At 39.4% G+C, this 460,990-nt stretch overlaps 28 protein-coding genes and 1 long non-coding RNA gene across 47 annotated transcripts; 12 read left to right on the top strand and 17 right to left on the bottom strand.

Annotated features, from left to right (window-relative positions):
* Window positions 1–83,527: 83,527 nt before the first annotated feature.
* Window positions 83,528–85,947, bottom strand: bloc1s2 (biogenesis of lysosomal organelles complex-1, subunit 2). The gene is made up of 5 exons (XM_031753942.2): window positions 85,702–85,947; window positions 85,356–85,472; window positions 85,074–85,193; window positions 84,879–84,983; window positions 83,528–84,245 (listed from the first exon to the last, which is right to left on the bottom strand). The coding sequence occupies exons 1-5, from the start codon at window positions 85,865–85,867 to the stop codon at window positions 84,214–84,216; spliced, it is 540 nt and encodes a 179-aa protein (XP_031609802.2). The 5' UTR covers window positions 85,868–85,947; the 3' UTR covers window positions 83,528–84,213.
* Window positions 85,948–87,082: 1,135 nt separating this feature from the next.
* usp24 (ubiquitin specific peptidase 24) lies at window positions 87,083–119,697 on the top strand. 3 transcript variants are annotated; one of them, XM_031753912.2, is made up of 67 exons: window positions 87,083–87,555; window positions 90,622–90,790; window positions 91,014–91,081; window positions 91,176–91,319; window positions 91,592–91,717; window positions 92,049–92,084; window positions 92,186–92,251; window positions 93,320–93,385; window positions 94,149–94,223; window positions 94,514–94,672; window positions 94,765–94,879; window positions 95,043–95,146; window positions 95,362–95,469; window positions 95,572–95,667; window positions 95,806–95,967; window positions 96,969–97,070; window positions 99,278–99,385; window positions 99,477–99,626; window positions 100,960–101,091; window positions 101,581–101,692; window positions 101,775–101,851; window positions 101,979–102,119; window positions 102,558–102,611; window positions 102,697–102,812; window positions 102,969–103,035; window positions 103,140–103,250; window positions 103,333–103,431; window positions 103,697–103,870; window positions 103,965–104,050; window positions 104,296–104,404; window positions 104,591–104,746; window positions 104,872–104,969; window positions 105,175–105,270; window positions 105,354–105,576; window positions 105,683–105,845; window positions 106,074–106,235; window positions 106,362–106,432; window positions 106,526–106,686; window positions 106,769–106,830; window positions 107,020–107,211; window positions 107,314–107,428; window positions 107,662–107,806; window positions 107,911–108,030; window positions 108,136–108,261; window positions 108,535–108,633; window positions 108,717–108,799; window positions 108,887–109,028; window positions 109,109–109,228; window positions 109,342–109,556; window positions 110,249–110,373; window positions 110,458–110,599; window positions 110,934–111,084; window positions 111,192–111,287; window positions 111,843–111,946; window positions 112,036–112,149; window positions 113,147–113,354; window positions 113,472–113,561; window positions 113,906–114,008; window positions 114,116–114,234; window positions 114,340–114,453; window positions 114,532–114,597; window positions 114,700–114,766; window positions 114,845–114,923; window positions 115,091–115,166; window positions 116,299–116,385; window positions 116,530–116,640; window positions 117,040–119,697. In XM_031753912.2, the coding sequence occupies exons 1-67, from the start codon at window positions 87,277–87,279 to the stop codon at window positions 117,100–117,102; spliced, it is 7,875 nt and encodes a 2,624-aa protein (XP_031609772.1). In that variant the 5' UTR covers window positions 87,083–87,276; the 3' UTR covers window positions 117,103–119,697. The 3 variants fall into 3 exon arrangements, with proteins under 3 accessions (XP_031609772.1, XP_031609770.1, XP_031609773.1); XM_031753910.2 differs by having other exon boundaries at window positions 102,697–102,830; XM_031753913.2 differs by lacking the exon at window positions 96,969–97,070 and having other exon boundaries at window positions 102,697–102,830.
* A 163-nt stretch (window positions 119,698–119,860) lies between these two features.
* On the bottom strand, window positions 119,861–130,652 carry pcsk9 (proprotein convertase subtilisin/kexin type 9). The gene is made up of 12 exons (XM_031753821.2): window positions 129,259–130,652; window positions 128,726–128,917; window positions 127,643–127,775; window positions 126,420–126,553; window positions 126,178–126,319; window positions 125,287–125,483; window positions 125,015–125,198; window positions 124,289–124,465; window positions 124,058–124,206; window positions 123,801–123,966; window positions 121,746–121,912; window positions 119,861–121,664 (listed from the first exon to the last, which is right to left on the bottom strand). Exons 1-12 carry the CDS (start codon window positions 129,430–129,432, stop codon window positions 121,470–121,472), a joined length of 2,010 nt encoding a protein of 669 aa, XP_031609681.1. The 5' UTR covers window positions 129,433–130,652; the 3' UTR covers window positions 119,861–121,469.
* Window positions 130,653–130,814: 162 nt separating this feature from the next.
* Window positions 130,815–132,134, bottom strand: bsnd (barttin CLCNK type accessory subunit beta). Its single transcript, XM_039607426.1, has 3 exons — window positions 131,927–132,134; window positions 131,765–131,835; window positions 130,815–131,160 (listed from the first exon to the last, which is right to left on the bottom strand). Exons 1-3 carry the CDS (start codon window positions 132,101–132,103, stop codon window positions 131,049–131,051), a joined length of 360 nt encoding a protein of 119 aa, XP_039463360.1. The 5' UTR covers window positions 132,104–132,134; the 3' UTR covers window positions 130,815–131,048.
* Window positions 132,135–133,077: 943 nt separating this feature from the next.
* si:dkeyp-51f12.3 (uncharacterized protein LOC107988041 homolog) lies at window positions 133,078–135,553 on the bottom strand. Its single transcript, XM_039607425.1, has 3 exons — window positions 135,160–135,553; window positions 134,648–134,982; window positions 133,078–133,271 (listed from the first exon to the last, which is right to left on the bottom strand). The coding sequence occupies exons 2-3, from the start codon at window positions 134,908–134,910 to the stop codon at window positions 133,112–133,114; spliced, it is 423 nt and encodes a 140-aa protein (XP_039463359.1). The 5' UTR covers window positions 134,911–134,982; window positions 135,160–135,553; the 3' UTR covers window positions 133,078–133,111.
* Window positions 135,554–138,621: 3,068 nt separating this feature from the next.
* On the bottom strand, window positions 138,622–144,838 carry si:dkeyp-51f12.2 (uncharacterized protein LOC100151460 homolog). Of its 2 annotated transcripts, none has more exons than XM_039607399.1 (2): window positions 141,536–141,849; window positions 138,622–139,477 (listed from the first exon to the last, which is right to left on the bottom strand). In XM_039607399.1, the coding sequence occupies exons 1-2, from the start codon at window positions 141,847–141,849 to the stop codon at window positions 139,234–139,236; spliced, it is 558 nt and encodes a 185-aa protein (XP_039463333.1). In that variant the 3' UTR covers window positions 138,622–139,233. The 2 variants fall into 2 exon arrangements, 1 of the variants encoding a protein (XP_039463333.1); XR_005610400.1 differs by lacking the exon at window positions 141,536–141,849 and adding an exon at window positions 144,746–144,838 and having other exon boundaries at window positions 139,355–139,477.
* A 290-nt stretch (window positions 144,839–145,128) lies between these two features.
* dhcr24 (24-dehydrocholesterol reductase) lies at window positions 145,129–153,998 on the top strand. Its single transcript, XM_031753782.2, has 9 exons — window positions 145,129–145,489; window positions 146,045–146,200; window positions 147,859–147,964; window positions 148,423–148,541; window positions 150,224–150,487; window positions 150,569–150,712; window positions 152,734–152,931; window positions 153,023–153,201; window positions 153,304–153,998. The coding sequence occupies exons 1-9, from the start codon at window positions 145,259–145,261 to the stop codon at window positions 153,455–153,457; spliced, it is 1,551 nt and encodes a 516-aa protein (XP_031609642.1). The 5' UTR covers window positions 145,129–145,258; the 3' UTR covers window positions 153,458–153,998.
* An 896-nt stretch (window positions 153,999–154,894) lies between these two features.
* On the top strand, window positions 154,895–160,225 carry si:ch211-121a2.4 (transmembrane protein 205). Its single transcript, XM_039607256.1, has 4 exons — window positions 154,895–155,024; window positions 155,824–156,035; window positions 157,167–157,330; window positions 157,417–160,225. Exons 2-4 carry the CDS (start codon window positions 155,936–155,938, stop codon window positions 157,717–157,719), a joined length of 567 nt encoding a protein of 188 aa, XP_039463190.1. The 5' UTR covers window positions 154,895–155,024; window positions 155,824–155,935; the 3' UTR covers window positions 157,720–160,225.
* Window positions 160,226–162,178: 1,953 nt separating this feature from the next.
* On the bottom strand, window positions 162,179–169,404 carry LOC116331278 (UDP-N-acetylglucosamine/UDP-glucose/GDP-mannose transporter). Its single transcript, XM_031753902.2, has 12 exons — window positions 169,051–169,404; window positions 168,704–168,737; window positions 168,513–168,599; window positions 167,789–167,856; window positions 167,604–167,675; window positions 167,417–167,485; window positions 167,075–167,177; window positions 166,333–166,425; window positions 165,725–165,792; window positions 165,424–165,502; window positions 165,258–165,340; window positions 162,179–163,609 (listed from the first exon to the last, which is right to left on the bottom strand). Exons 1-12 carry the CDS (start codon window positions 169,158–169,160, stop codon window positions 163,504–163,506), a joined length of 972 nt encoding a protein of 323 aa, XP_031609762.1. The 5' UTR covers window positions 169,161–169,404; the 3' UTR covers window positions 162,179–163,503.
* On the top strand, window positions 169,122–172,398 carry LOC116331279. Its single transcript, XR_004200289.2, has 3 exons — window positions 169,122–169,222; window positions 170,365–170,399; window positions 172,236–172,398. It is a non-coding gene; the product is annotated as an uncharacterized LOC116331279 (long non-coding RNA).
* A 672-nt stretch (window positions 172,399–173,070) lies between these two features.
* Window positions 173,071–174,400, top strand: aqp12 (aquaporin 12). Its single transcript, XM_031753815.2, has 3 exons — window positions 173,071–173,780; window positions 173,973–174,089; window positions 174,163–174,400. Exons 1-3 carry the CDS (start codon window positions 173,186–173,188, stop codon window positions 174,288–174,290), a joined length of 840 nt encoding a protein of 279 aa, XP_031609675.1. The 5' UTR covers window positions 173,071–173,185; the 3' UTR covers window positions 174,291–174,400.
* A 9-nt stretch (window positions 174,401–174,409) lies between these two features.
* Window positions 174,410–176,192, bottom strand: rpp21 (ribonuclease P 21 subunit). Its single transcript, XM_031753867.2, has 5 exons — window positions 176,037–176,192; window positions 175,811–175,911; window positions 175,250–175,332; window positions 174,980–175,114; window positions 174,410–174,811 (listed from the first exon to the last, which is right to left on the bottom strand). The coding sequence occupies exons 1-5, from the start codon at window positions 176,091–176,093 to the stop codon at window positions 174,714–174,716; spliced, it is 474 nt and encodes a 157-aa protein (XP_031609727.1). The 5' UTR covers window positions 176,094–176,192; the 3' UTR covers window positions 174,410–174,713.
* Window positions 176,193–176,475: 283 nt separating this feature from the next.
* On the bottom strand, window positions 176,476–183,897 carry pak2b (p21 protein (Cdc42/Rac)-activated kinase 2b). Its single transcript, XM_031753706.2, has 15 exons — window positions 183,628–183,897; window positions 182,421–182,761; window positions 182,212–182,318; window positions 181,929–182,079; window positions 181,754–181,785; window positions 181,550–181,663; window positions 181,250–181,382; window positions 181,071–181,134; window positions 179,817–179,865; window positions 178,782–178,894; window positions 178,568–178,685; window positions 178,362–178,461; window positions 178,077–178,273; window positions 177,686–177,823; window positions 176,476–177,577 (listed from the first exon to the last, which is right to left on the bottom strand). Exons 2-15 carry the CDS (start codon window positions 182,605–182,607, stop codon window positions 177,491–177,493), a joined length of 1,590 nt encoding a protein of 529 aa, XP_031609566.1. The 5' UTR covers window positions 182,608–182,761; window positions 183,628–183,897; the 3' UTR covers window positions 176,476–177,490.
* Window positions 183,898–186,441: 2,544 nt separating this feature from the next.
* pigx (phosphatidylinositol glycan anchor biosynthesis, class X) lies at window positions 186,442–188,414 on the bottom strand. Its single transcript, XM_031753789.2, has 6 exons — window positions 188,234–188,414; window positions 187,778–187,865; window positions 187,551–187,686; window positions 187,210–187,423; window positions 186,690–186,790; window positions 186,442–186,594 (listed from the first exon to the last, which is right to left on the bottom strand). Exons 1-6 carry the CDS (start codon window positions 188,304–188,306, stop codon window positions 186,457–186,459), a joined length of 750 nt encoding a protein of 249 aa, XP_031609649.1. The 5' UTR covers window positions 188,307–188,414; the 3' UTR covers window positions 186,442–186,456.
* Window positions 188,415–188,649: 235 nt separating this feature from the next.
* cep19 (centrosomal protein 19) lies at window positions 188,650–191,609 on the top strand. Its single transcript, XM_031753928.2, has 2 exons — window positions 188,650–188,945; window positions 189,663–191,609. The coding sequence occupies exons 1-2, from the start codon at window positions 188,816–188,818 to the stop codon at window positions 190,007–190,009; spliced, it is 477 nt and encodes a 158-aa protein (XP_031609788.1). The 5' UTR covers window positions 188,650–188,815; the 3' UTR covers window positions 190,010–191,609.
* ing5a (inhibitor of growth family, member 5a) lies at window positions 191,021–196,045 on the bottom strand. The gene is made up of 8 exons (XM_031753731.2): window positions 195,489–196,045; window positions 194,195–194,266; window positions 193,161–193,327; window positions 192,906–193,014; window positions 192,719–192,818; window positions 192,484–192,619; window positions 192,312–192,373; window positions 191,021–192,187 (listed from the first exon to the last, which is right to left on the bottom strand). The coding sequence occupies exons 1-8, from the start codon at window positions 195,523–195,525 to the stop codon at window positions 192,148–192,150; spliced, it is 723 nt and encodes a 240-aa protein (XP_031609591.1). The 5' UTR covers window positions 195,526–196,045; the 3' UTR covers window positions 191,021–192,147.
* A 158-nt stretch (window positions 196,046–196,203) lies between these two features.
* Window positions 196,204–200,667, top strand: plekhb2 (pleckstrin homology domain containing, family B (evectins) member 2). The gene is made up of 8 exons (XM_031753730.2): window positions 196,204–196,374; window positions 197,006–197,056; window positions 197,306–197,458; window positions 197,572–197,674; window positions 197,787–197,826; window positions 198,078–198,161; window positions 198,437–198,551; window positions 199,427–200,667. Exons 2-8 carry the CDS (start codon window positions 197,020–197,022, stop codon window positions 199,561–199,563), a joined length of 669 nt encoding a protein of 222 aa, XP_031609590.1. The 5' UTR covers window positions 196,204–196,374; window positions 197,006–197,019; the 3' UTR covers window positions 199,564–200,667.
* LOC116331135 (vacuolar protein sorting-associated protein 4B-like) lies at window positions 200,664–208,417 on the bottom strand. The gene is made up of 11 exons (XM_031753729.2): window positions 208,213–208,417; window positions 207,118–207,229; window positions 206,872–207,016; window positions 204,939–204,997; window positions 204,737–204,856; window positions 204,494–204,650; window positions 204,247–204,395; window positions 203,912–203,993; window positions 203,509–203,728; window positions 202,282–202,422; window positions 200,664–201,631 (listed from the first exon to the last, which is right to left on the bottom strand). Exons 1-11 carry the CDS (start codon window positions 208,231–208,233, stop codon window positions 201,530–201,532), a joined length of 1,308 nt encoding a protein of 435 aa, XP_031609589.1. The 5' UTR covers window positions 208,234–208,417; the 3' UTR covers window positions 200,664–201,529.
* A 400-nt stretch (window positions 208,418–208,817) lies between these two features.
* ankrd29 (ankyrin repeat domain 29) lies at window positions 208,818–215,618 on the bottom strand. 9 transcript variants are annotated; one of them, XM_039606526.1, is made up of 10 exons: window positions 215,401–215,618; window positions 214,748–214,841; window positions 214,204–214,302; window positions 212,114–212,212; window positions 211,810–211,908; window positions 211,334–211,432; window positions 211,117–211,215; window positions 210,650–210,745; window positions 209,255–209,353; window positions 208,818–209,166 (listed from the first exon to the last, which is right to left on the bottom strand). In XM_039606526.1, the coding sequence occupies exons 3-10, from the start codon at window positions 214,282–214,284 to the stop codon at window positions 209,083–209,085; spliced, it is 756 nt and encodes a 251-aa protein (XP_039462460.1). In that variant the 5' UTR covers window positions 214,285–214,302; window positions 214,748–214,841; window positions 215,401–215,618; the 3' UTR covers window positions 208,818–209,082. The 9 variants fall into 9 exon arrangements, with proteins under 9 accessions (XP_039462460.1, XP_039462454.1, XP_039462458.1 ...); XM_039606520.1 differs by lacking the exon at window positions 214,748–214,841 and adding an exon at window positions 214,490–214,710; XM_039606524.1 differs by lacking the exon at window positions 214,748–214,841 and adding an exon at window positions 214,541–214,710.
* Window positions 215,619–217,285: 1,667 nt separating this feature from the next.
* cts12 (cathepsin 12) lies at window positions 217,286–220,609 on the top strand. Its single transcript, XM_031753781.2, has 8 exons — window positions 217,286–217,423; window positions 217,731–217,876; window positions 218,006–218,125; window positions 218,333–218,497; window positions 218,579–218,800; window positions 218,887–219,055; window positions 219,990–220,095; window positions 220,188–220,609. The coding sequence occupies exons 1-8, from the start codon at window positions 217,393–217,395 to the stop codon at window positions 220,285–220,287; spliced, it is 1,059 nt and encodes a 352-aa protein (XP_031609641.2). The 5' UTR covers window positions 217,286–217,392; the 3' UTR covers window positions 220,288–220,609.
* A 1,064-nt stretch (window positions 220,610–221,673) lies between these two features.
* Window positions 221,674–246,061, top strand: lama3 (laminin, alpha 3). Of its 2 annotated transcripts, none has more exons than XM_039606734.1 (38): window positions 221,674–221,954; window positions 222,432–222,545; window positions 222,725–222,837; window positions 222,927–223,010; window positions 223,103–223,206; window positions 223,844–223,888; window positions 223,977–224,128; window positions 224,264–224,374; window positions 224,592–224,700; window positions 224,927–225,097; window positions 226,386–226,582; window positions 226,661–226,777; window positions 226,849–227,000; window positions 227,105–227,243; window positions 227,328–227,427; window positions 227,514–227,630; window positions 227,723–227,890; window positions 228,033–228,184; window positions 235,450–235,656; window positions 235,753–235,901; window positions 236,015–236,177; window positions 237,024–237,151; window positions 237,238–237,388; window positions 237,486–237,590; window positions 237,677–237,810; window positions 238,041–238,158; window positions 239,218–239,352; window positions 239,438–239,580; window positions 239,673–239,780; window positions 239,896–240,016; window positions 240,122–240,228; window positions 240,379–240,559; window positions 241,728–241,877; window positions 241,972–242,131; window positions 242,214–242,341; window positions 242,431–242,524; window positions 242,616–242,726; window positions 242,830–246,061. In XM_039606734.1, the coding sequence occupies exons 1-38, from the start codon at window positions 221,760–221,762 to the stop codon at window positions 242,973–242,975; spliced, it is 5,079 nt and encodes a 1,692-aa protein (XP_039462668.1). In that variant the 5' UTR covers window positions 221,674–221,759; the 3' UTR covers window positions 242,976–246,061. The 2 variants fall into 2 exon arrangements, with proteins under 2 accessions (XP_039462668.1, XP_039462667.1); XM_039606733.1 differs by having other exon boundaries at window positions 223,974–224,128.
* On the bottom strand, window positions 245,740–278,518 carry osbpl1a (oxysterol binding protein-like 1A). Of its 3 annotated transcripts, none has more exons than XM_031753642.2 (29): window positions 278,251–278,518; window positions 276,153–276,282; window positions 275,988–276,073; window positions 275,832–275,906; window positions 275,602–275,713; window positions 275,395–275,480; window positions 272,638–272,782; window positions 271,198–271,265; window positions 271,036–271,080; window positions 268,794–268,867; window positions 268,191–268,254; window positions 267,970–268,071; window positions 266,761–266,886; window positions 266,545–266,626; window positions 266,117–266,223; window positions 259,057–259,219; window positions 256,356–256,536; window positions 252,608–252,683; window positions 251,575–251,709; window positions 251,369–251,466; window positions 250,220–250,402; window positions 249,963–250,070; window positions 248,848–248,937; window positions 247,730–247,856; window positions 247,423–247,536; window positions 247,212–247,335; window positions 247,036–247,126; window positions 246,736–246,756; window positions 245,740–246,317 (listed from the first exon to the last, which is right to left on the bottom strand). In XM_031753642.2, exons 2-29 carry the CDS (start codon window positions 276,274–276,276, stop codon window positions 246,215–246,217), a joined length of 2,910 nt encoding a protein of 969 aa, XP_031609502.1. In that variant the 5' UTR covers window positions 276,277–276,282; window positions 278,251–278,518; the 3' UTR covers window positions 245,740–246,214. The 3 variants fall into 3 exon arrangements, with proteins under 3 accessions (XP_031609502.1, XP_031609504.1, XP_031609505.1); XM_031753644.2 differs by having other exon boundaries at window positions 246,736–246,753; XM_031753645.2 differs by lacking the exon at window positions 246,736–246,756.
* A 286-nt stretch (window positions 278,519–278,804) lies between these two features.
* Window positions 278,805–303,594, top strand: impact (impact RWD domain protein). The gene is made up of 11 exons (XM_031753877.2): window positions 278,805–278,968; window positions 282,403–282,531; window positions 282,625–282,677; window positions 282,804–282,866; window positions 283,030–283,115; window positions 289,269–289,397; window positions 289,483–289,577; window positions 291,284–291,357; window positions 293,251–293,341; window positions 299,231–299,365; window positions 302,942–303,594. Exons 1-11 carry the CDS (start codon window positions 278,921–278,923, stop codon window positions 302,999–303,001), a joined length of 963 nt encoding a protein of 320 aa, XP_031609737.1. The 5' UTR covers window positions 278,805–278,920; the 3' UTR covers window positions 303,002–303,594.
* Window positions 303,595–308,675: 5,081 nt separating this feature from the next.
* On the top strand, window positions 308,676–313,281 carry LOC116331060 (histamine H3 receptor). Of its 3 annotated transcripts, XM_039606404.1 has the most exons (4): window positions 308,676–308,893; window positions 309,264–309,362; window positions 309,884–310,050; window positions 312,153–313,281. In XM_039606404.1, the coding sequence occupies exons 1-4, from the start codon at window positions 308,686–308,688 to the stop codon at window positions 313,008–313,010; spliced, it is 1,332 nt and encodes a 443-aa protein (XP_039462338.1). In that variant the 5' UTR covers window positions 308,676–308,685; the 3' UTR covers window positions 313,011–313,281. The 3 variants fall into 3 exon arrangements, with proteins under 3 accessions (XP_039462338.1, XP_039462339.1, XP_031609443.1); XM_039606405.1 differs by lacking the exon at window positions 309,264–309,362; XM_031753583.2 differs by having other exon boundaries at window positions 308,772–309,362.
* A 32,990-nt stretch (window positions 313,282–346,271) lies between these two features.
* Window positions 346,272–365,446, bottom strand: LOC116331245 (protein-glutamine gamma-glutamyltransferase K). 2 transcript variants are annotated; one of them, XM_039606453.1, is made up of 15 exons: window positions 365,398–365,446; window positions 365,182–365,292; window positions 357,719–358,002; window positions 357,426–357,617; window positions 353,322–353,573; window positions 352,133–352,251; window positions 351,933–352,040; window positions 351,456–351,633; window positions 351,224–351,362; window positions 350,670–350,862; window positions 350,331–350,484; window positions 349,909–350,193; window positions 347,912–348,072; window positions 347,672–347,808; window positions 346,272–347,574 (listed from the first exon to the last, which is right to left on the bottom strand). In XM_039606453.1, the coding sequence occupies exons 3-15, from the start codon at window positions 357,999–358,001 to the stop codon at window positions 347,415–347,417; spliced, it is 2,361 nt and encodes a 786-aa protein (XP_039462387.1). In that variant the 5' UTR covers window position 358,002; window positions 365,182–365,292; window positions 365,398–365,446; the 3' UTR covers window positions 346,272–347,414. The 2 variants fall into 2 exon arrangements, with proteins under 2 accessions (XP_039462387.1, XP_031609715.1); XM_031753855.2 differs by lacking the exons at window positions 365,182–365,292; window positions 365,398–365,446 and adding an exon at window positions 362,118–362,191.
* A 1,750-nt stretch (window positions 365,447–367,196) lies between these two features.
* On the bottom strand, window positions 367,197–376,457 carry rabggta (Rab geranylgeranyltransferase subunit alpha). The gene is made up of 17 exons (XM_031753765.2): window positions 376,340–376,457; window positions 375,968–376,001; window positions 375,710–375,820; window positions 375,054–375,178; window positions 374,763–374,950; window positions 374,394–374,651; window positions 374,176–374,259; window positions 373,997–374,079; window positions 372,440–372,535; window positions 370,706–370,811; window positions 370,564–370,615; window positions 370,392–370,480; window positions 369,267–369,355; window positions 369,044–369,160; window positions 368,835–368,948; window positions 368,604–368,691; window positions 367,197–367,916 (listed from the first exon to the last, which is right to left on the bottom strand). The coding sequence occupies exons 2-17, from the start codon at window positions 375,968–375,970 to the stop codon at window positions 367,768–367,770; spliced, it is 1,752 nt and encodes a 583-aa protein (XP_031609625.1). The 5' UTR covers window positions 375,971–376,001; window positions 376,340–376,457; the 3' UTR covers window positions 367,197–367,767.
* A 16,561-nt stretch (window positions 376,458–393,018) lies between these two features.
* Window positions 393,019–400,304, bottom strand: LOC116331174 (GTPase IMAP family member 8-like). Its single transcript, XM_031753776.2, has 6 exons — window positions 400,183–400,304; window positions 398,263–398,964; window positions 396,794–397,489; window positions 395,570–396,349; window positions 395,307–395,474; window positions 393,019–395,224 (listed from the first exon to the last, which is right to left on the bottom strand). Exons 1-6 carry the CDS (start codon window positions 400,196–400,198, stop codon window positions 395,004–395,006), a joined length of 2,583 nt encoding a protein of 860 aa, XP_031609636.2. The 5' UTR covers window positions 400,199–400,304; the 3' UTR covers window positions 393,019–395,003.
* Window positions 400,305–400,723: 419 nt separating this feature from the next.
* Window positions 400,724–412,504, bottom strand: LOC116331173. Of its 2 annotated transcripts, XM_039607505.1 has the most exons (8): window positions 412,431–412,504; window positions 409,421–409,500; window positions 408,381–408,419; window positions 408,023–408,256; window positions 406,527–406,829; window positions 406,088–406,366; window positions 401,729–401,813; window positions 400,724–401,590 (listed from the first exon to the last, which is right to left on the bottom strand). In XM_039607505.1, exons 2-8 carry the CDS (start codon window positions 409,449–409,451, stop codon window positions 401,428–401,430), a joined length of 1,134 nt encoding a protein of 377 aa, XP_039463439.1. In that variant the 5' UTR covers window positions 409,452–409,500; window positions 412,431–412,504; the 3' UTR covers window positions 400,724–401,427. The 2 variants fall into 2 exon arrangements, with proteins under 2 accessions (XP_039463439.1, XP_031609635.2); XM_031753775.2 differs by lacking the exon at window positions 412,431–412,504 and having other exon boundaries at window positions 408,023–408,292; window positions 409,421–409,581.
* Window positions 411,337–446,419, top strand: LOC116331232 (capping protein, Arp2/3 and myosin-I linker protein 3-like). The gene is made up of 40 exons (XM_031753839.2): window positions 411,337–411,578; window positions 414,243–414,337; window positions 417,153–417,203; window positions 417,293–417,352; window positions 419,363–419,484; window positions 419,642–419,736; window positions 420,042–420,112; window positions 420,226–420,299; window positions 420,377–420,452; window positions 420,537–420,625; window positions 423,185–423,279; window positions 423,591–423,677; window positions 424,171–424,280; window positions 424,386–424,463; window positions 424,804–424,880; window positions 425,427–425,531; window positions 425,682–425,751; window positions 427,182–427,263; window positions 427,387–427,483; window positions 427,725–427,779; window positions 428,407–428,579; window positions 428,692–428,760; window positions 429,186–429,279; window positions 430,396–430,494; window positions 430,580–430,699; window positions 430,785–430,898; window positions 430,978–431,153; window positions 431,279–431,366; window positions 431,454–431,573; window positions 436,084–436,150; window positions 436,481–436,668; window positions 437,020–437,099; window positions 441,539–441,712; window positions 442,243–442,441; window positions 442,523–443,264; window positions 443,388–443,494; window positions 443,644–443,770; window positions 445,269–445,340; window positions 445,487–445,594; window positions 445,813–446,419. Exons 1-40 carry the CDS (start codon window positions 411,521–411,523, stop codon window positions 445,851–445,853), a joined length of 4,605 nt encoding a protein of 1,534 aa, XP_031609699.2. The 5' UTR covers window positions 411,337–411,520; the 3' UTR covers window positions 445,854–446,419.
* The last annotated feature ends 14,571 nt before the right edge of the window (window positions 446,420–460,990 follow it).

Here is a 460,990-nt window from a genome sequence, read left to right as displayed (position 1 = left end):
GAGACAAACGGCAGGACACTGACCATGACCTTTAAAGAGAAAAGGTCAGAGATCACGATGGAAGATTATGTGTTAGAGCTCATGGGTTAACAGGTAGAGCCGAGAGCAGTGGGATAAAAGGTAAAGAGTTGTCTATGGCTGTTGCTGCTGAAGAGGGCAGAGAAAGGGCAGACCTACATTATCTGGTCGTTGTGGTCTGTCTGTCTGTCTTGGCTTCCTGCTGTGACCCAACTCCTCCCCTCAGGTCTCTGTCTATTATCTATTGTCTGTCACTTTGTCTGTCTCCGTCTGTGGCTGCCTTCAACTGTTTGGGTCCTCAACACCCATAAATATTTTTTTTAGCTTGGCATTCATTGTTGGTATTTCAGCAGAATATTCAACAAAACATATAGCACAATACAGACGGTGCCTTATTCAGTGATAGAACCTTCTAGTGCTGCCCTTCCCTAAAGTTTTTTGCAAGCAAGAGGCAGATTCAGAAAAGTAAAAGCAGGAGAGGACAATATAACATGATGAAGTAGTTTTAAAGTTTTGAACAGGCGCCAATGTGTTGAATTTAATTTATTACAATAAATAATCCTTCTTTTAATATGTAGTAATATTCAGGGACACTAAAATTAGGCTAACGCAAGTTTATGTCAGACAAAGATTAGCATTTTAATTAAAGCAATATATCAGTACAATACAATAAAGTTATATTTCTCAACTAGCTACATTGCTGTATGTGTCAAGTGGTCCTAATCTGGAGTTTTGTGTTTCATGACACTAGCACAACATTGAATAAAGGCCAGTTTTTACCAACCGTCACTGCCCTGGTGCGACCTGACATGGCTGGGATGAAGGCATGACTGTTATTCAAACACTATTTCAATCATATATCGGAATAGAAACTCGGAGAGGCCCAGATTATACAAACAGAGATGTTGCATTAGCTTGAAAAGATGAGACATTCTGGAAAAAACTTTCAAAAAACCTTGTTTTAATTTCTTTGCTTGATTTCTAGTTTGATACAAGCCTTGTCTGAGTGGAGATACCTATTGTTCTGATGTTGTGTGTTTATACCCGTTGGTGAATACTGCATCGTTTCCTTGGTGCCAGTGTTAAAATGGTGACCAGTGTTGGTCAAGTTACTTGAAAAAAGTAATCAGTTACTAATTACTGATTACTTCCCCGAAAAAGTAATCCCGTTACTTCACTGATTACTTATTTTCAAAAGTAATGAATTACTTAGTTACTTAGTTACTTTTTAAAAACACGATTTACAACCTGAATAGGTGATAAAGCGATAGATCTTTCAGCCCAATTCTACTTTTTCTGCATAATCCATCATACAAAATGTAATCAAATGGAAAAGTCTCTTTTTAAAACTTTAAACTTTAAATCTTTTAACATTATGCATCAAGCAAAAACTTAATTATATGCAACATTCTCTGACTGGAAGAAATTTGTTTAACAATTAAACCTATTTTCTGCACATTCCAGCATATAAAATAAAATATTTTTTTGTGTTTACACTCACTCTTTTAAATAGATGCAAGTAAAACACAGCAGAAAATAAATAAAATCAAAGACTAGCAGTCCTGTTGCTCTATTTTCACCTATAAAGCAGGAGTGGGTTAGGCGGAGGTTTACCCTGGTGCAGGTGTGCGGCAGCGGTCAGTGGAAGAATCCGCGAGTTTCTCTGTGAATTTCACATTACGTGGTAGCGCACTCGCTGCTTGCTTGGAAGTTTAGGGTTTTTTTTTCACTGTAAAAAGAAGTTTTCTTCCCACGCACAACGGACACTAATGTTTTTGTCACTTTTTATGGAATCAAACTCAAAATAAGGTCAGTACTTCCAAGCTTTGAACGCTGCATGCTCATACTCTCTCCCGCACTTGATATATTATGATCTGCACACAGCTGTTGTCACGAACGTCGCACTCGCTTACGTCACTGTCATGAGACATTCTGCAAAAAATCACGGTTTTAGTAACGCAGTAACGCAGCGTTCCTACGTGAAAGTAACGGTAATCTAATTACTGTTTTTGCAATAGTAATCCCTTACATTACTCGTTACTTGAAAAAAGTAATCAGATTACAGTAACGCGTTACTGCCCATCTCTGATGGTGACTGTGCAGTTGGAGGGTGAGACGACGTATGAGTGACCACAAAGGGGGCCGAACTTGTGTCTGAAAAAAACTGAACAGCAGCATTGTTCAGATGAACTTCCTTTGTATCTCAAAAGTTGGAACTCATTCAGGGACCACAGCATAGAGAAAAAGTTTGAAGCCAAATAAATTGTCTGCGTCTCTCATTTCAACTCAAACTTTGACATGACCAAGCAGATGACTTGTTGAAAGGCTGGAGACAACAAAAACCCTCATTTTTTAACCTCTTATTGTGAACACATGTCTACCATTTGTCACAAACCAAATCTCTTGAAAATCAATTGAAAATTTCAACAGTACTGTGTAAAACTCTTGACCCACCTTTCATTTCTTTATATATTTCTTCTAAGCAGCAAGACTTTCTTGGGATTTTTTCTAAGTGTTCTTGAGCAACAGTTCTCCAGGCTTTCTGGAGGTCTTTCAAAGTTTTCTTTGGACATTTTCTGCTTCTTGAAAAAAAAATTCCAGTGAAGTCCTTGTACCTAACCATTTTCAGATTTTTATTTTTCATTTTTTAGTGGTTAAGGCCCTTAACACAGGCAATTCTTCCCATTTCTCTAACATAAATCTTCATTAAATAAAAAAGATTAAACAGTGTGACAGGCATAAAACAGTACTTTTGCACCAACAAGATGATTACCAACGAGATTTAAGCTGAAAGCTTGATATACTTTAGCATAGCTTGCAATGTGTCCTTGAAAATTTTGAGAAAACTTAATGAGTGGAAGAAAAAAATAAATAGTTGCAGGCCAAACAAAAAAGAGAAGAAAGTCAAGTCCTTAAAAAAGAGTGAATAATCTACCAAAGACCTGACACAGGACCTGACATATGCATCTGGCTCTTCAGCTGATCCATCCATTGCTGAAGTCTCATCATCTCCTTTGAAGGATGGCTGTCAAGAAGCCATTCCTAACGACGAGAAACAGGAAGGACTGAGGTTGTCAGATTGCACAAGAACTGTACTAAAAATTTGAGACAACAGGTCTGATGGAGTGATGAATCTAAATGTGAAATTTTTGTCATCAGTATTTACAGAGATGTTCAGAAGAGAGGTACGACAGTGAGCGTCTATCTGCAAAACATAGCCGAGGCTCTGTAATCGTTTAGGGCTTGTGTTTCAGCCAGTGGTGTTGATGGAATTATGAACACAGAAATGTACTGTCAGATTTTTATCCATAGTCTAATACAATCTGGAAAGCATCTGATTGGTGAATGCTTCATTTTTCAGCACAACAATGATGGAAATAAGAAAAGTAGGAAATAAGATGTGGACCCTAAAGTTAGAGAGAAAGAAGGGTGGATGCTTTTGCTGAGGATTGACACAGAACAGCATGTGTCCATTTCGAGGAATCTGGAGGTTTATGCTGAGTGTGTGTCCAGGTTAGGGCCCAGATCCAGCTGGGTAAAGTCCTGTTTCCTTTACCCCGTTTTGCAGCAGCGTTGGTCACCAACCCACAATCCTTCATTCACGTACAGACACGCAGTTTCTATATGCAGAACTCAGTCGGAGCTCTCATGGCTCTTACCTAAAGGAAGAGAAGCAAACGCAGAAGCACAGAGAAACACAGAGAAACAGAAGCAGGGGCCTTGGAGCTGGGAAACGTAGCTCTGACTAGGAGAGAAGCTAAACTCAAGCAGAATGTGGGCCAAGTTCCCAGGAGAGAGTGTGTGTTTGATTTTTTTTTAATATTTATTCACAGAAGCACCATTTATACAGCTTGACCGGCGAGGTGAAATATGAATGCGATCTGCAGTAAGTCTGTTGAATCTCATGGCTCAGAGTGATTTAAACACATCTGAATGTCACTGCCTTTTTCTTGCAGCTGCCATAAAACAAGATAGCAACAAACTGTCTGAGCAAAATGCCTCTCCAGACAAACTGTCTATTTAAATTGTGTAAAACATGTCGGCATTTGTTTGTCTGACTGCCTGATGACAATTGTATTGTGAGAAGCGCCATTTAACCGTACTGCAAATCATGTACTTACTGTTCCTGTCAACTGAAGTATAACATATGGCAAACACATACTCCAGCCAAAGTATTTTTTAAGATAAAACATCTGTGATATTTCTCAACAGTTATCTTCTGTGATGTGAAAAAATATGTTCAAACAGAAGAGGATAACTTTTTTCATATCTGAGGACATATTTAAATGTTGAAACAGTGCTTGTAACATTTTTCATAATTTAAATTATATTAAAAATACATGGACTACACACCTACATTTATCAAACCTTGAAATCTTGAAAATTATAATCAAGGTTTCGACATTAATTTGACATGGTGTTGTGGTGATTAGCACTGTCACTTCACAATAAGGAGTTCCTGGGTTCTCCCCGTGCACCTGTGGGTTCTCTCTCAGTACTCTGGTTTCCTCCCACAGCCCAAAGACATGCATTTTAGGTTGAGTGGCGATTCTTAATTGGCCCCTCTATTAGCCCTAAACAGATTGATGATCTATCGAGGGTATACCCATCCTCTCACCACAGACAGCTGGTACAGACTCCAGCCCTCCCTGTGACCCTGAATTGGATAAGTAGAAGAAAATGGATGGAGATTGGGTTCCACATTAGCTGGCCATAATTCACAAGTAGAAGTCTTATTTTGTTTAAACTACTGTGGGTCTTGTCTAGTGAAGTGGGTGGTGCCATCAGGCTGTAAGACATTCAGAAAAATGGAGGCTATAAATACCTAAGAATTGGCCAAAAAAATATGTCCCAAAATATAATAGAATAACTCTTTCCAATGTAAAGAAAATTATCAAAAAGTAGTGGAAATTTCAAATGACTGCCAATTTGTCCATGACTGGCATGCCCCCCAAAACATAAAAGCAGGCCTTTTGCAATGTAAAAAGAAATACAACTTCATCATCGTGCAGGTAAAACCGCATCTGTTGGTGTCAAAGATCATGTGTCAGCAATCTGAAAGTGACTGCAGACATTTGACCTGCATGGGAGGCATGCCAGGAAAAGCCTTAAAGAGCATGAGAGCAAAACCAAAGTTTGACAATGAACATACAGCCAAAGATCCGACTGTTTGGAAAAGTGAACTTTAGACACATGTATCAAAGACAAAGGTTTTTGGCTGCAGTAACAGCAGATATTTTTGTCTCAGGCAAAGGCAGACAATAACCTTTTCATACCAGCTGTGAAGCACAATGGTGGAAATGTGGTTTGGGGATGTTCCACTGTCTCAGGGACAATGCTGCTTATAGTTATTGATCCAGCAATGAATTCGGTTATACCACATTTTTCCACAGGCCCTGCATGAAAGACGATCAGATGTTGAGGCACGCCATTATGTCAGAAAAGCCAACATTTTCCATGATGTATGCTCTCTTTTCCCCATTTCTGCACATTTGCTGGATTCAGAATCTTTAAAACCAATAATCTATAAATGAGATAGATTTACATTTATTTACAGAACTTGTCAGAACAGTTAGGGCCACAACAAACTCAGACTATGGGTTACTTAGTTTAGATGATCAGATCTTCTTCTAAAATATTTATCTTATTTTATTTACATAACCAAGTTATTTTTTTTCTATGAACCTCATTAAACTACCTGTCTCTCTGTTAATATGTGGTGTCTGTGCTGTTTAATGATAAAAATCTAATGTCAGTCTCAGTAAATAATATAATTTATTTGGCTCATCCTTGGTTTATATAAACTGTATCTGATTATACAGTCATGTTAAAATCAAAGTACACTCTATTTCAGTTCTTTGGTTTTGGGTATGAGGATATAATTTATCTGGTCTTAGCAACCTCAGACACATGACATATTACACTGTGCCGTTATTTAATTAACAAACACTGAGCCGAAATGCAGAAGTACTTCATAAAAACTAAGTATACAATTACTACCTTCATAGGAAGTAAGAAGGTATGTAGAAAGCAGACAGGTGTTAATAAGCATATGCACTTGACTAACTTTTCATAAGCTCGAGCACCTCTGCAAACACAGAGGTTTTGGAAGTTTGCTGGTCTGGAAGTTTCAGGCGTGTGTTAACTTGATGCCAAGGAGGAAAGCCACCGGGAATTAACTTTGGAAACTGTGGTTTTCCATCAATCTGGGAAGGGTAATAAGGTCATTTCCAAACAATCTGATGTCCATCATTCTACAGTGAGAAGATTTATTCACAAGCAGAAAAAAAATTCAAGACAGGTGCTGGAATCTTCCCAGGGGTGGCTTTCCCAGCAAATCCCCAAGGTCAGAAACTACAAAAAAACAAAACAAAACCCAGCAACCTCTCTACAGGCCTCAGTCAACATGGTTTTTTTTTCTTTGCGTGTGTGATCATGAGTGTGTGCATTTTTCATGGAACGTGTTTAATAATGAGGGTGAGAAGTTGCAGCAACAGAAGCCAGAGGCAGAAAATGGATGGCCCCAGGAGACACAGGCCATCCGCAGCACCCCTGAAGCACTGAAGGCCCGAGGCCCTGGACGGATGCCCCATGGATAGGGCCTCTAGCATTACAGGTATGACAGAACTCCAGGGCCCTACGTATCTGGGGACAGCTCAGGACCTGCAAGAGACCACATTACAATTACAAAAGAACTGAAGAACTAGGTCTCGTTTGGAAAGAGAAAGTCTCTTCTATATGAAAGAACATGGCAGTTTTGCAAAGTTACATGTAAAAACCACCATAGTTCAGGCATAAGTATGAACAGATGAAACCAAAGTGTAGACCGTTGGTTATAATGTGCAGCATCATGTTAGAAGAAAGCGAAACACAGGATATCAGCAGAAACACCTCATACCAAATGAAGGATATGCCTAAGTTCAATAAGGAAGATCTGTAGTCACTCATCTGTCTATTTCCCAGTTGTTGGTGGATAATCTAAGCCTTACATTACTTCCGCTTTCCCACGCTGTCAAGCTGATTGTGAGATCATGGGTCTATTCCAATCAGCTTTCTGCCAGCCTTCTTCAGGCCAATCAGCCTTCATTCTGCATACTTTAAATCTCACCACCCATCTGTCATTCTTCCTTGCAGTCACCTTAGTACAACCCACCTCCTCCCTATCATTGCCTCCCATCACTCAGGCGCCATGCAAGCCTCCATCTTCATCTTCACCACCGGCATCTAGACTCCGGGAGATCCTGTCCTAATCCCTATCACCGCTGAAATTCTGTTCTGCTGTTCTGGGCTGTCGGGGTCTAACAGCCAAATACCACAAAATGAATTCTGTGCATCATAACTCATGTCCAATTTCTTCTAATGAGCTGTCCTTATTGAACTGTGAGCAGTTGGTAAAGAGTGGTGGTGAAGGGTTGAGGTTTTGAGATTGTTTTGCAGCCACAGGACTTGGGCACCTTGCATTCACTGAATCGACCATTAGCTCCTCTGTATAACAAACAATTCTAGAATCAAACGTGAACCATGTGTCTGACAGCTAAAGCTTGGCACAAACTGGATCATACAACAGAACAATGGCACCAAGCGTGGCTGCAAATCTAAAACAGCATATCTGAAAAACAAAAGAAGAAGGTGTTGCAATGGCCAAGTCAAAGTCCAGACCTGAACCCGACTGAAACACTGTGGCAGAATCTTACAACAGACTTCAGTCAACTGAAGCAACCTTTTAAACAAAGGTAGACCAAAATTCCTCCTCAGTGATGTGAGACAGTGATATATCCTGATATTTAAAACCCTTTACACGTTTATAACATGATATCTAAAACCTTAGACCTGAAACAGTGTGTGGTGTCATTTTTGCATGACCGTACTGGTAACATTTGCACAACCTAGCTTGTCTAGCTGCTCAACTAAAAACCGTAATATTGACTGGGTAAACGACTGCCTTCGAACGAGGGACATTTTCTCCAATACATGTAAATACATGCATTTCTACATGCATAAACATCAATCAAACTCCACCCGAACTTCAACTGCACCATTAAAAACAGGCCTGTCTCTGAACATGTCTGGCATGCGAGACGTTTTACACACAGCAGATAGGGTTCCTCATTTGTGAGAACATCCACGACACATGAAACTACTTGGCTTCTAGTATTCGTACACTAAGTGTTTCCTGTCTGAATTGCGGGTTGCCACAGAGCAGCTGGAGAATGTGCGGACAGAGACTGAGGTTTACTTTTAATTGGGTCTGGTAATCCTTCTGTTTATGGCCTAATTATAGGAGGAGGAGCTGTCACTGCACATTCCTTTAAAACGTGTGAGGGTGTTGTGTAAGTTCACTCCACTGTAAATAGGTTTCTTTTTGCAGCATCAGTCTGTTTGTGTAATTAGACCGTTAATAGCTGCGTGATTGTTCCTGTTGATATGAATACTCAAGAAAACACACACTACGGTTACTTATCTTTCACTCAGCAGGATGCCAAACCACTCAGACCGTAGACGAAACTAGTCGCTGTGTAAAGACCTCAAAGGTTCACTACCCTAGTGACCTAAGCGCCTCTGTTTAATGAGACATTTGCACTTTTATTCTCGGCAGAATTTGCACGCAATCGAACTATTTGTTAGAAACACATTTATATTAATTACTTATTGTTTTTCTTTTTCTTTTATTATCAGTGTTTGAATAGTTTTGTTTCTTTGTGTTTGTTGCATGTGTTTGCGGTTCCTGTGTTTGCGGTGAAGACCAGAACTTTGTTACTTCTGACACTCAGAGCCTGGGAAAACCACACTCGTATTCATCCCTCTGCATTTCTCTGGCTTCACTTAAACTATGTCTTTTTGTGTTTTGTGAAGTTTGTGCTGCAATTTCCAAACAGTCTCTTCTCACTGCTCCTTCTCTGAAACCTCCAAGACTAGCTCAGTGTTAAATTAGATCTGGCACAAGCAAGCTTTCCCAACACTGAAACTTAACTCAAGCACCCTCTCACGCAATTAAAGAGAAGTAGAGAAAGAAAGGATGAGATGGGAGAGGGATAGAAATGTGGCTCTCCAGTTTCTGAGAAGTGTCCGTTGTTATTAATGATGAAGAGAAGATGGGTTCCACTGGGAGGTAGAGGAGGCTGGGCGCTGGGAGGGAGAGAAGGGTTTCTGATTGTGGTCCTACATACACACAGTCACGCAAATGTCATTTAGTTCCAATTTACTTAAAGCCATCTTACTAAAACACAACAATAAAATAAACCTTGCAGGCCAAAGCGAGTGCACGTAATAAGGACCAGACAGGCAAATGAATACCATGAGATGAACTTGGAACTGAAACAACAGCAGTACGTTGTCTCCCTGTCCCGGTCATCCTCTGAACACTGGGAGGTAAAATGAGGTCAGAAAACTAAGGAAAGAAGCCACAGTAAGCTTTCCTAAAGGGCCTTGGCTAATATTATGACAAGAAAAATGCTAACAGAGTAAACACAAAAGTTTAAACTCACATAGTTTTACAGAACTTACTGTACGTTGAGGGAACTTTCCGGTCTGAAGAAGGCCATCTAAAAGATCCACGATTACCATACATGTTTTCATCAGTTACACTGACAAAACATTCACCAAGTGAGCCGGAATCATGATGTGTGTTTCAGCAACCGTCATTACGCTGATACATCTGACCCTTCAGTGTGTAAGAGTTCGTCATCATCATGCCAGATTGCTTACACTGAGACTAAACAGATACCCGGAGGAATGCATCAGACAGACATTTTCTTCAGCCAAGACAGAATTCCTGTTGCATGACTGGTAAATTTTATCCCAAATTTTGGGAAGTCCACACTTACATTGTGATCATCTCATGTAATTAATTATTATAGGCTTGCTTTTTGAAATAAAAGGCATAAAAAGAAATTCATCGTCTCGATTACAGAACAATAAAATAACAAGTGGAAGAATTTAAATAAAAACAAAACTAATAAATCAGTGACCTGATCTTCAAATCAGAAGAAAGCACAATAGCAGCTGTGGAACCTCACAGTTCATTTAATGATGTATTTTACAGTTTTATGCGTGTTACAATTTAATATCACTTCAGACTCATTTGACAACTGTAGATTTTATTTTGATTATTTATGATACTTGATACAACAAAAAATGAAAACCACCCACCAGTACATACGCAATATTTCAACCAATTATGGAGTAAAAGCAACACATTTAAAAGATTACAAGCATTACATCTATAAACCTTTCTCTGTATTTTGTGTTTTGTGGGGAAAACACTGTGCTTGTTCTCTGACCTTGCCATTGGTGAGCAGTATCACACTACCAGGAAAACTCTGTGAAATCATTCATAGCCCAACCTTGCCAAAAATGCTATACCATAATATGCTATGATCATCTAAGACAGGCCAACAGATATCATTTTATGGCTACATTTTTTCTGTTTAGACTTTTAATGTTATGTGCTCAGTCTTTTAAAGGTCCCTACATCTTGGACTTCCACCTGCATGTTTTACTGTGTTTACTGTAAGGACGGTTTAATGGTGGCTGAGTTTGTGGACATATGCAGAACTCATGATTTCTCCCAGTAACAGGGTTTCACTGATGTGGCTGTTTTCTAAATCAGTAAAGATGTTGAAAGTTCCAGAGGAGTCTCTGTGTGTTTTTTTTTTTTTTTTTTTTTATCCTTATCTGAATAAGTGAGAGTAAGTCTCAGAGCCCCCCAATAACTCATTCATGTGGATGAGTTATTGTGTCTAAATTGCTTCTGTGGTTTATGATTTGAGATAAGGGAGGGGGAGCCATGGTCTGTTTGGGATGAGCTGTGGTCAGCTCACTGTCAAAGCTTTTTTATTTGGTAGGCCATTAGTTAAACTAAAGTTACCCTGTTTGACATTTACCCCTGTATATCTATGACCTTTCTCCTTCTCCGGATCAAATGTCACAGTTAGAACGTTAAACGGGAACTACACAACGTCTCCAAATTTGGGGAGTTTATACAACTTTTCATGAGTTTCAACCGTTTGTGTAATTTAACATGAAAAAGATTGTAAAGGACAAAAAATGAATAATGGAATCATTTGTCACAGATCATTAATGGAATAATGCAAGATCACGTTAAAAAGTTGATTAGTTGTGTTAGCAACTTTATTAGCAATTATGTTATGTGCCTTGCTGATTAAAGAATCAGTGCATTTAGCTACTAAAATGTCTGAATTATCTGAGTTCTACAGATTAAGAATGAATGACATTAAATCCGTTTTTTTAGAAGTCATTGGTGTTCTTTTATTTTGAAATAAATCAAAACTGTTTTTGATGGGAAGCAGCCAACATTTAATGCATGTAGTACGTGTAGTACAGATGCCTGTGTGTGAACTCTTCAGCTTATAAACTTCATATCCAAGAACTGCCAACTCTGTGGTCCTGAGTTTTGAATCCTGAGTTTTGTATTTTAAGTATTCTGAAACAAGGAATTTGTCTTGTTGTCATGATGCAAAAACTGTGGTACAGAAAGCATAGCAAGCATTCCATATATATTTTTTCAGTGCATATAATATATACATCTCTATTTAAATATTCAGATATTCAAGTATTAATATTTTTGATGCTTGGTGTTTTAGTAGCCTTCCTAGTCTCTTCCTGTATCTTGTCAAGTCTCTATTAGATGATGTCTGTTTGTTACTTCCTGTTGCTTTTGACAGTCATTTGTGTCTCATATTTTGTTTTACTTCCGCTGTTGTCTTTGATTAGTTACAGCTGTTTTCTGTCATCCAGGTATTCCACTCCTCCCTGATTGGCCACCTGTCAGTATGTATATTTACTGTTTTGGACTTAAGTTGGACTTTATCAGCCAGATAATCAGCTGGCCTGCTGAATTCATGTGCTTTACTCTTCACATTGCATTTGATGACAAGAGCACAATTACTCAAAAACCTTTATTTTCTTTGGCCAGTTACTAATCCACGGCTAACCAAATTCCTTGGATTATTTAATCAGGATAACAGTTTTCAGTTATGATACTTTGCACTACTATATTTTTTTCTTTTTTAATGAAGACCTGTTTTTCTACATGATAAACTTTCATCGGGTAACAGGGCATGGCAATGGATCATGTGGTTAATACTGAAAATAGAGCTCTGTTAGCCTACATGGATATTCCATTAACATCCTTGTTATTTATGAGAAATTATTACATCAATTATTAACTGTCATTTGCAACATATTCAATTAATCAATTCAATTTGAATATATGTGATGAACACAAATCTGTTTTTGTTTAAAAATCAAGGACATCCCTAAGTGATCCCAAGCTTTTGGGGAGTAGTTTATGTGAAATGAAACTTCTGTCATACTTTAACTTCTCTATATTTAGAGGTTAAGTAAATCAACAAACTCCTATGTTAAAATGTTAATAGTTGCATTGTGGCTCATGTAGTCATTGTAATTTTAGCAGGGCTTGAGAGGTGAAGTCCAAAGAACACCTCGCAAAACAGACTTGGTCTAAATTTCACAAAAGAAGAAAACTTAAAACTGGCCTGTAACCCCTGCTGAAGTCGTGTGTGCACAAATATACATGCATCAAGCACCATCTAGCCTTGTACGGGTAAAATATGTGAGGTGTATTTTCAAAGGTGAGTGATAATTTATCAGAAACACATGCCAAGCTTTTCAGCTGCACGCTCTGCTCCCAGTTCTGTGCCTCATTTAGTCGTACCTCTTTGCTCTCTCTCACTTCTTCTTTATCTGCACGGCTGCCAAACTGTGAAGAAATTTCGTTTTCATTTCTAGTATCCCCCTCCTTTAGTTTCCCCCTCTCAGTCATGGGACTGCAAGGCCTGCATGGTAAGTCTATACTTCCAATTGCTCCACACTGCCTATGTGTAACTTAATAAAAAAAAAGAAATTCAGACCTGAGGTGCCTTCTGACCATAACGATTCACTCACAGAGCCAACAACTGCTCCTTCTTAGCATTCTCCTCCATCCTATCTCTCTATAAATCCCTGTTTCCCGAAGTCCTGCCCTTTGTTATCTTCCGGTAAATCAAAAACACATCCCGTTTCAATTTTAAAGTGATTTCATGGATGAAATGGTAAAACACATTCCCCCAGAGTAACACAGTCTCTGGAGCAGATGCTCTTGGTCAAAAAAAGATCCCATTTTACCATCAGTCTGTATTTTGCTGTAGAGCGTACCTGTCTGTGACTTTGATAGCATGAAGGAAAAAGGCAATACAAGTTGGTGCTAGATGATCACAGGATCAGGGAGAGAGGTGATGAAGGATACATAAGTCGAGGTGGCAGAGGGGTTGTTTTTCACCACCTCTCCCTCGTCTGGCCTTCTCTCCGGTGCTCAGCGGGAATATTACACACCCCGTCTACTGATCCACATATCACACATTCCTGTGTGAATAAAAAGAAGGGGGAGATGGAAAAGGAGGGCAAAGACAAGGACAAGGAGAGGGAGATTTGACACAGATGGGTGGGCATCAGAAGCAGAGGAAGAATGATACTGGCATGCCATGCATGGGAACATATAATTCAACCAAAAGAATGACAAGTTAACATCAAAACTGACACACACTTGCTGATAAACAGCCGTTATGACCTGGACATATCTCCTCATCAATGAGAAAGCTCAAATGTCACACATAAGCATGAATATGGACTCTAGACTCTGAGATATGAACACATGTTCATATCGCATCAGGCTTGTTCAGGCAGTTCAATTAGAACCTCTGGCGTCTTGTGTCAGGATGAACTCTTTTTGTTGTGTTCCTGGAGATGTTCCTGAGCAGTATGACGGGAAGCATTGTCCTTCTGCAATGCAGGACTGCTATCGGGGTGTGTTTGGTCTGCAGTGGCGCTTAGGTGGGTGGTATGTATGACAGTAACATGAATACCAGGATCCCCGAGATTTGGTTCACCTGTGAGTGACTTTAAAGTTGTGGCCTATCCGATACATTAGACTGGTTATGGTGTAAGCTAATGAGGAAACATTGTTTCTTATTAGAAACAACCATACCTGTCCCCTCACTAAAGCAAACTGTTCATTAAAGCCAGTGGTGGCTTAGCACAGCACAGAGAGAAACAGGAGGAAACTGCTTATCTTCAGACTTTCTTTCACTTTCAGCTGTATTGCTTTTTGCACCATTGTATCAGCTGTAAAAACCCTGCTAGCTTACAAAAAAGTATGGATACTCAAAGTGGTGTGAGAATGCAACCTCTCAAAATCTCTTTGAAAACCTATTATATTGTGAAGATCCTTTTCTCTCTCTCTTTTTTTTAATTAGCTGGCAAAGGTTCAGTATGCAGCATGTCAAAGTTCACTTCCCACCTCCTGTTTCAAGACCATGACCACTAAGCAAGATTGAAAATTCCAGTCCAGTTATTATTTATGAAGAGACTGCTCCTTAGTCAAGGAGGAAAATTACCTTGTGGAAATTAAAAATATTATGAAAAATATGGGAAGGCAAGAGCGACTGTATGAGTGATGAAGAGAGGATATGGGGGAGTGTGAGATAAGTTCAGAAAATGGCGAGGGCAGACAAAGGTGTTGAGGAAACATCGTCCTCCCTCGACAGACTGTGCACTGGAGATCAAAAGGGCATCAGTGGGAGTGATAGCGAGACGGCAGTCTATCTGCAGCCCTGCAATCATCAAGATATTTCATTAGAGATACTGAATGCAGATGTCAGAGTCAAGGGGAAAGACAACAGAAACGGACAGGAGGATAAATGAAAAGAAAATCTTAATCTGACCTGTGAAACCTCCTCTAGCAGAGCACAGGGGCGCTGTCAGGAAAAAGGAGCTCTGTGTGCGTCACACTTTACACAAAAAGCCTTCACTCACCTCGTCCACTCAGCTTATCTCCCCTCTTACTAAACGATCCTATTTCCACAGGAAAAGAGTGAGGCTGAGAAGGAGAAAGATGTGGGGTGTGGTGACCGTTGTGAACTAACAAAACTTTAACACCGGTAGTTTTCTGAGTGTTAGCTTGAGCCACAGTGTGTGAACAAAAACAGAGGGGTGGAAAACTGCGAAGATAAACGAAGAAGTGGAAAAGATTTCAATACAGCTGAATGCGAAAAGAAGTAGACTTTAAACAGTTAAGACAGTTCCGTGCATGCATCCACGAGTGGGATGATATTAAGGACTGCTGCAGAGCTAAGAATCATGAGGCTATGTGGGTGGAGGTGGAAAAATGAATAGATGGCACAAAGCGAGAGATAATCTCATTCTGAGGGGGTGGGATGCACATTAATGCTTCCTGTTCACTCAGTACATTCTGAATAGTTATAGCACAACTGGATTAAGGAACAAATTAGGGACTCTATGTGATTCTAGCTTTATGAAATTCTAGTTTTAGGTCACAGCAAACCATAAAATGGATATAAATATGAAGAGAAAATGAGAAGCACAGTTTTTTTCTTGGTTGGAGAGGTCTGCTCACGACATCCGACCACTTTTAACTTTTGGATTGGGCACTCAACCCGGGATAAAGGCCATCACGCTATCTTCCTGTCTGGAACTTCCTGTTTCCTGTGTTCTAGGAAATGAAATACATATGTGTTATATTTATCCATCGGAGAATGTCTATTAGAGTCATAGCTAAAATATGGTTTGGATCTAAAAGTTTAATCCTCATGCTTCAGCCTAATAGCTGCACAACATTCACCATTTCTTGATCTCACACATGCTGTTCACGTCACTACTTCCCTTTGACTCCGTAGTTTGACATGTGTATGTATTAATAACAGGCTCTTTAACCCTGGCACATTCTCTCCATCTACTCTCTCACTTTGATCTATGTGTGGCAGCCACACATAAATAGAGGTGTCGGCTCAGGTTGCTTAACAGAGATGGAATTTCCACTGGCAGGTGTGTTTAGGTGTGTTTTGAAATGTCTTTGCACCAACTCTGCAAAGGTCTACAAAGCTCTCCTGCACTTAATTGTTTAAACTGAAGTTGCCAAAATCAATACTATTTATTTAACAGTGGCTAACAGTTGCTATATGTACATCAAAAGTGATGCTTTTTTTGAGTGAGGCATTGAAGCTTTGAATTTAGTATTCTGGCCATTTACACCTTGTTTTATTTTTGTTGTTAAAACTGACTTTGTTGGATATTTGGATGGCTGGATAACACTGGGGAAATTTTAGGTAACACTGGCACTAACCAGTAGACTTGGTTAACAAGGTCAAATAATAATTTATTGAGATATTAAATGGGATGGTCACTTTAAAGTAAAATCAGCCTAATGGATAAACTGAACAGGATGCTGGACATTTTGAAACAACACATCATGGCCCCCACTTTGTCCTTGCAGTTCCAGACTTGCCCGCTCTTTGTCTCCTCCTGCTCCAAGGAGGAGCCAGGCAGGCATAACTGCTTCCCATCTTCAAAAAACTGGCTCTCATCACCACTTGCCACCTGATTTTTAACCTTCTTCATGTGGTAGTGTTGCTCAGACTGCTTACAGTTCAGATTTATTTTTCAGCATGTCCTGTAACCTTGTACCTGCACTTAACTGCTTGTCTCCTTCTACTCCTCTGTATCTGGTTTGGTGAACCTTCAGTGTTGAAATATTAACTTGCTGGTCTCAAGCCCACATAGTTGGGGATTACATCAGGAAGGACATCCGGTGTAAAATGTTTGTCAAAAACAAAGCTGTGGATCACTGAGAATGACAGAGGACAAGAAAACTTGGTGGTGAAATGAGGAAGTACAGGAAAGTATTTAAAGAAAGAGGTTAGCAAAGACAGAAGTACTTGGAGGCTTGGAAGGAGAAAAGGATTTGTCTTGATTGACTAAACAGAGAGATGAATCTGGCAAAGCTACAGGACAGAGCTGTTGAAGGTAGGTAAAGAAGAAGATGATCAGCAAGCAGCTTTATGGCTTCTTGCTAAGAAAGAGCACTACAGATACAGTGTTTGCTTTGTGAGTGTGTTTGTAGCTCTAGAGAAAGCAGGTATCATTTGTGACAAAAGGATAACAGCAAGATTGAAAGGGAGGGTTTAGGAGATGGTGGTGATCCTTGCTATGATGTATGGTTTGACAGAGCTTGAAGATCCTCATTGTGAGTGAACAGGATGAACAAGATCAGAAAAGAGTACATCACAGGGACAGCTGAGGTATAATGGTTTAGTGATAAAGTTAGAGAGGTAGGAGGGAGAAGGTTTGGACAAATAGTGGATACTTTGGGGAAAGGATGTTGAATATAGCTGCCAGGGAAGAGAAAAAGAATCAGATCACAGAAGAAGGTGGTCCAAAAAAGCAATAAAAATCAATTTATACAAATGTGGTATTTTAACATTTTTGTCATTTGCCTCATTTGACTCTCACAGTTCTCATGACATCAACACTGATTTTGGGGGACACCATGTTTTATGGTCCTAAATTAAGGCCCCAGCATTGAGGGGTGCAGAGTTTTTGAGGGATGGACCCAGATTAAAGCAGTCACAGAGCTGAGTGTTAAAGATGAGTTAGGATAATCAGTTTGAGTGCGGTGGCTAATAGGCTCGTGAATCCAAAACTGTCAGTGTAAAGACCACTGATTGATTGGGAAAAGGGGAACCACATGCTATAAACACAACTCAAACCCCAAACCAAGAGTCTGCAATCATACAAGAATACAGAATGAACATGCAGGCTTGAAATTACATACCCACACCCACAATGTGACTCACATATACTTTACATGCAAACACATCAGACATGCTAGAACTGCATAAGCACACATATAGAGGCTACAAATGTGCTTCCAATGCATTCTTTAAAAGTGAACTGCTCATAGTTGTTGGCCAGATTCTTACTCCTACAAACGCCATGGGTAGAAGTGTGCCCCATCCTGCCCTCCATTCACAAACCATAAGGAGTCCAGAGCAGACAGAACAGAGCTTAAGAACATCTAAGAACCCTGAATTGAGTTGGACATTTGCTTATAAAACACAAACAACAGCACGAGTGGATCTGAAGAAATCCGAGTTGGCTTATGTGACAGGGTTCAATCCCAGTTCTCTGAGCTTTACACAGAGACAAAAAGGAGGAGTGGGTGGGTTAGGGAAATTATAATAAATGTGGCAGTAATTTAGATTCCTCACAATGTTGTCAGATACGCCACAAAACACTTCCAGCTTTACAGAATATGTTATTTACAACATTCAGATATTTTCAATGTGTCCTTTGTAAGAGGTAGACTAGACTAGGTAGGTTTGTTATGATTATAATTCAGTAATATCCCATCACTTATTAATGTTTCCTTTAAAAGCTTAGTTTGATGATATTGTACGTCAACCACTGTACTATCTTTTTTAAATCTTCTATTGAGCACTGGCCTAATAAATAACTGCACTGCAAGGCCAGAACACCCCATCTAGTGGATGGCATCATAAATACACCAGGCAAGACGCTCAGTATCTTCTGAATGGCTAAAGGAAGCTAATTAGGACAGGGGGAAATTCAACTGTTCAATAAGATCTAAGAAACAGCTACCCTGAACAAAGCTAATGGAAGGCATGTCTTTCTGAACCTGCCATTAAGACTAATGGGAAAATAAAGTCAGCAAACTCAGCACTTTGTATTGGAGGACAGAATGCAGGAGGCTGTATACAGTGGGCAAATGTAAAGAAGGAGAGAAAGCTGTAGAGGCATGATTGCTATAAAAGGCTGGAGAGGTTCCGGTAAGACTCCTGTGGTATGGCAGCTATCATTTGCGCAGCAAACACCTCTCTGTAATATCATCCACCTGACCCCTGCTGGAAGCATCCTAAGCAGATTCATTTCCCTGGTCTGTCTCCCACTATCTGCTAAATCCTCCACTTCATGAACGCCACTCAGACACACTTCCACTTCTAGTTTCCCACCTGCAGGGCAGACACACTGTCGCTCCAAGTGCACAAACACATGGCCAGTCAGTGGGGTGAAAGTTTGCTCTTCGTTTTTTGTTAGTGAGGTTGGAAGGGGGGTGCATGGGAAGGTTCTTCCAGGAACAATAGACTCATAGACAGGGTTATTTATAGAGAGGAGGGGACATAGTCCTGGGATGACCAATGAAGGCATTTGCATAGTTCCTGGCACTGTGAGAAGGTTTGATGGCTGTGCCAGTTGACTGGCGGGGGTACATCCTCTTTCTCTTCCTTGATGGCCGACAGCTTCCTCTTCATGTCTCCTTTAGTTTTTCCTGTCGGGGGGTGCTGTGACTCATATTGGATGTGTTGTGTTCTTACATCTGTAGCTGCCACATAAATCAGTTGTTGTCTGGGATATAGCTTTGCATTCGTCCATGTGCATCCGTGAGCATACGTGACTTTTCCATGTTTATTCAGAGCTTACAGGCTGCAGAACTGGATTGTCCTCCGTGGATTGTCGACAATGACACTTATTGACGGAGCTGCTAACAGGAACATATTTTTTTTTCTCTTATATGCAAACTAATGAATAAAAGTTATCATTATGAATATAAAAAGTCAAGAATGCTCCACTGGTCTTTAAAGCTTGTTACAAGCAGTCGAAGATTTAGGCTTGATGCAGACCAGAGACAGGAATCCACGCATACCTTTAGAGGCATGCCTAGCATCGGTCATTTTTAACCGTACATATTTTTTGATATTACATCACTTTTTTTTGCATGTACTCATACTTTTATTTGCATGCTTCCAGCTTATCAGTTTCCTCTTTCTCCACAAGTCATCTTACATAAGGTGCTGTACTTTTTGAAGCTTATGCTGATATTGAAGTGTTAGTTCTTACTGGAAATGTTAAAACAAAAAACATCTGTTGTGTTTAATTGGTGAATCATATGCCACTGGCAAGATGTGAGCATTCAAAGTAAGAAGCAAACAACTGGCAGATGTTGAAAATGACTTTGTTAATGGCTGGTCTTTCATCTGGTCAGTGTGATCTTTGCTCCTCTTATAGACTACATCTACATTACGCATAATTTAAAGTGCAAGAATGATTCTTTGTAAAGATAAAACAGTCCAGTTAGAAGTCCTGGTTAAAAGCAATGCTGTCTATAAAGTCAAAAATGCATTAGCACATTAGCAAAACATTTGGATGAATTACTTTGCCTTTAATGAACATATCAAAATATTCTGGAATATCTCGGTTCAAACTCTCGCCTTAGAGTTGTGCCATACAGTTTATTAAATCTTATCCAAACTCATCTTAATAGTGAGTGTGGAAAAAAAAGGTATTGCAGGTTCTCAAAAAGGGAAGCTGGGGAAATTTATCACCATGCAATCAGGTGCTTTCATGGTCTGCCAGCACTGAGGCCAAACTCTTTCCATTTCTCTCAGACAGAAAGACAGACAGGCTGGTCCGGAGGAGGAGAAAGAGTGAGCTTTATATGATTTGTGACCAAGGGCCTCAAAGAGAAAGCATGTGCATTAGGTCACACCATAGTCACCCGCTACATTTCTCTCAGCCTTTACCTTCTGGCAATCTGATATATATAGTACTGTAAATGGCTTCATGTAAGAGAGGCTCAAAACTGTGCAGCTTGTTGTGCATTTTATATCTGCAGTGTCCTGATGGAGGACACAGAGGTGGGTGGTCATTCTGTGGGAGTGTGGTATGTCCCCATGTTTACTACTTGGAATATAACTTCAATGGGGATAACCACAGTGTCTCTCTGGCTCCAGCTATATTGGTTTAGACCAGTCAAACCAAATTCCAGATGATTTACTGCTGCTTGATATCAGTGCCTCAGTGTGTATATACAATATTTATGCAAATGACTGCATGTGGGTGTGTGTGTGTATACAACGGAAGTGCATTATGCACTTATCTTAATGTTGTTGACTTTGCTATTGTTTAGTATGTTTCTTCTGCAGTCACACACCCCTTGCATCACTCCTCTCTTTGTTTGTTTTTTGGAATTTGTCTGCAGGATGTCTTTTGCAGATGTCCCAGATCAAACTGTCCTCACTATCTGTGCTGTGGAACGTTCCCAGCTCAGATGCTGGTTGTTTCCTTCACTCCTCTACTCTGGTTTCTGGGAGGCCGGAGGCTCTTGTGTTTGGGTAATATTTCTGCACCCCAGAGCACAGACCATTTGGTCAGCACCTGATATGGTCATATCAGTCTCAGATTCCGGCAGTTGTGCAACTGTATTATGTATATAGTATTTTTTTTTTTTAAAAGAGGCTTCAAACACCAATTTGATCTGCTTTGCTTTAACACTCAGCTTTTTGTCCACCAAAATCATTTTTAGACCCAAAAGAAAAAGTCACTGAATCTCTCAAAACTGCTGACCACCACCTCAGAGCATAAACAAGCATGTGTTTGTTCAGCCAGAACATCCTGAATCCTCTGGGAAGACCTACATGCTTCAGCAATTGTGTGTTGGTTATCTGAGTCTGTATATGTGTTGTTCTGCTTTCTGTTTTTGTGGTGTCTTTTTGCAGAGTTTAGAGGGGCTTTGCTGCAGACCTCCACAAAGGAGTCAAAGATCGAGTCCTGGGAGAGATGGCGAGAGGCGAAAGAGAGACAGAGAGAAGCTCTGGCAGGAGGACTGAGATTAAACAAACAGAGGTGATGATGGCTGGATGTCGTAACCACCGGTCTAATCTCTCAGGTTTATAGGGGCAAAGTTATGATGAGCACCAAGACATGCAGCTGATAGTGGAGAGCGGTGGTGGATGGGGTTGAAGTCATAGCATTTAAGCAAGAGAATGATTGGGATGGGAGTAAAGTGGGTTGCATGTGAATAGCTGATTGAAGTTAATGATGTGAAACACAACGTTTAATGATGCACAGTTTGTCAAAATACCAGCATGCTACATGACCATCTCTATGGGATGGGATCCCGTCCCATGAACAGCTTGTACAGATTATTCACACAGCATCAGACATAGATTACACTGACAACTGTGTAAATTCATTGCATGCATGCAATTCTGCTGAACCTTCCCCATAGCAGCATGTCCTGTAAATCTTTGAGGTGAATTTAATTGGTCAATGTGGACATCCTGAAAGATTGCACCAAGAAAAATCCCAACAGAGTGAGGGAAGAAAACTTGTAATATTTCTTCTTTACGGCCATACTCTGTTAACCAGGCCGTCATTGCACAGGTAATACTAAGCTAAAACACAAAGCTCCTGCTCCAGAAGAGTTTGTCCGATATTTGTTCTTGTACTGAATTCTGGTACAGCAACTTTATTTTAAAACAAAAAACAGTGATTTCTACCCATGACATAGATTCAGTGCATAAGTGAAAAATTTGGACCAACATCTGGGATTGCTACATTACACAACAATGAGTCAGTATCATGAGAATGCCTTTTTTTTCTGGATGAAACAACCATAAAAATATGCTAAAGCCTTTACAAATAAAAGGATGACGCATAGAGTGGTAGATTTCCTGTGTACATTTCCTGAGTAGGAAATGTCGGGTTCAACCGAGTATTAACATAATGTAAGATCTCATCACAAGTGCGGTGATGATGCATTGAAGATTAAACCTCTCAGATCACACCAGCAGGTGGTCTGGACTGCATGTGTCCAATTGCTGTTAGCACTGTGTATGTTAATGTTTCCTGGACCACACTCAAGTACATCTTACTTAACTGGATATCTTACATCTCAAAAAGACCCCAGATATATGGAGATATGAACATCTTGGCATTGTGGCTTGCCTGGAACATGCCAAAGAGTAGACCCAGCTTGTTCCAGTTTCCTCTTCTTGGAATTTGCTGCCTCTTGCCATTAAAAAAACATCACATTTGGCTTTCGGAAATAGAAATTATGTGTGAAATGATTTACATATAGCGTTGGGAAGTAAGATCTGATTAAAAGTGGTCACTTGAAACACAGATAAAGATGTATTTTAAGTATCCTTTGAAGGACTTTGAGCTGTCCAGTTTTGCCAGGTGTAAACTGTATCCATGAACAGTGAGAAGGTCACCAGCGTTGTTAAAACTCATACAGATGGGATAATAACTGCATCTGTCCAATTGGAAATGGTTCTCTGTCTAGTAGTGGCCATAAATGGAGGCTCATAGTGGCAGTACAAGAAATTCGGACTCATCCTCTGAGCACACTTTTCATGAACAGAGGCCTTTTTCACAACAGGCATTTTGTCATGACAGGGAGGAAAAGGACAATTAAAGTGACCAGCGTTAAAAATGTGCCTGTTCAATGCAGCAGCTCAGGAAACCTGGAACTACCAGATTTTGGACGGGGCTCACCTAAATGGAATAAAGCTATCAACGACATTATTAATTCCACATGTGCTTTTCCTTCTTTAGGCCAAAGATGCAAACTGGCCCTCTGTAAGAAGGTTAATGTTGCTAGATCTAGGCCACACTGCTAGCAAGACCAGAAATAATGGGCCTAGCCGTATGTCTGGAGTGCCACAACAACCTTTTGCCTATATTACACAATATTATCCTCATCTCCACAAGGGATAATCGGCAGTGTCTGTTGCCCATTTAGGCCTTACCTTACTGAGTGTCACAGCTTCCCATTTCCACCATAGGTTTATACATAAATAAAATAATAAAAGGCTCCCATAAAGTGATATGCGAGTGATCTAAAACAGAGACATGAATTATTGGATGGAGAGTAGTGTAAAATAGTGTAAATGACCTTCAGTTTCGCAACTTTATTTTTTTGGCAAAATGATATGTGAAGGAGGAAAATGGAAAAAGCCTGAGTCAACTCCATTAGAGGTTACATGTTAAACTGAATTATATGCTCTTGTTCTGTTTTCTCTTTGTTCTTTTAAGGCACGCTAACAAGAGGTAACTGCAATCAGCTGTAAAATATAAAACCAATGTACCATGGCCGCTAGCGCATGTGTATGTTTCTGTGTGTTGCTGAAATCAAGAGCAGGGACGTGTTGCACATTTTTGGCTAGGAACTCTGCATTGTTTCAATTGTGTCGGGAAGTCTTTAATTCAAACCAAGAGCTAAAATATTACACACACACACACAAATGGAAACCAACACAGAGAGTGCAAGTGAGCAACACAAGGTCTCCCATTTATCAATGACTCATCCTGTGTCATTCAGATATCACAGCTCACATGACTCCATCTGGTGTTGTTCAGCGGATTCGGAAGCATTCGCGCCAGGAGAAGCTGATGGAATAAAGCAAAACAAATCAGCCATGAGCTTCTGATGCAGGTAAAATCTGCTTTCACTGAATCCTTTGCCGTGACGCTACGATGGGGTGGATGACAAATAGGAGGGATGGAGGCCTCTCTAATGTTTAATATAGCCAATTGTTAATTACATTTTTGTTTCTCTATCATTTTTTAGCAGTGATTGTCTTTTTAGTGAAACACGGGTGGTTATCAAACACGCCCTGGTAGTGGAAGATTCTTGCATAAACAAGTGAATTTTGTGGATTAATTACAGATTTAATAGAAAACATCCATTTAGAACTACATTTTATTCAATAAATCCGCATTATCATCGGGCGCTTAAGCATAGAAGTTTTTGAATAAAAGCTAAGAAAGTAAATCTTTTTTAAAGAAACAACAAAACGGAACTACTATGATTCAAAATTTAAACAAAAGAGGCAGCTTTGTTAGCATCCTCCAATAAATAATTAAATACATAAATAAACAAAATAAAGACAAGATGATAATGTTTCCTCTGGCAGTGTTTCATTGGCTTTTCTCTGCTGCACTCTCTACAGCATTCACCAAGATAAATTACAAACATAAATACAAGACTACTTTTGTTCTCTTTTAACGAGCCAATACACAATAATGGTTATGTACCTTTAAGTATCTAATTTAACAGACCCTTCCTAACCAGGTAAATACATTTGCATGCTACCAACAATGATGTTCCAAAGGTACTCGGATTATGATCAATAGAAGTTCTGAAAGATTAAATAGACAACCCTCTTTGGTGCCATTACAGTTTTAAAGATAATTACATTAAGTCTGTGAAGGTTCTCAGTCATCCAGGTCATCGTAGTCAAAGGAGTTTGCAAAGAAAAGCGTCTGGACTTCTTTGAGTTGCTTGAAGACGTTTCACCTCTCATCCGAGAAGCTTCTTCAGTTCTAAGGTCAAATGGCAAAGAGTCCATTACATTCAGTTGTTTCAAACAGTAATTCATAGGATAATCTCCCCCATTCAGTCTGCTCTCTTCACTGACACTGCAAGGCAAATGAAAGGCAACTTATGGAGAGTGATCAGCTGCTCGCATCAACAACCAATGGGACTATCTACCAAGAATATCTACTGATTTCTTCAAAACTTGTTTAACTTTGAAAACTTAAAACAAACCAAACAAACCAGTATAAACTTTTATATCTTTTTAAAATGGATTGCATATCTTTTGTGCCTTGAATTGAAAAGTATATCATCCATGATCACCAATCTGTTTGACTTTATTTTAACTTGGAACAAATGTATTTGCTGTAACTCTAGTCTTCCATGGGATTCAACACGCAATCATCTACAATTAGCTGATGGAAATTTAACACCTGGAACGAGAATTATTTGCACTTCACATTTTAGTTTTGGATTTTTCTTTTGGATGAATGCCATGATGGAAGGAGACAGAACTGGAAGGTGGATTTTTTAGGTGAAAGTGCATACAGAGAAAAAAAATCTTGGATCATCCAAGGCCTATAGATGCAGAAGAATAGAGAGGGATGGATAGATGAGGTGAAAAGACAGAAAGCAGAGATCTCCTGGTGAGGCTGGCCTACTGTCATGTTGATGTAAAGGTAAAGCACTGATCAGTGGGAGGTGGAGCTGCCAAGGCTACACGAACCTAGAGAGGCCCAGCATGTATCTCAGCTGGAGGCACTATATCCAGGCATGTTGAAGTATCCCTTTCTGAAACATGTGTTGGCAATCTTTACCAAACATCGGGGTGCATGGAGGGTGAAAAGGGGGGAAATGTAAGTATCTGAGTAGAAAAAGAAGCAGGAGGTTTAGTGGGTAAAAGGATATTGGGGGTAGATGGAGGAGAAAATGCAAAAAAGGGTCACAGAGTGTAATTGACTTCCAAGAAGTATGAGTCTGTTTTCCATCCAAATTGAAGTTGTTTTGAATTTAACTGCAACTTTAAGATGAGCTCTGTAAGAAAAAACTGCACTGTAAACCATTCAAAGTGAAAAATGTCTTTGTGAGACATCACGATTCCTGCCTTTTATTAGTTTAAGATACTCGTGCTTTTTTTAAATTTCACTTTCAAATGAAACTTGAGCAGATCAACGATATGAATAACATCATTACCACCGTATTATATAAGTTGTAGCACTCAAGGTCTCAGCTGGAGCCGATCTACTCGACACACCCAGAACTCGCATGCATGAACACAGTCATCAAGCTGTCACATTAGTGAGCATGCAGCACAGTTTAGTCCACATTAATTAGGTGACGTAATGTCCAACATAGGAGCCTCAAGCCTAGATGCATTAAGTTACACTTAAAGTATTCAGAATATATAATTTGATCCCATTTATCGTCCTTCTTTCGGTTCTGCTTTACGGGCAAAGGTCATAAAGTTTCTTTTAAGGGTAATGTTACAAAATCTGCATCTGCTAATTAACCGATGATTTACGACTTGAGTTTAATCAATAAAAGAGGATAAAAGACTGAAGTGATAGGAACAGTGGACTTTATGTGTGAAATTAAACTGGAAACGAATATGACATAGTCCTCTGACATACAGTTACATTTGACTTTTGTGATGTTTTCTAACTTAACTGGAATTCATTTTGGCATCATACTGATATGCTTTATAATAGAGCAGCAGACTGATGTTGGAAGAATCCCGTCTCTCTCACAGGGCTGTAAAAACATGAAGAAAAATCCTGTTCTGGGTTCTGTCTGTGTCTATGTTCCCTGTGAGCTGTGACAACATGCAGATCAAAGACCAACACTCCCGGGAGGAGAACGTGCTGCTGTGCTGCGGTTTGGCTCTTTGGTTTGATGTTGGAGAGTCAATCGCAGGTAGGAAACCAGAGTTCGTAATTGTGCGTGAATAAGTGTGTGCACACACACACACAACCAGAGGTGGATAGGAGAAAAATTCAAGGTAACAAGAGTTCAAAAGTTCACTATAAGTTGAAAAATCCCTGTTGACTTTCCGGATATGCTGAAATCGTTCAACATTATGCTAATGCCACTGGGTTCAGAAACAGGCTGGCTGTGCAGCTCTGAACATTTTAAACTCCAAACGCACTCTGAAAGGGTGAAAGCTGGATTACCAACTACCCAGGGACTCATTAGTTCAGAGGCCTCAACATCGCTTGAATGCTTGGAGTGTGATTAATTGCAAGTTAGTCAGGAAGTCCTGCTACAGATGTAGAATCCCCATGAATGTGTCCTTCACCTAACATCTTGTGATCGGATCCCTCTATTGCTGCAGTGCAAGCTGCACTTTCTGTGGCTTCTGTGCCTTGCTCGACATTGTTGGGGATGAATGTGATTTTTCCAGATAAGCTGAAAATAATGACGAATGCTGACCTTGATGTAATAAGTGCTGCACAACCAGCTGAATCTTTCATTATGAACACATGTGGAGACCACTGTTGTAGTTTACCACATGCACATACACAATAATACTGGAGATCCAGCCCCTTTATCCGCTTCTGAGCCCCCGTGTAATCAGGCCTCCCAGGCCGAGGGCTTCAGAGAGACCAACGCTGGTTTGAGCAATGGGATCAGAAAGAGGTTTCCAAGTGAAGTCCTCCGGGCTCAGGGCTGGGGGTCCTCAGTGGGGGAGTCCACCTGTACATGTGTCAGAGGCAAATAATGGCTGTCCTCTAGTTATTACATGATTTCTGGGTAAACCAAAGGAGGAAATTGCCTCCAGGATCCAGCTAAGTTTTTGTAGGGGGGCTTTACTTTTGTGTGTGTGTGGCATATGACCAACTGCTCCACTGAAAGCCAGCCTCACTCACTTTCTTTTTTTCTTCTCTTGTTTCCCTCACAGTCCTGACACACTCAATAGCCCAGGCAGCAGGGTCTCCTCCAAAGCACTGACTCTATCCAAGCGGAATGTGTGAGCTGGATGCTCTTAGACACACATTCACAAAAGCAAGTGCAAAGCCACATGCACGCACATAAACATGAATAGGTAAGGCATGCACATCCACACAGCTGTCTTTGGTGGTAGGATATTTGGCAGCAGCAGGTGGTTTCAAAACACTTACGGGAATCATGGCCACTCCATGACCAAGGCCTCATCAGTGGCACATTTGTGTCACCAATGTTTGTGAAAATTAATTAGTTCTCAGAAGAGCAACTGACCTGGTTTAACTTTTCAGCGTAATGTTTGGGAGCTCTGTTCACACCTACAGGATATTTTAGAGTCTCCAGTTCACTAAACCTCCATGTGGGAGGAAATCTGAACCCCTGGAGGAAACCCATGCGAACACATGGAGAACATGTAAACTCTACACAGAAGGCCTGCTGAGGCCCAGCAGTGATCTAATGTGGCACTTTCTATATGCACATCCTCAGACGCACTGATAATCCATCCTGGGTGTACTCAGCCTGTCACCTAATGCTAGGATTGGCTCCAACCCACTTGGTGACCCTGAACATGATCAGTGCATGGGTAATAAATAAAGGATGGATACATGAATGGCTAGGCTGAAATCAGATGCATAACACAGACATGGTAACATATGTGATGCCTGTATTGAAATCAATCCACATGCTGGATTTGGATTTAGACCACTTCATGCTGGAGGAATTTAGGCATGATTTCACTTGGCTTTATGCTGATCTCTGGCTTCTTTGTCCTCCTCCTCATATTTTATGGAAAACTGGGTCGTGGACTTTTCACCTTTTTGTGTTTTTGCGGTAAAACTTGGTGATAAAGCACTTTTTTAAACAGTTTTTATTTTCATTAGTACTCTACGTATGGTTCCTGTGCTTGTAAATCTGCTTGAGTGGGAAAAGTTGGTTCACAGGAACTATCCTCACTGCCAGTAAACTATAAAGTAGTGAGAACTACTACTAGACTGATGATGAGGCTGAATGAATGTACTTTACATCACTTTGCCATCTGACCTTATGCATGAAGACCAAAACTGATTTTGTGCACCAGTCTGTGTATGGGCTTTTTTTTAATAAACTCTTTTTAGTAAAGCATTTTAACAATGAAGTCTGTGGTCACTGACTTTTGACTTTTGGAACCAGTTTCGAGTTCCACCTCCAGCTTTTGTCAGTTTTTTCAACAAAACTGGTTCATGTTTTCATGAAGAACTTTTCTTAGAGGATGGATGGATCATTCCAAACACATACTTTAAGTATCTGCATGAACACAAATAAGCTAAAAGATACAGAGAGGACAAATCTAATTGCAGGTCTGTTACAGTATTTCTAACTTAACCTCTTAGTTTGTCTCTTCACATATTCAGCCACTCCCTTCTCAAAAATAGATGCACACCAAGTTTAGAGCTGTAGCTGTTAATCATACTGGAAAGAACATTATCCTGTTTCACTCAATGAGCAGGGAGACAGGTGTGTAGCTATAGCGTACGTAGTATCTGCTACTTATACCTGGCAACACTGGAGGCTGGCAGGATTTGGAGGAGTCGTTGTCACTATCATTTATAGCGACCGGGTATGAGGATCAAAGCATTGCCTGCATTGCTTAACTTGAACCCAGGAGTAAGTGGAGAAGGTGTGCGTGCCTGGCACACTTAAGTCCATATGATCTGTAGCTGTACTGACTCTGAATCTGTCAGAATCAGTCCACCCGAATCTCAGCAGCCACGCTGGATCTAAAATAATGTGTTTTTGATGGTTGCAGGAGACACTATGATTTTCTCTATGGGGTGACTCAGAGGAGACCTGGCCCAGAGTCTAAGCCACACATTGTTGCCGTTACTGTCATGACACTCAGGGAGCAGATGAGGTAAATAGGTGTGTCGAACACTCTTGATTACGCATGCATGGACCTTGGATTCCCCTCAGTGACAGGATTATTGATGAGCCATTTCCACATGGGTCAGAATGAGGTTTGATTGCTGAGCTGACTAAAATTCCCCAAGAAGAGCAATCCAAGAGTGACTTGGAATTGAATGCCTTCTAGAATGAATGCCTGCAGACGATGTTGACTGACATATACCACTGCTCTTTGCAACAGCTGAGCTTGCTGTGCATGTGTGCATGCGCGTGTGTGCATCTGCACCTGTCAATGAGCCCTGAAGGCAGCATGAATGGAACTTGCTGGTGTGTGAGTCAGAGTGGCGTCTGCTGGAAATAAGTGCACAAGGCAGTTTGTTTTGGATCCTCATTTAAACCTCATAAATATATAGTGGGCCTTTAAACACTAATTCAGCCCATCAGTCTTTCTGGGGGCATCAATAAAACCTTTACATCATCTTAAAATAATTAGTATTGATGCCATCCATTTCATGTTAAAATTAATGTATCGGGCATGGCTGCGGCTGCATAATGCTGAATTTGCAACGTAGTTTCAAATAATGAAAGGTTTTCCTGCACCGATAAATATACAGGTAAATAAATTAAGGTCATTAATAAATTAAATATTAATAAAATTGTGGGCTGAATTCACAGGAAATGACAGGCCTAATGCATTTTTGACAAGCAGGGATAGTGCACATCTAAAACAATTTAAGCTAAAAGACAATGCCTATCCTTATTGTCTGGCATCTGTAACTGAACAAATAAGAGACTTTCATACCAAGGAAAACAATACACTTTCACATCCACATGTGTATGCACATTTAGTGTGTGTACTAATTTGTGCACAGGCATCTAGCCACAGACATTGTCCTCTGCTCACATGTATACTGCACTCACAAAGCTTTGCAATCTTTAAAACAGGATTTCACCTAAAACCCCAGAAGTAAAATTTTCCAAAACACAGCAAAAATTTAGACCCTGAAATTCACCTGAGGAAACCCCAGTGGGCCCCAGTGAGATCTGAGACAGGATCTTCTCAAATCTCACTGACCAGACAGTGCAGCGTTTTTACAACCACTCTAGTTTAATTAAAGACAGCATGTTTTGTAGTGTTTTTTGGTTTTGAAGACTATGTTCAGAATTTTTCCCAGTTTCACAATAACTCTGCTTTCTAAACACAGGGGTGGAAGATTAAGCATGGACACCAGCTGCTGGTCAGGGAAATCCATCATTGTTGTTGCAAAACATCTCAGGCAGCTGGCAACAGCAGCGCACTGAAATGAGAATGTACAATTAAACAACCTATGCTGGAATGTCTCATTTGTGTCTTAAGACTTCCTCACTGAGGTTTTGTGTTTGGTTACCCTTTCGTCCATGTGACTCACACTACAAAAACAAATCCTCCTCTCAATTTCCCAACACAAAAACTCTAGAGTATATAAACCAAATCAAAGAAGGTAAACTCAAATGCTTGCTTGCTGTATGTTCAGCCCATTGTCAGTGGTACTCCATGCTGCAGCTAAATCAGCTTCTAGCTTTAGATTGTAGTCTTTGGAGCGCTACAAACAGTGTATGCGGTGTCATTTAACGAGAACTCGACCTGGATGCGTTAATGCTTTTAGCACTGCAAGTACTTAACACATTCAGTTGTTGATCCTGACTTCTAGACTTTATCAAAGTCACGTTTCATCAATTATGATTCTCAGTTATTTATCGTCCGATCATGTGATATCACTATGAATGCACCAATCAGCCTGAATTATTCTGAATCAGCAGCCTTTCTTTTGTAGTCTTTTGTGCAGGAAGTAAATGCAGGATTGATGCATACAGCTCTCCTCTGCCTTGATGACTTGAAGAATACCACACATACCTTAAATATGCAAAAATCCAAACCACTGTTTCCTTTGTGAACAGGAAGAAAACTGAAATCAACTGACTTTGGCAGATTTTAGTCTAAACAAGAAAACATCCAGGATGTGCTTATGCAGGGATGCTGTCTAGAAAACTTCATTTTCAATCTGTTTCCCATGTATGCAAGCGGGGGCTACAAGTGCCTTGCTGTAGATACATAGAGACTAGAAGACTGATTTTGGTACAGATTTATTTACTTCAAGTCATATTCCCACAGACAAGACAATTGCTTGCAGAAAGCGCCACCACTCATTCATATCTGCATATTGACAAATCACGATCATGGTTGAGCTCACCTCTTGTTGCATGGTTGTGTAGTTTTCTCACTACTTTACTGTCTTAAACAGTGATAAAGTTTGAGTACAGCTGTTTTGCTTGGTGGGTTGGTCTCCCTGCTGAAGGGTGGGTTGCAAAGGAGCATCAAGCTTATTGAGTGATCCAGTTCCTGTTTGGAGGTGAATTCAAAACATAATTTAGCAATTTAGATCACTATGTCTTTCCTGTCTTTTCAGACACGCTCCAGAACAAACAGGAAATCATTTAGCCCTTGGGACATTGCAGTTCCCATGGCAATAATTCCCACAGTAAAGGTTCTGACCCCATCACCCTTGACCTCTGACCTGAATGCTCTTTTACCCATTAGAAACTGTTGGAGAGTGAAGTTTGCTCGAGGTCTGCCAGATTTAAAACAAAGGACACATCAGTGCATCTGGCATAAAACCTTAACCACTAAACACACTTTCACCCTCTTGGGATGATCATATAAAAACTGTTCAGGTCAGGATCTTCTTGGGCTGGGAAGGACACCATTATCAACTCTTAAACCTTAAATAAATGTTTTTTTAAATGAATGAAATCACTTTTTAAAGCTGGCCCAAAAAAAAAGATGAAGAAAAATGAGTAGCCAATCAGATTGTTTCTTAGCACAATATGGTACTGCTTTGGCAAACTTCCATAGCCACTTTAAAAGAGCAAAGGAGCAGCAATGATGCTCAGCTGATTTTTAATTGAACACAGCTTTTGTTTTATCTTACAAAGCTTCTACTGTGTTATCTCCCCCACTCTCATCCCCTAAGCCCTCTTCTGGCCTATGAGAGGTCTGGGTTGTCCATAAAGCCAGAGGTCAGTGTTAATGGCTCAATAATGTGTGGATTGTTGTGGTGGAGGGGCAACGCAGGGCTCAGGCCAGCAGGGAAGGCATCCCGCTCTGATGAGAAGAAACACAAAGAAGCTTTGTGAAGAAAATGAGGAGAAAAGAAGCGAGGAGAGAATATTATCTAAAAAGCCACATCATACCGGAGAGATGTTTTTATAAGTCTTCCATTTCCCAAGTGGATTTGACGTTTTACAGATGTCTGGTTATTGAGTGCCATTATGCAATTAATTGCCAGGAAAGAGAAGTCTGTTTTCTTACGCTGGACTTGAGGATCATTATCTTTCCCTGTAGCCACACCTGAGATGTGTGTGTGTGTGTGTGTGTTTTTCAAAATAAAAAGTGCATCCATCTCTAATGCACCTTCCTGGACATCACTCACAAAGGAAGGTGAGGATGAAAGTGTGGCACTGAAATTTGAAAAACTGCTAAGTAAGTGGTTTCCCTTACACCCTGAAGTAATATCACAAATCCAGTTCTCTCTTTCTATCGCACACACACACACACACACACACACACACACACACACACACACACACACACACACACACACACACACCTACCAAAGTACCGACTGTAATCTTTAAAGGTTTAAGGTTTAAAGACTTTCCTCAACAGACATTTCTTCAAAGACTTGCAGATGTATGTGTGTGCACGTGTGTCTAGGTGACTATGGTGCTGAAATTTCCTCTCATGACCTGACTTCACACAGTGACCACCAGCCGCATGTAATGACTTCACCTCTCTGAGGCCCGTTAGAAAAACACATTAGAGTAACTTGGATTGAACAAGCGTGCTTAGGCCTGTGTGTGGGGGCTGTGCATTAACACATGTGTAACACACACACACACACACACCAGACTACTTAGCACATGAAAACGTACATCTGATTCTTCTGAAAATATTTGACCAAGCTGTATCTCTGAACTGTGGATGCTGAAAGAAAAGGATAGAGGAGGGAGGGAGGAAAACCGAGACAAGAGGAAAGAGTTGGACTTCCCCTAAATCCCTCTAAAAAGCTGTGACACCCTACATGTGATTTTTCTACTTATAACTTTGCTTGACTCACTGCCTTCCACATTCTTAGCACCTTTTGTGGTGTCCCATGATACATATTAGCTAATAACTCTAAATCACATTTCCTAAGGTATGTCTAAGCAGGGATATAACTGCTCCTCTGTGACTCTGTGACCGGGGTGGTCATGAGTTATGATTATGCATAGCTCTCTTCTCTCCAGCACTGGACTCTGTAAGCTTCTTTCAAAACAGCCCTGGTATTCTTGTTTAAAATTGTTTAGAGTGGATGACATGATAGGTAATTATCCCTGAAGATGCGAAACTATTTTGTGTGCGCTTTAATTTTAGATTGATTTGCAACTTTAGGTCAAGTATTCATTAATGCAACGAATTTGGCAAATTAACACAGCACGACTATATGCTGGTCAGAAGATGGCCCGAGCTCAGACCTCAGACATCCAGAAATTGTAAATTCAAGCCAACAGTGCTGTTTACCCTCGTTCCGCGACATTATATCCAAACACATTTGCTATCCAACTTGGAGAACAGGAGACGAATTGAGGATAAAAATTGGTGAAAGTAGCATGCCATGTGTTAATTTAATCCACAAGCTGTGGGAGGGAATATTCTCAGTGTTAACCTTCAGGAAGCAAATGTTCAGAGTGTAAATGTGTGAGTAACATGTGATTTTAAGGAAAAGGCTCCACAGTGGGAGATTGAGAAATATAACAGTGGGCAGAAAGGCAAGGGACTGTTTTTCTTAAAAATTGTTTTCACAAATTGAAAAATATAATTGTGGTGTAACCCACCAGTATTTCATAAGTCAAAAGTAGCCTTAGTGGGGGTCTTAACTGTGAAAACAGTTTATTCCTACTGCTCCACTTGGTAGTAGTGGTAGCGTATAGTGTTAGCAGCAGGTTCACTCCTATTAAAACAGCAGTTTGATATTGACTCTAAGCTGTCAGTCACATTCAAGCTTTAAATGTTTGAAATAGCTGTGGCTTCATTATTCTTAAATGGCTACAATTATTTTAAACAGTTTAAATAGTGCAAGGCTTTCTGCCTGACCAGCTCCCATAACTTCATAACTACAAGAGATAGCCACAAGAAATTTTAAGAGCTGAAAAACATGTTTGATTTTTTTACAAAATTCAGCTTTGAGCATCAATAACATGGCTTCGTCAGTTTTAGTAGCAAATCTGCACCAATTTGATGTCTATGATGTAGAGTAAGAGAAAGAGTCCATTTTTAAGCCTCACACATGTGAGTGTATGGCTGTGATATAGAGTAAAAAAACTGAATACATGAAGACATAAACCCATATTGGATAATGTAGTTCAGGTATACGACATTGACCAAACACCGTTAAGTTTGTTTTTTGGTTTGCTTTTTTATATCCTTGCAATTTTTTCTTGCAACAGGACCTAGATTGCAGATGTTTTTCTTTAACCTATTGCACTTGGGGCTGTGCCTGCTACAATACTTATGGGTATTCAAAACATTTGCTGCTACAGTTATATACTGAGCAGTAAGCATGGTGTCAGGAGCAGCACTAACACAAGGCTGTTTGCCATCAGTTCTTTCTAAGTGGGTCACAGTGCCTTTATCAGGCCATCCAGCAGACTGAGCTGGATCTGCCTGAAACCGGAGTGGAAAATACCTGCAACTCTCTCTGCAACAAAAAAACCCCCCATTTCCCATTTTTGGACTCGATTGAAACTCGGTGTGTGTATGTGCGCAGCAAGAGAGCACCTCATATCAAGAAACACAAATGCACACGCATGCAGGGGTGCTTTTACAAACACAAGTGATGGATTTACCGTGCCCGAGTATGAGACTCCAAACTCTTCCCATCCAATACTTAGTACTTCTGTGTGTGTGTGCTTGTCTATGCAGGCATGTGTGAATGTGCACCTAAGATGATGGAAAGAACGTGGCAATCTTTGGCCTAAATAACAATGAATGCGTAGACACATAAATTGCGGTCCCAGAAGTGCAAAAATTCATTGCAGGAGCTCAGTGTGACAAAAGAGCATCTGAGAGGATTTTGGGAGGGAACGTGGCTCCCGGCGCAGTGATACATATGCAGGTATAATATATAAGTTCCCCATAAGAGAGACGGAGAACAGGGGAGAGAGTGAAAATCTGGGGCCATAGATACAACTGGTAATTCAGTATTATGCTCAAAAGTTTGTTTGCTGCTGACCATTTTTTTAAGGTGATGGGTGCAGAACAGAGATTCCTGCTTCATTTTGGAAATTCTCATTTTGGTGTTTTGAAAAAAGAGGGAGCATATTTATATTTATTTATCACGATGGGTGCATATTTACTGCACCCATCATAAATACTGCCATATTTATGGTGGCCCTGATAGGTAACGTTAACAATCTTCAGGTTGCTAACAAGTCTGCGACTCAAGAAAACACCAGCAATAAGAAAAATGCTGCAAAAGCACACAAACGGAAACAAAAATAGAAACGGAAACAGGAAATTAAAAAAAACAGATTTCCAAAAGCACAAGCACTGGTCCGTCGGGTTATTGTCTCCCCCAGAAACACTTCCCTTCTACTTTTGCTGTTTTTTTTCTTTTTTCAATTTCCGTTTTTGTTTTTTTCTATTTCCGTTGTGTTTTTTGTGCTTTTGCAGCTTTTTTCTTATTGCTGGTGTTTTCGTAACTTGCAATCCGTTTGGCCTCTCAGGGCCAACGTACACATGTTGATTCATAGGAAACTTTTCAGGCTACTACACAAGTAGCCATATTGTTTGTTAGATAATTCTGTTAAAATGTTCCAAAAGGTGCCAATAGCGCAAACACTAATGAAAGATGCAGTTCGTAGCTGCCACACCCGTAACTATAAATCTATTTTACATTTATCAATCAGTAAAGACGCCTTTTCAATACTTTTAAACTAACATGGGAGTCTATGATGACTGACTTTTAATTCATTTGAAAGCCTGATGCTTAGCCTCGTCCACCCCAGCTGTAAAACTCAGAAACCAGTCTTACTTGTTATCATCTATCGTCCACCTGGGCCTTACACAGAGTTTCTCTCTGATTTCTCAGACTTTTTATCTGATTTAGTGCTCAGCTCAGATAAAATAATTATTGTGGGTGATTTTAACATCCATGTAGATGCTAAAAATGACAGCCTCAGCATCGCATTTAATCTGTTATTAGACTCAATTGGCTTCTCTCAAAATGTAAAAGAACCCACCCACCACTTTAATCACACTCTAGATCTTGTTTTAACATATGTCATAGAAACTGAACATTTAACAGTGTTTCCTAAAAACCCTCTGCTGTCTGATCATTTCCTGATAACATTTACATTTACAATAATTGATTACACAGCAGCGGAGAGTAGACTTTATCAAAGTAGATGTCTTTCTGAAAGTGCTGTAACTAAGTTTAAGAATATAATCCACCCACTGTTATCATCTTCAATGCCCTGTACCAACACAGAGCAGAGCAGCTACCTGAACGCTACTCCAACAGAGGTCGATTATCTTGTTAATAATTTTACCTCCTCACTACGTACGACTCTGGATACTGTAGCTCCTGTGAAAACTAAGGCCTCAAATCAGAAGTACCTGACTCCATGGTATAATTCTCAAACACGTAGCCTAAAGCAGATAACTCATAAGCTGGAGAGGAAATGGCGTGTCACAAATTTAGAGGATCATCATTTAGCCTGGAGAAATAGTTTGCTGCTTTATAAGAAAGCCCTCCATAAAAGCCAGAACATCTTACTATTCATCACTGATTGAAGAAAATAAGAACAACCCCAGGTTTCTCTTCAGCACTGTAGCCAGGCTGACAAACAGTCAGAGCTCTACTGAGCCAACCATCCCTTTAACGTTAACTAGTAATGACTTCATGAACTTCTTCACAAATAAAATTTTTATCATTAGAGAAAAAATTACCAATAATCATCCCACAGATGTAATATTATCTACAGCTACTTTTAGTACCATTGATGTTAAGTTAGACTCTTTTTCTCCAATTGATCTTTCTGAGTTAACTTCAATAATTAATTCCTCCAAACCATCAACGTGTCTTTTAGACCCCATTCCTACAAAACTGCTCAAAGAAGTCCTGCCATTAATTAATTCATCAATCTTAAATATGATCAACCTATCTCTAATAATCGGCTATGTACCACAGGCCTTCAAGGTGGCTGTAGTTAAACCTTTACTTAAAAAGCCATCTCTAGACCCAGCAGTCTTAGCTAATTACAGGCCAATCTCCAACCTTCCTTTCATATCAAAAATCCTTGAAAGAGTAGTTGTCAAACAGCTAACAGATCATCTGCAGAGGAATGGCTTATTTGAAGAGTTTCAGTCAGGTTTCAGAGCTCATCACAGCACAGAAACAGCTTTAGTGAAGGTTACAAATGATCTTCTTTTGGCCTCTGACAGTGGACTCATCTCTGTGCTTGTCCTGCTAGACCTTAGTGCTGCGTTCGATAGTGTTGACCATAATATCCTATTAGAGCGATTAGAACATGCTGTAGGTATTACAGGTACTGTGCTGCAGTGGTTTGTATCATATCTATCTAATAGACTCCAATTTGTACATGTAAATGGAGAGTCCTCTTCACACACTAAGGTCAATTATGGTGTTCCACAGGGTTCAGTGCTAGGACCAATTCTATTTACATTATACATGCTTCCCCTAGGCAGCATCATTAGAAGACATAGCATAAATTTTCACTGCTATGCAGATGACACGCAGCTCTATCTGTCCATGAAGCCAGGTATCACAGACCAATTAGTTAAACTGCAGGAATGTCTTAAAGACATAAAGACCTGGATGGCCGCTAACTTTCTGCTTCTTAATTCAGATAAAACTGAGGTTATTGTACTCGGCCCTGAAAATCTTAAAAATATGGTATCTAAGCAGATTCTTACTCTGGATGGCATTACCTTGGCCTCCAGTAACACTGTGAGGAACCTTGGAGTCATTTTTGACCAGGACATGTCCTTCAACGCACATATTAAACAAATATGTAAGACTGCTTTCTTCCATTTGTGCAACATCTCTAAAATTAGAAATATCCTGTCTCAGAGTGATGCTGAAAAACTAGTTCATGCATTTATTACTTCCAGGCTGGACTACTGTAATTCGTTATTATCAGGATCTCCAAAAAACTCGCTGAAAAGTCTTCAGTTAATCCAAAATGCTGCAGCAAGTGTACTGACAGGGACTAGAAAGAGAGAGCATATTTCTCCTGTTTTGGCTTCCCTTCATTGGCTTCCTGTTAAATCCAGATTTGAATTCAAAATCCTGCTCCTCACATACAAGGTCTTAAATAATCAGGCCCCATCTTATCTCAATGACCTTGTAGTACCATATCACCCTATAAGAGCACTTCGCTCTCGCTCTGCAGGCCTACTTGTTGTTCCTAGAGTATTTAAAAGTAGAATGGGAGGCAGAGCCTTCAGTTTTCAGGCCCCTCTTCTGTGGAACCAGCTTCCAGTTTGGATTCGGGAGACAGACACTATCTCTACTTTCAAGATTAGGCTTAAAACTTTCCTTTTTGCTAAAGCATATAGTTAGGGCTGGACCAGGTGACCCTGAATCCTCCCTTAGTTATGCTGCAATAGACGTAGGCTGCCGGGGATTCCCATGATGAGTTTTTCCTTTCCAGTCACCTTTCTCACTCACTATGTGTTAATAGACCTCTCTGCATTGAATCATATCTGTTATTAATCTCTGTCTCTCTTCCACAGCATGTCTTTATCCTGTTTTCCTTCTCTCACCCCAACCGGTCGCAGCAGATGGCTGCCCCTCCCTGAGCCTGGTTCTGCGGAGGTTTCTTCCTGTTAAAGGGAGTTTTTCCTTCCCACTGTCGCCAAAGTGCTTGCTCATAGGGGTCATATGATTGTTGGGTTTTTCTGTATTTATTATTGTGCGATCTACTGTACAATATAAAGCGCCTTGAGGCGACTTTTGTTGTGATTTGGCGCTATATAAATAAAATTGAATTGAATTGACTTGCTTTTGTAGCCAGCCTCCAGTGGCCATTCGAAGAACTGCAGAGGTTGCCACTTGCCTGTGTGTCACAGGATAGCAGCAACCTCTGCTGTTTATTTTACTCGAACTGGCATCATAATTTATGAAAAGAAGATTTAAGACTAGTGCTTGGGACCATATTCAGTAGGAGCTCATAAATGAGATGAGAAGTTAGGCCATTTTCATTATAGTCTTCTATAAATTTGGCCTTAAGAGGAGCCACTCCCTGCTGCCGACTAGAAAAACTGCAGAGCTCAGACAATTCTAAAGTGAACCCAGAGGTCAATCCATATTTTAGACACAGTCTATGGTTTAGAATTGGACCAGTTATGTCTAAAATGGAATATAACATTTTTTTCTCAGTTTTATAGTTACATTTTCCACACTCAGCAACTAAACCTTTTGGAGGTATAAAACAGTTCATGTAAAGTTTGATGCCAGAGAGCTTTTCCATACCTTATGTTCCTACGTTGTTTCTGTGGATGCACAACAACATGAACAGCATGTGTAACCGCATGATGTCAGTCCAATACAGAGCTGGACCATCAAATATGACATTCAGGAATATCGAGGCAGCAGCAGTGATTTATTTTTTTTATTTTATTTTTTTTACACAAGTTGAAACTGGTCCACACAGACTCATCATGAGTTGACGCTGATTTATCCTGAATCACCCCCTATAGACTTGGAGCGTAGGCATGTGGTGTGCAATACTGTGTGTGTATATATTCATACAGTATGTCAGTGAAAACATCAAATCAGAGCCAGATTTTTTTTGTGTGATTTAATTATTTTTAGTTCTTTAGACACACTGATCCTAGTTTGACACAGTAAGGTCTGATTACCCTCCTTGCTTAACCCGTCTGTCTACACCCAAAACAGCATCACCACCCACCAATAAACTGTGACAGCCCATGATATAATGCACCATGTGCTCTTACAGTCTTCCGCTGAGAGCAAGCTTACAAAATGCTACCCACAGCTATTTAGACAGTTGGGTGCTTGGGAAATTACACATGAACGTTGCCCCACTCACCTTCTTTCTGTTACAGCTGGGTGTCATCCAAACTCACCCACAAAGAGCTGATTTTCCACACTGATGCTGTTTTTTCCAAGACAAGTCTCAAATTCGTCAAGACATGTTCTGGTCCGATGTTATTGCAGTTGGGTGAGTCAAGGCACCATTTCAGTCATTGTTAAAGACGATATAAACAACATTCAGAACCACTGTGTGTCACACTGGAGCACCAGCATCTCAAGTTAAAACCAGCAGTTACATCAGGTGGTAGAGTGGATCACTCCCTGACTCCTCCAGTCCGCATACCAAAGTATCCCAGGGTATCCATCAAACTGTGAATAAGTGTGTGTAAATGATAGAAAGCACTTAGCCGTACATATATTGTATGAATGTGTGTGTAATTTAAGTTTTAAGTGCTCAGCTGAATACAGAACACAGAAAGGTGCTAATGTAAGTACCAGTGTATTTACCATTTACTCAACACTTTCTTCATATTCCAGTCTGACACACTGGATAGCTTTGGACAATGTGGAAATTTTTAAGGAGGGCAAAATGAAACAGACATACACCACTGTTATGTTTTATGTCCGTAAGATGATTTTTTTCTTTGTTTACACTGTGTTATGGTCTGGCTCTGAGACCATGGTAAACTAAAGCAATGCTTGGAAAATACTTTTTTTAAAGAAAGGAAATGAACTGTTCACCAAGTGTAGCAAAAAGGCAAATCTAAGAAATAAGACAGAACAAAACTGTATGATGACACAAAGAGAAAGAAAGAAACTGAAAATACTACATGGGGAATCAAAGGTGAAGTGTGACAGAGTGGTGTCAGGAAGTCTACAAGGAATACACACACAGGCAAAAACAGCAGAGAATCATGTTATAGATGTATTAATGTAATTATAATGTATGCTATAGTTAGGGGTGCTGCACTGTATTAAAATCAGAAGTTTGTAATTGTAAGTGCAATTACAAAGCTGTTAATTGGAGATTTTCCTATATGGGTGCTAAGTGGCCTCTTGGGCTGTATGTGTGTGAGGCGGCTGGTTCTGGGTATTAGCTGCTCTGTGAGTGTGCCGCTGACAGGAAGTTCCCACTGCTCTGGCTATCAGGGCGGAAAATGAGTGTTTGTCATCCACTTTATGCACAACTCTCTCTCTCTCTGTCAGTTTGTCTATCTCTAACACACATACACACACGCACACGGATCACCATGGATCATTGCTTCCCATCCTTTTTCCCACAGTGGCAGCAGACTAACGGGGATCTAGCTGTTTAATTGAGCCTTAGGTGTTGGCTTATGCTGCTTCTAGTGTTTGGAAGTGTGCTGAAATGCCACTGATATTTCATGAGAAAGTTTTCCTTGCTCTTACTGTGACATTTAGCTCCAAAAACTGTGGTTGCTGACACTAATCCAAGCACAAGTCGCATGTAAGACTGAGGTTTGGCTTCAATTAATTGGACTCTAGCCACTGGACTCTTGCTGCATGAAAACAGAACGACCTTAGTTATTATGCTGTGCATGAACCCTTCACTCATGCACCTTTCTTGTGATACATGTGTATACACATTGTAATGCAATGGAAGTCTCAGTTAGCTAAAAAGTTAAATAGGCATTTGAAACATTGATTATTTGTGATTCTGGAGAACTTTTCCTTAATATGCTGTGAGTTCAACAGGTTTACAGACAAAGCATAGTTTTATTTGTCCAGTGGAGGTTGATCTAGATGCATGAAAAAAAAGCAAAAGGGGGGTGCATGGAAAGGCAACGTAATATTTAATGAATTTAGAAAGGCTTATTGTTAGCTTCATTTTTGAAGCCAGAGGTGTTCAGTCAAAGAGGAAATATAAATATGTGTGATAAAAGCCTCCTGGCTTGGAGGAGTTTTCCTTTTGTAGTCGTGACCTAATTTCAGTAGAGAGTAAAGAGGTGAAAGGTGGGCTGAATCCCAGAGAGTGTGAAAAAAGGTCCGCCTGAAGTTTTTGTGTAAGTGAAGATGCAAAGAGCCATGGAAAGTTCAAGAAGTCATGCCATGTTTTTTAATATTGTCCATAAAGCATACTCAACTTTGCACAGTAACAGCACCATCAAAGACTAAAGGTAGAGCTGACCTGAGATTTGTTAAGTTCTAAAGCAAGAACTGTAAAAATCTGTATCAGTTTACAGGAAACTGAGCTGTGTCCCAGTCTCTGGAGCACTGTATTACTTTTTGTCCATGCTATGTTATGTTTCTGTGGGAACTCAGATTTTGTATTTTGTAGCTCATCATAGGTTTAAGTTGAAATCTTCTTCATAATTGTTTTCTTTCAGTAAAAGCATGCACATTTAAATTAGATTACCGAAATGTCTGAAAAGCAAAGTTGTGTTCTTAAATGGCATTCTGTAATAATGACAGGCTCCACAAAACACAAAGAACAAAGCACTCACAAAATGCTCATGAAAGATTGTAAAATCCCTTGGGTTTCATCCCTTTTACCATTTGGTTTTTCATTGATTTTTCAAATTTTTACACATGAGTGTGATTATTGTCCCCTGCAAGCTTATGTGATTCATGGGAGACTGAGAATGGGACCTTTTCAAGCATGATTGCTGGGAAGGCTTTGATCAGGCAACAGTCATGCAGCCTAAAGCTACAGAAACTGCTGGCATGATGCAACTGGCAGAAGACAAAACTGTTAAGCCCAATTACTGCAACAAAACATGCTTAAATAGTTAATTCATTAAACAAAAAGGGGGTACATATTGATTCTGTTAACATGAAATGCAAATATGCGTCAAATCAATAATTTTACATTCGAAAAAGACTACAGTATTTTTCAAAGGCTAAAATGAGTAAAACGTAAAGTATAGGAGATTTTAGTACAAGTACAGAGGGATTTAACCACTGTTTTCACTTTGTGCTGATAAAAAATATGGAACATAGACATGAGTGCCTTTAAAATGAATAGCCAAAAATCTGACAGAAAGGGGAAAAGCAATCCAAATGCAATTTTCCCAACATGAAACTTACGCTATGGTGGCCCCAGGCAAACCCCCTTTATCGAGACCCCAGGAAAGGTACTAAATTTGATTTAACCCTGAACATTTACTAAACTGACAGATTAAGAGTTCATACATACCACTCATGTTACTCAACCTCAAGGCCTAAATATGGTCCCTTTTTTCTGTTCCCTGTAGACCTGACTTCCCTTGACTTCCCTTGTTGACTTATTTTATTAACTTTTCTCATTTATGCATTATTTTGTAAGAGAAAATTTGCCCATGTTTTCACACATAAATCCAGACTCCCACAACAAATAGATGCAATATGGCACAGACGCAGGTCAGCGCAAACTTGACCTGCACACACTCTTTTATTGTTAATATGTCAGTACTTAACCATGGTTTCCAGGAATGCCACTCGATCTGAGTGAAATATTCTTGACAGTACTTTTGAAAATTTGATTTGGCTTTATTAGCGGACACGGCCCAAATGACAATATCATGAATTCCTGAGCTTCAGCAATTACTGGAATGTATTTTTGTGTGTCTACATGTTAATGTGCCTGACCCCTGGCATCTGAGCATACATGCCTGCAGCAATAAATCTGAGCCACTGATTTATACAGGCTAAATCATTTTAGGAATGTGAGTGCAATACTGTGAATGCATGTGGAGGAGGTGGAGGTTATGCACAGTACACATCAGTAATGAAAATAAAGCTATAACGCATGCATGTGTATAGTAAAAGGCCGAACACTAAGGGGTCACAAATCACGGCCCCACATAGAGGTTCAAGGCCTCTCGGAGAGCTGGCAACACCATCAGGAACGTTCTGTCCTGTTACTGTTTGGCTCCGTTCCGCTTTCTCTGTCCATGCAGCAGAAGCAGAGACAAAGGGGCAAAAGCAAGTGGAGAACAAAAACAGAGAGGACAAGATTCTAGGAGTAAGTAATCCATGCCAAGAAAACTCCATTATTGAAAGCAGAACAAGAGATAGAAGCCTCTCCAGAAATAGGAACCTTCTGTGGCTCCCATGAAACACATTTTGACTGTGAAGCACAGATTAAACCAACATTAGTGGCATTTATTTCTTCCCATGACATCTGCCCAGTTACATTATCTTCAGCTTATTTCAAAGGTACATCATATATTCTACATTAAACACCATCAGTGTTGCCACATTCAGACTGAAATCAATCTTTAATAACAGCTAACTTTTGAAAATCCATGGTTATTAAGTTTAATGACACAACATGTTTAGAGGATTATATGTCCTATTGAACACATTATTCCTGTGGTGGATTGATAGTAATCTAATATGTGCTGTGGAAAAGAAAAACCTTTGGAAACTTTGAAAATGCAAAAATGATTGATTATCTAACTTGGGTGATCGCAAAGACTTAGTCAGCTTTCACTGATTTGCATGAATAAATGTCTACAATAACATCTTGATTTACTGCAGACGCGAGCAGAAACAATTATACAAAACAGGGCAACTTAGACCATGCATAAGCAGTCGAATGTGGACTGGCCTTTATGTCTGGCCAGTATAATATTTTGTTTGTACAGTCTTTGTGCTCTAATTATGTCTGTGGTTACTTAATAATCCACTCACTGCAGGAGAGTGACCAATAGCTCTCTGTTATGTAACACACTTTTAGGAATATTTTGGTATTATTTCCGAGCTGAGTCATTAGCACTATAATGTCTGTGTGCTCAATATAAAGCTGCAAGGGTGTTCAGTATGTAGGAAAAACATCTGTATTATTATATCGTTAGTGTAAACGGACAATTCTGAATCAGCAGGTTCAGACTAGTCTCCCAACCTGGTTAATCTCCAGATTTATTTCTATTTCTGTTTATTTACAAGGGACAATGCAGTTTGAGCTAGTTCCAAAAAAGAGCATGAAACTGACATGCTGCACTTAACCTTTATTTCTAAAGCTAATTTCCAACCCTTGTCGGGCTTTTACATTTTCAATGCACAAACAAGATTTACAGCATTCAGTTACATAAAACCACAATACACTATAAACACAAAACTACAACAAATACACATTAGAAAATGAGTCATACAAAAGGAACATTAAAGCATTGTTACTGTGTTTACTTTTCTTCTAAATAACATGCTGCTGCAAATGTAACATTAAATGCTTAGATCAACTGTTTTGTACAGAATTAAAGGCTCAGCCTGGAACATTATAAACATATAAATCACTGACTGAAGACAGTGAAGCAGAACTGGAAGCTGGACCCTGTGAGTGTGGTTGTGTTCACTTACTGACCCGCTGAAGTGCATTTGAACCGGGCAGTTCAATCCACATTTTAGTTACAATTTCAGAAGAGCCAGACATTTACCTTTTGTGGATATTGGCGTCATCTCCTCCATAAAGTAACCAACAAGAAGCTCACACAGCTCCGTCTAAGTGGCACCTTGAGCCAACCAAAAGCTGGGTCACTATTCTCCTCTTTGCCATCTGTGCTGTGGAGCTGGCCATAGCTTGCAGGTGCTTGCAGGTGCTTCATTAACTCTGAAGTAAAGCGCATTACAGTTGACGGAAATGTGCTATCACCAGATACAACTGCATTTCACTCCAGTGGGTTTGATACTTTACAGCTACAAATTCAAGATAATGGAGAAATCACATTGCAAATATACTTTTACTAGCTGAGCTACCAGCGTACAAAGACAGAAGGATTGGATGCCTTCCTCTTATACTGCCAATAAGTACAAGCAATTAAGAACAAATGCCTTTTTCATGTGGTCAGCTTTAAACAGTAACAGACTGCGTATTTAAAAATGTATTAAATAACTGATCACTTCAATTGCAAAACTAACATCTCACATTACTTGTTGCAATAAAAATAATCTCAGTACATTATTCACAACATTGAATCTGACCAACATGACCAATTACACTTGGACAAGCTGAATAAACTATTCAGGAAGTAACTATAAATCTTTGAACTAATGGAACCTGATAATTCTTGCATTTAGCTATCAGCAGCCACCACAAAAAAATAGAAGCATAAAGAGAACGCTAACCAGGTCCAGAAGAAACAACACCCACCTGTCATCATCACTAAAGCTTTTTATATTTATTGTTTAATACATGTTTAAAAAATTAAGCATAATAAACAACATATTGTGAATTTACAATTGCAGTTATATGCCTGGATATTTTTTGGTTGTGCACCTTGGTTTCCTGGCGTCTGTACAGGAAGACTCCAGGTTATTAGACTACTGTAACTGCAGCCTTTAATTTCATAAGAAGCGTACATACAAGTGGTTCTTTTCATTTCCACTCTCAGCAATAAAGTGAATAAACATGCGTCTCCAAATGTCAAGCTATATATTTAATGCTTTGGGGATTAACACCATTTCCTGTAAAGGTGCCAGCATCACACAAACACCTTACAAGATTTGCATGTTATTAGACCTACAAAGGCACACATATAGCAAACTTGCTGTTATAATAGCAAACCTATGCAGAGTCAATTTACACATGTTAAACAAAAGAGAGAACTTCAATTGCAAATATTACCAGTAAAAAAGAATTTAACTGGGATTTTATTGGTGTCTTTGTTGGTTGTGATCTTTGTAAAGGCCAAGCAGGCACCAACTACATCCATTTTATAGCTGAACCACTTAATTCAATATCTCCAAAAGTTGAATCTGTTCATCTGGACGTAGCGTTTTGTGGGAGAAACGTTTCGTCACTCATCCAAGTGACTTCTTCAGTCTCAGCTGACTGCAGCCCACTGACTGCAGCCCACTGAGGAACAATGGGCTGTGACCTCACAGCCCATTGTTCCTCAGTGGGCTGGTTTCAGTCATTATGCAAATGTACTGTTTATAAGGTTTGGGGAAACCTGCAGTCAGCTGAGACTGAAGAAGTCACTTGGATGAGTGACGAAACGTTTCTCCCACAAAACGCTACGTCCAGATGAACAGATTCAACTTTTGGAGATTTACTTTCCTGGATGATTGAGAATGCATCAAGACCACTTAATTCAATACTACGTATTAGCTCTAATGATAGGAATACAACTAAAGAGTTTCCTTCAGCTAGAAACCAAATAAGGGAATCATTAATGGAACATTTAAGTTAGTGCGATTCTCTTGATATAGTTAGGAAAGGTTCAATAACAGTGTTTCCGACATGAAATTGTAAAGATGAAAGCTACTTAGCGGACTAATTATTGCTGTTATTTGCTGTGTTATGTTTAACATGAATGCAATAGGAAGTGCTGCATATCCTTTACAGATGTTCTTTTTTATTAAAACACACTTTGATATCTTGTTCAGAATTGAAAAAAAAAAAGCCACAAAATGGAAACATTATTGGAAGATATTTGTCGGGGGAAAATTGTATCCACATGGAATCTGGATTCAATTAGAATCAAATTCTTGTTTGTTGGTACACTGAAAGACAATCAATCAAACTTCAATCTGATTGCTTAATAATAAACTTAGTCATGAGTTAAAAGACTTAAATTCCACGAGTGTATGTGAGCATAAATTGTATATTTATATGTGCATGATTTTTTTTTTTTTTTTTTTTTGGAGGCAGGGCGGTATTTAAACTGGCTTAGCAAAGGCATAGCCAAGAACATAAACAAATAGTGGAGCGGTTCATGTTGTGCTTTTTTTCAGCCAAATAATAAGCTCTCACGAAATACACCAGAGGTGAACTCACCCCACATCTCCCCTCTTTTTCTTCCCTCTGTAAACTTGCTTGCTCTCATTTTGACTCTTAATTCAGTAATGAATGCTTAACTAATTCAACACAGATTGAGCAACATGACATATTCTGATTTTTTGACTTTTTTTGTGTGTGTGTGTGTTTATGTGTGTGTGATCTGGACCCAGAGGCTGTTTGTCTGACTTCACTCTGTCGTGGCTTAACTTGACCCAAAATATAATTTAATTTAAAACATTCGAGCAATAATTTCACGACACAAATATGGCTCCAATGAAACCGAATTCTCCAATCCCAAAGGTGAGTACAGTAAGGGTGAGCTGAACCTTCAGCAGTGTTCAAATTCTCCCTCTTTCTCTCTCTCTTTCTTTCTTTCTCTCTCTCTCTCTCTCTCACTCACACACACACACACACACACACACACACACACACACACACACACACACACACACACGCATGCACGCCTATCAAAAAGTGTGTGGAGGATTATGGTTCAGACTTTCCCAGAGCTTTTCCTGCTCAACATGAAACTGTCAGAATGTATCTGTCAGCGCAAACTTTAATGTCAAACCTATTGTTGAGCAATTATGGATCCCATTGGGTTTATGGGCTGAAGCGCTCTTACTGCCAAAGCTGGCGCTCTTGTTGTTGATGTAGTGACTCCTGCTGGTCAGTTTCGATGCCCATACAGAATTAGGTGGACACTAAGGGAATGGGTTTTCTTTAACCAGATCTTCACTGCTGAGTTAGTTCTAGTTTGGTCACTACATTTGAGTTTGTATGAAAATGCAGTGTTATGTAACTAAAGTTGTAAAGGTTGTAACTTATTTTGATGGAAGCTCAAGGAAACATTCAAAAGGTTCAGTCCAAAAAATTTCAGCCAGAATCAAAAATATGAACCTATTGGACAGTGAGGAAAAATAAAGAAATAACGCAAGATATGAACATCTGATATTTTATTGTGGAACAAACTGGTGGGCCATTCAGTTTACAGGTAGATTTTCAAAAAAGAAGGGTGAAAATCTTGAAGCTGTTTAATTGATGTCTGACATACCCTGTTTTATAATGGCCTTACCGCAGAACCAAATTTCCTCACATGCATGCATGTCCTCATGCAGGCTTGTGTTTACATGTTTGTGCCTTTGTGTGCTTGTAGGTTTAAAACAGGAAATTGGAGGGGGGAAAGCATTTTAGTAGATCCTGTTTAAGGAGACCACTGACCACAGGCAGACCACCGCGTGAGAGGAATATGACCACAGGCTGCACGGTGAACCAGAAGAAATTAGAGCAGGTCAGACACCCAGCACTGTAGTACAATGAGATGGTTAAAATGGGCAGTGGATGTATACACATAAAGGAGCTTAGTGGTGCATATACTCATCCATGCATGTATGGACACAGCCAGCTGGTTCATCTAGCTAACATCATATTTGATTTTATAAACAATTAAATGTGGAAACCCAGGCAGTGGATTTTCTGTTCTCGCTTATGAAAACAATCATTATTTCACTTTTTATTTCACTCAAGGTCATTAGCTTCCAGACAGATAAGCAAGGTCAAGATGGTATCCTATCTGCGCTCCCATTTCTGGGAGAGCAGAAATTCAAGGATTACTCAACTCTTTTTTTGTATTAAAATTTAACTATAAAACATGATTCACTTATGAGTCATGTATTGCTTTTTCAGTTCTAGTCCTCACAAGTTTGTACTGAAAGCAAAAAAAAGTGACAGAAAAATAACAGAGAGTGATGGTAAAGAGGGGGACGGCAAGATTCTCAGGAAATTAAGACACAAGCAAGAGTGGCCTGTGGAGAGAGAGAGGCAGATGATGGAGAAAAGGGGATTGAGAATATGAAGAGGAGGGAGGCTCAAATCAAAACCACATGTAGGCTGAATCTCCAGTATTGTTCCCAACTCAAACCAGCTGGTCGCTCTTGGCTTATCCATCAAAATAAACATTCCCCCGATTGCCACGAGCTACACAGGCCTGTTAGTTATTAAAGTTTAGAGTTTTCTTACACCCTGCAGCCACACTTGCTCAATAAAAGCACACACAAACAAGCCTCCATAAATACGTACGCAAGAAACACCATCATTTTCAAAACAATCACAAGGTGCGATGAGATTATTCAATCATATACACATATTATATCCAGATATGGACATATGTTTGCTCCACATTTGCCTCTTTTTTATATATATATTCAACCTAGGTTTATTGGCTCAAGGACAAAGCATTCTGAAACAATTACTTCAGGGCAACTGAAGATGAATCAGAGATTTGTTTTGCTCTTTGCTGGCGTCATGGCTGTGATTAAGGTTTTCATCAATTTACAAACCGCACTTCAAGTGCATCAAAGGTTTCATTCTGCTGAAAATGTCAAGGGTCTATGTTCGGTAAGGACGCCAAGTGACCTGTTGCCAGTGAAGGGAGTGCTTCAAAAGTCAATCAGCGAGTGGCCGGTAGCTTTTGATTTGCAGGAACTCCACTGAGAGATAAGGGGGTAATTTATGAATTGTGGCAGCTACTTTCATGCCTTGTTTTATTTCTCTTAATGAGTTCTCTTGGTTCTAACACGCACTGCTTAAGAGGACTGTGTTAGGCTGCTTCTAATTCACCAGTTCACTGAACAGTAACAGTCAAGATCCTTCTAGAAGCAAGTCCTGCCACTCAGCATTTATTTGGAAAGGAAAGAGCCGTGCATTTCATTTTAATGGACAACAAGACATGAATGCATTCAGACAAACATCTTTTTGAATGTGATTGAAGAAGTTTGTTGTCTTTGCCCTAAATTTAAATATTTTTTTCAAGAATGTTGTAATGTATGCATTTGCAACTATGCATTTGCAAAGTTGCTTGACAGTAAACTTACCCAAATCTTTACTGTAAGTATCTTTGATGGCTACCACACACTTTAAACTGTGATAAACCTTTGCTGTTCAGTTTGCAGTGCAACATCATGAATGGCTCACATGTTTTCTGGTTGCATACTTGCTTTCAAAATAGATCAAACACTAAGCTACAAGAATTTTGTCAAACTTTTGTAGGCATTTTACTGCAAATTAAAACAATGCATTTCCATCTGGAATAAACTCACGGAAAGACTGAATGTCCTGTCTCTAGAGTGCATCATTCTATACATTGTTATATGGAGAACATATATGGGATTCCAGCTGTAAATATGAGTCACTATGCATACTGCTAGCATATCTGGTTACAAAATAAACACACCTTTATTCACAGTGAACCAGTCAAGTGCAACACACAGAATAACTTACATATATGGCTGTCATCACCAAGAGACTGTTCAAGAAAAAGATAAGGTAGGATGCAGAAAGATAAAATAAAGTTGCACAGATTAGAGAATCATTATAGGCAAGGAGGTATGCAAGTTGCAAGCAAATAGGTAAGCATTATAGGCAAAACAAAAAGGGGAAAAGAGAGGAGGGAAGTTGCTCTTTTTGTGAAGCAGCAGTTATGCTGTTGTCTGTCTGACTCTTTTGCCACTGTCTATTGTCTTACTGTCCATGTGTTTCCTACCATCAAGCTCATATGTGTCAGACAGAGTTGTACTAACAGGACTGGGATTAACCCCTGCCAACAGACAAGAGCATAAAGACTGGAAGGTTTAGGTGGCCTTGAGCAGTAATGTGGTGTCCTTCCTCTTCAAACTCAATCCACACATTAGCACTGTGTCTGATTCTCAGCCTTTTACAGATGAAGATGGACTGAACAACATCGAGTGTGCATTTCTGTGTTTTCTGAACCGAACTTAGGGCCAGTTCTGTTGCGCCACTGAGCTGCTCCATATCCCCCAGCAGGCTTTGCTGTAACCAGTGCCAAGAAAAACAGCCCAGGCTTTAAACCTGGAGAGGCCATATCCTGAAGCCTCAAAGCTCTGTTCATGCGTGTGGCTGTTTGTGAGTGTTTTAGCAGGAAGCGATCGGATCAGCATGTAGATGAGTTTGAGTGAGCGTTCAGGCACCTATGTGCAGATGTGTTTGTGATGAAAACAAAATTAAATGCATGCAGGCACATCGGCATCAGAGTTAAAACACTTGTGTGCACATGTGTTTACTTCAATAAATAGTCCATGACAATTTTGTGCTCTTTTTTGTTGACACGTTTTAACGAGAACTCTATGTTCCCGAGTTCAGGCCAGGTTAACCCAGAAAGGTCCAGAAGTGATTATGTCACAGTTAAACAGACAAACTGCATCACACGATCAAGAAGCAGTAAAAATTCTCTATGTCACATTTTCCACTTAAATTTCTACATAGTAGATGCACAGTCAACACACTAGAAAGACAGCCACTGCTTAGGTCTGACTATAGAATGAGCTGCTCATTATGCAATCATCAAAAAAACTGTGCTAGAAATAAATACTGTATAGTTAACTGCAACTCAGCAGTTATCTTACTGAGTCAATGTATTCTGCAGCAATTGTATCTTTTGTCTGAAGATCATTATCCTGCATAACAGATTCATACTCAGCTTGAACCTGTTAACACTTAACTGTTAAGCAACTTTAAACCCTTTGTTCTATCTTATTAGTCTCTGCTTCCTGGAAGCAAAGAAAGAAATCTTGTAGATCACCCTTAAAATCACACTCGTGAAACAAAAGGAAAGAAAAGTTTGCCTGCTGAGATCTCCAAGAAGATTACCGAATTCTTCTGCATGACCAAACTGAAACTGCAAGAAAATTTGAAAAATACTGAGTGTGACTCTTTGATATCAAAGTTAACTTTGAAGTTAAAAGTCTTTTAGCTTTGTAAGAAAATACGTGTATAGATGTGGCATAACCTCAGCCCTCAGGGGTAGGTGCTGAGAAGGGAAGGAAATAGAGCAGGGTGGCTGTAGCTCGGGTGGTATCGTGAGTTGGTACAATCCTCCGCTTCACCATGTATCATAGTGTCCTTGAACATGACATTGAATCTTAAGTTGACGAGCATGTGTGCGGATGGGAAAGTGGGACATATATTGTAAAGCCCTTTACAGAGCTGCTAGGTTAAAAAGAGCGATGTAAGTGCAGATCTTTTACTATTACAGAGATTCCCCATTGATTCCTTAACACAAACTGCTGACTGTTCTCTCTCTGGGACAAACTGTCTCCTACTCGCTTGTTGCTTTCCTGTTGCTTCAATAAAAGACCCAACAGTTTTAGTCAGGATGCAGAGTTCACTGACAGATCTCTTGAGCTGTCTCTTTTCTCCCTTTAAGATTTCCACTCCAAACCAAATGAACTACCGGGTGGGAGTATATCAAATTCATACATCTGATGATTTTCTCAATGGCAGAAACATGCTTTCATCAGTAGGAGTATTTCTCTATAGCAAGCTCACTTCTGTAAATGAGCTCAGGGACTTTGGAAAGCCTGTGTTGTAAGATGTTAACAAAGTAGTGGGATTGTTTCCTGTAAGCTTCCTGCTGTACTTCAAAGGTAACTCTGGTTAGGGAAATATCTTAGATATAAACTGCAGCTGTGGAAGTGGACTTGACTCCCCACACACGCTGCATCCCTCTGTGTGGCAGAAACTGCTGCAAACTTTTCATTCATTTACCTGACTGGAAGATTGATTATATCTATTTTGATATCAAACGTGTTTTAAAACTGATTGAATAAATATGCAGAAGAAAATGGATGGATGGATTTATTATCCATAAAGAGACAAGACAAACAAAATGGTAATATAGTAATGGTCACTCATTAAAAGAATGCTCAATGTAGAACAAACAGCAACCATGCCACTTTAGTCTGTCCAGCAATAAAACTCTATTTGTAACACTGAGGATTTCACAGCAGGTTACAGCTGTGCAAAGGAAATTTCACAATTCTCGATACCAAAGTTAGTAGATAATGAACATTTTTACAAATGTAAATATGCCAGATTATAGCCTTTGGCTAATTTCCATCTGCAGACCCTCTGGCAGGTTGGTGTAACACACAAGTTAGTAAAAACATACAGAAACACTATTTACAGACCATATATATAGAGAAAAGGACAGAAACAGTGATCACATCATATTAGAACAAACAATGACAACAAGAATGGACAACAGAGGACAATATAGAAAACAGTAACGGAAACACATCAGTTATATTGGAGACAAACCCCAATATTGCACATGCCCTGACTGTCCTGATATTGCACTGACCAATTACACCAATAACTGTTTCCCTTTTTGTAATGCACTAACTCTATTTCACATCCAATATTTAATCATGATTATGAGCAACATTGTATTTTGTAAGAATTATGCCGTGTTCCAGTTACCATGGAACTTGGATCTCGAGTAAGTCAGTAAGTCAAAGTAAGTAAAACATGCACAACAGTGGCAGCACAGACTAAAAGTTTACAGTTTTACAACCATTTATGTTTGGTGCCGCCATCTTGGATTGCCAACTGGTTTTGTTGGTCTGCTCCGACTTTCTGAATGGGAAATCAAAGTTGAGGGGGTGTGCCACAAAATAATTCTGTCTGATCTGATCTGATCTAATCTGACTCTGGCAATAAAAAAGATCACATGAAGTAATGTATTAAAATTTAAAATGCTTACTGATGTTAGCCAACATAATGTTATTGTGGCTAACATGACAAATTATCCAAATTATAACATTTACTCTATTTGTTTTAAGTTCGTGCCAAACATCTCTACTGGATTAAAGTCTGGACTTTGACTTGGGCACTCCAAAAACTTCATTTTGTTTTTTAAGAGGTGGACTTGGTGGTGGGTTTCTAATCATTGTCCTGCTGCTTAATCCATGCCTATGTCCTTGAGCTTCAGGATGTGAACTGATAGTCAGGCACTCGCCTTCAGGATTTTTTGGTAGAGAGCAGAATTCAGAGTTCCATCAGTTATTGCAAGTCACCCAGGTCCTGAAGATTCAAAGCAGCCCCAGACCTTTACACTGCCACCACCATGTTTGGCTGCTGATTATGATGTTCTTTTTTATAAAATCCCATATGTGTTTTACACCAGATTTAACAGGACACGGATCTTTCAGAAAAGTCAACTTATCAAAATGGTTTTTTTTAGAAAATATGTGCTTTTTGGTCAGCACTTGTTTTTGCCTTGGAACTCTCTTGAGTATGCAATTTTTGAACAAGTGAGGCCTGTAGCTTTTCAGGTGTCATTTTGGCTTCTTTTGTGACCTCCTGGATGAGTCGTTCATGTGCTATTGGAGTAACTTTGGTAGGCCGGCCACTCCTGGGAAGGTTCAGCATTGTTCCAAGTTTTCTCCATTTGTGGACTCTCATCATTTTACTGGAGTCCCAACGGGTTAGAACTAGCTTTGTAACCCTTTCCAGACTCACAGATGTCAGTGGCATCTTGAGTTTCTTTAGATCATGGCATGCTGTTGTGCTTTTTGAGATATTTTAGCTTACTTCACTTTGTCAGTCAGTTTCTATTTAAGTGATTTCTTGATTCAAAAGGTCTGGCAGTAATCAGGCCTGGGTGTGGCTGGTGAAACTGAGCTAGGTAGGTTTGGATATATTTTATCTCCGTAATGAATGAAATCATCTTTTTAAAAATGGCATTTCATATTTACTTGGGTTATCTTTGTTTGATGATATATTTTTATGATTTATTTATTATTGGGTTCAGAAATTAACAGCTTGCTTTTCCTAATTTCCTCTAAGAAAGCTTGGATGTTGGGTTACTTCTTAGCAGGATTACTCAAAAACCTATAGACAGTTACTTCTGTACTTTTCTGGTTGATTAAAATTAATATCAGATTAAATAACAGGCAAAATGTCCAGTTTTTCATATGTTCATACCAAAAAGCATACAATGTTGATTTTTTTCAAGACAATGTCCCAAACAAATGTGGAGCCAGACTTTTGATCTAGAGACTGGTGGAAAGGGGATTTTTCAGCCTTGGTGGGGGTATGTAGTCTTTGGCTGCTCTTGTTGATGTAGTGATGCTTTCATCACAACGCTGGCATGCTTTACAGAACGTGTGCTTCATAACCATAGTCAGATGGTACCCTTTGTAATGACGTCCTAAAGTTTTAACACAATAATGCCACATGGCGAGAAACATGACTAAACACCATCCTACATATGTGTTCAAAATCACAGTCAGATGCTGGTGCGCACACCTTATCTTCCACTCCACATGTTGAGGTGATTAAATCTAATGGCCCTATTCTTATGTCGCATTAATGAGCAAAGCAAACTAAGTGTTACCGTCTTTGCGGCCTCCCTCTAAAGAGCCAGAGTGTCCTCAGGCTGTATGTGATAAAATACTTGTCAGCTAGGGAGTCAACATGATTTCATATGTTGTTTTATAGTCTTTTCTCCCTATCTTCATGTCAGCACACACACACATACACACACGGGGGGTAACCAGTTGTCTTGGACTTTCCAGCAGTGTGGTCCCAGTGGAGGTGTCAGCCAGTTAGGGGTCAGAACTGTGAGTGATATTGAGGCTTTGTTGGTGATATAGTTTGCCAAAGTGTGCTAATCTCACAGAAACACTGCCTCATAGTGTAAACACACCTGCGTCCTGTCATGATGCCAACTCTACTCCTCCTCCTTATTTTCCCTAAATGTTCATCTCCCTCCTCACATTCTTCACTATCCATTATTCCACTTTTTATTAGTCCTGTTCTCTCATTCTGTTGATTTACTAAAGTTTTGTAAACTATATCAAAGTTATGTTACACTCACACAGAAATGCCTTTTATATGAACAGATGATTATACAGATCAGAGGTGAGAGTGTGAAGAGGGAAAAATATACATTTTATTTGTAAATTTGTCATAGGAGATATGGGTATGTGCTTGTTGGTGTTGAACTCTTGTTGTCATAGAAAGCTGGTATATACTCATCTCCTATGTGATCATCTGTTCACTGGGCACACAGTGTAATTATACACCATTATTCCTCAATCATGGTCTCTGCAGCATAACTGTATCATGTAATAAGGACTGTAACAGATAAATGAAAAGGGCTTCCAAACATGAGATAAGATACTGTACCACAGGGAGGTCAGAGGTCGCGATGAGGGCCGAACAGAAACCCCAGGATGAGGTTGAGATGAGGTCAGGATAATTTGGACCGGACACACGATCCAGCTGGAGGTCAAAGGTAACCTGATCACTGTGTCGGGATAGCTAAATGGGGGTTTGTTTTTCTGTCTAATATATCTCATCTGTCACATTCACACAGTGTGGGTATTTTTAAGTAATGAGTCAATACAAAATGCAGTTTTTAAATGATTTCATTTATTAGGGGGAAAAACATTATGTAAGTCTTGCCTCATAGCAAGAGTTCAATTCCACCATTAGGCCGGGGTCTTTCCGTGCAGAGTTTGCATGTTCTCCAAGTGTTTGTGTGGGTTCTCCCTGGATACTCCGGCTTCTTTCCACAGTCCAGAGACATGCAGTTAGTGGGGATAGGTTAATTGGAAACACTAAATTGCCCATAGGTGTGAATGTGGGAGTGAATGTGAGTGTAAATGGTTGTCTCTGTCTATGTGTTAGCCCTGCAACAGACTGGCGACCTGTCCAGGGTGTAGCCTGCCTCTCGCCCTAAGACAGCTGGGATAGGCTCTGGTGTAGTATGCCCCCCGCAACCCTGAAGAGGATAAGCGGAAATGAATGGATGGATGGATACCTTGTTAAATCATAAATTAACTGTGATTTACCACATTTTTTTGAAAAGCTGAGTTCACTTTTGCTCAAGCCTGATTAATGTCAGACCTGCTGAAATAAGGAAATCACTTAAATAAAACCTGACTGAAAAAGTGAAGTATGCTAAAAGATCTCAAAAAGCAGCACATCATGCCACGATGTAAAGAAACTCAAGAACAGATGAGAAATGAATTTGCTGACATCTGTCAGTCTGGAAAAAGTTACAAAGCTATTTGTAAGCCTTTGGGAGTTCACTGAACCACACTGAGAGCCATTATCCACAAATGGATGAAATCAGGAACAGCGGTAAACCTTCCCAGGAGTGGCTATTCTACCAAAGGTACTCAGAGTGCATCGACGATTTGTCCAGGAGCGCACAAAAGAAGCCAAAAACACATCTAAAGAACTTCAACCCTCACTTAGCTCCCATGGAGGCAAAAATGGCCTCCATGGGAGAGTTCCAACGTGAAAACTGCCGACCAAAAAGAACACAAAGGCTCGTCTGAGATTTATCGATAAATATTTTGATGAACTTAAAGACTTTTAGACAGATGAGACAAAAGTTGACCTTTCTTAAAGGTTTGTGTCCTGTTCCATCTCGCATTGAACTAACCTGGCATTTCATAAAAAGAACATCATACCAACAGTCAAATCTTGTGGTGATACTGTGCTGGTCTGGGGCTACACTGAACCTTTATGACTTGGAGAACTGCTATAACTGATGGAACCATTAATTCTGCTGTCTACCAGAAAATCCTGAAAGAAAATGCCCGGCCATCAGTTCCTGCTCTCAGGTTTTGAAGTGGCCTAGACAAAGTCGTGACTTAAATCTGATTGAGATGCTTTGGCATGACCTTCAACTGGCCGTTCATGCTCAAAAACCCTCCTGTGTGGCTGAGAAAAACAATTCAGCGATAAAGAATGGATCAAAATTCCTCCCCAGTAATGTGAAAGACTCATTGTCACTTTTTTAGAAACATTTACATTTCATTTTACTACAGTTTTCATTGCACAACCAGTTAGGGGGCAGTTACTTTTTCACATAGGGCTATGTAGGTTTGGAAAGGTTTTATCCCTTAATAAATCAAACTATTACTTGAAAATTGCATTTTGTATTTTTCTCAGGTTATGTTTGTCTAATTATTGAAATTTCATTGATGGTAGGAAACATGTAAGTGTGACAAATGTGGAAAAACCAGAAATCAGGAAGAAGGCAAAATTTTTTGTTTTTTACAGCACTGTATCTGTGCAGAGAAAACCAAAGGTTGACAAGTGAATAAGCTCCATCATCTGGCTTACTTCTAACCTCCTCAATCTCTTTATAAAATGGGTGTAGTTGAAACTTCACTTTTAAAAGTTATACATTAGGCTATGAGTGAAATGACAGGATTCAAAGGTCTACATTATATGCAGATAAATCAGCAGATAAGACGGCCACATGTGGCCTTTCGTTATTTTGCTAAGTTTGTGTGGCTTCATTGTGTCAATACAAACATACTCATTATTATTATTACAGGATCTTGAAACATTTCTGAACTCCAATGACAACCTTCTGAATAAGCCAAGTTAGTGATCTAGTGCTGCGGTGCTGTCATTAGCTCTTACACAAGAACTGATGGATTGAAGTGACCTTGTTATTGAGTCTCCATAAACCAGCTGAGTAGGGTTGAATTACATTTGTAATACAGACAAAAGACAAAAAAAAAATAACGCACATGTGCTCTTGGAAAGGTTACACAAGTTACGTAAGCTAATAAATACAGAAATAGTGCTTTCTTTATGAGATCATTCTGACAAGAACTAATCCACACAATGAGATCTAGATAACCAGGAACATCCCTCAGTTATTGTTGCATGGAACAAAGCTCATCCAAACTTTTCCAACAAAGGCACATAATAGCATATACGGTTTTTTTAGCCAGTATATGGTTAAATCAAAAACAAATCATTTTAAGTTGTGAAATAATTCTAAATAATTCTTATTCCCTTTTTCCAGTCATGTTTGTTTAGTGATATTATCAGGTAGTCCATGTGGTTGCCTGCATTCATGAGTTATTACCATTGGAAATTACAGGAGGGGGGGCATTGTTGCTGTGATGGGATCAGCCACACATGGGTAAAATAAGTCCATACATTCACCTCATTAGTTTCATTTACAGTTATTTCAGTAATATGTCTTCACTTAAACCTAACTGTGTTATTATGAAGCATGCACATAATAGTATTGTGTGGTTTTTAAAAAATGTTTTCTGTTATACTAATTATGTTTCTCTTTCTTTGAGTTACCTGGTTTGGGGAGGTGGCTGTTTCCTGTCTGGGCAAAAGGCGTGGCCAAGGGCTGAGGAAAACACAATGCCTGCTCAGCAGGACCAACCAAGTGCTTATCAGAAACGGGAGTGTTTTAGGTTTAGTTATGTTATTTTGCGTGCAAATGGTTTGGCCAAACCACTATAAAGGTTATCCTCTTTATTGCTTAGGTCAGTTTGTGAGTTAGGTTGTGTCTACTTTGTTTGGTTAAGTTTCTGGAAGTTCGTAGCGTTATATTTAGTTGACCTCTTTTATAGGCCCGCTAATTATATTTTGGACTTTATCTTTTTAAACTTTTTGGGGGGTTAAAATTTTTAAAAAGCCCATTTTAAAAACATTTTCCCTGTGTCCTCTATGCCTCTGCTGCTTGGTCCCTCACAGTTGCCCACTCCAGCATTAAACACTCATTGCCAAAAGATTAGTCACCGGCGTGATACATACTGTTGCAACATTTCCACGAATCAAGGCTCTAATGCCCTCAGTGGGAGATCTCTTATCAGTTGATGATAGAAAAGGATGAGTAATATATATACATGCTGGCTAATTGAGTAGGATCAATCAAAATAGTGGCCTACCCTGGAGCCCGGAATAACTTCTGTAAGATCCACTGTGCGTGTTTCTGTTATGTATCTGCCTCTCCACTCTCTTCGCCTGCCTCACGTCTGACCTATGATAATGATCCATCTATGCCTCACCTCTGACCCCACAAATTTAAACCAGGTGTATGCAATGTGAGCGCTGAGGGGAAGCATGGTAGTGTTTGTGTGCATGGAGGACTCCTGCCTATGTTGAGTGACAGCGCTGAACTGCTGCTGGTACAAAAGGGCTGAGGTAGGGGTGCAAAGCTTGAAAAGAGGAGGGGAGACTTCCACTTTCCTCTTCTGTGTTTTTCCCAACTTTTACTAAAGAGTGAAAAAAAAGAACATATTTTACCAGCATTAAGAAAATTAAAGTAACAGATAGCAGACTGTGTTTAAACTCTTTCACCAGTATTTCAGTGGTTCTGGATGTACACACAAAAAAAGGCCAGATGCCCTGCACAGGGTTATCATTTCCAGGGTTCAGGTGCTGGTCTCGCCCTCTTTGACACACGGGGCATCAGGTAAACAACCTGCTGATAGGAAATCCTGTCTGTCAAACACCAGCAAGGCAGTGACGTCAGACTCCTGACCCCAGAGTCACAGCTTCCCCCCCTCCACCCAAAACAACATGAAGAACTGTCCTGTCCCACCCCACTCCACCCCACTCCACCCCAAACACACACACACACACACACACACACACACACACACACACACACACACACACACACACACACACACACACACACACACACACACACACACTAAAAACTACAAATATGAGGCATTTGATGGAGGTGCTTGTAAAATAGAAGATTCCAGCTGCTTTCTAGAGCTATGACTATAGATCTTACTTGACAGGATTAATGATATGCTGGTGTTGGCAAACTAATTAAATTCAGTTGAAATCAATAATTAATTACAGTGACAGTGTAATGAAAAGACATTACAGTAATAAACAGATAAAGCCAATGAACCTCTATAAGCCAGCACTTGGTGACACCAAAAGGAACAAAAAGAAACCTCTGACAGATTTGTACTTAGGCAGTCTGATTGGGGAGGGGACAGCAAAGAAAGAAAGTGAAATCATAGAGAGACAATAAATAGTATAACATTAATCTGCAGAGATTTCAACAGAACAGTACTGGAAGAGAGAGCACAGAGCTGTAAAACCACCAGTGAGCTGCGAGATAAGGTTAACGACTTGTTCAATCGTGCCAAAAGCAGAGTGATAAAAGAGTACAAGTGAAGAGAGTAGAGAAGAGGTGCTACGGAGAGCACAAGCAATATAATCACATGAATTATTCCAAATGTAGTTTTTCATTATTATGAGCACTGTATAAAAACTAAATAACTAAAGTTAAAAAATAGTGGTCGTTTCGGTTCAGCACCTGGGTTGAAATACCACAGAGAGTAACAGATCTGGATGAACAGATCCCATAAGATGACTTAGTTTCTTCCTTCTTCCGCAAAGATTATTTTCAAGTAAAGACTTGTCTGCCAAACCTGACACTATTTTCCTTATCCCTAGACATGAACCACAATCTGTGATCTGGCAAATCCTCCTTCCAAGTCTCAGTCTCATAACAGATTTTAAAACAATGACAGCAGAGTTGTCAAACGATTTTCTTTCTTTCTTTCTTTCTATCTATCTATCTATCTATCTATCTATCTATCTATCTATCTATCTATCTATCTATCTATCTATCTATCTATCTATCTATCTATCTATCTATCTATCTATCTATCTATCTATCTATCTATCTATCTATCTATCTATCTATCTATCTGTGTGTTATAAGAGTAGAGGGTGCTATACTAAGACACTCAGGTGAGATACTGAACTAAGAGTATGCTCCATGTTGCTAGACTCTCCTGGTTGTTTTGCCCTCTGAACAGCACAATGACTACCAGAACCTGGCAAACATTATAAGAGTGAGAAAAAGCTGTTAACGCATGTTTCTGTTGTTAAGTCATTAGTCAGTCTTTCGTTGGCCAGGAAGGATCAAAGCCCAGGGGCCCTCTGTATTTATGAGAGTTGGGGTGCATGGTAGCCAATTGCTAGCTTTATGTGTGGCTGTGTTTATGTGCAAATAGGTTGTGTGTGCTTTTGTGTATATCTGGGTTCTTGCCTGGAGTTATCATACTGCTGTGGATGGAGGGGCTGGAGTCAGTGCTGCCACAGGATGCTACTTTCTCCAAAGGCTTGTATTAGTACTGATGTGCTCTGATCCACAGCCAGGCAAACAAAAACTGTGTGTATGTGAGGTGTGTGACAATGCCTGTGTGTGCTGGCCTTGCTTTTTGAAATGTGTTTAGTTTGGACTGACAAGTAAAACAGCAGATTGCCAGGGAATGAGAACTGCTATCTGGCTAGAAGAGGCCTAGTGGGGGTCTCAAGTAACTGATCTGAGTGCAGTGGGTGGTAGTAAATGGTTTGATCAAGAGGTCAGTTCGCTGGCTGGGGTTCTTTAGGGCCCAAACCGTGAGATTCGGTATTGTTTCAAATGCCAAGTGAAGCACAGCCTCAATGATGTGTCAAATTGGCTTTCTGAACTGATCTTCAAACAACAAACACACACAGAATAAACACACTTATTTCCTCTTCTCTCCTTTCCCTTTATCTGCACTCAAAGCCCCTGAGGGCTCTCTTCAAAGCAGACTTCTGCTGGTTCAACTCAAAAAGACTCCACACAGCAAAAGTGTTCTCCTTTCAGTCCGCCTTTCACTTCCCTTAATTTTCATTTTACCTCTGTCTGTTTCCCTACTGTCTGTGCCCTCCTCATTTCCTCTCATCCCTTGAAGCAGACCATATGGTATTCTCATTCTTTATTCAGTGTGATAGTTGGTTGTGGGACTGTCACTCAGTTTTGAAGCAAACATCCGTATTAAGAGCAAAATCTGGTGCCTCCCTGGCTCCTACCGCTCTCTTTGACATGCAGATCTGTGATACCGGAAAACAAACTCACAAGCTCGCAACTCGAGCAGTGAACTGTGATGTCCTTTAATAAGCTGAGTGGGAAGTCAACTTAGAGTGGGTAGAAAGTAAGAACCCCTGTCCAGTGTTTTGAAATGACTTGAAGTGGTAAGAGGAAGGGAGAAAGCAACAGAAGTTACAATATCTTTAAGTATTGACTATTCTGCATGACTTCTTTTTCCATTTATTTTTGTTGTCATTTTAAAGGCAGGAAAATACATGTATATTTTTCATTGTCAACATATTCTGCATATACTTCCAACTTCTAAGAAAATACAAATCTACAAAGATGAAGTGTTCGTTTGAGTTGACTGAACGATTTTCCAGCAAACAGTACAGAGTATTTCCCAGCGTAGGACAATCAACAGCAAAATGCAACCATAAATATAAATCAATCGTGACTTTTCTCTTTTTGAGGCAAAGGCGGAAGCAGCATAACATTATGGTGCTGTAAAACATCTTAACATGGAGGCCCTGCTGGATGGTTGGGTCAACAAGGTGACACTGACAATGAAAACTGTATCCTGTGTCTTAAAACATCACTCAGCATAGATAGCTGGGGTAAGCAACATGTCTTTAGCGTCACTGGACAAAAGAAATCCATAAAAACCTATCACCATTTTGTAATTTAAGTGGTCTGAGAAGGAGACTATTGCACATCCTCTGGTCTCTACTTCCGGACATTGGAAAATTGCTTGCTACAGGAGATTTGGATCTTCTCAAAATAGATCAGATGAGTAGTATTTGTATTATAACGAGTGACCTTTACCCTGGAAAGCTATGTTTGATGGGGGCATGAATTGTGGGAAGTGAAAAGAGCTGTATTCTACGGTGGCCCTGAGAGGCCAAACGGACTGCAACTTAAGAAAACACCAGTAATAAGAAAAACGCTCCAAAAGCACACAAAACACAGCGGAAATAGGAAAAAGGACAACGGAAATAGGAAAAAAGAAAACAGAAATAGGAAAAAACACAAGGGAAGTGTTTCTGGGGAGACAATAACCCGACGACCAGTTGCAGGAACCCGAAACATGGTAGGCGTGTTTTATCATGATTCACATAATACTGATAACGGATTTTTAGGCTAATAGTTATGCTAACACACTTACCTCTCATCTTTTCTTTCCTCACAAAACGGATAGATCCTCCACTTCTTTTAAGTGTCTCCCAGCGCAATTCTTAGCATATTTTGGTTCCTGCAACTGGTCCGTCGGGTTATTGTCTCCTCAGAAACACTTCCCTTGTGCTTTTGGAAATCTGTTTTTTCCTATTTCTGTTTTCGTTTTTCCTATTTCTGTTTTGTTTTTTCCTATTTCTGTTGTCGTTTTTCCTATTTCCATTGTGTTTTGTGTGCTTTTGCAGCGTTTTTCTTATTGCCGGTGTTTTCTTAAGTTGCAGTCCGTTTGGCCTCTCAGGGCCACCGTAGTATTCCACACCAAAAGCACATATTTTGCTTTTTAGGTAAATGTATGTTTAGCTAGCTCTATTTGCCTACTGGTTGCTGAGCAGGTCATGTAGAGTAAAAGGTTAAAGATGCTTGAAAAGCTCTGCAGAATTCAGGAAATCACAGCCCGGTAAACGGTGGCAGTTAAAGACGGACTCAAATGGACAATTAATCCTAATCAAAGCATAACAAACTATAATATGCACATACATACAAATTCATAAGATTCATATGCAAGGGGTTCTTATAATCTTCATGTCCTCTTCCCTGTGAAGCTGCAGTCCCTCTGGGGAGGGAAGGGGACGGAATTGCTTCATCCATGCCAGACTGGTCCCCTGAGGTCCGCTTATCAGCGCCGCCAGCCTGATGCATCCTAACCACTACAGATTCTTATTGTTGTACTACTACAAAGAGGGATGCTTTGGAAGTGTTGGAAGACTGGAAGTGACAAATTTACCTGGACAAGTGCCACTTTTCCACTGAAGAGAAACACATGTGTTCCTCTCAATGACTTCAAATACATGTGTGTGTTTTTGTGTATATATCAGTACTTGTGGGAGGGCTCAGTCTCTTAAAATGTGACCAGCCTTAACTGATGAAATCCCACGGCAATTTAATACAGCTTTACTCTGCTGTTGCTGCAACACCTCAACATAGGCATGGGGGGCCCAAAGAGACCATTACATCATATCTGTTCAAATTAAGTGAACAGTTGCTAAAAGGTCTCAAGAGACACTTGGAGTCCAATGCTGTGGTCAGGACCAGAGGTTACCCTGTGTAAAGATGAATCATCCGAGGTGCAAGGTACAAAATGTTTTAAAGCATGTATGCCATTCTAAATAAAGGATGTAGGGATATTCAGGTCCCTGGTGTCTAAATATTGAATGTAGATCCTTGACTGTACATAAGTAGAAACCAAAGAGGAAGATACACACCCTTCAGCATCCTCATCTGCATCTCAACAGTTCCTGTTTTTGGGACCAACTATATGCGGTACAGTTAATGTAGAAGCACAAGCACATACACGCAAAACCGCCAAGCGAAGGAGGAAGGAGGGCTGTTGAGATTCTTTAAACAAAAAGACATTTTTAGAATGGTCCTCTTGAGTGGGGAAACAAAGAAGGGAAGTGATATGATGTTGCACAGGAGGGAATGTGAGGGTCACCGGTGGCATAATGGACACACCTATGGAACGGTCTCATACATAAACAATCTTATTTTAACACACACACACACACACACACAGACACAACAAGGTTCTTTGAGCTGCTCTCAAAATAGCCATTTCCTTGTCTCCATACTTATTTGCTGATATTAGAATCATAAGGATGTTTGGTATCCACTTTGTCTTTCCTTCAGAATAATCTACCAGAAATCCACTGTGGTTTATCAAGGGATGTTTTGATTATCTGCCGTGATCCACCTGGAAACCTGTGATAATAGATGAGATAACATGCTAGGAATAATTCTGTCCTAGCTACTTAAATAGTTAAATGCATTGCAGTGGAAATGGCTTGATTGTTGGCAGATATTAACCTGGAAATTATTACAATCCACATGTTCCACATGCTCATTACAACATATTTCTCTCCAATGGGATACTGTTGTGTTTACAGGAAGTGTTTATCAAACAACAAACCCACTTTTTCATCATCTAAACATAGATCTCGGCTACACGAATGGCCAGCAGATTAAAACACAGTAAAAATAAACTGTCCAAAAATATAACTTTGAAAATCTTTATGTAAATGTGAAGTTTTTGACATATTTGGAAACATTTGCGCCTCTTTGAAACTTCCATAGTTGTCCACCAGTATGTATCACTGGCTTGATTTCAAACCACTCTTTCATGTGGAGTGCATTCAAATCTGATGTGTTTGAGAGTTTTATTGCATGTAATGCCTGTTTAAAATCCACCTGCAACAGTTCAGCTTGATGTAATGCTCTTTTTGAGCAATCCCTTTGTTTGCAAAATCTAGTTATATACTTCAATTTCAGCTTCAACATTACCTTCGAAACAATCGTGGTTGGATTAATGACTACAAGCTGCCCCATCCCTCTGGCAGTGAAGCAACCCCAAACTATAACATTTCTTCAACAATACTTTGCTGTTGGTATGGGATTTTTCCCCTAAAAAACTCACTTTGATTTGTACCAAACTGTGGCCATACAACTCTGTCTTTGATTCATCTGTCTGGGGCACATTACTCCAAGAGCTCTTTAAGTTCATGTCCATTGCCAAACTTTGTTGTCACTCTAATATTCTCTTAGGATAAGATTTTTTTCTGGAATGCCTTTGAGTTTCAGCCAATTGCTTTTTCATTGTAGACGCATGTACCCTGACACCAACAACTAACTAAATCTGCAGATCCATTGATAAAGTTTTGGGCTTCTCTAACACTTCTTTTGATAACAAGCCAAGTTTCTGGTCTTAGGCTCTTTAGATCTTGTCAAAATGTCTCTGCAAGCCTCAAGAGCAAAGACCTTAGCAGACACTACATGTCAACGGGTTACATAATACAGTCTTTTCCTGTCACTTCCAGAGAAAGTCCTGTTCACTGGCTGTAATACTTTCAATCTGGAACCCCTTTTTCTAAATTTATTGATTTGGTACTTAATCTCGAGGTTTCTTTGCTTTTTCAATTCGACCGACACATTGTTTTTATCGATTTAAATGATGAAAACAACTATATAGTGTCTATAGTGCTCGATTTATTTAAGTATATCGCCTTTAATAAAAAGGTATCAATCGTTGTTCTTGTTCAAATCATTAGCTTCCAAGGGGCTTACATTTTCTTGTGATAGTTTGTTTACTCTAAACAAAACTTAAGGAAACAGTGTGACACTTCATGAAAAATGCCTATTTGCTTTCTTTTTCACACAGAGCCAGGACTGTTACAGATCTAGTAAGTAAACAAGCTATTTTACGAGGACGAAGAAGCATATGCATGTGTCTGCCTGAATTTTCTTTTAAATCAGACAGAAAGTTGTGTAAAGTTCTAACCCTATCCTTGAACGGGTGATGTGGAAATACAGAGAGGCTGGTCTCTCTCTTTCTCTCATTTGTGAAGACACACATACACACACAGCTCACACATCTGTTATAGGTTAGATCTGTTACAGAGAGTATGAATCTCAAAACCAGTGGGGGTAAAGCCATCAATCATACCTCCCTCTTGCTTTTTCTGTCTCTCTTCATGACACTTGAGGCAACAATAGGGGAAAAGTTTGTGTTTATTGTAACGTTAAAGGTAAAGCCTTTTTATACTCAAAATAGAAAGAACAGAGGAACTACTGGCAGTTTGGCTGTATATATCAAAGTTTAGGCAGTTATTGTCTGTTATCGTGATAATAACTTGTGGTAAGCTAGATTCTAGATGGGGGGTAAATAAGGAGATTTAGTTACAGGCTGATTTAACTGCTTCAGGATGAAACGTGTTGGTTGTTGCACAGCCTCACAAACACTCAAAGCTAATAGTATTTTCTCACAGATCCAGATGTAAGGCCTAACTCTTCCTAACTGAATGTGGTGAGCAGTTCCCCCATGTACTCGCAGTCTCTGATAGGATAATGGGGATTTGGGGCCAATAAACAAAGGAACCAAGAAACCACATTTCAAAAACACAGTCACATTATACTGCCATGTGACATGTTAAACAAAGCCTCTTAAATAACTGGAGTAACTTGATGATGGCAAGATTGCTGTGACTGTTCCCTAGAAGAGGCCTTGTTTGAATATCATGTATTACCAGCTATATCTGTTATTTTTATGTCAGTCAGATTAGCGATGATATTAGATAAGATAAGATAAGATAACTCTTTATTGTCATTGCACAGTCATACATGGTACAATAGTACAATGAAATTGGAAAACTGTCCTACGTCGGCACCACATATAACACAACACAACATGATACAACACATCACAATGCAACATAGACAACACAACACAGTATATTAACTTAGTAATAAAAAATTGAAGAATAAGTGTATGTCTATTGCACACTGTTATTATTGCACATTACTTATTATTGCACCTTGTTATAAATATAAATATTATTATTGTTAGTGTTTTTACCGTTGTTACCCCTCCCCAAAAAAAGTCAAGGGAGGTAGCCAATCAGGTCAGCTGTTTGCATTGATTAGGGCTATTGCCCTGTTGTAAAAGCTGTCCTTGAGTCTGTTTGTCCGGGACCTCAGCAGTCTGAACCTCCTGCCAGACGGCAGCAGCTTAAACACCCGGTGTCCTGGGTGTGTACCGTCCCGTAGGATGCTGCGTGCCCTCTTGAGACAGCGAGTGCTGTACAGGTCCTTCAGGGAGGGAAGAGGATGTCCAATGATTATTTGGGCCATATTAATGACCCTCTGGAGTGCTTTTCTGTGTGCTGTGGTGCAGCTGGAGAACCATACACCGATGCAATATGTCAGCACACTTTCAATGCAGCAGCGGTAGAAGACGGTCAGCAGCTCCTTCTTCAGGTCCATTTTTCTGAGGATTCTCAGAGAGTGTAGACGCTGTTGGGCCTTCTTTAAAACTGCAGAGGTGTTAGAGCTCCATTGGAGGTCTGTGTCTATGTGCACACCCAGAAACTGGAAACTGGAGACCCTTTCCACGCACTCCCCGTTGATGCTGACAGGCTGCAGCTCAGACTTCCTCCTTCTGAAGTCAACTACCAGTTCTTTTGTCTTGGTGGTATTGAGGTCCAGGTTGTTATCTACACACCAATCTGACAGCCTCTGAACTTCAGCTCTGCACGCCGCCTCATCTCCCCAGAGATGAGCCCCACCACGGTGGTATCATCTGCAAACTTGATGACTGCGTTGTCTGGGTGGGTACTAACACAGTCATGTGTGTACAGAGTGTACAGTAGGGGACTCAGTACACAGCCTTGTGGAGAGCCGGTGTTAAGGCTGAGGGCTGAGGAAAGCCCGTAAGCTGGAGAGGAAATGGCGTGTCACAAATTTAGAGGATCATCATTTAGCCTGGAGAAATAGTTTGCTGCTTTATAAGAAAGCCCTCCGCAAAGCCAGAACATCTTACTATTCGTCACTGATTGAAGAAAATAAGAACAACCCCAGGTTTCTCTTCAGCACTGTAGCCAGGCTGACAAAAGTCAGAGCTCTACTGAGCCAACAATCCCTTTAACGTTAACTAGTAATGACTTCATGAACTTCTTCACAAATAAAATTTTTATCATTAGAGAAAAAATTACCAATAATCATCCCACAGATGTAATATCGTCTACAGCTACTTTTAGTACCATCAATGTCAAGTTAGACTCTTTTTCTCCAATTGATCTTTCTGAGTTAACTTCAATAATTAATTCCTCCAAACCATCAACGTGTCTTTTAGACCCCATTCCTACAAAACTGCTCAAAGAAGTCCTGCCATTAATTAATTCTTCGATCTTAAGTATGATCAACCCCATCTCTAATAATCGGCTATGTACCACAGGCCTTCAAGGTGGCTGTAGTTAAACCTTTACTTCAAAAAGCCATCTCTAGACCCAGCTGTCTTAGCTAATTATAGGCCAATCTCCAACCTTCCTTTCATATCAAACATCCTTGAAAGAGTAGTTGTCAAACAGCTAACAGATCATCTGCAGAGGAATGGCTTATTTGAAGAGTTTCAGTCAGGTTTCAGAGCTCATCACAGCACAGAAACAGCTTTAGTGAAGGTTACAAATGATCTTCTTATGGCCTCTGACAGTGGACTCATCTCTGTGCTTGTCCTGCTAGACCTCAGTGCTGCGTTTGATACTGTTGATCATAATATCCTATTAGAGCGATTAGAACATGCTGTAGGTATTACAGGTACTGCGCTGCAGTGGTTTGTATCATATCTATCTAATAGACTCCAATTTGTTCAAGTAAATGGAGAGTCCTCTTCACACACTAAGGTCAATTATGGTGTTCCACAGGGTTCAGTGCTAGGACCAATTCTATTTACATTATACATGCTTCCCTAGGCAGCATCATTAGAAGACATAGCATAAATTTTCACTGCTATGCAGATGACACGCAGCTCTATCTATCCATGAAGCCAGGTAACACACACCAATTAGTTAAACTGCAGGAATGTCTTAAAGACATAAAGACCTGGATGGCCGCTAACTTTCTGCTTCTTAATTCAGATAAAACTGAGGTTATTGTACTCGGCCCTGAAAATCTTAGAAATATGGTATCTAACCAGATTCTTACTCTGGATGGCATTACCTTGGCCTCCAGTAACACTGTGAGGAACCTTGGAGTCATTTTTGACCAGGACATGTCCTTTAACGCACATATTAAACAAATATGTAAGACTGCTTTCTTCCATTTGCGCAACATCTCTAAAATTAGAAATATCCTGTCTCAGAGTGATGCTGAAAAACTAGTTCATGCCTTCATTACTTCCAGGCTGGACTACTGTAATTCTTTATTATCAGGATGTCCTAAAAACTCCCTGAAAAGTCTTCAGCTAATCCAAAATGCTGCAGCAAGAGTACTGACAGGGACTAGAAAGAGAACATATTTCTCCTGTTTTGGCTTCCTTCATTGGCTTCCTGTTAAATCCAGAATTGAATTCAAAATCCTGCTCCTCACATACAAGGTCTTAAATAATCAGGCCCCATCTTATCTTAATGACCTTGTGGTACCATATCACCCTATTAGAGCACTTCGCTCTCGCTCTGCAGGCCTACTTGTTGTTCCTAGAGTATTTAAAAGTAGAATGGGAGGCAGAGCCTTCAGTTTTCAGGCCCCTCTTCTGTGGAACCAGCTTCCAGTTTGGATTCGGGAGACAGACACTATCTCTACTTTCAAGATTAGGCTTAAAACTTTCCTTTTGCTAAAGCATATAGTTAGGGCTGGACCAGGTGACCCTGAATCCTCCCTTAGTTATGCTGCAATAGACGTGAGGCTGCCGGGGATTCCCATGATGCATTGAGTTTTTCCTTTCCAGCCACTCACTATGTGTTAATAGACCTCTCTGCATCGAATCATATCTGTTATTAATTTCTGTCTCTCTTCCACAGCATGTCTTTCATCCTGTTTTCCTTCTTCACCCCAACGGTCGCAGCAGATGGCCGCCCCTCCCTGAGCCTGGTTCTGCCGGAGGTTTCTTCCTGTTAAAGGAGTTTTTCCTTCCCACTGTCGCCAAAGTGCTTGCTCATAGGGGTCATATGATATGATTGTTGGGGTTTCTCTGTATTTATTATTGTGCGATCTATTGTACAATATAAAGCGCCTTGAGGCGACTTTTGTTGTGATTTGGCGCTATATAAATAAAATTGAATTGAATTGAATTGAATTGAAAGATGAGGCCCCACTCTAACTCCAGCGGCAGGTGGTAGAAGGAAGTCCGATTTCCGGCAGTTTAACTATTAGTCTGTCCGGGAGTATCGTATTGAAAGCAGAGCTAAAGTCAACAAAGAGCAGCCTGGCGTAACGGCCCTGCACTTCCAGGTGAGAGATGGTGGTGTGGAGCGTTGTAGCAATGGCATCTTCAGTTGATCTGTTAGCTCTGTATGCGAACTGGAGCGGGTCGAGTGTGGGTGGCAGACAGGACATGATGTGACGTCGGACCAGTTTCTTGAAGCACTTCATTATAACAGGTGTTAGAGCAACTGGTCGGTAGTCGTTGAGGCTGCTAATGTCAGTACGCTTTGGCAGTGGGACAATTGTGGCAGACTTTAGGCACGGCGGGATGCAGGACTGGGACAATGAAGTGTTGAAGATCTTAGTGAAGACCCCAGCCAGCTGGTCTGCACACTCTTTTAGGACCCTTGCGGTTACCCCATCTGGTCCGGCGGCCTTCCTGGGGTTCACTGCCCTCAGTGTGCGCCTCACCTCATATTCCTGCACTATGAGGCTTGGGCTGCTGCTATTTAGATTAGAGCTGTTATGACACTAACAATTTAAAGGAGACAGTACTCACACACAGGCTGATTGTTTTGTGTCACATGGTGTCTTAAAACTATTTAAAATCCATTAGGAAAGTCAGTGAGGCAGACCAAGAAGAAACCACCTGATTTTTTTGGCAGACTAGTATCGACTCCACCTTGACCTTAGCACACAGTTACTGTAGCACCACCTGCTACAGAACTACACACACAGCATAACTGACCAGGTAGCCCAGCTGAGCCAGGTACAGTTATGTTTATGTTCTCTGAGAAATTAAGGTAAATATTATTGCAGCCTGATACCTTTAACTCTGCTCTGTTGGTGCACTAAGCATGGACAAATGGCCAAAGCTAATTCACACAGAGCTGTGAGAGATGAGTGATCAGTGTAGTTTCAGATGATTGGTGCATATAATTTAAACAAATTATGTTCTGGTAAAAAATAATAATAAGGGTGAGATCTGATTTAACTGCTTAATTATTTGATTTTTTTTACCTTAAAGTATATATTTCAAAAGGCCTCTCGTCACAGCCTCTGTGTTTTTGTACACTTTGTCCACTGGCCTTCTCTCTCAGTTACTGCTCATGTTCCTCATAAGAAACGGGAAATAAAAGCATGTCTAATTCAATGTTCTGTTGAATTTATCTCACATACTGCTTGCATGCACTCATGGTTAACACAAAACAGAACATTTTTTTGTCCTCGGTCACTGTCTTGGTTTCTCAGATGTAAATAAATCTTCCTTTTTCTTTTTTTTAAGGGAGAGAAAAATAAGCTCTACATACCAGAATATATTTTGATATTTGAAGGGATATTTGATGAAAAACAAACAAGATTTTAACATGATTTTCAACTATCTGGAACCAGTACTTAATAAAGTGGAGAGACAATGGCGACAGAACCACCTTTGATTTTAAGCCTTTTAATGTAGTCTACTTGGAATTATATATTATTGTTTCTAGTCTTACTGACTACTCAAAGTCCCCTTTTAACCATACCTTCATACAGTGCTTCATTCGATACCCTACAAACACTTTGTCTACCTCAGTATTATATCACCGGTTGACCTAACATGTATGTCTTTGAACTGTTGGAGGAAGCTGGTGTGCACAAAAAAGCCCATGCTGGCACAAGGAGAGCATCACGCTCAAGAGCCTGGCAGCTTCTTGCAGTGAAGCAACACTGATAAACAGTCTACCAGTGTGCAAGCCACTTATCTATGCAATAGTGAAATTCAATGAAAACAGCAGGAGTAACTGGGTCTCTTAAGCCTTGACCTTGAATTCTGTGAATAATCTCAGATCTGAGGGCCAAAGGCTTTTCACTGCAGTGAGAGAAGACAACAACAATAAACAGAAGAAAATGGATGAAGAGAATGATCAAAAATCATGGTATAATATTGCATGACAAAACAAAATAAAAACAAAATAAGGCAATTTCATTGAATCAACCATGATTCATATAATCCAGGGAGTTTTTCAAGTCGTTAATAACTTGAAGGAAACTCTCTTAACACTCTAAATGCTGGACTGAAATTTACCTTTTGAAGATTTTGACTGAATGACAAACAGTTGGCCTCAGACAGAATTGATGGAGCATGATTATGAAGCTCACAGCCACGACTCTGAATGGGATGCCACACATCAGTGATATTGATGAGGAAACAGAAAAAAATATTAAATTCACAGCTGTACAAGCTAAAGGTCTTTCTGAAGTCTATGTATGGCCCAAAGCCGGTTTTCTGCTTTGGCGTCTCTGCAGTCACTTCGCACTGTGGTATGTATGCGATTTGTTACCCATTTAATTTGAGAGCTGGGAAACTGGGTCAGATCAGATCAAATCTGGTTAACAGTTGCAAAGGTTGATGTAGATTAAGTATGTGTAAAATAAGTCCTGCTCATACTGTAATGGATACGTTTTATTATGTGCCTGTGCTGGACAGAAAGAGCATCAGGTCTTTGCATGGAAGTTATTTTCTGGTTCCAAATGTCTCATTTTGGGACAGCCTGTAGCACTCCACTAACAAGATGAGTCAACAATGTCCTTTTATGGCTTTTGGACACTTATTACTCATTTGGATGAGCTAATGCACACATGCTGAAAGCAAAACACGCACACACAAAAACCCTTTTGGAGAAACTTTTACCCTGTGAACTATTGACGTTGTAATTTGGATAAACAGGATGAGACTTGTTAAAGAAAGCCACTGTCTGCCATAAACCCCCTTTATTACTCAACCACGGTGGTCTTAGATGTCTTAGTCAATATAATGATGCAAAGGCTATAACAACAAGTACAAACTGACAGTTTTTTATGTGACGGGCATTTTCACGGGATTTACAGTAAGTTTGAACCCCAAGTCACTTTTTAGAATGAAAAAGAACAATAATGACATAATTGTAAAATTGAGACGTGTTAATAAACAGTTTCCTGTCTAAACCCTTTCAATTTTATATTGATGTTTCTTACTGAACTGTTGTCTGTCACCTGATGCTAAACACAAATGGGCAGTAGGTTTATCAAAGTCTTTCCTACAAATTGTCCAGCTAAAAATTAAGGTGGGAATGGTAAGGCTGCACCAAAACAGTATGGAGGTGAGGGTCCACATAGCTTAGAGGAACTGAATTAGGGCATAATTATTTGTAGATTAATCACTCTGATTAACACTATTTTAGATTATATGTAGTCATTTGACCCATAGTTGGTACAAAATACCAGTCTGTGGAATTGCATGTGCTTTTCTAGTGGTGAATGAAATGGTTTCAAATTCTTTTACAGGGTGGAAAGATTGTCATAAGAATGTATAATGTCATAATACAAAAGATTGACATGTTTTGTGTATCAAATGTCACCCTGCTTCATGACTGTGTGAGCTTCATGCAAATGGTAGAAAATGACAGAAAAACACTGTGCTGCCAAAGAGTTTGAGTGGTGCTTTAAAGACGCTCAATCAATTTAGACATGGTGTTGAACACAGTGAGCATCAAAGGAAGACTCTTCATAGAAAGTCAAAACAGGAACACAAACAACGTCAGCGCACCAGGACTGAACTAACATCACATTTTGAGCAGGATTAAACCAAACTGTCCTCAGGTGGTGTTAGTTATGACGCCCTGCGGGGAAAAGATTCTCTCGGTCCTCCTTTCAACGCTGCCAGGAGCAATGCGTGATCTGACGCCAGAAACAGATTCTGACACCATGAGTCTCCTACCTACTGAGAACAGCTGGGTTTTGCCTCACATTCAAAACAACGTTGCAGCTATGGTTTTGTGCAACAGTTGCATCTGGTGTCATTTCAGGTTGGAATAATGGAAGGATAGCGTGGACATTTTTGGTATAATCAGAATCGATTGCATTTGTCTAGCATTGGTTGGTGTGTTTCCAAGAACTACATACCTGACAGACACTGGCTTTTGGAGTTGAATTTTAGTGAGGTCAGATGTGACATGTGTAGGTTTTGTGCATTTTTTTCCCCTTGCATTCTCACATGTGCACATTATATGACAAAGGTGTGGGCAGCAGAAGTAGGTGAATGATTGAAATGCCAAACGTTGACCTCATGTGGCTTTTCATGCCCTTCTGGTAGAAAGTTTTTGAAGTTTGACTCAGTCCCTCACATCTCACATGTGGCTTGTATTTGCACCCAAATACCTCCCAGATCTGTTGGCTTCTTTGAAATAAATGTTAACATAAAACTCTTTATCTTCAGCTAGCTGGCTGACTTTAAAGTGTCTGCTTTACAGCAGCATAGAAGGGTATTTAAACGCACGCCTTGCAGTGCAGTTATGGGGGGCTGTTTATCTCATCACAGTGTGCGTGTGAAAGTATGCAAAAGCCAGAGGGATAAAGTTAAATTTCTCAATACTAGTAAATTTGTTGACACTGCCCAATTAAGCGAAATGCTAACTTTGAGCAAGGCCTAAAAACAAAGAGTAAATGTGGTTTGAAAATGACTTTCTGAGTGTCCTTGTTCACTCTCATTCATGAACACAGGCAACATTTCCCAAACTTTGTGCTTGCTTGTCAGTTACACAACACTGTGGTGTGGCATCCTGCCCTGTTATTGTTAACTTGCCCAATCTCCTCTTGGAGAAAACAGCGCCTTTGCTTCAGCTGATGATGGACATATGTTTGATGCTTTCTCAGGCACATTTCTGGGAATTTCTTGAGATCTTTCAGATTGAGGCCATATCGTTTCAGAAGATATGAATTTGAACAATTCCAGTTTTGTGTAACCAATATTTTAAATGGATTAAATCTTACTAATATGTAATTTAATCAAAATCCTTCTTTCTTTTCTATTGATATATAGGTTGCGTATATTAAGACATCTGTAATGCATTGTTTTAGCCCTGCATCCTGGAAAAGATATGAGGTTTGCAAGATCAATTTTAGAGCATGTTTTTAGAGGACTCATTGTCTGCACCCTGCTGTCTGTGGTGTATTACAACTCTGGGAATCAGCATTTACATTGTGGATGGGAATCACAAAAGAGAAGGGGAATGAAAAGAGATGTTTTCTTGTGAAAAAATGAAAAGCATGTGTTTTGCTGTTACAATAATCTAATGAAGTATGAGTTAGCCCATCACAGCATGTAGTAAAAGATACTCACTCTGGACCTGTATGGAGTAAAATTCTGATCAAAATACACGACTGAGTTATTGAGTAACACTGTAATTATAAGAGGGTCACATAACGCAAACAGCAATGAGTGTCAAGATAATTTCATGTCTAAAATCAGCAATTAAATGTTGAGTTTGACATTTGATAAAATATAATGCTGATAGTTAGAGAAGATTAATATTACTGACAAGTATTTACAATGAATATGAAGCTATAACCAGTATCAGTTCAGCTTTATACAAAGAATGGAAGTGGAGACGAAAGATGAGACTATTGTTCACTATAATCAAAAGAAGATTGTCCATCTGCAATAATTTATATTTGGTTGCATGGTTCTGTACTAGAACCTTGCAGTCCTAAACGCCTCATCCCCCACCAGAGGCATACAGTGAGTAGCAAGACCCAAAAGACAGACAGACGATGACATCATGAAAAAAAGAAGCTAGAATGGAGGTGGGTTGCAAAGTGGCTTGCAGTTGTCCAGACACTGTGTTCTGACTAGAACATCATTCTAGTCATCCATCCTTCCATCTAAGCCATTACCAAGCCAGCTATAATCACATAAGCATATCCTGGCTCTGCCCTTGGTTCTTCTCCCTGAAATACCTCACCTAAGGACGGCCCAGGCAGATACAATGGCTTGCAAAAGTATTCGGCCCCCTTGAACTTTTCCACATTTTGTCACATTACAGCCACAAACATGAATCAATTTTATTGGAATTCCATGTGAAAGACCAATACAAAGTGGTGTACACGTGAGAAGTGGAACGAAAATCATACATGATTCCAAACATTTTTTTACAAATAAATAACTGAAAAGTGGGGTGTGCGTAATTATTCAGCCCCCTGAGTCAATACTTTGTAGAACCACCTTTTGCTGCAATTACAGCTGCCAGTCTTTTAGGGTATGTCTCTACCAGCTTTGCACATCTAGAGACTGAAATCCTTGGCCATTCTTCTTTGCAAAACAGCTCCAGCTCAGTCAGATTAGATGGACAGCATTTGTGAACAGCAGTTTTCAGATCTTGCCACAGATTCTCGATTGGATTTAGATCTGGACTTTGACTGGGCCATTCTAACACATGGATATGTTTTGTTTTAAACAATTCCATTGTTGCCCTGGCTTTATGTTTAGGGTCGTTGTCCTGCTGGAAGGTGAACCTCCGCCCCAGTCTCAAGTCTTTTGCAGACTCCAAGAGGTTTTCTTCCAAGATTGCCCTGTATTTGGCTCCATCCATCTTCCCATCAACTCTGACCAGCTTCCCTGTCCCTGCTGAAGAGAAGCACCCCCAGAGCATGATGCTGCCACCACCATATTTGACAGTGGGGATGGTGTGTTCAGAGTGATGTGCAGTGTTAGTTTTCCGCCACACATAGTGTTTTGCATTTTGGCCCAAAAGTTCCATTTTGGTCTCATCTGACCAGAGCACCTTCTTCCACATGTTTGCTGTGTCCCCCACATGGCTTGTGGCAAACTGCAAACGGGACTTCTTATGGTTTTCTGTTAACAATGGCTTTCTTCTTGCCACTCTTCCATAAAGGCCAACTTTGTGCAGTGCACGACTAATAGTTGTCCTATGGACAGATTCCCCCACCTGAGCTGTAGATCTCTGCAGCTCGTCCAGAGTCACCATGGGCCTCTTGGCTGCATTTCTGATCAGCGCTCTCCTTGTTCGGCCTTGTTCGGCCTGTGTCTTGGTAGGTTTACAGTTGTGCCATACTCCTTCCATTTCTGAATGATCGCTTGAACAGTGCTCCGTGGGATGTTTAAGGCTTGGGAAATCTTTTTGTAGCCTAAGCCTGCTTTAAATTTCTGAATAACTTTATCCCTGACCTGTCTGGTGTGTTCTTTGGACTTCATGGTGTTGTTGCTCTCAATATTCTCTTAGACAACCTCTGAGGCCGTCACAGAGCAGCTGTATTTGTACTGACATTAGATTACACACAGGTGCACTCTATTTAGTCATTGGCACTCATCAGGCAATGTCTATGGGCAACTGACTGCACTCAGACCAAAGGGGGCTGAATAATTACGCACACCCCACTTTGCAGTTATTTATTTGTAAAAAATGTTTGGAATCATGTATGATTTTCGTTCCACTTCTCACATGTACACCACCTTGTATTGGTCTTTCACGTGGAATTCCAATAAAATTGATTCATGTTTGTGGCTGTAATGTGACAAAATGTGGAAAAGTTCAAGCCACCGTATTAGGTCTTGAGCGCGCCTCTTGAACGACCCAACGCCTCATACTGTCTCTGTGGCTGAGCCCAGACTTTTATTATCTGGGATCTTATTGTTATTATCAGTAAATCACCAGCTGTGCATTCACGATTAGCTCTCCTTTATAACAGAACAGTGCAGCATCTATATCACTGCAGACTTTGCTCTAATCCATCTGTCAATCTCCCACTGCATTTTACTTTCACTTGTGAAACAAGACCCCAAGATACTTTAACTCCTCTATTTGGGGCAGCAACCCCTGAGCAACCCAGAGGCATCTCAACTTTTTCCGGCCAAGAGCTATGGCCTCACACTGGAAGGTGCTAAATGTCATCTCTGTCGCTTGACACTCAGCTACACTACCCAGGATGTGCTGGAAGTCATTATGAGAGATTTGCAAATTGGACGAGTATAAGGGTATCAGCTGAACTGTGATCATATTTATGCAGGCAATGAGATCAGCTGACTGAATGCGACTTTATGGCCTGCCTGAAATAACCTATGATATGTTACACAATAAGCACTTCTAGAGGTGGGATAAAAAAAATAAAAGACATTTTAATAATTTCTGAAAAAAGGTTTAGAAACAGACACTTGTGCTGTAATGTGGGGATAAATGCAAGGCGGCTACTCAGGTGCACTGACCTCATCAAGTCTCAATTCAGAATAGTCTGATCTTGTTATCTAATGAGTGTTATATTGTGAGTGCTTGCAGACAAATGTTGCAAACGTTGGATAAGCCAGGCTTGCTTTTTCTCTTTCATGTTATTCTTTATGATAAGCTAACCATTCGTTGGCTACAGCATTATATTTAGCAGAATGATATAATGTGGGGGCATTATCAATGCAGTCATATAACTCTGCAACTAACAGTGTAAATCATCATGTAAATGTAATATGTTAAAGATTATCCCTTATTATACTGACCAACATGTCCCACAAGTTACATTGCATATACAGTAGATTGCTCTATAAAACTAAATGCGTAATTGTGTGTCCACAAAGATGAGAAGAATTTGAAATTTAGTTATTACAAGTATGAGGCTCTTACACATTCACCCATTTATTCTTACTGTTTTCTAAATGTTGCTTCGAAATTTTGGAAAAATATGAATGTGATATAATTGTTCCTTAACTTATTTGCATTTTAATTAACTGGTTGATAGTAGCAATGTTGCCTTAAAGCAAGAAGCTGCTGGGTTCAATTCCTTTCTGGGTGGAGTTTGTATGTTCTCTCCATGTTTGCAGGGGTTCTCTCTGGGTACTCTAGCTTCCTTCCATAGTCCAAAGACATGCAGTTAGTGGGGTTAGGTTAATTGATAAGTCTAAATTGGCTGTAAATGTGACTGGCTATCTGTCTCTCTTTGTTAGCCCTATGGCAGCCTGGCAACCTGTCCAGGGTGTTCTCTGCCTTTTGCCCTATGACAGCTGGGATTAACTCCAGCCCCATGATGCTATCCCCATGGATAAGCAGAAGAAAATTGATGGAGGGATGGTTGAGTCACACCTAGGGTATATACTTGACCACATTACATGAATTCTTTTATCTGTATGCTGTGTCTGTCCAGTCCTAAATCCACACATTTAGCACAGAACATATGATACCCAAATTATTATGTTATAGCACAGCCAGCTTTTAGAATATTTTTACAAACTTAATATTATAAGGTTCGTGATTTGTATGTTACCATCTTTTCTATGCTTGACTGCCTGTTGGCACCCACATTGAGCCTTCAGAAAACAACTCTCAATCATTTAATAGACCCTATTTGAGAGCCTTTGGGAGAGGAGGTGAATTTATGCCCCAGGGTCCTGGATAAAGGCAGGGAAATGGAGAGATGGAAGGATCACAGTGCAACAGTAAATAACATTACAGTATGAATAATGGGCTCCCTCTGCGGCAGGGCCTCAACTGGACTAATGACAGAGACCTGTTTTAGATTAGGCCTTACACAAACACACACATGCATGAATATGTGTGCATGAAACAACACACAGAGGGAGGTTCTATCAGTTTGGATAATCTGTTGCCTATGGCAAACATGGCTCTGTTCGGCTCTGGGAGAGGTAATTTAAAGGAGGAAACAAAGGAGGCAGAGGGCATCACACACATCTTCAGTCACGCATTCATCCTTTCCTTTGAATTATCAAGTGTGTGTCATCCATTTCCCTCTGTTGGTCTCGGTTTTCCCAGAGTTCATTTGAGAAGTTTGTGACTCAAACCTCTTTCAGGAGTGGGTCAGTTTTTCCAGAATTACAGTTTACTATATCTAATTTGTCAACAATGTACTAGTTTTAGAGAATTATCATGGTGCAAGTCTGCCATCTGCTGTCAATACAAATTTCATCTGACAACCTGTTTTCACTGTTTATGTCATGAGGTGGAAGATTTAATGTTTTATAGCCCTCATATTTTGCATGATTTTGTTTTGAAATGTTTCTTCTTCCTTCCCACATCTTCCTAATTAAACAAATTATCAACACATCCTCACTCTGCATGAAAGATGGGAGGTGAGGACAGTCAAGAGAGCAGGTGCATATGAGGCACAAAGAAGAAGACAGCAGAGCTTCAGCAGAGGAAGGGGACAAAAAGGATCGATAGTACAGATGGATGCCAAGGAGCTCTGCCCTGGAATGTCTGTGGAACTGGTATGGCAGAGAAGCTGGACCCAGTAAAAAGGCCTTTCCCATTGAGACACAACAGGTGACTGGATTCTGATGGCTGCTACTAGAGCATTTGTTCCAAGACTGTTGCACCCATACTTATAATGTATAAGTTGGACTTCTAGCTTGCTTTATTTTTTTTTTTTTTAAATTGATTTATTGTAAAAAGAAAAAATTAACTGCTACACTTGAGTTTTGTATTCCTTGGCTACCATCACTTTTTTTTTTATTAAGCTGCTCTCCACCAGATTGAAGAGGACCTCTCCTCTCCCTTCTCCTTTTCCCTCATCATTACATTTACATTAGCTTTAAAAAAACAAAACAAAACAACCCCCCCCCAAAAAAACCCCAAAACATACACCCCTCATGTACATGTTCATAAAGCAAAATAACAAGTACCCTTGTGAGGAAAGTATTATCAATCAAGCAATGATATGCAGATCATAATTTACCCCCCCTTCCAAAAAAGAGCAAAACAAAACTCAGTTTTCCCCATCTCCAGAAAGACATAATGCAATAGGTCATTCATATTAAATGTCTTTAATCTGCAGATTTCAAACTCCATGGTCAAAGTGTCATCATTATCAACTGCCCTCTACACAATAGCTTCATCATTGCTAACCATCTTGAAGTCTTCAGTGAATGTGTAAAAGTTCTTTTATACCATTCATTTTAAGTTAGTACTGCCAAATGAAATTTTCAGGGCTCAGTATCAGAGAATTTCCAAGGAACGAGACTGGGATTCCAACACATTCTTAAAACACATCTGTGACCATGCTTTGCCATGTAAATTGTGTATAACATTGCTGTTGAATACTCCATTGAATTTCTGATTAGTAATAAATATATCCTCCATCTCTCAGTTATTACAGCCCGTCTATTTAGAGTTTTTAATTCTACAAAGGGGGGAAAAAAAAAAAAAAAAAAAAGACATCTGCAAAAGGATTTGGGTATACGTTGTATACCTTGGCTGCGTGATATTGGAGTCGAGTCAAGTCTAAGTCAAACACCGCATTACTAACTCATGTGCATTCAGCTGCTTCCTCCTTGGTATTTTCTATGTGTCAAAGTGTCTCTGACTGTTTGTTGTTTCAGTCTCAGTTCACATCCTCCCTGCAGGTCCTGGCTCCACTGGCAGGGAAAACAGAATGCAAGGCAGGGTGAAAGGGAAGGCACCATAGCTCTCAGTCTACCGCCTCTTCCCCCTCACCGCTTCTCCAGTTTTTTAAATCTGGCCTCTATAAAGATAAAGAGAGGGATGACTTCACACTCTATTGTAATAAAAATACATTGTTCAATTATGGTGCAATCGAATAATGTTTGGCCTTAACATTAAAATATTTAGGTCAGGAATTGTTTGTGGTGACACAGCGCCATCTACTGGCATGGAAGCTGCTGGACACAGCTGTGCTGACTATTCTTTCACTGTACCATAAATAATAACGTCAACAGCCAACAGATACAGAAAGAGCCTACACTGTCACCTTGACTGTGCTCTCAAAGACACAGCAAATAAATAATATGTTCACTAGATATAGCAAATTAAAACAAAGAAACATGGTACTGTGGAATCAAAACAAACAATGACAAAGTTACTTTTCTAAAGTAACTTTAAATTTAAAGTTAAAAAAAAAAATGTATGGTCACCAGTGAAATCTAAAAATTATAATAGTAAAGAAAAATGGATAACACTTCCCCAAATGTGTTTTGCTTTTAGCTGTCGATTTTAATTTTATTTATTTTTCCATTGCCAAGTCGAAGATGTGCTTTTTAGAACATCTTTGACTCTGATTCAGTTATGCTGTGTCAAAAGATATCCTGTCCTCTGTGCAGAACAAACACTTTTACACCTCTGTCATTAAGTGTCTTACCCAGTTTCTTGGAGTATGCATCCAGTTTGTAAGCAGCTTGTTCAAGCGCAGATACTTGCTCCTCAATCTGATTTATTTGGTCCAAGTAGGGCTGTAAACTTGCATCTAAAGAAAGCATGCACACCAGACAAGTCTTCTTATATTACAAGTCACAGTAACAGACGAAGATTATGGGACTAGTTTTTTTGTACTCACACTTGTTGTTAAGATCCTGTAGGTTACGACTGATGTTAATGCTAATGTCTTTCATTTCCATATACTTCAAGCTAGTAATCTTGTTCATGTTCTCCAATAGACGATAATCCTCACAAGTGCCTAAGCAGATTGGGAGAACATTTAGAGAAAAATGGGTAAGAATGAATATGAGTAGCAAAGAACATCAGCAACTGGACCTATGGCTTTGACATTTAAGAACATAACTGTTTCACACTTTAAAAAGAAACTGCGAGTGTTTCCAATATTCCAAAAATAAGAGACCTGTTAGTTCTCCTTGCAAGAAGATGGCCATCTTTTCAAACATATCGGTGCACAACTCGTTTATATCGGGCTCTGCAGGCTCCACAGCCTCCTCTGCTGTCTCCACACCACCATCACCTGAAAGAAATGCAGGAGCATTAACACAATGCAGCTTTTAAATCCAGTTGCAAACTTAAATGTGGCCATAATGTAAATGAAATAACGCTAAATACAATCACATTACACAAATAAGAAGAATGGCGTGTAGAGCAGACAATGTAACACCCACAAATAGAAAACTAAATAATTGGATTACTGTATGCTAAATTAGCATTAGCTAGGGAAGTGCAAAGAAACCAGGACTCACTGTTTGTGCCGTGTTTTTTCGGAGCGGCTGCAAGGCTTTCCGCTGCATCCCCCGGGCCCTCTGCTTGACCGCTATCACTCGCGGTCGGATTCAGAGTCGCCGAATGAGTCGATGGTGCCTTGGAGATGCTGTCCATAGCAGCGGCTTCGTCTCCAGTTGCTGCCATTTTGTTCCTGTTTTGATTGTCCCCTGTCACATGAGCCGAGCGTTCACGTGACGCACGCCCGCCACCAACAGCCGCCGCTCCCATTCACGCGCTCTAAGGCAAAGCCACGCCCTTCATTAGTAAACGGCTCTTCGGTATTTAAAGGGTATCCTCTGTAGCTTTAATATAAATGTAAAAAAAAAATGTTGGACTTTTAAATAACATGGTTTATCAGGCACTAATGACTGAAAAAAAGTATTTATTTTATTTATTTAACAAAACTAAATTATTATACAGCAATTTATTATAAACTGCAATATCTTCAAACAGACTTAGACTTAACCTTCTTAACTGAACATTAACACGTGAGCAAATGAATAAGTTAATGTCTGAAAGCATTTTGCTGAACAAAACAAAATAAAACTAACCTGGGCTAGGGTTTTTCTAATTAAATCATTTTCAGAGTAAGGTGCTGGTGGTATGAGCTGATGTCTGATCTGAACTGATCCTCACAATTAATTATCTGTTCCTTCGGCTACCACAATTTTAAAACTTACATATAGCCCTTTTTATCATTTTTCTTCCCATGATTATAACCAAGTGTTTTGATCCCTAAGAAGGTTACACCAAATTTAATCGAAGAAAAGATATTATTTGTGAAAATAACCACAGTAGGTCAAAATTTTGAGATTGTTTATACTTTACAACATTGCTGTAGCTTCTCAAATTTTGTTGCAATGCTCATTTTTCTAGAAAAATAAAGAACGTCTTTTTTCATTTTTATTTTAATTTCCACTCAAAATAGACTGTCATACATTTTAATTACACCAGCAGTGAAAATTACACTATTGTTAAACAGTTTGAGAATGGATGTCAAGGGACGAGGAAAGTGTGTGGCCATTTGACATCCATATATATATATATATATATATATATATATATATATATATATATATATATATATATATATATATATATATATATATATATATCTGAATCTGAATCATTATCATTTTACCTACCATACCACAACTAAAGTAAGTTGGACAAGGAAAGGAAACTAAATCCCAAAATTGCATTGAGCCCACTTAAATTACACCTCAACGTGAACGTTTCCAGAATGCATTTAAGCTTAAGTGAAAGGGGGACAGCTGGGATTTTTAAAACTAAATTATTAAGCAATAGTTACATATGAAATTGGGCCTTGCGTCAAAATAAAATGACTTTCGTTTCCCTCTGCGCGCTCCCGCGAGAAGCATGCAGCGCTTGGCAGGCAGAAGTCGCCGTAACACCTGTGTCGGCGCTGTTGTGAGCGAAGCAAATCGTGACAGGCTAGTAGCAGCGGACTGTAAACATGGCGGCGTGCACAGCTACAGGGCTGTGCCGAAAACCCCGTTACTACTAGTCTGCTAGACAGAGACACCCCAAAAATGGAGACCGAAGAGGAGCAGCACATAACGACGCTCCTCTGTATGGGCTTCCCAGACCCCGACGTGATACGAAAAGCGCTCCGGCTGGCTAAGAATGACATCAACGAGGCAGTGGCGCTCCTGACGAACGAAAGCCCCGGACTCGGGTATGGATATGAACCGATGGAGAGTGGGCCTAACCCCGGCTTGGGCTCGAGTGGAGAGGGGGAAAACAGCGGGCGGACTGGCACGGGAGGGTTTGACCCTCCTCCAGCATACCACGACGTAGTGGATAGTGAGGTAAGAGAAACCTGTAGTTTTAGCAACCATGAATTGAAGGAGCGAGGGGAGGAAACCGGGCTAATTGCCGCTTGCAAGAAAGAGTGGGCTCGCCCATTTAACTGGCTAAACCTAGCATCTTCTGTGCTACATGCACCTAACGCGAGCTGTCAGAGCAGGAGGTGAAATTCTGTTCGATACTACTGGAGAGGTCAAGAGATTTGCCTGTGATTGTTAAGCTTCGTTCCTTTAAAAATTGAGCTGAAAGCCCATTTTGAACTTAAAAGCTAACGCAGTTAGCTTGTAGCAGGCTAGCTAACGTTAGTTTAGAGTTAAACGCGCCAGTAAGAGGACCAAGGCTAGGAGCACAGAGGCATCACTCTGGGGGATTGCAGTTAGAGATTTCAGCTGGGACCTATGGTAACTAGTAAACAGCCCTATCAGCCAGTCAGCCTGCAGGCAGACAGTTTGATCTCTTATGTCTGCTTTGCATGTGTTAGCTAACGTTAGCTGGATGGTTATCAGACTGCTCCGCTCCTGTCGGAATTGCAGTCCACTCGAACCGGGCTTAGAGCGGTTTCGCAATTTCATTTTTAAGCATACGTGGCCATTTTGATTATTTTTCTATTCATAATGTCAGTTGTCATCATATGAGTATCTATTTTTGTGTCATTCATTGATAATTCTTACATATTGCGTGTATGAAAAGGGTTGTAGTTGATGATTGAAAAATACCAGTCACTAGTTCTGTCACAGTAATTTACCTACAGGTCTTATCACTTTGTCCTAATTTACAGCGTTTATGTGCTATTACAGTAAACCGCAGATGCCCATCTACATAAGATCCACCTGACACCTTGAACACCTTAAACCCAAACCTAACCTCAAACCCACTGCTTTTATAGATTTCCAAAAACGTTGTAAAGGCTATTGAAAGTGAAAGTGACCAATCCTTCAATTTGTGAGGTTATTGATTCAGACTTGATAGCCACCTGTTGTGTCCCTTTGATTGTAGTGAGATGCTGTGATTGTGGGTCAATAGAATAAGTACACATAAACTACTGACCTGTTCCTGTTTACACCTGCTTTCTCGTCTACCCCTGTTATCACGGTGGTGGTTTATTACAAGCTATTTTAGTAAGTGTAATATACACAACACTTGGCATACACAGTGTGCAGAAAATGGAGCACACCCACAGGTCAATAATAAGCCTATGTTTAAAAACATTCTAATAATGATGTTGTTACAGATTAATTCTCCACCAAGTAACTCCTCTGTTATTTAATCCCCTTTCCCCCCCTTTTTGTTCATCTGCCAGAAAAAGTTAGAAGTACAATTGGAATCTTTTTCCAACCAAACATATTTGCTACTATTTACTAGTTGAGCATTTATTGTAATTGCTATATAAATGTGTCTGTGCGTGTGCGTGGCATATTTGATATACTACAGAGAAATAAATTTCACTCATTCCTACAAAATTTATAAAGTTATAGAGAATAATCCAAAATTGAAAAGTCTGTATTTGCCCTCTTCCCTTGTTTGTTGTATTAATGTTCATGAAGGCTGTCATAGGTCTTTGGCCACATATCATGCTCCTAAATATAGCCCTGCAGTGTCCCTGACACACACAAACACGTTGCAGTTTTTGCAGAGGATCCCAGGAGGATTGCGGGTGCATAGTAACAGTGGCACTGAGTTACCTCATTCTCCAGGCCAGCCACACGCATGCAGTGCTTTTCAGCCTTTCCCTCTAAAGCCCTTAAGTCTGGAAGCATTGAAAGTATTGGAGCCTAGTGCATGTTTCATGGTGATTTGTGGTTTTCCCTATATTGTACTTCTTTGAAACAGGGCATTGAGTTGTGGTTGGGTAATTCTGCCAGTTGTGCTCTTTCATTGGGGTGTTTCCAAAGATCTGTATTAGTTTAGTCTTTCTCCAGCTTTTCTTCCTCTCATCTATCTGTCGTATTTAATTTTCTAAGAAAGGGAAGAGATGAAATATGATGCTCCTCCTTTATGCTTTATCCTTCCCTTTGCCTCCTCTTCTCCTCTCTGATTGATTAATAATATTTTCTCATATACATCAATATGCAGGACAGTCATGTACTGAATGTACTGACCACTGTTTATGTTAATATGTATATAACTATATTTAATTGTACCATTAATAAATATTTATACTGTGCAGCTTCCACATGAGAAATGGTCTCTAATAGTTTGTTACAGTCTTAATGTAGTGGAAGTTGAATCCTAGTGCGCAGTTGTAGTTTAACATAATTTCCAATGTAACACAGCAGGTCCAGCTTTATTAAATGGTTCAGTTATTACTTTAACATCAGCACCTAGTTTGCGCCATACTTAAATGTTGAATAAATTGGCTGGGCAGCACTGTTTGAGAGGAAGACGCTGTGAAGGTTAATCATAAATATACACTTGACCTCATGAATATGTAAGCAAGTTTATGGCATAAATAATTTACTAACCTTTTAACTGTTTTAGCTTTTACCACATAGACTCACATAGGCTTCACTGCCACTGCCTTCTTCTGTCTTCTTATTCCAGCTGAGCCTTAATTCAGCTCTGTGAATCATAACTACAGATGGTATAAAACTTGACTCTCTCTTTATTACCTGCTCAGGCATGACGCCATCATACAGCTAACAAGACAGTGTCGTGTCATTTGGCAGGGTATTCATTGAACTTGACTGTCTAGCTCTCACACCCTGACTTACACATCACCACTCTTTAGCCTTAATTGCTGCCAAAGGACTTACTAACAAGCACCTGCCTTGATTTGTTCTGAAAGCTTCTTGGGAGGAAATAGAAAGATAAAAATATTACAGAGATGAAGGGCAGATCATAGAGGAGAGGACACACTTTCCAAATGACTGCTATCGCTCCTCTCCCAGAGAGAGGAGAAGACTCAGGCATCATCCTGTCTGACTTTATCATCGCCAGAGGCCATTTGTATTATCCTAGCATCACACAGAGGACATTTGCAGTGTCATTATAAAACAATGGGATGAGCCGTGTGAAATGCAGTCACCCTCTGCTTTATGTCATAATTTTGTTGTGCCTGTGTGTTACAGAGGAGCAATGATGAGAATGGGAACTGCTCTGGGGGAAGCATGGAGTTTCCCACCACCAACCTGTATGAACTGGAAAGTCGAGTCTTTACTGACCACTGGTCCATACCTTACAAGAGAGAGGAGTCCCTGGGCAAGTGTCTCATTGCCTCCTCCTGCCTTGCCCGACATGGTAAGACTACGTGTGTGGAGGTGATGAAAATGTTGTTTTAAAGGTCTGCAGTAAACTACATTTGCGTTATTATGTGGGTGGCGTGTTTTGTTTGGACCATCGGGTGTTTTTCACATGTTGTTATTTCGGCCACTTGTGTCGCATGACTCAATATGTAACTAATCTGACAGCCAAAAATTCTCCAAGTTTAGATGTGTGAATCCAACTTCTCCTTCCCTGTCAGGTCTTGCTGACGCTGATGAGAATTGCAAGCGCTTTATGGATCGTTGCATGCCAGAGGCCTTTAAAAAGGTAAGCAAAAGAGAAACTGAACTCCAAGTGCCTCTTTGAATAATTAGCATACCTGATTTACTTCCTTTCTACGTGCCTTGTTCATTATCACCAGCTACTGACCAGCAGTGCCGTACACAAATGGGGCACAGAGATTCATGAGGGAATCTACAACATGCTCATGTTGCTGGTGGAACTGGTTGCAGAGAGGGTGAAGCAGGACCCTGTACCTGTAAACCTGATGGGAGTGTTGACCATGGTGCGTTGTCTCATTTAGTAATGTTTTCCCCAAATGATAGAAAACCTTCCTGTTACGATGCTTCAGTGTCTCATTTACTGTCTTTTTTCGTTTTATAATCACCTTATTCAAAATGTTATGAACCACCGTGGTTCAGTGTCATTCCATTTATTTTGGGTTTTGTTCAGCTTTACTTTAAAAAAAAAAAAAAAAAAAAAAAAGCTACTTTATTTCATGCATATGAGAGGAAATAAAAATAAATATTTATGATGTGTAATTCTTCTTACACGCAGGCCCTTAATCCTGACAATGAGTACCATTTTAAGAACCGGATGAAGGCCTGTCAGAGGAATTGGGCCGAAGTTTTTGGAGACGAGGCTAATATGTTTGCCGTCTCTCCAAGCAACACCTATCAGAAAGTAAGACACGCTAATTTGTCTGTGAAGCATTATAAGATTGTACTGTAGCATTGTAGTATTGTGCTGTATGTGTGGCAGTTAATCCAGATGCATTGGCAAGTATTTATATATGTTTACATGTTAAAGAATTTGTTTATGGTGTATAGTCATGTTCAAGGTTCAGACAGACCAATTCTTGATCCCCAGTGTTGCATAACTGAGCTGCAGAGGGTCAAGAGACCATGGGTGGCTGACACACAGCAGCTGCTTGAAAACTTAATGTGTATGTCTCATGAGAATTTACAGTGTCATTGCTGAAAGCATTTACTTAATTCATAGTGATCTGTTTCAGGAGCCCCATGGTTGGCTGGTTGATTTGGTGAATCGAGTGAGTAATAAACCACCACTTAGATATTGTCTCCATAAATATATACCAGAGTTATATCAGTTTTGCCTCATGTTTCCTTTCTGTCTGTAATTTTTGTTAAGTTTGGAGAGCTGGGAGGATTCACTGCCATCCAGACGAAACTCAACACTGAGGAAATCGAGATAGCTGTAAGAACAACTGTCTTTACGTCTTCTTATCATCTTTTTCCGGGCATTTCTTAAGACTGACAGAGCGTCAGTGTGCTGTGCTGCAGACATACTTTGAGACAGTCTATGCAGGCGAAAGGTCATCATGTTTGAACTCAGTGCTCTCAGCTGCACAGCGCTGAATGTCTCTCTCTCTTTCTTTCACTCTGTAATATTCACTTACACACACAGTCCTGCATCCTCCTGCTGTGTGATGGTTGAAATGCTCTGTTGTTTTATGTGTTCTGAGGCATCCTTGTACTGATGCTTCCTTCTGGGAACCTGGCCGGAACCTCAGCAGCGCATGGCCATTAATTCATTGCGCGTGCACACACACACACACACACACACACACACACACACACCCTCTAACCATTAGCATATTAATAAGGCAAAGACTCACTGCACACCACAGTTGCACTCTGCTGAGCTCCCACTGCAACTGCAGAGTGTGTAAGCTGTTAGATCCCTAACACACTAGAGGCACATTGGATGATATGGTAAAAGTGAAAGTAAAAAAAATGAGTAGTGCTCACTTCTCTATTGACTACCAAGGGTGACACATTCATTTGTGTGCTTTGAGAAGGAAGGCATGTAGGGTGGAAGGGTAGAGTTGGAAGGTGGAGGAGAGGGAGATACTTGCAGAAGGCAGAGATGGAGGATAGTCAAAAAACTGACAGGAACACAGGAAGCTTTCATTAGCCTCTCTTGATTTAGCAGTGAATGACAAATGACAGCTGGGCTCTGGTATTCGATACTCATCCACGCATGTGTTAACAGTCCCTCCCTCTCGCTCACATGCACTTATGTGTTTAATGCAGGTTGATCTCTATCCTACACATTTTAAATCAGGAGTGATGTTGTGATGCCATAAAAAGTCTTGCACACATACGATACATACCATCTGTTAGTGAGTTTTAGCAATGCTTCAGAGTCAGTGAATTATTCTTAAGACCATCATAGCTGGTGCTGATAAATTATTTTCCTCTTTTGTTTAGTCTTTCCTGTCTTTTTTGACTTGTTTATACTTTTTTTCATCTGCCCATACAGTATGTATCTGCTCTAGTCCAACCCCTCGGAGTTTGTGCTGAATACCTTAACTCCAGTCTTGTCCAGGTGAGCTACCTTATCTACTCTCCCTGACACACACACTAAATGATGCTCACTATACATTTCTACCTTAAAGCAATGTCTTAGCCCTTTAATGGCCCCTTGTGGGATAAAGTGAGGACTGGCCTCTGTGTCCTAAGCTGATTTCGATTAGTGTCAGACACTCGGGTTGGGATACTTATGCACAGCTCTCACATGTAGCACCCAGAAGGATATTATCAAGTTCAGACACATTCAAACTACTGTGTTTTAAGCAAAGGAGCTAATTGGATAAAGGCAGCATACACTCACTGGTGGGCATTATGAGTGCTGGTAAATCTAGTTTTCTTTACTATTTGCACATCAAAGTCACAGAGACTTTGTACCAGGGAGCTGCCTGGTTAAAAACCTGCTAATGTCTAATCTGACTGTGCTGATATTTGTGTTCTCACATGGATCTCTGCTGGGTGGTAGAGAAGTCCAGGGCTGCAGTGCATAATATGTGACATGGTGTTACATACACTTTTAACATCTAATGCTAAAAATGGTCCTCTTAAAAATAGCAGTACAGGTATGTACACACATGCAGACACAGTTATAGAATCTGGCCTGTAATTGCTTTTTTTTCTCTGCTACTAATATATCTGGGTATTTACATTGTTTGTCTGTGGCTCTGTAGTTTTGTTCCAGTGATAAAATCATCGGTTGTGTTTATTCTCTTACTGTTTTGCTGCTCCAGTGGCCCATTTACCCCACAGGGATCAACACAGTTTCATATTGTTTTTCCTAGCCTATGCTGGATCCAGTCATCCACAAGATGATCACATATGTACAAAACCTGGAGGAGAAGGACCTTAAAGATAAGGTAGTGATTTATACCTCTTATAATTTTAAGAAAAAGAGGACCGAGATGAATGTGTTCACGGTCCTCTTAGTTGTGCTACCCAGTACATTTGAGTTCAGAATGAATATGGGACTGGTGACTTTTGTTGGCACCTGCCAGATCATATAGTATGAATAAACTGTCTTAGAAGACTATGGTAAGTGCAAACACTTCTCATCTTGAGTTCAGGAAACTAAATTAATGTGGAAATGGTTCTTTTATTGAGACTTCACAAGGATTTTATGACTCAGTCAAATGTTATTCAACCCTAGCGTCTGGTGAGCATCCCGGACCTGCTGTCAGCCATCAAGCTGTTGTGTATGAGGTTCCAGAGGGAGCTGGTTACTGTGGTAGATGATCTCCGGCTGGATACTCTTCTACGTATGCTCAAAACACCCCACTTCTCCACTAAGATGAACTCCCTCAAAGAGGTCAGCTTAAAAAGATGACTTTAAAGTATTTCTTTCTGGGTGCTTCCATTTCTGAGCTCATGTCAGACTATTTTTGTATGCTTGTCTCTCAGGTGACAAAGTTAATAGAAGAGAGCACGGTTTCAAAGTCTGTGAAAAACGCCATTGACACAGATAAACTGCTGGACTGGCTTGTAGAGAACTCTGTCCTGTCAATAGCACTGGAAGGTAAGGATGTCTGTTAAAACAGAAGTTACTAGAGTTTTGATGAGTGCTTGGCAAAACACACAGACATAGTTAAACGTAGTCACCACCGACATAAATTTAAACTGTGAAATCGGGAAATTAAGCTTTCAGTTTAACTTTGGCTGATTCATTCTTTTTGTTCCAGGTAACATTGATCAAGCTCAGTACTGTGAGAGGATTAAGGGAATCATTGAGCTGCTGGGGAGTAAACTGTCACTAGATGAACTCTCCAAGATCTGGAGAATACAGGTAAGAACCATTTATATCTCAACAGCATGTGTTATTACATATTTATTATTCATTCTGATCCGTTGCGTCTATTTATAACTCTTAAAGAAACTCAGTAAACTGCACTGAGTGCTTTTATATGTGCATATCTGTAAGTATGTGACAAATACCTGTCAGCTCAGTGGATGTATTGATTTCTTTTTGTGTGTGTTTGTGTGTGTGTGTGACCATCTCAGGCGGGTCAATCATCAACTGTGATAGAAAATATTCATACAATAATTGCTGCTGCTGCTGTGAAGTTCAGCTTTGACCAGCTCACTCACCTCTTCGTTCTCATACAAAAGGTCAGTGCTCACTCTGTGGCATTTTGAGAAAATAGGTTATATTTGAAGAGATTTTTACATGTGTGCGTGATATTTATGATAACATGTTTGCATGGTATTTAGAGCTGGGAAGTTGAGAGTGACCGTGTAAGGCAAAAGCTGCTCAGCCTGATCGGGAGGATAGGCAGAGAAGCTCGCTCTGAAACCACAACAGGAAAGGTATGCTGTTTAAATGTCTTTTTGTCAAAGCTAGGTTCATTCAAAAGTAATTGGAAAAAAATAGGTAAAGATATTGCGAAAGGTTTTGATGTAAGGATGTTCCCTTGAGTCAACCTGTCCTTGTGTGTGTCTGTCCAGGTGCTGGAGGTGCTGTGGGAGCTGGCTCACCTCCCCACCTTGCCTACCAGTCTAGTTCAGCAGGCACTGGAGGAGCACCTGGGGATTCTCAGCGATGCCTACGCTGTTAAGGAGTTGGTGAAACGCAGTTACATTATTAAATGCATTGAAGACATTAAGAAGGTGAGGCAGACACAGTATAGTATTGTCTTTGTTTACTTGGGCTCTTGTTGGGGTTTAACATTTCACTGAGCCGGTGCTTTAAAGGTGTTGTTTATTTTGTACTCACACAAAGAAAAATGAAGGGGGTCTGTCTTTTTAAACAAGTACCTATCTATCAAGAATAATTTATTTTTAAACTTTTTTTTATTACTTTTTTTTTTGTCATTGTCTGCATCTGTAACACCCTCTGTGGGCATCTGTAAATGCAGGTTTTATAACTAGTTGATTTGCTGATACAGTCAGTTAATGGCTATATTGTGAAACACTGGTGTGACTGAACTGTAAACTACACTCAAAGCGTGGAAAATGTGGTAGATAACGTTATAAACTGCAAGTATGTGAGGAATTTATGCTTCATCCTGCCTTTTCTAAATGTGTACTTTACATGTCATTAATAACTGTGTCAGTAAATTGGTACTGCACATCCTGGCTGTCCAACATGACAAACTGGTTCACCCTAGAGAGGACACACGCAGATGCTCATACTAAACGTGGCATATGTTCAAGTAGTCCTGGTGAGCCTCAGGATTCTGTCTTAAATGCTCAGTTTCTGATATTTCTATTCTACTTGTAAATCTTGGTGATGTATTTAATATGGTCTTCTCAGCAGCTTCACCCACCTGCTATTCAGATATTTTTTTCTTTTTGTTTGTCTGTTTGTTTCTTTTTTTTAATTTCGTAGGACAGTTAATAAGAAGAAAATAGGCTTTAAGGGAGGGGGAAGGGAACTCAAACTGACAGTGGATAAACTGAGCCACAGTTCAAGAAATGGAAATTGGCATGATATTTCAGTTGCATCTATGCTTTACCTATTTTGAAATTATACACAATAACCATATTTTAAAATGACTGCTGGACTGACTGTTGCCACACATGGAAGAAAATATGTGTGTCATCCTTGGAAATCCTGCTTTGTTATTTGTGTACAAATATCCCACTTCAAATGATATGTATGTCTCTAGAACCTCACTCAGGAAGACAGTAAAGGCAACGAGACTCATAGCTCATTTCATATTGGCACTTGGGGCAAGAAGAAATCTAACTCACTGGCCAAATTAAAAGAGGTATCCATTATGATTTATATTTCCACTGACTGGTGTGTATCCAATCTTGCTGCTTCAGTCCTGTCATCCAATCGTGGAGGAGGGGGTTTGACCACAAAGGGGTTTCGTTGGTCTCAGGTTGATAATTTCACAGATGATTGCAACATGAGGTTGTTTGACCAGGTGTATGTTAATCTTCTGCTTGCCTCACTAAGAGGGCTTTGGCACTCGCTAATGATTACACAGTGGTGTTGGTCTTGTCTTGGGTGAACGCTGGTGGAAATAAATGAGTGATTTATCTGCTGGATGACTGGTTAGCTTTGGTGGAAAATCTTTACTCATGCGAGGACTCTAATCAGAACCATGGATACCCAAGTGAGGCGTTTGTTTGATATTTGGCCTTTCACATTAACCCTCATCCTACCAACTTATTTGACATACATAGACCTGGGGTCCTTGGGGGCAGCAAGAATCATTAATTACCAGTCACAATAGCAAGATTATAATAATAGCAAAATTTATTTCTGCTCAAAGCATTATTAGTTATGTATTTAAGGTCATCTAAAAAGTAGATCATTATTAGATTTTTGTAAAATTGCAGTTTTTGGCTCAATCCACACTAAATACTCAAAAGCTAATTGATTCTGATATTCCTTCGTTTTGAGTAATTTTAAGTAAACATCATTTGTGTTGTACTTACATGACGAAAGCTGCTGGATTCTTTTTGACCCCAATATAAAATAATTGAAATAATTTCTCCAATGCATTCTGGGTCTTCCCCGAAGGCTCCATCACATGCTCAAAACACATCACCTAGGAGGGGGTTCTACTCTTACCTTTTCTCAAATGACCAAGCTCCTTGCTCTGTTTCTGACTAGGAATCCACTTCAGAAGAAACTGATTTCCACTGCTTGCATCTGTGATCTTATTCTTTCATTTATTACCCAGAGCTTGTGAACATAGAGCCAGCAGATTCACAGATCTGCTGGCTGTACTTTTGCTTTCACTCTCAGCTCTCTTTTCACCACAACAGATCGGTATAGCATCCGCTTCACTGCCAAGACCCCACCAATATGTCTGCCAATCTCCTTTTCCAATCTCCCCTCTCTTGTGAACAAACCCCAAGATACTGAAAGTCCTCCACTTGGGGCAGCAGTTTGTGCCCAAGAAGGAGTCGACATTCCAACTAATTTACATTCGGCTGCAGATTTGATGCATAAATATGAACAGAACTGATGACAAAGAGCAGCTCTGGAAGGGATCAGCACCCATCGAGAGAGACTGACTTATTGCTGGCAACACAAACCAAGCTCTCGCTATGGTTGTATATAAATAGACAAAATGAACTAAAGCTAAACCCTTACTACAGGCAGTTATAGCACACAGTTTGCGTCATCATCAGCGCATGCTGGCATGTAAAAGGAGGAACAAACAGTTGCTAGCTTCCTGTCTGTGTTTCAGGAGCAAAGTAACGCCTTTTAAAGTAGATTCTTCCAGCACAGTGTTGGACAGTCACATCAGCAGCAGAAGTTTGTTAACTCCCAGGAGACTCATTGCTGCTCAAATCAACTGGTGTTTGCAATATAGCAGTAATATAACCAGAGCATTCCCCAGCTGTTTCAAGTAGATTTGGCGATGTTGCTAACGTTCTGAAAACTTTCAGTGTGGGAAGTTTCCCCATACAGACAATGAATGCATCAATGCCATTCTTGTTCTTTAAAATGACTAACAAAGTTCCCCTTGATATGGCTAGATAAATTAATTTAGGACCCATCGCAACCATTACCTGAGATAAGTAGTTCCTGCATAGGTGCAAATTGGGTGCCTTTGTTTGAAATCCCTCGTGACTCCAAAACATTTGTATTTTTTAAAAAGTGTTAATCAAAGCAGGGACAGAAAACAGAGATTTTGAATCATTAGCGACATCATTTAAAAGAACAAAAAACAAACCTGAAACAGTAGGTAGGATGAGGGTTAAAAGTGGCAGATTTGAACTTCCGTGGTTTAAATCTCTGGCTCTGATTTTCCTTTTTCCCTTCTTGTTTTAACAAAGCCCTTAATTACAAAAATAGTAAGTCTACGATGACAAAACAGTTACATAAAATTAAAAGTGATTCATAAAGATCATCGCTGACCTCTATTTTTGTAACAAGCGTCTGTGTTTGCTTTGTGATTTAGTAAATATCATCATCTGATATGCACGCATGTGTATATGTTTATCTCAACAGGCTTCACAGCAGAGCAGTCCACAGGCGGTCTGGGTTGTTCCTGCTCTCCGTCAGCTGCATGAGATAACCCGTTCATTCATCAAGCAGACATACCAGAAACAAGACAAGGTGACACATAAAAACACATATACATGCACACCTGAATAATCTGCTCTACTTTGTTTTTAAGTTAACATTCGAACCCTCTGTCTCCCAACAGAGCATCATCCAAGACTTGAAGAAGAATTTTGAGATTGTCAAACTAATCACGGGATCCCTTGTATGCTGCCATCGACTTGCCGTGACAGCTGCTGGTAACAGCGGCCTCTCAGGGTCAACCCTGGTAGATGGACGTTACACCTACCAGGAGGTATGTCTTCTTTTTAATTTAAAGGTGACCTATAATGCTCATTTCCGACCCTATAGACTCCATGGACTCGCTACGAGATTAGCAATGCATGACTCATATTTCAAAATAATCCTCATTCATTTCACACTGGGTCATGCTAATTCAGCCATTGTCTAAAACAGGCTGCTTTAGCTCCCTCACAAACAAAAGATTTAAACAGCATGTGGGAACAGTTTACGCTCTCACAGCTAGAGCTGTGTGCGTGAGATGGCCATATTAGAGATATTCGCTCTCACTGACATCAAAAAGGGACAGAGCTCCCTGGGAGTTTTTCTTGATCAAACCCAGAGTTCCTCTCTGATATCTCCCCTCCTGCTGAGCTTGAAGCTGCTCTTTGTTGATATCAGCACGCATGGATCACATTGATTCGCAGAAATTTGAATATTTACAAACCTCAAAATCCAGGTTAGATGCTCTAACCTTTTTAACCCAGGACGTTTTTCGTGATCAAACTGTCATCATTGTTAAAACAAACACAGCAATGTGGTTTCATCCTCCGATCAGTTTAATGAATAATAAGAACATTTGCCTCACTTATAACAGTGTGACTCTTGGACTATAAAGGCAAATGTCAGGCTGCAGTAACTTAACATTTACTGTTTAAATAAAGCAAATGTACATACAGTGACCCATAAGAGACTGATCAGTAAACAGTCATTTATCATCCTGTGATCCACCACAGTAATGAACACTCAGGTTACTGTTGGCTTCATGCAGGGAAATGTGTGAATATTTATTACTGAGGATGATTTTGGTGGCGATGAAATCACATTTTTGAATATAGGCTGCACAGGAGTTAAGTTAAAATATTTGCACACTTTGATACCCAGATATTAAATGCTGCTGAGTAAGATTTGTAAATGTATGATAGATAAATAAATAAGATAAAGACCTCAACATCTTTTTTACTGCTATTGACCAAAACCATTATTAAGGGATTTGATTACTGACTATAGCTTCATAAGCAAAATATCTGCTGGATGCACAGTTTCCATAGTTCCTGTCTCCTGCATTTTGCCCCCCTGGGTTAAAACTGAATAAATGTATTTAAAAATCAAATAAAATGTGTAAATGACCTGAGTACACTGACTAAAATATAATAGCCTTCTGCTCATCCCGGGAGCTGTATTGCCGGATATTTTGATTAATTGCATAATTAGAAATTAATGTGAGTAATATGCAAGTTTCCCTTAGCTGGCATGAGGTTTACACTGGAAGTAATCAGTCCTGAAGAACAATGTTACATATTGATAGTGTTACAAGATAACACATTTCTCTTTCAATATGTCTTTAGTATCTGGACAGCCACCTGCGCTTCCTGGCCTTCTTTCTCCAGGAAGCTAGCCTCTACCTGGTCTGGAACAGAGCCAAGGAGCTGTGGGAGTGCCTGGTGTCAGGGCCAGATGTTTGTGAACTTGACCGTGAGGTATGAAAACAGTCATTGCAAATGAAACCTTGCCTTTGGCCATTTGTTTATCATTGCAGCCTCCTTTCTCTGGATGACTGATCTGGAGGAATACACAAACTTTACTTCTTCCTTTTAAAGCACAATACAAGGAATGATCATACAAGTTTTAAATACAGAGCAAGCAGTCAAGAAAGTGACATCCATTCTGTTTAGGTTTCTCAATGTATCACCCAATAAAGTTTAGCTTTATCAAGTGCTTCTTTTATGAGAACAAAAAACAAAAGGACAGAAAGAACTGGAGGCAGGTTTCTGCCCTTTCCAAGAGTATGAGATAATTCTGGGCACAAGTGGTTAGGATCAAATTTTTAACTACCTCTAGCCTTTAACAGATCATTCATTTAGTCTTTGTGTTAGGCTCAGTTTGGTAGACACTCAAGCCAGTCCATCTCATTTGTCTCTAAAATTCACTGTAACTGAGATTAACATAGTGCCTTTCTGTGTGTGCAGATGTGTTTTGAGTGGTTCACAAAAGGGCAACATGACCTTGAGAGTGATGTTCAGCAGCAACTCTTCAAGGAGAAGATCTTAAAACTGGAACCCTATGAAATCACCATGAATGGTGAGAGATTCTGTCTGGTGATACACAGCATTTCAGCAGTGGATTATAAATATGTATTTAACATGTTTTGTATGTGTTTCAGGTTTTAATCTTTTTAAGACCTTCTTTGAGAATGTTAACCTTTGTGATCATCGACTAAAACGCCAAGGAACTCAGCTGGTCAGCTTTCATTTTCTCTCTTTTGATCCTTAGTACACAGTGAACCGTTCAGTGTGCAAAGGAAAAGAACACTGAAATACATTGTGTTTGACATTTAGATTTAAAGTATTATGTGCTTTGATTTCAGTGTGTGGAGCGCCTTGACTTGGCAGGGATGGACTTTATCTGGCGCATCGCCATGGAGACCCCTGATGAAGAAATAGCCAATGAAGCAATCCAACTTATTATTACATATAGCTACACCAACCTCAATCCCAAGATGAAGAAGGTTTGAGTATATTTTTGCATTTATTGCTCTGGCCTCTTAATTTTAGCACTGCTTCTAAAGATCTGGGAGTGGAAGTGTCATTTAACAGGACAGTTCACATCAAAATCAGCAGCAATGTCTCTTTACATGATCCAAAAAAGTCATTATCTTTATTGTGAGCATTTTGGTGTAGGAATTAGTTTCTTTCTAATGAACCTATTACTTTGAATCCCCAAAAGATGTGCTCTCTGGTTCCTTTATATTCTAGATAAGGAAGTCATCTCTGTTCTCTCTATCCAAAAATGGAAAACTCAAAACAGAACAATTTAGGTGGATAAGTTACACGGACCAGAGGGAATATACATATTTTATCCTGGGAAGAATTCTCCTTTTAAGATGCTGCAGACTACCTGTTGTTTTAACTCCTCACTTTGATGAAATAAATCTTCCTCCTCACAGGATTCTGTGTCTTTGCACAAGAAGTTCATTGCTGATTGCTACAAACGACTAGAGGTAAGCTGTTGAATATGTTACTAGCATGATTGTGCCATTTCACAGAAAGTGGGATCCAGCAGCACATTTCTTGTTCTTCTTTTAGGCAGCCAGTTCGGCCCTGGGTGGGCCTACTTTGACACATGCTGTTACTAAAGCAACCAAGATGCTGACGGCCACGGCCATGCCGACTGTGGCCACATCTGTACAATCACCATCCAGGTACAGAGGGGGGTTTGGGTAAGAACATAGTTACTAAACCTATTAAAATACATTTGTGTTTATATAATTTATCTTGCATGTTAGTGATGGATAAAATGTTTTGAGTATAAATATGCTTGTTATTGTTGAGACGCTTCTGTGAATTTACACCTCCAGATCCACTAAGCTGGTGATAATTGAAAGACTGCTGCTGTTGGCTGAGCGCTATGTCATCACTATAGAGGTAAGCTGTGCACTCTGTCTCCAGGGTTTCATTACACGTGTGTATAAAAATTATTATGCTTTAATGTTTTTTTTAACCTCATGTTTTTGTGTATTTCTGTGTAGGATATGTACTCAGTTCCTCGCACTATTCTACCTCACGGGGCCTCTTTCAATGGACACCCTGTCACTCTTCACATCACCTACGAGTCAACCAAAGACACTTTTACCTTAGAGGTATTATAAACTTCTACCCTTTTGTGCACAGTTCAGGTCTTCAGAGGAAATGGCTAATTTTACTCATCTCTCTGTTGTACAGACTCACAGTAATGAAACAGTAGGAAGTATCCGGTGGAAGATATCTGAGCACTTGAGCTGTCCGGTGGATAATGTCCAAATCTTTGCCAATGATAGTGTGGTAAGTGTTGATGATTCAGTGCAGTGCCTGTCTGGGGAAGGTCTAACCCACGTTATTTATTTTTAGCTGCAATTTACAGATACTAAATGCTTCACATGCACACAGTCATGGAGTTACTGTTGCTTTAAACATATGCCTCCTAATTTTAAACACTTTGCTGATGGGTTGTCCACTATCCTGTTGTGTCTCCTCGAACAAAATTAATTGTGTTTTTTTTTTTTTTTCTCTCACATTGTCCCTTTACTGCACCTCCACCGTGTATTAGTTGACCATGAATCGAGACCATAAGCTGCTGTCTCAGCTTGGCTTTAGCGATGAGCAGAGCCTAACTGTGAAGAGCTCAGGCACTGGCACTCCCTCTGGCAGCTCCGAGTCTTCAGCCTCTGCCTCCAGCAGTTCCAGCTCTGCTGTCTTCAACTCTGCTTATGCCCTAGAGCAGGTACAATCTTAGACATGGTTAGAACTGCAGATAGTGCATCCATTGAACTTTCCGCTGGTTCTGATGCAAAGTGCGTACATTTCTGTGTCTCCAGGAGAAGTCTCTGCCTGGAGTTGTGATGGCTTTGGTCTGTAATGTGTTTGAGATGCTTTACCAGCTAGCAAACCTTGATGAGTCCAGGTAAGGTAGTATTTCTTACATATGACAGAAAAATAACTATTTACATCACTTGATTTCGAAGCAATTTGTGTAGATACACAAAAATGCATAAAAACATAGAGACTCTTGCATGCAAGGTTAGCTGGGTAAAAAGTGATTGTTAATTAATATTTAAGTCACTACTATTTCATAATTCATGTATTAAGACCAAAAACAGTTAAAAACCCTCTTTATGTATGTGGATATTTTTTTTTTATACTCTCCAGGATCACTCTACGTGTGAGGAAGTTGCTGCTGCTAATTCCAACAGATCCTGAAGTACAGGATGCACTTGACAACTTTGTTCCCAAAGAATCCAGCGTCTGGAGCCATCAGGTTACTTGAACCCTTTTCTTATTAACAAGTAGTGCTTAATGCAGAACGATAAACCTCTGAAATTTTTAATTTTGCTTTTGGAGGAGGGTCGTTATAAGTCTAGAGGAATTTCTCTTGTGCGCGTTTCCTTGCCTTATCCATTGTCTGAGTGACTTATTTTCTATCTTTTGTGTGTCTTTTCTCTAGAAAACGCTCTTCACCCTCGGCCAGGGTACAGGCTCTCGTTCTCCTTCTATGTCCTCCAAGCAGCAACATCAGCCCAGTGCGGCTTCTATCTTGGAGTCCCTTTTTAGATCTTCAGCTCCTGGCATGTCTACATTCAGAGTGCTATACAACCTTGAGGTACATTTAAACGCATAACCCCAAATATGTATATAAATGCATAATTCCCTTTTTTAAAGCTGATTAAGCTGTGTGACATCAATTTTTTTTTATCTCCTTTCTCTTTTTTCATATTTATTTGTTAGGTGTTGAGTTCAAAACTCATGCCCACGTCTGATGATGAGATGGCCAAAACCAGCAGCAAATCCTTCTGTGAGAATTTCCTGAAAGCAGGAGGCCTCAGGTAGCACCACAAACAACAGACCTTTAAAAAAGAATGGTGTTCTTTGTTTGCTTTGAGCCACTGTAGGAGGTGTCAGCATAGTTGTCAAGCTACATTATACACCAGTACATATATTCCACATGGCATATGCTTCTATCCAAAATGCCTCATGGCATCTTTTTATTTTTAGTCTTGAGTATTGTGTTTCTGTTTGTCACCTCTGCAGTCTGGTGGTAAATGTTATGCAGAGAGACTCCATCCCATCAGAAGTGGACTATGAGACCAGACAAGGGGTCTACTCAATCTGTCTTCAGTTGGCCAGGTGCAGTACATGTTAGAAACACACAAGATTTATATAATCATCACATACTATGCCAAACTTCTAACTGAATGGACTGTTTGCAGGTTCCTTCTGGTTGGTCAAAGCATGCCTGCTGTACTGGACGATGATGTCATCAGGGATGGCGATGCGCTATCGTCTCGGCCGTTCCGTAATGCTGGGCGAACAGGGCGACAGCTCTCTCTATGTGGAACTCCAGAGAAGTCCTCCTACAGACAGATGTCTTTGTCTGAGCGATCATCCATAAGAGTTGAAGAAATCATACCTGCTGCACGTGTCGCTATTCAGGTATGGTAGAAATAATTTCAATTTTGAGATTATTTCTAGGATAAATTTGGTATCCAGTAAATGTAAAGTATTCCAGATGCTCTATCTGCTGCTGTTTCTTTTATAGACCATGGAAGTGGGTGACTTCACTTCCACAGTGGCCTGTTTTATGCGTCTGACCTGGGCGGCTGCAGCAGGTCGATTAGATCTGGTTGGTAGCCCACAGCCAATCAGAGAGACCCATGGCTCTCTTCTGCCCCAGGGAGTGCGCACCAGAGTCAGCAGCACTGGTGAGGCAAAAAAAACATTGCACATTTTGTCTGTTTGTCTCTGTAAGTCTACCAAGTAGAGAACTTATGGTGTTAGCTACATGTTTTTCAGTCAGGGGATGTGGCTTGTACAACTTAATTCTTAATTTATGACTAATGCTGACTATTGGTTATTAATAGGTCACACTCAAAATAATTTACTGAAACTAAACCAGAGGAAGTGAAAGTAAAAGTATTTGTGTTTTGCAGGGAGTAACTGCAGCTCCAGTAGCGAGGGCGAGACCACACCAACAGCATTGCATGCAGGGATATGTGTCAGACAGCAGAGTGTCTCCATCAAAGATGCCATCATCGCCCGCGAGGCTTTGTCTCTGCTGGTTACCTGTTTGCAGTTACGCTGTCAGCAGCTGTGTAAGACTCCTGCAGGCGTACAGACACACTACAAGATCACAGTCTCACTTTTACTGTGTATTGCAATTAGATATTCTGTACTGTGTCCAACAGGCTCTAAATCTTGTGTTTGGTTTCTTTCTCCAGCTTCTTTTTACAACCTGCCCTCTGTCAATGATTTTATTATTGATATTCTGCTCGGATCTCCCAGCGGAGAGGTAAAAAAAACACACTCAGCAAACAACGGAAGAACTGTATTTCAAACTTTATATTATATTTACTTATCTTTTCTATGTTTCTTCTTCTCTCAGATCCGCCGTGTGGCTTGTGATCAACTGTACACTTTGAGCCAAACTGACACATCAGCCTTCCCTGAAGTCCAAAAACCTAACTTGTTCCTCCTTTCAGTTATCCTGACTGCTCAGCTCCCGTTATGGAGCCCCACATCTGTCATGAGAGGGGTCAACCAAAGGTACCTAATCAATAAAGTACAAGGTGCAAAATCCCTAAAACATATGCAGACATCATGAGTTAGTGTTGATTTTTGTTTTCAGATTGCTGTCCCAGTGCACTGAATACTTTGATCTAAGATGCCAGCTTTTGGACGACTTAACTAGTAAGCCACAGTTGCACTTTCCTAAATATGAAGTTTTGTCCCTGATTGAAGCTCTGTTGTAATGCAGACCTTACAGACTGCTTTTTCAGCAACTAAAGGCCAGTGAATCACACATTTGCGTTCTGCTGATTTCTTTTTCTATCCCTCCTTTCCTTCCTCCCGCTTCGCTGCATGCCTCACCTCCTCAAGCGTCAGAGATGGAGGTGTTAAAAGTGAGCGCAGCCACCATGCTGGAGGACGAGATCTCTTGGCTTGACAATTTTGAGCCTAGCTGGAGCTCTGAGATGGAGACCAGCGAGGCAGATAACATCCTCCTAGCAGGGCACCTCAGACTTATCAAGACCTTGTTGTCTCTCTGTGGCAATGAAAAAGAACATCTTGGTGAGCCCACACTGAGTATACATGCATATCCACACCTATCCAAGGTATATTCTATTTTATTTAGGGCACAGCTGTTATGTAATGTTGTAACTTTTTGTCCAGGTCCATCTCTCATCCAGCAGTTGCTCGATGACTTCCTGTTTCGAGCCTCACGCATCATTATCAACAGCTCCAACCCTACAACTTCCCCGGCCCCCAGCCATGATTTCCACCCAAAGTATGGATTCCTTTCCTTCCAATTAGTTTCATTTTTTCTCTCTTCTAATCTAACTTTTCATTTTTTGAAATGTGATTTTGAGAATCTTTCTGTGATTTCATGTAAAAGGGATCTGCTTTTTTGTTTGTTTGTTTGTTTTAAGTAATGGATAAATCCCTCCATTTTGCAAACAACATTGTGTGTTTCTAGTATTCCTGATAGCAGTATTTAATCATTTCTCTGTGTGTGATTAGGTGCAGCACAGCCAGCAGCAGATTGGCAGCCTATGAGGTGCTGGTAATGCTGGCAGACAGCTCTCTTTCAAACCTACAGCTCATCACCAAAGAGCTGCTCTCCATGCACCACCAGTCAGATCCTTCGCTCTGCAAGGAGTTTGATGTAAGACACCCATTAAAATAGAATTAATTGTAATCATGTTTGCTGTTGCATATAGTCTGACAGTTCTTTTGGTGTGAAAGTAACTCTTTCTCCCTTTCCATTAGTATCTACCCCCTGTAGAGAGCCGGTCAGTCTCAGGTTTTGTTGGGTTGAAGAACGGTGGAGCCACCTGTTATATGAATGCTGTGTTCCAGCAGCTTTACATGCAGCCCGGCCTCCCAGAGGTACACTTTCAATGAACTGTTTACTGTTTTTTTACCATACATTATATGATACTTGGAATAGTAACACCAGTATCTGTGACTACAATACCAATTTTTTTGTTTTAGGCTTTCCTGTCCATTGAAGATGACACAGACCAGCCTGAAGAGAGTGTTTTCTATCAAGTCCAGTCTTTATTTGGCCATCTGATGGAGAGCAAACTCCAGTATTATGTACCTGAGAACTTCTGGAAGGTAACAGTCTGTTCACTGTTAAATCATTTAGAAACCAGAGACTAAGTGCTACTTCTTTTTTTTTTTTTATATTATCTTGTTTTTTTTAATAAGTCCTAATGATGGAGCATGTTGTGCTGTCTGTAATCATTATGTCTGTAAAGTCTGTGTAACACATAAAGATTTTATTATCTTGGGTAGTGACACAACTGAGTGTCATTTACTTTAAGTGACAAAACTCAGTTTATCAATAGATATGTAACTGTATAAAGATGCATAATATTTCTGTTGCAGATCTTCAAGATGTGGAACAAAGAGCTATATGTAAGAGAACAGCAGGATGCCTATGAGTTTTTCACTAGCCTGGTGGATCAGCTTGACGAACATCTCAAGGTATAACTCGCACACCAAAAAAAAAACACTGTCATCACTTGATTAGAAACTTTAATTTGTCAATGACAAACTTTTTCCGCCAGAAAATGGGTCGAGAGCAGATCTTCAAAAACACGTTTCAGGGAATTTTCTCTGACCAGAAGATCTGTAAAGACTGTCCTCACCGGTGAGCCACAGTTTTTTTTACTGTGTAGAATTTACCAAATGTTTTTCTTTATGCATGAAATTTGACTCACAAACATCCTTTGCACAGATATGAGCGTGAGGAAACATTCATGGCACTGAACCTTGGAGTGACCTCTTGTCAGAGTTTAGAGATCTCATTAGACCAGTTTGTCCGAGGAGAGGTGCTAGAGGGCAGCAATGCCTACTACTGTGAGAAATGCAAAGAGAAGGTCTGTACACTCCCCTGCATGTTTTTATACAACATTGACATCATATGTGCTTATAAGTGTTAGTGTGTGTGTTTGTACAGAGGACCACTGTGAAGAGGACATGTATCAAATCCCTGCCTAGTGTTCTCTGTATTCACCTTATGCGCTTTGGCTTCGACTGGGAAAGCGGACGGTCTATCAAATATGATGAGCAGATTAGGGTATGAAGATCAGACACTTGTACCTAATAGAACACATTTTCTAATATTGTTACAGCCTCCTTAACTTTAATCCAAATGTGATTGGGATTAACGTTGTTTCCATTGTTTCACAGTTCCCCTGGGTGCTGAACATGGAGCCCTACACTGTATCTGGAATGGCTCGTCAAGACTGCAGCGGAGAGGGAGGCGAGGGGAGAGGCGACGGGACCTCAGGAGGGTCACCCAGGAAAAAAGTCACAATTTCTGAGAACTATGAGCTTGTGGGAGTTGTTGTCCACAGTGGTCAGGCGCATGCTGGCCACTACTACTCTTTTATTAAAGATAGACGGTAAGAGACACTGTAGTCAGTCTTACCTCATTTCAGAGGAGTCGTTTTCTAATGGCAGAGCTATGCGCTTTTCCTAATTGTATTTTTTCTTCTCTTTGCTAATTTACATAAGGAGTACCTAACCAGCAATTGGTGGAATACATTAATTGGTCGCTTTAGTTTTCCAGGCAGAATTTAGAAGACCTCCTTGGGGCATATGAATGCAGTATCAGATTTTGTATGGGCTCCTGGTTTAGTTTGTAAGCATCTCCAGATGTCTGGCTCTGGAAGGGAGTCGTGCTTACTGGAGAAGTGGAATGTAAAGAGACCACAGAAGCTTGTATTTGGCACCCTGCTCTCACTCATTTTCTTGTTCCTATCCATGCTTAAGAAATGCTGTTCTCAGGATGATGGTTACTTTCCAGGAAAACAGACACATTTAAAGCCAAGAACAGTGACATAAAAACTTAGCAGATGAGCTGGATAGACGCAAACGAATACTGTGATCTGCCAGTAGGTTAATCTGGTGTGCTGTCTATATAGTGGTGGGTACATACTTGAGTAGAGATCCTGTTTTTCTGCCTATTTATGCTTATAAGCTTTTTTAGTTTTTGCATTAGGTTAATATTTAAACTTCATGGATTTTCAGTATGTCTCATTCTACTTTATCTTCTCAAAATTCTTCTTTATCATCCATCTTTGTTTACTAATAGCGGTGGTGCACGTGGTCGGTGGTACAAGTTCAATGACAACGTGGTGGAAGAGTTCGATATGAATGACGAAACTTTGGAGTATGAGTGCTTCGGTGGGGAGTATCGTCCCAAGGTCTATGACCAGTGTAAGTTGCTGACATTAGTTTACTTTATGTGGATTAGCAGTACACACAAGTATAAAGTCTTAAATAACTTTGATGTATGCTCAGCCAACCCTTACCCTGACGTGCGGAGGAGATACTGGAATGCCTACATGCTGTTTTATCAGAAGATCAGCGACCAGAATTCGCCTGTTCTGCCCAAAAAGAGCAGAGTCAGCATCATGAGACAGGAAGCTGAGGACCTTTCACTGTGAGTCAAATTTCCATATGTACCGCAGTCACCTTGTAAACATTCTCATTGGACTGTTGAAAATGCATCTGTCATCTTCTCATAAATGCATCTGCAACAGTCAGCAAAATGTCACTGCAGGCAGTAGGTGATAGATTTGACACTGACAGTTAAAGACTTATTTACAAAGACTTCACTTATATGTATTATACAGAACCTTTAATGAACCATCACGGACGTTAATCACATGATGCAAGTCACATTTGTATATAAACACTGTCAGAAGAACAGCAGTTAGGAACAGCTCCAGTGCATTAACTATTATGAACCATCTATGTTGTCTCTTTATTCCCAGGTCTGCTCCATCTTCTCCTGATGTTTCCCCACAGTCCTCTCCACGCCCCCCAAGAGCCAACAATGACCGTCTCACTCTCCTCACCCGTCTGGTCCGCAAGGGAGAGAAGAAGGGCCTGTTTGTAGAGAAAATGCCCGTCAGCATCTATCAGGTAAAGTAAAATCTGCCTTTACATGAGCTAAACATGAGTTATATTAGAGAGAGAATTGCTTTAAATATTCATAGTTGTCTCACCGCTTTGTTTGTGTGTTTGTACAGATTGTGAGAGATGAGAATCTGAAGTTCATGAGAAACAGAGATGTCTACAACAGCGACTACTTCAACTTCACCCTTTCCCTGGCTTCAGTCAATGCAGTATGTTTCTCTGTTGGCTTGTCTAATTATACATAAACACAGTCTGAAGATACACAACACTTTAAGCTTCATGTATTTGCCAGTTGTTGTAATCATAAGACATAAAACAAGTTAGAAAAAAGTTTTCTTCCACATATTCAGCAGTTTGTTTTTCTCTGGTACTTGAAGTAGATCCAAGTAAAATATTGGATTTCACTTTTGGTCTGTGTTTACACAACTGAAAAAACAGTGTGTATTTTGCTTTTCTGAGGCAATGCTTTTATTGCAGGTCAGCATTATACAGTAACTGCACTTCCTTATAGGAATCAGAGTACTGTTCACCCTTAATGACAGATTTCATTCTGCCATTAAAGAGAAATACTCTGACATACATGAATGATAATTATTTAAATATTGTGAGTGCTGATGCACAATGGAAGCGTGACACTGGAACCCACAGCCATTGCAATATTACTATTATATGTGCTATAATGCAATACCATGGTGTTTATATACATAAAATAACATGCAGTATGATCATCAGTGATGTTTTAAAAAGCTGTCTTCCTTTTGCAGACAAAACTGAAGCATCCAGGCTACCAGCCAATGGCCAAAGAGAGTCTTCAGCTGGCTGTTCACTTTCTGTTCCACACCTACTTGCACACCAAAAAGAAACTCAGGTGAGTTCACTTGTATGCATCCGTATGTGTTAAGTTTGAGCACCTTCATGAGGAGCAACATTATATCTGTATTTGTGTGTCTCTTGCAGGGTGGACACAGAGGAGTGGATGGCGACAGTGGAGGTATTGCTGTCTAAGAGCAGTGAGGCATGCCAGTGGATGGTGCAGTACCTGGTGGGACCAGAGGGACGTGAAATCGTCAAGTTAGTACATTCATGCCAGCTAATTAACCCACAGGGCTGTTGTCACATTTTATTAATGAAATATTGAAACGATTTTCTACATTGTTTAGATAGCGATACTATATTGCTGCTGCTTGAAAGTGGAAATGACAGGGTGCAGTTATGTCTGCATTAGGTGTGGATGTAATCCATGTTTGTAGGGCTGCTTTTGCGGAAGCTTGGCCTAGGTTTGATCAGTACAGCATTTTTGTAGCTGTCCTAATGATATGCGATACTTTAGACTTGGCAGCTCCAAGCATTGCGCCCTCATTCTAATCAATGCACATTCAACTCTCTGACCAGGGCCAAATAATTCCACCTTGATTATTTTTCCTACAACCCCTAAAGCTTTACTAAATATATAAAGCCCACACACATTAGCTCTGTAGTGTTTTAATGCTATATAATTTATTATATTTGCACACTTCATCGGTATAACTACAGTTGGATCTTTACTGACAGTAGAGATATTAAACACCTGTGTGCTTGTTGCTCACTGACTTAATGCTGATTGGCTCAAAAAAGCAAGTCCTTCTATGGAATGTAAACATTTAGAACCACAGGATAGCTTTCCAAAGTGTGTGTGTTTGGGAGAAAGGTGTTGTCTTACACTAGTTGTTTAAGCATGGGGTGATCATATGATCCTCAGACAGGATTGGTTGTCGAACATCGGACGTTTTGGGCAACAGTACACCACAGCTGCCTTTACATACCACACCCCTCCCCGTCGAACGGAGATACAGATTGTCACACTTAACTATGTGCCTCAAGGCCAAAGCAGCCAGAACTGTTAAGCAAAGTACAACAAAGAAATTTCCCACACGAACAGTGTTGTAGACTTCTCTGTCCCTTCAGATTTTATCATAAGATACTGAGTGTCTTATGATAAGACATTAGACATGTTAATTGAAGTTCCTGCCTTACAGGTTTATTTCCCTTCACTGGAGTGCTGATATTGATTGTTTTGACATTTCCTTAGGGTTTGTCTGTTGGAGTGCAGTGTAAGAGAGGTGAGGGTGGTGGTTGCATCCATCCTCGAAAAGACTCTGGAGAGTGCTCTTCAGTTTGGAGACCCAGGACTGGACAGTTTAACAGATGCTCTGCTCTCCTTACTGGACAAAGATGTTCCTGAGAATGTGAAGAACTGTGCGCAGTATTTCAACCTCTTCAGTAACTTCGCTCAGAGGGTAATTCTTCGAAATTGAGTGTTTAAGTACAAGCCATTAAATTTAACGACTGTTTGATTTCCTGAGTGTTCTCTATTTTTTGTTCACTCTGTCCCTCCCTCTCTCTCCCTCTCTCAGGGTTGCGGTCCTTGTCAGTTGTTGTTGAAACACTCAGCGTATCGCCGGATGCTCATCTTTCTGTTGGGTCCCAATAGGCAGAACAACCAGGTACAGTTTACATAATACACACAGCATGTTTCATATGTTTGTTATTCTTAATGTTTTCACTTTAACTCAACTTTTCCACTCACTGAATTACACTCAGGAAACAAAGTGTAAGTTTTTTTGCTTATCCAACGCTGAGTTGCAGTGGTAACAGGTTAAGCAGGTATTCCAGACATCCTTCTCAATAGTAACATTTTACAGAGGTCCCAAGTCATTCCCAGGTCAAATGAGGTATATAATCTCTCAAGCGAGTTCTGGGTCTGTATTGAGGGCACTTTTCAGTTGGGTATACATAGAAAAAACATCCAAAGAAAGGCAGAGAGATTTTACTTTGTGTGTTTTTACAGAACCGAAGGTGGAGTCCAGCTCAGGCTCGGGAGTTTCTTCACCTGCACAGCACTCTGGCCCTGATCACTCTGCACTCTGACCTCAGCCCCCAGCGCACACAGGGTAATGTACCTAAATTTGTTTCTCACGCTACTACAAATGCACACCTACTGACACAACTTGAGTCTTATTGTGGTTGTTTTTTTTATCACCCGTTGTTCTTCACGTAGCTCCCGGAGGGCTTAAGCTGCGCCTGAGTAGTGTCCTGTCCTCCACCCCTCTTCTCCCTCTCCATGCAGACATCCTAGCCTCACTCTTTACTCCAGAAGGACAGCCTTACCTTCTAGAGGTGAGATAAAAATCATCAGTTCAATGTTTTACTTCTTCATTATTAAATAGAAAAGACTCAGAAGCTCTTTTATTGACAATTTTCCCCATTGTGAATACCCAACAGGTGATGTTTGCAATGCGCGAGTTATCAGGCCCACTGTCTCTCCTGATAGAGATGGTGACCTACAGCTCGTTCTGTAATGAGCCGTTCTCTCTGGGAGTTCTGCAGTTACTCAAAGTAAGAATCTCTGAAAAGCAGCTCAAACACATTTACTCCACAATCAGTATGCACTAAATTGTTTTGTACTCTTCACAGACACAGCTGGAGACAGCTCCACCTCATGAACTGAAGAACATTTTTCTGATGCTGCAGGAGCTTCTAGTGAGTAACACCCATCAGTGACCCTTCCTCTGTTGATCTTTTATGTTACGTGGTTACTATGAGGTCTCACATTTCCTAACTTCATTTAAATCTTTACCACAGGTAGTGGAAGACCCTCTGCAATCCCAGAGACTGAAGTATGCTTTTGAGTCAGAGAAAGGCCTATTAGGTATATCTGTTGTTTTGTTTTTTCCTATTGACAACAGTGCATAAATCCTTGTAGCTCATAATGTTTTTTTCTCCAAAGCTTTGATGCAGCAGAGCAACAATGTGGACAGCAGGCGCTGCTACCAGTGTGTTAAGTTCCTGGTCACATTAGCTCAAAAGTGAGTACATATGCGGTTTAGGGATCAGACTTGGGCAGAAAAATATTTGCTTATTATGTGTTTTTTTTTTTCCAGTATGAACTATTATCAACTGTAATAGTAGTAGTATTAACAGATTAACCTACCAACATAATTCTGACCCTGCTTTCATCCCTCCCACTCTCCAGGTGTCCTCAAGCTAAGGACTACTTCAAGGACTTGTCTGGTACCTGGAGTTGGGCGGTGCAGTGGCTTCAGAAAAAGGCAAGCCTAAGAAATACTGTAGGACCACCTATACAATATGAGCAAAAGTACAGGGCCACACCTCTTAATCTTTAAAGTTAGATGTTTTCAGTCCCATTGCACTCAACATTTACAAACATTTGGGAAAGAAAGTGTTTCAGAACCATAACAACTCAGCCATGGAATGGAAGATCATGTAAGGTTACTAAGAGGAGTTGCATAGTGCGTAAGAGATGCCAACACTTGCTGATTCAGTAACTGCAGATTTCCAAACCTCCTCTGGCATGAACATCAGCTCAGTAACTGTGGGCTGGGAGCTTCATAGCCTGGGTTTCCATGGGCAACCAGTTCCTGTAGGTGGCCCAGTACGTTTATCCATATAGTGTACATCACATTGTTGCGAGGCACTTTTGGCCTTTGTAATTCACAGTAGAAGTGAGAAGGATGGAGGACAGCAGCCAACAAAAATCCCCAGTGCCTTTAACCCCAAACCTCAGTGTTTCCCATTCCCATCAACTTTGTGTTTGTCAAAACTAATCCAGGTTTCAAATATTAGTTTAAATCTGAACCCAGTTTAGCACAGCATAAATTTTATTTATTTTTTTTTTTTAGAACTCTTTTCATTCAGGAAAATGTCAGTTTTGTAAAGTTTGCCTTGATATTAGTTACCACTTCGTGTCAAACATAATGTCCAAGGGCCAGAATCAGCCCAGCAAAGACTCCTATCTGGCCCACTGGACTTCATTAGAAAATGTGACTTTGGACTTTTAACTGTGTTTTCATAAGTTTTACAGCTTTTCCTGCTTACAAAGACCTCCCCCATGGCCATTCATACTACACCAAAGTATTTAAGTAATAGATAAACAATAAACAAACAGTAGTGAAAAAGCAGCATTGTTGTATGCAGACTATACAGTTACTATTTTCTATTCATTTCAGCTAACTTTAGGTAACTGAGCTGTTTTTCTGTATACATTTTTGTTCACAGCTCACTCAGTATATGGATTGTTTTGTTTTAATTTTCATATTACTGGAGCTAAACTAGAGTCTTTACAGTGCCCCCTGTTTAGGACACACTTAGCTTAACCACTATGGCACTTATGAAGAACTGTAAATTATGCTGTATGCTCACAGTGACTCTCTCTGCCTTCAGATGACAGAACATTACTGGACTCCACAGAGCAACGTCTCAAATGAGACATCCACCAATAAAACCTTCCAGCGCACAATTTCTGCACAGGTAAATACATGCACACACAAAAATACCGTATATCAACGCCCTCCAGTTCTCCTATTACACTCACACTCACTCATACTGTTTATTTTCCGTGTGTGTGCGCGTGTGTGTGCGCGCGCGTGTGTGTGTGTGTGTCACACTCTGCAGGATACCTTGGCCTATGCTACAGCATTGTTAAATGAGAAAGAGCAGTCTGGTAGCAGTAATGGTTCTGACGGCAGCCCGGCGAATGAAAACGCTGACCGCAGTCTCCGACAGGTATCTCTCAGCCGCATCCAAAACGAGCAGCTTAGAACAGCGGAGCTCTCAAATGACTCATGGTTTTAAAGCAGCTCCCGCTCAGCTCACATAAGCCCGAGAAAAGAATAGAACAAAAATGGATCATCTCATTGGCTTCTGTCAAAAGCTTTAAAGGCAGTTTGTTACCGCCCACGGTTATTATTAGAGGTGGATTTGAAGCTGTTTCATTCTTCTCTGACTCCTGCTGGGGCTGTCAGGATGCCCACACAGCCCCAGATTGTCACTTGTGCTCACATAAAAACATTATAGATAATCTGTGTGTTGAATAGAAATTATAATCCTCCTGGCTCTGCCTAACAGATGGATAATTCAACTTTTTTTTTTTTTTTAATCCAACTTCCCTCTATTCTACCACAGGGGTCAGAGTCTCCCATGATGCTCGGCGATTCTAAGAGTGATCTAGAAGATGTGGACCCCTAGGTCGTCCTACCAGTGGGATCCCTCCAAAGGAGAGGCAGCTCCGGGAAGCCATTCGAAAAGGCTGCACTTTGCCTCTGATTGGTCAGGACATTTAGGACTACACAGCAAGCCAATCAGAACATTTGTCTCGGTCGCTAAGGCAACGAAGGAGCTATGAATAAATCATGAATTACTTCCTTTCACATGAGCCAAGGCGATGATGGAGATGCATTATCATAAAGGGCAGCAGAGTTGATTAGGGTGGGAAGTGCAAATAACCTTCCACAATCATGGATGACTTCAGTTTATCCTTTTATTCATTCATTCACTCAGAATGACAGCAAGGTGGAGGATGGGTTTGGGTTGTGTTTTAACAATTTTCTGCTCATGTTTGCCAATTTATCTACATATTCATATTGTAAAGATTTTGTTCCATAGATGTTATTTCCAGTGTAAGATAATATTTTAAAGTGTCCTGTGCTCTTCTCTCACAGTCATGCAAATTGCGAGAGGTCACATTTAGCTGCTCTAGAGGAACTTACAGACACACGTGTGTGTACTTGTACAGGAACACCTCCACATATGAGCACTTGGGAGGGAGGGTGGGTTTAAGTATGCACTTTATAGTCCAACCCATTCTGTTGTGATGTACAGCAGCACCGGTCAGTTCCTCTAGAGCCTCGTCTTCTTTTGCTTTTAACAACTTATATTTGCAGTGCCACTTATGCAACACATGAGAGCCCTGATGACAAGCCAGTCTGCCTGTGACTTGATCTTTGACCCTCGGCCACCACAGTGTAGCCATCGGGATGCAGTAGGGGGCTGGTCCTGTCGTAAGACGGTTCCAGGCCCTCAGCATATCTGAAACAAGCAGTGCCATGGTCAGTACTCTCCCTCCACTCCTCCTCCTTGCTGACAAGCGGCCTCGTGTTCTGGATTTTATTCTTTTTGTCGCTGTGTTTTATTTTCAATGCCACTTTTCTTTGAATCTGGATGAATTGAATTACTGCAGAGGATTAGGGACTCGAGCCTTATGCAGGAAAAAGCTGATCTGGAAGAGCACAGATCAGTTGTGGTGGGCCATCAGTGCTGCCTGAAGGGGAGCTCAGGAGCACGTTTTTATTTTTAGGTGCCAAGGTTACACACACACACATGCACACAAAAACTAGAACTTCTGAAAAACATGCAGGCGTGTGTCACTCATTCACTTCGCTCACAAAGACAGAGAACAGGTCCTCTTCACCTCACTGTTACCTCTGCTTTATCAGGTTTCTGTTTTTTCCGATGGAGTTTACATTTTGCTTTGCCTTTTGCTTTTGTCAACCTTTGGAAACACACACAGAGGAGCTAAACCCAAATGTAGCTCTAGTTTTTACTGGAGAGCAACACCCATGTTACCATCATCCCTGCCCCCATCATCGGGAGACTTGAAGTGCCTTAACCTCCCGATCTCCCTCCCGTCTCCCCTCGGACACTGTCTCGTCACATCTCCGATGAGGTACGTCCTCATCTGCTCCACCTGTGACGCTAAACCAAGTGTCTCCTGTGGTCATGTAGAATTGCTGTAGGAGGGCAACAGGGCTTCTTCCTTTGCATTATTCTTGAAACTACTACAGGGAATTTCCTCTGTGTGTTGTGACAAAGGACTGTAGGAATGTAACTGTTGACTCTGTGTGTGAATGGGGAGGTGGGCGTGGAAGTTTTACCCAGTAACACAGGGTTTAGGCAACACGACAGGGTTCTGATGATGGTAAAATGCTGCTTCTCTTCACTCTGCACTCAGACAGAGACACTTTGTAGATAATTCATGCTAGGTAGTTTTAATGAAGTCACGCTTTCACTAACATGTTTTAAGACATGAGCCTAAACTTGCTTAGCAGATTAGCTCTCAGCTTTAACAGGTCAATGTTTACAATGTAAGGACCTAGGAAGCTACCATGCAAAATGATTTTCTGTTCGAATCAACGTGCGATCAATCCGCTGGCTCCTCTGCATCTGAGGAGAGGAAAGACACCGCTTTAGCCCTTCCATGCTCCTCCACCCCATTTTCCTCTCATTAGATGTGAATGTCACATCGTGCTCTCCAGCACGTTTGCATGTGTGGCAGTAAGTGATGGTGAGGTTTGTCTTTTCTGCGTGATGGGAAAAAAAACAAAATCAGCCCCCACCCCCTCCCCATGTTGTTTGCTGTGTAATTTGGTATCATTAGTGTCACAAACACACGCCCCTTCACAGTGGCCGGTTATGTGCGATCTGAAGGAGCTGCATGCAGTCTGTGCCAAGTGATTACATGGCCATGGCAACATGAGTTGCATTCAGCCAAGAGTTTTGTTGGTTTGGCCCTCTGCTACATCACCACAAATACTTAAAAATAGAAAAAAAGAAAAAAAACAACAACTTCAAAACAATCTTGTTTTAATCCTGGGATGCAGGGAGGGATGGGTAGGTGCGAGGTTAGGGATTGGCATCTATACGGGTTTTTACTGTCATTCAATTTTGAAACTTCACTTCTGACATCGCAAGACTCTGTAATGCATGTTAAGACTCAGTTTTAATTTGTACATCAGAGTTTGATTAAGGGGAAATTTGATATAAAATAAACTGGAATGCACAACCTTTTGCAAATATTGTCTTTATGCATTTCTATATACTGTCCCATTATACAACCGTAGACTGTATATAAAAGATGTAACTTTTGTGACATCACCAGTTGTTTTGTGAAGCTTCAAACTGAGCGTTTTCACCATCTTCATCTTAGCTCTTTTAAAACACGGGATAATGACAAACTGAGGGGGCACATTTCAATTTATTATCTTCGTAGACACTAATGGGAACTGTAGTTCACAAAATGAACACCAGCTTGTCTTCAGCAAGGCTTGAATCTACACGCTAAGGTCTTAAACTCATCAGGAAAGCTTTTACTAGGCAAACAATCTAAGAACCACTTTCTCATTCTATTAAACTGGACTTCTTTTGCAACTAGAGGACTTGATGGTCATTAGAAAAAAGTGCACACAAGTCCACACATGGTTTAATTTTTTAGTCCTGGAACCTACGTCCATCTTTTATATACGGTCTCCAGCACCTTAAAAACATTACCTGTGGCAACAATGTGGATACTGATAACAATTTATGCAGCAGAGACGATGCACAACAAATAATTTAATTTGTTTACAGCATGGGTTTCGAAACTTTTGGTGCCCATTTGTGTAAATTGCAATAAACAACTCATTTTTTAGCAGGCCTGAACTTGCCTTGAGGCACACCATTTGGGAACCACTTACAGGTTACAGCAGACCAAATAATAAAAAACAAGAGCAGTTTCTTTTATCTTTCAGAAATCGTAGAAGCCTGAGCCTTCTAAGTTTGACCATTACAGCTCATGGATCAGGTCACTAGTTAAATGGTTACGAAAAATGACATAAGAAACAAACGCCAACTGAATCTTTGAGAATGCTTATTCTAATTTAGAATTAAATCTTTAATTTGTACCTAGTCTGCATCCTGCAAACAGAATTACACACATGAATTCAGCACTAGCTTCATTTACTGTATTCTGGGTAAACTTTGTTTTTATTTTTTCTTATCAGTCTTTGGTCATGTAGGTTCAGTCAGATAGAATGCTGTCTTCTGCCAATCAGACATTTTCATTTCATATGCTTCCCTGCGCTCTTGTTCACACTGAAGTCATCCACCTGTGTATCAGAACTAAGTCTCTAACTGGAACCATAAAGGCCACTGTCACAATAACACTCTGGGCAGACATGAATTTTTTTTTAACTGGTGTCCCTACTGTTAGCCATTTACCTCATTTTGTTTGCACCTACTGTTTCACAAAATGAGCAAAAGGTACCTGACTTTCAAGCTGCCAATCAGGCTGATTACCTGCAGCTGTGCTGCACAAGACAGGAATGTCAGGAAATCAGCGCATACATAACACATGCTAACTGTGACAACCTGTGGTGCACATTATCATGTTTTTCTACTCTAAAACACACATGGCTGACACCAGAGCTTAACATTTTGATTTCATTTGTTCAGTTTATTAACTTCTAAACGGCATGCGGATGGTATACCGGGTAAATACTACACTATTATCCGAACCGTATGTTTGTGAAAGCTCTTTTTATTATAACTGTTTTGTAAAAAGATACAAAAATAGCTTACAGGTTGTCAAGTCACATATAATATGTGCACTGGAGCATAATTTGGCGTAATCCTAAAACTAAAACACACACGAACAGCTTTACAGAAGTGCTTTAAGTGAATATTAAGGAGGTTGAGGTGTCTCAGAAAAGTGTAAGGGGGTTTAAAACTGACCAAAGACAAAAATGGCAACGTCAAAGCTGTTCCAACGATGTTAGAAACCAAAGTGAGGTGAAACTGGATCAGTGAGGTGTTGCAGCTTGCTGCTCTGGTGGTGCGACACGACAGCAGACAGCAGCACCCGCTGCTCCATCCACTCCTGTGGCACCATACACATGGCAACTGTTTCCCTTGGCAACTGGCCCCAAGATAGCAGAGCCCCGAGAGACGGCACTGCAGTCTGTCAGAGTCCAGCCGGAAGGACAGGAAACCTCAACCTGAAGGAAAACAATAACTTCTGAGTTAACTTCCAGTAGCTGATTCTCAAAGTTTTTACTGTGATTTTTATTTCATTTCACCTGATCTTTGTCAGCTGATATGTTTTCCAACAGTTTGCACTCAAGAGATGGAGCATGGCAGCATATCGCATGTGACGTGACCCCCTCTTTTACCGTGCAGCACTTCCCCTGGCTGTGACGTGGATGCGAATCAGATGAGATCTCAGCCGTGGACATCGATGTACACCCTAGAGAAGAATCAGCTGACTCTTTACACACGATGAAGGAGCAAAGAACTTTAGAGGTGCTGTTGCCAAGCATTAACTGATCCTCCTCATAGAGACCACCATGGAGGCAACCAATGAGAAATGTAATGTAAAGTCATTTAAGTGCTATAATGACATTTGAAAAGCTGCTTTTTATATCACACACTCGTGAAGTAGCTGGCAATTGTGCTGGCTAGGGTTACATTTTCCTTTCAGGGTGATTACCATGGGAACAAGCATAACTGGCTTAGATATTCTAAATGCAGCAGCCTGACTTTGATTAAAAAAATACAGATTATATACCACACAATACCTGAGGTACAACATTGTATTGCTCCAGTACATCAACAGCCACTAAAATTAAATTAATAGACTTTGTTTTTGCTTTTAAAGGCGGCCCACATTTCATCCCACTTCCTATATCTCTTAAATAAGTGTGAAGCTGGAGGGAGGAGTCTCTTGGCTAAACTTATCATAAGCTATATCAAAAGTGTTCACAGAGCTGTATTCAATCTGCCAGCTATGAAACATTAAACCATGATCTCTGATTACTAATTTAAAACAAAAAGATATTAAATAAATCATTTTTTCCTCCACATTCTCCCAGCATGACTCTGCAAGATGCTTTCTGGAACATTGTTTTCTTGATGTAATAGTATTACTATTTATTTTATTATTTTTTATTGTTGGTATGGATAAAATAAAATCTATCTGAAGAGCCCTATTCACTGTCTGGCCACTATATTAGGTACAAATGGTCATGATCATAAACATATAATGAGCCAATCACATCATAGTCGAGACAACCTGCTTAAGTTCAAACTAAGACTCCTAACACACTGTGAAAACTAGCTGAAACTAAATTAATAACAAATATTCAAAATGAAATTTAAAAAAACAACTCTGCACCAGCTATATTTTTATGTAATCTGTACACATGTTCATGACAAATAGAGAGGACTTGTTAAATGGAAGATTAAGTCCAAATTAACAGTCTTTAACTACACCTCATCAACTGCTAATTAATGCAAGTCAGCTAATCACATGAACCCAGAATAGATGTTAATTTTATTTTGATTTTACTGTCTTTCTGATGTTGGTGTTCTATATTGTTACTGTCATTTCATTTGAATTATTTTTAGTATTTATATTTTTATTCTTTTTAGTTTATGTTCAGCACTTTGGCCAGTGCTCACTGTTTTTAAAGTGCCTTATAAATAAAGTTAGCTTTGCTAGAGGGGCTGGTCTGAGTACTTGACAAACTGCTGAAAAGCACACAACAATCTCTTGGATATATGCAGAGTGGTCAGAAAAAGCCTGCCTTTGCACTATTGCTGACCAAGTCTATCCCTTTATGGATAACGCACCATGTCACAAAGCTCACATCATCTCAGACTGCCTTCTTAGACAATGACTTCAATGTACTCAAATGACCATCCAGCACGTTTGGGATATGGTGGATCACGAGATTTGCATCATACATGTGCAGCCGACAAACCTGCAGCAACTGTGCGATGCTGTCATGTTAATATGGTCCAAAATCTCTGAGGAATGTTTCCAGCACCTTGTTGAATCTATGCCATAAAGAACTAAAGCAAGGTAAAAAATGAGATCAACCCAGTACTAGCAAGGTCTACCAAATAAAGTGTCCTGTGAGTGTAAATATTTAATATATTACTCCTTTGATTTTTTTACGGTAATATTTTTGCAAAATTATGAGCTGATAGTTGAACTTCTTATTTATAGACACACGTGATGGTGTCATTTATTTTCTCTTCTAACTCTCAGCAAGAAAACAAGTAAGAGCTTCTCCTAAAATGTTAAACTGACTGCCTCATTCAAACTCCTGCAGATTGTACACGTGACTCACCAGTCAGGTGGTGCTGGGGGCCGACACACTGAGCAGCTTGTCCGGGCTCAGGACTAGCATGGACCTGGCACTGCAGACCGCTTATCACACAACAGCGGGCCACAGCATACACACCTTTACCTGCTGGACCATTATGGGCAACACACTCCATGCGTCCGCTGTTCATCTGTAAACACAGGGGTGAGGGTTTGTCTGTAGACTTATAGACTTTAGAATGTAGTTATTGTTGATATTATGGTTGATGTAACTGAACTAACAGTGATGGTTTCCCCCACACGGACGCCTTCAGGAGCATAACTGCTGCAGCCCATCATTTGCTCCCCTTGACGACAGCGGCTGATGACCCTGTCGGTGCTCGCGACTCCTGACCTCTCTGACCACACTGACCGACACAGAAGCTCCCCATCTGCATGTAGAAATAGGAACACATATGTGAACCACATATAGATACTATAAGTCTGTGTGATAAAGACATGTGAGTCACTAACTTGGTGACGTTTTGATAGCCGGAGGCATGGCTGCTACCAGGTTTGGAGTAGTGAGCCGATGGCTTTTGGACAGAGATAGGAAGTCGATGGTGTTGCTGATGGAGTAGTGCAGCATCAGCTGGAGGACGTGCACTGGTGATACAATCTGATTGGACGACAGGATCACTGCTACGACACCTACACAGATAAATACAAATTATGAAGCAATTATGCTGTGACAAACGCTAACGATACGGACTTATGCACAAGCAAACCTTTTCTTATGCAACTTTAGTGAAGATATCTCTATTTAAAGCACGCCGTACACATCTGTACACTGCATACTTGTGTGCTAACTAGTGAAAGTCTTCTGAGTGATCATTAGAGAGAAAACCTTGATTTGTCAGCGCAAGTAAAATATTTGTGGATGCACAAGTCAGTACTTTTAAAGCTGTTTTCAGAAATCTCATGCATAAATTTACCTGCAGGCTTAATGCCTCTGAAAATCATTGCAGGATTATCAAATATAAGATGTATTACAACAGGCTACCAATCCCAGGTGTTGAGACACTGCTACAGCTGCTTTCCCTGCAATGATCTATAATATGCAATTATATTTTTTCTGTTGTTTATGTGATTTTTTTTTTTTAAGGATCATTGAGTCTGTAATAAAAGAATGATTGATATACCAACAGCATACACAGATTGCTTTTGCGTGCACGTGTGTGTTTGTTTGTGTTTGCGTACCTGCAGTGTGTGCAGCAGCCTGTGAGGTTCCACTGCGGGAGGTGAAGCAGGTGCTGCAGTCACTACTGGCACTAACGATGTCGTCGCCGGGTGCAAACAAATCAACGCAGCGGCCGAAGTTGGTGCCACCTGCTCCCTGTGACATGAGCTGGTCCATTGAGTTAACTGCCCCCACTGTGATGACCTATACACACACACACACGAAAGGAGGTAAAGGTAAGGGTCGCATGTAGGTGGGCCAGAATGTGATTGCATTTTCAGTGTTAAATTACCTCAGGCTCTGAAGCAGGTGAGTAGAGACAGGCATCATCTCTGTAGTTCCCTGCTGCAGCGATGACCACAGCGCTGTTAGCCACCATGTCTCGACAGGCTGTGTTTAATGAACGGCTGAAGCCACCGGCAAAAGGAAGCAACACGACTACTGCATCCACTGGGCGGGCCAGTAAAGTGGCTCGGATGTATTCCATTCCTGACAGAGAGGGGAAAGGGACAATCTAAAACCTCATACACTCAAGAAAAATTGGGAGTTTTACACTGGAGAAGTGGCCATCTTCCTTTTCTCTTTCAATACAGTTAATGAAATGAAAGTGTGTTCTAAAAGGCTTTAAAACCAGACTAGCAGTTTACAGCTGCATGGTTAGGGATCATTGGTCTCCGAGGGATTCATACTACCCATACTTATTTAGATTTTAACACAAGCAGTCTGACCTGAACTTCTCAGGCTTTAGAAGAAGAAGAGAGAAGTCTGGTTCTTCTGTCTGGTGAACAGAGACTGAAGAACTGCTGCAGTTGGGGTCTTTTTTTTTTAATTATTTTTTCTACAAATATGGGCATTTTTTTCCCACCTGCAGCTTTAAATCAAAGTTGCTGTACAAGAGTGAAGGCCCGAGGGCGGTGTCCTGCAGGTTTTAGATGTGTCCTTGAACCAACACAGCTCATTTAATGCTAGATTAGCTCTTCAAATTCCAAAGGCCTGTAACGAACACATGTGTCAGATGACCTGCAGGGTGGCACTGCCTGATGGTGTGCCTGTGCCCACAAAGAACCAAGGGCCAGAGGTCATAGTCATGCCATCCACATGCTCATGCTGCTAAAAATGTCTGAGTGGAAAGAAACTCAAGAGTTCTTCAGTACAAAGTACAGTTCAACAGTTTGTGTCTTACCTGCCAGAGCTCCTGAGATGGTCCCTTTACCCTGACAGTTGAGCACACGCACTAGGTTAACACCAGCCCCTCGAGCAACACCTGAATCTGATCCACTCACAATACCTGCCACGTGTGTACCATGGCTGTCACACTGACTGGCCTGTAGTGGAGCGAGGATTGAGAATGTTATTGAGCTGCAATTGCAAATACATAAGTGTTGTAGAATTGAAATGTTTCATTTGTGCGTGCATGTGTTTAACCTGTCTGTGAACTCTGACTCCATCCTCTTCAGGGGTGTTATTGAAGTCTGTGATGAGTACCCGTCCTTCAACCTCTCTGTGAGAACTCTGCACACTGCCATCCATCAGATACACCTGCGTCCTCCCTCCATCATCTGCAGAGGACAGATGGTGAATTTGACATGTAATTAGAAAATGCAATTTCTGAGGGAAGAAATCTTGGTGTGATTGCTGTTGGAAAGCTGCACTGCTTGATGGATATCTGACAGCTAAACTGCACAAATGGCTCAGATGTCATTTAAATGGAATAAAGGTAATTTTCCCAGTCCCATAAGCATTTAGTTCCAGTGACAAATGTTTAGGAAGATTAGAAAGAAAGAACTGGTTCTTTGAGCCCCTGTCCACCACAGTCTAAGGGCTAGTAAATTTAGACAAATTAATGTTTCTTGCATTGGCATTGAGACTTCTAGTAGATGATTACCAAATACAAGTTTAACACCCTGGTTCAACCACAGATATTATATACTACTTCATGTGAAATACCGAGGAACAGGCCTCACCTGGGCATGAAACTGTCAGTCCATTTTCCAATTATTATTGAGCCTCTGAAAATGTATCTGTATATAAAAATGGATTTACTTCCCTAACAGGTAATGCTAATTTGAACGCTAGTCCACTGTGGCGGTGCACAAAGGCAAAACTACAAAAATGGTGTCTTGGCCCAGCAAGTTATGGACCTAACTTTAATTAAGCTTAGTTTGAATTGAACTAAACAACACAACACAGATATTAGCATGTGATGAGTTCTTCTGAAGCGGCTGCAATTAAAGGTTGCCATGGTGATGGTGACCGTCGGGTGACTGCTGGGTCATTTCATAGAAATTAAACTGAGAGGCACCTTTCAATATCTGGCTTATTACACAAAGACAGGAATTCCTTGTTGTTTACAGCTTGATATAATAAGAGAGATGAGACTGCTGAATATGCTGCTGTAGAATAAGCGTTCGTGTTATCATAAATGTGGAAAATGAAATAAGAAAAGTCTTGTTTCCTGCTGTTCTTGAGCTGTTTACAATAGAAACAGTGGGGTAGTTGTATATTACTCCAACCACCCCAATGTCTCCTGAAACTCTTAATGCAAAATGTTTTTGTTTGCCTCGGTAGTTACATTGGTTAAGAGCGCACGTGTTTCTCTAGATTTTAGACGAAAAATACAGAGAAGTCATGGACAGAGGCAAACTTACTCGGAGGTCTGTATGTTCCATTTTCAGAGAAGCCACCGTAAGGGTGCAGTAACCGCTGCAGGTTCCAGGGGGCGCTCTGAGCAAAGATGGATGAGTCCTCCTCTATGTAGTGCACGTGAGGGAGCTTCGCCACCTGACAGGAACACAATCAAACTTAACTGTGGGTGGTAAGGAAAGATTAACAGGAAGTTCATTGTTAAATCAGCTGGGGGTGAAGGTGACCATCCTTCTTTGAAGTCTATTTCACTGTTTCACGTTTTATTTGTGTATTTTTATTTTTTGACATTATTCAAGAATGCGCAGATACCAAAGGTGGGTCTACAACCTCTCAACTGTCAAGAAACTCTGTCTAAAATTACCACCAGCACTCATACTATACAGAGTTCAACTAATTCATGTTTTCTGTGTGTTTTTCAGCAAAGTTTCTCATTATTTTTGTTCAGCTCCTACAGCTGAATGATTTCAAATGCCCTACAAAACCTCTTTATTAACATCTGACATTTGATTTGAAATGCGGGTCTAAAGGCGGGTGAGGAGTTCTTTTACTTTAAATCTATACTTACTTATAATTTTACAGATTTTAAAATAAAAAACACACATAAATACACGCACACCTCTCATCATTCTCGGTCCCTCTTATGCGACTCGAAATAAATAATCCTGAAAACGCCGCCAATATTTAAGCGAAAGTAGTACACTTTGTCTATCATTCATTCCAGACTCCCGTATTCTCACTTTATTTTGGTCAAGTACGTCGAATATACACAGATTGCACAGACCTCTGCAAAATGCTGCAGTCAGAAAATCCATATTACTCCAATCTCTGCTGCCATTAACTCGTCTTGTGCCAGTATACAATGTTACAATGTGACAGTGTTATTCAAGACTATAGCTGCTTTCTTAGATCTGCCTTCCACCTATAAGCTCTTAGGATGTCTCGTTCGGAATGTCCTAACCTTTAGAAAATGGATCTGCTATGATTTGACATCTATTTCCCTGTGTTCCCCTTTTTGCCTTAAAGTTTTAAATCACACTTTTTCCGAACACATATTAGGATATTATCCAGTAAAGTGACGCAATTACCAGGTGAAGGACGTCACTACTCATTTTGACCAGAAAGCCACGCAGTGCTCCTGAGTAGGTCTGCAGGATCTCCACCAGGTATCCTCTCCTGGCTGCTTTGCCTCGCAGCTTCCTGATGGTCCTCTGGAGTTGAGACTCGTGCGTCCCCTGACGCAATACAACTATGTACTGTCCGGGAATGCGCCAGGCTACCTGCACAGTAAAAAGAATGCACCGCACATGTGATCTTCATGTCCACGTGCACAGGAGAAATGTAGCATGCGTGCAATAAGTTGGATTTATATTTATATATATATATTGTGTGTATTGCGCTGTTTTCACAATAACACATGAATAAGTATTCTGACGCTCCCAGAATGTGAGCGCACATTTAAATGAATCTGTATCTCACACTGGCAGCTTGTCAGGTACATCAGCAAAGATTGTTTGTTGAAATATTTGACCAAATATTTTACCTGTTTTTGGAATAGTGACAGGTGCTGATGACTGAAGATGCGCATTAAATGCCTTTGACGCAATCACTATGCCATTACCTTGTTGCACCTGATGAACTCGGCTGCCGGGTCGGTTCCGGTTTCAGGATCAGTCCTGTCCTCGCCGACCAGGTCCAGGATCATCTCGTCGTCCTCGGTGTAGTCCTGTGCGCGCACGGCCAGAGATGCGCACAAACATAAAGCCCAGCCAATCCAGGCTGAGGTGCAACGCATTCTTCACACCTCTTTAACTGTTCCCAGTAAAATGATAAGGACAGCTATTAAATTACACCACCGATGTTTTTAATTTTTATTTCAGTCTGACTTATCCTGATGCGTTTGTGTCTCCAACAGCCGCGTGCCCTCTGTGCCTGGCAGTTAAGATAACGCCTCCAACAATTTATTCTGATTTTAGGGGGGGCAAAAATCGAACAATTGATTCTTATAATTTAAGGCGGGGACTGGTGACGTTTCCGTGGCTCACGCCACCTCTTTTGTATCGAATGATTGTCCTCCGTTTAAAACACCTCTTACTGTGGAGGAGTCATGTTTCATGCTCCCCCCCAAACCACCCTGTAATTATTGCATGTCAATCTGAGAGAACACTTCCTCTCAGTTCAAGTTGATTTGTTGATGTCGTTTTAGCACGCGCACTTAATGTGAACAGTATGAGCTGTGATTGAAAGTCTAAGTACGCGTAAACTCATTCTCCGTGATTGTGCGCACTCACAGGGAGACCACGTTTATTTTTCATTGGTTATCTATGTTGTTTTATTATCTATACTGTTTTTATTTTTATTTAATATGTGCGCAGGGCTGCAGAATGCGACGCAAAACAGGTGCGTCTCTATTTTAGTCTGACATTGTATCTACTGTACGCGTTTTTAACTTTGCTAACAGTTTTGAGTGCTTAGTTTCATACACTTCCATTCAAAAAGAATAAGAAAAGTAATAATTATTACGATGAGTTATGTTTTTTAAAAAAACATTTTTTTCAAAGCATGATCCCTTTACTCTTAATGAACTCAGGAAACTATTGCATAATACCCTCTGGGGCTCTGGAGGAGCCCAAATCCGACAAAGCTACCCGCTTGATTGTGTCACTGAGGTTGGTTTGGACTGAGCCTGAGGCGTTTCACACCAGAAACACCAAAGCAGAATGGTGAAATGTACATTTTGATTTTACAGCAACAGAGAAGCTGCAAAAATATCTAACCTCTCTGCTATACATCATAAATTCTGGCATTGTGGAATTATTCTGTTATTACTGGTAATAGACTGGTAATAACGCCCGTTTAGCTATGCAAAAAGTGTATCCACAAAGAGAGACATGCAGAACTCTACAAATTCCTGCTGCCAGTTTCACTTTGTTCTTCAACAGTTGGTGGCAGTAATGTCTCAACAGGCAGTGTAGATAAGCGTTTTGAAAAGAAACACGTGGAGATCTGTCACATCACGCAGGCTTATAGCTTATACAGCTATAAGAGAGCACAAGTTCACTGAGGGGCCAAAATGTCGTAATTGAATTATTGTACACTGTATAAATGCAGTGCTGCACTCTGTCTAACAGACACACTTTCATACAGTAAATAGTGCCATCTTCTGGAAATACTATATAACACTTAATTAGCTTTATTAAGCATTTCACAATGACAAGTGGTGCAAAACCGTTGATACATGGTCAGTTGCTTCCATTAGATGTAAAAAGAAAACAAAAGAAAGGCACATTCAAACAGCAAGATGTGTGAGCGATGCAGAAAGGAAGTATAAAAATTCATCGAGGGGACTCCTCACTATCCTGAGAGCAGTGTGGTACCCTGGAGGAGTCCTCTGGTAGTGTTGTCCCTTCCTCAGACCAGATGCAGAGTGGGACAGCTCTGACACTGACTCTTCAGGGTCTCTGGGAGAAGTCTGACGCTGCTCAGCTTTTGGCCACAGAAACCTGGCAGAACCTCAGTGTGTCTAAAATTAAATCAGAAGGGGTGGGGGTTGGGTGGGTGGGGTACAGAAATAGAAGTCTGGTTCCAGTATTTTGTCCTCATTTTCTTACTTTTTTGCGCTTCAGAGACAGGGTTTTGCTGAGCATGCACGTCTCTATCTGGCTGCAGGACACTCTTGTAATTGCAAACACTCATGCAGGAGTTGCACAGTACAACCTCTTTTTTTGACTGCAGCTGGAATAAATGAGGCTCAAGTATTTTCATCAGCATTAATGGTTTTCTGCCCTCTTGTTTCCAACTAATCTGCCCTTTTCAGTCCCAACCTTTTGTCTAGTTGCTCTTCCTTTCCCTCTATTCCACTTTTCCTAACCTCTCTCCATTAAGCAAACAGAGAACAATAATAAAATGAATATCTACAGTGATTTAGTGCAGACCCACAGCACCAGCCTGCCCACACACACCGCTGCTGTCGCCATGTTCACCCACTACTCGATGGGCACTTAGCATTCTGAGCTACTCTGACAGACCAAAGGGAATCATTAAGGCCTCAGTCAACACCCACTTGTCTGTGGCCCATTAGGATACAAAGTGAGCGTGTGTGTATGTGTGTGTGTTAGGGAGCGTACCTTTCATCTTCAGCCATAGGACCCATGATATTTTCTAGGCTTTTCTCCTGAATTTCATGAGCCACAATGACCTAATAAACACACAATCTCCATTACCAAATCTATTTCTTCTCGGCAATAATCACCTATTTCCTGTCACACACACACACACAGAGCATATACCTTAGGATAGCACTGGCAGAGGCTCCACACAGTCCCAGCGCATACCATAGTGACACCCAGAACGCACAAAGTGGCAAAAACATGTGGCCGCTCCTGCATCATGATGAAGAGGCCAACTGCCAAGACACACAGGCCAGCCACTATCAGTCCATACCGATATGGTTTCCCCTCTACCATTGCACTGCTGCCTTGTCTCAAAGCGAGGCACCTGTCACGCAGAAAGGAAAAATTCTTCTGGTACAGTTTCAGGGCTTGAAGGTGAGGGTGGAGAAAACTCAGTTAGAGTTCCACTCTGCTGCTTATTACAGCCTGCAGACAGCCTGCCCAGGTCAGGTATACAATTGCAGGTGTGTGCTTGTACCTGGTAAGTCACCTTGCCTCAAGCTGCTGGCAAAATGAGTCTCACAGCTCTGCTTGGGAACAGAGTTAAGTCTACATTTATGTTTGCTTTGATTAGAAATTATTTTAAATATGTAGACATTTACATTCTTTGCCTTTCTGGCATTAATTTTTTTTTAAATAAACAATCTCTCATTTATAAGTGCAACACCACTCGCAGGGAGCCTTGTGGCTAATAATTCACTCACATTTATAGTGAAATCACAACAGTATAAACAAAGCTGAGTGATGAACAACACTTCCCTGTTAAGGTTCTGCTGCTGTTTGGTAAGGCACTTTGCTTTGGAATAATCTACAGATACAAAGAGGAGCTGTGCAGCTGTGAGAAGGGGGAAAAAAAAGAAAGTTATTACGTGTGGAGAAGAGTGCCATGCAGCCACAGTAGTAGGTCACAAATATTCATGCAGGCCAATAAAATCCATCCATGAACTTGGTTGTAAAAGTTGAGCCTACAACATGTTGGTCTCAAGAAAGCCCCCCCTTAGTACAAAGAGTAAAAGCAGTTGTAGTAATCATTTCAATTTCTTTCGCAATCAGTCAGAACACACATATTTATTAGACATAAAGGCCAAACTGGGGCCCAGTCTGTAAAAATATTAAGTCATTAACCAGCTGCAGTCTGTTGCTGTTTTTTGTCTTATGTTTGGGATCAGCGTGTCTGTGCTAAGGCACCGAAACGGCCCACTGCAACGAGTTCACTGATAGCACCGGCTGTTCTTTCAAAGTCCTTGTGGAGAACCGCAGACACAAAAGGCACTGACATGAATTTAGCATGTCCACCTGAGCTTAAAGCTGTTCATTGCGCTCCTGGCTTTTCATCACTGCGTCGTAGGATGGAGGCGGCTCCATGGTCCACGGCGGAGGGGTGGACGGCATGGTGGGTTCAGGCTCTGGTGACCTGTTGACAGCGTCCGCCGACATCTCGCGACGTATTCTGTCCAATCTCCTAAATACGTGGAGAAAGAGGGCCAATGAGAAGTTATCAAAAATAAATACATTGAAAGCTCTGTGGTCAACTCTTACTTCACTTTTCACTTCAAATGCTTTTAGTGGGTTACATTTGATCTCCTTTCACACTTTCACACTCCACAGCTGCTTCTTATCTCACTGCTTTTCCAGCATCTACAACAACTACAGCAACAGCAACTACAGGCGTTCACTTCCTTTTGGGAAACACATTATGTAGATAACATTACTGCACGTAGAACCCCGAATTCTTTAATCCCTCAGACAGTACGCTGTCACAATGAAGCGTTACTTTGCGTTTAGAAATACTTATCAGTCTGAGTTTTGTCAGCGTCTGGGGGGAGAAAAAAACCCTGATGATGAAAACTCTGCTCTTGCCATCTCTCTTCCACAGACAAAGACCAGACTATACCTTGTTTAAATTTGCAAGCTATCATAGATTACTGCAGACAGTGCCAAGGGGAGTCATTTCTCCACATTCACATGTTTGCTGTTTTCTCCATGACCTACTTCTACAATCAGCACATAATCAGAGAATCTGTTGCTTTCCGGTTCTTGGCATGTCAGACTGCATACTAAAACTAACACAAAGAGATCTGTTCAACAAAAAGACACTTGGATGGTGTGTTTGTGTATTGTCTGGAAGTGTGCTCATTTGTCACCAGCAACAGAGAAAGGGAAGTCTGAATAGCGACAGGATTACAGAAAAAGAGAGGTTTTCTCTTTCCTGAGATAATGTTGCTCCCCTTTAGCAAAGTTGTTACAATCCACCGAATCCCCTTTAGTGCCATCATTAGGCCCATTTGTGGTTCTGAGATAAAAATCTCGACAAAAACTGGACAGATTAGCACATAAATTGATACACACACACTTCTCGTTATCATCAGAGCCGGATCATTTGCCCAACTCTGGCTTATCAAGTTCCTACAAAAACTAATGACAGCACTGTTATTTAAGATGGTCAACATGTTACACATACCTGCTGACTAAAAGCATGATAAGCATGTTTGCATGCTGACGTTGACACTCAGCACAGCCTTACTGAGCTGCTACGACTGTAGATCTCTAGTATTGTTGACTTATGATGCTGTCACATGTTGCCGTGTTTTTTTATCTTTGTTAGAGGCCCAAAACGATGTGAGATTATCAAATATTTTACACACAACAAACGAAAGCATGTCTTGTCTTCTTTGCTGCCCTTATTCCTAATTTATCATCACTAATGGAACTTTTATTGGAAACCACTGCTCCAGGATATCCCTCAGACTTTTTAAAAAAAAAAATATTACAACACCACAAAAGAACATCTGTGTCCAAACGACTGTGAGCTTCTGTCTCTTTCAGCTCTGTAGGTACCTTTGTATTGCCAGAGCCTGCTGTGGGCTGAAGCGTGTGCCTGTCCGTGGGTGCAGCAGAAAGTGTCCAGGCACCGCAATCTGAAGATTCTTCATGGCCATGCAGAGTCCACTGACCAGCAGACCTATGCCCCCCAATCCCAGGAACAGCCCAAGTCCAAAGAGCAGGCCTGGCGGCTGGATCCCTCCACCAAGGGCCATGACCGCTCCAGCAGTCATCATCAGCACGCCCAGACAAAGCAGCGTGCCATGGTGGACCGACATCTCCAGAGCTTCTGCGTTAAGGTGTTTACTTCTTCCAGCTACAGCTGTACCTTCACCTCAACCACAACCTGTCTGAGGGGAGAGAAACAAAAAGGCTCAGATGCAAGACTACAAAAGAGAAACTACACAGATACAGAGATGCAACATTACAAAATGAAAGCGACTTGAAGAGGAAAAACAGGATTGCGTGCAACATGTAAATGATCTCTCGTGCGTTCTCGTTGTGATAAACATCGATCCCCTCTCTACCTGATAGGAAGTCGCGGTGAGAAGATGTTCAGCTAATGCGTGGACTGAAAGTGTGACCATCACTCTTCTCCTTGCCATCAACTTTAACACGTGTGCCTGCTTCCCGACCTGTGAATAGAATGTGGGGAAAGCAGTCTATCCGGTTCAGTCCGTATATCCTGAGAATCCGCGGCGCCTCTCTCATGATGTGCTCCTCTGTGTCTCTGCTTTCTTCCCTCCCGGAAGAAGCATATCCGTTTTTGTTTTTTGGAGGGGAACGATTACGATACCGAAAATCTGTTGGATAGCAGCTGATGTCGCATGTTTGAAGAATACTGTGAGGCTTTCATCTGGCCCCAGCAGCAGCAGCAGCAGCAGGGACGTGCGCTGTGAGGAAGTGTGTTTTTTCCCTCCTCACTAGGAAGGGTTTCGGTGACGAGGAATGGAGGGCAGGGCGTCCACGGGGTCTGAACATTGTCACTTAGCCTATGTTTGGGAAAGCTGTTTGCACACAGAGAGAGAGAGTTATAGCCCTCTATTATACATGGGGCGATAAACTCTGCGTAAAGCAAGATATATAGGTAGGCTATTAAGCCGAGTTGAAGAAGCGCCTGGTGGGGAGCAGGATGATCACAGCCTACAAATGAAATGCAGGCTGATAGTGGAGGAAACGACTGGCTTATTATTAATGATTGATTCCGAAGAAACTGAAAATGCAGCTCCGTAACGCACGACTGCGTTAGTAATCGCTCCATTACTGATCATTATCTTTGATCTAACTTGTTGCCTAAAGCACAAGTCTTAAACAAGGGTGTCAAACATGCAGTCCAGGGGCCAGAAACTACCCGCCCAAGTAGACCAATTTGGCCTACTCGATGCCTACAAACAGGGGCTTCATGATGTGGGGGGAAAGTAGGGCAGACTACCCAGGATGATGGCAAGAGGGGCCCCTGCAAGCCTGTAATAAAAGTTTTTTTTTTCTTTTCTTTTTTTTGTATTATTATTTATAAGTGATTAGGGTCATAATTAAATTCCCTGAATAAATCAGTTGGGTGACTGAACTTTGACTCCAAACAGATTAAATGAAAGTCTCAATGCGACAGAAACTGTGAGAGCCAAATGATGCGGCACTGTGTGAATAAAAGTTGCTCTAAGCAATCACTGGTATTGATAGTGGTCTCAACTGAAAGCTCAGCAACATCAAGCTGCATTAAGATTTATTGAAAGTTGGACCAGTGGCTCTCAGCCAGTATGCTGTGATGTAAACAGGGCATTTGGGGCAAGCCAGTGTGTTTCAGGCTGATAACACTGTTTCCTGATTAAAACATTAAAAACATTCATTTTGATAGTTCTAGTGAAACACCATTAGACAACACATCAACATATTTATATGCTCGTAAGCATTTTCATTATTATTACATCATCCGTCAGGCTACATCCACCATGTTCTCAACAGTCTGCTGCTACTTTTTCTGATCTGTTCTCTATGAAATTTATCAATCACACAAAAAAGTCTGCAAAGTGCATTTACAAATTCTTTTTGTACTTTTACAAATAAGACAGTATTTTGGAAACACGCCACTTTATGCTTATACTTGCCCAAAAAAGCTAAATGCTTTATTTTCAGTTATTACACAGCAGTGTGGCAGTACAGCCTTAAATCCTGTCATATTTGCTGGTTAATGAAACAATGAAACATCTGAGACTGTCAGCTTTTTTGGTTTTTATTAAAAAAAGTTGAAATCACACTCTCACAGAGACTGAAATCACTGCACAGTTCTCTCTTGAGTTGCCTTTTCCAAGCGCATAGCAGATACATGCATATTCAGAGCTAAACAAACAGTTCCAAGCTACATGGTGAGACAACCATGATCCTGTGACTCATGTAAGCTGAAGCCAGGTTTTCAGTTTAGAGTTGCTCATATGTCACTGTAGTTTATAATATAATAAACTGTGAAGAATAAATGACGAGCAGTCTGATACGCGGCAGATGACCAAGAACAGAAAAAAAAATCCAGGGATTTTTAAAAAAAATTTTTACGATAGAATGAAAATGAACTTGGAGAGACAAAAGACACAAACATAATCATGATTAACACCTTAGTTTTGTCTATTTAACTATCTTTGATTGATATGTCATAAACTCAGAAGGGTACTTTTCTGCTTCCGAGTTTGAACTGTCCTGAAAAGTCCTTCTTCCGCAAAGTCTCCTTTCCCTAATTTCCTTGTTTAACTTTTATTCTATTTTAAAAACTAAAAGCATATAAAGGCATTTTTGGGTTGATCCACTCCTCAAATATTTAAAGTTGTAGATTCCAGACAGCACCTGAATGTCACATGCTTAAAGAGAAATACGTTTAAGGCCTCTAATAGTTGATTTCCATGTTGCACTGTATTACAACAACAGAAGTCATGTTAAAATGTTTTAAAAATGCAAACGCACAAAGGTATCCTTCTAATGACAGCAACTGTGCGGGCACAATAGGTCATTTTGTAACCCTTGAAACTCATGCAGCATTGCCAGTGAGCTGCAGTGGTCTATCAAGCAGTGGAAAAACTCATATGGTTAGATGAGTCATCGTTCCCCTGCCTTCACCGAGCTGATGAGTACATGTGTGGCACATAAACCGAAGGACTGCTATTCCCAGAGAACATCTGCATTGTTTGAAAGCCACAATCCCCATCCCACAGAGGAGGATTATCCAGTTGTCCAGATCAGTCAAACAGAAATTTAAAGAAATGATGAATACAGCATTCCCAGTACTTTGTAGGTTTTCTTTTTCGTTAAGTCTCCATAGCGCTTAATGTTTCTGGTGTGGAAAAGCTTAGCATAAAGGCTAGAATTTAATGTTTAATCTAACATGTAGCCTCTCATAAAATCATTACTTTTTTGTACATTTTGACTCAACAAAATGCACTATTGGCACTTTTGGGTGAACACGCTGAACAGAGGCAGCCACAACCATGGACGACTGTGCAGCTGCAGACTGCAATTCCTCAGCAAAAGATCCAGACATTTAGGTAGTCCAGGCACAGATGGGTGACTGCCTGCATCACATCCACAGGACCTGGCATTGAATTTCTTGTGTATAAATATATCAGTGTTAGTTTAAAAAGCCTTTGTGCTTTATTTTGGTCAAATAAAGATGAATTTGGTACCTTATACATTTAACCAAGACCAGCACAATGGTGCTGTTATTCAGATTTTACTTTACAGCAACAAGGTCCTGGTTTTGAATCCAGCTGGTGCCTTTCTGTGTAGAGTGTGCATGTTTTTCATGTGCCTCCCTTTGTGAGTTTTCTCCTGGTACTCCAGTTTCCTCCCACAGTCCAAAGACTATGAAAGCATCTTAGCTTAATTAACGATTCCAAAAAGGTGTGACTATCAGTTTTAATGAGATGTCTGTTTCTTTGTGTTACCCCCACCTCTTGTCCCAAGACCACTGAAATAAGCTCCAGCCTCCAATGATGGATAGAAATTTAACCAAGTGGCAACACCATGGGTTGAAAAATGAAGCCACATGGAAGTTCATTTAAAGACTACATAAGGCTGGCTCCAAACCTGAGGGGTCCCCATGTTGAAATGCTCGTTGATGAAAAATGAGAACATGAGAGGAAAAAGTAAATATGTTTTCATCGTGGTAGAGCAGATGGTTTTGATCTTCATCTCTAAATCTCACCTTTATATCAGCTGTACATGTTAAGGCTTAAAGTTATCATTATTATTGCGGGTGGGGGTGAGCAGATGGCGCTTTGGTGTTTGGCTTCAGCTCTGATAATTCAAGTCACTCAATTGATCTAAATCTCTCTATGTGGTTTTGTGCCTTTTGGAGCATTTTAAGCAAATTATCTGTGCTTATTGTGCTGAAGTTGAGGCTTCAAAATGGGACTTTGCAAACCAGTGTGTGGCATCCCTTCAGCCCCTTTTACATATACTCTTAATGCATTTAACCGTAGCATCATCACATAATTTAAATTACAGGAAACTTGCAGAAAGCATGCTAAGACCAAGAAAGACCCATGCTTCAAGTGAGTGAAAAAGTTTGTTACTATGAAAAGAAAACTACAGTATAGTCTGAGCAGGGTCCCCAGGCATCACACCTCAAAGCTGATCTCTCTTGATTGTCCAAACAGGGGCTCTGATGCCAGGTGTGTGTCTGAGTATGCACGCCGCAGGTGTGTAGAGCTACATGTTGTCTTGATGGCAACCTCATATGGAGGTGGGGGTCCCAGCCATGGAGGAGGATGAGGCGTTGGACTGAAACCACCAGATTCCATAATCATTGGGGGGTAGTCGAAATCTTCACCTCGAGCAGCATGCCTGTGGCGCTCCATCGTCCTACATTCAGAGAAAGTAAGACATTGTGTGAGATCAATCACATGTAACCATAAGCTGATATGTACTACCGAGTTCTGAGGTATCAGGGGTTGTAGAGATGATATGCAAGACTGTCCCTAGTGCTGCTTCCTGCCAAAAAGAGGACTTCATTTTCCTAAGGTAAGGCCTAATTGTCACATTGACATGTGTAACATGATGAAAAGCTTTTTAATCACCTCTGTAGCCTTGAGTCTTGCACATGTTTCTTTCACTAACTGCCTCTAATCAAACAGCAGCAGCAGGTTGGCTGCCTTTGGATCACCAAGGTGCTTATTCCTGAGGCATACTTGGATAAGGGAATAGCATAATTTTCTGAAATAAAGCAATATTTGAAGCTTTGCACAACACGAGTATTCATACTTGGGGAGAGACATCCAAGATCAGAATATAGACATCTCTATTGTATGAATGTAAACGTAGCCACTTAGCTTATCATAAAGGCATAAACGGGGAAACTGTTAGTCTGCATCTCTGCAAGGTAGCACATTTTGCACACATTTTGCAACAAACAACCCCCCTTAAAGACACATTTCTCTGTCTGGCAGACTGTAGATCTTTATTTGATGTAGGATTAAATCTTAATAAACAGACAATTGCCTTGAGTTGCCCAACATCATTAACTGTGACTGCCATGTTCATTTATCAGAGTGCAAACAAGTACTTATACTGATTAGTCAGTAAAACTACTTTGAAAAAGCACGTTCTCCATAGGTCCACCTCAGTACGAACACAGTTTCTCTTGGGATGTTTTGTGGTGTCTGGCACTGGGGCAGTGGATCCTTTGCAACCTGATAATTATGGGTTGGGGCTTTAGTGCTTCTTCTGGCCCATCCTTTGGATGCTCAAATGCATCTATATCTGGGAAGCTGGAGACCAATGAAAGGCTCTGTTCTAGGACTCAGGGAACACCGTCCTGCATCTTGGTAAAATACATTCATAAATACTGTCACTTTTCCCACCAAAAACACTGCATTGTAAGGAAATGATCTGTGCTATGCATTTCACCTGTCAGTGGTTTTAATGTTGTGGCTGATACAACTGGCTGAGCAGCTGCGTATGCTAATATGTTGAATAGGTGAAGAAGTTAAATTCAGGCAGAAGGCAAACCACAGCACTCCTATCTTTAAACTGTACAGACATATTAGTATTTCTCACTGGAAAAACTCATTATATTTATACACAGCCAAGTCATGAGTCAGCATAACTGTAACCAACATGTTTAGTCTTTATAACAGGCTAAATTGTAGGCTTCTTCTTGTTGAGTCTTTACCTTATACTATAAAGCACCTCGAGGAGAGTGTGTTGTGAAGTGGTGCTATATAAATAGAATAGAATAGAATAGAATAGAATAGAATAGAATTGAATTGAATTGAATTGAATTGAATTGAATAGAATAGAATAGAATAGAATAGAATTGAATTGAATTGAATTGAACTGTATTGAATTGATCTCCTGTTTCTAAATTTACATTTAGCAACAGACACCAGTCTAGAGTCTGAGTCTGAGAACAAATAGTCTGTTTCTTTTAATTTGTAGTCACTTTATTTAGTGCATTTTCTATCTTGTCTTTATGGGGTAAAGTAATCAGGTATTTTGCAAGGTTGTTCACAGTCATCAGTGTGCAATCATTTCTTTATCTTCAGATTTAATCAACCTTGTTTGTGCTTTTTGGCTAAAATAAAAAAACAGTGCAAAAAGGGTGTGTCTAGAATAGATGACAATGTACTGTCATTGTATTTAAGCCTTTTTGACATTTAATTGTAAAGAAGGATGCGTCTGTCCTAAAAAGGACATGGATGACGGGGAAATGGACAACAAGACAAAGCAGACATTAGCCGTGTAGATAACTGTTTCACAATAACATCTACTCTTTGGATTAAATAAATGTTTTTTTTCATTTCTTTGTTTGTTTAGAAAACCTGCTATGAATAGTTGGACTCATAATTTCTAGTTTATGGTAACTAGATCAACAAAAGCAGATCTAATAATACGAACTGAGCTTATTTTTCTTTCACCCACCTGGGCAGAAACACTGACTGGGACTCTGGGAACCGATTCCCTGGGGAAGTGAAGTAGGCTTGGCCGGGGTAGTTGGTGTACTCGTACGAATAATGCGGGCACTCTTGGTCGTACTCGCTGTGGTTGTAATTAGCAGCACTTTTGCTGTTCATAGCCCAAAATAACCCAAGGATGAGCATGACCACCCCCAGCACCACACAGCAGAGGGAGAAAGCCTGCAGGCGACTCTGGGATGAAGTCAGGAAGGCTGTGGACCCCCCAGTCACAATGAGGAAGGCTCCGGTGAAGATTGCTCCATGATGCAGGGAAGGCATCCTTCTCCAGGACTGTTAACTGTTTCAGAGGTTACTGTGTGGCTGTGACCGGCTGGTTAGTGTCACTCACACATAAACAGATTCACGAAGTGTGTTCCCCATGCGCTCTGACACTGACCAGGCATCCAAAAAATTTACTCCACAGTTCCAGAAATCCTGTGACACGGAATTCCTCCTTATTCTTACTCTTTTGATCCCGTCATTTCCGTCTCCATTACTGATAAAATACTCCTGATCATTCACCATGTGTATTGGTTCTGTCTTTGTTGGTCTCCAGCAGCGGAAAAGTCCTAAAAGTGACAGTTTGTTGAAAAATAAAGAGAAATAAAATGTCGACTGCTTTGAGGCGCATCAGGCTAATGTTGAGTAGCTGTGTGTTTATCATCAAGGCAGATGGACGAGAGAGCGGCCGAGCCCATTAAGAAATCTTTACTGGCGCCCCACCCTCCCTCTGTCTAATGTGTCTGAAGGGTACCACTTTAGCCCTGTGTGTGTGTGTGTGTGTGTGTGTGTGTGTGTGTGTGTGTGTGTGTGTGTGTGTGTTCAGAGAGAGAGAGAGTAAGAGGGAGAGAGAGAGAGTGCCAAAGCCACTTCTCTAAACATAAATGGACGTACTGGATGTAAAATAGACACAAGTTCAGTCCTATATCCTGTAACAAAATATGTTTTCCACATTATGAAACAATCCACATCACAGCAGCAGATCGTGAACAAGTTAGAGTGACGTATAAAGGATGCTTCCTTTTTAAAAACTTACTTGGAAGAGGATTTTCCATTTTTGCTTACCACACAGTTTGATGAAAAACACCTACTGAATTTGTTACAGCTTTAATTACTTACCAGTGTAAACTATACACTGACTGGACACATCATTAAGTACACCTTGCTAGCACCATGTTTGACCCCCTTTTGCTTTAAGAGTAAATTTAATTCTTTATGGCAAAGGTGCTGGAAATATTCCTCAGAGATTTTGGCCGATATTGACATGACGGCATCGCACAGCTGCTGCAGATTTGTCGGCTGCACATCCATGATGGGAATCTCCTGTTCCACCACATCCCAAAAGTGCTCTATTGGATTGAGATCTGGTGACAGTGGAGGCCATTTGAGGAGACTGAACTTATTGTTGTGTTCCAGAAATCATTTTGAAATGATTTGGGATTTGTTACATGACATGTTATCCTGCTGGAAGCAGCCATCAGGGGATGGGTACACTGTGGTCATTAAAGGATGGCAACAATACTCAGGCAGGCTGTGGTGTATAGATGATGCTCAGTTGGTACTAAGGGGCCCACGGTGTGCCAACAAGATAATGCCCTAACCATTAAACCATTACCTCCAGCCGAAAACATTGATACAATGTTGCATGGATTCATGCTTTTATGTTATTTATACCAAATTCTCACCATACCATCTGAATGAAAGCAGCAGAAATCAAGACTCATTAGAGCAGGCAGCATCTTTCTAAACTTATGTAATCCAGTTTTGGTGTGCCTGAATTGCAGCCTCAATTTCCCATTCTTAGCTCACAAGAGTCGCACCTGGTGTGGTCTTATACTGCAGTCCATCTGCTTTAAGGTTCGATGTGGATGTAAAGTGCATTCAGAGATGCTCTGCTGCATATCATTGTTGTAACGAGTGGTAATTTGAGTTATTGTTGCCTGCCTATCAACTTGAAGCAGTCTGGCCATAGTCCTTTGACATCTGATATAAACAAGCCATTTTCACCTGGACCTGGAGTTGTTCTGGACTGAGACCTGTCAATCTGGTATCATACTGTAGGAGGTATTTGTCAGGAGCAGATGAGGTTCAGACGAGGTTAGGGTGCTCAGATCAGAAATTACAATACGAGCACTTGATTTGCCTTTATGAAGACATCCCCGTCATCTGCACCAATGCATCCTAAAACTTAATGTGTTGATAGATTTAGCCACAGTCTGTCTAAAAGTTGGCTGTTTAGCTCCTTCACCTTCTTCTTTTCTCTGCTCCTTTTAAGTCACCACTGAAGATCATCTGCCTCCATCTAACCCTATCCCTCACATCCTCTTCTGTCACACAATCTTGTGCATTGTCCTCCTTCACTACATTTTCTCTGTGGTCTTCCTCGTCTCTTCATGGCTGGTAGCTCCATCTTCTACATCTACTATCTGTCCTCTGCACATGTCCAAACCATCTCAGCTTTTCCTCTCTAACTTTGTCTCCAAACCGCTGGAACCGGAGCTGGCCCGATGACATTTCTAATCTGTCCATCTTGACCACGGTAGAAAAAAGTCTTAACATCTTCAAGTCTGCCATATCAATGTCCACCACCTATCTTTTTGCTCCTCAGAGACAGAAAGTTTGAACAGCAAGTGTGTTGGGCTTGTGAGTTCACAGACACAGCTGTATGGCTGAGAGGACCAAAAAAAAGGATGTCCAATCTAAATGCCAAAAATAATCTGAAACTGAGTGTCTACTTTCATTTGGCTTCAATTTTTATTTTAAACTCCAAAATAAAAAAATAAAAAATGAATTTAAAAAAAGACCACACTGTGAACCTTGGTGGCCTCATAGCTGGCTAAGAGCATGCTTGTGAAAATGTATTCAGACATAGGGCAGCTTTTATTTTAAAAGGTGTAATTGTTACAATTTTAGCTTTCTAACTTTTGCTATTAGTAGTAAACACAAACTCCAGCCATTTAACCTAATGATGCCAATACTGTGGAAAGGTAGGCTGCTTTCAACCAGAAAGGATCATTAATGTCTCTCCTTTCAACGGCTAATCTGCACCAAAGGGGGTAGGCACACTTAGGTTTATTACTATCCACTGATTTACATGCGCAGACTATAAATAAACATGCATCAAATAGACCATTTACTTTATAAAAGATGGGGGAAAACAATGCAAGTAACTGACCTACAGCCAAGGACATGTTGGGAGTTCATTCATCCACTGATTATGACAAAGCTTGCTTCTGCAAGAAACTACAGAAGTTAATTTAAACTTAAAGTGTCCGCATTAAACTACAGGGTCCAACCTGTGATACTGTTTAAATACAGTGTTGTAACACAGCCATGAGGACAGGGTGCATGGTGTGACAGCCTGCGTGCTCCGTGATTGGGTAAACAACAAAAAGGCTACATTTCTGGTATTCCCTTCAGTCACTTAGTGGACCAGTTAACTTAAAGCTTACACGACAGGTTCCGCCCCTTTGGTATTATCGCCCAATCAATGTTAAGCAGGGGAGGGGCTTGCCTACCACCTAGCCCTGCTCACCTATCCCAGCGAAGGGGTGATCAGAAATCGAGTTTTGGGGGTTGGGATAATCAATACAGAGTTCACCAAGGCGCTACTTCACCAGCTGAGAAGTGAAGCGGATATCTTTAGTTTGGAAAGAGAGGAGAGTGAGTGCCGATCTGCCCGGACACGATGGCTCCACTGTTGTATTTAGGAAGTTTGGTGGTTTTGTTCCTGCTGTGGATCAAAGTCAAAGGTCTAGATTACGTGATAGTTCACCAGAGGTGGATATTTGTGTGCTTGTTCCTGCTGCCGCTCTCCGTTATATTTGATGTGTATTACTATGCGAGAGCGTGGCTCATTTTCAAGATGTGTTCTGCGCCCAAACTGCACGACCAGCGCGTGCGAGACATCCAGAGACAGGTGAGCGTGTCCGCGTGAACAGGTGTCAGAGCTGCACTGTCCTTTTCAGTCATTACTAAACTCATGAGGCACGCAGCCTTATTTCTATTACATCTCAATGTTTCATTCATGCTGCAGAGTCGTCCCTTTTAATTTGGGCCCCCATGATATTTAATGATCAATAACAATTACAGTCAAATAGTTATTGATTATAAAGTTTCATGTGTTGTTTGCAGTGAGTCATGCTTGTGAAAACTTTAACAGGCTGCTTTTGATTCAGATAGGATAACAGATGTACTGTGTGTGTATAATCTGTGGATTACAAGCAGCTTTGTAAAGTTAAACAGTGGTGTGGCTTCACCTCAACTAATTAGACTCAATTAAAGGGAATCAGTTATTCAATAATTTAAACTTATTAACTAATCACTCAACAGCTGTATCACTAAAAGGATTTTGCTTATCCCCATGTCATGCAGGATTTCATATACAGGAAACCTATCTTAGGAAAAATGTCCTCTCATATACATTATCACCTAATGGATACCAACCAGGACATCTCCATATGTGACATTTCAGGTGCGCGACTGGAGAAAGCAGGGCTCTAAGACCTACATGTGTACAGGTCGCCCCGGCTGGCTCACCGTGTCTCTCAGAGTGGGCAAGTACAAGAAAACCCACAAGAACATTATGATCAACATGATGGACATTCTGGAGGTGGACACAAAGAGGCAGGTACGAGGGGGCAACAAACTCAGCTCCAGGTGTTTCATATCTGTGAAATCAACCAGAAATGTTTGTAACCGATTAAACAGCCTCAACCTGAGCTCAGTTCTGTCAAGTTCCCAAGTTAGTAAGTCAGATAGTAATGAAAACACAATAGAGATATTATTTTAAAAAATTGTGCTTTGACATCTATCATTAAAACATATTACCGCAATAATAAAAACTTTCTATCTGTAGGAAAAGAATGGCTATGTTACTTTACCACATCTTGTTTTATGATGTGAACGGCAGGTATTTGATTAATTTGGTCTGTTTCTTTATAAAACATGTTTAAAAATGTGTCTTTACAGAGAGCTCAGCAACAATGAGCCAATCAGATAAAAGTTAGGTGAATTATTGTAATATCTTAACCAGACATTTCTGTTAATTCACCCATTATTTCTGAGCTCTGTAAAGCGGTTGACATAATTGTCTAATGCATGAGAGATCCCCGATTTGGAACCAGGAGGAGACATAAATCCTTGGGAGAGTTGCAACAGGAAGGGAATCCGCCGTTAAAATCTTCCAAATGAATTATGTGGATCCATCCACTCTGGTGACACTTTAGTGTATAGTGTAATAAGAGAGCTGCCAAAAGGAGCTAATAATAGTATATGGATACAAATCATAACACAAACAGCATTGTACAGTAACAAATAAGATATAAAACATAATAAAAGGTGGCACGGTGGTTAGCACTGTTGCCGCACAGCAAGAAGGTCCTGAGTTCAATTCCACCATCAGGCCGGGGTCTTTGTGTGGAGTTTGCATGTTCTCCCCGTGTTTGCGTGGGTTCCCTCCGGGTACTCCGGCTTCCTCCCACCGTCCAAAGACATGCAGTTTGAGGGGATAGGTTAATTGGATAATCCAAATTGTCACTAGGTGTGAATGTGGCGTGAATGGTTGTCTGTCCCTGTGTGTTGGCCCCTGCGACAGACTGGCGACCTGTCCAGGGTGTACCCCGCCTCTCGCCCTATGACAGCTGGGATAGGCTCCAGCGCCCCCCGCGACCCTGGAAAGGATAAGCGGAAGCGAATGGATGGATGGATGGAACATAATAAAAGCTATGTGTAAGGATCACGTTGTAAACAGGGTCTTTAGATGAGTGTTAAAACTTTCAGAGAAATTGAAGACCTAATTAAAAGTGGAAAACTGTTCTCGACCAGTGACTGAAAATTATTGATCGTGTTTTAAGTCTTTAAGGTGGACTGAGCAGTTTATAAATGTCCATGTAGTCCATGCAGTCCAATTAGTCCAGACAGTGTTGGAATCAAACAGCTTGTACATGGATGGATAGACTGAGGCCATTTCTTACATTCGAGGTGTCACAGAAAGTGTTTATTTCTGCATGGCAAATTGTCTAATTATTTGGCTCAATACTTTCATGCAGGCATAAGTTCCACGTAAATTGTGAGGATCTATCTTTTGAGACAAAGATAGAGAGGCAAGATGATTTGGACATGTGTTTGAGGAGGGATAGTGTTGAATATAGAGTTGGCAGGCAGAAGCAAAAGAGGAAGCTGTAGTGAAGAAGGACATGCAGAGGGGTTGGTGTGACAAAGGAGGGTGAGATGGAAGTAGGAGAACCTGCTGGTGGATTGTTACTTAAAAAGATATTTGTTTTTTAGGTGGTTAGAGTTGAACCGCTGGCAAACATGGGTCAAGTCACCGCTCTCCTCAACTCCATCGGCTGGACATTGCCAGTGCTGCCAGAGCTGGATGACCTCACTGTGGGTACGTTGTGCTTTATTTTCATTGGAATCATGGATCGGCACCTTCTGTGGTTTCTGCAAATAGAGAGATGTACCGATGATGTCGACACCGATTTCACTGATGTAAATCCTGCATTTCCTCTGTCAGTCACTGCATCCTGTTTAGAGCCTCAACGACTTTTCTAATCGCGTTAGAGGACTGATGTTGTAGCTCAAAAGACGAAACTGGGAGGAAATGGCTGCAGTGTTGGAAGCACCCCTGGATTGGGTTTCATAATGGATTTCCTGATGTTATAAACAACGCATCAACAGTCTAATGTTTTCCAATCAGGCCGCAGTACATTAATTTATCCTCATGTCCACACACACACTCACAGCAGGCACATGTTCCTGTCTGCTCATGTGTCCGCCTGGTGTTGTTCTCACCCGGGTAGAAATTGAATTAGTAAAGAACGTTTATGATTCTCTGTCCTCTCTCAGGTGGGCTAGTGATGGGTACCGGCATAGAGTCGTCATCCCATATTTATGGGCTGTTTCAGCACATCTGTGTTGCCTATGAACTGGTTCTAGCTGATGGCAGTTTAGTACGTTGCACAGAGGTGAGTATTGATTTTGTGTTAAGTATATAGATGATATATGTCTGAGTCCAGGCGCTTGTATTCTAAAGAGAGTTTTGTGGGTTAGTATGCCATCCTTGCACTCATGCCTTACTAAATTATCCCTGCTTTTTGAGATAACAAAATTATGATTTCAATTACGCTATCTTTGCTTTTATATTTGAAGAAATATCCATGGGCAGTGAAACCAGCTTTGCTCAGATGGAGTATTTGGTGGTCACTATATTAGCATGGTTTTAATTCACGGTAGAAGGTTCATTAGCAAGAAAGCACTAAAATTTCACCATGAAAAATAACTATGGAAACTTTTACCCTCAGTTTCAATGGATAGAAACATTTCTACTTCTTAGCTCATCTGGTCAAAGGACCAGTGGGCTAATCTGTTTCTGCACAGTTCACAAATCGGTACTCCTCCTCAAGTTTTGATCAGATTTTAGCGAAACTTGTACACACTGATGATCTAATGCAAGGGTGGGCTATTAATTTTCCTAATAAGCCACATGAGAAACTACGACTGTTTCTTCCATTCTCTTCCAAGTATCCTTAACAGGGTCGCATAGGAGGGGGCTGGAGCCCATCCCAGCTTAAGCTGAACTCAGTTCTGCAGAATAATAACTTGATCTCTTTATAAGTTTGATGGTTTTGCCCTCCGCAGCAGGCCTAGTTTTTAATGTGGCCACTTGGGAAAATTAATTGCCCACCCCTGATGAGTCTTCACCCCAATTGTGCTTAAGTTCAGTGTCACATTGGTCATTTTACAGGCAGTTTTACATTTTTCATGGTCAGATTTTAGCTAAAGGAAATTCATTTGTCCTGGATATGATTGTGACCCTCACAGACTTCACAATAGATTTTTATCCTCATTAGTTTGTGTAATACAGCAAACCAATAACAACACAAACTATAGCTTTCTTTCTGTACTTCATACATTTCAGTAACCTCTGAATTGGGGTGAGCTACTATGTCACTGATGTTATGATTATCATTTTTGTCTCTGTTTAGTCTATTCTAGTTAATATTATCTATTTTAAGTCCTTCTGTTTACCAGAATTGGGCAAGGATTGAGTAAAACTTCCTGCATAATTCCCTCTAACTTTCTCGAGCTAAAAATAGGCTATTTATCTGAAGTTGTTCTATAATGTAGAATCCAAAGACGACAACTGTTTGCTGGTAAAATAAAATAACTAATCACAGTAATGTAGTAAAGTGGTAATTTATATTTTTGGTTTATATTTTCCTTTCTGGTAGCTGGTCCTTGGATTACCTTTGTAATGACTTCACATAGCCTGAGAAAAACAGCAAGCTACTTTTGGTCTTCAACCATTATGCAGTCTGTATTTCTTACATCCAAGTCACACCAATTATGACTCTATAATTACATAATCTGATAGTTTGACATTTTTATCAAATCATATTTGTATTTATATTCATCAAAGTCAAATACACTGTGTTCCAAGCCACAGTGTGGTTTGTCACACGTGCATGTTATGATTTTTCACCCCAAAAGCAGACAGCGTGATCTTTGTGAGAAGATAAACTGGTCGCTACTGTGAAGTATGTGAGAAAAACTGAGACAAATAGCCTAATGTCAGAAAGCCTGGCTCTTCACAGTCATATTCAGAAGAGGGCCACGACCTTTGTAATTTTTTTTCTTCTTCATAAAGGAGGAGAACTCGGATCTATTCCACGCCGTCCCGTGGTCCTGTGGCACTCTGGGCTTCTTGGTTGCCGCTGAGATTAAAATAGTCCCAGCTAAGCCTTGGGTGAAGCTGCACTATGAGCCAGTCAGAGGGCTTGAGAACATCTGTAAACGCTTCACCGAAGCTTCTGCGAACAAGCGGAACACATTTGTTGAGGGACTCCAGTATAGTCTGGATAGTGCTGTTATCATGACAGGAACCATGACTGACCACGCAGAGCCTGACAAGGTAAGCCATCTTTGACTGTGGTTGCAATTTGTTTTCATTTGTTTTATCATATTAACCTTCCCGTTTCCTCTTCAACATCAGATTAACAAAATCGGCCTGCACTTTAAACCCTGGTTCTTTAAACACGTGGAGGGATACCTAAAGAGAGACTGCACTGGAGTTGAGTACATCCCTCTGAGACACTACTATCACAGACACACACGCAGTATCTTCTGGGAACTTCAGGTATTCACACACACAACAGATTTTATCTGCTTTAGGATTATACTGAGGGGGTGCATAAATCTGTCACATTTTAGCTTGTCATCATCTTACCAATTTGCTGTCTTTTCTTCTCTTTAGCAGGCTCTAATGCATGCTCTTTGTCTCTTTCTGTCTCTCTATCCCTATCCCTCACCCTCACACACCATTAGCCATTAGTGAGGAGGGCTTGGCATCCTTTGTTTCTGTAACAGTAAATGGTGTGATGAATTATGCATTGTAATGGTTTGACAGATTTAGTTGAGTCACCTCTGGGCTTTTGGATGCTCTGTTTTCCAAAGGATTTTGTGTTTGTTGACAGTGCAGGGAAAAGCAGGCAGAACCAGGGCTTAATGATAATTTGATTAAATTGCTAACTGACAATCTGTGACAGGAATCGTTTTTGTTGTTGGACATGGTGGCGTCAGACCGTGATTGGTAGGTTTGCACTGCCCTCTGTTGGAAAATAAGAGGATCAAAGCCAGTACTGATGTGACACACTGATCAGGCACAACAATATAACCACCTGCCTAATAATTGGTCACCCAGTCAAGGCATGGAGTCCTCTAGACCCCTAATGTGTACTGTGGCACCAAGATGTTAGCAAGAGATCCTTAATCCTGAAAGTTGTGAGGTGGGGCCTCCATGGATTGCATTTGATTGTCCAGGTTTGCTTGTCCCACAGATGCTTGATTGGAACTGGGAAATCTGGGGGCCAAGTCAACAACTCAAACTTTTTGTTGTGCTTCTCAAACCATTCCTAAACCATTTTTATTTTATGGCAGGATGCATTATGCTGCTGAAAGAGGCCACAGCCATCATGTTTCTATGAAAGGCTGTAAATGGTCTTGCTTAGCTAGGTTGGTACCTGTCAAAGTAACATCCGCATGGATGGCAGGATCCAGGGTTTCCCAGGAGAACAATGCCCACAGCCTCTGCCGGCTTGCCTTTTCCCTATACCACATTCTGCTGCCAGGTATTCGTCAGATAAGAGATGCACACACATCCGGCCATCCATCAGAACCACCATTAAATTTTTGGGCAGTTTGAGCTACAATAGCTTGTCTGTTTGATCAGACCACATGAGCAGGCCTTCATGGGGCAATCGTGGCTCAAGAGTTGGGAGTTCACCTTGTAATCGGAAGGTTGCCGGTTCGAGCCCCGGCTTGGACAGTCTCGGTCGTTGTGTCCTTGGGCAAGACACTTCACCCATTGCCTACTGGTGGTGGTCAGAGGGCCCAGTGGCCCCTCTGTCAGTGCGCCCCAGGGTGGCTGTGGCCACAATGTAGCTTGCCATCACCAGTGTGTGAATGGGTGGATGACTGGTTGTGTAAAGTGCTTTGGGGTCCTTAGGGACTAGAAAACCGCTATACAAATACAGGCCATTTACTATTCGATCCCCACATGCATCAGTGACAGTGATTCTTGGTGGCCCTGTCACTTCCTTGGAGCACTTTTGATAGATACACAGATTTGGAGATGCTCTGACTCAGTCGTCTAGCCATCACAAACAGTGGTCATAATGTTATGCTTGATCAGTATATGTCAGAAGCAATAGTATGTCAAATGTAGGGTCAACAGTTATCACAATATCTGTTGTGATAACTGAAGAATCCTAAAATCCTGTTTTTATATATTGTAACTTATTTTGTTAGCAGAGTCATGGTATACTGCATTTTCAGGATTGTCATATTTAATTAAAATTCTCACTGTGACAGAAATAAAACTTTCAAGAAGGAAGAGTTTTTTAAAAACCCAATTCTTTTATTTTTATTTTATTTTATTTTTATGTATGTTTGTGTGTCTACATGTTCTGTTTCTTTTGAATTTTAAATTTTAAAAATTTATAAACAGAAAAAAAAGCATGTGATCTGTGATTTTAAAATCAGACAATGAATCATGAAAACCAAATCCAGGGAATTCTCCATGTTAAAAAAAAGAGTCAGCACTCTGCATTACAGAGGGACATTTTAGTATCTCTGTGTACATTTGTGCCTTTTCTTCAGGATATTATTCCGTTTGGCAACAACCCCGTGTTCCGCTGGCTTTTCGGCTGGATGGTTCCTCCCAAGATCTCTCTGCTGAAGCTCACCCAGGGAGAAACCATCAGACGTCTCTATGAGCAGCACCACGTGGTCCAGGACATGCTTGTGCCCATGAAACATCTGCAGGATGCCATCACACGCTTCCACAAGGACATTGAAGTAAGAGTCATTTATGGATCAGTGTGCCAGGCACTTAGTTTATGTATGAGGTACTTGTGCTTTAATATTGAAATGGTTTGTGTTGTTTTAGGTGTACCCACTGTGGCTGTGTCCATTCCTGCTGCCACCAGGCAGAGGGATGGTTCACCCCAAAGGTCAAGAGGAGGAGCTGTATGTAGATATCGGGGCTTATGGGGAACCTAAAGTCAAACATTTTGAAGCTAAAGCGTCAACACGCCAGCTGGAGAAGTTTGTCAGAGATGTTCATGGGTGAGTCTCAAATTAAGCAAATAAATTGAAACGTCTGAAACAAAAGGGATATGAAATATTTCCTTTAATTCACACTGCTTTTGCTGTTTCGTTGACATGTAGATTCCAGATGTTGTATGCAGATGTCTACATGGAACGAGAGGAGTTCTGGGAGATGTTTGATGGACAGTTGTACCACAAATTGAGAGATGAATTAGGTTGTAAAGAAGCCTTTCCAGAAGTCTATGACAAAATCTGTAAATCTGCCCGACATTGACCCCTATCTCCCATCACCTGGTGCCTGAATTCAGCCCCGTGTCGCAGATACATGAAGCTTCTGTCGGCAGCTCACGCTTTGGTGAACGCTGCTACACTTTGAATGTTTCTAGGAAAAAAAAAGAGAGCTCAGCATTTTCTAAAGTGGGACTAATCACACTGAAATACTTATTTTGGAAACCAGCCTGTGGGGACATTTTTATCAATGTGACACAGAAGCAGAAGCATTTTATTATGAAGGGTTTTTTGTGACTTTTTTGACTTCATATGAAAATGCAATGCTTAGTTCATCTTCAAACTGTTTAAAACTGCACATATTATGCAACTTCTTCCTGTTTGGCAATTTTGTCTTATTGTTCCCCTAATTGCCATACACTTTGAAGACATTTATAATACATGGTTTCTGTTTTTCAGTTTTAAAAAGTATATATTGTAACTTATTTTGATATCAGTGTGAGGTTATACTATATTTCCAGGTGTGTATAACATGTAATTATAACTTTTCCTACAATAAAGTTCATTGTCATGCCTTTTTCCCATCACTTAATTCACTTTATTTGAAATGTCAGATAATTATAGCCACCCATTTTATAACTATTTTTTAACAAGGTTATTATAATCAACTGAAACTATACTAGGAATTAAAACTATGTGTGAAAAAATACTATCTGAAATAAATAATACATTAAATAAAAATACAACAGAAACATATTTAGTTTTGTCATTCTGGTCAAATCTGTACAGTGAGTATGAGGAGGCATTGTTGTTTTTATTTAAGTATGATATTCATTGAGGCTGAAATGTTTACTTTAATAAGAGTCCTAAATAAAGTCCCGTTCCTCTCCTTGAGGAAAAGACTCAAAAGAACAGGTGTGGTTGTCAACTGCTCCTACGCAGAACCTATGCACAACTTTACAGACTACCATCTACATGCTGTAGCTGCTTACTGTCACTAGAGGGCAGAGCATGTAAAGCTGATGGGCAATTTATAATCAAAACAGAGATTATACTGAAATGCAAAGTAAGACCTGATAGATGTACATCAAAGATAATACTGCAAGAGGCATCCCTATACAATTACAGGCTACACAAGATAAACGAGACACTTTAAACCACATCATAGATAAATGTAGCCGCAGTAAAATATCTGCCTTCAACTGCAAAGTATACAAAAGAAGACATGCAGAGGTAGATTAATGAACTCACCACAGACTTAGACAGTTGGGGGTCACCGACTGTGTCTGCAATCCTGCATTCCCATGTGGTCTGTAAATTTGTGGTCTGCAACTTTTGAAGATCATGCTTTAAAACTAGTGTCATGAGCTATTAAATTACATCGTTTTACTTCTAGAGGGACACGAGGAGTGGGCTACTTTCCAAAGTCATCCTAGTTACCACAATTAATTTTTTAATTAATTTTTTTTCTTACTGCAGAGTGTATGGAAACTTTTACCTGTTGAGGGGGAACGAGTATCTGCTGTTAAGACTACACGGGAAGTTTTTCCAGGGGACATCTTCGCGGGTCCGCCCTCTTCTACAGCCAGCGATAGTAGCTGCCAGCCGGTTTGGTAAGTTTACTATAAAGTCAACAGCAGCAAGGTGCCCGCAGTCATTTGCCAACACAGGTAGGTTCTTCACAAAGTTTATAGCATTAAGTCCTCTTTCTTTTACCATTCTAAAGCTCTGTTAGCTATTCAGTAAACGTTTTATAAAGTGAGTCGCACAGTTAACCTTAGCTACCTGTTAGCTGTCAGTCAGTGTAGTTTTGTTACTACAGCTACCCAGCAACTTTTCGTTAGCCTTGACTTATTATTGTAAAGGTGACTTTGACGATTTGTAGAAGCCACAGACTCGTTAAAAGCTATCGACCCACCTTCGAGTGAAATATTATCACAGCACTTCTGAGTTGTAGCTGAAGTTCCGTGTGTAGTTTTATGTGCAGCAGAGGTGTTCCAGATTAACTGAATATTTCATTTCCAACACATCAGACACCGCCTGTGAAGCCTTTATGTACTGCTCCTTAAAAATAAACTATGTATTAAATAAGATCTATATATGGTCGGTTTACTGTATTTAATACGACTTTCGTAGTTTATTAATTGTGCAAGTATAATAGTTTCCTCCTCCAGTCGTTCAAGGTGCTCAGATTTAATCAGTGACGGAAGTAAAGCCCTACTTTATTGCATGTATTGTTATTTGGAAAGCTGGATAAGCTTTGTTTGTAAAGCTGCGTCAAAAGTTTATTGCTACTTTAGAAGATTTGCCAGTATATTGGTAATTCAGTGTTTAAGGGCAAAATTTGTAGTTCATGGCACTTTGATTTTGCATGTTTGCCGAAGAGTACTCCTGCTAGTGTCCTCCTTTCAGGGGAGAAACAAAAAGAGGAAAACCCCAGGTGGTGGGAGGTAAAAAGCATTACCTGTTTTGCACACTGTATTGGAGACCTGATCTAAGAGGAGAGGGAGGCCGTGGAGAAAGCATGCCCACTGACCAAGAGCCCACCTTCACAGTGAAGCTGCTGCAGCTGATTCTGATCTCCACTTATTGGGGGATGCAGATTTGGGTCACGTTCGTTTCAAGTGGGTATAACACACATATGCACACAAATACAGGATAAGAGAATGATAGGAAGTACAAGTGGTCAATGATGAGATAACTGTTTAGTTTATAGTCATTACTGAAGCACAATTTTTCCTAGTGAAAACTGTCTTTTTGGGGGGTTAACTACAGATGTAAGTATGGGGCATCTGCTGAGTGTGTTACTTAAATTAACATAGGTCTGTGCTTTTCATGATATTTATGTCCATTTGATGAACAAATGAACATTTTGTATTTGATTAAATCAATATCCATTGTAGAAAAACCAACAAAAATGACAGTATTTGACATAATGGTCAAACCCTTTAGTATGGAGAAAAAAACCTGGTATCAGTGTAGTCCCAGCCATCCTGAATGTGACATAAGTGACTGGATCAGAGTGTGTTCAGTATTTCCGGGGCGGGGGGGGTAAACAGTTTTGCAAAACCCCAATTCATGTCATACTTTGGTTTTTAGGTTTTGGTTCTTACAGGCCCGATCACTTGGCCATGACTAAAAGAAATTAGTGCCACTATTCTGACACATTTGAATTTCACTTGGTAACTTTACAGTCTTTAAACATTACTGCTTTCACCAGATTACCCATTAACACCACCACATGCATATCATGGGACAGAAAGATAGAGCCACAAAACAATACTGTGGATGTTTGTGACACACTTTTAGTTTCAGAATCGTCAAGCATATAATGCTTTTAAAGTGCACTGCATTGGTTGCACCTGGCTTTTTGTAGCTTGCAAAGTTTACACATATTGACTTTGTTATTATTAAGGTGTGTACATTCCTTGCTTGTGGAGGAATGCCCTTCACAAACTTAGCTGCATGCTTTGCAGCAGCTGACCTTCCTGTTAGCTTTAACGCTGCAGTATGTTTCTTTTCATCTTGGTTCTTTAGTATAACTGTGGTCATATTATGTCAGTGCCACTAAAAACTATATGTAAATGTATTCCTGTATCTATATTATATAATTATAATTTTGAGGTGAAACCTGATTTGAGACTTTGTTGTTACTGCTATGAGATAATAAAAAAACTTTCTTTTCTTTTTCTTTTTTTTTTAAAGAAAATAGTATTGGTTTTGCCTGTGGAGCTAATGTCCTTGATTCTGCTCAGGTTTTGTGATGAACAACCACCTGAACAGACACACATATGGCTTTATTCAGAGTCGTCTGGTCCCGTTCTATCTCCACCTCGGTTCAGCCTGTGCTTTCTTTAACCTCACTATCTATGCTGTGTATCACCCAAGTGACAAGCTGGATGACAGAGAAGCCTTTCAGGTATGTTTTGTTTTATCATATTATTACATTGCATGACACTCATTTTGGAACATTTCCTAAATCTTTTTCTCTGCTTTTGCCACCAGATCTTCATCTTCTTTGTGTCCGTGACGGTTTCGGCCGTCAATGCTCAGTGGTTTGGCCAAATGACATCAGAGATCATGGCTGACATGCATCTTATTGAGCAGGCATGCGGACTGGGTCAGGATATCGGGCTGTCATCCAACCGTGAAGCTTACGCTAAACTATGTGAGACAGATGTCAAATACAGACACCTCAGCAGCCGCCTTTGGCTCTACAGACTGCTGTCCTCTCTGTGCAACCTCTGCTGCATTGGCTGTAACTTCTACAGCCTATGTTACATGGCCGAGAACCTTGTTGCACTATAAAGCTGACACATCAGGACTGTTGGATCCTTTAAATCAGTCCCTTACAAATCGACAAACACTTCCTTTTTTTATTGAAGCTATAACTTATATATTTAATTCATAATGTCTTCCTCTGTAAAGTGTGCAATGAAATGTCAGGTAAGCCTAGTTGCCTCTCCTCGCGCCTTTGGGAATAATAAAAGGACACTGCCTTGTTTCTCCCATAAGGCTTGTGGAGAGGTGAGTCAGTGAGTGCAGTGTGGAATGCCTCACCTTTCACCTAGTTTGCCTTCACGGTGTTGGCTGCCTGGAGATTTCCTTTCACTACTACAGTTGCCTTAATAGTAACATTGAGCCAGTGGATTTTTAAGCTTTGTTGTAGATGTTGTGGATCGGGAAAACAACCCAATCCACTGGATATTTTTTATATGTATGCAACAAAAGGGCCCCTTTAGTTAGGGAAACTGCAACTGCTCCAATTCTGCTCACTCCCAGTCTTTCTGGTTGGGTGGAGTTTTTATCCCATATTCAGGGTAGTGTCACAGGTTTGTCTAGCTTCCCTTTTATTGCTTTAAGAACGTGTGGGTGTGAGTGTGTGCCCGTGTGTGCGCCCCTGAGTGCAAGGTTGTACTATCTTTAGTTCTCCTAGCTCCTGTTGAGATGAAAAAGAACACTTTTACTGTGGTATGCAGTCAGCGCCGCTTTTAGCTGTGCTGTGCATTAGTTAAACTGTAAACAGCTTGTTTGTATTTATTGTTGAGGCGAGGGAGGAAGACTCTGTCGTACAGCAGGTCGGTCTAGTTGTGAGAGTCGTCCAACAGGTAGACTCTTGATCTGCTCCCGTGATAATTGTTCTGTTGATCAGTGTAAATCAGTGGTGACAAATGGCATTAAATAGCTATTTTTGTTTAGCAGCTTTGATGGTTGTAGTGATCTGCTGTCTAGTCATGCATTGATCCAGAAAATAGTGTGGGGACATTTTCTGAGGTGGTTGAAAGTATTGAAATTTGCTGAGTTGATGTGGGTCTGCTTAGGCTAAATGTCTGTAATAGTAACAATAATAGTGCCCCCAGAATTTCACAATGAAACTGAGAGAAAGACGTACATTAATACATATGCAGTAACTTTTCCATTACCTCTTGAATTTCCCTTGGTCAATAAACATCCTACAGGGTGTTGCATCCTACATTACCTGATATCATGTGTTCAGTGTGAAAGGCATTGGTACTGCCACTTACCACAGGTGATGCTGGTTGAGCAGACACTCATTTGACCCCTTTTCTTCTATCAGATACGGCAGGAGACTTGCTAGTACACATGGCACACACTACTATGGTTTGTAGTATATCTAGACTTGTAGCTCAGGCAGGTCTGTATTAAATTGCCAGCAAGGGGTCTGCCCACTTGTGGTTATAATCAGCAGCACTAACACTGTACATAATTATTACATTATAATACATTAAGACTTTCTCTTTGGATCAAATGGGGAAGTGATGCATAGCATCGAGCATAAGAACACCCTTTGTGACCTTCTGGGAGTCCCGTAAGCAAATGTCTGAAGACCTGAATGAATCTCTGCATTTGATGTTTTCACTTAATATCCCAGGATGGCCTCCGTGCAAATTTGAACCTTGCATTTTGCCTAAAAGGAGAATATTATTTTGTATATACTGGTGAAGATTTAAAATATTGTGTGGTCTGTATCTTGAATTCCTTGTGCTTTATTTTATAAGACCTCAGTTTGTTGTACATTAGGGTGTTTATGCACTCTCTCTATGGGGAAAATTATGTAGGCTTGAAGTGAAATCAAATTATATTTAAGTTGTGTTTTTCCACTACAGTTCTCTCAGGCTGTTTTAGTCATAGTTTGAATATCTCTGAAGTCTTTGTTTCACACTCTGAACACTGAGGATCTGTGCTCATTTCTTTTAAGCTGTGTCTGTGCACATTGAAATGTTAAATCTCTTCCTGCCAGTGACGGTCCCTCCTTTTTGCACCTGCCTGGTTGAAATGCATCAATCAATGTGTTTCGTCTTTCTTCTGTTTGTAGCACATGTCTGTGTGAAACTGCCGTTAACACCAGCACTTCCATAATTGAGAATTTGCAGCATAGTGCGGATGTTAAAACTGTTCTGTTTTGTTCAGACTGGACTGATGAAGGTGCCTTTTTATGTGCCCATTTGTGGGACTTTAAAAAAAACAAAGCAATGCAACATGTAAGCTGCACATGTAAGACAGGACACTGCTGTCTGTAAGTTCAGCTGGTTTTTAATGTGTATATTGTATATCAATTTAAATGTGGTAGGAGTATTTAGTTTAGTTTAGGTTACCTTTTACATTCATTTGTGGATATTTACGACAGTTTAAGTTTGAGGTGTAATGGGTTTAGTTGTGCTCATTTAAGTTATGACCAGCAAGGTCAGAGAAGGTCATGAGTTGTTAATGGTAGTGGGTTTGTATCCATGATGTTTCAACATGTGACTTTTTGTATTAAACATATTTTCTATAAATTTCATGCCTCAACCAACGCTTGCTGGGTTTTTGTTTTTGTTTTTTATCTAAATCAATCCCTCCAGAGTTGTACACTAATATGTTGCACACAATATAAGATGTTTTCAATTCATCTCACTTTAATTTTATATATATAGCAAGAGGAAAAAACCCCTTTTAACAGGAAGAAACCTTAGACAGAACCAGACTCGGGTAGTTGCAACCAACTGGTGCAACTGGCTGGGAGTGAGAGGGGGGAAACAGGCTAAAAAGACACTGAAGAGAGCAGAGCCTCAGCCTATGACTGAGGGAGGGTTCAGTGTCACCTGATCCGGCCTCAACTATAAGCTTAATTTAAAAAGAAAAGTTTTAAACCCAATCTTAAAAGAGAGTGTGTGTGTCTAAAATCTAAACTGGGAGCTGATTCCACAGAAGACACCCTGAAAGCTGTGGCTGTACCTCTCATTTTACTTTTAAATATCCTAGCCACAAGTACACCAGCAGTCCAACAACGAAGTACTCTATTGGGGTGATCTGCTACTAGGAGATCTTTAAGATAAGATGAGGCCTAATTATTCAAAACTTTGTATTTAAGGTTTTTAAATTTGATTGTGGACTTAACAGGGAGCCAATGAATATTGGAGAAATATGCTCTCTTCTAGGCCCACTTTGGGTTGATTAACATGTTCTTTGTGCTGGAAATACACTTGATTTTAGGTAAGGGAGGTCCTTTGGCAGATTCCACATTCAGCAGCACACAAGGCCCTCTTGTTAGCTGTGGTGATCTTGTGTGGTACTGCCCATCAGACTTCTTGTAGTTTGCCAATGTAACAGTGAATATACTTATTGAAAAAGTCATTCATAACAGCTCAGCTGCTGTGTTAGATCGTTTTTCTCCTCTTGGCTTTTTATATCAGTGAGAGTAGATGTCCTTAATACCTGCTTCTGTGCTACATGCACTGGATAGAAATGAGTTGCAAGTATGACTGAAATGACTTTTAAATTACTGACTCTGGGAGTCTTTGTATATCTGGATTGAGCAGCACTGGTTTACAGACTTGTACCAACCACATGCTTTCAGAGAGTGCCAACTCATACTTCTGTATTGTCTGGTCATTAAGAGGAGTTAATAGTGTGATTTGTGAGGGCTTTGATGGTAACTAAGAAAAATCTGCTTACTACAGCATTTGCTGCCTCCTAGTGGTGGCAAATTAGAAAATAATTAAGGTAGAAGCCCTTTTGTCAAGCTTAGTGCGGACTAAACTCTCTACATTTATGCCTTTAAAATACTAAATTGTTCTTAAGAAAACACAATGTGTTTTAGAGTAGATTTCAGCACATATCTAGTGTAAAACTTTAAAAGTGGGCCGACAGCATTTTAAAGGTGTTGCAGAAGGGGGCGCCATTATGCTACTGTAGTTTGTGAAGAGCTGGAAACAGCATATTTAGACAGTCAGTTAGAGCCACGCTGAATTAACTTGGAGTGAGCATCAGCGTTTTCAAACGTGTTTTTCATAGTTTCTGAAACTAGAAAATGGATTACTTTAGAAACACAACATCTGGCTAAACAGGGAATGCTAATGATGCAGATGTTAAAAAGTATCAGTTTGGCTAACATTCTATTTTTTATGGTGTGCCATAAAAAGGCAAACAGCTAAGGGTCTCTGGTTGGAGCTGAACTAGAGAAGCTGGACTTAGCCTTGGAGGATATCTTATCAACCTGTGAGGTAAACCGGCAGATATTTAGTCTTTTCATCCTGCATTGCTGTAATCAATTTGGCACTTTCCCCCCCAGGGAGTAACAAAGTCTGAAAGTACAAAGACTGTAAAGTATCTCACCCATCATAACTTTGAACATTTACTCAGCATAAATGCTGTCTTACGACGTTTGGCATAAAAAAGGTGCAATCTTACAAAACACTCAAGTGTGTACTCTGAACATTCTGTTAGATGCTGAAATGACATTACAGCAATACAAACAACCACTGTATAAAGTCAAGAGTTTTTAATGTAAAAAATACATTGTGTTCCAGCTACAAGATCATGGTTACTGTGTTTGAGATGTGATCAGCATCAACAATTCACTAGCCACTCCACCTACAAATTAATAAGTCTAAAAAAAGTAATAAATATAAACTGATGATATTAAAAAGTTTTGTTTTGTTTTTTTAAAAGCAGACACTTGTACCTGATAATTGAAAAAAGAAGAAAAACAAAACAGAGTTCCTCTCATAGTACTTAAAAAAAAAAACAAAAAAAAAAACAAAACCCTGAAATAAATTTCAGGAACATACATTAATCTCAATGACTATAACAGGAGGCGTGGCTGTTAGTCACTCTTCTGCAGATGCTACCTCAGTTAAAAGTGCGATCACATTTTGTCAAAAAACACACACAAACAAATGATCCCCTTGTACAAATAACAAACCATATATACTGTTTGTTAATTCTGCATAGAGAGAACCAGTTACAGCTTTAAGAGTCCACAACAAACATTCTCTAATACTGAGGGAGCAAAATGTAAACCGTCATCTCAAATTATCTCCCAATAAAAGAAGGCAAAACTATTTAAAGCCACAATCCTTGATGAGAACTGACGGCCTGCTGCCCATCCGCTTTGGTTGTTTTAAAGGATGAGGTCAGGTCAGTGTCGTTACGTGCGTCTTTAACAAGTGTGTGACAGTGTTTGCGCAAAAAAAAAAAAAGAATCAAGAAATGTATGGGGACAAAGAGTTAAACGGAAAATGACAGTGTCAGTGCATCTCACTGTGCTCAGAAAGGCATCTATAGTTACATTCCTTGTAAACAGCAAAACTGAAAGGCAAGAACAAGGATTGTGCCTTTTTAAATAAGTTACTTAATATTCCCATTGACTCATAAGTACACACCAGCTGATGTATCCAGCTGTTCGCACCTGTGTTCAAGAAAATTTCCATCATCTCAACATTTAACATTAAATGTTCTGTCTAAATATCAAATGTTTGTATAAATATTTTTCATCTAACGTTCCCTTATTCTCAAAGCTCACAAGAACAGTATCAAAATACAACATTAAAAAAAACCAAAGAAACTTATCTAAAAATCAACCTACAAACACTCGGGAGGGTTTCGTCACCATGGTAGCAGCAGAGAGGCATGGCAATGGTATTGCTCCATTTCCACAATAACACACTACGGAAGTGTCTGGAACACTGTTCCCACCAATCCCATGCCTTTACTGCCAAAATACTCCATAAATTACACTTTTACTAAAAAATAGAGTTTTTTTTGTTCATCAGCATAAGAATAACAAAAAACAAAACAATCCAGTGTCTGTCATACAACCACCTTGCCCTTGATATCCAGCTTGGTGTTTTCATTTGCTTTGCTGGACTGTTCCTCTGTAAGAGTGATGTACGAGTACACCAAGCTGCCAGCAATACTGCAACAAAATTGAGAGAGTAACCATGTTAAAGTACATAAACAACTATCCACAGAGACTAAATGCACATATGTATTTAACAGAAAATACACCATCTTACTTTTGAACAGAGAAGGGTTTTTGGACCTAAGGGTACATCTTTCGCCATCTTACAATGCTGTGATTGCAGCCATTCCCCAAATCTCTGTGAATGGTACTCATGGCCATTGATCAGTGGTCTTTGATCAGTGGGTTTTGGTCAGTGATTGTTGATCAATGGTCATGAGAATTTGCATAATTATGATTAAGGAAGTGACCTCCCAGCCCATTGTTCCTTCAGTGGGCTGGTTTCAGTCATTATGCAAATGTACTGTTTATAAGATTGGGGAAACCTGCAGTCAGCTGAGACTGAAGAAGTCACTTGGATGAGTGACGAAACGTTTCTCCCACAAAACGCTACGTCCAGATGAACAGATTCAACTTTTGGAGATTTACTTTCCTGGATGATTGAGAATGCATCAAGACGTTTTTGGATTAATGTCATAGGAAGGGGAGAAAGGCTTTTACTGGTGGTGACATGAAAATGTTGTATCAAAACAACATTAGGGGAACATGTTACAGCAGATCAAAGTTGTAGAACTAGAAATAAGATCCAGCTGACACATCTGAATTCCCGCAGGGCTGGGATGCAATATTATCTGTATTATCTGTGTCAACAGAAACTTTTTATTTTCCCACCAGAAGAAAAGATGCTGAGAACAGTTTGTATTTAAACTGAGAAACAAGAATTATCATGCTAGTGCTCATCATACTATATTTAATCAGACTGTTTCATTTCTGATTCTGTATCAGATTTTTCATACTGACAAAACAAATTTCCCACGTGTGGGACTAATAAAGGTTATCTTATCTTATCTTATCTTATCTTATCTTATCTTATCTTCAAAAGAAGTAACATTTTGTGCACCACTGCCCAGTCTGCATAAAATTGAACCCCTACAGCTCCTCCTGTAGGTGGTGGGATCACAGGATGGCAGACTTGTAACTACTTCAGGCTAAGTCTGTTCATGCCCTCGTGGGCTAAGGCCCGGCCGCCATGCCCAGCTCCAGGGTACGACCCTGGAAACCAAGTCTCAGGCAGGGTAAGCTGGTCCCTTGATCTTTAGGTCATCATATTGGCTTTCTGAACCACTCCCAGCTTCCTTTAGGAGACCCAACCAGGGGAAGATTGCCGTTCACGACATAGTTTCTGGGATCTTTGGAAAACACAAACCCCTCTGCCACATTAAGGTGGCAATTCACAAAGGGGCAGTGGTCCAGTCCTCAGCTTCTAGGACTAGCTAGCAATACATGGACTGTAACTTCTCTGGTGAAGCTTGTGATGTGTGAGGTTGAGATACTGATTACATATAGTTGGGATCTGTAACCAGTTTCTTAGAGAAAAGCTGGATCTTTGTTCCACTTTGGAAGTGTCCCAGATCAGATAGCGAGCCGGGGTGGATATACTTGCATTCTACTACTACCACCAGAGAATAAGCTCCAACTACACGGGTCCTCAGTTCTCACTCCCCTAGGGGAAGGTCTATGCCAGAGTATCAGAGAGGAGGGGTGACATTATTTGACCCTCGGATTCAGGAGAAACAGTCAGCTACACATGGGATCTGTTTACCTTATGTTCAAACCTAAGAAGTTAGTCCATGAGAAAATGTAGTCTCCACTGAGTACCATTCCAATGTATGTCACCAGGACATTCTGTAAAAATGGAGAAAACATTAACAAACCTGAGCATTTTGCATTGTTTTGTATTCAACAGTTCCCTCAAGCATGCAGCTCACCTTAATACAGCCCACGATAGTAGTTGTTAATGCTGAGTTGTACTGTGTACACAGCACAGTGGAATACATCAGAATAAACCTGGGAAAAATAAATAAGTAATCATGTTGTAAACCACTCAACGTTTATTGGAGCCTGAAATTGGATTTCAAAATGTTAATGCAACATTGTAGACAAGCTGTAAGATAGAACTGAGACTGCAATACCGATCTAAGAGCAAATCACCGAAATTTGCCATCATCCAGATGTTGCACTGATAGTGAATTCACGCATGCCACATTTAATCTCAAGCCTATATCTTACCCCATGACACACGACAGGGTGAATTGGGTGAGGAACAATGCATCTGACCAACCCTCATATTCCACTGCCTGAAAGGAGAAGCAGAGTATGAGAAACACAAACTGAAACAAATACATTAAACATTATATTTGTTTCAACATTAAAAGCAAAGAAAAAAAATGATTGAAACACATTTGATTAGTAAAGTAAAATATTACATTAGTGGTTTTTGATGTGTAATGTCACGCATTCACTGATAGAAAGTGAGCAGACTGAAAACTGAGGCGTTTTAGTTTATATCCATGGTGGTTGCTCAGTCAAGGGAAGTACTTGATGCTGCTGTAATAACTCTGCTAGGTGCATAATAGCATCTTTGTGCCTTTCTGGCTGCTGGGCCCCAGCTGGGCAACCCAGAATGTCTGCCAACACTGACCAAATGAAAAGACAGCTCATATTTACGGCACACACCCATGCTTAGACATATGTGCACTCACTTAAATGCAGGATTAAACCTAGCAATAACTGGTTGGTACTGAAATCATAACAGCTTTGGTTTTAAAAAAAAGCATTAATTTAACAAATATAGTGTTAAAGTAGTAGAAGTAGAATAAGAAATGCTAACTCCTTACCTTCTGCATATCTCCAGTCACATGAGCCAACAGCAGAGTGGGAATTATCATAAGTAATGCATTGTAGTACAATAATCCATATTTCCCCAACTCCTGAAAAAATGAAAAGGGTAGAGAAACAGGTGGGAAGGGAGCAACAGGAAAACACAAGTAATATGCAGAGCCAGAACAGAGTGCTATTCACAAGCCTTTCAGTGCATTCCTCACTAAGTAGCATACAGATGTCATGCATGGCACCACCCAAGACTTCTTGTGTATGCTCTGTTTCACTTGGTTTCATCGGCTTCACCCCCTCACTCATACACACACCTCTGTATAGCTCAGCCCTAGGAGATGGCGCTCCATAGGCATCATAGACTAAATTTGGATCGGCCCTTGCAGAAACGTGAGAACTGAGTAGTTCAGTTTGCCCTTGTGACATTAAATATGACTTAAACAAGCTTAAACAAGATATTTCGGAGTCAATCCAAACAGATCTGACGACTAATCTCAAAAAAACTGTTTAGTTAAGCACAGCGATATTTTACTAAAACAATGAGTCACAAGTATTTTCTCTATTTAATCTAATCAAATTAGTGGGAGTAAAAAGAACTGACTCAATGTATTTCCACACGCTAAGTTCTTTTGAGCAAGATACTGAAGGACAGTTCGAGTTCTCTACATTCACACATAATCAGCTCAATGCCAAATACAGCTCCCACCCAACAATGGTCCCTATTCATCAGATGCTGCCATCACATACCTTTGCGTCTAATTTTTGCTTTACATAGGCTCCGTTGGCTGCAGTCAGGATGTCGTTCAGGAGAATGAACATGTAGCCTTGCAGGTCAAATGATAAGTCAGCACTAGGATCAGAAAGAAGAAAAGGCAATCGAAAGTGTCAAGAAAATAAATAATGTGTTCAGTTGGCTAACATTTAAGCTGTAGTTAAGCTGCGTTTAGGCAGGGCTCCTTTACAACATGTGTCTAACTTCCTTGAAGATAATGGCAACTAAACGTGGACCTATATCCCGACAAAGCACCTCTTTGTAGTGAAGGTAAATCTTGGTTAACAGCCAGCACACCTGGATTTAGTAGAACTTACCTCGCGGCTATAAACGCCCCAAGGATCATTGTAAACACTGTCAGCTGAACTGGTCTGGAGAATTTCTTCCTGCCAGAAATTAAAGACAGTAAAGAAATTCAATATGACCACTTAGAACTGGAACCGGACAAAAAAAGGACCAGTACATGGCGAAGAAAAGTAGGTTATCTGTTGTGTGTGATCTTACTTGAGCAGAAATCCCTCGGCCAGCATAGTGAATAAGATCGAGAACCTCCTGAGGACTGTAAACATGGGCAGACTGGTGCACCAGGGCGTAAACGGTGACAGAAAATCCATTAAACGTTAAAAACGTCAACATTAATAGCCAAATTGTTTTTAACTGTGTGAATTGTTACAAAATGAGCAGCTTACTTTAGCCTTTTGGTTCCAAACAAACCAGTGATTTGATTTCCCACATACAGGAGAGGTAGAGGAAATGTCTAGGAAAAAAAAGAAAAGAAAGAATAGGGAGGTTTTGTTAAGAAAGAACAGCTCCAGCATGGTTAAATGAATTATCTGATGGACAGGCAACGATCACCATAAACCTGACCTATTCTAGTTTCTGGGGGGCAATGCCATTTTTCAAAGGGTGAAGAAAAAAAATAAAGGCTAATATTTCTTATGCATATAGAGTATGCTAGTTTTCAGCAATATATTTCATCTAGTTAGACACAGCTTAACTTAATGCATAAATGCTTTCGGGTTACAAGCCACTTACTCTATGTGTACAGTGCTTAATGTTTCACACAATTTGGGGTTCAATATTTAGCCCAAAAACATTTATACCTTTCCAATTAAAGGACAATAACTCCCTCTACTTTCTAAACCACAGTCACCTCAGGTACTGCAGACACTGCTAAACTATTTCTAATGAATCTGTTTTCTTTTTTTAAATATATGTCAATACTGATATGCTATTAATGGGCGAACAGTTGCTTATATTGGCCAAATTATACATGTTAGGCCTCTGCATTTGTTATTTGGACTGTTTATTAAGAGATGAACAGACTGCACATGGACCTCTGGAAACTAGTAATAAATGACTGGTGCTCTTCATTTAGAAAATGACATAAATAAATAGACAGGTGAGTCTCACCTTGCGAGGTATGGTCTCATCGCAGTCTGGGAAGCTGATCACCCTTGCAACCTTGCCCACCCACAGCACAATCACCGTGGCTAACATCTGCACAGAGATTCATGAAGAAATCAGTGTCGATACCTGCCTGGTTTTAAGGTGTGGTGTCAGCTTGGTTAACAAAAAAAGAAGAAGTTACACGTATCACGTACTTGTCCTATTCCGACACATATCGACGACGGGAACCTGAAAAAAGTAGAGATGAAACTCCAGTAAATTTTAATGCTTTAGAAGCTCAGCACACTGTAGTTAGTAAGCTAACCTCGTACTTAACACTCAAGGGTTAAAATGTTGCCCAACGTAGGCCAAACAGAAAGAGAAGCTCCCTGCAGTGTGAACCACAAGATTACCATCACTGGATAAAAGTTGCCGTTAGGCTAATCAGCACCGTGGTGTTGCCTGCGCTGCTCAGCCTGCACAACTTCCACAAGCTAGGTTAGCTAGCATGGAAACAGCTTATCGACCGTAACCGTTACATGCGTTACTGCTATGCCGTTACCTGTAGTTAGTGAGGACACTCTTGTTCACCACGACGATCAGGAACGAGCTGAGACCGTAAAACCCGGCGGCAAACAGCTTCACGACCAGCGTCGGAGGTTTGTCCGCCATCCCCGACAAGTTCTCATTCCTCTCTGAGAGTCGGCTCTTCCCCTGCCCATCACTTCTTCACTGTAGGCTCACCCACCTACACACACACACACACAAACACACACACACACACACGTTTCACAACTTCCGCCCAAGTCTGAGCATCACATTACGCGCAACAAATTTAACCACTATAATGAAATGAACGGGTTTTTGTTTGTTTGTTTTTACAAAGCTAGCACTGGGAATGAAATGACCAGCCAGGCTTAGCTTATTTTTTGCATTTCTACTTTCTTTTTACATGGAGCATTAAACTTAAAGCAGGAACTGGATGGATATTTGATCTTTTCTGCTGCTTTATTATCCCCCCACCTTTCACAAACTGATTTACAGGCAGTTCGGCACTTCCCGGTTTTTAACCTGACATGTGACGCCATTAGTCCAATCACAAATTAGAAGTTTTGTTTGTTCTTTACTACATTTAATTGGGGGTTAGGCAAGACAAGTTATTTATTCACCACATTTCAAACACTACAGCTATTCAAGATAAATTTGAAATCCAAGATAAAAGATAATAACGGCAATAACAATAAAAACAACAAAAATTAAAACAACGGTGATGGCACAGCTACACTGTTAGTTAGCAACCGTGAACAAAGCTGTGCTTTTTAAAAAATAGCTATGGTTAGAGACGATCTGACCAAAATCGGTAGCTGGTTCCAAAATGCCCAAATGCAATAGATATTTATTGAAAATGTTTATGGTGGCAACTACGACGGCTATAACTAGGTATTGCTTCCTACAGGGCAATGGATTGTCATAATGAAAGTACATTATGACGATCCAATGCATGGAACAGCTGACCAACAGTTTAAGACGGCAAAAAGCCAAATATGATGCCTTATGGGAAAAATGGCATGCATATATTTCAATGTGGTGATGAGGTGTCTTTTATTTTTTGTTTCTTTTATTCTCTTGGAAAATTGTAATGTTTTGACCGTGACAACATTTACCCCCAAAATTGTTATTTTCTTTTTGCTTTGCCTTTTTAGTTTAGTTTAGTTTAGTTGTGTGTGTGTGTGTGTGTGTGTGTGTGTACTTTGTTCTGTATACATTTGTGTTTGGAAGAATTATAATAAAATACATTAAAAAAAAAACCCCACAAACATATATAATTTATATTTAAAAAAGCTTTGTTTTTATTTTTGGATATGTGCACTACTAGGTGACCAGATCTTGCAGACCTTGGAGACCTACTAGGTTTGTATACATTAAACACTATAGATTTATATTTAGGGCCAAAATCATTCAAAGATTTATAAAAAATCTGTAATATTTTAAATTCAATTCTATATTTTACTGGAAGCCAATGCAGGGAGCAGAGAATTGGAGTGATATGGGAGGCCAAGAAAAAAGATCATTGCAACAGTCTACTCTACAGAAAAAAAAGCATGAATGAGCTTCTCCAGATAAAAATATCTCAGTTTAGCCAAATTACTAAGATTCCAAAAGGCTGATTTAGTTACAGTCCTAATATGGTCAGTGAAACTAAAGCCCTAATTTATTATTGCATCAAGATTTTTCACACAAGTTTTAGATTTGTGGTTTTACATATACAGCTATAAGTAACCCATGCAATTAATTGCATGAATCATATTTCATACTATGATCATGTGCAGCAGCAGTATAAAATGTATCTCCAAAAGTTGATTCTGTTCATCTGCACGTAGCGTTTTCCAAGTGACTTCTTCAGTCTCAGCTGACTGCAGGTTCCCCTAATCTTATAAACAGTACATTTGCATAATGACTGAAACCAGCCTACTTAAGGAACAATTGGCTGGGAGGTCAGTTCCATCATCATGATTATGCAAATTCTCATGACCACTGATCAACAACCACTGATCAATGGCCAAGTGACGAAACGTTTCTCCCACTGAAAACGCTACATCCAGAAAAACAGACTCAACCTTTGGAGATTTACTTACCTGGATGATTGAGAATGCATTAAGACGTATAAAATGTACCATGTTTACTCTCAGTCACAAGATGGAGGCAAACACATTCCTTGTGAGTGCAAAACAAACAATTACACCTTTTTGCCACAATACTGAAAAAGACCTGACAAATATTGTTTAAGCACATGACAGGAACAAGTATGTTCTGGAGACAACAGAGCTCTGAGTGTCCCCTGTTCCGAAATATGCTCACCTCACCTACTTCCAAGGTGCACGTTCAGAGGTTAAAGCTACAGCAACACGTGTAGGAAATGCCATAACTTTATTGTTTGACTAACATATTTTCAGCTTATTGCCTTCATCATGACCCTGATGAAGTAGTAAGCTGAAATTTGTTAGACAACAATAACTTGTTTATCCTTTGGAGAAGAGGAGTAGGTTGTCAAGATGGGCCTTTGTTGATGGGGGTTTACTTTTCTTCCTTGGGCTATTCCTGATTAGTTTGCAGGAGCATTGAGGCCACTGCTATTGGGAAGATTAGAAAACATGATGCTTTTATCCCAAACATGAATGGATAATAAAAGTCTTCTGGATACAGAAATTTACACAAAACTGGTAAAGGTGAATTTGATTCAAAGCAGATAATTTTTGTTTTCTTTCAGTCCAGTTTTAAGAAAATATGCCAGGCTGTAATATCTCATTAATTGTTGGATGGATTGTCTTGAATTGTGTTTTATATTTGTGACTCTTGTTAAAAATTATTAACAGTTTTAACATCTGTCACTTTAATTAACAGGTTGTATTTTAAACCTAATTTTCTTTTCTTATATTTTGAGGGTTGTAGATTATCGAGGCTTGAAGAAAACGCATTAACGCACACAAGGGAAATTTTAAGATATGTGCAGATAAGGTTAAGAGTTTTATTGCTGCCTCATATCTGTCCTATGATCAGGAATGTCTTGAACTTCTGTCCTTTGCCATTTATATCTGCTATATATGTGGTAGAGTTCTTGTAGCATTACTCATCATGTTGCCGTCTTAGGACATACATGCTACATTTATTTATATATATATATATACACATTTGGGCTAAGGTGTAACCACCAGGTGCTCTTTCCATTTGATGTTTTCTTTTCCATAGGGGTCATATAAATAGCTCCTACAGCTGAGGTGGTTAGGCATCTAATCAGGATGCCTCCTGGGCGAGGTGTTCTAGGCATGTCCAAACGGGAGGAGGCCCCAGGGTACACCCTTGCCACAGAGAGATTACATCTCTTGGCTGGCCCGGGAACACCTCAGTATTCACCAAGGTGAGATGGAGGAGGTAGCTAGAGGGATGGAGGTATGGGTTTCTCCGGAGGCTGCTGTCTCCTGGATAAGTGGTTTGGCACTCCAAACCACTGTAAGAGGGATACATTTGGCACTTGAGGTTCTCAAACTGTGGCCTGGCCCACAGTTTGAGAACCTCTGTGTTACTGTATGCCCTGTGCAGACTTTGTTAATCACATTGTTTAAATTTTACAAAATACATTGTATTCACATTCTTGACATTGAAATCTGGGTTTTGTGGTAACCTTCTTGCAAAAAATGTATTTTCTGTGCAATAGCTCAGAGTAGCTTGAGTCCCTTAGGGAAAAAGGTCTACACTGATTCAGTGTTAAAAATTATAACTATCACCAATACATGCTTCAATTTACTATATAGACTCCAGGCTGTATAATCCTCATATATGAATTTTATCTAAAAATTTAAAAAAACAAACAAAAAAAAAAAACAAGCTTTTCAGTATCAAGAAACAAATTCACAGTACATTTATTTCTTCTGCACAGAGTGGGGAGTCATTTTAACCTGAGCTTTTACAAAATGATGATAATAAATGATCACTGAATAAAGGCCAGCTTTCTGACCTGACCTTGAAAAAGCCCACGTGTATTTTGGCAGGTGGTTGTGGGATAAAAACCCTGACGTGTCTCTGATAAGAAATGTGTCTGTGCATGTGCCACGTTGTCAAACAGTGAGCACAGTGGTAAATTCAGCCCCTCACTAATTTCATTTTCTTCAAAACACAGAAGGGGACATCTCGTCTGAGCCATGTCTGGACTGAATGCGTCTGTCGGATACTTTGTGGCTGCTGTGACTTTTGTAGTCTCAGTTCGATTTCTGCTTAAAAAATGGCCACGGTTCAGCTTCATCTCAGAGTTCACGTCTTCTTTCATGCTGGTGGCATGTTGGCTGGAGGTGCAGACCATCGTGGAGGTGGGCGAGTGGGCCGGGGGTTTGGGTCCTGATGTGACTTTAACCATACTGTTTGTGGTACTGCTCACACATGGTATAATCTGTGGTGATGCATCAGGGAATCCCACCCTGGCTGTGCAGAAATTCCTGAAGCTTGAGGCCACCACCGTAACCACACTGCTTGATGTTGCTGCCCAGTTTATTGGGGCTCACCTAGGCCTTCTTGCAGCCAAATACTACTGGAGCCTGGAGCTGACAGACATGCACATGATCAAAAACCTGATGGTCAGTGAGTGCAGCACATCTCTGCTGGTTTCTGTGGTTCAGGGATTTTTTACCGAGTTTGCCTGTGCTCTCGTCTTGCACCTCATCCACTTAAACCTATGCCGCCGATCTGCTCTGATCCGAGTGCCCCTGATCGCTGTCCTCCTCACATTCCTGTCCCATTCAGGTAAGCCTTGGAATAACTGGCTTTCCTAATCGTTGTATTATTTAAACATTTTACCTTCTGCTTTTTGATGCCAAAAGATCCCTTATTTGCATTTTTTTTTAAAGAGGAAATGGTTTAATTTTGACTTTGAAAGTTAAGCTGACTTAAGCTGAAAATTTAACAAAAACTGTATTTTTCTATTCTTTTCTTCAGCCAAAGGTTATACCTCAGCTTACATGAATCCATCACTGGCGTATGGACTCACCTTCCACTGTTCTGGATTTACCTTTGCAGAGTATGCAGTGGTTTACTGGCTGGGCTCTCTCACAGGTAAACTGATTAAATGTGCATGTACTTTCAGGTCTTTAAAAATGAACACAATACATAAACATGTGATTTCTAGGTATGACTTTGGCTGTTCTCCTGTACATGGGCCATATTCCCAGAATCTTTGCCAAGAATCTGCTATACTCCCAGAAGACACGTTTCAGAGTGCCCAAGACAGACAAAGCAGAAAAGAAGAAACAGTGAAAGTTTTTTTCTTAAATGCAAAACTTGACTTACCAGTGCTCAGCTGTAAAGAGATGTTTTTAATTTAACAATTTATCAAAAAAATAAAAAGAAAAAAGAAAATCTTCAAATTTTGTCCCGTTTCTTTTTTAATCATGACATAAGATTTTATTTGGAAAAAAAAACAATTTACAACATACATATGACAAAAATTAGCAATGTTAGTGTTAGCATTCAAAAAACAAAAAACCCTTGTAATCAGAAAAGCTAAAAAAAAAAAAAACCCAAAAACTGTCAATAAAATTAAAAGAAGTAATTTCATATAAATAACATTCAAAAAACCTTCCCTAGTCTGTGGGTGGATGTGACACAACAAAACTATATATTAACTTTTATTAAGAACAGTCCTTTATATGTTAAGCAAGTAGAGCAGAACCACGGCTGCTACGTGCTGGTAGCACCCGGAGCAGAACTGGGTTTTGATGTCTGTGACCCGTCATTCTTCGTGTCTTTTGGCTGATTTTTAGCAGAAGTGATTGAATCTGTATGAAAGAAAGAGAGAAAAAAAATTAGCACAAATTTTTTGTCATGAAAGTCCCGTGTGCAAGCAAACATGAATTTCTTAATTACTGAATTTTGGCAGTATGCTTATATAAGCCATATTTTGTTAGGGTATGTTTAGTCTTAAATGTAAGTTTTAAGTTTGTCACCTTTTTGCTTTTGCTGCTCCAGCTGAGCCTCGGCTCGGTCTGCCCATAAACAGTAATCTGGATTATTCAGTAAGGTCTTCCTCTGTCCACAGCTGAGACATCTCATCACGGTAAAGCGAGTCTTGCTGTTTTTTCCTTATTAAAGAAATTCAGTTTAAATAAATAAATAAATAAAATTTTAATATTTATTCATTATCAACCATTTCTGAAACACAGGACAGAAAGTGACTGCCTACATTACGTAGGGATTGAAAGATAATAGGGGCTTACGTTTTTGTCTTGTTGTAGCGGTTACACCCGGGATGAGCAACGAGCAGCACCTCTTGCACAATGTTCTCTTCACCGATGGATCTCTACATAAATTGAAATATTAAAATGTTATTCCATCTTTAAGTACATTCTGATTTTACTACTGTCCATCAGCTTGAAGACCAGTCTCATGTAAATATATGTGAATCTTCACACAGCTACACACTAACATCATAACACTTGTCCACACATTCTCAGTGTGAGCCTGCTCTCATTTGTGAATACAGCAGAGTAAACGTGGCAGATGTTCCAGACAAACGCCAACTGAGCTGCTGGTCTGTGAGCACAGGGCCCACTAAACGATCTCTGGTCCTTATGTGTGCTTGTGTAGTTCGTCCTGGTTCGTATATTTAACACTATTGGCCATAACTTCTTTTTTTTTCATCTCAATAGTTCAATACTTGATCTAAAGGGAGCTCTGTGGCACGCCGAAATATCCTGCATTACTCTTTTGCGCCCCTGACAATGTGATCAACGGGATTAGTTAAAAATTAAGTACACGTGATTATCATCTCAACTTACTGTCTGAGAACGAGACGCTTTGCAATCGTCTTCTGTGAGAAGCAGTAGAAACGAGCCAGCTCCACATTTTCCGGATTTTGAGCTAAAACACAATGTGAAGCCTGTGGAAAAACGTAAGAAACCAGCTGAGTGACCACATTCAAAACAGAGAGCATGCTAGCATTCATGTAGCATGTGACTGTAGCTGGAAGCATCGTGACGATAATTAACTAAAACTTTCTCCAACCTGGTAAAGGTAGTTCAGTCTCTGGTAAGCTTCTTTGTCTTTCAAGTGGAGTGCCATTACACACAAAAGTCAGATAACAATTTAGCCCTAATAGTAACAGCGGGTTACCTCTACCTACAGCAGTATGACCCTCTGCGAGTAGCTACAACTGATATACTTCCGGGTTAATCCTTCAAAATAAAGGCAAACAACATGATTCACACCTCGGAAAATCAAAAAAACCCCCAAAATCAGCAGATTAGGAATTAACCCTACAAGCATCTTGTATCTTTGTAGTTTAGTTATATCAACATCAAACCATATTACAGAGAAATTATTCATTGATTCTACAAACAATTAATTGCAGGCCTTGTAATTCTTGTTCTATACTACTTTGACTTTGTGTGGCTTTAGAAGTAACGGATGGTCTCTTTACACATCAATCACACTCACACCCAAATCACAAAAGTAAAAACAGTTGAATTTATTTGAGTGCGCAGACAAGGTTGTTAGTCGTCCAGAAGAGAAACCGTTAACAAATTGTCTTTACCAGCCTTTGTATCCAACCAGTATCACATGGTCACGTTTTTCAAACTAGTTAAGTACACAATATACACATAGGAAAAAGAGCATTTGTTTAGTCAACACGGACACAAGGACAGAGTTCAACATACAATACTCATTTTTAATAACAACAGAGAAGAAAGTAGAAACCCTGTCAATCTAACATTTTAATTTGCCTGTAAGGTGCGCCTCTGGTATCAGAAGACTATAAAGATACAGGGGAATAACAGGTACAGTAGCTCTGTTGTGTGTAACAAATGTAGAACGACATAATCACAACACATGTTCATGATGATGACTCCACTGAAATGTTTCCTATAAAACCAATAAAAGAAATGTCCTTAAACCATGGGTGGATGTGGAAATAGCACAAGTGTTCACTGAATGAGACAATATGTGACAAGAAGGGGGACAAACATAAAATTCAAGTATCAAAATAACTAAGACACCGACAAGCTGAAAAGATCAATTACAAAGGTAGTAAAAATCATGGGAAGAGAGACACTGAGACAATCAACAATACATTAGGCAACATTTTGCATTTGTTTAAGGCAGTTGATTAAAAAAACTAAGTAGAACTAGGCATCTTCTTCATTCCAAGTTAAATACAAGCCTAGCCCTAACTTATCACCAGAAGAGTTGATGTACAAAATTAACTATGCCCGACTCTGATACTAAGCACTTGAGTTTGACTTGTCTTCTGACATCTGAGAATGAATAGAGTTCATATGGACAGCGGTGGGGTTGTGCTCTAGATTTTTGGTCTTCTTCACAGTGAGGTTTGTCAGGGCTTATAAGGCTGGTGCATCAAGAGTGGAACACCACTCTCAGCCTATTGTCTGGCACAAAATCTAAATAGTTGGCACATATCTGTGCACAGCATGGGAAGGCAGGATAGCTACTTTCATCAGCTAACGATTGCTCTTCATGGCCTCCTTGGCTGCCAAGATGAGAGGTGTGAGACTGGAGAGGGGTTTCGCCAGCTTCAAAAATGGATGCTGAAAAAGATGTGGATGTGAAAAGAGAATATTACTGGCCTGAACCACAAACTTAAGTAAAACATTGAAGAGTTAAAAAAGTAGCCAATAACTGGAAACGTTTGTAACCTGCAGGAGCTCTTTGCCACTGCCTCTTTTCTCTACATCCATTTCCAGGCACAGGTTTAGAAAATCTCTGAATATTGGAGACAGCTTCTCAGGATTCTGAAGCTCAGGTGTGCCATTTGTAGCAATTAGGTATAATGCCTGTCAAAGGGGAAGAGACAAACAAATAAAAACTTTAAAGCAGAGTTTTGGGAAACAACACACTTAAAGGAAATGAATCAAGTCAAACTGGCTGAGTGTGAATTACTTATGTGTAAAACTGTGACCTTGTAAACACTGTACAGATGATTAAATTGGAAACATTTTATTTATAAATGGTATATATTTCCCCACGCTGCTCTAAACTATATTAAAGGTGTCTAAACTAAAAGGTGTGAAAGTGTTCTGCACTCACTCGTAGTGGATTCTCATTCAGGTAGGGAGGTTCTCCTTCAACCATCTCAATGGCCATAATACCCAGTGACCAAATATCTACTTTAGGCCCATAAGCCTTTCTGGTCACCACTTCAGGAGCCATCCAGTAAGGCGTGCCTACCATGGTGCTGCGTTTGCTCTGCTCTGGAGTGATCTGGGCGCAAAAGCCAAAATCGGCTGTTGAAGACATGAAGAAGAGTGAAACGATTTACACCGGAAGGATTTAACAATGCAATTTTTATCATAATTACAGCACAGAACTCACTTAGCTTGACAGAACCATCCATCCCAAGCAACACATTGTCACTTTTGATGTCTCTGTGGATGACCTGATTTGCGTGTAGGAAATCCAATGCTTGTAAACACTGGGTGAAAAAAAGAATTGAGAGAGGGAAAGATGGCATTTTTTATTACACCTTTTACATAAAGTGGGGGTCAGTTTAGTTTACAGGACTGCAAAATGTAACGTACCTCTCGGCAGACAGCAGCTATCTGGGCCTCATCCATACAGGTCTCTGTAACCACATCTGTCAGCGAGCCACCAGCAAGATATTCCATCACCACAAATAACTCCTCCCCCATCAGGAAACTGGCACATAAAATAAATGCATGTGAACAATCAGACAAAAAGTACTGTAAAAAAGTTTAAAAACCTGCCAGGCTTTAGGTTTACGTTCACTCTCACCTGTCTAAAAAGTTGACAATGTTTGGGTTCTTGAGCTCCTTCATCACTAGAATCTCGTTGATAATCAGCTCCTTCTTCGGCTGCTTTTGTAAGTTGATCTGTTTAATGGCGACCTGGCAGTGTGAAAAAACATATATGATCTTTAGTTCACTCTGGGTTTAACATTCAAAAATGTTTTCTCCTAATGTAAAGCGTCACACAGTAACCTGTGAAAGACAAAGTAAAAACACACATACGCATATGCCTTTAAGAGATAAAATGAGTTTACTGGATTTAGTGGTTGGTGCAGATGGTGGACTTAAGATACTTCTTGTTGCATAACTGATAGCTCTTGCTCAGTTTAACTTAATTCAACTTCTTCATTTTTTGTTTGCTACAATTAAAATAATAAAACTTTGTTTTTTATTGAGCTAGATTGCTTTTCATATTTGTGGCTACTATGACACAATAATATATCATTTCTGGGGATAAATAAAGTACATCGTTCACCAGATCTACTTGTCAGGTACATTGATGGAGACCCAAGACACTGCAGTTCTCGCTTTAAAGTTGTTTGGATGGATCTCCCTGTTATTCTGGCTACACAGCCAACTACTTACAACACTTACAAAATTCCTGGCAACCCAGATCATTACAAACTTCACTCCACAGCAACGTCTCAAATGTACTACCTGAACACCTTCACCATGTTATCTCTTAAGTAAAACTCCCTAAAAGCTCCTTCTAGTTACAACATGTTCAGTGTTCATCTGCTCACTATAAACTAAAACTGTGCACCTACGTATTACCACCCAAATAATCTTTTTAGTAACTACCAGCTGCCTCACAATCATTTTTATAAGTGAATAATAAAAAATAAATAAAAGGTGCAGTCCAATCCTTTCAAAAATGGCTTTAGCTTCTTACTTATGCTGCAAGCTGAAATTAGTTCTTTCTGAAGGCACTTAAGCAGTATTATAATAGCCCCGCTTGCTATGATCCTTATTATTTTCATTGTTTTGACACCACCTAGTCCATTACTCAATCAGTCTTTACCTCCTGTCCCGTGGATACATCAATGGCTGTGAATACTGTTCCCGATGCCCTGTAAAAAGAGGAAGATTATTTATTTTCTTCAACACACATTGTAAGAAACTATACACTCACAATTATTCTTCAAATGCATTTTTACTTACTAAATGTTTTACTTAAAGTCAGTAATACTAAAGAGAATTTATGTTTGTATGAATTGAAAAGAATCACATCTTAATTAGGAATGTTATACCTGAGAAACACAAGTATTTATGTGTCACTTATAAATAACTTTTCAATCTTATAAAGTAAACTTTGACATTAAACCCGATGCTGAAGATTCTCCAAACTAAAAGCTGGTTGTGAAATTTCACTTTCTGTTTTTGGGGTGGGATGATCAGAAGTAAAAACAGAGTCAAATTGCTATATTCTTTGTTTTTATAACACCTTCTGGAAAAAGCTGATAAAAATCCTGCTCTGGAGAAACAAGGGATTTGAAAACATTAAACATATTAATCAACATTAATAATATGACACATCTGCTATTAATCATAATGAAAGTTATTAGTCTACAACTATTTTTCTCACGGTAACATTGCTCCAGGGCCATTTCACAACAGAAAAAAAATGGACTTGTCAAACTAGAAAAGGTGAAACTGTTACAGACAATACCGCCCTTCTGGCAAAATTTGCCAGTAAATAACTTCACCAGTTTAAAACTCCTCCTATTGTCAGTATCTACAAGAGACTGAACAATACCAATCTCTGGTGATTTAAAAATCTCATATCGCATATCAACTGATACCGTTTCTTTCAGATACAGCAAACAAACTTTCCTTGTTATTTATTAGTTATTATATCAGTCCCTGCTAAGATAACAAACAGTCCATTTTCAAAATAAACTTATTCATACTGTTACAAGCAGATGTGAATTACTCATTTACGTTGCTTGTGGCATTTCAAACACTTGCTCCTAAGAGGAAACTTGCAGAGCGGCCTCTGACGAATAAACTATTCAGTATCAACACTCCTAACGTGGACCAAGTGTGTTTTGCCCATCGTTTCCTCACTTTCTAATTTTGCATTTCAGCCATTCGAAATGTTGTTACCTATGTATATGCAAATGGCTAATATCGATTGAGCCCTACTATCTGATATCAAAAAGGCTAACCGCTGTAAATATTTACTTAGGTCTGGACAATTTAGATTGAAAATCAACTGCCTGTTTTATAACATAAACAATAAAAACTGTAATATAAACAGCAACTCTTCGCTTACCCCTGGCCAATCTTTTCATATCGGGTGTACTTCTTCTTGGGATCCCCAATACTGACTATGGTTCCTGTAAACCACATTTAAAACATGTGTTAAATGAAATGGCAAATGGAAGTGACAGGAAACATGAATTATGTCTACTGTATTTACGCGAGACTAATGATGAAGTAAGAAAAATTTACTCAGTTTGTCCATGATCTCTTCATCTGACATCTTGCCCTTCCTTTTTTGCCTGTCTGCAGCCTTGGAGGCCACATCTCCGTCCGGACACGTGCTTGGAGCAGGGATGGGGTCGATGACAGAGCGAGTATATACCTGCAAAATACAACAAACATTAGCCAAAGATCAAGATTATTTTTAAATTGTTATTTAAAAAAGGAAAAACAAAATCATTAGAATTAGAAGGTGAAATAAAAATATTTTAAAATGAATTCTGATAATAATCGTTACGCTGTAAGGCCAACATCTGGCAGGTGACTTACACTCTTTGTGTGTTCTGGTCTTGGTGCCACAACTGGTGGAGGCGCTTCATCATCGTCATCATCATCGATGTCTTTGATGTTTGGAGATGAGGGTTCAGTGCCTTTTTTGGCAGCCTGGTATAAAGTCACAGCAGATTTTGTTAGCATGTATTAGACAAAACAAAGTATATAAAAAACACCTTTTAAAAGTCCTAAGATACTTACGGACTGAGGCCCTACTGTAAATGTGTCTTTTTCTGTGAATTAAAAAAAAAGTGTGTTTTTAGTAACCACGGAGCTATAGTCAATTTGAACCTAAAAGTCTGAGTGTCATTAAGCTGTGACACTCACTGATCGGTTTACTCCTAAATAGGATACCAAAAACATAAATGATTCTCACCAGAGGATGAGAAGCTGAGGTACTTCTGGCGACCGTTGCCTGTAGAGTCATAGAACTTAAGGACATCAAGCACAGCCTGTGGGTTTTTCTTCTGCTCTGACTTGGTAATGTTTGAGGTCTGGAGTAGTCGAGCCCATTGCTCTGGCATACCCTGTGTATTCAAAACAGAAAGGAAAAAGTGTCCAATAATGTAAGCTCTAATCTAAAGGACATGTTGTGCTTTGGTAGCAAGAGAGCAGAATTTAGTGAGTGAAAAATGAAAATAACCAAACAGCGAACCCACCGTGAACTCCCCTGTTACAGCGTCAAACCCAACATGTATGGTATGTTCAAAATCTGAAGGCGGTGAGATTTCTGGCCGCTCTTTGTCTCGATCTTTCTTTCTACCACCTGAAATTTAACAAACCTTAACCAAATTGACCAGGACAACACTCGCTACAAACACTAGACTTTAACTTATTTTAGGCCAAACTTTTGATCTTTTTATCTCACTTTTTTCAGCCCCAGAGAAGATTGAGATGATCTTATTGCGCTTCCTCTCCTCAGGCACAGAAGGCAGCGGTTTAGAGCTGTGGTTGGCCGAAAGTGAGTCTTTGCCAGAGCCAGTGCTGAAGATAGTGCTACTCATCCTGACCGGAGGGGCAGGGGGTTTATCCTCAGGATCTCCGTTATCACACATGGCCAGGAGGTGGTTACAAGCCTCACAGGGCTAACCGGGACTGGAATACAGCGTGTGAGGATAGTAAGTGGTGAGGGAGGAAGGCGGCGCTCACATCAGCATGAGACACTGGTGTGTTCATGCACTGCAGGAGAAAGAAAACACCAAGAAGTACCTGGAAGGAAAACAGATATAGGAAAGAGTATAACTACACTGTAATAAAGCTAGAAATACAATAGGCTGTAGTGACAAGAGAGCAAGCACCCTCTATAATAAAATAAGTTAAATTTGCTACAAAGGTTCAATAAGTAGGAACATTGGGAGGTGTAAAGTTTCTGTAAGAACCCTGAGCAGACAGAAAAGCCTACACAAAGCCTGACATGTTTTCAGTGACATCACACTTTCTCTGTACTTGTGCAAAATCTGCTGCAGAGATCTGCTGCACCAACTTTACAAAGTTAACTGCGCACAGAGTCGACAGGGGTGCCCCAGGAATAAACATAAGCATGATACACAGCAGACAAACTCGAATAATCAGCTCGTATTCTAACATCTGAAAGGTGGAAGAGGAGCCCAGATGACAATCAGAGAACGAAGTTGCTCCTTATCTAGTGCACAAAAATGAAAAGCTTGCACCTACTTTCTTCATTTTAAGGTTTATAATGTACGAGCACAACCTCATGAATGAACCACATATTTCCATATAACGGTGTTCCTACTTTAATGCCTACTCAAAATGCCCTTCAAGAGAGTAACAACAGGGGCGGCTAGCGGGCTAACGCTAGGATAACTACTTGGCCAACAAGTGTGCTAGCCAGAAGCTAACATTAGCAAGCTATAATAGCGACTGCAAGCCTTAAATAGAGCTTTCAGCTAACGCTAACTTGACAACCAGGCTTGAAGGTTCCTCCCCATGATCCCCGAAAAATAACACTGTTAAGCGGTGCTTTAGAAATCACTAAACATGCCAATTCGCAAACTATTCCGCACAAATGAGCTTTATTTAGCTAAAGAAGGCGACGCAGGAGCAGAGAAGCTTACCGGAGAATCCACACCAGTTAAACTTGATTAGAACTTCAGTCCCGAACGATCCTCGACGGTGTGCAAAACGTCTGTATATCCTTTAAAAGTTATTCCACCGTAACAAGGGCTCCCCGGTGGTACAGCCGGTGTATAAATAACTTAGTACAATGGTTACTCCAACTATTTACAGTGCAACTTTTCTTCTATCTTTTCGGCCCTTGGATAATTCCGCTATGGCGAAGGGGAAGCGGAACTACCGACCCAGCCCTGGCCTATTCAATAAAATGTTTCAAATGAATGGTGGGTGAAGACAGTCAGCTATCTTAAGCAAAGAAAAAAAAGAAAAGAAAAATCAGAGCCCGTGTGCAAAACCACACGGATCATAATGTGCAATAACACGTTTTTAAGCATTAAGAATAATAAAAATGTGAAACATGCTGAAACTTATTAAAGTGGAAGTTTCATTAGGTTTTAGGTAATGTAGTTCAGCATTTACGGACGTAATTTTCCAGCTGCAGAGCAATTATTTTGTAAATTATAACTATAATGTGGGAGGTTTCTCTCACTAATCTGACATTAATGTAACGTTTGTTTATTTTCCTGCCCTAGGAAATTTTAAATGGCCTAATTTTGAAAGCTTAATTCTATACTCAGATTTTTACAGCGTAAATGAAAAAAAAAAAAAGCCAATAACATACTAGCCAGTGTACTTTCTTTACACATCGTTGTTCATCACGCTGTGAGAAACAACAGAAAAATGTATAGACTTATGTTAAGTCACAAAGACTCATTCCAAATGAGGGCAAAATTTTTATAGCAACAACAAAAAATGCCTATTTTGAGGGAGGAAAAGCGATATAGACATATAATATGTTAGTTATATTTAAAAAAAGGGAAGATAATAGGTTAACTACTTATTAGTTTTCCTGCAGTATAGTTCATAAACTAGTAAGAACTTATAAAGGTTCTTCAGCTTCCTTTAGGGGTTGCCACAGTGGGTCATCTGCCTCCATCTCACCTTATCCCAACATCTTCCTCAATTTTGTGATTGTGCACTTCCTGGTTCTTTCTAATGAAAATCTAAACATGTTCAACTCCACCACCGCCAGGTTGGCCTCCTGAGTCTTTATCAGTGCCATCTCATCTCAGGTCTCTCTACCATCATGTAAACCTTCACTTTCACTCTGCTGCTATCCTTCAGTCACAAATCACCCCTGACACTCATCACCACCAACTCCAACAGATACAATTGACTTTATAACAAAAAATGTCTATATTTTGTGCATATAGTTATCAACTGAAGTTAAAATAGGGCTAGATCGTACTTTTCTGTATTAACAGTTTGTTCCACAAGATGGTGTAGAAAGTCAACATGAGAGGAAGAGGAAATATGGAGAAGCAGAGGAAGCACCTGGAAAGTAACCGTTATCAGCAGCAGCAGCATCACCTCCCAAAGGGAAATCAAGTAAAAGAAGAGTAAACATAAACATTCCACTGCTGGAGACAGCTCATTGAAAATACAGGAGTTAATGAGCATGCTGAGTATATTACTGGTATGATAAAAGCTCTTGATGCTAATTTTCCCAGTCAAAAATAGCTATCAAGCAAGATATCTAATGCTATTTGCAGTGGGTGTGCTCTTATTGATATGTGATTTAGACAAAAGACAGTTGTGTCACTGTATGTGATCATCTCAGGTAGAGAGTATATCCAGATCTTTACTGGGGGATCTCAGGTACATTTTCTTACTACAGGAGCTGGTACTGCCCCCGGTGGTGAAAGTTCTAGTTACATTTTACAGAGGATGATTTCAAAAAACACTTCTACTGTTGACACTATGTGACTATGTACCTCTCTTTGCTCACTGGTGATCCATAATATGCTGCAGACTTAAATCTTTTTAGCAAACTATGTGATTATACAATTTCTAAATTGCCCTAAGCATTTTCTCTGCAAAACAAGAAAAAAATTTGACTGGCTCTTCATTGACTGCATTGTGTGAAGGCGTTTCCATGTTGAAATAGGTTGTGTAGTGCCACATGCACTACCCAACAGGGTCAAGAACATGCAACTACAAATGGAGCCTTTTAGGAGACCAAAACTGGATAACAGATGCAATAAGACAAGACAGATAAGCTGGAAGAATAAAAAACTTGTTTTGTCCTGACAGCATGCATGGCAGCACAGTTTGCCACTCATAAATCAAACGTCCAAACATTGGCACAGTATGACACCTGGTACTCTGTCTCAAATGGATATGACCTTTACCTCATCATGGCATTCTTTAAACTGCCACAAGAAAAGAATACTGTTAACATTGTTGTTATATTGTATTTATAGCAGTCTGAACTGTATACATTTTATTCAGTGTTAAAATACAGATTATACTACTGTAGACTCCAGTTTTATAATTGTGTTATTATAATAGCCCATGTTATAGACAAAAATAAATGAAAATCACTACCAAATACCCCAAAACAGTACAAACTAATAGATTTTTATGTGTTTGGCAAAAATATGTTCCTTAATTAGGTGCGCTAAACTGAACAGATAAAGAATCATGATCCTCCCAAAATGAGGTCATAGCAGGAAAAATGCTTGCACAGGTTGCGGGATTCACCAAAATAAACAGTTACATTGCCTGGAATGGAAAAAGATAAATTCTGATATCTTTCAGCATTTATCTGTTGTTTCAGCAATATCTCAGTATTCTTTCCCATCTCAATTAGTCCTGTTCTCTGCTTGCAACATTTCTGCAGATAAGATAACAACACTGAAAGTGCCTCTTCCTTGTTAGTTTGATAAAAAAAAATAAATAAAACATAATGCCAGTACAATTTTTGCTCTTTAAATGATTTGATGTTTCCACATGTATTTGGACAGTGCCACACAGCAGATCATTGTGACAAGAAGAGTCCCTCCGCATACGTGTGCCACCAAAGACCCATCACCCACTGGGAGCTGGAAACTCACTGGATTGAGATCCTATAGGGCAAAAAGGGAAACAATTGAATGATTGAGTTTTGTTTTTTTAAATCACCTTTTCACTCAAGATTTGGTGAAATATTGTACACAATCACCTGCTGAGGCTTGACTTTAACCCAAGAACAAGTGCTTGAATTGCTGGCAGTGCATGGTGCATCCACAACTGTGTGAGGCTCTAAGCTGCTAAGCTGTGCACCTGGATAAGAGAAATAGTTTTAGAAGAAAGTGTTTCAGAAAGCCAACATGAAAAGGCTTTAAGTCACATTTTTGTTTTTATACTATAAAGTTTTGATCATTAAAGTTATTATATGTATGCAACCTATCCACAACGACAAAATTGAAATAATTTGGTAATATTCATTGACACTCCACTTTCATAGAAAACAGATACAAATTTAGGATTTTAGGCTCCGACATCATTTAGTTTAATTATGCAGTCACGTAAAATTATATTGCAAACAGTAAGGTTGATTTAATGTATTTCGTTAATTTGTTTCATTACACATCATGACACAACATTGTATTTTAAATATCACATTTGGTTTACATTGTTTTCTTTCTGTATAGATTTACATAGTGTCAGAAATTGCTATAAAATAAAATGAATCCACTTACATTTTTCTGTCCGCAGCAGCAACTCTGGAGCTTCTATGTCAACAGATTTAAACATTTTTCCATCAAACGAGGGCTTGTGGTAGCGACCATGTATTGGAATTGTTACTTTGAATAACTTGGAAGTTGGTCCAGTGGAGAAAGGATACACATAGGTGACAAATCCTGAAGCTTCGTGAGCAGGAACCTCAAGGTCAATGGGTGAATCTAGTAATATCTTACAAAGTTTAACACAGAAATAATTAAATAAAACATATATACTGTGCACATGTTTTGTACATGACTGTGGTTTGTAGTAGAATTTTACACTGCGTTATACTACATCTAGTTGCTCGGTATCTTACCTTCCACTTGTTTTGATCGCTAAGGGATGCAAGTTGATATGGATCAACATAGACATCTCTGGGCCATCTATGAATCAGCAAAACTTTGACACCACTGAGCTCTTTGGATCTGAACTCAACTGTAGTTGTCACCTCCCTAAAACATATTAGAAAATATCATTGATTCTCCTGACAAGTAGCCCCAAAGGCAGAACAGCTTTCTTTTGAGAAAACAAACAACCGAATACCTGTGGAAACCCTTTTTGTTGAGCTCCACTGTCACTGATGAGGGCGCAAGCCACTGCCTCAGAAGATCACAGTGATTCTGAATCTCATCTGCACAAATTAGCAGGTTACACTGATCAGTATCTCCAGGTGAAAGCTTTTTGAATTTGAACATGTATCTAAATTTTTGGAAAATCGCAGGATGGGATTAAAGATGCATTTGTTTTTCAAACTATGCTAGATTATATATGTCATGTTATCCATACAGGGGTATATTTACAGCACTTTTTTGTCTACTGTAAAAATACTATTCCTTCCTCAAACTTTACCCCCCCCACACACACACACAAAACCCCCAAACAAACAAACAAACAAAAACAAAAAACCCCCAACAACTTAATTTAAATGACCTTCAATCAATAATAATGAGAGCTTATTGAATGACTATCGAGTTTTCACATAGAACCTAGCTCACGTACCCTTTTCACCCAAACAGTGACATTTCGAGAATAAGCTCAACGCAGAAACAACACAGAACAGTTTAAAATACATTAAAAATATAATGGCCAACGCTGAGACGCGTTTATAGGCTGTTTATTTAACTCAAGCACAGCTACCACCGCTTAAGCGCTTCTTTGAAGTGTTTACGGAAGATGATTTTTTGAAGGCCCCTTTTGAAGTTTCAGGGAGCCTGCAAATGTGCCTGTGTAGAGATTGAAAAACACAAGCTTTTAAGGAAACATTTAGTAACATTTATAGACATAGAAAGCAGTTTTCAGGAATAAAATGAATAATAATGATACGTGAAAAATAAATGATTTTATATTAATTTTTTAAATCCGAAATTTAGCGTCAGGCATCCCAACAAACAGAAGCGTCTTTACGTAAAGGCTCTGCTGGCAACCTAGCAACGCGTAATCATCCCTGAAGCCGCTGCTCGATTTTTTAAATTCATACTGTGCGCTAGTAGCAATAATTATGGCTGCGATGTTTCTGTTTTAAACATGTTTAAATTGATGGTCGGATTGGGTTAAGTTTGTTTGTTGTAATAGAAGTACAGGATGCGTTTTGCGGCAAAGCGCTGCGGGGTGCAGTTCAGCCCTCCATCCATAGTTTTAATTTATGAGCACACGGAAACCAAAAAGGTGCGAAAAAGAATAATACCTGTGCGAAATTTCTCCAAATACTCCGGTAAGGCACCACGGACACATTGGGACTCGTTCTCTGTGCTCCATGTCACATGTTACAAGATAGCTACAATCAGTGTGAGAATATTATTTTAGCCTCGTTTTCTGTATATTAATAATTATATAATACTCTAGTAAATCTAACAAACCTGTCAGAGTCATGAGGCCCTGAAGTTTTGATTTCTATATGGACTGGTAAATGGTAAATGGACTGATTCTTATATAGCGCTTTTCTACTCTCCCGGAGTACTCAAAGCGCTCTATACAACATGCCTCATTCACCCAATCACACCCACTCATACAAGCACTTCTAAACTCAAGTGCAACTAATAAGCATTCACACACATTCACACTCCGATGGACGCATCTCGTGGATAGCAGCAGGTGGATTACCTGCAAGCTGCTGAGCCTCAGGCTCCTATTTCTGACTAAAATAGGAGCATCTTACTTTGTTTAACTAAGGTCATTGCTAGTGAGTGTTAATAATAAATAACTAATATGTAATACATGGAAACATACATTTATCGTTCTGCGTTTTTTCCTTCCTGTTTTTGTTTTCTTGTTAGTCCATTTTTTGAGACATAGGTACTGTGATCAGAGCTGGAGTCGTGAATGCACACTGCATTAACATATGTATGTAGCTTATTTTGTTCTTGTAGATTGCCACGAAGTAGCTGGGCAGGACTACAACCATCCTATTACCTCATGCCGTCTCTTCCAGACTACAGCATGGCTGCTGAAAGGCTGAAGAACAACCCTCGACACAGGGACTACCTGGAGGGTGTCTCTCAGAGCCAGCTTGAGAAGCTTCACATTATTCTACGCGATCACATGCAGGGCTTCAGTCTGGAGCACAGCCTCTCCTCGTTCTGTCTGGACCCTGACGAAGACCTGAACAAACTGGACGATGAGGAGCTGGCACGCAAGAAAGGCCAAATGGACGAACTGTTTGAGAAAAACCGGAGGCACAAAGATGATCCTGACTTTGTTTACAACTTGGAAGTTGATTTCACTAAGACCACCTTAGAAAAGTGCAGCTGGGATGAAGAATCAGATGATGGATTTTAAAACTCTCTCTTCATCAATGTTTTAATTAAGAATGTAGATGTAAATCTATAGTGAGACTGCAGGAACATACAACCCAACTGTTGTAGATGGCAATGCTTCAATAAACGTCAATATAGTAGAAACACTATGCCTTTAATGACAAAAAAACCACCATGAACCTCCCTTAATGGCAAGCAAAGACCAAAGCCTGTTAATCAAGGGAAACTAGAGCTATGATTTTGTGTCTGTGTACCATAGCATTAATCTGTAAAAAACAAAACAAAAATAAAATAAAGGCATAAATGGTCATTAGGTAAGGTAACAATAGTAACTGTTACTATTGGTTTGATCCAGTTAGTCATAATTTATTTCACTTGAATGCTTCTTGATAGACAAAGTTAGGATATTTCTGGAATCCTGTAGTAAGTTATTTTTATTATATTTTTTAAAGACAGACCATTTCTTCAGCTGTAGCCTCATGGGCACTAAAATATATCTTAAAAAACAAGACTGTTTACTTATGGATTTTAAAGTCATAGCCTGGTCCAGTAATACGTTAGGTGATTTACAGATGTCAAGTTTCAAATCTGACACTTTTTAGAGGTGACTTCAATGCTGTCAGCAGAAATGTTGATTGTGCACGAGCTCTTAGTCACAACCAATAGACAGATATTAAATTTACAACATCCAGTGACTGCAGTCTCTAACACTGATGACATAAAAGCACCTGTTTTAAGGCAAATTACTACACCCGAGATACTGTTACCCAAGTAACTAACCCATAGTTTAAGTTCGTTAAGCGTTTCCCTCAGGTAAGGGTTAATAAACTCCATTTTCATTAACTTGCTTTCGGGAACAGGCCTCCAGCAACACCTAGACTTCAGTCATGAAATGAAACAGGCACAGAGTCTAGAGGAACATTTCTAAATCAGGGGAAACAAAACCAAACAATGTTTGAGAACAACCTGATAATATAATGATAACAAACATAAAATTCCGTTTTAAGGTGCAATAAACAAAATTATGCATGGATAATAGTGAATCTTTATTTGTTATAAAATACTGAATTTTACAAAATACAAAGACTTTGGTTCTTTTATTTGTGGCTTACACCTAGATGAGTGATATTCACAGTTGAATATGAAAAGAAGATTCTAAAATCCTATTAAATAAAATCTGAGTGTACACCAGGAAGTAAGCAATACAACAAATATATCTTTGGGAAAAAAAAATGTGTCCACAAAATAGTTTTATATCATACAAAATATATATACTTCCATATATATGGTTTGACATGATGTTCTATGGCAAAGTTTTAAAAGAGATAAACTATATCATAAAACTAAGCCTGCATTATCAAACCTTTTAAGGGGAAAATGTCATTCAAAGTGCTTAAATACCTCATTCAGTTGACAATAGACACTGACTGACTGACTGACCATTAGTACCACAATACATTCAAAGATGTCGCAGGTTTTTGTTAAAATGCAATACAGAATGATTTTACATTGCTTTGCTAGTTTGGTTTAAGCTAATCAAAACAGTTTTTTACATTGTTATCAATTGCAGTCATTTTTGCAGTGCCGATGTATTCCCTAAGGAGGTAGTAACAAAAAAAAAACCTGACAATTCCTTTTCCCATCACCATTTACACATGGATTTGGGCAACTGAATTGTAAATTCTCAGCAGGCTGTTAATTTATTTAAAAGTCATTTATAAAACTGATATTTCAAGTATGCTTAAGACACAATCCGGGTTTTTGAGTTTCTTTTTACACACACACGCGCGCGCCTGACACACACACACTCTCACACACAAAGCAAATGACTTAAGAGGAACAACTTTCTGAATGACAATTTGTGAAACTACACCCAGAAGATTACCCAGATTTACCCAAAGTAGACAAATAATACATAGGTAAACTAGTCATTTTAGAGCTACTGGACAAAGACAGGCATCTTGAAATCCAATAACACGGACATAGCAAAGCAACAAGTATAGATATACTCCAACTCCGGATTAGGCCTTTAAAGAAAGCTTTATGATCCACCATTTATATGGTGCGCTGTAAGAACTAAAATATTTTATATATTTATGACACTACGAAACTCTACCCAAAGTACAGATGTTAGAGAAGCACTTCTGGAAATATGAAAACTCATTTTTTCTTCCTGTCCTGGGTGCATCTCGGACAAAACCTGAGAGATTAAAAGGAGGGCGATATGTTAATTTGCTGCAGAAAAGAGGGTAAGCATCCATGAATAATAATTATATGCTCGTCACAGACAAAGAGAATAACAATGTTACTACTCAAAAACTTACCATTTTCCTTTGGGTTTTGTGGCGAGATCAACACAAGCAAAGTGAAACCACTCAATGGGGCACTAAAACCAAGAATAACAAAGAAAAATTTAGATTTAAAAATTAAACCTAAACTTGTTCAGTCAAAAAGGTTCTTACAATAAAGCTTAAAAAGAAATAAGTGTAAACCTACATCTGGGTTATCACATCCTATCATTTCTCCATATGACACCTGATGACACAGGCAGTATGTAGGTTCATTTGGATCGACCGGCATGTCCAACACGTCTGACGGCTGCATAGGCAGGAGAGCGTCACTCAAGTCTGGGCTAAAAGACCAACATACAGAGCACGGTTAGAACTAAACATAAACATGACCCGATTATCCAGTAAACTTCAGTTTGATTGAAGCACTGGTTCAAACTTACCTGTTTTTCATCTTTTTCTTTCTGGGAGAATCTTCATCTGAACCTTTCCTTCCTCTTCCCCTGGATCCGCGCTTCTCTCTCAGCCCCCGCACATCATTTTCTGGGGAAAATATTTACATTAATACACACTTAAAACTCTTGTCTTTTGTTGCGTTTATGATAAAAGGCGTGCAGTCACTCAGCTTACTTTTCAAACCTCTGCCATCTGTACTGTCATAGCTCACTTCTAGTTTCTCCTTGAGCTCATTTTCAAACCGTGCCAGATCTGCATCCAGCCTGCGGATATGTTTGTCCACCTACGGTAGAAAGATATTGTGCATATTTAAATCTGAGTACATGTACACGTTGAGGATGTAAATCTGATAAAACGGCGACAAAAATGACTATAATATGAGATTAGAATCAGTGGACAGTGACAGGACACACATTGTTTCGGACTAACCATTTCATATGTCTGCATTGCGAGCTGGACTTTGTCATCACTGAACTCTTTGCACTTGCTGTAGGCATTCTGGATCTTCTGCAGGTGTTCCACTCTCTGCTCAGAAGCTAGATTCTTGACATTTGCGATGTACTCTTCAGCCAGTTTATCGATCTCTCCTTTCTTTTCTGCACAACAACATGATCATTATAGTGCTGGATAAAACTAGTGATAAAATATTACATGTAAGCTTCCTATTTACAGTTGTGGTCAGACGTTTTCGTACAGGCATGAATGCCATGGTAAGTTTGCATAGAGCTAAAATAGGGTCAAATGTTTTATTCATTTAAGTTTAAGTTTTGAAATTTAAAAAACATAAAACAGGAAAAAATATTTAAAAAAATAAAAATCTATTATTTTGTTTTGAATAAATTATTTGGTTTCATGCAAATCTAACATATCAATATGTTACAATGTAATGTTTGTAACATTGATATACATTAAGGTGGGAAAAGATTTACCACAGCAACAAGGAATACTGTTATCTGATTGGCTGGTAGGTTGCTTACCCACAAGAGCTCTGAACTCCATAGCAAAATCTAATAATTTAATAATCCTGTTCATTTCTGTATATTATACTGAAATTAGAATCTGCTAACTTAATATGCCTTTAACCTTAATGTATATATAGAGTTCGTATCTCTTGCTATGAATTAATGATTTCCTTTAAATTATTTCCTTGAACTGTTCTTATTCCAGGGTGGAATGACTGCATAGCATACATCTTTAATACCCTTATAAAACAAGACTTGGATGCATAAGTTTGAATATATTTTGGATTTTCTCTAGTCACAAAGGGTCGAAAGTGAGTGGATGTAAACTATTGACAACTGTTTGTCTAAGACTACTGGTAAGTGGTACAACCTAACACATAAGGAGCATGGCTAAACTGGGTTTTCAGGTATCGCAGATTATACTGTCAGAGCCATTTGTTTATTTTGTATAAGTCCGCAGAGCTTTTTATTGACTGTAATGTTAAGAGATTAAATTATCACCTTCAGTTCTGTTGTCCAGGTCTCGCATCAAAGTGAAGTTCCTTTGTAGCTCACATGGCAAGTTTTCAATACCTAAAGAAGAGATTAGACAATATTAATGCCTAACAGTTCATTCCAATTACATTTTCTGAACTTAATCATCACACTTAATTAATTGCCTTTGTAAAAAGTCAAATGCACAAACTCAACTGAATACTTCAAAACCATAGAAATATAAATAAGAAGTAAAGAATGGAGGTTATTATGACAATAATTACAACCTAGAAATCATTACGTTTTACACTGAAGCCTTTCTTGTTCTACCTCCTCACTTTATGGGTCTAATTCTGTTCCACCTGGTCACTCCCAATGAAAATCATAATCTTTAGCTTGAATACCTTCTGTCTGTTTGTTAGCGTTCTCTACCACCTACCTACTCAACCCTTTCAGTCTTCCTGCTATCCTTCTATCACAAATCCGCCCTGAGACTTGTCTCTGCCCACTCCATCCTGCCTGCATTCTCTTCTTCACCTTTAATGCTAAAGGCTAAAATTATTTTTTTCATTATACTTACATAACATTTTATACAACATTTAAAATACTTGAAGTCAAATCTGCACATTAAAAACAACACAAATACCATCACAACCACACACTCACGTGTGCATGAATTGCAGAATGTTATCGTGTAACAACGTGTCTGTACAAAATAACGCTTTACATGTATTACATCTGTCCCAATAGCAGACATTATTAAGGGCATTCACAACAACTGACTAGTAAATACACTCTGTACGCCATGTGACGCACTTCAAACACCCCGACCCGGCGCGTAAACTGTTACGGGAAACGCGGTAACCAACAGGTTGTAAATGCTTTCCTATATAAAAACACAAACTGTGACTAAAATGATCAAAGATTAAATATAAAGGCGGTTAATATAACAATTCATCTTTAAATGCCCTTATATAACCAATGCTAGTTGCGTAGCTACAGGCTGCTCCAACATTGCTAGCGCATGAATCAGAAAAGGTTGCAACCTACAGTCAGTTTTCCTAAATATGTGAAAACAGTTAATTATTAGATTCCCTTTTGACTGAAACTGACAAGAGACATTAATAGTTTACCTACCTTTATCACTGCTAAGGTAATATCACAATGCTAACCAGTTAGCTGGCGAGCTAATGACCTAACAGCTTGTTAGTTGCAAACGCACTGCATGGAAACCACTGTCCAAAAATTTGTAATCAACTAAACCTTTAAAAGTTGCATTTTCTATCTGTTGACAGAAATTTACCACATTCCGGATACTTACTGTCAAGGTAATGTTCCAAGTATATTGCCGTCGCCATTTCGAATTAGCTGTTTAGCTTCTGCGTTACCCTCGTTAGCTCCTCAAACTGTTGGCCAGAGAGGTTGGGTTTGTTTTGTAACCCTGGGTCGCCCGTTGGTCAGTTGGCTTGGAGTAACGCGAGTCTGTCTGCAGTCACAGGCTTCGCCGAATTAAATGAAGCGAGGCTCACAAAAACACAGAGGAAGTGGCAGTTTACCCCGAGCGTGCCTTCACTCCGAACATGCGTGCTGGAGGACAGGGCGCAACTTTTTACGTTTGGTACCTCACATGTAATAAAAAAGTTTCTAAGTACTATTCATTTACTTAAGTATTACGAACACATAACTTTGCTCCCAATCTCCTCTGCTACATTGTTTATACTAGTTTATACGCGTTCTATGCCAATTTAATGCACTCTTAACTAACTGTATCAGCCAGAAATGATGGAACCAACAAGCAAATTCGTTACACACACACTCTCAATGGAATCATGTTTAATAAACATGAGGAATATTAACACAAGCCTCGCCGTCGGCCATGTGATTGCGAAACGTTAGAAACGAACTTCAACAAGCGCGCCCTCGCTCCGTTTGCTAGCACTTTCCACCACTGTCAGCTGATAGGTTACGTCATCCAAAACAAACACCTCCCTCTCACAGAAAGACTGAACATTCGTGAAGATGCTCTGTGGGCGTGGCTTAAGGCCTCCGTTGTGTACAGTGTCCGCTAAGTTTAGCGGTCAGGGTTTTTCCTCTCCGTGGAAGGAGTCTTCTTCTTTTTCTTTTTTTTGCATCTCACTTCCGTGTTTGCTGTTTCTTCACGAAAGGCTTGCTATCACCCTCCCCCCAAAAAGCATACAAGAAATCAAGTAAGTAACTCATTTATCCACCGCTTTTACAAGTACGGATACTAATGCCCTCGGTTAAAGAACAAGTTGTGGTGTTTTAGCGTATTATAAACACGGTTAACCGATAGGTCAGCTTTGTAATGGCGACGTGTTTATATTAAAAAGCCGCTAACGGTTAGCAATAACCTACATATCAAAGAACTTATATCATATAAAATCCACATTATCACAGGGTTGCTATGGGTGGCATAGCAGTTATTAAACATGAGGACGACCTACTCACAACTGGCCTAGTCTGACTTAAAACCAGGATCACATCTAAGTAAATATCCTAAACAGTGGTTAAAGCAGGAGAACTGTCAGTTATCTGGCTTCCACTAATGTCATGTCCTAAACATTGTCTAACTAAGCATGGGGGAACTACAGAGTAACTAAACATGGTGTTAATATTTCTGGGCATGTGGCCATATTACCATGAGCTGTTATTGTAACTTATCTTATATAAGCTTCTGTTTCTGAAAATAGATTTGTGAACTTGCTAATAGTGCTAACAGTCACGAGGTTTGTGTTGGATATGCCACACCCAGTCATGTGCTCCTAGTGTCTCAGTAATAACAGATGCTCTCTAATGTGTTTACATTTTATTCTGTAGGTGTTACTTCCAAGATGGCTATGGTAAAGAGTGGCTGGCTTCATCGACAAAGTGAGTATCCAGACAAATTAAAGGAAAAACGTGAATGCTTGACCTCCACAGTAATGGGATGTATTAGTGTTTATGCTGTAAGTGGGGGCATTTGCGTGGTTTAGATGACCTGTATCCTACAATGAAACATTTTTAGCCTGATAGTAGTGATGAGATATGAAAATGATAACACAGGAGACTTTGGATCTCAACCTAATCGTGGAATATTTGTTGGAAGAATAAACTACCTTTACCACCTTTCTATGTCAGGTACCATACTGCGTCGATGGAAAAGAAACTGGTTTGACTTATGGGCTGACGGACGACTTGTGTTCTACAACGATCAACAACGGCGCGACATGGAGGACGACATCCACATGAGGGTCAACTGCATTAACATCCGGAACTCTGCTGCATGTCAGGGTACAAGTCTTACGCTTAATGTTGATCTCATGCAGCTGATCCCTATGCTATTATTATAGGGATCAGCTCTTTGCACTAATTTTAAATGTTTCACCACCCCACTTGCTTTTTAGAGCTGAACCCACCGGAGGGAAAGACGCGTGATGCCTTGTTCCAGATAGTGTGCAGAGATGGACGGGTCATCAGCCTGTGTGCAGACAGTGCAGATGATGCTCTGTAAGACTGCACATGCACACCCAGTCATAAAATTAGTCTGATGTATTTAAGTACAGGTAATTAGAACAGACATTTTAATCTCAAGATGACATCATTTCTGCTTTTGTTGCAGGGCATGGACAATGGCACTTCAAGATGCCAGAATTAATATGGTGAGATTTTTATACATTTTTTAAAGTTAGTGTTGTTGTAACTGACAGTCTGTCATTATCTGTCATATTACCTGAATAAACTCTGAATAAAGCTGAACTAAGAGTGACTTGAGCACAGCAGAAGAACTGTCCTCCTGGGAGGAAAACTGGATATTTTTTTTATTGTTTCCGCTTATCTTAATGTTATGTGCTTCAGTTTTTTTGGTGTTGGCAAGCTTCAGTTGCTGATTTTTGTTATTTGATATTTTTAGGTGGTCACTGCTCCTCAGATCGGCTTTGCACAGGAGGTGATTGCATCTGCTCCTCCCCCCTACTCGGAATATCCTCCCCAACCGGTGAAAAACAGTATTAATACATCTCTTTCCATGTTCATAACTGAATAAAATTACTTTTTCAGGTCTAAAGTCTTTTATGAAAATAGTGCTACTTGCAACATTTGTCTGTGGTTTAGCATGACTGTCACAAGTGAAAGTCAACTCAGTGATTAATGTAAAACAAAACAAAAACCAACAAATCCAATCTTTCTTCCATAAGCCATCTAATACAAAGGGTTTATTAATACAGTAACATCCTTTGTGTCACTTTGTTAAATGTAATTTTGTTTTGCCAGGTTTATGCCCCAGGCCCATATGGAGACTACACTGCACCGCCCCCACAGGCCACACAGGTCATATACTCTGCTGATGGGCAGCCCTACACAGTTGCTTATCCTTATCAATACCAAGGTAAACAGCTGGACATTGCCCACCCCTAGTTTATAGGAATTCTGGTAGCTCTGAATTAGAATAGAATAGAATAGCCTATTATTGTCACTGTAGATGCACAACAAAATTGTGGACTAACTATACTCTGACCTAAATTTGAATGTTGACAAGTGGACATCTTCACAATAGTTGGGTCCAGAATACATATTAGCATATTATTAATTGCATTAAAATGTATTTGAGGTACTTTTGTATGTTCAGATTCTTAGTCTGTACCCAATGGCATGCCAAGTGCACATTATTTCCAGGGGACTATTAGAGTATGCAAGAAATGGAAATTACACTGATGTAAATATCCCATAATGCAGTGAAGTAGCTGGATTTGATCCTTATAAAAGAAGTCTTCTGTATAAAAGTAAAACCTTTCCCCTTTGAAAGGCCTAATATTTGTTTATCAGTAACTGGCTCATTTCAGAACGTGACTGAACTTAGTGGTTGTCAACATACTTCTGAGATTCCCATACTGAGGAAATCGTGCATAGTATGGGATTTCTGACGCAGTAATTTCCAGTGCTGTCATGCTGATGCGTAACAAGAGTATTACATACAATCTTAGTTACTATAAGAACATTTGCTCATTAACAAAAAGAAAAACATGCAGCTTAGTCTAAAATCTTTATCAGTTTTTCAGGTATTTGGACAAAAATGTATCATAGACTAGGAACTAGTCAAAATATAAGCACACAAAAGTTATTTAAATTCATTCTTAAACAAATGGGTCACAAAAACCCATCTAGATGTTCTTATTTGTGACCAGAGGATAAAGTGAAAAGGTAGAATAGTTTAACAGAGTTTAAATTCTATGAACTTACCATCATAAAACTTGTGTTTTGTAGGTGGGTACGTCGCTCCTGGAGTGAACCATGTCATCATTCGGGAGCGACAGCGTGACGACGGAGGAGATGTGGCTTTGGGCATGCTCGCTGGAGCGGCAACCGGTTTAGCACTTGGCTCTCTCTTCTCTGTATTCTAGCGTCAGAACTAATGTACATCTAGCAGCCAGTGACTCTCTCCCCCTGTATTTATATGGCCTCTTCGCTGTATCATCACGTGAGTTAGAATGAAACGTGTCTGTTGGGCTACATCTATCTGACGCATAATTGTGATGTGCAGTGAATTACTCACTATGTACTCTCAGCACTTTCAAATATAGTCTGTGTTGCTGTTTACCAACATCTTTGTATTATCTGAATATGAATATTCTTAACCAAAAAACATAATGTAATATAAGCATTACTTAATTTTCAAAGTTGTCAAAATGACAGAAAAGACACTACTCCTTTCATGCACGTTTCAGGTTCTCTCCTTTCAATTTGTTTCCACTTCACGGTGCAAAGATGTTTTTTTTGTGTTTATTTCTGTTTACTGTATGTTCTGCTATTTTAATGTTTTGTTGTTTTGATTGTGAATTTGCATTGTATCTTTGACTCCTGAGGTAATTAGTGGTGGAGGTAGCTTCAGATGGTATTACACGCACACAAAGCAATGATCACTTTGAGTGTAGTTTTCTGAGGGACCCGTTTGATGAACGTTGGTTTGATCATAGTTTGTTATATTGTAACCCTGGCATTTACATGAAGTGAAATGAGACATCAGTCTTTGAGATTTATAAGTGCTTGGTTTATGTTTTTTTCATTGGCAGCTTTTCAATCATACTTTTGATTTAAAGTAGGGTTTTTTTTGTTTTTTTAAATCTCCATAGACTTAAAAAACCCTTATCAGGTAAATCTGCCTCTTGAGACATTTCACTTGGCTAGGACCCTTTTTTTCTCAGCATATAAATTATGACCGCTTTTAAAATCCAAACTTCTGCTCAATAGAAAACATTTTGGTCTACATTTCAAACAGATTTTTTCATCACTACTGACACTGAATTAAGAGATGTATAAGAAATGTTTTGCAAGCAGCTTATTGATGTAATTTTTTCTACAGGTCTTAATTTGTTTGTTGCTGTGAAATTAATATTCACTTATCATATAAGGAAATTAAATTGTGATTTACACTGCATTAGAAATATAGTAATATGATAGTTAACCAAGAGATGTATTTTAACAAATAAACATATTCACAAAGTTAATGTTTTCCTTCCTTTATTTAGCCCTGAGACTTCTGTTCACAGAACATATCCAGTAGAATACAAGAAAAGTGCAAGTGACCTTTTTTATTAATGTAACCCCTGCAAACCCAAAGGAAATTCTTAAATACATTTCAAACCCAAAGGCAACACAGCTAGAGCATATTCATTTATAAATAACTCAGAACATAACTAGAAATACAGTAAAGTGTCAGTAATCTAACAGGAGAAGGCTGAAAGAAAATGTGCAATGGCATATCAGAATTAAGAAATTTTTTCATTTTCTCTACATCAGTTTAAACCCCAGAAGATCCTTTTGGAAGCCATTAATGATTTGTATGTAGTGAAAAAAAGATTGCCAGTGTTCACAGACTTGAATGCATAAATTCCTATTAAATGTCAACCACAACACCAGTTCTATTAAAATCTGTCTTAGACTACATAAAGTATGTAGTGATGGAAAGATGTCAGGATCTACCCACTGTAGCCATTGCACATACTTTTCTAACAGTGATGCAGTTTCAGAAAAAAATGCTTCAGTTTGAAATATAATAAGAAAAACCCTTAAAAAAATAACGTAAACACAAGCCTCGGTGGATCGATAGATTAACGTGGCTGAAAGAGGCGATTCCTCAACTGGTGGGTTGATTTAAAAAAAAAAAAAAGATCTATGACTGTGACAAAAGGATAGATGTTTTTTGTCAGCTGTAAGACTGATTTGCTGCAACCACTGGCCCATTAAACCTGTGACATTTTCCACCATTTTTGACACAGCAGTTGAAAAGGCGAATCATATGATCAGAAGCATAACTGAGAGTAAAGATAGTTGTTAAGTGCAGTCCTATTTTTGAGTACAAAGATATTATTAGCCTTCTTGACCAAAATCTTCAGTAAACTTCTTCAGCTTCTCCAAGTCCTGCTCGTTCACCGTAGGCTTGGTGTTGCTTAGTGACCTCAGCATGTCAGCCTGTATGGAGAACATTAGGTAGGTCAGAATAGATTACAGTCACTGGGTTTGTCAATAATGCTGCGGAGACAGATTGCGATTCATTGTTAACCACAATGAAGGAAAAAAAAACATTTCATAATTGTTCACTGACTTTGATGGTGCCTTCTGGTCAATTTCATCCACAAGCAAAACACTGTTAAATGCCAGTAAGCTGCTAACAAGAGGGTAAAGAACCCCAAACTAATAACCTGTAACTGAGGATTTTTTCCATGAGCAATAATATCGTACGATGCAAGCAGAATCCTGACACTCAGTAGGATCCAACCAGCAAACACTGTGTCACTGGCAAGTCAAATATCCAAATGTCAATTTCAATTCAATGTAAAACATTGAAAATGATGAGTAACAGTATCTATGCTAACTGCTTAGTCTCCTCTCTATAATGTTACAAAAAAGTACAAAACAGACTATGTTTTTTTCCCAGAAAGCTGACTCTGTTCATCTGGTTTCAGTGAGAGAAATGTTTAGTCACTCATTCGAGATGTATTTTAGAAAAATCTAACATTTTTAGCCACCTAAAAGGACTGTTAGCCTTTCAGCTCTCTGTTACATGTTGCTGGGCTGGACAGTTTTCCCAATATCAACTGATGAAGGAGCCCTTTTCTTACCATGGATACAACTGGCTCTAGAAGTTTCTCTCCAGGGACCTCCATCCATGTCATTTCAACAGAGTTGGGATCTCCAGGTGAGCACGGAGTCAGCAGGTCATCCACCACAACGCCAGGATTGTTCCATGTTGACCCTCGAACCTGAATTAGTATGGCATAAGGACAGGAATAAAGAATTATAAAAAGAAACACCACACAGTGCTGCCTCCCTCTGGATGACTTTATATTTTAGATTGATAAGTTTATTATGAGCTGGGATAGTCTCCAACAGCTATAAGGATAAGTGAAAGCGGATGGAAGCTTATTTTGGAATTACAGGAAAGACTCCTGCCCAAAGAATGAGCTTCAAGAACAGTTACAGACATATTAAAAGAAAGTTATAGGCATAAATTTGATATGCATACAATTAAAGTACATTCCTGAATGTTTATTGTGAGTAGCCATGTGTCTCAAAATACAAATTTGGGGAAGAAGTCACAATGCCTCTAACCATCTAATCCCAAATGACCACTCCTCTGTCAAACACACCCAACCCTATAAAAAAGGCACTACAGCTTTGGACTAAATTACATCTGTAAGAATGCCACGACTGGTACAACCTGACTGGGATCTTCCCACTGGAATGCTGGAGGCAGGGTGAACCACCAGACAAGTTCAACCCCACAGAAAACCAGTGGAGTCATTTTAGTAACAGAGTAAAACAGTGTAATCCTCCTCCGTAGACTCAGCAGCAACTCAGAGCAACAGTGACTGAAGAGTAAGCTGCCATTCCACAGGATGACACCTGACCATGAGGAGGCATATTACAGCCAAAGTCAGTGCAGATGGGGGGTACACTAATTATGGATTGTCTTTTTTGTAACCTGCAGTTATATTACACACAATATGTGGTGATATATCAAATCTGGACATTTTTTGGTCCTTTTTCCACATTGTTTTTATCACTAAGTTAAAAGGTAATGACAAGCAATATATGACTGCTGATTTGCATATAACACAAACTACACCAGCGCATTTGCAAAGAAATGTAGTGGTGCGTTATTAAATTACTTAAGTAAAGTTGTATGTAAAGATTAGATAAGCACCTTGTCAGTTGTATGAATTTCAAGTATGACAGTTAGTTTGATTTTGGAATAATATACTTCCACTGGATCCCTGAACCAGGTTTTCTTGCATTTAGAAATATGACAAAAAGAGCATGTCAAGCAACAGTTACTGTGGTTTTACCCTTTTGAAGTGGGTGGCTGTCTGAACCTTCCTGACTGGCTGCATCAGGGCGTCCCTGACAATTATACTGATGTCAGCTCCGGAGTAGCCATCTGTCTTTTTGCCCAGAGTCACGAAATCCGCCTCTGTCAGGTCATTGGGGGTGGAGCCCAGATGCAGTTTAAACATGGAGGAGCGGGCATGTTCCTCCGGCAGAGGAATGTAGATTCGCTTTTCAAACCTGAGACACAAACAAGCATTAAATCTCTTAAATCCTGGCTGTTACCCCACAAAACACTGATGAACAGTACTAGATAATATAAGAGGTGATTAGGTAAGTAAAAGTAAGTAAAATGTATTTATATAGCGCTTTTCACAGATAAAAAAGGTAGTGATCATTTGTATAGAAACAAGTGGAGCTGACCTTCTCCTGATAGCTGAGTCCAGCGACCATGGTATATTAGTTGCACCCAGGACAAGGATTCCGTCATTATCATTACCAACACCTGAGAGGAGAAAAGAGTTGCACAATTAGTCGACTGAGCACTCAATATTTTCAGGTTTTTGTGATTTTGCTGTAACAAAATAAAGAAAAAAATAGGCGACTCTGCACTACGGCTCTTACAGATGATGATTTAGACAAATAAATGCTTAATACAATCAGTTGTCATGAATAACTGAACTATCAGCCATAGTTCATGACACTTCTTATCGTCTTTCCAGCTGTTGGCCCAAATCTGTAAGTATCTTCTTTCTCACCCTGCATCTGAACGAGGAACTCCGTCTTGATTCTGCGAGCTGCTTCACTCTCGTTCTCGCTCCTGGAGCCACAGAGGGAGTCGATCTCATCAATGAAAATGATCGATGGTTTGTGTTCTCTGGCTAAAGAGAACAAGTTCTTCACCAACCTAAAGACAGACAGAAGTGGAAAAAATAGATGCATTTTTCTTGACCATAACTTTTCATAGTCTTAATTTTGCCATTACGTAAAGAACTTGGGCCTCACTTTTCACTTTCTCCTAGCCACTTAGACACAAGATCAGAGGACGAGATTGAGAAGAAGGTTGAATTGTTAGCTTCTGTGGCCACGGCTTTGGCCAAGTAGGACTTCCCTGTTCCTGGAGGCCCAAACAAAAGGATCCCCCGCCAGGGTGTTCTCTTGCCTACAAAAGAAGTTTCAGTCTTTAAAAAAAAAAGGAAACGAAAAACTTCACTTCAAAAAAAAAATAAAAAAAATAAAAATCCTTGCCTGTAAATAGATGTGGGAATTTGATGGGCAGGATAACAGCTTCTTTAAGGGCTTCTTTGGCTCCTTCGAGTCCAGCTACATCGTCCCACTTTATGTTTGGCTTTTCCATAACAATGGCACCTATAAAATAAATGAGGTTCAGAAATACCAACACATTTGGCTTTCAAGAAATGTCACTAAATTGTGTGTCAGTGATATGCACCTGACAGCTGATTTTGGAACTTCTTTTTTTCTTGGTCTTCACCTTCATCACTTTCATTCCTAAAAGGTGGGGGTGGGAGTATACAAAGAATACAAATAAACTTAGTAAAGGATATTACAATAAATGGTAAAAGTAAAAAGCTGTATAGATCCACCTAAATTCAGGAATCATCCTTTCATTACAAACTACTGTCTAATGGTTCTCTTATGTGTGACTTCTAAATCAGAACACCAGGTGGCACACTTTACCAACAAAGGCAGAGCCATACAGTAAACCAAAAATCAACAAGAAAAACATGTTTAGATAGTGACACTATGTCGCTTACACTTTCATAACAAGTTTACAGCAACGGTCACAGAGTTAGACACTTCTGGGGAAATGATGACAAAGATTCAAAGAATATATACAGTTAGGTGCATATATATTTGGACACTGACTTGCAAACCCAAGAGTTTACTAAAGCAAAAATGTGCAATAATCTTGAAAAACCAAATCAGTCACCTGATCTTAATCAAAACAAACATGCATTTCACTTGTTGTAAACTAAAGTTTGAACAGAAAGGCTCACAAACAAACAGCAACTGAAATTGGTGCAGTAAAGTCTGGGCAGAGCATTAAAAAGGAGGAAACCCAGCATCTGGTGATGTCCACGAGTTCAAGACTTCAGGCTGTATTTGCCAGAAAAGGGTTTTCAACCAAGTATTAGAAATGAACATTTTAGTTTCAGTTATTTAATTTGTCCAATTACTTTTGAGTTGTATTACAAAATGCTTTAATTCCTCAAAGTATTATGCAGTATTTTTGTTCAACCCACTAACTTAAAGCTGCTGAAGTTAAATAGAGATCAGAGCAGTTGGAGATTAATAAATCCCATCCTTAGACCTAATTTTTTTTTATAACACTGAGCTAATCACACAGCAATGCTGCAGATGATGAAAAGACATTTCTTTGGTAAGTCGTGTTATACCCCAGATGGAACCGAGCACATCAAGTAATAACTCTATATTAAACTGTATTTCAGTGGTTAAAAATGTTATGTAAAAGTGTTTATATGTAATGCATTTCAACAATAAAACATAACTGATAGAACAACCTGTCTCATGTGTACACAAGTGAGTGTGATTATGTTATAGCAACCGGCTGACATCTGCAGGTGATTTAACAACTGTAAAGGTAAGTGGGTTGTCATGCAAAATGGCAGAGCAACACTTCAACAGATAAATAATCAATAAAAATTCAGAGGCTTCAGATTTATTAACATACATGTCCTGCTGCCTTCAGCTGAATGGAAAGGTTTAATGGACTGAATGAGACATTTTTCATGCAGTATAAAAACGCTGTTGACACCTCATTAAATGGGACTTACTCATCCATTTATAGATAAATACAGGCTGGTTTACAGATGTTCCTGCTTCAGCTGCATTAAATGTTCATTAAATGCATCTACTGACTGGAAAGTGATTAATTAAAATGGTTTATTTACGTGTTATACATAAGTATTTACTGTTGCACAACCGTTCCAATAACTTTGCTTGTTTTTATTGATTAAATCCGCAAAGTGGATGCAGATTGAGCAATGTGCTTTTGAGCGAACGATTGTGAGAGTAAAGTTTAAGACTCAAAGAAAGTCAGCTGAATTTACAATGAGGCAAAAACATTTTAAAATATCTGTCACAGATCTAACTTTAAATTTAATAAATAAATGGATATATATTTGTACACATTTAAACTGATCTCTGTCTCGGTCCGTTAAAAAGAATGCACATAGAATTTCAAGACAACTAACAATAACTCTCAACTTTGTCCATTATTCAGACCAAATTAGATTTTTCTTTTTCAGGAAGTTACCCAGCCTGCAGAACAAAGCTCCAACAGTGAGTCTAAACTGTAACAAACATTGTGAAATGGACTCAGATTTATTGATTGCTCCTACCCTTTGTCACCAGACTCTTTGACGGGTTTGGCTGGAGGAGCATTCTCCTTCTTCTTCAGATATTGCTTAAGTTGCTCAGCTCTGTCCAGGTAGTCAGCACACTTTGCCCTGATGCTCTGCTTCGCCCGATCACCTTGGGCCTCATCTGCAACGCAAAAACTGACTTAGATCATTCATGCGGAACCGAAGTGGAGTTTAAAACAGCACAAAGGATGTACAAATCTAACTGTGGTACAAGTTTCTCACACTTCACAACATGAAGGAAGTATTGCACTGCGTGCTGATAACATCTGAGGGCCTCTTCATAGTTTTTGGCCTTGTCTTCCTCTGCGGCTTTGCTGGCCAAATCTATAGCTTTCTGAAAACAAACAAGATGAAACAGAAGGACTTATGAAAACATTTGTAGTGCTTATATGAATTATTTTGGTTGTTGTTGGTAAGTTGTTTAGCATAAACTTATAAAACAACACTTTAAAAAGATAGTATTCAAAATGATTACTAACACCATATTTTAAAATTCTAAATGGTGGTGTCCTGTAATTACATATGAAGGATTTTAAATTAGACATAATTATTCTATATTGATAATTCAGTCTAGGTTGTTCCATCCAATGGGTGGGGTCTTACTAGAAACACCTTAAGGCCAAAAAAAAGAAAACAAGAAAATGATTACATAAATGTTATACACATACACGCCTCCTTGTACCTCATATTTGTTCTGTTTGTGGAATACTGGGTAATTTTGGGAATATTAAAGTTACTTTAGTGACTTGCTAAAGGTTCATAGACATCTTAAATAATAATAAAACAATGAGCCAAGTTTTGTTTTTGTTGTTTTTGCTATCCATAGCAACAATTACCTGTACAGTTTAAGTTATACAGTGTTTTCTAATTATAAAAAGTACAACTCTGCCCATTTAAATGCCCTGAGACAGAAACATAAAGTAGCAAAAAACTAACTTTTATGTAAATAAAGTAATTTAGTACTTTACTTTCCTACTTTTCATCACTGGAAAAGTGAAAACACCTAGAAAATATGTTTCACTATAGGACAATAAAGCCCCAACTAAATATTGTTAGAGTTTCTTCATCTATGAAGGAACAGTAGTGATTTACACTCCTTACACAGTAGTGCCTGGTTTTTTTCCAGTACTTATAACTGCACTTATGGCTAAATACATTCAAGTTGGCTTATTGTTAGTCTCTAAATTAGACATTCAAACAATATAAAATCCCTAGCTGCTTATTTAATGAAAAGCTGAGTTTATTAAAAGCCGAGTTAACATCTCTTTGATTTGGGCAGTCTTATGTAATCATTGTCAGTAAATGTCTGCCACTTACCTGTAAATTACTGCCCGCCATTAGATGTTTTTCTGTCGGTCAAAGTTTAGTATTTGACTTTAAATAAAACCGTAAACTCGCTCACTTCTTCTTTTTCTCTATTATCTATCACATATGGTTTACTGTCGAACAACTTTAGAAGCCAAACATCCCAAATGTCTCTCTTCCGCATCAACAAGAGCTCCAGTCACTTCCGCGATGGTCACGTGACATGAAGTAGCTTAACAGCGGCTGTAATTTCTCGTGTTTCATCCGTACATTTGAAAGTTATTTTAAATAATAGAACTTACCATATTAACGTGTACGTTCATAACCGCTTTAACGTTTTTGAGGGAAAAAGCGGAATTAATGTAATTAAATTACAGCACAGGTGAGCTACAGGTGTCTGTTAACAGGGGTAATAGTGACCTCTAGTGGGTATTCGTCACATAACTAGTACATCATTGTATTATTAAAATGTGTATGTAATATCCTTATTTTATGATGACTGCTCATTTTCCAACTCCAAACAAAATGTAATTTTAAAAAAAATAATAAACATCCACGCAGATACTCCAGCATTAATAAATAAAATTACACTTTATTACATTTATTAAAAAGGCAAATAAAGAGTGCAAAATATATAGAACTCTGACAACACTTGGGATAAACAAAAATAAACAGGAGACCAGTAGGGGATGATGCACATGGAAGACAAATGTTTTTTGTGTTGCGCTATACTTTGTCCAGGTTTGTTTGGCATACGACAGCTTAATTTCAACCAAAAGCAAGCACCGTGTACAGTACGTGTTGTAATTGAGTGGATTGGACACTTGTTTTCCTTCCCCCTCCTTACACAGGCAGGCGTGAAGGCAGGAATCTGTGCCGTTATCAGCTGTGTCCATTCAGGATTTTTGGACGTAAAACCTTAAGGATGCGATCATTCTTTGTCAGATCTGCAGGAAGTTCACTATTCTGCAAAAGATACATGGGAAACACTTTGATTAGAATATCTAATGAGATTATATACTTAGTTTGTCTGCCATTTGTCATCTCATCCCACCTTATTGGGTAGTGTTGGGTCAGCATTCGCTCCAAGTAGCAGCAGAACAGATTGAAGATTTCCACTCATAACAGCAGCATGAAGGGCAGTAGAGCCATTCTGGCGACAAGACACAAATATGAACTACCCTTCTCTAATATCATTACGTTTCCTTTAATAGTATCTGGCATTTCACAAGCATGGATCTTCCTTTTCTTGTCCAGCATTAGATTACAAGATTGATTAACAGCTGTAATATTGGGACACTAAATAAAAAGAAAGAGCCAGCGGCCAGATAATATAGTTTAACACAAAAAATGGAAATGGGGATGGCAGGTCCACTGACTTTCTTTTTGTGTCTTTTTGGAAGAGAGCTGTCTCTGTAACCATGTTTCAGGCCTGTCAGCCATGACCCACTCTGACTGCCCGGCTGCCCACAGAGGAAATTCATCTGATTATTAGTGGAGCTGGATATAGAGCCTCTGAACCAGTGTTCCTTGCTATTTGAGCACTGAGCTAATCATGGTGTGGATGGTATTTTAGGGTTTGTCTGACACTGCTAATATGTTTTTAAATAGTATTTATTTGATAGTTCAGCTTTGTTTAGATCCTCCTTTATTCTGTTTATGAGCAGTTGGAAATGTAATACTTAACTAAGGCTACAGGAGTGTTCTATGGATTCTTTCCTGTGATTTTTAACGGGAAAGAATGGGAGATGTTTTTCTTAATTTTATTTTAATCTAGGTATAAAATTTTGCACCGCTATTTTGGTTTGACACTATAGGCCTATTTGTTTTTTCTAGGCAGTGATTTTTATTGTTATTATTATTTTTATTTGATTTCCTTTTTACTTCTGATTACATTCCAACAGTACTGTCATGTGCTGTAAATACAAGTTACTCATTGCTACATAAAGATATCAGTGTTTTTTTTTTTTTTTAACCATTTTATTATTAGTGTCCATGTATATAAAAAAATTATATCACGGTTATATATTGTATTAGATTTAGCTATTAGCCATTTTCCATCTGCAATCCCTGGGAATGTAAACACAGCTTAACCTGCCCAGAGATGTTGTTTCTTTGGATCCATATTTTGCAAAGATTTTAAAGTTACTCTCTGTGCTTCTACTTCTACAAATCTTCAAATCTTTACAAAGAGGAAATCACTATCTTGACTTTGTCTAAGCAGGTAACATCCATCCTACAAAACATGCAAAATCTATCTTCGAGCCCACTAAACATTTCTGATAAAACAACTTGTTCTATATGTTTAAGTTTGTAAAAGAACACACTGTGTTTGTGCCAGACTATTTTTTTTATTTATTGGTGTTGCAGGAAAAGCTTGAGAGCTTGACAAGTTGTGCCCTAACCATAGCTATTTCCCAAAACAGGCATCTACAGCAGCGTGTTTTACCTTAAGAAGGCCAAGTGATGGAGAAAATTTGAGGAGTTCCTCGATGACGCCATTGTGGCCTTTCAGCGCTGCTTTGAACAGCGCTGTTGATCCATCCTTGAAAGACACAAAAAAAAGCATACAATTGTTAAAATTGTCACAAAAATCACGAGACAATTTTCAGTTACTCACTTCCTCAAAAGCTTTTGACTATATCACGTTTCTCACCAACAGATAATCTCTCATCCAACTTTGAAATGTTAAATATAAGTGTAAGTATCTGCATACAGTTGCAAATTCAATCTATATGTCAATATAATTACAAATCAAAAACCTTTCATGGTAAAATGTTTCTGTAAAGACAGATCACAGCCTCCTAGTCTTATGTAATGTCACACTTTACACACTGCAGAATGGCAGGAATCAATAGTAAAAATCCCTTTATCTACACTTTGATGTACTTTATTAATCCTAAGAGATCAATGTACTTGTCTGTCAGCATCCCGATCAGCACCGCGTAAGAGCAGCACCTTCACCACCTCACTGTGACCCATCTGGGCTGCCATCCACAGGGGGGCAGTGCCATCCTGGAGGAGGGAATTGATGAAGAGGGGGGTTGCAGATGTTGAGGGACAATTAGCAGGAGTAGGTGACAACATGTTTAGAGCAGTGTTTTAAAGAGGCAGAGTCTGGTGAGGAAATTACCTCCCTTGCTTGGTTGACCTTGGCACCGGATGACAGCAACTGACGAATCACAGTCACATGACCCTCTTGGGCAGCAAGGAAAAGAGGGGTGGCACCATCCTGCAAAACAAGAATTACCTCACACTCTGGGAAATATTCTTGTGTGGTGATTAGATTTTCGAAATCTGCTTGGAAAATCTTCCAATTAGGCATAGACTATATTAATAAAATAAGATTCCATCAGTACTATTTATAGGCACATTTTTGTGTAAGCAGGTTGTTTTTCCATGGCACCAAGGATACACACAGTAATTCTGCCCAGTATGATTCATGTCTGACTCAGCAGTCTGCAGAAACCTGAGAGGCTGGATTCCAGTTGCTGGGACAATGTGTGCAGCTAACCATCGTGTTTCTGACAGACAAATAGGCTTAACAGACAGGACAGTGACGGCGTACTGAGAGTGCGAGGCTGCAGACGTAAATGCAAAGAGCCTCACGTTCAGCTGGTCGTGAACATTGGCTCCATTTTTCAGCAGGGTGTCCACCACTTTGGAGTGACCGTACTGAGACGCGACAGTGAGAGCTGTGCCACCATCCTGCCACATAAACACACATGGACGCACAAGAATGACTAAAGTGTTCGACAACAACAAAAATACGTTTACAGTCAGAGCAGCACTGTTTGTGCATCGCTGTCTCTTCATCTCCACATTCTGAAGTCTGATGATAGCACTGCAGCATTCTCCTTCACACCCAGTATTATAAACGCCATGATACACATCATTGCACCCTGTTGCATACCTTTGTCTGGAATTCAGTGGAGGCACCGAATTCAAAGAGGAGCTTTACAACGTCATGGTGTCCTTGCTGGGAGGCGAAGAACAAAGCGGTAGAACCTGTCTGGAAAGTTAAAAAAAGACACGCTGTTTACCTCAACTTTACCCTAATGGTGTACACAATACAACCTTTCATGAATATCTGACATGAGGAATAGAATAAATAAGTGTCCAACTGGGGGAATTTTGCTGCACATATGGCCCTGTTTTCTTACAAATAAGATCCTACTCAAGCATAAAACTAACATTCTAGAAAGTTTTATTTGGAGGGAAAAAACTTTAAAGTTTGTTAAAATATTTTTATTTGATTTATTTTTGCTGCCAAAACATAAAGGTGAAATCCAACACCCTGAGGACAGTTAACGTAGCTTAGCACAAAGGTTGAAATATAACCAAAGTGTAGGACAGACAGTTAATGAGGAGAATATGCACCAAACCTATAGCAGCAACTTGCTGTAGCTTCCCAGTGAAACACCAGCCGGTTAGCATAAGAACGGTTGGAAAAACGAAGTAAAACTACCTCGGTGACCTACTGCCTGTAGGTGAGAGAAATCCGCTTATAAAGACATCCAAAAGATACTAAATTCATTGACTACACTCACTGGCCTCTTTGTTATTCAACTGCTTATTGACAAAAATATTGAATTAGCCAATTACATGGCAGCAACTCAATCTTTTTAGGTATGTAGACGTACGAAAGTTCAAGTCAAGAAAGTCGATTTAAGTTACTTTGTGTAAGTATTTTTAAAAAGATTTCCTGGGATTTTCCGACACAGTCATCTCTAGGGTTTATAGAGAATGGTCCAAAAAAAAAAAAAAAAGAGCAAGCAGCAAGACCTCTGACCTCAACAAAGCAATCAGAGGTCAGACTGAATGGCCAGATTGCTTTGGGCTGAAACCAAGGCAACTGTAGCTCAAATAATCACTTGTTACAACTAAGGCATTCAGGGTATGCAAAGGTTGCGCAAACATGTTGCGCATCTCTGAACAAAAAACTTTAACTTTGAAGCAGATGGGCCACAGCAGCGGGTGCTACTTCTATCAGCTAAGAAGAGGTAATTGAGGCAACAATTCACACAGACTCACCAAAATAGGACAACAGTCTGCTGTAACGTTCAGAATGTACAGTTAGAATTTAGTATGAACGACAACAGCTTTTTTAATCAAACGACCTCTAGTTGAGTCACAGGATCTCAGTCCAATAAAACACCTTCAGGATGTGGTAGAACTGGACATTTGTATCACGGATGTCATATCTGGAGCGACTTTAACGCCGTCATGCCAATATGGAGCAAAATCTCAGAGGAATGTTTCCAAGGCAAAAGGGGGTCAAACCCAGAACTACCAAGGTGTAACTAATAAAGTGGCTAGAGGGTGTATAAACACATTTAAAGCACATGAATTTACATAATACAAGATCTTAAGATGTTATTTACCAAATGATGCAGTACTGGCTTAGCGTAGCACAACTGCTGGACAAAGGGAGTAAAGCTAGCATGGGTCTTCCAGCAGAAAAATCCACATATGCACGCCTTGGCTCAGTAATTAACAGTTATAGCACAGTGTTCCAGACATGGCGGAAGTCTACTCTTAGACTAAAAACTTTATTCAGTTTAAAACTTCAATATTTTTCTTTTGGTCTGGACGAATTTCTAATCCATGTCTGGAAAACTGTCTATACATCTCATTTTTTAATCCTAACAAAAATCCAAGCGTAAAAACAACAATTAGTGGGTTTTAAGGAGCTATGTGCCAGCAGGTTGTAGTGACCTTCTAAATTCACCAGCGGTAGCAGACAGTCAGTTTCCTTAGCTCAGCACAATGGCTGGACAAAGGGGGTAAAGCTAGCATGAGTATGCTTGCATTGAAATAAGATAAATCCATCTATCAACACATCTAAAGTTAAAGCCTGGAGAGTCAACATCTGTAAAGCTCATTCACTAATATCTTATTTGCCTAATTCTGACAATGTAAAAACACCTTTACCCAGACTTTAAGTTTTGGAGTCTATAAGAGTATTTAGTTAATTCATTGGGTTTCTTTTCCCCAGCATACCTCTCTTTGGTAGTTGATATCAGCCCCTTGCATGATAAGCTCTTTAACACAGTCATAATGGCCGCTGTATGATGCCACCATCAGCGCTGTTGTTCCATACTGGAAAGAAACATTAATCAGCATATTTGTTTTGTTGCAATGACCTGGTAAACAGTGTAGTGAAGGCATGGATGAAACCACAGAATTCTGCATATTTCTGGCTTAACATGCAAAACTTTCAACTGTTTATAGGACAAAGAGAGAGAGAGAAAACAATGAATGGATGAGGAATTGTGATGGTACACACATGCACTACATGAACCCCACAGGTAAGGCTCGAAGCTTTCTGTGTCCCTACCACAGGTGGAATATGGTTAAAGTGTGCATCTGAGCAGCCACAGCATGCAGTGTCCATACACTGTCTCTGCAGTCTGCGTCCACTCGCCCGCTGTTGAGTAGCAGTTGAAGCAGAGCCAAGTTCCCCTTCCTCGCTGCCCAAAACACAGCATTAGCCAGGGGTGTTTCCTTCTGGAGGATAAATACACACAACAACACAAAAACTGACCTGAAAGTTACCATTAGAGCATTAGGAATGCTGAGAGCAGACAGTAAGGACAGCAGAGTGCATCCAGGTGTTACTGTTCAGTGTGGTGATGCACCTGAATATGAATGACAGGTGAATCATCAATAAAATGTGCCAAGAGATTAATAATCATATTTATGACATCACATCACATCTCAGCCAAAGTTAGGGTTTAAAGTTTGTACTAACTTTCAGTCTTCACCATAAAATTTAACAAGTTACTCATGAATAATGGGGACTTGTTTTTTGTCCTCAGAAGAGGGGGACATGTCCCAAATGTGCGTAAAGTGATTTGTTTCCTCTCAGTACCGGTAATAAAAGTATGTGGGCACACTTGTGCACACACATTCACGTGCACGCTAGTACCACGGGCCGTTTGATATGCTATTACATCAGCAAATCCGGATGCACACACACCGAGTTGGACGCACTATGATCGCACAGGCCAGTAAGAAGCCATTCAAATGTCAGAGCAAGTGTTACCTCACCGGGCTCATAGTGAAACACACCGGATCGTTCAATAACGCCCAAATAAACAAGTCTACACTTCAAGAGGAAGCAGGTGCGATCAATTACCTTATTGCGGCCCTCTCAGGCTTCGTGCACAGAATGATGTATGGAAAAAGCTGGTTTACCTTAAAAGACATCTTGCAGACCTCATTCGTGACTCATACTTCTTCCTGCGCACTCATTCATTAGACGAGATGCTGAGCACCACTCGCCTGTTTTGCCGCACTGAGTTTGGGTGTTGGCGGCGCCCGATCGCGGACATAATAACGGGGAGGCACAAAGTCAGCTGAGCTCATCCTCTGCAGTGAGTCCTGCGAGGGAGCGACACCTTGGGCCAGCAGAGGGCGCTGCTGCTCGCACTGATGAACTGTATATAAATATAGATTTATGGCGTGAAGCCATGGCTATTACGCATTACTATTTACTCAGTACTGCACTTAAGTGTAATTTTAAAGCATTTGTGTTTTACTATACTTCACTGTAACCTACATTTCTGGAAAAATACTTCGCCTTTTACTCCACTATTGACATATACATATAAGGAGCTAATTGTTAAAAAATTAAACCAAGGTTCTAATCTTAAAGTCTAAATATATGGAATAAACTATAATTATTATTAGTAATAATACAAATTAAAAATGGGTAGATTAACATTTAACTTAATTAATTAATAGTCATTTTTTAAAGCCAGCCCCGGAATAAGCTATCAAGTGAATAAGGAGATTAAAAACGATAAGAGCATTAAAATGCTTCTTACAGTCAATGCATCTGCAAATAACAGTGGCAGAAAAGATTTACATTTACACAAATATAGTAGGAAATATTTGAAGTCATTAGTTTATACTTGGCAGCACGGTGGCACGATGGTTAGCACTGTTGCCGCCATCAGGCCGGGGTCTTTCTGTGTGGAGTTTGCATGTTCTCTCCGTGTTTGCGTGGGTTCTCCCCGGATACTCCGGCTTCCTCCCACAGTCCAAAGACATGCAGTTAGTGGGGATAGGTTAATTGGTCAATCTAAATTGCCCATAGGTGTGAATGCGAGTGCGAATGGTTTTCTGTCTCTATGTGTTAGCGCTACGACAGACTAGCGACCTGTCCAGGGTGTACCCCGTCTCTCGCCCTATGACAGCTGGGGTAGGCTCCAGTGCCCCCCGCGACCCTGAAAAGGATAAGCGGAAGTGAATGGATGGATGGATGGATGGATAGTTTATACTTTCACACCACAACTACGTTCTGCTTCCTGATTGATGTTTTCCATTAAAAACACAAAGAATACAAGCTCAGATAGTGTCTGAGGTGGACTGCTGCTGCTGTCATATTTTGTGGTTAGTGTGGTTAGTGTTTAAAACGTTAAAACTTTGAACAAGTGAGCAAAGATTTGGAGCAACTGGGAAAAAAAATCCCTCTCTGTTAAGCCCTTGTATTGATCTTGGGGATTTTACTCTGAAACTTTCTGTTTGTGTTTTAGTCCTAAATTGTTTCAGAGAGCAAAAGTCTGCTGTGGTTATCCTTAGTTCACATTTCTAAGAAAGAAAGGATAAATCCCTCATCTTCTCAGAACAAAGATCCAAAATGTCCAAACAGAATACAAATTTGTGTAGCAGAACTTTGCTAAAATAAACTACTATACTGAGTATGAATGACTTAAAATGAAGCCGAATATGGCAGTGAAATCCTGCTTACACAACGGATCTGTATGCCTGCAAGCTCTGTGCTTTTAGTTAAGTTTTAACTACAGTTTATTGTATGCACTCTTGAATGCAGAAATGTTACCCTCAGCTTTCTTACATCAGTTCACTGGGACTTTTATTTAGATAAAGTTCCCCTTTCACAATTTGTTTTGCAGCGTTATGTGCCAGGTGTTGTGCTCAATTATAAACCAGTATTTGAGGGATTTACACAACTGCTGCTTTAGCTGTCTCTAAATGATTACAGCACTATGGCCAAGGAGGAGCAAGGAAAGCATCTGATTTTTGTTGACTAATGTCCTTCTCAGCTGCTGTCATGAGTGTTGATTTGGGGATTAACTTAAAGTATAGTAGTAACGTGTACTTACCCCTACAAGCTTTATAAGGCAGGTCTGTTTCTGTGTCACTGTTCAGAGTTGCTCTCAGAATATGGGACCAAAACAGACTCACATGCATGAAGGTAAGCTGAGCAGAGCTTTTTGTTTCATATCAAAAGAACAACTAATCTTATATAATCTTATATATCTCTTTTATATGTTGTCTTGTTCTATAAAATCTTTTAAGTCTATTTTCACTGTTGATTTTTAAAGAAACTAACCTAAGCTAACATAACACATTTTATATTGACTAGATTTCCATTTTTCTTTTGATTGATAATACAGTTGCAGTCAGAGGGCTCATGAGGCCATCTTTTCAACATGATATGATGAAATATGATGAATTTTACATATACACAATGCAACTGTGCAATGCTCTGGTCCTTCTAGTCCAGCAGGCCAGCTTTCTGCTGAGGGCTGCTCTGCTGTGCATCCTGCTGAGTGGCCTGCAGCACGTGCTGGCAGACTCAGATGAGGAGGCCCCGACTGAGTGGCAGATCTGGAAAAGCAGATATGGCATAAGCTATGATGAATTAGTGAGACAGCCTCCACATCTAAAATCCTCACAACAACAATAAGTGCAAATGTTCTCTAACGAAAAGTCCACATGTTCTCTAATTTATTCGAGTTTTTCTTTCGTGTGCTTTTCCTGTGTTAACCATCAGGATGACATGGAAAGGAGAGTCATCTGGGAGGAGAATAAGCAGTTGATTGAAGACAACAACCGAAGGTTTCTCATGGGGATGAAGTCATTCAGTATGGCCATGAACAAATATGGAGACCTAGTAAGGAGTAGTGTTTTGTTCTAGTAGAATTTAGTAGTAGAGTAGAAGTGTTTTGTTTCAATAAAGAACTTAACCGGAGTTAACCAGCTCCTTAATGTACATACTATTTTCCACAAAGACCTTAAAAAAAGAATTGTCTGATTAATTGCTGTAACAAACTGTGAATACTGTGATAATACTGTGAAAAAAATTGTTTTAAATTTGCAGACACAACAAGAATACCGGGTTTTGCAAGGTGCCAAGATGAATGCTCAGTTTGTAAAGAGAGGGAAAGAAGTCTCAGCTCGAAGACTGCGTAACAGTGCAAGGCATTTAGATGGCTTTGCTGTTGACTACAGAAGCATGGGTTTTGTGACTGAGGTTAAAGATCAGGTAAGACTGTCCCTCCATTACATGAGTGGGTATATTCAGACTGAATCACAATCAGATCTTTGTTTTAAATGTTCTTTGCAGGGCTTTTGTGGGTCATGCTGGGCCTTCAGCACTACGGGAGCTATAGAGGCACAGCTGTACAAAAAGACAGGTCAGCTGATATCCTTGAGCGAACAAAACTTGATGGACTGTTCTAAATCCTTTGGTACCTATGGGTGCAGTGGTGCCTGGATGGCCAATGCTTATGACTATGTGGTTAGCAACGGGCTGGAGTCTTCAAACACCTACCCATACACCTCAGTGGTAGGACTCTGCTGTCTTATCCTACATCATACAAAAGTAAATAATTCTGCGGACATGCTGCGGTTAACATTTATTTCTCTTAACAGGACACTCAGCCCTGTTTCTATGACAGCAGGCTTGCAGTTGCTCACATCAGGGACTACAGGTTCATTCCCAGGGGAGATGAGCAAGCTATGGCTGATGCTCTGGCAACTATTGGACCAATAACAGTTGCTATTGATGCAGATCATGCAAGCTTCCTGTTCTACAGCTCAGGTTAACTGCCTTAAAGATAACAGTTATATTATCTTAAGTCGATTTTGATAAGAAGAGCACTTTTTAAACTCAGAGCTGCTATAAAGAGAATTTTTAGATTAACAAAGCCACATTAAGCCACATATGAAAAGAGTGACAAAGTGCAACTTTGTTGTTGTTAGTTGTTTTTGTTCTCATGGTATGGCAGCTTTTTTTCAGCAAAAAAGCTTTGATAATCCCATCGGATACTCAGAAACAGTGAGCAGACAAACAAAGTTAGCAACTATCTTGGGGACACAACAAAGCTTTTAGTAACTAAAGACCCAGAAATTCCCATTAGGAGTTGTTGGAGATTGAATTAAATGCTAAATAGGACTTATTATGGTCATTTCCAGCTTCATGTTTTTTATTTTTGGAGTCTAATTGAGTAACTCTGCATGATTAATGGTTCAAGATGAGCCTCATTTATCTTAGACTGGTGCTCTGGTTCATAAATTGCCTTTAAAAAGTGCAATTTAAGTGCCTCCCCCTTAAAAACCATATTCCCTTTAGGGTAACTTTATTCTGAGTTGCCTACACCTCACAAACATAAAATGTGAAGAGCAGGTGGGTTGCTCGTCTGTTCTCACAATCCAAGCTGTGTGCCATACTGAGGATATCCTCTTCTTCACATCATACAGATCCAAGAATAAAAAAACTGCCCCAAGCAAAAAGCTTACATTCACAGGACCTCATTTTTAAAAATTTGGGCATTTTATGTATAAGAAACCACCATGTAAAAGTATATATGAAAAAAGTAAGAAATACCACAAGTAATGTTCCCTAACAACTGGTCACTAAGAGTTTTCCTTCTCTGAGTTAAGGGTTATTCTATGTCACTGTTGTGTTATCAGTTTGTTTTTGCTTCCCACAAATTTCTAAAAGTCAGTTAAGTAGGTTCATGTTTCCTTTGCAGGAATATATGATGAGCCCAACTGCAACCCCAATAATCTGAATCATGCAGTGCTGCTGGTCGGCTATGGCTCACAGGAAGGCCAAGACTACTGGATCATCAAGAACAGGTTTGTTCAATATTGTTAAAAGAAAAAGATAGCATCTGACCAAAACCTCCACTTTTTATCACCTAAGAATTTCTTTCTTTTTTTTTCAATAGTTGGGGAACTGGCTGGGGTGAAGGCGGCTATATGCGAATCGTCCGGAATGGCCAAAATGCTTGTGGCCTCGCCAGCTACGCCTTGTACCCTATTCTATGATTTAATAAGATGTGGGAGTCTCAAGGCTATGCTCTTCCATTGGACCTCATCTCCACAAAACAACAGTCAGTGCTCATACAGCCCAAATCACCTTTCTGACAGTTTAATAAATGTTTATGAAAATATTGACCAAACCTTTTGATAATGAACATGTCACTTCTCTCAGGGACATCTTTGTGAGGTAAATAAATAAATATAGTAAAATAACTTTTTTAAAGGAATGCAACCCTGTTTCCAAAAATGTTTAGGCATTGAGCAGAATACAATGATTTACAAATCACGTTATGTTTGCAATGTTATTGCTTTTTGAAAAATATGTGATTAATGCCAGGGTCGCCTTTTAAATTTCCAATTGCTGACACATAATTTCAGCAACTCAAAAGATTAGAGCCGCCTTTGATATTTTCACTGGCTGATAGGACTAAACTGGAAGCAGACCAGTTTAGATTTGAACTCTTGCTGTTGCATTATGTGCAAAATGTAGTTTGTCAAAGTCTCACCTGAAACAGACATCCTGTAGATGGCGATATTGCTCCAAAACCTTTAGATATTGTCCAAAATTAGTGGAGCCTTTGCCCTGTGCAGTAATGCCCCCTAACCTCACCATATCATCATATACTGGATTTTTTTGTTGCCCTCCTTTTTGTGTGACCTTCATTCATAGACTTTGTGTTAAACATAGATGTAGTTTCTTAGTCTGAAAAGTGAATCCAGAGCGAAAGTGACTAAAATCTCCATTCTTTCTAACAGCCAGCAGGGGGCGACTCTTCTGGTTTAAAAAAGAACTTAAATTGTACAGAAGTCAGTAGGAAAATGCTCCTCAGCTCCTGTGTTCTATAACCTCAATAAACACTTTCCTTATGGATTAATCTTATACACACTAACATATAGATTTTGTAGATTAGACCATATAAAGCAAATCAGGGTACCCTGTATAAGCAATGTTAGTCACAGTTTATTTGTAATTTTCATTGCCTGACTGCAAGTTTTTGTTATTTTTGTTAGGCTGAAATGAGAAAAAAAAAATGAAAATCTAACACGAAAAAACTGAGCCTGGCCTCAACAAGAATCTGTGAACAAACAGAACAAATGTAATGGTTATTTTAAAAGTGAGTGCAAATAAAGCTTTTACATCTGTGTTATTTTTTGTTTCTGTTTGATATTTTTGGTACTCCTGTTTGCTTTAATAAACTATATTCCATATGAGTTCAAAAGTTGTTAACAAAGTGATTTGTTCTAGATTCATTTGTCACTTATCTCACACACTGCGTCTTCCTTCATGTGCAACCACACCTCACTGAACTTTGATCTTAACTGTCCTAAGTCACACATATAGTTACACACTCAGTCACTTATTCAATCCAGCTTTTCTGCAACTCTCTCACACAAAAAGCTCCAAGGTTCAGTCGAAGCTCCCTCCTAGCAGGGAGGATTTTTTTCCTACACTCACAGGGCTCATTGAAAGGCTTATAATGCAGTGGGCTGCTTCTTGGCTTTGCATTGCAGCACCGTTGTTTTTGCTCTGCTTTGCTCCAAGTTGTCCCTCTGCTCAGAAATATCCAAAGTGTTGGCATGACAGACGCACTCAGATCCGTCAGAAGCAGCACAGCAGGAAAACGTTCTGTGATCCTTCCTTCAGCAACCAGACAGCAGGTGCTGTCACTCAGGTAATGCAGCTGCTTTTTGGCTTATCTGTTGCTCGCTGTGTTTTTCCTTCTTATTTTTTATACTACTGTTTGTTATTACATTATGTGCAGTGAGAGAAAACAAGGTCAAGAAATCTTAGTGACTCAGTTTTTCTGATCTGAGGATATAAAGCTACTATTAACTCTTATGCAGTCGCTATCAGACATGAGTTTTGTTTTGTGCCAGATATCCTAAGCTCAGTCCTAAGTCACCAGACCTTTACTTGGATATATAATAACCTTGAGCAGACTCATATCCAACATGCACATGCTCTTCAATATGTATCTCTATGTCGCACACCACTTTACAGCAAATACTACAGCAGGAACTGCATTTACACCTTGTATAATGATTACTTTGTGGTAATGCATTACTTTAAAGTAGGTCAAGCACCCTTGGAGTTTTTCATTATGTTAATTGCCCCACAGTCGACTGTTCATCTCGCTGTGTCATTACAGAAGTGCAGCTCTGGCTTCTACAGAGAGTGGGCCGGACCGAACAGGGGCCAGTGTGTGCCATGCAGCTGCAACGGGCTCTCCGATGAGTGTGATGAGCGTACAGGGAACTGTGTGGTGGGTGCTGACTCACACATGCACACACAAAAAGACAATAATTACTCAGATACAAGTGATGTCTCTGCTGCTGAGAAACAATATTGTAGCAGATGTCAGTGATGTACCATTTGTAGTCACGCTGCTGGGCCAGATGGAAACCATGTTCCTTTTGTTTGTTTGATCTAACTGGCCTCTAGAAATGTCAGTTCGACACTACAGGAGATCACTGTGAGCGTTGCAAGGAGGGTTATTTTGGAGATCCAGTGAACAGAACCTGCCGTGCCTGTCTATGTCCCTTTACAGAGAACAAGTCAGTATCTGATTATGTCCTACTCTGCCTGCACAGTTTTCCTTTCGCTTGTTTTGCATGAATATAAAGACCTTCACTGTTTGTTTTAGTTTTGCATTGGCCTGCCTCGATGTTGGCTCAGGAGTGGTGGAATGTTTGTGTAAACGTGGTTACAGTGGAGTCAGATGTGAGAGGTAACCATACATCATTTGCATCTTCATCTATGCAGCAAAAGCCCCAATCCTCAAACCTATTTACTCTTCTCATGTTTTTCCCCCCTTTTAAGATGTGCATTTGGTTATTATGGCAATCCCATGGTGCAGGGGGGCATGTGCAAGCCCTGCAACTGCAAGAAGAATGGTTTGAACCCGTGTGATTCTCTGACCGGAGGTGACTATTTATGCAATAAAGAAATAAATTATAAGTAATGAATAAATAGATAATTACTCATTGAGAAAAAAAGATCTCAATCCCTTTTTGCCAGAAGTGCAACGATGTTTTCTCCAAGTTCACTTTGCAATGCATCTGTAATGTATAGTCTACAAATACAGGTAGCTGAGGAAATCACCCATCAGTAACATAGAGTGAAAACATTGCTGAAGGACGGTGTCTGTAGTCATTGAGCTGTGAGACACTAGACATGACCTCCATGGGTGCAGAGTGTCTGGTTGCAATTTATTTTGCTTTAATGAAGGTCTGCTTTCAATTCTTCTCATATTTCTCGGGGCATGCTCCTCAGCATCTAATTTAATTACATGTTCTTGATGTAATTTTAGTTATTTAATACATAAAATTTATATTATTGTATATATATATATTTTAAATGAAATGGTATTTATTTATTTATGTATTTTTGGTTGTTTGTTGTTTGTTTGATTTCCTATAACTTACTTATGCTTACTGTATATTTTATATTTTATATATAGCCTGTATATCCATATATGGATTTGCATACATGGGCTAATATGACAGCTAAAGTGGCCTTCATGTGATGAGATCCAACTTTACCATTTTTTCCTATCAACAGAGTGCATCACATCTGGTAATAGTAACTGCGGGGATCACTGTCATGGTGAGTCTGTGTTGTAAGTTCATCTAGCAGTCATGTTTTGACCTATAAAACTAAGACTCACTGTATTTCATCTTGCCTTTACCAGCAGAGTGTGACAGCTGTACTTACACTTTGCTGGTGGACTCAGAGAAGATGGATGATGATCTGTTTTGGCTGAAACAGCAGCTGCAGAACATCAGTCATAGTCCTGTATCACGATCTACTCTGAACAACCTGGAGGTTAACATATCTGAAGCAAAGGTAGCGATTCACAGAGGGAATAGGTGTTTACACTGCCCTTGTGAATATTAAAGGATTTGAGGAAAATCAGTCGTTTTCAGATCATGCAGCAACATTTCTCCAAGTTCAAAGTACTTCTTATCTAATGTTTCTTAGGTACAGATGGGGAGTCACAGTACTGCTGTGAGACTCCTGGATCCAAAGGTTGAACAGCTGGAAGCAGATGTGGCTGCTGACAGATATGACTTGTCTCAACTGAGTGATGAGGTACCTGGAGTGAATTTTCCCGTGCTAATCAAAATGTAACTCAGTCAAGAGTTTAGACTGATAATTTTTTTCTTTTTAATTGTAAATGCAAACTCATATTAGAATACCAGAGGATACTCAAATAGAATGAAAGACAGAGAACCCACAGGGAGCTTTCCCAGCTCTTTATGTTGGCTTATTATTAAATATATTTAAATATTTTCCAAAATTTTACCAGAACCTTGACATTGCATCATATTTGAAGAAGACCTTGGAGTCTGCAAATGAAACGAAGTTAAAGGCAGATGATCTATTTAAAACAGGAGCTCTTCTCACAACAATACAAGGTATATCTCTGAAATATGTAAATATTTGTGGTCTTATCAGCGTGGAGTTGGAGTATTCCGAACTTTAATAATTTCTGCTCAGTGATATCAGCTACAAGCAGATCTTTCCTGCCTCTCTTGCCAAAGACTTTGTGACACTTGTTAAGGAAACTAAATTACCTGTTATGTCAAAGTGGGCATCAGGCTCAGCTATATCATTTAACAGCACTGTCTCTCCTCTTGTCAGATCTGATAAAGCAGCTAACTGAGGCAAAACCTGAAGATTCAGTTTCTCTCTCTGAAAAGGACAAAGGCAGGATGATGGAAGAAGCTCAGCGCATCATGGAGGAAATGAGAAAGAGAGGCTGCACTGCTCAGAGGGACAAAGCAGGCAGCGAGCAGGAGAAGGCACATAAATGTTAGAGATCTTTTTTCCTTGAGCATAGAGATTAAAGTACGCTTATAAGGAGAGAGAGTGGGGCTGAAAATGGACACACTGGCATTTAGTATTTTAAATAGAAACATTGTGTTTCATGTTAAATTACTCCACAAAGACCAACCCACTTTCACCAGTTGAGAATTCACCAATGTTTTATATAAAAATGATTGTATAAAGATTTAATTGACATTTTAAGAAATAACCAACTGGCATGTCCGTTTGCTAAATATGAAACTGCAGCATATCTGCTGAAATCAAATGGAAATAGGAACAAATACCCACCAATAACTAAAAGGTGACTACTTTACACACTATAGATGTTCTCTTCTTCCTCTTGTTTACAGTATTTATGCTAGGCTAAGTAGCCGGCATGTACCTTTATACTGAATGGGTCGATACATCCATCTATGCTCAGATAGCAGAATTATTTTCCTGAAAACATCAGGCCCAGTATACTTCCTTGGTTTGACCTATACTTCCACATTTGGAGTGATTCTCACTTTAATCCTCCACTCTTGACTGACTGGCAGCAAGATTAATCTGTGTGTGCAAATCAAATAGTCTGGATGTGGAGATAGTTTTGACTCCCATATTGTATGTGACCCAGGCTCTCGCCATTTATTGAACCAGAGCAAACACAAATATGTGGCAGATATACCGGTAGGTCCATAAATATTTGGACAGAGACAACTTTTTTCTAATTTTAGTTCTGTACTTTACAACAATGATTTCCAATAAAACAACTCAGATGCAGTTGAAGTGCAGGCTTTTGGCTTTCGTTCAGTAGGTTGAACAAAAAGATATGGAGAGCTCCTCTGACTGCATCTTCACAGGAAAATCTTCCAAATGCAAGCACCACACCTCAAATTAAGTCCAGGCCTTTTATCTGTTTAGTTGATAATGACAGTACGAAGGAACTGCCCACACCTTCATCTGATTTGAATGTGGATACCCTCAAATGAAAGCTGAGTCTACACATAATGTCCAAGTCCATGATGTAACTATAATTGGAATATGTTTCAGTAAACAGGTAAAACCTTGTGTCAGTGTCCAAATATATATGGACCTAACTGTAGTGGTAGGATGCGTCTCAGATCTTTAAACAGAACAGAGGACATGAACAATCAGCCAAACCATTTCAGAAACACCACTGCAGATTAATAGTTTCATAATTAATGAAAATATAATTGTTGAAATTAAAGTTAGAAGACATTCTGTGGCCAATATCAGATAACTCTGATATCTAAATTTTGCATACTCTCTTCAGTGTTAGAACTCATCAGCAACGACATGATAGCTGCTGCAGAAATGAAACAACTCATCCTGATTCAGAGTGGAGACTCTGTCATGGCCTCAGATTCTGCTGTGAGACAGTTGGGCGAGCTGCTGTTGGATGCAGAGGACAGAGTCGACAGAGCAAGGGGTCTTAACCTCAAGAGTCGTACTGCCCTACAGCATCTGCAGGTAATGGGAAATAAAGCTGTCATTGGCCATGTCATACATTTCTGATGACACACTGTTTTATCTTTCCTCTTTTTCCAGCATCTTAAAGCTCAGCTGGATAAAGAACAAAGCACTCTCCATCCTGTGACTGAAATGACTAAAGATCTGCTAAAGAACATTTCTGACATCTTGTCAATACTTAAGGAAGTTAAAAAAGTAAGAAGCAGCTTTTTATAACTTCTCAAAAGTATTGGACTTTGCATTAAAGTTTACTGTTTAAATTGCAGGAATTTGAGAAGCAAGCAGTTCAGTTGGATGGTGCCAAGCTGGAACACTTTCAGCAGTTAAACAACAGTTTCATAATAGCAGAGGTGGAAGCTATAGCCCAGGCAGAGGAGCATGCAAAGGAGCTCAAAAGAATGGCGACAGAATTACAACAGTGAGTGTGAATCACAAGAACAAATAAAGAAGCAAGGCAGATTTAGATTAGATTGGGCCCTGTTTCTTGTTTAACATAATACACCATCTTGGATTTTGTTACAGAGTGCTTCATACAGCTTCTAACAGCACTTCACTGGTCAGCTTCCTGGGTATAGGGGCCTATGACAGCATCATTAAGGCAGTAGAAATGGCTGAGAAGGCAGCAAAGGAGTCCAAAAAGGCTGCTGATCAAACCTTAAAGGTAACGTCAGTGCTATTAGTAAGACTTATTAAAAATCTACGTGTTTATAGAAAATATTAATGTAATATTTGAATGATAAATTAGGATGTGAAGAAGAAAGGTCTGATCAGCAGGTCTGAACAGCTGAAAGATAATTCAACTCATCTATGGAGGGAAACCAGAGACACTCAAAGTCACCTTAAAAGTCTGTAAAATCAAAACAAATATCAAGACAAATATATTGAGTTTGAATGTGCGAAATGAAAAGGTTTTCTAATATCTTTTGAACAGTGGTGTCACGTACAGTAAACGCTCACAGGAATCGTGTAAATAAACAAAAGAAAAAAAGAAGATCACTGAGAATCGCCACCTCATCCATCAGTGACAAACTCAAAAAGATCAAAAGAGGTTTGTGGAGCACTTGGAATCGATGCAGATCAGAAAATAAATGTCAAATTAGTTATTGTATCTGCATATATTTTTTTTATCTTTTATTTCAGATGACACAGTGGCACTGATAGGGTCTGTGAAAACTGCTGCTTCTGATGCTAACGCTACAGTCAGCAATGTGAAAGAGAGACTGAGAAATATCAGCGAGGAAGTGGGAAGAATTTTAACCAATATCAGTGTGAATATAAATGACATGTTGACAGATGCAGACCAGGCTGGTAAGTGTTGGATGGTGTGCAACTCACGTTTACATTTCACACCACATTCTCCTGACTTACCTCTTAAATTCCTTAAACATGTTTTTGCAGTTAAAATACAGTCATTTAAAGGTTTTATGTGTTGTTATTTTATCTGTTTAAGTAAAAAGCTTCGACAAAGCATTCCCTGTGATGAGTGACAAGCTCGCAGAAGTCAAGGCTCTTGGTAGGAAGATGTCACCTCACCCAAACATGACAGAAAGCATCCAGAGAATCAAGGACATAATAGAGGAGACAAGAAACTTTGTTAATAGGGTAACATTTTCTTTTTAATTTCATCTTTCCTATTTTTTTCTTAATTGACTTGTCAGATTTGATTTAAAACTGGAACAAGTTTTCCACAGCTTCATGGTTCTTTGCAGTTATCTTCAAATTTTCTATTCTCTTTTTCTGAGTCAAAGCATTGTTTTAGTTTAGACTCAACATTCTGATAGCACTCCTGTGTGTAGCAGCTGCGTTTAGTGTGACAAAGGTTGGACAAAGTTGAGAAATTATGTCACGGTCATTGCACATCTGTGGGAAACTAGTGATGGGAAAGATTCTGGCATTTAACATTTGTGAGAATCATTATTCTGTAGCACATCATGATGGCAGCTGCCAGTTTCCTTGTGCTGCTGTTTCATTCTTATTACTGGTTATCCTAGCTCTCTGAGTAAATACAAACTAGGTAAATGAGATTTATGTGATCTTAAATAGTGACTTTGGGCTTAACAATGAAAAATGATATTTTAATAAATAAACATATTTATTAGGTGGCTATATAATAATTTCTTACTTTTTCTTACTCACCTTTTCAGAAGTTTATTTAATAGAAATTAATTCTAAACTATATACTGTATAATAGGTGATAAGAAACAATTGCAACTGATGATAGAGAAAGTTGTACACATGACATTTTAAGAAGTGTACCAAATTCTTTGTAGACCTAGACCAGATATTTTTTTTTATAATTTAATAGCTAATATTGGCTTCATAAACTGCTCTGTAAATATTGTTTGCATTGCTAATATAAAGTTGATTATGTCACTTTTTAAAATTAGAGATTTATTGGTGGTCCGATATTAGCAGCTGTTATTAGCTATTAATTTTAATTATAAAGAACCATGCATAAGAAAATGTTTGGGAAATTTGTTTATGTCTGAAAAACAGCTGATATATCACAATAATAATATTTTTTGAATCCCTGAATATCGTTATTGCTTATTGCTACTTACAGCTTAAGTATCATTAGAAACTTAAGCTGTTTCTAAATGCTTTGTAATGCATACATAATTACTTAGGTGAGTGCAAGTGCAACTAAAGTTGCAACTAATGTTCACAATTATTAAATTACTTTTCACTAAATGCTTTGTTATTTTTTATGATGATTCTATTAAAATTTACAACTTCCAAAGTTACCTTATTAGCATAAATATAACTAACAGCAGATGTAATTAGTGACATTTTTTTCCAAGAGAGAGGTCCAAAATGCAAATATTTAATATCAGGCAAGAAGTGATGCACACTCAGGTGCAGGGTTAGGCAAAAACTCAAAGAAAACAGGCTGATATGAAGCAAAAGATATGATTAAAGACAACATTTATTTCCTTTTTTTATCCTTTATAAGTTGGGAAATTGGCACTGCCAAAATGTAAAAATTCACAGTATATTGCATTCATTAATAAATGCAATACAACAAAATCAAATACCTCAGGAAGGCCAAACAAATACACAAAAGTGAAATAAAAAAACAAACTAAAAAAATCCAACATGCACTTGAACAAAAACTAACAAAAACTTTAAAATAATAAAAATGAATACAAAAAATAAATAAATAAAATCATGTCACAAAAAATTGCATTAAATTAAATGCTTGACTCCAAGACATTAAAAGACCATCTGGCAACAGAAAAATGAACAACAGGGGACACATATGCTGGGGCGAGTGATTTACTAGCTGAATAAAAGTGGCACAGAAAATAGAGGGAAGCAGGATGTTATTAACGATCACAAAGAAAATATTATTCAATAAAACAGGAAGTAACTCAAACAGGAGTATTAACAATATGAGCAAAAACAATAATACAAACTTTTGATCTAATTACAAGATATTTACCATTTTTTAATAATTGTTGATGTAAAGTGTTACCTGTTATTACCAAGACAGATATTTTGTTATGTTTGCAGTTTACTGTTCAAGTCAAGGGACGTTCATTTATTTCACACATCTAAGCACATCAGACACTGACAAAAGTGCTGCACAACAATCGATACAACAATTAGGAAAACATGATTATAAAAATTACAAAAGCAATAAGACTAAAGCAAGTATTTCAAAGCAAACTTAAAAACATAATTAGAGATAATCAAAGATATGTTATCCAGTTTACAGAAAGACACAGTTGAAAGTCAGAACTAAAAAGACTGAAGAGAAGAAGTGAGGTTTCAGTTAAGATATGAAAACTGTTAGTGAGGCGCACGACCTGATCTGAAGGACGAGGCTGCTCTAGAATTTTGGACCAGCTACCTGGCAAAAGTAACAAGTCATCTATGTATCCAGCAAGGAGCATAATGATACAAAATGATTTTAAAATGATTCCTATACTCCAGAGGTAGCCAGATAGCCATGATCATGTTTCATCCACCAATTAGGAGTCTAGCATTTTAGGCTAAATGCAACTGTAATAATGCCTTACTTAATCTGGTATATAAAGAACAGCAGTAATCTAGCCTGGACATGATGAAAGGTTATTAAAGGTTAATAAAGTAAAGAAGAGGTTTGACTTTCATTAAAAGTCTTAATTAAAAGAAACTAGCTTTAATGACGGATTTAATCTGTCTTTAATTTCAGAGAGGAATCATAATTTACACCAGGTTTCTTTACATGCATTTAGGTATGAAGCCTAAGAAATCTCAGAAATCTCAGAGATCTGAGAAATGCAGTAATATTTGTGAAGTGAGCTACCTGATAGTGAGCTAGACCAGGATTTCACTTTTGTTCTCAGTGAGGGTGAATTTTATCCTCAAGTAAACAACATTATAAGGAACTGGCTGAAGAGTCTGTGTCTGATTTCTGAGCAAGGCAATATTATCCATCCATCCATCCATCCTCATCCGCTTTATCCGAGATCGGGTCGCGGGGGCAGCAGCCTAAGCAGAGAAGCCCAGACCTCCCTCTCCCCAGCCACCTCCTCCAGCTCATCCGGGGAACACCAAGGCGTTCCCAGGCCAGCCGAGATATAATCGCTCCAGCGCGTCCTGGGTCTGCCCTGGGCCTCCTCCCGGTGGGACATGCCCGAACACCTCACCCAGGAGGCGCCCAGGGGCATCCTTGTCAGATGCCCGAACCACCTCAACTGGCTCATTTCGATGTGGAGGAGCAGCAGCTCTACTCTGAGCCCCTCCCGGATGGCCGAACTTCTCACCCTATCTCTAAGGGAGAGGCCAGCCACCCTTCGGAGGAAGCTCATTTCTGCCGCTTGTATCCGCGATCTCATTCTTTCGGTCACTACCCACAGCTCGTGGCCATAGGTGAGGGTCGGGACGTAGATCGACCGGTAAATTGAGAGCCGCTTTTACACTCAGCTCCCTCTTCACCACGACGGACCGGTGCAGCGTCCGCATCACTGCAGCCGCAGCACCAATCCGTCTGTCGATCTCAGCTCCCTTCTCCCATCACTCGCGAACAAGACCCCGAGATACTTAAACTCCTCCACTTGGGGCAGGAACTCATCCCCGACCCGGAGTGGGCACTCCACCCTTTTCCGGCTGAGAACCATGGCCTCAGATTTGGAGGTGCTGATCCTCATTCCGCTGCTTCACACTCGGCTGCGAACCGTTCCAGTGCGAGCTGGAGGCCCTCACCTGATGAAGCCAACAGAACCACATCATCCGCAAAAAGCAGAGATGAGATTCTGAGGCCACCAAGTGAAAGCCCTCCGCCACTTGGCTGCGCCTAGAAATCCCGTCCATAAAATTATGAACAGAATCGGTGATAAAGGGCAGCCTGGCGGAGCCCATCACCCACCGGAAACGAGTCCGACTTATTGCCGGCAATGCGAACCAAACTCTTACAACGGTTGTATAGGGATCGAATGGCCCGTAGCAATGGGCCAGACACCCCATACTCCCGCAACACCTCCCACAGGACACCCCGAGGGACACGGTCGAATGCCTTCTCCAAGTCCACAAAACACATGTAGACTGGTTGGGCAAACTCCCATGCACCCTCAAGTATCCTTGAGAGGATAAAGAGCTGGTCCAGTGTTCCGCGACCAGGACGAAAACCGCATTGTTCCTCCTGTATCCGAGGTTCGACTAACGGACGAACTCTCCTTTCCAGCACCCTGGCATAGACTTTCCCAGGGAGGCTGAGGAGTGTGATCCCCCTGTAGTTGGAACACACCCTCCGGTCTCCCTTCTTAAAGATGGGGACCACCACCCGGTCTGCCAGTCCAGGGGTACTGCCCCTGATCTCCACGCAACATTGTAGAGGCGTGTCAACCAGGACAGCCCTACAACGTCCAGAGCCTTCAGGAACTCGGGGCGGACCTCATCAACACCAGGGGCTCTGCCACCGAGGAGTTGTTTAACTGCCTCAGTGACCTCGACCGCAGAAATTGGCGGGTCATTCCCTCATCCCCAGACTCTGCTTCCTCCTCGGAAGACGTGTCAGTGGGATTAAGGAGGTCCTCAGTATTCCTTCCACCGTCTGACAATTTTCTCAGTCGGCGTCAGCAGCGCACCGCCAGCACTATACACAGTGCAGGTAGAGCACCGCTTTCCCCTCCTGAGACGCCTGACGGTTTGCCAGAATCTCTTGAGGCAGTCCGAAAGTCTTTTTCCATGGCCTCTCCGAACTCCTCCCACACCCGAGTTTTTGCTTCAGCCACTGCCCGAGCCGCATTCCGCTTGGCCTGTCGATACCTGTCAGCTGCCTCTGGAGTCCCACAGGCTAACCAAGCCCGATGGGACTCCTTCTTCAGCCTGGTGGCTCCCTTCACCTCTGGTGTCCACCATTTGGTTGGGGATTACCACCACGGCAGGCACCAACCACCTTGCGGCCGCAGCTCAATGCAGCAGCCCCGGCAATGGAGACTCTGAACATGGTCCATTCGGACTCAATGTCCCCAGTCTCCCTCGGAATGTTGTTGAAGCTCTGCGGAGGTGTGCGTTGAAGATCTCGCGGACTGGGGCCTCTGCTAGACGTTCCCAGCACACCCTCACTCACGCGTTTAGGTGCACCGGGTCTGTCCAGCGTCTTCCCCGCCACCTGATCCAACTCACCACCAGGTGGTGATCAGTTGACAGCTCAGCCCCTCTCTTTACCCAGTGTCCAGAACATATGGTCGCAGGTCTGGTGATACGATTACAAAATCGATCATCGACCTGCGGCCTAGAGCATCCTGGTGCCACGTGCACTTATGGACACTCTTATGTTCGAACAAGGTGTTCGTTATGGCCAAACTGTGATTTGCACAGAAGTCCAATAACAAAACACCACGGGTTCAGATCAGGGAGGCCGTTCCTCCCAATCACGCCCCTCCAGGTCTCGCTGTCGTTACCCACGTGAGCATTGAAGTCTCCCAGCAGGACAACAGAGTCTCCAGGTGGGGCACCTTCCAGCACCCCCAGGGACTCTAAGAAGGCTGGGTACTCTGAACTGCCACTCGGCGCATAAGCGCAGATGACAGTCAGGACCCGTTCCCCGACCCTGAGGCGCAGGGAACAAACCCTCTCATCCACCGGGAAAAACCCCAGCGCACCGGCAGCAAGCCGGGAGATATTAGAATACCCACCCCAGCCCGCCGCCTCACCAGGGGCAACTCCAGACTGAGACAGAGTCCAGCCCCTCTCCAGGAGACTAGTTCCAGAGCCCAAGCCATGCGTGAGGCGAGCCCGACTATATCTAGCCGGTACTTCTCAACCTCACGCACTAACTCAGGCTCCTTCCCCACCAGAGAGGTGACATTCCATGTCCCTATTGCCAGTCTTGGCAGCCGGGGATCGGTCCGCCAGGGCCCGGTCCGCCAGGGCCTCCGCTCCTGGCCGCCGCCCGACACACAATGCACCCGACCCCTATGGCGCCTCCTGCGGGTGGTGGGCCTGCGGGAGGATGGGCCCATGTCTCCTCTTCGGGCTGTGCCCGGCCGGGCCCCATGGACTAAGGCCCGGCCACCAGACACCTCGGGCACCCTCCCCGGCCTGGCTCCAGGGCGGGGCCCGGTAACCCTATCCCGGGCAGGGTAAACTGTTCCCTCGATGTTCTTTTCATACGGGTCTTCTGAATCGCTCTTTGTCTGGTCCCTCACCCAGGACCAATTTGCCATGGGAGACCCTACCAGGGGGCAAAAGCCCCCAGACAACATAGCCCCTGGGATCCCTGTGACACACAAACCCCTCCACCACGATAAGGTAGCGATTCACGGAGAGGGGCAATATTATGTTTTTTAAAATATGGTCAGTATGTAACAGTATGTAAAACAGAATAGGGCCCTAAATGGACCCTTGTGGTACTCCACGGGTCAAAGTGGACGCTTTAGAACAAATCCTAATGGAAAAAGAACCGTTAATCACATATGACTTTAATCAGTTTGGAGCAGTGCCATTGATATCACTACACTGCTGAAGATAGGAAATTAATATTTCATGATTCACTGTATCAAATGCAACAGTGAGATCAAGTAATATAAGAACAGATGAGTGATCAGCATTGATAAAAGAGTCATTATAAACTCTCAAAAGTACTAATATATTGCTTAAGGCCATTTCAAATTAACACATTATATATTAAGTGCTATGTAAGCACCATCCAAAGACAGTTCATTTGGCCTTGGAGTGTGCAGACATTATCTTCAGTATTTTCCTTGTTTTTTGTGAAAGGAGGACAGGGCATGATAGCTGGATTGTATTTTGGCTTGATTCATAGACAAAGCTGAAAGTATTTTCCCCTTCTGATTAGGAGTAACAAGGCTGCCAGCTATGGGAAATTAAGTTTTCCCAGAAGTTGTATATGTACATCCCAGACCCTTATCTGTTGTCTGGAGGATCAACCAGGTTACAGGGTCAGCTACATGCGACTGCTCTCAGGAAGTTTTAGATAATCTGCTGAACACAATATGGCCTTAAATGCTGGTGCTGAGTCAAAAAGCTAATACACTTGGTTACATTTTCTTTTTCCAGGAACAGATTTTGGATGACCTATGATATCTGGGTTTTCTTGCTGAGTCTGACCTTTCAGAAATAAACAGACTTTACCAGCTAGAATTACTACTTGGATGATGACATTACAATTATTTACATGTGGGAAGCTGCTTCATTTAGTGACTCTGATGCAAACATTCACATTGGAAATACCAAAAAAAAAAAATAATGAAATTCTACTTGAGTTGGTGGACCAAAAATAGAACTCAAAGTAGTGCATTACCCCTAATTTGTAAAAATAAAAGAATAAATGTATGAATACAAATAGTCTATTTTTTAAAAACACATAAATCATCTGTTTTTATGACACACACAAATTCTACCGTCTCTTATCACAGCTCCCTCTTGGCACCACTTTCAATGGAAAGAGCCACATTGAGCTTCACCCTCCAAGAAACCTTGAGGACATTAAAGCGTTTACAGCTGTCGATCTTCTCCTCAATCGCCATCACAAAACCCCGTCTAAGTCTGATGTGAGACGAAAACGACACCAGGATGAACACAGAGATGACAACCTGTTCGTTTTCTACCTGGGTAGCAAGAATGTGAGTGTGCATACCAGCCTACACAGGAAGCATGATGTAGTCTTTGTCTTTCTTTTTAAAAAAATATACCTTACGTTTCTTTTATTACATTTCTAGGCTTCTGGAGACTACATTGGAATGGCTATCAGAAACACTGTGTTGGTTTGTGTCTATAAGTTGGGTGGTGTGGTTCATGAGGTAGAAACCAGCCAAATAACACTCGGAAGCGTGAACTCCTCAGACTTTAACAGAGTTATCTTCCACAGGTGCTGAGTACATATGGTAGAAGTGTATTTCAAAATGAACATGGATTTGCTAGCTGAAAGTTTACATGATGTCACCAACATGTTTCTTATCTTCGTGCCAACAATTCCTGCAGGGTTTACCAGGACGCTGAAGTGAACGTCACACAGAACTTCACATCAAAGGAGCCCGTCAGTCTCCCTCCTAAACGTAACCTCCCAAACACAATGACAGGCGTCTTCGACTTGGATCCAGGCAGTGTCGTTTTCTACGTGGGGGGCTATCCCGATTACTTCACTGTAATAAGTCTCTGCTTTCATTTCATCCTGCCTGCAAATATATAGTGTTTAAAAGGGTAGCGAGTAGAAAGAAGCCAATTCAAACTCATTTAATAAGCTTGTGTGAAATTGTAAACATTGCAATAGCAATGATACCTTTTGTATAACACACAAGCAAGCACACAGAAAGTTTAGACATAAGCCTAAACTGTGTCTTTCATTTGTTTAGCCAAAGATAATGGGTTTTAAATGAAGGAAAAGCTAACATATAAAAACTAGTTTCCAGCACACACAGCTTCAGTTGACTTGATGGGTGGAAGAAGTAAAGAAAAAAGTACGGAAAAAGGTTTGTTGTATTGTTTATTGTCAAGATTTTGACTCATGGGGTAACTCAATGTATTGCATGATTTTCTGAGTTTTCTTTGAAAACTATTTGGAATTTATTTGATGCTGAAAGAAGTGTTTTGATGGAAGCCATGATCTCCCAATTTTGATATGGATTTGATTTGGCTATGGTTATAGTGATAACTGTAACTTAATAATTATAACTTCTTTTTTTATAGTATATGTGACAATATATTTTTTGTGGAAATAGGGTTCCATAGACTGCACAAATGACATACAACAGTCTTATTCAGAGACTGAAATTGAACAATTTAGAGTGAGAAAAGTACTTTTTGTGAAGACTTGAAATACAAAGTCCCTATCACAGTCTATCATCATCCTTTTGTAGGAATGGGTTAATGAAAAATAGCTTAGAGCTTTTGAGCCCTAGAGAACAGGAGTGTACTCAACAAAATCATTTGCATTAGTAAATGACATGTTCACTTTTTCAGTCCAATTTTCAGTCCTTTTTTGTTCTCATAGCCTCCAGTGGAGCTGCGTTACCCCAAGTACAGAGGAGCCATAAAACTCTCCTACCTGAATGATAATCCTGTCTGCCTTTTTAACTTCAAACATGCTGTCAATATGGATGCAAAACAGCACACTGTGAAGTAAGCATAAAACAAAAGATTAAAAATAAAGGTCGGACATTGTGTTGACTAGAAAAGGTCAAATAATGATTAAATTATTTGTTTAGGATTCCTCAGGATCCGTTGTGTGATTATTATGAAGGAAGAGGTTACCGCATGGCGTTCATAAAGGATCCTGACTGGAAAAAGAGGCGACTGTTCAGATTTCACACAAACAGCCGAGAAACAAATGCCTTGTTATTCTACATTGGAAACAATGTATGATTTAAATTTTTGAATAGACGCTTGAAGCACTTGTATAACTGCATGTTTAACTAAAAAAAGATTTAAAATTGATGTGTTTCTTCTGTTTTAGGAGTCCTTTTTCTGTGTGTTTGTGGAGAGAGGCTTCCTTGTGCTACAAGGTCAACAAGCTGACAGAGAGATTAGACTTCAGAGTCCTGAAAGAGTGTCTCTGTTTGTAAGAACAACAAGTAGTTACTTTAAAAAACTTGAAAGTCTTTTTGGTAAATTCATGCCTTACTAAGCATATGCTTCCTGTTTCAGGACACACAGTTTGCAATTGCTATTGCAGACAAATTCATTGTCCTGTATGGACCAAAAACGGTCTCCACAGATCACATTCAAACAGACTACATGAGTTATTACATTGGGGGTCTTCCAGCAGAGCTCAGAGAGAGGTAATGCAACACATGATGCTTTTAAAATCATGTCAAACTCAACTTCCTCTGGGAGGGAAACACATAATTCCCCACTGAAAGACTTACAAAAAAATCAAACCACTCTCATGACCATTACTATATGACATATAAATGCCAGTGCCAATGTGTGTGTTGAGTAGTCTAGAAGAAAACAGTATCAGCTAATCAAACTGACCTTTTCTACGGGCCTGTCTGCCTCTGAATCTCAGACACAACATCACAGTTGCACCGCTCAGGGGATGCGTGGATCACCCGAAAGCAGATGCTGAGATTGTCGTGTTCAACAGGACAATAGGTGTCAGCAGTGGATGTCCACTCTCCTTACTGGTAATTTACCACAAATATGTTCACAAATCTGCATTAAAATTTCTCTCAGATGATCAGAGGATAGACTTTTTGAAACTTTTTTTTTTTTTTTTTTAAATAAAAGATGGACTTAACCGCAGAGTCTGAGTAGTGAAGCCAGTGCAGAAGTGCACGACACCTGCCTGGTTTCTAATGCACAGCAGGGGTGTAATACTTCTTAGTCAGACTTTAAAAAAGTTTATGAGAAATTGTACCTACTTCTCACTTCATTTTAGCACTTCAAGAACTTGTTGTTTTGATAACTTTGTGTCTTATATAATAACGGAGAGTGTTCCTTTTTTAAATTATGGCCCAATTAAGTATCTATCTAAGTATGAGAACTGATGCCTGTGCAGTGGTGCTTCAAATGTGCATAGTTTCTAATGCACAGCAGGAGGAAAACTCCTCGTTAGTGTGTTTGTACCTGCTTGTACAAATGTACTTATTTCTCACTTTTAGATCTCAGTACCCCATCAAATTGTTGCCTTATTAACATTGTGTCTTATGTAATAGAGCAGCGTGTTCTTTTTGAAAATTATGGCCCCATTAAGTGTAAAATTGATGTTTAATTGAGGCGGTTCACAGCACGGTACCTTGTGATTGACAAACCCTTATCACAGTTTTCCAGTCAGAGACACCCCTCACTTAACAAATCCGTGAACCATGATGAACCAATTGTTATTGTGAAGAATAATCATGAAGTCAGTAGCATGATGTGGCCAATATTAGCTATCACACCTACCTGGAAATACCGGGGAAAAAAAGACTGTAGCAGCAGTTTGTTTCTTACATTCATATTAAAATAATATAACTGTCGCGGGCTTAAATTAGTTGCCAGTGGTTACTCATTAAGGCTATAGCAGTGTATTCAACTTCAACAATAGTGCGCTTTATTACTTAAAAAGTTAACTTTTCATTTGTAGGTGGAAAAATGTGACATTTCCTATTTCAAAAGTCAATCACTGTCTAGCTTTAAAGCACTAAATGAATAGCCTGTAGACACAGGGGTCTAATACTAGTGTGTTTCTGGCTTGTGTATAGGGTGTTCGTGCAGCTACATTGAATTCGGCTCTTTCTGTCGATTCTCTGTTTGCCTGGGACGAACAGCCAGTGAGATTCTCGTTAGGCTTCAGGAGCACAGGCAAGCGAGGCGTTGTTCTGAAGAGCGGCTCTCAGGTAAATCTTGTGTGCCACAGTTTTTGATTTAAAAGAAAATCAAAAGGAAAAGATCAAGATGGCTTTAGTAGTACTCTCACTGCAGGGCTCCGAACCTGTCCACAATCTCCAGTTGTCCCTGGATGATGGCTTTGTGGTTTTTCATAGTTTTAATTATACCCTGAGGTCAAATGAAAGGTATAATGATGGAGTCTGGCATTATGTTTCTGCAGTGGGGAAGCCATCAGGGTAAGATCTGTCAGCTTTTTGCTGATACCTGGATTTTATTGCAATTAAAATTTAAAATCAGCACGTCGCTAATGTTGTCGTGATTTTCTTAGGCTGCTGCTTAGCATTGACAATGTAAATGTGAGTCCGGCACATTCAGACCAAATCAGCATGCCAAGAGGAAAATTCAAAGGCTGCATTGCTAATCTTTATACAAGCAGGTTTGTTATACATTCTTTCAGTTGCTTTATAATATATCTCACAATATATATATATCTGTTTATTACAATAACATGATTCAATTTTGATGTAACAAAATCTCCTCATTTCACACAGGCCGAGTATTTTACCTGCTGATCTAAGCTCATTATCGCAAACTGGAGACATTATCTTTGGTCAGTGCAGTCAGCCTCCCCCACCGCACTCCACAATGAAAAGACCCCAGACACACAACCTTGTAAGCACATCAAACTATTATTTTTTTTTCAGCACCCCTATTGCTGCTCTTTTATTGCTTGGATAATGACATAGTAACAGCAGTCATTTTTCTGCTGTGTGTCAGATTAAGACTCCAGCTGGCAGTCAATGTAGACCCCAGAGAGCATACCAACTCTATGAGAAAGACAGCTGGGTCAGTTACAACCTTCCACAAGAAAACCTTAATTATAGGTAAAATACTAAAACATGAAAATTATAATGGCATTTTCCATGACTGGTTTGGTTGGGTAACCTTTCGAGTGCCTTGTCAAACATTTATCCAGCTGTGTATTCATTCATAAACATTTAAAGGGACTTTGTTCTTGTTCTCATGTGTCTCAGGCCTCACTTCTCTCTTGACATCAATACCAAATCGTCCAAAGGGCTCATCCTCCATGTCGCAGGAGAAGGCACCGTCCCCCTCCTGGCTCTGTACGTGGCCAACGGCAAGATCAAGATGTCACTTGGTCAAAACAGAATCATCCAGCACAAGGAGAAGAGCAATGATGGCAACTGGCATAGAGTTTGTAACCAAGTCTCATTACCAATATTAAGTGATAAAAGCAGCAAAGCTCCAAACATTGGACTCTTGATTTCAAAGGAACAGTTGCAGATATATGGGAATTTCGGTTGCTTATCTCACCTAGATTTTATCAGCAGTAGGATAAAAGTAGAAAACTAAAAAACCAGCAAAATGCAAGTCAGACTAATCGGATTGAACAAAGAAGCAAAAGAAACACAGGCAAAAGGCAAACACTAAGAAACATGAGGGAGGAGATGATATCTCTAAAGAGGAGATCAATGGAAGAGAAAAGGTAGCCAAAACTAAAAAGAATAAACAAAATAAATAAAAAAAAATAAAATAATAAAGAAAAACAATAACTAATATTACTACTTTTGGAAGCTGGGCAGTATATTTCATTAGAACAAACAAATATAACCTTTAATCCAGTGCTCACACTTTTGTTTTTGTTTTGTTCTTACAGCAGCACAAATTAAGCTTTGATTGGATGACAAAATTAACAAAAAAACATTTTGTTTTTGTTGTTCCTGAGTGTCTCACAGGCAGAGAAAATATATATTAATCTTCTCAAAAGTAAATGTTTTTATTTCCCTAAACAACGGGCAGTGCCAAAATGAAGCGTTAAGGATTTAAATGGTGCAAAAAATAAAATTACTGATATCAGAAAGCTTCCAATGGGAATTCAAACACCACTAACAAGAAATATATATACAAAATATATAAAATACATTAAAAAAATTATGACATAGTGGGCAATTACATAATGGAAGTGTGTTGGAGCATAAACGTAAAGCAGGAGGAACAACTAATTCCTAAATCACTTTTATCATTTTTATTTATTTTATGCACAACTTAAAATACATCTAAATTTAGTAGTTTAGCTGTCTGGCTTCATATGCACAAATTTGTAGAATTTACAAAGTGCATGTATTTCTACCAGACAGATCACTCTCCTGGTTAGAAAAGCAGAGTTTAAGAGTTTAAACCATCAATAATGATTGTCTTGATCTTTTTTGCAGCATAAACAATCAGGACATAACTCTTAATATGCAGGGGGAAAATGCAGTAATTATTTTCTCATATCTGTGTGTCATATCACAATCATATCACAGTGATGATGAAGTTATATTCTGTGGATGGCTGAGTTTGTCTGTTTGCGTGTGCGCAGGTTGAGTTCAGTGTGGAGAACAGCACTTTTCATCTTCTGGTTGATGGGATCCGTGTGACTGATGGCCGCTTACCAAACAATGAGGGATCATCTTTAGACCTGCGCAACCCTGTGTATCTGGGTGCTGATACAAAAAGCAAAAACACTAAAGTCTGTATCAGACTCAAGCTATGGCAAATATTTTCCCACATCTTTTTGTTTGCACACTGACCGGCTTCTCTTTTCTCTTCTTGTCCTTTATCAGGGACACAACATTCCCACAGACAGTGTTATCAGCTGTATAAGGGAATTCAAAATGAATGATGTATTTGTTGGTGCAGCTGATGTGAGCCACAAAGCCTTACCGTGCTTTGATGAGCTTGCAGAGGAAGGGGCATACTTTGGTGGCGGTCACATCGTCTTAGGTTTGGCCTTGTATTTCAAAAATCTTGATGCTGCTGATGTGTTTCAATCATCCGCACCTCATAAAGAACATTTCTATTCTAGATAACTACTTCACCGTTGGCTCGCACTTTTTGTTGTCCTTCAAGCTGCGCCCTCAACACCTCACAGGCCTTCTCTTCCATGTTCAAAGTGATAAGACCAGCCTTAATGTGTTCTTAATGGAAAACAAGGTAAAACCTCTCGCTCTTGTGACAGCTAATTGGGTAGCAATTCAAAAGAAAAGCTGCATGAGATGACAAAATATGTTATGTTTTACCAGGTGGGCGTCAAAGTAAATGATGGTTATGGAGCTGTTAGTGTCTCAGTAACACCTCGTAAAAGCCTCTGTGATGGAAAATTTCACGAGGTTACAGGTGGGACATCTTGTATTAAAAACATTCAAGAACGTGAGTCACATGTCGATAGTTGTGCTTTTAAAATTCTGCTGTTATTGTTGTTTCTCAGTCTCCAAAAATAAGAACGCAATCCAACTAGTGGTTGACTCCGTGTCCAAGGAGAAAGCAGGCCCCAAATCCACGTCATATTCAACGGCCCTGGAATCACTTCACATTGGGGGTAAATCCATGAACCGCTGGGCATTATATCTTTCAGAGAGTATCAGCTTTTTGTCTTATAATCTGATCCGAATCTCTTTGTGCTTTTTCCTTTCCTGAATTAGGGACAACAAATCAAAATGGAGCCCCTGTGCCTTCACCTTTTGTGGGCTGCTTGCGAAATGTGAAGCTTAATGGAAAGCCGGTTGCATTTGAGAAAGCCTCCAGGGTGGTCGGTCCTGTGAGCATCAACAGATGCCCTGCAAACTAATGAAATATATCATTGCAAACAGGGATGGGAATAGAGAACCTAGTTAGGCTGAAATCAAGCAACAATTTTTCCAATCTAACGGAATTGTATTTCTCTAAGCTTCAGTTCCTGTTTTTCCAGCACGGGAATGTTTTCCTGACCTTTGCTCATTACAAAGCAATGATGCCAAACTCATGATAGTGAGTTGTAAATCACCTGCAAGCTTATTTTCTACTCTCCCTACACTATTCCAGACTCATTGATATTAAAACAGTCGCCCTGAAGCTGAAAACCTGTTACGGTCTAGTTTTATTACCACACAGAACACTGATAAGGTGAGAAAACTGATAGAGACTCAGTTCAATGCAGCCATAACACCATCTAATAGCACAACAGCAATATTTGCCATAAATTTAGCAGTGGATTTTAAACAAATCCACCCCATCTATCAGCTGCGCTAATCACCCCACCTCACAGCAAGAAGGTGTTGGGTTTGAATCCAGCAGACTCCGTGGCTGTTCCCTGTGGAGTTTGCATGCTCTCCTCATGTCTGTGTGGGTTCTCGCCAGGTACTTTGGCTTCCTCACACAGTCCAAAGACATCCATGTTATGCTAACTGGTCATTCTAAATTGGCTGCAGGTGTGAGTGTGAATTGATGTTCATCTCTCTGCGTTAGCTCTGGGACAGATTTGTGATCTGTCCACGGTGTAACACACCTCTCACCCTATGACACCTGCGATAGGCTCCAGCATTACCATGACCCTGACTTCCATACAGTGAAGAAAATAGATGAATGAATTTTAAACATCTGATATATTTATCTGTTACAATATCAGTCGCTCAACATTAACACAAAACTTTATTAATCAGTATAGCAACAGACAGAATCCATAAGAAACAGCAGTTCATTCCCGTGTTTAAAATTAAGGTAAATATTGCATACACACGCACCTTACTCATACTAATAGCCTTAATTCTGCCCTACATTTGACCATTAGATGGAGTGCTTCCCTTCATGTAATGTGAGCTGTTAGTTCACATTTACTCTCAGCTGGTGATGGCAGCAAAACATTACCAAGAACTTGAAGGTGTCAAGGTTCAAGTGAATGACATGGCTGGATTTTTTCCCCCACACATTGCTTTTTGTTTCCTGTTTATAGCAGTAGTGGTAGTTAGCACACACAGACTGTATTCTGCCCTGTAATTGAAGTGCACCGTAAAGCTGCTCAAGTCATATGAAATGAAGTTTGTCTTTTTTGTTTAATTTTATTTTTGCCCTTTATATTACTATACAGTTCACACACATAGAGAGTGGGTAACTAAGTACAGAAGAAAATATATAGAGTTATTATTTATAGTGTAGTTATACTTTTATTACGAACAAATATGAATAAAATCACTTTAAATGTCTAATAATCTGCTCTACGTTTAAAATAAGTGAGATGTCATAAAAAGTAATAACAATAAATGTACAGCAGATTATTTTAAATGACACTAAACACTGCAGTCAATTACAATTATGTATAACAGATATAAATATAAATGTAAGTATATTTTGATATATTTGCAGTTCATCAATATGCATGTGAAAGTTTACTTTAAATGGTTGGCTAATTAGAAGTGACTCATAGAGGTCATTAAATGAGTGACAGAATATTTTAAATGACTAAGAAATAGTCATAAATTATTCTAAATGTGAAATATGTAAATTACTTCACATCCAAGCAGGCAGCATTAATCAATTAGGATTACAAATAGATTATTATATAGGCAACAGATGACTTTTAACAAATAACAGTTCATTGTGAATTAGTATAGTACAGTTCTAGTATTGGGACCCACCCAGTTTGCGTTGTCAGTGGTTTTTTTGCCCCTTAAAGTTGCTGGATGTCATCAAATTGCTGTGGTCAGGCTGTAGTTCAGGAGGTTGAGCAGGTCATCTGCTAATTGGAAGATTGCAGTTTGATCCCTGGCTGCTCCAGTCAAATATCCTTGGCGTTAGCCCGCATCCATCAGAGTATGAATGTGTGTGAATCTTAGATAGAAAGCACTTAAGCATAGAAAAAGTGCTTGTGTGAATTAGAGGAGAAAAGTGCTATATAAGAACCAGTCTGTTTACTATTTACTGATAGTTGCTTCCTGTGTGAATGGTCCTTAAGCTCCGCCAATGTGGAAATGCCAAAATTTGCCTAATGGTCACTTGGCTGCCTCCAAAAGAGAGAAAGTGAGTCACACCCAATAACGTGCCTAATTTTACAACAGCTATAAACATGTTTACAGACTCGTAGAAAAGACAGTTCTATCCTCAACATTTAATTTCCCCCTTAAAGTAACCGTATGGGGGTGTGATTTATTAAATATCCATCTATTTAGATTCTGTTGAGGCCTAACATTAGATGTGTGTGTCCACTTTATTTACAGGTGGCTGTGGACCATCACTGTAGAAAGCTTCATCTCTGCTCAAGTTGAAACACTGAACTGGACCGCACTGTATTTGTGGCCCATCCCCCCCCAAAATCTTAATTTTTGCTGAGTCAAATTCTGAGTAAATTTCTTTTTTTTATGTTAGTCTGTTGTCTATGCTCAGTCAGTTGCTCAATAAGCTTGCAAGAATTAGCTGATAACTTACCACTTCGCTCTCATGTCTAAATATGGATATTCTGGCTCGAAATGCCATCACAGTGGCCAAACTGCCATCACTAAGGCTTTGCTCATGGTTTATATCAATCTATGGATTCAGTAGTCAGAAAAATATAAAAACAAATAATAAAAGAATCATATTAGTCAGTTCTTAAAGTATCTTTATAAGGTTGAGACTAATACAGAAAATATACAGTGGGTTTTGTTCTGGTATCTTTTTTCCTTCACAAAGTAAAATACAGGAGAAAATAATCACAATCCACATTAGACGAGTAGTGGGTTTTTGAGTGTAATGCGAGTCCAGAGCGAATGTAAATAACATGATGAGGTCACTGATGGTTGGATTTATGGAAAGTATATACAGATATACAACTGGAGACAAAACACTATTATGAACATTTAAAAGAAGACAGGTGGACAGTAAAAATCACAAACCCTATCCACTGTGCTAAAAGTCCATTTTAAATCAATGCAAATGCTATACTGTCAAACATTTTCTGCACAGCTTCACCTTCATAAAGTAGATTAAGGCCACACTGTTTAAGTACACTTTTTTCATATTGCTTGGTCTTGTAATTTTCCAATAAAAACAGTTCATGCTTTGTGCAGAGAAAGTCCTTTAATAAATGTCCGGCAGCTGGCTGTAGGCCCTGTTCCAGTATCCACCACAGAAGAGCCAGTCCTGGGAATTGGTGTGGGGATTTTGCCCCTGTTGAAACCACCTAAAAAACACATCACAGAGAAAGATCAGCATTCATAGATCCCAGCAGGGCGAGGCAAAACTGAATACAAACAAGAGAAAGTGAGAAAGAAATGTAAGGCATGCTTCATCTCAAGGTTATGGATCATTTTTATAGGAGTTGGCAACTGTGGTGGTTATCTTTGCCTAAAATTAACTGCACACAAGTAGGGTACAAATGATTCGGAGGGAAGACGGGGTGATTGAGTAATTGCATTCGGTGCCATTAAGGGGAGCTGCCATGCTGGTGGAAGGAAAAGCGGATTTATTAAATTTGTCTCTTTCATATTTGGATAGAAAATACACACAGTGGTAGATAATTTTTACATTGGAGACTAAGATGTGTGGAGGTCACGTGATCACATCAAACATTTCAGATGCAAACAGCGAACAGCTCTAACCTCGGGCCAAGGGCAGGGCTTCTTAACATCAAAGCGAGGATGCAGCAGAAAAACAAGAAAAGTGAAGATAAAATGAAGATACAGCTTGAGCTTTTCAACACGCAAAGTGTGACACCATATAAATAAGAACTGTTAATTCATTGATACGCCATGAAAACTTCATATGAGGTAATAGAAAGGCGATGGTATTTTATCTGCACTAACAAAGGCTGATGGTTTAATATTGCCTGGAATTAGTCAGTCCTGCATGGTTTCATGTTTACTGTGTCAAAGTATAAAGAAAGAAGAATACAGTCTCACCTCGTCTTCCACTCTTCATCCGCTTTGGAGCGGTTTTTCCGAGCAGCTCTCTGTTTTTCCTCGAGTCGCTTCTTCTCCTCGCTGGCGAGGTCTATTAAAATATTTGACATTTTTTGAGTACGCAAATGAAAATTTCCCCCCAGTTTCAGTTTAGGTTAAGTACCACCAATCATTACCGATGTCACCGTTCTCCATGGCTCGTATGTCCGGCCTGAGCCTGCAGTCAGTCTGAGGGATGACTCCCTCCATCTCCTTATGCAACTCGTTCAGCTGCATCGCAAAGCATGTGAAGTTGTACATCTGCAATTAAAGATTGCGTTTGTACGTTAAAACATTGTACTTCTTTTACGAGTGCCCAATAAAGAATGGTGCATTAATCAGCAGGACCTGGACAGAGTTAGCTGGTCTGGGTGCTATTTTCCACAGCAGCTGGCTGCCAGGAACCACCTCCACAGTGTCTGCAGGTGGTGAAGGAACCTCCTCCTGATCCTCAGCGCAACCCTGAACAGCACGACAAACACAAATAATGCTGAACAGACAGATGAGCTCCAGCCAAGATGCATCATTACAGAACGTGTTAAATATGAACACTAACGATCTCGTTCGCTTGCCATTTTTACCACTGGATGATATTACTCATGCAAACATCACAACAGTAAAGTGAAGGGATTCCACAGTGTTCAGTAATTCATACCGCATTGCCGCCCTTCTTATCCTCTGCCCCCTTTTTGTTGTTTTTCTTGTGTGCTTCAAAGGCAGATGGGTCAACAACATAGAGGCACTCTGTCCACTTCCCATAGAGAGCACACAGCTTCTTTTTGCTGTCAAACACACACAGACTTCAGAGGAGTTGCATTAATATCCTGAATACGTACTCTAACCTTAACCGCACACACACACACACAAACGCACACTAATGTCCCGAGGCACAAACACTAGTAATGATTTCAGTTGTAATGATTTTTTTTTCATTCTGTTTTTAGCATCAACATAACAAAAGCTCTAAAAAAGAAAAAAGAAAAGACCCACACAACACTTTTGCGAGTGGGAGACTTCTGGAAATGTAATGTTTTGAATGAAACCAAAATCTAGTTTTTGGCCTGGACATCATGTTGAGTAAAAAAACAACAACAAGAAAAAACACAAGCTCTTCTCATCTTCTTGCTTGTTAGCATCTCTTATTGCTGCACATTATTTATCAGCATATAAATTTGGTCTGGTTCTTGTGATCATGCACACTAGTTATGTTTACAATGACTCACTGGATTTGCTTATCCTCCATCTTTAATCGAACTGTCTTTGTTTTTACAGTTTGCTGATTTTAACCACCTCTCCCACACTCGAGTATTTTGACTTTTATTTTGTCAAAAAGGCAATTAACACTGCAATGAGTTATTAACCATATGAATTGTTAAGTGATTTTTTGCACAATGATTCAATTTTAAAATAGGCTGATACTACATTTTGTAGATCCTAATTTACAAATGAAGCACCTTTAAACAGCTGCTTATTCAGTCATATCCACCCAAACATATGGGGAGGGGTGGATGAGGGAAAAATTGTTAGTTTTAGGCAGATAAATAAGCTCTCTGACATTCACTGTCATTCCATGTAATATGGAAGAAAACTAATGTTTCATAGTGTCCTATGGTATGTTTCAATGTGTGATGTAGATTCTGACTTAAAGGTTAAAGAGAAGGCATTTTCTCCCACTCTTACATCACTATTTTATTCAACATTCAAGACTGTAATCAGTCTTTTCTGCAAAGACAGCTCATTATTTAAAAGACATCTCTGAACATCTTGCTCTACCTTTTATCCAGAATATATCCTTCAACTTTGTGTAGCTCTTTTCCAAAAAGGCCACATGGTTTGAAATTCAAGTAGCACCTTTCACCAGTTCTGAGTGAAAAGAGAAACAGGATGAGTCACACAAGACTTCCTCATTTGCTCAGTCTGTTTTCTTCAAGAGCAACACTTCCCCATAATATTTTTATCAGTTGTATCACACTTATTCTTTAGCCGCAATTTTAAACACATGATACTTAGATATTAGATCAGTGCTATGTGTTCCTTTTTATGTCTGCATGTATTGTGTTATAATGAAAGCATGAATAAAAGGAACACGTTGTTAAGTAGCGTAGCTTAGCTGGCTAATAAAAGAAGTGTTTGATGTGAAACATCATGGCTTCAGGCCACTTTTTTTTCTTTACTTGCCTTTGTCTAAGAAAGAAAAACCTCTGTTACAAATTCCCATGAAAGCTAATGACAGCACTTTAAATCTTGTAACACAAACGGCAGACTGCTCTTAACAATACAACATAAAACACAGTTTTTTGTTTGGTTGGCTAAGCATTGTTTCAATTTAACTTTACTGCATGTGCCAGTGATAACGATGGTTTCATTTTGTTTTTCATTAAATAATGTAATAAAGACCAAAGGCTGCTTCCTATTTAATTATCGCACATTAAAAACATGTTTAAAATGCAAATGCAGACAGAATAACACTGTGAATCACATTTCACTTTATTTCTTTGCCTTATCGGGCGACCGTGGCTCAGGGGGTTGGGAAGCACATCTGTAACCGGAAGGTCGCCGGTTCGATCCCTGGGCTCTCTGTCCTGGTCATTGTGTCCTTGGGCAAGACACTTTACCCTCCCGCCTACTGGTGTTGGCCAGAGGGGCCGATGGCAGCCTCGCTTCTGTCAGCCTGCCCCAGGGCAGCTGTGGCTACAACTGTAGCTTGCCTCCACCAGTGTATGAATGTGAGAGTGAATGAATAATGGCATTGTAAAGCGCTTTGGGTGCCTTGAAAAGCGCTATATAAATCCAATCCATTATTATTATTTTAATTAAGACATTTTAATGCTTCAATAATTCTCAACAAGTACTTTATGTACAAGCATTTTACATGCTGATCCTCTTACCTGTGGTTGACCACCTCCACATTTCCGTACTGTTCAATCCACAGCTGACCAACAATGATATTGTGAACACAACATGTGGGATTTGTCCATGTGTAGGCTTCATTGTGCCTGGAGGAAAAAACAAAACAAAACACAAAACCGTTTGGCACTATGTGCACTTTCAAAATGGTAATAGAAAAGGCAATAGGCGAACTGGTGAAAGGATAAATATTGATAAAGGTAATATTTCCTTTTTAAAAACAGCTAGCAGCTCTTACTTGGGCAGCTCCAGTGTGATTGTTCCTTTCGGCTCAGCTTCCACACTCTTGCCCCAGAATTTGAGTTTGGGATAAATAGAGCCATGAAAAACAAAGTCCTGCTTCAAGCCCTCAGCGTGAAAGGCGCTGACCGGAGGGTGGTGGCTCACCTGCTCTGAGATGAGCCTGAAGCCCAGATCCTCCCTGAAATAACCAGGGACACAGCTATGATGAAGGGAGGCATTTGAAGACAGCTGTGTATGTTTGGTAAGCTGCACAGTAGAATTTAAGAACTTGTTGCTAGAGAAAATACACTCAGTGGCCACTTTATTAGGCACACCTGCTCAACCACTTGTTAGCACAAATATGTAATCAGTTAATCACATGGCAGCAACTCTGTGCATTTAGGCACACATGACCTGCTGAACTTGAACATGGCATGATTGTGGGTGCCAGATTGGATTGTCTGAGTGTTTCAGAAACTGCTCATCTAGTGAGTTTTTTTTGGTGAATGAATGCTCTCTGAATGCGCAACATGTCGAACATTGAAGCAGATGGGTTACAACAGCAAAAGACCACACCAGGTACCACTCCTGCCAAGTAAACACAGGAAACTGAGTTTAAAATTCCCACAGCCAAAATTGGACAATACATGAATGGAAAAATGTTGTTTGGTCTGATGAGTTTCCATCTCTGCTGTGACATTTGGATAGTAGGGTCAGAATTTTGTGTAAACAACATGAAAGAATGGATTCATCCTGCATCGTATCAACAATTCAGGCTGCTAGTGGTGGTGTAATGGTGTGGCAGATATTTTTTGGCACACTTTGAACAATGTTTAAACTCCACAGCCTACCTGAGTATTGCCGCTTACTAATTCCATCTCTTTATTACCACAGCGTACCCATCCTTTGCTTCCAGCAGGGTAACGACCCTATCACAAAGCTCAAATTATCGCAAACTGTCTTTTGAACATGAATGATCTGAAGTCAAAATGGGATCTGATCTGCTATTAGCAGTATGCACCTAATATAGTATCCAGTGAGTGTATTTTGTTAATTATCATCACAATTAATATCCCACACTAGAGACTGGGCACTTCAAAATGTTTAATTGCCAAGAATTTTTCATACAGTCAGTTTTGGACATAATTGGGACCAGCTCACTTACCTGACTAGTTCATAGGTTTCTCCCAGTAGAGGGTTGAACGGTTTACCTGTTCGCTCCCACTGGGAGGCCACAGCAGACACTGCAAACGCAGCCACACACTGCCACAGTAGATAAAAAACACACACCAAATCAGAGAAACTAAACTAGAAACAAAAATTTGTTAAGCTGTGCCTGTGGGCAGTTTAAGTAGAAAACCTATTGACTACCTTCATTCTCTCAATAGAATCTGAAGATGTGTTGGCCTGGTGAATGAGGTACGTGTGCTCCATGTACTCTGTGAGACGCTGCAAGAAGCTAAGCGGCTCGTTGAAAATCACTGGCATTGTAATCTTGGAGAGCTCCTGAAAGGGACATCAAGGAGAATTGAAGGACAAGGTTTCATTACAAAGAGGAAATAAGGTCTTTTGACATGGCAGTGTACTGAGCTGCTGAGTGTTAAAAAGGATCAATGTTTGGTCGTTTGGTACATACAAGCATTTATGTTGCTCTGGACCAAAGTATCTACCGCATTAAGGTGAGTATTTATTGCTGCATTTGCTGTAACCGGGCTGGTAATAAAAGAAAAAGCTTCAGAAAATACTTCAAATAGAAGAGTGACCTTGTGAGATGAAAGTCATCATGATTCACGAATACCCTGACACTTAACCCGAGACTTTCAGAATATGTGATGTTTTGCTTGATCTCCCAAGTTGTGCTAGAGTAGGAGTAGGTTAGTTACACAGATGTCATAGTTTTTATAAAAAATGGTTTGGAATTATGTTTTTGGTTACTTGATAAATATAGAGTCATTCTCAATTAGCTCTTCTGGCCTCTATTTGGAATTTAAGTAGCTAAATGCTCAATTATTGTCACCACCAGTTGTCTAGCTTTCTTCTTCTTCTGTTTAGTGCTGAGAAAATAGTGTAGATTGTGTTTTTTTCCACAACTGCCTTCCGCGGTGCTTGGAAACTAAACCTAAGGGTTGGTTCAGAGATTTATAATACAGTCAATTTAAGTTTAGTGTGCACTAATGCAGCTTAGGCTAAAAGAAATGTATTTGTTTTTGCTAGTATCAGGACATAAATCAATTTACTGGCAAACTATTGGGAAAAGAGTCACCACAAGTCTAACTAAGTGTCGTCTGCACCTGCACGAGGCTATTTTGCATGACAAGACCACAAATACCAAAGCAGTGGGTGGAATGACCCTCGTCATCATAATGGATGGGCAATAAAAACAACTCTAGAAAAAACTTCTCACCATTCCAATGCAGTTCCTCAAGATGCTCCAAATGCTGAAGTCATTCCTTGAAAACATTGGCGCCGGTAAGCTTGTCCTAAAATGACACGTCACAGACAGACACACACACACACAAAATTACAGTTCTAAAAAGTGTATGTGATGCATTCATTTTGTTCTAGTGCACTAAAAATATTCCACTGGAGTAAATGTGCCAGACATACAATACCTGCTGCAGGCATCACATCAAGTGAATATAGTCAACAATAGCCTAATGTATTATGTGACACACTGGAACAAAGCCCAGACAGACAGACAATACCAGCAGCAAAGGTGGTTAGCAAGAATCATCCATCAGCAGCACTTATGTCTTGTCTGTCTCAAACTGTCTAAAAAGGTGTGCAGGCTGGAGATTAGTTTAAAGTACAAAAATAAAATGTAAAAACCGAGGGGTTAGCGTAATGATGACATTTAAAAATCACCCAAATAACGTGAACCGCACTCCCCAGCTGCCCGAGGGATCAGCCAACAAGGGATCATACTGCAAACTGATTATTGCATTACACTGTGACCTTATCAATATTTAACAGCTCCAACAGAGAGCGGAGTCCTTTCTAAACTACAACTCTTTCTTGTGCCTTTACCAGGCTGCCCATGACTCTAAATTATTCACACTGTGAAGTGGAAACACCTGAGGAAGTTAAAAAGATCACTGAAAAAAAGGACTGTTCGAGTGGGTTATTAAGTATCTAGAACTGCATAGGTGAAACAAAAATATAGATTTGATGAAAATAGACTTAGTGAAAAAAGAATTAGATTATAGTGGTAGTAGTAAAGCTTAAATGAGAGGGATACATTTAAGGAAAAAACCCTCAAATTTCTCAGAGAAAAACTTTTATGCTTTTGTGAAGACACTTTTTAAATTGATTTATTTTTGCTTTTTGTCAGAAAACCACATTGTTTTACTTAGCAACGTTGGATTAACGTGATCACACCCCTTACACCATTAACAATGTCACACAAAGTCAAATGGGACGAAGTGCAACCATATCAATAATGTTACCAAGAATATCTTTACTTCTTTACTACTTGCTTTGTAGTTCCCAATGAACAAAAAATATCATCCTGGCCAAATTTTCATTTCTTTTCAGTTACATCAACTAAATAATCTTTTAATCCAACTTCAAGTGGTTACAGCGGTGGCACGATGAGGTTGATCCATCCTTGTAAAGTGAAGCAATGAGGTTCCATGACTAAAACACTTTCACAGTTTTCTTCTTGAAAATATTTGAATTTAAATTTTTAAAATAAATTTACGATGTTTAAATAAAAGAAATTTAATTCATTTGACAGGAGTGATACATGTAAACACTGTTACATTTAAATAAAAATGCAACTAACTGTTATACCTTAGGCTTTTAAAGATACAGCACTCTATTATAAACATAAAGACCATCTATAAACTGAGACAGACAAACAACCATGCAAACAGTAATTATAACAAGACTGGACATAAAGACTGAAAACAAAACAAAACAAAAAAAACCCCAAGACATATTGCATGCATTAAAAACTGATATCAGTGATTAAATATTTGCTTTAGTTTAAACCATAGTGTTGTACAAATATAGAACTTTAAAGTCAGTGAATGCCGTTATATGTGATGGCAGCGATAGTTTAGATTTTGCTGATTTACACTAGCTTGTCTACATCTGAGAGACAGACGCCCTCTCTACTTTAAAGATTAGGCTTAAAGCTTCCTTTGTTAATAAAGCATATAGATACGGCTGGATCAGATGACCCTGAACCCTCTCTTAGTTATGCTGCAGTAGGCTTAGACTGCAGAGTCTTCATGTGATGCACTGAGCGTTTCTTCTTTACTGCTTTCTTTTCACTCTGCGGGTGTTTATACACCTGTACTCCATTTAATCATTAGTAATTATTAAACTCTGTCTCTCTCTCCCATAGTGGTTTTTCTCTTCCCTCACCTCTAACTGGTCCCAGGTGGCTGCCCCTCCCTCTTTCTGCTGGAGATTTTTTCCTGTTAAAAGGGAGATTTTCGTTCCCACTTTCACCAAGTACATGCTTATTGTGGGTCATGTGAATGTTAGGGTTTCTTTCTAGTATTGGAGGGTCTTTACATTATAATGTAAACTGTTTTGAGGTGAATGTGGTTGTGAACTGGTACTAATAAATAAAATAAAACTGATTTTAATTGTAGTGGCACATTTTTTAAGTTTTATTTTATGTGGGTAAGGCCCTTCACACATTTAAAAACACATTTTATGAACAAGAAATGAATCAAATTCTTAGAGCTGAATAAATTATACATCTTCTGAAATGCATAACGGTTTATTTTGGCTTGCGGTCCTCTATTTTTCAAAGTCTTATTTTGGCTACCTCCACCCAAACATACAATATGAAAAATATGTCTGACTGGGATTCTAATTTGGAATCCTGGACAACACCAAGCTATAAAAAATTACTATACATACATAAATTACTTTATGTATTCACTTATCTATTGCCTTATTTAGTCCCTTCTCATCAGTACTGACTGATTTTCAATAAGATACAAGTAAATATTTTACTTCAACTTATATTTAACATTTTGCAAACTAAAAACAGATCATTGAAAAACTCTTCAGCCTGCTGAGTAGTCTGTGATGATACATAAACGTTTGTATCATCAGCATACAATTGACACTTTATACAGTAGGCATCTGATAATGGATAATATATGCATAATATATCTGCAAGAGATTGTTGGTCTTAGAACAGAACCATGCAGGCATTCCACAAAGTTCCATTTCATAAGAATGGGCACTGGAAAAGGTTTTATTCTGGAATGGAACACCTGTTCAACAGTAGAGTGGACATTCCAGAATGCTCATGATGTGCAATTTCAACTTCCTCTAAGTTTTTCAAGCATGCCTCAAAACTAGCTTAAAATTTACTGGGAAGAAATAATCTCTTTAAGATTATGTTAAAGAGACTCATAATTCATAGTATGAGGATCTTCAAGTAAGAAAAATACCAGTCCTACTACCTTATCCTTACTTTCTGTTCAGTTACAGGTAGGCACTTGAATTTACTGGTCAAAGCACAGAATTTTTAAACCAGCTGTTTAATCAATTTTCATAAACCTTCAAGATCTCAAGAAGAATTAGGTTCTCTTAACTTAAAAATAAGTGTTGCTTTAAAATAAAATAAATTTTCCCCAATTCCTGACAGACTGAACATATGTTAGTGGTTTCCCTCGGGTATGTTTTTATTAGATTAGCATCAGCTCTTTATTCTTTAAATTACACAGTTGACCAAATATTCCCGTGACCCTGAACTGGATAAGTGTTTAAGAAAGTGGAAGGACAGCTTAATAAAATACTTTCATGTGTTAGCTAATTGAGTTTCTGATAACTCTATCAATTTGCAGTTCTTCTACTAAATGGTCAAATTAGGCATCAAGTTTATTTGTAATCTATCGTACAATCAGAACGTCAGAATCAATTTTTTTTTCTGAGAATATGACCCATTGCCTAGTCCACCCTAAATTTTTTATTTCTTTTTTTTAACCTAATATGCTGTTATACATATCTGACACTAATAACAAATTTGAATTAAAGAATTAAAAATTCAACAATATTAGGCTGCTATGTTGTATGAAAGGGCAGTGACTTTGATGAGCTTGTTCATTTTTGGATGTGAGATTAAAAGAACCAGAGGTCAACAGTCCATTTAAGAAACTGTGATGGCGTATTGCAGAGCTGACCTATGCTTTGTTATCCCATTGGGTTGAGTCTCAGCCTTGTCGCCATGGTGATCCTGCTCCAGCGTGCTGGCGGGGCTGCTGCAAGTGCTGCTTAACATGACAGAGCCTTCGTCCTCGTCTTCCTCACAGGATTGGCTGGCTACCGTCTCAAAGCCGCTCAGGGAAAGCTCAGATTCTGAGTCTGGTGGAGACAAATGCATGTAGATGAGTCAGTGCAGGATTACAGTTCAACTGAATATCCTCTGAGTATCTAGAAAAAAGTATTGCTATTAGATAGTTTGTCAATTAGAAGGCACAGAAAATTGTGTATTATCTCAAAATTAAGAAATAGTTTTTGTTTATTATATGTTAAAAGGACAGTATAGTTTCCTTCCCATTACTGTAAGCTGACCGATCGATGTAAAACACTTAGTCACCCCCCATTCAAAAAAACATATATGGGCATTATGAATGTGCCTGTACATTTGAGAACAGTGTTGCCGTGAGTTTGATCACAAAACACCAAAGACAAATTTAACTGATATGGATATATTGTTATAAAATTTATATTGTTTTCCGAAACTAAATTTATAAACTCAGCGTGCAAAATTTTGAAAAAAAAGATGTACTACAAGTTGGAAGCATTCATTTTTGCAACAGATACACAACACAAAAAATATTAATGACTTTCGGTTGAATGCATGAAATTGAAATTTAAAAAGCTGGTCAAGGACCAAATCTGATTTCACAAAACAGCTTTGTGTGATTGAGAAGTCATTCACTTCCTTGTGTTAGACTTGACTCAGTAATTGAAGTAATGAAAACTTGAGCATCAAGTGAAATATATAAGAATGCTGGAAATTATATAAAAAAAGTGACTTTCACAGCCTTCAAAAAGGAAAGCTATCAACTTACAAAAGAACAGATAAATAATAGTCATATTTCACTGTGTTAGACTGAGCACTATTTTATAATTTGGATGCAGTTTGGAAAAGTAGAATTGCAAAACGCATCATTAGCAGCTTAAATTTGCTGTGAATGATCTGAAGCACTGACAGCTGACATGACATCATCACATGGGGGCTGCAGATTTGTTAGCTGCACATCTATGATATGCATCTCCCCATCCATCACATCCCAAAAGTGCTCTATTGGATTGCGATCTAGTGACTGTGAAGGCCATTTGGGCTCAGTAACGTCATTGTGATGTTCAAGAGATCATGTGAATGGTTTCTGACATGTTGCATCAGCCTGCTAGTAGCAGCCACCAGAAGATGGGTATGCTGGTCAAAAAGGGTGGGCATGGTCAGTAACAATACTCAGAATAAGCTATAGTATTTAAGCAATGTTCAAATGGTGCTAAGGGGCCAAAAGTGTGCCAAGAAAATGAAATTATAGCACGAGTACCAGCCCGAACTGCTATAACCCATCTTCTACAAGGTTCACAGTATTTTGCATTTAGAGACATTCTTCTGCGTATCTTGGTTGTAACAAATCATTATTTGAGTTACTGTCGCCTTCCAATCAGCTCAAAGCAGTCTCCTCTGAAATCTGGTATCAACAAGGCATTTTCACTGCCACAGGGTATCTTTTTCCGAGCACTCTTTCTAATCCTAGATATGGTTGTGTAGTAAAATCCCAGTAAATCAGCCGTTTCTGAAATACTCAGATCAGCACATTCAAAGTCACTTAAATCATCTTTCCTGTTCTCATGCTCGGTTGGAACTTCAGCAGGTCATCTCGACCATGTCTACACACCTAAATGCATTGAATTGCTGCCATGTGATTGACTGATTAGATATTTATTTAGGCAGCGACATTACTTGTTTATTCGTGGCTGCCCGATCAAGTGTGCGACACAAAGAAGTTAGTTACTTCCTGATGAAGTACATAAAATCAAATCAGATCTGTGACTCGGATATTCGTTGGCAAGTTTTGCATTCAAAATAAAAAGAGGAAAAGGAAAAACACTGCATTATTTGATTTTTCTCTGTGCTGCATTCATCATTTTCTGATTTTTTTTTTTTTTTATTCTCAGTTGAAAAGAACAAATTATACACTGATTACTCAACAACCAGTGTTAAGGGAGTAACCAAAAAACAAAGTATAATTCTGTCACTTTTGTGTTATTAGTATACAAAACATACAATTATTCATTTTTTTCTTGTTTGGATGCTTTCTTTTTTAACTAATTTTATGCCTACAATTTGATTGCGCTACAAAAATAAGGACAAAAAAACCCAAAACTATTATTCACAAAAAACATTCAGTCATGCTCCACAACGATCAATGCAAATGTCCCATGCAGCTTTGTTATTATTTCATTTTCTTCAGCCATGACTCCCTTTAATCTATGAAAGCTGGTTAGATAACTCATCAGGAAAATCAAACAAATGAAATTAAAAAAAAAAAAAAGTTTGAACAAATTAAAAACAAGCGAAAACACCAGCAAGTCCGACATTTTCTCTTTTGTAGATTTTTTTTAATTCTTAGCAAGCATTACTGGGATATATTTTTTAATGTTTGTAGAACATGCAGGACTTTTTCACGGCATATTCATTTTCAACAGAACCACTTGGGGCTCGAGGAGCGGCAAACATACCGAAAGCATTCACTGACAGGAAAAAGTACTCCAGTGTCCTATAGGTGGATGAAAGAGCATTGAGTGTGAGTAGGAGCTTGCCACAAAGTCTCCTGCGTGTTTAATAACCTGTCAACTCACCAGAAACGGCGTCGTGGAACTCATCCTCGCTGAGGGCACTCCGTGGTGAAGATCCCTTGACGACGGATTGCTCAAGTTCGTGGTGCTCCGTGGCGAGAGTCTGCAGTGCCTCAGAGAGGATCTTATTCTTCTCCACCTCCTGCTCCAATTTCAGACTGCGCACCTGAGCTCACCACACACAAACACACAAACACATAAACACACAAACACACACACACAGACAAAAGGAAACACGCTAATCACTCTCAGAAACAGAAACCATCATGAATTCTATCCTCTGCACTCGATAACCATGAGCAGAAGATGGGCAAGCGTTCTCCAGGCTACCAAAATTTTATTCAAAGTCCCATTAAAAACAGAGGACAAATGTGCATGACTATGAGACAGGCTTTGATGGCAGCAGGTCTGCAAGTAAACAGCATGTTGACTGACTGATCCCCCCCTCTGTTCTGTCCTCTCATTATCAGACCCATGGCGAGAGAGACAGAGATGGAGCTGAGAGGGTTGAGCCATGTTTATCTGTAATGGAGGCCAGCAGCCTTGATGCTGCCGTCTCAAATAGCCTGCCGGAGAACACGAGTCGCGTAGAAGAGAGGGAATCAAATGACGGATAATGGACTCCGATATAAACCATTAGCTAAACCTTCCTTTTACACAAAACATTAGTGCTGATAATATGAAGGTGTGCACACCTTTACTTCACCGTTTCCACCGACAGGCTGACATTGTGCAAATGCAAACTTAAAGTCCACTGACGAGGCAGGGGTTTACTTTGGATTGTCAAAGTAACAGAAGAGGCAGAACTGATTATAAATGATCATCCACAAGACAAGAGAAAACTAAATGAAGTGGGGTGGAAGTGCTGTATGATGACAGAGTGCAGATCACTTGACATCTCTGCACAATTCTGAACTTAGAGAGGAAATTCCTCCTGCTGACCCCTCCACAGGTGGTGTTTAAATACAAAGCAAGGCTGCAGGGCCTGGAAGTGAATCAGTATATTTCCTTTGCAGGGGGAGTAAGCACAGGCCCCACTTCTTCATTCAGCCCGCGAACCATCATTTACAGACGGAGCTATACTGTATAGTTTGAATTATTCCTATTGAGACTAGGCCTATTCATGGCGAGTTCTGAGATTCTGTGAGTCTTTTATCATGCGCTCTGCTTCTGCAGATTGCAGTTCAAAAGGCTGTGCAGCTGAGCGATCGAGGCCCGGCCCACATGTAAAGACTGAAAGCACTGGACTGGCTGTTAAACTCAGAACATTCAAACTGTTCCTGGCAGCCTCATCTTCATCAGCTGTTCATCAGCTGCTGTCTTCTTCTTAAAGATCCGAACAGAAATTACTGAAGTTTTGTTACTGAGCATTTGTGAAGAGAGGGGGTCTATATATATATATATATAAAAAAAAAGCACATATACATTGTGGCTGAAGAGGGGTTTTTTTTCTCCATCATCTAATGATTATATTCAGGGTTTGGTTTTGTCTGGTCTTTTCATGTGCTGCAGAAAATGAGCAGCAGCCAGAATGTCATGCATAAAAGGGTTGAATCTATGCATTGATGTGAAGGTAAACATGCCTTGATTTACATAGCCAGCATCTCAAGTGTACATTTATCACAGCAGTGCATCAAAAGCAGCAGCACTACCAGACATCATTTTTCACAATCAAAAGAGGGACTAATTCTTATTCGGGTGGAACATTCAAACACAAATCTGATTCAGAAAGTGCTGCAAATTAAAACCGCGACAGGCAATAACGCAAGATGCAACTTAACACTTTCACTCTTACAGATTCAGTGCTTTACTGCACAAAAAAAAAAAAATAAGATGGCACTTTCACATTATGATAGTAATCAGAAATGCAGTCGTTGACATGTTGTAAATTATATGCAGCATCAATGAATAGTGGTTTACTTTTTCTGCATCAAAACCAGATTAAATCTGAATCATCTATAAACACACCGGCCCCGTCTCTGATGTATCCACATATATCTGTGTTTACATCGTTCATATTTCTCACATATGCAGCGCTGCCAGTTATAAAATCACAAAGAAACCCTCTTGCTTTCAATGAAGAACTTGCACACATACCCACACAGATTAAAGAGTTCCGCTGTTAAATAAACACTGAGAATTATTAGTATTTGCATTAAAGATATGTACTGCAAATGACTGTGCTGCACTGTTTATATTGTGTTAACTGGCTGCTGTTTTATGTAATAAAAGTTTGAGCCATGCACACAGCATGGATTTAGGGATGGCAATATGAAGCTGGCAATCCATTTCTTTTACCCAGAATATTATAGCAGTGTCATTACAATCCATTCATGATGACTCCTACTGACTTTGGTGACTCCTTTGACTTTTGTCCTTCTCATAATGCCATTATCAGCCCCCTCAAATATTTGGTTCAAGACCAAATATGTTTAAAACCATTTCTTCCAGTTCAATCGTGCATAGAAAATGAGACATTCTAGTCCTGTTTTTTTTAACCGCACACAATTTTACATTTGATTGACAATATCAGTTTCACTGAACTAAAATATTCTGTGGCAGTATATCCCCTTACTGAGGAACTATCAGTCTACTGCTGTGGCTTATGGTTGACCCTGAGTACAACCGGGCTTTACGCCAGTGTAATAACTTGGCTGAACACACTGCTCGTCTTTGTGCTCCTAATCCAATTTTACAACCTGATGCCTTCAGTTTAGTTTCAACTGAATTATTCTATGCTTGAAGTCTGCAATTCATTCATAACTTTACACAACTCCAAAAAAATATCCACATCAGCCCGAGAAGCCTCGTGCACTAAAGAGCAGGTTATGAATTGTGTTACTTATTTTACAAACTCATTTTAATTTGAGAAAGATAAGAAGTTGCATAAATGTAACACAAATTGGAATTCAATTACTTTCAAAAATATATAAACAATGCATTTAAATGGATATAGTGCAAAAAAAATGCACATCTGATGTTTGAACTGAGAGCTGGAACAGAGGAAATAAAAAACATTTACTTTGCAATACTACAAAATGAAACCCCTAGCATAAGAAGTTTATTGCTTTGTCAAATCACCTCTTGTTTTAACAAAACTGAGGAGAACAACTGCTGCGGTTTTCAAAGCTAAATGTTTTCCCATTCTTGCTTTTTACAGCAGTTCATGTGAGCAATACTGTGGTCTCTTTTGTCTTATTCTGATAATTTTCCAATATTTCTTTAGGTGCTTGTTTAGGCTTGTGAAGCTTTTGAAGCTATGCTGGAACAGTATGTGGTTTGGCATTGCTTTGATTAAATAAGCAAGGTCTTCTCATTAGCAAAAACCTCATCTGGGTGGCAGAATAAAAGAAGCTGCTCTAGAGTCTGCATTTAAAACATTTTAAGATGCCAGTGTTTCTGACTAGTTGCTGGGAGACTTTTCTCCGTTTAAATCTGTGTCTTTAGGAGAAACAGCATTTTTTAGACAAATAACTGGGTTATCCTGTCTATCAAAATTACAGATGGGTAGAATTGATAACATTTAGTGCCCAGCTTCAACAAAGCAACAACCAAGGGATTGGTATGTCCTCCTGGGATCAAGAATTTGAAAAACATTTTCAAGTCCTTTAATAATTTAAAAATAAATAAATAAATCACACCTTTAACTTTTATCAACCACATGAGGAAGGAACTTTCCTCATTTAAAGATCTTGTGTTTTCTTTGATATCGCAGTCTGTGGTGTCACCGTGTCAAGATCTAAAGAGATCTCCAAGGCCTTCAGAGAAGATTTTCCGTGCCTGTAAGACTCCAAATGTTCTCCAAATAATCTGAAATAAATCACTGACAACTGCAATATATTTCAATAGAAGGACTGCCTTCGAAATAGATAAAACATAAATGAAGTTGTTTGATCAGAGCAAGGGGAGATACCAACTGTGTAGCATAACGATTTAAATTCAATTGAATTTAGAGAGTGGTCAAGAATTGCAGAAAGCTAAGAGACTGGCCGATTATGAAGTGGGGCAAGACTAGCATCTGAGGCTAAGAGTGTCATATATATACTGTACACATGGATATATATTTATTTGTTCTATAAATTACTAGGTTTTCCTTGTAATTGTGTTCAGGTAGAGCACAATAAAAGTGATCATCAGCTCACACTCTTCAGTACTTCAAATGATCTTATTTATTACATCTTAGTAGAGGGTGACATTTCGAGCACACCCACTCTTCAGATAATGAAACACAAGGCTCTATCTTAAATCACTTGCGATTGGCGACATAACCACAGCCCATAATATCTAATCAGAACTACATGTTACTTAGGTCAAACAATTTATAAATAAATTCAGAATCAACTTCAAGTTTTTGACTTTGACATTCAGGGCTCTGCATGGACAAGCACCAACCTATATCAGAGATCTTTTACATCCTTACATCCCCAGCAGGTCCCTGAGGTCATGTGATCAGGGCTTGCTGGTCATCCAACATATGAGGCTGAAAGCGAAAGCCGATAGAGCGTTTGTAACTGTGGCCCCCAGACTCTGGAACTCCCTTTGAGCCTGAGATCTGTGGACTCAGTGGTTTCACTTAAAAAACAGCTAAAAACTCATCTTTTAAAACTTGCTTTTGGTTGATTTCTGTTTTTATGTTTTAGCTTTTCTGTGAAGCACTTTGTGATTTTTATCTTGAAAGGTGCTATACAAATGCTATACATTTTTTAAAGTAATATATTTTGCTCTGCAAAAGTCTGAAAGGTTAGTGCCCAGAAAGACAAAAATACCAAGTAACAAAAACAAAGAAAAACACCTATAATGTCTACAGCAATATCTAACAACAAAATACTTAATACAATAAGTCAGGCAGATATCAAACCTACTTGCCTAATAAACACCAGTGTTTCACGCATACACATATCAAGAGAAACCTCCAATAAAGCGTCTGCAATCAGGCAACTCCACTGTTATAAAGTATTAGAAAACTCGTATTGTGTATCATTAAATGCAATAAATGTGATGAATGTTAAATGACTCACAGCTTTAAGGCACAGCATCACATGAATCCATGTCAAATGCACAGAAAGCCCAAAATTATCTGAGATAAGACTATGAAGAATCATAAAAAAAGGATAAATTCATTTCTTCACTGACATCTTTTTTATAGCCAAAGAGTCAAGAGTATAAATTTTAAAAATTTCATGTTGTAAGAGGAGAGTGCTAATGTGTACTCCTCTTCTTGGGAGTTGTACATGCTCAGTGCCAGCGTACAGCAGGTACATTCATCTGCTTGAAGTGGGTAGCAGCTGGACTTTTCTGATCATGACTTCTGATAGCACATCTATTTTCAGAAATTCTATTTTTTAAGGGGTCTAGAAGTTTGCCAATGTATCCCAGCCCATGTCGACGTTTAAACATCACATTGCTGGTTTCACATGAAAATATCCCTTTAATGAAAAAAGTTTTTTTGTTGTCGTTTTGTTCTGTTCTCGTTCGAAGAGGATCAAATATTCATTAATTTGGTGATGTGTAAACAAACCGTCCCACCTGACAGTGTTTTTTCATAATTGTTCTGAGCCCTTGCAGCAACAAAATTCAAATGTGCTGCCTGAGAGCCTGATGATCACAGCCATTTCGAATCTGCTTTCAGCCCTGTCCCCAGTGTACACAGATTTTCAATTTTTCTCTGAATCTTTAAAAATATTATGAAGCACAGAGGCTGAAATCCCCCAATTTTTGTAGGGTCGATACTAGTATAAAAACAAGTTTTACGTCATCAGGAAGGCATGTGTAAAAATTTGTAAAAATATGTTCCTGTTTTTTTCTTTGCTCTATATAATTTAAAGAAAGTGTATATCGCCAATATTGCCAATTCAACCGCATAACCCCTAATTTGGAGCGGAGGACATCCACCCAACTGCTATTCAAATCTTTTGTTTGTGAGGAACAGCCAATGAGAAGAAAGTTAGCATAATGAAAAGGTGTTTATAAAGATAGAACAGCTGTTTAAAACAGCTGCTAAAGGAGTGTATCAGCTCCTAAAATAGGGTAATTAAGGAATTAAGGATTATTTTGAACTGTGAGTCATGCAAAGCTACTTTAATGTGGTTCAAGAGTAATAAAAAACTATGCATACATAAATCAGCTTCATAGGTTAACGTGTTGAACTAGCGGCCTGGACTTTTGCAGAATGGCGAATCCCTCCCCACTTTTATTGCTGAAAGACTCATCCTTGCTGTAAAGCTTTTCTTTTATACCAGTCATGCACTGACCTTTTGCCATTTAACCTAATTACCTGTGAGAAGTTCTTTCAGGTGTTTTCTTTTTTGTTGTTGTGTTTTTTTTAAATACAACTTTTCCAGTGTTTCATACGGCGCCCCTCCCAAATCACCTTGAAATGTGTTACTAGAATGAAGTTCATAAATTAGCATATTTCATAAAAACAAAACAAAAAAGAAAGAAAACACTTCTCCTATTCAAAATGTGTTATGCTTTCATTGTCTTTACGGTATTTTAAATCAATTGCAGGTTTTAAATGATTATTGCATTCTCTTGTAGCAATTTACACACTGTTCCAGCTATTTTGGAAACAGGATTGTAGATTGTTGCAAAATTGATGCCAAAGGTCAGAGGTTGCTATAAGCGGTATAATCTACCTGTTTTCATGAGGGGGTGTAATCTAGCCCCCGAATCCTTCCATTTTAATCAAATCCATTGAATCAAAAAACAAAGAAAAAAAACCCCCCACGTGTAAGCATATAATCACTTCAGTCCACTGAGCTGCTTTTGTTAGAGTGAATTTTTCCAGCATCTTTTTGTGTAGGATAATTTCTTTTTACATCCCAGAGATATATATCATCTTACTGAGCCCCAACAGTCTCAATATAACACTTACAGATATCAAGTTATTTAAAATGTCACTGTAATCTCATTTACCTCCCTTCTATGATCCAAGTAAACTTAGAAAATAACCGTCTTCAGTTAATGGTGACTAAAATGCTGATAATCAACTGAAAAACATAGTCACAGTCACTAGGCTTTCAAATAAAAGTAGAAATTTGTCTTTTGAAGAGGTCACACTCACCCCTTCCTGTCTGGAGAAGAGGCTGAGACAGACGTTGAGATTGGAAGTGGTTTCGCTGGATAATTCACATATTTCTTGCATCTTTTGCAGTATTGTTGATGGAAATTCTGAGGGGATAAAACACATAAACTAATGAATGCAATGGAAAAGTCACAACTTTGAGCTATCCAAGTTTTTTTTTTTTTTTTAAACGCTCTTAGAACATGTACAAAGAGCACGCACGCTGCAGAAACCTCTAATGACAGTGCCAGATGGCGGCGTCTTAATTAACAGTCTTTCAGACATTACTGTGCATTTAAATCTGTTTGAAGACTCTTGTAATTTTTAATCAAAAGGTTTTCATTTCACCTCCTGAGTAACTGTGATGTTTCTCCTCGTCTACATACTGTATATTACACAACAAAGAAAAGTAAAATAAAAGGCTTTACTTTCTGACAGCTCTTCATTCTTCAGCATGGACAGGAGCGCTGCGACCTCCTTCTCCAGATTTTTCTGGCTGACATCTGCAACCTGGTGATTTAGAGAGATGGGAGAAGACTGCAGATCAACAACAAGTAGCACAGGGTGGGAGGACTAGTTCACAGAAAACACTATGGGTCGTTAAGCCAACATGCTAATTAGGCTCGCTTTCTGTTTGCAGCCACCTGTAGTGAGCTTGTTAGCTCTCCAAGTGACATCACTTCTTCATATTCCTCCTCTTCGCTCCCTTGCTCCTGGGAGCAGTAGTATGTGCTGTAAGCTGCGTGCTCCTCCAATGCATCAAGCCATGCCTTAAAGAAAGACAAAAAAAAAAAAAAAGAAAAACCAAAAAGGTTACTTAGTTATTTGACTGATCTTGACCTTTATGTGTTTTTGAAATACTATAGGAAACATGTTTATTATTATTATTATTATTATTATTATTATTATTATTATTATTATTATTATTATTATTATTATTATTATTATTATTATTATTATTATTATTTATTTTTAGAGGAGCATCAGGAGAGAAGATCAAAACAAGCTAGCCAGGCTCTCTCTGTAAAGGTCATAAAATATAAAATCTGCCTCTAAAATTTACTAGCTGACAAATTTTGTGATTCTGTGATTTGTTATATATATTTTAAAAAAAACAAACAACTTTTACTTATTTCCAGCTAATGACTGTTTTCCCAAATTGCCAAAATTTTCTTTTATAACACAGCTTGCATTTCAAATTTTAATAGTATATTTTACATAATGGCTGGGACTTTTAATTACATTCCTTATCAGCTACTTACGCTGTTACATAATTCATAGCAATGCAAGAGACAAAGTAGACAACGATTTCTCATCTAAAGTGACAACGTCTTAGTATCTGAACAGCTCGCATAACAACTACAAAGTCAAGAAATAATCCTGTGAATAACTCAATGTAATGACACAAATTATCACACCTGGGTTGTTATAATGACTAAACAAACAAAGAGTTAATTAATGAGCTTGGGGTGCATTTGAGATTTGACACTTTTGCATAAAGCCCGAGAAAAGCTAAAAACTTCATTTTACTTCAAGATTTCCAAACTTATGATTAGGGAACTGTTAATAAATTTCTGTTTTTTTAAATGCACTTAAAGAACACTGGGGTAACCCAGTAAAGAGAAGAACTTTATTCATCTATTTTCATTGTGAGCACCAATGGATTCCACACAACGTGGAACATTTACAATGTAAGGAAAGGTAGTAAGTTGGGTAATTAGTAAAGACTGCAACTTAGCTTTTTCCTCCATTTCAGAGTTATTGCAAAAACTTTGCAAAAAACAAAGGTCGGGTGATAACAGGAATTTTTAAAAAGTGTTTGAAATGACAACCTAAGGAGAAACCAAACTTACTTTTCTTGTTCCCTCTGGGTCATCTTTAGGTGATACTTTAAAGTGGTGCACACTGTCATCAAAGCACTTGAGAGTGAAAAAGCAGTTATCTTTGGCTCTTATCTGGAAATGAGAAACATCAGAAACTTTCATTTGTGGTGGAAAAGCAGAAGCTACACGAAGACAAATTCAACACAGGGGTCAAAAAAAAAAAGGGAACGCAATGTTGAATGTTGGCTTACCAAACAGTGAGCGTTTGTGAGGGACTTACAGCCTTGCCTTCTTTCACCGGCAGCTGCTTCTGACCTTCATAGAAGAAAGAAAAACAGATTGAGGCCTTTTCCCTTTAACTTGGAATCTCAACAGTTGAAATATGATAGAAGGAAAGATATATGGGAAATAATTATCCTCTTATTTACTCATTTGTCTCTCATCTATAGCAGCGGTCCCCAACCTTTTTTGCGCCACAGACCAATTTATGTCCGACAGTATTTTCATGGACCGGCCTTTAAGGTGTCGCAGGTAAATACAACAAAATAAAACCAGTACCGGTACCAAAAAAAGAAGATTTATTCATAACACACGGGAAAAGACCAAGGGAAACCGAGTTAATGATAAAAACGATTAAAAAAAATAATAATGAAAACCTTGAAAACCATAAATTTCACACTTGAGCCTCAACTCTCGCGGCCCGGTACCAAACCGGTCCGTAGTCCGGGGGTTGGGGACTGCTGATCTATAGCACCTTTCTTATCAAAACTGTGCAGCACTTCCATTTATCTGTAGCTGAGACCTTTTCACATGTCTGATTCAAGGAGCACAGACAAAATGAGGGATGCACCTACTGTTTTGAGTACCAGGATATAACACCATCTTGAAGGACGACCCAGTAAGAGCGCCATCCAAAAAATCTGGAGCTCTGCAGGAAGCCACACAAGGGAAGAATCAGCAGTCTAATTTTTCAATTAAATATTTTTTAGCCTTTTCTGATTTCACTAGTGACTGAAAGAGACGGCACATTTATTTCAATGGATTTCAGCAAAGTGGACCTATTATACTCATCTCCAGCTTGATATTTTCATTGCTGCGAACCACTCAGTTACATGATTCACACGTAAATGATCCTTATTTATCTTATCCTGGACCTTGGCTCCTCAGTACATCCAATGACTGAAACAGATTTCTTTGCCCTCCCAATGTTAACAACAAGTCTGAACAGAGTGTGTGTGGGGGGATCCTACAATCACACATTTGCACCTGTAAAGCCACAAAACAGCATTTTGTTGGAGCTCTTTTAGTGTTGGTAATGGCACACATTCACCATGCAATATCACAACAATCTGGGGATCTTGGATTGGTGATGGAAGAGTCGGACCGGTGCCTAATGTCGTCACCAGCACATCCCAAAGGTTCCATATTAAGCTCAGGATTCTGTGTTGGTCAATCGATGTGTGAAAATGATTGATTTCACTGTAAGGCACTCAAACTGATCCATTATCACAATCATTCAATATTTTGTTTCGACTGTATTTCTTCTTCTGGGTTTTAATCAACGTTTTCTTTGTGTGATGCAGGCCAATAATTTAACCTTTTTTTGCATGAACGCAGGATCTAGTTGTTTAAGAAATGAGATGCTATTCTGTGAATCAGTTTGGGTTAAATAACATTTTACCAGATGAAACATATTAATCACTACAGTAATTATGCAGTGGAAGTTTCTTAGCTGTTTGCTTATTTATTTATTTAGTCTGGGTAGTGTATATTGAATATAACTAAAAGGAAAATGAGCAATAAATAAGTTCAATGTAAGCTTAATAAACTTAAACACAGGATTCTTCCAGATAATGTAAAAACCCTGTAAGGTTGAGTTTTAAATATTTCAGCTTTGTTTCACAGAATTTATGTTTTGATTTTGTTTCTCAGAAACAGAAGCCAGTCAGAGGTGTGGAATGCAAACTGTGTTTTTCTCCAAACAATAATGTTTGGCTCACACTGATCATTGATGATTTGATACTTGTGTCTGTCTTGCTTAACTCAAAAGCAGACATCGATGCCATCCCAGAGATGGCTTACAGGTCAGATTCTTTAGCAATTCCCTTATTGATTCTTTATCAGTTTTTCAGTGTGGAAAATGCTCTACACATTTTCTGTTTTATCATCTCTGTGTCTGCCGGACTTACATAATTGTCAGGTGCATAACACTACACTGCCATGAGTCTGACGTCAATGTTTCACAATGCACAACTGGCAGGAAACATTCCAGCAATGATAAAAGAGAGTGATAAGAATGCAGGAAAATTCTGCAAAATTCAGCCTGTTCTTGATTTCCATCCCTACCACTATGACATAACCTAAAAAATGATTAACACTTAGATTATTCTTTAGTTGTCAGCTGACAATCGCAGTCTCTGTAAAGCCTGCTGTATCTGCTCGTGTGATCTTTGTCTGCGTTCACTGTCATGAAATTTGATGAAGCAGCGAGCTGACTGTGTAGTTACACACCGCACCTCTGGAGTTCTGGATTTTTAAATGCTCATTTCAATTTAATGACAAAAAAACAGATTTCTGGACTACATGTCAAAGTTATTTTTATAATAAAAGCAAATAAACACCCTGAGTATGATCTGTACTGTAAAAGCAATCACCAGTGAGTTTTGGCTCTCAAACTGTGGGGCAGGCCCCCCTGGTGGGGCTTAGAGCCAGTGCAGAAAGGGATCTGGTCAACCGGAGGAAAAATACAGACTGAAATGAAGTTGAACTAACATAATTTATTTGGGGAAGATTAACAAACAACAGTTTGCTGATGCTATCTCGTTGACCTTTATTTCTCCAGTTTTCAACTTGGATGCTTTGTTATTGTTAACTGATAAAAATTTGCTTGGTAGGAGGTGAGAACTTTTTTTTTTTCTTAAGAGAGACGTGCCAACTAAGTTTAAGAACCACTGAACTACATGCTGTAAGGAGTATTTTAGCAAGGAAGAGATATATATGCTTTTACTCCTTTTCTTTAATAAAATTTGCATTTTAATTGTGCGTCTTCGTTCTCTGATTGGATTTTCAGAGCTGCCAAAAAAGCCAATATTTTACCTTCCAGAGAGGTCCTTCATACTTCTTGACATGTCGGGTCATACCCTGCCAGGCAGACAAAGAGCACAGATGAGTCAGTTTAAAAAAATAAAATAAAATAAAATACAGAAAAGAAGAGAACAAATAGTTAATTAGGACAGCAATTATCAGCTGGATACTCACTCGATGAAAGTTGCCCTCAAGAATCTGCTTCATTGCTGTATCACTGGCCAGATCAAATACTGTTTGGCCTACAAGTTATGGACATACAAGACAAGAGGAGCTTTAACGCAACAGAGCACAGTTTTACAGAGGGAGAAAAATACTGGATTCGACAATGTTTAAATGCTGGTGACAGCAATTATAAATATCAAGGACTCATTTACATCCGAGCAGCTTGTGCTTCTCATGCAATCACAGTTTCTAAATTTTTTGCCTCGATAATCATGTTCGAGTCACAGGAAGAACTGCTGCGCTTGGCAAAACTAATTAGAATTTTAAACTTTGAACATTTTTGGAGAAACTGCCTAGGCGGTTGCTATTTTTGTTTGGGTGAAAGAACTCAGACAGACCTTGTGAAACATGCTGAAACTTTTGTCAAACGAAGGAACACTTTGGTGCAAACGCATTCTCAATAGTTTCCATTTCCTATCCTGTCTTTGGCTGCCAGACCTGAGGATTTTCTTTTTTACTGTACATGTACATAGATCCTTTTTGGGTGGACTTTTTACACCTGTGTATTAATATGCATTTGTCACGGTGTTATTTCCAGCAGCAAAACGATTTCAGATTGATTCAAAATAATAATAATAAAAATTATGCCTCTGACTGGTTTCTGCTCATAAACAAAACAAAAAAAATAAACAAAAACCAAAGCTTAGAAACAGTTGAAATAATTAAAGGCAACAAATGAACCTTTGGGCAAACTGCATTATCCAGCTGAGTCCTTTGTTAGACTTTAGAACATTTAAAATGAACCTGCAAGTTTTCTTATTTTCTGTTACATACATGTTGTTACAAAGATGAAAGGTCATATTAAACAAAGCAAATGTTTCATACAATGAGGTCATTGCATGTACATGCAATCCCTGTGAGCCTTAAGCTCAAGCTTCAGGCTCCTCTAAACGCTCACATTTCTTTTCCTATATTTGGCTCTATATAATTTCAGAGACTGAGAATATTTCTAACATGGTCATCTCAGACACACAGCTCTAGCTGTGAGCACACAAGCCCCGCCCCCACATTCTGTCAAGCCTTCTGTTTTTGAGGGACAGCCAATCAGAAGAAAGCGGGTTTAAAAGAAGGGCGCAGGAAGCTCAAAAGCATTGTATCTGACATTAAGTGAACAGATGGGCTGCAGAGAGACCAAGAAAAGCTAAATAAAGATTATTCTAAACTTTGAACCATGTAATAGTCTACTGGACACCAATAGAGTCCAAGAACCAAAAAAATGGAGCTGGAAATTAGCATGACAAGTTCCTTTTAATTTCTTAAGTTTGGCTGTGCAGACAGTCCTGGCAAGACAATAAGTTCATTGTTGCTTCTGGTATTTGTGACAAAAAGGAAAATCATTGAATATCTCCCAGTTATTCATGGTTGCCAGCTTTGGCTGATGAATCATACCATTCTTGTTTTGGAAGTTGGGGTTGGCTCCACCCTTGAGCAGCTTCAGGGCACACTGCCTCTGGCCTCGATAGGCTGCACAGTGCAACGGAGTGTTACCTAGCAGATCTGTGCAGTTGATGTCTGGAGGCTTCTTCCTGCAGAGCTACAGAAAACACACAGGACAGAAACAGGTGTGCTGTGTGAACCCAAGTGCCCTGCTGCTCCTTATTATTCTGTTAAGAACTGAAGCATGACTCCTTAGATTTCTGATGCAGCCACAGAGAGCCGGAATAGTTAAGACTGCAATGGCTCTCCAAAACTGAACTGCCACTGTTCCCTTTATTTTTCTGAACACTGTAATTGAAAATATTGATTTGTGTCCAGTGGTTTCTCACTTCAGGTTTTTGTGAAGCATTGGATTTCAAAGGGCGTAGCTGATGGCATATTTGTCTGGTTTGTGAACACGGTGTGATACTTTAGGGTGTAACTGTCAGTTAAGGCACAAAAAGTCTCTGTAATCACGGTAATCTGCTTACAGTGTGAGTTCCAACAGGCTGTTTAGCAAGTGCTCTTACTTGCTAATATTTAACATTTTAGCTTTATTGTACTAACCTTTGCTAATTACGCCAGCATTTACTTCAGTGAAGCATACTATTATAAAATACAAGTATATTTAGGCAAATGCAATGTAAACATATGGAGATGGTAATGTAGATGAAACAAGGTGTTAAAAACAGAGTTGTATAATTCTAACAAGCTTAAAAGTCAATATTTGACTTGACCACTTTATTTTATTTTATTTAATTTAAGTAATGATCGGGAATAGTTCTGCAGGCTTCTTGAAGGACATTCAAAGCTTTTCTTTGGATGTTGGCTTCTTTTTGTTCTGTTCTCTTTTAAGATGAACTGCACACATCTTCAATAATCTTGACATTTGGCCTCTGGGGTGGCCAATCCATAACTGATAGAAAAAACACATAATGGAACACTATCCATGCACATTTTTACTGCACTGGCAGTGTGTTTGGGATCATTGTGATGGTGAAAAAAAAAAGGTAAATCAGATGTTTTTCAGATGGTACTGCATTGGTACTGACAGAGCTCTTCTGTATTTACAATTCCACCAACTTTGACAAGATCCCCAATACCACTGTCTGAAATGCAGACCCAATACATGATAAAGCATCCACCGTGTTGTACAAATGGCTGCAAACACACTCTGTTGTACCTCTCTCCTGACTCCCTCTGTACAAACTGATGACAATTTCAACCCAAGCTTTAGAAATTTGGATTCATCATTCCATATGATCTGTTGCTATTCATTTTCAGTCTATTTCTTCTGCAGTTTGGGATACATCGTCCTCTTCTGTAAGAATAGCTTCTTTACAGCCATCCATTGACTGAGAGCATTTCTGATGAGGCTTCAGTGCACAGCAGATGGATCAACTGATGGGACAGATGAATCTCTGCGATCATCCGTCAGGCTATGACTGGGTTTTCTCCTATTTCTTACTTTCCTATGTTCAAATACTGGTAATCTGCTGTATTTGTTTTTTTATGCTTGCAACATTTGTTTTGACCCGTTTTCTCATTTATTTTAAAGACACACTTTACACCATATGAAGATTATGTGTTTTTGTGACAGGCAGATAGTAACAAAGTGCCTAAAGACACTGTTTAAATGTTGTCAAGTTGTCTGTTGTTGGGTTGTTATTTTGTAACTATCATGATACAACACAGTTAGATGTCTTTTTGTGCTTGAATGATTTACAGGTGTGTTCAGTTGCTTACAGGAAAAACAAATAATTCCTCTGAAAACGGTAAGGTATGAGGACTGGAAGTGAGGAAGCAGCTAATGTCCAAGAAATCTGAAAGATCTTAAAAAAAAAAAACTGGAGAAGTATTGCTAAAAAAAATCTGCCTGCTTGGAAACAAAGTATAAAGAAATAACGTGACTAAACAACAAAATATAATGTCATGTTATAGTCTAAAATATGTTGATATTTTGGTTTCACTAAATTGCTAGAAATGCCGTCGCACTGATTCCAAGCCCCAGTGTGAAAAACTCGTATTACTGATATGTTGATTAAAAATAACAAATTTTGCTTTTTAAATTCAAAGATTATTATAAAAAGGGAACTGCAGAAAATGTCCACTGAATGCTGAAGTCATCAGTTTTCAGACATTTGCAATGATTACATAATTACGATAGTTGTCAAGTCATTTCATGGCAGTTGTCCTCATACATCATGTTACTGCATAGTTTAATTTGTAACAGCTTATGAGTTTTGCTTTCACAATATGATAAAATAAAAGTAAAATGTACATCAAGTTACGTGGCAAACTGTTTAAGGAGTGTCACAGTGTTACAGAGGACTTATGAATCACAGTCTAGGCATTACTGAACAGGAATTTATCCTCATCTGTCCAAAAGCTTTAGTGAAAATGAGGTCTGTAGTGGGTCTACAGACCTCACTGGTACCAGGGCTAACAAGCTAGAACTGATTTTAAACACATTCCTTTGCCCAACTTCCATGATACCTAAAGATCTTTGCCCGGATTAGCTGAGGACATTCCAAACTATTTCTGGACAGAATGTAAAACTCAGACTTCTATTTTTAAGAGTTACTAAATGATAAAGAGCCTGGAGCAGAATCACACAGTGGGGAGGGCACACTCTGCAGGCTGAGTTATAGGGGGCGCCCTATAAGACTCAGACTTCTGCTTCTTGCCTCTGGGCAGTACAGTGTTAGGCTTCAGTTATCTGGTACTTACCAAGTGAGTTAGTGTTGAAAGGTCTCCTTCCCGTGCAGCATCCAAAAGTTTCTCCTCCAGTTTTCTCTCCTCTGTTCTCTCAGCTCCTGTTTTCAGTGACAAGGCAGGAGTTAAAAGAAGAAAATGTAGGTACTATATAAGCATTTTGCATGAAAAAAATTGATCTAACACATTTCCATCTCTTTGCTGACAGTCTATCTCGCTCACCTTCCAGCATGCTTCTGATCTCTGCATTTTGTGTCACGTCTTTGGGAATCTGTGCTGTCCCATTGATGACAGTAGCACACGCACCATAGTGCAGCAGCAGCATGACAACCTCCTGATCAATATGTGATTGATTGATGAAGAAAATATTTGCATAAATACTACTATTAATGATATGCAAAGCATGAAAGGACTCAAAATCTGAAATAAAAATTGCTGACACATTTACATACCTTTCTTCCTGTGAAAGCAGCTTTGTGCAGCGGAGTATCTCCAATATTATTTGGCAAGCTAACATCTGCCCCTGCCTGGAGGGGAGGGTGTGATGACACACATGTTACCTATGCAGTTACTCAAAATCTCCATGCTTTGAAGAAAAGAAACATTACCTTGAGCAACTCCTCAACTACATCTTTGTGTCCAAAATAGCAGGCCAAGTGAAGCGGTGTCCATCCCAGGTTATATTTACTTTTTCCTGGAAAAAATAGGACACAATGAATTAAACCAGCACACAGCAGGCACTGATATTATCCCGATATACACAAATCACAGACCTTTGCAATTGATATTGAGCTGTATCTCTTCCCTTATCTTGGACAGGAGGAGCCTTTGAACCCCGGGCAGATCTCCATTCCGGGCATATCGTAGGAACTGCTCCTCTGGCTCCAGCTCCTCCATGGACCCCTGCATAGAAGATCAAAAAAAAAAAAGAGAAAAGAAATGAAGAAATTAAGGCTTTTTAATTTTTTTGTAACATAGCTGTGAATAAAATTGTGCTTCAAGGAAAACCTATCCACCTAAAAGACACCCAGGAACTAAAGAGAGTTGCTAATCATAGCATATACTTTAAAATCATTGCATTGAAACTGGAATTAATTATTTGGATCATTCCTGCCTATAATTTCTAATGCTAAAAAAATGGGTAGTGTCTTAATTCAATAAAAAGTCCTGATGACATACGTGCGACATTCAATTAAATTCATTTCACCCGATTCATAATAGAAGTCATCTTGAGGCAAGTTACATACAATATCATGTGATTGGGACAAAAGTAAACTGAGCTACAAGTGTAAGTCAGCAGGTGGCTCATATTGCTTAATAAGTCATCATTTCTTCTGCTTTAGGACATGTGAGGAAAAAGTCACAGGAGTTTGTTATGTCACACAATAAGAGAGAAGAAGGAAATCCAAATTATGGCAAAAGGCAACAGTCACCAGACCAGCCTTACAAGAAGGAAACAGGTCCTGCCTTTCTCTGAAAAAAAGTCCACATGACATGACATTTTAGTATATCTGCAATTAAATCCTGGTATGGAAAGAAAAACAGATAGACAAAAAGCTTAGTTAAGCAATGTTTTTAAATGTCATGTGGCTGTGAGGAAGGATTCGTGAATCACATTGACAGGACATGACAAATCAGACTGTGCAATTATGACATCGGCAGGGCACTGGGGGGGGGGGTTGGAGAAGCAGTGAAACAGGTTTACCTGGGATTGAAAAGCATGTGACAGTAACAGTTAAGTGACCTGACTCATACTGTACACTGCAATTTCAGGAAAAGCATGTTAAAAACAAAACTGGTTTGATGTCTATTAAAAACAAACAAACAAAAACATTTTAAATCAATCAGCTTTTTAAAATTTCTTTCACTATCCAGCAATGCTCAGTCCACTCTCTCATTTGAGGTTTATTTTTGCTACGGCTGAAACGTAACACCCAGGGCTGATTATAATCTTTTAATAAGATAAACATATTGTAAAATAATCTTTGAAGGCTTATGTTTCAGTCTGCAAAGAAAGCATGTTTACGTGGGTATAATGAGGTCTAATATGGATTTAATTTTACATTTCCATTTAGTGTTACTTTACACTTCCACGCAAAAGTGCTACATTTACCAGACAATTTATATTTTACAGTTTTTCCAAAGATTTTACATTAAAAAAAATAAACGCAATAAAATAGAAAGGATTAAACTTTTTTTTTTTTTTTTTTTTCCAAAAAGTTGTCCTCTTCTTACAACCCCTTAAAAAGCATCTTCTTACTTAAGTCCCTATGGCTGTCTAGGAGTTGTTTGCGGTCCCAAATAAACCTTTTTGATGAACAAAATCCAATCCAATCCACTATTTACCCAAACTATTAATTACTGGAACAGTAATAATAATAATAATAATAACAATTTGGAGAAAAGTCGGCAAATGATCACACATTTGCGGAGGACTTCGTTCCCCCCCCATTCATTATCTCATGACCCCTTCCATTCATCTTACGACCCTACAGACGAGGCCCTCGATTGGTGTGAATAAAATACCTGAGTGTACAAAAATGAGTTAAGACTGTCTCCATGTCGAGCAGCTACACTGTGAAACCACCGATAAAGATAACATATTAGTCGCAATGACCAATTTTCTACAGTTAGACTGAATTTACCTGAACCTTTATTTCCTTACTTGATGTAGTATTTTACCCCCAAACCTCACTTCTTGCTCAATTTAAATCGTCTTAGTTGCAAGCTAAATTCCTCATGTGTCATTAGAATAAACACAGCAGCAACTGAGTAAATACTGAGCGCGCGCGCGCATGCGCATACGCGCATACACACACACACACACACACACACACACACACACACACACACACACACACACACACTTACTACTTAAACTAATGCAGTCCCGTGGAGGTAAAATCCAGTGTTTTCAGGCAGAGCTGCTCACACAGGCCCTCTGTGAAGCTGCATGTGATGTTTTAAGCCCTTCCTGCCGTCTCACTGCAGCGCAAACACAGCGGAACACATCACGCTGTCGCTCGTCACTTCATACGTTTCCCATTTATCGTCCAGCTGACCGACAGCCGAAAACTATCACTGCCCCTGTCTCTGCCCCCAGCACATGACACAACCTCCGTGCACTGTTTACACTGAGATCAGCTGATTATCGTGCAGCGGAACTCGCCCTGGCCCAATCCCACTCCTTTCAAAATAAAAGACTGTTATTGCAACTAAAGAGTATGAATGATAAATAAATAAATAAAATTGACGAATCTTAACTGTTGTCTTAAATTAAAATAAAACTGAGACGCTCTCGGTTTATTATATTCTTTATTTTATTATTTTTTTTTACGAATTTATTGTTGTCCTGGTTTCCCAATGCAAAACCCGGAAGTTAAAATACGCAGACCTGAGTCAATCTGCTTTGACCAGGAAGTAGTTTCGCAGAGCTGGGCGTCAACATATAACTCATGTACATGTGTGTCTTATGAGTTTTGTAGTTTACTGAATAATCAACACATTTGACATAGGTGACACTTAGTCATGAGAAGAATAAATGGCGGATATCGTAAATCCGGGGAATGATGGGGATCTTCAGGCTCAAGTAAGCACAAAGTACTTCCTTTTTTTAATCCTTAGAAAAAGTTAGGCAATCCTGTCAGTTTGTGCGAAATGTCTTGTTTGTTGTAATATTTTCAACTGGCCTGGTGAGAGCACGTAAGCCAAATGCGGTAGCTGTAGAGTTGGCAGTTTGAACAAGCACTGCTCTGTTATTTAAGATGAAAATGAATATACATGAGCAGCGCATAAAATAAACTTGAATAAACATACATACACAGACACACACATATACTGAAGGTTGTTCCCAAGGTGTCTGGATTCATTAACACTTTTGGAAGTGATGTTTGAAGCTCAGCAGGTGCAGCAGGGTGCACAGAGGCCACACATCAACGCAAAGTGTCAAAACAGCAGAAAAAAAGGGAAAAAAGTGAACACCATCGCTGACATACATAATTAAACTTTTTGTTGCTATACAGTTGTGAACCCACTGTCTTTATATTCAGGGAAAGTAAACATTGGCATGTAAGTTGGGAATCATAAAGAAAATAATGACATATACTGTCTTGAGATCAATAACTGTAATCTCACAATAACACTGTTCTCTGAGGCAATCATCTACATACATTACGACGTCTTTGTTTGTGTGTGTGTGTTATCATTCAGTTTGCAGCACAGATTTGCTGGAGTCCTATTGCTTTTCTTCACATATTCAAAGGGACATATTGATACTTCTCTTATTTCATTAGGTACACCTATTTAATGACTACTTAACACAAATATTTAATCAGCCAATCACATGGCAGCAATTCATTTTAATTAGGTATTTAGATATGGTCAGGATGACTTGCTAAAGTTCAACCTGAGCATCAAAATGGGGAAAAAAGGTGATTTGAGTGACTTTGAATGTGGCAAGGTTGTTGGTGCCAGATGGTCTGCTCTGAGCAGTTCAGTAACTGCTGATCTGCTGGGATTTTCTCACACAACCACTGCTAGGGTTTACAGAAGATGGTCTAAAAAAGAGAAAATATCCTGTTCTCTCTGTGTGAACGTCCCTTGTGATGCCAGAGGTCAGAGGAGAATGGCCAAGCTGCTTACAGCTGATAGGAATGTAACTCAAATAACCGCTCATTAAAACCAAGTAATGCAGAAGAACATCTCTAAATGTGCAACACACCCACCCTGCAACATTCGGCTGGTGGGGTCAGAATGAAAGCCTGGATCCCTCCTGCCATGTATCACAGTATCACAGGGTGGTGGTGGTATAATGGTGTGAGTGAGATTTACGAGGCACACTATGAACCCCTTAGTGCCAATTGAGCATCATTTAAATGTTATAACCCAACTATGACCACAGTGTACCCATCTTCTAACAGCTGCTTCCAGCAGGATAACGCACCATTTCACAAATCATCTCAAACTGGTTTCTTGAACATCACAACATCACAAAATCAAATAGCCTTCAGAGTCAACACATCTCATCCAATAGTATCCATCCTTTACGATGTGCTGGAACAGGAGAGTTGGTTGGATGTGCAGGTGTAACTGCGTGATGCTGTCATGTCAATATGCACTAAAATCTCTGAAGAATGTTTCCAGCACCTTGTTTAAATCTATTTCCCAAAGACTTAACAGAGTTATGAAAGCAAAGGGGGTTCCGGCTTGAAACTAGCAAGGTGTAACTAATAAAATGGCTGCTGAGTGTAGATACTGTTACAATGGTGGCTGCTCATATTAAGAAAGGCCAATAAGTTTTAATTATTGGGGTCAATGTAAGTACAAGTAATCCCAGTGAGACAAAGGCCTTTCTTCAAACAGCTCTAAGGACTGAGTTTACAGCAGGGCTGGCCAATTAAATTTCCCAAGTGGCCACAATTAGGGCCTAATTGTAACATTTACTCTTACCGGTTGCGTTTTATAAAGAGATAAAAATGAACATTGAAGTGAATTGAGTTCAGCTTTTTTGTGCAGCCCTCCACGACAGTCCAATTTCTCATGCTGCCTCTTGGAAAAATGAACTGCTCACCTTGGTTTAGTCTTGTCTATGTATGAGCAGGGATTCTACTGCTAATATCATCTCAGACATACAGCTCTGCCCCACCTGTCTGGTGTTCAAGTCTTCTTTGCCTGTTAAAAAGAAACTGACTTACACAGAGTGGGATGAACAGCTAATTTATGGCCGAGGCCAGGCTGAGGAGCTGCTCCAGGTCCCAAAGTTATTCCAAAGTTAGTCCAGAAGAGTGTAAAAACAAAAACATGAATTTGAAAATTATTATTAAATACACTTCATCTTTCCCTCTTTCATTTGATAAGTTCCACCACAGTGATTAATGAAGTAGTGTTGTCAGATAGGTAGGGAAAGAGCTATTTGGGCAATTTTATCAGGAAGTGAGAGGGGTGTGATGTATTTGTTCAGCCATTTCCCATTAACAACAGAGTAAGTGCTTTTGTGGAAGTATTTCCACTCTTCTCAAAGACTGCACAAGAAAATAAAGTGCCAGTATTACAAAATGTAATGTTTTATAGAAATAGCTGAAAGTCTTTCATCATGTTGCAGATAGCCTGTTTTTTATTTATCTACAAAGTCTGTGAAGATTGTGTGAAAGTGAAAGTCAGCAGCAGCATTCAGCCCATTTTAGCAAAAAGTTCATATCTGCAAACTAGGTGGGTATTTTTTTTTTATCACCCTTACTTACAGCCTTTATGTTAAATTAACTGTTTCCTAGATCTTTCAATAAACATAATGTACAGATGCAAGCATGGCATTTATCTTACCATCTTGGAGACAAAGCGAGTAAGGATATTTCCTAAAATGAAAACAAATGCCTTAAACTGCTTCTTCTTTTGGCTTCTCCGTTAGGGGTCGCCACAGCGGATCATCTCCTTCCATCTCACCCTATCCCTATCATCATTTTCTGTAACGCCAACTCTCTGTATGTCCTCATTCACAACATCCTTGAACCTTCTCTGAGGTCTTTCTCTTTTCCTCCTGCCTGGCAGCTCCATCTTCAGCATCCTTTGACCAGTATATGCACTATCCCTCCTCTGCACATGTCTAAACCATCTCAGCCTTTCCTCTCTTAGTTTGTCTCCAAACTGTTTGACCTGAGGTGCTCATGTACTCATTTCTAATTTTAGCATCTTCAGCTAGCATCTCTGACACAGCCTCCTGTCTTTTTGTCAGTACCAAGACCACACTCATCTCCACCCACTCCACCCTGCCTGCACTCTGTGCTTCACCTCTCTTGTGCACTGTCTGTTGCTTTGGAAGGTTGACCCCAGGTATTTAAACACTTCACTGCCTCTACTCAAGGGATAATTAATGTTTTTTTGAAGTACCTCTGTGACTCAAATAAAATGTCGGTTACACACGGATTAAATAAAGTGAGTGAAGCTTTCTGTACGTCCATGGTCCAAACAATGACCACCGAGTCTGATTTGATTAATCTAATTGCTTTGTTGTTCTTCTTTCTCTCTTAGATTGAAGAGGTCGAGGCTTTGTCTTCTATCTATGGTGATGAATGGTGTGTGATTGATGAAGCATCCAGGATATTTTGCATTAAAATATCTGCCGACTTGGAGGAGCCAAAACTGACAGCGTGTTTACAGGTGCAGAAAATTGCATATTAGTCACAAGTGTCCATCATGCATTTTTGTTTGTAATGCTGTTCTGATTTTTTTTTTTTTCCCTTTATTGATCAGATAATTCTCCCACCTGATTATCCAAGCGCAGCTCCGCCCATATACCAGATCAAGTAAGTCTGATTTGCCTTTCAAATTTAATATGGAGGAGATCTGCTGATTTGAAAGAACAGCATCCCACTCAACGGCCCACTCCTACTCCTACTCAATAACCCTGTGTTTGTTCTCGGCTGTTGTAGTGCAGTGTGGTTGCGAGGCCCTGAGAGGGCCAAATTGGCAAACAGCCTGGAAGACATCTATGTGTGAGTGCCTTTCATAATTTTTGACTTCACGAAGAGATACCGTAGAGGGATATTAGCCACATCAAAAGCTTTCATTGTCATTGTTTTCCATGATTCAATATCACTGTAGTTTGCATGCCTCTTATTTGACCCACCCTCACATAAAAATATTTCATTTTTATAGGGAGCACGCAGGGGAGAGCATCCTCTACCTATGGGTAGAAAAAGTTAGAGATTTCCTCATTGAGAAGTCCCAGAACTCAGAAACAGGTGAGGTGTGAAAAAAGGAAATTCCCACTTGAGGTCACACTTTATGGCCATTTTTAATGACTTGGAATAACACCTGACAGACCAGCTCAGTCTTGACCTCTCCAGAAGTGCTTCGTTGAATTCATAGAGTTGTAAGTGTAGACATTTTAGTCTCAAACTCTCAAAATAATTATATTTACACCCTGGTACAAAATATGAATAATTTCCACCTTGATAATGAATGCACTGTGGTTAGTTTTTATATAATTCATCCATGTAATCTATATTAAGTTGTGCAGAATTAAGGGTGTGGCCACTTTAGGTTACAGGGGTTTCTACATGTTCTTGTCTGGTTTTACTAAAAGATACTAAGGAGTCAGCTGTTCAGTTTATAGTGTCTTTCTGTGAGTATGTGTTGTTTTGGTTTAGTTTTTGTCCCTTAGCTGTAAAACACTGGGGTATTGTTGTCGCCCTGCTGGGTGGGCGGGTGACGGCGGCACCCAAGTTTGAGAATGCTTTAGCTTCAGCTAATAACTCACCAGTGCTAACATATCATTAAACTATGGTCGCATATGTTAGAAACCCCCCCAAACAAGCAAAATACAACAAAATAAAATAAACCACTAAGGCCTCAGTCACACAAGCCTCTTGACCTGCTGGCAACTACAGAGAGCAATGTGCATTTTCTATCTGGGGCAAGTAATTGCTGGAAATGAGAGGGTGCTGCCCCAGAAACCTCCTTGTCATTGCTTTGCCTGACAGGGGCCAATATTTGGTTGACATGGGTCACCTGCCAGTCTATAGGACTGTGTAATAAGGGCCTTACCCATTGGTGGTATTACAGCAGCTATGTCAATCTTTTATTTACAGTCTTTGCCTATAAAACTGTCTCCTGTAAACTTGCACGAATACATATTACAGGACTGAGGCTTAACAGTCTCTATATACAAACTGATAAAGTTAAAGGTGTAATAAACAACATTCCCTGTGCTGGATTATAGAGTTAAATGACCCTCCTGGGCTGCTTCACCCAAACAGTTCAGCCACTTTATGCAAGGCATGTCGATCAAGTCATGAAGCTTACCTGTTCTTGCAGGTAATATTGACTTAATCATGTGATTATCATAAGGAGAGAATTTAATTAATGACATGTTCCCACCTGAGTATACCAGAAAAGTTACTCAAAGTTACTCACATGATGTTTTTTTTTGGTAGCTGTATCATTTGTGGCTTTTTAACAGCATATGGGTCGTGTAGGTTATTTTTGGTGAGACACGTTGGATAAAATGACTTTGAAATATCACATTTTAAGCTTTCCTTCCATTTATCTATCCTTGACAGAACTGTACATGTTTTTATTTTTGTGAGAGAAGTTGAGAGACTAGTTGTCTGTACGGTGTAGTGGTTTACACATTCACAGGAAGTCATGTCAGGAAGGGTACAAACTGTCAAATCAAACATGTGTAGCCAACACTGTGGCAACCCTTTGTGAATAAGTGAAAGTAGCTGAAAGTAGCTCACTGTGTTATTAATCTGTCAAGTGGTGGCTGCGACTGATAAATTAGAACAGAATAGAATAGAATAGATCTTTATTGTCATTGTTCACAAAACAATGAAAAACCATTCAGCGGCTTTAAAGCTCTTTGACAACAAAAGACAAACAGGCTGTAGTATAAACATAAAATAAATAGAAATAAAGATAAACACAGTGAGGTAGCACATACAGAATAACACTGCACGGTGCAAGAGATACGAGTAACATGCTTAAAACTAAATTTCCAGTTACTGGATGACAGTCTATTCTTACTGAATAAGAAAGAGGGGTTTTTTTAAGTTGCTGGTTTTGGGCCTGATTAATCTGAATCTCTTCCCAGAGGGCAGAGGGAAGAATAGGGGAAGTCTGCTTTGGGTGTGGTACATTATAAAACAACAGGCTTTCCTTTGGAGTCAGCCATTGTCACAGAGCGAGGGTAGAGTGGCACCAATAACACATTCTGCCACCCTCACCACCTGTTGCATAGCCTTTCTGTTCTCCTCTATGCAGCTGATGAACCACACTGTGCAACAGTAGGTCAGGTGAGCGTGCTTTAACTTCCTCAAGAAGTAAAACCTCTGTTGGGCCTTCCCCACCTGATGTGAGATGTCTGTGATCCCGGTGAGGTCAGCCGAGATGCAAACATAAAGGAACTTAAAGCTTGCCAACCTCTCTACTTCTTCTTTGTGTGGCAAAGGGCAGAGTGCTCAGTGTGTTTCAGAAGTCCACGTCCATGATTTCCCTGCTTTTTTTCCCCTGTGTTTAAGTCCAGATTATTGGGATAATATCAGTCTGTGAGATGCCTGACCTCCTCCCTGCAGGCTTTTTCCATCACTGTCATATATCAGATGGTGGTATCATCATCAAATTTTACGTGTCAATGGGGGAGCAATCAGGAGTGAACAGCGAGTAGAAGAGGGGGCTGAGAACCCACCCCTGTGATGTGCCTGGTTCAGGATGAGAGTAGATGATGTGTGACCATCCATCCTGACATTCTGGGGTCCTTTGCTCAGGATGTCCAGTAAACACATGCAAAACTAACAGCCTAAGCTTAGGTTTGTGAACTAGTTTGTGGGGGATAACTATATTTACAGCTGAGTTAAAACCCACAAGCTGTGTAAGAGCTGTGTGGAGAGCTGTGATGACTGCATCCTATGTTTATCTTTTTTCTCGATATGCAAACTGGTGCGAGTCGAGGTCAGCAGGGATGGCTGCCTTAATCCGAACAAGGATGAGTCTCTCAAAGCATTTATTTATAGTGGGGGTTGGAGCAAGTGGGTGACAGTCAATAAGGCAGTTCATTTGACCTTTTCTTTGGACAAACTTTTTGGCAGTGGGTTTAACAAAATGTCAGTTTCAGTCTTTCCAAGGACTTGTTTATACGATAATCCACACAGTGGACGGGATCTAGACCACTGATTATCAGCAGGTCAGTTATTGGATCAATCCACTTACCCACTTGATGCTTCTTTTCTGTTAGAACACTCCTCCGTTCCTAAGACAACTGTCTAGTGCGGTCTAAAGCTGTGATAAGATGAGCAGAAAAGGCCTGTAGGGGCATTCAAAACTCCTCAAGACTCTGAGTGACTGCGCTGAATTGAGATCGATATCAGTGTAATACCTTTGGTTACCTCGGCAGAGTCTTTTGAAGTGTAAAAAGACGTAAAGGTACTCAAATTAAAGATTCTCTACAAGTGTCACACCGAATCAGATTTTCAGAAGGGGGCTGTCTTGTCTGTCTGACTTATCTAGTGCTGAGCAGCATCTATTATTGAGGCAGACGGTCTCTTTTGAGCAACAAGCCTGAAAAATATTAACTGTCCTCCCCATTGTTGTGTGTCATAATTCCCCTTTCTGCAATTCATGTGGTAATAAGTATAACTGGTCACAGCACTTCAGCTCAGGAGCGGGATTGACAGCTCATTCATTCAAAAGACAGGGACATTGTGTGCAAGAGGAAGAGGGGGATGATGAGTCTGAAGATGTATACTTCACAGAAAAGGAAATGAAAAGTGGGTAAACATGACAAAAGACATGAAAAGTACAGACAGAATATTGTTTCTGATGATGAAGTTTGGATTCATTAGATCACACAGGAGGAAAAAAGGTAGAAAAACAGAATTTATTCATTTAAATATGGAACATTTTAATGATTTGTAATTTTTTGCAGCTTTTGTGTGTGTGGTTCTGTCCTGTTTGTGCTGTGTGCAGGCATAGAATAAATAGTGTGAACCTTTATTAGCGTAAAACATACTAAATCCATGAGCAGCTCAACTTTGCCATTTGTTCTCTTTATTCTAGTCCTCTAAGATTAGTTAGCTTTTATTTCACTGAAAAATATACTTCTACTACACACACAAACACACATATTAAAGTCTGTATTTACCTTCTTATCAAATCCTGTTAGGAAAAGACACACACACACACACACACACACACACACACACACACAACGATGGATTAATTCTACTAAAAAGTATTGTGTATGCCAAGCCTGCTGCAACAAATCCTCTGTGCCACAGACCTCTGTTGTTGACAAGGTTGTTTTTTTTAGTTCCCTTTAAAGGTACGTGCTTTTTATGACAATCTTGCGTTTGCATTTTTTCTCCGAGGAAATTAATTGTAGCTGATATACTCTTACAAATACTAGAGTGAGTCACACTGTTGCACTTGGTGACATGTTCCACTGTCTGTTTTAAGTAGTTCATGCATACAGAATACTCAAGAACACCTAAACAAAATGTGCTAATCCACAGCTGAAAATAGTGCCCAGCAAACACACAGACTTCTATCGTTTTTTAGAGTTAAAAATAACTTCTAAGATAAATATTAGTGGATGGAAAAAACAAAGTAGAGAACTTCTGCTCCGGTATGACCGCACGCTTCATTCAGTTCAGTCTTATTTGGCATTGCTGAGTTTAGCATCAGCTGAGTGCTAAAAGAAAATGAACAGGAGCAGCTACTTTACTACCACTATCCTCTTTAAATGGATAACTGCAGGAAGATGTAGGCCATTATATCAATAACAGGAGGAACATTTTCAAGTCAAATTTTGAAATTAATTTAAATGTATAATTATAAGCTTGTAATGATTTTAGTCTTAAGGCTAGTTAGGCTTATAAATAATTAATTGTGATGATTTGTACCACATACATATGTATTTTGATGCTTTAAGTAATTAGTTCAGTTTATTATCCATTCAGCAATCTATATTTATCTCCATGTGCAGCTTACAGTTAATTATCACAGAGTGATAACGGGTCTAATTACATAAATATCTGCCTAAGGGTTTTTATTTTGTCAGTTATGTGTGCTGAAGAATAAAGAACCTATAAGTGACATTGTTACCTGCACTGACTGCTAATGCTTGAAAGTCCTTGGACTGCACCTTATTTTTACATGTAGGTGCTCTCACGCTAATGGAAAATTCAGTGTGTGAAAAACATAAGGACGGTGCTCAGAGAATTCAGCTGCACTTACACTAGATGACATGATCGTGCATTTGAGAATGACCTGAGTCTGAACCATAGACTGCATATAAAAGAAAGACATGGCCACTGTACCTTGGGATGACAGCTTTGGCCACCGACAGCTTGGTGTTTGAAATTCAGATGCAACGGGCAAATAAATCTATGAAAAACTGAACAAGATGGCTTTATTGTACAGCCTGACTTCTTTTTGCAATTAGAGGTGATGTGTCATACAGGTCATTTGTAATAAATACAGGTTTCAAGCACTTGTACATTTGTACATGTTTCAGGCCTAAAAGCTTCATGCTTCTTAGAGATACATCTTATGGTTTATTGATCAGATTGGTGGGGAAGGACAGATACATCTTTCCTAGTATTTTTAAAAAGAACATGCCCTTTTCCAAAGGCTTTCCAATTGATTTTGCTTAACAACCCATCTGGCTCGCCATGGTTGTTATTAATGCATCACTGGTTTGATATTTTCATGGGATTTGTTTACAATTACAAAAATATAGACAGGTAACAAAGCTTATTCTCTAAAATCCCAACTTTTGTTGGAGGATATTTAAATATTAATGCTGGCAGACTTTTCAAAGAGCAGATTTTATTAACTGCTATGATATCAGCTTGCTATGATCAAAAGCTGAGGGAAGGTCATGCATGCATGTAATTTTGGCACATTTATTTATGATTGTGTTGAAAGACCGCGTATAAGACATGATCTATATGTGCATAGATTATCAGCTGATAAAGGGTGTCCTCACACATGGCACACCTTTGTTTCCATAACAACAGAGTTCTAATTTCAGAGCACCTTTAGATTGGCTTTTGGTGTTTGATCTCTCGACATTGGCTTGTTTATTAGATGTTGTCAGATGTGTTGCAATTAATTTGCAGTCACATCCTTCCTGTTTTATCGATGGCACTTTACCCAGTCACATTTACAGTATTCTGGTTGAAGATTATATTAGCATTATCATGCATTCATATGCCAATGTTAAGGTTATGTAATGGTAATTTGGCGATGATTTGCTCAGTAGGTGTCATTTCAGTGCCAGGCACCCTGAGACTACAGACAGCTCGGTGAAGACCTTTACAGGCATCAGGGATATAAAAAAAAACAACTTTCTTATTAACATGACATAACATTTCTTATATTACTTCCTTCAGTGGAAGAACCAGAAAAAGTGAACATGACGGCTGAGAAGGATGTCGATGATGATGATGAAGACATTCCAGATCTCAGCAGTCTCAGACTGAATACAGAAAATGTGCACCTCTTCCTGGAACAGGCAAACGGTAAAAGTACATTTTAGTCTACGATGGCATCATTTCTGACAAAATCAGTCTCTTGTCTTATTATGGATAGTATTTTATCTTGTAGATGAAGAGTTGCCTCCAATTAAACATGGAAACCCCATCACAGACCGACGCAGTACCTTCCAGCCCCATTTGGCGCCTGTGGTGACTCCTAGACAGGTACAGCATGGAAATGAAGAGTATAATAAGAAATGATGTGCATAAAAAGATGGAGCTCCAACAGTGTACAGTTTGAATTTTGTGCCTCGTTTTTTTCATGAATGATGAATCCTCTCTGCAATCAACAATTCATACAAAATTCAACAGAAATACTTGATGAGCGGAAGAAATGCGATAATTTATATCTGAAACATCATCTGGTTCCTTCCTGCATGCTAATCTCACTCTCTGAGTCTCTGGTAACATACCAGCTTATCTTAAAAGCTTCCACCTGCTGTGAATTGCCATTTGTATAAAAATATTTACGCAGACAGCTGTCCTCTTTAGAGGACATAAACCAAATAGACGAAGAACTGGACATAATTTCCATAATTTTATATACTGATCTGGAAGTGACTGATTTCATTTATAGATATAAATGAAAACAAATTGGGCACATAATTAGTTTTTTCAACTTCTTCAGCTTCTATTTTTTTGTTCTTCTAAATTGGTCAGTACTAAATGGCATTAAATAAAAAAAATAAAAGGCTTTCATTGTCATTGCATTCAGGAGTGAGACTCCCGCTTGGTGCATATGAGAAAAATATGATATTAAAAAACATTAAGGACCCCATAAAACCACTTGCAGACAATATAAAGTGCCAATAAAGTCAATAAAGTCCCGGAGTCAGCAGAGTTCCCAGTCTGCAGTAGCTATTGCACTAATCTAATCTGAACTTATTTACTGTTTCTGTGTACTGTGATTATCTGCAGTTGTGTCCTCTAGGGTCCTTTGACCTGTATATGAATATATCAGTAATCAACCCACAGTATCCATAATGAAGTCACCCGTTGGTGAACCTGTTGTGCTCCTTTCACCCTTTGCATTTTGGTGTTATGGAAATGGATGTGACCAGTGACAGTGGATTTGACTGGGTAACTGAGGGACACTGCACACTCATATGGTGGCAACTTGTAACTTTCAAGGTAGCCTTGCCTTAAAGCGCACCCTGCTTGACCATGATGTCTGAAATGTTGTATTTAAGAAGACTTGAGACTAGCGATAACTCATTAGGAAAGTGTTTACAGAGGTCATCGATTAAATGGGTAATTTAAGCAATGACCCCCTTCGCCCCCTTCTGGTCATTAAAGGGAGTGCAGGTTTAAGGCACAATGCCGTCATGTTTCAGAGCTGAAAGCTACGTCTGTCTGTGATAACTGTTTTAGAGTAACTTTTGAAGTGTTGCTGAAGCCTTTGCCAGCACAGAAGCCAACTGGCTAAATTTGGTAACTAACTTGAAGGTGACATGATGGTGACAGCACTACAAAAATGGAACAGGCAGGGGAGGCATGAATTTAAAGCCAATTTTTGTCACACTATAGTCAAGCCTCAGTTTTATTTTGAGCCTTTCAGTGTCTGTTTAATTAATACATGAGGTGATTTAGCCTCATAAACAGTTGACTAATGCTGCTTTGTGCATTAGTCAGCAGTGTTAGACAGCATGTTGACTTGACAAGTTGTCATCTGCACAAATACAGCATCATTTTTAGTCTGACCTTCTTTTGGACATCACTGCTGTTTTAGTATGCCTTCAATCAGGATTTTAGCATGAAAGCAGGTTGCAGCTAACACAGTGCTGAAAAAGAGATGCCTTGCTTCAGCAGTAAAGTCAGTCTAAACGCATCTGAGAGTGACATTTCATTACTCCCCACATTATTTGTTACAGGTTAAAATGGTCCTGGAGAAGCTGTACGAAAACAAGAAGATTGCCAGTGCCACTCATAATATTTATGCATACAGGTTAGTAATGTCACATATTGCTCATATAGTTGCTAAAAAAATTTATAAACCCTTTGTAATGCTTGGATTTCTACACTGATTACTCATAATGTGTGGTTTTCTCGTCATCTAAGTTGTAATTATAGACAAACGCATTCACACTAAAGTAGTAACAGACAAGCAGTTATACTGTTTGAGTGTGGGTTGGAAAAATAATGAACCACTGTGCTAAAGACTGCAAAGTCTCAAGTGTTCCAGTAGATCAGCTAAGATTGGGAGTGTGATTTGTAGACTTGTCCTTCTCTAAATGTAAAGAATGATGATGTGATGTAAACCGTGCCTTAATACACGAATTTCTCAGAACCTTAGAAGTGACATTATAGAGATACACAAAGCATTTCTAAAACCCTGTGACTTTTATATTCCACAGTATGAAAAACTGCTACTCTGCTTAGCAGTGGATCACAGCAGGAGCACAATATGGAATCCTAAAAGAGTTGTAAAAGAAAGCAATAGTAACAGTAAAGCACCTTCAGAGATCTGTACAAGAAAAGTAGTGAATAAGAATTTTCTAAATAGAGGAAGACCACAAAAATGTTGGCAAAAATTCAGTAACAAGCTTATGATGAGCTTATGATGAGACAGACAAATAGAACTAGAACTAAATTAAATAAAAGCTAGCCTTTTGAAAGAAAAAAACTAAATGAAATGACTTTGTGAACTTAGAAAAGCCTTAGTTTAAATATTTGTTAGGTGGGTAGCAAAGTTTTACTACAACTTGCCTGATTAATGATCGATGAATGTGTTCATTAAGACTGAGATATCTACATGACTGTGAGCCAGCTGCTTTCAAATCGTTCTGTGTGTTTATTGTAATATCTTCACTGATTCTCCTCACACATAGCATCCGTACGATAATAATTAAACAGACTAAAACTGTGAAAACTAATAAGAACTATACTAAAATTAAACATTTTCAAACAATAAAAACTAAAGTGAAACAGGAAAATCTGCTCTGGAAACCAGCTGAAACTAATCTGAACTAAAATGTCACGACGGAGTACCACAGCGTGGACCTGCTTTGCTATTTCAGGGCCTGCACGTCTTGCAATCACTGAATTTAAAATTGTATTAAGCAAATTTTTCTCTGAGAATTGAATGGCAGCTTATGAAAGGTTGGCTGATTCAAAAAGGCAATTACCCAAACAGCTTCAATGGGAAAAGAATAAAATTCAAGCTTTTGGATGGACAAGTGAGGGTCCAACTTAAAAGCTGTAGCATGACTTGTCAGTTTAATCGAGACATCCCAGGTGTGGGTATAGAAATCTGAAATGAATCAGTTGTGATTACAAGGACACTACAGGAAACATCTAATAAAGGGGGTTCAATCTAATAAATTACATTAATATACATTATTTAGTTTAATATATAATGGATCTAATATAAATAAAGTATATATGTCTGTATGTGTTTACGCCCACAGTGGAGAAGAACATGAGATAAGTAAAGATTCAAGGCTCATCTGTCTTCCCCAAAGGGCACATTGCTGCAATTAAAGGTCAAAAAAGCACCAGAGAAAATGACGGCTTCTGACAGTACTGTGCATAATGTGAAAAGATGTGTGTATGTGTGTGTGGCCTTTCCCAGTGTGTGTTTGTGTTTTCTCAGGCATTGCCTGTGTGTGAGATGTGTGGTGTTTTGTTTTTTTTAAAGTGTCGTCTAATGAGGTCGATGTTGCGTCGTAGGTGCACTGCCTGGGTGGTCATTACTCACGGGGAGGATATTGTGACATTTAGACCACTTAAAAAAATGTTCCGGTGAAGAGGCTGTCAGTGTCACAGCGTCATACACTAACCACAACGTCTTAATGTTCTCCCGCCTAAAACCAAGCTGTTGTGATTCTGTCTGTTGTAGGATTTACTGCGAGGACAAGCACAGCTTCCTGCAGGACTGTGAAGATGACGGCGAGACAGCCGCGGGGGGGAGATTGCTCCATTTACTGCAGGTTATCATTTAATTAAATAAATGCTGGCTTTGGTCCAACAGATAACTCTTTCAGCTTCATACCAAAACTGCATGTTATGTTTGTTAAAAAGGTAAAAATCCCCAAAGAACTAGTCAGGTAGCCAAAGCCGAATGCACAAAAGCTTCCGCACAGTAATGGCAGCCACATTGTTAAATCTGCTGGCTGCCTTGAGCTTTCCTTTGGCTTTTGCATTCCTTAATTGGAGTCTGTGCTGCCCTGTTCATTTTCACAGTATGCATAATTTAGTTTATTTCTAAAGGACACTGACAGTTGTGTCCGATTTACATAGCCGTGCATATAGCTGAAGCTAATACCCAACACCAGTCCCTTGATGGGCATTAATGATTCAAGCAGCCATTAAAATTACATGCTACCACTTACAGTTTAATATGGAAACTGCTGTGATTTTGAAATTAAGATTGTTATCAGTAAGACACACTCCCACAATATCAACCTAAATGTTTTTCAAATGCAATGCATGCACTTGTAGACATATAGTATGATAGTGGTGATAACCACCACTTATTAATATCATATTTTGCAGCATAAATTGGAAACTTGACACTTTTTTTTTGTATTTACTGGCATTCAAAATAAGTTACTCTTAATGAGGGTAGCTGTTGTGACAGTTCTGACAGTTTATGTCACACCACCAAAGCAGATTAGGCCTTTTTGTTGAAAATTATAACATGTCACAGCGGGAAAGGCATAAGTGTGAATAATATAAATAAAAAACACGGCTGAGTTACATTTGGCTTCTCCAGTTCCAAGGTCCTGGTATTGTAACCTACTGTATATCCTCTGTATCAGTAAACAATGGGGGCATTTTTGGGTGAGGTGTCCTGAATATAAAGACAGATTTGATGTCATTAAGTGTGTATTTTATGATTCATTTTTTTCAGATTTATTTATATAGTGCCAAAACATAATCTTAATTCTCACGACACACCTTATATTGTGAGGTAGACAATGCTACAACCTTGCTGGGAGAAGCTGACTGATCCAGTGATCCAGTACGAGTGGCACTTTAAATTGGTGTGGAGAAAAAAATACTCCCTTTTAACAGGCAGAGATCTCTGGCAGAAGGTGGGTAAGGCATCTGCAGTGACCAGTTGGGTGGTGAGAGAAAGAGAAGAGAACAAAGAGGAGCACAGAGAGACCGTGATCAACAAACAGAAAAAAACACACACACATCAGAGAGATTAGTTAATGACATGCAGTAGAGCCATCAACAGTAAATGCATGTGCAAACGAGTTGGTCAGTGCATTATGGTAGATTCCTTAGCAGACTGGGAACATCGCAGGATATTATGCAGCATATTGCAGCCAGCTACAGGTCACTGCGCTAGCTTTGTCAAAAAGAAAGGTTTTAATAATGATTTTAAAAGTAGAGATACTGCATTTGACTTTAACCTAAACTGATGACTGAAGGTTCTACATATATTTCTGCTTCTCATAACAGCGAGTAAGCCGGCACTCCTGAAAGCAGAGTGCTTTATTTTCATATTATAAGGCATTTTGAGGTATAATGGAGGTTAGCATCATAAACAGTACGTTTTGTACTTTGTCAGAAAGCTTTTAGGACATACTGACATATCAATTATAGCCGTGAATCCTCCAAGTAACAATTTTCAGCATCATTCTGAAACAGGATGCTCCTAATTTTAATGATAATGTTTTTTTAATGCCTTTCAGCTTAATGGACAGTAAGGATTATAGAAATGTCGTTAACAGCTTATTGCGCATGCTAGTCTCTCTTGTTGGTATTAAACAGTATAAAAATGTTTATACACTGAATGCTAGGCCTTATTATAAATTCTGTTGCAGTTTCTTATAGCACACCTGCTATTTTTATTGAAATGACTTCATTAATACTTTCAATAGCACTTTTTCTAACACCTTTTCAGTCCTACCACTAAAAGTGCTTTATACTGTGAGCATTTAATATAAATATAATCTGTATTCACATACACACACAAGCAGTAATGTATCAAGGGCATTGGCGTTCAGGACACTTTGACATTCAGAATGGAGGAGCCCAGGATCGAACCACTGACCTTCCAGTTGTGGCCTTAAACCACAGCCAACTGTATAGGGAGAAAGAAGTATTAATTCAGTTTTATGAATAGCAACCTTTCTAATAGATTAAGTAAGTAATCTAAACACTGCTGTTTTCCTTCTACTGATGGTGTCACATAAAGCTCTAAGAATATGTATTCAAACTCCAGTGAAAATCAATTCAGGACGTTCATAAAATTCAGAGTAATGTCCATAACAGAGCATCAAAACTGCGTCTCTTTTAAATTAGACAGGCTATCTAATGAATTTCTTTGAGCCTGTCAGGGTTGATTTTGAGACACTGAGATGATGTGATGTGGAAATACTGAAGCTGCCAGTCCCTAAGGCAGAGCCGAACATTGATTCAGAGAAGTGTGCTTGCTGAGAAAAACAGAACTGAGATTGTTCTTTATGTTTTGTATGGGGATGTGGCTGCAGTAGTATAAACCACGCTTCTAATGTTTAAGTAGTGTGTAGGTTTCCTCCACTGGGAGCTATGGTCCCACTATAATAATTTCACACAGTCATTAATCCTTTTATTTCAAATATCAAAGAAGCACTTGTCACTGGGTTTTACTGTCAGATGGCCCTATGATTCACACACACACACACACACCCACATCGCACTAAAATGTGTTATTGTCCACACAGTTTTTGTTTCCCTGTAACGTTGAATGAAAGCCAGTAAAAGGTTTGTGACCAAACTAAAAGTTTCCTATAACACAAAGCTCAGCGGTGACTTGTAGTAGTTGTGTCATACTCATTACTCCTAGGTGCTGCGTCGTGTCAGAGCTTTTCCAGATGAAATCCATGACTCGTGTCAAAGTTCATTTTCATTCATAGGATGACAGCAGTCGCCGCTGCAAGTGTGGCCCTGTTAAAGAGATAAATCACTGTGAAATGGTGCATTGGATTATTGGTGTGGATATGTCAGAAACTGAGATCTGCTACACTGAATTCAGATGAATCAAGCGCTCATATGTTCGCTTTAAAAACTTGCTCAGCCAGTCTTTGCTTTAAATTATCTTTTAAATGCTAAAAGAATAAAAAAAAACCTAATTTACCTGCATCTGTGTTATTATATGTTCTATATTAGCTATCAAGGAAGCGCATTAAGCTTTATTTCTCCTATTCTAAAGCTTTCTCGACACCAACAGAGTGTAGCTATAATCAATATAATAATCGATATATTTATATTGAAAATAAGCAAGAGAATAATGTGAATGATACAAGAGTGCTTCATAGTGACAGACCTAATTTTACAAGGGAGGAAAGAAGTGCTATGTGGCTCTGGAGGCTGATCTGATACTAAGTGATGTATGAATGGAGGTGAATGAGACTTGCTGTACAAAGTGCTTTGAGTGCTCACGTAGTAGAAAAGCACTAGGTAAGAACCAATCCATTAACTATGATGCTAGATATTACAAGGTGCAAGTAAAAGCTAAGCTGCAGAGGAAACATTTTTTTAGAGTGGAAAAAAAGATCATTCTTCAGTTAGGCAAAATGGTTGCTTCACTGCATAGAAATACCAGAATAAAGGAACTTGTTTTTTATGCACATTGAAAAATTAGCAGCTCTGTAATTCTTCTCATTGCTCAGTGAAGCAATTTAGCAACTTTAGGTTCACTATTGTAGTTTGTACTCGTGCTGTCCTTGGGGTCTTTTACATGCATGAGCTATAAAAACAGATTGGTCCCTTCTCAGCATTAAATGGTAGCAGACACACTGAGCAACTGGCTGCTGATCCTAGGATGATTAGGCAACATTTAGCAGGTTAAAATGGTAGAAATGAAAAAGAGTCTTAAAGAAAAACCGAAACATGACTCCAAATTGATAATGTTTGCTAACAAGATCACCAAATTAACTTCCATATCAGCGACAATATGTCACAGTTTTTATTAATTTTGACCTTGTAAAACTAACTTATTTATACATTTGGTACATTTACGGTATCTTGCACTGTTGACTTACAGCGACATGGTTCTGAGTTAGAGCCTTGGCCAAGGGCAGGGGCAGCTTTAAAGCTCCTCTTCAGTTTCTTTCATCCAAACAACGCTAGGCTAATTTTGCTGTCACTGTGTCCTTGACCAAAGACTGGGTCACATCAGAGGTTAGTCTCCAGGCGCTGCATGGAAGCCACCCACTGCTTCTAATATTCCTGATAGTAAATGGGGAGAATGATAAAGGAAAATCAGTGCATTTAATCCTAAAACCAGATCAATGCAAGCTATCAGCCTCCTCCTTTTATAGATTTTTTTTCTAACTCGCAGGCATGAGAGCAGATTTAAGAAATCAGGTAAATTCCTGTAGCTGTCTGACCTGTAACTGCATCTGCTGTCCTCCATCTTTCTGAGCAACACAGTGATTAATCTTCTACCCGCAACACTCTCAGCATAGTGAGCAATTTACATGAAGAGCTTTTCCCAAATCTCATTCCTCTCCATAAGGCTTTCTTCCCATTTCCTCATTTAGATGTGTGCACGCTCACAGTGAATGTGCAAGTGTGTGGTGATGAATAAAAGTGGGATCTTATTGATAGAGCTGGCAGTCAGATGTGGATGAGTCCCTTCAAATGACAGATTGCTTTTTGTGTGTGTGGCAGTGCAAAGTAAAGTTCTTCACTTCATTTTAAAACCACAGTCTGGTGTTTTGGGAAATATGCCTTTTGCCATTTACTGGGAATTTCATTAATCTCAATTTAATCTTTGTGCGCTCAGAACTTAAGAGTTGCAGAACTTGAAGAGGACCATGGGGAAACAGAAAAACAATCTTAAGGCTTTTTCTTTTTTATATATTTACACATTTTTTATATTGCACATCTTATTTGCAAACAAACTTTAGAGATATGAGAGTGCACCTTTGACGATTCTGGCCTCTCCTGTAAAGCTGCAGTAGCATTTTTTTTTTCTTTTTCCATCTCGAGGTATCAAGATGACAAACTCTAAACAAACTGTAAACATAAAACTGTTATTAGACTGAGAGAGAGAGAGAACAATTAAATATTGCACTTACTGAATAAGGCTAATATTCACTCTTTTTTTATGGGGTTTTAGTTCATAGCAAATCCCGAGGGGAACAATACACTCGTTGGCTGCCAAGTACTTCACACATTTGCCAAATTCATGTCTGCAGTTTGGTACTGGTTCAAGGCAGGTAGAGCTGCAAAGAGCTACCTGCTGCAGCTGGACTTGACAGTTTTTGACAGGAAAATCAAAGCAATCATGTAAAAGGTGCCAAAATGCTTTTTATAGTTGAGCGTACCAGCAGAGCAGGGTGATAATTATCCATATGTTCATTGCAGGGTGCAATGCCATTCATGTAGATGTAGACAGTTGATTTATTGTACTTTTTCTGAATGATTATGGTATTTTATTGCTTAGAAAACTGTATTATTTCAGTTTTTTGAGATCATATTTAGTTTTATTGTGGTTTTTATTTCATTTGTGTTTGAGTAGAATATTTCACTTATGTGATTTAATGAATTAATTGAACATCAAGCCCTTTTGTTTCTGTCCTAATATAAGTTAACTGTGTCCTGGAACCACATATTGAACACACGAAATTGAAAGTAAAATAAATCTCTTTGTCTGACTCTGGAAGACAGCAAAATAATAAATTATACCACAAATACACAAATTTTAGATTTATAGGTTATTGGCTTTAGACTGGAAGCTTAGTCAGATGCATTTCATGAAGATTCATCTGTTTATTATCCATCAAATATAATGTAAAATATATTTGATGCAGTTTGAAAATAGCTATCAAAGCTCTCAGCCAGCTCATTTTACACATGTTTATTTCTCACAACAGATCCTGGACGTGCGTAATGTCATGGTGGTCGTGTCTAGGTGGTTCGGGGGCATTTTGTTAGGTCCCGATCGCTTCAAACACATCAACAACTGTGCTCGTAACATCCTGGTGGAGGAAGGATACACTGCTTCTACGGTGAGACACACTCTGAGCCTTTTACACATTGCTCTGTCATCTTCTGCTGACACATCATCGGTCAAATTTGACTTTGCTGCCAGTTTTCTGTTGCAGGAGACCACCTGATTTCTTGTAGTTTAATTGACTTACCACCCAGTGTTCCTCCAATTATCTGGAAACAAAGAGATTGACTGCAGGCGAGGTTTTGCCTTTCTGGCATCCAAAGCAGAGTCAGAATGCAGGGGTTGTACTGTTACACAGTATAGTTACAGTGAGACATCACTTTATTACAGAAATATGGTGTGTTTTCACTTTTCAGTAGACATCACATTAAAGATATTGGTTTTTTTGAAGTGTCTGGTTGCAACATGTTCTGGAGATCAAACACGCTTTCACCGGCCTGAAGTTAGGTCCAGTGTGCTTTGAAGTCGCCTTTGTGTTCTGCAAAGTTATTCCATTGATACATGATTGACCTTTGAGTGGCTGCAACAGATAGATTAAAGGTACTGCAAACCTACATTTTTAAAAGTTTGTCCTTCTTCCAAACCCCATCAACTCACTGTAAAAATCAGCACATTATTTTATTCCCTTCCTGACTGCAAAGGCCCAGTTCCCGCTGGATGTGAAACCCAGACTCTGTGACAACTTATTAGAATTTGCTGCCTGTGGAAAGAGAACTTAACACCTCTGCAGAATTGCTCTATTTCATGAAGTCTACTAAAAATCTACATAAGAATTTAAGATGATTAGATTAGATTGAAAACAAACCCTTTATTTTTAGAACGTGACTCGAAACTATTTTGTATGACATTCAAATAACTTAAGTCATTCAAACCTAATAAAAATCTAGAACTGGGGTCCTCCCACAGGCCAATGTCAAAATTCATGAAAACTATACCGCTTTGTACTGTATTTCATTCGACCATTTCTATAGTAAGACACAGGAGTGGAGCATTGTAGACATTTGTCCATACATACTAAGCTTTTTTAATATTTCCAGATTTGTCTGGTGTGACGAAATTTAAGTCATCTTACTTACAGTTAAAAAAATAATAAAAATGACTTTTATCAACATAAACCACCACAATTTTAACAGACAAATTGCAAATATAATTAAAATTAACACTTAAACTTTGAAACATGGAAGTAATGTCACACCATACATTTTTTAACACTAGTAATTACTACTTTCAAACTGTGCCCTCTGAAACTCAAGCACCAGGTCATTATAATGATCTCTCTTCAGGTTGTACTGTGCTGCTAAACAGATACGTTAAAACCAATAATGTGTCTATTAGGCAACACCTAACTTGACACTCAGTTACCAAAACTTTGAGGACCCCTGATCTATATAAGGGAGGGACATGAATGCATTTAAGGAGGTTTCATCCTCGTTTTTTAAATTGGCTCTGTTTAAATTGAATTAAAAAAAAAAAAAATCAGCTTGAGTTTAACATTGTAGCCTCCTCAATATCTCGTACTGAGGTGTATTTGTGATTACCTCATGAGATCATATATGACATTCTTGTTTTTCACTGCGCATGAGACAGTAAGTATTATTCAAGATCAATTTTTTCACCCGTTTTAAATTTTAGTATGCTGATTCGCAGTAAGTCTAACTGATGCTGATGGGAATTTATTCGGGTGTAATTTTCTAAGTCTAAATTTGACCTGATGGTAGTGGTGGAGGATTACATTTTAGATTTCATGGTACTTTCCAGTGCTGTGCAAAAGTATTGAGCCTTCTTTATGTTTTGAAGCCAGACTTTTCTGTACTTCAATAGTTTTAAGGCTTTCTGGAGGTTTTTGAAAGTTTTCTTTTGACTTTGACTGCTTTCACTCATTTTCAGTCCACTCCTTGTGCCTGACCATTTGTTTTTAGCTTCACTGACCTATGATTTGTTCAAACATGAAAGAGACACCAGTGTAAAAAAGTGTCTACATATAACAGAAAACCAATTTAAATTATATCTTCAGGTGGTTTGTTACTTACAGCCTGTCACAAAACCACATATTTTTCCAGTTTATAAAAACAAATGCCATAATTAACAAAGACAGTGATTCCCAAAGAGCTGTTAGCCTGATAATTCTTTGGGAATCACTTGGCATGGTGTGCTGTGTGTTCTCAGAAAATTGAAGGAAACTGGAGGATAAAAGTGGCAGGCCTAAAAAAAGATTTATTTTTATTTTTTTTTAAAATCAGATGAGCAGTATCTGAAAGTCATTAAGAAATAGGAAGTAATCCAGCAAAGACTTGACACACGGCCTGAGAGATGCTTTGCTGAGGTCTCATCATCGACAGGGTGGCTGACAAGAAATTATTCTTAGGAAACGGGAAGAAAAAGCTGAGGTTCACTAAATTACAGAAGAACTGGACTGAAAATCAGTGGCAACAAATTTTGTACATGTTTAAATCACTGTACCCATTTTGCATTTTCCTAGCAAAATGTAAAGAAATGAGGGCTGACTTTTGCACAGCACTATATTTCACTAAATATGGAGAAATTTCACAAATGTCCCCTTGGCGATAGGATGGATTGCTTAAATCAGATTCATCTCAAAGACATGACGAATTTAAAAAAATGTCACATTAACCTCAGAGTAGCCGGTTATTTTCTGTGCTGTGTGTACACCGGACACCGGAAAGCAATAAAGAGAGAAAACGAGGAGGTCTTCTCAGCCACAACCTCATAACGTCCCTTAAACTGATAACTGTTAAGAATTTCCTGAGTCAAGCTTTAATGATGGGCTGATGTGTATAAAAATTACATTTAACAAACAGGACCTGAACCCTTGAGGCACACTTATTTAATTTCGTCTATGAAGATATGTTGGTGGAAATCTGGAACATTTTATTCTTTGAGGAGGAAACAGTCAGTCCCTGAAATCAGTGTCCCACGGCTCCTTCTTAACAGTGTACAGCCTTTACAAAAGTCAGCATATTTCCCCAACAAACAATGAGACAATATCGAATGGGAGAAAATCATTTTTGGTAAGGTGAGTGAGATCAGTTTTGCAAAAGCTAAATCCAAAATTCCATAAAGTCTCTGAATACCTGGATAGGATTTGATTCATGAGAAAAAGAGACTACAGTTTAGAGGGGAAAAGAAGAGCTGAATCAGTCTCACACCTGAAGAGGAACAGGTCACTGCCGGTTACTTTGCAGTATGTGAGTCACTTATTAAAAATGGTATCAAAGCAATTTCCTGTTGTATAAATTGATGCATCAAGACAGACTCAGTGAACATTTTGTTCACCCTGCACTATGTAAAAGAGGTTTCAGAGTTCTCTACAAGTTGGCAGTCTGGATTGCCAGACTAATAATTAGCAGAGGATGTTTCCTAAAAGTACTTAGGATGGCAATGTTTTGTTTGATGCAATTACAGGAATACATTAAAACAGCATGGTGCATGTCAATCAGTACATTGCAATTTGCACATTTGCAAACACAGTGGGAGTTTTAGGCAAAAGAGTTTATCATGAGCTGTAAAGAAGCACTCAGATATTAAGCATGGAAAAAGCTCTGGCACCATTAAATAGAGTGCTAATGTAACACAATCATTCATTCTCTAATCCTCCCCTCTTGGTTCACAGGATGAGGCCACCAAGTCAGGACTAAAGACCAAAAGGCCAAAAGGCAAGAAGACGAAGTGAATTTCAGAAGAAAAATCAGGACCTTTTTTCAAGCGCACGTTCAGTATTTGATGTCGAATTCAATGAAATGCTCGTTTTTAGAAAATTGAGATATGTCTTAGAAGACAAATGGTTTCTAGCAATTTAGTTTTCATTCAAGGTAATAAAATATCATGTGGGATTTCAAAATGATGTCTCAGATGACTGCTTTAACTCTGGAATGTGTATTTTTATATTTAGTTTAAGAAGCCTTGAAATGAAATGTGTACAGTTCACCACATTTTCATTAAAACAAATTGTGGGGATTTGTGCAATGATCATGACTTTGAATGTACCCCACATCTGAAGATTGTTGATCCATGTCTGAAGAATACACCAGTATTATTAAATCCTTGAATTACAGATTTTTTTTTTCTGCATGCGCTCCCAGTATTTTAAAAATTGTAATGCTCCATCATGATGGAGCTACAGTAACGAGGTTGTCTCTGCAAGCCTTAATTCATCTCCCAGTTGAATCTGCATCTCAATAGCAATCTTTCACGAATCATTTCATCGTTTCCAAGAAATACAATCATAAATCACTGCTTAATAAAATGGAGTTTACTGAGTTGCAACACAGTCCACGTCCATTTTCTCCAGTGCATTTGGCACACACTTCTAGCCTGTTAAATAGACATCCTTTTCACATTTTGTATGTCTTTCAGAGCGTTTACCACTCATTCCCTCCTGTGAGATTTTGTCTCACCTCACCTTTTTGTGTCACTCGATCCCTGGAAAGACATTCTGCATATTAATGCTTTGAAGTGGGTTTTAAGCACCAAAGGACCACTATCTAAATATATCCAAGTCTCATCTAGGCACTTTTTAATTTGGTTCCACCAGCAGAACCCGACTATTATGATGCAAAAAAAAAAAAGAAGTTGATTATCTGTGCTCATTATCTTCAGAAAATATAACTGATAGCATACAAATGTAGAGAGATATTTTGCTTGAATGAAAGCGCAAATGATAACACAAATGGAAGATTTTAGAAAAATTTCCTCCAAGTCTGTTTACAAAGCTGCCTGCTCATTTCAGCCATTAGAAATAATTACAGCTAATTCACTTAGCAGAGAGTTGTTTCTCCCTGACAAGCTGTCATCACGCTGAACCCAATCATCTCAGCCCTTAATCATGTTTTTCAGGGGCTTGCAAAGAACTCAATTTCATACTCAAGGCTGAGGAGAATAATTAGAGCGCTTGGTTTCAAATTTCATCTGTACAGTCCGTACCGATACTGCCACGCAAGCCTGTTAGGTCATTGTTTCAGTAACTACCCAAGAACATTCAGTTCATATTGTATATTTTTGCACATTGTCACGTTATGCTTCAAGCTGAAGTTGTACAGGGAGTGCAGAATTATTAGGCAAGTTGTATTTTTGAGGAATAATTTTATTATTGAACAACAACCATGTTCTCAATGAACCCAAAAAACTCATTAATATCAAAGCTGAATGTTTTTGGAAGTAATTTTTAGTTTGTTTTTAGTTTTAGCTATTTTAGGGGGATATCTGTGTGTGCAGGTGACTATTACTGTGCATAATTATTAGGCAACTTAACAAAACACAAATATATACCCATTTCAATTATTTATTTTTACCAGTGAAACCAATATAACATCTCCACATTCACAAATATACATTTCTGACATTCAAAAACAAAACAAAAACAAATCAGCGACCAATATAGCCACCTTTCTTTGCAAGGACACTCAAAAGCCTGCCATCCATGGATTCTGTCAGTGTTTTGATCTGTTCACCATCAACATTGCGTGCAGCAGCAACCACAGCCTCCCAGACACTGTTCAGAGAGGTGTACTGTTTTCCCTCCTTGTAAATCTCACATTTGATGATGGACCACAGGTTCTCAATGGGGTTCAGATCAGGTGAACAAGGAGGCCATGTCATTAGTTTTTCTTCTTTTATACCCTTTCTTGCCAGCCACGCTGTGGAGTACTTGGACGGCGTGTGATGGAGCATTGTCCTGCATGAAAATCATGTTTTTCTTGAAGGATGCAGACTTCTTCCTGTACCACTGCTTGAAGAAGGTGTCTTCCAGAAACTGGCAGTAGGACTGGGAGTTGAGCTTGACTCCATCCTCAACCCGAAAAGGCCCCACAAGCTCATCTTTGATGATACCAGCCCAAACCAGTACTCCACCTCCACCTTGCTGGCGTCTGAGTCGGACTGGAGCTCTCTGCCTTTACCAATCCAGCCACGGGCCCATCCATCTGGCCCATCAAGACTCACTCTCATTTCATCAGTCCATAAAACCTTAGAAAAATCAGTCTTGAGATATTTCTTGGCCCAGTCTTGACGTTTCAGCTTGTGTGTCTTGTTCAGTGGTGGTCGTCTTTCAGCCTTTCTTACCTTGGCCATGTCTCTGAGTATTGCACACCTTGTGCTTTTGGGCACTCCAGTGATGTTGCAGCTCTGAAATATGGCCAAACTGGTGGCAAGTGGCATCTTGGCAACTGCACGCTTGACTTTTCTCAGTTCATGGGCAGTTAGTTTGCGCCTTGGTTTTTCCACACGCTTCTTGCGACCCTGTTGACTATTTTGAATGAAACGCTTGATTGTTTGATGATCACGCTTCAGAAGCTTTGCAATTTTAAGACTGCTGCATCCCTCTGCAAGATATCTCAATATTTTTGACTTTTCTGAGCCTGTCAAGTCCTTCTTTTGACCCATTTTGCCAAAGGAAAGGAAGTTGCCTAATAATTATGCACACCTGATATAGGGTGTTGATGTCATTAGACCACACCCCTTCTCATTACAGAGATGCACATCACCTAATATGCTTAATTGGTAGTAGGCTTTCGAGCCTATACAGCACATGTGTCGAACTCCAGGCCTCGAGGGCCGGTGTCCTGCAGGTTTTAGATGTGTCCTTGATCCAACACAGCTGATTTAAATGGCTAAATGACCTCCTCAACATGTCTTGAAGTTCTGCAGAGGCTGGTAATGAGCTAATCATTTTATTCAGGTGTGTTGACCCAGGGTGAGATCTAAAACCTGCAGGACACCGGCCCTCGAGGCCTGGAGTTCGACACCCCTGCTATACAGCTTGGAGTAAGACAACATGCATGAAGAGGATGATGTGGACAAAATACTCATTTGCCCAATAATTCTGCACTCCCTGTATAATGAATTTGGTTTATCTGAAGTGGTTGGACAAAAGTATTCGCCATTGAGGAATTGCAGCCATTTTTGGTACATTTTTAGAGACTCAAATCTTATTGGATAACTCATTCTAGGTCTGGGGTATTTCTCTATGAACTGAGCATGGCAAAAGATTTGAAGTGGAGCATTTGGAAGCTGTGAACATATTAACAGACAGATGAGCTCAAACGAATCCATCACAGAAAGCGATAGCAGGAACATTTGGATTGGCAATTTGGTAAATTCGTAGAAAACCGTGTACAATGTTTAGCCAAGTGACAACCACTCTCCAAATGAAAAACAATACCATTGTTCACAAGAAGAATTGCAGATATTTTATCACAAGGTGCCAAAGAGTCATCATCTCAGAGAAGAGGAAGGACAGATTAGAGTTAAATAAAACACATCGTAAAATGAAAGGTAAAGCAATTCTGAACTCTCAGCGCAGGGCATGCATGGCATCAAATGGCACTGGGTCAGTAGTGTTTACTGATGATGTGTCAGAAGCAGCGAGAAATCTGAAGAGCTATAATTTTTGCTCGCATTCAGCAAAGTGCAGCAAAACTGGCTTGACTGCACGTCATAGTGGCAAATGCAGTAAAAAAGGAGAAAATCCATTGTTTGGTGATGCCTTTAGCTTCCAGACTGTAAGCAATCAATGTCAAGGGTCCTTAACTGGGAAAGGTTTAGGAATAAACACTTTGTTATTATGCTAATTTGTCTTATTGCACCTAAGCTCCTGAAAACACAAGACTGTATAAATATGGAGTTCCTTATGAGTTAATGCTATATTTTTGTTCAACACCTGTTGCTGAGATGAGAGTTTTAACCCCATATTCATCATATAACTGTAACTTGAACATGTTTTAAACAGCCAAAGACCATTAATTTCATAAATGTTGAAAAATATATGTGGACCTAACACCACTCGTTCATTTAAGGTGTAAAACAAAGTATGGCACCCCAGAGTTCTCAGCATTTAAAAAAAGATGATTATTGATTGAATCAAATTGTGAAATAGATTTTTTAAAATAGCTCATAAAAGTTTCATATAAAGTTTCAAATTCCTCATTTTTTAATGACAGATGTCGCAAACAACTTAAAGACACCCTGAAAACCTTTCACTGATGATGTACAGATGTAGCCTACAACTCATATTTTCTGATGGGTCTGGTTTTCACATAGCAAACAGTTATAGGCTCATAAAATGGGCAGTCTTCTTCTTTTTTATTTTTTACTACTTTTTATTTATTTATTTATTTTTTTTTTACTAAAATGACCAAGAAGTACGGCAGCCATGATAAGAGCTGGTCAATTTCCTTAAATTAAAAGCGCTTTAATTCCGCTTTTCTCCTTATCTTAATAAACATAAGACAAATTTCCGGTACAAGAAAGGGAGATAATGCCATCCTATAATTCTTTGGCAGCTTCATTGAAAGCCTTATATGTCATAATTTTTTGTTACTGACAGGATATTTTTAAATAAATTAATCTCCGTGTCTTTTCTCTAATGCCACGGCATTTTTCACTGAGGTTAAGTAATGGTGTATAGGAAAAGATGCAGGATGTTAATTTTTCTTTAGGTTTCCAACCTTCCTCCAAGATTATCACATATATTAGTAAAGAGAAAAAAGGATCACAAACTCAGAGTAATGGCATTATCCAATAAAAACAAATGCACTTATGAAAACAAGAGTGATTATTTGATAACAAAAGATATTGTTTTTCCCCCTTCATGTGATGTTTTGGGACTCGTTAAGAACAATCTCATCCCCAGTATCAGAAGGCTGACAAATGGGTCCTCTCAGAAAACAAACTGATTTTTCTGTTTGTGCCCGTATTTGTGTTCTGATATTAGTCTGAGTTCTGGGTACCCTGTGTTTAATAAGAGGGGGTATTTGTATAGATAAGTCGGTGGTAATTTTAGATAATTACGTAATTTTTTTCGCGAAATAAAGGGATGTAGGGATAAGATGGTCATTCACACTGGACATTGGCCTCTGAGTCACGGAACTTGTTGCTTTATGTAAATATCTGCTGGCTGGCTTATTGCGACATCCTGTTGCATAAAGCTCAGATCATTTCATCTCAGCCTGCTTCATGCGTCTGGAGCACTTCAGCTTTTGATTGCAGACATGAGCCTTTGATCAGCTGTTGGGTGGGCAAAAAAAGCAAATCGTCCAAAATAGCAAACATCATCTGAACAAGGCCGGAATTTGTTTTGTTTTCAAAATAAAAGTTTAAGAATTCGTCACATCTGTTAGAAAACATACAAGAAGGACGTTTTTATAGGGAATTTTATATTTTAATCCGACAGAAAACAAGAATATTGCTATGTCTTAAAAGGGGTGTTAAAAGGGGCAGTTGTTTTAAATGCCTTGTTATTTAGGTTGCTCATTAAGCTGCATGCTGGCTGTCATTGTTATATTTTCTGCCGTCGGCAGGACATCAAATATAACTTGTCACATTAAATGTGCATCTTGAATACAGATTTAGAAAACACCGATGCGCCTTGTTCGTCTTGAAACCTTACAGGACTGGTTTTATTTTGAAAAAGTATCCGGATTAAGTACTTTATCTCACCTCTGGTCAGTACTGACGTTGTTAACAAAACCAACGGTGCGCTCCGCAGTATCAGCACATCCAGCATCAGCTGGGATTGTAGATGACAGAGTCCAGAAAGGAGAGAGGACCCAGAGGATCAATAATCATTGTTAGTATTACTATTACACAGTATTCTTAACTCGTGTCTGTAGCTCGGAGACTTATTCTAGTGTTTAAAAAAATGGAAGATTTGGGAAAAGTCTTCACGAATCCACAGGTCTTCATGTTTAACTTGTCGTTATGAAGTGGAGCGGGACGTTCAGGCGCGTTTTTGGACTTCTCCGGTGTGTCTGTGCGTGCGATGAAAAAACCCTACAATGATTTTGGCAGTCAATTAATTATGGGCGCGCACATCCTGGAGTCCAACTCCAGCGGCAACTTGACGCCTGCGGTGTCGGAAGCTGGGGCTGTCCTGCCGGGCTACCTGGTGGTGATCTTATCGGTACTTATGGTGACTCTGGTTGTCGTTGTTGTGGCAGGGAACGCGCTGGTCATCATGGCTTTTATTGTGGACAAAACCCTGAGAAATCAAAGCAACTACTTCTTTTTGAACCTTGCTATATCCGATTTTCTAGTGGGTAAGTTCTCCTTCTTTGTCACTTTATCCGTTCGTGTTGTCTGAGTCCATTCTTATGAATGAAACTCTTTTTTTGCGCGCGCCTCAAGCACATTGTAATTTTCCCACACTGTAATTAGCGTCTAACTATTGATTAGCGGCGAGTTCATGATGACCTTTACATCCCTTTTGAGTTATTCACATGTTAAATTACAACGGACTATTCCGCGAAATTGTGGCATGCCTCCGTTTTATTGAAGAGCTCTCACGTCCCTCTCATAGTGAAAGCTCCTCTTATCCACAGCTTTAGTTAAATTATACCTTTGTCATTAATGAAAGAGACATATTAGATTGTTCTTGTTCCTAAAATGTCACAGGTTTCCTGGAACTGCGTCTTGTCGCTAATTTTCTGCCACATGTAATGCATCTTACACCCAGAAACTGTGAAGGTATGGGAAAGTGTGAATATTGATGCTGGTGGCTGGTGAATCACCAATGCGATGTGTGTGTGCATCTCTGTGTGTGTTTGTGTGTGTGTTCCAGGTGCCTTTTGCATCCCGGTGTACATCCCCTATAACCTGACCGGCAGGTGGATGCTGGGCAAAGGGCTCTGCAAAGTGTGGCTGGTCATGGATTACCTCCTTTGTTCAGCCTCTGTCTTCAACATTGTCCTTATTAGTTATGATCGCTTCCTGTCAGTCACAAGAGCAGTAAGTACAGTCTGTGGAGGAGCTCATTACCACACACACATACACACACGTGCATGCAATTCACATCCTAGGCGACCACATTCAGGTCCAAAATGTGTCACTCCCTGGAACAGCTTGTAGTGTGCTTAGAATCATTTGTATTCACAGCTTCGTTCTTTCACCAGGGTATTGCTGTCAAGTGAGTGCTTTGTTCATCAGCTTAGCCAAAATATTATCAGTGCAAACATTAGCACTGGACTCAACAATCAAATAAACTGTATATTCCATCACACAGCTCAGTTTACTCATCACTGTTCAGATTTATCCTGTGAAAACAGCTGCAGAATGTCTTTTCTGGACCTCCAGGGGGTTAAATAACAGTCATTATGTCACAGTGATGTCACTGGGGTCATCATGGTTTTGTGATTGGGTTTTTTTTTTTTTTTAGGTTTTTTTCAGGGGGTGTAAGAAGCAGGGTGAGTCAGAGATGTGTTAGCGTGCATGAGTAGGCACTAATGCTCACTCTTAAAGCTAGAAGTAAAGGAAAAGTTCACCTTAAAATCAATGTTATGTTGGTATGAGCCGCTCAGTTTTGGTGATAGTAGCTATACAGAATCTGCCTTCTGTTGGAAAATAATGGAACTAAATGTGTAATTAAAAATATTATTAAAAATCAGTGACCAAAAAAAACACAAACATTGTGAGCAGTTTTATTGTTAGCTAAACGAAGACTTGTTTTGCTGCTCATCATATCATGTTGTGTTATATTCAAGAGAAGGCAGGCAACTCTTTAGGGATCTCATACCAGTCTAGATGAATAAGAAGGACTACAGGCAACTAACTAGTGAACTGTCCCTTTAACTCTTTCTCACATAAAGACAACACATAAAGATAACATTTGACAACTTCCCCTACTCTGAATGAAGAGATTTGATACTTCAGTATTTGTCATTAAAGTGTGGTTTGACGAATATTAGAACAGTTTCTGGATTTTTCCAAGCTTCTGTGGCAGAGACCAAACTCACTCACTTCTGATGCAAACACAGTCATTTTAATCTAAGCAGGCTTGAAATATGACAAAAACCTCTTAAGTATATTTCACTGTCTGCTGTTTTGATTTTTGATCATTCTTTTCAGTTTTTTCAGTTTTTCCCTACATTTTGTACGAGCTGAGTAATTCTTCCGTTGCTCTAAAAGAGTCATTGACTTTAATCATAGGGGGAAAAATAGCCAGTATTAGATATAAAAGCAAAAGAAATGTTTGTAAAACAAAAATATTTCAATGTGAATATTTGTATCCTCTTGCAGTCTCTTATTTTTAATTTATTAAAACTGTTAACCTTCTGTCAACTGATACTGGATTTACAAAAAAAAAAAAAATCTGGCTGATGATTGCGTTCGACTGCCTATTGGTCAGTTTCTTTACATTCAGCCTGTAGGGTGCAGTATTTCTTTAATTTACAGTGGAAATAGGGAGTCTTGTGCTTTTGTAGTGAACACTTGAAACTGGGGCCATAATTATTTATGAGCATCTTGTATTGGATCTGTTTCACTACTGATTTTTTTTCCAGTTGCTCTTGAACCACAGTCACGTTGGCAGCTTCACTTGCTTCACTTGACATATACCCAGCTGTTGCAACTGCAGAGAGACATTCTGATTGTGTGAGAAAAAGAAAAGATTGAAAAAACAACAACAACACCAAAGGGGAGAGCAGCAGATAGAGAAGCCCTGCTAAATGATAGCATTTAGACCGAGAGGAGGTGAAGTGAAAATGGAGTGAAAGCAAAGAGAATGAGCAACGGTGAGGGAGGGGTAGATCGGGAGAAACCAGATGTCTCTTTCATACTAGTGTTGCATCAGTGAATGTGGCTGTCAGCCTGACATTCCCCTTCTCTCTTTGGCTTCAGAGACACACCGTGGTATAAGAGCTCCATGAGTGGGTTTTATTTACAGCATCTCTCTCCTGCTCTAAAGCCGCACAATGCAACAAGGGGTTCATTTGGGGAAGATACTCTGAGCAGCTGTGGGTGTTTGAAATGTAACAAACAGTATTATTATGATGCAGAGTTTCTGTTCACAGCACATCACTGTGAGTCATACTTGTGCCTCTTTTCTGACACAGGTTAAATACAGAGCTCAGAGGAACATGACCCACCAGGCTGTTTTCAAGATGGTGGCGGTGTGGGTGCTGGCCTTCCTCCTCTACGGCCCTGCCATCATCTTCTGGGAAACGATCGTCGGCTACAGCATTGTCCCGGCCCACGAGTGCTATGCTGAGTTTTATTTCACCTGGTACTTCCTGCTGAGTGCATCTACCTTTGAGTTCTTCACCCCGTTTGTGTCGGTGGCCTTTTTCAACCTCAGCATCTATCTCAACATCCATCGCAGGAATAAGAGTGGGGCCGCCTGTGCTGAAGACAATGCCAAGCCTCAGAAGAACAATGAGAAGCATAAAGATGGAGCAGGCTGGTCCGTGTTTTTTGTCAAGACTCGGAAGGTGATGTCAAGCGAGCCTGTTGCGATCTCTGCGGTCATCGAAGATGACGACATCTTGTCTCCCTCCTCCAGCGGGGAGCCTAACGCCAGTCAGATATTAATGCAGCGAGAGAAGTTCTCTCCACACAGAAAAAACTCCAGGTTGTTTCAGCACACGGCCTCCTGCATGGTGCCTGGCCGTAGGACACCGGGATCTCGGCTTTCCAGAGACAAAAAGATTGCTAAATCTTTAGCCATTATAGTCTGCATTTTTGGGATATGCTGGGCTCCGTACACTCTACTGATGATTATCCGTGCCGCCTGTAGCGGTAAATGTGTGGCGAACTACTGGTACGAGATTACCTTCTGGCTTCTGTGGCTGAACTCTGCCATCAACCCGTTCTTGTACCCTGTGTGCCACAGCAGCTTTCGAAGGGCTTTCTCAAAGATACTGTGCCCTAAAAGACAATCAGTTCAACCACAGATTGAAGTTCAGTCTTGTTAGATGAACTCAAATGAACTTGCATATTTTATGAATGGAGTAAATGTTGCTGAACACTGTAAAAAATCCATTTGATGTTCTTCTATAAAAAAAAAAAAAGGCCAGTTTTCAAAAATTAGGTAAATGTTTGCATTTAAATGAGGATTGTAAGATACCTGACAGCAATATGATGACACAACACAGCTGAAAACACAATATTCTTATGGGCAGAACAAAAGACTCTTGTGGTACCATTGGATAAATCTGCCCACGATTAAACCACCTCTCAAAGCCAGTTTCAGATTTTTCTAATGTTGTGCTTGTTCATTTTAAAACCTTCACAGATTCCCTCTAAGTAGGACATTAAGTTCTTTATGTGCAGAAGGCTGTGAAATGATGGCTTATGCAGTCTTAAAGAAGGTGATTACCATAATTTAGTCTAAGACATCACACATATATGAGAACTACTGATCACCAGGTTGTTAAATTGTGTTCTGTCTGAATGGAAGCACGACGCAGACAGAAATGACATCTTCACCCAGCATCCAATTTCATAGCGGCCGTCGTGAGAACATTTCAACTTCTATTTAGATGAAGCTGATGTGAAGCAAGAACTTAATGGTCTTTTGATGGCTTCAGAATATATCTGCACATGAAACCCTTTCATGTTACAGTTTCAAATATGCAGCTGCACGTTTGACTTTATGCTCATGCCCCTTAAAACTATACAATGCAAATCATGCAGCGATAGACTCACAAATGCAGAGTCCTCCATATTTCAAGCACCAGAAAAGAAGACAAGAGTGTGTTTACTGACCAATGAGTGTACTTTTAGTAATTCTAAATATTTTATAGTTTTTATCTTGAAATCTAGCTGACATCTGTCAAAATGTTAAGAAAATATCAAAACAAAATGTGAAGCACAATGAAAAAAGAGCTGACTCAAAACTTATGTACAATAAGATCAATGTCAGGCCAGATGGCTGAGTTAATTATTTATTTCAAGGCTCGACTGGTTTACCTAAAGCTGTTTTCACACATGCACTGCGGTCTTGAATTTTTGCCCAAAGGTACATGTGAGGACTTGCATGTAAGACTCACTGGAACATTAAACAGTTTTTCCTTGTTGCAAAGCCTGCGTGATGTCTGACTGAGCTCATGTGCGAGCAGAAAAACTAGTCGTCCAGCGAATTCATGATTCAGGGAATCATCGTGTTCTGCCTCCCTCTCGCTGAACCCAGACAGCTCCCCTGCCTTAACCAAACAAAGTATTTCCAGGAGTGAGAAAGAGTCTGACTATCTCTTGGTGTGTGCTACAAAGGAGAAAGAACACTTTTGAATAAAAATCTGACCTGATTCTCCCGACATAGTGCAGACGTGTGAAAACCGCATATTTGATTACTTTGTATCTTGGTTATGAATGTGTGCAGCTGTAAGTAGTCAGATGAAAAAAATAAAATAAAATAAAAGAAGACTGCCAACAGGCTTTTTTCCGCTGTATGTTATTGGTAAAATCTGGAAGGAGTAGTTCAACTAAGGGAAATACATCTATAACCTACTTTGTTGTCAAGGGTAAGATGTGAACACTGCTTTTCTTCTGGTCTCCTACTTTTTTCTTTTTTCCCCCACATCAGCTTTGATATGAAACCTTTCTTTCATTCATCCAGAGTCTGTCTCTGGAGACAAAACATCTATCTCTCAGTTCCTGCAGCCCAAGTCACTCTTTTTATTTTTCAAAGAAAAACCATCATCACTCCTGAGGGAAAAGCAAACTTTGCCTTTTCTGGTGTCCAACTGAGACAACTTGTTCAGTCATGAGACGATTTTTCTCTTTTAATGGAGTCTTGCTATTTTGTCCACTAGGCACCTCTGTTTCTTTCCTTCCATCTTTCTTCTTTTCTTTAATTCCTTCTGCTTGTTTCCTAAACAGGTCTATAGGGTCAAACATATATTCGTTAACTAGTTGCTGAAAATTTCTGTCTGTCATTTGTTGAAATCAGTCACAAAGAAGGTGCAACACCGAAAACCTTGCTGCAATTGCTTCGATTGCTAGCATATCACCATAGTCGACTGGGGTTTCCATGTAAGACATGGACTTACCTGCAACACTCACCAAATGCAAAAAAACTCCAGGCGACCAAGCCAATCTGCCAAAGACCACAGCAATTGGCATGGTTTTTGGTGCAGCACCCTCTTTGCAATGGATTTCACCTGGCAACAGCCAGGAACCTCCAGAAACCACTTGCCAGCTGGTTGGGGAATGCTCTATTTTCCTTTACCACCGGGGGTTGCCAGATAGTGATGGACACATTTTCCCCGAGCAACTAGAGGTTGCCAGGGCATCGCCGACCATCTCTACGCCCGAGGCCTTAAATAGAGAAATTAGTGCTTGAATAGCTGGCATCTGTCAGTCAGCTTAGAATGATTTTTAACTTCTAGCAATAATAATAATAATAATAATAATAATAATAATAATAATAATAAACGTTATTTATAAAGCACACTAAAAACCAAGGGTATACCAAGGTGTTTGACAAAATAAGATAGGAAAAAGGAGATGGGAGGGAAAAGAGAAAGAGAAGGGACCTGGCACGTATCAATTATAAAACCATGACAATCATAATACATAAAAGTAGTTAACAAAGCATAATGGATAAAAAATGTATCAACGCACACCAAATATTAGCTAGGTGGAAAAGCAAGATTAAATAAATAAGTCTTTAACCATGATTTAAACAGTGGCATAGAGTCAGACGCCCAGATAGCAACAGGAAAATTGTTCCATAAGACTATGGAATAAACAGCACAGTGAGTTCTTCTCTTAGTTTGTGCTCAAAATTGCAATTCTGCACACAAAGCCTAGTGAATGAGGGCTGCGAATTCCACGACTTAACTGAAAGTCACCACTTAACACTAAATCCCTTATTTATGACTCCAGGTAGTCACTTCATTGACCTAACCTGACTACTGAAATTACTATCATAAAACCATAGCTTATTATTTGTACATCTTGTACGGAAGTATAATGGATTAAGCTGGAACGTTCAAAGCCTTTGTTTTCTGTTTCAGACTTAATGGTGTCAAGTGCCTCTTGGTACTTCCAGAAATGTCATACTACTTCTTTGAGTGTTTCACGATTGGTTAAAGGTTTGTAATTGTTTCTGGCTCCTGTGAGATGGGATAAGGTATGACAGATGTTAGCTGGTGTGAATGGGTGGAAAGCATTCTTGTCTTTTTACGTCGCTGGTAGCTGTTGTCTGTGTTTGATTCACACCTGCCAAAAAAAGAAAAAAACTTTGCAGAAAAAAAGTGAGTTTCTGTTTTGAAGATTGCTGTCAAGCTCTCACTTTATCTAGCAGCAAACACACAGTGGATGACAGAAGTGGCATTGACTTAAAATTTTTCACCACAGATGAACATGATCAAAATATATCCAAAAAACTCTCCGGGGGCTGTCAGAAAAATAAAGGAAGTAACAGTATCGGTTTCCCCTGTGGGAATAATATGGAACATTCTACTTAGGAGGAAAGACCCTTGGAGACTGTTTAGCCTTGAGGACACACACAGAATTTATTGCACTGACAGAAGAATCTTTGGATGATGTTTTTTTATATCTTTCTGCCGTGCCTTATCGGCAACAACAAATTTAATTTAATGTCCAAAAGGTCACACGAAAGTCATAGTCCTAAAGAAACAGCTGTATAAATCATACAGTTTGTTGCCGTTCTGCAACATCTCAGTTAAACTCTGGAACAGCTCACATGGTTAAACTTCCCGTCTCTGCATCTTGTTTTGAAAACAGCCCACAGCATTAAGTGGCTTTTAAAAAAGACCCTGCAGAAAAAAAAGCTGTTTCCTCTGGGGCAAACTGGATAAATAGATTGTGGTGGTGTTGTTTTCCCACTGACCCTATTTAATAATAGTCATTTAAATGCAGTGGTTACTGTGGGGCATGGATACGCATTTTGTGCCTGTGAAAACCACAGCTCAAGAGTGAAAATGCTTTTGCTAAACAGATCCAAAAAATCTGAGACCCATGAGGCATGACTGTCATCTGTGTGTCTCAGAATTCAAGAATAGAAATGGACTAGTCGAGAAGTACAAGAGACTTTTACCCCCCGACCAAAAACAGGAGTCAATTTGGAAGCATTTCATAAAAGGTCAGTCGAGAATGAGATGAATTGGCAGCGGTTTAGGTGACCTGCACAGAGACGCAGGTGGACTTGCAAATAGAAACCAAATTGCTCAGTGCCAGTGTTGACAGCGTTTTTATGCGCTGTGGGAAGGCCAAGAACCAATGAAACAGCCTTTCAAAAAGAAAAATTGGAAGCAGTTGCCATCCTTCTGGTTCATGTTGGGGTTGCTCTGGGATTCAAATATGGCGGGGGTAATTGTTAGTGAAACACATATCTGGTGAACAAAACAGATGAGATCCTCAGGGCTGAAGACAGAATGCAGACCCCTTCTTTTTTGTTTGTTTTGCTTTTGTTTGAGAGAAATGTGAGACGTGGGAGTGAAAAAACGGTGGCTGCTGTTAACCAGACAACATATGTTTGGAGGATGATAAGGTACATGCAAAACCAAGTCATTTAAAGAATGTAAAAGAAACACGTCCTTTGAGTGTATTTCACTGACTCTGAATGCAGCCTCTCGCTGAGCTCGCTCTTTTGATTTCAAGTCACTCTGAATATTTACAGTTATAGCTGAGGAGTCTGTCCTGAAAGAACTGGTGGCTTATAGAAGCTCAATTTGATGCTCTGTTGCCCAAGAAAGCGATTTAAAAATCAATTTAATTCAGGATATGAACACTGGCTGCAAGGAGATGATTTTCCATTAGTTTTTTACTGTATAGAGTACACTCTACCACAGTGAAGCCTGCCTGAGTAATGAACAAAGAGCATCCTGTCTGATGGTGATGATGCTGATGACTCCTTAACGGGACTCACACAGCATGGAATAATTGTTTACGGTGAAGATGTGGATAAAAGCATCCAGCGGCTCATGCTCATTGAGGTCAGTGGAAAAACAAGCATTTACTCTGCCAGAGCTCTTAATTAACCCACATGTCCTACACATGCTAATTGCTTTCAGGGAAACAATCTACAGACGGCTTTCACCACAAGAGTTCTATCAGCTATGCCTTAATTTCAACACTGCATTAATATGTATCTGTTATGTTGCTAATTGCTGCCAGCCACCTTTCTATAGGATCAGCACTGTTGCTTTAAACTAAAATAAAACTGTAAAAACAGGTTCCTAAAAATCTGGTGGTATATGCATTCACAATGTTTACATGAAATAACCAGCAGTGACCAATCATCCAATCACAGTTGCAGAAATCAGCAGTCCAAAAGCTTGACAGAGAAGGTATGTTTTTAGAAAAATAGTTACAGCTGATGCTTGTCTGAGGTCACTTGGGAGGTCGTTGCAGAATTTTGGTGCAACAACAGCAAAGCCACAACCCTCTTTTGAAATACTCTTTAAACCTGGGATCATAAGGAGTAGTTTAGAAGCACTTTATGCTGGATTCTGTAATGCACCAGAGTCAGTATAAGGCTAACCCCAATTATTAATCAGCATTTTAGACAAACACTGCATTGCACGGTTACATTTTAGATACAACAAAGGTGTGCATAACCGGATTATAATCCAGATCTAAAGGTGTATAAAAGGTTTTTAGGACATTATTCTAAGCTGGAAGTAAGATTATAATTTGGGATTTCAGAAAATCCCAAATGTTTTAAGGAACCTTGTAGGGCAGATTTACCAGCTGCATGGCTTTTCCTTATCTACTGTTATTAGTGACATCTTGTCAGCCTGAGTGGCAATCAGTGAAAGGACACCGACAGGAAATGTCCCACTTGTCTTCTTGTTGACACTGAGCAGCTTCATGGAAAAAACTGTCACTAATCATGAGCCTTTTCTTAGCAACATTTTCATTCATATTTCCACAACATTTAAACAAGACTCTGTAGGTATGATGGACAGCTAAAGCACTACCCTTTAGCAAAATGAAGGTCAACATGGAAATGTAAAAAACTGCAGTTTTTATAGTGACCACACGAAGCACCCGAGTCTAAAAAAATGATATCTATAAAAAATGGACTTCATTGATTTAAAATGACCAGCAGGATTTTGCCTTCCACCTTTCTTCTCCATGGGGAGCTTCCTCTACCTGTAACCTGGATCTTATACCCAAGTGCTTCTACGATTACTATGGCAGTTTTGGTTATGAGCTCACCGGCAGTGTAAATCCAATGTTCACATTTGCATTAACTCTGATGTGACTCAAGGCTTAGTAGATGTATCTGTCATTGCTGGTGGCTGGATATCGTCTAAAATTGTTAATCACATACACATATATAGATATATATGTAGAGATGGGAAACAAGAATTGGTTCTTGTAGAAAACTGTTTTCCAGTAGTCCAGTTCCTCGTTAGTCTGCCTGCCTATCAGTCTTGCTTATCTGTTTGTGTGTTGGAGGAGGAAAATAGTGAAGTGGGAAACGGCATCCAGGACAGAAACAACTGCATTATGCTGCTAACACAACTTCAGTTCTTTGCAAGCATCTGCCAAGACAGCATGCCAACGCTATGCTAGCCAATAACCCAGAGTGAAAACTGAGTGAATGTCAACCCCAGCAGCCAGACCCTGAACTTTAACAGGTAACATGCAGCCTCCCTTTCTACCTCATGTATCTAAAGCAGAATCACTGTGGTGAGCACTTTTTTGTGCTGGTTTTCATGTTTGTTTTGTGTGGTCAGCTTTGTGTTCTACTAAGAGAAAGATCTTAGCCATGTGTCCACATTAGGGATTTGTGTTGGTGTGCAGGGTTGTAGCCTCAGGTTTATATTGTTAAATGGTGCCTGTGAGACAGTGTGTTTCAGCTGTTTTACAGAGTAACATGAAAGTAATGTAATGAGTAGTATAATTAATTATAATGAATCACTTTAGTTAGGTCCCTCTGCATATGTGAACAATGACTTTTTTGAATAACAACTCCAACACTGATCACAAAAAAGAGGGAAATACCTCAACAAACATGCACTTGCATTTTCATGCATTTGATCCACAGCATGCAATTAATTTGCATGAATGTAATTTCTTTATTGCTGCTTAGCAGTGTTGGTGACTCTCGAAACGGAGCCAGTGAGAACCCAATGACAATCAATAAGCAAACTGATAAGGAACTGAATTGATAAGTGATATCAATAATCAGAATTGCTCAATTCTTATCAGTTCCCAATCACATAATGTTACAAAGATGTTCTATTTGATTTAGGTCAGGTGAGCATGGGGACCAGTCAATGGTATGAATATACTTATCCTTCAAGAACTGCCTGCAAACTCTTACCACATGAGGCCGGCCATTGTCGTACACCTGGAAGAACCCAGGACCCACTGCACCAGTATAGGGTCGGACAATATGTCCGAGGATTTCATCCTAATACCTAGTGGCAGAGTGCCATTACCTAGCCTGTAGATATCTATGTGTCTCTTCATGAATATGGCTGTGTCATGGTGGCTGTCAAAAAACAAGCAAAAAAAGAAATTACCTTTCTGTGTACTCAAACGGGTACACGAAAGATTAGATAAGCAGATTAGAGGTTTTTGGCACAACTTAACCTACTTCAAGGTGCACGTAGGAGAGGATAAAAATTGAAGTCTGAACTCTGGCATTTCTTGTAGTAACTTTATTGGTTGACTGATTATTGATTTTGGCTTTTGGCCTTCACTGTGGTTAAAAAAAGCCCAACCCAAAACCAAAACAGAGAAGAAAAAAATTACAAAATAGTCCACATTCATGTCAGCAAATGATGCACCTATAAGCATTGGTTGAGTGCATGGCCATGCCATGTGGCTTCAGGACCCACCGCACCAGCTTAGGGTCTGACAATGTGTCCGAGGATTTCATCCCAATATCTAATGGCACCTAGCCTGTAGATATCTGTGTGTCCCTTCATGAGTATGGCTCCCCAGACCTTTACTGACCCACCCTGTGGGCCACACTCATGAAATATGTTTTTGATTTTTTGGTCTGAGACATTTACACCAGTGTGCTACTGGAGGTCATTTTGTAAGGCTGGTAGATCATGCTGCTCTTCTAAGGCTTATGGTAAAAAAAAAATAAAAATGTGTGTGTGTGTGTGTGTGTGTGTGTGTGTGTGTGTTCATTCATAGTTTTGATGCTTTCAGTGAGAATCTATAATGAAAATAAAGATGAAAATGAAAATAAAGAAACACCATTAAATGAGATGGTGTGTGTACATATACATTGAATGAGGCAACAAGTTGTTTGGTAAAGCTTAGAAAAAAAGGTTTAAAATACGATGTTTACCACGTTTCAAAGCTCTGCTTTTTAGGTTGCCTGGGTTACGAGTCTCAGAAAACCGTAATCTTAGAAAAATATGTTGTACAGGCACACAGCATACTTCCATTAGTATTTAGAAGCCCATTAGGTTCTGTGTCATGCTGGCTGTCAAAAAACAAACAAAAAAAGAAATTACCTTTCTGTGTACTCAAACGGGTACACGGAAAGATTAGATAAGCAGATTAGAGGTTTTTGGCACAACTTAACCTACTTCAAGGTGCATGTAGGAGAGGATAAAAATTTTAATAAGTCTGAACTCTGGCATTTCTTGTAGTAACTTTATTGGCTGACTGAGTATTGATTTTGGCTTTTGGCCTTCACTGTGGTTAAAAAAAGCCCAACCCAAAACCAAAACAGACAAGAAAAAGAAAGTACAAAGTAATACATATTCATGTCAGCAAGTAATGCACCTATAAGGATTGGTTGAGTGCATGGTCATGCCATTTGGCTTCAGGCCAAACAACGTCCTTGGAAATGGGGAATGCTGAATATAAAAGATGACTGACTAAATACCTTATTTAGTAAATCAACAGGAGAAATGAACTTAAGAGACGGTATTTCACCCCTTTGTACTGCGCTACAAGCTGACATGAGTCAGTAAAGCATTAAATTTGTTCTGGATCTTTGAGCTTTATGAAATGCATCATTTTGTGACTATTTCAGAGTTTGCAATGAGACCCGGTCTGGACCTTCAGTTAGGCCAGCTAATGCAGAGTAATTGTTGCCTTTTAAATTCAAACCATTTCCAGTTAGATGATCTTTTCTGGCGATTAAATAGAATTTACAAAGGAAAGGCACTGTCTAAGAGAATAAAAAGCATTATTTAACAAGAAAAGTCAGATCTCGGCAGTAGAAATAATTATATCAAGGCGGTTAATGTGCAGCATTTTGTAACAGCAGAGGTACAGAGAACTACACGGTCTTTGCAAAATAATCTGTTTTTATATCAAATACTATTCAAAATGAAAGACAAGGGATACTGAAATGTGAATTTCAAAGAGAATTAAATGTATAGGAAATATATACACATCTGGAAGTCTTCCCAAAAACACATTTTCTGAAACCATAATATTTCATGTTAGCTTTCAACAGCATCCAAATACAATCAAGCAGCACTGATTTGCTGGTTGACCATCTTGGCATTGCACACACACACACAAAAAAAATCATTTTATTGTCAAATAAGAGACCTGAATTGTCTCCAAGGTGCTGCAACAAGCTCTATTACTATTTCATATAGGTGTTTTAAATGTTAAGGCGCAAAAAGCCTCTAAATTCCACATTATTGATCGTTCCCTTAATTCACCAAGATAACAGCATCTCAGTAAAACCATTTCTCAGTCCCTAAAAATGAGATTTTTCCACCTCTGTTATCTTCATTAGATTTTGCAGCCCCTGGGATATAATGCTTCATTGGAAGTCATTTCACCAGTCAGGAGACAATTTACAAAGGATAAGGTTCAATTGGTAATTTTTACTTGCGAGCTCAAGAGAGCAGATCCTCTGGTGTAACGCTCTTAATGCTCTGTGTTCTCTGTTAAAAGAGGTCCTGTTATATTTAGATCAAACCTTCCAGAAACACACATACATGTAAGTAATGAGTATGATCAGGTTGCTAAGCAGTGGTTTTGACAAAGCACGATGCCGTAATATATCATTTCCTGGTCTGCCAACTCAAGACCAACCATTAAAGGAACAAATTTCAAGGCACTTGATTTGCTTTTTCTGAGCCTCCCAGTTTCAAAAAACAAAACAAAACAAAAAAACCCCATCACACTTTGACATCCGTCTCTTTTATATGATTGGCTGTTACCTTTACAATGTTGAATACTAACTGTATATTTAGTGCTGTCAGCTTCCTGACATTTGCTTTCTGTCTGGGTCATACTGTAATAGTGCTCAAACTGGGTGGTAGGGTGATTACGATCATGACAATAATGATATATGAGTATGACCCACTTTTAGGATGTGACATTTATTTACAGATTCACAGCGACCTGTGAGGAGCTCAAACATAAGTCATATTCTTCTTTTGCCTCACAGTTTACGGTAACTTCTTTTCTCCCTTTTTCTGTCATTGTAATCATGTTTAGATCTGCGTTACAGTCACATTTCACACTGGGTGCATCGACGGTATGCTCTGAATATTAATGAGAAAAAAGTTTTACTGACATTATTTTTAAATACAATTGAGGGATCCTGGGGTTTTAAATTCATCTGAAACACAAAATCAACACTTTGCTGTTTTTGTGAATTATTTGCTATGAAGAAATGAAAAAAAAGACAGGCTGATATTTTTTGCCCTAGATTACCTGTCACATATGTCACTCACTTGTCACATGCCACCCACTCATGCTGTCACGACGCCATTCTCCAATTGGATCCTGATTACTTTTGACCTTGTTTTATATGCTAATTCAAGGCTCAGAAATGAGAGCCCACCCCCACCCTAATCGAGAAAACCCCCCAAAACAAACAGTTCATCCAGATGAATACACAGAAAAGTAATTTGCCCGACGTGAATACATAGACGCCATTCAGGGTGATGACTCACCTATTTCCCCCCTACCTGGAATCTGTCATAAGAAGTCAAACACAGAGTTGGAGGAGGTCCATTCTGACTGTGGTACATTAAGCAACTCTGCTCATTATCAGGTCTAATGCAATCTTCTAAATGTCAGCTTTCACGTTACAATGAGAGGTGGGTATTTTTTCTTTTTCTTTTTTGGCCAGATTAACTTAATTTGCTGTCCTTATTGCCCTTCACTTGGTAATTACTATGCCCTATCTGATTGTTTATATTTATCTACATGTATATATAGTAATAGTTTTATAGAATATCTTTTTTTTAAACATATTTAAAAGTGCTGTTATCAATATTTTTCTTTATCGTCAGTGGATTACATGACTATGTGCATGTGACAGATGTTGTTTGTACTGCTGAATTCACAGAAATGCCTGCCTCTGCTGTTCTTTTGAGCTCTGTGGACCTTTATGATGCTTTTTTATTGAACCTGTTTTGGTTGCTTGGTCTGTGACTCTGCTCTTTTGATTCACTCTCAGCTTTCTGATAGCAGCAGAAAATGGTCAGCTCAGGTTTTTTTGCACTAGAAGAGCTTCAGCTCTTATTTTTAGCTTAACACTGAGGCTAATGCACGATTACTATGAGAGTCCTATGTGTCTGACACTATATGAGACTCCAATTGACTCCAAATCAAAGAAATACTTCTGTATGTAAGTAAGTCAACGATGTTTATCCAATGAGTCATTATGGACTGAACTGCTTTGGCTTAGTCTGCCATGTGCCCACTCATTTACATCTGTAATTGGTTGTTATCTTGCCTGCTGCTCTCCCCAGTTCCCGTTTCAAATTTCAAGAGGTTCTTTTAAAGGAACAAACAGAGATGTTTTTAACCACAGAAGACAATATCAGTCTATACGTGGATCTTCTGGTATTTCAGTGTGATTCATAAGCCTTAATATTGAACTTGTCGTCATGCTCTGTTAAGCTGAGTAGTGTTGTCGATTTATGACATTCAGTATATTCACCCAACTTGCAATTTACTGAAGCTTGTCAGAAGTTTTTCTCTTCATATTTGACTGCAAAATGAGTATTATTTTGCTGCCATTTTCCAGCATTAAATCATGTGTTTAGGTTTAGGTTCTCAAAATATTTGGTTAGATTTGGGGGAAAATTATTCTCTCATTACGGTTGGATACCTTGGATACCTTCTTTCTCATTTGGCTTCTCCTCTTAGCCAGGGGATATCTTTAACTCAGTACAAGACGAACATTTTTCTACATAATTAATCTCTTGTATTAAGAGTCATGCAACATATGAAACACCCCTTTTTATGTGCACAGAAACCAGAGAAAGTTGATAAGCACAGTTGGGATACCGATTACTACTAACTGGGGTTTTACGTTTTCTAGAGTCAGCTAATGCAAAGAAAGTGTTGCTCTCTGTTGACCTTCCTTGGAAGTTGTAGTTGACCTTTCTTCCTCTGTTTGACAGTGTCTGTAATGTTGATGTCACTGTCACAGTGTTTGCATACTACAGTATTAGATAATATCTTTAGATGATTATTGGTTAAAGTTTTATACTGAGGTTTCTCACATAACATGAACTTTCAGTGCAGCCACCTTAAAAATCATCTTATAAAGAGGAGTGAGCATATGGGAGTAAGTCAGGTAATTTTAATATAGAAATTATTATCTTCCAAAGTGATTCTTTCCCCCACTCTGCACTACTACAAATGATCTTAGGGTTACCTGCCATATTTGATGCCAAAAACGTTTAAGCTAGGTGGCTGTTGCGCATTTACATGTAAATATGTTACTAAAGTCACTTTACACATTTTCACATGCCTTTTTTCATGGAAATAAAATATAAAAAATAAAATATAAGTTATTGCTCACTGCAACTTAAGGATGCATGTCCATTTCACGCTTACATGAGGCAAAGCGTGACATCCACCATTCACACGGTGGACCTTTTACATGCTTTTACATGCTTTGCCGTGATATCAGGTTGGCATCACAGATGTTCAAGCTGTGTATTTAAATTGAAATTGAATTTAATTTCAGTTTAAATACACAGTTAAATTTGTTATTGTAATCAGTTTCACAAGTGACACTTCAGTTATGTTTTCACAAAAAAGCTCATACAAGAGCCACACGTATCTGTATTTCTGTTTAAGTAAAGAATGTGTGTACTATTACCAACTCTGTTAAAATACATGTATACCCCATCACAACATCTGCATCATGCTTTTTCAATAGACAGTAAGGGCATCCTCTTAACTCCATCCTACGGACTTAAAAGTTATGCTAAAGAATAGGTTACGAAGGGTCCTAACCAAGCGTCAATATATGGCGTTTGGGGTGAAAACCAGTGGCCAAATTACAAAATTTGATTTATTTTTGGTATAAAAATATATAACTGAAATGAATTATTGAATAAATTAAGTGGAAAGATCATCTTTCCTTTCAGAGTGGGTTTCAATCAAAAATTATTGATGCATTTTCTATGTTTGTTGTCTGTCAGTCAGCTGAGAGACTCTCAACCTGAAGTGCTGTTTTACAGCTTGCTCTAAATCATTACAAAACTGGGGACTGGGCTTAGACCTTATTGACTGCTATGCGCTGAGTGTCTGCTACAAATAAACAGCACCTTTTAAACGGCAGTGCTTTGGTCGTGATGGACCTGCAGTCTCTTTTGCTCCTTTAAAAAGTGTACATCCCTTTTACACTATACTGTCTTGAGCTTTTTCCTATATAAAAAGATTTCCATACTAGATATAATTCTCAGAAGTTGTTTAACATTGTAGCAATATATCGCTTCATTACTACTCCAGAGATTATTTCTTTTTGAGAAAGCTACCTATACCTCCATATATGTGCTTGCTGAATTCATGTCCTGCTACACTCACTTGTTACCTAAAATTTAATAATTGAAGCTGCTTTGTGTTCCTGCGGTGTTTACCAACAACCTCGACCCCAGCAATTCTGAGCTATATCTCAGTACGACGCCTGCTGGAAAACCCATGAGTGCAACACAAACATCCTAAACCCAAACACGCTTGAAATCTTTGTTTTTAGTTACTATTTATCTTTAACACATACTCGAAAGAAAAATTTCCCAAAACACAAAAGTATAGCTTCACGCAGAATTTCACTGTCATGCTGTATCTTTGTAAAAGTCAGAGAGACAGTTAACCATATAATTAAGTGGATGTATTTTTCACGCTGGCCTGGACAGTGCCATGATTTTCTTTAGATTTTATTGATCTGACTAGCGAGGCTTTGACAATATTTGCAGTAGAGATATCTACCTTGTGTTGAATATATTGGAGCTAGACAGCACTTGCCTTGTGTTCAGAGCAGGGTAAGTAGGGGTGGTGCTGAGGGGTGCTCCATAGGTTGCTTGTTATTTTCAGTTATATGGAAGTTGCAAGTTGTCTACCAATCCAAAGGTCAGTGGTTCAATCCCCAGCTACTATAGTCTGCAAGTCCAAGCATCTTCAGACAAGATGCTGAACCCTAAGTTGCCCTGGTGTGTGTCTGTGTAGGGGTGTGTGTGTCAGACAAGGTGCTCAGGTATAGAAAAAGAGCTTCTATAGTTGTGTGAATCAGGCTTGTAGTAAAAAGTGCTTTGGGATTGAATAGTGTATCTCTGCCAATGGTTGTTATTTGTAGACAGCTTGGATGTGTTGGCTCTTGGCAGTAAAACTACTGTTAAATCTGCTTATATATTACGGATATTTGACTCATGCAATAATCCGTATGTTTGTGGGTTTTCAGTTTTGCAAAATTGAAATATTTTTCACTCGGCTACTCTCACCTGCTTCCTTGTCACCATAACAGGCACCTCAGGATGTTTAATTTGTCACAAGTTTTATGCCAGATGCCCTTCCTGATGCAACCCCATATCTTGTCACATGGGAATGATGTTTTACTCTGGTTTAGCCTGGGGTTTTGGCTATACTGAACCTGCTATGTGACTTTTCTCATATTGTTTGAGATATTTACAATTTATATTATCAAATAACAAATAGGTCACCTGTAATTAATGGATGTGGGTTTTCTTATTTAGGCTTTCAGTTATTTTTAACAGATTAGAAAGGAAGAAGCCACTTCATGTAACAAATACATTTTCTGTTGAAAGTAGAATAACCTAGATGTGACTTAGAGCTGAAATTTTCTGCCTGTTATATTTTCTCCTTGAAAGCATAGGCGGTTTCTATCGAGATAATTTAATAAATTTGGAGCACGGTGTGCGCTCTCTCTCTGCAGACATGAATAAATGTAGTTCACCCACCGTCCAGTCTCTTTCTTTGCCTCATTCTTTCTCTCTCATCTATAGAGCAATTATCATTTAAATAAGTGCACAGATGTCCTATATTGGTCCTCAGAATCCATACTAGAAATAATAATGATATTTCTTAAATTTATACATGCACGTGTACCCACTTGTAATAAACAGAAGCAATGACATTCAAAATATTAACTTTTTTAATTATAAGCCCCAACCCAAATTGCTTTGGCCCATCCAAAAAATCCAGTGCGTGGGCTACAACTAATTCCTGAAAAATACAAGAAACTGTTTGTTCTTTAGAGGATTTAACCTCTTGAGAATCGAGGAAAAAAGAACTTTCCCATTGAATGTTTTTGTGTGATTTCCTGCCTCTCTAAAAGAAGCCACTCAAACACATGAGATATCAACATCAAGCCCAGGATGTCCATTATTTAGCACATCAGGACTTAGTAGGGTAGCTCAAATAAGCCAAAAGATATAGACCAAACAACAAACATAAAATGTTCATTACAGAGCACATAATGCTGAAGCATATCATGTTTATGATAGCTGTAAAGCTGAAAATACATTGCCTGCAATGGGTGTCAGCATAAAATGGGTTACATCATCATCATTATTATTATTATTATTATTATTATTATTATACCTCATTTTACGGAGGCTGAAACTTCTTTAGCTGCACTGACTGATCACTCTCCAACTTGGAGATTTAGAGGGATTAAAAATTTGGCTTTGGTCCAACATGATGCAAAAGAGACTCAAGCCTCTCCCTGATGGATGTCCTTGGAAACATTTTGAAGACTTTTGATACCACTGCACAAAGTATTAGAGAGAATTATGTTATAATTCTCTCTAATGCCTTTGCTGCACACCAGTATTTGATGGTGTTGTATGCTGTGGGTGTTTGTCGGCCTGGTAAAATTTTGTTTATTTGGATATTATTTAGTCAACGTAAATAGTTGTATGTTCTTAACAGTGTTTTTAGGTGTGTCTAAATGGAGCTCATAGTTGCAAACTGCTATACTTTTTCTTTCTGGTTTCAAAATTAATTTGCTCACACGCACACACTCCAGGATCACCATCATCAAGGCATTTCCCACGGCTCTAATTCAGAATGAGAAATTAATGTTTCTTTCCAAAACTCATGACTCAAGACAAAAATAGCAAACCTTGCTCCAAACACTTTTGTGTAACAATTATTTTCTGTCTACAGGCGTCAAATTAAAGAATTGTGCAACTAGCTGACATTACAAGAGAAAGCCATGCTAACATCCTTTCAACTAGTTTGAGTCTCTAAGTTCTGTTTGATGCACACTTCATTCTCCACAGGGACATGTTTGATGGTTGTAACTTGATTTAAAGAAACTGCTTACAACACGACTTTTGTAAACAAAGTCCATTTTTGGCACTTTGAGCACCACAAGTCAGTCACCATAGAAGGTGACCCCCCCCACCACCACCACTAAAACCCCAAACAAAATCAGTTGTAGATTGATACATAACATGGTAAACCAGAAAGCTTCTCTTCACTGGCTCCCTGCTAAATCCATAATCAAATTTAAAATCCTTCTCCCCAAATAAAAGGTCTTGATTAGACGGGCGCCATCTTATCTTAAAGACCTCATATTACCATATCACCCTAATAGAGCCCTTTGCTTTCAGAGTACTGGTTTACTTGTGGTTCCTATATGGTTTTTAAAAGTAGTATGGAAGGCAGAGCATTTGGTCCTCTTCTGCGGAACTAACTCCCGGGTGGATTTGAGAGACAAACAACTCTACAAAAGCCACTGTTGTTGTGATTTGAATTGAAATGAAACAATTTTTCGATTTACATTTATATATGATATTGCACATACAGTAAGATGAGTTTCTACCAAACCTGTCAAAAGGTGTGAGATCTGAGATCTTTATATGACAGTGAAATAAAGGACTTCATCCAGCCTCTTTATGGTTACAGTAACACAAAGTGCTAGAGCAACCTATATAAGTATAATCTATACAGTAAGTGACTCCACTAATAGCAATCATGCATAATTTTAATCAGCACGGTGGTGCAGTATTTAGCACTGTTGCCTTACAGCAAGCAGGTCCAACATGAGATTTTTCTGTTTGGAGTTTGCATGTTCTCCCTGTGTTTGCGTGGGTTCTCTCCGGGTACTTCAGCTTCCTCTCACAGTCCAAAGACATGGAGTTAGTGGGGTTAGGTTAATTGGTGATTCTAAATTCCCCATAGATTTGTTGTCTGTCTCTATTAGCCCTGTGATAGACGTGCCCTAAGACAGCCTGACTGGATAAGTGTAGAGTAGATGGAAATAAACCTAATTAATGTAATGAATGAGGAAAGTGTAAATTTAAGAATATAATATGCATGTGTTGAGATGAGAAAGTCCAGTAAAGCACTGTTTAGACATGTTGTGTGATACAGGAAAGTGCATGTGTATAGATGTGTGGCTCAGAAAGTATGAGAGAGAGAAAAGAAACTGACACATACGGGCAAATAAAAAGGGCGCTATTTAGCAAGGTTCAGGTTCCTCTAGTTTCCTGCAGATGAGTTGAGAGTAACATCGGAAAAAGAGATTTTTCAGTTCACAGTAAGAAAATCTCAGCGATAGCTGCCAAAGGATTAACCGCTATCCAACCACTGTAAATTTAAGGATTGGTATTGTAAAATTTCATCTTTTTCTCTGCTCGTTTTTGCTGTGTTTGATTAAAGTCTGAAAGGAGTTGGAGGAATTTGTACTGATTCACTGCTTCCCCATTTGGAGTTCATCAGGTGCAGCCCAGAGAGGATTACATTAAAGGTCTGGGCATTGCATCAGTTACTCTACTGTATCTCCTTTAATAAATTACAAGTACTGCATATACGAGCTCTAAATCATTTTTGCCAGGTGAAATAAAAACGGCAAAGGTGCAGGCTGACGTCAAGGTGGCGATCTGGATCTGACCTTTTTTTCCCTCCAGATCACCACCTTGTACTTGTAAATACTGAAGAAAACTTTGTAAATAGTGACTTCTCAATATTTATCCACTGTACATACTGAGCACTGCAGTAGTTGGAAAAAAAAAATCAGCTTGAAAACACTTTTTCCTCTTGGTAATTGGTTAGGACCTTTGTTTTCCCTTTATTTCCACTGTATCTCTGTTAATAAATCACAAGAAGTACAAATAAGAGCACCTCTAAATTGTCTTTGGCAGATCAATTAAAATCTGTCATTATGCATTTTAGGTTAATTGGTGATTCTAAATTGGCTGTAGATGGGGATGTTAGCATGCGTGGTTTACGCTCTGGGTGGGCTCGTTTGTTCATTGATTGGTTGGTTGGATGGATGGATCAATTGATGCCCAAATAAAGTGCATACAGTTTTACAGCATGCGGAAAGCTCAAGGATGCCTCAGGAGAATAAAAGTATCATGTATTCAATAACCGTAACAGAATTTTATGAGCAATAGCTAATAAATATAACATGGCATTTAATTTATTAGGAACTCCTGTACAATTAATTGCAATTCAACATGACGACTCTGCTGTAACTTTTACCTTTACACAGCTTAAAATGTTCAGTTTGGGTTAAAAGTATTAAAAAAATAACATTCAATAACTCAAAATTATGATTGCGTGTAAATACAGTGAGACAGATCTGTATTCACTCGTCTGCCTGGATTCCTGAGTGTCTATTCTTTACATCACTTCGGCTTTCCCACGCTGTCAAATTAAATTTTGTCGTCATCGCTCTGGCAGACTCATTTACTTTCATGTCTCCCTCCAAGCTAATTAGCCTCTGTGCTTCAAGTCTCAGTGCTCTTTTTCCATTCTGCCTTTCACTATCATTTGTGCTACCCCATTTCCACCTCCTCCTGGTCAGTTAGAGATTCTGATCCAATGCTCCACCTGCTTCATCTCTGCCACTCCAGGGGGTCCAGTGCTATGAGGATCGGGCTAAAATATGCACCATTGTTCAAAGCACCACAATGAAGGGTGAGCCCATGAGAAAAGGGGAAACTATGAAAGAAGTGTGCACATTGTCTGGCTAAATCCTCTGGGTGGCAACTTGCATTTTATCCAAAGACTGCTCCCCTAATGAGAGGAGGGAAACCAACCAGAGAATAAATCCATATAAAGAAATGTCTAATGACCTCTGCACACACACACTAGTATTAACCGTGTGACTTCACATTTTGGATTCATACACATGGCAGTTCCTTCCATCACCTATTAACAGTTTCATACAAATGACAATCCCTGATAATTTAATACTGCTGAACAAATAACACTGATTTTTCTGTCAGTTCATAAAAGCTGTTTTTGCTATGATTTTTTTCTGATTTCTCTCCATCAACAAATATGTCACAAGCAGAGATGGGCAGTAACGCGTTACTTGTAACGCGTTACTGTAATCTGATTACTTTTTTCAAGTAACGAGTAATGTAAGGGATTACTATTGCAAAAACGGTAATTAGATTACCGTTACTTTCACGTAGGAACGCTGCGTTACTGCGTTACTAAAACCGTGATTTTTTGCGAGAACGTCTCATGACAGTGACGTAAGCGAGTGCGACGTTCGTGACAACAGCTGTCTGCAGATCATAATATATCGAGTGCGGGACAGAGTGTAGCATGCAGCGTTTAAAGCGTGGAAGTACTGACCTTATTTTGAGTTTGATTCCATAAAAGTGTGACAAAAACATTAGTGTCCGTTGTGCGTGGAAGAAAACTACTTTTACAGCGAAAAAACCCTAAACTTCCAAGCAAGCACCGAGTGTACTACGACGTAATGTGAAATTCACAGAGAAACTCGCGGATTCTTCCACTGACCGCTGCAGCACACCTGCACCAGGGTAAACCTCCTCCGCCTACCCCAGTCCTGCTTTACAGGTGAAAATAGAGCAACAGGACCGCTAGTCTTTGATTTTATTTATTTTCTGCTGTGTTTTACTTGCATCTATTTGAAAGAGTGAGTGTAAACACAAAAAAATATTTTATTTTATATGCTGGAATGTGCAGAAAATAGGTTTAAATGTTAAACAAATTTCTTCCAGTCAGAGAATGTTGCATATAATTTAATTTTTGCTTGATGCATAAAGTTAAAAGATTAAAACTAATAAAACAAGTTTTAAAAAGAGACTTTTCCATTTGATTACATTTTGTATGATGAATTATGCAGAAAAAGTAGAATTGGGCTGAAAGATCTATCGCTTTATCACCTATTCAGGTTGTAAATCGTGTTTTTAAAAAGTAACTAAGTAACTAAGTAATTGATTACTTTTGAAAATAAGTAATCAGTAAAGTAACGGGATTACTTTTTGGGGGAAGTAATCAGTAATTAGTAACTGATTACTTTTTTCAAGTAACTTGACCAACACTGGTCACAAGGTCCAAAACTCACCAAATGCTCCAACATACAAAAAGCTGTTGTTTGATCAGCAAGTTCAACCAATAGAAGCTGCTATATGAACAGCCGAAGGAGCTTCTTTTGTGTGTGAAGTTGTTTGAAAGGTCATCAAAACGTCCAACAAGCCAAAATAAGGCTATATGTCTGTCAAAATCTGCTCTGTCAATTCCAATAGCTCACTGAAGCGTCTGTATTTTAAAGAGATCAGCTTTTGGCAAATGGTTGTTGGCATTCTGGTGAAAGCGGGTACACAGGCACAGCACAGACTGTGTGCACAAATCAGTCCAACAAGCATGACAGATTCAGTGGAATTAGTGGCATATAGCTGTTCCACAGAAGTAATGAATATGCTCCAACACCCCTTTTAATCAACAGCATCTTTGGAAATCAGGAAAAACTATATTGGTCCGTGCAGCATGACGATCTAATGGCAAATAAATAAATGAATAACACTACTGAATGATAAAAAAAGAGCAATATTAATACTGAGCAGCCATGGGAAAATGTCATTATTGAGTGACATTCAAGTGAAAAACTTGAATAAAACGTTGTGGAACAGCACAGGGTTCAATGATGTGAGGATTTTAAAACCATTGTTATTTAGAAAAAAGATTAATGTACCTCCAGACAGTTACAAGCACTTCCTCTGGTAACAAAGTCTACATGAGAAGCAGTAAAAGAGATATAAATAGGAGAACAAGTAATGAATGTTTTCTGTGAAGGTTTTATCACAGAACCGGCAGATTCTAGAAGTAGCAGCAGAGAGTGTGCCTGAGAGTGTAAATGCTGAATTGTAATCATTTATAAACTGTACATATTGAGTACTGTAGCAGCTGAGTAGGAGTGAGAAGCCCTTTTTTTTATAAAACAAAACAAAACACTTTTTTCCCCTCTTGTTCAATGGTTACTGTAAGAGCTTCTGTTAGACAATTTTTCTTTGCTTTCCTTTCATTTTCTGTTAAGGAAGGGTAGGGATCATTTGAAATGTTGTTATTGTTATAATGTTATTCTGGCATAACTCACTTCAGAAGCAAATAAAACTGCTGCGTAGCCTCTCTGATTGCTCTGTACTGGCCTGGGGGTGGTAGGAGTAGGACTCACACCTCATGCTATGTCTAAGTTATTCCTAGACTGGGGACATAATGGTCATACATAAACTGGCAAAGCAAAGGCAAGGACAGAATGACAGAGCTCGTGTTAAAATGCAACAGGTAGGTGATTGGTTGATTATATGCAGGTGCCCTTGGAGACCAGTAGAAAGCCACACCTCTACGATGGAAACAGAGAGATGCAATGCAGTCATACATAGAGAGAGGGGAAAAAAGACAGAGCGATAGAGAGCTCAAGGGAGAAGAAAGACAGAATAGGGGCAAGTATGGCATCAGAGGACTAACAGTTTTGTGCTTTGACAGGATTTATTTTGTGAGCTGAAAAAGGACAGAGGCACTTGTCACAGTCTTTCCAAGTGCAAGATACTGTATCCCAAATGTGTCATTGGTGTGTATGATAGTTAAAAGCACTGTGTGAATGGGTAAATGTGACTTGTAGTGTAAAGTGCCTTAAGCGGTCGATGAGAGCAGAAAAGTGCTATATAAATGCAATCGATTTATCATCTTATAAACACCCTTGGGCAGTTGAATCGCACAATAAAAAACCAAAAAACCAAAAAAAGCAGATCCTATCTCCCTGATGGGGAGCAGTGTGTATCGAAAATTCTGGTGTGTGTGTATATTATCATTTGCTTTCTGTATTTAAGGAGTCCAAAATTAGTTCTGAAGGACACCAGTGTCATATTTTACCTACCAAGGCCATTTGTTAGTAGCACAATACGATTACAGTGTTTTAGATTTGCAGCAACATGCGTTTGCATGGAAATAACATCAGAGTAGGAAATCATGCAGCTTCTTTCCCATCCTTTTTTTAAAATTTCAACTAAATATTGCTTTGAGGGTACGTTTGTTGATTATCTTGCCCTTAAGTGCAGAGGACGTCTCTGGTTGGAATGATTGGAATGAAAACCTGCAGACAGTTCCCCTGGGGGCACCTTACAGTGATAAACAGATCATCTGCAAGAGTATTTTTGAAAATGCCAACCATTTTGCAAACAATTTATGATCAGCATACACTAGTAGAACGTTTCCACCTTCCCTGTAACTAAAACCAAAGGATATTTGTATTGATTCATCTCAGTTTTGGAATACATATATTATGGAATCATTGATGTAGGTTTTTTTTTTTTTTTTTTACAAGCTCCATTCAATCCAATTAATTGTTGATGATCTCACCAGTAACCTCTAAGTTAACTGCACCAGATTTCAGTACAATGAGTTGAAACTACCTTATGTTTATGAGGTCAAGAGGCTTTTTCCCCCTAGAATGTGGCATAGAGATACAGTAAATTTTTCCTCTGGGTGTGCTGTAATCGAAAATAAAAGACCAGCTGAGTGAGCGAATGCTTCTTGCCGATATAACATCTGACACAGGCTGGGAGTTCCAATGCGGGGAGTCTTCAAAAGAGGAAAATGTCAAAAAAACAACCATCTGGAACATTGTGAAGAAGGAAACCAGAACCCCTGAAGGGACTGTATTGATTCCAAAGCAAGACACACAAAGCATAAATGTTGCTGTTTCGCTATTTGTGCAAACCTTTTATCAGTGAAGAGCATATTGCACCATTATTGATGGGCGCTTATCACCCACTCTGTGATTCAAGCAACAGCAGGCTGAAATGACTCTATGGCTCCCATTTTGCAAGATAAATGATTGCTTGACTGTGTGATAAATCAGTCATCTTTTCAGTGTTAGGATAACAATTACAATACTGACCTTTTTTCTAGTTTAAGACTTTTTCCTCTGTTGTGGTAATGTCACCATCTTCTAGTTTAAAGAGAAGCCAATTATTTATAGTCTGCTTTTGAATGTGTGTCTCGGCAGTCCATTCAGTTCCTTCTCAGTGAATCCACAATATGATCTGAAGTGGAGATATCAAGCTCCAGGAGCTGTAAAACATGACAGGCTAATATCTGAAACACTGAGAATAATCAAAACGTCAAGTGAGCTTTGTGCAGTAAAAATGTAAAAATTCATCATTGGCTTACATGCATTTTGTCTTAATTTTACTAAGAAAGTTGACAAAACTACATTTTAGCTCTCTATCATGCTTCACAGCAAATCTGTTAACATACATACCGAAAGAGGAGCGAAGATATTTGAGGAAATAAACTGTTAAATATCAGCTGCATATAATAAAATCTCTTTTTAGGGGAAAATTGAGTTACATAATCTGTAAATCAGATAATTTGATGTGCATTAGGAGTTCTAACCTTTTCACTGACTGTGTTGAAAATGCAGCTTGAGTGCTGCTCTTTAATAGTGCCGCACTCTGTCTCTGCAAATGCTCAGAGACGGTCTTTTATGAGAAATTGCTCTGGATAAACAGCAAGGGGTTCATCAGGTCAACAGTGTCTGTAAAAATGCCCTCAAAATACAGCGGACAGGTTTAAGTGAATTTGCTGAACAAAGTGCTACTGTTACACGGAGACAAATAACTACTGTATGTCACAGGTAAATTGATTTATTACTCAGGAGAAACATCAGACAGAAAGATGAGCATAGTGGCTATCAGGAAAAAAAAATCAAATCTGATCAAAGTGCAAGCAACCTGCCTTTTCAAATCACATCCAGTGACTGGCTGCTGTCTACGCAGACAAAGGTACAAACCAGAGAAGTATTAGACCACAGGAATAAAACTGTATAATATATGCAGTCAGAGATCTACACTTTAAATTCTGTAAATGGAGCCCTCGTACAAGCGCTACAATTTAGCCACCACAATATGAGATGCACTTGTTATACCCAACAGGCTTTACTAAGAGTCACCACACCATGTTGGGTTGCTTCATATGCAGGCAGGGCCACCGAACATTTACACACATAAGAAGTGGCAGAATCAATTTGTTCCACCTTGAACCACTATCAACAGTTTTCCAATGTCTTCCAACTATTAAAACTTTGGCCCTGACTTCCACTTGCCTTTCACAGTGTATCCAATCAAATTACTGCTACACCTAGAGGAAACTGTTAGAGATAGAGAGATAGATTTCTGTTATTTCCTGTTTTATTTTCCTGTCTTTGCCCCAATCCCTAACACTAAAACATCAAAGACTTGAATGCTGTCAACAGTGTGCACAGCAATACTTATTGAGTGGGAGAGTTCACAGGTGCTCCACATAATATGAAAACTCAAGTGTAAACGTAAACACATCAGGATTTTAGTTTCTTTCTATCTTTTTTTTTTAAACTTTAGTCAAGGTCAGAATCAATAAGGGGTCTGATTTGAACATCTTGTAGACCCTCAGTTACAGAGAGGATGAGAAGTAATAGCCAAATATACGATTCAGTCTTTTCGTATCCAAACAACATAATTAAAAAGGACCTGTAATTGTTATCATTCCTGGGCCTTTATTTCCTGCACCTGTTTTTGTTTTTGATTCCCCATTTCTGACTTTGCTTTTTCTTTCTGTTAAAAAAACAAACAAAAAAACAACTAAATCACCTTTCCATTGTAGCTTGTTTTTGTTTCTGCACCCTGGGTGTCTCCCTCTTGCAGCCTGCATTTCAGTTCTCATTTCATCTTCGACTTCATAGAATAAAAATTACATAGTGATATACTGAGCCAAGCTCTCACCACGGACACCTAAAAACACACCAGAATTTGGCCTCAGAAAACTCATGTGTAGTAATGAATAAATAACAAAAAATGCAGTATTTTTCAAGCTTTTAAATGTTGACTTTTTTCTATTATGACTTGAGGGTCTCTGACTTTTAGACTAATGGTTAAAAAAAGGAGGATGGACACATTACACTGTTCCCTTGAAACTTGTAATGGGCATTTCAATATTTGTATAACTTTTAAAGCTAATGATTTCTTAAGTGGCAGATAAACTGATTATAATATAGTCCTAAGAAGTCCTAAGAAAACCAGTAATTACAACCCAGAGCTCCTCACCACTCATAAGCTTTCAATTAAAGGAAGCAGGTCTTGTCTACATTTTGTGTTGCATAACAAATGGGAAACTGGGCTGCTTTAAGTTTCAGAAACAACAATTCAAAATGGAACTTCATTATGTAAAACAGCAAACTCAATTGCACATCTCTGCGGGGGAAGCCACTCACATTAATCAGCACACATCCCATCAGCACATCTGACACACAACAGCCCAACAATGAGTGTCAGACATGAGAGCTTAATTACCTCTGCTCGGAGTCGGGCTCCACAGACATCACTGAAACTTCCTGTATGATCAGGCAATGGGCCAAGGTAGAACGTAACGCTACAGTAACACTAGGGAAAACAATACTTGGGGTCAGTGGCACAAGTTAAATTTTTGCAGCCATCTGCTGTGAACTCTTGTTGCTTTTGGATTGGTTGCTTTAAATATAGGGACCAGGTCTGCAATCACTTGCAGTCAGCTGGCAAAGTGACTTTGATGTGTCACAAACATATCACAAACATATTGCATGCAATATGTTTGTGATTAGCTGTGATAAATTAGTGAAACCTGTTGCCATCTACATACATATTCACATTAAGTACTTACATTCAGTCCATCCAGAACCACAGATTTACACATTCAGAAAGTCTTCTATATCCACAGTGCTTTTATACAGGAGTAGAACCAGAAGTTCCCTGATGCAAGTTCCCTAATCCAAAGAGACACATCCCAGATGAGTTGCTCTCTGTGACAAATGGCCATTGAGCAGCAAAGGTCCAATCACTGCATGCAGGAGACAGGATTCAGCACAGCCCAAGTTTGTTATTTTTATTTATCCAAGCCTCAGTTCTACATCTTAACAATTCTAAGCTCCTCGGAGCACTAGTAGCCTATACCAGCATCAAACTAAAGTCCCCCTAATTGGCAGTTGGCAGCACTTTATACCCAAGTGCTGAAAAGCCACATCCTCCTCATAACCTGGGGTGTTTCCACACCTTCCCAAACAGACAATTGGTGATAATAATATTTATATGTTATATTTTATATATTAAATCTATTCATCAACCTATATTTACATTTAAAACATATAATTTATTTTATTTAACATTTATTTATACAGGTAGTCCCATTGAGATCCAATGTCTCATTTGCAAGAGAGACCTGTTCCAAAATGACATGATCAACCTACAAATACCAAGCAACACCCCCACCCAACCCTCCTTGGTGTCTCCCAGAACTTTTAAATAGTGTTCAGACCCTCAGGGACACATTTGCCCAAACATCCTGGAGAGCACAAAGGAGAAAAGAGGTAAGTGATTGCTACACACACAAAAAAATCTGTTTGCACTAAAACTCAGCACCCATATTCACAGTAATTGCACAAAAACAATCACACTAAAACACAAAAATCAATGAATCTGGGGCCAATCTCGTTGTTTTAGCATCTGTCCACCATACACTAAGTAGATGATCAAGTGCCTGGAATGCATATAATTAAAATTTTCAGTAAATAATCAATATGTCAGAGTTTGCTGTGTGGCAGGCAGGATGAAAGGCTCAAATTCAGGACTCAAGATGGAGAAATAAAGTCAAAAGGCAGCTTTTATTGCTGGAAAAAAAAATAACATTAAATACAAAACTAAACTAGGAACTTCAACTAGAAAACACATCAGAAACTGTAAACCTGGCTATGGCTGGAAACACAGCATAAAAGACAAAAAACAAAGGAAAACACAGGGCTTATATACACAAACAGGACAATGGGAGGAAGGGGAACAGGTGGTAACACAGCTGGGACAAATCAGACCTAACAGGACTAAGGAAGCAAAGCAGAATACAATGACAAAAGACAAAAATTGTCAAAGTAAAACAGGAGCTATAACACAGAGATGCAGACTTGACCCTTAGACAGAGGCATGAACTGTGGGACAGGAAAAAAAAGCACAGAGTAGACATAACACAGACACAGGGAGGGCACATTGACCGGAACTGGAAGCTAGAGCAACAGAATATAACCTGAAAAGAACTAAAACCATGAATAACAATACTTAAGAAATATAAATTAAACACAAAACACTGGGTCACTTACAGGACAAAATAAATATTTAAGAGTTCTCAGGGTGCTAACTAAAGTGCAACTAAATGTGCCCAGAAATGCATCCAGTATTAGTTATGACAAAGATAGAAATTACTGTAAACAAGTAACGAAACACCTTTGTTACACTCCCATCATTGCAGACTGACTCTTGTTAGCAATTTGTTGGCAATCTGTCTGTGTTTACAAATAACCAAAAGCTTCTGGTAGAGATATCACAACACTGGTTATCAAATTTCTCTATTAAGCTAAAATAAATATGACAAAAATATAACACTCCTGCAGATAAGAGAACAGATTAATGCTGCAGAAAATCCTTAATCTTGGGCTCTTAGCACATAGATGAGTAAAAAAAAAAGATTTTAGACTGAGCTAATTATTTTATCACTTGGTGCACTCTCAGTGCTGGTATTTATTTGTTATATGACAGCTGGACATTAGAGCTCTGAAACTTTTAATCATATATATTTAAACATTATTTGCTGTTTCATAGCCGAATCAAGGAGATGTTGAAAACACTTTGTCAGCAGATCAAAGTAAAAAAGATTTTATTGACCGAACAGGTATTCTTGGTAAGTGTGTTCTGTGTTTTAGTAGCTGCAATTCCAGCAGTGTAAAAGAGTCTCAGCAGCAGATTTACAATCAAGCGCAAAGGTTTACATTTTTACATTTTCTGCATCACCAGCTTAATTAACGATACCATATTGCCGTGACAATGCAGTGCTTCACTCAGTGGTTTTAATAAGGTATGGCTTAACAAAACAACTTGCACACATAAAGCGTATTTCACACTCTAAATGAAAGATTCATTGAAAATGTGGTACTTCTTGTCAATTTTAAGCTGAAAATTGCCAGGTAATGTGTTTAGAATAAGTTACCACGGTGATTTAGTAGATAAAAAGGGACCGGCTTTTGTGATACTGAAAACTTTAGCTTTGAGGTCGACAAACCTTGCTCAACCATTAATCTATCTTCTTAGTTCATCCCTCAGGCTATCAGTGCAGTCACCTTAAGATTGAAAATGATCACCCAGATGTTAAGGATGTTGCATGCTCCACTTCTGAGCCACTAGTTGGTTGCTGCAACAACTTGTCACTGAATGCGAAATAATTCAGTGCAATCACTGGGCAACTGCCAGTTTTTTCAGGTACAAGGAAGTTACAATCCAAGGCTTCTGGTAGGGATAGTGCCATCATGTGGCCATTTAAAAAAGTTATTTTTTTCAGCACATAAACACCAAACACTAGTGTATGATGTAAACATTTGTCAAAGTGTATTTATGTATTTAGCTATTTTAATAGTTTGACTTGACCCTGTTGATTAGCAAGTATTTTTTTACAAATATCCATTACAATGCGTGTTTGGATATATTCACATTTGTTTTATTCTTTTTAAATTTTTTTCCCTATAGCTCATCTTCTCTATAAAAAAATTTGAGACAAATTAAATTGTCTTTGTGTGGTTTGGTTCAGCAGTCTGTTTTCCACATTAATGTGTACATTACTAATGTTGCATAGAATACCATTATTCTTGCATGTCCTTGAATGCACAGGTTCTCTACTTGTCTGGCACTACATTAAGAGATTTTTAATGGCTTAGCACAGTGGCCATGGGTTAGTCAACCTTTATGTATATTCAAAACATTTAAAGACACATTTAGAGAACTCTGCAGCCTTATTGAATGCATTTATGCTCTGAGTGCTTTTAGTTCAGTGACATGTAGGACATTTGCTTTTACCGTTGAAGCTTTTTCCCTGGTGTTGCCCACATGCTGCATGGTCATCAGAACTAAAACACTGGTTAACCATACTATTAGTGAGTAATCCACCACTATTCAGAAAGTGGTGGACTAGCTGGAAAATAGACAGACAATAGATCATGACAGACACTCCTTAAACACCTTTTCTATGCACTTATTAATTATTAACATGTACTTAGTAAAATAAAAGAAAGGGTCATGTTTGATCCAATAAACATGAGTAGAATAGTCCAGCAAAAAAAAAAATACACATTTGTATATTTGGTAACAGTTGTTCAGTGTTGAGCTGATCGTAATATATTAACATGTTGCTTTTGTTTTTGTTCCTTTGTTTAAGTAGGGGTCCTGCTGACATGCATGCTGGCTTTTAGGCACAGCTTACTGGACTCCCAAGTGCAACAAAGCTACTCCTAATGTTACGGATCACCTGGGCTTGGTGACCTTGCAAATAACTACAGTGAACAAAGTGTATTTTTTTGCTTTTCTGGATATATAATCAGTCAATATAATATATGCAGTCGAACTCCCCATTTGTAAAAACCCCTGGGCCATGTGGGTACTAAGTGTATGTTTTCTTTTGTTGTGCTGTGCTTTGTCCTGCAGGTGCTGATCAGAGCATGTATAGCTGCATGAGCTACACCTGGGCCTGGTGTGTTTAGCTGTAAAAGCTCACTCATTCCTGCACTATGCATCTAAAAGACTTGTCCAGTTCTATGACAGCATGTGGTTTATTTCTTGTGCTTTCCATAAGCACTAGCAACCACCCAGACCTGCTTTACACTTCTTTTTCTTTTCTTTCTATACTTTTCCTTTTGCTGGAATCATTCAATCTTTTAGGGACATTTTACCAACTTTATGCTGATGACATTCAGTCATATATCTCTTTCAAGCTTCGCTAGCAGAAGGTCCATCCTTGTTGATTGCTTATTCCAGGCTGGTTACTTGCAATCTAATAATGATCTTGTTTTACATTCCAAGAAGACTTAGACTATGATTATAGCTCCTCCTGAATTACATCCAAACATCAGTCAAGTGATTGCTTTCTGTTGCTCATCTGCAATGTCACATGTTTGTAATCTTGGTGCAATATTTGATTCCTCTCTGGGCTTTGACTTACATGTAAAATCTATTTCTCATTCCTGTTTCTTACAGTTAAGTAACATTTGCAAATTGTGAGCAATAGTCTCCTCAGTGGAACTGGAGAAAACTATTCATAAATTTGTATCATCGTGCCTAGATTACTGCAATGCCAGTTACCAGCTCAAACAAATCATCTCGTTCGCACCTCCCCGCTATACAAACTGCTTCTGCCAGACTATTAACACTTTCTAGTAAGTGAACTCACATTGCTCCTATTTTATATTCTTTACATTGGCTCCCAGCAGATTTCAGGGTTTGTTTTTAAATATGCAGAGAACTAGTTCCAGTTGATTTATCTTAGCTTCTTATTAAACACATCACTGCTTCCAGTCTTTGATTGCAGGCTTGTGGTAGTCTACTTGAAGAAGATGGTGTGAGTTTTTAGGATAAGCTTAGACAATTATGTCCATTCCCCTAACTGCTGACTGTAGTTGCTGTCCATGGTGCTGATCAAATCTAGAATGATGCTATAGATAATACTGATAATTGCTATATGCTATATATATATATATATTGCTTTTGCACTTATACTGTGTGCATGCGCGCGCACGCGTGTGTGTGTGTATGTTACAGAGAGAGAAAGGGAGAGAATAAGAGAAGCTTGATTGCTGCAGTACAACATGGTGGTGAGGGCCCAATAAGAAAATCTGCCCTGGGACCTAACTCAGAGTTGTTACACCTGTGGAGAGAAAACTACTGGGAAAGCAAGATTAAAGCCTTTTGTGGAGGAAGTAGTTTGTATACAGGAGGCAACCTTGGGAAAAAGACAGGACTGGAGCCAAACACTGTACTTGATATGTTTTCACACCACTGCAAACAGCACACTCCAGTAAACAAATAAAACTGGAGTGGCTGTAGGCTATGTCAACACCTACAAGTGGTTTAGCTGTGGAGAGATTCAGTTTGCTTTTACTAGTGTGTTTGGATAGTTTGATATATAAACAGATGATCTGTAGCTAACAACAGCAAGTTGAAAACTGCTAAATTGGAAACTGATGGAAATACTGAAGGTCTGTGAAAGCAGGGACAGCAGCACCTACACTTCCTCAGAAAACTAAGATCATTTAACAGAGAAAGACGAATGATGAAACAGTTTCATAAATCCAACAGACTCTGTCCTTCCATATTATTTGTCGATTTAGAAATTTCTATGTGAAAAGAAAAACTCAGTGAAACCTTCGGAATGAGTGAAGAGCTCAGAGGAAGAGCGACAAAGCGGGTGACCTCTTCCAATGCTTTTATGTTCACCACTTGTCTGACACATGTTAATTTTACACACCACAGCTGTAGCTGTATGTACTTATTTCCTGTGATGTGCCATTACTGAGCCAACATAGCTTCACTGACTATTCTGGGTCTGTGCTAACATTTTGTTGTAGTTAATATCAAAGCAATTGACAATGTTAAAGCAAATACACAGTTATGTTGTTGCAGTTTCTTTAAGTTGCAGGGTGGGATGCTCAGTGCTGATGCATCAATGCTGTTTGGATGTTTCCACATACTGCTCCGAAATGCGGTTCAAAACAACTACATCTCATGACCATGGCTTATTGAGATTTTGGTTCATTTCACAGTTGTGACAGGCAGCTTACCGTCTGTTTCTAGGTTTGATTGACAGGGTGTAGAACAAACTTCCAGAAAGTTTAAAAGTCAGCAGCAACAGCAGCAGCACCCACAGCAAACAACTCAACAGATAGTTTGTGGGAATTATTTTGACAGTGACAGTGAAACCCACCCACACTGCAGCTGCTGAGTCCACTGTAAAGGACAAAAAAATAAATAAAAAATACCCAACTGATGCATTTCTTCCAAGGGGCACATAATCCAGTTTATTGGCAGAGATGATGCAATGCATATCCTCACCTTTATATATCTCTATAAGTGCAACAGCTATGTTGTGTAAATGGATTTTTGCCAAGGTTGAAGAGGTAATTTGCAAAAAGAGAAGCCAACACTGTGTTAGACAAGGTGCTTAGGTATAGAGAAGAGCTCGTATGAATGGGTGTGAGTGTTTGAGTGCTCAGGTAGAATGAAAAAGAGCTATATAAGTACTAGACCACTTACCATACGGGAAAACTGCTCTGGATGTATTCTCACCAGACATTTTATTTGCTAGTAGCAGGTTGGATCCCTTTCCCCTTCATTAGTCCCTTAACTTTTCTTAGCATAGATTTGACAAGTTCTGTAAACTGCTAACTTTAGTTTGGCATTGCTGGTATGAGCAGGTCTGCAGTCTGTGGTGTAAAGGCTGTAGAGCAGTGGACTCAACACACACCCTTGTGGGGAGTCAGCACTCAGTGTTTGAGTGCATTCTTCGCGTTCAGATGGTCTTCGGCATACTTTTAATTATAACAAGTAGTTATCTGAGTTACCATTGCCTTCCTATTAGCTTGAAGCTGCCTGAATGCTCTTCTCTAATTTTATAAACAAGATATTTTTGTCCAGAGAACGGATACTCACTGGATATTTTCTTTTTTGTATAATTTTCTGTAAACTCTAGAGACTGTTGTATGGGGAAAACCCAGTAGATTTTTTTTAAATACTCCAGCCAGCCTGTTTGCCACCAACAAACAACATTCAAGCATATGCTAAATAGTTTAACACTGGCAACTGTTCTATCGAAAAAAATCATTAGCAGAGACACAGAGAACTTTTGACAGCAGCTGCAAAACAACGGGCACACACTGACATTAAAAATCAATAATTCACAGAATAAGACATAATTTTAATAAGTGGCATTTTATTAATACAATAGCATTTAAGCCATGATTTGATATTTAAATGGTTCTTTTGGCATTACATAATAAACAAAATAAAAAATAAATAATTCATATATATGAAAATAGAATCAAAGACATAAATATTAAGCCAGTATTTACATAAGCACATCTCTTCCATTAAAGTCGGCAGATGGTCCAACTTCAGCATCTACTGTGGGTCCCCAGACTGTTTCCTAATCATAGTAACCACATACTTTCTTGCATATTCCAAGAAAACATGAGGTGCCTATGTGGTGTGTCGATTATGTCTCTATTGCACTGGTTGGTTTAGAATAATGTTCAATACTTTTTTCTTTTTTTTTTTGCAAGTCTAGAAGCATACAAAATCAGGAAATGTGAGTAATTGTCAGTTTAGTTCAATACATCAATACATGTCAGTGCTAGCTATAGTGCTTGATCGGGTGTCAGAGCATAATGATGACATTTACAATGCTTACATAAGATGTCATACAAAGTCATGATAAAAACTTTAGACAGGCATTTGGGTAATGTTCGTGTGAAATATGTTGTTTTATTCTATATTTATACTGTACTATTGCTTTGTTTGATATGCTTCTATACTGCTATATTGTTTGTTTGACATGCCTTCATTCCCATGTGAAGCACTTTGTAACAGCTTTTTGTCTTAAAAAGTGCTATATAAATAAATTTTACTTACTTACTTTACTTACTTTATTCTGGTTCCTCAGGGACACCTTTGCAAGAGCAAACATGTTCCAAAGAGGTTTTATGGATGCTGCTTTGTTCACTATATTGCAGAAGCATGTTGCAAGAGTTTGCACATTAAGATGTAAAGAAATTTTTATGCAGTTTAATACTGGTTTTCATATTGTAGAAACAGTCTATTCTCTGTAACAGCCCATAAATGCTACCATGTTATCAAATATTTTATGGTTATGGTTATGTGGTTATAAGTAATTTCAATACTCTACTGCAAAAATAAATCAGCACTGTGTTTTGTGAAAATAAATACTGGCTTATCACATAGAAGGCAAAAAGCAGAAAAAAAGACACAATCAGTGCCTATATAGAGGAAATAACTGTCAGCATTCAGTCTCAAAGTGGCTCTATTTTCTAATCACTATAGAGAGGCGTTGCTTTTCTCCTCCACAGTGATGTCACTCACACCATGAACCTGCGTGAGCTGCTTACAGTCCAGTGAAGCTAGTAATTTTCTCGTTCCAGAAAGGGTGGGGATGAACTGCTCAGTGAGAGACACAGAAGCATGGCTGCCAATATCTCTGAGGGTAGGACAGGAAATGACAGTAGCAATCACAAAAGAGATAGCTAGACAAGGTATTTAAAAAAAATAGTATAAAGTATATTATTCCTCCTTACCCATAATTTATCTTTCGAGCAGTCAGAAGGCCAAGTCCTTCCACGTGGAATACCACTGCTTTCAGCACTTGTGGCAGTGGATTAGTAAATGAAATCTCTACTGACATCTTCTCTCCTACCACAGCCTTCCCCAGTGGCTATTTGACAGAAAACAGAAAGAAAATAACGTCAGATATAGATATAGATTTATATCTTAATCTTCTTTCCTGTAATAATCACCTGATTAACTATGTGGCTTACCTTTATGATGAGGTCTGGTGTTCTGAGTCGGAAACTGAACTGAGTAGCAAGGATCTGCTGTGTTTCTTTGACCCTGCCTGATACCGTTAGCATCAGGGCAGCCTGATCCATCAGTTTGTCCTTGTAATCTTTGTATTCCAGGGTCCACTCCAGAATCTTTTCTGTAAACAACAGAATAGTGAAGATGCACTTTATAATTAGTGCTCTATAATCCTATCCTATCCTATCCTATATATATATATATATATATATATATATATATATATATATATATATATATATATATATATATATATATATATATATATATATATATATATATATATAGATGTATATATAACTAACTAACTTTATTAATATATAGATTAATAAAGTTTTTATATATATATATATATGAACTTTTTTTTTAATGACTCAATTAATAGTGGTTGGTTGCTCACAAAGAGAATAAAAGAAATCATTCTTTCTATAAAAAGAAGAGGACAAATCAAATAATTGCAGTAATTATTGGGTGAATGTACTCCTCCTCTGTTCGAAGGCAGAATGCAGAAGGTGGGTGGTATTGTCCACAACTGACTCAAAGCTGGACAGTGATCTCTACTCTAACCTTGCCTCCACAGTGTCCAACTAGAGCCCAACAACCTGGCCTGCCCCTTCCTGTAGATAAAGTTAGTGTTCAGAGTGTAGTCAAGTTTATTGTATACTTATAGTACATGACTATCTAAGGGTCTACGGGACATGACAGCCAACCCTATGATGACTGGCTGTTGGAGAAAGGGGAGTTCTCCAGAAATCCAGCACCATCTTCTTAGTTTGTAATTATTCAGGTGCAGATGGTACCTCCCACACTACCCCTCAAAGTCACTCACTAGTTTCCTGTATTCTGCCTCCTTAATCCTCTCAATAATTGCAATGGCAACTGTATCATCCCAAAATTTGACAGAACTTGGTATTGTAATGTTAGGCACCAGTACATTATAATTTTTTACAATAATTTACCTGCAACCATTGTCAGCAGATGTTTTCAAACATATTTAGCTTCATAATATTATATCAAGTTAATCTTTTTTTTAATATATATATTTTTTGGCTTTATTGGACAGACACAGTGAAGACTGACAGGAAAGCAGACGGAAAGAGAGAAGGGGAGACAAGCGGCAAAGGGCCGCGGGTCAGATTCGAACCCAAGCCAGCTGCCTGCTCATCCAACTGAGCTAAACTGGCGCCATCAAGTTAATCTGATAAATTTACACCATATGCCTATATCACCATCCTTACTGGTACTCCATTGGCATAGAAAAAAAGCGTTTTTAATGGGTGCAAATGGGTGAATGAGGCATGTTGTATAAAACACTTTCAGTGCTCAGATTAGAAAAGCGCTACATAAGAACTGGTCCATTTATGCAGAAGTTTGCCTCATCAGTCTACATGTGTCCAGAGTTATCAGATCTGTTATAACATGTAATTCAGTTCCTGTAAAACCAGATCAAGAATTGCCTGCAGTTTGTCAGCCTCAGTCCCTCAGTTGTTACACCCACCGGGATTACACCTAGACATCATTGATTCCTTTTATAACATATATGGATACAATGTATGGAAAAGACTGGATTGCCCACTGTGGGTTAGGAATGATTGAGTTCCTCTGTGGAGTGGAGGAGTTCAAGTAATCTAGGGATTTGTTCACAAGTGGGAGAAGAATGGACCGTGGATTGTCAGATATTTCGGTGTCATGTCTGTGTGGTGATGCAGTGCTAATGACAGAGATGAGCCTAAAGGCTTCTCCTCTTCATTAGTTTAAGACTATGGAGTCAAGCAGTGGAAATTGGCTTCTTCAAAAGGGTGTCTGCCCTTGCCCATAGAGATGGTGGTGCAGGGAAAAGGGACTACGATCCAGACTTCAGTAAGTTATAGAAAAAAATATTTATTTTCCTTATGAGATAAGCCTTGTGATGCTGCTGATGAAATAAAAGTCACCCAAAATGAAATGCTCCACTCACCCTCATTGGGAAGTACTTCTATATCTGTCGTGTCAGTTCTGACTGTAGCTTTGTGGACACCGGTGTAATACATGACTGACACCTGGCTGTGCAGACTGACACTGCGTTGCTGTGAACTGCTGTTTTTCAACGTGATCATCAGCTCTGCATCTTTTCCCATTTTAGGACCTTCACCATCTAGTGTAACTTCTAAAGAGACATCCTCTGCTGTAGGAGATGAATAAGCTTTTGCTTTGGAGCCATAGCTACATGCTGTTTCCACAGCAATGCGTTCCTCATCTGAGCCTGAGAATGACAAGAAATATTGAGATAATTCAATAAGTTATCCAACAATAATATCTCAGTCATAGCCCTTTCTAAATAAGTGTTTGTGATCTCCTTTAAGTCATTATGTAAGTGTCGGCTTTTTAGTTTCATGCTACCTTCAGGATGTTTGTAAAGGTGGGTGATATCACTGCGTTCATCAGAGCCAACTGCTTTGGTGCTGATGGAGACGCCCACAATCTTTTTCTCACTGTATATTTGACTGAAGGTCCCATCTGCATTCTTCTGCCAGTATATTTTATCACTGTTCACCTGAAGATATCGATGAAACAGATAGGGTTAGAAAATAAAGTCCCCACCACAAAGGAAGCCGTCATGCATATATTTAATGGGTGCCACATGAATCCTTATCAGTATACAGTAAATATGTTTCATATCTACCATAATAAATGTCTTCTACCTTCCCAAAACACAGTAAAGAAGAATATTTCACAAACCTCAGCAAACACAAAAGAAGTGTCATGTTTCAGGAAGACCTGACCATAGCGCACAGCGGCGAGAGAAGCAGGGCCACAGCAATAGGTGCCCTGGCTGGTCTCTTGAGGCGTGGCGTCGACAGCCTGCCATCCTCCGTTGCCAGGAGGTAAGTCCTCACGAGCCATCCAGCAGTCATTCCACACATGGAAGTTCCTTCAGAAAAGCAATGGTTGGTAAACTAAAGTTATAGTGAGGACAGCTGTGGAAATATTAGTTCCCCATAAATCTGTCAAGTACTATGAAGTCTCTGCAAGTAGTTTTTACAACCTGTCGTAACAATTTTAAAGTAAATCAACCACATACCAATATATAAATAAAGACACATGTGCTGATGTTGCCATCTTTGTATGTTCAGACTTAAAATATTAGGCTATAACACTTATTTATTAAGTTGTGTCCAAATACTGGTTGCTTGTACTACTGAGGAGCACCTTTAGATTAAGCCAGTGGAGTCATGCAGCGCTAAACCTCCTTCTTTGTAAGTCAAGGTAAATGTTACATATGGTAAACGTACCAGATTGAGTCTACATTGAGGTACTCTATAGGCTCCAGGTTCTCGTCCAGGTACACATCTGTTGTCAATGAAACATCTGTGTCATGTGCTGAGCTGAAGTTGGTCACAGTTCGGGTGGGAACGCCTAAACACCGTAAAACTGAAAGGAAGACAATGAGACATTGGGGTTTAATATCGTATCAGTCACTTATGGGGATCAAATAAACATATTGTAAGCTGAAAAAACGCTAACCTGTAGTGACTACACCAGCAAAGACCCAGCACTGGCCATATTTAACAGGTGTTCCATTCTTTTTGTGGTATTCCTTGAGGATTTCTACACTTCCACTCCACACTGTTGGAGAAGTTCCATTTGAATAATCTCCTGACCAGTTTCCCTCCAAAACACCTTGGTCATCAGGGGAGTTTACCTAAGAAATAAAGAAAGTGTTTCATGCTTTCATGGTTGACTTCAAGGACAATACCTGAAATACCTTACGTTAGCTAGGTGTTTTGTTTATTAATTCAAATATGGACATTTGTCTTTTGCATTTAATCCACAGCAGGTGTAAGCAGAAGTGTGCAGCCACCATTTGGCCACTTGGTATCCACTCCAGCGTTCAGCCAGTGCCTTTGTTGAGGGCACTATGCTATGGCATGCGTGGTTTAACATATTTTACTATTCATTGTATGTCCGGTGATGTCTTAGTTAGTTAGGATCGTGTCTCACCATTGCTGAGATGATTCGCACCACATTAATTGGGTCGCCCCAACCAGATGGAGAAGTTCCACTCTTTTCCATGACAAAGAGGCAGACAGCCAGAATCCCGTCATTAAACTGATATCAAATGAAAGGAAAACACGAGGAGACCATGTCAGTTTCGACTGCTAAGCTTGTTCAGTAAACATTAACATTCAGAGCTCCCTCACCTGTCCGTAGTTCCATGTCCTTGCTCCAATTTGATCCTTTGTGCCATAGTAGATTCGTCCAGTGTCATTTAGGATGTACTCTTGCCTTTCATCTTCAGAATCCATGTACACAATGTCATCTGACAGAAAATAGGACACAATTTTAAATGGAAATAACATAAGGTCACTCTGAAGCATAGACTCTACCTTTATCTTCCAAATTTGAATTCTTTTCTATCACAGTTTCATGGTATTTTTACCACCCTAAAATGTCTCTTATTAAACTGTCTGAGTCATTCTTGAAGGCTGTCTGTGGGGATTTATTTTGAATTGATGACAAGGGTATATCCATACTGTGCCTGTTGTATAAGCGCACCTCCTACGCATATATTTGGAAATGATGGCATACGTCTGTTGTAGTCTGGTGACGCTTGTAATATTTGTATGGGACTTTTGAGTTGTTCAGAAGTTGTCATTTTAAGGACTGTCACTGCTTTGTATAGGGCATTGTTCAAAGAAATAGTGTGGTATTTTTGAAAAGATACACTCACTACAACATAAGAAGATGAAGCTGAACAGAAGGAGGGAGATGCTGGCAAGAAAAATACTCTTGCCAGCATCTCCTTAACCTGAGCATGTTATATTTAGTGATATCTGTGGGAAGATACTGCTATTTTGTACAAAAGATAGTAGCACCATAAGTGAACATAAGTGACCAGGCTACCACGAACAACAATACTGCAAACAAAAATTAACCCTTTAAAGCCTGAACAAAAACCAAATTTGTTTAAAAAATACATTTTAATTTCCATATATGATTTTTTATTTTGTATTGTATTTGGTACATCTGGCATTTTTTTCTTAATTTCTTCAAAATTTGTTGTGTAACTTCTTCACACTGATGCTTTTGAGGTCCCAAAAAAACTGTATGTATCAAATATGATATACTAGGTGATTTAACCCAACTTTTGCCATTCTCAATATGAGAATTTGATTTTCTTATTTAACACTATGCCAGAGGACAAAACACAAAAGCCTAATTTATTGTTTCAAAAAACTCTAATAATGCCATTCAAGTTCTGTATTAAATTTACACGATAACCTACACAATAGCCTGACGTGGCCCACCCTAGAAATGAAACTGCATGTTACCATCACCACAACCCACACAGGTATAAAGTAGGGTTGGTGGCAGTATGTTCATATTTACCTTGACACCAGGGGTTAAATAATATGTAGATGTCATTGGCAGGGTCATGTGTGGAACTGGCTGAGCCATTTTGATTATTTGTTTCCACTGTGAGTTGATATCGGCCAATGACAGCTGTGGGTGGAGAATTCACCAACAGTTTTATCTTTTTGTCCTCCTGTTTCACAACAGTAGCCTCCCAGCGATCACCCTCCAGCTTCGCCACCAGTGGGATGATTACATGAGTTCCCTTTGCCACTACTGCCAGTGGACCTTAGTAGGTGAAAAAGAAAAGAAAAAAAGTGTTACTGGCTGTTATTCATAACATGCCCAAACAGTTACTGCGCTTTTTCTTATGTTGGTTTTTTTAAGAATCACTTCCCTCAATTAAAACCACACCTGCATTCCCAGCTTAAAGAGTATGTTTGAACAACAGAAACTAAAAAGAAGGAACACAGAAAGCTCTGTCCTGACAAGCTGTCTACACACACACACCCACACACACACACACACACACACACACACACACACACACACACACACACACACACACACACACACACACACACACACACACACACGCAAGCCTTGTGTGACAGCATTTGATCTTAGTGCAGCTGTACTATAAAAGTCTCCATGTTTTCAGCTTCACTATCTTGACGTTTGAAGTTACTGTATGGCTTCATCATTATCAAAAGAAAGCCTGATCTTCAAAGACAACAAACACAACAGTGTTTTCTGTAATATATAAACTCACAATTTCCCACAGTGCAAACGGCTGAAATGTTCAATTTGTTGCCACATTAAGGAGCTCTCCTTCTAAAGTGATTGTGGAAAATAACAGCTTTCCATGGCTATCACTCTCTACCCTCAGTGGGTGTGACCTTGTCTTGACTGTGTTTTCAAATGCCTTAACAGAACTGATTTGCTTTTCTCCAGTTTCACCCTGAGATGTTTATCTGATTCAGTCATGGACAGACAAGCCACTGATTGTGTGTGACAAAAGGAATCGAAAGCGGCTCGCAAAGACATGAGGAAAATGAATGAAACGGCCATTGTTAGGAAAAACGTAGTTGCCTCTGCATTATAGTGACCAAGAGGGAGGAAAAAATAGACAGGAGATGCCAGGACAGCATAATGACTTACTGGCTGATGGGAAAGCAGCAGCTGTGCACCACTCGCCACGAGTGATAAAGATAGCAAGTTCATTAACATGAACAAAGACTACACCTTTAGACAACCACTGAGCGACCATAACCCAGTGCCAGCTACTCTACACTCTAACTCTGGTTCAGGGAAGATTTTATGATTTTCTTTTATTTAAAAAAAGAGAGCAAGAGAGAAACAGAGGGAGAGAAACATAATTGTCTCAGGCACACAGCTCTGAGTGTGAACACATAAGCCCCTCCCACCTGCTGTCTAAACCGTCTGTTTTCATGAGGCTGCCAATCAGAGGAAAATTGACTTAAAGGAATGTTAACTGTAAAAGGAGAAAAGTTAATACAGCTTTTTTGTTTTTGTTTTTTCCCAAACAGTGGATGAAATGTTGGGGTTCAACATAACTCATGATAAGATAAATTAGGATATTTTAAAACAAGAATCAAGAAAGAGTTACTAAGGCCTCTGTAGTTGAGTCCAAGAATGAAAAAATATCCTTGGAAATGAGCAAGACTCCTTTATAATTCGACAAGCTTGTTAAATCTAACAGATAAATATGCATGATAAGTGCTGTAGATATTCAAGGAGACCAGTTGATGAAGCCTTCTGTTTTCGGTGGCTATTGCTCAGTAATTGGGACATAAATTATACCAGTGCACAAGAAGAACTGTAATTAGCAGATGGCCATGAAATTTTCAGACACTTCTGGGTACAAATGAGCAAAAAACAAAAAAGTCTGATGATTATTGTTGAAGAGTTTACTCCTAATTGATGAGTAACTGCCACAACTTGACATTCTTACACTTTTGTTTTGTATCTTCAGTTTATGGTTTCCTGCTGCGCGCGGCCTGCATTTCTGCAAAGCAACAGTAAACAGCTGCTGGTTAAAGATTCTAAAGACAACTATTCCTAAAAATATTGAGATCTGACAGTTCCAGGGAGTATTAACCCTTTTGTTTTATAGAGGTTACTGCCAGGCCTTTTCTCTGCCTTACAGGGGGAAAAAACGGAGGAAAAAAAACCTGTCAACATGCAGTTCACTGTGCCTGACACTTTCATTTTGTCAGGTGTGACGAAAATTACCTCCTTAAAATTTTTTGCAGGGCTTCCGAACCAAAAAGTCAGAGCATTCAACTGTCACTCTCTTTCACCTAAAAAATCCAGACTATTTAAAACAGTGTGTCGTTTTAGGCTGTGCTGTGATTAGCTTTTGTGCTGTGTGTCTGATGTGTCTCAGAATACAGTCTTTAGACTGAATATAGGGTACTGTAAGCATGCCTGAAAACAGTGAGTTACGGAAATAAAAAAAGGAGACATTCCTGTTAAGCAATTTAGTTCGTAATGCAGTGCCGTTCTGGAGAGGGGTGGCGTGGTTTTCAAAAGCATAAAAACTGGCATCATCTGCTGCTTTTGTTCTCCTGCTTATTGCTGGTATTACAGATGGCTTTTTAAATTAGTGTTCACGTTGAATGTCGCCCTTGTTTTTGTCGCAAATTATGGATAAAACAGGTTAGAAATATTTTTTTGTTTCTCTAAATGCCAAATCTAGAATTTAAAATGTATATATTATTATTCTGTCACTTTACCAAATGAAAACCTTTCATTAAACAGTGCATTAAAAAACAAAAGCAAAAAAAACTGACCAGGGTTTCATATTTTCATTGCTAGAAGAGATGCCCACCTTTTCTGTAGCAGCAGCACTGTAATTATTCTACTTAAGTGTCCCTAACTTGCTATCACACACAGCTGTAATTGTAAGATCTATACTGGTTTTCCCTGTCTGATAGCATTCAATTCTCACAGGCAGTGTGCAGAGACAGGCATGCACAGTGGGTAAACAGGTGGCATCGGAGGCTCATGCAGCTGGCAGTGGCAGCAGTGATAGTGAATTGTCAGTAGAAGGGATCTCTAGTATCAGCAGGACTGAAGACTGCATCTGTAAAACACTCCCAGGACCATAGCAACCCGAACTGTTACCATAGCAATCTGAACTAAAAAATCCCCTTCCCTCATCCACAGCCTCCCCATATATCTATAAGTATCTATTTCACACATCTATGCAGCCTCAACACACAATCAGCAAAAAAACACAGTACAAGATTTGAGCATAAAAGAAAAAATGTCCTTTTTTTGTAAATTAGAGAGCTTCTACTCTCAGGAGAGTCATTTATAATGAATGAATGGGCCCTATAAGACCTGTAGTCCAAAAACTTTGATGCAATCCCCAGCGACTTATTGAAATTGGCTCTAAAAGCGAGTCAGCACGTATGCATTCCAATGTTAAAATGCCCAATTTCAGCTGTGAGAACAAATTGGGAGCCTGTAATTTTAAAAGGAACAAACAACTATTGTGGTTTCTGGGCCTAACTTAACTTTACAAAGCTGTCCAGTGGATTTTTGTATTTATATATCGTGTCTTGACTTCAGATAACACAGGAAGCTGTTGCTGATAGTGATCTCCTATTTTACTGTGATTATTTGAGAAGTAATATCATCTGGTTTATGGATGCATCTTGCTGCCTAACTACTGCAGAAAAGAAATACTTCACTGACCAGGAGAATAAGAAAAACAAAATTTCACTGCATTTCATTGAGTTTCATTTCAGTTCAGGAATGTAATCAATACTGTAATTACAAACAATCAAAAATGGGGCTGCTTTGTCTGAAAGTGCATGTAAAAAAATAGCAATTTAGCTCCATTCATTCCTATTCACAGAAGACTATATTAGAACAGGCTCCCCACTATATGCACTGTATCATGTGCTGCACAAGATTTCAGGAAAACATGTGAGTATGCTGTGACCAGTTTGGATCCTTCCCATCCAGTTTCACACTCTGGCTCTAAATATTTCAGGCTAATTTTGGATGAAATTCAGTCAAATTTGAAATTTTCTGTTGCCCCCCAAAACAAAACAACACTATAACATGTGTTACTTTTATAAAAGTCTCCATTCACTTCTCACAAACCTGTTTTAAGGTCGAGATGAAGCTCATCGGAGGTGGGGTTGAAAGGTCGAGATAAGGTTATCCACATCTCGAAACTCTGCCCCCTGCGGATGATTAAATTATCACTTTGGTAGAGATGAGTGTGATGCTCTGTGCGATTTGCCCCTGATTTGCTTTTCAGGAGGTCTATTGACTTCACTTTGAGAAGGACTTCTGAAGAAAAGAATGAAAAAACATAGGACATGTTGAAGTATTTCATATTGTTGGCATTTCATTTTTTTGGTAAACAGTGGATATAAGGATTCTGTAATCACCGTCAAGCTCTTTGTCACCAGGCACAGGTTTCTCGCCGTTTCCCCCGTCCTCCTTACTGGGCTCATCAACCCCTGTGACCTCAGTGTCTGTGACATCATCATGCTTGGGACAGCAGCATGGGCAGACCTTACGCAGCCACTCCTGGCATGCATTTCTTTTTTTAACATTGTTTTCCTTTGGCTCTTCTTTTTCTTCCTCTGTGTCCTCCCCAAATCCAAGAGTGACAGATGGAAAGCGACCTACTGCAGATCTGCCTCTTATTGACCGCCTCTCTGCAGGCATTCTGGAGAAAAAAAATTATAAAGAACAAAAACCGAGGAAAATTAGATAATCGATGACTTTGGTATTAATAATAGTTAACATCCCAGCTTTTACAAATATTCCTATGCATATATTTCTTTTCACAACTGTTCATAAAATGGTCATAAATGATTAAGGTACCACAGTAAGTGATCTTAAAGGTAATCCATTGTCCAGTTACTGTGAACAAAGACAAGAAGGGTCTTTTCATCAGCTAAGTTCAGCAGTATTTTTAATCCATCTAAGCTTCAGTATCTTATGATCTAAGCTCACAGGCTCATTACTGATGGCTTCTATGCATCATGTCTTTGATTCAACGTGAGAAATTGCTGATTTAAGTCCTTTGAAATAAATATCAAAAAACCGGAACATAATCTTGCAGTGAAACTCTATCCTAACATGTTATTTCCCAGAGTGCAACATCTGGGGGGAAAAAGGAAAGAAGAAAAATCAGATTGAAAATACATTCAAATGTAGAAGTATGCTAAGCTCAAGAAAGTATTATAAATATTACATATTATTCATATTAAACTGCAAACCTTTCTATTTATTATTGGTTATAATCAGTGATTTCAGTGTTTCTTGACTCCTTACCAATAATCTTTCAACCATTTATTTTTTTAGCTAACCATTTGAACGACTGAATGGCTGCTTTTGAATAGAGAATATTCATTATCCATTACCAGTATCCATAAGAATATCCATTAACTGGAGAAACATGTCTGGATTTCTGCTGCAACATTTGGTGTAAACAATGTGATAACCATCTTGCCTTGAAACAACAATTCATGCTGCTGGTAATAATGTCATAGTGTGCGGGATATTTTCTTGACACACTTCAGGGCCCCTTAATACTGACTGAGCATTGTTTTAAATACCAGAGTCTACCTGAGCATATTGCTGACCACGATCACCTCTTTCTGAACTTTTTGACACCTTTAAAATGTGGTGGAATGGGAGCTTTTAATCACATCCACAAATTTGTAGGCACTAACGATGCTATCGCGTCATTATGAACCAAAAAGTCTGAGGAATGTTTGTTCTTCATTTATGAATCATTGATTTGTTTTCAAGTAGAAACTCAAAAGAGTGTTTTGATAATATTATACAGCCTAGTGTGTCTCTAAATCTTTAAACTACCTTGTTCAACTTAGTTCTGTATGCATAAAGAATGATTCCCCCCCGGCAAGAATCAGGAGGGCTGTTTTGACTCTGCAGTAGGCTATCCTCAGGAGACTTCTGTAGCTGATCCTCTGAAGCTGATTTATGAGTCTGTGAAAGCATTTGGGTGGTCCTCTGGGGAGCTGAGCACATGTTCTTATCCACAGCTGTGCAATGACAAAGAATTTTGTCATTGCAAATTTCAAAGAACACAATCATTTGTCACCTCTTAGGAGAAAGATTACAGATAGGGTACATTTCTCAGGTGAACTACAATCATCACAACCATTTCTCTCCCTCTCTTCTCTCTGTGCTTTGCTCACTTCACTCTGATTTGTCTTGCACATTTTTCTTCCTACAAAGAAATACTATAAACCTTCTAAAAGCCTTTCACACCCACACTTTACATTCCTCGACATCAGCGACTGTTTCATTTTCACCGAACAGGTTTAGATGAAGCAGTAATAAGACTGACAATGAGTTCGGTTCTTATTCATATGCTAAGAATCTGAAGTGGGGTAAAATAAATTGCAAGCAGGCTCAGCATTGGTGACGAAACACCTCCACCCAGGTAGGAACTGGGCGTCATATTTACTGCTGGTAGACAGCCAACTAAAAGCTGCTTAACAAAACAATGTAGAAACAAAGACACACATGTATCTACACACACAGAAACTGATTTATTGCCTAGCAACAAAACACTTATCAAAAATATATGTATGTATATATATTGTATTCCACTCAGCTACATTTATTAAAGATACAGCGGGTTTTTTCCCCTTTTTTCTACAGTCAATACAGCAAATCAGTTTGTTCAATCAAGCTTCAAGAGAAGTAACCAGAATGCCTACAATGTTGTGCCATTACAGTTTTAACAGACTTGTATTCTACTGATATTTTCTCTGTTTAAAGAGTTTAATTTGACACAAAAAATGTAAAGCTTCAGGTGTTGAACTAATTTTCTAACTAAATACAGTACGAACATATAAAAACATAACTGTTTTCATTCTTGTTTAGAGATCTTTTTCCCTACAGAACATTTTAACAGCATGTGCTGAAAGGTCTGCTAAAACGCTACTTCTTTTTTAAAAATTTTAAATTGTTATAAGTTAATTCAAGATGGGTCATCCATTCAAGTCATCATTTCTAGTAAAAAAATATCAATATCGACACATTTACAAAGTTATAAAGTGATTTAAAAATGTCAATAGCTTTGTATATATTTGTTAAAAAACAAAAGAATCGAATAAGATAAAAGTTATCCATCGAGATTGGCCCACAGTGGGTACAATGGACCAGACAAAATCTATATTCTAGATGACAGCACTTACTAATTACTCTCGATATACTCGCTCTATAATAGCTGGGATAGATTACAGCCTGCCCGCGACCCTGGTGAGGATAAGCAGAAGAGAATGGATGGGTGAATGGATGAATGTCCTCATTGTCTATACTTTCCCTTCTTTTAGAAAACAACACATATTCTCAAAACTAGAAATTTAAGGATAATAACAAAGACGCCTTTGATAAAGAGCCCCAGAAACCTTTTATGAACTTGATATCCAGATTTTTGTGATGAACTAGACTATTGTTCTGTAAAATTTAGTTAATCACACAGCGGCACAACAACATATAACATATGCTTAACTTGTTTTTTGGAAATAAATCCATTTGGATGTTTATCTGGTCAGAGGGCAGTAGCCCAGGCAAACTCATTCAACCTCACCTGCATACCCTCTGTCCAGTTTAGAATCACCACTTAACTGAATATTACCATGAACTTACCATAAGAAAGAATGCACGTGCACAGATGGAATAGGCTTGAACCTTGAACCTTACTGGGGTAACAGTGCTGACCAGCACACTTCTATTGTTTGTTGATTTAGTCTAGTGAAAATCCCATGCCAGCAGAATGGCTAAAAATGTTAAATTAAGCTGTTTTCTCATCCTCCACTTGACACGTAATAAATTAGATTTGTACAGTAGGTCCTCATACAGCCCTGGGCTGAGTGACAAAAATATTGCAGGTTTAGGAGAAACACAGGATAGATATAGCTGAGGTTAGTTTGCTTGCAGGATGATGTTGTATTAAGTAATCTGTCAAATGTAAAATTTTGAGATAAGGGGAACTTTCATGAAGCTGTCCATCAGTGAGAAGGAGACAGCGATTGTCATTACTTCTTCAGCTGCTGTTTTACACTCTAACTAATCAGAGCACATTTTCTCTGGCTGGCAGGGGCACATCTTAGATGACTGAACCAATGAGCAACTGAAACTGGCATTTATACACTGATAGTCAAATGTCAGACTCAGTTTACCCTCATGACTTTAGCAGTTGATGTAACATACCCGAGCGTTATTCATTAAAGCTGGGTATTTCCTTCAGGAGGGTGCTGAGCAGTAAGCATCCACAGTTGCACTCATGACCTCTTTGACCACAGGGCCGTTTGTTTTGCAACACAAGGAGAAGTTCTGATGTCTATTTCGCATTACAAATAAACTGACAGGAAATGATCACTGTATTTATTGAACTGTTATGCGTAATTTGGCAAATCTAACAGCTATTAAGGTGCTACTGTGAATCATATCTGATATGTACAGCATGCAGATATTTTTTGAGGAAAATCCCTGTGAAGGAAAATACATTAATATAAAAAATAGATTGACAGCAAGAGCTAATCTCGCAAGAAATAGAAATGTCAATGAACCTTTTCATTATTATTTCATTAATACACAATCCAGACATGACAACTGAGGTAGCAATACATAACTGTGTTAGAGCCATACTCCTTTTCCCTATAAATGAATTACTTGGTTGAAAAAACTAATGTTTAGAAGAACAACTGAATGAATGTGAGCTAAATACAGTAAACATTGTTAGGAACACAAAATGTAAATCTGTCTGAGCTATATAGCAAGTACAGAGTTCAAACTCACTCAGTTTAGTTTGAGAAGAAATGTGAAAGAAATGCAATCTGGAGGGAGAAATCTTATCTTCGATGTGCCTTTCTCTTTCTTAAACAAGCTCCAACTTCGGAGCTGCTTTAAATACTTGGCTAAGACTGAGGGGACACGCCTTTCTGTTGCACATGGAGCAGTCGGGCCAGATATTTCTCCAGACGCTGAAGCAACAACAGAAATTATTTAGGCATGGCACAAGCAGATTTTTAAATATCATGGGAAAAAAGACATTTTTCTTGTCACTCTTGCTATAAACTATATCGGATTAGTTCTGCAATAACTGACACTGTCTCTTGTTTCAAAGATATTATTTGGTAACACATTTTCTCCTGTGCCTCTCCCACTTTCGCACAAAACAGGTTAATCCTTGGTAAGACGGTGAGGACACACCTCCCTGCTATGCTTGCATCAATCATGTCAGATGTTTTACCAGAAGCCAACGTCAGAGAAGGTGAAATCAAGCATCCACTTAAATATTTTCTCACTATTGGAAAACATGACAGCTTGAGAAACTGGGCTAGTTTTGTTCTCTTCAGGATATTTCATCCTATCTATGTTAAAATAGTCATTGTTTTTTAACATGTGAAAAATGAATAATTAAATATTTATATGTTAATAATACAAATATAATAATAATGTTGTTAGCACTTTTGCCTCACAGCAAGAAGGTCCTGGGTTCAAATCTGCAGGGTGGAGTTCACATGTTCTCCTTGTGTTCTCCAGTCCAATGACATGCAGTTAGTGGGGTTAGGTTAATTGGTGACAAGTCTGAATGGTTCTCTGTGTTGTTAACCCTGCAACAGGCCTCTCGCGCTATGGCAGCTGGCACCCTCGTGACCATGAATTGAATAAGAGGAGAAAACTGGATGAATGTTTCTGGACTTTTTGTTTGTTTTGGACAGTTATAGTTATAAACTCTGTACCTCGTTATATTTAACGTGATTAGCTGTTCCAGTAAAGTAAAGAATTCTTTATATAAAGATGAATGCACAATAAAAAAGATGACATTTTGAAATTGACACATGACTAAAGCCCATCCTTCAGCAAAGTGGCAGGATCTGAAAACCTTTGACCTACCTGATGGCACATGTGGGATGCCTGGTTCTAGGAATATGTGAGCTGGAAGGGAGTGGATGCCCACTCACCTTTATGCATCAGACATGACTAGTGTCTGCACTGACTGGTTGAGTAGGTTTTCACTGATTGATAGGTAAATGAATGCTGAATAAAGCCTAATCCTATTAAGAGAGCAATTAATGAAGCGTAAAACCCCAATGAAAGTCATGTAACAATATTCTTCCCGATACCATTGGATACAAGAAATCAATAAACAGAGAAGACTTCACTATACATAGTCTGCAAAATGTTACTGACTGTGGCTCAGATGCTACAGGGTCCAGTAAACAAAGCGCTGGTAATTTAGTCCCCTCCACATCCCAAGATGACCTTGGGTAAGATGGTGGACCCCCTGAAAGCTCTGCAGCCATTACTGCTTTGTGACAGTGTGTGGGCGTAAAAGGTTGAATGAGAAACACACTCTAAAGCACTTTGGACTGTTAAGCTTTAAAGGTACTTTACCAGTGAAAGGCATTTAGCATAGCATTACAGGGAAAGCAGAAACTTTTTTGCCATGCTGAAGTAGTTCTTGAGATGATCAGTCGATGAAATTTTTCAAGAGGCTCCCAGAACTTTCCCTTCAGGAGTTTACATTTGGGGTGTTTATTCACTGATTTCCAATTTTTTAATGGTTTCCTTGGAGATTTGGTACAGATCTCTATAGTATGCAAAAAACGAATCTACTAACTTGACACACTCCTGACTTCACTCTCAGGTTGGCATTTGCATTTTATATGAAATGAAACTTTTCATGTTGCTCAGCAGATTAATAATAACAACACTGACAAATGATGTGATGATTATTATCTTGATTGGCTTTAAGACATAGAAAAATGTTCATGTTAACTTCTTGTGACATCATTGTATGATTGCAGAATTGTTTACATGAAAACAACACCATGTCCTTTAACCCTTACATAGTGTTCATATTTGATGCCTGTATATGGTCCAGGTCAATTTTGACCCAGGATGAGAATTTGCTCATAAATTTTCAACTGCAGATCTACCATACACATAACCTATTTGACATTAATGAATGGATGGTTGATCCTTAATTGATGTTTCAGAGATAAGCGAGAGTGTCTTTTTCTTCAGTTTTATTGTTATTTTTATTTATTTTTATTTATTTATTTTTATACCCCATCCTGTCTGTCAGTTTTAGCAAGCAGACTCATGGTCTCTGCCTCTAAATTGTAATTTTTAGAACACCTTCACTTCGCTTCACTACAGTCGGGTAACATTAGATATTTAGGTATACATTTTTCTGCCAGTCTCTCAGACTTGGTACAGTTGAAACACATTTGTCTACTAAAACTGGTAGAAGATGATATCACATGTTGGAAAATTTTACCTATATTTTTGAAGGCGAAAAAGGCAAGAGCATTCTAGACCTGTTGGGATTTATATACAACCATGTACTACCATTGCAACGATTAAAGCCTATCCTCACTACCAAATCCAAGGTCCTCCATCAACTCTGTCTACCCTCTCCTATATAAGATATACACAATATAAAGCATATAGAGTTTGAGAGTTCTAAGACTTTCTGAAACCACAACTGTCTTTGACTTTGCCCACACCAGACTTTGACATTGCATACCAAATTAATAAAGGTCTTGAAACATCATTTTAAGCTAGCTAGTAGAGGAGATAAGCTAGCAGCACAACCTTGCCCTAAACCTAACTTTAAAAGCCTGTCTCTATCATTAAATGTAACGATTAATGTTAAGTAGGCATAATGTGCAGCTGCTAGTACTTTGAGTTTTGGCTGACAGTGACTATGACAAACATTTCTTTGAGTACATGACATGGACATGTTTCTAATTCACTTTTCTAAGCTTCTTTATTGTTTTTAGACACTCCCAAAGAGAAGTTTTCACCTAATGCAATTCCTTGCTAAAGATTACATCAGAGTCAAACAAACCTGATGTGTTGCAAAATCCCAGATCTTCACTGGAAGGCATACAAATGAACAATGACGGTGGCATCATCTAAGGGTGGACCGGGTGACACACCGCTAGTCGCTCTGGCACACCTGAGTTTGGAATACATAAAAGTGGATACATATTTTTTCAGGCCAGTCATATAAGCCTACTCAAAAAGAAAAAAAAATGATCAATGGAAGGAAGATAATATCTACTTAATTTTCCTAAAGAGTGCTCAGACCTCCAGTTGGGTGTGACATTTAGGTGAGTTCATCCATAGACTCCATGTTTAAGTGCCCAGCTTTACATTAGAAAAAATATATTTGCAGCCTAGTAAAACAATTAAACAAGAGGACAAAAACAACTGTTTTGGTCTCTATAGCTATTTTCCCTTTTTTATAATCCACCTGCTTTCATTTAGTTTAGTCTTAAAGTTCGCCTTGGCCACGTTGACTGACAGGTGTGGCAACACTGGCAGCTGAAGCCCAACCCTTTCTGCACCCTGTCACCTTCGCTAATTGGAGTCACAGAACTGAACTTTCTGTACCTGTGGTGCATTTTAAAGCTTCTGTAATAGAGTTAACTGACAAATAATATGCATACCCCAGGTATAGCACATCTAAAAAGTCTTTGCTCCAGTTCCAGTGAGTCGGATATTTCTTTTGTATGGTAATTTCCACTATGCACCTGGCAGATTATAATTAATGGATACTGCTCCTAAACATGGCCACATCTGGGTAAAAAACAAAAAAAACAAAAACTAAACACTAAGGCTTTAAAATTAAGATTTCGGGAGTTTATATTATTTTGCAAGAAATGAGAATTAGGTGCAATAATTAATATATAAACACAATATACACAGTATGTTTACACCCACGTATATAGTTGAGGCAACAACAGAGATTGCAGAATTCTCAAAAGCCTTCTAAAAATCAATATTTGTTGGGACCATCTTTATTCTTCAGCACAGTCTGAACTCTTATCTTTAATGTCTTTAAGTAGTCTTCAGGAATAGTTCTCCAGGTATCTTGAAAGACATTCAAAGATCTTTTTTTGGATGTTGGCTGACTTTTTTTTCCTCCATTCCTGTTAAAATGATCCCATACTGCTTTAATAATACTTGCCTGTGACCTGGAGAGGACCAATCCATGTGTTTTTCTATTCAGGTATGATTCTACTGCTTCGGCAGTGTGCTTGGGATCACTGTCATGAATGAAGTCGTTGCCAAATAGATGCTTTTTTGCATGGTGGCTCAAAATCTGACTGTACTTTTCAGCATTCATAATTCAATCAGCTGTGCATTTCAGCCCCTGGCTGAAATTCAGCCCCATAACAGAGCCTCCACCATGGTTTATAGACGGTAGACACACCCTTATACCTATTTCCTGGCCTCCTGTGTATATACTGACAAAAATTTGTCAGTCCAAAATTTTTATTCATCACTCCTTAAGACCTGCTACCAGCTATTCTCAGTCCATTTCTTGTGTGATTGGTGTACGACGGCCTTTTCTCCCCATTTCCCTTCATTTCAGTTGAGACTTCAGCACACAGTAGATGAATCAACTAAAGGCCAGATGCACCTCTCCTGTGTCAGGTCTTTGCTGGATTTTTGGATACTTCTTAAGGACATGACTTTCATATACTCTTCACTGTAGATGTTTTTTAAGCCTCCCACTTCTTCATTCTTTACACAAAATCTTTAGGGATACCCTACACACCATCCTGATATATATGACACAAGCTTTCAGTTAATAATGTTTTTGAAATCACCTTGGTGGAGCAAAAATGTTGTTGTATACCTGCCAAACTGCGTTATCGAACTACTGTTCAAGACCACTTAAACAAATTACAAGAAGGTCTGGCTGGTACTTTACATTGTAGTTGAGTTCCACCACATCCTCACCACTATTACAGATATGAGACATTTAAGATCAAAATGTGAGTTAACCATTATGAACCTTTACTTTAAAGCATGCATCTTTCTTTCAATGGAAAAAAGTCACAAGAGGCTTACTGGAAGGCAGTGACACAATGTGTGCTGTTTATTACTGGATCTGTGACTTACTGTGCAACAGTATAATGTCATAAATCAAATGCATTAACCAACCTTAAAAAAAAAAAATCTGTAGAGAGTGATGCAATACTCTGATCACCCAGTATAACGTTTTCTTTAAAGTCAGCCATTAAGCTTTTGGAAGCAATAAGCCATCATCGCTGCCAATCCATAATTAGTTTACTTCATTATTAATGTTTCTGCATGCACTGGTCTGTTGCATTAAAAACATTTGTACACACACAAGCAAAGAAATGCAACATTGGTTATTACGCAGTCACTCATACACACACACACACACACACAGAGAAATGTTGACTTTTTGCTGAAGATGCTAGAGAGGGTTCTGACATTTGGTCCGAAGTATGAGGCTTTCAGACCAACAGGGTTCACTGTGACTGACATTTTTCCAAAACAGGTGGAACAGACACAGTCACAAGATGACACCCACTCACCACCAAAAACAGCTCAGAACGTGAAAGACAATTGAACGACAGAACAAAGATGGCAGTGATTCCTGCCCTGCGATGGATCAGAGCAGGAGGTCTGTGACTGAGGGCAGCAGTTCGGCTAACTCCGACTCGACATTGGCCGTTTGAGTGACAGGGTTTCCACGGAGGTCAAGGCGTTTCAGCTTGGGGCAGGAGGCCAACGGCTGAAGATCTGCCAATGTAGAGATTTCTGCATGTTTGGGTTAATGAAAATCCCTTGCAGTGTGCTGTGGTAACATCAGTAACAATGCATTACAGGAGCTATGATTCACATATTCCAAGCACAGGTGTAAAAAGTAAGATCCAAATGACAAATATGACACTGAGATATAAATTCATTTTTCTAAAAATAAAACGCGGAGCAGTCAAAACAAAAATAGCAACTGTGATTGCCAGAGGAAAAAAAAAGTAACTATCCTCATCATAACCTGCAAATCACATTAATTCCTCCCAAGTGTAGCAGGGGAAGTGAAGCATGAAGAGGAGGGAGTCTGTGGTGATGATGTGTTGTTAAATGTTTCTTCGCTTCTTAATGATGCTGTTTGTTCGGTGAAATTGCGGTGCTGTTTTTATTTACCAGATCGATTCAGACGTAGGTAAAATAAATTATTCATGTATTGAGCTGAAGAGTCTTGTTAAAAGTGCAATTTTCTAAACGCTGTAAACACAATCTTAGTGCGTAGCGTGTCTTTTACATAAGCTGTTCGCACTCTTTACGGGATTGTTTTGAAGCACTGAGCCACTCAGAACTGATTAACACATTTCTTGAGTCACTAGTTCCCTGTGAAAAGACAAACAGACAATATAAACTGATCCCTATGACACTAATTCTGAAGGATGAATGGAGATCCAGAACACACTACTAACTTAAGGATACTGTTGTTTTTCAAGAGGACTTCCTCCAGTTTGGGAAGGTGATAAACTCCCTCCAGGTTTTCTATGGCGTTGTTATCAGCCTCCAAGACCTGCAAGTATGAAGAAGTCATTGAATTGCAGGAGAAAAACTTCATCAATATCTGTCTTTCCTTTTCTAATCTAGACACAAAAAAGGACAAGAATCACTGTCCATGTAAGAGAGCAAATTGGATTTCAATTGCAGCTTCATCACCTCGAGACACTGCAACATAGCAAACTGAGGAGGCAGCCGCTGCAGGTGATTAGAGGACAGATTGATATGGGTAACCAACAACAGCTGGTCCAGGTGGCATAAAGTGGTCAGGTTCTGTTACAAAGAAAAAAAGAAATCAAATTTAAGCACCTCCCTAATCAGCAAAAAAGGTTTCAGGGAAATCTGATTTCTCGTTATTCTGACCCAACCTTGTCAGAAATGCTGAAGACGCGCACTTCGGCATACTCCATTTTCAGGATGGTGTTTTCAATCATAAACTTGCTGCACAGGTCACTGTAATATGCAGAGCGCATGGAATCCACTTCCTAGTGAATAAAGCAAGAGCATTTAATTAGTGATTGCTGCCTGCATTGTAGACAAATGCATTTATTGCCAGTCGCATATATTGTACTGTATGTGGATTATACTCACTTTGAGTGTTCTAAAATGAGCAAGCATCTCCTGCTCGTATCCCAGAGGGTCTAGTGCCCTCATCAGGAGAATAATGGTCAGTAAGCACCCTGCCGAGGCAAAGCTAGCAGTCAGTGGCTGTGTAAGACCTTTATCACCAGCAACATCAAACTTCAATACTCAACCTAATCTTGTAATGGGAACAAGCAAACCATCTCACTAATAAGTTCCTTAACTCCCATCATCTAAGCTGCCTTTCATGAAAATGTCAACTACACACCTGCAAAGTTTTGCAACCACATTGTACACAGTTATAATGCTAATGTATTATGCGATTATGTTTATATGCCAGAGATTCTTAAAGATTTTTTGGCATTCTCCATTTCAGAAGCTGAAAAAAAAATACTCACACCCCACATTTTTTTATCAATCAGTGACACCACAAATGGATAGAAATGGACTTTAGTGACGTAAAGGTCAACCAGATAGCATCAGCAAACATTTCCTTGTGTGTTTTTCCTGCAAATCATATTTATTCGAGTTAGTTTCACTCCATAATTTTCCCCAGGGTCAGCCCAAGTAGTGTCTCTATGGCCCACCAGTGGGGCCCACTTCTTTTAGAGAACCATTACTCAAGAGATTAGTACTTAAAAACAACAACAAAACCATATTCTTAATTCTGCAGGAATCAGATTCACATTTAGCATTATTGTTCTGCTCTGATCTGCCATTCTGCACGCATACATGAAAAGCCTGAGGCAGGGGATCGCTCCTGCAAGCACAAGAATATAAAGCCTGGATAAGTAGGGCACAGCATGAAAAAGAGGGGTGAATGCAGGTCGCAAAGCAGCTTGAGGAACAAGCAGCAAGGCTAAAACAGTAAGGCAGGCTAAAACACCTAAAATAGCACACTTTATGTGATATTTGTCAGCTGGACTCAGCTGATATGGGCACCTATGGAGATCCTCTGTTATCAGCTGATTGTGGGCTGAGCTCAACTTTGTGGCCTGTCTGAATTGAGGCTTTGCTGAGTTTTGCAAAATTCATACACATGCACACAATGTAAAAAAGAAAGCCACCGATCTGTTTCTGTGTGAAGCTGGTTATTTCCTGTAGAAACTATAACATACAAGAAAAAGCACTTACATTTATTGAGCGGCTCCAATTCTTGTAGCTGCTTGACCGACTGGAGCTCCGACTGTAGCACAGAAGTCTTTTCTACTGAAAGTTCGCTCCTGCAAAGAAAGACCATATCTAGTTCCTAATCCTTAAAGAAGGCAAACTACAAAATGTTTCAGTTGTTCCAAAAAAACAGTACCTGAAAAGTTCCTGATCTGTGGCAGAGTCCCTACACCAACTCTCAGTTCGACCTTTGAAAGTTAAATGTTCACAGTGACATGAAAGTCATTATCCTGCCTTTGAAAGAACACAACATGCTAGATATGCTGTATATGTGTCACCTGTGTAGAGAGCACAGTCCCTATGAGTGTGTTTTTCAGTCCAGTGCACAGTCAGGTTGCGTTCATTGGTGATGTCGCTAATCGTTCCAGGAGGCAGACTGCATATCTGAGCCATTGCTAAGGAGAGAAAACCTCCAAACATGAATTATGTATTCCAAAAGTGAAAAGGAAGTATTTGATTTGAACATAAATTAGTCACCTTAAAGCAAACCTGCCCGGGCCCACAGTGTGAGTGTGCATACTAAGTCCATGGCTGATTTCCAGGGCCAACAAAGCAGCCTGGTAGAGCTGGGCATTATAACTAAAATATTAAATCTCCAGGCCTTGTTGAGGCTTTAATAAGTTCATTTAGATTTACAAAGAGCACTGAGCATTTTGTTTCAGACAAAATATTTTAGAATATACCAAAGAGAGAAGCAGCCTAAGGTAAGAAGACTCCTGTTTCTGAGCAAATGACTACATCTGGTTTAAAAAATAAAATATTCACATGGAACTGTGAATGAATATGGATGTGAATGACAGATATCGAGTACATTTTACTAATTACTGAGCTTGCATATCAATGAGGGTCATTTCCATGACTACTGTGCAAATGCCATCACCCTACGAAGACAGTGTTAAGTGTGCCCACTTACACATTACTTACAACCAATGTGTTACATATTGCAGGTTTCTTTTCCAAAAGAAAAACGGAAGAAAAAAGTCAAAAATATAATTAAATCTGTTAAATCGATACATATATAAGATCAAGTCAGCACACTTAGAAGAAAAACCTGATTATTACTCCAAAGTTTTTCTCCTTATATGCCACCCCCGTTGCTTTAAACTGCTTACCGGGAGACATGTATCAATTTGTATGGTACTGGTATTTGCTTTTTTCCTACTCTTTACCCATTTCATTTAAAATGTCATTTGTGATTATGATGACCAGGATAAAGGCCACAAGGACAATCAGTAGTTTGAGACTGCGACAAGACAGAGACTTGGGTCTGTGACCGCTTGTTGTCAGCTGCCATCTTCAAATAAATATATGGAAGTGATAAAGTTGGAATCAGTCTGCTAACAGTTTGTGACTGAATTGGTTCACATTGGCAATTACAATGTGACTTGTTGTGGTACTAAAACTATAAATAAGGTTGCCTCACATCAAGCAACCTGTGCAAGGTTTAAAGTGCTCGACGTTTAACCTCTAGGCAACCAGTTGGTATTGAATAAATCCCAGGCAACCACCAATTTTTCCCAGTCGCCAGGAGGTTGCCATCCTAGTTTTACTCTAGTGCCACTGAACCATAAAGCAATGAAGTTGTTCTACATACTATTAATACAGTTGGAGTTTTAACCAGCTTGGCCTCTGAGGTCAGAAACAAAACTAATCTTAGAGATACTCTTTCCAAAAGTATTAACTTCAACTATCAACTTTAATAGTCAGTCTAAACGTGATGTCATGTATTACTAAACTCTGACAAGCTGAAAAAATGCCTTAGCAGGAACTCCCTTCACTAGTGTGCTAAAGGCAACATAACATTCCACTGCAGTGCACTGATCAAAGTTTCATGATGAAACCTTTTCTCTTGATGCACATACCACAGAGTCTTAGCAGCATGATGTACGTGAGGAGTGACAAGAGCAGAATGCTAAACCGGTATGCTGTTCAATCAGCAGCACACCAGGAAAGGTATTCTTACTCTCTGCAGGGGTAACCTGTCAGTTTTAAGTCACAATGGAAAAGGATACCCAGACAGGGCTGTGTTTAAAGCACGGATGGACACTCCTCCACTCCACTCTCTGGGGCTGACCGTCAAGGACGAGGAACAAGCCGACTGACTGCGCCTGACAGGACAAAAGCAGGGAGAACGTTCACCAAGTCTAGACAGGGTACCATATGAAGGCAACTTTGTTTTTTAAACTGGTCAGACACATCTTACCAGTCTTCACTTTTCCAAAACTGTCAGTCTTCATGACAGCAGAGGAAAACTGTTTTCTTGCTCACACCAAAACTCCACTTTGCACATGATTATATGCACATCATTAATACCTAAATCTACACTCTCCAGTCACTTCATTAGGTACACCTGCTCAGTTGCTTTTTTAGCAAATATCTAATCAGCCAATCACACGGGAGCAATTCAGTGCATGTAGACATGGTCAAGACCACCGGCTGAAGTTAAAATTGAAACGTGTTTTTAAGTGACACCTATTTGAGTACCAGAGTTGTTGGTGCAAGACGGCCTGGTGTAAAGTCTTTCAAAAAGAAATGGTCCACTGGGATTTTCCTGCACAGCCATCTCTAGAGTTCATATGAAATGGTCTCAAAAATAGAAAATCTAGACAGCTTTAAGTTGATACAAAGACAACATTAATTTGCAAAGACTCACCAAAGTTAGACAAGAGACAAATAAAAAAAATATGCCTGATCTAATGAGTCTCAATATCTGCTGCAATATTCAGATGATAGGCTCAAATTTGGCATAAACAACATCAAATCACGAATCCATTCTGCCTTGTACTAACAGTGCAGGTTGGTAATGGTGATGTAATGGTATGGGGGACATTTTCTTGGCACACCTTGGACCCCTTAGTGCAAAAGAAACATTGTTTAAACAACCTGAGTTCATCCCATCATGTCCACAGTGTACCCATCTTGTGATGGTTGCTTGCACCAGCATAACGCACCGTATCATAAAGCTGAAATCATCTCAAACCGTTTTCCTGAAGATGACAGGATGTTCGCCATACTGAAATATCCTCCACAGTCATATCTCAGACCAAAACAACCTTTGAGACATGATGGAACGGGAGATTTATATCACTGATGAGTGGCCAGAAAATCTGCAGCAACTTTATGACGCTGTCATATCAATATAGACCTAAATCTTTGAGAAAGTGCTTCCAGCACCTTTTTGAATGTGTCATAAAGGCTTAAGGGAATTCTGGAGGAAAAAGTACTAACAAGGTGTAGCTAAAGAAGTAGATGGTGAGTGCATATTCATACCCTTACATATCACAAATCTACAACATCTAACTAACTAAAAAAAAAGAAAAAAGGAGTATATAATTTTCTAAAAGGACAAATTAAAGTACTTATGTGAAACAAATGCATAAGTCTACTTTAGAATATTGTCACATTTAATTTTCTTTAGGACAATGCAACCCTAAAATGCCATGGTATTTATTTAGGTCACCTTGTTCTCAGTGACAGATTCATTGTTATAAAAAAAATAAAATAAAGAACAGCTCATCCTGAATTCCATTAGAGCATTTTCTAAGTGAAGAAAAAGTGAAGATACTGACATTCACAGGCCTGGAGAAGGCCACAGCCACTCTCTCCTCCTCCCGATTCACATATACACAGCTTATCATCTCTTCACGCTCCGCTGTTAAAAAGACAAAGAACTTCTGTTTTACAAAGCACAGCAAAGCTGAGAGGTATTCTCGTGCATACTTACAGACACTACGACCAATAGACATACCTCTGCCTAACAGCCAGCGATAGTAAAACCACGCGCTCTGGTCATTAGGGTCAGTGAAGAAAGCGTTCTGTACAAGCTCATATTCTGAAAGTAGTTAATACAATTTCACTGTAATAGAATTTACAGTCTGACTTCATTTGCAAAATACCACCTTTTACTAAAAGATAATAAAGACTTACACTGCCCCCTATCAGTTGCTATTGGGAACTGCAGTTTACCTTTTAGTAGTTGCTCTTCACAGACCCGATGGGAATGGGTTTGAGGAGAAGGTGGGGGGGAGGACTGGGGAGGCTCACGGCATGGGGAAGGGGGCTCTGGAGACTCTGGGTGAAGCAGAGGCAGAAGGGTGCTACGGTAGTGCCAGCTGGAGTAGTTGGAAAAGTTGGAGCCAATAAGGCGATCAGTAAATGCCAACTCCTGATCTACAGGCACGCCAGACATCTTTACAACCATTCGGCGGTAATCCCAGCAATGGACTGGGCAAGACAGAAACACAGAATATGACAGAACATGAGTACAAATAATGCAGTGCAAGGTTTAGATCGATTATTAAAAAAAAATAATAATTTAAATGCATTATTACTCACAGTTGCGGTCATCCAGGCTCAAGCAGCGATCACACAAAGTCAGCTCCCTGGCCCAGTCCGGTCGAGGCAAACGGGCGGAGACCCAACCTCGGTGGTGCCAGCTGCCATAAGATTTTGGGTTCACTTTCAGGCAAGACTCAGTAAACGACAGCTCGGCCTCATAAATCTTCTGCACTTCATCTTTGTCTCTGCAGAGGACATTATGAAACAAAATCATAATTCTCCTGTGACACCGCAAATGACTTACCATTTAATAAAAAGGGGTTCAACTATGAATCTGTGAGTACTAACTTCACAGTCTCCAGGTGCATTAGGATTTCTCTTCTGTAGTTCCACAGGGTTGCAAAGTCAGGATTGGATGATAGGAGCTGCTGGGTCAGCTGAAGAGCCTCATCATCCCAGATACCCTCATTTCTCTGTCAAACAGGAGAAAGTGAGGAGGGTGAGGAAAATACATGGAGTGAAAAGCAGGCGGAGAAAAACACAACACATTTTTATCTGTTAAAGACAAACACCTGAGCCACAAAAACATTTTACATATGAATATTACATTAAGTTTAAATATTGTCCATTAGTTAACTACTTACAACTGTTAGATGATGACTACATTAGAAGACAGATGAAAATTTTAGAGCTAGAAGGGGATAAGAGGGGGCTGATATCCAAATGTGAATTTGTTTTTTCCTTGTTCTGACCAACCACCTATGGAAGGTATAGAACTCACATTTCTGTCAATGTAAAGAAGTTTAACTGCACAGAAGCTGAAAAAACTTTCTCTCATTGAACTGTTTAGTTATTACGCAGTGTTGGTGTAATCAAGTGGAGTAGATTGGAGTCTTTGCTGGGCTGATTCTGGCCCCCGGGTCTTATGTTTGACACCCCTACACTAACCCAAAGACATGCTGCAGTATTGCTATTAAAACATAAGGCACAATATAATATTCCACCTTAGAAAAACAGGCATCGCGTGCTGCCACGTATATCTTGAGCTTCTTCTCCCTCTCCTTTCTTTTCTCCTCCTCCTGCTGAGCTGTAGTTTTAATCTTCACTCTGCCATGCTGTTAAAAGCAAAAAGAGAAGGATATATACCGGATACAGTTTATTCTGCCGGCTAAAGGTTAATATAAATAATTGATCTACTGTAATTCCACATGTAGTGGAAATGCCTAGACTTGAACAAGTATAGTAAATGGTTCATCTCTTACCATCGTTGCTGTTGGTGAAGGCTTCTTTAAGAATCTGTTTGCATTGGCACATGAGGGGTGACAGTCATGTTTAGGCCAGAGTAATGTTCACATGACATACAGAAACAAAGTGCTGACAGACTGACACAGACGTTTTAACAAGTTACCGTGAAGAGCTCTCAGTATTCAGGTATACAGTGCTCAGTAATGCCAAAACACTGAATACAAGTATCACTGAATGTAAACTTAGCATGCTAATTAGCTCCGTTGTGGGCTGGGCTCATTCACAGTTCAATGAAACGAGAAAAGGTTAAGCACAACCGGTGGTATACAACACATCTTCATTAACGCTGTACACTGAACGCACCACAACTTATCCCATTAAATACATACCTGGTTTTTCACTGATGCTGTTGGTGTTTTTTAGAATGCAGTTTGATTTGTCATGTCACCATCAGGAGCGCTAACGACTACAATTTTTTCACTTCCGTCTCATGACATCTACGTCACTGAGAGGCTCTCGCACAGAGTTTGGTTGTCCTCTAGTGGCGAAAACGGCTCACAGCAGCGGAGTTACAAGGGCCACATAAGGTGGTGACACTTAAGAAAGTGACACTAGTCTCTAAGCGACTGGATGAGGCGTAAAGTCAAATAAGACAGAGGATCAGTGTAGTTCAGTTCAATTCAGGCTTATTCACAACAATAGTCGACTCAAGGCGCTTTACTGTAGGGTAAAACCTACAGTTTGGGAGAAAACCCCAACAATCGAGCAAACCCCCGTGAGCAAGCACTTTGCGACGGTGGGAAGGGAAAACCCCTTTGTAACTGGGAGAAACCACCGGCAGAACCATCCCCTTCAACTGGTTGGTGGTGAAGGGAAAGACAAAGGAGAAAGGGGAAAGCGATAAAGCGACTGGACAAAACACACTAGGAGAGAGAGAATTTTAATGACACTCAGCAGTGGCATGTTAACACCTGGGGAGAAAAATAGGTGATTGGAGAAGAGGTGTTCAGAGTACCACAGGAAGTCCCTAAAGCAGCATAACTAAAGGATAAAGGAAGGAAAGTTTAGAGTCTAATCTTAAAACTAGAGACACTGATTTGATAAGAGTGAGTTTCAACAAGTCAGCTAAAATATATTTATAAGAGTCAAAGAAACGTTTTTCTCGCCTTTAATTTTTTATTTATTTATTTAAAAAAGCTACATTTATCACAATCGACTTACGTAATAGTGAAACATAGCTAGAATACTCAAGTAAATGGAGGCTACATGCATTTGACTATTTTACTTACTGGAAAACTTTTAAGGTATTTCTACTTAATTGCTTATTTTCTTTTCATGTCATTGACCACATTTCCTATCTGAGGGAAATACTATAGTCACCTTAAAAATGAAGATTTTTGCACATAAAACACGTGAGTACATTAAAAAAAATGCAAAGTGTGGATGGTCTCTTCTTCTGGCTCTACCATGCAAATGTCACAGCAGAAATTGAGATTCATCAGACTAGGCAATATTTTTTCAGTCTTTCCTTGTTCAGTGTTGGTAAAGCAATGTGAATCAGTTTAACTGTTCTTAGTGGTCTTCTGCTGCTTTAGCATACTTCAAGGTTTTACGTTTTGTACATACAGAGATGCTTTTCTTCATACATTGTCTGTAATGAGTGGTTATTTATTCATTACTGCTCCCTCTAATTAGTTTAATAGTTTCTCTCTTTTTTGACGATTCTCTGTAACCATAGAAATGGTTGTGAAGGAAGATTCAGTAGATCAGCAGTTTCTGAAATACTTAGACCAGCCTGCCTGTCACCAACGACTATACTACATTTAAAGCGACTACAGTCAGTTTTGTCTCCATTCTGATGCTTGGTTTGAACTTCAGCAGGTCATCAGGTCTACATGTCTAAATACACTTGAGTTGCTGCTGTGATTGGCTAATACTTGCATTAACGAGCAGTTGAACAGGTTCATGTAATAAAGTGGCCAGTGAGTGAGGACTGTCTTCCTCACTATTTAAAAGCAACTCGAAAAGGCCTCTTAAAAATGTCTCAATATATCCTATCAAACTTACTCTCAATAGTGGGCGAGCACATGGTGTGGCAGCATCACCACCATCAGAGTGTCTGAGTGGGTGAATGCAAAACATACTAAAAAGCACTTTGTAGAATGTAGCTAAGGTTGAAAGGTTCGTCATAAGTGCAGAGCATTTTATTTGAGGACTAGAAAATTTACATTTTTTAAACTTACCAGAAAATGTCTCTTGATACTGGCTTGCAGAGAGGCTCTTCAGATAGAAAGGTCAATGCAATACCTCTTGCATTATTTATAAGAAACCAACCCTGAATATGACCTTTTTAAAATGTAATGCCAGAAACAAGCTCTATATACTCAAAGTGTCTCTTTAAAGTTGTTCCAAATTGTACATGGGCTGCACTATAAAGCAAACTATATAGCATGTATTGATTTTTAAGGGAAAAAATTACTGACATCTTAAGATAGTTTCAGGGCCACAGACTTGATGTGTCCTTTTAAGTTAGGACAGACATTCTTCAGAGAGATAGCAACTTGAGTGGAAAATTGATTTGTTATCATAAGGAGAGACTCAGACAGCTTCTCATGTCACACTTAACTGTCAAGATAGTTTTTTGTGGAATGCGGTGAATTAAATAAGCTTTCAGGATCAGAAAACTTTATTATTCCCAGAGGAGATTATGTAAAATTGTATTTTTAATTATCATTTTGTAAGACGTATAAAAAGAAATCCGTCAAAACAAACAGATCTGTACCGTTTTAAACACAAGAAATAGAAAAAGGAAAATCATCATTTTGTACAACTTTGTACAACCTTTTTATTTTCATTGTGAGAAATCCCAGCATGCATTCTGGAAGTGAAGTGATGATCTTATATTACTTTTCATAAGGATAGGAGAAGAAGATACACCAAGATATATATACATTTTAATCTCAGCTCTGTCTAAATCCAGGGAGAAACTTTCCAGATTGTTTTACCTTCAATTGAAATTACTTTTTATAGGAAATAGAATAAAAATCCCATAAAATGCTGAAATGATCATAAATATAATATCGAGAATTGGCGCAGTTTTTCAATTAATAATAATTAATGAAGACAATTGTATTATTTACCTTAATACAGAATTATAAGATTTATTGGTGTCATTTTTAAAATATAAATATTTTATAAAACAGCTACTCCTTAAAATCACTACTAAACTGAATCATGACATCTAACACAACGCATGGAGTTAATAAATAAATAAAAATGAAACATATGCTTGACAAGACAAATGGTATGCCTCTCTCTAAATGTTTATTAATACTACTGTTGAATATGATAAGGTAAAAAGTTTTTAACATGCATCTCAGAAAAAGATCTCTATCTGTGAGGATTAATAGTATCTTTTGTACCATCTTCACAATGTGGCTCCTTGGGAAAAGAGACAATAAATTTGATATAGTGTTTCCATGAAGGTCCTTTTATTTATCAGGTGTAATACCTGAAATGATTTATTTAACTGAACTGAAATGATTAGGCTCTGATTACCCTGAGTTATTACCAATTCTCCATCCCCATAAAGAATGTTAACATAAATTAAATGTGCAGCATTCAGAAGTAGAATACATATAAGAAAACACAAATACCTTCCACAATACTCCTACAAAGGGAACTGGCCTTTAATAAAAGTGCAGATTTGGCTCTTATAGTGCTGAAATGTGTACACCATTACATCTAATAATGCTTAACCCAACATTTGCACTTGCATAGAACAACTGGCCAGAAGCACTGTGGAGGTGATTTCCAACCTGGACAAAATTTAGCACACTTTGAGCTCCCTCTGCTATTTCAAGATCTCACTCTAGCCTAAGCACGTAGGCTTTAAGGCATGTAGACATGGAATTGGCAACTGTTTAACTCTCAGTTCTCTAACGTCATCAAACTTCCCCTAACTTTAAAATGTATTTGGTATTATGTTGACCCTTTAAATCTAACTCCTAGCCCCCCACAGTGGTAACTTATCCTTTTGTTTTACACAATTTACAATTCCCTTCTAGATGCAGTAATGTGTAGTCTTTCAAATCTTTTTACACAGGAATTTCAATGTCTCAGTCAAACTCATAGCTGTCAGGTGACAGCATACATCTGTATCCTGACATGTGAGTCAGCTGTTTCTCCTCGTCTGTGTCGATCTGAACTGTAGACAACCAGCTAAGAACTTTGTCAAAGTTGATGGCAGATGATGCTGAGCTGTCTCCTTTCACTAAAACACAAACACATTTTAATTTTGTTTATACGTGGCAGTTTTGTGAAAGCTGATGAAATAATTTGTACTTGCAGTCAGGGAAAAGCTCCATGCTTTTCCGAAGAAAATCCCTGGATATCAATATGTCCTTACCCAGCTTTCTTGGCTGATTTTTGCATCTATTTTTACGTCTTTTTCATTTATCTTCTTCTTGCCCTGGCCCTGGTTGTGAGTTTGGTCATGTGACAGTGCTAATCAAAGCATATGATTAAAACAATATAAAAATAACATACAACACAAAAATCAAATATACATTCGTCCAAATTAATTCATTCATTATGCTCATGCTGGGTGTATTTCTCCTCTTTGTTGTGACGAGAGTTAGGGTCATTAATCAAAAAAGTAATGTATTACACAAAACACTTTTCTTAAGTAATGCAGTACATTGCTGAATTACTCCCAGGAGAAAGCAATTTGTTTAACATTACTCTTACGTTTCTCTGTAAAATGACCTGAAACACATTGTCTCATGATTACCAGGTAACAATATAAACCTATAGGCTACAGTAACACACGCCCAAAAAAAATCCCTAAAGCCTGGATGCACATCACTGCTTTCAGGGTCTAGGTGCTGGGCTTGGGTCAGCATTGAACTACTAGTAGAGAACCAGTTCTCCATTCCCTAATAATTATCCCACTCTGACCTACAGCGTAGCACTACTACCCAATGGTAGAGCCAGTTTACCAAAACAGTTATCTCTTCACTCTACACCCACCCACAGCCTCACTCCAACTGACATTCTTCAGTTAGTAACCCCTGATTTGTTATTCTTGCATTTTAATACTCACTCAGTGACTTGTATTTCATGCTTCTCACACATTCCTTGATGTCATTTTGCAGCTCAAGGAGTGTTTCCTTGAACCCCATCATCAGCTCCAGCTCTCTCCTCCTGTCTCGACTGCTTAATCTTCAACTTCTCCTCATTTCTCAGGTGGCTGTCATCTCTGAAAGGAATGACTAGCAGAGTAACATGAACTCCTAATGGGCTCAGTGAAGAATTTCGTTGTCTATCTCAACAATCATTGTGACTCGTCAGCCCGAGACCTCTTCCTCTTGCACTTGACATTGTTCATTCTGACTAGATGCAAAGACGTCTTTATGCAGGAGAGTATTTCCTGTTGCACTCTTTCCAAAAGTATTCTGACCAAGCAGTATTATTCTCAGTTCCTGCAGCTTATTACTGGAAACTGAGAAGAAGACAGCTGTCAGAGCAAAGTGAAATGGGAAAATGTCATGTTGCATATGATCTGAGTGAGAATGCTCTGTCACTGGTAAGATTATACACTTCTGTCTAAATTGTCCATTTTTGAGGGGTGGGGGTTTGTCATTTCTGAGTTTGGTAAGATGCAGTTACCTGGACATTGTGTTAAAGCCAAGTTATTTGACATGCGACAGACAATTATACTGTTATCATTACTGAATAACCAGAAACATTGTATCTATTACAGTCACTGATATCCTCTAATATTTTCAACAACAGGTACTGCTGTTCTTTTGAAGTATATTTCTGTATTTTGTTCATCTCTGATATTTATTTAATATGAGGGTGTGGAAACAGCTCTGACATTCCGGCACGTATTTACTTGTGACACTGATGCTAGGTGATAGTGAAGCATACCTCCAAGGGATTCTCGTGTGGCCTTGACTTGACTTTGCCTCAGCATTGCTCCTTCTTCCACATTCCTTCTTCTCTCTTCGATGGTCCGAAAAATCTGCTGGTCTGGAACAAAGTAGCCCCACCCATTTGCTGCCACAGTCTCAGTGATTTTCTCCAGCAGCTCTGAGATTTGTGTACCATCACTTGCATTCTTATTATCAACTACATGATATCTATTTCCACATTGTTCAACTAGAGACTGTAGGGCCTCCCCCTCTCCTTCGATGTACTGCTCTATGCTGTTTGTTCCCAGCCAGTCTCCTCTGGTAAAAACTATAATAGTGTGTCTCCACACTCCATCACCAAGAAGCTCCACATGTGATGTCACTGCGTTTAAGTGTTTGGCATTAAATGATGCATCTGCATCTATCACCAGGAGGAAGACATGGGGCCCAGGAGGGCACAAAAACATGCTGCGCATCAGTTCATCTTTGATCGCTTCAGGAGTGTCGAACACAGGGAAGCCTTTCCACCAGCCTGGTGTGTCAACAAGAATGATTTCACTTTTATCCACAAAACCCTGGCGGGCAACAGACTTTGCTGTTCTTTTTCCATCTTCCTGGTCTTTGTACCCCAAGATGGTGTTCCCTACAGAGGTTTTCCCAACATTTCGGCTTCCCAGAAGAATCATCTGCAGGAGCAGTTTTGGGATATGTTTCATCTCTTCTGTTATCGGACAAAACAGTAATTAGGCTTGGAGCTCACAGATCATGTAAGTTATTAAATTCAGGTACAATGATTAAATTCCTATAATTCCTATATATTTTAGTGGACAATTGCAATACACCATACTGACATCTATAAAGACATTAAGAAGAGAAAAATCACTTTTTTTATTCATATTTTTTTGGCTTGCCAAGATATTATTTAACCTGACATTTTTATAGATAAGTTTTTCATTTTCTGTGCTTTCTAAAATAAATGTTACATAATGACTAAAAGTTTTTAACATTTACAAAGTACTCCCCATGACATCTCTCCACTTGTACTTAAAAAAAAAAAAAAGTTTGTCATTTTACAAGACTTTCATGTGGTGGATATTTTCCTGAATTGAAACTATGTACTGCACTGCCTATGCAGTAATCTGCACAAGGATGCAGGAGCATGCAACACAGGAAGCTTTTGCTTGAGTGCACCTTCTGTCACACTCACCTGGAATGAGTGCTTTCATGTCATGTCTTTGGTCCTTGGCCTTCTTCCTTCTCTCTTCTGCCCTCTCAGCTACCTCCTTTTGCTTTTCTTTGATGACCCGGAAAACATGCTGTTCTACCTTGTAGTAACTGCCACCATTGTAGCACACCATCTCTTCAATCTTCTGCAGCAACTTTGTGACCTGAGATAAGTTACTCTTGTCCTTGTTATTAAACACATGGTACCTGTTCAAACACTTTTCTATTAACCACTTGAGTGCCTCTCCCTCGCTTTTGATGTGTTGTTCTATTGTCTTTTCCCCGAGGTAATCCCCACAGGTGAACAGCACCATAGTGTACCGCCAAACCCGTTCACCTAAGAGCTTCATGTGCTCCCCCACACTCATCTTTTGCGCCACAGAGAAAGCTGAGTCTATTGGAATAACGAGGAGAAAAGTATTTGGTCCAGGTGGTTTAAACCTTTGATTGTCCCCCTCTGCGATCTTAGAGAGGGAAACACAGCTCCTTCATCCAGGAATATCAATCACAGTGAGCTTCCTGCCTTCCACAACTTCATGTTGCCCTTCTGGCCAAACATAAGTCAGGTTTAACTGGTTTTATTGTGTTTATGACATTTATGTTCCCTGTTCCATAAATGCTAATATTATTTCACAAAAATGCTGTGACTGACAGTTTTCTTTTGGATTTGGGTGGCTTTCTATTTTTTTTTAAACACGTGTGTAGAACAACTTGATTTTATCCCCAAATCCATCAAGTTCAAGTTGCACTGACACTGAGCAATAAACAGTGTAATCTTAATTATATCAATGATTTATTATATTTAAGATTTTAAAAAAATATTAACCCATAAGAACCCACAGTAACACAGGTTTCACCGCCCCTTTACACACTCTTATGGGTTAATATAACATATCAGTATTTTACGCATGAACTTATCAAGCTTTAAGCTATGAAAGCTAACTTGTCATGAGCTTGATTTACTTCCCAACATTGTTTTTTTTTTGTCTGCTTCTTTGTTTATATCTCTCTTCAACGTCCCCGAGCTTTCAGGAGAAGTCAGAGTTGACAAACTCTATCTCCAGATAAAATATTTGAGGAAAAAAGGTATTCAGGCATATTCTACTGCCAGTTCACACAGACTGTATAAAGTGAAGCAAACCCAGCAAATAGATTGGTGTAACAGTGCAGTCTAACTGGTTTTATAGATACAGTAACTTGAGAACTTAATCATGATATCAGTGCAGACTTAAAATGAAGAAACCAACACACCAGCTACTGTAAATAATACAAGTTATGCTTTAGGTAATTGCTTTCAAAAGTTTTACTTTCCTATTTATAACGGTTAAGATGATTATTTATAAACTTTAGTAGAAAAAAGTCATATTTGCCTTAATGATTTTACTTGCTGTGCAACACTTGGGTTCCAGTCTATTTTGTTGAAATCATTTTATTTATGCTACTAAAAATAAAATGATTGATGTGAGTTAAATTGATGAACAAAACATTAATCTCATAGCACATAACAACAGCAAACACAAGCAAAGTAACATTGTGTCTGTCAGCTCAGATGAGTTCAAGGTCTCAAACATCCCAGCCGCTTCTTTGAACCAAAGAAATAACTGAGAACACAATGTCTTCTTAAATCCATGAGATACTTTCACCTGTGACTTGGCAGACTTACAGCATGAATAATTTAGATTACAGTGATTTTGTATAAGGTTTTTGGTTGTCAGTATCAGTCTGCTGAGTCCTTGCACATGATACTCCTGTAGCATGAGAGTTCCAGTAGAAGTAAATTTAAATAAAGTTCTCGCTGTCATTATATGCTTTTAGGACATTTTTAGGAAGTGAAGCATTTGTTTTACAATGAAAAACTGGCTCCGTTCCTCTTCACCATCTACACTGCAGACTTCTCCCACAACTCCACCCAGTGCTTCCTGCAGAAGTTCTCTGATGACTCTGCAATAGTCGGCCTCATCACTGATGGGGACGACAAGGAGTACAGAGGACTGACTCAAGACTTTGTGGACTGGTGCCAGCTGAACTACCTCCAGATAAATGCCAGTAAAACCAAGGAGCTGGTGGTAGACTTCCGCAGGCACAAACATCCTCCACTGCAACCACTGAACATCCAAGGTATGGACATTAAGGCTGTGGACAGCTACAGGTACCTTGGTGTTCATCTGAACAACAAACTGGACTGGACTCATAATTCAGACGCCCTCTACAGGAAAGGGCAGAGCAGGCTGTACCTGCTGCGGAGACTCAGGTCGTTTGGAGTAGAGGGCCCACTCCTGAAGACCTTCTATGACTCTGTGGTGGCCTCAGCCATCTTTTACGGTGTGGTCTGCTGGGGTGGCAGCATCTCTGCTGGGGACAGGAAGAGACTGAACAGGCTGATCCGAAGGGCCAGCTCTGTTCTAGGATGCCCCCTGGACCCAGTGGAGGTGGTGAGTGACAGGAGAATGGTGGCTAAGCTGTCATCCCTGATGGACAACATCTCCCACCCCATGCATGAGACTGTGACAGCACTGAGCAGCTCCTTCAGTGGCAGGCTGCGGCACCCACGGTGTGGGACGGAGAGACTTCGCAGGTCTTTCCTCCCCACTGCTGTCAGACTCCACAACAAAGACTTCAACTGATCTAACACACACATCCACACATGTGCAATAACACTAAGTGCAATAATCTTTTCTGACAAAGTTGTATTTTTACTCAGTTGTATAAAGTATTTGTATTCTATTTTTATCCCATTGTATATTTTATTCTATTTATTCTACCGTATATAGTATTTTATTTTATTTTATTCTATTCTTTACAGTTGTGTACAGTATTCTTATTTCTATTCTATTCTATTCTTATTGTATTCTAATTTTGCTATATAACTTTTGCACTGTCCACTTCCTGCTGTGACAAAACAAATTTCCCACGTGTGGGACTAATAAAGGTTATCTTATCTTATCTTATCTTAAAAAAAAGTCATTTATATATTCTTTTTCAGCCCAAAAGAAAATAAAAGTAGGATAACAATACTATAACAACAATACTCATCATTTGATTTAATTTGAATAACCAAGTGAAAATCAGTGATAAGCTATATATTTATTTTTTTAGTTTTTTCAAATTAATGTAGTACACCTTATCTTGATATATGATGATGTAACACCTTGTCAGGTTTCACACAGAGAAATTAACAACCATTTTTAAAATGTTTTGTTTACATTTTGAGATAAACAACATAGTAAATGGCCACAGGACCAGTGTTTTACAGTTGGGTTAAAAAAAAATCACACAGATTTAACAGGAGCAGCAGTAATGATTCCCCATCATCAAAGTGGCTTCAGAAGAAAAGTGTCAGATAGTATAATTATGCATTGTTTTGGAGTCATATTCGAGGGTTTTTGCTAGTATTAGAATGAGCAGGTTACAAAACAGAAAAGAAAAGACAGCCAGACACCACAAGGATTTAGGTTTATGAAATATTGTTCAGTATTGTTTAATCAAGGGAAAACGCAGTAGTCATGTACCAGCAAACTCAAGAATTTAATTCAGTGAGAAGGCAGAGTGTTTATCCATAAAAATAACACATGGAGAACCAGTAGTGTTGAGAGAGATTCTGAAACACAGGCAACAGAAATGCAAACATTTCTGTTATAAAGCAGGGGAGATAAGTCGGGGGGTTGGTGGCACTTACTTAAACATCTCACTGGATATTGCATTAATTTCATGAAAAAGAAACAGTTCATATTCTTATGTAATGCAAAAGACATGAAGATGCAATAACAGTTATTGTTAGAGGAAAGCATAAATGGGTCAAAGGGAGCAGGGATAAAAATATACTTCATCTGTTAACTTAGTAGAGGGATGAAAATGAACTATTTCCAGAAACTGTAAACTAATTTGGACATCTGCAAAAACGATTAATAATCGTTAACTATTAAAAACAGAAGGAGGCAGTAATGCAAATGTAAAAGATGTGAACTGCCGTAAAAGCACAAAGAAGAAGAATTTCTCACACCTGCTGTGCTTTGTGGCTCTCTAGTGGAGGAAATGGCAAACAGCAGAAACTTTAACCCAAGATAGTTTTAGGGAGGTACAAAGATGTCTGAAGTGTTTTAGTACGCAATGAGTTAAAATGTCTTCATGTGAAACTTATCCAGCACCACTAATGCATAATGATTGTTATAAATTTAAATTACCTAACAGCATATAAAAACACAGGGGAGTTAGTACTTGTGACAGAAATTATCACTATTTTCTAAATGTTTGCAAACCAAATTATTAATTAATTACGAAAATAATAAAAAAAATAATCATAATTTCGATAGCCCAGGTCTACACTATATGAACAAAAGTACTGAGCCACCTACACATTACACCTGCAGGAGCTGCTCAGCTCTGGACAGGTGGGGGAATCCTAAGTTCATTGTAGTGGTATAGTATAAGAAAATGACTCACCAGAAATAAGCCACATAATTAATTTTATTGTGAGCTCCAGATTGCGCTGGCTCTAAGGTCAACACTTTGTCAATTCATCCAGCTATATACTGTATATAACCAGATGTTACAGTACATGAGTCCTTATGGCTGCTTTCAGCAGCACTCATGTCTGGTAGTTATTTTGAAGCATTATCTAACTAAATATTCATTATTGTTTATTACATTATATTTCAATACTCCACATCACATAAAAGAAACCTCACATTTCTCTCACATATCATGTCTGTTCTGCTAAACAGAACCTAAACTGGAATTGCCCTGCACTAGTCCAGCATCCATCACTATAAACATCTACCCCAACACTGCACATTACCTAGTTTAACCTGTATTTACTGTCCCGTATAACCTTTGAATAACATGAAATTATCCTTTAATTTGTTGTCAGAGACACGTCTCAATATGAAATAACTAAGTCTGTACTTTATCAAAGGTCACTAACTGAGGATTAAGTACCTTTAAAAATAATATCATCTCTTCCATTATTACTTCTGCCTGGAAATCTGTACTTTTGTGTGTTTGCAGATATTTGATGAGGTCTTTGAAACTTTATAACCACCACTTCTAACTGCAAAAAGAGAAGGCTCTGTAGGAGACTGTGGGAAAATATCTCTAGGACTTGACCTCTGTAAACTCCAAATCCAATGTATTTATATAGCACATTTAAAAAACAAACAGAAAGTTTGCCCAAAGTGCTGCACAAAAACAAAACAAGAGATAAAACAAAAGATAAAACCTCTCACATTAAAACACTCACATAAAATAAAACAAAGAGAATAAAAAGAGCATATCAACTCACATGTCCAAACGCTATTGAAAAAAGATGTGTTTTCAAAAGAACTTAAAAACAGGAAGTGAAGATGCCTGTCTAATATTTAAAGGCAGTATATTCTAGAGTTTGGGTGCCACAATTGAAAAAGCTCATTCTCCTCTAAGTTTCAGCCTCATTTTTGAGACAACCAAAAGCAGCTGGTTGGCTGATCTAAGGGCCCGCGAGGAAATATAAGGCTGAAGTTCATCAGGAAGGTATGGAGGAGCAAGACCATTTAGGCATTTATAGGCCAACGTTAGGACTTTGAAATTAATTCTGTGATTAACAGGAAGCCAATGAATACAGGACAGGATAGGTTAGATATATTCATGCTGTGTGTACCAGTTAAGAGACGAGCAGCAGCATTTTGAACAAGCTGAAGACGTGAGAGGGATGCTTGGCTGACTCCAGCATAATGTGCATTGCAATAGTCAAGCCGAGTTGAGATAAAGGCATGTATTATTTTCTCTAAGTCATACCGTGACAAAACTGGCTTAAGATTTTGCTATTTTCCTTAACTGGAAAAAGCTTTTTTGCAACACAGAACTGATTTGTTTATTAAATTTAAAATCCGTTTCCATAATGACTCCCAGACTTGTGACATGCTGTTTGATGTATGACCCAAGCCAACCATAATTAATAAGTGGGTTGCGTAAGGTATTATTAGGACTGAATATAATTACCTCTGACCTCTCATTGAAGTTCAAAAGGTTCAGAGCCATCCAAGCCTTGACATCTTCAAGGCAGTTTAAAACGAGTTGAATGGGGCCTGGATTATTAGGTGCTAAAGGCAGGTAAATTTGGCAGTTGTCTGCATAGCAGTGAAAGGATATCCCATGTTTTCTAAGAATAGAGCCCAAAGGGAGCAAGTACAAAAAAAAGAAGATGACCAAGGATTGACCCTGAGGAACCCCACAAGAAAGGGGGGCTGAGGTGGACAAAACATTTTCAATGTTAACACTGAACATTCTGTCACTCAAACAGGAACAAAGCCAATCCAGTGCTGCACCTTTAAGCACAAGAATCACAGAGCTTCCAGAATCATTTGCTATAACTTTGACATTGAAAACCCGTAAAAGTGCTGTTTCTGTGGAATGTAAATGTTTAAAGCCAGACTGAAAAACCTCCATAATGTCATTGGTATCCAAAAATGTACTGAATTGGGTAAAAACTATTTTTTCCAATAACTTTGAAAGGACTGGGAGTTTTGAGATCGGTCTAAAATTTGAGCAAACTGAGGGGTCGAGGCCAGGGTTTTTTTTTTTTTTACAAAGGATTTATAATTGCATGTTTAAAACCATCATGAACCACACCGGACGTAATACTGCTATTTAAAATTGCAAGGACTGAGGTTCCAATCGAGGGAAAAACCTCTTTAATGAGGCTTGTAAGGATAACATCCGCTGGAGAACCAGAGGGTTTCATTCATTCAACTGTAATTGAAACAGGCTCAAAAACAGCTGAGTGGGGAATAAACACTGTAAAAAAAAAAATTGTAATATAAAAGTATTTTACTGTGTATTTTACAGTTTTGTACTGTTCTTCTAGAATATCATTAAATGTACATAAATAGACTGTGATTTTACATTTCAAATGTAAATTAACATAAAATCACTGTAAATGTAATAAAACAAAATTTTCTTGTTTTTTAAATATATTTGTCTGTGCATATGCATATTTAGATTGTTAAAATACATTCACAAATGTATCATAATTTCACAAATATTTGTCCGTTATTTGAAAGATTGAACTGTTAAATTCAAATGTAATACTATGGAAAAATATATAAAATGATTCTTATAAACGTTTTTTACATCGAATAATAATTATTATTATTATTGTTATTTAGGGCGATCGTGGCTCAAGAGTTGGCAGTTCGCCTTGTAATCAGAAGGTTGCCGGTTCGAGCCTCGGCTCGGACACTATCGGTCGTTGTGTCCTTGGACAAGACACTTCACCTACCACCTACTGGTGATGGCCAGAGGGGAATTATTAAGTGGAATTGTACAGCGCTTTGAGGGTCTCAAAAAGCGCTATATGAATGCAATCCATTATTATTTAAACTAACTGTTAACTGTATATTTCTGTACATTTAAATATTATGATTCATATTGCCACATTCATTGACCTTGTTTATAGGTAATTTCATTGTTTAATCACATTAAAATGTTCCTAATTTAATGTTTCAAAGCACTTGAAAAAGGCAAAATCCCATGTAAAATTAGGGCAACAAACTGTATTTTCATGAGAAAGTTATTTTCTGTTACTTTATGGCATTATTTTGGCGCCCCAGCTGCCGGAATATTACTGATTTTTTAGGATTTTTTTTTTTTTACGGTGTGGGTCATATGCAGGAAGTACTATTGCTGACCTGATACACTCAACCTTGTTTACAAAGAAAGAAAGGAACTGATTACATATGTCAGCAGAGGCTTTCAGGGTGGTAGCATGGGGCACACTTAGAATAGAGCTGATGGGGTATTATGACAATTTAATGCAATGATTTGAGAAAAATATCCTTTTTTCTTATTTTTCACTGTATTCTGATAAAATTTCCAACAGTAAGCTGTTGCAGTTTATAGGCTCACTTGCTCAGTGTCATGTCATATTGACTAAAACTTGTAAATTTTGGTTATTCAAGTTTCAGAGAGCATGATTTAGTGTTAGTTCACTGGCTAAAGATGTGTCGAACCAAAGTCTTCAGCCAGGGTGCAGCTCATAAAAAAAAATCTGCATGACAGCATGTTGTAACCAACTGTAGTGTCAGATTTAACAGACTACAAAATGAAAGTAACAGAAAGCTATTCCTGATCATTAATTTTAAACCCTGCTCATGAACTAACTGCAGGGTGTGACAGATAAATTTGCTTTGAAGTGTACTAGGGAATGGCACTGAAACCCACTGTTTCCATCAGCAGGCAATGGGCGAGCACCTTGCATAGGAGCATTGCTGCCACTGGAGTGAGCACAATTGGAGTGACAGGGTAGTCTCTTCAACAGTGAAAGGTCACTACAATGCCTCTGGGTCTCTGTTGCATTATGGATAGGAGAGCAGCTCTGAGCTTTTTCACACACAAACCATCTGCACATCCAACAGGAACGGAAAGGGGTTTTATTATGTTTTGATTAAGTGTCTGTTTAAAGTTGTTACAGTTTATATATTTTTTTGTAATGATAGAAAAGCGGACGGCCACACTGTACACAGTGTTCCGTAATGCGTCTGTGAGTAAACAAGCGAATAAGGCTGGTTGACACGTCTAATTTTAAAATCTGTGAGATCTATCCTTTCATCAGAGACAGTGTCTGTCTGTGTATATGCTGGAATCTGATCTTTGTTTACATCTTTTTGTAGAATCTGTTAACCTGCTCTTTCATTCTATATTGTTTTAGCTGTATCTGGTGGACATGTAAATGGTTTAATGAGTTTTAAGCTGAGATTCTCATGTTTCTGTAAATACCATACATGTCTATATTTAAATAACAGGCCTGGCGCCTCAGCCCGTCAAACCAGATGTTCCGTCCAGAAAGTGTCATCCCACAGCTGCTTACAACCTCCATATATCCCTCTTTCTTTCTCATCTCTGTCATGTTTTCATGCTGCATATGTCATAGAAGTTACAATCATTGTCAGCGTCTATAAGTCAAGCTAAAGGTATAGCTCTGTGTAATATCCTCACTCAGAGATGGAGCAGCAAAAAGAGGACAGGAGAGGAAAACAAGGTTATTTTGAAGGGTAAGGGGGGCTTCTCAACAAATAACTTTTTTTAAATGTAATTTTTTTTAACAAAGCAACAGTAGCACAAACAAGGACCCGCAGCAAGGAAAATAGGAAATTGGCAGGAAGATTATATTTGATTAAAGTTAACATGTAATGCCCTAGTTTGTGTTAGTTTTGTACACAGACTTTGATTCCTAAATTCATGTAATTATGTGTGTTGTATGACAATCCTAGGCAATCAGGCAAACTAGGCAGTTTAGCTTAGACTTAACTGGTTAGTTATAAGTGTTGTGGTACAGGTTACAATGATGCAGGAGTGGCGCAGAGCACGCTGCAGTGTTCATCTCCACTGTTAAGTTAGCTCGAGAGTAGTCATTTTAAATTAATCTGCCTTTCAGTGATACCCTTTAAAGCAGCTTTATACATATAAGGATTGGAAATCAGCCATAATCACTCATGTAACATCTCCTTATCTTGTTGGAGACTAAATGATGACTAAATCTACAAAGAGCAGCAGCAGCTAGTCAGCTGATCATACCCTGAACACATAGAAATACATACGTACAATACAAGGCAAAGGATTATATGACTTATTTCTAAATGATTCTTTCCTCACTCTGCTCCACCCTATTAAAGGGCTTCCCCCAGCTAACAAATCCCAATAATCCCTGCCTGCATCCTGGCATTTTCTAGGTAAAAATGTTATAATGTTTCAACGCATCCTCTTGCTTGTCTATTAAATGTAATACCAGAAATTATTTTTTTTATCATCATCTTTGACAGGTAGGCCCTCGTGACTCTCATCTTTCACCTGTTTACATCAGGTGGTAAAGTTTTATTGTTGAGAATAAAAATGTTTTATCTCCATCGTTATTACTTTATTTTATTTACCTCAAGTGTCAATTTCTGGACCATTTTTATTCTTTTTATTATATTATTTGGAGCCATTTTAATGTTTTGTTTGTTTGGTTGGTTTATTTTCACTTGTTATAATGAGATTTATTTACAGATGAAAGTGGGAAAGCTCCCTTGTGCATTTACTTAGCAGAATTCATCAGTTTTCCCAAACAAAACAGCAGGAAATCAGCAGCAAAAAAGTTAAAAAAAAAAATTGACAATGGGCACTTCAGTGTCACATAAAAAAAGAAAGAAAAAAGTTGCAAACCCAACAAACTGTACTAATTACAATTTAGAAACCTTGATTTAAAGCAGAACATAAAAAAAGAAATCACTTCAGGTCAGCAGGCACATAGCCACAGATGTTCTTTTACATAATGAAAAAAAAAAAGCTCAAATTTGCTGCCAAAAGCAAACCCATTGCAGGCTTGGGCACAATATCAGACATATATCGCGATACTCTGCATGCTGATGGAGAAAAGCACTACATAATTTTAAACCTAAAAAGACAGGAACTTGAGATATAGACTGAAACATCTTGCCACTTCAGCATCCCCAGCAATCTTAAAGTAAACAACTTTTGCAAAAAGCTGGCAAGATATTTCAACTTTAATCTGAAGTCATCGCTGAAAATGGAACGGGGACATCTAGGTGATGCATGCGTGATGTTAGGGTTACAAATGAAGTTAATGCATTTGTGACATGGGGAGGAGTAGCAGTGCAGTCTGGTGCTAGTGAGCTAATGCTATAGGTACTGTAGGTCCTCATACCCCTCATCCCGCAGCTTGATTTAAATTGCATGGAGGTGGAGGGAACAGAGGTAGAAAGCGAGGCAAATGTGGAACCAGAGGACAAAAAAACCCATTGAAAATGTGGAAGCGGAAAAATACAAAGCTACATAGCTGGTCTGTTTTCAGAAGCCCAATGGTGTCAAAACATTCATGTCCCAAGGTTTGAGTTTATGTGGCCATGAAGTTTGCCACTTGCCTTCAGTGTCTGAGATTTCAATCTTGGGTAGTATAAATTTTGCAGGGTCATCCACCCTGGGTTGGTTGACAGAGCCAGGGTTGGCGGGGTACTTCTGTACCACAGACCAGATTCCGAAGAAACGCCACCTTTCTCTTCCTTCCTCATTTCCTCCCATGTCTGTGCTTGGGTTGGGACTGTGGGTCTCAGGTGCAGCAAAGAAAGGTGCACGATGTAGATGAAACCAGTTCCTGCAATGAAGAGTAGGCACTAACGCAGGGGGGTGACGTTAGGGGTAACGGAAGGGGTGCTACCTGGGGTGGATGATGCTGATGTTGTAAGCCTGTCATCCTTAAAGTTCCACTTGGCATTCTCAACTTCTTTTTATGATATCTTTTCTTTGATGCCTCGGTCCGACAGTTTCTTTCACTTTGTCCATAAATTCCAGTTTAATTGACGATTTTTTTTTCTTTTTTTATGTCCTTACCGGCACTGCAATTAGAATTATTGCCTGAAGGCCAAGAAAAATGCCCAACAGATTTATTTTCCCAAGTAGAAAATTACAGCTTTTGCTATACTGTCCACTTTATTGTCATATTTTCTTGAACCTTTATTATTATTTATTTATTTATTTTTCTTTTCATTTTGAGTTATTACAATCCTAATGGACAGGACCGTGGTCAGTGAAGGGAAATAAAGAGAAATAAAGAGAGGTTCCAGGTTCTGGAACACCTTACTCAAGGATGTAGACTGAGTTTGTGATATATATCATATTCATGAGGTGTGCCCCCTGGGCACCGGTTTAGCTCAGTGGGTGAGCAGTCGATCACATTTCCCATAGTCACTGTTCCTTCTTTGCTCAAAAGCAAACAGTGCTAATGAGGCTGGGACAAGCAATGGTCGCTTATTTCTCAAATTAAGCTACCTGAGCCAATTCTCCAACATGAGGGGACTGCTACCCCATAAATTCACAGTATTGTTGGACTCTTTTTCTCTACAGTTTTAAATTCACTACAGAATGCAGTAATCTTTTAATTTGTTCACTCTGGAACTTCAACTTCTCGGTCAAAGTCAAAGATGTCTGATGACACCATAGATCTGTAGCCTGATGTTTGAGAGAAGTTGAGAGTCAGCTGGTTCTCCACATTTGTGCCGATATGAAGATTCGATAACCAACCCAGAACTCTCTCAAAGTTGCCGGTTGATTGTTTGCGCTCTAAGAAAGACTCAGGAATAGAAGGTGCTTGACTGCTTCCTTTAACTGAAAACAAAACACACATTTAGACTTATTTTATGCTTGATGATACTTTAAATGCTAGGAATGATAATATAATTGAGCTTACAATCAGGGATCAAAAATTCCTTGCTGTTTCCAAGAAAATGTGATAATCTCTCTATATCTTCATCCAGCTTTTTAATTTTTTGGCTGATTTTTGCATCTACTTTTTCCTCCTTGCCATCTCTCTTCCCTTGACCAGTAGACCTGGTTGTGAGTTTCACCCTGTTGCCAACTAACAATAATCATCAAAACATGTTAATAAAAAAATTATCATTTACAAAATAGTATGAATAGAAAAATAATTATTATCTTCCTCAAAATACTCACCCAGTGACTTGGATTTTGTGCCTGTCGCGCCTCCCCTAATGTCATTTTGCAGCTCATGGAGTGTTTCCTGGAACTCTTTCATTAGCTCCAGCTCTCTCCTCCTGTACTCTCGCTCTAGTCTTCGCTTTAGCACATGTTTCAGCTGCTTCCTCTTGAACTTCTCTTCGATTCTCAGGTGGATTTCATTGATGTTTGGACAGAAGAGTTTGCCACTGTTTCCTGCTACTATTTCCTCTATCTTCTCAAAAAGCTCTGTCACCTGATTCATATCACGTTTTTTCATATTGTTCATGGCATGGTACCTGTTCTCACACTTCTCAATCAACCAGCGCAGGGCACTATGCTCCCTTTCAATGTGCTCCTCCAAAGATTTATCTGCTAGTTTGTCTCCATATGTGAACAGAACCATTGCGTGTTTCCATACAGTGGCATGAAAAAGGTTCATGTGATCCTCCAGAGTGACTCGTTGAGGATCTCTGAATGTCAGGTCCAAAGGAATGACCAGCAGAATAACATGAACTCCTACTGGGCTCAGTGAAAAACCTCGGGCAATTTCTTTGTCTATATCATCTGTGCAGCACGAGGAGTCCTGCCACCAGCCCAGGGTGTCAATCACTGTGACTCGTCGGCCAGCAACCTCCCCCTCTTGCATTTGACATTGTTCATTCTGACTAGATGCAAAGACTTCTTTATGCAGGAGAGTATTTCCTGTTGCACTCTTTCCAACAGTCTTCTGACCAAGCAGTATTATTCTCAGCTCCTGCAGCTTATTACTGGAAACTGAGAAGAAGACAGCTGTCAGAGCAAAGTGAAATGGGAAAATATCATGTTGCATATGATCTGAGTGAGAATGCTCTGTCACTGGTAAGAGTATACATTTATATTTTCTTTTTTAAATAATTTTATACAGCTCCACATTTTCTTTGGGAATGAATTTGTGCATTTGGTAAGATGTAATTAACTGTACATTGTGTTAAAGCCAACTCATTTGACACGTGACAGACACTATACTGTTATCATTACTGAATAACCAGAAACATTGTATCTATTACAGTCACTGATATCCTCTAATATTTTCAACAACAGGTACTGCTGTTCTTTTGAAGTATATTTCTGTATTTTGTTCATCTCTGATATTTATTTAATATGAGGGTGTGGAAACAGCTCTGACATCGCTGCACATATTTACTTGTGACACTGATGCTAGGTGATAGTGAAGCATACCTCCAAGGGATTCTCGTGTGGCCTTGACTTGACTTTGCCTCAGCATTGCTCCTTCTTCCACTTTCCTTCTTCTCTCTTCGATGATCTGAAAAATCTGCTGGTCTGGAACAAAGTAGCCCCACCCATTTGCTGCCACAGTCTCAGTGATTTTCTCCAGCAGCTCTGAGATTTGTGTACCATCACTTGCATTCTTATTATCAACTACATGATATCTATTTCCACATTGTTCAACTAGAGACTGTAGGGCCTCCCCCTCTCCTTCGATGTACTGCTCTATGCTTGTTCCCAGCCAGTCTCCTCTGGTAAAAACTATAATAGTGTGTCTCCACACTCCATCACCAAGAAGCTCCACATGTGATGTCACTGCGTCCAAGTGTTTGGCATTAAATGATGCATCTGCATCTATCACCAGGAGGAAGACATGGGGCCCAGGAGGGCACAAAAACATGCTGCGCATCAGTTCATCTTTGATCGCTTCAGGAGTGTCGAACACAGGGAAGCCTTTCCACCAGCCTGGTGTGTCAACAAGAATGATTTCAGTTTTAGCCACAAAACCCCGGCGGGCAACAGACTTTGCTGTTCTTTTTCCATCTTCCTGGTCTTTGTACCCCAAGATGGTGTTCCCTACAGAGGTTTTCCCAACATTTCGGCTTCCCAGAAGAATCATCTGGAGTTTTGGGATATGTTTCATCTCTTCTGTTATCGGACAAAACAATGAATGGTTAGGCTTGGAGCTTACAGCAGCTTATACTGAGATAAAATTATCAAGGCATATGCAGGCCTGTAAAATCATTAAATCGCAAAGGGCAATGGAAGCATGTAGTAATAAAATTCATTAACATATTCAACACATTAAAATAGTGGACTTTAAAAACTGGAAATGTTTGTTATTGTAAAGTCGTTTTAACACAAAATTTTATGAGAATTTTTGAGGTATAATTTATTCATTTTTTTTTCTAGATGCATGTATTTGTTTGTAAAATGTTGATTTATTCAGTCTTTCTTTGTATTAAATGTCACTTTTTTCCAGGTTCTCTCTGCACATAATGCTTAAATAAATAGTTTGACATTTTCCGATGCTTATGTCTAGTCTAGTCATAAGTTAGACTGGCATCGTTTTCATGTCTGTATGCTTAATATGCAGTTTTAACAACCTGATTTTGTTTGACTTTTGCAAAATCCATCCAACGTGCTACCATGTGAACCTCGTTTAATCCAGTCTTTATTTTAATGCACACATCAATCCAGTTGTATTAACAAATATTTTTACAGGAAGTTGTGTGGTGGATCATTTCCTGGAATGGCACAGTTATGATTCTGGGAAGTTGTATGTCTCATAAAGTGGCAAAATAGTCCTTTAATTTTGATGTTTGCACTGATTGAATGAATATGGTACCATGATTTGCTACCATTATGTCATAAAATATAATACAGGGGATGTGTTTGAGTGCTCCTTCTGTCACACTCACCTGGAATCAGTGCTTTCATGTGCTGTCTTTGGTCCTCGGCCTTCTTCCTTCTCTCTTCTGCCCTCTCAGCTACCTCCTTTTGCTTTTCTTTGATGACTTGGAAAATATGCTCTTCTACCTTGTAGTAACTGCCACCATTGTAGCACACCATCTCTTCGATCTTCTGCAGCAACTTTGTGACCTGAGATAAGTTACTCTTGTCCTTGTTATTAAACACATGGTACCTGTTCAAACACTTTTCTGTTAACCACTTGAGTGCCTGTCCTTCACTTTCAATGTGTTGTTCTATTGTCTTTTCCCCGAGGTAATCCCCACAGGTGAACAGCACCATAGTGTATCGCCAAACCCGTTCACCTAAGAGCTTCATGTGTTCCTTCACACTCGTCTTCTGCTCCACAGAGAAAGCTGAGTCTATTGGAATAACGAGGAGAAAAGCATTTGGTCCAGGCGGACACTTGGATGCATTGAGCTTAAACCTTTGCTTGTCCCCCTCTGGGATCTCAGCAAGGGAGAGGGAGCTGCTCCAACCGGGAGCATCAATCACAGTGAGCTTCCTGCCATCCACCAATCCATGTCTCACTTCAGACTGAGCTGTTCTTGTTCGGCCACACTCAAAGCTCTCCTTTCTCAGAATGGTGTTACCAGATGAACTCTTGCCAGCCCATCTACTACCTATGAGTATGACCCTGATCTCAGTCTCCTCTGAAAAACAAAGAAAATATTGAAACTTGTTTGTTGCAGATAAAAAGAAATAAAGAATAACAGTATTACAAAAATATTGTCTTCTTATTAGGATTCTGAAACAACTTATTTGGATTGATGTTAATGCAGCTTGTTGTGACCAGATTGGCACAGAAGCTTTAAATAAGAAGGCGGGCTTATCTCCTCAAAATGAGGAGCAGAATGGAATCATTCAGTGTGACATTTGTTATCACCACAGTTGTCTCCACTGCTTTAGATGATTGACACAAGAGGAATGTTCTAAGAAATTTGTGCATGGGAGAGTTATTTCTGACCCTTTCATTTCTGTCTGAGGAAATAACAAGTCAAAACTAAAATAGTGAAACATTTTTAGAATGACCCTGAACCAAAATGAATAAGTGATCAGAAGCTACAAGGGCAAAAAGAGAAATTATTAATTCAGATAAGAATGCCTCAGTGCCTCTTATTGACAAAATATTCAGTTGAAACAGCTGAAAAGCTTAGGCTATATGATGCAATGCAGTGCAACACACAAATGATCTTTTTTGGCATCACATCTATAAGCTCAGACGATACTATAGAAGGCAACAAAGAAAGCTGCAGTGTCAAAACACGATTAAGAAGTTAACCAAAAGTATAATTTTGCAGGGCTGTTTTTCTTAGGTAAGTTTTTCTTTCAATTGTGTTTACATATACAAAGCTTCTTGAGTGGAGCTCTCATAAGGAGGAATGTTTGTCAAAAGGTTGCTTGGAACTCAAGTGGTTCCTTCCTTCTTTCTTTCCTGGCAAAAGGAAATTCTGGCATAACTGGTTTAGTCATATGTCTCTTGTCTAAAAGGACATGCCCAGACTGGTGTTTTTGTTGTTGTTAGCTAGTGCCTAACAGGGCTCTCAAACCTACAACTATATGCTTCAGTTGCAAACACATTAATTTTGTCTATGACCTTTAGTTATTGAATCCAAATCCAAACAAATACATTTAACAACAATTTAGGAATGTGTGGACAGATTTCTTTCTTTCACATCATTGCTTCTGACTAACTGGTATTCACAATCTGCAGTGAAAAATTAGCAAACAACAAAAAAGCATTGTGGAGAGACTTTATAAGTTGTTTCGCCTTGTGATAAGCCTCAAATACATTTTGCAGCTCCATGTGGATTCATTTTTATTCAAATTTTTAAAAAATAAAAATAAACAATATTTCTCAATAAACTTACCAAGATTGGCTTCCATTTTTCCTACTTCTGCTTTAAAAGTGCCTGTGAATGGTCCCAAGCTCTCCACTGAGGTCGAGTGGATAAAGTCTGTATTCAGGCATATTTTAGTATGAGTTCTTTCAGCCTTGACTGCATAAAGTGTGACTGAGAGAGCAAAGTGTTTGCATCCAATTCATCACAGCAGTGCAGAAATCCAGACTAACTGGTTTCAGACAGGTAGTGAGCGGTAAATGTCAGTTTAGCCACAGTAAAGGAAATAGTTGCAGTGAATGCCAGCAATGTACACTGCAGGGTAAGAATATATAGATAATGCTCCATAACTACATATTTTTACTCTGCAATGTACATTGCTGGCATCATGCAATAGAAATCATTACATTTGCTTTTATTTTAAAATCTTACTATAGCTGATGCAAATAATGAGTGTAGTGGGTGTTTTAGCTCCAAAGGCCACAAATAAAAAATAAATACATAAAAACACATTAATTTTTAAATGAAGAACTTAATTTAATCAAATCCAAAGATACAATGTTTGTCTACATATACAGTATATATACATGTATTTTCCAGCAATGTACTTTCAAATTACAAAACCATTACATATTCAAGGATGAGTCATCCAATATGCCGTGCTCTTGTAATTATCCTGACAGACACATAATGATGTTGGGTCTCCACAAAAAAGAGCATCATTCAAATCCAGAGCATAAACGAGCCTCTAGGGGATTGTGAAATTATAAACCTGACTTTCACTAAGTCAGCTGAAATAGAATAGACTATTATTTGTATGCAGCATAGGCTAAAGAGTAGCCATGATAATTTTATGGTTTCCATTTGTAGTTGTTATCCGTCTTTAAATCATTAAAGTCAGGCATAAGACAATCAACAATACACGAGTTGTAGAAAACAAAAGGTAATTTGGAATAGAATACAACAAAGAAAATGACACCATCTAAAAGTATTTTAAAGTGAGAGACCTGTAAAATTTAAATTACTGGAATAATAATTCGATACCATATGGTGGACTTATACAAATAAGAAACAAGCCAAAACAGATGCTTTTGGCTCTTTATCACTCTCTATTAATATTTATTTGGCACTAAGGAAGTTCTGTTTGTTTTGAAATGACTGGCAATAGCTAAACAACTGTTCTTACATCATGCTAGCGGCGTTATATTGACTGAACTACCACAGGGGATCACCTTATGCTGGAGCTTACAGAAAATACTAAACTTGGTGTAAACTCTAAGTTCCAGGGTATATCTGCTTATCCAACAGATTGGACATCTCCATCCACGACAGGTCCCACTGCACTTCCGTCACATCCTGCTTAGTTGCAGGAACCGGCACTGCTGGCACGTCTTCTTTGGAAAATGGCCAACGTTTCCAAGTACCCAACATCTGGTATCTTAAAAAACAAACAAATGATAATACCTGAAGCATTTGACAGCTTGTTTGATTTTTGAGTCATGCTAAGACATCATCTGTCTAACAACATATATACAACAGCAAGTTGGCTGAAGATCTCCTGGGTGCTGTCACTTACCTGTGGCGATAAAAAAGCCAGACAGATAGAGGAATAAGAAACAGAAATACAAGTCCAACGGACAGGATAATCCATTTCCAGTAGCCTGTTGACAAGAACAAATAGTATTTGTTTCAGTGCAAAAAGGCTCAACCAGGTTGTACATGAAAATACATTACTGTTCCACATCATTTAGTCAGATTTCTCATTAACAGCTGAAGTCACACCAAGGAACCTGTTAATGGAGTGCAAAGTAATGTGATTCACAGGGTGCTTTTTTTCATTGCTTGCATACCTTGAATTACTGTTTTGTTTTTTTGCCTGTCCCGTTTGGCTCTTTTGCCATCAGAATTATTGTCTAAAGGCGAAGAAAGATACCCAACGGATTTACTTTACCAAATTGACCATCCCAGCCTTGCCGTAATGGTCCATTTGATTCACCTTTTATTGTTTATTTTATTTTCACTTGCTGAATACGGGACAGACTTGACTGGGGGAAAGAAAGGGGAGAAAGAAAGAGGGAAAGAAAAACAGCTGAGAAGAGGGACGGGGAAAAAGGGCAAAAAAACAAAAACCAGGTAAGCGCATAGCCCCTCCTGCTAGCCCTCAATGTCTACGTGTATTTAAAATTGAGAGGTGGGCAATGACGCCAGGGGTGAGGTGTACACCCTGATGGTAATTTGCAGTCCGTGTCGCGTGCCCACCCCCAAGATCCTATATGTATGTGTTATGAGAGTGTGAGTAATGTGAATGTCTAAGTTGTGAGATAAAATTGAGGCAGAGGCAGCCAGAAGGGGACAGAGGGGGGGGGATGCCTCCTCTGCACCCTGGTGACACACCTTTACCCCAAGGCCCTGCATGTGTGGGTGATTGTGGTGGAGCGGGAAGAGGGAGGCAGCTGGAGATGGGGAGGGAAGGAAGGGAGGGGCAGTGACCCCTCCTGGGGCCAGCTCCCCCGCTGACCCCAGTAGGCACCCCCATACTCTGCAACCCGCCAGGGAAAGGGGGCCCAGGCCCATCCGGACCGGGGCCCAGTGCAGCAGCGCCGCCCGGCCCCACAGAGCCCGGGACAGCCCACCCGACCCCACCACAGAGAAAACTGCACCCACCCCATCATCCACTCATCTTCCAGACTACACAAGACAATAGACACCCAGGCTGAGATCTTCCTCCACCTCTCCTGTATCTCCCCCTCCTGCAGAGAGAGTTCCTGAAGAGAGGAAACCTCCTGCAAGATGTGACAACCTCCCCCACCAGTTGAAGAGCCCCCCAGGTGGCTCGATGCACTGGCGGCACCCTGCGCCAGGGCTGGTCCCCCATACACCCACCCGCCCACAACCCCAGCAACACACCAACCAGGACCCAAGCCCCCGAGGTCCGGCCAGGGCCCCAGCCCAGAGACGGAGCGCCCCCAGAACCTCACGCCCGTCCCGGACCCACCCAGGGGCAGCCAGACTACCAGGTCAGTAACCCACGTCCGTCAGCACAGACCCTCCCCTAGCCCCGCTGCACGCAGCCATGAGGAAACCGCCAACAGAGCCCCTAATTGACCTTGAATTACTGTTACATCTACTACAAAAATCAGTCAAAAAAAAGAGGACACAGTTGAATAAGTAGGCAAATTAATACTCGAATTATATTTTTATGGAGTGTTACCAACATAAAAATAGCACTTAATGTTTTGGGTTTTCATTTATGACTTTCTGTGATGCATGTGGAGCACACAACAAAGGTGGGCTCACTTCATTCAGAAATGTTGCTAACCCAATCAGTTATGGCAAATAGCACAAACATTACCAGTGCTGTTTCTAGCTTATGATTGGGTGAACAGGCTAATGTTGCCCAGTGTTGAGCGAGAAATACAGAGCTCTGAAGCAGACCAACTCTAATCTACCTACTCCAGTCAGAGACATTATTGGATGATGATGATGATGATGATCCCAATATAAAAGGCTAAAAATGAATGCATGCATAGGGATATCACAACATGTATAGATAAAACATTTTAAAAATCTAAGGTTTATACATGAAAAATATGCACAATACTTTATTGCTTGAGAAAAAAAAAGTAGTGGATAGCAAGTAAAATTATTAATCTTGTAAAAATTTTTTCTGCTGCACAAATGGCATATGAGAGCTAAAGTCAAACATTTTGGATGATGATGTTGAAAATGAATTATTTTAGGCATAAAATCCAATACCTGCTGTTAATTTCTATCTTGATGGCTGCAAATTAAAGCTCTGAAACTGTAAACATTTCACGTTTGAAGATTAAAGGTTAGTGTTCCATAGCCTCTAAAGGGAGCTGTGGAAATCGTTTCAGTTTGTAGACTTATCAACATGAAATTAATTTTTACTGCTTAAGTAGGTATTCTTGGTGATAAATACCCTGATCACTTTTCTAATATCTAGCTGCATTTCAAGCAGTGTAAAACAGACTTTAACACTTTGACAAGGGTTGCTAACTGATCTTAATCTCCCTTCGTAGTACACCTCTCTGATGGCTCATTAGGAAATGAGAAAGTTGGCCTGGTATCATCCCGGGTACTTGTCATTTATTTGTAGTATTTTGGTTCTGAGGAAATCCCAAAGTTTTCTTTGACACTATTGGAAACATTCTTTCACCTCTATCGCCTGCTCCGGCTATTCACTCAAATAAAGAGTGCTTTATTTGCTTCTTTGCTAATAAGATCCAACATATCAGAGCAAACATTACCCATCCTTCCTCCCACGCATGCGTCTTTGAGAGCTTTGCACTGATATCTTTGAATGCTCTCATCAATTTGGTTGATAAAATGAAACCTTCCTGCTGCCCACTTGACATTTTACCAACCCCACTATTAGGTAGTGTGTTCTCAGGATAATTAACATCTCATTTAGCTCTGCCAGTGTCCCTTCCTATTTTAAACAGGTTATTAGAGAACCTCTTAGAAAGAAAAAAAAGTGACCTTTTCCTCCATCACAATTTTAGACTGTTTTCAAAATTGCCTTTTATTTCCAAATTCTTTAGAAAAGGTGGTTTCCAGCCAGCTTATGGATGCATAGAGATGCAGGTGAACATTTAGCCCTTGTTCTGTCAGATATCTGTGTTGTCTTTGACACAGTTTATCACAGTATCCTGATTGAGAGAGTCAGTCATGGGTGAGCATCTATGGGTCAGCTCTGGATTTGTTTTCCTCTTATTTGTCTTGAACTGCTTCTGCTAACATTGTGTCTTCTCTGGGCATTTTATCTTGTGGTGTACCCCAAGGTTTGCTTGCGGGAACTATTTTATTTATCCTGTACATGCTTCCACTAGGACACATCCTGAATGACTCTGAAGATAGCCCATACCATTGTTTTGCAGATGATATTCAGTTGTACATATCAAACTCAAAATTATAGCCAAATCAACGCTGTAAAAACTTAATTGAATTGAAAACTGTTCTTATTTGTGCCCCTGACAACTTTGTCCCCAGGGTAAATGAGAGTCATGGACCCATTTCATCTTCACTTCTGCCCACAGTGAGAAATCTAAGGACACTTTTGATCAGGCATTCAGTTTTAGAAAGATGTTGGCTGTCTTATTTAAACGTATTTTTATCATCATTGCCTGTCTCAGATATATTGTGTCTCAGTGTGAATTGAAAATGATCATTCATCTTTTATTTCAACATGATTCGATTATTGTGATTCATTATTCCTTGACTGAGCAAATCCTTCCTGGATCGCCTGGAAATGGTCCAAAAGGCTGCTGTGAGGCTGAATCCTCTAAAAGCTCCCATCAGAGTCCAATTCTTCTTCTTCATTGTTCAGTTTAAAATTTTGGTGATCACTTTTAGACTTCTTAAAGGTCAGATGCCTGCCTATATTCGTGAACTACTGTTTAATAGTTTTATCTTATATTATATTGTACCTGTAAAGCACTTTTGGACTTTTGTTCTTGAAAAACTTTATATAAATAAACTTCACTTACTTACTTGCTTACTTATTGTGTTTCTATCTCAGTTTTTTTCCTAGTGACTCTGGTGTTTGTGTTATCTCATTTGTCTTCTTTAACCACTTTTTTTAGGTTTGCTGACTGCTCTTCCTTGTGTGCATCAAACCTTTAACCTCATCCTTTGTCTTCCTACTGATTGCCTGATTGTTCCCACCTGTGTCTCACCTTGCAGTCAGCCCTCTGTGTGCATGCAAAGTCTTTTACTCCACCTGTTCATTCAGTGTGTTTTTATTTCTTCCCCCTTTTTGTGAATTCACATTTCTACCTTTTGGAGCTTATCTTGGGACTTTTGTTCAGCCACAAAAGGCTGTATAGGCTGGATGCTTCTGTTACCTAAAAGGCATTGGAACAAAATGTAAAAATATAAACACAAATCATTACGATGAGATTATACACCTGACCTCGGGTGTTGCTCTTGGGTCTCACTGATAACCAGCTCTCTGTACTCTCCATCTTTAGGGCCAGGGATGCACACTTGTAGGAACCTTCATCTTTCTTTGTCACGTTCTCAATAGTCATGTTTATCTCATTGTTTGGACTCGAAGGCATTACAGAGACAACTGCTCCGTTTTTGAAGAAGGTTGTGTCGTTGTAGCCTGTTGTTTTGTACTGACAGTACAAAATTACGTTATCCCCCTCAAATACAGGGACGGCTGGAGTCTTCATGATGATATTGTCATCTGTGGGATAAAGATAGTACGCATAAATAACTCCTTACTTTTTTTTGTCACACAAACAACAAAAAATGCGCTCCCTCATACATCACATCTAAAACCCCGCCGTGTTATTATTTGTCTCTGGTGTGTTTTCCCCATTTTGTCCAGAGGCAGAAATACTCACAGCTTGCTGAGATCCTGACTGAGTTGCTGCGACCCTCAGGTCCCTCACACCAGTACAGCCCACTGTTCTCAATGGTAGCATTGAAGACACACGCATCAGTCCTGTTTGTGACAACAGCACCCTCTAGTGGTGAACATTGGTCCCCTTGGACAGCTTTTCTCCTCCGTGTACAGTCTGGAGAGTAATGCCTCAGCTTCCAGCCTTTGGCGTTCGTCTGAGATGAGGGGCACTGCATACTGAATCTCTCCCCACTAAAGATGTATCTCATGCTGGGAGTCAGAATCAGTGAGGGAGGGGTCAGCTCTGGAGTAGAAAGACGCAAAAAAGATTAGAAGAAGAACCAGAGCACTTTCATACTGTAGCAACTGGCAAATTTTTCCGTGTTAAAGTTTTACTCATGAATATCATTAACATAAATGCACTTGCGGGCCTTGTTTGGCTACAGAATAAGTGGCTCACATGGGAACACAACCAATATAACTATATATCTCTGGAAATTACGTTATAATTATTGCACAATTACATTTCATGCACAGCAGCGATGTGCAATAATGAAAGAAGAAATCTTATTCTGAAGTTCAGCTGCAGCAGGGACACGGGAAATCCACAGATGACTGGTACATTTTGTCCTATTGAGGTAATTGACTTTTCTTATGAAACCCAACTTAATTTTCATACCACTTAAAATTTGATACAGACATTCACGTGTCCCTGATGATCAGTTTGGTGATTCCCTCAGCTTTTCTTATTGGAATCTAAAGCATACAAAACGTATTACTTAGTGATCTGCCTTAGCCTTCCTTTGTGCAGAGAATACTGAATGTTTGCATGCTGCTAAGTAAGAACATTATACATGGTTGGCACAAGCATGATACCAATGTCAGCATCTGCATGTTAGCACCAAGGTCAGACTCACAGAGCATCCAGAATGAACATGACAGGTAAAGTGGGCTTACTTTGCATTTCCTAATTTTCTGTCATATAAATAATGTAACAATGGTAGATGCTCATAACAAAGGTTTGAAGAATGGTTCAACATTGAAATCAGAGTGTGTCCGTATAATCTTTGTGAAGCAGAATCTCAGCCTGCAGACTACCTGAAATGCTCGCGGATCTTTGTAATATCATAGAGAGTGGATATCATTAATATGGTCATGTCAGACACACAGCTTAGGCTGAACCAAAATCACACCCACATTCTGGTTTAACATTGTGTTTTCAAGGGGCAGCCAATCAGAAGAAAGTTGGCAAAGAGGGAAGGCGTTCTTTAGGAGAAAAGAAGATAAAACAGCATAATTTAGTTGAACTGAGGGGTTGCACTAAGGCCCAGTATATGATAAATAAGGATTGAACTATAAACAATCCAAAGATTCCTGAATATAAATATAAGGGGCTAGAAATTAGCATAATGTTTTCCCTTGTAAAAATTTGTTTTTTAATTAATTTAAATATTTTTAACATTATGATCTTAATCTTGGTTGGTTATAGCTGCTCACCTGACACATTGAGCTCCACCGGCTGGCTGGATGTTTGTCCTGCTTTGCACCTGTAGCTGCCCGCATCCTCCCTTGTTACAGCGGTGATGAAGTAGCTGTCATTTGAGACCAGATGCCTGGGGTTCAGGGTCAGAACAGTTTTTGGTTTGTCCCACTCAAAGCTCCACTCAGCAGTGGAGTTTGACTCAACTGTGCACTTCAGCAGCACAGATTCTCCGAGGTAGACTTTTGACCCTGGGGGCCACACGGACACAACAGTCTTTAGAAGACCTGCAGGAGAACGATAACTCCATTGGCGTCTTTCGTCTGCTTATGACAGACATATTGTACTTATGTGTGATGATAACATCTGCCGTACCTTGAAGCGAATCAACTTGGAGAACAAATGCAGCTAGACCTGAAATACGGACAAAGTGTTTCACAGAAACAGTCGATTTTAAAAAATATATATATATGTATTCTACCACAGATTGTTCCTGTCACATCAGGGACATTTTGGGTACACTATGTTTTCTCTATTCTCTGTCATTCATGAGTAAAATGTATCAGCATGAACACCACAGGCAGCTCAGATGGCTTATTCCCACATGGCTGCATGCCAGGGAGTCAGTCATGGTCCACTGCTGTTTTTTATATTATATAATCAAGACATAAAATAAATTTTTTTTAAAAAGTAAGTGTCTACAAGTAAATTCTAAACATCTAGAAGCAGTAAACCTGTGCCTATGAGGCATAACAATCTTTCGCTCTTCTAAGGCGTTGCTTTGAAGACCATCTGAGCCACATCTCTTTGCTAACACTCGCAGTCACAGGACTGCCACACAGTTTGACAGAGAGCAGAGCTTCCTATGCCTTAATGAGCAAACTCTTTAGACAGTTATCATCCCCATGGGAACAGAAGGAATGTACACAGATTTGCTGTATTTTCCTGTTACACGCCCACGCTATACACACACATATACAACAGTGTCACATAGTGCTACTACGACCATATAGTTTTAAAATATAACTCATAGCTGCCTGGGATGGAATAGCTAGCACAACAATTTGACAGCTCAGTCCAAATCATTTCCATTAGCCCTATTCAGATTCTGGCTGGTGCACATCATTTTAATTTAACACTGTCTGAAAGTCCCTGCTGCAGGCTAACAGCCTAGTAAAATTTATAACCCCGCATACCATACTACTGATATCTGCATCAAATAAGAGTGCTCGGCTTTGGCTCTGTGTCAGCACTACTCTGACAGCAGAGTGCAGATGCCTCTTAAACTGCTGGGACATGGTTTTGTCCACCGGTACCAAGAGTTTTGTCATGACAACGCTCGCTTGTAATTCTGCCCAGCAGAGGTGTGACAGAAGGTGTGTGACAGTCAATCAAGTGTTATCTGTGATACTCACCCAGCAGCAGGTAGATATGGATGATGTTCATTCTGTCAAGAATTGAATGTCCAGAATTAATGTACAACTCCCCTCCTGTTCTTTGGAAAAGAAAAAGGAAAAAGCTTTTGAGATTTCCACAGTTAAAATGATGTGTATTTCAGAAGTCCCTGTTATTTTACGGAGCCTGTTTTATTTCAGAGGCTATAAGAGAGAGACTAATTGGATCTCATAGGAGGGGTTTCACCCAACTCTCACAGCAAACCACAGACAGAGATTATCATCTTGGTGGAGATATTTCCTTCCTCTGTCAACTAGTTAACAGGTGGAGCATTTAGGCAGACAAAAAGGCAGAGAGGTGAAGATTTAAAACCACAGCACATCCAATTTATTATCAGCAAGAGTCTTAATTTTCCCTTTCTTCTTTTTTAGCTTCTGTTATTGTGGTCTGACCTTACAAACTTGCTGCAGAGGTGAAAGTATTTCTAATTTCTTCCCCCTCTTTGATCTGTCTTAAATGATGGTGTGGCTTTTTTGGGCTTCCTGCCAATGCTAAAATCCTGCATTTTCACATTTTTATTTACTCATTCGGGTTATTTTTTGTTATCTTTTGTTTGCTCTATTTATAGCCTCCCTTTCAGTCCACTGCTTACGGCTGTGGATGCTCATTTTCCCTTTTGGTGAACATTTCTTTATAGTCCCTGTAATCCAGTCAGTTACAGTGTGATAAAGTTTAGTAAATTGATTGAGGGAAATCTCAATCCCCCAGTCTGCAAGTTTATAGTCAGCCCACGGCACAGACCAGAACATTGGTTCGGGATGAAATATCTCAACAAATACGAGATTGTTGTGGATATCCACGGAGCCCACAGGATGAATCATAATGACTTTGGTTTGGTTTGGTTAATGAATTTGGATCCCTAGAGTTTTAGATCGTACCTGTTATGCCATTGCTTATTTTCTGCCATATTCATACTGTTACCGTAGTGCTCATATTAAACACCTTTCATTTTTCAAATAATGAGATCAGTGTATGTGCAAGTAAAACATATGAGCCAAAAGCTCAGGCTTCAGACTGCTTTGAATGTTCAGTTACTAGCAGTCTTCAACAACAATGATTGTCCCTAACATGCATCTCAGGGACACATCTGGCTATAACCCAACTACTGTTCAACCCAGACAATCAAAGTGAGGGTGGCCTTAAAGGGAAAAGAGCTTGTCTCAGTAAGTAAATGAACTGGGGCGGCCCAGGCAATATAAAACACTTTAAACTGCAGCTCATGCACTGTCTAAAGAATAAAAACGTAAATAGACATAAGACTAATATCTTTATTTTACTGCCACTTGGAGGTTAGTCCTGTGGAACATTTGCAGAGCTATTCCATTCATATTTCCTAGAGGGTGATTGACTCTAATAATTTCATGAATTTCATGTTTTTCACCTGGAACGCCTCGAGCTCTCAGACTTAGACTCAACTTAACCCCTTCAGAATAAATTGTGATAATTTCAGAGACCTCAAGATTTCCATATGGAATCACGTTTTATTACCATTTACTGACTTTCCCTGCAACTGTCCGGTTCGGAAATGTAAGTTAACTGAACATTAGCTCTACCTGGATGAATCTGATAAGCAATGTTCAGTTTAGAATCGTCGACAAGCTCCACCTACACCCATCCCGTTTCCTGCCTCTTCTGTGGAGTCCCAGGGACAACCAACCGTGACACCCGCAGGGTAAAGCTTTTCTTCTTTATCTTTTACGTGGCAATCTCTATTTCAGGTGTTACATTTGTTTCTGCTGCTTTGCATCTTCTGATTTCTAACTTGGGCGTGCTCTCACAGGTAGCCTAACCACAGCCTCATTATCCCAGAGTGATCCCCGCCTCCTCCTCCTCAACATCATCACTCCCTCCACCTCCCGTCTCTCCCACCATCCAGCCTCCCGACATCCAAACGGTTTCTTCCAGGAAGCGCGTCGGGCAGTCGGGTGCTCTGCTGGAATGCCTGGGAGAGAGAGCATCCTTTCTGTCCATTTCTAAGAGAGAGAGGGAGAGGGAGACATTGGGGAGGAGGTGGAGGAGAGGAAGAGGAGGAGGGGTGGCGATAGGAGAGAGGAACAGACATGGCTTCTAAAGAGATCACTGCCTCTGGATTCGTGAGTGTGAGCAAGGATATCACAGGTGGGTAAAGACCGCCGCTTGGTTATTTTGCTCCCGGTCTTGTGTCGGTGTGCTCGCGGTCGCCCCGGGCGCGTGTGCGGTCAGGCTCCTGATGCTTTTTTCTCCGCGCGGCTGTTGGAGGCTGCGACCGTACAGACGCATTGGATGATTGTCATGAGCTACACCTTTGCAATCAGTCCTGAACCTTGCCGGGGCGGCTTTTTTCTTTCTTCTTCTTTCCCCGCGCATGTGAATTAGTTAATCTGCAAATTAATTATTTACAGTGCAGGGAAATTAGCTTTAAGCCTGCCCTCTCTGGGTGGATCAGGTAATAAAAAACCCCAGCCCTAGGCCAAAGAGGAAAAGGGGCGTTGTGGAAAATAATGGTGTGTACTCGTGGGGTCTGGTACCGTCTTGTTCCCTGCACGTTTCTTTTTCTTTTTTTAAAAACCAACACACCCATTTCACAGTGAGATTTCCCCCTCTTTAACCCTCAACTCTTGAGTATTTCATCTTTGTTTTTCTGCAGCCTAACCAGCCAGAGCGCTGCTGCTGATTGCACGCGTGCATGCGTGTGTACGCGTGCGTGGGAAAGTGAAGAGAGGGGCACTGATACAGGCAGATGTTCACCGTATCTTGCCAACAAAAATGCATGAGCTATACAAACTCAACAGCGCGACAGAATGCACAAATATTTACTCCCCTTTTCTCAAACAGCAACAGCTTACATATGTCAAAGTCACAGCATTGCCTCGATTTCAATATCATACACGCGCGCAAAAGCACTGACACATGCACCAGCAGCACACATGCTCAGGGTAGCAGGGACTCTGCTGCTGTGTTAATTACTCCTAATGGCTCTATTAGGCTCACTGTGATGATTAATCCAGTGGAATCCCTGCCTCTTCATTCAGCCACCTGCCGGGCGGCTGCACCACCTCATCCCGCCTTTCCTGCACTGATTGACAGGTGGACAACCTGGTGGTCTGGCTGCATGCACTAGGTCACTTGAAAGAGCCTTCCTAACAGCTGGATTGACTTAGATTATCAGGTCTCAATTCTTGGTTCGCATAGCTCTTATTAATTTGATGCAAAATGTACTAAAAGTGTCAAAAACTAGTCCTCTTGTTCCAGGAAAGATCCTATAAGTGTCATCATGTTATTTGATTATTAAGTCATTTACGTGTTGTGTCTGTTTAGGGTGATGATACTTAAATGATTTATTTAGGAAAATGTAGCTTCATCACAGGTCGTTCATATAAGAGTTGAGATGCAGTAAAGTTAAAAGCGCTGTATTTTTGCTGAAATTTGATAGAGTGGAAGTGTAATGAGACATAAAATCCAAATATTCGAGTAAAGTATGTACATAATCTGACCAAATGTACATAACTGCAATTGAACCTGGTCCATTGAAGACTTATGAGCACCTAAAAATAGAAATAAATAGCGCCAGGAAAAGAAATATTTGCATCACTGTCCATTGTGACTGTATCAACTCCACTGCCCAATCCCAGCAACCCAGCCTCTGTATCGATTTCCTCATAAACTTGTCAGTTGGAAGCTCTAGAGCCAGAGTAATTGAGATGCTGAATCATGTAATTTCTGCTAGCGACTGTATGTTTCTGCGATAGTGTGTCAGTGCTATGTGTTCCCAGACTGTGAGTAAAATGCTTCCTTTGGCGCATCACGGACGTTATGTGCTGTATATACAAGTCAGGGGTCACAACACTGACAGTGACACTGTTTGACAGGAACAGTTCTCAGTGAATCATAGACACTGATGCTCAAATGTGTTATATTGCTCCTGTGAGTAAGAAAATAACAGTGAAGCATATTGTGACTACCTCAAAGGAAATACCTCGGAGGCAAAACATTGTTATGTATCACAGTCATTCGGTAATTAATCCACGAAATCTTGTAACTTCCCACTGAGTGCCTTTGTGCTTTGGAGCACAACCTAAAACCCTGTCAATCGTTCTGCTTCAGTGCTACGTGCAGATTATATGATTTTGCATATAAGAGGTTTGTTTCTCACGTATAATCATGATCCTGTCATCGGGGTTATTTTTATCATCTAAAATGCCACGACAGGTCAGCTTACATTGCAAGTCTGACATATCCCTCAGCTAATGTTGAGCTGGTATATTTGTACAGTAATCTGAAGTTAAAGGATCCTGCTATTTGTTTGCATGTTGTTTTTTGGGCACACTGTGTTCCATTTAATTTGAATTTCTGCCACACTACTCCTTATTACTTTAAGTTTCTGAATGTGATTTTTCTACTGTATCCCTTTAGGCAACGTTAACTTTGCAAAAATCAATGTTTAGAGACAAGAGGTCCTGCAAATAATCCTGCACAGCGAACATTATGTCTCATTTTATGTCCTTCAAAATGATATTATTGTTGTAGGATTTTGCTGTGCCTGTATTTTAGTATTACTGTACAATAATAACAGACAACAGCATAATTTAGAAAAAAATACATGTAGAGAATATTTTTGAGGTAGTCTCCCTGCAAATTTGGAAGAGTGAAAAAGGATTCACAAATCTAAGACACAACAGCTTGCAAACTGTTCTTTTTATATGAAAAACTATAAAATTTGCACAAATGGTTGTTTGTTCCTTTAGAAGACTGAAACAGAGAGAAAGATTATGTTGTAACATATGTTAATGTTGTCATCCACAGAAAGCATCAGGAAGATTATCGATAAATCATCTATAAAGTTTGTTCGTGGCATTAAGCTTGACACTAAAAATGGCAAAACAGAGGACAAAATTCTGGTAAGTTGCTGCTTTCTGTTTCCTCACTGCGGGCTTGGCTGGTTTAATGGGTTCTGTCTTAGCCTGGGCTGCTGATGTAGAAGAAAAAGAATGCCGTAAGCGTGCTACATAAGCAGCCTGAGACATGCATCATGTATGTACTGTCTTTGATATTTACTTCCCCTGCAGTGTTAATGGATCTCTGTCACAATGTTGATTTCTGTGACAGCAGAAGCAGATGATCCTCATTATTTAACAGCGACAGCAAACATCTTGCTTCTTTGGTCACTTGCTAACTGCATTACGGCTGCTGCCCCTCTTCTGTGACTGCTGCTGGCGGCTTGGCAGGATGAATATTGGATAGACAGGATCTGCGAGAGTGGCTGTGGATCCCTCTGTGCCTGTGGAGGCAGTGGGGGGCCGAACAGCTCACAGCCTTTGATTCTGGGGTGCTTTCATCAGAGAATATAGGACAGAGATATGAAATTTGTATTTGACTGTGCGAAACTCAGCCAGCTATCTGAATAAAATCTGGGGCAATCAGCTTGTACACGGCGGACAGGAAATCAGACTGGACCCTGTATGAATGTCAGTGTTAGCAAATGTGTAACACTTCCACTGTGTTTGCAGAAAAGGACACAACTCATGCATACTGGGGCTCATTCACATGGGTAGCACACACTGCAGAGCAGGTATAATTGATTGAGTGCACCATTAAGTGCAGCAAGGCAACCGTACATCTTTATAAGCATAATATAAAACAATTCCTTGTCCAACTAGTGTAGTTTTTATACTGTTTCGACACACTGGTTATTTCTGCCGCCCCTTCTGCAATTCCCCCAGTGAGTGAATGAGCTTTTAAAAAAGGTCCGTTTTTGCCTCGGCAGTGCAGATTTCCACTCATTGGATGCTGTAATGATTCATCATGTGGCGAGGATGGGCAGTTAGGAGAGTTTCTGCATGTACAGCCTTTGATATTCAGACACTTTGATATGTCTATCTGCCAGAAACATCTTTCCAATAATCTCTTTCCAATCCATGTCTCATTTACCGCTTCCTCTTAAAAGCTGAACTGGAACGCAAGGGTTCTCTCTCCTGCTGGGTGCACATAGAAGACGGAAAAATAGATTGGAGGTTGATCAAATGCACCCGGGTTAGCATTTGGCAGGAGAGAGGAGAGTTTAAATGTGTTAAGTTTTTGTTTTCCTGTTTCACTGGAAGTTCAGGGTCGGAAGTAAGCAGTTGAAAGCTTGCTTGAGGTTGTGATTGGTGGTTTTGCTTTGTCACTACGGTTTACATGAATTTATCTGCAGAGGCCTCACCCAAACTGTCAAACAAAACAGAATTTGAATATCTGTTATCTAGCTGCATAATTAACCCACAATATGTGTGATGTGTGTTGTGTCTGGTCTCCCTTTGATGTGGAATACTCGATAAGTGTCTCTCTCTCCTGCTGCATCAGCATGATTTACTTCTGTTTACTTGCATGCACTCTCTTAACTACCACCCGTAACCCAGACTCATCACCGTAATGCGATACAATCTGGTCCTTCTAATCAACTCCTTCAGACAGTCTTTGAAGTGAAGTGCAGATCTTCACCTCTCTCTTGCACTCTCTCCATCTCACATGCACATTTTGAATTTTGAATGATTTCATTTTCGACACCTCACTTGCTGTGTGGGTGTAAGAGGCTGTCAATGTGTGCTTCAGACAGGCCTGTGTCAAGCTCCCTTCTCCAAAAAACATAACAGTGGAATGAGAGAGCTGTAATTTAATTACTTATTTCATTGGGGAGAGACACATGGGCATGGGGTGGGCGGAGGGGGGAGACTTTGTCCTCGGGGAGTGTTTTAGCAGGCCCATCAGAGAGAATGGAGTAAATGATTGGAAGCGACGGAGCAGAAGAGGAGAAGAAAAAGAGCAGAGGGCAGTACTTAGGGGCTGGTGGAGAGCTGCAAAATGCCAAAGAATCACTATTCTTTGTTTGCCTTGATGGATCGAGACACTGACTTTTTTCTTCTTCTTTTTTTAGAGTGTGTGTTTGCAAGGAAAACAAAAAGAAAGAAACTGTTTCTCAAGAAGGAGAATCAGGGGCAGAATCAGATTTACGCAAAAGCTGCATGACACAAATGTCTCCAAGCCAAAAATAAGTGGGTGCACGCACACAAATGGTGTGTGTGCTCCTTCAGATGGAGATGCACAAACAGGCTCTGAGTTTGCTTTCAAATTTCCAGTCACGTCCAAACTCCCATCAAGTTTGCATTGAACTAAAAATGATCCAACACGCCTCTGACCGCAGATACCAAATTAGCAAAGATGGCAAAGCAAAAAAGCTAATTTGATGTCCTGACCCACCATGACCCGCATTTCTGTGTTTAGAACAGATCCTATGATGCGAAGGGTAGAGAAGACATCTATTAGCCCTGAAATTTGGCGGTTCTCATATTAAAGACCTGGAGCGATGCTAAATAACCAGAAGAGATTGCTCGCTGGGCCCAGAGGCACACTGCGTGTCTCGAACTAAATGTATGAGCCACTGCCATGTTTACCCACAGCAGAAGTAATAGAATGATAATGAAATTACATTTTATGTTTGTGTGATTGTGATTAAAACATTGCAGCATGTCACCATTTCTCAGACTTGAAGATGTTAATCTGTTAATGCTTGACGTTATCGCTGACACAGATAGCAATTTGCTGGATCAGTAGATGAATAGACCCTCTCATCATTACCATGGAAACTCCTGGGACTGTTTTCTCCCTGGGGAGTATGACTGTGCAGTGAACTTTTCAAGAGTCTTCATTCAATTTGCTTTATTTCCTTTTTTTTCCCAGGTGCTCACAACATGGCGTCTCTATTTCCTGGCGCCAAAGATTCCCACAAAGGTACTTTCTGCCACCCTCTCAAGTTAATGTGCAGTGTGAGGCTTTTAGATTCGTGCCAGCTGAAATGTCAACTATGTCTCTGACAACAGGTAGAAACCACATTCAACTTCTTGGAGATTCGAGCTTTGAATTCTCAACCTGAACATCAGGTGAATTTTTACATTAACTCTGTATGCACTCCTCTCCACTGCAACAACAAAGTTGTCTTGCTGTTGTATAATGGTGTAGTTACATCACTATGGCCTTCAAGGCAGGATAAAAGCATTTTAGACATTTATTAAAACAGCCACTGTGACAGTAAGAGCTCTCTTATTAACTTATTCTCTTCTGCTGTTGATGTAATGCCAACAAGGAGAAACTTACTGCAAGAATTTTTAATTATTTTTCCCAGTTTTTATTTAAGCCTTTGCTTGTGAGATTAAAAGGCTTTTTTCTCCTACAGGAAATTAATAACCTGTAACCAGAAAATTATTGTCCGGTCTGCTTTTTTTCCCTCTAAGTTCTTCCACTACCTTGCTTTGCAGGCAGGTCCCTGGACCTAGATTTTAGCTCCGCTCAGGAGGTGGTAATACATTGAAGGATATAAAAGCTTTTTTGTTACACAGCAAGGACTACAGTCTGTTTCACAGTGTGGAAAGTGTGTTGTTATTTCTAGGGATAAGGTATTAAAGCTTGTGGTATTGGAGATCCTGGATGGCCCCCCTGTTTATTTTATGTCAGGCCTCAGAGAAAAGTGTCTCCCCTCTTTCCACACTCACAAGGACCAGTGCCACAACAGATTCAATTCACAGATATCAATCTAGGGACTCTAATAGCCAGGGTCAGACTGACACCTGGTTAGGAGCAAGGAAGGAGGTGGAGTGAAGTCATCAGGAACCAATGTAAACAACTCTTTGCTAGGCTCAAGTTCAATCAGCAGCTGCTAACTAACATAGAACTGAGTCAACAGCAACCCCCCTCAAACAGGGAGAGAGAAAATACACTGATGCTCAGTTTGAATAATCAAGCATAACTTTAGTTTAGGCAAGCGAGCTTAGCTGTAATCTCGGCAGATCAGCCGATCTCATTGCCAGCTCATATCAACTGATGGCTGAGATGATACCCCTCTATGTATCCAATTAGCTACCCAAGCTTCTTTGGCTGGCCCACAGTTGTTGCTCTGCAAGCTGCTTTATAGCCCAGCTCCATGTTTTGTTTTGTTTTTCAGACTAATTTAATGACTATTAATACCCACTCTGTTCTGTCTGAGTCTTGCTACTGGTCTCTTTGTCTTTTCTATGTATGCGAATGGAAGGGCTGGTAGCTCTAAGAACCGAGCTATGGCGCCAAACATAAATGACTGCAGATGGAAATAGTCTTCTTTTGACTGTAGTGTAGTGGCCTTAACTAAAATGCAAATTGCCACCCAGGTAATATCAGTTCTTTACACTGAATTCTTGACAATGGGACCAGAATCATGTTTGTACGTTGTCCAAATTTGCGCCACATGCAGCACACAGCAGAAGATTTTACAATTTGGGCCTATTTTCACTACTACAGGTATTTTCTGTAGTAAGGTTGCAATGACTTCTACTTACTGTTCTCACATTGGTTCAATTTTTACATTATGCAGACTTGGTAGCTGGCAGGGTAAAATCCAGTCTGACTGATTCAGACATTTGCTTTCTCACATGTGTAGAAAAGTTTAGAGATGCAGTGGGTGTGTGAAAACAGCTGTGGTGAAAAACAAGGAAGATCTTTCAATCTAGACCTCAGGGGCTCTTAAAGGTTCAGCTCATGGAAATCTCCGGGTCAGTGGCTGTTGTGGAAAAGAGCTACAGCATAACAGAGATTAAGGTCCAGTATAAGTTATCAAGGTGAACCTGGCTATGTGCTTATGTAAGGGATAAATCTTTCCTATCATAGTCAAGTACCTGACATAGCTCTGATATAGTTGCAGTTGTTTGCTCCTTCACTTTAGTGTTTATTATAACAGACAGATAATCTACGAAGTTGTGCCATCATTCCACTTAACAAGTCCAGTGGTTTCATACATAATTCATATAATTTAATTGCAAGTAATTAAAAAATAGATAAATTAGTTTGTTTACTAAATGAAATTTAAGATTCAACTGCCACAATATTTTTCAGTCTTTTACGGGTATTTTTTTTATGTGCAGGTTGTTATCGACACTGACAAGTCCAGTTACTCCCTGAGGTTTGAGTCACGGGAGCACCTCAATCATGTGGTCAGCCATATAAATTTCGCGCTGTCTCGAATATTCAACAACTCCATTTTTGCGTAAGTGTCAGTGTCTCTCAAGATAAAATGAGAATAAATAGCCACGTCTGTGCAGTGGTGAAAAATGTGAGAGTTTAAAGAAGGATGACCTTTATTTGCGCAATTATCAAAAGATAAATGATTCCTTACAGTATCTGTGTTTCTTTTATGTTCGCAGCCCTTCCATCTGTCATTCAGACAGTGACCTTTCAGAGGGCAGCAGGAAGTATTCACCCAGCTCGGAGACTTCAGTGGAGACACAGAGGGCCTGCGGTAAAAGAGACGTTATCATCAAACATGGGAATTTGCACGCATGCATACACAGGCAGTCACACACAGATATGAGCATGTGTGCACCACTTGGCAGACTCAAGAGGAAGTTGGCACACGTACTTTACAAATGCTCTCCCAGATGTTCTTTTTAGTGCTGTCACACATATAAAAGATTGATAATTTGGACAAATGTTGCTGTGTGCATTTTCCTCCCTTTTTTTCCCTTTACTGCTGAAGGAAGCAGCTGTTCTCATCATCTCTTTTTTTCCCCTCTTCTGTTTGTTCCTCCCCCTTTCCTTTCTCAGGAGGCTTCTCAGAGACTTACGCTGCTCTGTGCGACTATAATGGCATCAGCTGCAAGGAGGAAGTGCAGTGGGTAAGAGCTGTGGGGCTGTGCCTGTGTTACTGTGAGTGTGTTTGAATGTTACATATATATGACTGTGCACAATATGAGGGGGGTCATGCACTCATGGATAATGTTTCTCCTAGGATGTGGACACCATCTATCACTCTCAGGACAACAGGGAGTTTAACCTGCTGGACTTCAGCCACCTGGAGAGCAGGTCAGGACCGAATGGCGGTCGGGCAATATTGCAGCCAAATTACAGTTCCTCATTTATCCAGTTTTTCCCTTTTACAGAGATTTGGCTGTCATTGTTGCATCAATGGCTTACAACACCTGGTTCACTAAACTGTACTGCAAAGACCTGCGTATTGTAAGTATAAACTTGTGTGCTACACCTTACAGTATTTCTGAAGGGTCACCGACCAAGGTTTTAAATATGTCTTTCATGCATCAGGGCTCAGAGGTCACTGAGCAGGTCCTGCACACAGTCAGCAAATCCTCCAGCCTTGAAGAGATCACTCTGGAGAACGCTGGGTTAAAATCGTGAGTAGTGCTCTTCATTTGCTTTTTACGCTTTGACTATTATAGAAACTCTGATTCCTGAAATGGGCTCTCCAGGACGTTCACACACAAGGAGAGCATTCATTTTATCCTGGCTTGATTTTTTAATGCAAATGACAACATTTACCAAACGGTTTTAAGTGTATTTTGTGAACCTTAGTGGTATTTTTCTTTTAATGATTGACCCATGCTAAGAACTTGGTCAGGATATTTGAGAATGCTGCTTCAATGAGTCAATTGCTGGCCTTATTTTGATGAACTTGTATGTCCTTGAACAAGGCTAAATCTCTGTACTACTGAATTATATATTATATATGTATTGTATGCGTAAGTGCTTGTCTGTGAATGTAGTGTAAGTTCATAGAGTTTTAGTTCATAGTGACACCACAGTATTTGTCAGTTGTTTCAGTCACTTCATTGAATGTCATTGAATATCTTTGTGTTTTTCACTGTTAAGCTGTGTTCATGCTTTGGTGAAAAAGTGTCTTGCTGCGAATACAATGAGGGCCAAAAGTTGTTGGACAAAGACAATGTTTTATAGAATCTTTGCCTTTATAACACTAGAACTTTTTTTAACAGTCAAGATGTGATTAAAATTCAGACTTTCAGTTTTAATTTAAGTGGTTTTACCAACGTTTTCTTTAACAGTTTAGGAATTCTGTTTTTATACAGAGGCTCAAAAATAATTTGACCATTGGCTGACAAGCAGTTTCCTGGGCAGGTGAGGCCTGTTCTCTCAGATGTAGCAAAAAATTTGAATGGTCAAATGAACAATATACTGGATCTTTTAAAAGAAAGAAAAAAGCCTACAAGACTATAGAAGACAACTAAAACAGATGATTTTAGAAGAGACACCGTCATGAATAGAAACACAGAGGGGTCACAATAAGGTGCAAACCACTGGTTACACTCAAGAACAACAACGTCAGATTAGACTTTGTGAGAAAACCTCTAAAAGAGCCTGCACAGTTCTGGAAAAATTGGTTTATTGAAAGCAAGGTGAACTTGTACCAGAATGATGGAAAGACAAAAGTATGGAAAAAGAGAGAAACTGCTCATGATCTGAAGCATACCACATCATCTGTCAAACATGGTGGAGGCAATGTTTTGGCGTGGTCATGTATAGCTGCCAGTGGATCCGGGTCACACGTGTTTATTGATGAAGTAGCTGGATGAATTCTGAAGTGCACAGGACCAAGTCAGTCACCTGATCTTAACCTAATGCAGCATTCATTTCAGTGACTGAAGACAAACCTGAATGTAGAGAGAACCACAAACAATCAGCAACTGAAATCTGGCTGCAGTAAAGGCCTGGCTGAGAGTCTCAAGGGAAGAAAGGCAGCGTTTGGTGATATCCATGGGTTCTAGACTTCAGACAGTCGCTGGCTGCGAATTTTCATCCAAGTATTAAAAATAATCCTCATATTTAAAATTGTTAGTTTTTCCAATTGATTTCGAGCCTCTAAAAAAGAGCTGCTATGTATAAAAATAGCTGTATTTCCTAAATAATACTGTACTGAGTTTAAAAAACATCTTTAATTAAAGCTAAAAGTTTTCAATTCAATCACATTTTGACTGTTTGACTTAAAATTCCTTTATTACAAAATATATATATAACTGCAAAAGATGAGCTGGCCTCAACTTTTTCAGCTCTGCAGCGATTTATTTAAGCATCAGCTATGGTATGCTTTTATGTTCCCTCTCAAACACAGAAGCTCAGAGAAAATGTCAACAAGTAACTAGAGCAAAGATGTCAAACTCATTTTACACTGTGGGCCACATACCAGCCCACTTTGATCTTAGGTGGGCTGGATCAGTGAAACTCCTGCTTCTATCAGTGTAAAGTTTGACTACACATTTAACAGATGGCACTTCTTTTTCTACATGATAGAGAAATGTTGATTTAATAAATAAAAGAAATTTGTCAGGATGACTCTTTGAGCTTAAATTGTAAGAAATAAATATGTAAAATTACAGACAAAGTTCTGGTACTTCAAATCCCAGACTGTCCTATAATGAAACAACAGAAACATTTTGTTAATTCACAAAATGACATTTCCGTAGTAGATAGTTGAAAAAAGAGAGTTTTCTCTCATGTCATTGTTTATCTTTTCTATCTTTATCTATAACTTATTTACTCTAGTGTAGTATAAATGGTTGTGAGGGACGTCTTTGTCAGTAGCCAAAGCTGTAAAACCTTTGAAAATACAGCTAAAAGTTCCAAATTTATGCCCTCCTTCACATTTTTCAAAACTATCCAGTGGGCCAGATTGGAGTCTTTGCCAGGCCGGTTCCAGCCCATGGGCCCTATGTTTGACACCCCTGAACTGCAGCAAAACTATGAAAACTGTGTTTCTGGCCATACGTGACTGTTGTAACTATGTCACTTGTAGTGGCAATGCAGCAAAAGTCACACAAAAAACATATATCAGTACATCATGATGGGCACTCAACATTTATAAACCAAGAGATTTATAATGAACCTGATACTACAAATGCAGTTGCAGCTCTCTGTAGGTAACTGCACACCCACTTTTGCAGCGACTTCCCACAGAAGATGTCAGTAGCTCTTTCAGAGAACCCTGCATCTGTCATCCATTCCCTCAACTTGGCGCACAACTCACTGGATAACCAAGGTATCGTAAATTATCTCCTTTTTTTGTTTTTCTAATTTAATCTTTGGGTCTGGAGAAAAACTCAAGCTTGTGTTTGATGTGATGAAGAAAGGCAGTTCTATTTTTACTGACTCTCATTGTTCTATATCTAAATATTACCTGAAAGGGTCTGTTGAGTCCAATAGTAAAAGAAAATAGTGGCTCATTTTAAGTCTTATCTGGTCCCTGAGCCGATAACTCAGAAGCAGGTACATCTGTTACAGTGAAAATTACTTTCAAGTGACAAGAAATTCTGCGACTCACTTTTTATATCTGCTGTGTTCATGCTGCAGGTGTGTCCAACTTAATCCAGCAAGTGTGTCGCCTCAGCAAGGGGCTTCGTCTCCTCAACCTCTCCAAGACCTCACTCACCTCCAAAGGTTAGGACTTGCCTCTCCTTGTTTTTTTCCTTATTTACCCCTGTTTGTTGAGTTAAATAAAGGTATGGCACGGGTGTTACTCACCAAAATCAGGAGGAGAACAAGTTGGATCACCTGCAGCTTTCAGAGCTCGGGTTAGATCATACTGTGGGAGAGGGGATATAATGTTTTCAGAGCTTTGTTTTATGCTTTCGTCCCGCTATGACTCCATATTGACTTACAATGTCGTGTGCTGCCCTGCAGGCAGCATGCCTTCTGCTACTGTCTCATCTTACAGGGTACCCAGCGGAGAATTTAAATATTACATTGAATTGCGCTACTTCCCATAACATCCACTGATACCTGCTGCTCCAAGATGTCTATGAATAATTTAAAGACACAAAATGTTTTGAGAGCATTCTCTTTCTCCTTTTTAATATTGTACAACTACCAGCTCTCATTTTTTTCTCATTTTTCATTTCATCTCTCTGCACTCTACTCCCCTTTCTCTCAGGAGTGGTGTCTCTCTCTCAGGCTTTGTGCTCCAGCGATGAGTACTCTAACTCCCTGCTGCACCTGGACCTGAGCAAGAACCCCGGGGTCCTCTCGGGGGAGGATGCATCGGTCAGAAAGCACAAGCCATCTGGAAACACAAATACACGCTGCCCCATTTATTCTCCACTTTTTCAGCCTAATACGATGTTTCTCCTCCTCTCAACCTGTTCGCAGAACCTTTATCTCTTCTTGTCTCAACCCAACTGCCTGGTCCACTTGGATCTGTCGGGCACAGACTGCTGTGTTGACTCAGTGAGTATTTAATGGGTGGGTGTGATCAAATGTGTGTCTTTGGGATGCAACTTGATATCAGCTGAAGAGCGGTCGTATTGGTAACATTTTTTGGATGGCACTTGCCAACATTTGTCTGCTGCTAAATGTTCAAAGAGCGTGTGACGACAAGCTGAAAGTCAGTGCAGCTGTTTTTTATAATTGAGATTTCTTCAACGAAACAAAAATCAACACAAAAAAGCAACATTGCCATCACTATCTGCGCATCCCTAATGCATGTGCAATTTAAAAAAAAAATGCATTTCTATCTGCGTGCAATTCTCAGCCCAAATTAACCGTTTCCACCCTGTGTGTCATGCAGCTATTTGGGGCTCTTCTGAGGGGGTGTTGCGCTGATCTCTCCTTTCTGAATCTTTCCAAAAATTCCTTCTCCCACAGGTTAGTCATATCTTTAAGATTACCGAAACAATAAACGCAGCTCCAAATCCAAATCTGGGAAGATATCATCCCTATTTCACCTTAAAGGCATCATCTTTCCGCTCATGTCATTCCATCTCCGTCTTTTTTTTCTTCTTTTTTGTCAGTCGTTATCTTCATTTCTTGCTTAATGGGAAATCAGAAATGTGCTTTGTGGGAATCTCTGGAACATTGTGTTTCCTCTCTGTGGGTGTGTCTACTGCCGTTTAAAAGCAGAACTTTCGGCACAGTCTGCATAGATAAGACTCATGAATATTTAAGCAGAGCTATCTATCATTTGACCCCACTCGCTCCCTCCTCTTACACCAAAGCAATATTCACTCATATTTCTCATTCTTTGTCAGTACTCTACACTCAGCTCTGCACTCAAATTTACCTGGCATGTCAACAGTGTGACTTCATCTCCTGTGTGTGGTCGGTTTCATCCCATCCCACTCTCTGTATTATCTCTTCACCTCTACATCTTCTCGCTTTGATCCTCTGTGGGGGGTTTTTCTAATCCAATAGGAAAGTGAAGGATACGCTGCCGTTGTTCCGTCAGTTTTTCAGCTCAGCTTTCAGCCTCACTCATGTCAGCCTGGCCTCTATGAAGCTGCCCCCTGATGTTCTGAGGTACCTACCATGTCACTTCTAATTCTCTATCCAAATATGCTCCCTTTTATCTGAACTCCTCTGCAATAAAGGCTGTGCCAGCGAGACCTTTAATACTCCCTCTGCTTGTCTTTTCCTTGTCCGTCATTTCTCTTCTTTCTGTCTCCGCAGGGCTCTCCTCACAGGGTTAACCTCCAATCCTCATATCAATGACCTTCATCTGGACATCAGCGGTTGTGAGGTGAGAGCTCATCTTCACACCTACACCGGATTTCAACACAGGAGGTGTCCAGGCGGAGTATTGAGCTATAGGTCACCTGTGTTTTTGAAGCACTCTGAACCAAATGCACAGTGCAGATGTGAGCTTTAACTTACGCTTTCGGTTTCATTGACAGGTTTATAGTGCAAGAAAATTGCAAGCTTTCGTGGCCTCCATATGCAGCTGATTTGATTTACACCGGAGTGTATCAGATGAGTGTATCTTGCATCAGATGCGGTTGAGATAAACTGAAAAGTTTTATTTTCAATTTGGACTTTAAAAGCATTTTGAAAGGGAGTTTGACCAAGGTTAACTTAGTAAAAGTGTTCAGATTATTTACTGCAAGCAGCCATTATCAGTATTTTTAGACTAAAAATGGATCCAATGACCATGCATGTAATGTGAAACCTTGTCTCTTGATGGCAAACCAACAAAGAGTTATCAACTTCCCAACAAAGTTAGCTGGGAGAGTTAGACACTGGTTAACACAGCATAGCACTTGGCAGCTTAAGTGTATTTCCCCCAGAAGGGAAGACGGGAGAATGGCAGAATGTAAATATTAGCTTTGCAATTGCCTGGCAGTAGCTAGAAAAATAATAGTGTTTCTGCTGGTTATGTAAATAGACATCTGGTTTGTATAAGGTCATAAGTCAGTCTCTTAGGTTCAGCCCACAGTTTTATAGATTTACATTCTGCAGTTAGAAACTTTACTTTTAAACTGACTTTCTTTTTTTTTTTAATTCATCTTGATTTTCCTTTTTTTGTGCGTTGCTGGGGGGGTGCTTTTAATGTTTACCCCCTGTCACCATCATAAGCTTCTCCTCACAGGTAGATGTATGCTTCCTGCTGCAGAACGATGTGGTTGAAGGAAAGAAATTAATATCACTGTAACTGTAAAAGAATTAAGTTATTTTTTTAGATTTGTAGCCTTTCAGTATTTGTCAAATTTATAGTGATATATGTTGATATATGTCAAAGCACCCCAAACACAAATACCTCTAAATTATATTTATGTACTTGTAATTGTAGTTCTTTCCAACACTAAATACTGTAAGGGCAGAAGTGTCAGCTATATTATAATATGACTGTCAACTGCCAAAAATCTGTTATACTTTCACTTATTTTACTAGATTTAAAGAGCTTACTAATGATAATCCTATATATTTTAAGTAAATCAAAAAAAGAGCTAAGCTAAACAGTACAGAGGATTGTGTACTGAAGCGTAAAGGGTTTCCCCTCTTTGAGCTGAACTGCTGCAGATCACAAACAAAGCAAAGCTTGCAGGGACATAAATCCATAAATTTGCCCCACTGTGGAAAAATGGAACAATTCCCCAAAGACTGAAGTTAAAATGACTCTGATTCATGGCTGTGCACATGTTAGTTTTCCCATCTGTCTCTATCTCTCTCCAGCTAAGGTCTGCAGGAGCTGCTGTAATCCAGGAACTCTTCCCTAGAGTCTCCTCCATCGCTACTCTCGATATCTCCGACAACGGTACAGTGGCACGCTGCAGCACATCCCTTGACCTTGACTTTTTGTCCTCGGGCAGCTGAGGTTGGAGTGGGCTGCTAATGGGTCGTACCATGTTGAGCTGTGTGTGTGTGTGTGTTTTGACAGGTCTCGACGCAGACTTGCTCACAGTCCTGCCAGCCCTCTCTAGACACCCTTCCCTCAAACACCTTCATTTGGGCAAGAACTTCAACATCAAAAACAGGTGCTGTCACTGCTCTCTGTCACGCTTTACTGCAGTTATTTATGGATATACCCTATGCGCATGACTGTATGTGTATCTGAGCGCAAACATGCTTGCACTGCATATGCCAGCTTGGATATACACATTTGTTCTTGTAGTTCTGTTTTCATAAGTGGCTGCCATTCCTCAGGCAGCAGGAGATGACTCGACCCAGCTCATCCTGCTTTGTCTCCGTGTTTGTCTCCATGGTTTGTGTCTGCAGGGTTCTGGATGAAGTGTTGCAGAAGCTAGTTCAACTCATACAAGAAGAAGAATGTGTGAGTAACTAGAATAAATATACAAGGGCAATGTGCTTTGATTGCAAACAGTAGAAATAAAAAAAAACATAAATCAGCTCCAGAGACATAAAAATTAATCATATTCTGCAAAGATAAACTTAATTGACTTTTTGTTAATTTAATTATTAAAACAATAAATAATGTTTTTTTTTTCAGAAGACTGAATCATTATATATATTTGTTTGTGTCAAATTCAAAATGAGAATATATTTTGTACATTTATTTTTATAAAATCATTTCTCAGTTTTGCCATATGTCAACTTTCTTTCTTTTTTTCTTTTTACTTACTTTTTTTAATTAAAAGTAGGGTTGTGCTTACAGTTAAAATACTGCTCAGATTCCTGGGCACATAATTTTTGCATTATGTTTCACTGAAGATGTGTCACCGTTTCATCAATTATTACTGTTCCTCTGTTAACATTGTGGGCGCAGTGTCTATATCACTACACATATTGTAAATAATTCATGCAAACAGCATGTAAAGTCAAGTCAAAGCACTATTTACTAAATGTCACCTCCTGGCTTCTCGTGCTTCTTTTCTTTTTCCTGAACAGTCTTCTCCGCTTCGTTTATTAACTCACATGCTCGTAACCCCTCCCTCTATAGGCCCTTCAGTCTTTGTCCCTCTGCGACTCACGCCTGCGTTCTCGGGGCACCGTGCTAGTCAACGCCCTGGGTAGCAACACCTGCTTGAGAAAAGTGGATCTGAGCGGGAATAGCATGGAAGACATTGGAGCCAAGATGCTGAGCAAAGCCCTTCAAATCAACACAACACTCAGGTGAAGGAAAGACTAAGTGCAAAGTTTTTTTTCTGGGTTTCTGCAGTCTTTGCAGCGACTTGCGCTCTGTATGGAAGTTTGTATTCTATGCAACTCTGACCTTGCCCTGCAGGAGTGTGACATGGGATCGCAACAACACCTCCGCAGCAGGATTTCTCGATGTGGCCCGAGCACTTGAACAGTAAGAGTGTTAAAAAATATATATTATCAACATCTATTCTGTATGTATGCCCACTGGACTCTAATCAATAAATAAGAGCATGTCTTACACATCTACTGCTAGAACTATTTTTAAGAAATGTTATTAAAGAATGTTTGAGAACATTTAACCATGTTGCTGAGCTGAGCAAATTGTTGTTTTCCACTTTGCTATCTTAAATGGTCCAGACTTGCCTTTAGGCAAAGGATGACATGGTTGCAAGGATCAAAGTATTACTCAGTCACTGAATGGCACAGGAAAAATATTTTAGGATGAGCTCTGTCCAGTGGGGATATTAACCTTAACTAACCCTGGAATCTGTAACCCACTTTATTTTCTCTTTTTAGTCTCTTACTGTCTCCCTTAATAACTTGTCCCTTCCCTCGTTTTCTGCTTTCTCCTCTCAGTAATTTCACCTTACAGTACATGCCTCTACCCCTAAGTGACATCAGCCAGGCGTACCGCAGTGCCCCTGAGAGGACAGAGCAGGCGTTGACCAAGGTTGGGACGGTTGGAGTAAAGCCACCAGTACAGTTATTACAGTACTACTTAAAATTGGGAAGATTAAAAAAAGCTTAATAGCTTCTTCATCAGTGGCCTGGGGACCGTTGGGGTAACTCAAAAACAGAGATAAAGAGCCCTACCTAACAACCCTAATCCCTAAAAGCTTTCAACCTACAGGAAACGCTAGAGGGATTTAATTAAATTCTTCTATTTCACAACAAAACACCTTGGTGTTGACTCTTCAAAATTAATTTCTGCCCTTTTTTATAAATTCATCAAATGCTTTGAGGTCATAAATGAGCAGATGTTTATGACTGTACACAGAGACATTATCCAAAGCAAATGAAAACAAATGTGAGTTATTTTAATGAAAACTTTGTGTGCTCAAAGAAGCATGTTGTGCAAAAATTTGGACCCCTGGAGGAATCTGTGTAGTTTCGCACAAAACAGTGAAATTCATCAAGAGATGACGAGGTTTATCTAAAAGCTTCATATGTCTGAGATGAAGCTGTACTACAGGCTTGTTGGGAAAGCAAGATCACCTTAAGCCTAACTGTGAAAGAATGTTTTCTTTATATGTTCTTACGTTTCTGCAGCACTTAAGACTGAGTGCAAGCGTCTACCGTAAAGAGCCTCTTAACATATTCTGTTTGCAGTGTCGACAAACAGACAGTGATGAATAAATGTGCAATAATTTTGTTCATTTATTTTTCTGTTTAGTTGTTTATGAATACATATGTAAACTCAAACAGCATCGGGAAAGTGGCATTTTAGGAGATTCATAAATTAGACTTAACAAGCAAATTCTAGTTATTACTGTAATTATTTCTCTCTTGAGGAAAGGAGAGGGACAAGGGCTTTGGATAAAGGCTGTGTTAATTTCTAAGAGCTTTAGGGAGCCACCTCTAAAGCTTTAACAAGGATTCTACAGTCATCTTAGTCTTAAGATGCTTTTGTTGCTTGTTGTAAAATGGGACCACCCTCTGCTTTGCACTTTCTTCCTTCTGCTAGAATCTACTTCTTGCATTGCCGCCTCTTATGTTCTGTTTGTGCTCTTTGTGTTTTCATGGCGAGAGTATAATCGTGACTGTATTCCGATGCTTTGCCGCACAGATCCAGCGTGCTCTGGTGAGGAACAACCAGACTCAGCGCTTCTCTCAGAGACAGGCTTTGCGGCTCCATCAGGGCCTGGTCACCAGCACCGCCGAACAGGTAGCGCTCGCCAGCGTGCACTCACATCTGCGTCTGTTTGTGAGTGTTTGCACTTGTAACACTCCCCCGCCTGTCTGTTTCCAAGGTGATGGAGCGCCTCTGTGTGCGTGTCCAGCAGCAGGTGTGTTTATTACGGGGCGTCGGAGAGATGGAGGAGATTCAAGCTGCAAAACAAGTGCTAAAAGAGGCGAGGAACTCTCGCGCTGTGAGTGATGTGAAATGTGCAAGCGTAGTATTTGCATTTTTGTCACACTGAATATGAATGAATCCTTTCTCTGTGGTGCTCCAAGCTCTACCCTTCACTGTGTGAGCTCGCTCATGTGCTGTCTGTGGATGGGCCGGTGCGGCAGAGACTCGACTCGTTGGCTGGCGAACTTGCCAAAGCTGCTGACAAGGAGCTGCAGGTACATCTAGCAGCCTCTTTTTTTGACACTGTGATATGTAACAGATGACAGAGTCACCGATCGCTGGCATCCATTGCAGGTGATTGTCGACTCCATGGTGTCTCTGTGCCGCGAGCTCTGCCCTCTATCTTCTTCTGCAGCAGAGAGATTAAGCCCACCCCTCTCATCTGTCTCTGAGCGTGTGTCCATCCCTCGCTCTGCCATTCGCACTGCCCTTATGGAAAGAGCAGCACAGGACATTCACAGAGCCTTGGAGTAAGTGAGACGATGAAGCAGCAACAATAAGTCTGAATTTGATAAGAAGAATATTGATTTGCTCTCACTTTTACCAAGCCTCTTCCCGTCAGTCTCTCCCTTTCCTCTAACCCAATCTTCTGCAGAGAAGTAAAGCTGTCAGTGGTTTCCTATCTCACCAACTCCATCGTGGACCAGATCCTTCAGGAGCTCTATGCCACCCATAAGAACCTGGTAAACACAAAGCATTTACTGTGAAACTGTTAAGGATACACAGGGTTTTTTTTGGAGCAAAAATTTTAGGAGTGCTGTCTTTCTCAGACTCGGCAGGTCTCTCATCTTAAATGCTGGGAGGGGACGTGTGAAGATGGGACAGGCTGGAGGTTTAACAGGCACAGGGACTCTCTGGACATCACAGATGAAGAGCTCAGCACCAGCATAGTGAGTGAACCTATGTGTGTTTTGGGACCCATATACGAGCGATATTCAATTAAATATTTAAAGTCAATTCAGTGTACAGCCAAGAAGCACTTATACAGAGAAAACCCCAACAGTCAAACAACCCCCTGTAAGAAAGCACTTGGCAATAGTGGAAAGGAAAAACTCCCTTTTAACAGGAACAAAACCTCCAGCAGAACCAGGCTCATGGAGTGGGAGCCATCTGCCGCCACCAGTTGGAGGGTGAAGGGAGTACACCTCACAAATTGGGAATTTGTAATGCAGATTTTCTACATGCCTTAAATTCTGGTCGCTACCACAATCGGTATCAAATTTTCCAGAAAATTCAACCTCCCAGAATTTTTTGTTGAACTTCAGCTAGGGCTGCCACAAACGATTATTTTGATAGTCGACTAGTCACCGATTATTTCTGTGATTAGTCGACAAATCAGAACATGTATCCATTGGACGTAAAACGTACAGTTTATTGCACCAGCATGCATCTGCTCTTATATAACTATCATTAGCTTACAGCTTGAAGTGTTTAAGGTATGTGCTAACTAAAAATAAAGACAAGATCATAGTTTATTAAATTTTAATGACATTTGCAGATTGTTTCGGTGGAGTTTAATAAACTCAGCCGTCTGCTCCTTGCTATCTAAAATTTAACAGGACACCAGAGTATACTCTCGAGCATCTCACACTTCTGATAATCAGTTGTCTGTTTGACGTTTATTCAGCTGTGTAAAAACTATAACTTTTCTCAGCCAAACCGATTTACTCAGGAACAAATAAAATACTAAAACAAAGCCAAACAATAACATTTTTAAGTTATCTAAGTGACTTATATTACATGTTTAACCTGAGTAGCGAAAGACAGCGGTGGGTTTGAAAACGATTTGCCGGGAGTCCGGTGTTCTCACAGGCTCTAGTGAGCCTTGAACCCTGGCTAACTATCAAGCTGGTGGGTAACAGACGTCTCCGAAAACGTCGGAGTGCTTTTGAAAATATGTGGTGTCTTGATAAACTGAGCAGATATTTGAGGTTAAATAGCTACATTCTGGCCTGAAAATATGTTAAACTTTATTTTGTGACCCCAAAAAAATAATAAGAGTAATATTAAAACTAACTAGCTGCCGCCATTGTTGACAACTGCGCTGGGCCGCGCTATGAATTCTGGGACACAGCTTCTTCTTCTTCGGGGTTTAACGGCAGCTGGCATCCTTACACATGCAGTGCTGCCATCTTCTGTTTCAGTCTGTTATTACACTCTTAAATACTACTACTTATTCCTGCATCTTTTGGGATCTCAAAGCTTCAAACGACGCGTCGACTATTAAATTAGTCGTCGACGATTTTAATAGTCGACATAATCGTGACTAGTCGACTAATCGTGGCAGCCCTAACTTCAGCTACACTTTTGAAATTGCATATTCCTGAAGTCACAGCAGCAGAGCGTTACCCAGGGTTCATGTGCTCCGATGTTAAATGAGCGGATGCAAGAGACACAGAGTTTAATTTTCAATTTTTTAGTTTACTTTAAATCATTAATTTTTTAACTATTTATCCAATTCAGGCTGGGCTGGAGCCGGTGGGCCAGTCTAGTCACCAGTCCATCACAGGGCTAACTAAGAGAGATGGATAAACATCCACACTCAGGGCAGGTTTCAAATTTTCAAATTGCCATCTAACCTAACACCAGTGTCTTTGAAATAAGGGAGGAAAACACAGTACCTTGAGGACGCATCCAAGCTCCAGAACACACAGAAAGTCCTGTTTATACCAGGTGGTTGAGACTACAATCAGTAATAGTAAACACTGCACCAACATGCCATCTACATGAAATGAGATAAGGCTGCCATTAGTAAATATGAAATGATAACTAAATGTAAATGTTTACAGAAAATGTTTTACTTTTTTTAGTATGCCCAATTTTATCAACACAAACGGGCTGAGGAGGCTTTTTTTACCTGCAGCCCTCTCCGTGTGATCTTTTCTTGCTATCAAACAAAATGATTTCAGAGATTTAAATTAATTTCATCCCATCTAACATTACCTCTTAGCAATCTTTAGCAAATTGAAAAAGCCCAGCAAGTAGGGGTCCCCCCCCACCACCACATTGCCTTCAGCATTTATTTTGCCTCTGAGCAGCTAGCTGTAGAAACTGAATTCCTGGAGTTATGATAAAGTATCATAACTCTCATGAAGACCCTGAAGGAGTGTGATTTCACATATATTAGTCCAATATTTCAAACCGTTTTCAATTTGTGTCTGACATGGAAAGGAGAATTGTTTCTCAGTTTTGTATTTTGTTGCATAATCGCGATATTTCATGTTTGTCATTGCAATCATATATGCATCAGCGAGTGTGCTGATTAAATTAGGTTTACGATCCCCTGCTTGTTTATCCCGTTATTAAACTTGAGGACTACAGCTAAGGCAAAAACAGTGTTTCAGTAGTGACAAAACTTGCAGGAATGAGGACTTTTTCCTCCGGGTTTTGACATTTGAAACATTAAGCTGACTTTCCTGACAGGAACACTACAGTTAAAGGTCAGAAATATTGAAAGGCTCCTACTCCTTCACTGGAGACGCTTTAACAATACTTGAATTGATGATGTATAGTCAGTACAATTGTGTTTTGGCCTTTAGAAGCTTCTACTGATTGTAGTGATTGAAGCACGATATTGAATGTCCATGTTTCAAAAGGCCAATAATTGCTACCCTGAAAGCCTGACTGGCATTAAACAGAAATCAAGTTATTGTTAGATACAATAGACAATGGACAATGAAGAAAAAGCAGGCTTTTTATAGATGAATATTTAAGTTTGTGGCTCTCCGTGATGTTAATGCACAAAATTCTGAAGTTATTAAAATATTCTTATCTTCTTATGGAGCAGCTACACCTCCTTCTCTTTCCAAGTTTTAAAATGAGTTCTCAGCTGTGTGCTGTATCTACATTTGCTCATTAACAGTGAATTAGAGCTTTTGTCTGTCTGTTAATTGCAGAATTCTTCTTATCATCTCTCCAAATGAGAAAACTAAACCTGAAACCAAATATTATCTGAATGTTACCAATATGGCTGAAATGTTGGGAGGCCGAATAAACCTGAAAAAAGGAAAAAAAACAAATTTCTGCTGATGCACTAAAACAGCAGCTCAGTATCTACAAGACAGCAGGTAAAACTGCAGGAGCAAACCCTTTCCCCTGACATTATCTCAAGAATCTACTGTAAGTACGGGACTTTATACATCACAGTCTGCTCAATCATTACCTGCAAGGAATTTGAAACATTGCTATTTCATTGAGTAATACAGCTAGTGAAGATTGTTGTATTGCAAAAATGAAGCCAATACCTTGCTGTCTCAACTAATACATCATGGATATTGTAGGCTTCAGTACTTTGGTGTCTCAGCTCTTTAATGAAATGCGTTTGATCAAGCTATTTCACATATTTTACACAATCACAGTCCGGGTCAGTATTCTTGAGGGAAGTAAACGGTCTTTGCATTGTCTGCTCTTGTGCCTGATTTTGATGACAAGTAACAGTAATTGCTAATATTACCTGTGGAGATCCTCAAGGATCCGTCCTGGGTCTTTCTGTTATATTTAAAATGTAATTTATTATATTTACATCTGATTTTGCACTCATAACCTAAGATTCACTTACCTTGATGGGCTATCGATAATATTAGCACGTTAGCAGTCTTGTGAAGCTGGTGTCTATAAATGATGGTACAGTTATAGTTTTGCAGACATATAAACCAAATGTTTGAGTTGGCTGAAATTTTGACCCCGTTATTGTGCTACTTTCTATTTCAGTCTGGACCAAATTGATGAGACTGGCAGGGCCATCCCTAGAGCAGCACCTCTATCAAGGCCAGAAACACTTAGCCAGCTGTTTTGTTTCTTCTGAAAATCTCTCTGCAGTAATTTATTTTCAGTTGGATCTTTAACTTAAAACTTTGGGTTTCCTCAGTCTGTTTTTCTTACCTTTTCAAATCTGTCTCTCCTACCTGTAGCAGGGAGACCTCTGGTTTTTGTCAGCTTACTCTAACATGCCTCATGGCTCCATACACCAACTCCGCAGTTATGGGAAGTATGTCTACATCACTCCCTAGTGATGTAGACATACAAATGCACAACAGCACTTCTGCTGATTTGTGGTTGCCACATTTTCTCTACACACAATAAAGTCAGTCGTTTTTTCACTGGACCTACATTATACATGTAAGGCCACTCAAATGGGGAAAGGCTTCACTGGGAACATTTTTGCTCTTTCTACATGTGAAATCCATAAGCTTTTGCTGGATTTTAATACAGCATCATGATCAATATGTCTAAAATTTGTGCCTTGATTTGACAAGTCTTCATTGGCAAAAGCGGTGATTGCCCTAAAGGTCGACTTGAACAATATTTCTGTTGACCTATTTGCCTGTTTGCATGCGTGTCTCATTCAAACTCCTTCCCACAGCATCTCAACAACTTTTACTTTTTCTTTTTTTCTCCCAGGACACAATAGCCATTAAGAAGCACAGCTCTAGAACAAGACGAATACGACCTGTCTCCACCAGGCTGAGTGAGTACTGCTGTATAGCCTATTATCCTCTCTCTTCAGTCTAGCTCTGACCCCTTCCTTGTCTCTCCCGAAGCTCCATTAGCGTTTTCTGTAGTCGGTTTTCCCCTCTTTTCCATCTCTTCTTCTCAGAAGTCTGTTAATGGCTGTTATAATCTAGCCTGAGCCAAGTCTGAGTCACTATATGTCAGAGCAGTTACTGATTGTTTTGAATTTGATGACTTTGAAGCAGAAATGATGACTCCCTGTAATCTCCCCACTCTTTGACAGTTCCTTCTCAGTTTCTTGTCCTCACATCCTCTCTACCCCTTTGTTGCTCCTTGCTGCCATCAGGCCTGTGCGATGACTCCAGCTCCTCTCCACCCCCTTCTGTGCCATCATACTCGTCACCGCTATCCCGCTCGGCATCCTGGGAGGGTCTGTCAGAGCTGCCTACGCAGGGACTGCCCCTTCATCACGTAACGCGAGTTCGTCCAAGGCCTCCGCGGAGACACAAGGGAGGGCACATCCCGTCTGAGAGAGTAAAGCTGGCCTGATCTTGGCACTGTTTGACACATATTAAAATGTTAAATAATCTGCAGCTGCACCCAATAATTCAGTATACATCACCTTTACGCAAATCTCCAACCATTTATCTATATATCTATGCATAATTCTCCCATTTCCCAAAATATGTGCCTGCTGGCGATGACTGCTATCTTTGCAGAAGTAATCTATTCAAATTGGGTGCCTGCAACTGGATTATGTCATCTCAGTAAAGGCATTGTAATCCATTTGTTTTATTGCAAATACATAACATTTACAAATGAAACCCACTAAACTGACCTCTCTAAAAAGATTTTAAGTGTGTGTTTGTGTCTGTGTGTGCACAGCACTGCAGTGAAAATGGAGGGATAAGCCCTCTGGATGATGGACTCCCTGATTTCTACACGAAAAGAGTGCTCCCTGATAGGTAAGAGTTTGTTTTATATTTGCACTTTGACAATACTTACACTCTGTTAGCAACCTGTCAGCTGTAATTCTCTCCTGACCTTACAAAACATTCCCTGAATATTGCATTTCAAAACTGTATCTCACATTTACTTAAAATTACTGTTGTTTCCCAAAGAGCTCCTACTTTTCCCACCAGTCATCATTTTCGGTTATTTTGCTGCACTTTGAAAATCAGCAGACTTCACAACTGCTGGAGCAGGGTAATCCATCACGGTGAACATATTGTCACCTTTAAATTATTGTTGCATAGTTATGCAGGTGTTTAGTAAGCTGTCCAAGAGTTGGTTGTTTTACCGTGAGTACAAGAAGACATGTTTACACCCGGGTTGCTTTTGGGCTTCTTTATAATTTGAATACACTGGGTTGTGAATAAATTTTTTGTTTTTGTTTTGTGGGATTTTTTGCAGTCAGCACTCTGTGTTGTCAGACTGCCTTTGAATGCGCTAACAGCAAAAAGAGACCATTTTTATTTTTAGACATCTTTCCAATGTCTTGAAAAGGTGAATTTTAACTTTAACTTTTTTTACTTTTTCAGCCAAATTTAGACATACAAGGATGTATTTTTAAGGCCATGACTACCTGACAAGATTTAACCCAGAAAAAAATGTCACTGGTCATTTAGTGCTTGGTGGGTACAGTCAGAAGAAGATTGTTTGTCAGTCTGCAGTAAGATATATTTAGCAGGCTTTGTTTTGGGACAAATCCCCGCCCTTCTGTCCACATATTTGGAAAGCATAAGGCAAGGAAAAAATAGCTAGCTTTCATTTGCATACATGGAGAGCAGCAGCAAGATCCTAGCAGAGAACAGATTAGGCATCAATGACAAAAGGCATCATATTCATTAAGGCAGACACAGAATGCAAAGAAGGAACTGTGCTGGGTTGCAAGGTGGCTTGCAGGTGTGTAGTAAGAATGTGCAGGAGAAAATTCTTTAAATATGGCCTTTTTGTGATTTGCAAACTGGATATTTACAAAGATGAGGATCAGCTGAACCATCAGCCGATACGGACTGTTACTGAGATCAGCTGATTTGTTGAACTTGAGGCTGAATTTACCTGAGCTCAGCTAACGCTCTGTTCAGTTTGTGTAAATAGTTATGATAACTTGGTAAAAGGAAAATGGGCACATGGGTTGAAGCAATTTTAAAATGTATGATGTGTGTAGTACACATCCATGGATTGCATTAGGGGAATTACAAAATAAGAAACTCCAAGAGAATTTTTCATCAATCGATATAATGATTTCCATCCGATTATGTAACAAAGAGGGAAACTGTCTCAGTGGCAAGCCAAGAAAAGAAGACAACAAAAGACACAATATGAATAGACAAATTATTGTATTACACTGAAAGCCAGGCACTGTGAAAAATGTGTCTTTCATAGAATAAAATAGATATTTGTAGCTAAAATCACACTGCTTAACTTGCTAAGATGCTGATTCATTTCATATCCATTCATTTTAGTTAAACACATAGAAAAAACTCATAATGACTTGAAAGTGAACCTGTTTTGCTTTTCCTTCTTTTCTGTCTGTGTGTATAGTGCTCCTGGTAATCGTGGCCAAAGCTTAAAATAATGAGGTCAGTGTATGTATAAGTACAACTAATCCCTGTAAGCAAAAGGCTCAGGCTTCAAACTGCTCTAACAGCGTTTTTCTACTCTTGGCTCTGTATGGCAGAGAGAAGGGATATCCTAAATATGGTAATCTCAGGCATGCATCTCCTACCACCCACTGTTTAGATGGGCTTTTTTGTAAGGGACAACCAATCAGAAGAAAGTTTCCTTAAGGGAAGGATGAAGAAAGCTCAAACAGCTTGTTTCAGAGGATGAGCTGAGGGGTGCACCAAGGCCTGTTATAAGATGAAAGAATTAGTTTCAACTTAAAATCATGCCAAACTATTTTAGTAATGTCCAAGAATAAATATATAGAAGAAAGGAGCATAGTGGTTTCCCTTTAATTCTTTGAAAAAAATCTCAGGCACCACTTTTAATATCTCAAGATAAAACAAATAGGTTCAGTATTTGTTCGGCAGTGTTAGCTGGTTATTTTCCTTATAAACAAAAGTAGTCCTACTGTGAAAACCTGTTGGAAATGGTATTTTATTCTTAATTATGCCTTTTGAAAAGCTGCCTTTGTATGTGGTTACATTTTTTTGATGCACTGTGTTGAGTGTGTTTCTCCATCAGTGGATTTGATTATATATTTAAACATCAGAATAAAAAGAATTTTTAAAACGGATACCTTCAAAGGGTTCAAAGGTTTTCTAGTTACTCAGGAGGGTTTTCTGCATCTCTGTTACTTTCTTTTTTTTTTTTTTTGCAGGCTATGTTTTTGATTAATATTTCTAATTGGTAAATGTGATATTTTTAAACACATTTCGTTATATTAGTTTGTTGACCAAGATACGTTTCAGCAATCTTACTTCACTAATCCTTCAGTCAAAATGTCTGCAGCTTAACTGACCTGGATTCAGAAGAAAACCCTGCATTTCAAGACATAAGATCAATGATTCTTCCTCCTTTGTTGTGAACCCTGCTGAGTTCTGACAGCGTGTGTGTTCACACCTTTACCGAGCTGTTATTTTAATTGGCTTATGCTTCGTGATTTTCATAAACTAAGAAGACTGTTTTCTGTGGCCAGTGTGTTGTCTGTCTTTGATGCAATCTCATGGCGAGGTTTGGCTCGCTCCTTATGTCCCGCTGTCTGCTCGAACATTCAGAGGCAGATCGAGCAAATTCCGGCAACCCTCATGTCTTCTTAATTAAATCATAAACTTTGTGATGATTAGTGGAGCTGGACTGTTTAGAGTTTGTGATTTGGTAGCAAGATGATTGGTCAGTTGGTGGTTGCATGTTGATGATCAAAGTAGTCGTCAAGGTACCTCACAGAGATCTCCAGGAGGTACTTTGTGACCTAACGTCAGATCTGGTTTGGTGGTTTTGTTCAATATGTAATCAGTTGCTGCAGTGTTACAAAAATAAAGACAAGGACACAGAGCATGCAGTTCAGCTTCTACTTTGCATCTCATATCAGATACGGCAACAAATACTGAAAATATCTCTGCATAACTCTATTCCAGTCCTTTTAGTCCACATGTTTTCACCTTTTTTCACAGTTACTAAGAACAAGAATGCATTTTTGCAGTAGATGTTCTACAATTTCGCTGTATTTGGTCCTCGTTTCTCCTATTTAAATGAAGCAGAGTCACGCTTGCATCAAAAATCATACAGTAAAGTTAATAACCTATAGTGACTTTTTTCCACGATGGCACACCACAGCGTGCCAGCTATCAGTGTTCAGTGTAAAGCTGCTGCTTGAGGCTGTCACAGGTCACTAAACTTTTATATTTCCACACAAACGATCAAAATAGAAACACAGACTCATACAAATGCAGTGCATAGATCAAAACTTTAGTCTTTCTACTCCACGTTAACTTGTAATGATATAGAGTGGTGTTACTTTAAATGTGGTTTTTATGTCACTGGGACATACACACTGCATGTATAGAATCACCAGTGAGCCGTGATTTAAAATCTCCTCAAAAGCTCAATTTGCCTCAAGATAAGAATTGAAAACTTTATTTTTTTATTTTTTTTATTAAACTATGCATGCGCATAGTAATAATAATACAACATCGTCATTGTTAGCTTAATACAGAGCGCTGACACAATCATGCCTCACTGCAGCAACAAGTCCCATATGTTTCCCAGTTCAGCTGTTAATTGGATCTTTGATAGCAATGAAGGAAAGAAGACACAGCGCACTCCTTTTATCTTCCCGATTGTATCTGGGGAGCAGACACAGGTCTCTCTCCTTAGTCCCCACTCTGCTCAAATGCACTAGATGTCAATACTTCCACCTGAGGTGTACTGCAGCTCTGCTAGTGTGTCCCCTTGTACAGCTTTAAAAATCTGAAACATTACTCGCTTCTCTGAGGTGACAACAAATTCCTGAGGCTGCTAAAAATTAACAGTTAACTCTCAATTTATTTTTATCCATTTCGTTAACACAAAAGTGGCCACGCATTGCCTCAAACGCAAAACCATCATTTTAATATGTGGAGTAGATGCAGGTTTCATTTTGGTGAAGCCGAATTCATAAACAGCATCCAGAGCTTATCAGAATCATGTCGCTCATTTCCACGCGGAAGCTCGTGAGGCGAAGTCGGTGCTTTTAAAATGATTACTTTTGTAATATAAAAAGTGCACTTTGGATAAATCACTGTATACCACGAGATGTAGCTTAGCAACACACAAAACGCAGCAGCCGAGGAGACAGCCAGGATGGCTGTGATGAATTCAGTGATATCCTGACGGAGGTGACTCATGTGTAGACACCAAATATGAATGTGCTGGACTGAACCATGTGTGTTTCATCGATCTCTTTCACCTCTTTCAGTCAGCTGTCGTCGCTGCACAAAGCACACTCTCTGAGGAGGAAGAAGAGGAGAAACATGCTGGCCATCTTTGGTTTCCGTAAAAGCCGCAACCAAACTCTGTCCCATCCGGGGCCTGAGTCAGAAGCTGAGGTTTATGGAGATGGGAGTCACACTGTTGCTACAGCACCCACGGGGTTAGTATATCTGCACGCATGCACATACATGCGGATTCTTCTCGAGAAAGATTTGGCCTTGAACTCACAGATGGAAATACAAAACGTCAACTACGACTTTATCTTTCCATATTCAACTCTACATCTTCACATCTTTTGCTTAGTATCTTGATTCTTGTGAGGACAATCCACAGCACTGAACCCTATGAATAGTTCAACAAATATCACTCTTAATCTTGCTTATTTCTTTGTTGATATAAGAAATGGCTGATAGCTGCCAAAGCGCAGGCAGGCTGATACCAGAGTGTGTACACAGATGTAGATGGCAGCCGGTGTCTCCGATTCTGGATCCAACAGTCAGCCGAGTGATTAGAAATGAACACGCTGCATGTCAAATACAGATTACAATGGTATTATATCTGATTTTCGCCAGAAAATTGATACTTTCTAAATGCCCTGTTCTAAAAATTTGTTGCATTTTTGTGTATTTTGAATATGTGGCATAAATTAGCAGAAACTGTGGACATTTTTTCATTTTTTCCAACTTTTAGGACAGCAATGGAGAATGTATACACTCTCCTCCAGCCTCCAAGGTCCACTGCCAGAGCTGGATCTCCCAGCGAGGGGGCTGATGGGAAAATGAATGACCACCAAGGGAAAAGTACTATCGTTTTGAGTCCACCACCAGTGCCAGGCATCCCTCACACATGTGTGGGTGGAAGCAAACACCCATTTTATTCTCCAAGAGAGGTAGGGCCAGTATAATCCACTATTGTTATTAACTGAAAGTTTGTAACGCGTCCGTAACCTCTTCTTGTTTTGTTTTGACAGAAATCTGAAGTGGATGCTGTGTTTGAACAGCCGGAGGAGACAGACAAGTACTGGGCGGACGACAAACAGAGGACGGCAGAGGTGCTGCAAGCAGACAAGCAATGGATGACAGAGGCAAGGCAGGGCGATGTAGACAGACAGCGGTTTGACGACAGGCTGCAAGACAGAGAGGCGAGAACGACCGACAGACAAACAGACAGGTACTGGACTGAGAGCAGGCATCCAGACAGGCACATGGACAGACAGTGGACTGTAGACAGACACACTCAGAGGCAGATTGACAGAAAAATTGAAAGACAGTGGATGGGCGGCAGACAGATAGAAAGGTCATGGTCGGAGAACAAGCCGGCAGACATACAAGTGGACAATCAGTGGAATGAGAGCAGACATCAGGGAAGAAAGACAGACAGACAGGTCCAAGCACTTCAACTGTCTCAAAGGCCGCTCCCTCCATACCCATCGGACAGGACGCCCTCTCCAAAACACGAAACAGATCCTCTGAAAAGCATAGAGGCTTCAGCCATAGAGTGGCATCCGCAGGACACGCAGGGAGACAGACATGCGTGTCCTGATGCAGGTGGAGTTTTCTCAGAAGGCTGGAAGATGAGCGGAGGAGGAGGAGGAGGTGGCTTCTCTGCCAGTCGAGCGACATCAAAACCTGACCCCCCGCCACAAAGCAGCAAACCCAATCTGTCCAAGCTGAGGCAGAGGCATCGACTTGAGAGCTCAGATGCTCTGCCAGGTAATACACAGGTCAACCGTGTTCATTTGCTGCAGGTCAAAAAGCAGGTTTTAGCTCGCAAACAGGTTTTGCTGCAGTCTTTGCCGCAAGTCTACATGCCACTCACTTCTCTTTTATCCGTAGCTACAGAGGAGGAGGAAGATATAGAGAAGGATCCTGGAAATATGGAGAAGAAAGAGAAGGACAAGAGACGAGATTCTGAAGGTCACCCTCCCCCGATTCCTGAAAAGGTATGAAATTTAAAGCCACACACAAGTCGGTTTGTTCTGTGGTTTTTTTTTTCTCCACCCTCAGTTCTTTTTAATGTATATTTAAACCAAATGTGTTCATTGATGATGTTGTCTCTGTGTCTGTTCACATGTGCTGTACTCATGCCTAGCCAAAGACCTCCTCGTTTGTGACTTTTCCAAAAGAATCAGCCAATGAAAGGAACTTACCTCCTCCTCCTGTCCCACCTCCTGTTGATAAGCTAATGCATGGGTTGCCAGACAGAGCTGCGAGCCAAGGTACCTGGGCTGAAAACAATTACCAGACATGCTTTTTTAATGTACTCAAACTATTTATTTCTACTTTTCTGAAGCAACAGCCACTAGCCTGCTGATTTAGCAAATTAACGGTATTTAGACTTGCCACCCCAGAGACCTGCTTTAAACCACAATCCAGCCACAGTCAGTGAGTGATGTGTTTCAGGGTAAAATTCTTGCCATTGATCGTGAAGTCTTCAGAACTCTGCAGAAGGCATGAAACAAAATCTTCCAAAGATTTTACTTCATTTGGTGAAGGTTCTTGCTTGATGGTGGTCCATGATTGATATCATATAAATTCATATTCATAATCATCAAACCATCAGAGAGCCCTTGTGCTCTGTAGATGAATGCATTGTCATCATGGAAGAGAAAACTCACATCAGGGCAGAAATGTTTCATCGCAGGACAAAATTCATTAATCAGAACAACTTTGCATTGATTGTCAATGATTCTTTGCTTTAAGGGGACGAGTGGGCTCAAATCATGCCAACAAAATATTCGACTTCTGGGTCCAGTGGCCCAAGCTTTTCCTATAATTTGTCACCTTATAAGCAGAGCCATAGGACTGCAAAGGTTTCCTAAGGAACACAAAGGAAATAAAGAAGAAAGAGAGATAAAACTAGGTTGTGTGCAGATGTCCTTTAACTGAATATTTTAATTGACAAAAATGGTACTGATTGAACTTTTTAACAGGAAAGGAAACATTTGATAGATTTGAATTGATTAGAACACTGATGGTGGCTCTAACCTAACATTAAATGCTGTAATCTGGTCTGTTTTCTTTATATAAAATATCCTTTGTAGAATCCTCTATCAAGGCATCAAAGCAACTGTGTGGCCACTACAGGGTCACATTTGCAGCTACTCCTATGTGCAGACATTTTTCACGATTTCCTCTTGGTGAAGTGTGTTTTCAGGATCGGAAAGTCCCACATTCAGGGGCTTTGGGTGATTTCTGATCCCTTCCCCTGGAGAATTGTTCCCCAGACTATAAAACTCTGGCTGAAATGATGCTGGTAATTTCAGTCTCCAGTGTAGCAGCAGAAGCAGAGTCTAGCCTTTAGAATAATAAGACGAAAGCCTCTGCAACAAACTCCCTTGGCGTATTTGATTACGCCAAAGCAGTCCCCCAGTTTAAGTCCACTTAGTTAATACTTGCCTTGATAGCCAAATTGACTGTTTTACTGGCCCTGCTTTAACAGTAGAAAAAGAATCAGTTATTTTTTGTTTCATGTTGACATGAGAAGTGACCACGCAGCCTGTTTGCTTTTCTGCATTCATATGCATACCCTTTTCTGTGTATTAGTTCATGTGATCGAGTGTTCTTTTAAAAAAATGTAACAATATTAAATGTCTCATTTAAAAAACATGAAAATGGCAGGTGCAATAACATCACGGCAGAGTTATCCTGTCCCTTGCCCATCCAAAACAAAATTTAAAGATACCTCCTGTTGTGTGTCAATCACATGTTGTTCAGGCGACGAAGGACTCAGGCCTCAAGCACCGGTGAAGCCACAGAGGAACAGAAAAGCAATGTCCTGTGACGCAGGTATAATCGCATTATGAGCTGCAGCTATTCACCTTAGGAAGTTATATGCACACTTTTGTGAATGCAACACGTTTTGTTGATCTCTGTTTGCGTGAAGCGTCTCTATCTAACTGTTAATTTGTGTCTTCTGTCCTCGCTGAACTCAGGCACTGACAGGGAAAGCCCTAATAACGTTGAGAAGCCCCCAAATCGCAAACCCCCCGTGAAAAAACCTAGACTACCCCAAAACAGAAATAAGTCACTGGACTTGTCTGGTACATGTTTCTCTGTTTTTATTTATGTGTGTGTTTGTATGTGTGGGCGACCAGCTGTAATCAATTACTGTGTGTGTGTTACCATAATGTGGAATTATAATTACTGTCTATAAAGCATTAAGCACAATTATAATACAGTGGCAAATTAGGTAATGTATCTGTAGCTCTCAGCTGAACGGTACTGATCATCTATTTAATGATCCTGTTCCACCGTACAGACAGCTTCAACTCAGCACCTGGGGAAAGCGAGCTGTTGTGATACCTGAGAACTCCACCTGCCGCTGTCAAGCCAGAGTTGCCATCCAGCGAGGTCAAAGAGCGAAGAGGAGGGAAAAGGCCTAACATCAGAGCAGGACATCATAAAACACTGTTCACTCGCTTCGGTTCAAACACTTTCCTCTCGTCACTTTCCTTCCTCTTCACCCTGACTTTCTTGTCTTTGCTTTTCTCTCACGTGAAGCTCTTTTTGTGGCTACAGTATTTTAAAAGTATTTGCTACTTTAGAAAAACCCATAAGATCATTGTCGTGTGTGTGTCGGTGGACAGTCGGCTGAGTGCTTGAGCGTTGTGGCTTCGCTAGACAGAAGAATACAAATGTCTTTATTAGAATGTGGTTTCTTAAATCTGCAATGCATTTTTGACCGCTGATACAGTTGATTGCCTTGGTTGACACTTGAAAATGAGTTGCTTCTTATCAAATGAAACTTGATGATTTATATCTAGTTTTGCTTTCAAGAACTGAAAGTTAATATATTTTATAGAAAAAAAAAAGAAATATTATGTTTGAGCACCGTCACTGTATGAATAAAAGCCTAATGAAAAACATCCAGGACTTGTTGTGGCTGCATTCTTATTTAGATCATTAGCAGCTGAAGTGGGACGTGTTTATTGCCTGTGCAAGTCCATTAAATCACATTCATAGTTTGTAGTTTATATAAACAGTGGATTAAATCCCAATTTGTATGTGAAAGGCTGTGTTTGTGTTGTATGTATAGTTCCTGTGGGTTGGTTTGACCTCATGATTGACCTGGGACCAAAAAAAAACTTCATTATATTCCTACACACACAAACCAACAACAAAACTGTTGATCAGATGTTTTTTATGTAATGTTAAGTAATACTTGATAACAGATTGATTTAAATAATGTCTTTTTAGAGTAAAAATTCACTGGTCCTAGCTCCTAACATGTAAATACTTACTGGTTTGCTCACTTTTCTGAGGGTTAACTCGGCATCTTTTGAGTCTATTAAATTGGCAGATATAATATTGTGCATGTGACATGTTGTGGCATGTTGTAAAAACAAGTTTGGATTTTACAAAACAATAACTCGTACATACAAGAGAAAAAAAATATTACCACATCGTTGGTTTTTGTCAGACAAAAATGAAAATCTGACTAATGCTAACATTTTTCATTCATATAGATAATTATTATTATTTTTTATGACATTTTATACAACAAAGAGTCTCATTAGACTTACTGACTTTTTAATTTGGATTGATAATGATAAATAATAGTGCACTTCAATAATATAACTCAGTTAGGTTTTTTTGGGGGGGGGGGGTTGCTGTTCACTGTCAGTTTGCACATCTTTTTAATTTAGATTTTTAACTTTCATTTTATATTTGATTCTTAATTTTTGAATAAAATTTGAATTTGGATTGTATAATACAAACATTATCCAAGTTTCCTAAATTCTCTGACAGTAAAAAAAGAATTTGATGAAAGAACTTCCAATAACAAAAAGGGATGACCTAATGTACACTGTTGAGCCAACCCCTGTTTCTTTGTTTTACCTGCTGAAGATCTTTTGTCGGACATTAGCTGTTTTGTCACTCATTTTCAGCCTAACCCTTATAAATGACCATCAGAAGATTTGGGTTTTTTGTTTGTTTGTTTGTTAGTTAAGCCACTTAGTACTGAATCATGAATCATGTAAGCATAAAAAATGACCTGAACTCAAGTGATGGACCAGTTTTGTTGCTACACATAACAAAAAACTAAGAACTTAGTTTAATTTAAATTGTATCTTTGGGCACTTTGTTACTAGAAACCTGTCACAAAAACATAATATGAGTGTTTATTTCATGAAAATAACAGCCATGAATGAATATTTTTGCATCCACAGGGAGATTACCACTGAGCTATTACCTGAAAACTTGATATATCTCAGGATGGTGTGCAGTGGAATTGCAACATTGGAATTTCATAAATGCACGAATGGCTTGGCGCGCAAAAGAATAACGTCACAACAATGTGATTGGTCACTTGCAATGTTGAACCTGGAACAACATTTTCATGATGATCTGGGAACAACACCAACACGACAATATCAGATCATCCGAAATAGGGCAAGGCTGTGGTGTGCTAAGCTACACAAGAAGTCTGTTGGATATGTAATTAGGCAGCTTTTTCAAAAAGTCAACTCTAAGACCATAATGTCATTTTTGGATTTGTTTTTGCTGCCCCCATGTGACCAAAATGTCAAAAACATATGAAAAGAAATGAAGCCATTGTAGGAGGGCAGCTCCTCTGATGATCACTTCAGATTGGCTCCCATAGACTCCTACGTTAAAACTTAGTCAGCTTAGGGTCCCTGCAGGCCACTGTCATTTCAATAACAACTTTTTTTTTTAATCAACAACTTTAAATTGTGTCAAGGCTTAAACCATGCACACGGAAACCAATTAGCAGAGACCGTGAATGGCAATTCAGTGACTTACAGTGATGACAGGCAAACTGGCCATGACAGACTTAAACTCATTTCAACTTTGAGATAAGCAGCTGAGGTGAAAACAGAATACCACTGACTGACAGAGGATGCTGTAGGAAACTTATGGAGCATCTCTGTCATAGTGACCAGCTATCAACTGCCAAGTGAGATGAATAGTCCTTTTCATGCAGATAGAGGCTTATGCATTATTAGGGTCATTCAGCCAGTGAAATGATCCAACAAATGATGTGAGCTGCTCTGTGATGACTTCAATTACCAGCCAATCTGCACACCAGTTTTAGTGAGTGAAATTCTAGTATTTAATTTAAATGTTACAAAGTACTAAAGACAAGGTGTCTATGTGTGTGATATCACATAAAGATGAGACATGAAATAACCTGAATTTAAATATAGGAAAAAAAAACTCTCAAACAGCTAAGATGGCGAATAACTTTGAGGGGAAAAATCTATCAGAAACTTTATTTTGGGGGCAAAGTTTGGCAGATTTCTGAGCAATTTGACTTCTGTGCATTCAGTTTTTATGTCCTAGTGACCATTCAAATTAAATAGACTGTCTGGACGCATGTTTTGTGCAAATATAGCCTGTAAAGCATCTTGCTACTAAGGATTTCTCAACTTGTAACTCTTCTAAATGCCTTCTTGTCTGGATATCTTTTATTTTTGACTCAATAAAACCAATGTAGTGGCATCCAAAATGCAACATCCCAAACTTCAAAATATGAGTTGACAAACCCATAGGCAGCCACAGCCATCTATTATATACAGTCAATAGTCTCAACATTAAAGACTATTGTAAAACTGCAAAGAATTGTATTTAGTTATTTGTTTATTTATTGGCATGTTATCTCAGTTACCTCATGTGTAGATCTGTAGAACTAATACCCAAGGCCAAAGCTATGGTTCTGCACTATCAAACTCTAACCGTCTGATTTTCATGATCACAGGTGGATGCTAAATTTACTTCCTGACTTCAGAAATGCCCCCCTCTGGTTGGCATGACAACCTCACATATTCGCACGTCAAAGAATGTGAAACAGCAGGGGGCGACTGATCCTTACAAATGAGGCAACCACTGGGCACACACGAACACACACACACAATCCGAGAAGAGAAGCAGTCTCGGAGGTTGTCATTAGCAACCGTGCTGTGACCTTTTTTTCTAAAGATGCTGTAATGACTCAGATGCAAGTTACAATACTGCCACGCAGTGAGGAAATATTTCTGCAGTTTGCTGAAATGGAGATAAACAGGTTTGTTTTTTTCCCACCGAGTCAGTGATTTTTAATGAGCAAACAGCCTTTGGGGGAATGCGAAAGTGTTTTTTTTTTTGTTTTTTTTTCAGTTGACTTAAACTAATTGCTGAGTTCATTAAATGTAACACGTGTATATTTTGCAGAGTTTATGAATGCATTTCTGCAATAGATCCCAAAACTCCCTCAGGTGGCCGGGAAATACTGGTTTTACAAGTTTGCGTTGATGAGCCCCTTGTTAATTAATCACAAACACTTTCCGGGTAAATATTTTGTTTTCCCCAAATCTACTCTGGGCTCAGCTACTCTATTCTGCCTGAGAAACAACCAGCTCTCTTCAGATTTAACATCTCAAACTCTGATTTATGGTGAGTTTGGATGGAGTGTGCTGGCAGCAGCTGTAGCAATGACTTCATGGCGGTGGAGTGAAATATAACGCAGGTGCTGGTTTGAGCTTTTAGACCCACTTCACCTCAAAACTGATGTGGAATCCATTTTATCATGAAATACTTCAAAATGAATGTTATAGATTAACTGTGAAGACAGCTGCTTCAGTAAGTGCAGCGTTGAGTTCCTAAAGGAAGGTAAAAAATAAATAAGACATTAATCAATTAAAAAACGTGTCCAGTTGTTTACTTATTAAAAATAATATTCAGCATATCACACATTTTCTTTAACGTTAACACATGCAAATGATGAGAAAATACACATTATTTATTTTCATTTATGAAAGGGCAGAGATTTCTGGCTTTGAATATTACAGTATCTTATTTTAAGAAAATGTCCTGTAAAAGACATTTAATGCATGACTTTGTATGTTGTATTGGAATCACAGTGACATTTTCTCAGTTGATTAATTGGATTAAGAGAGCTATTTTTAGTACTGCAGGCTTTCTGAACAGTTTCAGTGTGCAATAAATGAGCATCATTATCTATATAATTAGGCAGTCATTTGGATAATTACTTAAACACTGGATAAAATCAGATTCAACAGAGAGAAACTTTTTTTCTTTTTCTTTTTTTTAGGAATATGATGTTTTGAAAATCAGATTCAGCTTTGTAACAACCCAGAATGAGTCATCTAAAGATTTTGGTCATAAAGGTATGGACATGGTAAGCACGTATGCTCAGTTCTGAGGCAGGATGGATCTATGGTGTCATGTTGTTTACACCTATTTTTGTCAGGTTGAAGTAGTCTGGCTAGTCTCCTCTGGACTCTTGTATCAATGAGGTATTTTCACCCAGGAAGGGAACTGATACTCAATGGTTGGTTACAATGTGTGTGTGTGTTTAATTATGAGAATGATACATAATTTTATGCACCAACTAATAAAGATATCCAATAAACAAAGTGTAAAATAAACACCTAAATTAACATTTTAGCATTATTTTCCACATGTTCCACCAAACACAGACATGTTAGAAAGCAAAGAAACCAAGAAAAAAAAGAACATGTTGTGTCTCGGCTTGAAGAAGTAGATTTTGCTTGGAGAAAGGTTTAATTCAACCAAAACAAACTAGGATGGCTAGCTATAAAACACAAATGCAGAGGAAAATAAGACACAATGCTGGGCTTGCAACACAGCAAACCAAAAAATAATTGTCATAAGTTTTCCATTCTCACACTTTAGGGTAAGTTTCATGGCTGCAGTTATGGTGACTGTAGCTCACCGTGTTTCTTACAGATGATGTGAACACATCCTACTCTTCTCCTCATCATTCTTCTGCTTGTTACCAAGCAACATGACGATCACATAAAGGCCGAGGGAAGAGAGGAGCCAGAGAGAGAACATGTGTGGGCAGAAGAGAAAGATAAGTGAAAATAAAAGGATGCAGACAATCCAAAGAAATGCGTATGAATGTGTTCATACAAAACTCCCAACACCCCTCCGGTATAAAATTCAAATCCTCTGCTCTTCCTTCTGGAATGAGGAGGGATCCAGCCTGACTAAAGCGTCTGTGACTTATTAAAAATGCAGAATAAAACTTAAAAATGACTTTCTTCTAAATTGAGCACATTGCCTTTCACAACTAATGCCAAAAACCTTTGTCCTGTGTGTGCGCTGTAGTTGCATGGATAATGACTCATGAAAGCAGACAATGAAAAGATGCAGTGTAATTTAATGTAATTACAACCACGTCTGCAAAGGTCATAAGTGAGCTGTTCAGCTGGGTTGTCATGGGAACTGCCTCCCTAATGGGTGACAGAGGCTACTGCCTTTGGAGTCACCTTTCGGCCCAGCAGCCTGTTTGTCAGATGGTGTGGCTCAAACAACATCAGTCCATGGTTTGTAGCAACTAATGAAGACAACCTACAGAACTACTGCTCACTGCTAATTATGTAATTCTGTCATATAAATACAGTAATCAGGAAGAACTTGGCAGCTTCTTTCTAAAAGTGGGCTATCTCACTTGAAGTCATAAAAATGTGCAAAGAACAGTGAGCAAGAGTTTAAAAGAGTTATAAGCATACTAAGAGATGAGAATGTTAATATTTTTGCAAAATGCGGCAATGCAGTAAAAGTCAGCGTGTGGTTAAAATGCATCCTGAGGGGAACATGAATGCAATCAAAACTCTGGAATTAAAGTGCACTGTTGCTAAATTGGTAGAAATTTAAAAGGGTGAGCTTTGACCTGTTCATTAAAAAGTCTATAACTGCCTGCATAACCAGTTGCTCACTGATGTGTGGTTACATCTATTTTTAAGTGTCTTCAGGACAGGCAGTCTATTCTGTTTGAGATTGGGATCATTTTAAACCATGCTTCAATAGTCAAATTCAGGCCTGCATCACATTTGTAGCTGTCAGTGACACAAGCCTCATGGACCGCCAGTACCTGCAAGCTAACAAGCCTGCTGACACAGCATAGCAAAAAAAACACGTAAGAAGGAAAGTTGATGCTGAAACCTTGAAGACATACATTTCAAGACAGACATCATTTGCACTATCTGACAGTTGTTTTAAACAGTCACTGGATACTTGAACTAGATCTGCAAGTATTGGCTTAGAGCCCTTTTGCTTTCAGAGCTCAATTAATTATTTCTACTATAAATTCAACAAGGGGCTGGAAATGTTCCTTTGAGATTTGCGCAAGGATAGCTTCATAATATTACTGCTAATTTGTCTGCTGCACACCCATGATGCAAATTTTCCATTTCACCACATCGTAAACGAGATCTATTGAGCTCTGGTAACAGCGGAGGTCATCTTAGTACAGTGGAATCATTGTGTTCAAAAAACAACTTTGAGAAGATTTGCGCTTCATGACGTGATGTGTTACCCTGCTGGAAAAACCCATCAGAAGATGTGTACACGGTGACCGTAGAGGTATAGACTAGATCAGCAAAAATCCCCTGGCAAGCTGTGCCATTTAAAGGATGCTCATCTGTTGGTAAGGAGCCCAAAGTGTGCCATCACTGATCTACCATCCAAATATCACTGCAGACATGGAGGCTTTTTAGACCGTGTAACGCTTTTCTCGCTAATGTTTAAGCTTCTATGGTATGCTTTTCTGCATACATTGCTTGTAAAAAGTGGTTATTTAAGTTACTGTTGCCTTCCTATCAGCTCAAAGCAGTCTGGCCCAAAGAACTGCAGCACACTGGATATTTTTTAAACCTCAGAGACAGTAAGTGTGTGACATCTCAGTAAATCAGCAGTTTCTGAAATACTCAGCCCAACCTATCTAGCGCTAATAACCATACCACATTCAAAGTCACTTAAACCACCTTTCTTGCACACTGATGCTCAATTTGAACTTCAGCAGGCCACATGAACCACTCCTAAATGCACTGAGTTGCTGCCATCTGATTTTCTAATTCCATATGTCAGTTGAACATACCTGTGAAGGAAATCTACAACATGGTGAAGTTAACTTGTCCCTGAATCCTAATTATGGAAAATGCAATTATTACTAGAGGAAATATACAAATCATTTTTAAACTACCCAACATAAAAAATTATTAACCAATGAAAATGAAGGAGTATGTATATTTACTTGATACTGGGTATGTGAGTGTCTATCTAAAAGCATAGATGTGGTGTTGAGGTACATTCATAGATGTGCATCTATGCACATACACACATACTGTCAGGTACAATATATCTATGAAAAGTTTGTATAAAAAAATGAAAAGTATAGGTTAAAATGTAGAACATGTCATTTTTGTGCTGTTGGAGCATGGTGACACTTGCAGGTGGATTCTAGGATAAACTGTGGTGTTTAAGAGGAACAGTTTCAACTGCTCCAGAATTTGAAATGAATTGGAAATTGTTAACAAAAATCATATTTTGTTATGAATAAAATTAAACCCACACATTTAATCAAATATTAAAATTAATAAAAATGCTTGAAACACATATCGTTATAATAAGAATCCTTTATTACAGTTTTTAAATGATCAAAACACAAAGGAGGTATGCATTACAATACAGTGCAGTATGAACATAAACACAAAGAGGCAAAGCTATTTCTAAAAAAAACAAGGCAGTCCAAACCCACCAAAATAACCAGATTAACTCATAAATAGCACAACCTCCGTCTGCAGAATCTTTTTAAATGTATCAAACACAGTTGTAAATGTCCTAACAGCTAAAATAAATGGGGGGTTTTTTATTCTTGCACAAATGTAGATACTGTCAAAAAGTTTGACGATCTCACTGAAAGTTTTACTGCATCTGAATTATTGATAAGTGAGGCGCACTATTAACTGAGGGAATAGCATTAGCATTAAAGTGCCTGAAGTGTTTGTGACATTAAGAATGACAGTAAAAATATCCTAATCCCGCAAGAGGATAACCAGGGGGGGGGGGATAAGAATCAGAACAGCCACACGAGTGAGGATAGAGGGAGGGGCATAGAGGGGGAATGAATTAACAGATTTAGTGTCATCTCTCAGTCTGGGAGAGGAGCCAAAGTATCGACCACCTTAATCCGTTCATCCCTCTCTTCCTCATGCTCATCCTCCAAAACCACCGCCTCTGTCTCTCTGTCTGTTGCCACCCCCGATTTCTATCTCTCTTCATCTTTGTTGTTTTTATTTTAAAGATTAAAGCCGTCTAATACTTTTTGTTTGCGTGTTTAGTGTTGATGTGATGTTGTGCTCATAGACATGTTACACTGTCAGATTTAGAGTCTGTCATTAATTGATTATTTAAAAAAAAAGAAAATTATGGCATTTATGGATCAAATGAAGAGTTCATTTATTAATGGATTTTATATTCTGCAAGTGCATAATTATGATGCCAGTTAAAGTGATCAGTATTCAAGCATTATGTGTATGAATAATAGTAAGAACATCATAATATGTGTTATTTTCCTTTTAAGATTGTAGCTTGTTTTGTGGCAAATGTCTCCAAAGGATTAAACTCTTAAATATCAAAATATCAGTAGAAGTGTACAAATAGAGATGATAAGTGTATCCATTGATCTGAGGTGGGAATAGATGGTTGAGGCTAGGGTGGGTGAGGTAATAGCAGTGCTTCTGACAGCTTATGTGTACATTACAGATGGTTTATGTAGGCACAGGTATCTGTTAATCTGACACTAGTTTCAGAGGGAGAATCAGATCTAATCCCGTGACTAGCCTCATAATTCCATTCAGATGAGTAAGACGGTCTGGAGTGGAAATCAATAAAAGACTGTAAATAGCTTACAGGATATGAAATGTATAAGCTTATAGGTGCACAAGTTCAAAGTCAAATTTAAATGGGCAATTTAAAGCTTAGCAGCTGAAGTGATGGATTAGAAGCCTGTTAGAAAAACACTCGGCTTAGAGGACCCAGGAGAAGGAAGTTAAATGATAAGCAAAGTCCCCAGAGGAAGAATGTATATAGAATATTTATGCAAACGGCTGTTTCCCAAAGATAATGAGCCATTGTGATGTACTCGGTCATTATGAATGCATCACAACATGCTGCGTGGGTTTCATGCTTGCTCATCATAAGGTAAAGTGTAAGCAGCCTATAGTTATACACCAATTCAGCCAAAACAATGAAACAAATCTGCAGAATATTGTGATGATCGTGCTCTGATCAGTTGGGGGATGCAAACAGGACATCTGGAGCTGTCCTGTGGATTGCCCCAGGAATTTGGCAGCAGTTTTTAGAGGCTTACACATCTGGGTGCACCAGAAGCCACATCAGCAGAACGTTGCATCATCACAAGATGATCAATGGCATTCACTTCACTTGTCAGTGGTTTTAATATTGTGGTTGATCTGTGGATGCAGTGTGTTCAAAACAGGCAGTTGATAAATGCTGCATATATGCCATTTTCACAAAAGGCATATAATAATCACAGACTTTTTATAAAAGACTATATATTAAAAAAAACTGTATTATTTGTAATAGGCAACAGTGGGCACTCCACAGGTTGCAAAAGAATATCCAATTCTATTCAAGTCTAAGGTAAAATTATCCTACTTCTCCTGGGATCTATGACCTCACTAAATGTATTTGTGATGAATTTATTGGCTTAATTGCTAGTTATGCATCCTACTGAGTCCCATGTGATGTTAATTTTGTAAACCATGGTCAAACCTTGTGATTTACCAGAGAATGCAGAGCCCTGGGTTCCTAAAAAATCTCCCTCTTGATGTCAAAATAATTACATATAGACTTTATTAATCTGAGCCATCCTTTATATAAAGTCTATGATGACTATCATAATTACTATTATAAATAAGTCAATAAATTAGGAGAACTGGAATACATCCTAGTAGTATATTAATTGTAATGTCGCTTTCAAGTTAAAGCCAAAATACTTGCCATCAATCATTTTAATATAGGAACTACTTTTTGAAGCCACTACAAATAAAATTTCAGTCAAAAAAACTCAAAATTGTGCATGTATATGTTGTAAAAGCAGGACAAAATATAAAGCATAAATACAGTTAACAACACATTTTTTTCAACTCCCTGTTATTCGACCGGTCACGTATCTTTTTTGAGTACTGTGTTGTTTCTGTGTGTTTGCGTGTGTGCATGAAGAGTGAAGGAGACAAAGAGAGGGAGGATGAGGGAGGGAGCCCCTGTGAGGTGAGACGGGTAAGCCTGTTGCTTGTAGCAGAGTTAGTCAGGATTAGGACATGTATCTGTGGCATAAGACCGAGTTACTGGGACCCTACAGTCCTCCACCTAACACCATCTGTCCTAACAGTCCAGGTCTATCCTCAAATCAGTCACTCTCTCATTCCCTCTGTCTTATCTGTCTGCATTCTCTTACTCATGTCTCCTGCTTTTTGTCAACAAGTTGTTTCCTCCTGCTGTTTGTAGTTGGCCTCATCCTGAGTTTCTCAGTAGCTCCTGTGGTGCAGGGTTCAAGACAGAAGTAAGGGGGGGAGTACAGTAACAAATAGTCCAAGTCATGTCCTCTGTTGGCCTTCAGGGCCTCTAAGTAGTAATGCTGAAGGCTATGAAACCAGGTTAAGAGCTGATGGGGGGGTCAGTGTCACATTCAGGGGGTCAGGGCCAATAGCCCTGAAGAGTCTTTTCTGCCAGATCATCAATTTACATCTAAAAGCATCTTGCAAGGGAGTGTTTTCAGTTTTATCTGTTGTGAAGAAATGTTAGTGTAATAGTGCATGATGTATTTTCTTTCTAAATATATTGTAAGACTAATATATTTTTATCTGCATGGACGATATTAAGTCATAGCGTGCAGTCAGTTAGCTTAACATGAAGATAGGAAACAGGATATGATGTAATCACAGTTAGCCTGGCAAAGCTAAGCTAAACATTTCCTCAGCAAATCCAATCCTGACTACGAATTAGCTTAGCAAAGACAGGGCAAAGGTTTACAAAATACCCTTACAGCCTCAAATATATTGCATAACTGTGTAAAATTGCCATTCATAAGTTAAATTGTTTGGTTGTTATCTCAAAATTTCAAGTTAACTATCTCAAAATATTGATTTACTAACCCAGAATTCTAAGAAAATAAGTCAGAATTGGCAAAATAACTTGAAATTCATGGTTATTAAAACAAGCAAAAGTAAAGAATTGCCATACATGAATTAACATCATTAATCAAAGATTTAACTTAATGACGTATCTGCATACATATGTCATGTTTCTGTTGGTTTTGAGTTTTGTGTGTGTGCGTGTTTCCCCATTCTCCATTGCATCTATGTTCCTATTTTCTCTGTCTTTGTTAGTTGGTCTTTATATTTATTTCCCTACATCGTGTCATCATGTTGTACTTTGTTTTTCTTTAGTGAATTATTGTGTTTTTTGCTTTCTGTCTTTATTCTTTTCCCCTCTTTCGCTTTGCTGTGTCTCATAAACTAAACATAAACTATCTAGTTTTTATTTACCTCTGTCATCATCTGTTTCCCCTCATGTGCATTCCCATGTTTCTTGCCTTTGTCCCCAGTGCCTAACTTTTTCTGTTAGTTTGGATTTTTTTCCCTTACTTTTTGTTATTATATAACTGGGCTTTGGTTTTTAATGCAAAACTGAGGTTTCAGTTTTGCATTAAAAAGCTTCTGTATATGGCTCAATATATCATTGTACTCTAATTAAAGTATGCCAGGCATGATATGGAAAAATTATGGTAATGAAAAGAAAAATCATTGTTTTTGTTCCAACTACTTGTTACCAAGTTACAGCTGGACTTTGCATACAGTATGCTCAAATATGATGCTACTCTGCTACAAGGAGTCAGAGCTTCTTTGATATATGATGACATAATTTCCTAATTATTGCAAGAATCTTTTTGCTACTACTACTTTATGTAAGAAAAAAGCCTTTGTTTTCACTGTGTGTTTGATGTGATAAAACAACACCAGCCAGTCATCATACTGGTCGACCTCTTCTATGTTATCTTAATCACAAGACCTCAAAACTTACCTTTGCCTCTGAAATAAAAGAGCAAACGAACAGTGAATCATTTGAATCAACTTTAGGTCACACCTGTGTGTAAGGCACACTGAGATGCTAAAAGATAAATGTGTGTAGATGCAGGAGGAGTAATTGTGTGTTTGTCATGAAGTATGAGGTAAGTTCCTCTGTGTCTCTCCCTCTCTTTGTCCCTCACCCTCACAGGAGGCCCTGTTGGTTTAGCTGCTAAGCTTTCCCCGGAAACACAAACGATGGGCAGATAGAGAGGTTAAAGTAGAGAGCAGAGGAAACAGAAACTGAAAGAAGAGAACAGAAGCTTTTTACCTTTAAAATGTTTTTATTTTATTATGTCTATTAAATTTTATTTAGCTGTCAGTAACATCTCTGCTTATTAAAGATTTCTTTTTTTTAATTACATAGTAAAATACTAAACTGTTTGTCAGTCTTGTGCTTTTTTTTCCCACGAGTCAGCATGTCTGCTTTCAATAAAGGTTTTGTTTACAGTCCAAATCAGATTTGTGAAGGCACTATTAACTTACTGATTCCTGAACGAGACGCTATTAAGACACTGAGAGACTCGGGATTAACAAGTTTAGCTTTTAAGGAGCATCGAGAAACGCTTGTTGTGCATTTCTCTGCAGATTTCAATGGCTTGGAAGAAAAAAAAAACAGAATTAGTTCACAGATTTTGAGCCTAACTGTGAGAGGCAGGGTAGTAAGGCGACGCGGGGGATGGTAATTTCAAATCACAAACCCTTTTGTTGAAATGTTTTGGGTCTGTACCCACAGTGGTGAATATCTACCAGCTGAAAACATATCCAGTTAGTGAGATCACTGTTCACTGATACATTTTCAGTCATTCATCTAAATTATCAGTCTTTTATGTTTAAAATGATATTAACTTATACTGCTACAAATTAATCCAGACATAATGAAGCGCAGAAGCGCTGGTTGCCTTTGGGGCCAGTAGGCAATACATAATTAAGACTCATTACTTTGTTTGACTAAATCCATAAACGGGATGAGCCTAATGGGTGAATCACTGCTGGTATGTATTTATTTAATATTAAACAGTGGTAATAGAAATTACACCAGAAACCATTCAATTCAGTTTTATTTATATAAAGCTAAACCACAACAGCAGTCACCTCAAGGCATTTTATATTGTAAGGTAGAGACCTGCAATGATGCAGAGAAAATATTGAGAAATATTTGGCATCAAATGCACAAAAGCAATACTATAAAAATTATAGATATTGTATTGTATCAGTGGATATAATTACTTTATGTTGTAGACTGTCAACATAAAACCATGTTAGAATAAACCAACAGCCAGTTGGTTTAGATATTCAAAATCTGTGCTATATTTTTTTATTTTCTCTGGTGAAGTTAGCGCAATGAATTTTAAAAAGTGAATATATTCAAGTAAGATAAAAGTACCTTGAAATTAAACCAAAGCACAGTACATGAGCAGATTCCACCACTGCTGACAAGTACGTTGGACACTGGTTTAAAATGACAGTGTCCAATTGCTGCAACACAATTTTTATCTAAATCGTGTAATTTAAAAAGATTTTTTCAATAAATTCACCCATATTTATTTGTTCTTGTGTGGGTTGTTGTTGTTTTTTTGTTACTGTATAATCTGTGAGTCTCGGGTAAGTTGTTAAACATCCAGTGACCTTGATAGTAATACTCTACAGCTGCTTCTTTTTAAAACATTTTCCATTGCAGTGAAACATTTGAACAAAAAGGCGCCAATCAGATGGAAAAACAACACAATCAGTGTATAGTTTTAGACTCATTTGACCTTAAGTGGTTACAGTGACGGGTCTGTGGGTTAGAGAGTTTTTAAAACTTTGTCTCTAACCTGGTTGACTGTAACTCACAGGTTCAATATTTAATAGCATTTTAGCGTTAAAGCAGAGCTGCTCTTGACTCATTTTCAGTTCAGTATATGTGACTATCCACTGTGAGGCAGCACAGAGCCTACAGTCCAACTTGCAGCAACACAACTGTTAAAGTTGTTATACTCAGAGATAAATATTCAGAGATAATTGAGTAAACTTTCATGATTTTCAGAAGTGTCAGCGATACTTGTTTTGCAGAACAACAGCTTTGAAATGTAGTTGATGAACGAAGCGGTGCATTTATGAAGTGTTTTTGCTTCTTCTGCAAGAAATTTTATGTCGCATCAAAGGAGAGAGTTGAGAATTTGGAGGTATGTGTGTGAAGTGTATGCAAGGAAACAGAAACAAGTAAAACAAGAAGAGAAAATGAAACAGGTGTACAAAATATGAGATGAGGTGACAGAGTGAAGTAGGGGAGACATTGCCAGAGAGCGTGAACATGCCTGTGAACCATGAGAGAGGGATGTGAAGGGGAGAGACAGAGAGAGAGAGAGAGGAGGGGATTGCTGCAAACAGGGATTTGCAGCAGAGTGGACAGAAAGAAAGGGGGCAGTGGCACTCAGTAGCAGAGTGCTATACACACTCACATGCGCACGCACATGCACACACACTCTGTTTCCTCTGTGTCTCTTTCCAAACGTGTCAGTCAACCAGTCAGTC

Source organism: Oreochromis aureus, linkage group 23, assembly GCF_013358895.1.
Source record: "Oreochromis aureus strain Israel breed Guangdong linkage group 23, ZZ_aureus, whole genome shotgun sequence".
Classification (NCBI taxonomy): Eukaryota; Metazoa; Chordata; class Actinopteri; order Cichliformes; family Cichlidae; genus Oreochromis; species Oreochromis aureus.
Note: the sequence above shows the minus strand (reverse complement) of the source record. Positions and strands in the feature narration are given on the sequence as shown.

What these genes read in the sequence shown, in the direction of transcription:
- bloc1s2 (XM_031753942.2), bottom strand. Translation starts at nt 85,867, where the DNA reads ATGGCAGCAACTGGAGACGAAGCCGCTGCTATGGACAGCATCTCCAAG. An exon ending in CTTGCAAGGAGAACTAACAG is followed by an intron (nt 85,194 to 85,355) that starts GTCTCTTATTTT and finishes CAATCTGCTTAG; the next exon opens with GCACTTGTGAGGATTATCGT. An exon ending in ACAGGATCTTAACAACAAGT is followed by an intron (nt 84,984 to 85,073) that starts GTGAGTACAAAA and finishes TGCTTTCTTTAG; the next exon opens with ATGCAAGTTTACAGCCCTAC.
- usp24 (XM_031753910.2), top strand. Translation starts at nt 87,277, where the DNA reads ATGGAGACCGAAGAGGAGCAGCACATAACGACGCTCCTCTGTATGGGC. An exon ending in TGTAAAGACTGTCCTCACCG is followed by an intron (nt 108,800 to 108,886) that starts GTGAGCCACAGT and finishes TCCTTTGCACAG; the next exon opens with ATATGAGCGTGAGGAAACAT. An exon ending in CAGCCCCCAGCGCACACAGG is followed by an intron (nt 114,009 to 114,115) that starts GTAATGTACCTA and finishes TTCTTCACGTAG; the next exon opens with CTCCCGGAGGGCTTAAGCTG.
- pcsk9 (XM_031753821.2), bottom strand. Translation starts at nt 129,432, where the DNA reads ATGCGTTGCACCTCAGCCTGGATTGGCTGGGCTTTATGTTTGTGCGCA. An exon ending in GAGTCAGAGTTCACAGACAG is followed by an intron (nt 126,320 to 126,419) that starts GTTAAACACATG and finishes GCTCCACTACAG; the next exon opens with GCCAGTCAGTGTGACAGCCA. An exon ending in GGCTATCAAAACGTCACCAA is followed by an intron (nt 124,207 to 124,288) that starts GTTAGTGACTCA and finishes TTCTACATGCAG; the next exon opens with ATGGGGAGCTTCTGTGTCGG.
- bsnd (XM_039607426.1), bottom strand. Translation starts at nt 132,103, where the DNA reads ATGGTAGAGGGGAAACCATATCGGTATGGACTGATAGTGGCTGGCCTG. An exon ending in TCTGCCAGTGCTATCCTAAG is followed by an intron (nt 131,836 to 131,926) that starts GTATATGCTCTG and finishes TGTGTTTATTAG; the next exon opens with GTCATTGTGGCTCATGAAAT. An exon ending in CCTATGGCTGAAGATGAAAG is followed by an intron (nt 131,161 to 131,764) that starts GTACGCTCCCTA and finishes ATTTAATTTTAG; the next exon opens with ACACACTGAGGTTCTGCCAG.
- si:dkeyp-51f12.3 (XM_039607425.1), bottom strand. Translation starts at nt 134,910, where the DNA reads ATGTCGGTCCACCATGGCACGCTGCTTTGTCTGGGCGTGCTGATGATG. An exon ending in CAGGCTCTGGCAATACAAAG is followed by an intron (nt 133,272 to 134,647) that starts GTACCTACAGAG and finishes CCACGTATTTAG; the next exon opens with GAGATTGGACAGAATACGTC.
- si:dkeyp-51f12.2 (XM_039607399.1), bottom strand. Translation starts at nt 141,849, where the DNA reads ATGCCTTCCCTGCATCATGGAGCAATCTTCACCGGAGCCTTCCTCATT. An exon ending in CAGTCAGTGTTTCTGCCCAG is followed by an intron (nt 139,478 to 141,535) that starts GTGGGTGAAAGA and finishes CTCTGAATGTAG; the next exon opens with GACGATGGAGCGCCACAGGC.
- dhcr24 (XM_031753782.2), top strand. Translation starts at nt 145,259, where the DNA reads ATGGCTCCACTGTTGTATTTAGGAAGTTTGGTGGTTTTGTTCCTGCTG. An exon ending in AGGTGGACACAAAGAGGCAG is followed by an intron (nt 146,201 to 147,858) that starts GTACGAGGGGGC and finishes TTTGTTTTTTAG; the next exon opens with GTGGTTAGAGTTGAACCGCT. An exon ending in GCTGGATGACCTCACTGTGG is followed by an intron (nt 147,965 to 148,422) that starts GTACGTTGTGCT and finishes GTCCTCTCTCAG; the next exon opens with GTGGGCTAGTGATGGGTACC.
- si:ch211-121a2.4 (XM_039607256.1), top strand. Translation starts at nt 155,936, where the DNA reads ATGCCCACTGACCAAGAGCCCACCTTCACAGTGAAGCTGCTGCAGCTG. An exon ending in TTGGGTCACGTTCGTTTCAA is followed by an intron (nt 156,036 to 157,166) that starts GTGGGTATAACA and finishes GATTCTGCTCAG; the next exon opens with GTTTTGTGATGAACAACCAC. An exon ending in ATGACAGAGAAGCCTTTCAG is followed by an intron (nt 157,331 to 157,416) that starts GTATGTTTTGTT and finishes TTTTGCCACCAG; the next exon opens with ATCTTCATCTTCTTTGTGTC.
- LOC116331278 (XM_031753902.2), bottom strand. Translation starts at nt 169,160, where the DNA reads ATGGCGGACAAACCTCCGACGCTGGTCGTGAAGCTGTTTGCCGCCGGG. An exon ending in AGTGTCCTCACTAACTACAG is followed by an intron (nt 168,738 to 169,050) that starts GTAACGGCATAG and finishes TACTTTTTTCAG; the next exon opens with GTTCCCGTCGTCGATATGTG. An exon ending in AGCAAAAATTAGACGCAAAG is followed by an intron (nt 166,426 to 167,074) that starts GTATGTGATGGC and finishes TCATTTTTTCAG; the next exon opens with GAGTTGGGGAAATATGGATT.
- aqp12 (XM_031753815.2), top strand. Translation starts at nt 173,186, where the DNA reads ATGTCTGGACTGAATGCGTCTGTCGGATACTTTGTGGCTGCTGTGACT. An exon ending in CACATTCCTGTCCCATTCAG is followed by an intron (nt 173,781 to 173,972) that starts GTAAGCCTTGGA and finishes TCTTTTCTTCAG; the next exon opens with CCAAAGGTTATACCTCAGCT. An exon ending in CTGGCTGGGCTCTCTCACAG is followed by an intron (nt 174,090 to 174,162) that starts GTAAACTGATTA and finishes TGTGATTTCTAG; the next exon opens with GTATGACTTTGGCTGTTCTC.
- rpp21 (XM_031753867.2), bottom strand. Translation starts at nt 176,093, where the DNA reads ATGGCACTCCACTTGAAAGACAAAGAAGCTTACCAGAGACTGAACTAC. An exon ending in GACTGAACTACCTTTACCAG is followed by an intron (nt 175,912 to 176,036) that starts GTTGGAGAAAGT and finishes GTTTTTCCACAG; the next exon opens with GCTTCACATTGTGTTTTAGC. An exon ending in GGAGCAGCAAAAGCAAAAAG is followed by an intron (nt 174,812 to 174,979) that starts GTGACAAACTTA and finishes TCTTTCATACAG; the next exon opens with ATTCAATCACTTCTGCTAAA.
- pak2b (XM_031753706.2), bottom strand. Translation starts at nt 182,607, where the DNA reads ATGTGTGATAACGGAGATCCTGAGGATAAACCCCCTGCCCCTCCGGTC. An exon ending in CCTCAGCTTCTCATCCTCTG is followed by an intron (nt 181,786 to 181,928) that starts GTGAGAATCATT and finishes TTTAATTCACAG; the next exon opens with AAAAAGACACATTTACAGTA. An exon ending in ATGTATCCACGGGACAGGAG is followed by an intron (nt 178,895 to 179,816) that starts GTAAAGACTGAT and finishes TCACACTGCCAG; the next exon opens with GTCGCCATTAAACAGATCAA.
- pigx (XM_031753789.2), bottom strand. Translation starts at nt 188,306, where the DNA reads ATGTATTTTAAACTGTTCTGTGTTGTTTCTGCGTTGAGCTTATTCTCG. An exon ending in TCACTGTTTGGGTGAAAAGG is followed by an intron (nt 187,866 to 188,233) that starts GTACGTGAGCTA and finishes TAATTTGTGCAG; the next exon opens with ATGAGATTCAGAATCACTGT. An exon ending in AACAAAAAGGGTTTCCACAG is followed by an intron (nt 187,687 to 187,777) that starts GTATTCGGTTGT and finishes AATATGTTTTAG; the next exon opens with GGAGGTGACAACTACAGTTG.
- cep19 (XM_031753928.2), top strand. Translation starts at nt 188,816, where the DNA reads ATGCGTTTTGCGGCAAAGCGCTGCGGGGTGCAGTTCAGCCCTCCATCC. An exon ending in AAATTTCTCCAAATACTCCG is followed by an intron (nt 188,946 to 189,662) that starts GTAAGGCACCAC and finishes CGTCTCTTCCAG; the next exon opens with ACTACAGCATGGCTGCTGAA.
- ing5a (XM_031753731.2), bottom strand. Translation starts at nt 195,525, where the DNA reads ATGGCGACGGCAATATACTTGGAACATTACCTTGACA. An exon ending in CTTGGAACATTACCTTGACA is followed by an intron (nt 194,267 to 195,488) that starts GTAAGTATCCGG and finishes TCTCTTCTTTAG; the next exon opens with GTATTGAAAACTTGCCATGT. An exon ending in CAATGCAGACATATGAAATG is followed by an intron (nt 193,015 to 193,160) that starts GTTAGTCCGAAA and finishes TTTCTACCGTAG; the next exon opens with GTGGACAAACATATCCGCAG.
- plekhb2 (XM_031753730.2), top strand. Translation starts at nt 197,020, where the DNA reads ATGGCTATGGTAAAGAGTGGCTGGCTTCATCGACAAA. An exon ending in GACAGTGCAGATGATGCTCT is followed by an intron (nt 197,675 to 197,786) that starts GTAAGACTGCAC and finishes CTTTTGTTGCAG; the next exon opens with GGCATGGACAATGGCACTTC. An exon ending in AAGATGCCAGAATTAATATG is followed by an intron (nt 197,827 to 198,077) that starts GTGAGATTTTTA and finishes TGATATTTTTAG; the next exon opens with GTGGTCACTGCTCCTCAGAT.
- LOC116331135 (XM_031753729.2), bottom strand. Translation starts at nt 208,233, where the DNA reads ATGGCGGGCAGTAATTTACAG. An exon ending in CTTCCTTCATGTTGTGAAGT is followed by an intron (nt 207,017 to 207,117) that starts GTGAGAAACTTG and finishes TTTGCGTTGCAG; the next exon opens with ATGAGGCCCAAGGTGATCGG. An exon ending in ATTCCCACATCTATTTACAG is followed by an intron (nt 204,651 to 204,736) that starts GCAAGGATTTTT and finishes CTTCTTTTGTAG; the next exon opens with GCAAGAGAACACCCTGGCGG.
- ankrd29 (XM_039606519.1), bottom strand. Translation starts at nt 215,113, where the DNA reads ATGTGTGTGCACAAGTGTGCCCACATACTTTTATTACCG. An exon ending in ACGCAGACTGCAGAGACAGT is followed by an intron (nt 214,303 to 214,599) that starts GTATGGACACTG and finishes GTTTCTTTCCAG; the next exon opens with TATGGAACAACAGCGCTGAT. An exon ending in CATCACTTGGCCTTCTTAAG is followed by an intron (nt 209,354 to 210,649) that starts GTAAAACACGCT and finishes TCTTGTCGCCAG; the next exon opens with AATGGCTCTACTGCCCTTCA.
- cts12 (XM_031753781.2), top strand. Translation starts at nt 217,393, where the DNA reads ATGGGACCAAAACAGACTCACATGCATGAAG. An exon ending in TGAACAAATATGGAGACCTA is followed by an intron (nt 218,126 to 218,332) that starts GTAAGGAGTAGT and finishes TTAAATTTGCAG; the next exon opens with ACACAACAAGAATACCGGGT. An exon ending in TACTGGATCATCAAGAACAG is followed by an intron (nt 220,096 to 220,187) that starts GTTTGTTCAATA and finishes TTTTTTCAATAG; the next exon opens with TTGGGGAACTGGCTGGGGTG.
- lama3 (XM_039606733.1), top strand. Translation starts at nt 221,760, where the DNA reads ATGCAGTGGGCTGCTTCTTGGCTTTGCATTGCAGCACCGTTGTTTTTG. An exon ending in ATGGCGACAGAATTACAACA is followed by an intron (nt 227,001 to 227,104) that starts GTGAGTGTGAAT and finishes ATTTTGTTACAG; the next exon opens with AGTGCTTCATACAGCTTCTA. An exon ending in AAAATTTCACGAGGTTACAG is followed by an intron (nt 242,525 to 242,615) that starts GTGGGACATCTT and finishes GTTGTTTCTCAG; the next exon opens with TCTCCAAAAATAAGAACGCA.
- osbpl1a (XM_031753642.2), bottom strand. Translation starts at nt 276,276, where the DNA reads ATGGAGGAGCTGGAGCCAGAGGAGCAGTTCCTACGATATGCCCGGAAT. An exon ending in TTTCAACACTAACTCACTTG is followed by an intron (nt 272,783 to 275,394) that starts GTAAGTACCAGA and finishes TGTTTTCTGTAG; the next exon opens with CTCTGCAGGAAGAAGCCTCC. An exon ending in CAACTTCCAAAACAAGAATG is followed by an intron (nt 271,266 to 272,637) that starts GTATGATTCATC and finishes CATAACTTGTAG; the next exon opens with GCCAAACAGTATTTGATCTG.
- impact (XM_031753877.2), top strand. Translation starts at nt 278,921, where the DNA reads ATGGCGGATATCGTAAATCCGGGGAATGATGGGGATCTTCAGGCTCAA. An exon ending in CCGCCCATATACCAGATCAA is followed by an intron (nt 282,678 to 282,803) that starts GTAAGTCTGATT and finishes CGGCTGTTGTAG; the next exon opens with TGCAGTGTGGTTGCGAGGCC. An exon ending in CATAATATTTATGCATACAG is followed by an intron (nt 291,358 to 293,250) that starts GTTAGTAATGTC and finishes TGTCTGTTGTAG; the next exon opens with GATTTACTGCGAGGACAAGC.
- LOC116331060 (XM_039606404.1), top strand. Translation starts at nt 308,686, where the DNA reads ATGCGCCTTGTTCGTCTTGAAACCTTACAGGACTGGTTTTATTTTGAA. An exon ending in TATATCCGATTTTCTAGTGG is followed by an intron (nt 309,363 to 309,883) that starts GTAAGTTCTCCT and finishes TGTGTGTTCCAG; the next exon opens with GTGCCTTTTGCATCCCGGTG. An exon ending in TCCTGTCAGTCACAAGAGCA is followed by an intron (nt 310,051 to 312,152) that starts GTAAGTACAGTC and finishes TTTCTGACACAG; the next exon opens with GTTAAATACAGAGCTCAGAG.
- LOC116331245 (XM_039606453.1), bottom strand. Translation starts at nt 358,001, where the DNA reads ATGCCTGCAGAGAGGCGGTCAATAAGAGGCAGATCTGCAGTAGGTCGC. An exon ending in TCATCTCGACCTTAAAACAG is followed by an intron (nt 353,574 to 357,425) that starts GTTTGTGAGAAG and finishes TCACCTACTAAG; the next exon opens with GTCCACTGGCAGTAGTGGCA. An exon ending in CACCAGACCTCATCATAAAG is followed by an intron (nt 347,809 to 347,911) that starts GTAAGCCACATA and finishes TCTGTCAAATAG; the next exon opens with CCACTGGGGAAGGCTGTGGT.
- rabggta (XM_031753765.2), bottom strand. An exon ending in TGAAGAGCAACTACTAAAAG is followed by an intron (nt 374,260 to 374,393) that starts GTAAACTGCAGT and finishes AACTACTTTCAG; the next exon opens with AATATGAGCTTGTACAGAAC. An exon ending in TCTTCAGCATTTCTGACAAG is followed by an intron (nt 368,949 to 369,043) that starts GTTGGGTCAGAA and finishes TCTTTGTAACAG; the next exon opens with AACCTGACCACTTTATGCCA.
- LOC116331174 (XM_031753776.2), bottom strand. An exon ending in CATGAAAGCACTGATTCCAG is followed by an intron (nt 397,490 to 398,262) that starts GTGAGTGTGACA and finishes GTCCGATAACAG; the next exon opens with AAGAGATGAAACATATCCCA. An exon ending in CACACGAGAATCCCTTGGAG is followed by an intron (nt 396,350 to 396,793) that starts GTATGCTTCACT and finishes TCTTCTTCTCAG; the next exon opens with TTTCCAGTAATAAGCTGCAG.
- LOC116331173 (XM_031753775.2), bottom strand. Translation starts at nt 409,451, where the DNA reads ATGAACATCATCCATATCTACCTGCTGCTGG. An exon ending in GGTGGAGCTCAATGTGTCAG is followed by an intron (nt 406,830 to 408,022) that starts GTGAGCAGCTAT and finishes TTTCTACTCCAG; the next exon opens with AGCTGACCCCTCCCTCACTG. An exon ending in ACCCAAGAGCAACACCCGAG is followed by an intron (nt 401,814 to 406,087) that starts GTCAGGTGTATA and finishes TCTTGTCAACAG; the next exon opens with GCTACTGGAAATGGATTATC.
- LOC116331232 (XM_031753839.2), top strand. Translation starts at nt 411,521, where the DNA reads ATGGCTTCTAAAGAGATCACTGCCTCTGGATTCGTGAGTGTGAGCAAG. An exon ending in GGAGACACAGAGGGCCTGCG is followed by an intron (nt 419,737 to 420,041) that starts GTAAAAGAGACG and finishes TTCCTTTCTCAG; the next exon opens with GAGGCTTCTCAGAGACTTAC. An exon ending in AACTTCAACATCAAAAACAG is followed by an intron (nt 427,484 to 427,724) that starts GTGCTGTCACTG and finishes TTGTGTCTGCAG; the next exon opens with GGTTCTGGATGAAGTGTTGC.